Source organism: Cynocephalus volans, chromosome 12 (assembly GCF_027409185.1).
Source record: "Cynocephalus volans isolate mCynVol1 chromosome 12, mCynVol1.pri, whole genome shotgun sequence".
Classification (NCBI taxonomy): Eukaryota; Metazoa; Chordata; class Mammalia; order Dermoptera; family Cynocephalidae; genus Cynocephalus; species Cynocephalus volans.
Window position 1 is genome coordinate 43,628,892 of NC_084471.1, and position 576,716 is coordinate 44,205,607.

Sequence of the window (576,716 nt, forward strand, 5' to 3'; positions counted from 1 at the left end):
ACAGGTCTGCAGTGAAATTCTAATCTTGCTCTGGGAGTCATTCTATTTAAAATGTTTTTGGGTGGTTATGCTTTATGCTGTTTTTTTTTTTTTTTTTTTTTAATCTAGGGAAGATAATCATTTCTTGTCATGCGAAAGGACGATTTAAAGAATGTCCTTTTCTTAATCCAAATGTACGATGAGTAGGTTCTATTAGCTAATTGTTTGTGTCCCCATAAAACTCATATCTTAAAGCCCTAAGCCCCCAATGTGATGGTATTAGATGGGGCCTTTGGTAGGTCCTTAGCACACAGCCCTCATGAATGGGATTGATGCCCTTCAAAGAGAGATCCCAGAGAGCTCCCTCAGTCACGTGAGGATGCAGTGAGAAGACAGCTGTCTACGAGGAGTGGGTCCTCACCAGACACTGCTGCCAGCACCTTGATCTTGGACTTCCCAGCTTCCAGAACCATGAGAAATAAATTTCTATTGTGTATACTAGCCACTTTGTGGTATTTTGTTATAGCAGCCCTAAATGACTAAAATAATAGGAAATTTTTGTCCTAGGATTACAAAGTGAGAAGATATGTGAGTATACATAATTTTGAGCTTTTCTGGAGAAGGGGTAGACAAATTTATTGAGGAGTCCATGCTTTTTCACCCAGTGGTTGAAGTTAAGGAAAAAATGTTAGAAAGGACAGACAAGGGTGATCTTTACCAAAGGTTAAGGATAAAGAAGAGTAAAGAATCACTGAAATAGTTACAGTGAACTATGGTAACCCAGCACTGGTTGTGAAGGGATGACTGGTATGGGTCTCTGAATTAAGTAAGTAGGAATAGTTCTAACTCAAAGTCAAAGCCCCTGGTTGGTGTTTGCAGCTGGGAAGAGCCTCTCCGTGTGATCTGAGAAAGTTGTTTACCAAGTGTGGCTAGAGTTGTGCTGTCCTATTCAGTATCAGCGACTACGAACTTGATAGTTATAGCAATTAAGTAACTCAGCTCTTAGCTTTATTTAGTGGTAATATCTAAAATTTGAATTTAAAACTGATACTCAATTTATTTTGTGTGTATTAAGAACAACTTAGGTATGTCAATTTGTGTTTTCAACTGTAAATTTTTTTGTTCGAAATACAGATCAAGTCATTCTGATGAAAATTTAACGTCCAAATTGAGATATGCTATAAGTGGAAATACATGCTGGATTTCAAAGACAACACAAAAAAAGAAAAAAAAATGCAAAATATGTAAAAGAGCTTATTAAAAATACTTTATCTTGGTTATATGTTGAAATGATAATATTTTTGTATTGGGATAATAAAATACATTATTATCATTTATTTTTTTTTACTTTTATTAATGTGGCTACTGGAAAATTTAAAATTACCTGTGTGGCTCTCATATTCCTACTGAAGGTGATATTCTAAAGTACATAAAGTCTCACAAGTGATCACAGTCCAGGTGAATTCCCTCCCTTGAGAAACCACAGATATTGAAAAAGACTCTCCTCCAGCATCTATGTAGTGGCCAAATAGGAGAATTTATCTCCAACACCTTGAGCCTTCATAGTGCTTGCTTTCAGCCTCAGAAATGCAACCAAAACCAGGCTTCTAGGCAGCAACGATTGGTCCATCACTGTCTGAGTCTCTAGTTCCACCAGTAAGGGGATAAAAAGACCACCCAATCCTATACCCTGCAGTAGTAATACAAAGAAGGGCCAAACGAGGGAACATGAACAACCTACTAGGAAATCATCTGCCTGGGAACTAGGCATCCCGCCTTTAAAGAGTTGCTGATGTTAGGTGAATGACCACTCCACCACACTCAGAGTGTCTGTAGGGAGTTTGGTCAAGTTTCTACACCTTGAACATGACTCTGTAAAACCAGCTTATACTCAGCAACCTTTATGCAGAACCTCAAGTAAGGACCAAACTAAACGGAACACAACTACTGAAGATATTGATAAGTACTCAAGTATTCTTGGATGGGCTATGGTTTGATTTCTAGACTTTCTCCTGCCCCCTGGGAATATCTAATATGTGCACATTATTTGTGTCACAAATGATGTATAAAGCCACTCCAGTTGCATTGGGTGCATTTTATTATTCCTCAGCATCTTAGGGTATAAAATACACAAGAATACAGATGATGATCAGTTGATTCTTCCAGGAGGAATCACAAATAACGATTAAGATACAGATTTTCTGATTCCTAACTTAATTTATTTCCCCCTACATTATTTTCCTTTATAAATGTCACATTAAATGTACATAAACATATGAGGCAAATTGAAGAACAAAAACCAAATGACCTTTAGAGATTGCCACCACGTTCTTCAGGTTCTAGGCTCAAGCTTCTTCACGTGGTTGAGCTCTTTCTTGTGGGGAATCATTCCAGAGCAAAATTCACATCTTCACTTTTTGTTTCTATGCTAAGGATTTCTATTTTGATCTTTGCAGCCACCACCTGTCTTCCACGCTCTAGCATTACATTTCCAACTGCTTGGTGTATTTTCTTTGTTCCCAAAAAACCCCGCACATTTAAATTGCACTATATATAACTAAAGCATCTTAAAGAGACTTGAAAAGCAGAAAGAAAAAGAAAACTTGATAGAAAGTGTGGAGCACATTACATCTAAAAGGGGGAAAATGTCCCAAGCATGAGGCAGGATTTTGTCTTTCCTGGACAACCCAAGTCCTCACGGGTATCTGCTCCTTCTTTTGTCCCTAATCAGCATTTTAATGACTAATTTGGCTTCACCCCTGTAAAAGTTGTTCTTCTCAAATTTAATGCATTTGTTTAACATATACTAAGGTTCAGTTGTTGTCCCCATGTTCAGAAATATTTTTATTCAATACGTATTAATTGAGCATACACTATATTCTAGGCCCTGAAATTGCAACATGATAAGTGGGACATTAAATATACTTGTATAAATGTAGTTCTGCAAAAGCAGATAACACAGTTCCTTGACTTAGTGTGAGCAATCAGAAAGATTTGCCTAAGAAAATGGCATTTGAGAATGTGTAATGGCATTAGGTTAAGAGGAAGCAAATTACTATGAAAGAAATATTGTTCCAAACCTGGGCCAGGATAAAATATTATTGCTTGATGTAATTTGTTTTCTCCTTCTTTGAATAAATTAGAATTTTGATAAAACATTTAGCACTTTTCAATAATTTCTTAATTATTTATGAGATTAATATTTGCCCTGGGGAACCAGTCGCTCACTCATCCATACAACAGTCAAGAGTCTGGGGATCTTTAAATAAGTTTATTTTCTGCTTTGTCTCATCTACATTTTCCATAAATGCCTCTATTAGGAGAGAAACATTTAAATCGGCCTCCTAAAGGTTTTTATCATGCAGCAAGTTTAAAATAAAACTTTGACACCTGCTCATAGCTACATTGTCTGGAAAGTTATTATTTCAACAACTGCTTTTAGGTTCTACAATTAGGCTAATGTCATAGAGAACAGAACCAAAATGGGGCAGTGGACATGGTAAAAAGGAAGCCAAGGGATAAGCAAGATCCAGGTTAAGCAAGGAATTGTAGTCCTTTTGTAATTGGACCTTATTTTTAAAAAACAAAATACAGATCAGGGAGATGATCACATTTGCTTTAGTAAACATCAGTATTTCTATAGCAGCGCTATCCAATAGAAATAGAAATATCAAGTGAGCCACAAATATGAGCAACATATTTAATTTTAAATTTTTTAGTAGCCACACTTAAAAAGTGAAAAGAATCAGGTGAATTAACTTTAATACTATAGTAAATATTATCATTTTAACATGTAATCAATGTAAAAAATTATTTACTCATTTTTTTGTCAACTTCCAACCTGCCATTCCAGAATATTGAAGCCAAGGGTTAAAAAATCCCATAATAATAATAAAAAAAAAGGTTTATTTTTTTTTACCATTTCATGGGGAAAAAAACAACTTGAGAATTTTCATTTTTCTCTAATATTCTAGTCTAGAATGTGCTATCTTTCATTTCCATGAATATGTTTTCTAACTGAGATAATGTATACCTCATGTGGAGAAGAGACCTTCTAATGATTCCTTATCCAAATCATTTTCACTAAATTAAAAAATAATAATGAGTTCAGTGATGCAATATTTTACCTATTAGCTAGTGCCCCCCGCCCCACAAAAAAACAAAGTGAAAACACAATTGGAGCTTCTTTTTAAACATCTTCACTGATCAAAGACATTGAACTAGACACTTTTTTTTAAGGTGGCCTATTTCTTATAAAAATAATGCTATTTTACAAAATGCTTCTGTGGATTGATTGAATTGAGTACCCCAAAGTTCATTTATTGAAAGCTTAATCCCCACTGTAACTGTTGAGGGTGGGAAATACCATTATGGTAATTGAAAGGTGGAGCCTTGAAGAGGTGATTGGATTGTATGACCATGCTGTAGTGAATGAATTAATAATGATGATCAGGGGCATGGTTCTGAAGGCTTTAAAAGGAGAGCACACGGGACTCTCTCTCTGTGCTCTATCATTTTCTGCCATGTGAGATCACTACATTGCTGTAAAGCCACAACCAAGGAAGACCCTCAACAGATGTATTCCCTGAACTTTGGACTTCTTAGCCTCAGAAACTGTAAGCAATAAATTTCATTTTCTTTATAGATCACCCAGTTCCATGTATTTTGTTATAAGCAACAGAAACAGACTAATAAAAGTGTGAAAGTCCGTATTAGTCCGTTTTGTGTTGCTATAATAAAATATCTGAGAATGAGTAACTTATAAAGAACAGAGGTTTATTTGGCTTAAGATTCTGGGATGGCTGCATCTGGCGCAGGCCTCAAGCTGCTTCTAATCATGGTGGAATATGACAGTTAGCAGTGGGTACAAGCAGATCACATGGAAAGAGGAAGCAAGCGGGGGAGGGAGGTGCCAGGGTCTTTTAAACAACCAGCTTTCGTGGGAGCTAATAGAGCGAGATCTCACTCAGGGCCCCAACCCCCAGGGAGAGCATTAATCCATTTATGAGGGATCCGCCCCCATGACTCAAACAGCTCCCAACACTGCCACATTGGGGATCAGATTTCCACATGAGTTTTGGTAGGGATAACACATCCAAACTCTATCATTCCTCCCCTGGTCTCTCAAAACTCATGTCAGTCTCACATCCAAAATACAATCATTCCATCCCCAAAGTCCCAAAAGTCTTAGCTTGTTCCAGTACCAACTTAAAAGTCCAAAGTCTCATCTGACACCAAAGGCCAAGCTCTTTCCAGCTGTGACCATAAAAATCAAAAGCAAATTTATCTGCTTCCAAGATACAATGGTGGAACAGACATTAGGTACACATTCCCACTCCAAAAAGAAGGAATAGACCAGAAGAAAGGAGAAACAGGCCCCGAACAAGTCTGAAACCCAGCAGGGCAGACATTAAGTCTTAAAGCTCCAAAATAATCTTCTTTGACTCCAAGTCCCGCATCCTTGGCACGATGGGGCATCTGGGTCCCCAAAGCCTCAGGCAGCCTCAACTTCCAAAAGCCTGAAATAGGTATTTAAATTTCTCCAAATTCAAACAAAATTCACTGGTATCGGTGATTCTATCAGTGTCTGAGAATATACCCTCTAGCAAGTATCCAGTGGGCTTCTCAGTGTCCGTCCTTATAGCAGAGAACATAGGTATCCATCAAAGTAAGAAATGAAGGGAAAAGAGTTTCAATTTTACCAACAATAAATCATGTGTTTCAGTGCCTCTGATTTCTAAGATGCATGGCACTTATTAGATATATAATAAACTTTTGTTGAGTAATAATAGCTAACACTTAGGTAGCATTTAAGATGTGGTAGAAACTTCGTTCTGAGTGCTTTACTTATTTTAAAATAGTCTTTAAAACAATCTTATGACTAGATAGTATAATAATCACATTTTACAGATGAGTAAACTGAATGAGAGATATACTTTTAATAAAACTCTCATATTGTATTGACTACATTTACAAATTGAATTATGAGAATATTTGTTCCACTACTGAGGAAACTAAGGAATGCAGAGTTTGAGTAAATTGGCTAAGATCACACAGAGAAGAATGACAGGGTTGGGACTCACGTATGCAGCCTAATATATTGCAGTTATTGGAATCATATTTAAGTTTTGGATTAATTTAAAAAAATAAAAAATTAAAAAAATATATAAAAAATAAAGTTTTGGATTAATTCAATGTTTATCTGAATAAGATGCATTGTGGAAATTTCCTGTATCTCCCAAACTGAGTGAAGGAATAGATGCACCTGTTGTAATCCATTATGGATGATGGATTCATTTTAACTAATACCTAATACTTTTTTCTTTTTTTTTTGCTGTATAACTGTTCTAACTCAAAATTTTTCCTTCGTTTAGAATTAAAGCCCTACTTATACCATACAAATTCACATTCTAATTACTGGAGTTAAAGAGATGCCCAAGGTACTTTAAAGGAAATTATAATTTAAAAGAGAGTTTCTTTTTCTTTTCGTAATTTTCTCTATTAAGAAACAAACTACCACCCAAAGAATTGTTTTTCTTTAAAACCATCTTTAGAGCTAAAAGGTCAAAAGATAATTTAATGGAATAAAAACAAAGAAACACTTAATGAGTTAATTTAAATTAGTGAATATCAACATTTCATTTTATATTTATTATTTAGGAAGGCTATTCAGTTTTCTAAAAATATTTGCTGAATAAATAACTTCCATTTTAAAAGATGTATCTATTGCCTTTAGTTTGTTTACTTATTTAAAAAGCTTTGAGTCCCTTTCTATGATGTATATAAAATATACTCATAAGTTCCTAGACATCTCTATCAATGGCAGATTAGTAGTGCAAACAACATTTTAAATCTTGACACTTCTTGGTGCATAATTACTCGTTTTTGCTCCATACATAGACACCACACCTTGTTGTCAATAAATAATTCCACTTTAATGGCAAAGTAATAATTTAGACAGATACAGGGTGCACATTTGCAAAAAAATATATGCAAGCTGGTTTACAAGCTAGAGGAACAATAAACCAATAGAAAATACATCATCCAGTTAAGTCCATTGACACCAAGTACTTATTGTTGGGGCTTTACAAAGACTACAAAACTTTTCAGATGATTTATTTCACTTGTTTCTGCCTATTTACATGATATGTTACATCAAAAATGTACAAAATATAAAATGTATACAGACAAATGTTTCACAAACTAGTTTAAGTTGTAAACTAGGTGGACCTACTGGGATGTATTGCAGGAAATTCTGTTTATGCTCATGTTTGGACTGTGTTTTTCAAAATGGCAGGGAAAGATTAGCAATTTTCTTAAATCACATATTTTACAAGGGCAACTAGTCACTCATCCAGCTACATATATTGATGTTTCACAACAGATTTGATCCATGTTTGAGGCTTCAAAGTCAGGGTGACAATTCTATGTGCATAAATTCAGTTCGGATTTCCCTTAGGGCAATAGCACCGTGTAAGGACCTATACACTTAGTGATGCTCTGAAAACTGCACAGATGTCTTGTGTTGTTGTTGTTGTTATAGCAACTGACCCATGAGTGGTCACAGAGAGTAGCACCAGTAACACTTCCTAATAGTAACACATTTTCACATGCATAGAACAAGTCTACACCATGGCCTAGCCCTTAGGTTTAATAAACTTAAAATCTGTCCTCTGTGTGTGGTGGTAACTTCTCCAATGACTCTGATCAGTTTTCATGCACTCTCTTTAAAGCCTGCCATGACAGATGTACTTTCAGACAGTTTTACTTATCCAAAAATGTATTGGCTTCATGTACAGTTTTGAAGCATGCTCACTCTAGCACTGATAGCTCCTGCATAGTCATAACAACTGTAAATACAGGACAAACACACCAGATAATAACAGCTTTGAGGGTTTGCATTCTGTATTTGTTTGCAATGTACAGGAAATCTCAGCAAGTGAAACACCTCTTAACACCAACAGGATAAAATACTATTTTGTTTGTGTTTTGATTTGTGCAAGTTTTAAAAATTATTATTTACAATACCTACCCAGTAGACTGTGCAAATCTAACCTTCTTTTACAGTATAAACGCTTCCTCTTCCACAGTGACTTTACTGCTTCAGTGTTCATTAATGCTGAATTTCTCATGTACAACAATAGCAATCAAAACAACATGCGTCAAAACTAATTAAAAAAAATAGGGAAGGAAAGCCAAATAATTGTGCTCATGCTGCATCTAGTGCTTCCAGCTCTGCTGGATACGAATTCAAAATCTCCCACCTTCTGAAACTCTTTCACTTAGAACTGGATGGAATTTAGCCACATGTCTCAGATTTGAGGTGACGGTCAAAGAGGGTTTCTGGGTTATTTGAATATTTTGGAGGATAGGCAAAGCAAACTATTCACAAGTTAAAAATACTTATCTTTCTCCTATCCATTTTCTTCAAAATATAAAATAAAATAAAATAAAATAAAATAAAAAAGATATGTAGAGATGAGGCTACTGTGTTAACTGGTGTTGCTTGGTTGTAAATGAAAAGACAGTGGAAATTACCAATGGTTTAGGATTTAAACCAACTGTTAAACTGTTGTAGAAATCTGTTTTAAGGCAGTGAGACAGCACCATAGGAAATGTTCCTTCTTTCACTGAAAAGGCTCAAACAAATAAAGCCCTAAAAAAGCCTTTTGTCAGTGTTGACTAGTAATTGGTATAAAACTCTTGTTAAGGGAGTGGGCAGGTGGTTTAAAAAGACCACTGCGGTAAAAACAACCTTATAAAACCTGTGACTCATACACTAAAAGTTGGAGGAGCACATCATGAAAACATGGCAGTTAGAATTAAATTGGCACTTCTCCAGTTTGCCACAGTAGTGTTTTTCTGGTGGTTGCACAATTCCATTTGTGCTTATGGAGGCCCGGCCTCTTGGATTCGTTTTGGAATGGGGTGAGCGCACAACACAAACACTACTGGAGCCCTGTGACCAGCACCATGTGGCACAAAGGAGGTTGGACGGATCAGAAGAATGGACCCTGCCTGGGGAGAAGAGCCCCTCAGAGGAAACAAAAGGAAGGGACAAAAAAAAGGTCTGCATTGTAAACTTTTAAAGAGGAAAACAATAAAGTCCAGTTTGACTATCCCATGTGCAATCTATTCAGTTGCCCTGTCATTAGGGTCCTTTCCAGTTGTGTAATGGAGCCTTCTATCACTCCATAGATATAAAAATGCCTAGAAATAAAATAAAGTTAAGCTTCCATTTCAATTTAGTATCTTGGCGGTTCAGACTTAGTTCTGCTGCCTCCTTGGAGACCACAACTCTGGGTCAGGGCCCTTGACAGGGTGCTTTCATACTGGCAGTGGTTTAGTGAAAATACCTTTATTTTAAAACATTTTTTAAAAGCATAGTCTTTTCCCCTAACTTTTTTCACCCTCTAGAGGGTAGATTCAAGAGATGAATCCAAAATGTCTTCATGGTGGCTGGTGCTATCGCTGTCGCAGCTTTGTGTGCCGGAGTAATTGGCTGCTTCTTGGAGTTTCATTAGCATATTCATCTGAAGAAAGAAAAAGAAACATCATGCAGGCGATGATGCACGGAGTAAGCCCGCCCCGTACAAAACAAGGCTCTGAGCCACACTGAAGAACCGCCTCAACCCATCCAAGTGAAACAAAAAAACCAATTTTAGATTTTCACTCATTGCCCCTGGCTCGGACACTATTTCTCCTAAACGTGACTACCACACCAAACCATAAGGACAAATAGGGCCTCTAGATGACTCTTTCATTTGGGGTTGTGAATGAAGACTGCTCCAGCAGGGAGACTGGAAAGGAAACTGTATCACAGCTGGACATCTGGGTTGATTTCTGGAACGTATGCCAAACTTCTCAGCTTTTTGGCTGGGAGAAGCAGAAAGCATTGAATGGCAACTGAAAGTCGTGAGTGTTCATACACACACAGGCGTACACACGCAGTCCCTGCAGAGGAGAAGGGGATGGAGTGGAATGAAGCCAGCTGCTGCACAGAGCGCACCCTCTGCTGTTTAGGAGCTGACCTCGAGAGGAGGTGACTGAATGAAGCATTTTACGAAGAGGGATAGGAAAAGAATCACTGTCAAGTTTTTGTTGTTGAATTCCTGGCTAAAATATGATTGATATATCACTGAAAACAAAAACCACCTTCTGGAAAGACAGCGGCTGTCTCAAGTTTCCCAGCCTTATAAGAGAATGGTACTGTTTATTCTAGAGTGACATATGCATGAAAGCACCTGGGGAGAAAGGCAGCTAGCATTTCCGTGTAGTATAAAATAAAAGTCAATCACATTGCTGTATTTTGATAGATCTGCAGCTCTACTGTAAAGACAGAAATTGAAAAAAAAATTGTTTAAAATCAAATTGTGGATAAATGGTTCAACAATTTTAGAAAGCCCAGAAAAATTGGCATGTATCTTCATGAGGGTAGCAAACTTGTTTTCTTATTAATGGTTTCTATAAATTGTAATAACTTCTATATTGCCTATTGCACACAAATTATATTATTTTATAAATTTATCAAAGTTGTTCTTTTTTCCAACTTAGAAAAGAGAAATCTAAAAAAGGATTTCTTGGTTATATGTTAACTTAGTATGGTTGTGTGTTCAGTGTAAAATGTATGTTCAATAAATGCTTGTGAAATAAATGCTAAACTGGTAATCAGCAATTTCAGCAAAAATGCCTTTCTGACAAAGAGGCTACATATAGCATATTTTGAAGTCATGTTAGTAGTCTTCAGGACAATATTTTTCAACCTGATTTTCAGTATAACTCTCTGAATGTATTGAATCAGCTACATAAGGATATGAAGTGAAAGAAGTTGGTGATAACCTCTCAAACTTAATAAGGCAAAAAGCCAAATGTCTCCATCAATGGTCTCTCTCTTTCTCTCTGTCATACACACGCCCACATACACATACCAACCTTCATGCACATTCATCTCCCCTCCTCCCTTCCTTTTGTCAGTCCGTCCCTCATTCGCAGCTGGCTGTATGTTCAAGCCTTTGGGTGAAGCAGATCTGTAAAATGGAACTGTGTTTTGAGCATCCTCCTGATTTACTAAGAGTAGAAATGGTAAATGAGGTTTGTTTAGAGGGATATGGTTGTAACTCAGTCACAAATGTTTGCAATCACTTTAGCGCTGTAATAGTTTTATGGAGTAATAATGGTGTTATTAAAGTCTTAATGTTTGAAAATGGTGCCATATAGCAAATATGTTCCATTAGAATAAGTTCTAAACATCAGATTTGTAATAAATATATACAATGGGATTTACTTTGCCTTCTCGTAGTGTTGCTTTGAAAATTCAAATCGAAGATTACACGTGGGAGGAAAGGTTACGGATGATTCAATCGTTATTGTGATAGATCATAATCCTCTACAAAAGTATTTCTCTCTTCTCTTCTCTCTTGCTTTTCCCCATACCCACAGTGATAAATGTAATGTCTATCATTTCTAACACCCTGGTCAGACCCTTATCATCCCTGGTACTTCCAAATCTGGTAGTCTCTCAGGCTCCAATCTCTTTCCTTCAATCCTTCCTCTACTCTATTACCAAGTAATCTTTAGAAACTGCAAATCTAACTAGATAAGCCCCTGCTCAAAAGCCTTTGGTGGCTCTCCATTGACTGTGTAATCAGTTTAAACAAGACTCAACATGATCTAGCAATTGTATACTTATGAAGCTTTAGTTCCTCCCACTAACTTCTATATAGCTCCCTAAACTCATTGTTTTTATTCTACTGTTCTATAATGTTTCACATGCCATTTTCTTAATTTTGGATGTTCCCCATCCAACCATATGATAAACTCCTGTTCATCCTTCAAGACCCAGCTCAAGCATTTCCTCTGTGAAGCTTTCTTCCAATCACTCCCTCAATGAACTCACCAACTTTACCTAGTATGCACCTCTATCATTATTTTACTGTAGTTTATATAGGTAGATGTTTCTCTCCACTACTGGACTATGAATTTCTTAAGATCAGAAATGATATCTTATTTACCTCCTGATTGCTGGGTCTTAGCACTAACTACATTCTTATTAGTGTTCAGTGTGTAGATGGTAAATACACATTGTATTTTGAAATAATGTGAGATGTAGCAAAAACCTGAATCTTGTTCAAATTCAAAACTAGACTTCTGACAGTGAATAGTGGTTTGTCTTTTTTTTTTCTTTTTCTTTTTTTTTTAAGATTTCTGATTTAGATTGAACTGCAAATATTACTGCTTTATGTCAATAATTATAGAAATATATAGAAATAAAAGCAGATAGAAATATTTATTTCCTTATCAAAATGTACCTGATCCAAAGATTTATTTTTAGATAATGTCTTTTTGGCCATGTAGCATAAGAGATAAGATAACCCCCTGTTTCTTTAGATGTTCAGTACAGCAGTGATTAGGAACTAGGAGTTTTTTCACCCCAGTTCTTACATCAGAATAAAAGACCCTGGATCTCTTTCCTGTACTAGAAGCCAAGAACATTCAGAACCAGGGGATAGAATGCTTAATGGGGTTAGCTAATCTGGAGTGAAGGCATTTCCTAAGATCCCATGTTATACAGACTAACACTGAAAACAAACTTTACAAATACTCCTCCTTATTTGCAACAGACATAGCAGACCAAAACTGCAGAGGTAGGACCTAAATTTATGAAAACTTAAGATTAAATAATACTTATGTGTACTCTAAAGCTTACATTTACTCTATCAAATTTTAACCACTTTATCAGCAATTATTTAGTGTATGCTCACGGTTATGATGAATTCAGACCAATTCCGCCTTCATTGTTGATTTATAACTGTGTATCATCTAAAGGACCAGGTACTGTGTTATAAAAATATAAGTCTGGACCCTTAAGGAATTTATAGCCTAGGTCAGAAATCTGAAACAGGATCCCTGAACTCTAAGTAAGTTGATGCATATATTTCAGTGACTTTATGGAACTCTTGAAATAGTATGCAAAATTTTCTGTGGGTATGCATTTTGCTGGGAAAAGCAATTTGAAAGCTTACCATATTTTCCACATGTAAGTCCCAAAATGTTACGAATGATGAGCTGAGATGATGATATGTATGTGTCTGGGTTGTTGGTGCAAGAGCATTCCATAAAATATCAAGTCATTTTAAGTCCTTGAGTATAGTTATAGGTTATAATTTTTAATCATTCCTTTTTTGTGTTTGTTTTAAGTAACATAGTGGCATTTATTTCAGTACCTTTTCCCGCATTGGTTGTACAAGTCCAATGATCTCTTTTGATACAGAATGGTAGTTTAACAAACACATTACATTTGATACCATTATAAAGAAAGTAATCTTTAAAAATAAAAAAAAATAGATTAAAAAGTAGTCTTTTTCCTAATAACACCATGTATTTAATATCTTCAGAATATTTATATTTTGGAGTTTTATAGACTTTTATTCCAATTATTCTGGCAAGTTTAAAACTAAATAAACTATACACTCTTTGCAAATTGAGCAAAGCGGGGAAAATAACTTGCTTTTGATTTCCAAGTCACTTCATCCTTCTTCTACTGTAGGCAACAGAAGACTAATTTAAATTTGCTCAGGCTAGTTAATATGTGTAAAATATTCTCTAGTTCCCCAAGTGTACATTAGATTATACTCTTCTTGTTTTTCGCATTTAAAAACAAAATTTGGTTTTCTTTTAAATACCTAGTGAATTGAGTCATGATATTTTAAATATTTATTTATTCATTTATACAACTTAATGCATAATAAGAGGAAAATAACAGCCATAGAGTTCAGGCTAGTTCCAGTATTTCTGGATTATTTTTAAGCATATATATTTAGTTTTCATTTAAGAATTTTATCCAGTGAAAGTAGGCCAAAGATAATAGAGTTAAAACTGAGTACTAATATCAGTACCATCTCAAATATGACTTAGGATAATTCATACTTTTGATACAAATGACTAAATACTAATGACCAAACACTGCAGTCAAGATTTCATAGGAAGAATCAAACATCAGCGTCTTACCAGGGGATCCCCTTCCGTCTCAGTTTGTGGAATGTGCTTTGAGGTTGTGGCTTCCTTAGTGGATACGCAGCCCTCGTACCCAACATCTTCCGGTCGCACCTGAAGTAGTGCTGGGCCTTCCTGAGAGAGAGACGCTGAGCTCCAGGGGTATGTGTCAAGCACCCACTTTGAGGGATCTTCCCATGGTGTGCGTTTCCCATACATCTAAAAGTTGATCACATATGGAGCACATATAAGATGCATTTCTATTCAGTAAAAAAAGGTGACTACTCATGGAATGTTTCTTTTGCACATTTAGTTCTTATAGAACTCAAGGGAATTAAACGGCTATATACAATTTTCCAGATTTTAAACAGCTCACTCTAAACTTGAGAGCTGGACAAAATAAAACTGAACATGTTGGATACATGATAAATAAGCATTTGGGGAAGAATATAAAGGAGGTTTATTATTAATAAATGTAGATAACTAACTACACTGATCTTTATTACAGATTCTACAAACCAAGAGAATACTAAAGGTTGAGACATAAAAGCTTCAGGTATGGATGACTGAAAAAAATCTATGCTTGATACTTGATTTTTCTACTAAAAGGTACTTTGGAAAAATGATGAGTAAAAGAAAAGAGACTTCTTTTTCTCTGTCTAATTCACTCTACTCAAGTATTCTTTGAGAGTAAGAATACTTTCTCTGGTAAGCATTTTCCTTCAATTAACTTCCTCTAATTCTCCCATTGCTTCCTGTAAAAACTCTTTTTAGATGTTTACGTATAATGTCATTAGTAAAAGAGGAAAAAAAATAGAAAATTGAAGCATGAACTTTGCAAGAACTCATAGGGGGCAAAGAGCCCCAAAAGAAAGAGATGATACTGCCTAGGCAGAGTACCGGTAGTGGAGTAGAGAGAGAAAATACATCTCAGAGATGCTAAGAGCTTTAAAGCTAGAAACAAAGCTGAAACCAAACTGGAAAAAGCACACTGAGAAGATAGATGTTGATGAGACCTTGTAAAAAAGTAAAAGACCACCAGGAGCACAGAAAGAAAGGTTAAAATTGAGGAGGCTGTACCATGAGCACCCTAGTTCTTTAATGCTGTACTCATCTACCCATGACCTGCTCCACCCTGTACAATCCTGGGTACCTGGTGCATATTTAGTCTCAAATGACATACTGTGGCTTGATGGGAGATGGGTGTTCTGTGTGGCTTGTTTTAGTTCAGTGAGATGAGAGCAAAATATGGATATTGACACCATGAAAAGTTCATGGACTGCCTCGGAGTTGTCTTTAGGGTTTCCTCTGGAGAAGTTACATAAATGTTTTCAGCGTTGCCTAAAAAAAAGAGTCTAGTCCTAATATCTGTGCATTTCCTCAGGAGATGATAGCAAAGGTAGCAATCATTAGATTTTTTTAAATAGTTCTCTTGTTTTGGAGAACTTTTCTCTTATTGAAAAACCTACTTTATAGAGGATGTAACATACAGTCTGCTTTACAACTTAAAGTAATTGAAGAAAAATGTGAATTCTTGGAAAGCATAATTTGTTTTAAAAAAAAGAATTTGAAAGTCTAGAATCAACCTTCAAAGAATATGAAAGTCTAGAATTAACTGATGCCAGCCTTTTAATAAATCTTTCAGGACAGCAAAATTGGAAGTGTCCAAGAAAAAGCTAAATAAGTCCAACTCTGTATTTCAGAGTGAAATAAATATTATAGAAAAAGAATTGAAAGAAGAGAAATCTAAAACATTTAGAATGAGATAAATTGATTGCCGACATTTCAAAAAGGATAGAATCACCAAGAAGAATCAAAATCCACTGCATCACCAGCATCTTTTCCAAATAGAACATCTGGCAGAGAACATTCCCCATATGGTTCCTCACCAAAGCATCAGCCTTCATCTGAAAAGAGATTTATTTATTCCCCTCAACTCAGAGTTTCGTCTTTTCTACCAGGTTTTGTTTCTTAACATCTTCCTCCAATTCAAGGTTCTTGAAGTAGATACAAAGGAATGGTTTGTATGTATATGATTCCTTGGTTTCCTTATCCTCCAGAAAGCATGCATTGAGTACTCCAGAAATACGATTTGCCAATGGACTTCTCTGGCCTAGCATAGCCTTCAATAGCAATGAGAATTGTCTCTACCCACTGCAGAGTGTTATTATTTTGCTCTCCCATATGTTGGATCCTGCTCCCATCCTCCAACCCCTACACCTCATGGTTGACTCAGCTGTCACGCTAGCCTGCTACTAAACATACAAAATCATAGCAAAAAAGTTGGGGCATTTTTATACCTCTTCAAAAGTAATTTTGAAGTATCTCTCAGTTTTAATTTGGGAAACTGTTATTACTTAAGTGTCTATACTTTTGAAATGGAAGCTTTATAGAGTTATAATTTTCAGAATAGTGTTTTATAAAAAATACCAATTTAAATATAAAGAAACAAACCATACATGTTTTAGAAATGAAATCCATGGAAGGTAAGCATTTTTAGCTTGTTTTCTTTGGGCAGCCGAACAGTACAGGGATCTGAACCCTTTTTCTTGGTGTTACAACACTGCATTTTGACCAATTGAGCTAGCTGGCCAGCTGGCATTATTATTATTGTCATTATTTGTCTTTAATTTTTTGTGAGTTTTTAAAAAGCTTGCTGCTTTTTCTGTGTATTAGCAAAAAAAATATAAAACAAGGAGCTTTATATATAAAGACTTGAATGATAGTTTAATACTAAAGCTGTATTTAGAGAATAAATAATTCATTTATTTTATTCTATTCTATTCTATTTACTTATTTATTTATTTTTGGCAGATGGCTGGTATGGGGATCTGAACCCTTGACCTTGGTGTTACAATGCAGCGCTCTAACCAACTGAGTAACCGGGCACCCCCCCAAATAATTCATTTAAATATTAATTTTAAAATTATTATGTCTAGAATATTGCAAATGAATTTTCATAAAATTTTTTTTAATGTATAAATGATTGAAATTGAGAGAACCAACATCTAGGCAACATAATACTTTTAGAAGAACCCTGAAACACAATATGTTATACTTAAAAAATAAAAACCATTGCTCTAATCTTTTATTTTGTTGGAGCCACTTGCTGGGGCTAGATTGGCTCATACCCTTAAAATCATGAAATTGGTTTATCTAAATCTGGAGTAGAACCAATCAACAGCATTCTTTAGGACCTTAACTTTATCTCTGAGGGTTCGGAGCATCCTCATAATATTCACCAGGTTCACCAGGACCGTGATGATAGTTCTAAATACTGCCATGTTATTCTACTAGATAAAGACAGCATAAGAGTAAGAGGCATTTAAGAATGGAAAATAGATGACAAAGTTTTTGGATAGTAAAATAAGACTTACCATAGTATTACAGATGATAGAACATGGAAAACATGAACTATTTCTTAATTCTAGTAGCAGTTGTGAAAACTAGAAAACAAGATGCCTAAGCAAAAACTGCCTAAACCTTGTCTGAGTTATTGAAAAGGAGATTGATATTTCCACAATAAATTGAGTGATTATGTAACATAAATATTAAGGAGTTTTATAATTCTACAATTTCATGAAATTTCAAATCCAATTTAAGAAAATAGCAAGATTGATGGAAAAAGGGATAATAAATGTTGCTAAATGAGGTTTTCTTATTAGTGATATATTTTCACTTTTTAGTTAAGAATAAACAGAAGGGCTGGTTGCTGGGCCTCGTGATGTAAAGTAGATGTGAGGAACAGCAGAGATGCTTAACCAACCTGTCACAGATAAAAAGGCCAACTAACTGATTTAGAATTCAGAGCAGTACTTCAAAAATAGCAAAGGATCTCTCCAGTGATATAAAAGGGCTTCAAACAAGGACGCGTACTAAAAACAGACCCTACAAGCAAAAACTACTTGTAAATTTTGTGATATGAGTGTAAATGGTCAAAACCCATGTAAACATGGCTGTGTCATGAGAGGAAGAACTGTGCAATTAACTGGCTATCTAATAAGAATAGACTGTAAAAACCCATGGCAACAAATTTGGCCTTAGATGTGTAGTTCTTGGGTAACTGTGCTTTCTCTTTCCGTTACATAAATGGGGACTTCAAATAGTTCGTGGAAGGATTTGTATTATCTTTTAACTCAATTTTTCCTTGAACTTTTTGAATTTTTTAAAAAATTTTTGTATTTCTTATCAGAACAGTCAAAAGTATCATATACTAGTTGCTCTTTAAAACTTTACTGCTCTATTTATATAATTCACTCCTTTAGTTTTCTGCATACATTCCCAGAGAAATGAATTTTTTTTTTTTGCTTTTAAAAGAATCATTTTTTTTTCATTTGAAAGAACAAAAATTGAGTATTATACCTGAAGTCCTTCTCTCACTGCCTCTAGAATATAAGGTACCAAAGAATAGTTCCAGAGATCCATGAACCACACTCTAGAACCTTCTACATCCATAGGACAAGGAAGAAAAAGTCGGGGACCTGAGAAGAAACAAATAAAAAAAATTTTTAAGAAGCATTATATTTAACATTCTAAACACATATTTAGACACTATGTTGGGGACTTAATATATATCTTGCATGATTCTTAGAAAATTATAATTTTGGCTAACTGGATAACTTATTATTAAAGTATGTTTACTGAAGACCCAATCTCCTGGCTTCTCTTTTCTTTTAACAATAAAATATTAACCTAAAGCACAATATGTTAGAGTTAGGAGAAATCATAAAGGTTCTAATCCAGTCAACCTGCCCCATTTTAAAAACAACAAAGCTGTGCTGAAAAGAACTGTCAAATGTAAAATATGTCATTATTTGCATTATTGGGACTTGGTATGGCTATTCTGATCCCAATGTGGGAATCGTTTCTCTAATCTACACTGTGTCTGTAGTGAGTATGTTTTTCTGATCCGTAACAATGAGAAAAGGACTTGTGTACATGAAACTTAAAGAGAAATACAAAAAAAAAAAAAAAAAAAATCTTCATGCCTACTAAAGAGAAATAAGTTTTGTCTCCATAAAAAATGTAAAACACCTAAATTATCTCTAAAATCCTCTCACAACTTTATTTGAGATGAGCTATTAGCTAAAATTTGTTTTTAGCATAAAAATACCCTAAACAAATATTATTTATTTCAAATGGTTATCTTACTTTTAAATATTTGTCCATGTTGAACTTATTTGACCCTCGGTGATGTTTTAGTAAACCATAATTGTTTGACAAAATGAATCTAATTGGAGATAGAGCAAACTTTCAGAAGGGAAAAAATGTAAATCTTCGGAAGCATGAAAAACATTGGCTTTGCTTGTTATTTTCTACCATCCAATCTGGCCGTTTTTACCAAGTACTCTTCGTTCCTGGAAAATGGCATATTGTAATTTTGGAACTCACCAATGGTAACATCAGAAGAACTGTGTGTTTCCAAAAAACTGTTGAGATGATGCCACATCTTAGGAATCCAATCTATAATTTTGACTAGGTCATTATTGCGTATATTCCTTTCAATTTCTAGCTCTATCAGTTTCCTTCGAAGGTATCTGCCTAAAAAGCCTCTCACTGGTTCTGTGTGGTTGGCACACAATACCCACCTACAAAAGGAAAAAAAAAAAAATCAGAAATTTTATGTAAATTTAAATTTTAGGTCCACAGTGATTCCCTTTCCAATAGAAAGTAATAATTTCAATTGGTGGCTACATTTTAATGATCAAAGGGGTTAGGAGGTATATTAGCATGAGAGCTGTAATGTAGCTAACTCTACTTTTTGAGCTCAGGAGAAGCTCATGTGCGTCAGGAGTGAGTGGGAGTCTACACGCTGAGCACTCTGCTGTAGGAGAATCACAAATCTTGAAATAGGATCTCTCTTTCACATTCCTCACACTTAGAAGAAAAGTGCTGTGCTTTATCAGGGGACAAGTGAGCAAGAAAAACAGTTCTTTTTCTTTTTTTGAAGAAACACTTCTGATTACAGGTTGAGGACCACAAAATCCTGCTTGAGAAAGAGCATCAGAGGAAGCGAGAATTATTTTCACATCGCAGGTCTCCGAGTGGCAGGATTTGTCACCGTACAAACAGAAAAACAACCACCAACTCAAACAGAAAGAAACAATACAACCCCCACCCCCGCAAAAAAACTTCAATTTATCTTTACCTGAAATTGTGATGCAGCTCTAGATTTGGTGATGAAGAAACTCCCTGATTCATTGTTCCAATAATATATGGACTAGGTAAAAAAATAAAGAAAGAAAGAATAAAAAATTCAGATGTACTGAAAGTAAAAGTGATTAATCCATTAAAATTGTCATAGAAAACCCCATAAATACAGATTTTCTATTTTAACATTAGGCCTTAAAAGGGTAACTTTTAATGTTAGTTTGGAAAATGACAAAAATGATTTTACTGAAAATTAATATTTGGGTTTCCAATTTCAGCTCTGGCATCAAGGCAAAGTGTTCTCGCTCTGAATTGAAGCAAAGAGTTTAGATAGAATAATCACAATTGTCTTTTCTCACTCTACCATCTTATAAGTCTTATGCTTATAATCAAATACATTGATTTTTCCTATTTTAATATTTCATAGTTAAAGTCCTTAATAACATGAGAGGATCTGCATTCTTTCAACCCTTATTTTATGCTGATCTATTTGTAATATTTTTAAAATCTCTTGCAGAGATTAATTAGTTGTGATATTTGGCAGCATTAAAATAATACCATTTATGTTGATAAACATAACATACCCTACTTTGTTCTTTCCTTTCATTGTAAATAGTTAAATATCTGAATTGTTAAATTTATCTGTACAGAAAAGTTGTATTTAAACTTTGATATGGACTGAGAATGAAACCAGAGATCTAAAGTCTTTTTCTGGTTCTTAATTTCCCTGATTCAAACTATTTTATCAATTGACATTGGTCTCCCAGACTTTCAGTATGTCTGTAGAAGCTAACATCAGCAAGAAAGTAATGTTTCCATAAAAGTGCCTGGCACATAGCTGTAAAATAAATAAACAGATATTCTAAGGAATACAAAAGATTCTTCAGAAATATGATATAATATTAATAAGAGTTTTTCACATTAATGGCATCCATTATAGTTCTAAAATGAAAATCATGTGAGGAAATACATATGTTAATTAGCTAGACTTAATCATTCCACAAAGTATACTTCAAAACATCATGTTGTACACAATAAATACATACAATTTATTTAATAAATAATTTATTAAAATATTAAATAATAATAATGTATGATTTTAAAACAAACAAAATGTATGAAGGCAAAAGGAAGAAAATTTGATCAGCATTTTTTCATATTTGATTATTCAAAGTATTTGTTAAGCATACCATTTGTTGTATTTACAATTGAGGAAACCATTGAAGATATCACTCAAAGAGCCCACATGATGAAGATTATCAAGAATTATTACAACTGGGAGCTCTACACCGTTATTATCAGCACTGCACTGTTCAGCCAGGTTAGCTAGATACTGTTGCAATTCCTTTTAAAAAAATAAAGAAAATGAATACATCAATGATAAATTTATACCAATGGCAAGCAATTACTATTTTAGAAAAAGCATGTTTTTCTTCCATCCAGTTTCTTTCACTAAAAGTCATAAAGTGTTCTATGTCATAAAGTCTTATTCTACAAAGCAAAAAACAAAGAATTCTGAAAGGATACATTTTTTAAACAAAAGAGGGAAGAGGGAAATCAAGAAGAGGTGAGCCAGTACCGAACACCTGCAGCAAAAAACCCTGTAAACACAAAGGCATATTTCTCAGTGATTTTCTCCCCAGAAGAAAAGCCAAAACTCGTTCTGGATATGAACTCTTATGATAAACCATAAATATCGAGATTTCATCTTATTTTTGGTATTCCAATAATAAAAGTGGATTTTTAGCAAACTTTATAATTCTAAGTATAAAATTAATCCAAAATGGTACCTTTCAGTCGACACTAATACTTTTTATGTTTTAATTCGAATTCATTTAGATGGGCTTCATCTGAAAGTGCAGTTAATTATTTATTTATTTATAATCTGCATGCAGCTGCTGTGATTTTTAAACAAAGACAAAGTTTGTTTTATTTCACTGGGTCATTTAACATGAGCACTTAGCATTTCTTGAGCTTCTTGGTTCTTTTACAGGTATTATTCCTGTCTAATAGCTTTTAATCTAAATATGATAACCAGTTCGCTGATTGACTGCTCTCACAGATGGGTAGGCCAGGAACATAATTAGGTTTCTTAGAATTATCCTAATCAGTAAGAACATTTCCATAATATTTGCACATTTACAATGACATTTTCAATTTGTAAATCTTGCTCAGGATTAAAAAACAATTCCATGATCCCAATTTCTGGGGGCCAGGTAAAAATGCAAACCACTCACTTAACCTCTCTATGTCTGTAATACCAGTTTTAGAAGTAAAAGTAGAAATAAAAGAAGAAGGTGATAAAACAATAACTAAATGTTTTGAGGCATTTAGGAATATTAATTTAAGTTCAAATATAAAATTTATTAAAGAACTACAAAATTATGTTTTATATTAAGCCAGTCACATAGTACATATGTTACCTAAATCAGAGAATACAGAAAAATATGTTTAAAACTGGTAAATAGTCTGGAAAATTTCATTTCTCTTAAAAGAGAAATGAAATTTCTATCACTAATCTAGTTGTATTGTCATTAATTCACTTATAAAATATTCACTCTCTATTTATTATGTCCATAGTCTTAGACAAAGCCCTGGGGTGTACACAAATAACAAAGCTTTATTCCTGCTATTGTGGAGTTCAAATAAGTTTAACATTTATTGTGAACTGCACCAAGTATTTTTCTGGACATGGGTATCAAAAAGGTAATCAGACTCTCTTCCCCTCTAGGCTCTAATGGAGAGTTGTACCATTAGGGCCTGAAATTTAAACATGATAAATCCTTTCAATAGTATACAATGTTGTAAGTTTATTATGGGCTATGAGAGGTCAAGGGAAGAGATTTCACCTAGGAGGTGGATGTCAAGGACAGTTTTCTAGAGGAGGTAATGCCGAAGCTTGGGGAGGGTGGGAAGCACACACATAAAGAATGAACTTACAAAATGCAGTCTGAAACATTCCATTATAGAGGTTAAAGGAGGGATGTGGCCTATACGAGGGAGAGGGATTAATTCCAACTGTATATCCTAATGGGCTTCAAAGAGAAATAGCATTTGAGATGAATCTTTAACAATGAGTAGAATTCCAATGGAGAAGTATGCCATTATTCATTCTTTCAACATGCCTTTATCAAGCACCTGCTATGTGCCAAGTGCTTTGTCACCAAGGATTCAGAGATAAAACATAATTTCTATATTCTAGGAACTTAGAGTTGATAAGCAGAGAAGGAGGTCAACAAGTGAATCACAGTACAGTGTGGTAAGTGAAATGGACAAAAACCTACACTGAGACTTAAGAGAGGCACCTAACCCAGCCATAAGGTTCAGAGAACAACAGGGTACAGTGGGCGAAAAGGAGGGAATAAAAAGCGAAAGTTGGAAAGTGTGAATATACAATGTGTTTCAGGAAATAATGTGTTCTGTTGTTGTAGGAGAACATGTGCATGGTAGCAGTGGTGGCAATGAAAAAGGAAACAAAAAAGACTTTGAATTCATGCAGAGAAGCTGGGGCTGACTATATACACAATTTACTATATAAACCATCAGTGTTTGTTTGCTTATTTGTTTTCAGGAGGGGAGAGAAATTTATTTATCCAAGGAAACAGAAATGTGAAAGATATAATCATTAATTAGAAATGGAAAAGCATTCAAGAAGCTTATTACCATCTTAGAATAGAAGGTTAGGCATGTACAGATATAACTATAATTCACAATCGAAAATAATACTTTACTTCAAAGAAGTATAGATCAAAGGTTTTGTTTACACCATGTAAGGATAACCTGTAGCTTCTGGTTACAGAATTTCTGGAAAAGATATTCTGGTGGGAGTAGTATTTGGTATTAACTTTTAAGACTCAGTAATTTTTCTTTTTTTTTTTGACCGGTAAGGGGATCGCAACCCTCAGCACGGTGTGGTCCACTCAGCCAGTGATATAGGATCCGAACCTGCGGCCTTGGCGCTACCAGCGTTGCGCTCTCCCGAGTGAGCCACGGGGCCAGCCCTAAGGCTCGGTAATATTTTGATGATTAAAAATAGGAGAATAGCTTTCCAAATAGAGGGAGAATAATAAAGGCAGAAACATGAAAATGTGATATCCATATAGAAAAAAAAAACTATTAGTAAATGTTCTGTGAAAGTAAGTGATGATAGATAAATTAGAAAGAAAAGTTTGCAATCTTAAATGATTGGCAAAATCACTGGACTTTTCCCGTTGGTGATAAAGAAACATGGAATGTTCTAGGGGTCTAAGTAGAATAGAATTGTGATTTAACAGTGTAGTATTGGAAAAGGAAGAAGAGAGACGAGTCAAGAGAACACCAAAATTGTTGAAGCCGAGAGATACTATGGGACCGAACATGGAACAGTGTGATATTTTTGATGCAGTGCAAAAAGCAATGGGAAAACATTGAAAGATTTTAATGTGATCAAAATATAATTATGAAAAGATACTCTATTTTCTATGAGGTTAATGGATAAATCCAGGAAAAGAGAAAAGGAAAATTTAAGGGAGATTGTGAATCAAGTGGTTAGAAAACAATTGTAGAAGTCCAACTGATAGAGGGTGATAATTTGGGCGGGAGGGTAGTTACAGTGGAGATGAATGGAAAAGGTTTGATAGTTGACTTACGATATATTTCTTCAGTGCTGAGATTCTCATTTCTAAACACGTATATTTAGTAGGTGAATAAACACATATTTGTAAGCTAATAGAGAGCTTACATATTTGGGAGAGTGGGCATGGCTAGTAGTGTTCAGGAGTCAGCTGCACAAGTTGAAGCCATAGGAGTCATCCAGAGGGGAACAGAAGTGAGAGAACAGAACATTGGGAAATATTTTTAATTACTGGTAGGTGAAGGAAGAGAAGTCAGTGGAAGAGACTGAGAAGGAACTTACCAAGGGGCAGGAAGGAAACAAGGAGATAATGATAATCATGAAAGTCAGAAGAATTTCAAGAAAGGAGAGATCAACTGTAGCAACACGTCATACAAGAGAGAGAGAGAGAGAGAGAGAGAGAGAGAGCGAGAGCGCAGGCATGCATGTGCTCACAAAGGCATTGAATTTGGTGATTAGGAGGTCATTGGGTGATTTTTGGACAAGCAGGGCCATTAGATTCTAATGTGATTCTCCTTCATTTTGAGATGGTGGTAGATCCCTTGGGAATCTAATAAAAGCTATAGACCAGTGAGATGTAGAAGTAGAAGTAGGCATACACAGAAAAATTTTTCATAGAATCTAGTTTTTTTACAGACCCATTTAGACTCCTTCATGATCCCCACTCTAACTTAATGGAGATAAAGTCCTTAGAATGAGGTATTGATGCATTAGCATTAATGTTTTATGTTCGGATCTAGTCAGGTAGAAGAAAACAGGCATGTATCTACCAGATGGACATTGACAATCAGATGAATCCCATACTTTGAAAACACAGACAGAACACCGCAGTTATATAAAAACTTTAACTTTGATGCCAGACACACTAAAAACAAATCTACCAAGTCCAGTTTTCTGATCTTTTCCCACCTAACATTCTAAGTGGCTTTAGCTAGCCACATATTCTTTACTAAGTCCTTCTTTAGCCTTCTGGGCCCACTATATTGAATGTCACAAAGTGTAATTGTTTATGTGTACTGCTCTCAATCAAAATATTCCAGCTGGCAGCTTGAGGGAGGGCTTGAAGTGTGGGAAGAGGAACAGAATGTAAAATGCAGAGGTACCCAAAACATGCAATGATTTTTTTTTTCATTTGATGGATTATTGTTTGATTTTGTTTTTGGAATCAGTAAGTGCTTTTTGGATTTGCCTTTTCAGCGCTATCTGTGGCATAGCATAAAACATGTCAGCAATTACACAGCTCCATTTCTTCAGGAAAAGGATTTATTATTTCATGCCTCATTGATGTTTTACTTTTGTAAATCTATACTGTTAGTAGCTATCCCTAACACCATTTCAACTTGTCATCCCTCTTCTTTTATATCATCCTCATTCACTTCCACTCTCACCTTCCAAAATCACAGTGGAATTCTCTGTCAATTTGGCAAGAATTGGCCAAATTCTCCAACAATAACTCTGCATCCAGTGTTACTGACAGCTCATTCATATCTTACAACCACAAACAAATAATAAACATTTTTTAGTTGAATTTTGTGCTTTCTTGGTGATGAATGCACATGATTTTTCATGGGTTTTTTCCTATTACTGCTTTCTAGCATCATTAGTTCTGTTCAAACACTCTTGGCAATGCTTTCTTTTCCCATTATTTTGCAGTAACAAAAACTTAACTGACCTAATAGTGCCACAAATCATTTTTTTCTGCAAAAGCAGAAAATAAGAGTGCTGAAAATATCTAACCCCAAAAATTTAAAAAGACATTCACATAACATTATTGATAAAGAACATCTCCAACCTCTAAACCTTCTTTTCCTAAAGTCATACATACATATATGTGTGTATATATATATATATGTTTTAGGGGAGGTATATTTTATAATTAATGGAAATTACCTACTTTATTTTAGTGTGTCAAGTTACATCCTAACAAAGCTCAAAGTCAATCTATTTAATTCAAAACTTGATTTTAGTTGATTCCCAGCTTTATCAAAATGCTTTGTGATCTCCTTTAATAAGTCTATCTTACTCTTATTTTCTAACCACTTTTTTTTTCCCCATGAAAGAGGTAACTTGTGAAGAGTTCTCTCATATAACATTGAGGAAAAAACAAAGAGAAGACTGAGGATGATTGAGAGACCTCAATCTTTTCATCTCTTTTGGCTGAAAAGAAAAAAAAAATGTGTTAAAAGGCTTTCATATAAACATATGAGGAGACAGAATTCACAGGAGGCATTAAACATATATGCTGAAGCAAACAAACAATCGGCTCTCCCTACTTCTGCTTAGAGATCAAGTATTCCACCTCAGGTTCTATGTCTCTCTTTAGTTGAAATGATGATGCATGGTTCAACAATAATTTGAATAGTGCCAAGTTCTCAGAGTTCATGTGTGGAACTTATTTAACTCTTAGAGATCCCATTGTGCTTTATGAGCATCTTTGTTCTCCTTGAAAAACACATTAAGACAATTTTAAACAAAGGTGTATTTGTGTAAGATGGTAGCCAAGGGCTATTATAATTAATCACTACAGGGAACCCTTATATTCTGCTTGTTACTTGTGCTTCTCTCTCTCTCTCTCTCTCTCTCTCTCACACACACACACACACACACACACACACACACACACTCATTTAGTACTTTCTACAACCCTACTATTTTCCCCATTTTACAGATGAGAAAATGAAGGCACAAGAAAATTCAGTAATTAACCCTCAATCCCACAGCTGGTCAGTGTTAAGGACTTAATGAGCTACCCCATTAAAAACTTATGTTCACTAAGTATATGTCTGGTTTATTTCAAGATCCAATGGTTTGGGGTTACTTTGGGTATTCAGGTTTATTTCTGGAATTTGCATATCTGAGGTTTCTGCAAGTCTGGGTCGGTTTAGATCATCTAACCAGGTTATCTTTAAAAAAAATAATATGACCTGACCCAGTATCATTCTCTCAAGGTACTGCTTATAAGGTTTTCCATTTCCCAAAAGAACCTCAGGATGCATTGATTCATACTTTAATAAATAATTACGGGTAAAACTACTTTAGTATGAGGAATATGTTAGCCATCATCTATTTCTTTTTTTTTTAGGATGCTTTATGTTACTCAGAATATATGAAAGAATATATGGCTATGCTTTATAGCCATTCATACCTATTTAATAGCTGAGAGTGTTCAGGCCAATTACTATGGCACATGAGACCTTAGTTGGCAGGGAAGTTGGACATTGTTCAGTTTCCTAAGGTTCCTAAACAGAAATCCTATAGAAATCTGGTGTAAGCAAATTGCTACTCCTAGAATTTCTGCCTGGAACATTCTAATTATCTCTAAATCCCCATTGCTGCAACCCCCCAATGAATTCCTACTTATCTATTAAGATCCAGACCAAGTATTGCCTCTTTATAAAGCTCTGATTCTTCAATGAAGAGTAGTTCTTCCCTCCTGCCTCTGTAGCACTGTGCACAGACCTCTTTCTAGTCTAATACTTCCTAAATAATTGTCTAAGAGAAATCAGACAATAGGGGCTCTGTCATTTCATTTATGCCTTGTGGAGTACCTGATAACTGAATGTTATTGAAAATAGCAGTCTTGTTCAAACTCATGAAACAGAGTTTGGTCATCCATCAGATTATAGTTTCAGTGAAAGAGATGAATATTATTTCTATGTACAATATGCAAGTCTCACACAACCTTCAAGCTTGATTGCTTAAGACATTTATGGATAAATAACAGCTGTTCCCTTAGGATTCTGTGACTTACCTTACTTGACTTGTGGTCCACATTAAAAGTGGCAATTGCGTCCTCTGTTTTTTTCCTCCCAGCTTTGGTTATTACATATTCAGCAAGTTTATTCGCTAAGTAGGTCTTTCCAGTACCACTTGGTCCTGAGAGTATAATTCTGTGATGCTCCATCAACAAGTTAAAGTACCTTTGGGTAATTGGTTTAGGAATCAGTGTATCAAAAACAAAACTGTCCAAACTGTTTTCTTCTACCCCTGAAGGAAGAAACAAAGGGAACAGCATGTCTCATTGTTCTACAAAACTTGAAATTAAAATATGGTATCAACCAACAACAGAGCTTTGTTATTCAGGGGAATACAATCTTTGCAAAATAATTTCCTAGATATTTCTATCCCAGAAGAATGTACTGCCATTTTAAGACAGAAAACATATCAGTAATTAGGCAGTGAATGTCCAAATAAAGGCAATCGGATTCCTTTAGTTCATGCTTCCCTCCACTGTCTTCATGTTTTCCACTTTCGTTTCCAGAGAGAAATGGAAACATTATAAATGCTATCATAAAATCTTTCTTCTTTTTAAAGATGGTTAGGTTTGTTAAGAATAAATATGAAGATTATATATATATGCATATATAAGCATGTGTGTGTTCTTTTTTCTTACTGTTTTCTTCTCTTTAGGCCCCTTCCATCTCTCATTACACATCCCAGCTACACAACCACTTACACTTTTGAAGAATCCAAACTGTGATGTTTGTCAAGGAATTAAGGAGGGGAGCAACAGTATCATCTTTCATTAATTCAATTACCTTAATCATAAAATCAAATATTGACAAATTCCTCTATTAACACACAGCTGACATAGATGGATTCTGATTCTTGAACATACACAAACAAGGATTATGGAGACAAATAATACTTCAGATATTACATTAGCCTATAATCATTCAAAACAAAGAAAATCATTCCTCATCCCTGATTCTTAACTTCCATTCTTTATTCCCAGTGGATTTTTACTGGGCATAAATATTTTAAACTCAAATTTATAGCAATGAATATATTACTTAGGAATATACAACAAATTATTTGAATCCTTTAGTAATGAAAGATGAGAAGGAACATGTAGAAATTTGAAATTTTCTAAATCACATTCCTTTTTATAAGTCTTAGTGAATCTTCAAAATTGTATTTCAAGGGCCGGCCCGTGGCTCACTTGGGAGAGCGTGGAGCTGACAACACTAAGTCGGGGGTTATGATCCCCCTACTGATCTTTTTTTTATTAAAAAAACAAACAAACAAAAAGAATTGTATCTCAAGTTTTACAGCCCAGAACTCAATTAATTTAATTTCCTTGGATTTTAGTGTTTTTAGTAGTATTTTTTAGTGTTTTAAAAATCAACATGGCTCATTTAATACCAAAATTATCAAAGTGGTTCACACAATTTTCCAAAATGAAAATTTGAAAGGAAAATGCAAAAAAAGGGGAGGTGATGTTAGTAAAAAATTACAATTGTGCTTTTCTTTCATTTTTACCTTTCAGGTTCACAGTGATAACGTTATTATCTCCAACAAGGTATCCACAAGGCAGCAGTTCAGGCACTTCTAGGTTATGGGATCTAATTAAGTCTCCTATGCAGTAGCTAGCAATGCAGTCAGAGCTCAGACCAAGGCTAGTAGATGTATCAATTCGGAACACATATTCCTGAAGTGGTACACACAAGAAAGTAAAGTCCAAAGAGAAGTTCAACTCATCTATAACAAACACAAAACTTACGAGGATATAAAGCTAGTTGTCGAGAATTTGAGATGGTATACAAGAACTGTTAATATCAAACAACACAAGAAAAAAAAAAGATTTTCTTTTTTTCTTTGAAATGGAGGAGAGAAAAAGCAGATGTGCCTATGCTATTAAAATTAAGGAAAGCATCTAAAAAGAAACACATTTGAAAATTAATATCAGGATATCTCACACAATTTACCTTAAAGAGACGTCTAATTACACCATCTAAGACATCCCACTTGGTTTTTCCACTAACACCAATAGATCCTATCAAATATGCCTGAGACTTCTGATCCTAAATAAGAACAAAATAAAATAAGATGAAAATTCAACTGTAAATCTTGTTTTATTACTACATTTTCTATTAAAATTTATTAATGAGTTGGTGACTAAAACTAAAGTATTTATTAAGTGTATGTGTTCTACAGTAACAGACACTCATGGTGGGTTATATAAAGTAAAACATATGCCGACAAGCTAACCAACCAACCAAATCATCGAAGTAACACAATAACAACAACAAGAAAGAAAGAGATTAGATGAAGTGGTATGTCATGGAAAACTGACTCATGACCTATTCAGTAGAAGGGAATTGCATTTTAATGGAGTGGACACATTACTGAAGAGGAGCAGCTTAATAGTAAGGGAAATGGTTAGAGAGACTGAAAAGGACTATCATGAATTTTAAAACTTTTTCTTACTATTTTTTGATATTATCTTTGATAAGTCCAAAACTCAGTTTTTTTCATTTATTAATTTTAATCTAAAATCCAATCTAGCTTTAAGAAATAATTTATCCATGGGTAGTATGGCATTTTCATATTCACAAAACAGGTCCCATTTCAAATTTATCTAAAAACTCACTATTTAAAGAACTTGCTAGAGAAACCTGCAGGACTCATTTTATCAAGCAAAGAATTCTTTTATAATATAAGTAATGTTTCCAAATCTATCTTTTCTGTAGGATGAGATTTTGAGGAATTTCCACATGTGTACAAAAAGGTAAGCAATTCAGGATTTGTAGTCTAACTGGAGCCTCTTTTATGATGACTGGAAATGGTCACATGAAATAATGATCATAATACCAGTAGATATAATTAGATAGTCGATATATTACAATACGGTTCTAGTCACCCAAGTGTCTTGCCCTTGAGAGCTGGTTGAATAAACAGCCAAGTGTTAGAGGATGGATTCTACAACACACAACACTTACCACCTAATTAAGAAATGTGACCTTAGGTAAATAACTTAACTGGCTCATAGCTTCAATTGCTTCATCTGTCATATTTAACCTTATAAGAGTAATTGATTATCACCATTATTGAGATATAACCTTCTGAGTTAGAAGCCAATACCCTTTTCAGAAAAAGCTGACAAATTCACAGCTAAATAATTGTGACTTTTTTCTTCACTACTGTTATGGACTGAATGTTTGTGTTCCCCCCCAAATTTCATGTTGAAGCCCTAACCCTTGATGTGATGATATTTGGAGATGGGGCTTTTGCGAGGCAATTAGGGTTAGATTAGATAAGAGAGTTGAAGCTTCATGATGGGATTAGTGGCCTAAGAGCGGCCTCTTTCTCTCTCCCTACACACAGACACTGAGTTAAGGCCCTGTGAGGACAGAGCAAAAAGTCCACCATCAGCTTCCCAAAGGAAGAGCCCTCACTAGTAAACAAATTGGCCAGCACCTTGATCTTGGACTTGCTAGCCTCCAAATTGTGAGAAAACAAATTTCTGTGTTTAAGCCAACTGGTTTATGAATTTTGTTATGGTAGCCCAAGCAGAATTAGACAACTACTTCCTTGGCAGTTCTTTTTAGGAAAAAAACATTCAAAGACATTGTCTTTTAGAATTACTCTAAAAAGAAAAATTTGTTTTCTAGTGGGTTTATAATCCAGACAAAATGGACACTTATACAATGCTTTATAGACAGTTGACTTTAAATTCGAGGTAGTTTAGGTTTCACTGAGAGTATTACAGTCTCTCACATAAGGACCCACTTGGGATAAGTAGGCACAAATCTGCAGCTCAAGCAGAAAGTTTATGGCATTGAAATCCTTGGAACATTTGCTCAATGTAAAAAGTCACAAGTGCTCTCTCACTTTCCAAACTTAAGTACTTCAATTATTTTAAAGTTCTAAAGGATTTTTTTGTTTGGTATTAAAAAATTAGACACTTACACGTATATATTCTTGGCCACTCAGCTAAAAATTCAACTTAAAAATCTTTTTAAAGGAAAAGCTAGAATCAGAATGGCAATATTCTGAATGACAATATTCAGAATGGTAATTTGAAGGCAATATTTGATTCCGAAAAATTGAAATACTTGCCTAATCAGCTAGGACCTTGCTTAAAAATAATACAGACAAGTAGCATCAATGGAATTTGTCATACTGAGTTCAGTAAAATATGCCTTTCCAGTGTCTAGAATATTCATTTAGCTTATAGTCTTCTCTTTGTACAAAGATCATATTTAGCAGCTCTAGTGACATGTTACTACACATTATCAATATTACCTATAACCAACAAGTGACATCAAGAGAATAAGACAAGAAAGACCTTTATGTCAAAGAAAGCAACTATGTTTTTTTTAAGTTTTAGAAATAAGGAGGGCTGATGATCAATAGCGTTTTCAATGAATGAATGTGTGCACAGGTAAGACGTTTCTACCTGTAGGATGATGTCATTTCTTTATGGTCCCCAATTTTCATGCTTGTGTAACATATTAAGCTAATGGCAAGACAAACACCTCTGAAAGGACATTTACCAGAACAAATATTCAAATATAAAATACATTTGACTCATGGGAATTCTTATCCTTTAGTAATAAGAAGCTAAGATTAAAGAAATACCTTTGCTCGACCGTAGCCCTTGCTTATGGAGACTACAATTTTCACGCTGCGGCCATCTTTATGTCCAGTTGCATCACCAGCATCATCAAGCAAAATATCTACCAAATGTTAAAAGAAACACACACAATAGAGTAAGATTAGCTCGGATTTGTTTACTGTCACTGTTTTTCTCTTATAGTTGTATATCTTTCTACAGGATCTGCTTCCTATTCCAGCCAAACAGGTTTGAAAAACCTCAGCTTTCAAGAAGATAAATTGCTGCGGTTGGGCTAAAGTTTCAATCTCAGAATTTATTTCTGCTTCCGAAGATATTCACCCAAGTGTTGGACCACTGCCTTTAGGTGAGGAAATAGGTTTTTTTGTTTTTGTTTTTTTTTTCTATTACATACAGGTCTGAGTCATACCTGAGTAATATTCAGTCACCATTATAACTGTGACAAACTGAAAAGCAATCTGATTTTTCTATCTAACCTAAAATATCCAACTTCAATACCCATGTAATTTATGAATGTAAAGATGCTGAGATTGACTGTCAACTGAAATTATTTTCAAGCATTTGGCACATAGCCAGCTATATTACTGCTTGCCTTCTATCTATAAATATTAGGTACTATTATTGAATTTCAACTATGGAATTACACTTCTCTACTCAAGAATATTAATTATAGCTCTCCTATGCCTTTTGTCCTAATAGTTTCAAAACCAAAATATTATTCCTAGGAGTCAGCAAAGAATTACATAAGTATGATAAAGCTAGCTAATCTTTAAAATACAAAACTTTAAATGTGATTAAATGATTAATTTTCAAAATATATTATATCAGTTTAGTGTCTAATTTGGAGAATTATTAAAGCAAACTATCCCAAATATATGTTTTCCTTCAACGATGATGCTATTATAGAGCCACACTTAATAGGAAGACAGCGTTCACTCATTTATTGGTAAATATTTACAGCACTGTGTCAGGTAAGGGCCACATCATGTGGGGCCTAGTAGTCCATGGCAAGGGGTTGAACCTGATTGATCACCCACATATCTGCTCAAGTTTGTCTTGGAACATGTTATTCATTTTACGTTATACTTCCTCTTAAAGACTATGCTTAAAATATGAAATTTCTCCTGACAGCAGTGCTGTAAATATTTGCCAATAAATGAGTGAATGACTATTCTTGGCTTTTGTATATGTGGCTACTTAAAGCAAAATTAATATAGACGTTAAAAGGCCAGGCTCTGGATTCATCCAAACTGGGTTCAGATATTAATTCCACCAGTTATTAGTTACATGATTTGAACAAATCATTATAGTCTTGGTTTCCTCATCTGTAAAATGGGGATAAAGAGCATTTTGTAGGGATTTTGAGAGCATAAGAGGTAATGCTTTAAAAGCAATTTGTTCTCAGTGTTGAGTAAGTGTTGCTGTTCTAAACACCATTCCTTTTTCTGTGTGTTTATCCTAACTCCTACTGACAGTGGGAGAATCACATGATGACTCATCCGCGTCTGCCCTGTTTGCAGTACTGTAAGGACCCCATGATCATCTGAAGAAACAACTCCAGGGAACAACAGTAAGTTTGAAGTGAAGGTGCTCTGTGGGATTTTTAATGGAAAATAAATTTTGGTCCTCTGTCCAAATTTTGAAGAAAGAAGATCTGCCATTCTGGTTACAATCAAGTGCAATTCTGACAAAAAAATGAAGGTTTCTCAAACTTCTGTCTTTACTGGATACATGGAACATGCACTTAATATTTTAGGAACTGGACATTTGTCAATTACCCTCTGTCCTGCCTACTTCTTTCCTTTTTTAAAAATTAATCATGAACCCTAGAAAGGAAAGTTTTTTCCATTAAAAAGCTCCAGCACAGGCCGAGCCCGTGGCACACACAGGAGAGTGCGGCACTGGGAGCGCAGCGATGCTCTGCCTCAGGTTCGGATCCTACACAGGAATGGCCGGTGGGCTCACTGGCTGAGTGCCGGTCACAAAAAAAAAAAAAAAAAAAAGACAAAAAAAAGCTCCAGCACAAGAAGACAGAATAACCACAAAAATTCCTTGAACTATTTAAGCCAAGTATACAGATACAATGTAGAGGGGGAGGGAAGGGGGTAGGTAAAGGGGCATGAAAGGGAGTTTCAAGATGGCGGCGGCTGCAGCGGCTGGCGCGGAGTAGCTGAGGTGGAAAAGGTGGCCACTGGGCCTCAGGCAGCCGGGAAACTTGTGGACCTTCCTCTGGCCATCTCTTAAGGGAGGACTGCTGCTGCTGGCCGATCGTGGGGGCTCAACGCCACTTTGCCCCCGGCAGGAGAGGCTGCCTCATTTACAGGCAACAGCTTTGAAGTGTGGAGCAGGAAAAGAACTGATTCTTAGCTGCAAAAGCGAGTCTTGAAACAGGGAACACGGCGCCAGGGCTGCTGTGGATGCAGCCAGGATCCCGGAGGCTGGGGCCGCACTGAAGGCGGCCAGCTGCCCTATTCAGGATTCGAGGTTTCAGGCCGGCATTAAAGAAGATTCCTGGGAGCGCCCGAGCGGCGCCACGACTGAACAGCCCGAGGCGGCAGCGCCGAGAACAAGGAAGGCAACAAACCAGAGACAGAGCGAACGCCCGACCTGGCACAGCACTGTGAGTGATCCCTGGCAAAGCTCTGTTCGGGGGGTGGATGCCCACGCGGCTCCCGCCTGCACCACCAGGCCACTCACTGCCCCGGGTGCTGCCTCCATTTTCCCAGGTGCGGGCAGCTCCGCCCTGCTCGGCCATCACTGAGCCCATTTGCTTGGCCTGGCGCGGGGCTTTCCGGACCCTGCGGGCCGGCCTCCTCTCCCACTCCCTCCGCGGTTCTCTGGCGGGGCTGGGGGTGTGAGGCGTCCCGACCAGTGTTGGGAGGGCTAGGAAGTACGGGCGGGCCGACTGTCACTCCACCACACCCTGGACTCCGGTCCCGGTAAACTTCCTGTTACTGGGAGGCAGATACCATCTCTGCGACCACCAGTTTGGAAAAAAGCCTAACGAATTTCTGGTTGGGAATAGTGTGGCAGGAGAGTTCCCAGGTCCGCTTGAACCTGCCGGAGAGCAGGCTGCAGGCGGGCACTAGTCTCGGTTTATACAGGGGGGGATACAAAGGTGAACAAGACCCGAGAAAGATCTACACAGTGCTACAAAGGCACCCAGAGAGACCGGTCGTCTGTGCCTAGCAGAAACCTGGTAGACTTCCTGGGCGAGGCGGTGCCGAGCAGGGTCTTGAAGGCCCAGCTGATAGACGAGGGGTGCAGAAGACATGCCCCAGCCCAGCACAGTGCGCACAGAGTGGGGAGACGTGCGGCCAGGGAGGCGGAGACTCGACAGAAACCACACACCTGGTGGGGTCGCCACTGCACGATCTAACAGCCTGGGCCAGAGCACACGGAACAGGGAGAAGTCCTGTACAGAAAGTGAAAGCTCAACAGAGATCACACACCCTGTGGTACGTGATACACCAGCCCAGCAGAGTACAAGCTGACCAGAAAGGTGGATCCCCGGAGAAGCCCAAGACCCGAGGCAACCACACACACAAGACACTAGAGGCCAACTGAGCAGTCACGGCGGGAGCCATACCAAATTGGCAACCACAGCAACATCCTAGTTAGTCATTAGTCTCAAACCGGTGGACTGTGAAACCCCCTGCCACAATGAATAAACACCAAAAAAGAGACACCAGAAATACAAAAAATCAAGAAAGTACACCACCAAAAGTTAATAAATCTCATACTCTAGATCCTATAGAACAAGAAGCCCTTGAAATAACTGACAAGGAATTTCGAGTGATAATTCTAAGGAAACTGAATGAGATACAAGAAAACTCAGCTAGACATCATGATGAAATGAGGAAAAGTATACAGGATCTGAAAGAGGAAATATACAAGGAAATCAATGTCCTGAAAAAAAATGTAGCAGAACTTGCTGAACTGAAGAAGTTATTCAGCGAAATAAAAAACACAACGGAGAGTTTAACCAGCAGGCTTGTCGAAGTTGAAGAGAGAACCTCTGAACTTGAAGATGGGCTGTTTGAAATAACACAAGCAGGCAAAAAGAAAGAAAAAAGAATCAAGGACATGGAAGAAAATCTGAGAGAGATATCAGACAACCTCAAGCGCTCAAATATCCGAGTCATGGGTATTCCAGAAGGGGAGGAAAATGGAGATTGCATTGAAAACATATTCAACAAAATAGTGGCAGAAAACTTCCCAGGTATAGGAAAAATCACAGATCTTCAGATCCAGGAAGCTCAACGATCTCCAAACGTATTCAACCCAAAAAGGCCTTCTCCAAGACATGTCATAGTCAAATTGGCAAAACTCAGAGACAAAGAGAGAATCTTAAAAGCTGCAAGAGAGAAGCGTCAAATCACCTATAAGGGAGCCCCAATCAGGTTAACATCAGACTTTTCATCACAAAGCTAGAAAGGAATGGGATGATATTTTCAAAATACTAAAAGACAAAGATTGCCAGCCAAGAATACTCTACCCTGCAAGGCTATCCTTCCGAAATGAGGGGCAAATAGTATATTTCTCAGACAAACAAAAACTGCGGGAGTTCACTACCACAAGACCACCCTTACAAGAAATCCTCAAGGGAGTACTGGGTTTGGTTCCTGAAAAATAACTACCACTGCCATAAAAACCCAAGAAAAATCTAAACCCGCTAGTACAATAAAAATGGCATTCATGAAGAGAAAACAAGCTAACAAAAACACTATCTACAACCTAAGGAACCAACAAACAAAGAAACCAAACAGTAAATCAGAAAGCAAGGAACAAAAGACACCTAAGACAACCAAACAACCAATAAAATGCTAGGAATAAATCAACACCTTTCAATAACAACTCTTAATGTTAAAGGCTTAAATTCCCCAATTAAAAGACACAGACTGGCTGACTGGATCAAAAAGCAGGACCCAACTATATGCTGCCTACAAGAGACCCACCTCACCCATAAAGATTCACACAGACTAAGAGTGAAAGGATGGAAAAAGATTTACCATGCAAACAGAAAAGAAAAACGAGCTGGAGTGGCTATTCTTATATCTGACAAAATAGACTTTAAACTAAAAACCATAAAAAGAGACAATGAGGGACACTACTTAATGATAAAAGGACTGATCCATCAAGAAGACATAACAATCATAAATATGTACGCACCCAATGTTGGAGCAGCCAGATTTATAAAACAAACTCTATTAGACCTAAAGAAGGAAATAGACACTAATACCATAATAGCAGGGGACCTGAACACTCCACTGTCAATATTAGACAGATCATCTAGGCAAAGAATCAGTAGAGAAACACAAGATCTAAACAAGACTCTAGACCAATTGGAATTGGCAGATATCTACAGAACATTCCACCCAACAACCTCAGAATATTCATTCTTCTCATCAGCACATGGATCATTCTCCAGGATAGATCACATATTAGGTCACAAATCAAGTCTCAATAAATTCAAAAAAATTGGAATTATCCCATGTATCTTCTCAGACCACAATGGATTAAAACTAGAAATTAATAACAAACAAAACTCTGGAAACTATACAAACACATGGAAATTAAACAGCATTCTACTTAATGACATATGGGTCCAAGAAGAAATTAAGCAGGAAATCAAAAAGTTTATTGAAACTAATGAAAACAATGATACATCATACCAAAACCTGTGGGATACTGCAAAAGCAGTATTGAGGGGAAAATTTATTACATTAAACGCTCACTTCAGAATAATAGAAAGATGGCAAGTGAACAACCTAACACTTCACCTTAAAGAACTAGAAAAACAAGAACAATCCAATCCTAAAGTTAGCAGACGGAAAGAAATCATTAAGATCAGAGCAGAACTGAATGAAATTGAAAACCAAAAAACAATTCAAAAGATCAATGAATCAAAAAGTTGGTTTTTTGAAAAGATAAATAAAATTGACAAACCATTAGCATGGCTAACAAAAAAAAGAAGAGAGAAGACTCAAATAACAAAAATTAGAAATGAAAAAGGCGATATTACAACTGATTCATCTAAAATACAAGGAATCATTCGAGACTACTATAAACAACTATACGCCAACAAATTTGAAAATCTGGAGGAAATGGATAAATTTCTGGACACACACAAGCTCCCAAAACTGAACCGTGAAGACGTAGAAAATTTGAACAGACCAATAACAATAAAGGAGATTGAAGCTGTTATCAGAAGGCTCCCAACAAAGAAAAGCCCAGGACCAGATGGATTCACAGCAGAATTTTACCAAACATTCAAAGAGGAATTGACACCGATTCTTTACAAACTATTCCAAAAGATTGAAACAGACGCAAATCTCCCAAACTCATTCTATGAAGCAAACATCATCCTGATACCAAAACCAGGTAAAGATATAACCAAAAAAGAAAACTACAGGCCGATATCCTTGATGAATATAGATGCAAAAATCCTCACTAAAATACTAGCAAACAGAATACAGCCACACATACGAAAAATTATTCATCACGATCAAGTGGGATTCATCCCAGGGATGCAAGGTTGGTTCAACATACGCAAATCAATAAATGTGATACACCATATTAATAAACTCAAACACAAGGACCATATGATCATCTCTATAGATGCTGAAAAAGCATTTGATAAAGTTCAGCACTCATTCATGACAAAGACCCTCTATAAGTTAGGTATAGAGGGAAAGTATCTCAACATAATTAAAGCCATATATGACAAACCCACTGCCAATATCATCCTGAATGGGGAAAAGCTGAAAGCTTTTCCTTTAAGAACAGGCACTAGACAAGGATGCCCACTCTCACCACTCCTATTCAACATAGTGTTGGAAGTACTAGCCAGAGCAATCAGAGAAGAGAAGGAAATAAAGGGCATCCAGATTGGAAAAGATGAAGTCAAACTGTCCCTGTTTGCAGATGACATGATCCTATATATCGAACAGCCTAAAACCTCTACAAAAAAACTGTTGGAATTGATAAATGATTTCAGCACAGTAGCAGGATACAAAATCAACACACAAAAATCAGTAGCATTTCTTTTCTCCAATAGTGAACATGCAGAAGGAGAAATCAAGAAAGCCTGCCCATTTACAATAGCCACCAAAAAAATAAAATACTTAGGAATTGAGTTAACCAAGGAGGTGAAAAATCTCTATAATGAGAACTACAAACCACTGCTGAGAGAAATTAGAGAGGATACAAGAAGATGGAAAGATATTCCATGCTCTTGGATTGGAAGAATCAACATAGTGAAAATGTCCATACTACCCAAAGTGATATACAAATTCAATGCAATCCCCATCAAAATTCCAAAGACATTTTTCTCAGAAATGGAAAAAACTATTCAGACATTTATATGGAACAATAAAAGACCAAGAATAGCCAAAGCAATGCTCAGCAAAAAAAAATAAAGCTGGAGGCATAACACTACCTGACTTTAAGCTATACTACAAAGCTATAATAACCAAAACAGTATGGTACTGGCATAAAAACAGACACACTGACCAATGGAATAGAATAGGGAATCCAGAAATGAACCCACACACTTACTGCCATCTGATCTTTGACAAAGGCACCAAGCCTATTCACTGGGGAAGGGACTGCCTCTTCAGCAAGTGGTGCTGGGATAACTGGATATCGATATGCAGGAGAATGAAACTAGATCCATACCTCTCACCGTATACTAAAATCAACTCAAAATGGATTAAGGATTTAAATATACACCCTGAGACAATAAAACTTCTTAAAGAAAACATAGGGGAAACACTTCAGGAAATAGGACTGGGCACAGACTTCATGAATACGACCCCAAAAGCACGGGCAACCAAAGGAAAAATAAACAAATGGGATTATATCAAACTAAAAAGCTTCTGCACAGCAAAAGAAACAATTAAAAGAGTTAAAAGACAACCAACAGAGTGGGAGAAAATATTTGCAAAATATACATCTGACAAAGGATTAATATCCAGAATATATAAGGAACTCAAACAACTTTACAAGAAGAAAACAAGCAACCCAATTAAAAAATGGGCAAAAGAGCTAAGTAGGCATTTCTCTAAGGAAGATATCCAAATGGCCAACAGACATATGAAAAAATGCTCAACATCACTCAGCATCCGGGAAATGCAAATCAAAACCACATTGAGATACCACCTAACCCCAGTTAGGATGGCTAAAATCCAAAAGACTATGAACGATAAATGCTGGCGAGGCTGCGGAGAAAAAGGAACTCTCATACATTGTTGGTGGGACTGCAAAATGGTGCAGCCTCTATGGAAAAGGGTATGGAGGTTCCTTAAACAATTGCAAATAGATCTACCATACGACCCAGCCATCCCACTGTTGGGAATATACCCAGAGGAATGGAAATCATCAAGTCGAAGGTATACCTGTTCCCCAATGTTCATCGCAGCACTCTTTACAATAGCCAAGAGTTGGAACCAGCCCAAATGCCCATCATCAGATGAGTGGATACGGAAAATGTGGTACATCTACACAATGGAATACTACTCAGCTATAAAAACGAATGAAATACTGCCATTTGCAACAACATGGATGGACCTTGAGAGAATTATATTAAGTGAAACAAGTCAGGCACAGAAAGAGAAATACCACATGTTCTCACTTATTGGAGGGAGCTAAAAATTAATATATAAATTCACACACACACATACACACACACACACACAAACCGGGGGGGGGGGAAGAAGATATAACAACCACAATTATTTGAAGTTGATACAACAAGCAAACAGAAAGGACATTGTTGGGGGGGAGGGGAGGAGGGAGAAGGGAGGGAGGTTTTGGTGATGGGGAGCAATAATCAGCTACAATGTATATCGACAAAATAAAATTTAAAAAAAAAAAAAAAGGGGCATGAAAATCAAGTACAATGTATTTTGAGAAGTAAAATTAAATTAAATTAAATTTTTAAAAAAGCTCCAGAATAATGGCATTTTTGATTTCCAAGTTTTGAACCCATTAAACAAGAATGAAGGCAATGAAAACAATCATGTGATTTCATTTTTTTGTTAGTTTGTACACAAGTATCACTATTAAAAAATGATTAAGGAAATAAAATAAAGATTAAAAAGAACTGATGCAATGGGTAATTAAAAAGCATATTTTAAAACAAATCTTAAAAACAGCCTCTCCCAAAATAGCCCCAAATTCTCAATCATGGTCATAACTGTGTTAAGTTCAATGAATGCAGAATTATAAATTTGATCTCTTTGATATTATATTTGTCTTTATGAGTTCTAGTCTTTCCTAGACATTAATTTTGGTTTCATTTTTATGTCTATTCTTTCTAAACTACCTTCAGCACTAACCTTGCCTCTTTCAAACCTGACTGTATTTCCATAAAATAAAACAAAGTTATGTGACAGGCAGTGAAATCCTGCCTTTAAGCTGTCCTATAAGATATTTCCCTTGTTTTTCCATAGGAGTCAGGCCTGGGAAGACAGAAATACACTAGGTGCCATTAGGTGTAGATCCTACTCACTTCTCTGTCAGGTTCAACACCAAGCCAACATAAAGGATATTACTAGGACCCTCATATTCTATGCATTTAAATTTGTTGTTCTTTCTTTTTAGAATATTTTGAGGAGTGTGGATAATAACACTTTATGTACAATTTACATATTCAAGTTATTAAAACTTATTCCTGTAATCTTATTTTTCCTAATGTTCTATAAGTTCATTTAATTCTGAGATCTCTGTTTTTTCTTGATTACTCATACCAGTTTAATAGATTCTTATTCTCAGAATTTATTTACTTCCCCTAATCCCCACCAAATATTTATAAATGTTGTTTTCCTGAATTACAGAAAGTTCCCATATGCATTTTAGATGTAAATTGAAGGAAAGTATATATTCAGGCCATTCATTTTGTGTTTTGAAGGGCAGTCATAATAGTGTAATTAAAAAATTCTGGGCCAAGGCCGTGGTGCACTCGGGAGAGTGCGGCGCTGGGAGCACAGCGACGCTCCCGCCGCGGGTTCGGATCCTATATAGGAATGGCCGGTGCGCACACTGGCTGAGTGCCGGTCACGAAAAAGACCAAAAAAAAAAAAAAAAAAAAAAAAAAATTCTGACTTTTTAAAAGAGATTTAATTTATTAGGAATATGATCATTTATTGTAAATGTAATCAATATCAGCATGCTGTGTCATTTTCTTTCTTCTTTTATATTTTAATGTGATTGAAGGCAAGCAGTGGATTGTCTCAGTTTCACAATGAATCTAAAGTTACCCAAGAACATGTATATTATTGGTTTCCAAGCGTCATCTTGTGGCTGTGTTTTGCAATTACCACAGATCCTCATGTAAACATTTCCCAAACTTAATCCTATATCCATAAAATGATTCAATGCCATAAGAGCAGTTATACTTTAAAATCGAATAGCTCATCAGATATTAAGATGACATTACGTCATATGATTCTATTTGCAATGGGATCAAAACTATATCCCTGTTCCATCATTAGTGTTGTTGAATACAATAACAGAATCCAATGTGGTTTTTTTGTTTGCTGGAAATTTAATAAAGCTGCAGACTGGGGGATATAGTAGCATTATGTTCTCTGTAGGCAACATCAGGCAGAATCATTTAGTCAAATTTAGAAATAGGTCCTGATACACTTTGTAAATGGGCTTTGTACACTTAAAACACTATCAAATTGCATGGGGTAATTATTACCATATTCATGAGTACTAATGATCATCACTGAAATATTTATTATTATTCATGATCATGGAGAAAGTACTTCCCAAGCACAAGTGATTTTTTTAAATGATAGGAAAGCCATATCTCTAAGATTCACTCTTTCACAGAAAATCTTTTAAAATTATAACTAAGTAGAACAAGTTTATAAGATAAAAGGATTATTTCTGAGAGTTAGAGCATTAACATTTTAAAAAGGGTGTAAGGCAATGGAATACTACTCAGCTATAAAAACGAATGAAATACTGCCATTTGCAACAACATGGATGGACCTCGAGAGAATTATATTAAGTGAAACAAGTCAGGCACAGAAAGAGAAATACCACATGTTCTCACTTATTGGTGGGAGCTAAAAATTAATATATAAATTCACACACACACACACACACACACACACACACAGACACACACAAAACCGGGGGGGGGGGCGGGGAGAAGATATAACAACCACAATTACTTGAAGTTGATACGACAAGCAAACAGAAAGGACATTGTTGGGGGGGAGGGGGGGAGGGAGGAGGGAGGGAGGTTTTGGTGATGGGGAGCAATAATCAGCCACAATGTATATCGACAAAATAAAATTAAAAAATAAATAAATAAATTAATTAATTAATTTTTTTTTAAAAAAGGGTGTAAGTTTCCCCAAATTGCAGTCTTTCCCCCACTTCTGTTAACTGATAGGCATGATTCAGGCAGGGATGTGCACTAAATCACCTGAGGTAACAGACTCTGTGATGTTCAGATTGTTTAGAGAAAGTCCTAAGGACTGCCGTGAAGACGAAGAGGAGGTGCTGCTTGAGGATTCTGATGGAGGCCGGGCAGGCTTAGCTGTGTTCCCAGTCTCTGCCTTCAACCTGTCATTTTCAGCCTTGAGTATTTCAATCTCATTCTGTTATGAACAAGAAAAACATGAAAAAAAAAATTGAGCTAGTTTGATTGAGAAAATAGCACCAAGTCTTTTATCAGAGTCAATTTGTTAAATAAAGCACATGGTATTATGTTAAACAAACAAATATAAATTACGAAAACAGTATTTCCTTCTGAAGAAAGTTAACCTTTTCTCTGTCTCTCACATATATGTATTCCTGTATTCACATATGTAGACACACTAAGCATTCGACATTTTTAATACTTATTTTTTGAATATATCATATTTTTGAGAAGTTTTTCAAGACTCGGTCTTATTTAAGAACTATATAATTGACTAATTCAGAATATTTCTCTTTTTAAGAGTGATGTTGGAATCCCATAAGCAAATAACACCATTTGTAATACTGTGAATTCACGGAGAGTACAAAAACAGAGCAAAACAAAATAATATAAATAAGGTGATTTAAGATTACTTCAGAATCCAAGCTAACACCTGAAAAAGTTTTTGTTCCTTCAAAATGGGGCACTAAGGTCATAAAAACAATGAAAGCCTTTTGATGAATACATACAGTGGCAGATGAATCTGCTAAGCTACGAGCTTTTCTTATTTCAGTCATCTGTGGTACCAAGTGATTACTGGTTTACAATAATAAAAAGAAAACTTAGTCTGAGCACAGACCGGTTCTGAATTTAGCCTTCAGAAGTTTTCAAAAAATACAAAAGCTTCTCTTTTACAGATGGCATTCTAAATCACTTTTTCTTCCATATTCAGAAGGTTTGTGTTGTATTTCTGTAGTTTCCTCATTACCTTTGTTTTTCAATAGAAAATGGGTGAAGGTATTTGAAAGTCAGATTTCCAAAGAACAGGAAAAAATTCAACATAAAGATAAATCATGGAAAACTGAAGAAGCAAGAATTGTAGTGTTGTGTCTGAAAACTCAGCTCTCAACCTGAATCTAAGCACTACTACAATTATCTTGAATGGTCCTTGAGTATAACCAGCCAGTTTGCACTCCTACCTGAAACCCGGGTTTGACAAAATTATCCATTTGATATGGAAAAATGAGTTGTGGAGATTAAATAAACAAAGTACATGCTCATGGTGAGTTTAAAAGTGGACTTTTTTCCCTCACAATAACCAAGAGAAGAGAACAAGCAGCATTTCTATCTCTCTATTTTGTTCTAGAAGATGCTTCAGCACCAACCTGCATCCGGTTCATGGCTTCCCGGATCTGATCAAGATGATGAGCAGAGCTGAGGGCCTCCAGCCGAATATCCGTTAATTTTAATTCCTTTTCTCTGAGCTCGCTCTTCAGCTGCAGAATTATCTCCGCCTCAGCCTCTGTGCATTCACAGATCCTGAAGAAGGAAACAAACATGAAATCAGTGGTCTGGGGAAGCCAGAGGATTAGGAAAAGCAATGCCTCGTTTGAAGGCTGAACTGCAATATTATCCAGCAGGTACAGAAATTATTTGCTGCTGGCAAAACCTAGAGAAAGAAAAAGTTTTACAAACAGTAATGCATTCACAAATTCAAAACTGAAAATAGCTGTCTTATTCTTTTACTCTTTTATTCCTATTTTCTAAAGTTTAAAAACAATCTTCTATTACTGAATATAAAGTGATCCTCAGAATTCCTTTATGGATGCTAATATTTATACGGCAGAAGAATCATAGTATTACTACATTTTATTGTCATTTTTCAAGAGACAAATCTCCATTTGCAACATGTGAAATATTCCTTCTTAAAGGCAAAGTGATTATGTCCTTAACATATTTTTGTTCTTTAGTAAAACTGTGTAAACAATAACCTTTTCTGCCACCATAGTGTCTTCAAGTTACTGTGAAAATCCAGTATGAATATTGTAGAAAATAAATAAGAGAGATTAGTTTGGGACATTAAAATAATGGATGAGTGTATAAAATCTTCCTGTTAGGCTCAGCTGATTTAGGAGATCACAGCTAATGAAGCTAAATCACAGGTTTCAATCCATACTAGCTGGCTAGCTGGAGGCTGTTTGAAGATCATATACATTTTATCCTTATTACTTTGTTTTATTGTTTTGTGAAAAGCTTTGTAAGAAATCTGTCAAAAATTATTTTATACTAACTAATATCTTTTTTCCATTTAAAATTTGAGGACTAGGTTGCTGATTACAAAATGATAGTGGTATGTTTTTCCTTCCTAAATAGGAGATAAAATTGTGTAGCCAAAGCATAGTGGCCCTGTTCTATATGACATTGCTATGCTAGTCATTGTCATGGACATACAAGGAAACCTGACTTAAATAGCATATAAAACAAAGAGAATCGTCTCATCAGAACATATGTCTACATTCTAAATGTTGTGTTCTTTCTTATACTATCCAAAAGTGAAAATGCTACCTAGAAAATGCTACTACTATAGAAAATGCTACATTAGATTATCTAATAGAATCAAAGAAAAACAGATTGTAGGTTGGTTTTAAAAAACCAAATTTTAGTTGAAAAACAGAAAGAAAGAGGAGGTATTTATTTTTAAATGCATGCAAGTGATTTTAGAAAAAGCAAAAGCGAATGCTGCTTAAGTTAGAACCTGGATCTTTGCAGTTTTCATGCATCACACTCCATTTTACCGGGATCTATGCTTGTAGATCACAAGGCCATTTTGCCGTTTCTTTGGTGGCCAGACAAGGGGTGACCTGCATGTACGCACAGTTAGACAGATACATGGACAAATGCAAGTGAAAAGAAGTGAGAATAATGATTTAGAAAAGTGAAGAATGAGATCAAGAAACACTCGAATTCTAATATATGAAAAATGAAAGTTAAACAAATGCTGTCCACCACTCTCAGAAAGATCTGAAAATGACCATGGTGCTACCATTGGGAAAGTACAACCTAATTACATTTAGAACATACACATGGGCTTGGCCTGAAGTTGTTCTTTAAAACTATTTCAGCATTGTGTAAAGGGAATGACTTACGCTGAGGCAGATTGTGAGGGCTTCATGGATGCTGAGCCACAGTCCCCAGCACTATGGGGCAACTTAGGGGATGCTGGAAGGGATGAATCAGTGAGCTCTTCAATGTCCGAATGTGAGGAAGGAGGCTTGGTGGACTTTTTCTTCCCAAAGGCTTGTTTGAAAGAGCTTCTCAGCTGAAAGAAGGACAGACATTACCCTGCTTGTCTATTTGCACTTGGAGAGGTTTTGCTTTGGGGCGTTAGTTTGCAGGTGCCATCCTAGCCACTGCCTGGGGTCAGTATGTATAAGCAGAGTATTAACAGTTGCAGCACAGTATCCCTAAAACAAAATGATACCGTGTTTTGTGTTTTCATTTTATTCTTGTATTAATCCAGCACAGCACATACGCGGAAGGCTTTTAAATAGTGCAAGGTCAAGGGCACGACTGTCAGAGCACTCATTTAAAACTAAGTACCTTGAAGGGATCTCCATTCCCAATGCTTCTCTCTTCAAGGCAATTTGTTTTAAATAGCCACTTTAGTGCTACAATCAAGTCATGTCCTGCTGACAGTACAAACTTAAAAAGCAAAATGAAATCAAATTCACCTAACACTTGGTTAATTATGATTTTCTATTCAAATTTTCAATTCCCAGACTATTCAAAACCAGAATTGGTATCCCCTACAGCTCTATTCAGAAAGTGGTTATACTTCTCTTTAAAATTTGAGATTAAAATGAAAAGACACAAAGAAAGACATACAAGGTAATCTGTTTTTAAAAGCTGTAAAAGCCTACTGCCAAACTGAATAGCATTCATGCCAAGGTAGGGTTTTTTTCATAGATGCATGCCAATTGTCCATGGTTTATATTCACCTCACTTCCTCTAGAGTTCACCTTGCAGAAACATGAAAGAATGTGGAATTACAAATCAAGGGAATGAAGGCTGATCAGTATTTTAAAATATTACCTGCATAAACATTTTTTTTAAACAAAAAAGATATTTCTCTCATTATTTATAGAAAGTACTCCAGTAAAATCCTCTGATAGTTATGTGTTGGATTTCATTGATTTGTGTTTATTTAAAATTTATCTTTGTTTCATGGTAGTAAAAAAAAAAATCCTTTACTTCATTGTTTTTAAACTTTTGGCAGTGATAGCATCTCTCCCTCAGTTTTTTAACAATTGCTTAATATTATCATAAATTATATCTCTAGCAAACTTAAGGCACAGTTCTGTTAAAGCGCATTTCTATATTTCTACTATGTTCTCTTGGTAAAAAACAAATCAAGCAGGTTTTTATGGGGTGAAATTTTATTCACACTGTAAGCCCTGTTGACTTGGGGTGGGGTGGGGGAGGGGAGCTCTCAATGTCTCTTTTTTCCCTTCATCAACTCCAATCCTCCTTTTCCTCCAGTACCACCACCACTATCATCATCACCATCGTAATCTTTTTCTTCTTCATCACCACCCCCACAATAAGCCCCTGATCTAAGCCATTTGTATACAGATGTTATCTTATTTTTCTTTACTACAACTCTATGAAGTCAGTATTAATTATTCTATTTTTGCAGATGAGAACATTCAGTCCCCACAAAAGATACAGTAGGGATCCAGTGGAGATTCAAACCCAAGGTTAGTCCCAACTCCAAAATGTCTACTCCTCATCACCATGCCAACCTAATCTTGGTAATGAGTACAGCGTTGGAGGCTCCAGTCACTCCAATGAGACTCTTTGCAAATTGCTGCAGATATCTAAAGCCCCAAAGGAAAAAGCCTACCTCACTGTGCAATAAGCAGCTTCAGAATTAGATAAGTGATTACGGCTTACCCAGTTTTTCTTTTTCTTTTTCTTGGAGTCAGCATCATTACCACTGCCAATGCTGGAATGGCTTGTGGCACTGTTGATACTAGAAACACTTTCGGAGGAATGCTGTCTTCTGATGCGGAGATCTAGCAATAGATAGAGAATATCACATTTGCTCATAAAGAGTCTCAACCTGAGTAAGTAAGTCTTTTAGGCTTTCTGAGAGGATGTTTTCTAATAAAGGTCAACAAGGGTTTGTACAGATCATTTCAATGCAGTTTTGGTTTTATAAATTAAAATTCAACTGTATTTTCTTTAATTAACTGACTTATCTAAATTAAGATTCAATGGGAATCTCTTACAAGTCTGTAACATTGATGGTTAAATGAGTTCTGAGTTTTGTCCAAAACTGAAATGCTGTGCTTGTGATTTCTACTGAATACTCAGATCAAACAGCACATCCAAAATGGCTTATTCCAAATGATTAGTTCCATGGAGTGAATGGAAACTCATAATAGGATAAGGATTATTTATGCCTTTTTAATATTTGTGCTTTGAATAAAGTTACTAAAGGCAAATAAATTAACTTCCCATTTCATAGAATCATATCACGTTAGAGCCAAAACAAACCTGGGAAGTTACGTATGCACATCATTTCACAGATGAGGAAATTGGAGCACAAAGAAGTTAAGTAACTAGACCAAGGTCAAAGAGCCAGTGTAGTGAAGATCCTCAAGGGAGAGTCTCAGTAGACTGAGTTTGTAAATTAAACAATCTGAGACAGTGCAAGTCTTCCAACATACCCCTACTCCCTGACCATGACTTAGAATAGTATCAGTAACACTAATAACAAGTAATAAGAAAGCTAGCTTCCACTGCATGCTTAATATGTCCCTGAAGTACTTAATTTTATTCTTAAAGTAAATCACTAAAATGAGTTGAATTACTATATATAATTTGCACATGGTCATACAGCTGAAAAACAGTGAAGCCAGACTCAGACCTAGACTGATCCTAGCATCTATTGTGCTAGTTGCCATGTAAAATGGCCTTGCTATACCTCTAAAATGCATGTGGCGCTTCTCTAGTTACACAAGATATTTTAAAGAGGATGGCAGTTGATATTTAATCAGTTTTTGAAAGTATCCACTTATTCTATACAATTAGCTTATATATGATGTATTAATAGCTTATGTATTGATTAGCTTATACGATGTATTAAAATTGAAATTGAAATTGAAATTTTATCTACTTACAGTGAACTGATATTGTTACTGAGACACTAAGAGAACATACAAGATTATTTTTAAAATCAAATTTGCTTTTAGGCCATTTCTATTAATACATTTAAATTGGCATTAATGCCGATTAGCTAAGCAAAAAATCTCAGTGGAACTTGTAAGATGTCAAAACTTACTATATAGCTTTCAAAAAGTTTCTGTAGAAATAATAGTGTAAAATCAAGCCGTTCCAGTTGACTGATTCTTTGAATAGTAAAAATGACCCATGGCAATAAACTGTACTGGTTACTTTCAAAACATAATCAATGCATACATGTGTTAGAATATAAGATATGTATATACACATACATACATACAAAAATATATCCTATGCTCACGTACATACATATCAATAAGTACCTTCATTTTTCCATTAAGGTTATCATGTTGACAAATTCTATAGGACGAAAAAATAGACCTATTTTTCAGAATCCCCAGTTTGGTCTCTTAAAATTATTTTAAAAAATAATGATGAGAACATTTATGGTTTTTGCATATCAAAAATCAAGTTATTTATGTGTGCCATTTTGATTCAACAATAAAGGAACCTACTATCCCTTAATCAACTAATATGGAAGTTATATGAATAAATAATAGAAGAATATGTGTAGATATTTATTAGTTTTTAAAATTTCTGCTGTGGTTGACTGTGAGCTTTTCTGAATAAGATGTATAATTTACTAGCTTTTTCCTAAAAGTTAACTTTCACAAATAGAGCAGATATACAAAGTGTTAACAGAGATATTTTTAAATTCATTTTTAATTGAAACATAATTGATTACACATATTTATGGGGTACAAAGTTGACTATCAGTATTTGTGTACAATACGTGATGATCAAATCAGTATTATTAGCATGTTCATCATTACAAATTGCAATTATTCTTTGTGTCAAAATTTTTATTATATCCAGAATTAATAAATTGTATTTGACTTTTCTGATTAATCCCTACATTTTTTTACAAAGGTAAATTATTATAATCATAGGTGAAAAGTAGTCACTGGAGGTTTTAGTTACTTTCACCCATGACTGCATTTAAAAAAAAAAAAAAACTTAGCAAAGGCATAATTTCAATATATAGTGGAATGAAGGGAATGCATTTTACTTTTTTTTTCTGATAATTCCTTTCTTGTGCTTATAAGTATTGATTCAGCCCATAGGTTATCATAAAAGTGTGTAAAGAATGGTTAAACAAATGAATGTCAATAATCTGAATGAATGGAGAAGCCTATTTTAAAAGTATAAATTTCAGTTATCTGTTTGGTTACTCATTCACTGTCCCCTTCCCATCCTCTGCACCACCACTGCCCCTGTTCAAGCTACCAACATCACTTATCTGCTTTACAGCAAGAATAGCTATCCAAATTACTCGCCTTCAAACCATTCTACAAACAGTAGCTAGAGAAATCTTTTTAAAAGAAAAACTTTATCACTCCCTAACTTAAAACCTTTCAATAGACTCATTTTAATAAAAATAGAAAAAAATCCCAACTCTTCAATATTGCCTAAACATCCTCAATAACCTTGTCAGTCCTTATCTCTCCAGCCTGTTCTCCTTATTTCACTTTTGCTCATTATCTTTCTCGTATCAGTTCCATAAGGGCACTAATCTCTTTTCTGCCTCAAAGCCCTCCTAAGGATGCTCCTTCCTCAATATTTACACTATGACTTGATAATTATTCTTTGGATCTCCCTTTAAATGTTGTTAACTTGAAAAGGCCTTTGCTTACTACGCAACCTCTAGTGGGTTCCCTGTAAACCTCCTTCTCGATGGGACTTACTCATCTTAGAATTTTTAACTACTTTGGTATGCACACAGCTACACCAGTGACCACAAACAATCATTTCTTTTCCTCTCTCCTGCTAGACTGAAATTCAATGGAGACAAAGATCATGTCTAGTTGTTTGTCAATGTATATCCAGGGCCTTGTACTGAGCATGGCATGTGGTAGGCAATCAATACATAGTTGTTGAATACATTTATTCTAATTATTTATTCAACAGAACTATGTTTGCCTACCATTATCCATAAAAAATATTTACTGTCAACAGCCATTTAATACATGGGTTTTCTCTTTTTCTAACAACACTTGTTATATCTTAAGGCAAAATCATTCCATGTTTACACAAAAGTAGTGACTTAAAAAGAAATAGTATATTTTGAAAAATGAAAGTAAAATTTTCCATTACCTTCAATTTTCAGCCTTAAAAACAATTATGTATGTTATAATATATATGTATATATAAAATTTACCTTTCATTGCAGTGGATTGTGATCCCTGGCATACAGAGGCATTCTCTTTTATCTTTGTATTTCAAGATCTAATAGAGTACCTAGGGCATAGCTGGGGTACTTAAATATTTTTGTAAATTAATAAGTAAATTTATTTTATTATAGGCTTTTTATTTATCAGGCTTCGTTAATAAATGTGATTCATAAATTTAGAGAAAATAGAAAGGTACATCAGTAAATTGGCATGTAATTTTGCCATAGTTTTTACCTGTCTATAAAAGCGTTGCCTCATTCCAAATATACATCTTAAAATCACATGTTAAAAATTTACACAAAATAAATATTTTAAAATCTCAAAAAACGAATGTCAATATGACTTCAGGATACCAATTTATAGTCTGTACAGTTACCTTAATAACCCATGGAAAGATACATAATTAGTCCAACTGACTTTTCTCCATGGAATGTCAACAGTCAATATGACAAGAATCAACTTTATGTTCAGTGATTTAAAATTAAGTTTTAATATTACAGAAATAAAATTTGACCATCTGTATACATTCAATCTTTTATAAATAGTCGTGTTGGTTAGTTTTAAAACATGGAAAATTATTTTTTAATATTTCTTGACCAACTTAGATATTAACTGTTACTATTTTATCCATCTTAGGCACCACTCCTCCCACATTTCTGAGAAAAGGAATTCCTATTTTTCAATTCCAGTAGATATAGTAAGCCACCTGTTGCCTAAGATAAAAGGAATCCTTCCAGAAAGTTTCACTTCAGTGACTTGTGCTATGTTGAAGAAAGGATTAAGCCTTTTTAAATCCCTTCTGGACCTATTTATGTTGTGAAGATTTAGAACATAAGCTGCTTTATTATAGCTCTAAGATAAGCTTTAAATATGCAGTAATTTTCCATGCAGCATATAAATCAACTCACCCACATGGAAAGTTGCTAAACTCTTAACAGAAGTAGCCCCTAGGGAACTAGTTTGTCCTTCAATTTAAATATCTCACTTTATTTACTTGGTTTCCTAAAATTAAAATTCAAATATAATTTAAAATTATATTATTCTTTTTTATATAATTCCAACAAGAACCTCTTATGCGCAAGGCATCATCATAGGCACTAGGTTGAAAAAAACAAACCAAATCCCTCTCCCATAAATCAGGAAAGACAGACCTTAAATGAAGACAACAAAGAATAATGTAAATTTTCATAAGAGAAGTGCAATTGTTTCCAGAAACATATCACAGGGGACCTCATTCAGTTTCGGGGTCAAGGAGGCACATTTAGGCTAACTCCTGCAGTGTCTCTGAAAGATTTTATGCTGAACAAACAGGGTAGAATTTACCAGTGGAATAACTAGAATATATGAAGAAATTATGAAGAATCAAAAGACATTCAGGACAGGTGAAATATAGACAATACAGTGCAACAAAAGAACAAGAGATAAGGTCTAGAACAGCATCTGGCATATAATGATAATCAATAAATATCTGTGGAATGAATGAAGCTGGCCAAGAGAGATTTTGTCATGTTAAGGAGTTTGTATTTCATCCTAAAGGCAATGGGATATCTGTAGATATACGTTTTTAGACAATTGTTCGAACTTCAGTGTGAAGAATGGTGGACAGTAGGTGAAGATTAAGAGTAGGAAGGCTATTTACGAGTTTGTGGTCATAGTTCAGGGGAGAGATGATGGATGGTGATAATTGGACCAGAGAAAAGTGAACAGATCCAAGACATATTTAAGGGTAGAACCAACAGAACTTGGTAATTTACTGAATCAGGAGAGAAGGACTTATGAATAACACGTACATTTCTGATTATATGGAAGGACAGTGGTGCCGTTTACTGAGGCAAATAGCACTAAAGCAGAAGAATGAGGGAAGAAAATAGGTTCACATTTGGAGGTATTGAGTTTAAAGTGCCACATAGACATCCAAAAATACCCACATAAAGTTCTCCCTTAGAAGTTGAATATATAATCTATACCTCAAGAGAGGAGCCTGGCCTGGAGGTACAGATTTGACAGTTACTAGCACATGAAAGATAATTATAGCTGGAATACTAGATGAATTTGTATAGAATTTTAGATAGGATATATAGAATCAGAATGTAGAGAATCACAATAGAAGAGAGCTTAGGATTTCAACAATTAACAATGGGATACAAAAGAGTGAACCTACAAAAGAAACTTAGAAAGATGTTTCAAAGGAGCAGAAGGACAACCAAGAATGTGTGATGTCATGAACATTAGAAAAAATGAATGTTTCAAGTTGCAGGGAAAGGACATCAGTATCAAATGCTGTTTCCATATCTAATACAATTAAGCATTTTAAATGTTTTACTGGATCTAGTGTCATACAAGTCAATATTGATCTTGGAGAGAATAGTTTTGGTGGAGTGCTGGGAAAAGAAACTATACTCCAGTAGGCTGAAGGGTGATTGGTGGCAGAAGACACTGAAAGATTCCATAAATTTTTTCAAAATTTATCTGGAAATAGGAAGAGAAATGATAGGACCTTCAGGACTTAGGAAATGATTTTTCAGCTGAGAGTGAGTTGAGCATATTGAATGTTATTGAAAAGAGTCAGGGCATAAATAAGTACAACCTATGTGAAGAAAAAAATGACATGACATTAATAATGAGCATTTCTTCAGTGGTAAGCCAATGGGGTTGGTGGTAGAGAGGAATATTTTTAATTGTTTAGTATTGCTGAAGCATGGTAATAAAAAGCTGACCAACTTTTCATCCATTTTCTTTTTAAATAAATGATAGAAAATGAACCTTTTTATTGCCCCCACCCAGGAGAAGTTGTTCCCCATGCCCACTACTTGGTATGTCACCATATTGATTAGTTTATTTTTATATTCAGATCTGGGTTTGTTTTGCTTAAAGTCAGATATGTCTGCTTTTTTTTTTTTTTTTTTTGTCCTTTTTGTGACCGGTAAGGGGATCGCAACCCTTGGCTTGGTGTCACCCACACCGCACTCAGCCAGTGAGCGCACCGGCCATCCCTATGTAGGATCCGAACCTGCGCAGTGGGAGTGCCGCTGCGCTCCCAGAGCCGCGCTCTCCCGAGTGCGCCACGCGGTAGGCCCCAAATATGTATGCATTAACCAACCACTCCATCCCCACCTTTACCAAATCAAGTAGAGAGAAATGTGTGTGTGACTATAGATGCAAATCCCTTAAGGTTAATTTAAAAATTATTTGATAATGAAAGCGACTGTTCTCAAATTCTGGGATTCTGACCACATTAATACCAACTTACTATAAAAGGCAGTGCCACTGAGTAAATGCAGCTTTAGTGTAATTAATAAATAAAATAGATGCTTATCATATTGGATGAAATATGGCAATATTTCTAAATATACCTTTGGGAGGGTGGTCTGGACCATTCAGTGCTCCCTGAATGGCTGCCTGAGCAGCAGAGTTCTGGGCCTTCAGCATTTCAATGGTTTCTCTTAGTTCTATTAGTTCAGACTCCTGTGGAATAAACAGAGTTTGGAAGCTTTAATACCTAGAGAGAAAAATAAAATGTCCTTGTTCGTAGTTCATTATCAAATAGGTTCGACTTTTTGTACTGACAACCTCCTGGGAGATTTGGATGCTTGGCTGACACTGTCAACTTGTACCTAACAACTTCTTTCTTAGCTAAAGTAAAGGAGAATTTTTTTTCTTAGTTATTGTCTTATAAAAGTGATCTGAATAGGCTTTATTTGTCTCAAAAGGTGTACTCAGAGCTGACCAATACAAAATGAAGCAAGATATCACATCACTCATTTTAGATACCAAACTTATTATTAATAGCTATGAGTACTTCAGGTATTTTGATATCAGTATTGTACTGTTGCATTGTATTTACTGTTAACTGGAAACCCTGAGTTTTTGTCAAATGAATGATCTTTCATTTTGTCTGGAATATTTTGAACCTGGGTAATTAATTTTTTGTGTCCAGTGTAAAACCTGGAACACATCCCTGACTCAGTCCTTTTTAATATTATCTTATTAAATTCTGCTGGAATATCAAAGTCATCTTAGATTCTGATACTTCTCATCCAATAAAATTCCTATTGAGACCCAGTCTCACCAAGCCAAAGCAACACAGGAACATATCTCTATATATAAAAAAGTGAATAGAAATATATGCAATACACAGTCCTTAAATAATATTTAAATTATCAAAAAAGCAGCTTACAAATAATATTTTTATAAAACATATTTTCTTATTGAATTTAGAGTAATTTTAAGATATATCCCAATAAAAATCATTGTATAAAAATTTGGACTTTCACATTTATTAAGCAAATTATTGGGCCGACCCCGTGGCGCACTCAGGAGAGTGCGGCGCTGGGAGCGCAGCAGTGCTCCCTCTGCGGGTTTGGATCCTATATAAGGATAGCCGGTGTGCTCACTGGCTGAGCGCGGTATGGCCGGTCACAAAAAGACAAAAAAAAAAAAAAAAATGAATTATTTCAATATAAATGACTCTTTATGAGGAAGATAAGATAACCATAAAAAGAATAAAAAGAAAAAGGAACGGAGTGCTGTTTCAGCATAGACAATATTTCCATCATAAGCTCAATGTCAAGAGGTATCCTTCGTGATGTTGACGTCATCCTAAAAATTAGATCCTTGTCAGCCCTTAGAGAGAGAATTCCTTAGTCATGATTTGTCATTCATCATTTTCTCTAGCATATTTGGGAGAAAGCCAAACATTTTATCCTTATTCCCAGAATATATTATAAAAAAGGTAAGGATTACTGACAACTACTTTTTCAGGTAAATGCTTCATACATGCGAATGTCCAGTGACTATTCTAACTTGAGATACTTAAAAAAAAAAATAGACAACACTAATTGAAATGATATCCAAGTTTTGGATAGATATCTGGCATTTCATATCCTATTTTCATTGGATATCTGACATATTCCTGAGAGAAGATAGTTAGATTTAAAAAACAAACAAACCCTCTTACAGATTTTAATGGTTTATTTATCAAAGAATCTCATAATATAAATTAATAGCAACTTCCTAAAAGTATAGATGGGTCTTCAAATACTTGACTGTAGCCATTTGCATTTATTTATCATAAATGAAAAATATCATATTTACAAAAAATTTCCAATGTCAAGACCCAATTTATCATAATTTTTCAGTCTCTCCAACTTCTATATTCTGTCCTTTGCCCAACTAGTAATAGATAAGTTCACCAAAATTCAATATATTTTCCATTAAAAATAAATCCCTCAAGACAAAATATTTCCTGTCAATTCATTCTGCTTTTACCAGAAATTTATTTTAAAAGGATACCTACAGTGCATAATTAATAAATCGCATAACTTAAATATTAATTTTACATCATAAACTCCAGAATATGTATTAAATTTTAATTAAAATCAGATTTTTATCCTTGATTTTAAAATGAGTGATGCATGTATTATGGATTAAAAATCTGTTAAAACAATTAGGTATGACTTTAAAGGAGAAAAATTGCAATGAGAAAATCTCATGAAAATGTCTAAAAATTGAGCTTAATTTTGAGTTAGCTGACATATCTTGTTCAAAACTTTAGTCTTTTCTAGAGAAATCTCTTCTAGAACCATTTTAAAAAGATTAAAAGTGGAATGTTTGGGAAATGTTGCTTTTTCAGAATATTCTCTTTAGTATGATGTAGATAAATTATCACTTTCTAAAATTAAGTAGCTTCTTAAAAACCAGAGATATGGGCAAGTTAGTTGTTAGTCAGTAGGCACAGTAAGCCCAAAGGAAGAATAACTAGGTTAGAAATATATTTACAATATAATTTGGGAAAATCACATCTATGAAAAAATGAGTTCATCCAAATTCTTAGTAGTTCTTTAGGAAAACTTTGTAAGTAAATAACTATAAAATATTTCATAGTCTTTAAGAAATAGCTAATTCTGTATTGACTGACATAATCTATTCAAGCTTGCACTGGTTATCTCTCCATATCTGCAAAAATTCCTTCTTTCCTTCTAATTTCAATTAGTGAGATCTTTTCTCACCCTGTCACTCAAGCTACAACCATCTCTTTTTCTGAGCTTTTTCATATGATTTTTCTTATGATTTTTCTCTTTGCTTTACATATCCTTCCTCACCCTTAAAGACCATGGTGAAATGTCTCCATACTAGTCAAGCCTCTTTTTTCCTGTCAGAAAAAAAAATGTAACATCTCTTCTGTGTGCTTTCAGATTGTTTAATGCATTTGGCTTATTTAGTTGTTGAAGAATAGAACTTTTCACCTGATTTATGATCTCAGTAAATGTTGGGATGGTTTTGTTGAAATATTCTGGTCTATGTTAAACAGATGTTTCTCCTATTCAAAGAATAATATAAAACTTCAACTTTACTCATACATCTTTTTTTTTACAAAAGGGTGTTTGATCACTTAGGGAGTGGGGTGCCATATAAAAATGTCAGCAACTTTATTATTTACTGTAACAGAGAGTCTCAAGGTGGCTAAATTAGTGGAATGATATCCTTTGTATTGCAATGAAATCAGGTTTTCCTTTTTGTTTTCCAGTAGTATTATAGAGATGAACATAAAGCATTTTAAAATAAAAACCTGACTAGGACATAGAAATTGTTTTCAATAGCTTATTTCTAGTATTCAAGTTTTTTCCTTCATAGTTATGGTTAGTTGTTCACATTTGTTTTTTAAGCTATGTTTTTCTAAGGTTTCTATAAAGCATGGAAATTGCAATGTTGCCTCCAGGCACAATTATAAATTTCTTTTTTTGTTTTTCATGGTGGGGAGTTTGGATAAAAAATCTGATTAGAAATAAGTTTCAGAGTTTGCTGACTATACAATCCCTAGATGATCTAAAGTATTTTCATATAGTCTTTTTATTTTGAAGTTGACCAACAGAAGATGCTTAAGTTTTAAGAATCCCTATTATTCCTTCAGCAAAAAACCTAATAAACGCAAATGTCATCAAGACATGGATTTAAAGTCTACTGCTCCAATGCAGTAGTTTCCAGTTTCCTCCTTTCCTCATTAGATACCAAAGAGAAGATTCGGGCTAGGATAACTCTGCAAAGGATATGGGGAATAAGATGATCAGTTCATATTTTGTTGACGTCTGCTCTCTAAAAGTGGCAGGTATTTTAAAACCTGAGAACCAAACTAAAATTTCATTTCGCTTCAATGAACCATCACCTGCTAACCATGTAAGATTCTAGTTTTCTATGAAAGTTTCTTGGTAAAAGAAGTTGGATGAAGTCAATATCTCATCTACCAGTTTTGTACATGTCTCTGAGGCTAACCAAGTTATCAAGGTCAGACCTGAAATGCTTCAAAAATAAAATGTTTAAATATTGTGTTGTAGTACTAGACTTGCCTGGTGTTCTTTCCAACCTAATTTCCTAACTGTATCTGACCTCTTCCCAAATTTCTCACTGATACAGGCCTTGTTGAGAATCCCACAAGCTTGGCAACAAATCTCATAAACTTGACCTTCTAGACAAGGCTCTTCAAGTTTTTCACTAAATCTGTCTTTTGCTTCCTCACATTTACACTCTATTAATCTCACACTACGCAGCTGTAGTTTCCTTGAACTCTCTCACTCCCCTCCCATCCTCCTTTGTGTTTGTCTTGAAGTCTTGCTACTTTTTCAGCCGAAGAATCTGGCCATCCCTAATGCATCTAGGTTCAGATGAATTAGATTTACCAAATCCCAGTCATGTAAATAATTTGAAAATTATGGATTTACATTAGTCCATGCCCTGAAAGATTAATGGATGCATTGTCTGACTGTAGTGATACGTCTTTAAAAACACTTCCAGATGACAAATATCTTAAGGTAAACTGGAAGACATTAATGTAAAGACCCAATTCAACTACATTTTTAGCTTCCACATTATCTATTTTGAAAGATTTGGCTTCATATTTCCCCATTTTCAAGGTTTTGAAATGGTGAAAATTATATATATTTGCCCCACATTCCCTAGTTTTCTTTAGCGTTTCCTGTAATTTTCCTCCTTGCTGCTCATGCTCATGCTGTTCCTTCTTCCATGACATACATTCCTACATTTCTCCTTAATAACCCTCTCCAATCTCCCAATGCCTGAGGAGCACCTCTGTGCCACCTGTACTCTATAACCAGCATGAAGATGCAATGGTTCTCCTGGGAACGCTCATGGCATTGTACTATTATATTTCTAATGGTGCAAAAATTTTCTGCCTTCTGAGTTATTCATACATGTCTTTTCTTCCTTAGCAGGCTGTAAGTGTATAAAAGCAGCATTCTGGCACACAAATTTGGCAAGAGAGTCAGTGTTATTTGGCATCTGGAAACAAGGAAAATTGTTAGGACACTATTCAAGGGAATTATTTCAATCTATAAATGGAACTAAAATTTTTATATAGTTTCAGGCTATTAATGCCATGTGATTGCTGAAGATCACACCCTGAAGCCAGAAGACTGGGATTTGAGTTTTAATTTAGTTATTTATTTCTTAAGTAAGTAATCATGAACATGTAACCATCTTGGCCTTTGTTTTTTCATGTGTTAGCTTCCCACCTCACTTTCCCAATATCCGTATTCTTAGCTTTACTTTTTCCAATGGTGCTTATCGAAATCCTATATGTTTTAAGTATTTTTTTTTATCATCTGTCACCTACTAAAATATAATCCACGAGGAATATATACATATATATGAGGAATATAAACTCCATGATATAATAATAATAATAATAATAATAATAATAATATCCCTCATGGAGTTTATATTCCAGTAGATATCTATATCCGTAGATTAGATAGATTGATCAACCTATACTGTTTTGTTCTTACACAGTAGAAATTAAATATAAATTCGATAAATGAGTAAATGGACAAATAAGCCTTGGAACTCCAGGAAAAGAGTTTAAAAACCTCCTCTATGTATTCCGCAAGCTTTTTCTAGGATTGTTGGATCACCAGAGAGCAATATACCCTTTTATCTCAGCTCCCTGAAGAAATGCCTTTACTGAAATATGATTAAATGTTATGCCCTCAGCTTTTAGAGAAATGTCTATTTGAACAGCGATTTTGTCTTTTGTTATTCCATGACCCCAATTTAAGAACCTTTGCAATAAATTCGTCCTTGAATTCAATGCCAGAAAGTTTGTCTCTTAAATCTAAAACATGTTCTTCTGGTCAGAAAATGAGAATGAAACACACCAGGCAATCTCCCTTTGTGACTTAGTTTCCTTGACATTCAATTCAATTCAGTTCAGTGCTTGTGGTAGTAATTATCTAGGCTCTGGTATTTTGTTATATATGTTCTACTAGTTTTAGATTCTGTCACTGAATTGTGCCATATCATACTGTAATTAATTTTACAGGCTTCTCAAAACAACTTTGGAAATAGGCAAGTTATAATATCAGGTTAATAAACCAGTTTACCAACACTGTTGTGCATGTACAGTTTCCAACTAGAAGAGGAATTATTTTATCTTCAGTTAAAAGAGGTAAGGGCAATTTCAGACGTCATGATATCTTTTGAGAAAATCTTATAATTTTGGCAATGTCATTTTAAGGATAATGCACACACAATTATAAAATTCCTTGTGTTATGGAGATGTATTTTTTAAATATTCAGGCATTATTCATAGGCATTATAAATTAACATACCTGTATATTTTTCTAGCTTCTATGAGAAAATTTACTTACAAATATTATTGTGGGGGGGCAAAAAGTTCTATTAATTTTGATTTCTTAAAGATATTGAGTCTTAAATACTCACCCCATTTCCAGCATATGCCTGGCATATGCCCAGTGTTGAATGTGGTTTATCTTATGTTTTTTAAGGGAAAAAGAGAGAAATGTAAAGGCAGGTAACATTTCTTGATTGCCCACCCCATGTTGATCTCACCCTTCATGATGATCATACAAAGTAGTTATTATCATTCCCACTTTTAAAATGATGGATTTGAGGTTCAGAAAAGTTAAATTTGTTCAAGATTACACAGCTCTCAAGAGACACAGCCTGGATTCACACTCAGGATTACTGGGTTCCGATGCTGATATTCTTTCTCACCCAGCTGCCCTGAAAGGACCATAATTCTACAAGTATTTGCTGGGTTCTTATGTTACATAGTGAAGAGGCAAACTATACCAAAAAAAGATAAAATTTATGAGCTCAAAAGGAATGTATTAGCTGTTTGACAGGAGTAGAAATTATTCTCTTTTGTGGGCAGGGGAAATTTATGAAATAGGAGAATAAATTAGAATACAGTTTGCTAGTTACACCAGGCAATTATAGGAATATTAGCATTTCTCTTTTAATTTAATTGGACTGTTCATTCATTTTTTTTTTAACTTTTGAAACTGACAAAATTTGGAAATACATGCTTATTTTGTAAAGCTAATGATGTACCTTACAGTAGCTAAAGGCAAAATTGAAGCCATCTCTACAGACACAAATAGAAACAGATTCTGAAAATATCTAAAAGTTTTTAGATCATGAATCTCTGAGAATTGGATGAGAACTCTGGACACTTGCCCATATTATGCATATAAGCAGTTTTTACAAAATTTTCCACACAATTTCAGAGGTTTCACCTGTCTCTGACATTCATCCAAAGAGGTTAAGGCTACTGGACTAAGAGCAGAGAATTAACTCAACTGGTCAGCATAGGGAAAGTGATCAGACTTTCTCTAGGCAGCATGAATCTTTGTAATACATCTGCCTTTGTGATCTAAATTGTTTCTTTATTTTTAGTATTCCTTCTTCCACACCATAAAATTCTTCAGGTTCATTTGAAAGCTCTTGATGTAACATAAAGAACTTCAAAGACAGCATCCCCAGATGGCAACTAGTTCTTGTTACTCCAAAATTATACAGGATTGTCTCTTGTCTCATAGACACTGTAACCAGAACCCCCTTACTTTGTAGAGTCCTGACATCTTTTTTAGGCATCCTTCCTGGGTGTCTCAGCCTACAGCCATGGTCTGTAACTGGGACTATGGATCACACATTTGTGAAAATTCTTGTCAGAGTACAATTTTTTCAACTGCATAATGATTTGCTCCTAGAATATTCTAACTCTCTCTTACACAACTGTTTCTCTTTCTTAACATTTGGTATTCTTTTAATAGTCCCAAAAGTAAAGTAAGACAGTCAAAAGTAAAATAATAGACTGCCTAAAAGAACTGTGTGTGTTTGTGCATGTGTGTGTGTTCCAATACGAATTAATCTAATCATAAGTCAAGTTAAAATGCAAAAAAAAAAAGAAAAGGTATTATCTTATTGTTCTCATTTAGTATAGAATGAATGCTCTGTAGTGCTATTTTTAAGGAGCTGCATCTCAGGTATTATTTAAGAATCCTATGCAACTTGCTGTCTTCTTTCAAGCCCCAGTGGCAATTTCTGAACATACCTTTTGTTCCGCTGTCATGGTTAGACTTTGCAATCGGCCAGTCATATTCCCTAAACTCTTTTCAAAAGCAGCTACAAGGTGAGCCTGTGAACAAAATGGAAGAAGCATAGCTTAAATGTCAGAATCCCATGTGGATGACCGAAAACTCTTCATTTAATAAAATGCTTAATTTCAGAAGTTCTAACTTAAAATACTATGACCACCATGGTTAGCTCTCAATGGTGACTCTTCTTAAACACAAATATTCATTTATTATTTCTAAACTTTGGCTTCTTAATATCAATATTCCAGTCTCTTGACATTTAAAAAAGGATGGTATTTTGCAAATAATAACACCTTCTGACTTGTACATCATGGAGAGATTTGACACCCAAAATACTGAATAAGTTTCTGAGCTGCCAAGCTTTTAGATTTAAAGCCCAAAAGGAGGTCACTGAAATAGACAATGGACAAGTGTTCCTCATTTTTATACTTCCATGATGACCTTTGAAGATATTGTTAGCTCTTCTATTGTACTGATACTCTCCTTCAAGTGTCAGACATCGACTGACAGCTATAACATTCTTTCCTCTTTTTCTTCCTTCAAAGAATTCAATCGAAAAGAGTTTTCTTCACTTTCCAAACTCTTTTCAATAAAAGGGCTTTTCTTCCTACTTTATATTCCCTTCAACTAAGGAAGTATAGCTATACCAGCTAGAAATAATATTCAGTCATATTTTATTTAACATAAGCTTTTGTGGCTTTGGGGTTTTAAATTTCGAGAATTATATATTGCAGTACATAACTATAACTCTTATGATTAAGAAGTATTTGACAATCTTATTACAACTCTAAATTAGGCCAGATTCTACTGACTTGCCATTATGCAAGAGCTTGAAACCAGAGTATTAAGTATAAAGAGGTACTTCAATCTCTCATCATAGCTTAGGTAGATACATTATCTCAAGCTGATATAATCATTTTGTGGCCCTAAAAAAAGTAAGGATTGAATATTTTACAATCTAAATCTATAATAAACTATATATGGGGCAGAAGTTGGTAATCCTTGGCAAAAGATTGATTTGTTTGAGGGAAGGGAATGAAAGAACTCAAAATACATCTCCTTCTAGCTGTAGCAGAGCTGAAATGCTGAGACATCTACTATCAAACAGATCACAAGAGTCCTAAGAATTAGGACTTTGCAACTTTATTCCATTATTAGTAACAGCTAGAATGTACAAGTCCCTTCCATTAGCATCATGATACCAAGGTGTCTTTGCTCCTAATTCTGAACTCATCCTGGGCTTCCTTTCTTTACTTGACACTGCAATATGGAGAAAAATAATTTGTAGAGGATACTTCTACCAAACTTAATCTATCAGCACAACTATTTATTCTCTCTCTCACCCCTGTATACTTTCTCTCCCTCCACCCTTTCCCTTTCACACACTCAGATACATCCCCTTGAGAATTATACACCTGCCAAGGTTTTTTTTAGCACATATAATTGGATAAATAACACTGTAAAAAATGGAAGTAATATTTTATAGTTTAAAATATTTTCACTGACAAGGAATGTCATGACATATGACTTAGCACCCTCAGAAATAGTTAAGGCTATGTTCCAATTTCTCTTATACATTAACTTTTTTTTTTTACCTGTGAAAAAAACATACATACATAAAAGATAGAAAAATGAAAAGGTACAGCTCACTGATTTATCACATAGTGAACGTTCATGCTCTCACCAGTCGAGTCAAGAAATAGGACATTTCAAGACCCTAGAAGCCCTCCCTTGATCCTCTTTCATCATTGTTTCCTCTCCCTTACCCACAGATAACCACTGTTGTAACTTCTGCAATTATTTTCCTGCTTTTTAAAATACTTTTTACACCTAAGCCTGCATTCCTAAATTCGTATGTTTTAATTTTGCCTATTTTAAAAACCTTCCAAGTGTAATCACAAGGCATGACTTTTTCGTGACTGTTTTCTTTTGCTTAACATTGTTTTTGAGATTCATCTTTGTGGTATGTAGCAGAAGTTAGTTTTTGCTGTAAAGCATTCCTGTATGTGAATCTATAATATATTGCTCATGATGGTCATTTGGGCTGATTCCAGTTTAGGCTATTAGAAATAATCTCACTCTAACCATAAAATGGATTACTAAAACCTAAAACTAAAATTGCTTGTTTTCTTTTAAAATAAGGAAAATCCTAACAGAAAACCTCTATTAATATTTACTAAATGAAATGTAAGGGTTTACTCAATATTGCAAAATTTTAATTTTCCCAAAGTGGAGAAATGTAAGGTTTAATTATTGGACTGTGAGTCCTTAAATACATAAACTTGGAGGAAATTATTTCACTTTACCCTTTGTGCTTATTTTACCAGCTTAATAGGAATTAAAAATATGGTAGAGAAATCAGGATTGTAAAGAATACACCATATAAACTGTATCGCTTACATTTTATATCTATAATAACTACAATATATTTCCCATTAGAATATCAGTTTCTAATCTCTGTAAAGATGCATTTTATTAAAAGTTTTAACTTGTTACTAAATAACATTTTAATTTGAGGCATGTTCTTTTCAATAAAAAGTATGTTAAAATTATGTTAGCAAAATATTGTTTTTAATTTATGTCACCTTGGCTTAGTTTATCAGATTAACTTTGTTACTTTGGAAGTAATAAAAGTTTAAATTTCTCTCCAAATGGAGTAAATGAAGAAGGAGTAAAAGAGGAAAATAAAGGGAAATTTTTCTACCAATAATAATCTTTATCGCCTTAATGGAGAGAAAATAGAAAGTAAACTGATTGAACTGTAAGACAAAGTATCTTGTCTGAAAAACTATGAGTTTCTAAAAAATTATGGGTTTTCAGGGAGATTGCTATTCACTGTTTACCTCGTTCTGATTTTTCTTTTAGCAGATGCATAATTTTCAAGCTAAAGTAAAACTGAATTAATGTGATGATGAATATTCCCTGACTTGTGTTAGATGAAGTCTGTCAAGGTAATAAAATAGACAAGACTAACTATTAGTTAAGAGGAGATATTTTTAATACATACTGTTTTATTGTGGTGCTAAACAATAAGATGAAATATCATATAAAATGCCCCCCCCAAAAAATTCCTACATTGTATTTATTCCCATAGAATGAGTGACAGTCCATCAAACAAGTAAAAAATATTCTATGCATAGATTTATATATTTATATATCAATATGAGATGTATATCATAAAACTTTACATTTGAAGATTAGTAAATTGAACTAAATGATTCTGAAATACAGGTAAGGAGTCACATTTCTTTCACACTGTATAAAATCGTTCATTTGGTGTTTGTCATTGTTAACATGCGCAAAATAGTTTTTCTTTTAGAGGTGATGGAGAAAAGCAAGAGTTAAGTGTAAACTATACAAAAATATTAAATAGAACTAGAAGTAGGACACAATTTTAAATAAAATAATAACCAGGAGATTTTCAGTAAAAAGACTTAACTGCTGAAAGACAAAAAAGTAAAAATACCTTTTGTTTTGTTACATATTTATTCAGTAATGTCTTTGAAAAATTTTAGTAATGACTAGCCTTAGTGCCTATTTCCAAATTATCTAAGGATTGAGATTTATAAAGAAATTATATTAAAAAGCAAACAAGTGCATCCCACCTGACTTGGCTGCATAAAGTTGTGGGCGAGAGGCCTGAGTGTACCTGGCTTATTGTACGATGTAACCATGAATCTGCAGTTGCCTTTCCTTGTGGGGCTCCTGTTTTCTTGCTGTTTGTTCATGGGGTATTGATTCAGGGAAGACCAGGCAATGGCACTTGCCAATATACCTTCTCTTCTTTCTAAAGACATACTAGTAATATCAGCTTTACAAACAGTTTCTCTGTGGTTTTATACAGCTTTGTTCAGAGCAACTACGTTCAGAGGGAGGGAAGGCTTAATATACATTCTACTGAATGGAGGCTCTACTCTGTCTATCAAATGAAAGGTGAGCTGACCTGACACCTTTCTGACTTACCATTGTCCCTCTTAACAAAGAGGAAAGAAAGCATTTTAGTAGAGAAGCAGATATGTTTCAAATTTTAAAAAAGTAAAACATGGATTACTGTGTGGACTCTATATAAATATATTCATACCAGGTTCAAACATGTTATATATTAATTAACAATACCACAAATTAAGAAAAGTCATTTACGTCCTGATAGATTAATTCATATGATTAGTAAAAATGAATAGCCAGATATTTAAAATGATTACTAAATATTTTTTTAAAAAACAGTTAATGATATTTTTCATAGAACCAAATTTATTGAAATTTGTCCTTATAAATTGTACAGTTATTACATTTCTATACAATAATACTTACTGTGGAGATCACACTCCTATTTAATCAGAAGGTAGAAAGTTTACTTGTAGTCTGAACAAATTAATAAATAAAGGCTTATCACTACTTCCAAATAAGAATTGCATGTCTTAAAAGAAACTTTGACCTTGACTTACATTGAATGAATTATAATTTTATTTAGAAATAATTTTATTCAGTCCCTATAATCAATTTTTATTTAGAAATAATTTTATTCAGTCCCTATGATCAATTTATATGTATAGGTTAAAAATATACATATATATTATATACATCAACAGATATTAACTTAGATGAAATAAAATGAAACAAACTCTGAATGAAATTTAAATACAACATTTCTTAGAACTGAGTAAGAATCAAGTATTCATGAAATCTTTTGATGGCTCATTATGGTCTACAAAATCTAAAGTGACATTATAAACCAAGCACTAAAGAGAATGAATGAGTTCAAGGTGATTTGTAGTTAATAAGTGATTTAGGAGTAATTCAAATTCTTGAATATGTAAAGGAGAGATTATTCCCTTATGGACATAAATATACAAGACTCCATCCCTTGTAGTTATAATGATACTATTAAAAAATGTTTAAAGTAGAAGTGACATTAAATTTGTTTTATGATCATTTATACATGTATCCATTTATATAAATTCTTAGATACTGTAACATTTAGTCTAAAAGTGAATTTTAATAAACTGCATTAGTTAACAAAGTTAACAAGGTAGAAGATAATACATATCTTTATTACCTGAACACATCTTTAACTTTCATCTTTTGACATTTTCAGCGAATAAATTTTTCTAATAGTAAAAAGTTTTAACAATCCATGTCATCACCAAATAAAGGAACAGTAAATAGTGGAATCAGGTTGTAACACTTAGGAAACCAAAAAATAAACATCTTTTCAAAAAATTATGGTAGATCTTTAGTTGTTTTATTTTTTAATGTGAAATAATTATATATTCACAAGAAGTTGCAAAGATAGTACACAGAAGTCCCTTCATCCAGTTTCCCCCAATGATTACATCTTACATCAGTATGTCATAATATCAAAACCAGGAATTCAATACTGGTATACATATATAGATTCACATATGTAGATTCATTTAATGACCACTTCAATGAACATACAAAACTATTCCATCAGCACAAAGATCTCCTTTTTGCTATCCCTTTATAGGCACACTACCCCTCTACACCATCCCTAAGCCCTAGCAATTACTAAATTGTTCTTCATTTCTATAATTTTGACATTTCTGGAATGTTATGGAAATGGCCCTTTTGAAATTGGTCACATTTGATTAATATCCAGAATATACAAGGAACTCAAACAACTTTACAAGAAAAAAACAAGCAACCCAATTAAAAAATGGGCAAAAGAGCTAAGTAGGCATTTCTCTAAGGAAGATATACAAATGACCAACAGACATATGAAAAAATGCTCAACATCACTCAGCATCCGGGAAATACAAATCAAAACCACACTGAGATACCATCTAACCCCAGTTAGGATGGCTAAAATCCAAAAGACTCTGAACGATAAATGCTGGCGAGGTTGCGGAGAAAAAGGAACTCTCATACGTTGTTGGTGGGACTGCAAAATGGTGCAGCCTCTATGGAAAATGGTATGGAGATTCCTCAAACAATTGCAGATAGATCTACCATATGACCCAGCTATTGCACTGCTGGGAATATACCCAGAGGAGTGGAAATCATCAAGTCAAAGGTATACCTGTTCCCCAGTGTTCATCGCAGCACTCTTTACAATAGCCAAGAGTTGTAATGCCGGAAACACACTAGGTTGTGTTTCCGGCATTACATCATCAATGAGTGGATGTAATGTCCCAAATGTCCATCATCGGATGAGTGGATACGGAAAATGTGGTATATCTACACAATGGAATACTACTCTGCTATAAAAAAGAATGAAATACTGCCATTTGCAACAACATGGATGGACCTTAAGAGAATTATATTAAGTGAAACGAGTCAGGCTCAGAAAGAAATATCACATGTTCTCACTTATTGGTGGGAGCTAAAAATAAATAAATAAATTCACACACACACACACACACACACACACACACACACACACACACACACAAAACCAACCAACCAACCAAACAAACAAAAAATGGGGAGAAGAAGACATAACAACTACAGTTCCTTGAAGTTGATACGACAAGCAAACAGAAAGGACAATGTTGGGTGGGAGGGAGGAGAGGAAGGAGGGAGGGAGGTTTCGGTAATGGGCCACAATAATCAACCACATTGTATATCGACAAAATAAAATTAAGGGGAAAAAAAAAAAAGAAAATTTTCACTCAGCATAATGCCCTCAACATCCATCAAGTTATAGAATGTATTAATAGTTCATTTGTTTGTATTGCTGAGTATATTCCATGGTATGGATGTATCAGAGTTTGTTTAGCCATTAACCTATTAAGGGATATTTTGGTGGTTTCCTGGTTTTTTGGCTATTAAAACATTGTACCCACCATGTACAGGTTTTTGTGTGGATCTGAGGTGATTTGACAAGATTTCTAAAGTACGTTACAAAGTTAAAAAAAAAAAAAAGGAGCATGAGAAATAGGATATATACTAGACTCCCATCTGTGAGCAAAAAGTACTACTAATGATAGCTTAGATATAGCTCGCAGGGAGAGGGGTTGCTGGAGAAATTTGGGCATTTTTTCCAAGTCTAACACTTTTTAAACTAACACAAAGACTAGCACAAAATCATGTATTTGGCACTGCTTCCTATAATTCTGTGTTTCTTTTATTTTTTTCATTTTCATCACCCTAGGGAGACATTGCACATTTTTTTTTTCCATTTCCCTTCCATTTCCAAATAATGGCAAAGCTGACCCCCAGTACTGTTCCCCTATGTTAGAATTTGGTTCCTCCTGTGTGTGTATGTGTGTAGTGTATAAGCCTTTGCAAGTGTCTATTGTATATATGTATACATGGGCATATGATAGAAAAATGTTGAAAAGATACACACAAAAAAATAACCATGAGTTGGAATGAGTGTTTCACGGGGAAAAACAAACAAACATTTCTTATTAAACAGTTTTTTAGTTTCGCTTTTTCTTTTTAATACAACAGCACTTATTGCTTTTAAAATGGAAAGTTTTTTTTTTAATTACTGTGTATCAGCCCATATTCCATTATGACTAGCAAACATTTATTATTTCAATATCTGAATTAAATGATGAGGCCAACTAAGAGACATTTACAAAATAAAACAAAGCCTCGAGTAATCATTCAAGACATCTGCAATTATCCTGACAACCTAATGAACAGGATCTGTCATTTAGCCTTCCTTATTACAGATAAACACAACCCAGTGTGTTTCCGGCATTTACACTGTTCTATGTCTGCTGGGTACAAAGCCAGGAACCTAGATAGGCGTGTTTTATACTACTACATGTGTAGCCTATATTATAAGATTTACAGTTGCCTCTGAACTACCTCTTTAAGTTACTCTTAGAAATAAAATTTACGTTAAATACTACTGCTATTTTCCAGTATTGCCTAAACAATTCTCTAAACCCTGCTATTATTTTTAGGAATCCCCTAACAACATCTATAAAAAAATATAATCAATCCAAAATTCGTTTGATTCTCCCAAATTTGAAACCATAAAAATCAATTCAAATACAGTGTTAAAATGAATACATTGTGAGTAAAATGATTTGCATTCTGTGGAATTTATACTACACAAAGATTTTATTCTTAAAATGTCTCTTATTTAAGTCAAACACTGGGGGCCTGTACCTGCACACTCTTGATATGTCAGGCTTTGTCTTGGAAATAGAAAAAGTCAATGGAGGAGCAGAGAGGTGGGGCTGGTGAGGCAGGGAGCAGACTCACAGCTACACAGCAGAACTGAGCACAGGAACAACGGGGAGGGAGGTGGCAGGACATATGGGAAAACAGCAGGCGTTTCCTTACCCCTCACTGTTGCTTCTTACACTATTATTGCTTAGGACTGGGCACAATGCCGCATGCTCTGCATCTACTCTGAGTGCTCCCTGGCACATTGAGCGATATTCAATAAATGTGAATATAATGGATGGTCTTCAGTGTCATCCTTTTTGCCAACCTGGGCTGCTCTGGCAACAGTACAAGTGTATCCTTCTAAACTACTATGAGCAGGCTGCCAAGGTTTTCTGAGAACAATGTCTCATCTGCAGTGTACCTAAGCTATCTATATTTGGGCCTAAGTTTATCTTTTAGAATTAATTGGATGCTTAATTAATTGTTCAACAATGACCTGAAGTAGGCAGGACACATGAGTATTTTCTCTTCCAAAACCACACTCTAACAACACCTACTTTATCGTGACTTGAGAGAGACTTACACGAGGGTGCTTCAAAAAGTCTGTGGAAAAATAGAATTAAAAGATAATACAAATCTTTCCATGAGCTCTTTGAAGTACCTTTGTATATGAAGAGAGATAAAAATAAGAAACGAGAAAAAGAAGCAACCTTTACAGCTAATACTATTTTTTCCACGTTTATGAGAAACTAGAAGCCATTTAACCACACTGTGATTTCACGTCTATTCATGTAGACATTTTATTACTGAGTATGCAGAAAAGTTTAACTTTATATGAATCCCACTATTCAGTGACTTAAGTCTGTGTAATTTTGGACACAAAGTTTGTAAGTGTGTTACTAAAATTATTCCATTTTACTATATAAAAATCTGTTGTAACATTAAAGAAATCAAAAGTGACTTACATTTGCTGAAAGTTGAGAGGTGAGGGTAGCAACTTTTTCCTGTGATGCAACCAGCTCTCTCCGCAGCTTATGGATTTGCTGAATGTGATTTAATAAAAATCAGTTCAATAAGCTAGTAGGATTTTACTTAAAACTAAGAATTCAACCCAAGAAAGTAAAACCTGTATTTAGCTCAGTCTACCTGTCCCCAGTGAATCAGCACCAATTCCTGAAAATAAAGGAGATGTGAACATTGGACACACAGTAACAATCACATGCCAGTCATAAGAAAGGGTCTAACTTCATAGTTGGGACTCAATTCTGCAAATGCAAGGATGGTCTCTGTCCCCTCTGCTGCCCCTGCATGACTCCAATCCCTGATATAAAATGACACACTATTAGAATATAACCTATGCACATCCTCCTGTATACTTTAAATTCTCTCTAGATTACTTATAATACTGAATACAATATAAATGCTATGCAAATAATTGTTATACTGTCTTGTTTGGAGAATGACAAGAAAAAAAAGTCTGTACATATTCAGTACAGGGACAATTTTATTTTATTTTTTCAAATATTTTTGATCCACAGTTGGTTGAATGCACAGATGCAGAACCCATGAGTACAGAGGACTGACAGTACATATTTTTTCTTGGTCATTTTTTTTTTTAGCTAAAAATACTCTGTTATTTTTCTGTAAATCTCAGGGCTATATTTCTTGCATACATTTTAATTTTCTGTAGTTTGGAAACTTTTCAGAAGCTGGAGAATATCCTGTAGTCACTAGAAGTTGCGTTTAATTCAACATTTAATGAGCCCATATTTGAAAATAATTCTACTGACTAGAGTTTTAATGACTAACAGAAGCCTTCTCAAATCTTTATTATAATGCCTTTTATTCAGTGAGTTACTATTATCTCAAAGTAGAAATGCTTTATAGATTATCCATACTTTAAAAATAAGGGAAAATATCAATAACATTATGCAACTAACTAGGTAAACCAACAAAATAAATATTCTAAATTGTCCTCGTTTTTAGTTAACACTTCAGTAAAACTGAAACAGGAAAAGGCAAAAGTATATCATATCGTATTCAAAATTATAATTTATGCACTTTCTATGGTTTAATCTGCCTGTCTTATGTTACCATGAAATGTAAACAGTGATTAATAAGGTAAACATTTATAACTATCTGAGACTAGATTCTACAAGTGTATTTCTGGCCTCCAGAAATGTTAGTTAGATGCCAAACATTCTATTCTGATGCTTCTCGTTTCTTCTCACTTGTTATAGTTGGACTTGTGGAATGCTGTCTCAGTTTGAAAGAGCATTCTTGACACAGTTCATTAAGTGTCCTTTTTTTCCCCCCTGCACATTAGATTTTGTGGAAAAGAAATCGTCCTTACTGAGAGACCCTTAAAAAGAGACAGAACTCTAAGCTGGAACCAAAGATAGATATTTATATAATTTCGCCAAATGTGATTCCATTTCGTACCTGTTTTTAAAAAAGAGATACACTCCAGCCAAAAATATCACTTGAGTTCCATTCATATGATGACCATAAATAGTTCCAGAAAGCAGAGTATCTATTTTATGTTTAAACCAATACAAACTCAAACATCCTTTTGCCAATTAATGGTCTCTATTACATGATTCCAGCTCCTTTAAAATATAATCCAGGTAACCATAAAGTGATTTAAATTTTTTATTTTAAAAACCATGACCCATTACAGGGCATAAATTATAAAAGGAGAGTTGGATAACTACTTATAAGGCAATTAGATGTAGCATTTCTATACCTCAGTATGATCAATGTTAGAAGTTTTGCCATGTTCGTGTGATATAAATAAAAGAGTTCAGGTTTTGAAAACCTATATTCACGCTTTGGTTGAGCAATTGTAAAGATAAATTGGTATAATTAATACTTTTTCGATATTTTAAAACACAGCACAAACTTTACTTTAAAAGGCTAATGATTCCATGCCTCTGGATGGAGAGGGAAAAAAGCTAATGAAACAAGACTTCAAAGTAAAGGAGATCTTCTGCAAAAGCTGTCGCCAAGGCATTTATTTTTTCTGTGATTTGACTGCTTCAGTGTAAACTAATCAAATAGTCATTACCTCACCTTGAATAAAGTCTTAATTAAAGTCCTTCTGCTCTTCTTGGCCAGGACAACTCTTTTACAAAGGGAGAGAAAAAGAATATTCTCTCCAGGTTGCACTTGGATTTGTAAATGATTGCAACAAAGTATGTATTTGTGAAATGTGTGTGATTTGAACAATATACTAAGCTAGACATAAAATAGTGATTTGAGGAGCAAGGTCATGGCACAAAGTAGATGGGTTGGGATGCTGACATCTTGTGTTGTGGAGGTCTCATGCCTAAGATTCACAGTTCCATTAATCTTGCACAGATGGTCTCACAGGTAGTGGGGAAAAGACTATAAGTCCTCAGGTCATTCTATTTTACACATTCATTCATTCATCAATGATTTAACTAGTGCCTATTACTATAGACAACTTATTAGGCGTTCAGCTAAGAGTCCATCGAGAATGTGAGATGTGAGCTTGCTCTAAAAATTCCTTTCATTTTCTTTTAAGAGGCAGTATCTAAGACCATTTATCAACCCTGGCTTACTTCTATCAGCAGTCCTGTAATTATGGTACTGTATCACAGAGCCCTCTAGTGGTAACCACAGTCATTTCATCATAAATGTAAAATAGTTAAATACTAAAATGTTGCAAGATTTTTACCTCTGAATGAGCCTTTTCTTCAGCCTGTAAAAGACAAAAGGAAAAAGAATTTAAACATAAAAACTAATTTTAATTCATTCCATAAGCATAAATGAATAAAAGAATTATAATGTGTATTTAAAATATTTTTATGATCTAACATTAGAGTAAAATACATAAAATTATTCAATTAAAATAGTAAAAACAGGATACTTTAGGATTTAATATGAATACTCCTTTATATATAAATCATAAGGTATTTGCAAAATATAGGTAATTTTATCTATGGATATATAACATGCCTTAAAAGAAAAGGATAGAATTAAAAGACTAAGGATCAGACCATAAACAACCAAAACAAAATAGTCATAAAATTATACTCTAAAAAAGATAAGTGCATAAAAAATTGAAATATTGGAATTTTAAATACATATTGCAGGAAATGGACTCCATGAAATTATAGAGATCTTTAGCCAAGATTTAGGACTTAGAATTTTATTCCATAATTTATGGATCATGCCAGCGAATGCCAAATAAAGCTGGGAGAATATACTGACCTCTTCGGATAACCACAGAAAATCAAGGTCATTAGTTTTTGTTTTCTTGTAATTTCCCTAATCATTAAAAGTTTACAGGGCGGCAAGTCACCAAAACACTAAAATGCCCAATGTTAAGGTGGTGATAAAAGTGGCTACAAACGTGTCTGGCCATGCAACTTATGGAAATGATGACTGCTGTAAGAACTCACAAGGTGTTTTTGAGCTCCGTTGCAGAAAACTCCTAGCTTGGTTTTTCTTTTTCATACTGGGCTACAAAATGCCAGAAAGTGAGTTATGTGCACCATTACATTTGGGAAACTCCCTCATTCTGGAAAAAGCTGAAGAATGCATAATATTGTTGAACAGTACAAGCCTGCTCATTGTTGTAAGCAGATCCAAAGCTGGAAAACAATCTACTATCTCTAATTTTGATATATTTCCTGATTATTTGATACAAAAGTACCTGAACTGCTTTTTATTTCCTTCCCTCAAAATAAAAAAAGGTAACAATTATCAGGATACATTTTATGCACAAGCATCTCTTTTATTTTTGATTTATTTTGTTCAGGTTTATTCAAATGTTTCAATGCCAGATACGAGAAATACACAATTTGTATTCTTTCCCCCACCTACAACCTCTCCCTGACCATCCCCCTACTCCTTACGTCCACCCCTGGCAACCCTGGGTATGTCCTTTCCTGCTGCAAGTCCAATGCACTACTGTGGTCTTTTTTTCTTTCCTTCTTTCTCTCTTAGTTCCCACTTATAAGTGAGAACATCCAGCATTTTTCCCTCTGTCCTGGCTGATTTCACTTAACATAATTTTCTCCAAGCTCATTCATGTTGCTGCAAATGGCAGAATTCCATTCTTTTTTTTATGGTTAAGTAGTATTCCATAGTGTATATATACTACATTTTCCTTATCCAGTCATCTGTAGATGGACATTTAGGTTGGTTCCATACCTTGTTATTGTAAATATAGCTGCATTGAACACGGGAGTGCAGGTATCCCTCCAACATGATGATTTCCATTCCTTTGGGTATATACCCAGGAGTGGGACTGCTGGATCATATGGCAGTTCTATCTGTAGTTATTTGAGAAACCACCATACTGTTTTCCATAGTGGCTGTACTAATTTACAGTCCCACCAACACTGTAGACGAGTTCCCTTTTCTCTGCATCCTTGCCAGCATTTGTTATTCTCAGTCTTCTTGATTACAGCCAAACTAACTGGGGTTAGATAGCATCTCTTGTAACCCGAGGTTTGTCTTTCCTATATTTTTCCTTACCTTTAAAAAATGTAAAGTTAGTAATATAGTGGTTAAATAATGAAGTAGCTAACTGGTAGAATCCTAATGGCCTTTATAAGAAAACTGTTTTTTAAAAAGCAATGTTGACATAAATCTTGAATATTTTATATTTCAATTTTAGCTCATAAAGTGAAGATTTTATTTTTAAAATTCTTATAATTTCAAGGTTTCATATGTAGTTTGGTTGTTGAATCAGAAGTAAACAAGGAATCTTAAGATAAAAAGTTATTGCCTTAAGACATATGGCACAATTAATTATGCCTATTAGTTTTCTCTAGTGCTTTGTGTATTTATTCCCAATTTATTCTGCCCAAATCCTGCTTCAAGACTTATTAGGATTATATAAAAATGGTAAAACCTGAATAAATAATTTGTGTTGAAAAAAAGTGATTTATTCTCTTTTTTAAATCAAGAATCTCACCACATTTTTTCATTAAAATAGCCCTAAGTTACATATACTAATAGTAAGCATAACCATTCCATATTAATTCTATATGTATTGTATAGCATGACTTTTGTCATTGCCGATTTTTCAAAACTATCCTTTTCTTTAATCCTTGCCTTCTTTCATACTCTGTGGTTATTAATACTGGGTAGGTGTTACCATAAAATTGAAGCAATGAGCCATCATATTAATATTAAATTTCTTTAAATTGCTTAAGTATGGGATTAATGATATCATCATGGAATGTGATTACTTGCCATTTTTTAATGATGGTTTTGAAGCTAGCCTGATGTCCTAAAGGACAGTAAACAATATAAAACACCTTGCTTAAATAAAAATATATCAGTTGATTCTTTATTCTGTAAGTCATTAAATGGTCATTCATGTATGTATTCAAACTTATTAATTAAAAAATTATATAGCTCAGTTGGTTATAGCAGAGCCTTGTAACACCAAGATCAAGGATTCGGATCCCTGTATTGGCCAGCCACCAAAAAACGAAAAAAAAAATATTACTTTAGTATTAGCTATGTCTTAGGCAATATGCTAAAGGGATCCACAATGAATAAAATATGGCCCTTGATGTCATGAAACCAGTACAAATTAGAATCCAAATACAGAATGGGCCTAATAAAATTTTTATATATAACCAATCAAAAAACATCAATTGCAAGGGATCAAAATTTTAAATGTCTAATAGGAACAGGCTAATGAAGAATAAAAAGGGCTCTGGGTATTCAAAAAAAAAAATCACACAATCTTTCTAGGCTTCTATTTTCCCACTTTTGACAGAGATATGGATAGTGAGGAATATTTCTTGCCTATGAGAAATGCAACAGCAAAATGATAATTAGCAATGCAAATCTAGCTTCAAGTGTCAGGAAGAAAAGAAGAGGTGGTGGAGGCTGTGGCTTGCCTGAAAGCACATGCCAACACCTACAGAGGCCAATGCCAGGTGATGTAAACCTGGAGGAATTTCATCTCAGTGTTGCTAGATATTCCAATTATTTTTTTTTCTTTTTTCCCTCTTTTTTTTTTTTTTTTGACATTTTCTGGGTTTTTTTTTCTCTTTTTCCAATTATTTTTAAAAAGAATTTTGAAACTTGAATTTTGAGGTAACAACTCCAGATTTCACAGTGTTGACTTGGATTTGAAAATGAACACACAGACTGTAAGTTCTCCAAAGGTAACAATTTGGCAGATCAGATTGGGCCTGTGATTTCCAACCAGTTTGCAACTTTCCTGAATCTTTCCGTTCAGAAATTCTGAAAGGTGATTTACTAAACTGTAAAACAAATTGCTGTTGAAAAATTTACCAAATTGGAATCAGTACAGACTTTAAAAGAGTTATATGTGAAGAAAGAATTCTCGAGATTTATTGGATTGGTGGTTTTACAGGTAAATGTTCTTGGCAACAAGCCATGTTTGTTAGTTCATGTTTTAATATTTTTAAGAAAAATGTATAGTTCTACAGTTTGCATAATACAATAGTGTTAGAATAAATATGGTTTGTACTCAATAAGAGCAATATTTTGCATGATAGTACCTAATATTCTTCCAAAAAATCTTTTTTTTTCTAACACCCAATACCATGTGCAGTTGTGTTAGTTGTGCACTGTATAACTTCAAAAGATGCAATTCACATAGACTATGATATAAGTGGTCTCCTTAGAATCACGTGTAATTTTTTGTAATTTATGTCAGACAGTGTCCCTGGTCTTCTCTAATTATCACAGAAATCCCCTAGTATTCACAGAACAGATCTGGCCAATGTTTTCAAATTTTATTTAATAGGTATGGATTTATATCTGCTGGAGCTGGGATAGACTCTGCTTTCTTGTCTGTGGACAATGGAACTTAAGACTCTTCACATTTTGGGTTCCGGGACTTACACCAACGGTGCTATCGGCTTTCCTGGTTCTGAGGCCTTCAGATTTGGACTGAGTCACGTTATTGGCATCCAGTTTGTGGACAGCCTATCGTGGGACTCCTCTTCACAATCCCGTGAGCTAATTCTCCTAATAAATCCCTCTCATATATTTATATACATATCCTATTGGTTCTGTCTCTCTGGAGAACGCTGCCTAATACAGGTACACTCCAAAGAAATTTAACAATTTGCCTGAGGTCCCACATAATTACTGATGAAACCAGGCAAGAATGTAAATCAACTAAATCTTCACCCAGAGTCCTTAAAAAGGCATGAAAAATAAACTGCTTTTTTACTTCACAGTTTGAACAGCACTTTCACAGATATTTTCTCATTGTCATTGAAATCTCAGTGAAAGATCATGGGGAGTTGGGGACAGAATGATTCCTCATCTTTGTTTTATTGGTTCTCCAAATATGCATTTATTTGTCATTTTACTACAACTTATTTGTCAATTCAAGAATATAATTTCCATCATTTCCAACAAAATTATTATAATTTCCTAGTATTATCACCTTCTCTTGAGGCTTGATCACCTAATCCATTCTCTTCACCTTTAGTACCAGGGCCTATTTCACCTCTAAATGTTGGCCTATAAAATACACACACACACGCACACATTCACTTTATTTTAATCTTTGTTCATTTCATATTGTACTGTTAATACTTCTCATTTATGCTTTCTAATTGCCCTCCTTATTTTGACATTCCACTTCTATCTCTCTACAATTTTTAAATATACACCCTGTGTTCCCTATAAACCTGCACTATCTAATCGAGTAGCCACTAGGCACAACTATCTATTTAAATTTAAATTAATTAAAATACAAAATTCAGGTCTTCTGTTACACCAGATACATTCAGCTACTTAATAACAACATGTGGCTAGTGGTTGCTGAATACAGTGCAGATATAGAAAATTTTTATTATCACAGGAAGGTCTATTGGACACTAGTACAGACTAATTAGTCATCTGTTTTTTTCTCAAACTCATGTTCTTTTTTCTCCTTGAATTTTTCTCAGCCTTCATAAAGGTAGTTTTATGCAAAAATTGTTATTGTATATATTTAAAGTATGATTCTACATTATAATGATGCTGCATCTTTTGATGCTCTATAGTGATTTTAGTTACAATGGTTTAAATCATCTCCCTAACAAGGAACAGTATTAGCCCAATCAAATAAACACTGTCTTAACATATTTTTTATATTTTTTCCCAATCCATTTCACATTCCTCACTTCTTTATCCATTAGCCTAAAAGAGTAGATCTATTTAAACACTAGTAGTGATTTCTTCATTTGTACAACATACTGGCAATTTTAATCATTAAAAGGAGAAATAAAAATACCACCTCTGCAAAAGATGGTCTCATCTTGAGCAACTATTAAAAGCAGTAAATATGCTAGATTAACTTATAAACAGAAGGCTAGAACATTTGAACCTAATGAGAATGAGTGAAAAAATTTGTATTGCCCTTAATTCTTAATTGCTCAGTGACAGCTGAGACTGTGACCTTTTCATGAACTTATCAATACAGGATTGAGGAATATCCATACTACTCAAATCTCATTGAGATTCAGTAAACTGCTTTTAAATATATTTCACTCTTAACCTAGGCATGAAGGAACTCCTTCATAAAACATAATTTACTGTAGACTACACTATCTTTGAAAAATACAAAATTATATGAAGTGGACAGAAAATTCATCTTGGCAAAAAGAAGCTATAATTTCACGCATTAGGAAAAGAAGTTGAAACACTGCTATTCCTCTCTTAAGAAATAAAGCTTTTTAAATCACACTATTTCAAAATATGTATTTTCAAAAATCTCTAGTTTTTTAAGGCCTTTATACTTTGGCACATTCTTCTCAGAAAATAAACTTAAAATATAAAACATACAGTGGAAAAAAATTATAGAATAATTAAGAGCCATGGCTCAGAGAACCAAACAAGAAAAACTAGTCAATATTATGAAATTTTGGTGGAGCATAGTACAAAACCCATTAGGTTTTATGATATTCACTTTTCCAACCACTCACTGATTATAATAGGTGCACAAAAGCCAAGTGAAAGTCCATGTAAGCAGGCCACAGGAGGGCAGGTAAAGTACCTGCCAGCTTATTGGCTATGCAGCAGTTTAGAGTAATGTCCTGATTTTACTGCACAGCTTCTCTGTGGATATTGATCTATTTAATCACCTGTGTGCACAGCAAAGGCAGAAGCTTTTTCTTAACAGCCAATACTTACTGTAGAGTAAAGAGAAGAAGTGCTGGAGACCAGTGACAAGGAAGAGCCGTGAACTGGAGAAAAGAGAAAGGACAATAGAGTTAAAATAATGAAGTTTCCTCATAAACCCCAGGCCTTTACTGCAAACGTAAAAAACAGGTGGCTGGTGAAATGAAATAATAATAGCTCACTAACTACAAGATTATTTTTGTTTGTTTCTTTGATTTTTGTGCAGGCTGGCTGGTTCTTGGTTTTATCATGACCATGCTCTAACCAACAGAGCTAATCGGCCAGCCCAACCACAAGATTCTGAGAACAAGACTGCTATAAATGTTTGGAAATCAAGGTGTTGCAACATGGAAAAGTCCCATACCCATTCATTAAAGCACCTCATTTACCAAGTTATGGACAGAAGTTGAATTACCTATAGCTTTCAATAGTTAAATTCAATAGTTTAACTATAGTTTTTCAACTATAGTTTTTTAAACATGAGCCCTACCAGCATGTTTCACACATATTGAAAGCTATAGTTAATTCCCATATAATAAATAGATAATCATGGAAACCAAATTAAGTTGCCATAAACTTTTAAACTTTAAACAAACTTTATGTATTTTATTTATTTAAGTTCATTTTTATACAACAAAGATTTATTTTCTGAATTTTTCTCCATATACATTCAAGGAAAGAAACATTTTTCCAACTTGCTATTTCAACATTACCTGTGATGAGTTGATAATCCTCTTTTAAATGTAGAATTATTTGTTCTTTAGTAATTCTAGTAATAGAAAACACCCTTAATTTCAAGGCTGGTGTCTTACAAAAATCAAGAATGGAAATTGCATACTGTCTTTTATCTAGGTACAGTATATAAAAATACCATCTAAAACAATTAACAGTCTGTTTTATACTTCTTCACTTCCAATGTATTAAACCCAAAAGGTAGATAAAACTGTGCTTAATTATATTTACAAAAAAGTTACTCCTCTTTTCATTATGGAAAAAACAAGAAGGATCTTCAAAAAGTTCATAGAAAGGTTCATATTATATTTAATTCTATTTTTCCACCAACTTTTTGAAGTACCTTTGTATAGTTACTTCTGCTTTTAGTCCAGTAAATAAACATTAGTTGGGCATAGACAATGTGACTGGTGGATCTTGGAACTAGAAAATAAATAAGACAGAATGCTAGGAGCTCAAACAGAAGTAGAAAAATGTAGTTTTAAAAATAATTACAATAGAGTAATATAAATACTATTGAGATGAATATGTTTGTTACTACAATAGCATATGGGAGGTGCTTCTAACCCAGCCTGGAAAGGGCTGGAGAAGCTGCACTAGGATCCTGGCAAGGCAGATGAAAACCAAGGGATGAATTTGAGAGATGAACCTCTTTAAAACTAATTGAGTACACAGATGAGGGTCAAAAAAAGAATGAAGAACAACCTTCAGATTTCTAACTTGGGCAATTACTACCACTGTATGAGATGTGCAAAATACTAGTCTTTGAGTCAGTTTTTTTTTTTAAGGCAACATTTTTTCAATCTCTAATAACACTTTTATGAACTAAAAGTGTTGGCTTGGTGTACCACAAGGAAGGTGGACAATGAATCAGGCAATTACATTTTCATTCTTTTTCTGATACTTACTATTTATAAGGATATGACCTTATAACATGTGGCTCAGTCTCTTTATCTGTCAGTGTGAGCAATTGGACAGGACATCAATAAAGTCCCTTCAATCTAGTTTAATAATGCCTTGATTCTAGGTCACAATTTAAACAATATAACAGTTCAGAATTCAATTCATGGGCATCAAAAAGCCATCTTGCCCACTCAGCTGGCTTTCAGCAATTCAGATTATTTAATCCTTCTACACAGAAGGCCAGAATTTCCCAGGATATAAACAATTTTCTGTTTGTAAATGAAGCATTCTAGAAAGCCATCTGTATGGCAAATTATTTTTAAAGTATTATAAGAGGTCTGTCATTGAAGAGAGGTGATGGAACCATTTTAGAAAAGCAATGACCTTACATTTCAGATTAGTTTTACTTGGTCTGTCTACACTTAGCAATCAGCAAACTCATTGGGTATAATTCACGATCTGTCACGGTAAACTCAGTGGTTTGGTCAATAACCCAAAAGGTAGTGGCAACTGTGGTCAACTGAGGCAGTGCTAGCATATTAAATGCACAGGGTTGACCTGAAAAACATGAGTCAATTTTCACAGCTGCCTAAACTGTTAGTCAAAAGATACTATAAATAAGACGATAGGAAAGAAAAAGATGAAGGGACAGAATGACTGTATTCTTTCCTCTCATGCCATTCTTGAGACAAAACTATGAAGTTACAGATGCAGAAACCAGGGCTAATAAAGTTAACAAACTTGCCTAAGTTCATACCACAAATAAATGGATGGCTAGAGGCTCTAACCCTAGTATGTTTCAAGGCTTGGAGAACTTTCTTTTATACATAATTATTAGGACTAAAATAGTATGGCTGATTTCATGTTTGATTTTATGTTTAGTTTTATTTTATCCTTAGCTGACATGTTTTATAACATGAGGGCACTTCAAAAAGTTTGTGGAAAAATGGAATTAAACCATAATACAAATCTTTCTGTGAACTTTTTGAAGACCCTTTGCATGTATGTCACAAGTTTTCTTTATGGGTCATTAAAAAAAAATTATTCATCAAATCAAAGAGAAAAGTCTCTCAAATTATTATTAGCAAATTTGACATTTGAGTTTATATAGTTTAGAAAAATATATATATTGGGACATCAATTAACCTTTTCAAATAGATTTATTTAATGCATTCTCATAGAACTGTGCAAATATAAAGACATTTATTAGGTCAGGTGAGAATTTCATTGCCTTTAGATAAAGAAATGTGACTTACAAAGCACAAAGTAGGTACAATATGAATTCTTAAATGATATGATAAAAAGCTAACACCAGAGGGAGTTTGAAAACAAAAGTCAGCAACATGTGAGAGCTTCATAAGACAATTTTTCTGGTTTGTATATCTTTATGGCTCTTTAATTAAGGTGTCAAACAAAACATTTGCTCTGGCATTTGATGCATGTGGGTAATAGTCCTTAAAATTATGTATTTCTGTATGAAAACATTATTCTAAACTGTTCTATACAAAGTATTAATCTAAACAACTTCTGGCATATTTTCAAATGTTATAAAGAAACAGAAGATAATGAAGAATAAAACTTTTCAAACTTCAGGGTTCCCCAAATGAGAATTATACTTCTCATATGTTTTCTCTTTGAGAATCGTAGTGATGTGGGGTGATAGTTTTTCTCAGTTAAATGAGTGACTTCATCTTCATTTCTTCCCTACACTTACCTTCCTCCATGCTGTCTCGGAATGAGCCGGAATGACTGATGGCACGTGGCCTTTCCTCCAGAGAGGTGGCACTCCCACAAAGCTGGGAGTCATCATAGAGATCGAAGGAAGAGTCTTGGGCGGGGATGCTGTTGGAGCGCATCATGCTGGGCCCAGGAAGGTTGAATTGCGACAGATTGGTTGGGCTCACTGAAAAGCAAAGGACATTCAGCTTATTACCCTGGGGCCTGAATGATGAAAATAGTAAGTGGAGAGAAACTGAGAGTGTGATCTCAATTCTTATGGAAACATGAATTTATCACGTGTCTGTATTTAAGGAAGGCCAAGAGTCTGCCTCTGAAATGTTCAGTAACAGTTGCCACGGAGTTCCTCTTTTCCTCCGGCACTTTCATGGCAACCATTATGTCAATTTCTAAAGCAATAGTAAACAAGTCCACCAAGGCACCTCTACTGTTCATGCTGGAAATAATATAACATGGTATTTTCTGCTTCCTGTTACATAGCAAATACTGTCTTTCCAGAGTCTGCAGGTTTCTTTTTATAAAATAATGACAACTTGAATGGGAAAACAAAATCAAAAAGAAAGTAAAATATTAAAAAATCCAAATTTCCCAATAAGACACTTTAGATGCTTCCAGGAAAAGACTTTCAGTTATTTCGAGTTCTGAATTTGTGTTAATCTTGGTTAAAATCACCATTACTATCAGAGTTAGGATATAAAGAGGAAGAGTAAAATGAACTTTTTCTTTAAATGAAATATAATGTAATGTACATAGTATCTGTGGCCTGTCATAAGGTTAATCACATAAAACTACGTTCTCCTATGTCTAAGACAAGATTACCACAGTGAAACTGTCAGAAGTCACAAACTGTTATATTTCTAAAGAAGTACCTTAAGTCTGTAATTTGAAATAAAACTTTATTTGCCTATTGCCAAATAGTTCTAATGGCATTCACCTTTTTAGGCCAACTGATAATCATCATTTCAAAGAAAGATGTTGTTGATTGAAGGTAAAATTGCATTGGAAAGCCATACAGTTTTGAAATTTGGAATAAAAGCAAGTCAGAAGAATGAGAATCATATTTATCATATTTGCTCCTTTAAGAAAAGCAAGTTTGTTCGTGGTATATGAAGAAGTGGGCAGGAACCTCTCAGGATTTGAAGGGAACTACTGAGTACTTTCAAAACCTTGGGGAATGTGTGACATTGGCTTGGAATTGCTCTGATATTATTTCAAAATTTGCTATTTTTTTTTTCTTTAACAGGGGCTCTACGCTTCTTAATACTCATATAAACTCGTATAATTACTGGCTCTAACATAACGTAAAATAGGAAGGGTGTACCCTGAGGTAACAGAAGGGAAATTTATTTTCCAGGCACTGTGCTTGATATTTTGCAGGTACTAACTGTATTAATACATAGAGCAACCCTCTGATGAGCTAGTTATGGATTTGAGTGAAAAGAAACACAGGACTACGAATCACACCTATGTATGCATGTGAGAAATATAATGAAAAAGGAAGACAATATAATTTTACAAAGTGAATAATCTGTTGGAAGGAAAGGGAAAAAAAGGAAAGAAGGGAAAAAAGAGGAAAAGAATAAAGAAAAATAATTTATCTCTTTTTCAGGCATATTGCTTCAGCCAGCAGCAATCATTAGTCTCAGTTTATTCTTTTTTTTTTTTTTTTAAATTTTATTTTGTCGATATACATTGTAGCTGATTATTGCTCCCCATCACCAAAACCTCCCTCCCTTCTCCCTCCCCCCCTCCCCCCCAACAATGTCCTTTCTGTTTGCTTGTTGTATCAACTTCAAATAATTGTGGTTGTTATATCTTCTTCCCCCACCCCCGGTTTGTGTGTGTGTGTGTGTGTGTGTGTGAATTTATATATTAATTTTTAGCTCCCTCCAATAAGTGAGAACATGTGGTATTTCTCTTTCTGTGCCTGACTTGTTTCACTTAATATAATTCTCTCAAGGTCCATCCATGTTGTTGCAAATGGCAGTATTTCATTCGTTTTTATAGCTGAGTAGTATTCCATTGTGTAGATGTACCACATTTTCCGTATCCACTCATCTGATGATGGGCATTTGGGCTGGTTCCAACTCTTGGCTATTATAAAGAGTGCTGCGATGAACATTGGGGAACAGATATACCTTCGACTTGATGATTTCCATTCCTCTGGGTATATTCCCAACAGTGGGATGGCTGGGTCGTATGGTAGATCTATTTGCAATTGTTTAAGGAACCTCCATACCATTTTCCATAGAGGCTGCACCATTTTGCAGTCCCACCAACAATGTATGAGAGTTCCTTTTTCTCCGCAGCCTCGCCAGCATTTATCGTTCATAGTCTTTTGGATTTTAGCCATCCTAACTGGGGTTAGATGGTATCTCAGTGTGGTTTTGATTTGCATTTCCCGGATGCTGAGTGATGTTGAGCATTTTTTCATATGTCTGTTGGCCATTTGTATATCTTCCTTAGAGAAATGCCTACTTAGCTCTTTTGCCCATTTTTTAATTGGGTTGCTTGTTTTCTTCTTGTAAAGTTGTTTGAGTTCCTTATATATTCTGGATATTAATCCTTTGTCAGATGTATATTTTGCAAATATTTTCTCCCACTCTGTTGGTTGTCTTTTAACTCTTTTAATTGTTTCTTTTGCTGTGCAGAAGCTTTTTAGTTTGATATAATCCCATTTGTTTATTTTTCCTTTGGTTGCCCGTGCTTTTGAGGTCGTATTCATGAAGTCTGTGCCCAGTCCTATTTCCTGAAGTGTTTCTCCTATGTTTTCTTTAAGAAGTTTTATTGTCTCAGGGTGTATATTTAAATCCTTAATCCATTTTGAGTTGATTTTAGTATACAGTGAGAGGTATGGATCTAGTTTCATTCTCCTGCATATCGATATCCAGTTATCCCAGCACCACTTGCTGAAGAGGCAGTCCCTTCCCCAGTGAATAGGCTTGGTGCCTTTGTCAAAGATCAGATGGCAGTAAGTGTGTGGGTTGATTTCTGGATTCTCTATTCTATTCCATTGGTCAGTGTGTCTGTTTTTATGCCAGTACCATACTGTTTTGGTTATTATAGCTTTGTAGTATAGCTTAAAGTCAGGTAGTGTTATGCCTCCAGCTTTATTTTTTTTGCTCAGCATTGCTTTGGCTATTCGTGGTCTTTTATTGTTCCATATAAATGTCTGAATAGTTTTTTCCATTTCTGAGAAAAATGTCTTTGGAATTTTGATGGGGATTGCATTGAATTTGTATATCACTTTGGGTAGTATGGACATTTTCACTATGTTGATTCTTCCAATCCAAGAGCATGGAATATCTTTCCATCTTCTTGTATCCTCTCTAATTTCTCTCAGCAGTGGTTTGTAGTTCTCATTATAGAGATTTTTCACATCCTTGGTTAACTCAATTCCTAAGTATTTTATTTTTTTGGTGGCTATTGTAAATGGGCAGGCTTTCTTGATTTCTCCTTCTGCATGTTCACTATTGGAGAAAAGAAATGCTACTGATTTTTGTGTGTTGATTTTGTATCCTGCTACTGTGCTGAAATCATTTATCAATTCCAAGAGTTTTTTTGTAGAGGTTTTAGGCTGTTCGATATACAGGATCATGTCATCTGCAAACAGGGACAGTTTGACTTCATCTTTTCCAATCTGGATGCCCTTTATTTCCTTCTCTTCTCTGATTGCTCTGGCTAGTACTTCCAACACTATGTTGAATAGGAGTGGTGAGAGTGGGCATCCTTGTCTAGTGCCTGTTCTTAAAGGAAAAGCTTTCAGCTTTTCCCCATTCAGGATGATATTGGCTGTGGGTTTGGAACAGACCAATAACAATAAAGGAGATTGAAGCTGTTATCAGAAGGCTCCCAACAAAGAAAAGCCCAGGACCAGATGGATTCACAGCAGAATTTTACCAAACATTCAAAGAGGAATTGACACCGATTCTTTACAAACTATTCCAAAAGATTGAAACGGACGCAAATCTCCCATACTCATTCTATGAAGCAAACATCATCCTGATACCAAAACCAGGTAAAGATATAACCAAAAAAGAAAACTACAGGCTGATATCCTTGATGAATATAGATGCAAAAATCCTCACTAAAATACTAGCAAACAGAATACAGCAACACATACGAAAAATTATTCATCACGATCAAGTGGGATTCATCCCAGGGATGCAAGGTTGGTTCAACATATGCAAATCAATAAATGTGATACACCATATTAATAAACTCAAACACAAGGACCATATGATCATCTCTATAGATGCTGAAAAAGCATTTGATAAAGTTCAGCACTCATTCATGACAAAGACCCTCTATAAGTTAGGTATAGAGGGAAAGTATCTCAACATAATTAAAGCCATATATGCCAAACCCACAGCCAATATCAGTTCATTCTGATCACTGACAACAGCCAGAAGGTAGGGCACTCAAGACTTGAATGTTTAAGGTAACTGGATTGGGGTAAATCACTCTAGATCCACAATACGAGTTGACTCTTGTCTAAAGGAATGAAGTATGTCACACAAGTGCTAATATACGTATCTAGAGGTGAGAAGGATATTTCATTCACTGTTTGGTTTTACACAATTCTTACCAAATGATTGCTGAGATATTCAAGTGAAGTGTCCTCTTATAATTTCAAAACATAACACTTAACTCATTCAAGGTGAAATATTAATAAGAATTAGGATAGCTTTTAAAGGGAATAGTTTGCATTTACAAACACTTTTGAAGGTTTCTGCATTGGAAATACCCCTATACTATTTCAGAATGTTTAATTGTTAGTACCTATGACAGGTCTGCTTTTTGCATATTGCAGTTGAGTAGAAAGATAAACATGATATAGTCCCTGATTTAAAAGTGGCCACTAGAAGAGGTGACTGAAAGATAGAAAAGTTAATATGGAAAATAGACCAAGAAAAGTTTCATTAAAAAAAAGTAACACAAACAGAGTTTCTGTAATTGAACACAAATTGGAAAAGGACTTCTAGTAGTGGTTTTGCTTTCCATTTGCTTCAGGCAAATATCCCAATTTCTACTCTTCAATTTCTTCATGAATTTAAAAAAAAAAAAAAAATTGGCAGAATAAATGCTCTCTAACATCCATTCAAAGCCAGAAGTTACACAAGAATTTCTAAATAGAAGAGAAATAGATGTGGCAATCTATCAGGAAAAAGAGGGCTACTGACCTTTTCTTGCATTTCATTTGCACAGCAAAGCACTGTTTTTATTAATATATTTTTATTTGTGGTGATTTGAGGAGAACAGGAACTGATAGAAATGTGTACTGGGTTTTTAGATATCTCCAGGTACTAAAGGTAGGTACTCCCTACCTTTGCTTCTATAGCTAGCCATTACATAGTGAGATTATGATATAGTTTTAAATATTTACCGAAGGGAGGGTATAGTGGATTGATTATGTCCCTCCCCAAACTCCCTGAAGCCTGAATTGTGTCCCCCAAGTCTTATGTATTAGAAACTTAGCCCCCACTGTGACTGTTAAGAGGATGGGAAATCCTATTATGGAAATTGAAAGGTGGAGCCTTGAAGAGGTGATTGGATTGTAGGATCCTGCATTAGTGAGTGAATTAAAAATGGTGGTCAGGGGTGTGGTTCTGAGGGCTTTAAATGAAGAGGAAAGTCTGCCTTTTGCTCTCTCTGCTCTCTCTGTTTCCACCCTCTTGCAATGTGAGACCTCTGGAGTCACTATCACCACCACCAGATGGACTTTGGAATTCCCAGCCTCAGAAACTGTAAGCAATAAATGTCATTTTTCTTTATAAAATATCCAGTTCCATGTATTTTGTTATAAGCAACATAAACAGACTAATGTAGAGGGGGTGATATAACACTCAACATCTGTGAAAAATAAAAATAGAAAAATAAAAATGAAAAAGATAAGAGTTGTTATATGGAATTTAATTTTAACTAAGTTTGCGGAATCTGGGTATACAACTAGGAACAATAGGTAAAGATTCAGGAAAAGATTATTTGATCTTTTAAAGGAAGAGCTTCAAAAGTGTGTTATTTCTAGATTTAAGTAGTTTCTGTCATTGGGAGGTTTAGAGAAGAAGCTAGAAATGTCATAATAATTTGCATGATAGATGAATGAATGAACCAGATGTGGATCTCTTCCATCTGTGAGATCCTGTGCTTTCGTGGGTACAGAAGAAAGGGGCTCAACAGAAAAAGAAAGGAAAAAAAGGGGGTTCATTCTGAATAGGTTGAAGAGTGAATATAGAGAGGGGAGTAGAAGAGCATTCAAGGTGAAGGGATGCTTGAGAGCAAAAGCATAGGAACTATCCCATGCAAAGGTGTTTAACATTCACTCTGTATGCAGAAGGATCCATATAGAATTGGGAAGTGACAAGTTGGTATTAATGCTTCCAAATAGTAACCCTTGCAGGAAGGTGAAAAATGAATCTGAGCAATTGTTATCACTCATGGGGACACATCAGTCAATGAGTCTCACCAGGTTGTGAAATGCTTCACAAGAGCTATGACCAGTAGTTTCATCCAAAGACTCATTTTGAGTGAGAATGGTTTCTATTATAGCTAGCATGCTGGGAACGATACACAAACCATAGTTTACTTTGGCAGTAGCTCACAGTAGTCTACCAAAAATGACATAATTGTAGTGATCTTAAATTTCTCATGTTTGTTATACGTAAGTTTTTATAGTAATATTTCTAAAACTTTTACATATTAACACCTTTTTAGCACCTTTTTAATAGAAAGAAATGATAGATAAAGAAAACATGGATACTGCAACTCTTGAATGTTAGTAATAATCATGTATATTACTGATCATTCAGAAAAGATAATAATCAAATTGAAAACAGGTGATGTCCAAAGACAAATATAGGACAAAGCAGTCCATATTCAAACTAAGCAGTTACATTTTATATACATAAAAATTAGTAATAAACTAATTTTATGATTGCATTCCAATAGTACCCAATTTCTCGCCCAATAAATATAAGTACAGTTGATCTGGAAATACAATCAAAACTCTTGAAAAATTGTGTTCATATTTGTAAAATTAGTCATTTGTAAAATAACAAAACATAGAGATCTCAGAATATCTGCTTTGAAGACACATATGCTTATAAAATTTGGATAGGCACATGGTAGTGTATTGATATGAATAGGAAGGTCTTTCTCGCTACCTCCTAATGTGTGAAAATGTTGAGAGAGATGGAAGTGGAAGCAGTCAAAATAACTTGAAATCTACTGCAATTGTCTAGAGTTAAAAAACCTTGAGCAAAGACAGTGCCGCTGAAAAAGAGAGAGAAATATTTTGAAGATAAAATCAGTTTTTAGTCTATTGAAAATGTACAGTATGAATGGGTGGATGGTGTAATTTCAAGTAAAACTGTTATATTGAGATTTTTTGCACTGGAGTAGGTGTGAGAAGGGTGATATGTGAAATTATAAGGGAAATAAAAGAAAAGACTAAAGAAAAGACTGGCTTGAGGTGTCTAGGTGGTCTAGCACACTGATGGGGTTTCAGTTTTCAACCTCAAAAATATCTCAGAGAGAAGGAGAAATGTTGATTTGAGAGGTAAGAATTAAAGTTGTGAATGAGAACATAGTAAGTGTGTTTAGGCATGAGAAAAAGTCTAAGAAAAAACTTGGAAAACACATAAATAGGAGGAGGAGATGGAGGATGAATTACATTGACCAGGGTTAATACCTAATGCCTGGAGCAATTATTAATAGAGTCCCCTTCACTCTCAAAAATGACCTTGTTTGTACAATAAATAATATAGCTATGTTAAGATGAGTCATGCTGGAGAAAAAATTATAGTTGGAAAAGTCCGGAGAGAAGCAAGAGGGTTGTATAACTAAAGTTAGGGTCTGAAGTGCTTTGATAGGAACAACTGGCAGTATCGTTTGATGCTGCTGAGAGATCTCTGGTGAAAAGCACAGAGGGCAAAGAGGGAAATTCATGTCCTAGAAAGGTAAACTTGACCTTTCAGATTATTGCTTTCTAGAGCAACTAAATATAAGGGATGTACTTGGTCAGTGGTTTTCAAGTTCAAGTCAACAGAACATTAAAGTTCCACAGAGGTGCTTTGTTATCAGTAAAAGTGTAATTCACATTTCATTTATTAATTGTTTTAACTCTTTGAAAATTATGCGCTAAAATGCATTCTCAAGTGTGTTATATACCAATTTTTTAAAACACATTTGTGGCCATGGACATGTTGGCTTGCACTGCCATGTTGACTTCAATTTATGCAAACCTTGGAATAAACTTACCTCTGTGCAAATAGTTGAAATTTTTGGTAAATGAGTCCTTGATTTGAATGTCATAGTTCTGTACTAGTCTTTCAAAAAATCTAGGCTGTGAATCTCCTTCACATAAAATTGTGTGGTTATGCTTTTGTTAATCACACCCAATGAAATGCAGACAAAGTTCAGGCATATCTGATGAGTGCTTTTCTGATAGTGTAAGACATGTTTTCCAATAAAAATGATTTGGCAGAGTCTATCAAGTCTTATACACTCCTCAGTCTTCATACACATTGCATCAGCCATTCTTCACAATATGACCTAGGCAGTATATATTTATTCAACAGACGAGAAAATTGAAGTTAAATGAATTCACCAAGGTCAGACATAGTAAGTGGTAAGTTCTTTTTTTCTTAAAGAAAAATGGATTTAATCAGAATAATGACAGTGGGAAAAAATAGAATAAGGAGTCAGCTAACAAAATTAATGTTAATTAATGAAAAAATTTACAGGAGACATGAGGTATTTAGAAAACACAGCATTTTAGGTGATTTGGGTCTGTTTCAGATGATTCATAAATTATATTTTGTTTCATATTATTACAACCCTACAAAAACATTTTCAATTCATTTTTTGAAGTTAAAATATTAGGCTTTTGGCTGTGTTTTATTAACTACAAGTCAAAATAAATAAAAGCTATGCATCTTTTGTCATTACGGGGCAAAGGAGTCTCATCACTGTGTAGGTTTAGCAACAAAAACTTGGTGTTTGGTATGAATTTATTAGCTCATCTGGAACCATGACCAAAATAATTGCTTTTAATTGCTAAAAGCTCTACTTAGTATAGTGGGAAGAATTACAGTAGAAAAGAAATAACCTTGAGTCCTGAGCAGGCTGAAAGTTGAAAAGTTCAAATTACTGAGGAATGTGGACTTTCTGTGATACATTATTAAAAAGAATTTTTTTCAAGTGAAAAGAGAAAAAAAAAATGAGACTAATTTTTCTGTGGCTTAATAGAAGAGAATCTATTTTTAAGTCATTGAATCTGGCATGTTTAGACTTCTTTCATTATGCTGTCACTCTTCCTGTGTTTTCTGTGACATTTATGCAAATGATTTTATATTTCATACAAATGATGCTAACCACAAAGTAACGCAACGGCTAATATAGTGACTAATTTATTTTTCATTGTATTTATCTAAAAATATTCATCGAGTATTGTTTTAACAGAAGTTCTTATATTCATTTTTAAGGAAATTTTAACTTTAGCAATGCTGAAAGAAGTTATCTTGGAGTTATGGAATCACATTTTTTTCTTTCTAATTATTCCAATTTTCTATTTTTTGTACAGAAAAATTATTAATTTTGTTATAAGGATGTTTTAACATTTAAAAAAAATAAGCAAATGTTTTCCTGCTTCTTAGCAGATTCTGAGATAGAATGAAAAGGCCCCTGGGCTTGAAATCAGATGCTCTGGGGTTGATTACTACCTCTGCCCCTTAATAATGATGATAATATTTTCAAGTCAAATCACTCTCTGAGCCTCCGGAGCCCAGAATGTAAAATAACAGCAGTACTACCTATGTTAAACATTTGTCGTGAGCAATACATGGCATAATATTTGGAAATTATTCTGTGAACAGTAAAAGGTACTGTTAAGGTGTCTTTATCCCCCCATTAAATTTTTTTTTTTTATGAAGGGATACCAGGGTTCCTGTGAAGGAGGGTGGTGGAAGGAACAAAATGGGATCAATGTTTTAGAATATTTTACCCAAGTTGGAAAAGTGGTATTTTCCTGTTGCAGAAGATGACATTGCAGAAGGGGAGACCAGAGGCGACTGGTTGCCAGTATCCTGCAGCCCTCCAGTAGAATGAGAACGCAACCACTCTTTTCCCTCTTCTTGGTTGGCCTGCCGAGATGATGGGGTGTATCTGCAAAACAGCACAGCTAAGACACTTAAGCATGCCTACAAGGCAAGGCAATACCAGGACAGGAAAACAATTGAGAAGAGCTTACTATTCAGAATGAACAACAATCTCAAACAGACTGAATCTAATTATAATGGCTCGGTTCTTCCAGATGATCTGACACCATCTGTTTGAATCACGCAGGAAAAACAATAAAGGAATTTGAGAAGAAAATTATACTTCTGTGAAATATGAAGTTGAAAATCATAAGCAATGAGCAGACAGCCAAGTTAATTGATAAGGATTCAAAAGCACAGGGCATGGAAGAATTTGAAGAGGGTGAAAACAGATTACAAGTGGTGAACAGCTGTAGGTCAGAAGCCAAGGGAAGTGGCATGACGGTCACACAAAGGCATAGGAAATGTAACACAAATTGACAGCTTTAAAGAAACAAAAAAAAAAAAAAAAAAAAGGAAAAACAGCTCTTTGGTTAAAATGCCATTTGACATCATGTTTGGATTGAAAAAAAAGAGGAATAAATGTGCTCATTTTATTGGAAAGTAAATTTCTGGAACAAAATATTGAAATGGAATAACTTCCAGCTGTTTGCTATTGCTAACAAATTGGAGAGAAAAAGAATAATGGGGAAAGACCTAGCATGGCCACTACTTACTGTTTCACCAGAGTTATGTAAATTCTTAGCATCAAACACCAGCCAACTTATCATGTCCATACAGTGTTACATGGCTATTAGTTCATCATCCTATATCCCCTCCTCAAATAACAGTACACAGTAAAGGATGGCCATGAATTAAATTTTCATTTTATTTTTTATTACGAACTAAATAATCATTTTGAGATTAAATGATACTAGATTAATTCAGATTTAAATTGATCTGATAAATACCAGAACCACTGAAAAATAAAAATTAAAAAACTATTTTGAGTTTTTGTCAAAGGATTCTGTAAAAATCCTACCTTAGCTGCAGTATTTGTCCTGTGATGATGAAAATATGTTTTCTCTGACTCAAATTAGTATCCTTCAACCTTTCGACATTAACTAGTCACATCTGTAGACTATATGGGTTTTGAGGTTTTGCAAGCATATGACTCCAAGGCGCAAAAGTTAGGGAAGTTATTTATTTATTTTTTAATTTGTAGCACTGAGTTTTACATTCTATCAAAAATTACTGCCTTGAAAAAAGCAATGCATGGAACAAGGTCATGAGAAGTCTTATTACTTCAAAATAGTGGTATTATATTGGAATTAATTTGAGTCACAAACTTGACCTCTACTAGTACCTCTACCTGCAGGCTATCTCACCAACTCTTGAGGCCAGGGAAAACATCAAGATTATAAGTGATTTTATCCTCAACTTCAGGTGCTACATTGCAAACAAAGAAAGAAAGTGGAAGAGAGACAGCACACAAAGTTTACATAACAACAAATAAAGGCAGCAGTTGTGCTGAGAGAAATATATACCTTAGTCCCTTTTTGGGCAGTGTATTTCTGTCAAGCTGCATGCTGTTAAAACAAAGAAAACCCCTAAGGACATAATGTAAACAAAATTCCAAATTACACATCCAACAAAAATGGTTCTCTGAACCACACAAAATTTTTTGGTAACACGTATGTAATGCTTAACTCATTACAAAAGGCCAGCTAAGGGTGACAAGATGTTTATTGCTGTAACACATGTTGAGTTCCTTTCTAACCCAGTACCATTTAATGATAATGTAGTGGTAGGATTATTAGAAGTTAGCATAATCCCCTCTATATTCTTTGTGCCTAATGTTACTATAGTTTTCCCTTTCCTGATGCAACTGACTAGACTTTTGATATGATTTCACATGCAAGAGAACCATAGAGAAAATGAGATAGATCTGCTCTGACTAAGCTAAGGTACAAGTTCTGATGGACAGAGATGTAAAATACTGTTTAATACTTATCTTTTGTCTTCAAATTATTTTTCATAAAAATACAGGCAGATTTATTTCCATTTATATATAAGAAGAAAAATAACATATAATGAGTATTTGCTTAAAATTTAATGTTCCTGGTATCGTTTAAATATTTTAATAAAATTAAGCTATACCATCTTTTAGAAATCATAAATCAGGTATTTAAAAGGCTCTACATTTTATCATCTCTATGTTAAAGAATTCTCAGCTGGTCATAGGAAGGGATGAAAAGATGTCTCTAGAGAAAATGAGAAATGGCCTCTCTAAAAATTGAGGAAGAGAGCGTCAACAACTAAGTGGGACAAGTCTAGGGAATTTCGTTATAATCTCTATCATGTGGATAAGCAAAGAGTAAAATTAATTTAAATTTGCAGATTTATAGCTTTCTTCCTTTAGAACCACAAATGATCAAAATTAAATACACAAGATATGCAAAATGGGGATGATATAACATGAATGCAAACACATTGACTAAAACTTTAATCACTCAACTTCAAAGCTAAAATGTTTTCTTCTGTGTGTACTCCGTTATTTAGCACTGCAATAGAAAGCATCCAAAGGCTTTATACAATTTTAACTTTATTTGTTGGGAATGTCCACACAAAATAATTACTATATTATGTAGAGGCCAGTTCCAGCATATATCTTGACCATAGAAGTCTTCTTAGTAGTGTGGATAAACAAACAAACAAAAGGAATCGTAGTGAACAAATATAAGCAAGCTCCAAATATAAGCTACATTGTGCTAAAGCATTTATGTGATCATAAACCATTTTAAAGATTACCTCTTTCATGTGTGAAAATTACAGTTTAATTCTGCAGAGAAAATTAAAAAGAGGCATTCTTTTGCCAGCGTTATACAGTTGTATAAAAAAAATCATGTTTATATGATGTAGAGCAACTTAATGAAAAAATACAATTAAATTTACCAATATAATTTAAAGCCTTAAGTAGAAATATCTATTTGAATCTGGATATTAAAGATTTTTATAAGGTAGACATTTCTGCAAACCCTCAAGGGTTGCAAACTCATATGTCAGCAAGGGCCAGGAAGGTAAAAATGAATGAGGTGGGGAGTTTAGGCAACAGTGTGAAGAGGTTAGCCACTGTGTGCTTAAAGCCAACAGTTGCCCGTCCGAAATGTGAAAGCAGGGTTGCCAGATCTGATGTTAAAAGACAAATCAGAAATTGGCAAAATTGAGTACCACTTTAAACTATTTTAAAAATTTGGTTAGGTCACAACAAAACAAAACAAAGCAAACAAATGTGGACTAGTTAGGGCTGAAGGGTCACTAATGATCTAGAGAAGCTATAGAGGAAAAACTGTTAAAGAACATGTTTTATTGTTTATTTATTATTTTATTCATCTTAATAAAGAAAAAATTAAACAAATATTAAAATCTGTATGAAAAACTGTTGATTTAATAGTACTGGGATATGAATATCAATAAAGTAAGCTAAAATTGTGGATAAATAGGTAAATCATAAACCCACAGACATATCTATTATATCTCTCATTAATTTGCCTTAAATATTTACACTTTAACACACTTTCTCTCAGGTATGGCTCTTTGGTTTCCTTAGCATTCCTAACATTTTGCCGACCAATTAATTATAATTAAGTCAGCATCCCAATTAGATCTAATTTTCTCTTCAATAGATCATAAACTATCTTAAATGTACTTTAAGGGATTAGAGTGAACTGCTATTGCTTTTAGTTCTGTTCCCAAGAAAAATACAACATTTTATATAAAATATAATTTCAATCCAGTAATTTACTGGAAGAACCTAATAAATAGTTATATTATATACTATATCTATGGAGATACTAACATTTGCTTTTCATAGTTTACTATTCATCAAAATATTTTAAGAATCAAAGGTAAAACACATTCATTTATCCAAAATTAGATTAAAGTTTATTTTAGAAAAAGTCCTTATTAGGCTTATTTAATACTAGAACATTGCTGTCTGTAAAGTTGGCTTATTTTAAAGACTGAAAAATAATAAAAATTATCTGCTTAAAAAGAATAAGTAACTGCATATTTGCTAGTGTATTTCTATACCGAAAATTTTTATTGGCATCAAGTAAAATATAGATCAGGTAAAACATTAAAACTACATCTCAAGTTATAGCTACAACACTCATCAATCTTACCCTCTAGGTTACATGGTTACAAATAGCTATTTGACTACATTTCTGAATGTTTAAGTGTCTGCATGCTGAAGACATAGGTTGATGGCTAAATGGTCACCTTGATGCAGTCATCTTTATAATTAAAAAATAATCAGAATTTGGAGGGTGGTTCTGGTTAATAAATTTGCAGCATGCTTGGTTTGATTATTAGCTTGTTATTTGGATTCCTCACATATGAGCACACAGCTAGCTTGCATTCATTAAAACCATAGGTTGTCCATATATTTTCAATATAATTTTATTTACTTGTTAGAAGTTTTATAAATGTCATGTAAGGATGTCCATTGACCTTAAAAGTGCTGAAACTAGAATCTAAGATGCTATAAGAAGCCTGACTACTTACATGGAAAATCAAATACTTACTGGTTTTTATGTATGATCTCTGTAATAGCAAAACCAAAAGAAAATGGATACATTTGAGTTTCTATCACTCAGCTGTTTGTCTTGGACCAGTGTTTTAGTTTGTGAGGAAAAATTTATTTTGTAACTAGAAGCCCACCAAGCAAGTATCAAGCACCAATATTTCAGTTAGTTCTAAAATGCTTTTATCAAGGGAAAGTCCCTTTTGCATGGCTGTCCCTGTCGCATTGTTAGGGGAGTGGGAAATAAAATAGGATAGAAGCACTGTTTTGCTCTGGGTTCTGTACTCTGGGAGTAAGGCTGGAGTCTGGAAAAGAGGAGATGTGTCAGCATCAATATCAGAGTGGAAAACAGTTTAGGGAAAGATAGTAAGCATTTTCAGTGACCAGTAGTGCTTTTCCCAAATAACACAATTAAGACATGTGGCCAAGACCATTTTAAAAGCTTCAAGTGTGAAAGAAACAAATAGCATTAAGTTAATCAGAAAAAGTGGCAGTTTTAACACAATTTTGGGGTGGTAAGAGTCAGTACCAAAATATCTGAGGAAGAATTTTTTGCGGGGAGAGAATCGAGAGCTGGTTTGCACAACAGTGATGCTTTTCAGTAAGTATATTAGGTAAGAAATGCCTTGTTATGATCTCTTCTGTAAGTGTAAAAACATGGGGCTGGCCAGTTAGCTCAGGTTGTTGGAGTGCAGTATTATAACTCCAAGGTCAAGGGTTTGGCCAGCAGCAGGGGAAAAAAAATTATAAAACCAGTGGGAAACACCTTGTAATATGATTAACTTTAAAGGGGCCTATTAAAGTTGTCACTGGTGTTATCATTTTCTCTAAGAATTCATGGCTGACAACTGATATTGTTTCAACAAGTCAACTAAAATTCCCCAGTGATCCATTTGCTAGTTTTTTCATAAAATTACAAATAAAACAAATTTCACATATTGCTCTGAGCATAATTATAGAATGCATTTAAATTTGGTCTTTAAAAATGCTTGAATTATCATAAGGAGCTTGGGTTGTCTTGGAGCTTAAGCCAAATCATTAAAATATCTGGAGAAGACATTATTCAGTATAAAAATACATGCTTTAAATTTTATCGAAATTGCCTACTGGGTATAAATGAATACATTCATATTAAGAAATTTAATTATTCGATCACCCTACCCGTAATGGTTTTATTCCTCTTCAAATTTGGTAATACAAGCAAATAAAAGGCCCGGTCGTATCAATCTTATGTCCTTTCAATCTCATCTCCCTTTGCACAGTGGCACTCACACTGAAATCAAGGGATTTGATGGGGTGGGGGTCAGGCACACTGCAGGGTAGGGGTGGGGATCAAGATTTCATCAGTGTCTCCAGGAAAGCTCACCTTTCTGAGAGAGTAGATCTCACACTACCCGTTCTCATGAGCAGGCTCTGGACCTCGTGAGTGCCTGTGGTCAGTCCAGACAGGGAGCCATGGTGGCTGAGGGGGAGGTCAATGGACTCAGAGCTCGTATGGAGGCTAGTCATGGACTGGTAACTTGGAGTGTCCTTGCTGCCAGCAGAGGAACTGCTCAGATTGGCAGCCCACACGAGACCACCTGATGTGAAAGAGTGAACCGATGCTGGGCTGGAAGCCAACGAGTGACTTAAGCTTATAACATCTGTAGTTAAGTCTGAGGGTTTATTGAAGAGAGGGCTGCTGCTGTCGCTTAGCCCGCCAGCACTGCCCATGCTGCCCGTACCAGACGACGGTGACTCCAGACTGCCTTGCCGCGCTAATGTGGTACTAGGGCTGGGCATTACTGAGGAGGATTTCACACCCTCCGAATTAGGTGCAGAGGCAGATTTGCCACCTGCCTTGGCACCAAACAACCTAAAAGAAAAACAAATAACAACTTCAGTTGTTCCCAGAAACTAACATCCACATTGAATATTTAGGGTTACAGTACACAGAGCCAAGTGTGCTTGGGTGTACTGAGCTACCAAGCACTTCCCGTCTCTATGTTAGTGAATTTGATAAGCTTGGACTTTCTTCAGCAAGTGCTGAAAAGCTCTCATAACACCATAAGGGTAAGTCAGTACTGGGCTGCTACCCAGGGGTGTGGGGTAATGGGCAAAAAAAAAGGCAAACATGAAAATTACTGGCTTTCACAATTTAAATGATCATGAGAATCGTTCACTCAAATTAAATAGTCTGACCATACTTGCTGTTACCTATTTATAGAACCATTATAATGAAACAACTTCTACGCATTCGATAGATAACATTTAAATGAATTTTTCTCTCTCTTTTCTGTTTTCTTTTCTTTTCAGCAATTTATTGAAAATTTAAAAGGAATGCTTAAGGCGAGGTTTAGGAAGTTATGTTGAGTATCTGCTGGCCTGAGTGACTGTCAGGGAATAGTTGGTTGAAAACTAAACTGGACACTGATGGCAACACATCAGTTTGTCTGCATTTTACCTAGAAAGGTCAAAGGGTTTTATATCAGTTGCCAGAGCTATTCAAATACATTATTTATAATACTGATTTGAAACATAGTTCGTACTAAGTTAGTTGTTGGAGTTTAGTTCAGAAAACATTTTAGTTTTGTAAATGAAGCAGATGATATAATCAAATTTATGTAAATATGGAAAAATGTGATATGATGTAATGGAATAATGATTACTAATTAAGTTGCAATGAAATCCATATTTTCTATAGTGAAATAATTTATGACGAATATGAGAAATTGTTTCATAGGTAATGGACCACAGGAGGGCACTATTGGCTTTTACTTAAGCAACAGAAATATTTACTCTCACTACAAGCCATTTATTCTTTCCAATGAGAATTAGCAATTCAAAAACAAGTCCTTCAGGATTAATATTTCTACTGAGAAATGAAACCTAAGTTTTTCAAACAATCATATATCTGCGATTGCTTGAATGTAAAAGTAAATGCTTCAAAAGCCTTTATTTCCAAGATATCAAAGTTCTTGGTTTAGTCAGAATAAAAACAAACATTAAAAATATTTAACATGTCATGAACTATAAATCACACGCTATCATTTTGAAGATAAGAAAACAAATCCAGAAGGTTATATTATTTTTTCCCAAATTATTAACTGTATTTATTTTCCTGACATTATGAATACATTGGTATTTAAAAACAGTGATATCTTAGAGCAGAACTTCACATATTTAATGCCAAAGATAATACCAGTGCAGAAACCAAATCATGCGGCTTACCAGAGTCATGTCAAAGAAAGCTGATGAAGAGTTACAAAGCTTAGCCCCCACTCCAGTGGTTACTCATCATCAAACATCTGAACGTTTTCAAATTCTGCCAACCATATCATATGTTGATTTTCTTTAATATGTCAAGATATGGTACTGTATAAATCTGTCTAATGTAATATGCTACAGATAATACAACTTCATCTACTTTCAGGACCAACTCATTAAGAACCAGCAAGATAACAAACATTGATAGTGAATGCCAATAGTTATAAAGAACTATTTTATTTTGTTTTGTAATTGTGGAAAGGAGGGATGAAAATTTACAGAAATTCTACAAGCTGATACTTCGTTTTTTCATTACCCCTACATATTGTCATCTACTTTTGAGTGTCTCATGTTTGTTCTTTGTGTTGCTAATATTACAATGATAGTGAAATCACAAAGTTTGACCATTTCTCAAAGTTCAGCACCATTTCTCAAAATGCTATTTATATGGTCAGCTGCTCCGAACCCACTATACTTTAAAAGATTCTTTTATATATGTGTATATATGTGTATATATATGTATATATATATATATAGTATACATTTAGGATTTTATATATACAAATACATATGTTTATATATTGTGTGTGTGTGTGTGTGTGTGTGTGTGTATGTGTGTGTGTCCTTTTATATTTTTCCAGCATCACTTTACATATTCTTACCTTCGAAATGTAGGTGAGGCAATATCTGGATACTTGGATCCTGGCTGCCTGAGCCCTTGTGCCCCACAGGCGCTGGCAGAGGTGGGGCTGGATTTGGGGGAACCTGACAAGGAAACACTCTCTGAATCAGAGACTGCTACTTTTTCCTTCTCCTTGTCTGTTTGGTTCACGGTGACAGGACTTGAGCGCCCTGACCCAATCTTGGTTGGCTCTCTCAGTTTTGAGGTGGTGGCACCAGCAGACTTGCTGCTGACGTTGGAATCGATACTGCTGGTACTGGATCTGTGGCCACCTCGGCCAGGAATGCCACTGGTGCTGGATTTGGAAGGGCGGGGCAAGCTGCGGTATTGCAGGGTGGTCTTTGAGCTAACATGCAGCACAACATCATCCTGATTCTGGGAACCGTCCAAACTGGTTTTTCTCCCTGCATTTGACTTTCCCCCAATGGCAGCAGATTTGGGAATTTTACCCAGAGTTGCTGAGCCGCTTGTTACAGTCGCTCCACTGCTAGTGATCATAGTAGATGACCCTACTCCACTTGGTTTCTTAAATCCAAAAGAGCTGGGAGCAGTCGACCTTCCAATGCCCGAGGGGGGCTTTTTCCCCTCATCTCCACTGCTTTTTCCTACATCTGAAGGAGACCTTTGCAGAGATGATCCTTTCAGGGGAGTTTTCCCTTTCTCAGATGCTTTGGCATCATCTGTTTTCCCTAATTAATGAGAAATACAAAAATAAGCGTGTCTGTGCATTTTGATATCACAATAACACTTCTTGAAACAATCTATAAAATATGAATGCATTTTATATTACTTCAGCTCCTAAATGCTTTAGTTTTAGATGTAAATAGGTAAGCACTCTAATGTTTTGAGATGATTCTAGATACAAAAATTTTGCTGTCAGAGGAAATGCAGTAAAAGATTAAGAAGATACAATGAAAATACATATTTTTTGCTATTTAATAATGTCTCATATCTTACAACTCTTTTCCTTTATAAAGATAGCACTTAATCCTATCAAGATAAGTACTAGCAAAAGAATTCATTTAAATGTCTGTGAGATGATTACATTTGGAGTGCCTTGTTATATCAGTACTTCGGGTGGCACTATTTAAAATTAGATACTATTTAAAAAACACCTAAGGGGAGAGACTTCAAAAAAAAAAAAAGGATGGCACAATTTTTTAGAATTCTTTCACTCTCTTCTTTCATAAAGTCTAATTCCCAAACAACGTTTCAAATCTCCAGCATTTTAACCCATTAGATAGATATGCTTGCTGTTGCCCTTCAGAGTTTGTAGTGAAACTCAGTGGCAAATATATTCCAAACATAATTATTTCTAACTTACATAAGAAAGTAAGAACAAGAAAAACTTTGTTTATTTAGCAGACTTATTTTATTTCCACATAACCAAAAATACCTGTGGCCCAATGAGACCCAAATCATGAAAGCACCCTCTAGAGAATGCCTAGATTGTTATATTCACATGTGCTTATATGATAAAATATGTGAAATTTAGACAGAAAACAATATTTAACTTATGGAGAAGAATCCCATATGATCCAACAATCCCACTTCTGGGTATATACCCAGAGGAATGGAAATCATCATGTCGAAGGTATACCTGCACTCCCATGTTCACTGCAGCTCTGTTTACAATAGCCAAGAAATGGAACTAACCTAAATGTCCATTGATGGATGACTAGATAAAGAAAATGTGGTATATATACACAATGCAATGCTATTCAGCCACAAAAAGGATTGAAATTCTGCCATTTGCAGCAATATGGAGGAACTTAGAGAAAATTATGTTGGAGAAAATTATGTTAAGTGAATAACATAGTAAGCCAAGCACAGAAAGAGAAATACCACATGTCCTTACTCATAAGTGGGAGGAAGGGAGGAAGAAAGGAAAGAAAGAAAGATAAGAAAAAGAAAGAAAGAAAAAACAACAAACACAATGTGGTTATTAGAGGGGGAAAGGGGGAAGTGGAGGAGGGTTAGGGAGAAATTGGTTAAAGAACACAGAGAATGAGTACATTTTATAATGATGAATATGCCAGCTATTCTGATTTACTCATCATATATTGTATACAAATACTGATAGTCAACTCTGTACCACACATATGTATAATCCATTGTTTCAATTTAAAAAAAGAAAAAAACAGGAAGCCATTATCAAAAAAAACAAAGGTTGAATGAAAACAATAAATTAAAGCACTTTTGTACAAAAACTGCCAAAGGCCAAGCCTACCAGGGGTTTTGAGTGCACTTGTTCCAGCTTTCTGCCTCGATGGTGCAGCTCCTTGGGCAGACATGCCCCTTCTCCAGGAACCCGTCTGTGAGACGGACAGGGAAGCTTTCTGCCCTGCCTTCTCAGGGTCTTCAGGAAGTCCCGAGGAAACACTCTTCCACTTGCCACCACTGTCCCCGTGGCTGTCAAAGTCCTCTTCTGTTTTCTTCAGCTCCTCAGTGCTATCCCAGGTCTCATCTGTTGTGGAACGTTTCTCTGAATCTGTCTTCAGCTATAAAGAAAAATATTACAGAAAAAAAATTATGCAGAAAAATCTATAAAGGGTGAATTAAGGTGCTAAAATGTACTTTTAGATGACTGGTTAAAAAAAAAAAAAAGAAGCAGCACTGAATTATTTTTCAAAAGAATTCCAAAGACTCTTCTATTTTTATCTAAATCTTCTCTTAAGTTTCATTAATTTAAGCCACATAATTCTCACTTGCACATATTAGAGAATGTCAGAATAGAGATGTGCAGAAAACCCCAATTAAATACCTCAGAAAGGAAGGAATTTTCTATGTCAAATGTAACAGAAAAAAGCATGACAAGATAAAAATTATTTCATGTCCATTCTTGATTTACCATTCACAAGAGATCTAGAAATTTATTTCAAAAATTAATATCAAATTCATTAATAACTTAGACCATTAAAATAATTGTTAGATTTTAAAATAAATATACCAATATTATAAGGAGATATATGGCAACACAGGTCTTTCTGGGTTACATTGTAATCAGTAGAAAAGATATATAAATAAGCTGCTTCGACTATTAGAAATAGGCTGAGGTGCACATTGCTGTACCTCCTGAGGGTTGTAGCTCTAGGAGAGACTAAGATAAAGGCACTTTAGGGTCCAGGGATGGCAAAGTGAGTCCCTGTTAGCTCTGCCTTATCCAGTTTATGTAATTACTTCAGGAGCTATACCTTAATCTAATATAAGGGGCTGTATTATACCTTAATCTAATATAAAATAATTTTGTGGAAGAAACAGGCAGAAGTGCTGGAAAAAAGAAAGGAGGTGATTCTGACCTGAGTGTTCTTCCTGGAAGGGATGGTGATGTTGGAGTAAGAGCTGACTGAGGACGTGGTGTTCAGGTCGTCGGTGCTGATGTTATCGAGGGTGTCACTGAGACCACTGCTCACGGAACTGCTGTCATCCCAGCTAAAGGCAAGACATGCAGCAGCAACGAATCAACACAGGACACACGATACAAGTTGTCCACATTTCCATCCAACACTGATCTTGGGTGAGAAAGACAATCCTTGTTCTTTAATCTTATGGTGAAAAATGATTTACTTTCCATTTTAGGAAGATCATATTTATAAGAATTGAGTGCCTACCTGAGAGTAACCTTATCTGATAGTTGGAAAGAATCAGTGTCTAGAGCAGACCCAGATTCCAGGGGAATGTTTCAGAAATGAATGACAACACTGATACAAACAGTGCATGGTGGCAGGAAAGAATAACATCACAGCAGACTTTTTCTTTTTTTTTTTTTTTGTTCTGTGAAAATACAACCAAGAATCATGAAGCATGTAAGGATCCATCTCTTGGTCCTAAAATCAAAAACCTGTGTTTCAGTAAGCAACCAGAAAGTCACTATTCCTTCTTTCAGCTACCTTACTACTTCTGATCATTCACCAAATCTTAAATATTGACATTCATTCAATCACATCACCCTTCTTTGCCATCCCTCGCAATTCTGGCCTGGACAATATACAACCCTCCAGTCTGGCTTTCCTGCTTTTGATCCTTCCCAATACAACTCCATTCACTAAATCTGGATCAGCGATCAAAAATTCACATCTGGCCATGTCACTACCCTGCTTTATACTCTTCAGAGACTTCTTTCCCCAACAGTAGATTCTAGGCACAAAAGGAAATCCATTTGGGGTATAAAAGAAATATCTAAATTCTGAATATAGCTTTTGTTTTTGATATAAAGAAGATTAAATACAACAGGAAATATTAGTATCCATGTGCAAGCTAACATTGACACCTTCGTTTAGTCAATGTGTCAGATGTTGCAGAAATAACATAAGATAAGCAGGGGAACCTGAAAAAGAATGGAAACTTGACAGTGTGAAAACTCCACATCTACTGGCTGGTTCTCAGTCTACTGTGATGTATTGCTGCTTACCTGTGCTCTATTAAAAGAATCTATCAATACTGGATAGAGATATTCTATATAAACAAAAGCTAAATCTCAAAAAATAGACATGCAGCCTACAAAGCATTCTGCAAATAATCCACACATTGAAGTGAATATTCATAATGAAAGCACAAGCAAACCACAAAGGAATGATGAACGATACTTTTCCTACTCTGGTATATGTAATTTATGAGCAACATCACAAGTTCAAAATAATGGTGATGTATTCAGATCACATATGAAACCAAAAAAAAAAGTAATTACCAAAAAGAAAATTTGAAAATTGAACTTATAGCAATATCATTAATGATGATTCCTCTCTAGGTGTGTATCTTGCTTCAGATTTTAGCTACTGAGAGCATAATGCCTCATGATTACCAAAGACATTTATAAATCAGATTATTTTCAATAACAATTATATTTTTAGTGAGAGCAATATTTTGTACCAGTATAGAAAATATCTGTCATATGTAGCTGCTCAAATCTTTTGAATATCTTCTCTATATCTTATCTGTATGTGTGTGTGTGGCTGGTGGGTATGGGGATCTGAACCCTTGACCTTGGTGTTATCAGTACCAAGTTCTAACCAGCTGAGCTAACTGGCCAGCCCCCTTCCCTACATCTTAATTTGATAAATCTCCACATCATGAGCCATATCATCCCAAAGTAGAATATTAAAAACTCACATTCTCAAACTCCCTTACAGAAAGCTATGGCATGCAAGACAGGGCCAATCATCTACACCCATGGAGTCGTAAGTGAGAAAAGCCATCTTCTGGCAAGCAAGAGATGCCCAACATTGTTTGTCATTAGGAAATCTCAAACTAAAACAATGAGATATACTATGTACCTATTAGAATGGCCAAAATCCAAAACACTAACACCTCCAAATGCTGAAGAGGATATGAACAACTGTAACTCATTCACTGCTGTTGGGAAAACAAAATGGTACAGCCACTTTGGAAGATAGTTTGGAAATTTCTTACAAAACTAAACGTACTCAACATATGATACAGCAATTGGCACTCTTTGGCAATTCAAATAAGTTGAAAACCTATGTCTACACAAAAACCTGCACATGGATGTTTATAGCAGCTTTATTAATATTTGTCAAAAGTTAGAAGCAACTAAGATGTTCTTCAATGTGTGAAAAGAGGCCAGTCTGAAAAGGCTATATACTGTATAGTTCCAACCACATGACATTCTGGAAAAGGCAAAACTATGGAGAAAGTAAAAAATAGATCAGTGGTATCCAGAAGTTAGGAGAGAGAGAGAGATGAATAGGTGGAACACAGAGGATTCTCAGGGCAGCTAAACTATTCCGTATGATACTGTCATGGCAGGTCTATGTAAATATGCATTTGTCCAAACCCACAGAATATACAATAAGAGTGAACACTAATGTAAACTGTGGGCTTTGGATGATGATAGTGTGTCAGTGTCGGTTTATCAGTTGTGACAAATGTACCACTCTGGTGTGGGATTTTGATAGTGAGGGAGACTGTGCATATGTGAGGGCAGGGGGTATATGGGAAATTTCTGTATTTTTCCACTCAATCTTGCTGTGAATCCAAATCTTCTCTAGAAAATAAAGACTATTAAGAAGAAAAAGATAAACAGGGATTTCCATTATGTGGCTCCAGCCTACATTTTCAGCTTAACCTCTACATCCCCCGCATCACATTCTGCACTTCCACTTGAAACTGCATGCTGTTCCCATCACCACCACATTGTTTCCAGCCTCTGTCTTTGATGGAGCTATCGCCTCTGACTATGTAACCAAGCCATACTTAATCTTTGTGATTCATCTTCTAGGATGAATCTTTCACTCTCTGCTCTCAGGAAAAGGTAGGTAGCTCTCCTCTGCACTGCCATAATACCATGTGCATACCTCTAGGGCTGGATTTAGCACATCGTTTTATTAATCTACAAAAATGGGTCTAAGTGGATCATTATTAGCCTGTGAGTTTCCTGAGCACAGAACTATGTTATTTTTCTTTGAATTGTTATTATTTGGGGAAATGCCTAATATTTAAATGTTGAATAAAAGTCTCACATTTTATCAAGAGTAAGAAAAAGGAAATTTCTGTGGTCATCTCTCATACTTGCATGAGGTTTTGAGGAATATCCAGCTTAATATATTCTGTATTCAAAGAGTAAAATTAAACAAAAAGGTAAAATTACTAATGAGCATTTTTAAAGTGACTATTTCTCTGGCAAGTAAGATAATCATCAATATTTCTAATAAAGGCTTTTTACCAGTGCGAATCCTAGCATCAACGAGTATAAAGTTTAATGCAATAACTACTACTGGAATCATAGCAAACAATGTTTTAAAACCATTTGAAGTCTCAAATGAACTCAGTGCCATTGTGGTTAAAATTATACAAATGAAAGATTCCAAAATAAGTCATAAAGTTTCAATCTCTCTATAGAAAAATTAAAATACATTGTCTAACAGATATAGCAGACATGAAAAACAAATTTCAAATTTAGCTTTGTGTAATGGAAAGAACCACAGCGTCATAGGGTTAAGGTCTTGGATTTGACCCTTTTTAGAGGTGCATAGCTAGTATGTATACTTAAATATTCTATTCTTACTTTTCTGTCTCACAGGGTTGTCTGGGAAGCAAATGAATCACTTACATGAACCACTGTATAATACCTTACATTTTGCCATCTCCTCAAACTGCTTTACCTCTAAGATCTCAAACTTAGCTTTTTGGCAATAATCACTTTTTGACGACAATCCTCCACATTTTCAGCACTCTAAATCTACTGATTCCTGTGTTTAATGTTGGATTTTGTATTGACTTCCTATTCTCCATTCTCAGTGGCCCTGTTGTGTCTTTCACAACACTGCCCTTTACCAAATGGTACAGAATCCAAAGATGCCAGAACAAAAGTATAGCTTCTGTGATGGTCTAACCAGTACTTGATTAGAGTTCTTCTTGCATCCTCAATAGTCTTTGAGACCCTATATTAATTAAAATGTATATTTTATTCATATTTTGGAAAAGTATAAGAAAGTCAACTCATTATAATGACTGAATGCTTATATGTTCGAGTTATCTAACCTCAAATGATTCCTCAGGGCTATTCAGAAATTATATTTTATACAAAAGCAATTCTCTTCAAATTCCAAGGGCACAGTGTTTATCTACCTTTTCTTTCTTTGAATTCCCAGGTCTTCCCTCTAACACGATACTAAAATTACTCTCAAAAAGATGAATATCATCTATGAATTAAGTTCTTACTATGTGTTCTACTCTTCTAAGTACTTAATATATATTATCTAATCCTCGAAACAACTCCATTAGACAGGTATTATTATTACCCTTATTTTGCAGCTGAGGGTAAGGAGGTTCAGACAGGTTAAATGATATGTGCATGATCCCATGATGGTAGAGCTGAGATTGGAATCCAGGAATTGTGTCTCCAAAGCTTCCTTAGTGCTATGCTCCCCTTCCTCCCATCTTCTCTGCCCCTCTTTCTTGAAATACGTCAATAATGAGCATTACACGCTCTTTGCCAGCTTTACCTGAGTCCTCAGAGTCCATCACTTCTTCCTTTTCTTTGGGATTTCTTTGAATTCCTCAATATTATGAACTCAATCTTCTTAATTAGCTTTAGACATTCTTCCTTGAAAATTGCCAAGCCTTCCACAACTTCAATCTCACCCCCATGATGATGACACTCAACTTTACTTCTCTAATCTGGACGTCTTTCCTGACTACAAGATTAGTATTTCCTGCCTTCTGCGGACAGTTTTTCACGGACGGCCTGTTGATACTTCAAATTTGTTCTGGCTAGATTACATCATTTCTCTTCAAAAATTCTCCTTCCTTTCAGTTATTGACATGATCTGTCAATCCCTCTGTCTTAAAATATTACTTATTACTTCTCTTCTCTCACTTGACTCCATTTTTAGTTGAGTTGTCTCTAATCCTTCAAAATCCTTCTCAGTTTTAGTAGGTAACATGGCCACCCTTCTATTCTACATCCTCACTGTTCATACTTGACCCTCGTTCCAGAACATGTTTGTGAATATGAACTCTTATTCATTAAGTGATGAATAAACTTTAATTCTGCTCCTTGAAGTACTCAGTGTTTACTGAGGAACATGACAATCTGCACAAATGATTACAATATAAAAGGTAACTGCTGTAATAGAGAGGTGTGTGTAAAATGGAGGCCAGGACAGGACAATCACTTTTTTGAACAGATGAAGAATTTCTTCATGCTAGGGATATTGCAGGAGTGATCAGAAGATAAAGTGCCATGTTAATCACTCTATTATAGCATTTGTCACCTATAATAATCATTCTTTTTGTGTGTGTTTATCTATCTACTTGGTCATAATCTGAATTACTTGAAATAAGAGGCTGTGTTTATTGATCTTTATACCCCTACCATATAACATTGTGTCTATTATTATTGAATAGGTGACTAGGGTATGTTTGTTAAATGAATGAAAGTTTTACTTCTGAAAATAATGTTTCTATCCAGTAATTTTAAATTGGATCGAATCCAATAATAAATGCAGACTTTAATTTAAAAAGCTGTTCAACATATTTATTTGCTAAGCAAACTTGAAGAAACAAATTTTGATGGATGACAGCATTATTTTCCTAATTTTAAAGTTCTGTGACTTTGACTTTCATCTTTGATTTTGTAGATATCAGGATTCTCCCTAACTAGGATGCAATTAATCTTGTTTAGTATGATACATTTAATTAACTTGAAAAACTTCATAGAAAGTTTTTTTTTTTTACTGAAAAAAGATAATTTACTAACCTAATTAGCTCTGAGTAGTAGGTCTCAAATCTCATTAAAATATTTTCTTCATCCCATCATATTTTATTAATATGTGCTAAGAGTTTTTGATCATATTTTTTAAACAGGGCAACTCTTTACATTCTCCGAGTTACAGATCTATCATTCTGCTAAATTTTTCTTCAATAATCTATGACAGCTCCATGAACTATAAATAAGTGTTTCTTATTCACATTTACACACCAGGTTGTTTCCTGTTTGGAATTAAGCTACTAAGAACATTCACAGACCAGTCTTTGCGTTTTCATTTTTCTTGGGTAAATACCTAGGAGTGCAATAGGTGGGTCATATTTTGGGCAAATGAAAGAAGCTTCAAACTCTTTTAAAAAATGTTTACATAATTTTGCATTCTCACCACAATGAATGAAAATTCCAGTTGCCCTACAGTCTTGTTGATACAGTGCTTTGTATTGTCAGACTTTTTAATATTAGCCAATAAAATATTATCTAACCACAATTTTAATTTTCAGTTTCCTTATGACTGATGATGTTGAACACAGTTACATGTGCTTATTAGCAATTTGATTATCTTTTTTACTGACTTATACGTTCAAATCTTTTGACTACATTTTTATTGCGTTATCTTCCTATTGAGTTATAATTTTTTGGCATATTTTGAATACAAGATCTTTTCAGATATATGTATATATTGTAGACATTTTCTCTCAGTCTGGCTGTGGGTTGACTTTTCATTTTCCTAATGTTGTCTTTTAAAGGGCAGAAGTTTGTAATTTTGATAAAGTGAAATAATTAATTTTTAATAGTTCATGTTATTTCTCCTATTAAGAAATCATTGTTTATTCCAAGGCTGAAAGATTTTTCTCCTATGCTTTCTACTAGAATTTTATATTAGTTTTGGCATTTACATTTGGAAAAATAATAAATACATTTCTTATTTAATTGTTGTAGAGAATGTAAGGTGCTGTGTGTGTGTGTGTGTGTGTGTGTGTGTGTGTGTGTGTGTAGATAAATATTTTATCCAATATCTTTTGTTGAAAAGAGTATTCTTTCCTGCATTTAGTTACCTTGGCATTTTTGTCAAAAATTAATAAATTATATACGTATGGTTCTATTTAAAGATTCTCTATTCTGTTCCATTGATCTATATGTGCATTTAAAAAAATTTTTGTCAATATCTTGAGTACTGTATCTATCTTGAGTATTGTAGCTTAACAGCAAATCTTGAAATTGGATAATAAGTCCACCAGATGTATTCTTTTTAGAAATTGCTTTGGCTATTTAAGCCCTTTGCATTTTCATTAAAATTTTAGAATCATCATATCAGCTTCTCCAGAAAACCTGCTGGTGTTTTGATGATTTTATATTGAATCTATAGGTTAATTTGGTAAATATTGATATCTTAGTAACAGTAAGTCTCTCAATCTACAAACAAGAAATGTCTCTCCACATATTTTGGTCTTCCTTAATTCCTTTCAGCAACGATTTATGGTTCGTGTTGTAGAAGACTTTATTTTTTAAAATGCTTAAATATTTCATGGTTTTTGATGCTATTGTAAATGGTATAGTTAAAATTTCATTTTTCAAATTTTTGTGCCAATATATAAGATACAATTGAATTTTGAATCTTGGCTTAGCATGTTATGATCTTGCTGAATTCACTAATTAGTTCTAATTGTTGTTGTTATTGTGTGGATTCTTTTGTCTTTTCTTCATACATGCTCATGTCAACTGTGATAAGGGCAGTTTTACTTTTTCCTTTCTAATTTGTATGTTCATTCCAATGTATTTAAAACATGTTAATGTATCAATGGCATAAAAGCCTTTTACTCATACCTAACAGAAAGACATTTTTTTCCTATGTGATGATAATATCGTCCTAATATTTAAGCCCAGGAGAAATTAAAGAAACAATGAATACTTGATTATAAAGGAAACAGGAGAACCAATGAAAACCTGTAATATATTGTTTATTAAGTATTTTTGAGAAAATGTGTAATATGGAAAATATTAAATTAGGATTTATACCACATTCCAAATAAAATCCCAAATGACTTCAGAAAGAAAAAAAATAAGAAATAGAGCACTATCTCAGAAAATATATATTTCTTTACCCTAGGCAAGGAAAAATTTTCAAATCATAAAACAATGAAGAAGATCGTAAAGAAACCAATGAGTCTAAAAAACATTTTTAAATACATGTTGGAAATATGACCTGAAAATGAAAAGATAAAATGCAGAAGTGGTTTGCTAATATGTGACAGAAAATACTTAAAATTCTTACTGGGTGAAGCTCAAACTAACCAGTAAGAATAATACTAAATGCCCACAGAAAAATGGACAAAGAATCTTAATACGATATACACAAGGAACATTTTCAAATATCCCAAAAGTATATGAGGAAGCTGAGCTTTATTTATTTATTTATTTATTTTTCAGATATAACATATATTTATTTAATGCTCAGCATGATTTCTAAATTTTATTTTATTTTTTTATTGGTTATGAATATTCATGAAATACAAAGCTGATTGTCACCTCTCTTGCCCATGATGTGAGGGCCAGATTCGTACTCGCAACATACCTATTACCACATATTGCATTTGTACCTGTGTCCCCCACCAATTATCCCCAACCTCCCTCTCCCTCCCCCTTTCTCTCCCACTCCACTTTGTAGCCCAAGGAATGTTCTCTCCCTCTGCAGGTCCAACGCACTACCGTGGTCTTTCTTTCCTACCGTCTTTCTCTCTTAGCAGCCACTTATGAGTGAGCACATGTGGTATTTATCCCTCTGTGCTTGCTTATTTCACTCAGCGTAAGTTTCTTCAGGCTCATCCATGTTGTTGCAAATGGGAGTATTTCATTCTTTTTATGGCAGAGTAGTATTCTGTGGTGTATATATACCATAGTTTCCTTATCCATTCATCCATTGATGGACCTTTAGGGTGGTTCCATGTCTTGGCTATTGTAAACAGAGCTGTGATGAACATGAGAGTGCAGGTATCCCTTCGACATGATGATTTCCATTCCTATGGGTATATACTCAGAAGTGGGATTGTATGGAAGATCTATCTGTAGTTGTTTGAGAAACATCCATACTGTTTTCCACAGTGGTTGTACTAATTTACGGTCCCACCAGCATTGTAGGAGTGTTCCCTTCTCCCCACACCCTCACCAGCATTTGTTATTCACCATGTTTTTGATTCTAGCCAGGCTAACTGGGGTGAGGTGGTATCTGAATGTAGTTTTAATTTGCATTTCCCTGATGACTAGTGATGTTGAGCATTTTTTCATGTACCTGTTGGCCATTTGTATGTCTTCCTTTGAAAAATGTCTACTCAGCTCCTTTGCACATTTTTTAATTGGGTTATTTGGTTTTTTACTGTACAATTGCTTGAGTTCCTTATATATTATGGATATTAATCCCTTGTTGTATGCATAGTTAGCAAAAATTTTCTCCCACTCTGTAGATTGTTGTTTCACTCTGTTGATTGTTTCCTTTGCTGTGCAAAAGCTTTTTAGTCTGATATAGTCCCATTTGTTTATATTTTCTTAAGCTGCTTGTGCTTTCAGGCTCATGTTCATAAAGTCTGTGCCCAGACCTAATTGCTGAAGTGTTTCACCTATATTTTCCCTTAGTAATGTTATAGTTTCAGGTCTTATACTTAAGTCTTTAATCCATTTTAGTGTATGGTGAGAGGTGCATACTAGTTTCATTCTTCTGCATATGGATATCCAGTTTTCTCAGCACCAATTGTTGAAGAGGCATTCTTTTCCCCAATGCAGATTTTTGTTGCCTTTGTTTAATATCAGGTGGCCATAAGCCTGAGGGGGTGATTTCTGGGTTCTCAATTCTACTCCACTGGCCTGAATGTCTATTTTAACACCAGTACCAAGCTGTTTTGATTTCAATAGCTTTGTAGTATAATTTAAAGTCAGGTAGTGTTATGTATCTGGCTTTATTTTTTTGGCTCAGGATTGCTTTGGCTATTTAGGATCTTTTGCTGTTTCATATGTAGGGTAAGATTGTTTTATCCATTTCTGTAATCTATGCTATAGGTATTTGATGGGGATTGCACTGAATCTGTAGATCACTTTGAGTAGTACAGACATTTTCACAATGTTAGTTCTTCCAATCCAAGAGAATGGAATATCTTTCCATCTTTTTGTGGATAGTACTGGAGTTACTAGCCAGAATGATCAGGCAAGAGAAAGAAATAAAGGTAATCCAGATTGGAAAAGACGAAGTCAAACTTTCCCTATTTGCAGATGACATGATACTATATGTAGAAAAACCTAAAGACTCTATCAAAAAACTCCTAGAGATGACTAATAACTTCAGTAATATTGCAGGATACAAAATAATGCCCCCAAATCAGTTGCATATATATATTTAAATAATGAACTAACAGAAAGAGAAAGTAAACCACTTACAATTTTCACACAATAAAATAAAATACCTATGGATCAATTTAACCAAGGAGGTGGAAAACCTCTACAATGAGAGCTACAAACCACTTCTGAAGGAAATTAAAGCTGAGCTTTATTTATAATTAAAGGTGTTAACTAATAAACAATTACAATGCACAGAGCCCTTGCGAGTGGCTAGATACTATTCTGGGCATTTTCTATACTAACCTGGTGAATTCTCACACCAACCCAGCAAGATCAGTACTACTATTATCCCCACTTTATAGTTAAGGAGACTTAAGCATTCACAGTTTAAGTAACTCAGCCAAATTCTCATACATACTAAATAGTGGAGCAGAGTTTTGAGCTAATTCTCTGTCTTCAGAGTACAGTAACTTAATCACAATGATAACATGCTAATAATCATATACCATTTTTGTCTCATCAAATTAGCAAAGATTATCTTAAGTATTATTACTGATGTTGCTAAGAATGAGATGAGACAGATACATTTATTCAGTAATGGTGGGAATATACACTGGTATAATATTTTAAGATTATGTAGCAAAAAGTAATAAATGTCTTAAAACTATTTGAATATTTGACCTAGTAACACCATTTCTAGGAACTCATTCTAAATAAATAATCAGAATGGTGGACAAAGATTCATTTACAAAGATGCAGGAAAGGGGAGGGGGAACTAGTGAGAAGTTGGTTAAGGACATAAAACAGCTAGATAGAAGAAATAACTTCTATTGGTGTATATTCGGGCTAGGAATCTATATTTAACAATAATTTACTGCATGTTATCTGTATTAGTCTGTTTTTGTGTTACTGTACAGAATACCTGGAACTGAGTAATTTATAAAGAAAATGAAATTTATTGCTTACAATTTCTGATCCTGGGAAGTCCAAAGTCCATCTGGTGGTGGTGACAGTGACCCAGGGGTCTCACATTGCACGATGGTGGAAGGAGTGAGAGGAGAGAGAGGAAAGACAGGGAGACAGAGGAGAGGGAGGAGAGAGAGGAGAGAGAGAGAAAAGAGAGAGAGAGAAAGAGAGAGAGAGAGACTCTCTTCTTCTTTAAAGCCCTCAGAACCACGCCCCTGACCACCATTTTTAATCCATTCACTACTACACAGTCCTACAATCCAATCACCTCTTCAAGGCTCCACCTTTCAATACCATAATAGGATTTCCCACCTCTTAACAGTCACAGTAGGGGCTAAGTTTCTAATACATAAAACTTGGGGGACCAATTCAAGCTTCAGTGAGTTTTGGGGGACATAATTCAATCCACTACATTATCAAATAGCAAGAATAGAGGAGATCAAATGTCCTCATAACAAAGAAATGATTACATTTTGCAATGATGAATATACTAATTACCCTGATTTGATCACCACACATTATATACATTTATATATATTTATTGAAATATAACTCTGTACCCCACAAATATGTATAATCGATATGTTTCAATAAAAAAGATATTTGTTACAACATTCTTTTTTCTTAGCAATTAAGAGGAATGAAACATTATACATGTGATAACATAGATGAATTTCAAATGCATTATGTTAAGTGAAAGAAGCCAGATTCAAAAGGCTACATATTGTATGATCCCATTTATGTGACATTTTAGAAAAGTTAAAGATATAAAGATGTACAATAGATCGGTGATTGCCAGTGGTTAGGAGTGAGGAAAGATTTGGGGTGGTGGTAACATGGCTTAATGTGTATGTCTAAACTCAGAACTTTATAATAATAAAACACAAATATTATAGGACGTAAAGTAAAAAAAAAATGAACTTGTTAATTTTTTAAGCTAATTAACCTGTTGGCAGATTGCTATTTAGATATACACTAAATTTCTAACTATTCTAAGAAAAAGATGATTGTCTGACATCCTTTTAGGTTTTAGATTTTTAATGCTCAAAAACTCATTGTGGCCAATTTTAGTTATCTTGTAGTATGTTTATAGGTCAAAGCCCAACATCACCTCTGGATTCTCACTTAGATGCAGACAAGCTTGGAAAGAAATGAGTTATAGAGTCAAGGTCTTTTTTTTTTCTTTTTATAATGTGAAATTCTGAAATATCACTAATTATTAAAATAGTAATATAATTATTAAAATAATTTTTCAGATTTAAAATTGATTCCAGAGGAAAATGCTATGTGCAGGTAATTTTTCAGCACACTCCTATTTTTTGGTGGAATAGTACTTCATGTAGCGGATATTCAAATCAGGCTCTTTGATATTTTATATTGTTGGGTTAACTGTCCTGCTTACACAGTTACATGTAAAATGGAAAAATTTTGTCCCACTAATACACTTCAGTCATTCAACTATAACCTCAATCTCAATCTTCCAGCCTATTCAATTTTTCCATTAATGAAATAAAGGAACATGCTTACTACTGATGCCTCTAGATGGACTCTGCTTCAACCCTAATTCAACGACAGTCATGAGAATGCTATCTATCAATGTGATATTATCTCTAACTTCTATAAAAACACCTTTTCAGTCCTAGCTTTTTATAGTATCCTTTTTAAATAAACGTTAAAATAAGAAATAGCCATATAAACAATGTTTCTGTACTTTTTTGAAGGCTTCGATTATATATTGTATGGTTATTTAGAAAATGTAACTATGGATATTATATTTGTCACTATCTGATTGTTCTTAGGTCAGTGCTCTTGGAACACTACGGGACAAGAGCCTGAGGTATGAAATTGTGTTTCAACAGCATAATGTGCTTCTTCTAGGTACCAACATGTCTTGCTTTTCCATTCATTCTGATCCTTGCTGAAATGTCACCTGCTCGGTGAGGTCTTCCTTGGATGCCCTATCCAAAAATTAGGACCTTCTTCTCCACCTACATATTTAACTAATGAATCTTTTTTATTGTTAAAAGCAATATGAAAATTCATGAGAGTTAGAAATCTTTGTATGGTTTGTTCACTGTTGTATTTCCAGCTTCAAGAATTTTTCCTTGCATGGAATAAGCATTCAATCAGCACTAGCTTAATCAATCCATCAGTAATGGTTTCCTGCTCACCCAATTCTTAATACTGACAGGAATCCCCTAGTTGGATTCTATCACCAGATATGATAGGTTATTGTACACTGTATTAGATTCCTGCGTGCCCCTCTCACTTGTGTCTCAATCCTTTACACATCACTTTGATGTATCGGACACATTTTGAACGAGGTCCTGATGCCTTTCCCTCACCCTGCTTCCATTACTAATTCTGAATTATAGTTTATACACACACATCCTTGGTTCCATTTTCTAGCACCTCAAAAAGTTAAAAACACGGGCCGAGCCTGTGGCGCACTCGGTAGAGTGCTGCGCTGGGAGCGCGGCGACGCTCCCGCCGCAGGTTCGGATCCTATATAGGAATGACCGGTGCACTCACTGGCTGAGTGCCGGTCACGAAAAAAAAACCGACAAAAAAAAAAAAAAGTTAAAATCACAAATTCTTGAGTTAAGTGTTCCATTGGTAAATAAGTGAGATAATATTTATTCAGTTAACTTTTGTTTGTTTGTTTCTGGCAGCTGGCCAGTACAGGGATCCAAACCCTCGACCTTGGTGTTACAACACCAGGCTCTAAGCAACTGAGCCAACCAGCCAGCCTAGTGAGTGAGATAATATAATGAAAGTGCCTATTCCTGTGCTTGACCTGTGGATATTCACCAAATATACAGGATGATACACTAGATGCATTTAGTAGACACAGTCAGACACTTAAATAGGAGTAGAGATTTGTATTTATTCCACAAGTGTCTATTATAAAATGGGGATCTTTCAGGTATCAATGACATAGTAGAAGCAGAACAAAATCTAAACAGTAGTAGAAAAGGGGATTCAAACTCCTAAAATTTCATTGGCACAACAAAGGTTCAATGTCAACATTCTCATGAGATGCATATACCAAGAAAAATAATCTGTTCTTTTCCAACCTAAAAGTTGGAAAACAGCATACTATCATGAGGTAAGAGTTCTAAGGGTTTTATTAAATATTTCTTAAGATTAAAAATACTTTATGAAAAGAAAAATGAGATAATTTAGCTGTCCATGAAAGCATTTTGTAAAAACTTCTGCATATGTTTCTTGTTTTCAAGGGAAAAGTAGATAACATTTGTATAACAAAACAAAGGTGCCACTTAAAAAAAATTCTATCACATTCCAAGACAGCTTTTTCTCTCCATTATTTATAGCAATTTAAACAATACTCATAAGAAGATACATATCTCTTAAAAACTATTATTTAGATACAATGCCCTTTGCGATAATAATAAAAAATACTGACTTAACAGTCTAGCCTTTAATCAATGATTTCCTCCTCAACAGTAAATGAGCACAAAACCACTTAGTCCAACACCATATCTTTTTTTATCAGCAAACACAATACGCTACCTGTCAAGTTTGAGCACTGCAACCAATGAAGTGTAAATTCTTTATTACTTCAAGGTCATTGATAGAAAGCAATAAAGTATATACCAAGAAAAATTTATTCAGCATTTTCCTGGAAAAAATATTTCATTACCATGAAGAAAAGAACAAATATTTAAAAGAGATTTTTGAATTAGATAAAAACTAAGTACATATTAACATCAATATATTATAATGATTTGATGCTAAATAAATTCCTTTCGAACTATAAAATGTATATGATTTTTATTGCAGTTAAATAAAGTTCCTTCTACTCTCTAAAGTGTTTCATCGTGCCACTGCTCATTAACTGTGCAGTCTGAGGGAGCTTGAATAACTGGTTTAGAATCCAGTTAAAATGTCATTTCTCTACAAATTCTCCCATGATTTCCAAGGAAACTTTAATTCTTCTATGTCTGTTTACTACCAGTGTGCTTCTATTACACTTTCCTTTATCTGCTTATGAGCTGTTTCAGTCATAGGATTGTGGATAAGGACAGTGGCTTTCTCTCTTATAGTCTCAGTGCCCAGATTGGCTTTCAACCCAATGCAGTACCTTAAATGTTTGTAGAATAAATCAATAAGTGATCTTGTTTTACACAGTCACAAACTACAGCTATTATCTGTGATGCATTCACTTACTCTTACACTTAAATGTACAAATAATTATGGATTGTAGTAAAAAATCAATGGGATGAAGTAAAGAGGAAAACCAAGGAGAGGGACCTGCTAAGTTTAGGTGAATAAAGAACTGCTTCTTGGAATAGGTAACTTTAAATTGGCATTAAGTAGCCAAGTGAAGGGTGAGGAGAAACCATTTGTGGAAAGGGTAGAGGAAATAGCAATAAAAGAAGACAAGACAAAGAGTGTAAAAAACCTGCAAGTAACAAAAATCAAGAGGCTAATGGAGCTAGTCCAGCCTTTCCACTGACAGTAAAGGCATTAAAAGGATTTTTGGAAAAATAAACGAAAGAATCCATCAAAAGGACTCAAAACATAATTTTAATCTTAGGTTCTGTTTGCACTTAGTACCATTATTTTCACATATTAAGGAAAGCCTACGTGAGTTTACTGTATCATAGCTTAAGAATATAACTCTTGATAAAACAGAAATTTATATAAACACAGGGGTAAAGACTTTCCTTTTTAATTATTTTTAGCATGTACATATGCTCTGATTTTACCCATGAAATATTAATAGTGACTAATATAAATACTATGTGGGTTTGAGGTAAGGAGAGCAATCAATAAACTCTATGCTCTGACCTTTCCTTTCCTTTTATTTTCTCTAGGAAACAAATAATGAAGATTTACAATTATTCATTGCAGCATTAGATAGGACTAGGTAAACAAAAAGATGAAAAGCTCTTGTTCTTTATAAAAGAAAGCCCTGGGTAGACTTGGTTAAATGGAATAAATAGTGTTAGTTTAAAATGGATTTATGCAATCAGGCAGATTTTTATTTTTTAATGATACCTGAAGCAAAGAATGAACATCTATTTTTCTTATATGGGCTGAAATCACAAGACAGATAAAATAATCATATTAAAAATGCTTTTGTTTAAACACATTATTGGAACAACGCTCATAATGGTTTTGCCGGTATATTTCAATGCTCATTTTTATGATGCTGTTATGTGGTGGAGATATGTACAAGCTTATTTTAAAATCTTCTATTTGTAATAAGTTGAAAATATAACATATTAGACATATGAAAATTAACTCAAGGATTCATTGAAAATCACCTGCTATCTTTTTATATCTTATATTGATTTAAAAACCAACATATGCTCATTGTTGAAAACTGGGCAACTCAGAAATACATAAAAGAGACAAAGTAAATCATCTGTAATCCCACTCAGAAGTAACCACCATTAACATTTTGGTGATTTCTGTCCAGTCATTTTCTGGATGTATTCCACATATACATGCAAATTTACCAGTTGAGATCTTGCTGATTATATTATCTGTACCTTATTCATTCACTTTATGTTTCATTATCATGATTATGAATGTCTTTAAAATTTTTTCTAAAAAAATTGCTATAATGACTATATAATCACATCATATGGACTATTATATATTTAACCATTCGTATTTTAAGATGCTTAAAATATTTTACAATTTTCTAACTATTGTAAATAATACTGCAGCGAATACCTTTGTATATAAATATTTAGGCTATACTTATGATTATTTTCTTAGGATAAGTTCCTAGAAAGAGAATTACTGATTTACAGGACTTAAACAATTGAACTACTGTAGATGCAGCTTATCAATTGAAGAACACATCATCTTATACTCCTGCCAGCCATATGAGAGTGCCAATCTTACAAAACCCTGGATACTTTGGGGTAATGTAGTTTCTTTTAATCATTCAAAGAAAAAAATTTTTTTGGTGGCTGGCCAGTGTGGGGATCCAAATCCTTGACCTGGGTGTTACAAGTCCGCACCATAACCAAATGAGTTAACCAGCCAGCCTAGTAATTCAAAAATTTTGACATGTGAAAATAGTTGCTAATTATAGTTTTAAGTTACATTTATCAACTTATAAATGAAATTGAGTTTTCTATAGTTTTTATTAGCTACTTTCATTTCCATAAATTTTCTACGTCCTTTGTGTATTTTTGCGATAGTTTAAATAATTCATTTTTCTTATATTTTTATGCATTAAAAAAAGTTTTAAATATTTTTCCAATCTATTTCTTGGTTTTTACTTTTATTAATGATATTTTCATGAATAGAGCTCATAAATGTTTTAGTCAACTCTATCAACCTTTGATATTTTCTCCTATATATCTTTGTTCAGGAAATTTTGCACATATGATTTTTATTCCTACTTTTTTTACATTCCATTTTTACGGTACAGCAAGAAACTTATATATATATAAGTTTCATATATATATATGTATGGCTAGTGAATTTCTTGAAGGATATTTATTAGTAACTATTTTTTTTCTATTTATTATTATGGTTTACTAACCAAGTCTTAATATGTGGCGTATGGGCATTTTTACGTGATTATCAAATGTGTTTCACTAACCTAGTTTATTTTTGCAGTAATACTATGATGTTTAAAATATTATAGTGACGTAGAGAAGTATTAAAAAATATATTTAATAATTCAAACCTTTTGAAAACCTTCTCAAAATTATAAAAATTAGCTATTATTCTAAAAAATGATCACCATGCCTAGTTCTATTCATTTATTAGTACATCAAACATTTATTGAGTGGCAACATTATATGGCATACACCGAGAATATAGAAATCAGTAAGATATTATAGGCATTCAACTATTAGCTTTAATTTAGAAAATGTGTAATTCTCACTTTTGAGAATTCAGGCTATTTTTGAATATCTGATCATTTAGTTATAGGCATTCTACTTAATAAATAGCAATCACAGCTATTAAGCCTCAGCCAAATTGTCTCCTCTCTCAAAAACCTTATTTTCTCACTTGAAATATTTTTGGCATTAGCTATCTCTTTCAGGAGAACAGAAGTACCCAAATTACTATAATTTCAAGGTTGAGTGAAATAGAAATAAAAGAGCTTAGATAAAGCTCAACAACTTAGCTACAGAACTAACTGTGAACAAGGTTGAAAACGAAAATCTGTTGTTTTATCTTGCTTGAAACAGTAGATGTTAAAATAACAGCAATGCAATAAAATGTTTTTATTCTTAAGAGGGAAATATTATTAACAATGAAGAAATATTTTTGTTTTGACATATATAAAGTGTGTTATAATAAAAACATTCCAGAATCTTCCATTTTAAAACATTCAGAACACTGTTTTGGTAAAGAACATTCTTTTAAAAAGCCACTCCAGTGAGTGAATATGTCTAGAAAGGAGTAAAAGATAGTTCAGAATTAGAGAGATATTTGCCAAGAAACTCACGTTCCCACACTGAAGAAAACAGATGGCAGCAGTGACAATGAAAACTTGCAGCCGATCCTGTCTGGCACACTTTCAAAATGGCCATTTATATTTTCTAGCACAAACAGCCAACTGCTGTCCTCCTTATGGTGTATGCATGGATATAGAGGAGAAAAAAAAAATGCAGGATTGCACTTGAATCTTTTTAACAGAGGAAATGCATTAAACCTGAAAAAGGGGTGAGCTGATGGCAGGCCCCTTGCTGGCCAGGAACCTCAGTTTTCTGAGATTTCACAGGGAGTCTCCTCATCACTGAGTCTTTTCCTCACCTCTTTCCAGGTCGAAAACATTGCCAGCTGCTCCCAGACCACTTCCCTCCTCCCCTTCCTCCCTGGTCTCTATGTTTTCTGAACCCTGTTTAGGAACTTCCATTTGATTTCTGCTTCCAGTCAGAAGAGGATTTCAGTCCACAGATGAACACTGCTAACTTGGACCATCTCTCCTTTCATGCAACAGCTAAAGTCAGGGTAGACAGGAGGTGCTCAGTTTCCATGGACTAGGGTTACAGGACACACCTCTGGGTTTCAAGCTGTTCCCCAATGTCTCAGGCCCCTCTGCTAGGCCTTCCCCTAGGGGAGAGTTACTGTTGCTTGTTGGACCTATTTTTGACACCAACATGAGGAAATTGAGACCTCAGGAGGTTGACTGATGCAAATCTAGTGGCTGGGCATGCTCAATAGAGAGAGGTTATATAACCCTAATAGCGAAGCATGTTCAGCAGAGGAGAGTTTATCCTTTCAATGACCTTCCACTAGAGGCACTGGAGAAAACTGAATATTCTAGATGTTTTCCAGCAGGTATGTCAGAATTTGACCAATGAGTAGGCTCCAGAAAGAGACCTAGCAGGCACGTGCAAGACTATGTTACATACCTGGGAACCACCCTTTTAGTTAAATATTCATTACAAAGCATGAATATGTGTTAGATATCAAAACTATAAAAGTTGAATCCTGGTAGAAGGCGGCGCAGCTGCTCACTGTCTCTACAGCCAGCCTGCACTTTGCCTGAGGTATGTATGTATTTCTTTTTGCATCAAACTTGCCTTTAGTAGGCTGCTGTTCACTCCGGGGCCAGCTGCTCTTTGTCTGTAAATGTGTACTTTTCACCTTTGTATTACACTTGCTTGTGTTGGTTGGTTGCTTTCCTGGAGCCCACCCGAACCTCATGGTTCATACTGAAAGTTCATACTTTACTTTTATGTTAAGCTTATTTCTAAGGGGCTTTTGCTAACTCTTTTGAGCCAGCCACACTTTGTACTAAACATTATGTGTGAATTTCTTCCTTTTGTATTAAACTTGGGGCAGACCCTGCGCAGTCTCTGGAGCTAAGCCACAATTTCTCTGTGAAGACTGTACTTCTTAACTGTTTCATTAAACCCGTTTTCACATTGTACTGTGACTCTGTCCTGGAATTCTTTCCTGTGGCGGAGTCAAGAACCTCCTAGAGGATGGGGTAGGTTGAGGGCTACCAGGCTTTCCTCTCCTCTGATATCAAGAGGATACACAGAAATGAAGTGTCACAGCAGAACAGAAGCAAGCAAGAAAGGTCACTGAGTCCTAGCACATTTGGGGTTATGGAATTCACAGGAGCTGAAAAGGCTCAGAACCTGAACAGAAAAAAATATGATAGCCAGTAACACAGACTTTGACAAATTGTGCAGCCCTTCCTCTCAGACAGAGAGCTTTTATATCACTGAACAGAAATCAATTTCCTAGGATTTGGTGCAAGAAAACAGAAGGACCTGCTAGAAAGAGTGATGTGAAGACTTGGAGAAACACAGCTCCTTTTCAGGTAGTTTGTGAAACAAGCCATAATGTTTTCAGTTAGTTTGTGACACAAATATCCTTTCCAGAGAGAAGAGCTAGGTTTTATTCTATAAGCATAGGGGAAGTGAGATAATTGGTTAAAAGATATCCTATGAGGTGCTGATTCATGGAATTGGTCTTAGGGATTTCATCCTTCTCTCCTTACCAAACAGTGAATCTAACACCACCCTGTCTTAGCTTCAAGAATATGAGATATTGAATACTTTTCTCAGGCTGATATAAGACAAAATGTTAAAATCAGAAAATGAATTTTATCAGTAGGGTTTATATTAAACCTATCTCATCTTCTATATCCCACATGCATTATTTTGTAGGTCTGCCACTAACTAGCCTGTGTAGTAAGTGCCTTTGTACAGTTCCATGGAGCATGACACTTTGCAAGCAGAGTGTCATTTGGATTTCAGCTACATAGACACTAGGTTGTGCAAACATAAGTGGTACACAACCTGTACAACCATTCATATCCCTCCTGAGTACTATCATGGAAGCACCCACCCAAAACAAAAACTTAGGTTTCCCCATCATGCATAACATCAACCTGTATCCAGCTGGTCACCAGGCTCCATCCGATCTGTATTCCCTCCATCTGTATGTTTTCATCCCCAATGCCATTTTCTTAGCTAATGATATCTCACCATTCCCCAGTTGATTATTGCTATAATCTAACTGGTATCTCTGCCTCTGTTCTGGGTTTCTAAAGCATCCGTCAAATAGCTAAAATAGGGGCCGATCCCGTGGCACACTCGGGAAAGTGCGGCGCTGGGAGCGCAGCGACGCTCCCGCCGCGGGTTCGGATCCTATATAGGAATGGCCAGTGTGCTCACTGGCTGAGTACTCAGGTCACGAAAAAGACAAACAAAACAAAACAAAACAAAAAAACGAATAGCTAAAATAAATTCTGAAAACCTCAGCATGGTACAAAGACTCTTCAAATTCCTATCTTTGCCTCTGTTTTAGCCTAGTTTCCCACTGCTTGCCTACATATAGTCATGTGTAGCTGCTCTGCACTTCTTCCGGTGTTCTCTCAGTTTCATCAATTCATACATTCTGCACTTCTCTATACATGCATTCTTCCTAGGCTAATTCTCACATGTGCTCAGCTAAATCATCTTCCTGCTCAGAAACTTTCTTCAAACACCGAAGGCTCTTAAATGACCTTCCTCTGTATTCAGTGAGTATCCATTTCAAATATTTACAATCCTAACTGTAGCACTCAAATTTTCTTGTTTTATTTATCTATTTTTCATTAGAATGTGATCTACTTGAAGGTAGTTATGGACAGATTTCTGATTACATGTATAATAAATTTTGTGAACACGTGCAAATATATGTTGAAATTAACAATAGATTTATATGTGTTTGGAGGATTTCATTCTTGGAGAGCTTAAAAAAAATGTACAATCTTAATTGTTCCTTGCCTTTTTCCAAATAGTTGAAAAAAAATTTCAGCGACGTGGTAACTTTTTCCATTTCAAATGTTAACACACAAAAGACTGGTTAGAGTCCAGTGAAAATTTGAATGAGGCAAAATATGCAAATTTTGGCATTCATAAGTCAAAATCTTTCACCGCTCTTCCCTTCTTTATCAATACTTACACCCTAGATGATTTCATTCAGTCTCATTGGAACATATTACATTTTCTCCAGTTTAGCCCTACATGAAACAGTTCACTTATACTGAGAAGCCAAGTTGTATGAAAGAAACATATCTTAAACATTAGAATCATTGCTTATTTCACTCTACAAAAGGCAAGTGAAAACTAAGATTAAGAAAATCACAAACATAATTCTGCCATCTGTACTCACTCTGGGGCAGGAGCTCTTTGAGTAGAATAGTGAACTGAAACACCAGGACCACTTCAATTACATTCATATTCATTTATCTCTTTTTCTCTCTCTTTCTCTCACTCTTTCTTCAAGTTCACTTTGAATTGATGGAGGAAATTTATAGAAGTCACTTCTAGCCATTAGAATATCTTCTTATGGTATCTACACAACTTGCAAGACTTTCTGGTAGTGAGGTCTCATGTACTGTGCTGTGGTAGTGTACTGACAAATTAAATGCATTACATGAAACACATCAATTACGTTATCAAGTCAAGAAATATTTTTTAATATATTTGATGTACAAGGAACTATATTAGATGTTATCTGCTTCAGATTTATAACCTGGCAATTAAAACCATTTTTACATGCTGGCTGGTTAGCTCACTTGGTTTGAACATGGTACTGATAACACCAACAAGGGTTTGGATACCCTAACTGGCCAGCTGCCAAAAAATAAATAAATTTTAATTTTTTTTAATCTTTTTCTTCAATGTTTATCATAGTCCCGAGGTTTTTTTTAAAGAATAACAAAAATAGTCCACATTTATAATTACATATTTACAATGTGTTATAATTATGACATCAAAAGGTTAAATGTTTTAGGATACTCATAATAATATAACAGTATTAATACCCTCAAAGTTTAAATACACAATTTGCAACCCTTTCAGTAACACTTGTGTTTTACAATCTACAATTGTTTATGTTTTTTGGTTTGGGTAATTATTTTCTTCTCATTAAAATGTTATACCATTACATCCACTGAATCATTTCAATTAAAAACAAACAGCCCATTACTTAACATCCTGGACATAATCTTAAACCTCAGGAATTTTAAATAAATATTTTCTAATTGCTTTTAATATAAAGGACAAGGAGGCTTCATAGTTATCTGCTAGATAAAATTCCCAACTGACTCAAAACGGTACAAAGTTTTTTTTCTACAGTGCTTTTAGATAAACTCTTAAACAAAGAGACATATAGCACGAATGTCTAATAGTCAGATTGTATTCAAAATTGGTACTTTAGAAATTCCCCTTAAAAATGAACAAGAAAAAAAATGAATAATTATTTTTAAGTCTGGTGTTTGTAAACAACAGTCCTTTGGAATCAAAATATCTACTAAATGTAAAATTAAAGATGATTTTGGGTAAGAAGTAATGCTTACTAGAAAAGAAGAAGTTTGTAGGGGTATGATTTTCTACTTAATACTCTGGTGTCTTTTTTTTTTTTTTTTTAAATAAGTCCCAAGAGTTTCTCTGTTTTGCCAAACTAAAGCAGAGAGTTTATAGTTTCTAGTCCCTATAGCTTTTCTGCTACTCTGACAAATTGTTATAACACAGTAATAGGTGTTTTATTTCCAGAAGTAATATTTGGATTTGCTGTTTTACTTCCATAACAACTTCATATCCCATGATATTTAAGGGTACTTTGGATTTCCTAAACAAATCTCAAAATATCCCCTCTGTCCTTCTATTCTACAATAGATTTATTCAGCACTTTCTGTATTCCAGGCTCTGTACTAATTGCTGACTATGATAGGGTAAATAAAAATTAGCTTTTGTCCTCAATAAGCATATAGAATGCAGAAAAAGATGAGCAAATATCTGTAACTGAGACCCTGAATTTTAGCCCATTTTAAGTCAAATAACAGAAAAATAAAAATGTATTAGGTAAAACCTTTTCCTGAATTTGCTTGTTCTCACAAAAGGCAGTCACAAATTTAGCCACATAAACGTGAAAATGTTACTCAGTGATTCATATTCATTGTTTCTCATTAAATAATTTTTCTTTCATTTATTTAGTCACACTCCAGGTATTTTCTAGGTATTTTTCCTGGGTCTACGAAGATGAACAGAAGAAAATCTTGCCATCCAGAATCTTCCCAAATAAAAATTGTGGGAAGTAGTCATGGTTTGGCTAGTTTTCTCACGGAATTTAACCAACCAAACAGCTAATACTTACTATACAAAAGCCAAGTACATGCTTTTCTCTGTGGCTTGTAGCAGGGAGAAACAAAAAGTCTATATCCCCTGACTTGAAATAGCCTTAGAATTTGGTATAAAACCCAACTGAATACGGATGAAACAGTTTAGAAAATAATGAGTATTTTCAAAAGCTGAAATGAGGGTCTTTCCAGTGTCAGAAAAATATTACCATACCAAGTAAGAGTGCACATGTTTAAAGATCTATTATTTCATGCAGTGTGACTCTCCCTTGATATAAACCAACTACTTTATGTGGGGCTGACCTCTTCCTGCCCCACCATTCTTTTCCCAATTTGCACAGGTACCTATTTCTAATGTTACTTAAAATAGCCCTTGAGTTAAATGAAAACTTTCCAAAAATACAAGAAATTCTGCAAAAAACTAGGTTCTATGAAATCTGTGTCCTGGATTATATTGTGCACCATTGTATCCCCAGTGCTTTATATAGTAGATGTAGCTATTTGCTAAATGAATAATGAATGAATTCTGTGGGCTAAAAATTATTAGGAAAATTAAATTACCATTTTATTTATTTTCATTACAACAACTGTTAAATTTGGAGTGAATGAGTGCTGTCTTGAGAATGGACTGAGCACGATGGTGATTCTGTATATTCTGTCTTGGCTTAAAAATGAAAATAAGAAAAGGCAGAAAAGAAGAAACCGCTCAAGAAATGTAGGCCATTAACAGATAAATTATACGCTAGATCATGAGATCATGATTAACACATTATTTTAAGTTAACATTTGTTTTGAATAAAGTTTTTTTTATCAATTGAGTGTGCTGAGGATAATGGGGATTTATCACAGAATCAATTTCTGAACTACTAATTGTTTACCATTTAAAATTCTCAACATTTTAGCAAGACAGGGCCAATGATGCCCCTTCAAGGAATCCATCATAATCCTGTTCTAAAGCCAGCTTGAAGTTTACAAAAGTAAGGTTACTACTACTACATTGAATTGGACCTTTCAATCAGTAAAAAACAGTAGATGTTGTCTCTATGATCTTGAACTCTTCAAGCACAAATGTTAAGTAGAGTCTCCATTAATTAGCTATGTTAGCTATCAGTTGTAATTCCAAAAGGCATTTTTAAATGTAAACCACACACTTTTTGATTCTATTATGTCATTTTCTGATATAACAGCTTAGTAAAAAGTTAAAATTTGTATCTGTTTGGACGTATTCACACACATACATGCACACACAGAGCACAGAAATAGTTATGACACTTTGCAAAATACCATTCATCTTACACTTTTATTGTTAGAGAATGAAAGTAAAAGGATAGACACCATGAAAAGACTGTTATGGAATTTTCACATCTTTTTAGCTTTTATCTCTGAAGTCAATGAATTTCAGAAATATGAAAGCAACTATTATAGTAGGGTTTTTTTCCATCACTTTAAAGATAGGTCATAAAGATAGTTTTATGATGTGTCAACCACAGCAGATTTTGTTCTAGGGAAACTTTAAAAGTATATATGGTGGCAATTTTAAGCAGAACCTACAAAAGAAGTGCCCAGGGTTATTCTGTAATAAAGTCCACAATATACTGACAACGAAGCTCTACTTATGTCAATAGTACCATGATCATGGGGAAACTATACCAAAAAGCTCATCAGATATTTTATATTAATCTAAAAATTTGGAATCATTTAAGGCAAAATTCCTGTGGGGAGATCAAACATGCATCTTCAGGCAATGTAGTTAATGTTAGTAACAGAGGCTTTAAATTCAGACATGCTTAAATTAAGAATCTTGGATAAATCTTTTTTAACACTTTGAATTTTCCACTGCTCAGTATTACACTATCCATGTTTATTTGGAGTAGTAGGACCAAAGAAGTACGGTTATAGGAACACTTTCAGTTTAATTCAACCTTCTATATATAGAAAGGGCAAAGGACAGTAGTAATCATTTGATGTAGAGCATAGTGGAGATATACAAGATGGGTAAACCTAGATGATTGTAATTTTGCAAAAAGGTGAAAAGGCGATAGAAGCAAATCAATAAAATAAGCAAACATGGTCATATAAAAGTCATGCAGTCCAGAGTAAAAGAGAAAGAGCCTGACTTTGAGAGATGGGTAATTCTGAACAGATGTAGAAGAGGGATCAAAGGCATAGAGGGACTGAAGGTACCAGCACATTTAAACATTAAGGCCTTCTTGTAGTAATTAAACATTTTTTGTGTTTGTCTAGACTAGCTATTATCAAAAAGACAGAGAGTAAAAAATGCCAGCTGGCAAGGATGTGGAGAAAAAGGAACCCTCCTACACTATTGTTGGGACTGTAAATTAGTGTAGCCATTATGGAAAACAGTAGGGAGGTTCCTCAGACAACTACAGATAGAACTGCCATATGATCCAGCAATTCCTCTTCTGGGTATATACCCAAAGGAATGGAAATCAGCATGTTGAAGGGATACCACCCTCATCCCCATGTTTATTACAGATCTATTTACAAGAGCCAAGAGTTGGAACCCCTAAATGTCCATCATTGTATGACTGGGTAAGGAAAATGTGGTATATATACACAATGGAATACTACTCAGCCATTAAAAAGAATGAAATACTGCCATTGGCAGCAACATAGATGAACTTAGAGAAAAACATGTTAAGTGAAATAAGTCAGGCACAGAAAAAGAAATACTGCATGTCCTCACTCATAAGTGGGAGCTAAAAAACAAACAAATAAATTTTTAAAAAAGAAAGAAAGATACAGCAACAAAAAATTTATTGAAATTTTAAAAGGAGAGAACAGAACTGAGATTACCAGAGTTGGTAAAGGGGGAGGGGAAAAGTGGTAAAGGAGGAATTGATGAAGAGTCATGAAAAACAATTACATTATATAATGTTGAATATACTAATTATTCTGATTTGAGCATCATATATTACACCCAGAAATTGATATTCAACTCTGTTTCCTACAGATATGTAACAATCAACTCTGTTACAATAAATATTTTTTAAATTAGAGAAAAATAAGTAAAAATAAACATCAAGGCCTAAGTTGGAGAAGAATGGAAGGTGAAGTTGGATAGATAGACTGGAACTTTTGGGATATGAAATTATTCTTTCTGAGTTAGTTGTAGTGTCTCAGGTAGCATTGTTGAATAGGATATATGTATACTGGCAATGACAGGTATCAACCTGCACATGGTGAGAAGGGAGAAGGGAACCAACTCCTGACTCCCCATAAAACACCTGGTATCTCATTATAACTCAAGTCCTAATTTCAGCTCTCGATCCTGTAACTAATTGTTGTATTCGAACTGGACCAAAATTTCAAAAATCAATCATAATGGTAAACCTAAAAACAAGCATCCAAGCTAATAAAAATAACTGGAATGATGTTTACTTACTTTTAAATATAAGGAAAGGAAAACTTTTGAAAGCCAAATACACTATATTTTTGATAAAGCTAAGGATTCAGAGGATTTATGGATTACTTTTTGACAAATTAGAAACACCAGTATACCTGTTTAACCAAGGCAAAGTGCTTTGGTTCTTCTAATATGTTAAAACAGTTTTTGTTTTTGTTTTGAAGATGTGAAAAATAGTCACCTGAACACTTTCTTTATAATCATAGCCTTACCATATGGTTTATCATCTATCTGTCCTTTGTTTCACCTGTATTAGCTTAATTTCTCCACTTGAATTAAAACCTCAGAAGAATGAAAACTGAGCTTATTAATGGGTTGAATTCCATACTTTTTTTTTTTTTGGTGGTGGGAAGGATAAGGAGTAGGGGTATGGGGGAAAAATGGTAAGGTGGTTGACTAAATAACAAATATGAATGACCTGAACTGTCACATTTGCAAAGAGAGTGCAATGTACAAACATGCTCGTTTTGCTGATTTCACAAAGTATGGAGAATAGAATACTTGCATCATGCCAAATACTAGGAGGTCAGTGCGCAGCAGCTAACAATGAGCTGCAGCGTTCCTTGTGAAAGGTCAAAAGCTAAAACCACTAATCCAAATGCTGATAAAAGAAGATGTTTGGGGGTGTTAACATGCGCTGATGTTTTCTTGGGTCCTGCTTTTGCTAGTATAACATGTCTTTCTTTTCTGCCTCTATGCAGTGATGTGGGACACACAGCCATTTTTCAGCTCATGCTCTCGGATTCTGGGTGAGCAGCCCAACTACGAATTCTCTGGGGACCCCTGTAAATTACGTAGATACTGCCTAAGAGAAGCAAGACCTAGAAAGTTGCAATGGTCACAAAGTAGTAGCAATTAGAGTTCTGGATTAGAGGTTTGCTTATTTTAGTTGCTTACTGAGCTTCTCTCTTGAGTGGAGAACAGGGAGAGAAGAAAGAAGTGGGATGAAATCTTTTAATTTTTTCTTCTAATGAGGACTTTATTAGCGTCTCCTGTGAATTTATATGACAATGCGTTTCAACAAAGTGCTGAAAGATGAAAGTAAAAGGACAAGTTGCAAAGCTAAGGTGATCATTGGTTCTTCTGTCTTTGTCCACCTAGTTGAGTTTGTAGTGAAACAATCTGTAATAATAGTGTTTTTCTTTGTTGAAAAGGCATTTGGAAAGAAAAGACAATGATTTAATAGATTTTATAACTTAACTTGTTATATTATGTTTATAATATGCTATTTATAGATTTATTTTTCTTTACATGCATTTCAGAACCATCAACTAATTGGTTTTAATGTATTTTATATATTACATGAATTACACAGTTAAAACAATAAAGATTATAGCTAACTATCATCATAAAAAGCCTTATATGTTAAGTGAATAAAAAGTATATAAAATTGAATGAACCTTATGTTATCATATAGGTAAAATAAAATGTACACAAAGAAAGATGAAAAGAAAAGTAAAATGGTAGCATCAATTATGCTTGGTGGGGGGACTTTTTTTATTTAGCAAAAATATTCTGTGATTTCATATTGCTTTTTCAACAAAAATAATAGTTCGTATTAGTCATATTGATCTATAAGTGAATATTCAAATTAAACTGCTCCAATTTGCTGTTATCATAGTTCACTTATGAAACTAGGGTGAATAAATATATTCTTAATTAAATACAAAGTATCCATAAAACCATAAAAATAATTAGCTGGTCATGTTCATTATAAAATATTCATTGCATACGTACAAGAAAAAATTCAAATTCAAAAGAAGACAACTAACTTTAGTACTTACATTTTATCAACTATTATTTCTAGAAAAAGACAAGAAGGTGAGACCTTACACTTTATGATAACAGTCTTCCTGACCATTGCTAGATTACTTTACCACCCACTAACATTGCTATCATAACATTAAAAAAAGAAAAGTTGTACAACATTAAAACTAAGCATTAAATCCGTCCCACCCAGGTTACCACCCCATCTCCTAAACACCCATTTCTTGCTGAGCATTGCAATTTCCAAGGATGCTACTTTAGTAACATAACATCTAGATGCTTCTGGGTTCCTTCTGAATATGTCAGATAGCTTCCAAGCCCCTCTCTGTACAGTACAGAATACACATGTGGATACCAACATAATCTTTAATCCTCCCTAAGGCTGTTGATTTTCAGCTAGAAGTTTGAGTTCTAGAATTAGATCAGACATGTCAAGGTCTGTTACAAAATCAGCTCACATAGAAGACTTATGTGTCCTGGCAGCTTAGCAAAGAAATCCTCTATTTCAGTGAGATCAACAGAGCCGTTTTTAGAAAATCACTGCCAGACCTGAAACTAATTTTCTCTAATTCTATAACATCTGTAAGCCTCATATGGGAGTCTGGGTTTTAATCAGTCCTGCAGCCTAATAAATGGCTGGGGATGCTTAAAGAAAATAAACACCAAAAACCATTTGACAGGAAAACCACAAGATAACATAAAAGAGCAATATGGGCTACAGGCTCTAGAATACATACTGTTTTATTGACAACTTTTTAGTCTTCACAGGCAGTTAATTCAAAAATAAGAAAATGTGTTGGTATCATAAAGGGAATTTTCTCCACTCAAGATTTTTTTTTTTACTAGTGTGAAACATGGTCAGTGAAACTACCAAGATCCCAACACAAAGACGATGACATATGTCAATGAAAAGAAGTGATAATAGAGGAAAGAACAAAATGCAAAGTGAATCTAGGTCACAAGTGGGCTGCAGAAATGCTGGCAGTTGAATAGATATATCTTTCCAAGTTTTTAATTCTAGCCAGCTTTTAAAGTTTGCTGTCATTTATTACTTCAGGCTAAATGGAATGGTCTCTCAACAATAATTAATTCTTTAAAAGAATGTTCATTATCATATGACTTCTCATTAAGCATCACAGTTTAAGAAGGTAAATAATATCAACCTTGTCCAAATAGCCTTTCTTAATCTCACTGTGATAAAAATATTGGTAGCAATAAATATATATGCTACAAAGCCACACTTTTACAAGAAATAAGAACTAAGCATTTGGGTATAGTGAATCTAGAAATAAATATGTTATTACGCAAAGTGCTGCATTACATTATACAACTGAATTTAATCTTATTTGCATTTTTCTTGTAGTTGGCTAATAATACACATCCCAGACATTCTTATTAAGTTGTCAACAGAATTTTTAACACTAGTAAATAAAGAACATATGCTTTGGGAAAAGACTACACTTAAAGCAAAGGTAAACAAAGCCAGAATTAAGATTTCCTTATGTGTCTGTTAGCAATACTACAAATACAAATTCAGTATTTACAACGAACCAGGAACTGTCTGAACATTTTACTGGTATAATTTCATTTAATCCTCACAACAATCCTATAAGGGTCAACACTATTGTTACTATTTTGTAGAGAAGGAAACAGTCTTAGAGAAATGAAGTAACTTGCCCAAATCTTGCCCAAGAGTTACTAAATGGCTGAGCAGGTTAAACCCAGTTCGTGGATTCCTCAGCTTGCACTTTTATTTCTATGTTGTATTGTCTTTTTGATCAATTCTCAGAATCCAGAACCCATTGCTGATGAGTCTGGATGACTCAATAGTAGACCACCAATCTACATTTTTATCAGGATGCATTTTTACTCAACATCTGAGTTTGTGAACTAGCTACTATGTTTCCTGTAGTTGTATTTCTTCATCCTTCTTTGCCAAAATGTAAGTGTTCCCAAATGATCTGTTTGGGGCTGTATTCAAAATCTTTAGCTCTGACCTTTTTACTAAGTGCCAGTTTTCCATTTCAAACTGTCTGCCTGAAATCTTCTCCTTTATGTTCAGCCCACACACAATATGCTTCTTACTAAAGTCATCTTCTTCCTTCCCAAATCCATCCTTTCTACTAGATCTTCTATTTTGGCTCATCATTTTTACAATCCCTTTAGGATAGAAATGAGTGTGCATCACCACTATGATCAATTGTATTATTATTCAAAAATATTCTATCCATCTTCCCTTTTGTGGGTTATAAAAGTGTAAGGGTATCCCATTGGCTTTGACCTTGGCCATGTAATATGCTTTGGACAATGGGATGTGAGCAGATATGACAAGTGCCACATACTTTAAGGGTCAGTTAACATTTCTGCCGGCTCTTTTGCTCTTCCCCTCTGTCTCAAGAAAAGATATCCCAAAGAGAGGCTGCCCCTTCAGTCTGGGTCTAGGAATGAGAAAACAAGTCAAGTCAGGCAACTGAGCAAACTCACAGCTGTGCCATGTATTGTGAAAAAAGGAATAAATGCTTGTTATTGTAAGACTCTGACATTAGAGTTATTTGTTGTTACTGCAAACACTGATATTCCTTTATTCTCATCTTGATATCAAATCAACTACAATTTGCATTAGTTTTACATTTGTATCTTCTATACCTTCCTTTCTTTCTTTTTACAGGACTACTGCCCTAATTATGTTGATTATTACCTATCCCTTTGATGATTGCAATTCCTTATGCATGTCTTTTTTATGTAGCTTCTGGTCTATCAAGATGACTCTTCCTCAAGTGAAATTTGATCATTGAATTCTCCTATTCAAACATCATAAATGAATCTCCAAGGGAGAAAAGGAAAAAGAAAAAGGTTTCGCAAAAGTCTCAGTAATCAATTAAAACAAACAGTGCTGATAGGTCAAGTCAGAAGAAGAAAGAGAATTAACCTTGCATTTAGCAACATCTATTTGACGTCAATGAAAGCCATTGCTAAATTTAACAAGAGCCATTAATGATATTAGTAAGAACAGTTTTGGAAGAGTGATGGGGTAACAGACTGAACAAAATGGATTCAAGAGACAACAGGAAGAAAGGAATTAGTGATAGCAAAAGAATTTTAAAAAATAAAGTTTCAAGGGTTTTAATGTAAAGGAGAGCAGAGTAAGATGGTGGAGGTTCAAGGGCAATGTGGAATTATGGGGACAGGGCTTTTGTTTTGTGTTTTCTTATTTTGTTTATGTTGGTGTGCTTATGGGAATGACCTCCAAGTGGAAACAAAAACAAAACAAAACAAAACAAAAAACAAACAAAAAACCTGATGATGCAGGACAGCCTAGAAATAACTGGAGCTATAAATTTGAGCACAAAGAGGAAATGGTATCCAGTGCCTAACTGGAGTGCTTATTCTTTCACAGTAGCTGAGACAGCTCATACATAGTAAAAGGAGGTAAAGCTGATGTAAGTGCAAACGGTAAGCGGGGAGTGAGCTGGGGTGATGAGACAGATTTGGTTTGCTTCCATTTTCTCAGGGCAATTGTAAGCATGCTAACTGAGAATGGGAAGAAAGGATTCAAAGTTTAAGGAGAAAGAAAAATTGCAAAGTATTTGTTACGAGAATGGAAGAGAGAAAAGACCAGGAAAATGTAGGGTTTCTGTAGACACCTGTAGCTCACTTGAGATTACTAGTCATGAACTTACCATGAAATCAGTCTGCATGATTTTTGAAGTTTTGTCTAGTTACATTCAGCTGGGCAGGAACAGAGTAGATGAAATGCTGGGTTTAATTAACTAAAGTTGAGGTTTTGCTGGTCAACTATGAAAAGGGAGAAAGGGGTAATAGAATACAAAAAATATCCAAGAAAGGATTGTGGTTTTTTGTTTGGTTTTTGTTTTTTATTTTTGTGGATCTTGGAATCTAATTTGCACAAAGAAGAATATGAGGACACAACAAGAGAATGGGATTTTGACAAGTTGTGGCTCAATGAATCAATGGGTACCAGTCGCATTATATTTTTCTTACAGTGGGGATAATAAAGAAAGTGAACTGGAAAAATAGGGCCAGTTGTTAGAGACTAAAAGCAGGATGCTCAAAATTGTTTAAGTGGAGAGGGTGAAGCTTTTATTAACAACAAGTTCTCTATTGTGGCAGTGGGAGTGTGTGGCTAAGGCAGAATGCAGAACAAGATCGCTGGAGGATAAGGTGTCAAAGCCCTGACAAGCTAGGCTATGGGAAGGTGTATGTGGATATTGATATAATGAATTATGACAACAGTAGTGTCAGGGAGTGACAATAAATGAGAGTTAAACTCTGGAATAACCCAGCGAGAGTGACAAGGTTCTTGGAATGACATCAACAAAAAGAGGTAGCAGGTTGTCTAGATTGATCATAGGGGCTTCAACACAGGTTGTGTTTATGGACGAGGGGAGTGAAAGTAAACATTTAACCCACCTCCAGGTCCAGAAATAAAAGGATGTAGGGAAGGACAGCAGGGAAGCAGAGTCCTCAGAGGAGAGGCAGGTTTCAATGAAAAGAAGGTGATAAAGGGCATGTTATAAGAAGACATTACTAATAGAGGTAATGTAGCTGATAGTGGATCTTGAATTCTAAGAAGCATAGTGGAAGGGTTTCAGGTATTGGAAGACATGGAAAATGAAGTTTATAAAAGGAAGATTTACGGAACTATACAGCAGTGTGAGTACGGCTATCGAGGCATAACCTTATATAACCATTTCATATGTACGTCTTATAAGTTTGACATATATCACAATACAGTTTGTCAATCAAATACCTTCCGTTAAAATGCTACCCAGAAGAAAACTGTATCACACACTGCTTTTGTTTAACAATAGATTAACAGAAATCATACATAGCATGCCTAAAACAAATACCCAAATATTCAACATGTAATGTGTTACCCTCAAGTTAAAACTTATCACCAAAAAAGAAAAAAAAAAGTTTAACTGATCTGAAAGAACAAGTTTTTCTGAAAACATGTGCACAGATATCTCCAAAACAGGTCACCCGTTTGTTAAAACAAGTTAAAACAATTCATACGCCCATACATTTATATTTGAAAATGTGTATATTGCCAGGGAATGAGATACATTAAATAGCACCCAGAGAAAAAAATAACTAACAATCTTGTTTTTAGGAAGTTTGGTATTTTATAATGACAGATTATCTTTGTGGTGTGGGCAGAGGCAGAATTACACAGTGTGGGTAACCAAGGGAAAGGGACAGGTGAATGTGGAAGACTCAGCATGGAGGATTCCTGACTCTGGGGGAGGATAACTGGCAGCCCCAGGACCTCCTCTTGGGAAAGGGAGGAACATCATTATTTCCACAGAGAAGGAACAGCACAGCACCTCAGACAATCGCCTCTCTCCCACTTCCAGATCTGCCCCAGTAGATTTCCCCTACTAGACTTGGGTAAATAGGTCTAGGCGGGTTTTAAGAGAGAAAGCTGCAAGAGAGATGATGAGAGCTAATGATGACAGTGTGCAAGATGGGAGAGCTGACCTAAGGTGACAGGAGCATCAGTAGCAGAGAGCACTTCCCCTACTTGTCTCCTGCCACCCGTGTACCATAAAGGGTTGCAATCACCACCTTGGGGCTCTCACGCTGTACTGAGCACCAAGATCTGCATCTTATTAGGCCTACACTGAGCTTTGCAGTTCTGAGTTACCAGCCTCATTGTTTGTATCCATACGTGGAAAATAACACGAGGTATACGAGTGCCTGTTGACTCTGACCAGTAAAGTGTCTATCAAGAAAAGAACATTCCTGTAAATCTTAAAAATCAACCTCATTTTCTCTTATCATATTATAGATCTACAGAGTTTATAAGATATTAGTGAAGTTATAACAATAAATAACTGAATGTTTCACACGCACATTAAACAATGACTCCTATAGCTTGATAGGTTTTTCTCCTAAAAAATAAAATAAAATAAAATTCTGACTTCTTGATTTCATCTTATTGCCTTTCTTCTTTGTACCTGCTAGCTTGTCACGTGGATACAATCTAAAACACACCAGACTCCACTTACGATTACTAATAAATTGCCTGTGGTTAACAGAATTTTGAATTAGCCTATTTGTTATTATCAGATGCATGTGCTCAGCTAAATAAAGTCATAAGACAAACAAGTTTGAGACATTTAAATGGTGCTGATTGTACTTGCAGTATGGACTTGACTTTCATGATTAATTCTGCATTGAAAACTACACATACTATTATGCAAAACAAAGCACCATAGAAGAAGAAAAGGATCCCTTGTAACTCCAGTATTCAATTTGAACACTATTATCTTACCATAATTGGTCCGATAGCTTGGAAAAGCTCCAAAGCAGCAGCCGATCAAGAGTTATGATCTATTTTAGAGAGAAATTAAACTATAATGGGGAAAAGTAGAATCTAAAAGTCATAATCAATACTGACCCTCACTGTGTTAATGAGTTGCTGCCATCACAATAACAATGGAATCAGAATGGTAAGAAAAGTGCCCCTTCAAAGTATGGTGATTATGCCTTCTATCCAAAGAACGTTTATGCAGGTGAAAATTTATTTTAAGAGCATGTTTCAAGATAGGAAGCATTTAAAAGTTAATCTAAGGCTCACTCTGTATATCGCACAGACAACTTAATTTTACAAAAATGTTTCTATTGATTTTCAGAAAATGCAAGAAGGTGCCTATTGTACTGAGGCTCACTTGCTAAGGACGTGATACTCTCATTTCCACTTTCACCTGCCCTCTGTACTTTATATTTTATACCTCATCCCACACGATGTGAGTACCTACTGTGTGAGAGATCCTTTTAAGTTGAAAAAATCATTAACTATACCCTTTCCTCAAACTATTCCAGCCTGAAATGTCAGTTCCAAAATGTCCATATGGATACAATTTGAGATTCTACTGTCAACAGAATCGGGGAGAGGGCAGTTTCATAATGTACTAAAATATAAACAAGACACATTTAATATGGTAAATTTATTAACTCTCCATGCTTCAGTTGCCTCATTTTTCAAAATGCAGACTAATACCTTCAACTATGAACATAAAGCACTTGGCACAGCATCTGTCATATAGGTAAACAAATACATGTCACCTTCCCTTTCTCTCCTGCCCTATGTAGGGAAGAGAGTAGCCATCACCTACTCTACATGGGATTGATGGAAACTTCATCTAGTGGACAGGACTGATCATATCTCCAGTGCTCTGTCTGGCGATGGTTCCATCCCAGATGTAAGATCAGTGTACTGGATATCTAGTCATTCTCTCACTAAAGGAGCCTCATGTTTGTTTCCTTATTTGGAAAGAAGTGAGAGTTTTCAATAATCAATTGATTTCTGACTTCTACTAATACTTTCTTCTGTGAAGAAAAGGGAAAGAAGAATTGTGCCTGGCTCTGTATAGTACACTTTTTGTATGTTATGTATTCTTTATAATAGTCCTACTTAAAGTAGTTTGAGATTGTGAAGCAGATATCGAATACCAAATAGCAAAATATACTGCCTCCTTTTGCTGAAAAAAATGTTATCAGTCATGAAAGAAATGGATGGACCAATGGCAGGCTAATAAAATTTCAGAGATAGGTAATATCATGCTTTGTTTTAAAGCACATTATTTCAAAATTGGTCAAGACAGTTTCAGGTAACTTAGCTATAAATCCAAGTCTTTATATCTAAAAACTTCACACTGTCTTTTCATTTAAAAATAAAAAAGATGTCTTTAGAATTCTTGTGCTAGCCCATCCTTGCACTGGATGTAAGACTCAATGGCACATCAGGTCTGCATGCTGTGACAGTTCTAGCTACAAAAGACATGACACTTTCTAACACAAAGGCATATTCACAGCTGGAGATTTTGAACAATTTTTGAGTCAATTGTGAGTGCTGCTTGGACACAGGAGGGTGTTATTTGTGTATGAGTCTTTTCTTGAGCTATTTGGGGAATCATAGAGTTAAGACTGTTAAAAACAAGACAAGTATTCATTAGAAATATGATCAAAATTAATGTTTTTCCTTATAACTTTATTTTTCTAAATGTTGCTGCCCTGTTACTAAAGTGGTTAAATATTCAGATGATTGACACTTTTGCACATTATCTTCTGGGTGTTTTGTAGGGCAGGGGCAGGGTCATTTTTCCACTGTCTCAGCATATTCTTTTTGTCTATTTTCTTGCTGCAGGGCCATTGAGAGAGAAGCAGTGGCTTTAAATTTAGGACAGAAAGAGTGAGATATAACTCTCATACTTTTTACTTGACCTCATAGATATCAAGTCTGATGTAGTACAAAGAATGAGAATATTATGGGTTGAATTGTGTACCATCCAAAATTCATTGGTTGAAATCCTAACCTCCAGTACCTCAGGATGTGTCCTTATTTACAGCCAGATCTTTACAGAGATAATGAAGTTAAAGTGAGCTCATTAGGGTGGGACCTAATCCAATATGACCGGTGTCCTTACAAAAAGGAAAACTTGGGGCATACATACAAGGGGAAGACAATGTGAATACAAAGAAAGAAGACAGCCATCTACAAGGCCAAGAGAGAGCATCCTTCCCTCATGGTCCTCAGAAGAACCAACCCTACCAACACCTAGATATCTGACTTCTAGCCTCCAGAACTGTGAAACAATACATTTCTGTTGTTTCGGCCACCCAAGGTGTAGCACTTTGTTATAGCAGCCCCAGCACACCAATACAGAGAATAAATGTCAGGTCTAAAAATGGCCTAGAATGGAAGTTGGCAGACTATGGCTATGGACTGAATCCAAATTGTACATCTTGTTAGCTAAGAATACTTCTTACATTTTTAAATAGTTAAAAAAGTTCTTGAAATTTGTTTTCTCTCATTAACTAAATACATACCTGACATCTTGATTTTGGCTCTTGCCTTGCAAAGCCTAAAATATTTATTGTCTGGCTTTTTACAGAAAAAGTTTGCTGACCCCTAGCCTAGATAAGAACCAAGCTGAGTTCAGTTCTGACTTAACAAGGTAGTTATTGAAAGTTAAGTTAAAAAGAAATCCATAGGCAAAAGAATATATATTGAATGAATCCATTCATATAAAACACCCAAAAAAGGCTTTTGATACATTTCCTCCTGTTTTTACTCACATTGATCCTACAATTATCAAGCCTTTTGGGGTTCCTGTGGTAAAAACTGTGTTCCTTCCTGACTTCTCCCACAGTGTCCTCAGTGCTTTTGTGGGCCTGTTAAATCAGTCACCACGCTCCCTCTGCCATGCCACTTTCGTAACTTTCTATTATTTACTTCTGTTTGCTGGCCCTTACGGGTTTCTACATTAAAAAATATATATATTTTTCCCTAATATGTTTGTACAGTTTCAGGAACAATGAAGCTGTATAACTTTTGAGTATTAAAGTAATATCTCTGCTATAATTTCAATAGTGCCAACACATTCTAAAAATTCAGTAGTGAATTGGAATTTGAACAGCAGCATCTCTATTAGTTTTCACTGTGATCAACCTGTTCTATCCACTAGCCCATAAACCCAGCTTTAGATTAAAAGTAAAGCTAGAAACAATTTTGCAATAAACAAAATATTACTGATGTCCTTTTCATCCACTGTTTTATGACTTTACCTGGGTCTAAATCCCAGCTCTGGCATTTACTAATGGTGTGAGCTTGAGAGAGTTATTCAATCTCTTTGTGCCTTGGATGCTTCATTTGAAAAAAGGAGTTATTATAGTACCAAATTCAGAAGACTGTTATGAGTGTTAAATTACAGTCATCCATGGCGTAATGACATTTGGTCAACAACAAACCACGTATACGATGGTGGCCCCATAATACTATAATGGAACTGAAAAATTTCTATAGCTTAGTAATGTCATAGCCATCCTATTGTCATAGTGCAATGCATTATTCATGTGTCTGTGGTGATGCCGGTGTAAACAAATCTATTACAAAATATGTTACAAAGGAGTGCCCAGCTTACCCAGGGAGTGACCCTTCCCAAAGAAGCTCAGACCTTTAAGATAGAAAGCCAAATATCTGGCACATTAGGACTGATCCAGTAAAAGTGGTGTTGTCCATTTTAGAATTCTTGCACTTTTAAATGATTCCCATCCATCCCCTTAGCAAAACAATAGTTATTAATAGTTAATAACAGTTAGTTAACACTCACTGAGTGCTTGCTGAGTGCCAAGCACAATCCCTACTTGTAATTTCATTTTCATAACTTTGTAGGGGTGGTATTATTCTAATCCCCATTTAACAGATTAGAAAAGTGAGGCACAGAGAGACTTAGTAACATAAGTAGAGGGTTCATGCTCACACAACTGGTGGCCAGTGTAGATTACAGAAAAATTCATTGCTGTTCCATTTCATAAGACACTTTCTTACAACAATGAAACCATCTAATGATGCATTTTTCAGAACATATTCTCGCCGTTAAGTGACACATAGCTGTATTCAAATATGTAAAGTACTTAGAATGTGCCTGGCACCAACCAGACATTCAATAAGAAACTATTATATAATTCTTTTTATCTTTACATGGTAAATATTTGAGCTGTCAAGTGGATGTGGCTAGTACAAATTGTCTGGGGTCAGAGTAAAATATACTGTTAGATAAATGAATAATGAGGTTTTGTTCTGTAAGAAATAAGGAACCTCTAGATATTTAATTAAGCTTAAAGAAGCAGCATAGTTTCAGTCAACAGGTTTTACCATCTATCTTGTAAGCAGGAAAAACTGACTGGGAAAATATTTTTAAATCACAACAAACTCACAAATCCTAATTGCTTACAAAACCCTATATACAAACTTGAAGCAAAAATTCTAAAATAAAATGAAATTCTAAAACTTTATCTCACAGAATGAAAATTATATGGAAAAATTAAATTTCAAATGTACATATACTATACATATACACATACAGATATGCACATCCATATATGTGAGGTATCCTCTTCTAGTAAGTTCAAAATTTATCTTTTTTTGAAGAAAAATGCATGGATATAGAGATATAACCAGATCGGGTAAGTTCTGCTAAAGGCTTTGTCAATAAATCCAAAATTTGATGAATGTCTTAAATTTAATGGTTAATTATACTAGTTCCTTAGAAATATAATGTGTTCCATATGATAGATGAGAATGTAATCATTAAAGTCATATCTTGAAATAATATTTAATACTATGTGGTAATGTTCATTATGTAAATAAAGTGAAGAAAGCAGGATAATATACTATGTATGGTATAACCCAACTGTGTAATTAGAGAGGGTGGGCAAGCCTAGGAGGAGATACATTAAAGTAATGTCCTCGTGTTCCCATGGACCCACAGCAACTGAAAAGCAACTGTCTTTGGGATTGGAGGATTATGGATTATTTTTTGATTCTTCTTTACACTTTTGTACTTTATGTGAATTTTTCTCAGTAACCACAGAAAAGTTATATAATATCAAAAAACCATTTAATTCAGAAAATAAGCACCCATTTATAATGAAAATACTTTCATTTAAAACTTATCTGAAAAAAGCATATGGAAGTTCTGTTAACGCTTTAAAAAATCCAGCTTATTGCAAATAAACTATTTCCAACACAAATTAAGCCAAGCAAGAAGAAATATATAAATGGAGCACATATGCCTTCAATAAATAAGTCCGTGCACCCACTCTCTGAAGCTAGAGTGAGAAAGATGCAGAATTTATTAACTGCCAGCCAGAAGCCTTCTATTTAATGATCTTAAGTTGAATGTCTCACTCCATTAGTTAGCCTATTAAAGAAAGAATTCATCCCTAGCTCTCGAAGGGGAAAAAAAAAGTGTTTCATGTATAGATGTAACTTCTTAAATCAAACAATTAAATTAGATAACATAATCTGTCCTGTTTTATTGCTCTTCATGAAAAAAAAAATCATGTGATATAAAAGGCCCAAATTGCTTTTTCCATCATATAAGTACTCTTTTAGTATTTTCTGTATGTAAGCCAAACATATTTCTTCCCTTTTCATTTTTCTGTTATTTCCTTGAGCCTGTTAGAAATAGATATTTCAACAAATATAATATTACAAGATAATGACTGATTTATATATAAAAGAACAAACCATTACTAAATCGCTTTACTGATATTAACAAGCTAGCCAGCCTTTTAGAAGCTCTAACACATGTGAATAGATTTTTCTGTGATTTGTGTTTTTAGCCCTATTGACAATCTACAGTAGAAATAACATATGATTACATACAGAATTAACATATCAACCTTTTTGAAGGTGAATTTTTTTTTAAAGTTCACATTCTATAGATTAGACATGTTTAGACAAAAAGGAAAAAATTACATGATTTACAAAATCAGAAAATGTCATCTAGGCATGATAAAAAAACCTTTATCTAAGTTAATAATTTTGTGAATAATAATAAAAGCCTAGGAACTGAATTCAAATCCTGCCTTTATCATTTATAAACAATTGTCTGTAGTCAAGTTACTTGAACTAAGAACTATTTGCCCCACTTATGGCAGTAATAAAACCCACCCACTTCATAGGGCTGTTGCAAGGAAAAAGTAAAATAAAGCTACACATACTAGGTCCTTAATACTGATGGCTACTATAGTTATTTTTATTATAACAACCTTGACTCTCCTCATCCTACTCCTTTTCCTCCTACTCTTCCTCATCATTATTACATCTTCAGAAGATTCATTATTAAATTATATTGGCACACAGGTATTGATATTCAATTCTGTACCCCACAGATATGTACAATCAACTATGGTCCAATAAAAAATAAATAAATAGGTCTGAGATGTGAGAGCATTCAGAGGCTGTTCTATGGCGTCCATCTGCATTTAAGTGTTAGGAGTTTGAAAGCGGTAGAGTAAAGAAAGCTGAAAAGGGCCAAAAAGAGGCAAAGAAAAGGAAATGAATAGGTCCCTGGATCTTAGAAATGAAAGTCCAATTGAAAGTGCTGCGATTTGAGGGCTTATGCCTAAAGTAGGAACAACATATCTGAAGAGTTATAAATTAAGGGCATAGAGGACTTTCAGCCAAGATGGCAGAATAGATAGTCCCCAGCATTACTCTCTCCCACAAATCAACCAATTTACAACTATAAACAAGGAACGGCAGCCAAGCTGGGGCCACTAGAGTTCAGGGGAAAAGGAGGAGGGACCTATGGAGTGCATAAAGATGGGAGAAGCCATGATGAAAGAAAGAAAAAAACTGCTCTGACTATTTTGAGCCCCAGCTGCATCCAGCCTGGAGCTGCTGAGCACACAGAGCAGGAACCAGCAAAAGCTGCAGCTGTGCCCTCTGGATGAAGTCGCTTGTAGGCGGCAGGGGAGAAAAGGGCCTTGGTGGCCCCAGGCCAGAAAGACCACACTAATAGGGTTCCCAAGGACCCACATAGGAGCAAAGAGCCACAATAACTGAAAAAAAAGAGCCACTCAAAGGTCAGTGAGTCATCGCAAAGGATGGGTGCATAGCCTGTCCCATGGGAAGTGTTTGCAGCATGGGTGGTGGGGGAGACGGGCTCACCGGGAGAACACTGGGGCACAGCAAGGACAGCTGATCTGCACAACAGTCAGTGAAAGACCACTCAGAGGAGACTGCTCAGAAATATAGAATTGCATGGGGTGAAGTCTGATGAAAAGACTCAGGCCCATACCAGAGTTTCTACACAACCCAGGTGAACCGGATCTCGACAACCCAGGTGCACTGGATCTTTCAAGAACCAGAAATACCTATAAAGTCAACCATTAAAACCTGAGCTGCACAAAAAGCTTTCCCTAGGGAATCAGCAGCAAAGCAGCATTTAGCTAAACCACACAGCTCAAGTACTGGTCCCCACAGGAAGTTCTCCCATTTCATAAGCAAGCAAAGAACAACAAATTAGTTCCAGTGCAGAGTTTAAATGGTGGGAGCAGCAAATAATCCAACACAGAACTGAAAGAACAAAGTACCCACAACCAGAGACAAAGTTTTATATGAAGTAGTAAAGGTCCCATTTCACCAAAGAACACCTATAACACCTAGAAGGACCGGAACTCCCCTGGGCTACCAAGCCAGAAAGGGGCAGGGTCAGGGACCTCGGCAATGCCCCCTGACACCCACAACCAATCCCGAGGGTGGGGGACGAGGGCCTTGTCCAGGCCCCCTGGCAACAACTGAGCTGCTGCAGGAAGTGCCCCAGGCCTCCTTAGCCAGGGCAGTGGGAACCTTGGGCCTCGGCCATGCCCCCCTGACACCCACAGCCAGCCCAGCTGTGACCACTGAGCCACCGCAGAAAGCACCCTGGGCTCTCCCGACCCTGGGTGGTGGGGGATGGAGGGACTCAGCCATGCCCCCTCGACATGTGCAACCAGTTCAGTGATGACCACCAAGCTGCAGCAAGAAGGGCCTCGGGTTCCGAGCTGGGATGTGGGGGGGGCAAGGGCTTTTGCCACACACCCCTGACATCTGCACGCAGGCCTGCAATGGCCAAGCCACCACTGGAGGCCTCCCAGTCTCCCCTGTGGGAATGAGGGAGGTGCCACAGGCCTCAATCCTGTGCCTCCTCCTTCCTCCTTCCATCCATTTCCTTCCCTTTCCCTTTCCCCTCTTCCCCTTCCCTCCCAACTGCTCCACAACAACATCCTAGAATGTAAAATATAATATTAATAAAATGACATTTTTTTCAAAAGAAAATAATAAATAAGTAAATAAATAAATAAATAAAAATTAAAAATATTGAGTCTTCTTAGTTAAGAACTAGTATACATCCCACTCTATTTATTTAGGTCTTCTTTCATGTCTTTAAATAAAATTTTATAATTTTCTCCATAAAAACAAACATAAATAAATATATCATATTAGAAGCAGGCAAGGTAAAAATGCTGCATATATAAGAATTCTGGGACTATCTCTTCTTTGGGGGGATTAATTCTAAAATGGTAAAGTTATGTTTTGGTCTGGGTTTAACCTCAAGGCCAGTCTTATAAAGAGATGGTAGCATTTACAGTCACCTGCATGTATGTTTGAAAGATAGTGAAAGGTATCCCAATCAAAAATATCCATAATTGGACTAGTTGCATTGTTAAAGTATTCTTTAAATTTCAATGGCATTTGAGATTTTAACCATCCCCATCCCAATGCACTTCTAACATAAGACTCTTGAGTAAAAGGTCCCCAGGATTGAGCACAGTGCTTGGCAGAAAGGAGGTCCTCAGTAGATGTGAATAAGATGAATTAATTCTATAAGGGTGCTATCTAAAAATATTGGAAGTGTACAAGTTTATTCACAAAAGAGTCAGCTAGTTCTTAGAACTGGAGAAAAGTCCGGTACCAGTTCATAAGCTGCAATAGTGAGCCGAGTAGGAAAGGGAAGTAGAGAAGGCATCAAATAAGTTTCTCTACTTCCCTAATGTTTTGCATCAGTGTCTCTCTACTTAGGGTAAAAAAATGTGGGCATAAAAGGCAGGACATTTGATTATGAAGTGAAGTAATTATATTTACCTTACCTATTTCTATCTCAGCCTAATCTTTTTGTGTTTGCTTTTAATTACTATAGAAAGCCAGTAAGCTAATGAAGGAAATGCTTAAGATATGGGAATGTACTGACTCTGTGATCATGCTAGAACAAATCAACAGAGAATAGACTGAATTATTGGAGTGTATGCAGACTAATGACAAGCATTATGAATCTGACCACTGACATATTCTCTTGGTGGCTTAGGAGAAATCTCTGTTGCCTTCACTCTTCCTGTTTGGAAAAAGGCATGGAAAAAGAAAAGGCCTCCCACCCTTATAAATGATCCCGCACATGACTTTGTGAGAATTTGTCATGATTCCCTTTGTAATGGCAATACTATTTTCTGTACATTACTAACAATTGTAGATTTGGAGATTCAGTGTGACTATATCTTTGGACCTAGGCTTCTCTTAACCCATAGTTACAATGACTAATAACCTAAGTAGTATGTAAAATCATGACAATCCTTAATGCCTTTTGTAAACCCTTTCGTCAACTGTGATGTTAGCAGCTGGATTGTAATTTCACAAACCCAACTAATTTGCCAGGTATTACAATACAAAATTAATAATTTCTATGATGTATTATGCCAGTACATTTTCAAAAAGTCATAATTACACATACAAAAATCAGTAAAGAGGACAAATAGTTATATTAGTTTGTAATTTAAACTAGTAATCACTATATTTAGGTATACAGTTTAGACAACAATGTGATAAACGATTTAAAATGGACCTGGAAAGGGTATCTTTGTTACTACAATCTGTGGAATTTTGTCCATATTCAATAAAAATCTTGATATATGGAGCTTTGTCTTCCTCTCCTCTAAGACTCATTCTGTCATTATATTGACTTAAGGGCCACCTGGAAGAATCATGTCTGTAAACAAACAAATTTTGACTTCTGTGGTCATTCTACTTTAGTAACTCAGGTTATAGGTTACAATTTGCCCAATCACCCAGGAAATCTCTACCTCCCAAATGTTACACTTCATATCATTTTATTTTATTTTTTGGCAAAAATCTACGAGGCGACCTCTTTCATTCTCTTCCTTTTATTAGACATGAACTTCTCCAAATGTTTGCAGAAGTTTTTATCTCATAGCCTAATAGAATCCTCTGCTTCACCACCATCTCAATTCAGCTGAAGTCCAATTGTCAATCACTTAAATTATACTCTAAATAGCATATCCCATTATATTTAACTAGTCAATTCCCAATTATGATCAATCTAATCATCTACTTTTTCTAATCCTACACCCAATCTATTGAGTAAGGCTTTAGAAAGTGCATACTGATTGGATCTGCTGTAAATTTATGGTCTTAAATTTTAACTACATGGTCAGGTTATTTAAAGAATTCTTAGCAGAAAAACTTAATGAATTAGACATAATTAAAATTAAAAATTTTGTGCTTCATAAGATATTAAAAATGTTAAGCTACACCCTGGTATCATGTATCTAATAAAATATTTTTATACAAAATATGTTTTCAGTAAATTTACAATGCAGTAATTAGAAGACAACTTAATTACAACTGCGTGAAACATTTGAATAGACATTTTACCAAAGAGACTATATATATTCAAAAATACTGACGATCACAGGTGTCAGTGAGAACAAGGAGAAACTGGATTCTCAAACATTTTTGGTGGGAATGAGATAGTATAGCAATTTGGAAAACAGACTATTTTATAAAAAGTTAAATACAAATTTATCATAAAACCCCAAAATTCAATTCTTAGGTATTTACTGAGAGACAAAATATATGTTCTTATAAAGATTTATACATGAATGTTTATAGCAGCATTACTCATAATAGCTAAAATAGTGGAAATAATTCTATTGTCCATCAACTGATGAATAAACAAAATGTGGTATACTCAGCAATAAAAATGAACAAACTACTGGGATATATTACAACATTTATGACTCTCAGAAACATTTTGCTAAGTGAAAGAATCCATAGGCAAAAGAATATATACTGAATGAATCCATTCATATAAAATATCCAAAAAAGGCAAATCCATAGAGACAGAAAACTGATTAAGTGGTTGCCTGGGTCTGGTGGATGGAGCAGGGTTGACTGCAAAGGAGCATGAGGATCTTTTGGGGGTGATGGAATATTGTAAAGCTGGATTTGGGAGATAGTTGCACAACTCTGTAAATTTAGTAAACATCATTGAATTGTACACTTAAAACATATAAATTTTTTGTTATGTAAATTACACCTCAATAGTCTTTCAACACCTCTCTGCAAAGCTTCTGTCTTAGACACTTTTGTCAATTTCAGCAGTTATTTTAAATTTTCATAATTTCGTCACTATCCTATTCTGCACATATGTTCCTCACTCTTGTCAACAATTAGCCTCTATTTTAGAGAGACAGTAGAATTTATAAACTCCAGGTATTTTTCTTACACCTCCAAACTAATGTTGATGGCCCCCTTTTCAGTGTCAGAGGAAGAACTATCCTTCCTGTCAGCTAATTTCATTCTGCTTGAGACCTTAGTCCTTGTATTAGCTGGTGTGGGCTGCTATAACAAAATACCATAGACTGGGTGGTTTATAAACAAGAGAAATTTATTTCTCATAATTGGGAAGTCCAAGATCAAGGTGCTGGCAGATTTGGTGTTGGGTGGGGGCCTGCTTCCTTGTTCATAAACAACTGTCTTTTTGCTGTAACCTCACGTGGCAGGAAGGGCTAGAGAGCTCTCTGGGGTCTCTTTTTAAAGGACATTAATCCCATTCATGAGGGTTTTGCTGCTGTGACCTAATCACGTGCCACAGGCTCTACTTTCAAACACCATCACAATGAGGTTAGGTTTCAACATATAAATTTGGGGAGCGAGGAGTGGGGAGCACAAACTTTCAACCTAGAGCAGTTCTATAATCTTTTTCTAGATTCTTCTAATGTTTTACTTAAGACATCATGTATTTTATCTAGGAATTCACTCTTTATTCCAGCTCAAATTCCTCCATCCCCAAGACAAAATGGAGCAAATTAGCAATAATGGAGTCTTGACCCTGTCCCTTGTGTTGACTTTTATCTGACCTCTCTCCTTACCTTTAAAGCAACTTTCCTGAAAGTCACTTCTCCCTTCCTTGTTTCCACCTCCCATTTTCTCCTCACATTTTTAGAACTTGGCATGCTCCTTCACTCTCATTGAAACTAACTTTGATAAGGTCACTAGTAAGAAACTAGTTGCCAAACTTCACTTACACTTTGAATTTGACATTGTTGCCCATTCCCTTTTTCTCTGTTTCAAAAATATCAGTTAACCCTAGTTGTTCCTTGATCTTTGTGTTAGAGCTGATTTCTTTGTCTGTCCAATGGCTGCTCTTCCTTTATTCACTCTTTAAATGTCAAGGGTTCACTCTCAGGGCTTGTTCTCTCACTCTACATCAGAGATACAATTGTATTCTTAGCCTGCACAGGGTTGATTCACACCCAGTACGGCCCACCAGGTCCCTTGTCTCTTGTAATCATTGCCCACACTCCCAGTGCGCTTCAGAATCCCATGATCAATGGCTGCTTACACCAAACCCTTCTATGCCTCTAAGTTCTCATTTCCCAAAGTCCTTCTGATTTCTCCCAGGCGATCTGTCAAAAAGTCTTACAGTTTCTTTAAGGTCCTGTTTAAATCATACAGCTTTTTAAACTAAGGACCGTGCATCCTTATTGTTTTGTTTTATTTTTACGTAATGTGCTGTTATGATGGCAGGCACTTAGGAGGTAATTATATACTTATTAAACAAATATTTGTTAAAGTTAGTATAGAAACCAGTATAAGGACAGTAACAGGAATTAGTAAAGGTCACAACAAACACTTCAGATCCTTCTCAAAAATTTTACATTTTAAATATAGCACAAAACATTTGTATAAGTGTATGTGAATTAGGATCAGCTTTATTATAAGCGCATAAAACCCACATACTTTAACTGTCATTTGTGAATTTATTTCAGAAGTTTCTGGAGAGTCTACAACATGTCTACAAGGATTTTACCTGTTCTGTAATCTTTTCTTAGACATGTTAATAAGGAAATGGGGTTAGTGTCGGACTGATATGGAAAGTAAAAGAACTACAATATTTTTAAGCAATAAAATAGTTAAAATACACTACAAGTGGCTGCTGAAAGCCCTCTTTTTTTCTTTGGGGCAATTTGCAATCTGCTGGTACAAAGAATTTTAGCTGTTCTCTGTTGCCCACCTACATTTTAACCAGAAGTTAACCAAAGGGGAACCTTCAGCCTTCACTAAAACACCACAAACAATTCAAAGGCCTTGCTATTCTAGTTATGTGCCTCTTTGTCATTATGTAAGTGTATTTTCATTTATACAGCCTTTAGAAACAATATATAAGATGTATGAAAAAGTGATAAAAATGGTTGATTTCTTTTTCTTTTTTGCTTTTAAGTCTTCTCATCAGTGAACTATCACAAGCTTTATCATTAACCAATTTGCTAAAACGAATCAATTACTAACACATTTTACATTATTTAAAAGAATTTTGACAAAGATAGTTCACAGACCACAAGGATAGGAGGTTAAAGACCTGAATCCTTGTACCAATAGCTACTTAATCTTGAGTAAATCACTCATATCTCTGAATTTTCATTATTATATCCACTAAATGAGGGCATTAGGGTAAGTTAGCATTTCTTACAGGGATAAGTTAACTATCACTGAAGAGAAAAAAGTGAAGGAATCAATGATGCAAAAAGCTTAAGGAGCACTGAATTAAAGTTAAGCAGGTTTTATTTTGAACTGCAAGACTTCTCAGTATATATGATAAGTGAATGTACAATATGACTCTCCAAGAAGAAATATGATATTCAGTATTTCTCAAATGTATCTAACCTCAGAAAACTGATTTTTAACTTAGAATATCTAATATCTCATGGAGCAAGAAACACTAGAAAAGAAACATCTGTATGAGATTTGAAATGTCTTTAAACAGCATGATAAATTATTTGATGTGTTTGTTTTTTTGAACTAACATGTCTAGATTATATTAGTTGATATGCTTATTTCAGCAATCTACCTGACAGATATTTGTTGAGTTTCTAGTGTGCTAAGCATTGGAGATACCGTATAAGGATGAGTTAGACATTATTCTACATTCAAATGTCTCATAGTCTATGAGTGAAACAGACATGCAAACCTAACTATTGATGTCACTGCATAACAGAAAAATGAATATGTTGCAGAAGCACAAAAAAAGTATTTATTTTTCTAAAAATTTTATTTATTTTTTCTGATTATACATATTTATGGGGTACAGAATTGATATGTGATGTGACTATGTGATGATCAAATCAATATTAGTATGTTCATCACTAAAAATTACAACTAGTTTGTGTCCCTTACCCAATTATTCTCTAATCCTTTCCCCCTTCCCCTTTTCCACCACTAGTAACTATAGGTCTATTCTCTCCATTTCAAAGTTCAACATTTTATTGTGGTCTGTCTTCCTGCCTTCCTTCCTTCCTTCCTTCCTTTCTTTTCTCCCACTTATAAACTGGCACAGCCATTATGGAAAACAGTATGGAGATTTCTCAACTATAGATAGATCTACCATACAGTCCAGCAGTCCCACTTACAGGTCTATGCCCAAAGGAATGGAAACCATCATGTCGAAGGGACACCTGCACTCCCATGTTCATCACAGCTCTATTTACAATAGCTGAGACATGGAACCAACCTAAATGTCCATCAATAGATGACTAGATAAGGAAAATGTGGTATATATACACCATAAAATACTACTCTGCCATAAAAAGAATGAAATTCTGCCATTTGCAGCAACATGGATGAGCTTGGAGAACACTATGTTAAGTGAAATAAGCCAGGCACAGAAAGAAATACTACCTTCCCTGACTCAAAAATGTATGTTTTGAACATGATTAGAAGAGGATGCTATGAAAAATTTTTGATGCTATGAAAAATTTTTTGGCTTTTCAAATGCTATCTGTTTTGTTGTTGATCTGTTTTTTAGTAAAATAAAATTTTCCCAATTAGCATTTTCTGCAGTTGTCTTTTACTATTTCAGGATTAAAAGGTTAAAGCTGTGAAAGTTTTCAAAATCAAAATGGAGTCACTTGGGTTAAAAAACACCCTGACCGATAGAGCCAGGGATGGCCATGAAGTGGGGAGTTCTCATGTATGTAAGCCCAATAGCAAGAACTATCACAAAAGACTGCAAAACCACAACCTTGCACAAAGGCCTTCAAAACCTTACACAAAAAATACTTCGGCAAGGACATCTACCCAGCAACTGCCTGTCCAACATTGTACTGGTGTCATCCTTGTTATTTCTTGATCCTTATAGCTGAGAATAATTATCCCCAAACAATTATGTAATCCTTCATCATTTTCCCTTCAAACCCTTTGTCTTTACCTATCTGAATACACACATAGTTTACTATGGCACACGTATTCCTATTGCAATGCCCTATTCCTGAATACATATCATTTTCTTTTAGAGAATCTCTCTTTGTTCTTTAGGTTGACAAAGCAAATCAGCAGAGAATAAGTTTTTCTACAATCTCAATTACAGTAATTTCCTTTTTCTTGAATAAAATGAACAGAGATATTGTTGCCTTATAGCTGTTCTTGCCCATCCTACTTGGAATGAATATCAGAACTAAGAAAATTTTATAAAACCACGACCTATATAAGGAAGTATTTTAAATTAAAAGAAAGACTTACATAAATACAATATTTAATACCACACATTTTAAAAGATATACATCTTGAGTTACTTCTTAAATGTAAGATTTTAAAAGACCTTCAGTCTTATCTATAATAAAAGAGAAATTCCTTTCTTTGCTAACAGGAACATTTGCACTATGAACTTATTGATGGTTAATTTATATAAGTGACTAAAGTGGCTTTACTGCTCCCTAAATACATAATTATTTCAAAATCTTTTTATGTGATCCTCAAAAGATGAATCTACAAAATTGAGACAATTTATTTCAGGTGCAACAAGTCATTATTTGATCTAATTTAAAGATTAGTGCCATTGGTGTATTTTAACATTTTGGTATTCTCTTTTCCTTGGCAGAAAACAGCTAATAAGATAAATAAGAATTTCAAAATGTCAATTTTTTTATGTTTAAATGTTTATGCTAAGTGTTTATGTTTTCATAGACCTGGCATCTATTTGGTCATTTTAAGATAGTGGCCCTTGAACTTCAACGTACACAAGAATCACTTGGTAGGTTAGCTAAAGCTCAGATTGCTGGGCCCCACCCCAAAGATTCTGATTCAATGTCTTAGACAGAGCTGAGGACACACATTTCTAACAAGTTTCCAAGTGATGCTGATGCTGCTGGTCCGGGTACTGCACTTTAAGAGCTACTGTTTTCACAGGGCCCAATTTATTGGACATATATCTGGGTCTACATACTATTCTGAGGTTCCTCAGCCAAATTCCAATCTGGAGCCTCAAAGGGGGAAGGAGAGATGGTTATCCTAGTTGTCTCTAAACTAAAGTCACCTTTGTTAATTCCAAGGTTCTGCCATCACAACATCATTTTGCAAAGACCAGCAGATTTTGCCTCCTTTAATGTTTTTCACTGTCAGCTAAAAATACACAGGTCATTCGTTTCAAAATGTGGACGATACTTTGGATTTCTTCCCTTCTGATCACTGTCTCCTCTATTTCCACATAAGCCATTCCTTCTTTTCCATAATACAGTATACTTGTAGTACCTTGGCTCTTTCCTGGCCTCACTTGCCTCTCTGCCCGATTAGACCCTATCACTACCCTAGATAAATAAAGAGCCTATCTTTATTCATATGTTCATCCACTCTACAAGCATTCTCAACATGTAAAGAATATGACAAAAATTCTGCACTCATGAGCTAGCATTATAAACATATAAATAAATAAGTACTATATGTTCAGGAAGTGATATGTGAAGTGAAGAAAATAATATAAGGTAATGGGTAAAAAAATAATAATTGGGAAGAAGTATATCCGAGCTACTCAGAAACACTTCTCTGAACAGATGACATTAAGCTGAGACCAAAATGATATGGTGAAGGCAATCACGCAACGAACATAGAACAGGGCATTCAGGCAGAAAAAGCATCAATTAAAACCTCTGAGATGGAAATGAGCTTGGACTGTTCAAAGGTCAGAAAGCAGCCCAGCAGGATTGAAGTTAATGAAGGAGTTGGGGAGAGAAAATGGTTGAAGAGGAGTTCAGATTTTGGAGGAGGAAGAGCAAAATTTATCCTCAGCCACTTGTGCCTACATGCTACACAGACACACGGTACACAAACTAGGAGAGTAGGATACAGACAGGGTCAGAGCTGAGTCTGTTGTAGCCAATGTGAGTTCAGACATCAACAGCATATGAGAGAGGAGAAACTGAAGATTAGTATCAGGATTCACTGATTAGCTTTTGGGATTGGCTGTATAGAAATGCACAATGAATTGTATGCATTCAGAATGTGGATATGTTAAGTCTTAACTTTTTGCCCTCCTCATAAATGCTGAATTAAAACAAAACAAAACAAAACAAAAAAACTACTCTAGGTATGAATAGTTCTGGAAATGGGCAATCCCTTCTACCTCAGTAAAGTCAAAATTTTTAGTTAAGAGGGAGCAAAATCAGGTCAGGAATATACCTTATAACATTATTTTACAAAGGCAATGTTCTCAAACAGTAATGATTCTGATGAGATCAACAGAACAATTTCCAGCAAAACAATAACTAGTATATGAAACACACACACACCTCTTTAAGCAATTTGAAACAATGGAGAAACAGAAATTAGCTTAAGGCAAGAGCAGTTGTATGTTTTTAACAACATTCTCAAGAAAAACATCAAGCTTATTGTACCCGATGATTTGAAATATGTTTTAATCTTTATATCATTAGCCTCCAGGTAAATCTGGATTGAAAATAATTTAATACCCAGGGTTCCTTTCTAATAAGGAAAATAACTCTGTCTATAATTTTGCTTTTACAGCTATTAAAATTTACCACTACATAACTTGAAATTTTGAAAATATTCTCACCAGAAATACAATTTTTCACTAAAATGGTCCTGCAAATGAATCCACATTAGTTTTTAAAATATTTCAAAATAATTATTAACAAGTCCTTCGGTTTATACTGTAAAAGTCTTATGATCTTAGTTTTGAAATTGCTCTGTACACTCCTCACCATCATATATGCTGATGGAATTACCTGTCTGCATCCACTGTCACATCATGAACCCCTCTCTGGATGACATCCCTGGATGTTGCTGTGTCTGGTATTCTGTTCAGACTTCTAGTATACAGGTTGAGTCCTCCATCGGTCATGTACCTGAAAAGAAATATCTGATTAATCAACAGAAAATCAAATAAACTTATCTGTATAATTTAATTTAACAAACTGTTCACAATTTTTAATAATTACTCCACCATACTCTATTATATATATTTTTCTGTATACACATCCTACTTATCAGGAAGAATTAAAATATCTTCTCAAGTTTATTAGGAATTCAATATTTCTTACTGTAGCAAGTAACTAGCTGCTATGGTTTGAGTGTGTCACCCAAAAGTTCATGTGTTGGAACTTAAATTCCTCAATGCAATATGGGGCCTAGTGGGAGGTATTTGAGTCATGGAGCCTTCACCTGCACAAACTGCTTAATGCAGTTTTCCTGGGACTGGATTAGTTTTCTCGGGAATGATTCACTTCACACTAGAACAGGTTGTTATAAAGCAAGGCTGCCTCTTGTGTTCTCTTTTGCCCTCAATTCCCTTTGTGCTTCTCTGCCATGTTATGATGCAGCATGAGGCCCTCACCAGAATCTGAGCACATGTCAGCACCATATTTCTTGGACTTCCCAGACTCTAGAATCATGAGCCAAATAAACCTCATTTCTTTATAAATGACCCAGTCTCAGGTACTTTGTTACAGCAATGCAAAACAGAATAAGACATTAGCCTATTCTAAAATCGATTTTTCTCTTTTATTATCAATATTTTGAACAGCTATTATTATCTATATTTTGTATTATAGATAATACAGCTCTTGGCAAAATAAGCAAAATAATTTCACTTTGTAAATACCATTTTTGGAGAGTTGAAGGTCATAAGATTATGGAATGTTACTAAACTTAATTAATTTATTGATTACTAAACTAGATTAATTTATTTGATAAGTAAAAATTATACCACAATTGGTCACTGTCATAAAATAAATGTTTAATATGTTGCCAGGACCTGTCCTATATAGCTTACATGTAATAACACTGTTACCCTCATTTTAGAAATGAAGAAAGTTAGCCTTAAAATGTTAAGTACTTGTATATGGTCACTTAACCAGCCACAGCAGAGCTGAAAACTAAATCTAGAAAGTTGGCTCTAGAATTTTAAATCTAGAAAGAAACCATAATCTTAACAGCAATGTAATGCTGTCTGAGCTGAAGAGCCACAGATAATGAAAACAGTTGATGATAATGAAAACAGCCACAGTTGATGATAATGAAAACCCAGTAGCTATGGGTATCTATCTTCCACCAGATACAAAGAGCCACAGAGAGAGTTGGTCAACAAAGTAAACAACAGATGCACAAAAAGAAACAGAGGCACGTGGCTATGTGGTTTCAGCTTAACAACATGTCTTTGGGTTTTAGGAGCTATTCCTATTTCTGCCATGTTGTAGGAAGAAAATATCATAGCAGATCTCAGCAAATTTGTCCATAACAGTGATGGATATGAACAAGTGTTAAGATGGAAGATCACTTCTATTAGAAACAAAAAATAATATTTTAATTATGCAATACTTAAGGTTAACTGCTTCAAAAACTAATTTTCAAATGGAAAGAAAACCATATATTTGAAATCTCAATAAACTTTTTTAAAAACTATCTTTTTAGGAAGCATTTAAAGGATATTAATTTTTCACTTTTCTTTGGCTCTTCAATTTAGGTTTACAACAGGTAATAAATAGACCAAAAATATCTTGTGTGTATAATTCTCCGTTTATACACACTTTATTATTTGAATTTTGGTAAGGCACTTGCATAACAGAACCATGAGTACATTATTTGAAAATTATATACAGGCATCATATGAGTAAGACAAATTCCTGATTTAAAATTTTTCTTGGTAATTATTCCTTCTTTTTACTCTTTCTGTAAGACTTAAAAATTTAAAAGAACATGAGCTTCATAATCTCTCTAGAAAAGTTATGCTACAATCTGAGAGCTATAAATGTTAGGGGATCATTTTGAAATAATAATGTAAAAAGTTTTTAAAAATTTCCTAATAATGTTCTAACTAAGCTTCAAAACTATCAGCCAAGATGAGTTTAAGGAGAGGTAATAATCACAGGAGAATTGTTTAAAACAAAAAGTTTTAAAGAAAACTTATAGAAGTTATTGACAAAAAATAAAATCTCTCAAACTATGAGGGTTTCAGGAAAATTTTAGCCATGTTCAAATTCTATAAGCTATAAAATTATTCAAATAAAAGTTCAATAGGAAAAACAAAGCATTCCTAATTCTCTCTTCCACTGCCATCTTTTTTCTTCTTTCAGTGTAGACAAACTTCACATACTTATGGTATGTTTCCTTTAGGTGTCTGCCTTTCAAATTAATATACTCAGGCCATGTCACTCCACCTGCTCTACAATGAGACATTAAACTGCTTTCTATGCATAGATACCTGAATTTCCCATATCCGCCTGGATTTCCCATATCCATCAATGTTGCTGTAAATATAGCATAAAACTGATCATATAATATCTTTGCTACTAATGCTCTTGCTCCTTTTGTATATGCTAATAGTTACATGAAAATACACCATCTATTGAGTCATCAGTGTAGATATGACTCTTCCTTCTCCACTTTCCACCTCCAACTATTTTAAGATGAAATCTGTTTAAGTCTGTGAATCTGCATCACAATGCTCTAATTACTTCTGGAATTCAGTGAAAGAGGGGGAAATAGCAAAAACCTTTTGTTTTTTATATTGTTCAATCCTCTTTTCTCAGTTATCTTAATGATACAGAATTCTATCATCATAGCAACTCCTTGCTTTTAAAAAAAAACTTTAGAGTGAAATATATTAATTCAAAAGCGTGTATAAAGTATAGAAGTACATATTAAACAATAATAAAAAAAATCAACTTTTATGTACCCATTACCTGCCTTCAAAAATAGAACATTTCTAGTGTCCTCAGTGTCCCAATAGACTCCTCCAATCACATCCTTAATACTCCCTTTGGGAAGTGTCCATTGTCCTGCATTTAGTGTTAATCCTACTTTTCCTTTTCTTTATGGTTTTATCACATCGGTATATATCTCTAAAGATATGTTCTTTAGCACTGAATGATTTTAAGCTTTATATAAATTGAATCACAATATATATATTCCTTTCTGACTTTCTTCTTTCACTCAAAATAACATTTTTGCAAATCGCCTTTCTTGTGTATCATTGTTACTCGTTTTACAGCTGTAGAGCTCCCTTTTACAAATGTACTATAGTTTATTAATTCATTTGACTATCATGAGCTGTTTTTGGTGTTTCTGTTGTTACAGACAATTTTGCCATAAACATTTCCTTCTGCTCACAAGATAAGAGTTTATCTAACATCTATATCTGGGTGGGGCATCACTGGGTCATAAGAGATACAAACACATATTCAATTTTATTAGACAATGCCAAAAAGTTTTTAAAATTGTTTCAGAACTTAAACTCCTACATGCCTATGGATGAGAATTCTCATTATTTGAGAACTTTGCCAATATTTGGTATTTTTTATGAACTGATGGATGTAAAATGACACCTGATTTTGGTTCTAGTTTACAAGTTCCTCTTTACCAAGCAGGTTGGTCATATTTTTACTTTGTTATAGGTCACATACATTTTGTCTATGAAAAATCTGTTAATACTTTTTGCTAATTTTCTGTTAGATTCTATGTTTTTTTGTTTGTTCTTTCCTCACTAATAATAATTCTTTATGAATTACATGAACTGCATATATTTGTGGCTTATACAGGGCTTGATACTGTTTTGTTTTGTTTTGTTTTTATGAGATATAATTCTTGTGACTAAAAAGAAGCTCAATTTTAATAGCTTTCTAACTTCACATAGCAACAGCTTGTTATTTTCGTGCAGTTTGAAATATACGGCAGCTTGCTTTTTGAGACCATCCCCTACTTTTATCAACACTTTGTCCACCTTCACCTTTATTGCCACATCCTGTTCAATTTGATTCTACTCCCAGAATTTTTTCCTCTCTGCGGGGCGCTGTCCTGGAAGGAAGCTGTGGCTGGGTAATTGAAAGAGTTCATAGGGCCTAGAATGCTTCATTCCCTTCAGACATGACCATAGGCCCTTATATTCACTAGCAAGTCAAGTGGTCCAAACCACTCCCACCTTCAGCCAATGTGTATCATCAGATTGGCCTTGTGTCTTCTAACCAATATCTGTTGGTTATTTGGGGGTTCTCCTATTCTCAATGTTAACAGATGTCCCATTTCTTCCCTCTACTTCTTCTTATATATAAATGCTGATGTGATGCTGGTCCTTTGGCTCTTGACTGTTTGTTCCCAGTTATTTATATTTGGGATTTGAAACAGTATCTTGTAGTCATTCATCATCCTTTTTGTAAATACTGGTCATATTGTTTAGCTTTGCTATCAATTGCTTTGTCTATTTTACCTGTAGATTTGGGAAGATTCAAAACCTATGCTTCCACCATATCTACCATCTTCCTAGAATTCTATGTTTTTATGTTCAATATCTCATATCAGCTGCTGTATGTCACAATTAGCTAATTTTTAATTACATGCACACACAGGGAATCTAATGTGATCCCTCCCTCCCCAAAGAAACTCCAGTTCAGCATCTTCATTTAGAGGAGCACAGATAACATTAACAAATGCCCCCCCAGATCAAATGTACTAGCTAAGAAAACTATGCTAATAATAATAACTGCTGTGAACCATTTTTATGATTGTTTGAAAGAAAACAAAAACAAAAACAAGATCCTAGGAGAGCTGTACGTGTAGACGTGTACACAATCTCATAGACTCAGTCTGTCATGATGATTAAGAATGCAGACTGGAGCCAGACTGCTCAGGTTCAAGTACAGTGCTGCAAATTGCTAGCTATGTGGGCTCAGGCAAGTCACTTAAACTGTCTATGCCTTAATTGGGGATAATAATGATACGCTTACTTCTTTTTTTTTTTTTTTTGTAATGCAAAATTTATTTAACTCACATCATATTCTCATTTTTTCTTTCTTTTTAAAAATGTATTTATTTTTTTAAATTTTAATTTATCAGTATACAAGGTAGTTGATTTTCATGTCCCTTTACCAATTCCTCCTTTCCTTACTTCTTATGGTTATGGTAGGATATCAATGAGTTAATAGATGTAAATTGCATAAAACATTGTTTAGCACATAGTTAATACTATATAAATGTCATCTAGTATTACCAGGTATTTTTTTCTAGAATCTAGTATCTAGAAATTAGAAAAAGCATTAAGATTGGGAATCTGAAGTTCACAAGGTAGATTCTTTTAACTCAGCTCAGGCAACGCTGATCTTTCCATTGTTATACGTACATCAACCATCATAAAGTTTACTAAAAGAGAATTGAGAGAAGATCAAGACAGAAGCAGGATTAAAGCATATCCCTCTCGTTTTGATTTTAAATGTTATTCTTTAGAATTCTTAGATTATTTTGTGTTTGTGTCATGTAACTTAAAGTGGAATTTTAGGTTTTATATTTTTGACCTAACTATTTATCACTGTGACATCTGAAGACAAGTTTAATTTCCACCCAATTAAAATATGTAACTTTTCTCCCAATTTTCTAGAGTATTCCTTTTTTGCTTCATAAGCAAAGACTTTTTCAAAGAGACTTATCATAAGAGGCCTTTCTCTGACTAATTCCTAATTACTGACAGATTCACATTCCCAAGTGTTTAAAGTAATCTCAAAAAGAGAAGAAAGAGATAAACCTTTGCTTGCTTCAAGAAATTTTGAATTCTCAGAATGCTGATGAAATAATTTTCTTAGTTCTCTCTAGAGTACATCAAAAAAATGAAACTTCATTCCCATTTACATTGACCTCATGACATTCCTTGTGGTTTGTAGAGGATTCATAAAGCAAATGTATTTCACAGAGCCTGGTTTTCCAAAGCCTTGCAGTTTCAAATAGTGATCTTGCAGTGGACAGGAAATTTTCCTCAGGCTATAAAATCTCTGGTGTAAGATAAAGATTGGTGGCACAGCAAGGTTGCTGGCTCGAGGACAGACAAGTTACTGATTGATATTTAAAGATACTGAGAAATTGCCATAAGAAGGAATGTTTGCTAAGATCAAGCTTTTGTTGATAGGCTCACTTAATTGCCTTAATGGAATATCATCTAACTTGTTTCACTGAAAGTTACAAGCCTATATTGTTAAACTATAACCCCACCTACATCTCTTCCTGTAACGTCCTGGTCTGAAGAATAAATTCAGGAAGAGAACCCCAATTCGGGGTTAATTTCCCAAGGAAGGGATGCCTCTAGCTTGAGGGTTCTGAGGAAGCTAACCACTTCAGGGCTTCTCGCTGCTGAGAAGAGATGGGCTTTGAGTAATCCTTTGTGGCTCTGTCACCCAGAGGAAGTGGGATGACAAATCCACGGGGGTCAAAGCAACAGTGGTTACATGAGAAAAAAATCCTAATTAAAATCTTTATTCATGACTAAGTCTATTGAGCCTTTTGTCCCTTTAATCAGTAAGATATACTTTAAAAAACTGTGAAAAGAAAGTTAACTTCATGATTCAATTTTTTCATGAGTCGTAGCACAGACACGTCTAAGCCCTTTTTTCTTACTTAATGAAAACATCATCAAATGAAACTTTTTCTGGAATATCTCCAGCCCTCTCACCTTTACACATTGTAATTCTGTGCTGAGATACTGGGATGTCTCCTACTGATGCCAACAATGGCACACCCCATATACTGATGAGCAATGCACAAGTTCAGCACCTCCTGCATGTCATAATATCCCTCAATCAGTCTCAAACACAGACCAGCTACATCACCTGCTGACCAGGTCTAGTCATCTTCCACACGGGGAAGAGAACTGAGTCAAGCTTTAAATTTCAGTGTCCCGTACTCCACCATGGGAAAGAGAAACTGTATAAGGCCATGCAGGTAAACATCACCAGAGGAAGTTTTCATAGAAGATTTGGGATATTGTTACTTAGTCAACATAAAACATGTAGACCACTAATGCATATTTTAATGGTCTCATTTGTGATACCATCCAAAACTTCCTTTGAAAGACTGATGGAGAACAAAATGGAGGTGACCAGGAGTCTGAATCAGGTTTCAAATGAGCCTTCAAACAAGTAGGAAGGATGAAAGATATTAACAGCATTTTTTTTCTCATTAGTGAATCCAGCAGAGACCAGCTCGCTCTCATCAAACAAATTTCCTTTTCCTCCTGGGCACACCGGTGAACCATAGTTCCTAGGCTCTCTCACAGATAGATGTGGCCATGCAGCTGCTTTGGACAAAGGAATGTGGGTAGAAGTCTTATGCTCAATTCCCAGGCCTGGTGCACACAAAGTATTCTCACACCATGATTATTGCTCTCTTTTGACATTTTCCTGTTGAATGTCAATGCCCAGAGTGACGTTGGAAACCTGGCTGGACCTGGCTGGATAAGTCATCCACCTTGCCCTCTAGATGACTACATGGAGAATATACCCCAACTAAAGATCAGAAATAACGGTGAGGGTTTTGAGATTTTGAGATTTTTCTGCTATAGAAATTAGTGTTAACTAATACAGTTAGTGTTCTGAAAAACACAAAATATTCCAGAGTATACTTATGCCTGAAATTTCCATTAGCATATGCAGAACTCAGTTGTTACAAACATTGCATTTAAACCAACTACTTATCCAAGAATAGTGTATGTGCTAGTGTGTATGCCATTCCCTTCTAGGCTACATTAAATACATACAAAAATGATCCCAATAACTAGTAACTACAAATTCGTATGATTATTAATTATAATACGTTTAATGATGATGACGATAATGATAAATTTATTGAGTACTTATATTGTGCCAACTCTTGTGCTTAGTAAAATTTTGTGGATGATTTCTTTCATTCCTAAATTCATAAAGATGCTGCAGATTTATCATTATTCCAGATGACAAAAAAATTATTGGATAAGTTAAACATCCAAGGAGTCTACAGACTGCAAATGGTACAAAGGGATTTAAATTGGGCACTCAGATTCCTGTGGCAGCTAAACTACAATCTATCCTAATTAATGATCATTTGTCTCCCTAATTTTAAACTGTTAGAAATTCAGGTAGTGTTTATACCAGGAATGGACTGGTGGATATTAGAGCAGACCTATAAATTTGATCAAAAGCTATTTTGTACTTTTTTGGGTCTTGTCACCATTTAAACATAAGCTTTTCATGAATGAAGTCAGGAAAGGTTACTTAAATAGAAGAATGATTTCCTGCTCTGGTCCTCTCGGATGCAAAAGGAAGAAGGGAGTTCAAAACCCAGACTGACAGGAAAATTATAGATCAAATTAATCAGGAAGATTTCCCACACATTACAGAGCCTGGGTTTTGAAGTCAGAAATCTCTGAGTTCTAATGCAAATCTAGCCTGTCTCTAGTGTTTTACAGTTGAGGCCAAAGAGGTTCGGTTTCCTTATCTGTGAAAGGAAACTGTATAAATATACCCATCTCAAAAGAGTTATTGGCGGTGGGAAGGTTAAATGAAAATAATATCTTTAAAGCACTTAACAAGGGTATAGTGTGTAATAGGAGGTGCTCAAAATGACAATCACAATTATTAATAGAAATAGTTTTAATAAAATATGCTATTGCCTCCATTGGGGCTCATCCTAAGATTTAACCAAATATTCCAAATTGCAAAATTACTCCAAGAGTCTTATAATTACAGCATTTTTTGGAATATATTAGGCAACAGAAGAATAACGGGTTAAAAATTTTAAAAACGTGATTCCATCAACAGAGAATAAATAGATTAAAACTTTCAACTCTAAAATGATTTCCCTCTCAAGTTAAATAGGAGGTGCATATTGAAGAATGCTAGAAAATATTTGTTCCTCAAAGCAGTTATGGGCAGCCTCTGACAAGCCAAAAAAGAAAATATCAAGCAGCTCAGCAAAACTCCTCCTGTCTCCTACCCACGTCCTCCACTATAAAATCTGTTACTCCAGAAGCATGTGAAAATAGCTCTGAAAAACACAAGCCACATGTGTTTGTCTAAACTAACAACAGAAAAATATAATGGCCTATAATGAAAAGAATTTATAGAAATCTTAGAAATTTTACTTTCCGTGAATGAGCAGAGGCGAGGCCCTGGGACACTCTGAATAACCTCAGACTTCTCATATTCTAATGGCTTTGTGAGTGAACCTACATACTCTTTTTTACAGCTAATGCATCCTGATAGACCACCTCCCTCTCCACACAATGCTGGTAAAGTCCAGGGCCACTTACCCACTGTTGACATCATCAGTCCTGAGACTCTTCCCAAGGATATCACCATCACTCATATATCCACCAACATCAACTTCAGTAGACATGTCCAGGTCACTGCTGGCTTTCTCACTCATGTCAATTTGTGACATATTTCCCAGCCGAGAGACAGCAGCTCGACGGAGAGGCGTTGTATACATGAACCTCGAGGGGTCTGTGTGGATGAATCGACTGGTACCGCTGCGAGGATAGCCAGCACCCAGGGAGGGAGCATCTCCTGCCTGGAGTCGAGGACACGCCTGGCCCAACCTCCAGGTCATGGGAGTGGGTCGACTTGTCAAGTTGGGTATGGTCCTTCCGTTCACTTCTGTCGTCACAGTGCTATCAAACGTCGTCTCCAGAGTGCTGTCAAATCAAATGGAAAAATAACTATACTCTCGTTCATGGGGGGCTATACACCAAGAATGCCTGAAGACAGAAAAGACTAGAGCTGAGTGTCATTTCTTAAAAGCGTGTCATCTTCATGACAGCCAAATTATGTGCTCATTTTGAGATTCTAATCACCCCTGCAGATGTCAAAATGTGGAGAGGGGCATTCACTTGCCATTGTTTTTTGTTTGTTTTCAAAAGAAAGACCATCATTACATTTGGAATAAAATATGTTTTCACATTCTCAACAGACCTTTACCTTAATCCACTGTCACTTTTCCAAACATTTCTGGAAGTTAACTCTAATTATGTTCAAATGTTTTCCTATCATCCCTCCCCAGATGCATTTCAACTGTAACTTCTGCCACTGTTTTCCAAAGCAGGCTTGAAAATTCACCTAGTACTGACAGTGGTAATTGCAGCAACTAATTCAGTGAGTGGGAAATTATACTGAAGACGAGAAATAGGAGAAAAAAGTCTCTGCGTATGTGCTGAGAATTTCCATTTTAAGGGTAATCACCAATTGATTGTCATATAAAATTTTGGTGAGAAAATAGTTAAGGGATAACTGAAATCACTTCTCTATTAGAATATAAGAAGTTAAGCGCTTGATTGTAATTTTTTTCTTTATTAGCCCAAAGATATGCAGAGCTGAGAAGAACCTGTGGCTTATCTGAGTCCCACGAAGACTGGACATGGTCTCTTCTAAATTCTGCCTCAAATCTGCTATGTTTTTAACTGTTCTCATTCTTCTTGTTTCAGGGTCTTCACCTAAAAAAGTATCATAAAAATAAACCTGTTATTCATGCCATTTACTGTTCTCAGGATAACTGTACACAAGATAAGTAATATAACCTCCTCATCTTGAAAGCAAAAAGATAGGCAATTTCAAATAGCTATTATTATATAAAAATTAAAATTCTCCTTTCTACAAATAAAATGTGAATAAAACCAAATGTAATATCACAAGTAATAATTTTGAATTGGTAAAAACACAATTATACTTGCAAGTCTATGACCTTAATGATTACAAAATTAGAGAGTCACTTGGAAATGTACTATACAGTACTCTATGTTTCTAAGCTTAATTTTAAAATCTAAGATTATCTGGATCCTACTTATTTCCATAATTAACTGTTTCTCAGTGTACTCAGAATAGTTGAGATAAAGTTGCCTCATGCAGCAAGCATACATTGAGATTTTGAGAAATAAGGGAGAGGGCTTTTCTTATACAAGCAATCGCTTTTTAAGTCTTTTATTAGACTCGTAGAACAAGGTTCACAACATTGGATGGTTTTATTGTCAATTACCTCTTCACTATGTACAGGGAACCAAAACATCCATACTGGTGACACTGGAGTTCAAGTAAATTCCTAGGCATGTACAAAACATTTGTGTCTAATGGGCATGAAACAAATAGCTCTGCCAGGGTGACAAACGCTGGCCTTACACAACCACCAACCTATCAAATGGGGATAGAAATGCTATTAAACCATTTTGTTCATGGTCATGCAAAATTTCCCAGGTCAGTGGCCATTTGAAACTGGAGTCTGAATAATAGAAAGAACATGGAAAAAGAGTACAAGAAGCATAGTTTTTATTTAGTTCGATTTGGGCTGAGGAGGATGTGCAGTGATGGGAACTTTTAATAAAGAAAGAAAGAAGAAAGAAAAAAAAAGGAAGATGAGAAGGAAGGAAAATAAAGGAATGAATGAATTGGAATAGATGGATTAAGGGGAGGGAAGGAAAGGAGAGGAGAGAAAGGAATAAAAGCCCAGAAGAGAATGGTTGGAAGGAAATGAAATGCAAAGAGGATGGAAGGAAAAGAAAAAGGGAAGGAAATGAGAAGCAGGAAAATGTCATATATTAAATAACAGAAAGAAAACTGTTACATAGCCAAGTCGAGATGCACGTCTATAATCTGTTTTAAGACTATAGGTAGCTATTCAGCCCGTTAAGTTACTTTCTTAGTATTCAGGCCAGATGTGTGTGTGTGTGTGTGTGTGTGTGTGTGTGTATACACACACACACACACACACACACACACACATATAACATATGTGCACATTTAACACTTATAACCATAGAGTTGGCGGGGTTTTCAGAGATTGTCTCATCTTAACTCTCAGCCATTGAACTCATCTATGTCTCACGTGGGACATGCCATCTGCCTCTGTCTGAACTCTCACCATTGGAAAGGCCTCCACCTCTCCAGCAAGAGATGTCTCCTGCCACTCTAGACAGGTCTAATCGTGAAAACATCTACGGGGAATGAGCAATAATTTGTCTCCCTTTAACTTCCATCCAGTGACCTTCATGGCTCTGAAACCAGCTGAACAAAACTGTCTTTACTATGGCAGCCACTCAGATATTGGAAGACAACTGTTAATTCCTTTATTATCTTTTCCAGCCAAACATTACTACTTTGTTCATTATTCCTCATCTTGGATGGTTGCCAAAACAGCTACCATTCTGTTGCCAGTCTGTAATCTCTTCCCTTCATTTTACTACTTATTTGAACAATTAAAATATGCTTAATACCATTATTCTTTCAAACTTAGAAAGGATTGAAAAACTTGCCTAAAATAAATATATTTTTGAGAAAAAAAGTACATGTTGGGACCTCATGTACATGGCATACAGTTTTCCTACATTAATTCAGGTCATGTGATCTATAATCCTATAGATTAACATTCTTTTAGAACTCAGAATTGTTAATAACCTTTGAGACCCTGACCATATTCTCCCTGGAAATTCTTCTCATGCTTCTCCTCATGAATATAATACAATATATTTGAGAAATGGCTAGAAAGAAGTCTACTCTTCACTTCCAAATAATCTGGTAGCACTTTGAAGAAAAAGGAGGGTTTTAGTAGTGAAAATCTGAAAATCTTAAAGGGTGGGAAAAGAATATCATTCCAGTCAAATGAAAGGCAGAGGCAAAGAAATTTATTCAAACTGGATCAAAAGAAATCATGAAGAAGGGGACAAAATTGGAGAAGCATTAAACCTAAGATTCAGTAAATAAGACTTCATACTGCACAGAAGTCTTACACTCTAGGTGATGGTAAGAGATGAAAAGTCATAAAATGAGAGTGTTGAGATGACTTTTTTTGGAGGAAAGAAGAAGGCAAGTCATTGACTTTATCCAACTTCCTAGAATTCACCATTCCATGTCCCCTATTCCTGTATCCCCATCCCACTGGGAGAACTTTTAAGCTATAATCAAGCTGCATCTCAATCACTTGCCAACTGTCACAATATTAAAATTGATATTTGAATTATTTCAATATCTTTTTTATTGTGTTCTCAGACATTCAGTCTCATTAAATATTTTTTCACATCTATTCCATCTCTTTTTAAGTTATCTTTTTCTAAAACAACAGACAACTTAGATCCTTGGATTCTTCCAATTGAATCCATTGTTTGTTTATATACTTTTCCTTATGTTTCAGGACCATAGTCTCCCTTCCTCCTTTGGTTTTCCCATCATGACATCCACTCATGACACTGCACCACTTATGACAATCAAACAAACAGACCTTTTCCTCCCACCACTTACTGAGCAAAACATAATTGCTGCCTTACTCATGGCGTGAAAGATAATAACCAAAGCAAAATTTATTGCAGTAAATGTTTTCAGTGACCCACGAAAGGCAAGGTACCCCTAAGGATTGATTGCACGGTCTGAAATATCCTGTAAATTTGTATCCAAACAATATCCAGAAGCATTGGGGGAAAAACGCATTTGAAAAGGCCAAATATGAAAGCACAAATAAAATTAAATGTTTAGTAGCAAATAAAAGTAGAAAACACAAGAGATGTTTATTTAATCAGAACATGTTATATTCCCTTCCGCTCACATAATTTCAAGATAGACTATTATTCCTGAAGGAGGCTTCTTATGTGTCAGACACAATGGTAGGGGCTTCCATACATATTCTAGAATGTTATATTCTGAATTCCACTTGAGTTTTTAACCTTGGTGCAAACTGCTTTCTCATTGCTTGTAAGGACTTCTCGATGAGTCAAGCACAGAATAAGAGACTCAGTTTTGGGCTTCTGCATTATCACTTGGTGGCAGACAGACCATTTAATCTGTATATAGTCCTGCTCTTACTTTTTAGGCTTTAATTATACACATTGTCATTAACACTGCCAGCACTGTCAACTTTTAACAGGAAATCAAATTATATACGAATGAACCTGATCCATAGAGAATTATATCCTCTACACTATCAACATCACAAATGCTATTATTTAGAGTACAGTTGCCTGATTTGAGAAATAATCCTATTTTTATGGAAACCCCCAACAGTCATCTGGATGAAAAATTTTAAATTCATCTGGTTAATCCTGACACTTTTGGGAAAAAACAAAAAACCAGTGAAATATCACCAATAGCTTTATGATTTCATTTTAAATAGTTTCCCATATAATTACAGCACAGACTCTAGTCTGTCTGATTTATTAGGATAATCAAGACTAAACTCAAGGAACTCTAAATACTAACTTGGAAGAGGCCATTTTGAGTTATAAGCAGAACCTAGTCAAGCACGTGGCAGAAATTCTGAAATTCCTGAGTGCTGTGGGCATGGATATATTCATGAACTTAATTAACATGCATCATTATTTAGGGAAATGCATTGGAATGCTTTATCATCTGGAGATATGATTATTCATATCAGAGCTATTTAAATAAACTCTTCCCCTTACTTTTTCACCTGCATTTTTAAATACTGGCATAAGTAGAAAAAAGAAAAAAAAATCTTATGGACAACCATCACATAAATACAATGAGCAGATGCTCTATTTAAAAACCATGGCATACAGGCTTCTATTGAGAGGTTAGCCTCTGACAGTAATGCTTCAAGTTATTTATGCACAAAAGGCATGTGTCATATATATACCCACCCACAGCATTCCATAATTGAACAGAGCAACCAACAAATACTGTCAGGGGACTACACTGTGTTCATATCTTTGAATATACTTACATAAGAGGTACTTAGAACAAGATAAATGCTAGCATTTGAAAGGCAAAAGATGAATATTATCTGATTCTACAGTTCCAGAGGATAAAAAAGAAAAATTAAAAAGATTTATAAGGATTAAGGATTCCTCTTGTCTTTGTACTACACACAGCTCTTTTATGAAAAGCAGTTCATCACAGAAATCACACAATGGTTAAGAAGTAAATCTTCAATGTCTGAGAACCAGGTGTATTCAGATTCAGAAATCACTATTCTGACAACTGTGGAAACATAACTCTTTTAAAGCCAAACTGACATGAAAAATTGAGCAATATTTGCCTCTGCTCCCTCTCGAGGCTTCCTTCTTCTAAACCTGGTTCACCAAAACAGTACAGAAAACCTCATAAGACATCATGTAACAGGAGGATCTCCATAAATAATAAAAACAAACCTGTATTTACCATCAATTGCATGAATCAGAAACAAAGAGATCACTGGCCAGGTTTAATTCTTTCAAATTCAAAAAGACCCAAATGAAGTCCTTTGTGGGAATACACATTAACATAAAACATGAGGTGTTCAATGGCTTAATATTTATCGATTTTTGAAGAAGAGTATATATGATATAAATATATTTTAGTAGAGCACTGAATTTAGAAATAACAAATGTGTATACACTTTAGTTGTTTAGGCAGGAGGCAAAGTTGACATTTAAAGTTTAAACATAATACTGAAGAATCACTTGACATCTTCACGTCTAGTTAATTGAAGATTATTTTGTCGGTTGTTATACTAAAACTCATGTCACCAAAATGGCCTAGTGTGTAAAGGATGAAAACAGTTTATAGGCATCTACACAGTAGTTTAAATAGTTATGTTGTACACATGCAAGAGCAGTTTTTCTCAATCAACCCCCGCCCCCATACACACACACAAAAGTAAGTGAAAGACAGCAGAGGCTTCAGAATTTCTGAAATTGTTACTAGAAGTCATATTGCTTGTCACCAAAGTATAAAAAGGGTCATCTATTCGAGTAACACCAAGGCAGCAGAAGAAATTTAACTATACCCAGGAGGCCCTTCATTCTTCATTCCATATCTGTGGTGAGGTCACCTTGAGGGAAGTTGAACAAATAGGCCCCATTAATGACTAAGTAAAAAACAACTTTGGAGTTTTAAAACATTAACACTTACTTATGGATATATAGAATGTACTGGATACCAGGCCAATAATGGCCATGGCAGATGGCTGGTATTTACTTTCTCCAAATAGACTTTACAACTGGTGCTCATAGCTCAGCTTTATAAAGAAAATCATTTCAAGAAACAAGGAATTTAAAACATGTTTGAGTAACTGTACTTTTAAAAACATCAGTCTGAAAAATAGAAGATATTTAGCTAAGGCAAATAATTTCATTAGAAATTAGGAAATTTCTTAATCTCATTCACAGTTTTAGAAGCAAAGTGGACTTACCTAATAAGTCGGTGTAAAGCGCCTGTTCCAAGTCACCCAGCATGGTAAGGATCACATCCTCATCCAGCTGGGCTGTCCCTTCCCGCAGGCAGCTTTCTCCCTCCTCTTCAGCCCAGCTTCTGCTGATGCTTCTTGGCTTGGGGGATCCATTTTCATCTTCAGACCTGCTATCTTCATCACTCTCACCTTCCAAGCCTCTTCTTGCAGACCAGTCCTCTAAGTCCTCGGTGCCTGACTGGCTGCCTCCAGCAGGCAGGAGGTTCCAGGCTCCTGAGCCACTGGCCTGGTACAGGGACTGCACAGACCGTGAGAGAAACCTGGACAGCAAGTGCCTCTCTGCATAGTGGGATTCTCTCTGGCCGGCCTTTGCAGCATTTCCAAACCAGTTGGAAATGCGCACAGTGGGTCTCCTCTCCCCCTCACTGGTGAGGGAAAGATTGGTCAGAGACTTTTGTTTCTGAAGACAAGCTCCTTTTCTCCTTACTTCTTTGCTCTGAAATACAGAGAGTTCAGCAGACCGCTGCATGGTTCTTCTAGTGGCTTCTTCCTTTCAATTGGACTTCATACTGTCTTTTTACATTGTCACTGCTACTGGCCTTTTGGTTTTAATGAACACATGCACTTCAATAAAAACTCAGGCTCAAATATTCACAGATGATTTCGGAGATATGGTACATACTATTATTTGCCCACAATTTATCTTGCCACATCATTTCACTGATCAGCAGTACTTACAAACATTTTGCTCTCACATATTGGAAGCAGAAAAGAGTTCACCAAAGACACTGCTCCAGTGAAAAAGTAGCCCAGGAACCCAACTGCAGTTTCCCGTCTTCATCCAATCGCATGTCTCAGCCGGAGGATGGGTCCACATTTCCCTCTGTTGCTTCTGTATTCCAAAATGCAAGATAGAGAAGCACCAACGATGTCGCTCACTTCTTTTTTTTTTCCTGCTGCTCGACAGTCCTTAACTGATCTGGGTCCGTAACCCCTTACTCTAATGAGCTGACACAGTGCAGCAAGTACAGCCTCTGCATCATAGCCCAGTAAGAGCAGAAACTGAGCACTGAAGCCCAGCCTGCCACAAGCCTCTTGCATTTTAGTATTCCACCTGCATTTTCAGATCTATGGCTCTTCCTTGCTGCTGCAGTGGATGCTGCTGGCTGCCATGGCAGCAAACATCCTGCTAAATTAAAACAGAGGCACAGGAGCGGCTGTCCAGCCTAGAATGCCACAGGTTTCAGAGCCAAGTCAGAACGAGATGTTGTGCTATTAACCCAATGCACATTTAAATGACTCTCAGCCACCCAGCCTTAGACTTGGAAATACACACACTCACTCATGTACACAACACACACTCCCTGATGCCGAGAATGACAGACTAATTCTCTATAGCCGCAGGCAGCCGAAGCAGGCAGATCTGCCTTCTGAATGTTGGGATTTGTGCTGCAAAAGCACAAATCAAATCCAAGAGTGTAAAGGACCTAAAAAATGGAGCATGACACTCTCCACTCCCTGACAGATAATGTTTTAAAGGGAAAGACTTCACCTTATCTTTTAAAGAACAAATTCAAGGGCTTTTTATTCTGAAGCGATTCAGTAAAACCCTAATGTGACAATGAATATGAAGATTTCTTCCAGCCTTCCTGTAGAAAATAGCATTAAAAAAAAACCTCAAAAGGATTTTCCTCCAATATTTCAACTCAAAGCATACAATTGAAAGTTTATGGTCAAGAGTGTAGAACACAATAATGTGACAGAAAACACAAAATCCACATTGTGTGTTTTGATATTGAGAATTTTTTCAAGTCTATCCCAAAAAACTACCACAGCATAATAAAAACTCAATTTTTAATATTTTGATTAAAACAGAAAAGCTAAAAGATAAATTTCTTATACTTATCTTATACAGGTTGTCTACCACCACCACGATATTTTTATTTTAGGAAAACTTTTGAAAACAAATATAAGGTGTAGTAGAGACAATGTTTATTTTTGATAGCTAAGGAGAAGAGTATTAAAGAAAAACTTTTGAAGATTTTCCACTCACAAATATCCCTTATTAAAAGGGGGAAAGTGGAGAAATACACAGAAATATTAAATTGTGTCATGTGAAATTGATACATAAATACTCGTCATTTTCAGAGTTTTAATAGGTAAAGTTAATTTTGATTTTTCCACCTTCTATTTTAGTCTCAATTACAGGAAGTGTCCAATCTCCTAACCATATAAATTAGCATTATAATATGCATTGCCTGTAACTTACAACCTACTTTGTAAAGTTAATTATTCCTTATGCCCCCACAGAAGGTAGATCACATCTAGATCCATTTTACAGATATGTAAAAGGGAATTAGAGGGGAAAAAAGCAATTATTTGTGAAAAAAATTTGCAATAAACAAACTGAAGTTTGAATACTGATTCTCACCTTCACTCTTTAAAAATTAAATTGTGTTTATATAAAATATGCTTAAATAAAATAAGCGCACAAATGTGGAATTGTTGAAACTGATAATCATACTTCTAAAAGCATCATTTTGCCAAGTATTTTTTTTTTTTTTTTTTCTTTTTTTTCTTTTTCGTGACCGGCACTCAGCCAGTGAGTGCACCGGCCATTCCTATATAGGATCCGAACCTGCGGCCGCTGGGAGCGTCGCCGCGCTCCCAGCGCCGCACCCTCCCGAGTGCGCCACAGGCTCGGCCCATGCCAAGTATTTTTAAAAAGACTAAAATGCCACTCCTCTTGAGATTTCTAAATAGAACATTTTTTCCTCTTCATTTTGAGGTACCGTGATCCAGTGAATTTCTAAGTTATGAAGCCACAGTGAAATCTGTGGAAGTTATGAAACTTCAGTTTGTTTGGTATGTATTCGGCATGTGGTTATATAACCCAAAGCCTTACAGATTCACCATTAAAAAAAAAAAAAAGAACCTTAATGCTTTAGATGTCAAAAGAGTTGATCTAATGCATCTATAAATGAAAGCAATAATCATGGCCTTTCTTATACAAGAGGGCTTAGGTACCAATCAGCCTAAACATCCAAGTGGTTCAGAACCACTTGGAGGGTTTATTAATATGCAGCTTGCTGGACCCCAGCCCCACAACTGCTCATTCAGTCGATCTGAGGGGGTCTTGACACTTTGTATTCCTAACATATTCCCAGCTACTGCTGGCTCTGAGACTCCACTTTGAGAATTACTAGGCTGAGATTAAAGGTTTTCAACTGGGCATGTGATTTTTGTTGCTCTCTAAGGGACATCTGTCAATATCTGGAGACAGTTTGGGTTGTCACAACTGGTGCATGTGGTGTGTGTCATCTGAGGAACAGAGGCCAATAGTGCTGCCAAACATCCTACAATGACAGGAAAGCTCCCACACAACAAAGAATGATGCAGTCCTCCTACAACGTCAATAGTGCCAAGGTTGAGAAATCCTGGATAGACTGAATTATGTTGCATTTACATATTACTTGACATTTCTGTGGCTTAAAAATATGAAGATGCACTTCTGCTAACATTAATGTCCACTCTATGCTGGTTGCAGCTCTGGTCTAGGTACCGTTTATTCTAAGATCTATGCTGAAAGAACAGCTTCAGTCTGACACATGTTGACCTCATCACAGAGGGAAAAGAGAGGTCAGACATCCAAGAAATGGCTCTCAAAACTTCTACTCAGGAATGAACCATGTCTTTTCTCCACTCACATTTCATTTGTGAAATCATATCAAACAGTCCTTCCTGATTCAATGGGGCAGGAAATGCAACCCTCCTGCAGGAGCACACCCAAGAAGGGGTGGGATAAGTTCAGTCGAGCCAGTAAGGAGGGGCTTGCAGAGAGGAACTGAAATATTTTGAAGAAATATCCCTAATGAGGAAACCATTAAAAGGGGGTTTTTATGTGTTTCTATTTTAAAGATATTATCAACTTGTAATTACAGTTGTTTTGCCCCCGGAACTACATCAGTCTATAAGATTACATACTGCTTCTCTAGAGACAGCTAACCCCACTTGCATTCATGTATGAGTGTATTTATACTTACATGTATTCACACATATAAATGTATCTTATACAGGATGGATAAGGAAGGCTCAGTGCAAAGGAAAGAAATACACCAAGACAATAGTAAAAATGTGAATCACTTTAACTTTGTCAAAATTTAAAATGAAGTATAGCTACTCTAATGTTCTGGAAAGGAATACCTTTCAGCTGTTTAGTAAACATAATTAGAATGTGGCTATTTAAATAAAAGATCTAAACTGATTTGAATTACTTGATCTTGATCTTCTTGATCTTCATAAACATTCAAGAAAAAGGTAATTGAGTGATCATTTACAAAGGTCTTAAATGCCTGATATTTCCCACTATTCAATATGAAGTCTTGTAAAAAAAAACATGTGTAGCCATTAGTTTATCCTTCCGTTTAAACTAGATTGTTACTTCTAGAATGATTTCCTGAATCCATCCAATTTTTTTTTAATATTACATTTTTACAAATGACATGCCTGCTTTACTGTAATTGAGACTAAAATAGAAGGTGGAAAATCAAAATTAACTTTCCCTATTAAAACTCTGAAAATGACGAGTATTTATGTATCAATTTCACATGACACAATTTAATATTTCTGTGTATTTCTCCATCCTTTTCCCATCTTCTCATAACAGCACGCTGATTTTCTTCGGTGATCATTCTTTGTTCATGTGGTCCAAGTGACCCAAGTAGAGCCAATCAGAACAACCCATTCCTTGACTACAGTGACTGTTTCAGGAATGGACATGTGACCCAATCCAGTTCAATCAGAACAAAAAAGATTTAATCTCAGAACTTTTTAAAAGACTATTATGAAAGAAATGCTCTCTTTTTTTCCCCTAGACCTGAAGCTAATAAAAGAAAGCTTGGCACTGCTGGCAGTTACTTTCACCCACAAATGAAATAAATGTAGAGAAAACAGAACCTAAAGCAGGAGAGAATGAACTCAAGTTCATGGTAGGAAATGTCTGAAGCCCTGAACAATCCATTTCTAAAACTACTCCTCCCCCACTTCCCTGCAATTTTCAGTTATTATGTTATCCAGGAAAAGAAATCCCTTTTTGTACTTAAACAAATGTGAAAAGTATCCCTATTGCTTGACCCACAAGATGTATGATGTAAAGATTTGTGATACTTTTAAGGAGCAAACTTTAATGGTTCATGCTGCAATGCAGATTTGCTAGAGGGATTCACTGAGTTAGTTGGGAAGATTAGCTTTTTAAATTTTCATTGATAACATAACTAACTTGAAGTTATAAAAATGTCATCTTTGTCATTAAATGGTATGAACGTTAAAAATGTAATTAAATTATGGTGTGAAGATAAGCATCAGAAATGAGTGGCACTCAATTTAATGCCATACTGGAGGAAATGCAAGACTTGCTATTTGTAGACTTTTGTTGGTCTTCAATTCTATCTCTACAAAGATTAAGTACATCACTTAAATTTCCCTTTTTTTATGATGTTTTTGGGGAGGAAATCTAGTGATATCTATGGGATCTGATGATGATGATTCCAATAATAATTATAGTCAGGTAAAATGTATTACATAACTCATGACAATGAGTAAGGGAGCATATTGCTTCCAGACTATCCTCTAAGATTCATGTCACAAGCTCAATATTACAAAGCTGACTGAATTGATGGTGCATATTTTACTGCTTTGGCTTGGGTTTTATTCTCACATTCATTGACAAAAAGAATTTGTCCTTAGAGGCCTTCTCTTTCATCAAGTGCCAAGAGATCTTGCCAAATGTAAAGCAAGACTAAATTTTCATTCCACTCATGGTCAAGAAAATTTTAGATCTTTTTTTTACTTAGGTTCACAATTGCCCTTTTTTCTTTTGTATAAGGCTATCTACCAACATGTATAATATTTGTTTAATGCACTTTGAAAATTTTACCAGGAATTTATATTCATGAAACTATTCAAACAGCTAAATAATGGCAATGCAGAGCTCAGAATTCATTTTTTTCCATTCCCTAGAACATTTTTCTTCCCATATCTCATTATCTTTAAAGGAATATTCTGTGGGCCTGTCTAAGCTAGGGGCCTGGCAATAAATTCAAGTGCTAATGTGGTTTGTGGTTTTAATAGCAGCCAGAACGTGGTAAGCACCAAGATAAATCAAAAAGGGAAGGAGATCTGTGGAAGGGATGGGGACTCTGAGAAAGGAAAGACATCATTAATATAGGAAATGTCCAAGAGCTTCAGACTTCTGACAAGTTCATTCTTTTATAGGTTTATTTTATTATTGCATATTTATCCTTATTTTCATTCTTTCTCCCTGCCCCCCGCCCCCCCGACATGTTCTTTTAAAATCCCAGCTCATCAGGGAGTATTTCTGGACTGTTCTATTGTTACTGTTGAATGACTAAACTTTTTTCCTCATATTCATTGGTTATTCAGTGATGACATAATCAAGATTAAATTTTTATGTTCCTTTTATGTGTGTCCCTTTAGTTGAGTGTTATTCACCCTAAGTTCACTGTGATTACTTTCTGAATGCTTTCTAAAACCAAAGCTATCATTCCCACCTTCCCTGTCTATGGTTTCCACCTGAACATCATTAGGTTCTTTCTTCATTCTGGTTCTCCTTTCTACAATATGTTCCTTACATTAACGTCACTTTAAACACATTTACTGAGTGGTAGCTATGTACCAACCATACACTGGGGATATACTAGTTAATAAAACAGACAAAAAAGTACAGAGGAGAAAAGTGGCTGAATTCTGGATATATTTTGGAAATGCAGTTACTCTAGGTTATCTTAGTCTATTTATTACCTTAGTTCTTATAGTGAATTAGATACCATGTCATCTGAATTTATTTAGTTTCTGAGACTCTGAGAGAAAATAGCAAAGAATTCAAACACTCTACTGAGAGATATCTCAACACGTTAATTCATATATACTACTTGTTTCTGAGCTAAGATAGCAAAGAATACCTTTGAAGCCAACAAGATATGCTAATGATTGGGTATGATGTATGAGAGATAAGAAGGAGTCATGAATGAGTCTTCCATTTCAGGCTTGAGCAACTGGAATGATGGAATTACCATTAACCAAGATGGAGAATACAGAAAACTTGTTGAAGAGTTCTTGACGGGCAAAATTTTTTGAAGGTAGTATCAGGGGTTCAGTTTTGAATATAACAGGTTGGAAGCATCTATGAGATATTCTAGTAAAGAGGGTATGTAGGCAGTTGGATATTTAGGTTGGAGTGCAGGAGACACGATTAGAGGGAGACATTTATAAGCCATCAGTATATAATGAAATGTAAGGCCATGAGATGATATTAAATCACCAAGGAAGCATATTATAGGTAAAGTCCAAAAACAGAGGCCTGTCAAGGAGAACAAAGTATAACTTCGAAAGGAGACCAAGAAGGAACAGTGAGGTTTGAGGGAAACCAAGGGAAAGTGGTACCCTGGAAAATGAGAAAGGAACTTTCTCAGCAGAGGACAATGGCTGCTGAGAGGTGAAATAAGATGACGGAGACTTGATTCTTGGATGTGGCTACGTTGACATTAATGGGAACTTCCACAAGAGCAGTTTTGATGGAAAAATGAGGCAACAAGCCTAATTAGAGTAGGTTTAGGAGACAGTGGGAGGACAGGAATTAGAGATGGTGATTGAAGGCTCCTCTTCATTAAAGTGTGCTGTAACTTGGAAGAGATAAATGATAGCAGTACTTGGAGGGACACTGGGGTCAAGGGAAGTTGTTTTACAAAATTTAAGATTGGAGAGATGATAGCATCTCATGGGATAAAGAGAATGATTTGGGAGAGAGGAAGATATTAGAGAGCAGAAGAGAGAGTAATACAAGGAAAAGCAGAGTAAATAGGTTCTAAGTGGGTATAAGTGCTATACTCGGGTAAATGTGGTGGCAGGGGATCATCAACCTCTTTTCTCTGTGCTTTACTTTGTTCAGTGAAGTACACATGAAGGTCATCAGTTAAGAAAAGGGATGGGACAGATGGTATTGCAGGTTTGAGAGGAAAACATTATAAACCTGTAATCTTAGAATTGAAAAGAGTAAACAAGCAAGAGAAATATGGAATGATTGCTGGAAGCATTAACTATTCACTTCAGGTTGGTGGCCATGAATATAAAGTGAGCTGCATCAACATGTGATCTCTTTTTCTCCTGCTTCATTCATTGTTGCTATTGAATAGGTGGAGAGCTGAAAGTATCCAGGTCTGTGATTTCATCAAATGAGTACAATGATGTGAGAGACAGGAAAGGAAGTTAAGGGTATGTACAAGAGTAAATTATATTCAGTTATCATAAGAATTAGCTTATTAAGGAGGAAGAAAGATATGCAGAATTTAGTGAGGGACAGTAAAAAGTGGTGGGATCAATGAACTGGAAATCCTAGAGGAATCACTGGTGGAGTCAGGTAACAAAAGGAAGAGTACTGAAAAGACAGGAGGTTGAACTGAGCAATAGTGGGGTACATGAAAGTGAGATTATAGAGAAGTTGTAATTGATGCCCAGACCTAGGATATGACCTTGAGATTAAATAGCTCAGGAGGCACTGCAAGACAAGATCAGTAAAAGAGAGGCCAGGGTGTTAGAAGAATCATCTTTGTAAATATTAAAATCCAAAAATTGAGGCAGGAATTGTAATGCCCAGAGTGATAGTGATCCAGAAACTAAAATTTAAAAATGATCAGTATATGCAGTCTCATTATGATATGACAGTCACCTTCCCATCACTGGCCTGATATATCCTGATCTAGATTTCTCCAATTACTGTACTCAATTTATAACTTAATAACCACAAATAAATATCATCTTTCTTCCATCAAATCTGAAGTCTTCATCAAGAGACATTTGCACTACCTCACTATAGGCTAATTTTAAACAGATGACAGTAAGAATGACACAATCAGATAAGCCTCATTGCAGCATTTACTTGATTGCTTTATTTTTACTATATTCCTTCCTAAATCATAGACATGATTCTATATAAATAATTCATTACTGCTGCAAAATAATATTATACCTACTAATAAATACACGAAATTATTACATTATATTAAAGTCTAATTTCTATTTCACTTTCAAGTATTCTATTAAAATATCACATTCAATGGAAATATTAACTGGAAATATTTTAAAAATTATCAAATGATAGGTAGAATAAGAAACTGGAGAAAAAAATCAAATATGGATTATTCAGTCAGATATACTAAGAGATATACTAATTTCATAAAACAATTTTCCTTCATAAAATTTACAATTTAAACTCTACTAAATTCAGTTTTTCCTACAGATTTGAACTCTAGTACTTCCCAGGCATATTGAAGACATTCATGTATAAAATATGTGAAGTATATACATCTTCATGCCAGGTTAGGTTCATAAAATATCTGGTCACAATACAGATACACAGCATCATTCTGATCACAGTACTACCTACAGCTAAAGGAAAGCCAATATTTTCCCCAAATATTAAAAAAATGTACAAATACTAACCCCATAGCTATGTCTTGGCATTACCATTTCTACCCTTTCCCTGTACTGTCCTTTTTTTATAATCTTCACATGAAACCTCTGATGCCTGATATCACTGATGTTAATTTTAAAAGGTATCCTTGGAACATTCTGTCATCGTTGTCAATATCCACTGGAGGATGTTGCAGAAATGATGTCTAACGCTTGCCAAAGTGTGTTTCAGGTCTGCCAAAGTGGGCAAAGTTCTTAACCCCAAAATGTGTGATATAATTACTTTCAAAAGCTTCGGAGCAATACTTACATTTTGATTCCCCAAAGTACTACAGATATTTTTTAAATTAAATAGTTCCTTAAGTTTCTTTTTTCTTTGAACTTTTGTGAATACACAAGGGCTGAGCCAGAGATTTATTGGAATAACAGACATACCTCTACTTTCATGCATTCTTATGCTTAGAAACAGATAACAATCTTCTTAAACTCTCCCCTTAGGAGCAGAATATTTTGCTTAGAGATTACTTGGTTCCTCATGATTCTAGATCTATATATAACGAAATTACTCCAAAGGCCTTACATGTTTGCCTAGGATTACCTGGATCCTAGGAAAAACACTGCACTCAAGCTAAAACCTTGCTTTATACACTCAACATTCCGATAAACTGTGGCGTATGTATTTACGTTATCTATATATAATAAAATATTTCCCTAATTAGATTTTTTTTTTTTTTCCCAAAATGCACATTCGGAGCCAGTAGAAGTGTTCTAAATAGCACAGAATTGAAAACAGAGCAAGGTTGGATTAGCCATGGAATATTTATACAACACTTGATTTAATATTTTCAATCTCCAAATATTCCCAAGGGCTGTCTGCCCGATTAGCAATAGAAGATTCTCCAGGTTTTCTCTGATTATATTCAAATTGACTGAGGGCAAAATGACTTACAGTCTCAGCTTCTGAAAGCAATACCATTCTTTACAGAGCAACAAAGAGATCATCCTAAACAAAACAGCTAAATATCTAAGAACTTCTGAAGCATGATATGTACACAGTCCATTTTTACATAAAAAATAGTATAGCACAAATACGATTTAAGAAAAAGACTTACAGAGAGATTACAAAAAGTCCCAGGTCTGACATACCCATTAATCAGTCACTTACCAGATATTTCCTCTAGGCACTGTTTAGCAGTCTTACTATATGATAAATCCATCTTCGTAGGACTGGTACAGGAGTCAGCAGATGGCAAAGAGGTACCTTCATTTTCTGAATGTGCTCTGAAATTAACCAAGAAGACAGAAGCAAACGGCAACTATAGTTACCAGTGACTCATCAAAGTGGAAGTTCTCCAGTACGGGAAGATATCAATTTACTATAAGTTTTCCATCAAGGTAAATGAACATTTCTTTATGATTGAGATGTTCCAGAGCTGTCTCTCTGTAAAAGAATTTCATTACTTTTCACTCACAATCCATGTAGAAATAAGATATTAAATCAGACCTTTTAGACTTTCCTAAATTTGAAAGCTTGTAACTAACAACAATTGATTATATTTTGGGGGGCCAAAGACTTGAAAAGATCCAATTTTCTTTGCTGTTTCAGAGAAAATCTAGCCTAATTATGTTCTTGTGAGAATAACAAAAGCATTGAAACCACGACTAAAATTCTTTATTTTTTCACAAAAATTTTACAACATATATTCTAAATGACAAAGAATGAGTAAAAATAAATAACGAATTTGTTCAGGGCTATAAACATCATTATGATGGCTGAATTACTAAATATTTCAGAAAAAATTAAATCCAATTAGAAATAAATTATCATTCTTACAACTATATTTTATATTATGTGTTTTGTATTTGTGTGTTGTGTCCATGGGTATGTAGTTGTGTGCATGGTTAACATGTAAAGAGTAGGTCTAATCAAATTAAAAGCACTCAGCAGAAGAACTGCATACTTTTGATATCCCAGCTTTACTTCATGCATAATTTCTTCCTTTTATGCACAGGTAAATGTTTTAATTTTTTTTTTTTTTTTTTTTTTTGTCGTTTTTTCATGACCGGCACTCAGCCAGTGAGTGCACCGGTCAGTCCTATATAGGATCCGAACCCGCGGTGGGAGCGTCGCCGCGCTCCCAGCGCAGCACTCTACCAAGTGCGCCACGGGCTCGGCCCAGGTAAATGTTTTAAGATACACTTTCTTTTTTGATTTAGCTTCAAAATCTATATATATTTGATCCAAATCATCACATTTTTAGAAAACTCACAACACGAAATACTAGATACAGAATGGGGCAGACCAATATTACATTGCATGCTGGACTGTGTTTTTTGTAGATATCTCATTTGCCATGATAAGTGATCTCTAAATATTCGTTACTTTAAAAGCATCTATAGAATATATTTATATGCGATAGAAAAATTTAGTATATTTTTGAACCGATTTTTAATTAATGTTTTGATTTTATCCTAAATCCTGGTTTTGAGAAAAAATAATGTGTAATTCATAATATCAGAAATAGTTGATATGTAACTGATAGCTCTAGAAACCCTGAAAAGTTTATTAAGATTTTACGAAATCACGAGAAACTATATGTTGTATGTATGGATGCATGTGTCATGTGTATGAATTTATGTATAAAAGAAAGATACAGCTATGCAAGAATACAAAGCTGTGCCTTGGCCTTTAATAATTTCTGGCAGACTTTTCCTATCTTATTCTCACTTAAAACCAAATACAAGAAGTATAGCAAAATTAAGAAAGAAGATATACTATTTAAGTGACAGGATATACTATTAAGGCCAGCAAGGACTTCAATATCACTAAACTCAACAGACATTTTGAGTCTTCACCTTATTTCATATCATGGCAGCGTTTAGAAAGCAGATCATTCCTCTCTTCATGAAACTCTCCTACCTTGGCTTCTTAGACAGAAATTTGCCATTTTGTTTCTCATACCCTCCAGAGTCTACTTTTTAAAATCTTTTTACTCTTCTGTTTGCCTTTATATAACCATTAAATGTTGTGGTTCTGGGTAGTAAAAAGAAAGGGATACAGAGGACAAAATTGTGGGGGTTCCTCAAACATCCTAAACTTCTTCCAGTTTTCGTTCTATAATCTCTCTAGATGATCTCAATCATACTCATTGTATTCTTACCTAGACACATGTGAATTCCAAAATTCTAACTCTGACCCAGCACTGTCCTCTGAATTCTGATGTGTATAATGACTGTCTAATTAACATTTCTTTTTGGTCGTCACAAAAATACCTCAAACCCACCACATACAGAATTGAACTCACAATCTTTTCTCAACAAAGCCAGTCCTCGTTGATGGAGCCCTTGGGTAAAATCCTTATGGAGCCTATAAGGCTTTGCACAGTCTGACCTCTGCCTGCTCTCCAGCTTCGTCTTGCACAGGTCTCCCCTTAGTCCTGTCCACTGTGGCCTTCTACCCACTTCCCACAGTCCCCCCCGCCTAAACTGAGTCTTCGCACTTGATTACTTTCCTCCCTGCTTTGTCCAATTGAGTTTTTCCCTTCAAGTCTCAGCTGAAATGACTGTTTCTTAAAGAACCCTCTCTAATTTCACTCATCAGGTGAAGTTTCCTGTCTTTCAACATTTCATACTCTTGTAATCTTGTAATATGGAATTAATGTAATTATTTGATTAATGTTTATCTCCCAAACTAGATTCTATTCTCTCTGTTTAAGCTCACCATTGCCCCCCAACGTCTAGCCCCCTGCCTAGCACATAGGTTGCACTCAACAAATACCTGATAAATGGATGAATAAATCATATCAGTAGTGATAGAAAAACAGTATTATTGGTGGATAAAGCATCTGGAAGGGAAAGTGGCATAAGGGTGCATACATTAAGTTTGGGGGTAAAACTTGTCCTTATCACTATATAGTCACTAACTCATGTGGCACTGGTAAGTTATCTAGCCTCTCTGAACTTTGGTTTGTTTATCTGCAAGAAAAACTAAAAACGTGTGCCTTGCAAAATAATTCTGAACTCAGCTTGCTATTACTAAAGGTCTGGAAAGGCATTTTCTTGAGGCATGTGGGATTCTGCTCAGTAAAATGGCAAATGTATCTTGCCCTCTGTGAAGCCTATTTTTTCCCTTCTCTGGCCCCCAGATTCTCTCATATCCACTGTCTACCAATAGCCCTTCCCCATCCATTTCTAAAACCTACTACAGTCTATTCTTCCACTCAGGTTTGTTTCTTGTGGGCCACTGTACCTCCCTGACCTCTTGGTTAGCCTATAGTCTCTGAATGAAGGGGGAAAAAATCCTCTGAAGTTTTCTAAGAATTTTTATTACTTGCTGACAAAATTTAAATGGAGATTATGGAATGAGACTGCGGACCCCAGGGAAAGCTGACTGGCTGCCTGCCAAGAAGGATCACAGAGGCAGGGTGCCTTGGTGAACTGGCCATGAGCCAGGTTTGGCCTATTGTCGTACAGATTCTGTATTCTCCAACTCATCTCTCAGAAGCTGTCACATTTAGTAGTTCACTGAGGAGGCTGTCTAAAGCCCAATGCTAATTGGTTCTTATTAGAACAAGACCAGCATCTGTAATAGGAGCCAGAATGATGGTGGCCATGGTAGTTAATAAAGAGTCTATCTCCCTCTATGAAAATCTGTATGGAGCATAAGAATATTCAGAATGTGTTTTGGGAGTACAGCTTTTGCTTTACTCAAAACACAGACCTTAAAAGCATTCCTTAAGGGCTGATTTGTGGCTATCTTCCTCAATATACGAGACCTAGCATTCGATTACAGTAGCTAAGTCTCCATTCCCCCTGTCTGAGATACTCTTTCATAAAATGTGTTCACACTTCTGACAGCACAGTCTTGCCTCGGAAGCCTTTATTGTGTTTGTTTGTATGTATGTATGTATGTATTTCAATGTGGCAGTGCATATTTCTGACTGAGTCACTCTTTAATGTCTTTTTAGTTTAAATCACAGGAGAAATTTATCTTATTTAGCTTATTTTCAAGTACTTTGGTGTATGCCCCGTGGTATTTCCTATATGAGTTATCTGCATTAGCAATGATATGAAAACAGATTGATCAATGAAAGGAACAAAGAGAAGGTAAACTTCAAATCATTGTAAAAAGGACTTAGAAGTCTCCTTGATTTATAGTCACATGTAAATGGCACCAGATATCTCTACTGTGCATGTGTTACAAGCCATCCATTTCTCCACTATTTCCACCTCATCATTTATTAAAGTAAAATTAGACTTTTAACCCCAGTTATAGAGGGGCAGTCAATGCTGACTGGTACAGATTTAACTCTTACACAAATGATCAAAGAAGATCAGTTAAATCACTGGAGACTCTCAACATGTCCTCTATTTTTATGCATGTTTCATACCAGTAAAACTAAAAGATTTGGGTTGATTCATGAAACAATTTATAAAGACTTCAGAATCGAGAGTGTTCTAGTGAATACTGCAGTGGCGTCATTCACTGTTCCCACATAAACTGACATTGTATTTCCTTCATATTGACTGGAAAAAAATGAGTATATGATGTTCCTTCAAAATATTTAGCAGACATTATCCAGTGCATGTCCTATCTTACTGTGCATTTACAAGACCAACATTTTATAAGTAGCTATTGAAACTATAAGATACAGCATTGCAAAAAGAACGTTTAATTTATTTACAGTTCGAATAAGCCAGGCCCTTCGTGCTAGCGTCTGTTACTGAGAATCGTAGTTGTTAAAAGTTTAGATTTTGCCAGTAATTTGTGTAAAAGCTATTACCCACTTTGTGCACTTACTATGTGCTAAGTATTGTGCCTGATGATTTATCTATGGCATAGCACTCAAACTTTACAACAATCCTCTAATGTAAGGACTGCAGATAAAGAAATTAAGCCTTCTAGAGGCCAAATAATTTGCTCTAGGTAACAATTCAATAGATATTTAACCAGTACTTGAAACTGGCTGCCTGTAAATATTGATCTATTACTTTACAGTTAACTTTATCCAAATGCCGCTTGACACTGGGTATTTTATTTCACTTGCGGTCCCCTCAGCTGACATAGCTCAGTCACTAAGTTAATATGATAGGCAATATTTGAAAATGACAATATCCACAGGTCTACCCTAAATTTTACTCTTAACTCACTGGCCATTTATACTAGATACTATCAAGCTTCAAATTTCCAATTTCATAAATACAGGTGTTTGCATATTAATTTTTGAGAAATATATCCCCCCTGTGGATTCATCTTGATATGGATATAGTCACAAATGTAGGTACAAATAGAACTGATTTGCTTTATAAACCAGACAAAAGGAAAAGAAAGGCACATATCTTTTAAAAGGCAGTAATGTGGTTGATTTCTTCTTTCCTTTGTGCTGGAAAGGCACACAGGTGACAGCCAGAGCCCAGGCCAGGAAGCTGTCAGAGTGAAGAGTAGCCCAATATGGATGGGAGATTTGTTGGATTCGGGAGAGTTGAGCAAATAAGAAAAGATATAGATAGTGAGATTCAGGTTTCTCATAGTTGGCAAAAGAAGGAGCAAGTATGGAAAGATTAAACCCTGTGGTGTTGAGCTGAAATAGGAAGTGTAGGGAATTCATATACATGAGGGTGCTTCAAAAAGTGTGGAAAAATGAAATTAAAAGATAATATGAATCTTCCCATGAATTTTTGAAGACCACTTATGTGTGTATAATATTGAAATAAATAATGATGTAAATGTGTATGTGTATGTCTACCTACATAAATTTCTTAGTTTTGACCACTCAGAAAACAGAGGACCAATGAGATCTTGGTTCCTAAATATACCACAAAAAGAAATTGGGTGTCCTTTAATAAAAGTTAAAGCCAAGTTAGGGAAAGTACAGGATGCACCTAGAACACTTTGAGCCATGAAAAAAGGAATTTCTCAAAGAGTGATGAGGCACATTGAAAGCACACACAAGGTAACTTGAAGGGGCTCCCAGGGGCCAAATCTGGGAAAATTTAATTACCAAAATAAATTGTGATAGTAATGGATTATAATCCATGGAATCTATTAGTTCATACAATTTAAATAGACAGACAGATAATGGATAGAGAGAAGAGAAATCTCTTGCATACTGCAGAAGAATCTCTTGGTAAATGCAGAAGAAATGGTGGAATTTGAAAACCACTTGTTGTCCATCAGAGTAAATTATTAATTCAGGCAAAAAACCTCAATGGATGCTAAAATTTACGGGTAAAAGTAAACCAAGGAATATATTTTTTACACAAAGTCTCAAAATAATCTTCCCATAAAAATACTTATTAAATACATGTGAGGGCAAAGTAATTTTAGAATAGAAAACTGTGTCAGATGTTATCTTAATCAAGCAAATTTAACAACACCAAAATGGGAAATATCAATAACATATCATATGACAACTGATAGGATTTGATAGGAAGAACACAGCATAATTTCTGTGACATTCCAGACAAAAAAAAATATATATGTTTTGTGTGTGAGTGTGTGCATCATGAGGAAATATCAGACAAACCCAAATTAGAAACTTGGTACAAAATGCCTGACCTTCAACATATGGTTGTCATGAAAGTCAAGAGAAGATTAAAGAATTATTCCAGATTGAGGAATATTAGGAAGACATGACACCGGGGTGTAATATTAATCCTGAATTACTAAACATGATATGTTTAGGACAATTGGTGCAACCTGAATAAAGTCTTTGGGTGCTCTGAGTGAAGTATATATGAGAGAGCTGTCTGCACTATTCTTGCAAATTTTCTGTGAGTTTAAAATTCTTTCCAAGAAAAAATAAAATACAAAAAGAAGAAACAATGATGATTTGGGTTAGGCAATCTGGCAGCGGATCTCATAAGCCAAGTACAGAAAAGGTAGTTTATAACCCTCTATGCTGAGAGAATGCCAATTCATAGCAGTATTCTACACAATAGCACCTCTTCTAGCAGTGTCTCCATATTCCATCTTAAAAATATTGCTGTGTGTGAGAGTTTAAATGGCTACCCAATGCACAGATATATATCAAACCTAGCAAAACACAAGCTTGCAAGGCAAGAATTCCAGAGCTTTAGTAGTGCTGATGACCAGTTACGCCCAGTTCACATAAAACCACAATTGCAGTATAATTTGTAACAGTAATCAGCTCTAGGAGGTTTTTTTGGTAATAGTAGCTACAGGGCTTACAAAATCTTTATCTGAATGATGGTTGTACACTTTACATTTCAATCTTTGTAAATTCACAGCTCCTCCTACTCAATCTGCTGGTTCAACAAATAAGACAAATTTTAAACCTTGTGAGCATACATTTTCAAAACTAATGTTTTGCATTCTTTGCCTCTCTGAACATAGCATATTTTAATGTCAATTTCCAATGTCACATCCTAGGCAAATCTGTAATCTCACAGAAACCTGTTACAGCCAAAATCTCTTCTGAGAATCCATGATACTGTTGTAGAAAATGAGCCATATTACATCAAAAGAAAGAAAACCTCCAAATTTAGATTTCTTTGACCTAATTTTAAAAACCAAGTGTGTAAATAGGGTCCCAGCTTATATTTAATTAATATGCTTAAGAAGTATGATGACTTTTCTCTTCAATAGTAGTGAGTTGCCTTATCTAAAGGTTAGATAATTTTCTCTTTTGAGAATTGCTCATACCCTTGATTCTGCTCGCTTTACCTCTAGATATTTGAATTATGTCCAATACATTGTTTTCTTGGCATTTACTACAAATGGTAAGAAAATAAAGAAAAAAATGTATAACTCAAAATAGCAAATTATGAACCTAGTTAAGAGTTATTTAAAAATTTTGTTGAAGGCTGCTAAAAAGACAGGTTTAGGAAAAACATATAGGTCTCTCTTCTCTGCTTAATTAGCCAATTCTTTTATTATTTTATTTAACATATCCTTGCAAGCATGGAGAATATAGCTGTAAAGTAAAGAACGCAAATGCAATGGAAGAAAAATGACACATGCAAAGACAGGAGACATTTCTTTGAAAATCTGAGGGAGTTAAGGTAACCATTTTGAAACCCGGCAAGGAAAACTAGTTTAAAGAATAAAGCATAAAAGGTGGACACCAAGAAAGAAGAGGAACATAAAAAGGAGCCCACAAAGAGAAGGAAGGAAGGAAGGAAGGGAGGGAGGAAAGGAGGGCCTACAGAGGCTAGGCTCTGTCCTAGGCTATTCTGCTGCTAAATAAGAAAGACAAGACTCTCAATCTTAATGAGCTTACATTATAGTGGGAGGTGGCTGAAATCACACTATTTAATAAGTAAACAAGAAGATAGCAATTAGTAATAAACTGCTTGAAGAAAATACAAGAGGATGATGAGATGAGATGTAATTCTGGCAAGAGGTATGGTAGATGATCCTTTGGACTAGATGATTGGAGATGGCTTCTGTGAAGTGATAGCAGATAAGCAGAGATCTAATGACAATACAGGACCTGCAGTGATGTGGAAAGCAGTATTTATAGACAGAGAGAACACATCTATGACAAAGGCCCTAAAGCAGAATGAGTTGGTTTGTTGAGAAACAGAATGAAGGATGGGATAAGTGTACTAGGGGGTAGAGTCACAGGAGCGTGGCCTGAGAAGTAGACAGACGGCTAGATTACATAGGGCTTCATAGAGGTCATGGTCAGATGTTTGAGTTTTATTTTTTAAGTGTAATGAAAATCTAACTAATGGCTTCATAAACTGGAATGACATATATGATTTAAACTTTTAGAAGGTCAGAGTGCCTACTATGCAAAGGATGTTATTGAAAAAGGCCCAGAGTGTAAGGTGGGAGACTCCCTGGAAACTACATGAGAATTGGTGGTGACATAGCTTGGACCAGGAGAAGGGGAGTGGAAATGGAAAGAAAGCCAGACTGAGGGTTTGTTTTGGAAGAAGAGTTAGTTAGCTGAAAATTGGATGTGTAGGGAGAGGGATTGAAAGAGAGGAAAATATGGATACTTTCCAAATTCTCTTTTTTTAGTCTCCCATTCATATAATCATGAATCCTAATTTTAAAAATCAAGTCTGTTAATAGGGTTTGGCTTATATTTAATTAATGGGCTTAAGAAGCATGATAATTTTCTCTAGACTCTATAGCAGTTTCAGTTACTACCATTTGCATAGCTCTTCACAGTTTACCTACTATTTTTTCCATCATGCCTGGATTATAAAACTGTAGACTATCAAATTTGGATGATGACACAACATTCTCCCTTTCACCTGATAAATTCTAAGTAATCCTTTAAGTTTCATCTCACCTGAATTTCTCTGTGATGCATTAATTGACTCTAACCTTATGTAAGACTTTTAACAAATTTCTTCTACATTGCTTCTATATGTTGCATATACAGGTACTTTCATAACAGCAATGGTCTTATATTTTTGAATATATTTTCATCATTATAGCCAATAGACTAAGTTCCCAGAGGACAGAGCTTCATTTTTTTTTTTTTTTTAATCTTTGTATCCCCTGTTACATAGTATTTACAGAATGAGTGGCAGGTATACAAATAAAAAAGTATTTGGTGATTTTCCTTTGCCTAAACTATGGCCACCGGTCATTTTATCACTTCTTAAATACCTCTGGTGATCACCTTAATACTTAAAAAGGCAGGGCCGAGCCCGTGGCGCACTCGGTAGAGTGCTGCGCTGGGAGCGCGGCACCGCTCCCGCCGCGGGTTCGGATCCTATATAGGAATGACCCGTGCACTCACTGGCTGAGTGCCGGTCACGAAAAAACGACAAAAAATAAATAAATAAATAAAAGGAAGATAACCGTTTTTAAAAAAAAAGGCAGCCTATTCTAATTCCAGATAGCTCTAATTATCAGGAACTTCTTACTTGAACTGAAATCCTTTCTTACATTCTCCATCTTTCAGTCTTAGTTATATCTACTCGTTAAATGGATAAAGATAACAACAAATTTCAAAACTACTTTTATCACTTTGTAGGGATAATTAACTTACAAAATATTTATATGGATACCTTGCATTGGATAGGAAATTAGACTAATATGAAAACCATTAACTGCCAGAATTAGGAAACTGAGGTTCATAATAACTCATTGATGGGGCATAACTCATTGATGGTGGTGTTGAGAATCCAACCCAGGTGACATGGCTACGTCACCTCAACCACCTCAGGAAACTGTTTCTGAACAAGAGTGCAGGAAGACAGACTGTACAGCCTGTGAGTCACTGCTCGGCTACATTCCCTCACAGTTATAATATTCATTTTAAAGAGGGCAAACAGAAACTCAAAGGGGACAGCAATCTGGAGCCACACGTTAACTTCTAAACTGTGCTGCTTCCTTTTTTTAATAGTTCAAAGCTACACTTTCAAATGGAAACAACTACATTTGTATCCAAAGGATATTTTATTGCAAACGATAAAAAAAAAAAAAGCCTATTACTACTTACAGAGGGAGGCCAGCTAAATTATCAGATCTATATTTGTACTTTCCTACTAAATTCATTCGTGATTTCTTGAAACAATGTTTTTACAGAATGTATTTGAGATCCACAAGTGTTCTGAGTTTGACATATTTAAAACTTCATGATTTTTTTTCCTATATTTTGAAGAGTGAATTATGATTTTGACATTTTAAATTTTGCTTTGTCAGCTAAGGACCCTGGAGTACAAAGAGCTGAAGACTCGCATCTGATCCAAATAGGAAGGTTTTAAATGAATTATTGCTACTGAAATCAGAATAGCAAGATATCACTGAAGTGGGCCAAGAACTTAAACATAATTATTATAATTTCATTTTACTAAATGTATAAAGCCCCAAGGAAAAAAAAAAAAAAGCACTAGGTTTTTTCATTGGGGAAAAGCAAATTACCATTATTTGCTTTATTTTTTTAAAAATATGCTTAATAAATTCAATAAATTTTCAAACTATATAGTCAGGACTCTTTCTTAATTATAGCAGATCCTACTTCCTACTCATAAAATTTCCTTTCTGTTGTTAAACTGCCAACCTGCCAGAAGGATGGAAAAAGGCAGATGTCATTCCCCGCTACGCCATCTCCTTACTAACCAGGCAGTGAATAAAACTGGAGACACAGCAATGACTGACATATTTCTAATTGGTTAAAACAAATCACAGAACAACAGGCAAAGTGTGCTATTTTTTATAACTGTGTAGTAGGATGCATATTTTTAAATGTAGCATATATTGTGTATTTAAATACATATAAAATAAAATACATAGTAAAATAAATAACAAATAAAATGCAAAACCAAAATACAAAAATACTACTTATACAGGTAATCCTTTTTATCTAGAAACGTATGCCTCTGGGAAATTAATATAAAACTTACATTGGTGAAGTAATGCTTTATAAACATTTATAAAATGCCAGAATATAAACACGTTACATGCATTGTCTCTGTTAATATTCCCAACACTACAAGGTAGACTATTATTCCTATTTGACAGATGAAGAAAATGAGACTAAGAGATGTTAGGTAATTTTTCCAATGTCATATAGCTGGTAAGTGGCAAAGCTGTGGATTAAATACACATCTGTATGATTCCAGAGGCTTTCTTTTTAACTATTATGGTACGCTTTCTCCCAGTGTTGACAACAAAAGTATCTGTAAACTCTATAAAACTTGAGAATAATTTTAAAACACTCCTGCCATTAATAGTAACAGTATAGTAGTTGTAATAACAGCATTATTAAACACAGGAGAGAGTCATGTCATCTGGGTTCTATGTTGTTTTGACTACAAGTAGGTTAATTTTTGAAAGTTGCAATTTCTGAGAGAGAGAGAGAGAAAATAGGACTAGATCATATTGGAGGTTGTTTCCAGACTAAGATTCCATATTAAGTTCTAGGCCTCTATCTTCCAAAATGACTACATAAAGCATCACTCCAGCAACCTTCATTATTACACTCTGAGTACATAGACCTGTAAATATGGATGAATAGAGGCACCTTACCTATATATGAATGGTGCCACGGTGGCAGTATTCGGGTGACTGTGCTGCTGCTGCTGAGGGAGCTGAACAGCACCATTTCCTGTGCTCTGCCCACTGCCTTGTGCCACTGACATGGCACAGGAACCAGAGGGAGAAGCTTGGCCAGCTTCCCTTCCTTCCAAAGGAGCAGGGCAGGTGGATGTGCTTGCTTTCTCAGTGGTTATGGGCTTAGAGAGGGACTGGGAAGGGCTTCCCTTTGTAGTCCTGAATTTTTCAGACTCTTTGCTCACTGTGCTGCCAGGTGAAATAGTTTGCTTTGCTGTTGGCACCTTTGAGCCTGGTTTTGGAATCCCACTGGAAGATGGAATTAAGCTGTCCTTCTTAGCTGCTGTTGTCTTGCTGCCCTTTGGGATCAAGCTTGCAATTTTAGAGGTCTTTTTTAAAGCCGTCTCTGTCACCTGATCCTTCTCTTCCTTGACTGGTTTTTCAGTGCAAACTTTATTTTTGTCCCTGTTCTTGTCCTCTTTTTCCTTTGGCTGTAGCAAAGACTTTTTATTGCTGAGATTTTTGCTTCCAGCTTTTGGAGGGGCCAGTTTAGGTGACACTTTGGGACTGCTATTTGTTGAGCCACCACTATTCAGACCACTGTTAAAACCTTCCATTTCACCAGATTCAGAAAAGGCATCGTCATCCTTCCCACCATCACTGGGTCCTGAACTAGGACACTGCGGGGGGCGTAAAGCAGTCCGGGCATTGACCAGCTTGAATTTTTCAAGCATCGATTTCTGTCCTGAGGGAGCAGTTTTGACCCCTTCTGAAACAGGTGGCTTTAGTCTGTCTGAAGTTGGTGTGGGCGAAGTGGCTGGGCTCGACTTTACAGTCAGCATGGTGGAGGTGGCGCTATGTTTGACATTCATGGACTTGCTGCGCCAGGGCTTGCTGGCACTAGGAGAAGGGATGGCAGAGGCAGGGGGCTGCCCGGCATTGCTGGGAGGCTGTATGTTTCCATTTACACCTGAAGATGGTTGAGGTCCTTTGGAGGAATCTGGACATTGTTAAGAAAAAAACAAATAAATAAACAAGATGATTAGTTTGATCATTTATATTACTCCTTTGGGTACTTCCTAACTATAGACACGTGGAAGTACCTCTCCTTTGAACTGCAAAGAGACAGCTAGGTGGCACCAATCACTTCTGTGATGTGATTTTTTTAATTTTTTAATTTTTATTTTTTACCATATATCAAAAATGCAGAATGTTTGAGATGCACTAATTTCTAATTTTTTTTGGAGGGGGGAAGTGTTTTTTTCTTTTTTTTTTTTCCCCCTTCTGAAATTACTCTTACCAAATGAACTTTGCTAGTTGCAAATATCTAAAGATAAATAAAATACTAGTTCTCCTCTAAGCAATTCTCTGTATTTTTTCCAACTTCCAGTGTAGCTCACAGCGATAAATGAATATTCCACATTGCCTTAGAAAAATATGTCATATAATGAATATTGAGAAATTGCTTTAGCTATTAGAAGCTTAGCTAATTGTTATCTAATTAAATATGCGTATGAATTCTGATTTAGCTTTCTTATTAATTTTATCTATTTATATTTGTATAAAATAACTATTAAAACTGATGCTTCATGGATCAAATAATCTACTAAGCGATCTATTTCTATCTATATTTATCTATCTTTATAACAATCCTACAAGATACATATTAATACGCATTACCATCCCCACTTTACAGATAAGCAACTGAGGCAAGGAGAGACTAACTTACTCAAGGACACACAACCTTACTCAGAGACTGTGCTCTTAACCAGCACACCAGCAACCTCCTGTAGTGATCTGAAAACACTTAAAATTTTAAAAGAAAATCAAGGCATTTTTTGAGAGCTATTTACCTACAGCTTCCTGTAGTCATGAGAACAAACTTTAAATTCTAATAGAAAAGCAAGCAAGCTACTTTTTGAGACCTATAGGAAAATAAATCTTTTTATCATATAAGTACTTCACAATACATTACTATTTGCTTATGTTCCACTCAGAAGTGGAACACAACATTCACATTATGATGTGAATTTTTATATGACTGTTCTAGTATGGATTAATGCCTGATTACAAGTCTTATTTTTAAGAACAAAAAAACTAAATCAAAGAAGGGATTTTATAACATGATATAGAATTAAAAATAACTGAGCATGGAGTTAAAAGAATTCAATTAAAATGTTAACATCTGAGGACTGTATAATTCTGGTTAAGTCATTTAACTTAAGTTTCATCAACCATAAATGTCTCTGTCTTTCATCCTTTGTTTTGGGGGGATGGAGATCATTAAATTAGATATTTAAGTTGGTGCAGTTGACATACCAGATATTGACAAGTAGATGTGAAGTTGTTTTTAATGAAATGATCAATGAAAATATTTTATAAAAAATATCCTTTTCATAATATTCAGGAATTGGAGCTCATTAAATTTCATTAAATATGCATAAATGTAAAACTACAATGTTTTTATTTTTAAATATTTTCTTCAAAGAAGTCAACAAATGACAAGCAATATATAATCAAGCCAACTGGGAAAGAATATTAATCGTTCATTTTTCAGAAGAGGAAATTGACAAAAGAAAATAAAGAAGTTAGGGATAGAAAAAGAAGAAAAATGGTTAATTGAATTTTTGTGAGAATTAGGCAGGTTTTATTTTTTTTAAGTAAGTCTGCCTAAAATAACAGTAATATTTAGAATTTATATGAACAATAACAATAGTGTAGACAAATACATTTTATATTAAATTTTCTTTAAAAAATTGGTATACCAACATTGACTTCTAATTTGTACTGCCTCTCTGTAACCGCTTGTTTCAACTGGCAAAAACTAATACTAAGAGTTGAACAATACAAGACTATACCAATATACTCTAGATTAAAATATAGTTGTTCACTAAAAAGTCAAAATGCTTACATGATATATTTGAATTTTAAAGCATAGGATGATAAATTTATCTTTTTTCATTACTCATGTAAAGTCTGTAATTGTGTCTGTGTTTGGAATATTTGTGGAAATTCATTAGGTTCATAAATACTGAAGTATTCTAAAAAAACAATAGGTATATTGACTGATTCAAGACAAACAAATCCAACAAGCTTCAAAACTTTTAATTACTCTGATCCATTCACTGTCTGTGAATGGATTTCAGTCTTTTGCTTATTATCTGTATTATAAGTACAGGTAATTCCAAGCTTATTTTACTGACAGATCCCTTTCAGAGTCTGATGACCTTTCATTATAATTTAAATGGTTCCTGGTAGCAGATAGAGCATATTCACTACCTGCAGGTAGGAATGCCTGCCAAATATATCTCCAAATTAACTCCTCCTTATTGGTCAGGTTTCAGTTTTGACCTCATTTCCTCTGGAAAAAAAAAAAAAAAAGAAAGAAAGAAAATTATCTCCAACCCTACGTCTGACCACCATAGCATCAAATCTGGATTAGGTGGCTCCTCTACTTTCTTCTATAGCTTACTATTTTCTTTATTTAGGGACATCCAGCACTCTACTGTAATTGCATGTTACTTCCAGTACTCTGTACATTTCATGAAAGCAAAGACCATGTCCGTATTATTCATAATTTTATACTATACACATAGTACCTATTACGTGCCAGGCATTGAGCTAAGTACTTGACATATATTAATTAATCCTACTAACAACAGCATGAAGTTTTCATTATTCCCACCCACCCAACCCCCTCCATTTTCTGCATGAAAAAAAAGGAGGCACAAAGAAGTTAAATAACTTGGCCAAGGTTACACAATTTCTAAGTGACAAAACTGAGAACTGAACTTTACTTGAATTCTAAGTTAAGTTAATCCTATTAACAACCATCTCATACGATGATTTCTCAAATGCAGAATAAGTTTAATGGCTTATCAATATTATCCCTTGAATATAGAAACAAAGAAAATAGTAATTGTCAAAACAATGCCTTTAATAGAATGGTATTAAGTTAACTTTATTTCTCATTTACCCAGATTCGATTAGAAACTACAAATTTTTCCAAACAAAGTGAGGTTTCTAAAGTTTAATGAATTGTATACATGATCATGCATTTCACACAATGACTTCACTATTTTACTGATTTTTGTCCAACATATATGGCTCCATTTTTCTACTTTTTCCAGGAATATTAGTCAATGATATTTCATTCCTATTACGCCTAGGACTCTAATCTAGGCATATCATCTGTCAATATTTACTGAGTGACTACTCTAAGATACATTACAATCTTGTTTGAGGAAAGTAAACAGTCATAAAGGATAAATGCCAATGCATTGTGGCACATAATAAATGTCAAATGAGTGGCATGTGGGAAAGAAAATGGCAAAGAAGATCAGAGTTGCAAGGGATCACAGAGGGCTGTACAAAAGACCAAGACAGATGATGTAAGCAAGATATGTAGGTTTTCAAGGCAGGAGAAACATTTTTAGAATTTTGTTAGGAAACTATATGAAAATGTATTCTAGTTATTTACATTTTTAAAACATATACATACATATGTTGGGACACACGGTTGGAGAGAAACGTGGTCCCCCAAAATCATAGCCTCTTCTGATGGTATCATCAATAGAAACATGATACCATCTTGTTAAATTCATTTTCACTCTCTTACACTGATCTCCAAAGTTATTTGTGATATTTCTTCTTTTATAATGAAAATAATACTAATAATTACTACAATACTAACAGGCATTTTATTGAAGGCTCTTTATCTACATTATCTCACAACAACCCAGTAAGGTGGGAAGGCCTCATATTTCTAATTCACGTTTGTGGAAACTGAAATTTGATGAGTCTAAACAACTCTTTCAGTGGCGCACAGCTGATGAGGAGTTTGTGGAGGAGCTAGGTTTTAATCCCACACTGTGTGACTCTAGAGCCCAGACTCTATAATTGTCTTATAACATCTGACACTCTAAGTGCTTAACACGGTTGTTCTCAAACTTTAATGTGCACACAAGTCATCTGGGGAATCTACACATTGTGACTCAGCAGGTCTGCAGTAATCCCTGAGATTCTGAACTTCTAACAAGCTCCAGCTGATGTCAGTGCTGCTAGTCACAGACCATGTTTTGAGTAGCAAGGATTGAACAAACTCACAGATGATGAAAATCATTGGCATTTTCAGTTTTAAAAGGTTGTTTCTTATGACAATACCCAAATTGGCTAAACTCACCAAACATTTCATAGCTATGCGGTATTAACATTTTTCACTCTGAACTTTCAGAACCTTGGCCAGTTCTGCATTTACGTGGATGTTCATCAGTCTATGGTAAAGTCACTAAAATCAAATAAGCCTGTCAAATTTTCCTAATGTCCTTTTCCTCATCGCTTTAGCCACATACTTAGTGTGTATCTGCTGTGTGTCGGCAACTAGGTTAAGAAGTCAGGGGACTCCTATCCCTGTATGCCTGGAAGCTTTGGTGGAGATGAGAGGAGGGTTTAGAAAAGAACAAGTCAGGATGCTTTCATAGCTGACGAACAAGGAAAGTAGGAGAGGGTGCTCCATCCTTAGAAAGGAGAAAACAAGCTGAGGACATTAGCTAGACAGATTGCTATAGCAGTTCAAGTACAGAAGAGTAATTTTAATATCACTACACCCAAAAATGAGACAAGAGGGACTCCAAATTATGACTTCCACATCCAACCCACAGTAATGGTCATAGCAACAGCTGTAAAGTCATTCTCAGGTGAGTACACACATATAATACACTTCTCTAACTTCAGCTCGAAATCTGTCCCCTGCCTGTCTCTATACAGCAGCAATGAGGTGTTTCAGCTTTCATTAAGAGGGCAAACCATAGGCCATTGTGCATCAGAAAGGCACTGGAATAACTAGAGTCCCTCTGGACTCCTCACAGTAATGCTTGCACAACAACAGCAGCTGAAATGGCAGCATGTGTAGCTTCTACAGGGTGGGTGCAGCCACAGATTCTAGTCTCTGCTTTTAATATGTTTAATAATATCCAAGGACACATTTCTGAATGTTAATAATTCAACTTGGGACTATGCATGAGCCTCAATATGGGGAAAAGAACAGATATCTAATGCACATACTTAAAGACATTCTGAAATGGATTTGATCTTCCATTTCCATGGCCTACCTCTGCTGACAGCCCTGCCTGTGGTCTCTGGTCCCCAAATAGTGATTTTTTTACCACTTCCCCTCTTCTCCTTCCTCCTCTTCCATCTCCACATCCACCATCGCCAACTACACCATAACCAAATATTATTCAGAAACTGCCTACTTTATTCCAAGTACTTTATAATTTTTTATACATGGTATCTTATTTAAACCACATAATAGTATCTTATTTAAGCCACATAATAATCTGCACAACACTTATGATTTCTCTTGTTAGACATGAGAAAACAGAAGCTTAGAAAGAGCAAGTAACACAACTACACATATAGTAAAACTCAGAAAAGAGAAAATCAAAATTGGAACTCAGGTTTACCTAGCTCCAAAATTTGGAGAATTTTTACTCTCTCTCCTTTCCAGTTGTTTGCTGTATACCCAGAAATTCTGCTGGCATGGCTCTCCAGGAAGCCACATGTTTGTCACAACAATGCAGTTAATTGGGTAACTCCATGAAGCATGTTTTCCTTCTTAGTGAGCAGGATATAAATGGGGAGAACATCACACACGACACAGCAAACGACATTTTATCTTCTTTGGCACCTACTTGTACCCATTCCTCTGAGTTGATGTGAGAATAAATATCAATTCAGGCTTGCAAACATCCGAATTCACAGAATTAATGTATACTTATCTCATTTTCCAAATAAAGAATATTGATGACTTGTTAACAATGTCAATCTAGTTCTAAAAATAATACATTGAGGTAAATGTGACAATGGCAACAGCATACAAGAAGTTTAGAAAGGGATTTTCTCTATGGAATTTCAGTTTCCTTTAGAGCTTACCACCATGATGCCAGCAGGGCTATCAGCCTGAGAAAGGACATAGGGAACATCCTCAATCTGTTTATATCTTTCTCCTCACTGAACAGCATATTGCTTAGACGAAAGCAAATTAGATTTCAACTCAGAAGTGACAACACCTATGATGACAATAGTACCTTTCTTTTTAAAGTATTCCTGCATAGCAGGCACTGTGATTAGTTATATAGATGGCCCCTGATTAATATAGGACACTTTAAGCATCACGTATCATTGTGAAAAAAATGAAACAATGAAAACACGTTGCCAAGAGAGTTTGTTTGGTAAATAATTAATTTAGACTCTTATTTCACAATAACATTCAATTCCAAGTATGTCTTGGTACTAAGTGGTTCCTCATTAACCTCACCACACTGTCTTGCATAAATCATAGCTTGTGAAACACCTCAGCCATCAATTTTAAAATGACTCAACAGAAACATGGGTTTTATGGGGTGATAGAGGCACCGGCTTGTATTGTACCATTTGAAATGTTAGAGTGCCACTTTGTGGAGTGCTGGGAAATTTAGGGAAGCTTCTGTTCACCAGCCAGAAAGCATGTCATTTGTATAGAGGCTTGCATAAAACGTAGACAGCTCAAGACGTGTGCATGTATGCAAAAACAAACAACATATATAGCCAAGTCTGCATAGTCATATCACCTAGTATTGGTATCTCATGTTAACTCATGAAAATCTCTAAGATTCCTGAAATTGTGATACTGACACTGTATTTTAGGCTTACATAAGTATTAAGTAATTAAGTAAAGCCACAGTAAAACATATAATTAAACCAACAGTATAGTACTATAATAATTAAAACACATTTGCATTGAAAAGAAAAGAAAACAGTTCAGAGTTCTTTGACTTTGTAGTAATTTCAGAGTAATTAAAAAATAAAACACAGAAAGTGTATAAGAGCTAGATATCTGTTTTAGCTGACAGTGAGCAGCTAGAATTCCATGATTAATGCAAAATTTGTTAACTCTGACAGTTTTATAACATTGAATTAAAATGTTGCTAAATCCTTGGCATCAATTCTACTAATTCTGTGTTGACCATTTATGAAAGTAAAAGCTTCCACTCCAGAAGATACTTGATTAGAATTGAGGAAAATAAAAAGGAACCCTCCTTGTCAGTAAGTGTACAGGTACAACGTAAGAATCACATGGGAGAAAGAGTAGAAAGATGGTAGCATTCTCTCTGGGGCTGTGGCATATTTCTTAGCAACACGGAAACACCTGTCTACTATGGAACACTGTCAAATAATATATGTTTACAGATCATAATTCAGAAACTGGGTTCCAAATAAAGCCAGAATATTTAAATTCCTAATAATATTAAGCCATTTAGCATTTTTCAGATTTATTACACAGATTTTGTAAAACAAGAATGATTTCTTAAGATAATTTGCTTCAAGCATGCAAAGTATAAGTCCCAGTGAACACTGGCATGGTTTCCACAAGGTCTGATCTCCAGTGAACAAGTATTTGGCTTTTTTTAGAGCATGTATCTGTCTCAAGTACTCTCATAGGGCACATGGAAAAAATTCATAAATGCTGGTGTCAGAATGTATTATTCATAGTCACTTTCTGAATGGCAGGTCATTAAGAGAAGAAACTGAAGGACTCTCAAAAGAAATGCTTTACAAACAATGCTATCTTCATTTCACCATTTGTTCTGAGAAATTTGTTCTCACATTCCACTTCAACCAAATGGTGAGATAGCATTGCATTCTATTGTAACATTTCTATTTCAGCCTTCTCTGCAAGTGATTGTCTATGACAATGTGCACTGATATTTTAATTAATTTGTTGAAATGGTGAAATGGGCATGCTATTTTTCAAATTGCATTATTATTAAAATGATATTGAATGTATCTTTTGAAGAGAAGTTTGTTATTCTCTACTGATTTCCTAAGATTTCACATCATTTGCAAATAAGCTTTTTTTTGTTTGTTTTTCTTACAAATCATACATATGAAAAGCTACTACGCTTCCAAAGTTTTGTTTTTCTTAAACAGTGAAGTGAAATTGTTTTAATTGTAAATAAACCTTTATTATTCATTACAAATTTCAGAAATTCCTGAATTGATCCATATAACACATCACCTAAGACTTGCTAAAGAAACTAAAAAGTATACTTCCACTTAGAAGCATTCAAGGAGCTCATTAATAATTTGTTTAATCCTTCAAATAAAATATCTTAATTTATTAAATTTAAATTATAACTAATAATAACTAAGGAGGAATAACAATTAGAATTAAAACACTCAAGTTAGTAGTTTCTGAATTCTGTCATTATAATGCCATAACATTAGAAAATTCTTATTTAATTTTGACCTTGCTTGGTCATACCGATATATATATGAAAACTAGTTTGTGACAGAGATTAGCTTGTCAGCAGATAGAATCTTATATTTTTATATATTATGCTATAACTACAAATCTTCATGTCAAAAAGGTTAAGTCAGAGGCCTGAGAGCCTCCAGGCGCACATGCTCCAAGTCAGCCATGCCAGAACAGGCAGGCGCAGTGGTATCCCCAGCCCAGGACAGTCTCCACCACTGAGAGAAACCTGAGAGCCACCGGGCCCACATGCTCCATGAGAGCCATGACCGAACAGGCAGGCACAGTGGGATCCCCAGCCCAGGCCAGTCCCCACCGCCCAGAGAAACCTGAGAGCCACTGGGCCCACACACCCCAAAACAGCTGTGCCAGAACAGGCAGGCGCTGCACACCATGGGACCCTCAGCCCAGGCCAGTCCCTACCTCCCAGAAAGGCCTGAGAGCCACTGGGCCTACATGCCCCAAGCCAGCCATGCTGGATCAGGCCAGTGCCACAGGACCCCCAGCCCAGGACAGACCCCGCTGCCCAGAATTGGCAGTATTTTTGGGAGTCAAACCAGACATCAGGGTAGAATGAGTGGACCGTGATACCTGCTGACACAATGACTAAATACCAAAGGAAAGATACCAGATATATGAAAAATCAAGAAAGTATGTCACCACCAAAGGAAAATAATAACTCTTAAGCTCTAGATTCTATAGAACAGGAAGTCCTTGAAATGACTGACAAGGAATTTAGAGCAACAATTCTAAGGAAACTAAATGAGATACAAGAAAACTCAGTTAGACAACACAATGAAATGTACAAAGAAATAATGCCCTGAAAAAGAATGTAGCAGAGCTTGTGGACCTGAAGAATACATTCAATGAAATAAAAAAACACAACAGAAAATCTAACCAGCAATCTGGAACAAGAAGAAAGTATTTCTGACCTGGAAGATGGGCTGTTTGAATTAACACAGGTGGACAAAAAAAGAAAAAAGAATTTTAAAAATTGAAGAAAATCTAAGAGAGATAACAGACAACTTTAAGTGCTCAAATATCTGAATCATGGGTGTTCCAGAAGGGGAGGAAATGGCATTGAAAATATATTCAACAAAATAATAGCAGAAAACTTCCCATGTATAGGAAAAGTAACAGATCTTCAGATTCATGAGGCCCAAAGATCCCAAATGTATTCAGCCCAAAAAGGTCCTCTCCAAGACATTTTATAATCAAACTGGCAAAACTCACAGACAGAAAAATCTTGAAAGCTACAAGAAAGAAGTGTCAAGTCACCTATAATGGAGCCCCAATCAGACTAACATCAGACTTTTCATCAGAAACCCTAAAAGCCAGAAAAGAATGGGATGATATATTTAAAATGATAAAGGACAAAAATTCCCAGCCAAGAATACTTTACCCAGCAAGGCTATCCTTCTAAAATGAAAGACAAATAGTATATTTCTCAGACAAACAAAAACTGTGGGAGTTCACTACCACACAACCAGCCTTACAAAAAATTCTCAAGGAAGTACTGGGTTCGGTACCCGAAAAACAACCATCACTGCCATGAATACTCAAGAAAGAACAAAACCCACCAGTAAAACAAAAATGCTAATAATAAAGAGAAAGAACAGTTCATCTACCACCCCAAGAAATCAACAAATACAGAAGACAAACAGAAAATCAGGGAAGAACAAAAGATACTTAAGACATCTAAATGAAAATCAATAAAGTGCTAGGAGTAAATCAACACCTTTCAATAATAACTGTAAATGTAAAAGTATTAAATTTCCCACTCAAAAATCACAGACTGACAGACTGGATTAAAAAGATGGACCCAGCAATATCCTGCCTTCAAGAGACTCACCTCACCTGTAAAGACATACATAGACAAAGAGTGAAAGGATAGAAAAGGATATACCACGCAAATAGAAATTAAAAATGAGAGCTGGAGTAGCTATTCTTATATCAGATAAAATAGACTTTAAACCAAAAACCATAAAAAGAGATAAGGAAGGCCACTACATAATGATAAAATGATCTATCCATTACGAAGACATAACAATCATAAATATATATGCACTCAACATCAGAGCAGCCAGATTTATGAAGCAAACACTATTAAACCTAAAGAATTAAATAGACACTAATACATAATAGCAGGGGACTTGAATACCCCACTCTCAACATTGGACAGATCATCTAGGCAAAAATTCAATAGAGAAATGCAAGATCTAAACAATACCTTAGACGAATTGGACTTGGCAGATATCTACAAAAATTCCATCCAACAACCTCAGAAAATTCATTATTCTCATCAGCACATGGAACATTCTCCAGGACAGACCACATATCAGGTCACAAAGCAAGTCTCAACAAATTCAAAAAAACTGCAATTACTCCATGTATTTTTTCAGATCACAATGGATTAAAATTAGAAATCAACAAGAAAATGAAACTGGAAACTATACAAACACATGAAAATTAAACAACATTCTACTTAGTGACATATGAGTCCAAGAAGAATTAAACAGGAAATCAAAACATTTCTTGAAACTAATGAAAATAATGATACATCATACTAAAACCTGTGGGATACTTCAAAAGCAGTACTAATGGGGAAATTTATTGCATTAAATGCTTACTTCAGGAGAATGGAATGATGGCAAGTAAACAACCTACCACTTCACCTTAAAGAACTAGAAAAACAAGAATAATCCATACCCAAAGTTAGTAGATGGAAAGAAATAATTAAGATCAAAGCAGAATTAAATGAAATAGAAACCCAGAAAATGACACAAAAGATCAATGAAACAAAAAGTTGGTTTTTTGAAAAGATAAATAAAATTGACAAACCTTTAGCAAGGTTAAACAAGAAAAGAAGAGAGAAGACCCAAATAACAAAAATTAGAAATGAAAAAGGTAATATTAACAACTGATACCTCAGAAATACAAGGAATCATTAGAGACTACTATAAACAACTATATGCCAACAAATCTGAAAATCTTAAGGAAATAGATAAATTTATGGTCACATTCAAACTACCAAAACTGAACCAAGAAGATATAGAAAATCTGAACAGACCAATAATAATAAAAGAGATTGAAGCTATTATCAGAAGGCTCACAACAAAGAATAGCCCAGGAATGGATGGTTTCATTGCAGAATTCTACAAAACCTTCAAAGAGGAATTGATACAAATTCTCTACAAACTATTCCAAAAGGTTGAAACAGAGGCCATTCTCCCAAACTCATTCTGTGAGGCAAACATCACCCTGATACCAACACCAGACAAAGATACAACAAAAAAAGAAAACTACAGGCCAATATCCTTGATGACTATAGACGCAAAAAATCCTCAGTGAAATACTAGCTAACAGAATACAGCAACACATATGCAAAATTATATGCCATGATCAAGTGCAATTCATCCCAGCTATGCAAGGTTGGTTCAACATATGAAAATTAATAAATGTGATATACCACATCAATAAAATCAAAGACAAAAACCATATGATCATCTCTATACATGCTGAAAAAGCATTTGACAAAATTCAACATTCGTTCATGATAAAGACTCTCTACAATTTAGGTATAGATGGAAAGTATCCCAACATAATTAAACCCATATATGATAAGCCGACTGCCAATATCATCCTTAAGATCAGGAACTAGACAAGGATACCCACTCTCACCACTCCTATTCAACATAGTTTTGGAAGTATTAGCCAGAGCAATTAAAGAAGAGAAGGAAATAAAGGGCATCCAGACTGGAAAAGAGGAAGTCAAGTTGTCCCTATCTACAGATGATATGATCCTATATATTGAACAGCCTAAAGCTTCTACAAGAAATCTCTTAGAGTTGATAAATGATTTCAGCAAAGTTGCAGGATACAAAATTAACATGCAACAATCAGGAGCATTTCTATACTCCACCAGGGAACATGCAGAAAAAGAAATCAAGAAAGCTAGCCCATTTACAATAGCCACCAAAAAAATAAAATATTTAGGAATAAAGTTAATCAAGGATGTGAAAAATCTCTATGATGAGAAATACAAACCATTGTTGAGAGAAATTAAAGAGGATGCAAGAAGATGGAAAGATACCCCATATTCTTAGATTGGAAGAATTAACATTGTGATAATGTCCATACTACCCGAAGTGATCTATAGATTCAGTGCAATCCTCATCAAAATTCCAATGACATTTTTCTCAGAAATGGAAAAACCTATCCAGATATTAATATGGAATAGCAAAAGACCATGAATAGCAAAAGCAATCATAAGCAAATAAATAAATAAATAAATAAAGCTGGAGGCATAACACTGCCTGACTTTAAATTATACTGCAAAGTTATAATAACTAAACAGCATGGTACTGGCATTAAAACAGACACACATCAATGTAATAGAATAGAAAACCCAGAAATCAACCCATACACCTACAGCCCTCTGATCTTTGACAAAGGAGCCAAGTCTACACACTGGGGAAGAGACTGCCTCTTCAGCAAGAGACTTTTCCCAGTACTGGGAAAACTGGAAACTGGATATTCATATCCAGGAGAATGAAATTAGACCCACACCTCTCACCATATACCAAAATCAACTCAAAATGGATTAAAGAATTAAATATACATCCCAAAACAATAAAACTCCTTAAAGAAAACATTGGGGAAACAATCTAGGAAGTAGGAGTGGATATAGACTTCATGAATATAACCCCATAAGCACAGAAAACCAAAGGAAAAGTAAACAAATGGGACTATATCAAAATAAAAAGCTTCTGCACAGCGAAAGAAGCAATTAACAGAGTTAAAAGACAACTAACAGAGTAGGAGAAAATATTTGCAAAATATACATCTGACAATGGATTAATATCCAGAATATACAAGGAACTCAAACTACTTTACAGCAAAGAAAAAAACAAATAACCCAACTAAAAAATGGCAAAGGAGCTGAGTAGGCATTTCTCAAAGGAAGATATACTAATCAGCAACAGACACTTGAAAAAAAGCTCAATATCACTCAGCATTCAGGAAATGCAAATCAAAACCACTTTGAGATACCATCTCACTCCAGTTAGGAAGGCTAATGTCCAAAAAACTGAGAATGATAAATGCTAGTGAGGTTGCAGAGGAAAAGGAATACTCATACACTGTTGGTGGGACTTCAAAATGGTGCAGCCTTTATGGAAAATGTTATGGGGGTTCCTCAAACAACTACAGATAGATCTATCATATGACCCAGCTATTCCACTGCTGGGAATATACCCAGAGGAATGGAAATCATCATGTTGAAGGGATACCTGCACCCCAGTGTTTACTGCAGCACTATTTACAATGGCCAAGAGTTGGAACCAGCCTAAATGTCCATCATCAGATGACTGGATAAGGAAACTGTGGTATATCTACACAATGGAATACTACTCTGCTTAAAAAAAGAAGGAAATGCTACCATTCGCAACAACATGGATGGACTTGGAGAAAATTATATCAAGTGAAACATGTTAGGCACAGATAGAGAAATGCCACATGTTCTTACTTATTTGTGAGAGCTAAAAAATAAATAAATATACAAACAAGTAAATGGTGGGGTGGGTGAGAAGACACAACAATTACAATTTCTTGAACTTGTTAAAACAATTGAGCAGATATGATGTAGTTGGGTGTGGGAGGGGAAAGGGGGGGTGGAAAGAGGAATGGGTAAGGGGACACAAAAATCAACTACAATGTATATTGCGAAGTTAAAATAAATAAGTAAATAAATAAATAAATAATTTTTTTAAAAGGTTAAATTAAACATCTTTATCAAATGGGTATATGATTTGGGTACAGAACAAATTATAAATTGTTTTATATGTAATATTTTTGTTTTGACTACTTTTATAATTTAAGATAATATTTTGGAAATATAAAATGGCATTACACGATAATTAATTTAGAAACATTGATATTGGATGTATTGACATTAAGTTGTAATTCTATATTTAATAGCAAATGCCATATTGCAGGTAAAACAAATTCCGGATTACTGTATTATATCATATGATGCAATTTAAGCTTTAGCTATTGCTGGCAGTTCATAGACATTTAATTCCTACATCTAATGTATTATAAATATTTGTGAATGTGAGGTCACACACTTTAAATGTTTTAGAATTTTTTAGTTGGAATTAAAAGTAATGGTTAATATGTCATGAAAGCTCTTGTCTTTTGCTGTATATATGTACCTAAGAAAATCGACTTACCACCATTTGCAACAACATGGATGGACTTAGAGAAAATTGTATTAAGTGAAACAAGTCAGGCACAGAAAGAGAATTACCACATGTTTTCACTTATTTGTGGGAGCTAAAAATAAATAAATAAATAAACACACAAACAAATCAAGGTGGGGGGGAAGAAGACAGAATAACCTCAAAAATTCCTTGAACTATTTAAGTCAAGTGAACAGATATAATGTGGAGGTGGGGAGGGAAGGGGGTAGAGAGGAACGGGTAAAGGGGCATAAAAATCAACTGCAATGTATATTGAGAAGTAAAATTAAAAAATAAATAATTTTTTTTAAAAAGAAATTTACTTTATATGAGCAAAGACTATACATTATATGACATCTGTCTCCACCTTGTGGTTATTGTAAATATTGCTACTTTCTAATTTTGCAATAGCTTCTAAATATAGGTACATAAGAGAGGTTGAGTGGCCATGGAAAAATATGAATTTTTGTCTATCTTTAGATTTTTCTTCTAGACACCAGAAACAAAGTTAAAGAAAAGATTTTCACATTACAGAAAAATTCAGGTGCATTTTGATATCAAAGTGTTAGTTTATCTAAAGTATTTCTTTCTGCCAAATTAGTAATATCTTGCTAAAAATATCATACAACTGTGGTATCATGTAGCTTAACTGGACACTTTGACAGTCTACTCAAAACATCTCTATTCTTAGCTTGTTAGCTTCCCCTAGAAACTTCATAGTATATACAGGAAGTATTAGCTTGAACCTGTACAGCACTCTAGGAGAATCACAAAACAAGGGAAAATGTTTTTCCGATGAGGAACTGTTATCTCCCTAATTCCCAGAAAAGGAAGAAGTCTTCAGTAATATTTCTTAGGATCTTAAATCAAAGATTTTATTCTTTATTTTAAAGACAAACTCCTAACTTCCAAATACACACTTCTTTTCTTTTCTTTTCTTTTCTTTTTTTTCTTTTTCATTGAACTGAAGAGCTGGGGATCTTTCAGGGATCAAGACACACTGCTCTGTTCACAGGGGTTTACAGTCTGTCAAACTTCGCTTTGGGTGCAGGGGAAGACTTTCAAAAAAACTGTCTAATTTATGGCACACATCAGTCAATTCATGCCCAACTTATCATTCACCTATCAGAAACAATTTGCAATGTTATCTACTCTGATCAAAACAAAGTTTCTACTTGGTTGAATGACTCCAACCAAATTTGCTAAGCATTCTACTAACCATAAATATATGTCACTTTTTAATTTCATGTTTTGTTTTATATAAAGTTCAATACTATAAAGAGAAGTTTAAAATTCTATTGAAGTGAAAAAAACTTACTCAAAATCTAGCAGAACGCTCCAGTGCCTCACACAGTCACACCGCTTACAGCAGTACAACTTTTTGAATTTCTCATGGTTCAGGTGTAAACTGCACATCCTCTACCCTGTCACTCCGGCTCCACAGTGACAGGCATCAAGCCAGCAGCCCTTGAAATGCACATTTTGCACATCACAGAGAACTGTGTAGCACACAGTTCATTTATAACCTACCTTTAACACAGACTTCCACTAATTGTCCTTTCTTCCTAATGATTTTGTGACTTGATACATATGTTATGCACTATTTCAGGAAAACAAACATAAATAATTTGTCTTTTAGGGAAAACTAAGGTCATAATGTTTCTGTGCCTGGCTGCTGTCAAAGATAAATAGCTATCATAATGATGCCTCAACTTTCGATGCTCCAAACTTAACTGCCCAAAATATTTATGGCACTTATATTAACTGAAGCTAAGGATTTGAGTAAATTCAATATAGCTATATGATTTCAGGATAAATTTTCATAAAAGATGAAAAGGCATAAGAAAATGCTATTTATATTCATCTGGGAGGAATTGTTTCTGAGAAAGAGATTTTATACTTGGGTATATAATTAACCACTTTAATATAAATGAGTTTATTTCTTTAAAATGGTCTTCAGATAAGAAAAGCTAAGAAAGCCAGAAATCAGAAGGGGGCAGTCAGGAAACAGAAGGTAACTCCACTGGTAACATTTCCATCCCCAAAGCGGTCATACTGCTCAAATATTAGATATAGCATGTTCTTCACGAGACTTATGTTACGCTTGTGCCATAATGATGTAACATGGGGACACTTACCTTTTTCATTTCCATTTGCATAATTTGGAGGCTTGTTTTTGTCAATGCTGTTAAAGCTCTGACTTCTCCTGTTTAAATTAGAGGCTCCCTGGACCTTGCTGCTGCTGCTTGCAGCTGGCACCCTAGAGGGCCCTGGAAGCCTGAAATAGAATGAGAAAAATTACATCATTATTGTACATTATGAAAGATAGGAGCAGGGGGTTCTGAGTAGGGAAAAGTTCATGGGAAAATCACAATATATGATGTTCTAAAATCTATTTAGCAGGAAATGGTGGTTTAACTGACAAATAAATCGCTAAACATAAGGTTAGAGTTCAGAAAAATGTTGTTTTGCTTTTCAATAAACATAACCCCCAAAGAACAGTAATAATATAGATAAATTAAAATAAAATAACCTTTAACTAAAAATGTCATACTTACCCCACCCCTGATAAACAAAACTTTGCCTTAAAAATACTGTAACAATCACATGAAAAATGAGGGAAATCATAACATTTAGCTTTATTATGTTCTTAACGTATAAATCAGCTACCTGCTGTTGTAGTTAAATTGTTCTTTTTAGTGTATGGGGCATTTGTTTTTATCTTAGATAGCTATACCATAAGTCAGCTTGTATATTAATAACAACAAAAATAAAGCTACTGAACAAATTGCAAACAGCAAATGCTTATTGAATATCTAAACTAGTTAGCTACTCTAATTAATGCATGGTGCTGGGACCCAGTCACGAGTTATATTACATTTGACTGGTCTGCCTTACAAAAATACTCTTTCATGCTCTTGCCAAAAATAAGCACCTAGACTAGCTGGTTATCTCACAAGTGTGGCCAACTGATCACAGAGGCGATGTGACAAGAAGGGATGCAGGTCTCAGAAGAAGAAAATTGCCATTAGCAGAATGACAGTTTAAAATATATCTACAGTGACAGTAGCTTCAGCTACTTTTGTGTATGAACAAGACATGAGGAGATATATACAGACTATTCTGCACTAGAGGCAGTTTTACAGGAGGTCATGACCTACTGTTACTTTATTTGGACTATAATTAAATATCAGTTTGAGTCATGTATTTTACTGTTTAAGCAGTTTCCACATTAAATCTCAATTACCAATTATTTTATTAACTGTGCCTAAAATATGTAATTACTAGATTTTGATTTTATGCTACTAATATACAATGAATATGTATAATAAACTGAAACCACATAAATTAAAAACTAGAAATTAAGAACTAATATTGACATTCTAAAATCTATTTAGAAAACATGATATTGAAGGTTGCCAACATCTTTGCTAGTATTTGCTGCCACCATGTGAATATCACTGTGTACTACTATGAAAATTTCTATTTGAAAAAAAAAAAAAAATCCAGAACCTATGAATACAGCACTGAATTTTATTAGTTTTCTTTTATGAAATTTTTAAGTAAAAGATTGTTTATATCTGTTATATTGGTTCCCAATATATCCAAATTTCATATCCAGTTATTACAATATTCAAATTTTAACTAACCTTTATAATACTACTTTACTATATCATTTTCATAGTTTATTAAGAAATCAAACCCTTAGAAAATATAAATTCTTGTATAATAGTAACAAGTATTACAAAATGGAGTGAACATCAGGAAAACACAAATACTAGCTTAAAAACAAAAGTGTTGATTTCTTGGAACAGTTAATAATTTCAAAATGTCAACTGTTTTTTAGAGTTTAGATACATATGGCTAATAAATAGTCCCTTCAGCTATTTTGCTATATAGAGGTTGTGTCGTACATAAGATTAGAATCTTTTCCAAATGATTCCAGCATTTAAGTTTGCTCAAATGGATCTACTAGGGTTTGTAAGCATAGCACAATAACCACAGATACTAGGAATTTACAGTACCAGTGATTGCACTCTGCAGAAAGAACTCAACTAATTAATTTGGACAAATGTCCCTATCAGAATAAATCTGAGAACCATTCCTGTAGACATAGCCATAGACATAGAAAGTTTATTCCTAACTCACATGTATAAACAAATTTTGTCACAAAACTTGCCCTGCTTCAATAAAACTTGACCCATTTCTAGAAAGCACTTAAAATGCATTTTAATCTTTACTGTGACCCATGAAGCCAAGTGATCTTCAGTACTCAGAAGAACAAATTAAAGCAAATTAAAAAATACATTTGCTCTTCTCATTACTCTAATTTGACAGGCAGCCAGAGCCTCCAGATCATTCCTCAAAGTAATAAAAAGGGAAATGAGATGAAAAGAAAAAAAAAAGAGAGAGAGAGAGAGCGAGAAAGAGATGTTCTATTAAAACAAAATACTTAAAATATATTTTACATATCCAAGTCTTAGGAGGATTAATAAAAAAAATGCACATTGTACTTGGAAGGTCACTGTTCCTTACATATCCTAATCTATATAATTAATTCTATTTTTTAATTAAATACCTTTTAAAATTTGTCTTTCCAGAATTGTTTTAAATACTATGGAAATGAACATAACTTAGAAAACCAAAGCAAGGGGAAAGGCACCAAAGCATTGGAAGTAGTCCTTGCGGCCAGGCATTGCTTAATATGATTCATTAATGGAGCAATGACTAATAAACCACCACTGGATATTTCTCCAGTGAGTGAGATGGCACACAGAATCACAGAATAATCAGAGGGGAAAAGTACTTTTGCTCTGGCTTTTCTCATTTGTTCCATGCTACCATCACACCTTCAGCATCTTAACATTTTTTAAAAAATCAAACTCTTTCAACACATATTTATATGATATCATTGTTTTCTAAACTGTACATAATACATTGTCATTTATTTATAACAGATTGTCTTTAAAATACATGTCATAAAGAAGCAAAAATTTAAACTATTACAGATGGAAGAACAATCCAGACTGACCTGGTGCTAACTTCTCTACCAAAATCTGCCAATATTTCTCAATTATGCTCTAGAATGTGCAATAATTAGTGAATAACCATCTCAAAAAGCATTATAATCTTGTTGTATAACTTGTAGGCTCTGTGACCTGGAAAGAAGGTACATTTTTTTTTTACTTGTTCTAAGCCTAGAACCTAGACTTCAGCCCAGTATAGCACTGTGTATAATTAAACTAAGACAGAAGAAACCAAAACTCATTTAATTGTCTAACACCAACATGCTCATCCCTGAGACTGCATATGGAAATCCGCTTGGAAGAATTCAGTGCTTTAAGGTTTTCATCCAGAAATGTGTCATTTTAAAAAATATTTAGAGTGATAGGACAAAATATCACTGGGCATTTACTTGAATATCACTAACAAGCAATAAATTAGAGATATTAACTGACCTAGTAGGCTTTTTTTGACTGGTTGCAATTCCACTGTGATTAGACTGAGTTGCATATCTGGCTGCCAGACTGTATGAGGAGAAACAGAGAAATTGAATTAAAGAGATTCTTTGAACATAGAAAGAAAGCACAAACTTACAAGAAAACTATGAGTCAATGAAATGCAATTGAAACATGTATAAACATGTATAAAGAATAAATTAAGTAGAAAATTATGGTAATGCAACATATAAACCATGACCTTTGACTATGAATGCACTATGAAATAACACAGCACACCCCTTTTAATAAAATGTGCCATCATTTACTTTTAAATTATGGCTGCATGATATGATTAATATTTCTCAATAGCATTATTTTATCTTATAAAAAAATTCAACCTTTGTAAATGACTGTGAAAACTTCAGGGATCTCTTTATTTAAAAGGTTAAAGTGAAAAGGAGATTATGAGATGAGAGCCATTAGTTTCTTTAGTGAACTCTTCTAATTTGCTTTCTGATCTAAATATTTTGAAAGCCAAGTGATTAAAAAATCTGGTTTCTGTCTAATAAATTATTATTTGTCTCTAGTACTTGATAAAATTTTCTTAAGGAAATGAACAATAAAAAATGTCTTGTCCTGAGCAAACAATAATAATGCTGGAGGCATAACACTACTTGACTTCAAATTATATTACAAAGCTATTGTAGCCAAAACAGCATGGTACTGGCATAAAAACAGACACACAGATAAATGGAACACTATAGAAGACCTGGGAATCAGCCCACATACGTACAGCCAACTGATCTTTGACAAAAGCAACAAGAACATACATTGGGGGAAAGACTGCCTCTTAAATAAATGGTGCTGGGAAACTGGACATCTATATGCAGAAGAATGAAACCAGACTTGCACCTTCACCATATACCAAAATCAACTCAAAATGGATATAAAACTTAAATATAGGACCCTAAACTATAAAATTATCAAAGGAAAACAAAGGGGAAACACTCCAGGTAACAGAGGACTGGGTAAAGACTTTATGAATAAGACCCCCAAAGCACAAGCAACAAAAGAAAAAAATGAACAAATGTGATTATATCAAACAAAAAAGCTTCTACATAGCAGAGGAAACAATCAACAGGGCAGAAAAACAACCTAAGGAATGGGAGAAAATACCTGCAAACTATACATCCAACAGGGATTAATATCCAGAATATACAAAGAACTCAAAGAACTTAACAGTAAAGAAACCAAGTAATCTGATTAAAAAATGGGCAAAGGAGATGAATAGACATTTTTCAAAGGTAAAAATACAAATGGCCAACAGGTACATGAAAAAACGCTCAGTATCACTAGTCATCAGAGAAGTACAAGTCAAAACCACATTGAGATACCATCTCACCTGTTATACTGGCCATTAAAAAGACTGAAAATAACAAATGCAGGTGAGGATGCAAGGAAAGGGGGACCTTCCTACACTGTTGGTGGGACTGTAAATTAGTGCAGCTATTATAGAAAACAGTATGGAGGTTCCTCAAGCAACTACAGATAAAACTACTGTATGATAGAGCAAAACTACTGTATGATCGAGCAATCCCTCTTCTGGGTATATATCCAAAAGAATGAAAATCGTCATGTCAGAGGGGTACCTGCACTCCCATGTTCATTGCAGCCCTGTTTACAATAGCCAAGACATGGAACCAACCTAAATGTCCATCGACGGACAACTGGATAAGGAAAATGTGGCATATATACACAATGGAGTACTACTCAGGCATAAAAAAGAATGAAATTCTGCCATTTGCAGCAACATGGATGAGTCTGGAGAAAATTCAGTGAAATAAGCCAGACAAGGAAAGAGAAATACTGCATGTCCTCAATCATAACTGGGAGGGAGGGAGAGAGAAAGAAAGGAAAGAAGGAAGGAAGGAAAAGACCACAACAATATGTTGAACTTTCAGAAGAAGAGAAGAAACCTGAGGATACTAGATATGGGAGGCGGGAGGGAGGGGGTTTGGGGGAGTGACAGGTCAGGTAAAGGGCATACAAAAATCATGATTTGTAATAATGAATAGGCTAATATAAAAAATAAAAATTAAAAAAAGTTTTGTCTGAAGAAAAATCTATATAAAAATTAAAATTAAAGTTAAGTTCTTCAAAACCAAATTTAATAAATATTAATAACAAATTCTGGGCATTCTGGAATTACATTTCTTAATGATTTTTAAGTCATAAATCTTTGTTCAAAGACACACAAGAAAGAATTAATTAAGCCAACTTTCAAAGAGCAATACTTTATAAACAAAATGTAAATTTGTGTATTAAGTTAAACTGACTTCTGAGTTACCTAAGGCTTTTGGAGTTAGAGTTCCAAAGGATTTAGTGAGGCCCAATACACCCAAGGCATGTTTCCACACCTTTTGATAGTCATGGGTTGATGCCTGAGTGGAGAATCACTTCTCAGGCGAATTGTGATGACTTTGCATGAACCCAGTTCCTGTACGTGCGCAGTTCCAGGGTCTCCAAAGAAACAGGAACAACATGGGGGAGTTGGGATCAGGGTGGGAAGGGTCACTTGGAGCCTTGCTGCAATTGATACAGTTGCTTTGCTGCCAAGCAGAAGGTATTTAATCAAGAGAAGGATTTCTTAGGATAATAATGTGTTTTTGAAATTAATTCTTACTCCGCTAAGTTAGTCTGTGGTGGGAGCATGCCGGTTCTTAAAATGCCTAGCTCAAGAGGAACACCTCCTCACGTGGAGGGTCATAGAGCACTTATTTTTCACACTTGGCATGCTCTGTAGTATTACATAACTATAACACATTCTGTATTCTAACCAAATTGGGCACTGAGACAACTGGCCACAACTGGCCAAATTACCTCAGTAACAGTATCAGAGAATAATTTTAAAATAATAATAAAAAAAAAACTATCTCAATGCAATGAGATATTAATTTAAAAATTAAACTTAAAAAATGAGAGCTCTCAAAGTGAAAAAAATCTTTGGTGAACTTCTTAGTCAACTTGTCTTCCTAAGAGTAAAAGAACCATCTAAAGGTTAACCACTGTATCTTATCTTATACTCTCCAACTTGAACATAAACACTGGCAAGAGAGATGGCAATGAAACCATGTGCTTTTTTTCAGGGAATGGAAGCTATCTTATGGATTTTTCCTCCATGAATTTAAAGAAAAACAGTAAGGTCCAGAGGGGTTACATAATTTAGCCAAAATCAATCTGTTTTTGTGGCCCATGTGTGTTTTCTGATTTATTAAGAATACTGAACTTGCTGTCTATACTTTTGTACCAACCTTTCTCACTCTAATCTCTTGAAATTTAGCTTCTTCCCTACTTCTCTTGCATTTGTGAAGCTGTTATCTTGAAGAACACCAGAGATTTGTTCAGTTCTCACTGTGTTCTTACATCTTTGTACTTGACCATGTTGGTCCCTCCACCTTTTTGAATCTCTCTTATTCATAGCCTGTCATACCAATAAGCTCATCTGATTCGTCTACCACTGTTTTTGTTCATTTTCTCTTTCCTTCATCGGGACTTCGTCCTTTCCTCGCCTCTTAAGGGCATGCTTCCCCCCACTCTGCCGCCAAGGGCACGTCCTCTTTCCTCAAACACTTTCATGCACTCTTTCACTTAGTAATTTATTTCCTACCAAGATTCCAACTAAAATTCTACCCTCTCGAATTAACCTCTGCTTCAGACTTCCCAGCTATCAATATCAACTGAACAAAAGACTTGTCCATTTACATGATTTTCAAACTCACCACATCAAACACCATTTTTCTTCTATCCCCCAAGTCCTAACCAGTTCCTTTCTTTCATTTATTTATTTCTATTCACAGAACCACAATTTTCTTCATTCATGTGGGCTTGAAACCTCAATAGCTGATTTTTCCCTGCTCTCTTTCACTTACTGCACATGAGCAGCCAACCTAGTCATGCTGACTCAACCTCTACAAATCCATCTGCATCTGTGTTCTCCTTCAATTTCCACGTCTATCACACTAACTAAAGCCTTCAGCTCTTCCCACAACACTACTGGCTTACAGGAATTGAGATGTTGTATTGCTTATGAACCAAAAGAGACCTCAAAATGTATCTAGGCTTGTCTTCTGATATGATAGGTGAAGGAAGAAAAGCCCAAATTGATGCAATAAATTTCTTAAAACATCCAGCTCGTTAGTGACACATTTAAAGTAAATTTTTAATTCAAGGACCTAAGTAGTATGTTCTCATGTTTCCACCCTTACATTTTACTGTCTTAGTCACCTAGTGACTTTTTTAGCCAAGAGAAGTTTTTACCATTACCCAAACATCACTTGGACTTCTCTACTTTTTTGTGTCAGTACTGCTGCTGTAATTCCTATGACAGTACTTCCTACCTGTGTCTATCACACCAAGGTGTATTTAAATGATCCCAAATCCATGGAATATTTCATCAACTCCTGGACCCATATTAAATCTCCAAGCTTCCGTAACTATGCTTTTATGTGTGTACCCTTTCATATAATGAAAAAAATTAATTTAACCTTAGTTATTTAAATTTGTCAACATAGCAAGATTTCTCCAAGGTAATCTCTTCAATGAAATTATTAGAGGGTATAGAAGAATTTATCAGAAACTTTCCTAATAGTATATTCTATTGGTAAAGAGCCATAAAAAATGATTAAATCGTGTACTGTTGAATATACTAATTATCCTGATTTGAGCATCACATATTACACACAGGTGGTGTTATTCAATGGGGTACCCCACAGATATATACAATGAATTATGTTTCCATATAAAACTTTTAAAAATTAAAAAAAATTAAAGTACATTTGAAATGTTGTGTTCAGTTTGACAAAATAAAAAGAGATTGTGAATGATTTGTGATCTTCTTTAGATAAATAAAATTACTGATATTTCATTGATTCAATAAAATGTACCAGGACTATCATAGATATTGGGAGTTTGCCTACTTCCTCCTATTAGAGAAAACTAATACACTTTAAATCATAATATGTCATATATCCCTAAATCAATAGCATAAGTGTAGTAATAGGGAGTGTATTATTACCATAATTATTGATAAAACAATAGAAATGTTTTTTTAAAGACCTGTATTCCAGGAAAACAATAATAAAACACAGACTGTGGAGCGCTTAACAGGACAAATGACCGAATTTTCTCAACAAATGAATTGCCAGAAAAAATTGTGGAGAGAAAACCTATAGAGTCTTTTAAAACCTTAAAAGCAATTGTGATGTATAGAACCTTATTTGGATCCTGACTCAAACAACTGTATGAAATTTATGAGAAAATTGAGGAAACTTTAGCATCTGCATAGTAAATGAAACTAAGAAATTAATAATTTATAAAATGTGATAAGTATTTTGAATTGTGAATGTTGAAAAGAAACTATTTTTTAGAGATATATCTTTGAATGTTTTTATAAAGTAATGTTGATTCAAAATAATCAATAGTGGGATTAGGAACGCAGTTCATCACAGCTCTGTTTACAATAGTCAAGACATGGAACCAACCTAAATGTCCATCAATGGATGAATGGATAAGGAAACTGTGGTATATATACACCATGGAATACTACTCTGCTATAAGAAAGAATGAAATTCTCCCATTGGCAACAACATGGATGAGTCTGGAGAAACTTATGTTGAGTAAAATAAGCAAAGCACAGAGGGATAAATACCACATGTGCTCACTCATAAGTGGGAGCTAAGAGAGAAAGAGGAAGGAAAGTAAGACCACCGTGGTGTGTTGGACTTGCAGAGGGAGAGAACATTACTTGGGATACAGCGTGGAGTGCGGGGAAAGGGAGAGGGAGGTTGGGGATAATTGGGTGGGGAACATGGGGTACAAATGCAATTTGTGGTAATGGGTATGCTGCCAGTATGAATCGGGCCTTCACATCTTGGGCACGAAGGGTGATAATCAGCTTTGTATCTCATGAATATTCATAACCAATAAAAAAAATAGTGGGATTAGGGGCGTGGAATGGTATAAATCAAACAAGGTAGTTTGTAAGTTGATAATGGTTCAGTCTGCCTGACGGATCTACAAGGAAACTGAACAGAATTTAGTATATTAAGAAATAAAAGGTAGGATAAGAACTATTCTAATCTATTCTTCCTATTATTCTCTAGAAAGTAATTACTCTCCCAAGTATAACTGCCACAGCTTAGCATATTCAAAAGAAATAATATTTCTTACAGTAGGTTTATTGATATGGCAACATCACCATTCCTTAAGAGTCTATTTTCCAATACAGAAAGTAAATATTGTTTTACTAATGAACCTACTGGTCTTACTAATTCGATGATTTTTCCTTTTATTTTTCATGATCCCTGCTACTAACACACCATATTGTATCAATTTGCCTTTCTAACAGCTGCCTAGTCAACAATGACTGGCCTGTTACCACATAATTCTCTACCACTCCCAGATGTTTATAGATCAAGAAGCACAGTGTCCTTGGAAGAACAATTTCTTTATTTTGGGGCTGGTTTCCATCAGGAGCCCAATGGGTAAAGTATGAGGCTGGCATAATGCCTAATATTTCTATAATATTGTATAATGTTCAAGGCACTGTGTGTAGGTATATGTATGTTTGTGTGCATGTGTGTACATGTGTAATTTAATTTGAAACTTGTTAATTGCTGGTTCTAATTATAGTTTTGCTGCCAGTTTGCTTTGATGGCCTTGGTAATAACACTTAAATGTCTGTAACCTCTCCCTATTTCTCTTTACTCATCTGAAAAGAAGACAGGAAGACAGTAGGCGAAGCTTAGTTGAACATTTGTAATCAGTTATGTAAAAATTGAGTTATTATTTCAGCCTTAAAATCACTGGTAATCTAAGGTAGACAGAACTATCAAATCCTCAGTCTCAATATTCCTTTTCCTTTTTCTCAATTTTTCTTTTTCAAACTCTTACATGGTCAGTCTTTTCCCATCTCTCTCATAACTCTTCTATTCTGACTCAAAATCTTTCTTTCTCAATAGCTTCCTTTATTTTTCTTAACATTTTTCTTTGTCTCTATCACCCTAGGCAGCAGAAAAGCATTTTTCCCCACAGTTCTCATAACACCATTTCCCAAGTTTCAAGTTTATAACAGATCCGTAAAAAACCACGTGAGGAGGCACAGCTAACTTTTAGTTTATTAGGAAAACAGACATGGGGACATGTAGACACAGCTCTGAAAAAAATAGGGGTAAACAGAGTCAGAATATCAGTTAAAAAAGGTGTTCAGACATCACAATTGAAGTCTGCCTATTTTTTTCTGAAATGCTGTCAAATAAGACTCCTTTTCTAGCTAATGGGTAGTCAAAAAAAAATGTCAAAAACAAAATCACAAAAGTAATAAATGTTTTGACACTCACTGTGGGTCCTATGAAGGAAGTACCTGATCATCTGTTTTGATAAAGTAGAATATCAAGGGGGTGCTTTTTATTTTCCTGAACATGGAAGGGAAGAAGAGAAAGCTATATACAATTTATTTTCTTTAATTATGGAGCTCATCTGGTGTTCAAAACACAGCAGGATCCAAACTGCCAGAACTTTCTATTCCAGCTTCAGTGTAAATCCCCATGTGGAACTGCAATATCCATTTATTATAAGGAGAGAAAACTTCTCAAAGTAAACAGGTCCTAATTTGTGGTTATGCATTTTTACTAACCACTACAGTCTCACTACTCAGAAGTGGTCTGTAGACCAACAACTCTAGCATCACAAGGGACTAATTAGAAACAGAATCTCAGGTCTCAACCCAGAGTTACTGAATCAAAATCTGCATTTCAACAGCATCCCCAGATAATTCCTATGTGTAATAAAACTGGAGACCTTGCACTCTACAGAATATGCACAAATGTCCCTTTGGAGGGAGAAAACCTGTGGTTTTCTAAGTCAAATAACATAATCTAAACATCTCAAGGCAGGCCTCTTCTTAGTTATCATTTTCATCACATCTCTACTCTATATATCAACAGCACCCGTCTTCCAAAAATCTTCTCTCTTAGCTTTCCTGACACAAGAGCCACATTTCCAGCTACTACTACTGCTTCCCAAGTACAGGTTCGCTCACTGTCTCCACCCCCAAAATTGTATCCTATGATGATGAATACTTTCAAAATTATAATCCATGACATGGCATCAGCTAATCTACTCCTCCAAACCCTTTATAACAAATCTATAATTTAAACTCCAATCTCAATCCTAAACTTTAGAGCCTCCTTTCTAAATACCTCCTTGATATCTCCTAGGTAGTCTATCCAGATCATATGGTAATTGATCAGGTTAAGTGTCTGTTTCCTTAACAGATTATGTTGTTCTCCAGGGCAAGAATTATGTTATGTTCATTTTTGCACTGTCAGTCTTTATTGTGGAGTTGGTTCAATAACTAAATACTTGTTTAATTGATACTTACTGGGTGGTGTTATCAAATTACAGCATGTTCTATCTTGTTACATGTTATCATGTTATATCGTGAGGTTTTCAAGATCAAATTTTCCCCTGACATAATGTATGTGTGGATTATTAGAAATCACCGAAACATAATACCTGAACCCCACATAATGTATCAACTTTATTTGCTTTAATTCCCTTCTTTCAAAAAATCTCAGCTAAGATGTTTGATATTTGAATTGTCTCAACTTCCATTTAATTATTGTGATCACCTTAATATTTTTTTATTCTTCTCTTATTCACTCATTCTGCAAATATTCTTCTAACACCTACTGTTTGTCCAGGAAAGAACCTAGAAAGCCATACCAACTTGCTAAGGAATTTGGCCTTTATCCTGACTGCATTGGGGAAATACCAAAAGATTTTAATTGTAGAATAAATGACAAATTCTCAGATTACAAAGATCCTTCTCTTAGATATGTAAACAGAGAACTGAGGCAGGAGTGAGGTTGGGAGGTTTAGCAAGACTGGAAACAGGGAGACCAAATAGGAAATCACTGCTATAATTCAGGAAAGATTTGATGAGGGCCGGAGTGAAAGCAGAGGCACAGGAAATAGAAGTAAATGATTGAGATAAGTTAAAATAGTGGATGTAGGAACTGAAAGAAAGGGAAGAATCTAAGACAATTCCCGGGTCTTTGGCTTGAGTTGCACCATACGGTTACATAGGAAATAGTGTAGGAAAATGAGGCTGAACATCCCTGATGAAGTGTATAAAGGGAAAAATATCAAGTCAATTCTAAGTGCTCAACATTTAAAGGGTAGAGGAAGTAATACAAAATACTGGGAGGATGGATATTCAGGAATAAGTAACCTCACTTTCACAGAAGTGATAAAAGAAAGATCATTTTATGATCTTATTCTAATGGCTCTCTTATAAGTGCATAAATATTTTCACTTTTTAAAAAATTTTAACTTCTCAATATACATTGTAGTTGATTTTTGTGACCCTTTACCCATTCCTCTTTCCCCGCTCCCTCTCTCCCCTCCCCTCCACATCATATCTGTTCACTTGTCTTAACAAGTTCAAGGAACTGTTATTGTTGTGTCTTCTTCCCCCCCCTTTATTTGTCTGTGTGTTTATTTATTTTTAGCTCTCACAAATAAGTGAGAACATGTGGTATTTCTCCTTCTGTGCCTAACTTGTTTCACTTAATATCATTTGCACTTAGTCCATCCATGTTGTTGCGAATGGCAGTATTTCATTCTTTTCTATAGCAGAGTAGATTCCATCATGTAGATAAACCACAGTTTCCTTATCCACTCATCAGATGATGGACATTTGGGCTGGTTCCAACTCTTGGCTATTGCAAATAGTGCTGCAATAAACATTGGGGTGCAGGTATCCCTTTGACATGATGATTTCCATTGCTCTGGGTATATTCCCTGCAGTGGAATGCCTGGGTCATATGGTAGATCTATCTGTAATTGTTTGAGGAACCTCCATACCGTTTTCCATAGAGGCTGCACCATTTTGCAGTCCCACCAACAGTGTATGAGAGTTCCTTTTTCTCCACAACCTCACCAGCATTTATCATTCACAGTCTTTTGGACATTAGCCATCCTAACTGGAGTGAGGTGGTATCTCAGTGTGGTTTTGATTTGCATTTCCCGAATGCTGAGTGATGTTGAACATTTTTTCATGTGTCTGTTGGCCATCTTCCTTTGAGAAATGCCTATTCAACTCCTTTGCCCATTTTTTAGTTGAGTTATTTGGTTTTTTGCTGTAAAGTTGTTTGAGTTCCTTGTAATTCTGGATATTAATCTTTTGTCAGATGTATATTTTGCAAATATTTTCTCCCATTCTGCTGGGTATCTTTTCACTCTGTTGAATATTTTCATATGCTGAATTAGTGAATACCTAAGAAAGCAACTCACACTCCTATGGTTTTTAAAGTAGCAAATAGATATAGATATTGAGAAGTTTAACTTGGTTCAGTATTCCCCTTATTCTAACAAGCATATATTCATTTATGCAATCAACCAGTTAATGAATCATTAAAAAGACTTACTATCTACCATGTATTGGCAATGTGCAAGAAATTTTAATTTGGAAAAATTATGTTTAAGTATGCAAAGATTACAATTTCACTCTGAGAAGTATGAATATAACCCTAAAACCATGTATACTAATTCAAATATTCTTAGTAAAAAGTATAATTTAGTATTTAATGGAAACTGAATTCACTTCAAGTGTGGAAGGAAAAATACAAAAATATTAGGTAGGTGTTCAAAAGCAATACATTAAATACTTATTTACTCTAAGATGATAAATTGAAATGCCAGTAGTAAAGATCTAGTACACTGGTTAACAGCACAGAATCAAGAACCAGACTGCCTTATCTGAACCCCAACTCAGTTGCTCTCTGTACCTATTTCCTCATTTGTTAACTGAGTATGCTAACTTTATCTTCCTCAAGGTTTTTATGAGGATTCAACTGTAAATTATTTAGAAGAACGTCTGGTACAAATAAGTGCTATAACAGTTAAAAAAGAAGATGCAGTGGAATTCAGATGCACATTTGAGAAGCCCTGGAAGCACCATTAAATGTTCCGTGAATCCTGCACAGCATAACACCCTCTATGTCTCAGTCCCTATAATTACCCTGCCCATCGGGCTTGGTAGTCTTCCCAACATCACATCCCTTGCTTCTCACCTATCACTTTTGATGTTACTATATTCTTACTCAGTAGCCCACAAGGATGGCCCTGTCAATACAGTGGCTTAGCTTTCAACTATGGCTCTTGGTCTCCAAGTTTAAAATTATTTTAGGACTGTGATTTCTTGAAAGTAAATACAATTAAGTCTTATTCTTTCTCAGATTTGTATGGATACTATTCACTCTTCTTGCTTCTGAAGTCAACAATACATATCCCTATAGGACCTAACCCTACAAAGAATCATCAGAAACTCTCCCAATATGACATTCAAGAACCACTCTTCCCCAAAACAACACACAGAGTGGTCTTTCCAGAACCTCTAACTCACAGCACTGTACATAACCCAAAGAGTGTCTTAAATTCAGGATTTAATAAATGTTTTGTTTTTGTAATACAGTGATTAGATGACAAAATAGATCAATATCGTATATTCATTTTAATATTTTAACCAGAGGTGGGGTTTTTTGGTTATGAATATTCATGAGATACATAGCTGATCATCATGCCCATGATATGAGGGCCAGATTCATGCTGGCAGCATACCCATTACCACACATTGCATTTGTATCCCGTGTCCCCCACCCAATTATCCCCAACCTCCCACTCCCTCCCTCATCCCCCCGCCAAGTCCACTTTATAGCCCAAGGAATGTTCTCTCCCTCTGCAAGTCCAACGCACTACTGTGGTCTTTCCTTCCTTCTTTCTCTCTTAGCTCCCACATATGAGTGAGTACATGCAGTATTTATCCCTCTGTGCTTTGCTTATTTCACTCAACATAAGTTTCTCCAGACTCATCCGTGTTGCTGTAAATGGTAGAATTTCCTTCTTTTTTATGGCAGAGTAGTATTCCATGGTGTATATATACCACATTTTCCTTATCCAATCATCCATCGATGGACATTCCATGTCTTGGCTATTGTAAACAGAGCTGCGATGAACATGGGAGTGCAGGTACCCTTCGACGTGATGATTTCCATTCCTCTGGGTATATACCCAGAGTTCTGCATTAAATTTGTATTCTAGACTTCACAAATCATTTGAAAGACAAGCATAGAATGTCTCAGAAAATGAGGCATTACTCAATAGAAAAGTAATCTGCCCTTAGAAGTTAGCAAAAAAGCTACCATAACTCTGAATACATTGCAAAACAAACAAAAAGAACATCCTCTTTGTTCACTTCACCCATAAATGTTTGTGATCCCCAGGGTTTTGTGCTAAGCTCTCCTTTTCCCCCTAGCTTTATCCTCCTTTCCTGAGCAATCTCTTCCATTTCTGTCATTACAAGCCATAAAACACTCTCAGCTAATGGTCCCAGGTCTATATTTCTGGACCTGGTCCCTCCCCTAGGCTCCAGAACCAAACACTAGACACCATCATCTAGAAGGCCCATTAAAATCTCAACCCTGGGAAGGCCAAAGCTCAACTTTTTTCTTTTCACCTCCTTTCTCTCATCTGTTTTCACTATTGCATTATTTTTTTTCTTATTGAAATGTATCACCATCTAATCAGTCAACAAAAATATAAACACGATGATTTTCATTCACCCTTACCTCCAATTGGTGACAAAACCCATTGTTCTACATAGACTCTCTTGTCAACTAACATTAAACTGTTCACTCTCTTGCCACTTCGGCTGCAGTGTACCTCTCTATTCATCCTCCAAAGTAAGACTTTTCTCTACCCTGTTACCAGGACAGTCTTTCTAGATTATAAGTTGTCTAATTTTTCCCCTGTTTAACAATCTCCAAAGCAATTTTCCTTTTGATACAGGAAATAAGTCCCAGCTCCTAGGCATAGAATTCACAGCCTCCATAAGTTGATCTCTGCCTAGTTCTCTATTATTATCTCTCTCTTTATATCCTGTGACAGTATCAACACAGAGCTATAATAAATTCTTTGATACTCCTTCCATTGAGAGGTGATATCTTTGTTCTATTCACACCCTCTTTGAATCTGGGTGGGTTTGTGACTGCTTCCACTAATAGAGTCACCATGTAAGAAGTATGATATTCCTGAGACCACCATGCTTGAGTGGCCATGTGCAACCTCTATTCCAGTTAAGCTGCCAGAAGTGTGAGTGAAGAAGTCATCTTGGAAGTGAATTCTCCAACTAGAGATGCTCTGCTTCCCAGAAGTTTGTGACACCCCAGTCATTCCAGTTTTCCCCAGTAGATGCCTCAGACACAGTGGAGCATCTCTGTGCTCTGCCTGATTTCTTTTAGCATACAAACTCCATGAGCATAATAACATGATTACTGTTTGTGTCAATAGACTGTGGGGTGTTTTCTTTTAAAACAGCAATAGATGTCCAGAATGCACTTCTACCTAAACTTCCTCTGCCAAATAGTTACTGTTTCCTGAATGTGAAATGGCATTTCTTTTGTAAGTGACTTCATACTGCTCTTTCCTCTCACTCTTATGACTGAGTAACTTGTACTTTGTTAGATTAGTTAACTCATTTTTTTGAAATTTCTGCTTAAATATCTAGGTCCTCTATAAGATTGTGGGCAACTTGAAAGGTAAAAACATCACACCATCTGAACTGCACATCTAGCATAACTCTTGGCACATAGTAGGGACCAAATTTATTGGTTGAAAGACTACATTTGACCTTTCAAATCACCAATAAAAAAGAACACTAGGCTCTAACGTAATATATAAAAGGATCACTAGCAACAATATTGTCTTTCATTAAGCCACATGCTATGCATTGACTCTTCTCAACTAGATAGATGGTGATCAGTTCATCAAAACATAAAAATCAGGCACAAAACAGCAATTTTTAAAATGTACTTAATACAAAAGTCGTTGAAAAAAACCATGCTTGTCAGATCAAAGTAGAAAGTAAAGGCAATCTTTCATATTATGCAGGTCTTTAATATTCTTCATCTTTATATTCATCTTTATTAAGAGATTTTATAGAAAATTTATTTACTAGTAAAAAATTGTGTCTTGGAGAGTCTCATGAACATATACAAGTGGAAATTCCTATACAAAATCCCTGTACAGTCAGACATGTAGTTCTCTTGATTAAGAAAGGAAGAGAAAAGCATGCTTAATCATCACATCATATTTGTTCATTTAACAGCACTATTCACAAGGATACAATGAAACAAACCTCAGAATATGAAGTAAGAAATTCCTTGGGTTTGGGTCTTAGTGAGCAATTTTTACCTCCCAATTTTATTCTCTTTCATAAAATGTTTATTGTGTTTAAAAGGCAAGGATTATTTCCTTTCAAATTCACTGAAAATGGCTTGAAAAAAATTTAGAATAAGTTACCCAAGATATAGTATACTGACATATATTTCTACAAGTCTTATGCTAAGGATTTTTAGACAAAAGAACAAACATTGAAAACAGAAAAGCCCATTCAGTAAAGATTTTTAATACTGAGATAAACTGAAATATACAAGTATCTTCTTATATATTCTATGACTGTTCAGGGTAGAAATGAAAAGATGTATTCAGAATTAAGATTTAAAGATTTTCTTAAACTAAATTCTTCCTTTAGGATAAAGATTTTCCCTTTTGCAGGATCCTTGTGAACTGCTATAAAATACCAACTGACAAGTTAATAGCTCAAAGAAAGAGTGTTTAGCCACTTCAGCAAATACATATTTTATACCTCAAAATGTGTTCCTTCAAAAATATTTAAGACACTTTGCAACAACTGTACTTGCTTCATAGTATGTGCTAAAATACTTTGTCTCTATACTTAAATTTTGCTCAGAGTTCGGTGAAAACAGTTATTGCCTAATCCATAAGTGAGTCAGAAACTTAGCTTTCATCCACATGTGTTTCTTTTTAGTATCTGGGTGGCTGAAATATTATCCTGTTGCATTTGAGACAGGTTACTGTGATAACTTATCCCATTAGTAAAATATGGTATGAAAATATATTATAGCCTCTGTCTTATCTTAAATTTCTACAGACAGTTAATAAGGCCACCTGCATGGTCTGCTTTTGAGAGATCTCAAAACAGTAACTAAAGAGGGAGATGCCTGTATAAGATATTACAGCATCAAAGTCTTTTGCTCTTTTAGGAATGTCAAACTTCAAGATAAAGGAGAGCTCAGGAAACCAGTCTCATATTTCTCTCACAGTGTTACCATAAATTAGATTTTCCACAATGCTTTTACTTACACATAGCTCAAAACGCTATGTTGTTCCATGGATCTTTTTCCATCTACAATTTTTAGTATGGAGTAAAATTACATCTCAACACATTCAAATATCCATTGCAAAAGTTCATCTTAATTTAACCACCTTAAAAATTTAATCCCTGAATACTGGTAGACAAAGCTATTTTGTTAAACTAAACTAAACTAAAAATTTCAACTAACTTTGGCAAAGACAATCCTGATTAGTGAAAAGTTGGATTATTTAATACCTCTAAAGACTTACAAACCATTGTAGCTGGCACAAAATATGTTAACAAGCTATTTCTTACTATATATGTTCATGAAAATGACCTCACATTATCACATTTATAAAATAATTAAATAAATGCACGTCTATAAAGTATGTAAAGACTCATGTGAAAGTCTATTTTATGGAGTCCTTACAATTGGGATATTCCCAATTTACTGCAAAGCAAATATAATCAATTCAATCAGCTTTATATTATTAAGCGGTGCCTGAGGTCTCAAAACACCTCTGATAGGGAGCTTGGTTACAGAGTCTGCCTCACATCCTGGCAGGGAGAGAAGACTGAATTTTCTTATAAGTCTTATGACACTGAGAGGTCAATCAGAAATGGGGAGGCACTGAGGGATGGCCAGAAGTGGGAGCACAGAGAACATGAGGCAAATGTTGAAAGTGTGCTTTATAAAAGATGGACCCTTGAGCATCTCATGGGCAAGACTATTTCAGCTGCTGAAATGCGTAAGTCCCCTATGTCCAATTCCATGCACACCCAGTCACCCCCTGATTATAATTTCCTTTTCCATGTACATCCGATTACAGAAAAATAATTCAATGGTCATACTGACATGATTTCTTGTAGTCTTTCAGACAGTTGCATTTTTCCATCATAAGTCAACGAGTAGAAAATTTGAGGTACAGTCTAGCAGAGAACAGATTAGTATATAATAATTTTATATGGTGTAAAATTGCAAGTAAATAATCAGGTCTATATTATCTGTGCTCTATTTGAGACAAGAGTGCCTCATAATACTAAAAATCAGCTACCTGTAGTTTGTACCAAATTTCTAGTGCTTGGGAAAAATAATGTTCATAAAATTTACAAACAGGACATCAAAATGTTCAGTGGTAAAATTTTAAATAAATCAACCATAAATTAGTTATCCTGAATCCAAACTCTATGCTGATACACATTTCACGAGAAAAAGACAGACTACATTAGAAAACACTGGTTCACCATTATTTTTATCTATACATTTATGTCAAAAAGCATGTCTTGTATTATCTAAATTAAGAGTCAGTGTAATACTTTAAAATGTGCTTATAGTCTCAAAATTCCTCTGGAAAGATAGAGTATAACTATAATATTATTATTTTATGTATAGAAAATTAAGCACAGTTCATTAATTTGATTGTATTAAGGAACCAAAAAAAGTTATTAGAACCGAGAATGATTCTTTCTGTTCATGCCTTCTGAGACTCAAACTCATGTATTATTCTCTTATCCCCAATGTGATGCCACTAACATGTTGATAATAATAAAGATTTAAGTTCATAACATGAAGGAGAACAAGATAGAGGACAGGGATCATCAATGGACAAGAGATTTCCACATATTTTGAAAAATCGAAAATAAATTTAGGAAGTGAATGGAAAGTAAGGGAAGCCTAGCCCTGGTGTGTACATGGGGAGTAGAACAAGGAGAAAAACTGGACGAAGAAATCACAGATGAGGTGAAAGAGCTACAAAAAGAGAAAGACAAAAGAAATGACTACTCCACAGTCAGACATTGTTGTAGTCAAAAGTGAGCAAGAAAGCAAAACAAAACAAAACCTAACTAAACATCCAAACAAACAAGAAGCATTTTAAACTATAATAACTTAATATTTCCCAGAAAAAAAAAAGATTCTGGCATACAGAAATCCCTTGGTTTACTTAGACTGATCTCTCCAAAGCATCATAAAGAGAACTCTGGCCTATATTCAAAGTTATCTACCATTTTGCTTAAATGCAAAAAAAAAAAAAAAAAATAGCTTTCACTAGACTTTCAGTAAGGTCTTTAATAGTTAAGAATTAGAGTATACATCTTGATTCTGCAGAACATAGTTCTAATAGATGTTATATAAATATTCCATTGGTTTTCAACTTTTGGAATCAAATTATACTAGGAACCTGGAAGAATCATGTATGTGTACAAAATAGAATGTAAATCTTATGAACATTGATAACAAAAAATAAAAGTGAAGATGACAGAGGTTGGAAATTATTACTAGATGGGGGGAACTGAACAGAAGTGTTAATATCTGTGTTTTACAAAATACAATGCCAAAAGATACTCCACAGTTGATTAAAAAAATATATTATTTTGTTATATAAAGCTACAAAGTTAAGCAATAAAAGAACTAAGGGAGAAGAGAATATAACTATGTTAGAAGCACTTCTAGAAAGACCTGTCCATATTTACAATCTTTTTTTAATTGACAAATAAAAATTGTGTATACTATCCCCAATTCCTCCCTCCCATTCTCCATTAGACAGATTCCAATCATGTCAGCACAGCAACTACTCCACTGAAACACTGAAATAGCTCTCATCAAAGCCTCCGGTGCAAAATCTGTGGCTCAGTTCTCAGGACTCATCTGCTTATCTGTAATATTCAATGCATTGAGAGCCTGTAGATAACGATCAGAAACACAAACTCTGTAGCCAGATTGCCTGGATTCAATTTACAGATTATTTCCATAAAACTTGGTGCAACTTAACTGGCCCTCCCATTTTCAGTTTTCTTACCTAAAAAGGAGGATTAAGAATAGTACCTGTGTCATAGGGTTGCAGTGAGGATTAAAAGAGTGAACACACGTATAACCTATTTAGAATGGTGACTGGAACACAGTAGGAGCTACTTATGAATGGTTACCATTGTTCTCTCTCTCATCCTTGGAATACCACTTCATTTGCTTTCCGTTACTCCAGGTTTTCCTGGTTTTCTTCCTACTCTACAGGCTGACTCTTTCTGGTCTCCTCAACCAGGTCTTGCTATCTCCTTGATTGCTAAGCATCGGTGGGCTATTCATCCAAGGCCTCAGTTCTTTTATCTTCTCCATCTATGCACAGATTTTTGTGTCTTTATTGTGTCTAGTCTCATATGATAGTTTCTACATGCATACGCCTCCAGAATTTCTTATCTATAAACTATACCTGTCCCTTAAATTCCAGTCTTGTAATTTCAATGGCCTCCTTAATAATTACTCTTAGATATGTCTCTCGGATATTTCAAAATTGACGTGTTGATTGATAAGTGACCTTCTCCCTACCAAACTTGCTCCTCCCACATTCTTTCAATTTCTGTAAATGGAACACCATTTTTCTAACAGCTAATATTAACAACGTTAGAGTCTCCTTTCTGATTACCAATTCCATTGCAAATCTGTCAGCTTATTCCACTGACACCACCTTCAAAATACATTTGGCATTTAACTTCCCCTCTCCACTTTCACCATGGTAGTCCAAGCTTTTCTCCATGACTCCTTTCTATCACCTTTCCCCAATTACACTCTATTCTCAACACAGCAGCTGAAGAGACAGCCTTCATTATATGCCTGTCTGTGTGTCTCCTCAGGGCATGTAGTAGTTTTCCATCTCTTCAGGATTAAAAGCCAAAGTACTTACAGTGGCTGCAGGGCCATACTAATGTCTTCTATGTCTTTCTCTGAATTATATCCTATTTTTCTTCTGCCTCTTTTCCTCTGATTCGGCCCAACTGGGAAATTTTGCCTCCTTGAAATGAACCAGACAGGCTCCTAACTCAAGGTCTGAGCATTTATTCTTCTGTCAGTCTGAAACACTCTACCCTAAGATAACTCACAGCAAGTTCTCCCACTTTCAACACTCAGTGTCACCACCTGAGGGAGGACTTTCCTCAGTATCCTATTTAAGTTTGCAAACATATGACTCCAATACACCCGATTTTCCCTTTTCTGATTTTTCTCTGTCATATTACTGGTATATGTTTTAAATTTTTAGTGTTTATCTCCCATCACTAGAATGGAAGCTTCAAGAGAGCAGTGTTTGTTTTTAATCTATTTCTTCCTTTGCTATATCTCCAGTACCTAGAAGATCATCTGAAACATACTAACTATTTGTTGAATAAATTAATGGGGTGGAGATGGGGAAGTATGAATCAAAATATAGTTATCAAATAGATGAATAAAATCTAATGGTAGAAGTATTTTATTTAGCTATGTAGGAATAACTATTAAAGGAGATATCTAAAATAATTAAAGGGATTACCTCTGTGAAGTTACACTGGGCATTGGAAGGGCTGAGCCTTATTAGGTTGTTAATTTTAATCATGGGTATAGTATTACTTTGAATTATCTTTATACATTTAACATAATTTAGAAGTGAAATGAAGAGACATGATTAGAGAATGTGAAAAAAAAATGTTTTTTTCCCTTTTTTAAGTCAGTGATGAGGCTGACTTAAGGTTTCTAGTGTGGGTCAAAACATTTTATTATACATGTAATATGATCTTAAGTGGGAGAGAAGAAGATGAAGATAGCTGGTTTGAGTGTCTATTATGTTAAGGGTGTGCTAAGTAGGCATTTTATGCATAAATTATTTCATGTGGTCTTCCTCAACACCCTTATGAGGAAGTTATCACCTTTCCAATATCAGAGGTAAGAACACTGGTATTTGAGCAAGTTAAAATCATTTGTCCAATGCCACCCCTCTGAGAAATGGCAGGAAGGATTCAAACCCATGTTTGCCTGACTCTAAAATCACGAAAACTACATAGATGCATTTTCATCTATAACAACAGAAGCACCAGTGGTTGTCAAACTTTTTAGTAGTGGAATGAAAGCACAAAACATAACCACACATACACACATGCACATACATGCTTTCTCTATAATATTATACACTCTTGGTTTCCAAATTCAGTCAATTAAATAATAATGTTTTTCTCTTCCATTACTTCTCTCAAGGAATGGAAACAAATCCTGTTTTTTAATTTTTTTTAGATTCATAAATGTCTCTCCTATTTTTGTTTTGCTTTGTTTTGTTTTGCTTATAGTTTAAGTGATTCACTGACTTTTTAAAAGAACACACTATATGCCACAGCACAGAACTGAATTAAGCAACTAATTGAAGCCAGGTTCATGAGGGCTTAAATTACCAGAGGCTTCCTGTCATCTTAAATTAAACTTACTTATATACTTTTCAAGATTTATAACCCTAGGCCAAAAAGCTGTAAACTGTCCCAGTTTCAGAGTGAATCTCCCAGAAGGAAATGATGTTTCCTGGAAAAGAAACCCCGGAAGGCAAATGTCCTCAATGAGAAGAGGGTTCCAATAGCAATGTGTGTGGTAGGGGTCACGGGAACCTTGGAAAGGGGCTGTAAAGGGAATAGTCACTCAGAGAACATGTCCCTGGGATTTTGCAATCCAACTCGTGAGTCCTGTAGGAGCAAGTTCATCTTAACTGAAAGTGAACACATTGTTGATTTGCTCCCACAAAATGAAAAGCAAAAGGACAAATGATCATTTTCGAAGATCTTAATCTCCCAAATTTCCCAAATAACTTTTTTTAATTCAGAAAGATTTATCATCATCACTGCCTTTGCCACTTCTATTTATCTATGCAATTTCTTGATCCACTTTCACATTCAATTTTTTTCTTTTTACATGTTTTCATTCTATAACACATAAATCTAAACTATTTATTCATAATAATCACTATTTGTAAATTGGTAAAATTCTCCAACTATTTAATAACAGGATAAAAAAGTGATCTAATAATATGGACAAAAATTAAGCTAAAAAGCCGCATTTTAAGAAAAAATCACCTCGTTTTTGCTAGCAAATAAAAAACATCATCTTTTTCATATACTATCATCCTAACACCTCATGTATAACCAGATCTGTACATAAGAAAAATATATTTTCATTTTATAATTTTTTTCACTATAATACTTTACCAGATATTCTTAGGAATATCATGCATTTATTTACTGGACATTGTTTTCTGGTTCCTTGTTCCAGGTACTATACACGGTTTTAGTGACATTAACTTTTATCTTTATCATCAACTAGAACTCTAATTGTCAAAATACAACATATGAACAAGTATGACTAAAAGAAATATCCTAAATGCCTAAGACATGCTTACTGATGGAAAGAAATTTTCTGAATTTGAAAATTTTAGGATTCATCTTCACCTTCTCTCTTTTACAATAAGAAATAGGATTTCCTCCATCTCCCATTTAATATTATAGAAAATAACTATGATTCCAACTCTTACACAGATTTTTATCACTTTATATTAAAATATTTCTAATATTTCCCCACTTGATTAAAGAGAGGGCATTTAATTGCCCTTTGAAAAATAAGAAGAAAAGCCAAAAATATGGAAGAAACTAGTTTTATTTTTTGTATTAGACAAATGCAAATAGGGTGCTTAACACTTTATAAGTTATAAAAATGTTTAATTTCTACCCACGTAAAAGCAATCCAAAGATTGCTGACATACATAAAATCTGATTTATAAATAAAGTATATTAAATATTTGGGAATTAATGACTTGATTAACGAAGTCTTATCACTCCAAATATAACCAAATATTTGTGAAGGATTTAAGAAATTTAGAATCTGAGTCCCAGCTTTCTTTTAATACTGATACTGTATTAAAGTGGATACTTTACTACAAGTGAACAATTCAAGTCAAATGATAAAGCTGAGCAGTGATCAAAATACAAGATTTCCCTAGTGTCATTAATTAAAACCACATAAAAAAGGCCATTTTGGTATTAATTCAGAATCATTTGGCTTTATATAGTTTTTCCCCCTTATAACATTAAATTATGTTGACAATATGGGGACAATTTTTTACATTAATAATATTTATTAACGAAATTAATTAGTAATCTGAACATCTTAAAGACAATACTTCTGTGTCAGATTAGTTATGGCACCAATATTTTTACCACTTTGTAATTAAAACTGAAAAAAAGGTCAGAGTATGGTCCATTTAACTACAAATTAGATGCCTCATTTCTAAATACTAGATAAGTTATCTTATTTGGCTCATCTAAGGAAAACTATTACGGAGAAGTAAGGAGTTACAAACATAAATGGATTTAGGCTGTAAGTGACATTAATAGCCCAAGCAATTCATTCACGTCACCTGTTTATTTTTTATCATATCCAAAATGCTAACAGTCTTGGAATCTGCATTTTTATCCCATGGTACTAGGAAAGGAGCTGTGGGGCATACTCACAGAGGCAGCCACATTGGCAGTAGTAATTACCAGGAATGACAACTGAACGAAAGAGAACCTAATATCTATAATAAATAGATAAAAGATCTAAGAAGAATGTGATATGGGTCAAAGATTAGAATAGGGGCAAAGATTGCCATGTATCTGAGTAATCTGATTCCACTATAAACCATATTGAAACTAATTGTAGTTTAATATCGTGACCAACCCCAAATCAAGAACATATCTTCAGTTATCTTTATTACACTGATTTTATAAATATATACAATTTTAATTTTAAATGACATACTTTTAATTGTAGATCTAAGGTGTTCCTGCTTAAAATTAGAAGCAGCTATAATACAGGTTCATTAATTTTTATAGTAATTCATTTCAAAAATAATTATTGAGGAACTACTCTGCATAAGGCTCTGTGCTAATTTCCTGAAGTACAGCATTAACCAAAATAGAAAAATATTGCTGTCCTCACAATGCTTACACTCTAGAGTGGGGGAAGTGGAGATGATGAACAATGAATGTAATAAATAAGTAAACTATAAATTAGAGGGTGATTAGAGCTACAGAAATAAAGAAAAAGCACAGCAAAGCACAATGGGGAGTGCAGATGAGCAGACTGTAGTATTAAAAGTCTGGTGGTCGAAGTTAAGTATCATTGAGAAGCCAACATTTGAGCAGTTGACTTGAAGGAGGTGAAAGATTTAGCCAAGTGGCTAGCAGGGGAAGAGCATTCCAGGCAGAGGAATTGGCTTGAGCACATTCCTAAGGTGAGAGCACACCTGCACTATTCCAGACCATTTGCAGGGTTCTCAGCAGGAGAGTGACATTGCCAAGTATGCTCGAAGTGTTTTGTATGTTCTGACCCACTGAGTCCCACAAACAACCTCCTAAGAATAGTGCGATTTTTTTTTCCCTTTTAACAACTGGGAAGCACAGGGAAGTTAGGTAAACTGCCCCAAATCACACAAGTAGGAAGTGGTGGAATTGGGATCCAAGTTCCAGATGTGAACTCTTAATAATTAGACCTCTAGGTGCTACTTGAACAAGACATACATATATGCACATTTGCACACACACCCACACATGCATGTTTGAACCCACACGTGCATTCATGCTTGCAGGTATGCACACACACCTACATACTCATAAACACAAACACACGAGGGTGGAAAGGGAGTCAAGAGACCAGAAAGGAGAGTTTGTTACCCACATTCTGTTCCTCTTGGTCCATGTTTTATTTTCTCTCTTGTATATTTTAATTGTTAACCTTTAGATTAAAATTTGTTTAAATGAAAGATGTTTAAATTGATTGAAAACATCTGGAGTTATTTTCAAAATAGCAAAACCAAATTAAAAATTCTTAATGTATAAAATAAATATTGTGGAAATACATACAATTATGCCAATTTATTTTAAACAAAGAAAACAAAACAAAAACACTCTCACTGAACTGAAACAATGTGCCCTAAAATTTTTTTATTAGCCTACTGAAAAATATATAAGAACGTTCTCTGGTTAAATGTCTAGAAAAATACTGAGGCTGTCATTTAAACTATTTACTTGGAAAGACTTTGAAATCAATAGAAAGGCATCATAAACCATGATTTATGATTCATACCTCCAGCAAATGAAGATAAATGTGTCACTAGATATTTTTTGCTACATTAATTATCTTGTTTCTGACACATAGAAACTGTATTAGTTACCAATGTATATTATTGCTACGGACTTTTGAAAATGCTTAAAAAATATTGATTGTCACAGGTGAGTCCACATAAATTCTATTTCATAGACTAATTCAATATACCAAATCTATATGAATGAAAATAAGAATTGATCTCTGAAATATAATATAATATTCTTCAAAACATATAACAAATTTTAGAAAATCAGAGACTTTGAACTTCGGTATATCAGGGTTGTAAGTATTGCATGTAGTAAAACGAGTATTCTACAGACATTTATTAAATTAAATATTGATTCAAAAAGTAATTAAATCCAATTTATCAGGAGAAAAATTATCTGTCTACCTCAGTCTTAAAAGACACTGGTGAGAGAATACTTTTCATAACATTTAATGACAAAAATAAGACAGCCATCCCCAAAATGGTGTAAAAATCATGGCTATTATTTATGGCTTTATAGTTTTAAATACCCTACAGTTTTATAACAGCCATATAATCCAACAAGAAAAATAGAAAAATAAACATTTCCCCAAATGGGTCATAACTATCAAAAACTTCTGGGCAAGAAATTTTACATAGCAGATATGGAAAGAGTAAGTTAAAGCAACACAAATGATATATTCCATATCACTTCCAGAGTCAACATACTTTATACAAAATCATTTTACTTCCACTCTTTCTTCAGCCTTTATTCTTGCTTTTTGCCCATTCAAATTGCTTGAACCAAACTCTAGGAAATATTTCTGGCACTTTTCAAAATGGAGGTCTCTTTATACTCACCATATACACACACACAAATAATAAATAAAAAACATTGTTTCCTATTTTCTCCTTCTCTATTCTGAAGGAAATCCAAAGATTTTATGCTACAGAGAATTTTTTTCATTTTGACTCCTGGACAATTTCACTTGACATCACCAAAAACCAAGACAAGCTTAAAGAACAGCAACAAAAAAAAAACTGCATTATTGAATAATAAAAAATATCCCCCATCACTCCATGAACTTTATGCTCTGTTTTTTGTTAAAATTATAATTTTCCTTGATTTAAAAATTCACTGTTGAGTAAAAATCTGCCAAAGGAAAAGGAATTCACATGGTTATATAGAGAAAGAAATATTGCCTCATATAAAATGAGAAACAAGTTTTACATGAGGGTTTGTGGGCCATTGAAAAAGAGGACGATTTCTAAACATTTGAACAATTGACAGTAAGTGGGAGGTGATTCCTGAATGTATTTGGGAATTTTATTTTAATTTTTTTGGAGTCAGCACTAATAGCCAAAAATAAACTCAAGGTAAACTGAGTATTATTATGTTTCAAGAGTGGATAGAGCAGATTCTAACATGGAAAAAGTTAAATATTTACATTTGTTTATATATATATATTTTAAGATGATGAGTATCTTCACATTCTCTCTCCTTAAGAAAAACAATCATAGCTATTTATGCAACAGAGCTCACTAACTGATACCTCTGTCATTGTTTAGCCACAAATGCAGCAGTTTGTGTGAAATTTGTCAAATTAAGTTTCATTCTATGACCATTTTTTGATATGTCAACTAGGCTAGATTACAGTCCCAGTTATTTAATCAAACACTAATCTGGGTGTTGCTGTGAAGATATTTTGGGGATGTGATTCAAGTCCATAATCATTTGACTACACATAAAGAAAGTGATCCTAGAGAATCTGGGAGAGCTTGATTTAACCAGTTGAATGGTTTTAAAAGCAGAACTGATGCTTCCTTGAGACAAGAAATTCTCCCTGTGCATAGCAATTTCAGATTGTGACAAGAAAGTTTTAGCTTGCCATTCCTGATGGACTGCCCTTCGGATCTCATACTTGCCTATCTGGTCCCTAAATCATATAAGCCAATTCTTCACATTAAATCTCTTACTATATATCTCTTATTGATTCTGTTTCTCTGGTTGAACATTGACTGATAAAATTCCAAATTGGAAAAAAGCAGTAATTGAAGAGGGAAGGAAGCTGCTATGATTTGGGAGCACCCTACCCCAGGCTGTGTCTACAGGTGCCTATAGACTCAAGCTAGACAAACACATACACGCATTTGCATATAAACATACACACATACACAATCTCATATCAGAAACAATATGTTTCCAAACACTCAAACTCCTGTGTTTAACATACCTGAAATTTTTGACAGATTTAATCAATCAAAAACATTGATGAAAGATAACTAACTACACAACGGGAGACTAGAACTCAAGAGCACATTCTAAGTACTAAAGCAATCCGTAGAAGGAAGTAGCCATATCACATTACTTCCACCAAAGACATTTCACACACTTTGATACAGAACAACAATCGTCATTAGAAAACAAACAAAAATATTTACCTAAAAGATGACAGATGTTGCTTGTCCAAGCAAAAGAAAAGTGGCTTTATCTTCTATGACACTAGTCAAATAATCCCAACACACTCGTACAACTACATAAGTACTTTTTCAAACTCATAAACAGTAAGTTATTAAAAACAAGTTGTACACAGACAAACTAATTTTAAACGCGTTCCCTGCTTCCTTTCCTTACCTGGACTGCATATCTTGCTGAGTTTTGGCCTGACTGGCTTCCAACTGGGGGGAAGCGTGAGTGACTCGCTGCTGAAGTTCTACCAAGGACTGGTAGTACTGCTGTTGATGGTGTTGTTGCTGCTTGTAGCGAGACAAACTGAAAAACAGCCCTAGAATGGCTTTTAAGTTTCCATTTCTTATTTCTGTATCAAATGGAAAATATAAAAACAGTATTATATAAATTGAATGTTTTTTTTTAAAACAAATGAAATTCTCAGTGCAATCCTCTTAAAATAAATTTAATTAAAAAAAAATACAACTTGATTCCATAACAGATTTAAACAAATCTGAATTTCTAAAATGTGCTAACATTTTCAAATAGCTTAGAATTTCAGGGAGAAACTTAAGGGAAGGAGGGAAGAGAGAACAAAGCTTACTCAAAAGAAATGTACTTTGCTGCCCCTGAACTACAGTTTCTCTAGAGTTAGCTTCTTCTTGGAAAAGGATGAGCTTTCTCTCTTTTGCTAATCATATGATTTCACACTCCTCTGCCCTCACAAATATACACGGTGGCTATGAACTGGAGAAAGCAAGCCACTTAAATGTTTGTTGTTCTGCATTTATAAATACTGAGTATGTGGGTGCGTGTCATAATACCAATTGCATTTATAGCAGTCCTTCTAAACCACCCACTAACCAATTTATTTATATATATTATATATATACACACTTACATGCACATATGTATCTTCCAAATATATATTTATATCCAAAGATACATATATTTTCCAAAAGGAAGACTATAGTATATTAATTTTTAATGTTATAATTATTTTAATGCATGTGATATATTAATAAATAATAAGGATCAGCTTACATGACATTAGAAAACATAGAATAAATATAAGTGGAAATCCTAGTTCTAATAGATGGGGCTCCTTTATACGTTTTTCTAATGTTAAATAAAAAAATTAAATTCACAACATCAGCTACAACATGAGTCTAGCTTTTTCTCCTGTACTTATAACTTAAAAATTAGGAAAAGAGAAGGAGGCAAATTTTAAAATAAAACTAGACAACGTATAATCATATTTTAAATAAAAACTTGCTGTGGGCAATAAAATACCTCCTTCTCTGTGGTCAAGGTTTTAAGTCCCCTTTTGGAGTTTAGGAACATTAACAAACGATTAGGATTTCTTGCTCTCTCGAGATTTATATGGTGTCACCCAAACTACAGTGAAACTATTCACATAAAATTAACCTCTGGGTTGTTCTTTTTTACCTCCAGACCTTCCTTACACTTTCTGTAATATAGAAGAGTTGGCTTGATCAATCTGAGACAACCAGGACAAAGTATTAATTTTCTCCTGTAAACATGAATGATCTTGTTTAAATAGTTTTCAAATTTTTCTTGTTTTTATGATCACGTTTAATTAATTTATCACTTTTGAACATTTGTATATTTTTAAAAGATGAATGAAAATCAGCAAGCTTATATTAATATTGTCATGTGAGAAGGAAGAGACATAAAGTGAACAAATGGTAGCATTTCCAGCCTGCCTTTGTCCACTTACAAAGCAAACTATTATCCTGGGGCATTTTATTCACATTTCAATTGAAGTAACAGAACCACCAGTTAGGTTTGAACCTAAGCTTTTAAGACATTAAACGTGTAATTTAATTACACATCATAGCATAGAAATATAAAACAAACTGAAACATTATTTACTTTAGCATGACAAAATATGTGTTACATATGGCAAGTTTTTGCAAACTTTTGCCACCTTTTTATATGTGGAAGGAAAAGAGGCTCAGACCAAAAAAATGACAAAACTAGTTCAATCTTTTCCCACTTTGCTATATTTCAATTTTAGTGATGATCTTTCAAACTATTGAGGATTTAAAACCTTTACATATAACAGTTATTAATACCATTAGTGCTAATTATCTAAGAACTCATAGTGACATTTAAACCCACTAAAAATTTTGAGTATCACCATCAACTTGATTATATTATAGAAATGTTATTGATAAAATAATATTTGAGCATTAATTATACTATCTTACCTGTATTTATGTTCATCTATTATCCAGCATTTGTCTAATCACCCATACATCTACTTAAGAACCTAAAAATACCATACACTAGTCATAACATCAAGAAGCTTCATTCACTCACTCTCCTCCCATATACTCGGTCATGAAAAGAAGAGTTCTGGCAACGTATGGAAAATATTTAAATAAGGCATACATTAATCACAATTATGTTTATGTTTCCATGATTTTGGAACCTTTGCCAATTTCCTTTAATGTATTAAGGAGCCATCTACTCCAACATTACATTTTTTTACATTACAAAAAATATTTTAAAAAACATCGATGACATTTCTGACGATCGCGCTTTTTCTTACCTTCAGCAGATAGACCTTGAACATTTACTCCTCTGGCTGCTAGAAAACTAAGGCAGACATCAACATTTTCAATCTGCAACATGAAAAGCAGTGAAAAAGCAACTTAGAGCATTATTTTTAAATAAATACATGAGCTGAGCTAGAATGAAACCAGAAAGAAAGATAAAGAATGAATACTTTACATTCATTTCATAGTAGAGATCTTTGCCAGAGTTTAACAAGAATTATTTTGGCTAATTGCACAATGAGTATAAAGCTTTCATTGTCCAATTTGGTACTCACAAACAATTCATAAAGGCTTGAACAAGAATGACATTCTTGAAGATTAGCAACCCACCTACTTAACATAAAAACGGATTTTATGCTTTTCAAATAAGTCTCAATAAAAGCACCCATAGAGGATGAGACTGTTGCATGTGTGAGTCTTAGAATGCTAGAATGTGGGTAACTGATTTCAACCAGTAATATATGTTAACTATAGCAAAAGATAAGACAGAGAAAGGATTAGTACAATATGAAAGAAATGAAGCATGTTTTCATCCTAAACCATAGCAAATCTTTATTTTAAAAATTTTATTTCTACAGTTGAGTAATCCTCTGATTAAATTTAGTTACTGCCTTTGCAATTTAAAAAAGTGATGCCCAGCTTGTAACCATTTAGAGTGAGAAGAAAAAAAAAAAAAAAAAGTAAATGACTGCTTTATGTTAGTTAAAAGGTTGGTCTCGATATTGGCCATAACTTTATACAGCAGTTGTAGAGCTAAGACTTTTGTATGAGTGTGGAAAGCTAGAAAGTTACAATTCTTTGTGAGTCAGTCCCTGGGTTTTCTGGTATTCTTTAAATCTTGATATTCTAAAGTAAACAAGAGATTTAAAGTTAATAATTTGGCAAGGTATTATTTTCTGTCTTCTTAAATTCTCATCAAAATGATGTATGAGGACACACAAGGTTCTGCCAATGTCCTCTCTAGCTTAGATTCGTACTAAGTTCGAAATGTCTCTTAAAGAAAATAAAAAGAAAAAATCAATTCGAGAATCTGCCCTTAAAAAATGGACACACTATTTACATTCCTTTTTAAATGTAATCTTGTGCAAAAATTAAATTTAAGTAATAATATCCAATGAGATATTCTTTGCTTAAAAATAACTACAGACAGCCAAGATATACACATTTGCTTTGAGAAAAAATGATTTTTATATCTACCTACTGCAAAGTAAGTGTTACTGAATTTATTCTACTGAAAAAAGAATAGAGCTGAACATGCTAATGAATCTTGTTCTGCTCATCAGCATCTGAATATCCAATGAGGCTATGGTGCTGAAATGCACATCAAATTCTTTCCTTTCTTTACATTTCACTTTGCTACTAGAAAATAAGATTATATAAGGAAGGACAGAAAGAGGAAAGAAAAAAAGAAATGAGGCAAATTGGGTGTTCTACTGTATCCAGCCAAAGCGTTCTTATAAATTAATGTTTTTCAGGTCCATTAAAAATGAAGAAAAACAAAATGCCAAATAATTACTGAAATAATTAGTATTAAGAAAGGGGATTGGATATTTTTATATTGAAGTATATGTAGTAGCAGTCCTGATGTTATTAATTCCATAGCAATTATATGTTTTTTATAGAAAGTAAGATCTGTGACCCATGCACGTGTAACATACTGCAAAATGTTAACAGGACAGTATTCCCTAATTTTAGTTATTTGTATTATAACTGAACAGGCTAGTTCACTGGAATATCCAGAAAAGGTTATAGGAAGTAGTCTGTAATTAATTTTTAAGATAGCTTTTTTGGTCTATCATTTAACCACCATATAAAATAAACTGCAGCACAATTAAAAAAGAAAAAATTAAAAGGGCCCTAATAGAAGAAAAAATATTAAAAATACACTCTTTATTCTTTTTGAATCTATTTATCAGGAGTATTCAACCTTTTGTAATATTCTCTTACAATCATTCATTCTGGGCACCAACAATTTAAGACAGTTAACTCAGTTACCCATTATTACTACAGTAGCTAAGCAGTAGCAACAGAGTAAGTACTTTAATATAGAGTTTCCGATATGATTATTAAAGGCTAATTTATTAAAATTCATTTATTTAACAATATTTGTTTATTGGTCAAACTTAATTTTCCAGTAATGCAGCAGCATAGTAAACGTAAGAAAATATATCATTTTCCTACTGAGTTCCAGGCCTTCTATAAATTCAATCATGTTAGTACATACTATGCTACACTTTTACACGGGAAAAAAAAAAAACTCAGTAAAAATAAATGGCTTTGAAAAATCTTGTTAAATGACATTTATATGATCAGTTTCCTCGCCAGAGGCATACTTTAAAATGAGTGGGTTTTTTAACTATATAATAATATACTTTGGTTAATTATTATTTTTATTTCAATAAAATCTAGAGATTATTTTCCCTTCATCCCTGTTTTTATTTCAAATAGATCACCCTTCCACATTCCCCAGTTAAATATATCTACTATAAACACTGTTTTAATTATTTTTTTCCCATATTAAATCACAATTGTTCTTTAGACCAAACCTCTAAAATTTTGGTAACCTGCTAACAGATGAAAGTGATTTTGCTATCAAATTGATTGAAGCAATTGAAATCAGTTCTATTTTTCCTCAATATTATTTGAATCATATATCAAACTATCAAAATTCAAATCATAATTTAATACCTAATAATTCGGGTCAAATTTTAATTAAAATAACTATGTACCTTAATAAAGTATTTTCTAAAATTTTGGCTAGGACTCTTAGCAAGAAATACATTAAATAGCACAACCCAATATACATACATATACATAAATATAATGGAAACAAATGCTTAATGGAACAATAATTACCCTTACTAAATTCAGGTCACTGTGATGCTTTTTACTACATTGTATTGTCTTCTGTTTAATCTACTTAAATGTTGGTTAAAACCTATTAGATGGATTGCAGATTCCATTAACGGATGGTAATCCACAATTTGAAAAAACATTGCCCCAAAGAAGAGCAGAGCATTGCCATGTCTACATTGCCTTTTTGGCAGGTGACTATATTAAATGGCTAATAAAAAAGTGGAAAATTGTCCTCAGAAGCAAGGTCTCAGCAAGATTTTCACAAAATAAGTTGACTGACACAGAAAACTATGTTCAAAATACTGATTATGTAATCACAGCTAATTCTTAGGATGCCCTTAAAAAAATATGTGTCCCTGTGTCTAATATCTGAAAAAAAAAATTTACAGCTTTTCAGTCCCCTTTAATTTGTCTAGACATACAAATTAGTAAAGAGAAGAAACCAAGTTGAAATTTGACATATGATAAGAAACCAGTTATTTGACCAAATTTTAACTACTATTTCAAAATTACTAGGTTATTGGACCAAGTCAATCTTTTCTTAATCTGTCTTTCTTCATTCCCCCTATTTGGTTTGTGGACATGTAGAAATTTTTTGATGAGTTTTCATAGGTGTGTTTATTTATTCAGCTATATTTTTACTCTTATGAAGATGTGGGTTTGTTGAGATTTTAAGCCTCTGAGAGATAAGAACTGTGTTTTGCCGACTTGCATAGTTTCAGCAGTATAGCATGGTATTTGGTATTTGATGCATACTCAGTGCATAGTTGAGGGAAAGTGGAGAAAAGAAAGCAAGATGGTGAATCAGTCCTTGCACTTATGGAAGAAATGAGGGAACAACAGCAACAACAGCAAACTAGAGATCATTGATTCCAGAGGCTACGTGTTAGATTCTCATTGGCATTTTTTTAAAAACATACTAATTCCCTGTGTCCAACCCCAGAACACACAGATCAGAAATTCTGTGGGTTGTGGCTGGACATCAGTTTGTTTTTAAATTTCAGTTCCCAATCTTGACCAAAACTCCTCTTTACAGATTAATCAACTGACTGCCAGAGAAGGTCTCATAAAGATGAGTGAAATAAGTTAGACAAAAAAGTACATGCTACATGATGCCCGATTTATATGAAATGCAAGATCAGCAAAACTAGACAATGAAAACAGAAATTATAATGGTAGTGAACTTTGGAGATGTATAACTCAGAAAGAGAACAGGGGAAACCGGTGAGCTGGAAATGTCCTCTGTTTTGATCTCAGTGGTGACTACATAGGTGTATACACAGACATATGCATATAAAATATCAATCAGTTACGTACTTAAGATTAAGGTATTTTATGCACTTTCTACGTATGCGTTATCTCAATTTCTATTAGAGTATTTTATATACTCTTCTATGTATATTTTACTTCTGTTTGAAAATAAGAATAAATTGTTGGTCTCTTGTTTTGTTGAAAATAGACTCTAGGCACACAAGGATAGAAGTACGGAACCTGTTAGGGGGCTATTGCAAGTAATTAAAATGAAAAGAGATGATATTCCAGATAAGGGTGGTAGCAGTGAAGGTTATGCAAAGTGGTTACATTCTGTGTATATTTTGCAGGAATCTCATGGGAAGATATGGCATTTGAGAGAAAGAAAAGAGTCAAGGATGAGTCCAAGGTTTTTGACCGCAGTCACAAGGATGAAGTCTCTATGCACTAAGACGGAAGAGACCATGGATTGATACAAGGAATTTATTTGTGTGCATATTGGCTAGTCCACTGGACATTCAAATGGAGATTTTGAATAGGCAGTTGGACAAGAATCTGGAGTTTGATTGAGAGGTTTGGGGTGGACATCTAAATCTGTGTGCCATCCCTCAACCGGATGGTATTTAAAGCCCTGAGGCTGGAGTAAATCACCAAGGGTGTGCAGATATAAATGAGAAAGGTAACAAACATTGAGCCACAGGAGATCATTGGAAAGATAAGGAGGAACCGACAGAGGAGACTGAACAAAAGCCACCAGTGAAGTAGGAGGAAAATGAGGAGAACACGGGGTAAAGAAACCACTTGAAATAAGTAGGCCCAGGGAGAGATGAGCTCTATCCAAAGTTTCTGACAAGTCGAGTAAGAGGAGAACTAAGAGGTAACTAGTAGATTTAGAATTAAATAAATTAATTCATTAAGGGTACTCATAATAATATGCCACATAGTAAATGCTCAAATACACACACACACACACACACACACGCACACACGTATATATTTCTATGACCAGCTAGGATGTAAATTCCATGGGGATTCTTTTCTATTTTATTCACTGCTCTCTCTCCAGTCTAGTAGAGTACCTGAAGGAATACAAACAGTTTCTGAGAGAAAAAATAAACTAAGGCAAGGATAAAAAACGTTCATGCTTGAACCATTCAAAAAAAAAAAAGAGAGAGAGAAATAATCAAACCATAATTGAAAATACTATTAGAAATCACTTTCAGTGTATCTACTGACTATTGACCCTGCCAAGCTGACTTCAATGGTGTCCTAAGCTGTTGCTCTCTAACACCCACCATTCTCAACACTACTGATGAGCACAGGCATCTTTCTTCTCAATTTTCTCCTATCCCCAGTACCACATACCATCCTGGGCACAAAAATGCTTACTACATGTTTGTTGAATAACTGTATGAATTAATACAATAACTCATGGCATCCGGTATAAGCTCTAGCAGAATTTGGCCTGCTGTATATTCCTTAACTCAGTTTCTCATCTTTTGCTTTAAAAAGGTCAGGGAAGAAAATATTTTTATTCTGGAGTAGAAAAAAATGGTGATGACAGCAGAAAATCAAAACCTGCTGATAGTAGGCAAACTGATGAGAAATAGAAATGTCAAAGGATTAGTCATGGTTTGGGTTGCCAAGAAAACATGTAGAAATATTAATATTCCATAATATTGAAATTATGTGTGGAGGGAACTTTGTGACCATTATAATTGGGATTAATAGAAATAAATAATTTCAAAGAATCCCCATGATTCTGGGGCCTATAGAGATGATCTTATCAGATACTTTCAATTTAAAAAATGAGATGAGAAGCAGATAATATATGTCATTTTAGAAGATTCAGTGAAATTTTGCACGTAAAGCACATAGCACAATGCACTGCACATAGTAAGAACTCAACAACTCAAGAAACAAAAAATAGCTATGATTATTATGGCACTCCTTAATATTAATAGATGGTGACAAGGTATAAAACAACATCATAGCCTCTTTTTGCTTTTGGAATTATACCAACTTTCCTGGAAATTATCCACATTACATTAAACCTGCTTCCCAAACTTTTAATAGAGTTGTTTCTCAACTTTGCTGCATGTAAGAACCGAGAAGCTTTCAAAACCATAGATGCCCAATTTATACCCCCATCAGTTAAATCAGAATGTCAGTGGACAGGACACAGTTATCAGGACCTTTTACAAATCCACAGGTGATTCCAATTTGCAGCAATGCTAGGAAACCACAGCTTCAATCTATGTTATTCAAAGAAAGTAATTGAATATAATTTCAGTTTACCTTCATGTGGATGCAAAAATTTCACTGTTTGCTTATTGGGACCATGATACTATATAATTTATGCATTTTACATTTTACTTCTGTCATATTAAAATATATATATATATATATCTCCCTTTAAAGCAGCACTACAAAGAAATTCACCCTGAGTTCTGTGGGTATCATATTTTTCATTTGTATTCACATCTGTAGTTTAAAGACTGCACTCCCAGGACTTTTACCTCCCTATTATTATGTCAGGCACAATTTCTTGTTTTATCTTCCATTTGTGGCTTACCTTTTATTGGCATGGAATACCTAATATCTCTCTTTTTCATGTTAAATTTAAAAATGGCTGGATATCTATAAGAATATTGACTGAATAATAAAAATAAAACAAAAAGTTTCTAAGTTCTAGGTCTAGTCAATATTTTTGAAAGTATCAAAACACATGTGTACACTTTTGAATTCTTATCAAAATACTTAACATTATCACAATGCCCTAAATATAAACACAGTTTTTTAGAATAATTCTGAAAACAAACTGCTGTGTATATTTTCTTTATTGAAGAAATGACAAATTCAATAAAAGTTGGTTCGTATTTTTAGAACTGAATTTTTTTCTATTTGTATAATTAATATTAGCATCTTGGAGCACTATCACTTAATTTTATGCTCTATTAAATCAAACCGCTAATTTATTCATTCATCAAACATTTACTGAACTTCCTTTATGCTTGTATATGTGCTCAGTGTTGCAGATACATTTCAAGACAAAGCCACTATCCTCGTATATCCTACAGCATTAACTTATTTCTAGTATTTTCAACCAGTCCCATGAAATTTCTCCGATTGTCTCATTTCATAGTTGCGCATTTATCTTGATTCTTATTGATCAATTTCTCTGATTGTTCTAATTTCATACTTATACATTTATCTTGATCCTTATAAACTTGCTAATTATTAATATGTCTAATTGCTGAATCAAAAATTGGGTTTCAGATGAGGAAAAATAGCTTACACATCTTCACTTAGGAAAACTCAAGATAGTCATCAGTATTTTTGCATCTTCAAATTTTTTTAAACCTGAGGGTTAGCATGTGTTCTTGGTATATCGAACACAGTATGTGTACTGGAAATGCTTGTATTCATTTCTTTCAGTGATGACTAAACTGTTCCAAAAGAAATGTACTATTTTTAATTAGTACAGGTCTGAATTAAACTCATTTAAGTTACATGTTTTATGACAGCCAGCCTTTTAGCATTTTTTACTACAAAACTGGTTTAATCTGTTTTAGAAAATGTAACTGGAGGCATCTTTCACAATATTAGCAAATTATACCTTGACTATTCACAGGTTCCTTTCACATTTACTTATGGATATTTAATGAAAATTACATTTAGATACTAAATATCTGGACATGATTAAGATCAACCTTATATTACATGATTACATCTAAACCACAGCACAATTTAACACTGAGTGATTAATTCATTCAGTAACTATTGACTGTTTATTATGAGCAACGACCTGCTGGGTGGCGAAGGCATGTGAAGATGAATTATAAGGTCTTTGCTTTTGTGAGCTTGGAACATAGCTGAGGAGACAGTAAAAATTTATAAATCACAATAACACAAATATAATATGATAAATTCCAAAAGAGAATTATAAACAACACTGTAAGGAACCAAAAAGAATGGAGATATCAATTTTCACTACCGACCTGAGCAAAGCTTTACAGACATGTGATTTAAACTTGAAAGCTGAGTTGGATTGCAATAAAGCTAGGCAAACTTCAGAGAGAGGAGCAGGGCTTGCCAACCAGAGCAACTACAAGGAAGACTGTTCACAAGGATGCTTGAGAATATGTCATGCCAGTCCTTACTTTCTGCCATTATGCTTATAGAGCAGACTTTAACTTGGGATTTAAAAGGCTGTATTGTCCCTTGGACTCAAAAACTACTACAATATAAAAAGATAATTACAAGGTAATAGTAAAGCAGGCAGCAGGTATAATACCTCAAAGACTGATTTCTCCTTACAGAAGAAATGCATCCTGGTTAGGAAATCTCTGAAGTACTAGCTACTGCTCTTGTGAATCATACATAGAAAATGTTAGAAGAACACAACCAATCTCAACTTTGGCTGTCTCTGAAAGGTGGATTCTTTTGTGACTTTTGCTATTTTTGATTAACTATATGCCTCCTATTTTTCATGTTAAATTTGTAATATCAGTGTCATTATATAAAATAATTAAATAAATAATATGATTTCAACCAAAAAAAAAAAAAAAAGATAAGATGGCTCAGTTTGAGTAAACTCCCATCCTAATCATATAGGATTTTATCCAATGATTTTAACCAGACATAAATTCATCTGGAGAATTAAAGTAAAATGCAGCACTATTTTTTCTTTGATTAAAATCCATAGAATATTTGTGTTTATTCACTCATTTAACAATCATTTGTTCACTGAGACACGTCCACGCCCTTAAATAATATATAATTTTATAGGCAAGGGAGATAATTTCAACTTAATGCAACGTCCATTGTAATCAGAGAAACACAGGCTCCTAGGGAAGAATGCAAAGGATCTAGATGAAGAAGAAAGGAGAAAGTTATGAGTAACTAAAACTTACGTAATATGGTTACAAAGCTATTTTCTTTTGAAGTTGCCATTACCATACCAATTTACAATGTTAAAAGTGTTGATCAGAAAACTGAATTAACATGCTCAAGATCACACAGAGCCCATGTTCTTAACCCCCACATTTTGCTGCTTAAAGGGAAGCCTGAGATAGTCCCTGAAAGGTTAGGAAGGGTTAAACCAATGAGGGGATGTGGAATAAGGTGAACCCAAGAAAGGAGCTATATGTGAACTGGTCATGGATGAGAAACATCACAGATTGAGGGACCTGCAAGGAATTCAGAATAGCCAGGAATATTGAAAGTTGAGCCTCACTTAAATCTTTCTCTACAATTTCCAATTGTTTACCAATGTGTAAATACTCTGAAGGTTAAAATCAGAGAGAACCTTCAAATCAGTTTGAGAACCTGTGCAGAAGGAGAGATCAGGCCGAAGTGGCTCTAGGAGAGAGAATCTTGAAATCTGGAAAAAGGGTGTGACAGAGACATAGGCATAGAGATAAGTGGGGCTTTAATGAGAACCTCCTCCATAGCCATACCCAAGGTCTGGGCTTGATCTTAAAGCTCAGAGATTGAATGGTGTGTTTTACTCAAAAGAAAGAAATGATCATTGTTGCATGAAGACAACCTTTTATATGATCACAAAGTATGTACGTAGATTTATTGACAGACAGCAATAAATGTTTCACAAATTAATTTTTACCCATACATTCTGAATTGCCTCGCAATGTAATGATTTTTTAAAGTTCTTTCAGTGTATTTCATTTAAAAGGTCAGTTGTAATACTCTAGCCTGATAACAACAACATGAATAAGCTGTAGTTTGAAAAACCCTATACATGTGAAGAATGAAAGCAGGGAAAGTGGATTGGACGCTACTTCTCAATTTTCTCCTCTATGACTCAGAACCTAGCACAGAAAGGGAGTTTATATAGAGTTTTAAGCAAGTATGCTACTTACTCTAAATGCAAAACCCTTTCCATTTTCACCAAAAACTCTCGTAAAGTTGGTATCATTTTTTCCCGTTCACTGGAGGGTTAGAGAGATAGCATAGTTTTTATAAGTTTACACAATTTATAATAGTAAAGCCAGAATTCAAACTTAAACCTGTCAATCTGCAATAAACGTGTTCTTTCTCCCGCACTATGCTTCCTACCACTGTCATTTAGAAGCACATAAGCCATTTCCAGCTTCTGACTCAAGCTCTCTTCATGATTGGCAGGTGGATACTACACAGTGTCAGGAACTAAATAGCTGCTCAATAAATATTTGGTTGACTATTAGGATGAAACTGTGTACTGTGAAGGTAAAGTCAGAAATGGTATGCGAAATCCACTTGTTCCACACATTTCTAAGTTCACAAGGTTTAAATGCTGTCAAATTATTTCTCAAATATCAAATCATTTTGATATGCTGTTAGTTAACTTATAGAATGATTGATGCAGCCACAAGCCAAGGAATCCTGGGAGCCACCAGGAACCGGAAAAGGCAAGGAATGGATTTCTCCTGTAGCCTCTGGAGGGAGCACAGCACTACTGACACCTTGTGATACTCATTTCAGACTTCTGGCCTCTGGAGCTGTGAGAGTTTAAATTTTCATTGTCTCAAGCCATAAGATTGGTGGTAATTGGTTACAGCAGCCACAGAGAACTAATGCAATTATCTACTCAGTAAAGCAGTACATATCAAAACTTTAGCAAGCTGCAGGTGAGCTGGGATTCTTGTGCATATGCAGAGCTCCAGGCTTTGTCTTCTGAGATTGCAATTTAAGTCTTAGGTGCAGTTTAATTAGGTGTCCTACATCACTGCAAGATGAAGCTTTCCTTTCCCATCTCAAATTTGTTTGTGTTTTGGGATAGGTTGGGTATAGTAATTTTGTCTTATTCTTGGGTTTTTTTGTTTGTTTGTTTAGTTGGTCTGTGGTTAGCCACAAGGAGTAAGTTTACTAGTTAGTGCACTTTCTGAGGCCACTAAGTAAAGGTATTTTTAAAGTATTTTAAAACTTTTAATAGTATTTAAAAGTTTTGCAGTCAAATAAATCTGGGTTTGCATCCTGGTATTTCAATCTACACATTGTAAGGAACTGAGAAGTTTTTATTCTCCTGAAGCCTCAGCTTCCTTATCTGTGAAATGGGAATGAAAATAGTTCCAGTTCCGACATCAATATATTATGTAGGGATTAAAGAAGTTTATAAAGGTCTCAGCTCCATATGTGTGTATGTGTGATATTTCCATGCTAGAAATGAAGAAGGATCTGTGAGGGTACTTCAAAAATTCACGGAAAAATAGAACTAAAAGATAACACAAATTTTTCCATGAACTTTTTGAAGAACCCTTGTACATGCTATAACAGAATCATGAATGTGTGTGTTAATAGATAGATTATATATAAGCATAGAAATGAAAAGTTCATGAAGATTTTGTCAGATAAAATTGTTTTTTGTTCAAAATTCTACTATTTACTTTGACTTACTAGGTAATTGGAGAATAATAAACATTATTTAATATTTATTGTCAATTATAGGTGATACTAACTCTTCATTATAAGCTATAACTGGCAATACAAACTGTTACGAATATAAAATTATAAAAAATTGCATCAGTACTCATTGACCAGAGGATATAGTCTGTGGGTTTTTAATAAATTTTTACTTTTCAGTTTGTCCCAGGAAACAGAATAAAACAAGGGAATTTACTGTTTTATTATAAAATTATAGAACTGTTCAATGCTTAATTGATTTTTTTTATTTTTAAAAAATATGCACATTTATTTGTTCAAATAATAAATACATAAACTGAATAACAGATGATTAGCAAAATACTCTGCAGAAAGTAAGGCTTTAAATTTTCATGAAAACTTGAGATGTAGAACTTATTAATATTTACACATTTCATTTTATAATCTCTACAATTATTTGAAATAGCTCTCTAAAATTAAATCTTCCAAAAGCTTGCAAATATCAAATTAATTTCAAGAGAGGAAGGTGAATAAACTTCTCAAAAGCAAATTAATTTCTAAGCAAATCAAGAAGTCCACTTAATAAAAAGAAATCAAGAACAAATTAAATATCTAAGTTTAGCAACATAAATTACATTAAAAAAATCAATAAAACAGAATATAAGCACAAGGGTACTTCAGAAAGTTCATGGAAAGACAGAATTGAAAGATAATGGAAATCTTTCCATTGTTTCATTGTTTGTTTACATTTTTCTTTTCTTTTTTTTTTTTTTTTTAGAAAGACTAAGATCCTAGAAAATATGTTTTCTGACCACAGTAACTGAAGGAAATTTAGGAAACTCACATATGTGTGGAAATTAAACAACACTGTCCTAAATAAACAATGTGTAAAAAGAAAAATCACAAAGAAATTGAAGAGTACTTTAAGATAAAGATCAAAGTGCAACATATCAAAATTTATAGGATGTGGGGCTCATGCTGTGCTTAGAAGAAAAATTTATACTTGTAAACACTTACATGAAAAATAAGAAAAATCCAAATTGGTAATGTAAACTTATGTCTTAAGAAAATAGGAAAAGTAGAGCAAACTAAGCAAAAGCAAATATAATTAGAAAATAACAAAGATTACAACAGAAATATATGAAATAGGGAATTAAAAAATAATATCTCTATTCTCAAAATCAACAAAACCAAAAGTTGATTCTTTAAAAAGATCTACAAAATTTGCAAACCTTTATCTAATCTGACCAAGTAAAAAGACAGAAGACTGAAATTACTAAAATCAGAAATAAGTAGGGGCATTATTACATTGTCACTATGGCTTTTTGCAGTGGTAAGATTTAGCTTCTCTTTCTTGTCTGCATTTTTGTTCTACCAGTGGATTTTGTTCTTTCTTATGTATTTGTGGTAGTGATTATCAGTTTTTGGATTCCTGATGCAGGACTTCCTTGAGAATTTCTTCTAGGGCTGGTCATGTGGTGGTGAACTCCTGCAAATTTTGTTTTAAATATTTAAATAAATTAAATAATATTTATTTATATATAAGGAGTTTTTGAAAAGTTCACAGAAAGACTCATGTTATCTTTGAATTCCATTTTTCCATGAACTTTTTAAAGCACTCTCATTTAGAGCTACATTTGCAATATAACAATGTGTTATTTACTAATGATTTCACCATAAAATCTATGTCATTATTTCTCACACATGACTATCTCCTCTTCCAGCCTCATCAGAATTTATATTCCTCCCACAGATGGAAGAAACAGGTGCAGCATTAAAAAATAATGCTTATTTATATTTCAAGTTTGATGATAGGAAACAGAGAAGGAGAGGGCTCAAAATATTTTTTTTAAAAAAGCAATTCCAATCAAAATCCCAGCAATTCATTTTGTGGGTATCAACAAATTGATTTTATATGGAGAGTCAAAAGATACAGAATTGCCTACAGGATATCGAACAATTACAAAATTGGAGGACTGAGACTACCCAACTTCATGACTTACTATGACTTACTATGAAGCTACAGTAATCAAGACAGCATGGTATTGGTGAAAGAACAGACAAATGGATTAATAGAACAGAATAGAGAGCTGATGAATAGACCCATATATACATATATACACACACACACACACACACACACACACACACACACACAACTGTTACAAGACAAAAAAGCAAAGGCAATACAATGGAGCAAAGATAGCTTTTTAAATAAATAGTGCTGAAACAACTGGACATCCACATACAAAAAAATAAAAATAAATAAATCTAGACACAGACCATATTCCCTTCCCCCAAAAAATTAACTTAAAATGGATCACAGGTCTAAGTGTAAAATGCAAAACTACAAAACTCCTGGAAGATAACATAGGAGAAAATCTAGCCGACCTTGGTTATAACAATGACTTTTTAGATACAAATTCAAAGGCACGATCCATGAAAAAAACATTGAAAAGCTAGACTTCATTAAAATTAAAAACTTCAGCTCTGTCAAAGACAGTGTGAAGAGAATGAAAACACATGCCACAGACTTGGAAAAAATATTTGCAAAAGACACATTTGTTATCGAAAATATATAAGAAAACAAACTATCCTATATTTAAAATGTGGCCAAGGATCTTAACATACACCTCACCGAAAAAGATATACTGATGGCAAATAAGCATATAAAATATGCCCCAGAAATTTAAATTAAAACCATAATAAGATACTACTGCACACCTATTAGATTGGTCAAGATACAGAACACTGACAACACCGAATGCTAGTAAGGATGTGGAGCAAGAAGAACTCTCATTCATTGCTGGTAAAAATGCAAAATGGTATAGACACTTTTAAAGATAGTTTGGTGGGGTTTTTAGAAAACTAAACAAACACCATTTGATCCAGCAATCATAGCCCTTGCTATTTACCCAAAGGAGTTAAAAACTTATGGCCACACGAGTGGAGTTTATAGCAGCTTTACTCATATCGTCAAAACTTGGAAGCAACTCAGATGTCCTTTAGTAAGTGAATGGATAGATAAACTGTGATAGATCCAAACAACGGAATATTATTCAGCACTAAAAATAAATGAACTATCAAGCCATGGAAAGAGGTGGAGGAAACTTAAACCCATTTTAATAAGTGAAAGAAGCCAATTTGAAAAGGCTACATACTGTATAAGTCCAACTACATGAAAAGGCAAAACTATGAAGACAGTGAAAAGATCAGTAGTTTTCAGGAGTTGGGGGAAGACATGAATAGGTAGAGCACAGAGAATTGTTAGGGAGATGAAACTACTATGTATGATACTATAATGGTGGGTACATGTCATTACACATTTGTCTAAACCCAAGAATGTATAACACCCAGAATAAACTAATGTGAACTATGTACCCTGGGTGATAATGATGTGTCAATGTAAGTTCACCAACTGTAACAAATGTACCACTCTGTTGGGAGATGTTGATATCAGGGGAGGCTATGCACATGTGGACTTGGGGGCTATATGGGAAATCTTTTTACTTTTCAACTTTGCTGTGAATCTAAACCTGCTCTAAAAAAAACTAAAGTCATTAAATAAGGATGAGGAGGAGCAGGAAGAACCAGAACTGAAATCAAAAGACCTGAATTCCAGGACTTATTTTGTTAAACTTATTTGTTAATAAGTCTAAAAGAAATCTGGCCTAGATTCAAATAGATATGAGTCTAAACAGTAATTTTCCTACTTACTAAATAGAAGAAACAGGTAGCCTCAAAGAGAGAGGCACAGTTCCCTCGAAGGTTTGCTGTGATGACTAAAGGAAAAGTGCAGGCTCAGCATCTAGCACAGCACCATATATATATATGTGTGTGTGTGTGTATACACACACACACACACACACACACACACACACACACACAGAGATTTCACTTACTAAGCGTATGATAAATATATATACAAATATATACCAAATGACTTACATATATATATATACTAAATGACTTTCTTATAAACTTATATATATGGTTATCATACACTCAAGTGAAATCATGATGCCTGTAATTTACCTTAAAATACTTTGGGGTAAAAAATGGTGAAACAAATAAAGCAAAATTTTAACAATTTAAAAAAAAAAAAGAAATCAGTAAGTGATGATGATGACATTGGTGAGCTCTCAGGTCCATTTCTAAAACTCTATGTTTATACATAATGGTCTCTCAGTATTTCTGGTTACATTTGAAACATGGCTAATACAGATCAGGTGTGCAATGATTTTTTATTGCATAACATGGCATGTCATAATATTTTGTCTGTGTCTATCTATACAAGTCAACTTAACTGAATTCTATTAAAATCATTTAAGCATAATTTCATGAAGTGACTTGCTCGAGCACATCTACTAAATTTCAAATAATTGATCTGATGAGAGATAAACTTTTCAAATGATTTTACTGAGGTTAAGTGAACAAGATTTCCCCTATTTTCATTTCCTTTTTCTCTTCTTATAGGATTTATTTTTAAAATATTACTATTTAGCCGTCACAGTTTTTTTAAGCTAAGAGTATAACAATTCATTTTGAAAATGGCCTCATGTTAATATATTGTTTTCCACACTAAGATGTTCTACTGTTCTACTGTTATATATTTTACCACTAATTACTCGTGACAATTTTCTATTAAATTTTTTGGGAGGATGCAATTGAAGAATACCAAATTATTGAAGATAAAAAAAAAAGGTAAAAGGATTGTTACAAAAATTTGACTTCTAAAACTAGCTATGATTGCACTTTATGTTTACTGGGATACTGGCCTATCAGCAGAAAACAATTTATAGCATTTAAAGTTAAAAAAAAAAATCAGTATAAAGAACATGCTAACTGTTTAAGAAAGTGGTCAATATTCAAATATCTGGTAGAAATATTAACTACATTTTGCAACAATTATATATACATATATAAAGCACATTAATTTCCCTCAAAAAAAAGAGAAAAACTTTATATCTTCTCTCCAAAAAAAGAAAGAAAAAAATCTGGAATTCAAACCAAAATAAGTTACTTTATACCAATTTATTTTATTTATTTATTTTATTTATTTATTACAAATATTCATGAGATACAAAGCTGATTTTCCCCCTCCTGCCCCTGATGTGAGCGCCAGATTCATACTGGGGCATACCCATTACCAGAAATTACTTGTGTATGTCCCCACCCAATTATCCCCCAACCCTCCTCCCTCTTCCCCTCTCCCTTCCACTCCAATTGTTCAAACCAAAATAAGCTACTTTATTCCACTTTCTACTTATCATATTAATTACACAAATCAATCTAAATATAATAATAAGAACACTTAACCTATTTATTTTATAAAATAAAGTCAATGAAACAAGACATTCTTATATTTTCAACTTTTATTTAATTTCTAAATAGCAGACCAAATAATTCACACCCAAAAAATAATTTCCATGTTGCTATTCGTTTTTTAAAAAAATTAAACAACATATTTTAGGAAATAGCTTCCTCAGCTCTCTACGAAAGCAGCTTTATAAACCTATAAAGACTGAAAACCTAAATATATTCCAAGATAAAATACTAATGAGAAATCATAGCCTTTAGTGTTTTTTTTAAAAAAAAACCAAAGTAGTAAATCAAAGTTCCAATGGACTTCAGTTTCATCAGTCCAATTTCCTCACTAAAGAAATGAGCAGAGGCCCTCAGCATTTACTGAATACTTTGTCCTGGGTCACATAGTCAGAATAAAAATTCCAGTGGCCATTGTCCTGGTAACATGACACGCTGCCTCTCAATGCCTCCATGTTATTTCAATTATTTAATTTGAACTTTACTTGTATACAGAACAACTTCTAGAGACAAACTCAGTTTTAAAAATCATCAGAGTGATATTCTAACAAGTTAAATATAAATTCCCTAATGCTAGTAGTTTGTTTAATTCTTCCAAAGTTTGAGCCTATATAAAAATAATGAAATCATTAAGAAAACTACAAAACAATGATTTTCACTTAGTATTTCTTTAGAGATCAGAGCTATATTTGTAGAAAGCATTTGTCTTCATTAAGCTATCTTTTCCCAGCCATTCCAAAAGAGTTTCAAAAATGTCAGGGGATCATGTGAAGGACTAACTTAGCAATATTACACTCCTCTGAGTCATAGTGCTAGAATCCTGCAGAGTACCATTTATAAAATTTTATTAAACCCTAAACAGCATTCCAATATTTTATCTCTTCCCTATTTGGTTAGAAACTTAATTTTATCTTACTTAAAAAGATCCTTTAAAAGAGCAGCAATTACAAGCAGTGGGTGAAAGAATTAAAACATTAAAGGACAGAAATACTGGTAAAAACAGGAACGCTTTTACTATCAAGAATAATTTACTTTCCAGATAATAGTAAACTATTGAAATAGGATAAAGATGCCTGTGAAATCCATACCAGGAATTGTTCTGGAAGCCATAACTCTGTGGTACATGGAAACATACAGGCAGGGAAGACAGAAAGCTAATTTTCCATCTTCTAGAAATAAAAAAGTAAGAGGAACAAGCATTCCCCAAATCCTGATATCAGCAAAATTTAAACAACAACATACTTGGCATAATGGAAAATAAGGTTGAAGTCTGTGGCTGAAAAGCAATTGAGCTAATAGAGTGAGGTAGAGGAAGGAGCCAGGAAACACATAGGCCAAGCTGGGAACCCCATTTGTCAGATCCTTAGCCGTGCCAAACAATCTGATTATCGGTTTGTGACTGTTTCACATAATCAATTTTCCTCATTCCTTTGTGCATTTCTGAATATTCTTAAATATAATGGTCTATTTTAAAAGAAAGGAAAATTTGTTTTCAAAACAACTCTTGCTCTACATGTCTAACATTTTTGTCTAAGAACCTTGCACTTGTGCCTCTTCATTTCAAATAAATGTTGGGCATTTTTCCTGCTATTTTTAATCTACTGGGCATTCTGGGAATTCCTGGTATTTATAGTTTACTAATTTATTTCCTTGTGTAAGGTCACCAAAGTTGTGGCATGCAGCATATATTTTGAATCCTGATACCACCCACCTAGAAATTACTCAACAGGTGCTATTTGTGTTAGTAACTTCATCTTCAGATGAGGTTAAATATAGTGTTGAATAAGCTCCTATAAACTAAGATCTGTTTTTCAGGACAAGTTCAGTCTCAAGCTTATTAAAGAAACATATCCATGACTTTGAAATTTAGAGTAAATATGAACCACGGTGTCTTACTAATTACACTAAACTATTGCTGAAAGGACAAGTTCATACTTTTTTTAAAAAATATGTGTTCTTTGGACCATGTTCTTTGAAAGAATTATTCTTGGGCTATATATATACTTATAAAAGCATTTGAATTTTTTTTTTCTATTATGAGTTACCACAAGCAGTACGGTATTCAACATATGTTGAATTTTTCTTTTGTTAAAAGGGAACCATTGGAAAATCACATGAAAAAGAGAACAATAATATGATCTAAAATTCTGAAGTTATTATATTGATTTGAATTCTTCCAATTTCTATTTAATCCACTTTTGAATACCCACATCTTCACCAAATCATATCCCCTTCTGATATGGCACAAAGGCAAATGTATCTCCATCCTTTTCAAATATTACACCTTCCACAGACTTCAAAATTTTCCTCCTCTGCAACTTTCTTTAGGACTTGACACTGTCATTTATCTCTCCGTTCCTCTGGATCCTCTTCTCTCCCTCCACTCTTTCCTTCTCTTTTCACTTCCCCACATGAAAAATTGCGCCCAATCCCACCTTCTTCTCAAGCTATTTTTTTTTTTTTTTGCTTCAACAGGACACTCCTAGAAAGATTATTCATGACTGAATATATAGTTGCATTTCTCGATGACTCCCTAACACACTATCACTCTATAGAGATGTTCACATACAGCTTGTGAATGCCTGTCTAATTATCAGAACTTCCTCATTCCAGTACTCCAACTAGCTGGCAGTGCAGCTTTTGACAGCATCTGCCACATTCTGCTCACTTCAGTTTGCCCTAATTTTCTGCATTAGTGCAAATAGCACAGCTCCAACAGCTATATCGACCCTAAGGATTAACGATCCACATCTGTGATCCACTTTCTCCACGATGGTCTCACTCTCTTACAAGTCTTCCCTTTTTCTGACTCCCACACCTCTGCCTATCACATAAATACAGATATTCCCCAATATGAGACCCTCAGCTTTCTCCTCCTCTGACTTTACACAAACCCTGTAATACTTCATCCTTGTCCACGGCTTCAACTATGTCAAAATATGAGTTCATCATCTTCTCCCCTCCACATTTTTGACATGTTTTTCTTCTATCTAATAATCATCTTGTTTAATGGTAACCACTCATTCATTCAAGCCAAAAAATCGAGTACCATTTTAAGTTTGTATGCTCTTCATCTCCCTCATCAAATTGGAGATGAACGCTTACTTACTCTGTCATCCCCATAAAGCATCTAAGGTGATCTTTTTTAATATCTACATCAGATCATGCCACAGCTTTAAAAGCCTCCTAAAGGCTCCTTGACTGGTTCAGAATATTATACAAACTCATTACTTTGGCCCTACATTATCAAGTTTCGGTCTTCCCCTCAAAACACCTCTCCTGTTCAAACTATGGTGGTCTTCTACCTGTTTCTGGAACACACCAAGCTCAGTCCCTTCTCAGTTTTTTGGGCTTGCCTATGCAACTGCATTGCTATTATTTGTTTAAATACTTGCTCCTCTGATTCTCTGTAGTTAATTCAAGTGCCCCTATACCTGGTACCTTAGGTGTTCAGTAAATATTGGTTAAAGTGAATTACCTGACTACTTATGGGAATTCATCAATATACTGTAGATTCATCACAAAAGAACTTCTTTTTCTTTTTTTAATCTGTAAGGGGATCGCAACCCTTGGCACGGTGTGGTCTGCACCAAGCTCAGCCAGTGAGCGTGCTGGCCATCCCTATATAGGATCAGAACCCGTGGCCTCGGCGCTACCAGCGCCGCACTCTCCCGAGTGAGCCATGGGGCCAGCCCAAGAACCTCTATTTTTAAAAGCTTAAAATGATTCAATAAAGGTTATCAAGTTTCAAATTTAAGTAATACAATGTGTAACTAGAAATAGTAGCAGACCTAGTTATACCTACTTTTTGTTATTACACACAAACAGTAACCAAAGGCCACAAAAAGATAAGATATGCAAAAAGAATTCTATGAACAACTATAGCACTCACTGTTACTAATGCAGCACCTCCTGGTGTTATGCAATAAAGAAACAGGCAACATCCTGTTTGGAGTAGATATATGAAACTCATAAGCCTAGTTATGCTATCATAATTCTCTTTCTTCTACTTTCTTGTCTCAGTTAAAGTTTGAAATTTGTATTCATGAATAATATAATGCCTATGCCAATTCTTAAGAGCAGAAGCAAAAATAATTCAGCCAAAAACCTTACATTTATCTCATATGTATTCTTCTGAATCAACATATTGAGGGCATGCCAATTTCCAATTCAAAATTCAACCACATCAGAAAAAATAAGGATTCAAGTCATTCTTACTCAAAATTCAATATGATTCCAACTAATACTTTCTGACTGGAAAAACTACTTTTTTCATAGCATTTGCATTTCTTTGGTCTTTCTATTTTTTTTTTTTTTTAATCAGAAGCAGAAATATCAACATAACATGCATACTTGCTGTAACGTGATACTTTGGGTCTAACGGGAATAAGAAGTAACAGAAAATTAACAGTCTGACACACCTGAGAATATCATCATACATGTGTAGATCTCTAGGTACAGATATTTCAGATAAATATAGAAAGACAGCATCTCTATCCACTGTTACGAGCTTTGGAGATTTTGTGTGTGTGCTGTTTTTTGTTTTTTGTTTTTTTTCTGTCATTGAGTATAAGCTTATCTGTTTATTAAATTCTCTGTAACCAGAATCAAAGTGGGATGATAGCAGAGTAGGTGAGAGTTTCTAGACTTAGAATGTTTTATAGTATCCAACACCTCCTTATGGTCAAAATAATGAAAGCAAAACCAACAGTATTGGGTTTAAGAAACATAATATACAGTTTTCAGGGACTATGGTACTTTTTAAATATAAAGCCCTAAAAATCATTGAGTGGGTGTTAATCTATGCATGCACTCTTTATAAAATATGCAGCAATACCATTCTGCATTTCCTTATCAGTTTAGTTAATTAAGAATTTTCACATATATATCTCATTATCATATTCTAATTAGGGTTCATTTTACAGATGAGAAAACTGAGGCTCAGAGAAGTTACATGTTTTTCCCAATGTCACACAGCTATTACTGTAGCAGTGTCAGAACATATTTTAATTCAGCTTGCTCTCAGTAAAACTTCAGAAAACAACTGTATTTAATTTCCGCAAAGTCATGTTTGTGCTCAGAGTAATTACATCAGGAAGTTTCCTTAAAACTGAAACTGAAGTATTTTATAAAGAACCTCTTATTTACAGTGATTTTTTTCATAATGGCTACACAGAGTTCATGACATTATAATAGGTCCTGAGAGTGCTTATTTAAAAAGAAAAAGAAAACAAACAACAAAAAAAACCCCAGACATGCTAGTTAATCACTCTTTAAAAATAAATTCCTTTTATTATTTTGGATTTCAATTTTCTGACATTAAAAAGCAGATCAGCAGGTTAAAAAAAGTCATAGGTTTTTTTCATTCTTCCACATTATCCAACAACTAAGAACTCACTAAGTTCATTTAAAATGCCTGTTCTGTGCTAAAAAGAGCTTTGGGGGATCCCTCATCTTGTGTATTTTGGCTATCATTCCTGAATATGTCTGCCTGATGTAATAACTTTAGTTAAGGCATTCTGTATCACAGGTTGTCCCATAAAATTAAGTCGTGGCTTTCTAATTAAGAAAACAGTTTTCACTCAGCAGTTTATCAATCTATGATTTTATTATAACACATCAAGCTTTACTAGTTGGTGAAGATAAGAGATGGCTGGGGGAGAGACAGACCTCCAGATCGAGGGCTTTCTGGAAGAAGCTATGAATCATATCTCAGAATCAGTCACTGCTCAGCAAACTTACAGCAGCATGAATTTAAAACTACTTCCAAAAGTGTTTACATTGGACTTTGTTATGAAGAAAGAAAATAAATACTATTTATATATTTTCAAAATGCACATGGCAAGTTCTTTTCTTCAAACCAGTTGTTTGTATAAAAAGGTTCCATTTAAAATTGGAAATGGGATTTATTGCCATCCAGACCAGTGTTAAATTAAACTAACCAGAATATCAGAACAAAAAAAAGTCAAAGATCTAGTAAAATACCTGTAAATATGTTATATAGGAGTCATACTTATTCAGCCCTACTGATGCTATTACATGCACAAATTGCACCCACAGAAATACATATGATAGAATGTAGTCAAATGGTTTCTTAAAAGAGTAGGAAGACAAGCAGAAAAAATTTCTAATCCACTTACATATGCAGTTAATTCTGGAAGTGAAGATGAATATAGTATATTCAGAATAAATATGATTCTTACCATCTGAGACTGACTTCTAGGACATCCATTGATATCTTCAACTTTTTCATTTGCTAAAGCCAAGAAATAAAGCAAAATTGAGAAAAAAAGAATGACATGCTTAAGCAATGAAGTGAAACACACAAAAAGGAGGCTTTTAAAAAAAACACCACCAAACAAAAATGCTGCTGTTACATTTACTCGGTCTCCCAAGCTGCGTACAAGAGGACATACTTGTTAGCAGCCGCCAATTCCATATGCACAAATCAGGAGAAAAAAAAAAAAAAAAGTAAAAAAGTGACTGAGAAGGAAGTTGCTGCTAATTCTTTAGCCTGTGCCAAATGACTGCTGACATGAAACCTTTCACAATTGTCCCCGCTGGATCAGGATACAGTTTCAAGGAATCTATGAGTGTATGAGTTATTCCAACTAACAAAATGCACACATGGGAGACATATGGTTTAATGAAGCATTCATTTCTGACAATTCAGTGTATGTAAGGATACAGTTTTAGCTATTTAAAAGTATGGCCAAACTGCCTCTTTCAAACTTCCTCACATAAACATTTTTTAATTAAATCAGAGGAAAGCTACATTAATCCTCAACATACAAGAACCAGTTCAGTATGCATCCAACTTAAATTGTATTTTACCAAAAGGGTGGGAGCAGAGACTCTCATGCTTTCTTTCAGAGGGCAGATCTTACCAATGATCTGGATGATTTCTGCTAGCAGTACTCCATCTGCAATGTCTTGTTGCAAATCCTTGATCAGCCGCTTGTGGCCCGATTTTGCTAGGTAGTGGTTGGCCCAGTCAGTGTAAATCTGTTGAACAGAGGGAGGGAAAAAGTGAGATGGGGTGAGGGAAAAGCGAGACAATAAAAATGCTTAAGACAAATGTTGGATTCAAAGGGAAGCTATTCTGGATCACATTCCAGTTTAGGAAGTCATAGCTCAAAAGGAAATAGTTGTAAAATAATTTTTAAACAGCTCTTTGCCTTACTTATCTCTCTTTCAAAGGAGGGATGATGATTCACTCTTTCACAATCAAGGACTAGTCACTTGTGACAAAGCAAAATTCCCTACCAAGATGACTCCTGAAGAAACTCCTGTTGCAAATCGGTTTGGGTTGTCTGTGTCTTTCCCCTGTGTCTATCATTTTGAAACGAATCCTACCTGTCCATGTAAAAGGAAGCCACCTGGACTGATTAATGCAGAAACTTTACTATAAAAATTTGTGTTTCTCTGAGATTTTATTGAATTTGTCATATGAGATACTGTATGTGACAATATTTTGGCATCATTTTGTGAAATAATTGCAAATGCCTTCATGTCTAAGAGATTTTATTTGGGCTGTCATCTCCCATTTAAGCCTCTTGAAATGTGTTTATATGAGAGAACAGAGGCAGCAAATGGAGTTATTACATAGAAATTATAATATAGAATTGAGAAGTGGATTGTTGGCCACAGTTGGCAATTTGACATAGAGATGACTCTTCAGCAGCAAATCATGATACAAAGAAAAGCTGTAACTGTTCAAAAATTTCTCAAAAATAAAATGCTAGTAATTTTTCCAATATTATAGGGCACCTCTTAATGTAAACTAATGTAGTATAATATAATTATAAAGGAAAGAAATGTGTGAAGACTTTTTAATTTCATGGGTGGTTCATATGGATATATTAGTGTATTTATTACAAAGCACACTATGATGTGATGTAACAGAAAAATAAAAAATACGGAATGAGAATAGATGAGAAGAAATGAATAAAAAATATACACATAAAAATGTTATTAGAAGCACTGCAATTAGAACTGAGAACATAATGGAACCTGACCATGAGAAGTAAAGGGGAGGGTCTCCCCTACACAGGGAACAAAATACAGAAAGGCAGAGAGGCAAAGAAATGGGACACAATTGTGAAATCTGTACTTGAGATGGGATGACTAAAATTAGGACAAAATAGGCTGGAAAAGTAAGCTGCATCTCATAGTCATGAGCAGCAAATGCCAAACAAATTGCAAACAAAAAAATTATTTTTTATTTCTAAAAAATAAATACACATTTTTTTAAATAAATAAATCAGAAGTGTAGAAACTAAAAAGTGAAACTCTCACCATCATTTGCAACCCTCTTCCACTTTTGAATAATTTGGTTTGATGAGTTCTAGAACTGATATATCTACACGACGCTTCACCATACTACACCCGTTCACACATATGTTATGTGGGCACAGTAGAAATATTAACCAAATCTGGCTCAAATTTTAAATATAATTCGAGAGTTCAACTTTGTAGGTAAAAGTACTTTAACAACACTTCTAAAAGCCATATTATATATATTTGTCTCATTAGGTTTGATATTACATTGTACATATCAACCCCCCTTTTGAAGGATATTTAACTTGTTTAAATAGATTTCTATTGCATCTAAAGTTGTAAGACATCCTTATATATGTATCTTTGCACACTCATTTGAGTGCAAAAAAAAACCTGCTAAGTTTTTTTAATGGATCATAGGTATAAGCATTTCAAAATCACAACATAGAAGAAAAAAAGAATGCTTCCTTCTTTTAGAAAATATGAAGTGGCATCTAATGCACATCTAGTGGTGATTAAGTTTCCGGAAAGGCAAAAATAATTGGAGGCATCCATTTGCATAAACTGCATAAGAAAACTATATATGACAGCAAAATAGCACCTTTTAAAAATATATCCATGATCTCTAAGTTGAAGGTACTAACGTGTAAAAAAAACTTCTTACATAACTGTCTCCCGAATTAGAACACAAAAACATGATTTCTAGATAGACACTCTTATTTGGTGATCATTTTCCTCGATTAAGATTTTATTATATTGGTATGATAGTCAAATTTTCTTTTTGTATGAATTTACACTGTCTAAGATTTAAAACACTGAGCACAGTCTCCTTATCTACACATCATTCAGACGATGGAATTAAGTGTTTGGCCTTGTAGTAGAAACTTCAGTTAAGTCAGACTTGAATTGTGCCAGATATTTGCATGGTCAGGGAGCCTCAGGGCCATGGGTTGACATTAAAGGATCCACAAAGATAAAGAGAATGAGTTCTGGAGTAAGACAGATTGGGCTTCCAGTTCCAGCAAACCATTTATTACCAGTGATCCCTTGAGCAAATTACCTAACATTTCTAAATCTCAGATTCCTCATCTGTAAAGTAGGGTTAACAATAATACTTACATTATAGGAATGTGTCTGGACTAAATAAGATACAACTTGTATAGTGTCTGTTACAGAGTTAGTACTGAAAAGAAACATCTGCTGTTACTATCATCATTACAACATCTAGGTATATTTTGCTATGATAGCTGTATTGCAAATACTTGCTAAAGTTATTGTTCCACAGAGGTTAAAAAATATTGAGAGGACTGGTAGGTGAAGACAGAAGAAATTGTACTACTTGCTCTCACACTGACTCATATCTCTGATTCCTCCTGCCTTCGAATTCACAAGAGTCACAGAACTTCGCCAATCTGAACTCAGGGGACTCTGTGTAAGATTAAAGCTGCCATGTTTACATTCAGACTGTAATACCTCTATTGTGATACCACCTCCGTAAAACTCAATGTTGCATGGATTTTGTTTTATGAAGTTATTAAATTATGTGAAAATACTTACGCAAATAACAAACAAAATGAAATGTATTAAAAATGAAAACGAGGATAACTTCATTGTCCAAATGCATGTCAACAGTGCCTTAGCCTTTATCCAAATCCCTTCCAGGACAAACTTAGGTGAGAAAATAGATGAGAAACCAGATAATTGGCTTCAAGACCTTGTTGGAAAAGCTTCTAATTTAGCTCATAGACCATTATTTACTTGGTCCAAAATTTCTTCCAGAGGAATCCCAAGTTTAAGGGCTCTGACTTGTCCAGCATCTCTAATAGTTAAAACTTTGCACCGGTCTACGGCCATACCACCCTGAATGCACCCAATCTGGTCTAAAACTTTGCACAGACCATAGCTTTAACTTTAGTTGCAATCAACAAAATCAGTGACTATGTAAATGAATTTAAAGCAAATTTCCACTTAAAAAATAAGGTCTATACACTTTTTAAAATGTATACTTTTAATAAATATGGGCATCTCCTGTAAGTAAAAGATATTTGACATACTTCAGGAAAATCACAAGGGGAAGCTAGTGTCTTCCAAAAAGATGTTATAATCTAGACTGTGAAATATAAAACAATTACAAAGCAATATATAAACATATCTTTAAAATATTATATATATATAAGCATATTTCTGTCTTTTAAATTTTTACATGTGTAAGCTAAAGAAACAGTGGGAAAATGAGGTGTGTATTTAATGAGACAGTCTTCAAGCAAAAGACACGTGATATAAATTTATTTAAAATTATTCATAAACTTAGTACAATGTTCTAATGAGAAAAATACAAACAACCTTTTCAACCATCATTACAATATGTTGCTCAAATAAATACAACAGAATGGTGAATTCAGGTACTGATTTTGGATTTGAACTCCAAAGTTGCCCTTGGTTCATAGTGTGAATTGATTGAATTGTGTCCCCTGAAGTCCTTATAGTAGAAGCTTAATTCCCATTGTAACTATGTAAGCAATAAATTTGGTTTTCTTACAAAGTACCCAGTTCCAAGTTTTCATGTTATAAGCAACAAGAACAGACTATTACAGAAAATTGGTACCAGAGGAGTGGGATGTTGCCTATAAAAATTCTTGAAAATGTGGGAGCAGTTTTGGAACTGGGTGCTGAAGAGAGGCTGGAAGAATTTGGAGGTAAGGACAGGAAAAGCCTAGATGCTGGTAAGGAAAGTTTGGAACTTCTTAGAAACTGGTTAAGTGGTGGTAACCAGAATGCTGTGTAGCCTTCACTTCAGAGCAATGCCGACCTGAAATGTGGGGTCAGAGTTGGAGCAGAGAAACCGCATCAGCACAATGCCAAGTGGAGCCATGAGAGTGGAGATCCCAGAATCATGGAGCTTCTAGTGTGTGACACCAGTCTGTGAGAGCTACAGCATGGTCGCAGACCAGTAAAGCCATAGGAGTGGAGCTACCCGAGGACTTGGGGACCCAACCCCCGCATGAGCGTGCAGAGGTTGTTGACCTGGAGTCAAGATACATGATCTTCCAGCTTTGAGATGTGATGCCTGCCCTGCTGGGTTTCAGACTTGCTTAGGACCTGTTACCACCTTCTTTTCGTCTATTTCTACCTTCTTGAATGGGAATATGTACCCTATGTTTGTCCCACAATTGTATCCTGGAAGTAGATAACTTGTTTTAATTTCACAGATGGGACTTTGGACTTTGGACTTTGGATTTTTTGAGTTGAAACAGGTTGATTGGGGATGGAATGAATGTACTTACCCGCAAGGACATGAATTTTGGGGGTCAAGGTGGAATGGTGTGGATTGATTGAATCGTGTCCCCAAAAGTCCATACATTAGAACCTTAATTCACACTGTAACTGTTGAGGGTGGGAAATCCTATTGTGGTAGTTGAAAGGTGGGGTCATGAACAGGTGATTAAGTTGATGGTTTAATGATGGTCATGGGTGTGGTTCTGAGGGCTTTAAAAGGAGAGCACAGGAAGAGCTATCTCTCTCTCTGCTCTGCCATTTTCTGCCATGTGAGACCCTCGCATTGCTGTAAAGCCACCACCAAAGAAGACCCCCACCAGATGTGTTCCCTGGACTTTGGACTTCCAAAACGGTAAACAATATTTTTTTTCTTATAAATTACCCAGTTCTAAGAATTTATGTTATAAACAACAGAAATGAACTAGTACAGTTCATTACCAGAAAAAAATAATCATACATTTAACCGCTTAACTTTAGTTGAATGTGTCACACAATGTGTGATAATGTATTTTGTAGCATTATGTTATGAACTAATTATAGTTAATTTTTTTTAGTAAAAATATTGGTATAAAAAATATTGGAAACAGTATCAAATTAATCATAATTCAATGTTTGGTAATTTTAGGAAGAAGGTCATTAAGAACTTTAATCATCAAGGTCCTGGCCAAAGCTTCAAGTATGATTTACCTCTAAATATCTGTTTTGATTAACTGCAATATTATGGACATAAATGTCATTCCATGTAATAATTATATTTCAAGAAATTCGGAAGAATTAAAGTATCAAAGGGCTACCAAGAAATACTAGTATAATTATATGGATAATAATTCATTTACAGTACTTAAAAATGATAAAAATCAAAGGTACCATGGCATATGTTATGTTTCATGTTTATCAGTACGAATTTTAGGGCATATTATGCAATAACATGCATTCTTTGAGAAAAATTCTATATCACTGGAATTTCTGCTCTGCCACTTAATAGCTGTGTGGACATTGATTGAACAATTATTTCCTCTTACTGCCAGAATTCAGAATTTTCTCATCTGTAAAACGACAATAATATTATTATCTATGAATGGGATTATTATGAGGATTGAATAAATTCATACTTTGGAACATGGCCTTTCACTTGATATATATTTGTAAATGTTAAATATTATTATTACTAGCTTACTGTTTTAATACAAAATATACTTACATTAATTACAATGAAAACTTTATTAATATTGCTGTAGATTAAATATGCACCAACTCCATTGTAGCTTATATCCCCACGGTAACTGTTGAGGGTGGAAATCAAGTGGGTCTTTGAAGAGGTGATAAGACTGTAGGACCATGCCATAGTGAATGGAATAATAATGGTCGTCAGTGGCATGGTTGTGAGGGCTTTAAAACAGAGTGCATGAGGAATTCTCTCTCTCTCTCTCTGCTCTGCCATTTTCTGCCATGTGAGACCCCTGCGTTGCTGTAAAGCCACCATCAAAGAAGAGATTAGCATGAGAGCCTGAGTGGACTGAGTGAGAAAGATTCACCCTCGATATGGGTGGGAACTATCTAATCTGCTGGGGACTCAGAGAGAATAGAAAACTAAGAAAAAAGGTGAATCACTGTCTTTATCTCCTGGAGCTTGGATAACTCTATTCTCCTGTCTGTGGATAACAGAGCTCTAGACTCTTCAGCTTTTGGGTTCCAGGACTTACGCCAAGAATACCATCAGTTTCCTCGGTTTTGAGGCTCCAGACTTGGACTGAGCCATGCTACTGTCATCCAGTGTGCAACATCCTATCATGGGACTTCTCACAATTGTGTGAGCTAATTCCCCTAATAAATCCCCTCTCATATCATTATAACATATCCTATTGATTCTGTTTATCTGGAGAACCCTGACTAATACACTGACTAAAGATAAATAGGCCAAATGTTTTAGCCAAAAACAGTGTCCAGGTTTCACAGTGAAGGCCTATTCAATAGTTGCTATTACTTTCTTGTTTTCCTTTGAATAATCTCCCAGGATTATCAGTTTCAAAGGAAATAAGAGCACTGTACAGCTCTGAGGTACTTTTTTTGTTAAGAGTATTATTTCAAAGTGGAAGTTTTCACCTAGTAATTTCATAATTTTTATAAGAACAAGAAACTATGTCAATAGAAACAAGAAAGTTGGTACCACAGAAGAGGGGTGTTGCTTATAACAGACACTTGAAAATGTGGAAGTGGCTTTGGAACTTGGTAATGGACAAACACTGGAAGAATTTGAAGGAGTAGGCTAAAGAAAGCCTAGCTGCTGGTGGGAGTTCAGAAAACAAGAACTAGGGAAAGTTCTGGTTAAGTGGTGGCGACCAGAATGCTGATAGAAATATGGATGGTAAAGGCCATACTGAGGGGATCTCAGATGTAAATGAGAAGGGATTTATTGGAAACTGGGGCAAAGATCACTCTTGCTAGAAACTGGCAAGTAATTTGGCTGCATTCTCTTCATGCCGCAAAGTATTATGGAATTGTGAAATTTAAAGATACAGACCCAGGTTATTTGGTGGAAGAAACTCCTAAGCAGCAAAACATTCAGAAAACTTCAAGATTACTCATAACAGCCTATGTTGAATTATGACAGAAAAGGCTTACATAAAGCCAGAATGTATAATTAAAAGGGCAGCAAAGCATAAAGATTTGGAAAATTCGCATCCTGGCCGTGTGGTAGAGAAGCAGAGAGCATTTTCAGAAAAAAAAAAATGCAATGGTTATATGAATATTAAAAAATATTAAATGAATATGAATATTAAATGAATATTAATATGAATATTAAAAAAAGGGATTATCAAGAGAAGGGGAAAAGGCCCTGAAGGCATTACAGAAGCCTCTAGGACCAACCCTTCCAATACAGTCACAGAGGTCTAGGGGGACAGAATGGTCTCAGGAACAGGCCCTAAGAGGGTTCACATCGGGAAGCTGCTTCCTACACCAACACACACCTGCTCTGGCTGCTCCAGCTACAGCTAAATTGGCCCCAGGTGTAGCTGAACCTGCAACTTTAGAAGTTACAAACTGGAAGCCTCGGCAGTGTCCATGTGATGTTAAGTCTGTAGGCTCGCAGAACACCAGAGCTATGGAGGCTTGGGAGACGCCACCCTGATTTTAATGATTTTAATGGGTGTATGGAAAAGCCTGGGGGCCCAGGAAGAGATCGGTTGCAGGGGCAGAGTGACTGCGGACAATTGTCACTAGAGCAATTTGAGCAGAAATATGGGGTCAGAGTTGCAGCAGAAAACTCCCATCAGCATCATGTATAGTGGAGCTGTGAGAGTGGGACCACCATGGTGACCCCAGGCCTGTGGAACTACCAGGATGGAACAGCAGCCTAGGAGAGCTCAAGTGTGGCCTGAGATCAGGCAAGCCATAGGAATGGAACTGCCCAAGGGCTGACCAGAACAGCCTGCAGAAGATGTCAAACACGGAGTAAAGATACATGATTTGACAGCTTTGAAATTTAATGCCTTCCATGCTGGGTTTCAGACTTGCTTAGAAGCTTAGAACCTGTTACCCCCTTCTTCTGGCCTATTTCTCCCTTTTGAATAGGAATACGTACCCTGTGTCCTACCATTGAATCTTGGAAGTAGATAACTTGTTTTGATTTCATAGATGTGACTTTGATCTTTGAATTTTTGAGTTAAAACAAGTTGAGACTTTGGGGACGAAATGAATGTATTTGTTTGTGAAAAGGACAAGAGTTTGGGGGGGGCCAGGGGCAGAATGTAGTGGACTGCATGCCCCCCACCCCCAACCTCATTGAGGCTTAAATCCTCACTGTAACTGTTGAAGGTGGAAAATCCTATTGTGGTAATTTAAAAGTGGGGCCTTGAAAAGATTATTAGATTGTAGCATCATGTCATAGTGAATGGATTAATAATGGTGGTCAGTGGCATGGTTCTGAAGGCTTTAAAAGGAGAGTGCATGAGGAACTCTCTCTCTCTGCTCTGACATTTTCTGCCACGTGAGATCCCTGGGTCACTGTTGCCACCACCAAGACCCTCACAAGATGTGTTCCCTGGACTTTGGACTTCTCAGCCTCTGTAACTGTAAGCAATAAATTTCATTTTCTTTAAAAATCATCCAATTACAGGTATTTTGTTATAAGCAACAGGAACAGGCTAATACAAATATAATGAACCATTATCACTGACAAATTAAGTCTTAGCTATCTGTTCAAATGTAGTTAATCTAACCAATTAAGGAAAACTGCTGCAAGTCATAATGAGCTGTTAGCTTAGTCATTTGCCCTTACGATATAACTTTTACAGTGCTCATTTTTCATTATAAAATAAGAGGGTGAAATAGAAGGCAATATACACAACACCATGATGTTTTTATGCAGTGAGACTGTCATAGTAAAACTTTATGAGAAGTTTTACTTCATCAGAAGAAGATCTATTCTGGTTCTCTGCAGTCAATCTTTTGTTTACTACATGAGGTACACATGTTAAAAAAGAATATGATAACTTATTTTCCATGAGTCCTAAATAATCAAAGAAATGGACAGAAGTAATAGGGGAAAGACGATCTCTTTATTCAAGATAAGAATCTATTTGAATAGAAAGACATTATTTGGTAGCCTGATTAAAAATATTATAAATGTAATCATATAATTTTTAAATATCAGTTAATCTTGCTTTAACACTGCACTTATTTAAAACATTACTGTTTTCCTCAACATACAAGCAGTAGCATTATATTCCTATAAGCACTGCTCCTGGTATATTCAAATTATTGGCACTGCAAAATCAAATAGGCTGCTTTAAACCATAGCAGATAAAAGTTGTGTTAAAAAGCAAGGATCTCAATGGCAATAACTAGGCTTCTACATCTTAAAAAGCAGCAAAAAACTAACCACACAAAGTTAAACTATAAATGGTATATTAGAAGAGTGACAAATGATGTAAGTATTTTTCACACCAAGAGGAAAACTACTACTAAGAGAATTGGAAGGAAGGGAAGGTCCTGAGAACAGACTTAAGGGACCACCTTTTGGGGATGAGTTTCATAGTAGCTTTAAACCTAAGCAGGGAATCACAAAGCACAACCTCTACCACAACAGTATAGGAAAGCAGCAATTTTGTTTCTAATCCCCTGAGAGCTGTATAGAATTGTCTGATAGAAAGCAGTGATCCAAGAAAGCATTTGAAGTCAGGACAGGAAGCATGGACAGATCTGATACAGGAAAGCACAAAGGGCACAGAAGATGTGAGGATAGGTTAACTGAAGTCTGTCAGCCATCATGAACTTCATCACTCACCAGACAGCAGTCTTGGTGGATACTAATGACAATGAACACTCCTGCAGCTGTGACAATAAGTAACCATGCTTGCTACCACTCCCCAACCTATCACCTCAAGGAAAAAGGTGCACAAGAAAAGGGGAAGAATCTGGAACTGAGTAAGTATTTTTCAGGAGTTAAACAAGAAGTGGCTGAGTTACTTTGAATTAGGAGGAAAAAAAATTATCCTACCGTACAGAAACAGAGGCTTGAAAGGTGACTTACACATTTTTTTTTAAGTTGTGATTTTATACATCTCAGTTTTATGACTTAAAAATTCCAGAATGGTTGGTAATGTTGGACAAAGAAGCCTGGAAAATTATGATGTGGGATTAAGACATAATACATGCAAGTTTTAGTTGGTCTGAAAAGTTGATCATAGACTAGATCTTCAGTTGCTATTATAGAACTGATATGACTAAGAGATCTGTGGAGTCCAATCTTGTAATGCTTGAAGAACTTCCAGAATTTCCAATAGTGAGTGTCACATGGTACTATTATGAACCAAATCTACTAAAACCTTTTGATAACATCAAATCATAATCCATGTGATAAATTGTTTATGAAGTTTTTCAAAAATTTCAAATTTGAAGGTTGATTTAAGAGTGAATATTAGTAAGTCAAAAACCCCAGAAAATCAGTGGATGGCCTATAAAGGAAGGTAAACTGTAAAGTAAACATCCCATGTTCATGGTCTAGAAGAATTAATATTGTCAAAATGACCATACTACCCAAAGCAATCTACAGATTCAATACAATGCCTAGCAAAATGCTAGTGACATTCTTCACAGAAATAGAAAAAACAATCCTAAAATTCATATGGAACTACAAAAGGCCTAAAATAGACAAAGCAACCCTTAGCCAATAGAACAAAGGTGGGGGCATCACACTACCTGACTTCAAAGTATACTATAAAGCTATAGTAGTCAAAATAGCATGGCACTGGCATAAAAAAATAACACATGGACCAATGGAACAGAATAGAGAGTCAAGAAATAAATCCACATATATATAGCCAACTGATTTTCAACAAAGGCACCAAGACCATACACTGGGCAAAGGATAGCCTCTTTAATAATGGTGTTGGGAAAACTAGTTATCCATGTGCAGGAGAATGAAACTAGACCCCTATCTCTCACCACATAAAAAAATCAACTCAAAATGAATTAAAGACTTGAAACTACAAAACTACTAGAAGAAATCATTGGGGAAACACTCCAAGACATTGGTCTAGGCAAAAATTTTATGGAGAAGAATTCTAAAGCACAGGCAACAAAAGCAATAATAGACAAATGAGACTACACTGAACTAAAAAGCTTCCATGCAGCAAAGGAAACAATCAACAGAGTGAAGAGGAAACCTTAAGAATGGGAGAGAATTAAATAGACTTATAAAAAAAAAAAAAAAAAAGAATGGGAGAGAATATTTGCAAACTATTCATCTGACAAAGGATTAACTTCTATAAAATACCTGAAAAAATCAAATAACTAGATAGCATAAAAATAAATAACACAATTAAAAAATGGATAAATGACCTGAGTAGACATTTCTCAAAAGGAGACATACAATGGCCAACAGGTATATGAAAAAATGCTCAACATCACTAATCATCACATGAATGCAAATCAAAACCATAATGAGATATCATATCACTGCAGTTAGACTGGCTATTATGAAAAAAACAAAATAACAAATGCTGGCAAGGATGTGAAGGAAGGGGAACTCCTACACAGTTTTGGTGGGAATGTAAATTAATACAACTATTATGGAAAACAGTCTCAAGGTTCCTCAAAAAACTATGAATAGAACTACCATATGATCCAGCAATCCCAGAGCCAGGTATATATCCAAAGGAAAAAAAATCAGTATATCAAACTCCCATGTTTACTGCAGCACTATTCACAAGAGCCGAGATAATAATCAACCTAAGTGTGCGTCAACAAATGAATGGATTTTTTAAAAATGTGGTATATATACACAATGGAATATTTATTCAGCCAAAAAAGAAAAAAAAGAAAAAAGGAATGAAATGCTCTCATTCATGGCAACATGGATGAGTTTGGAGGACATTATGTTAAGTAAATCAGGAACAGAAAGAGAAACATGTTCTCACTCATACTTGGAAGCTAAGAAAGTTGATCCTACAGAAATAGAGAGTAGAAAGGCAGTTACCTGAGGCTGGAAATGGAAGAGAGGAAGGGAGATCGGGAAAGGTTGGTTAACGGATACAGAATTACAACTAGATAGGAAGAATAAGTTCTAGTATTCAACAGTAACGCTAGGTATTTATAAATAACAATAATTTATTATATTTTTAAATGGCAAGAAGAGAGGATTTCAAATGTTCTCATCAAATGATAAATGTCTGTGGTGTTGGGTATGCTAATTAGTCTGATTTGATCATCACACAGTGTATGCATGTATCAAAATATTATGCTCTATCCCATAAATATGTATGTACAATTATGTGCCAATTAAATATATATGGTAAAACAAAAAAATGAAAGTCTACTAATAAAATGAAGTCTACTAATTTTCTTTTACTTTTTCCTTTATTTCTCATGTCCAGTCTCTGACCCAGTTCTGTTAATTCTATCTCTTGAATACCTCTTGACCCTTCTGCTCCATAACTGCCTTGGTTCAACTTCTCATCTCTTACCCAATTTTCTGTAATAGTCCTAGAAACAGTCTCTGAGTGCAGGCAGGCCGAACATTAAACTATTCTATACATTACAGCTAGTGATTTCTTTAAAATGCAAATCTGATCAAGTAATTTACCTTCCTACTGAAAATCACACAATAGCTTTCACCTAACTTCAGAAAAAATGTTTCCAATGAAGCCAATTTATTCCATGTTTAAAAGAGAATTGATTTGGTTCAAAGAAAAATGGCAAAGAAAAAAGGAAAATAAAAAATACAACTATGAGGGTTACAGAAGAATGACTGAAGATTGAGCAATACCACACGAAAGGATGAGCTTTGATAAGCAGAAAGGAGAAAGCCTATTCCACGCAGAATATACAGGGATAGTGAACTCTGCAAAGAAGTGGAGGTATAAAATAGCATGGTGAATTAAGAGAATCATGAATATTTCTATTTCTCCATAGGATACATGGGAATACTAGAAAGAAGAGGATCAGAAGGGCCAGCAAAGAAGAATCACAGGTAAAGTTAAGAAGGTTATATTAAGATTTTTAGGTGAAAATTTATTTATTATTCTTTAGGGTACGTAAAGATATCAGCCATGCTTGTGCTTCTATACTCACCTGAGTGCAGATAAGAAGAACAGTTTAAAGCAAAGACTGAATAAAGGGAGATTACTTAAGAGGCTTACATGATCTAGATGGTGAAAATAATACTTTTCTGCCCTGTATCTTCTACAGAATTGCCCTCATGCCACAAGAACAAAAAAAAACAAAACTCAAATTTTATCTTTCATGATCACAATATATGAATATGAAAAGCCGATGAAAGAATGATACACAATTTAGTAAGAAGAAGTAAATAAAGATACGACCCACAGGAGCCTGCAGAAGGCAATATTAGAGCAATGTAAACAGATTTTCCCACAGAACCCCAGAACAGCTCAGGAAGCATAAGCATCAGATCAAGTGGAAGGTGGGATGAACCAGATCCAAGACATAAGTGATGACCTGCCTCCCCCTCATTCCATCAAGAGCAAGGAAATAGAGCCTCTAGGGAAAATCCAAATTTAGGGTTACCAGACAGGAAGGTGAAGTCATGCAAATGAAAACAGAAGGATTAAATAAAATTATGCATACTGAAGTTGAGACTCCAGCAACTGACGCAAGTTTGGAACTGAATTTATACTGATATTTTAATTTACAACTGCATTTCTCTATTTAAATTTGTAGCCACAATTCATCAGTGTGGAATCCAGTGACACCTCTCTATTTTCATACTGGAAACAGGGAATTTTTAGATGACCAGAAATAGACATAAATGTAAGCTGATACAAAAAGAAGGGTAGGGTTTACTGTGTTAACTACAGTATGTTCTGATCTTTCTCACATACAGTTCTTTATAGAGGAAAGAACTGAGGCCATAATACAACTGTAATCCGTTATCAAATCAAACCAACCAACATTTATTGAGCAGGACTATGCTTGGCACTCACCATGAGCAACACTGAAAAAGATAAGACACGTAGTTTGTCCTTGAGGAGAGAGGGAGGAAACGGGTAGGGAACAATTTAGCCAATTTTTATAACATACCAGGTTGTAAAGGTCATCATCTGCAATGATGACTGCCTAGTCTTTTCCCCATTTTGCATAACTTGTGCCATGCTAGCTACCAAATTCTTCGTCTGAATCATCATTCTCCACGCTCTTGTGAAGACTCCTCAGTGTTCATTTGAAGCCATATATGCATTTTTCTCCAATCCTTCTTGCCATTCCAAATGTGCTAAATACCTTGGCACCTGAGTCAGCATTTTTCTCCTCTAACCCTAAGTAATACAATCATCCTGGGCAATTTCACGGTCAGTGTGGACAATAGATCAAACACTCTGGCAGCAATCAAATACATAATAAAGAACCATCTACTCTGTCTGAAATGCATGAGGCCTGATTAGTGATCTTTTCTCTTACAGAGAATATGACATTATGTAAATTTTTGAAAAAAGAGTTGGATAGTATAATTATATAGCACAATTCTGGTAGTAATTTAAATTTTATTTCATTTAACTTCAATTGCATTTCCACTGCTACCCGCAGCATGACAAGAAAGGGCAACATAACATTCTTTCTGCAAGATGTAGTCTCTACTGATAATAGTATTGAGAGTAAGGAACTATTGTAAACACTTTAAGTGTTTTAACTCATTCAGCCCTCAAAGCTCCCTAAGAGGAAGGTATCACTATTCCATTTTAAATATGAAGATCCTGAAACAGAGAGGTGAAGTATTTTCCCAAAGTTGCAGCAGTGAGTGCTGCAAAGATCCCAGACTTTCTGGCTCAAAATTTGCTAAAGGAAATATTTCATTTATTCATTTAATATTTCATTTATAAATATTTCGTTTATAAGCTTCCTACAATTATTTGCTCTAGCCTCCCACAATTATTCCCACTGCATCTGATGTCCATCTCAAAATATAGGGAAAAAGCTCCTTTATTCGGCTGCTACAGCATCTGACACTTACAGTAAGTAAGCTTTTGGGGAATTGATCCGAAGAGCCTGCAAAAGCTTAATAAAGCAGGTGACAATGTGAGTTAAGATCTGCATATTCAACTGTACCATAGAGTATTAAAAAAAAAAAAGTAAGAAAATTTTCAGTTCCCAACCTTTTCTAGGAAAAAAAAGTGAGAATACTTGACATTCTTTTACCTTCTCTTTGTCTTAGTCTGATAAATTGATGGAAACAGTGCAAATAAATTCAAGGAAAAATTAGTAACTATCCTCCAGAGACCAAATGGCATGCCAGAAAATATGTATAATGATGTGTAATGAAAATATGTGTAATGAAAAAAAAGTTAAAAAGGAATAAACTTGTATAAATCTTAGCAGTTCAGAGTTTCTAGGCTTCTGACCTAGGTATTTCCACTCACATTCCAACAATTAACAGTGAAGAACTGACTGATATTAACATTTAGTGTAGTCAGCGGTTCTCAAAGTGTGGTCTCTGGATCAACACCACCAGAGTCACGTAAGAACTTGTAAATACGCATGATCAGGCCCACCCCAGATGACAGTAAGCTGAGTTTTAACAAGGCCTCCAGGTGATTCTGATGTGTGCTAATGTTTGAGAACAACTGGCATAGATGAATGCTGTTCACAAATTTTGAAAGATTTAATGCTACCACTTTAAACTGTCTTTCAATGTAAAGGGTATCGTATTTCAATGTTAGTGAAAGTAATGAAAGATTCATGGTTTATACAAGTATAGTATTTTATCTCCTAAGTGAGGAGGAAAATAATGAACTAATTTAGAGTACAAAACTATGCTATCTACCCTAAGTGAATCATTATGCAGTATATGTATGCACTGAAACAACACACTATACCCCACATATGTGTACAAATAAGTGGTAAATACACACGCGCGCACACAAGCCTACAGCAGTGCTCTTTGCAAACCACTCATTCCTGTTTTACATCCTTTAAATTGTGAGTGATAAAGGCAGGTATCTATTTCAAAGTTGTTTCAAAGTAAAAAACTATTTATTTATTGAGAGAGAGGTGGCCAAGCTGGTTTCCATTCACTTAGGCTAAAAACGCAGAGCTTGGAAGCTGAGAGAACACATTACCTGCTGTGCTAAAAAGCCACAGTGAAAAGAAATGGAAATAGAAATGCAGCACCCAGAGGTACTACTTCATTGATCAGTTGTTGATGGGCAGCAGTAGCGAAATTTCCAGGAGAAAACAAAAGGACTTTTAAAATATTTGTTTTCTTGCCATCTTTCTTTTTTTCTTGTTACACGAACTCTAAGCAAATGCCAGACTATTTGAAGATTTTGTCGATCCCCAATAGAGGATATCTTATTTTCATAATTTTAAAACTATAATAAATTATAAGAAAACATATATATGACATATGGTGAGATATGTCATTTAGTTTGCTATTTGCTAAGGACTCCTTGATGGATCCAGTGTTTATTCCAATCATACACAATTACATATCGGCTTCCTGTGGGTGGTTTCTCTCCAGTGACATGCTATATCTCCAAATCACCACAGGTAGGGGCTAGATCCACATAACTGCGAGACTATCAGCCAACAGTGGCTGCTACTGAGCGGCTTTATCACACTGCAAAGCAAAATTGGTCAAATAATGAGACAACCACATGACCACAAAGAGAGCATAAAGACTTCAGAAGTCATCACATTAACAGCCACCTTAAACATCTCTGAATTTCAACCTGAAGTCTTTTCATTTGAAATGTATCACAATTGCTCAATAGCTAAGCATTCCACTTAAATTCCTTACAAATTATTAAACTAAATTAATTAAGATGGAAAATAAAAATTGAAAAAACAAAAATACAGACTGCTCATTATATGATTTCATACGATGTTTATATTCAAATACAAGGTAATAAATAAAAATCAAAGATTCTAAATCAGCCATATTTCAACTGTAAGCCTCCAAACAAAATTTTAGTCTGTTTCCATATAAAGCTATTCCTGTGATCAAGGTTGTTCCTCAAGAGATATGTGAAAAGTGCTCTAAAATATTTATTCAGCATGGAAGACAGGAGAAGTAAAAATTCTCATTAGGCAAGGAAGCTTATCTAAGTTGATGTCTCCCCAACCCTCCACCCTTCCCGCTCCTCTACCCACTACATAAATAGAGTTAAATGATTGACGAGTTTCAGAAGTGAGAAGCGTGGAGCCTGGAATCAGAAATGCTGGGCTCCTTTCCCAGTCCCACCACTTACTGCTAGATCTTGAGTTTCTTCCTCTTTAATGTGGGGCTCATATCTTTATCTACCCTGCCTATCTCACAGGATTATTGTGAGGATTAACTGTAACAGAAAACATTTGCAAAAGCAAAATGTGTTCTATAAGGCATCATTATTATAATAAATGGAACAAGCTACCCATGAATTATATTTAAAAACATATTTCCCCAAAGCAAACATACAGTAATGTCAAATAACTGTTACACATATCAGTACTGAGATCAACTATTTTCTGTTTTTAATTACATGAATGAGACACAAAAACTAATTTATTTCCATAGAATAGCCTTTTCTTGAATTTCTTCTCTATGCATATCTGATTTATTACCTAATCTATTCCAGGGAACATTATTCTTGAGCTATGTATTTTGAAAATGGATGGTTGCACAACAACTCCTTACTTTTTATGAAAAGTTGAACAAACCAGGGATGTACTTTCAGCTTCCTCATGACTGGAAGTGCCCCTATTCCCACCCCCTCCCAGAGAGCCTTTTAGCAGCTATTCACCAAAATTTGCACTCTACCTTCCATAGCATAGAATATCCTCTAGCAAGCATCTTCTAACACAGGGACTTCATTTCCATCTTGCCTCTCCTTGAATTTAGGTGGAGAAATGTGGACTAGTTTTCACTAGTGGAATATGAGCTAAGGAATATACACCTCTTCCAAGCCTAGCCCCTAAAAATATACCATATCCTATTCTCCATCCTTTTTGCTCACAGGCCAGCTGGAAGCACATATCTAGGTGGAACAAGAAAACCACATAATGAAAACTAGTGCTTTCTTCAGTCTGAATTGTTGAGCAACTGTACAAAACAAAGCATCCCAACCCCATCCAACGACCAGGAATCATCTCAGACTGTGTGAGTGAGAGATAAACATCTACTGTGTAGAGCCAATGAAATCTGGTAGTTTGTGTAGCAGTTGGTGTAGAGTTAAATCACAGAGACATTCTCCCTGCACCCAAAAACCCTTCACGGAACAACTCCCCTATGTGTGAGAATTAAATTATGACTCTCATAGAGGAATAAAGTCCATTCCCAGTGTTCCTATTTCCCTTGCAGAGACCATTGCCCTATGCCCACGATATTTGCTGAGGACCTTCTCTCCATTCCTGGTTATCTTTTCATTAATTCACTTAATAGCATTGTTTGAGTACTTATTATGGGCTCTTCGTGACTAGAAATTTCTCTCTCTTCCTTTTGAAGCTCTGAGCTTGGATCCCCAATAGTTCCATTCGATTTGTTACTACTGGTCCTGCAGTGGGGGTGTGGGCATAAGTCGGTCAAATTTTCACTGCTGGGATTCGTAGAACTTGATATGTCCTTTCATATACATACATATATGTAAACAATGATGAAAATAGGACTAAGTTCTAAATATATCTAACATCCTAATTTTGCTTTACAATTTACAAATGGGTCATCTCATTTGTTCCTCACGATATTCATTTGGGGTGAATGCAAAAGATTCTATCATCATAGTGTTACTTTATAGAAGAGGTAGTACGGAGTAAGTGGGCTTTTCAGGAAAATTAAACATCACTTATGACATTATTTCTGTGACAGTGGTGGTTCCGAATTTCATTTGTGAGTGTGTATACATGTGTGCATGAGAAATTAAATTCAATGGTTTATAACGTATGTAAAAAACATAAGCAATAGTTTTTAAAAGTCAGAATTCTTCACTATCATAATCTAGTTGGTAGAATTCTGGAATGTAGAAAATGTATTTTTTATTTCTTAAATTGGCTTTAGGCTTCCCATACACCCCTTTGACATTCCTTTATTCTCTTTTTTATGTGCATTTATGTCCTAAACAATATAATTTATATTAATTATAGTATTTAAAAATTAGAACTAAAATAAATACCCAGTGATAGGGAAATTATTATCATCAAATTCTGGTTTATTCATGCTGTGAAATATTAAATAGCCATGAAAAATTTTAAAATATTATACTTGTATAGTAAAATGAAAATGTATGATACAAAAAAATGTAGAATATAAAACAATGTTGTGGTGTACATATAAAAAATACTAGAGTCAAATGCGTGGCATAATAATATTTATAATGAGGGTGATTAGATTATAGATATTTTTCTGTAATATTAAAAACATTCTGTAATGTAATACTTCTTATGTAATTAAAATTGATTTAAAAGTACTACCTCACTAGTATTCTGAGAAAATTAGTGAGAACAGTTAGAGCATTTTTTGGTCTTCTAGGGAAAAAAAAAAAAAGTTGTATTGAGACTTTGTATTCAAATAAGTAATATCAACACTCATTATTATTTATTATTCCCATTGGGAGAACCACAGATAACAAGAGGGGTTTTTGGTTAAGGGACAGAGGCCAAGGGAACAAGAATAAATTCAATGCTGGACAAAGGTAGGGCCAGAACTTGCAGAGTAGTCAGAAAGAGCAAGACACTTGGGAGTGGCCCACTCAGGTCCAGACAGTCAGAGCAACACCTTTGTAGGATAACAGCAGAGTGTGAGCACAGGAGCTGCAAAAGTGTGAGTAACCTCTGATGAGGCATCTTCCCAGAAGGAGAGGAGGGGAGGTGAATAACTAAAAGATCAGGGCATCAGACAAAAACCAGGAAGTTCACAGAAATCCGAGTGACCACAAAAGCGATTAGGAGATTGAAGGGAATTGCTGGCATCCAAAAGGGCAGAAATCTTTTTCTAAACAAACTCTCTGGTTCACAGCTCAAAGATTTTTTTTTTTTTTTAATTTTATCAATATGCAATGTAGTTGATTTTCGTGTCCCTTTACTGATTTTAACACACAGATGCAGGGAACAGTACCAGGGTTATTCTGGCATCTTCCAGGAGAACAGGTAATTGGAACTGATTGCTGAATTAAGGGCTGACAGAGGTAGTATCTTCCCTTTAGCAAATGACCAGAAGCTCTGGCACTTCAAGTTCACTGACATAAAGATTCGGAAATAGAGTTTTGATCTACTTGCCGCTGTTCTACTAAGTCATGAAGGGCCCCCCTTCCCAGGACAGCATTCACTCCCCCATGGGATAGCACCTTACAGATATTATTTCACCTCTCCACTGGACACTATGAGATGGGCACTGCTATCTTCTTTCCACACATGAAACAACTGAGGATCAGAGAGTTTACTGCCTTGCCCAAAGTCACTAAGTAGCGAGCCACAGAGGGAGGTTTGAAACTGCTTCTCTCTCTCTCAATACATTTTCAAGGGCACCATACTATCTTCTCTGTTTGTATAAACAATAAAAAGGGTAACACTAAAATTTTTCAAGTTCTTTGGCCTTGTACTGACTTGTATGCCCAAACTGCTTTTTTAAAGAAGATGTAACTTTAACCCTATGTTTTCCAGTAAACTTTTCACCTTTTCACATTAGAAGGCTCATGTTAACTCCAAGGACAAGAAATTTAGATATGAGGAAAACCTGTCATAAGACAATATTTCCAAGCCAGTTCCAAGCTGCAGCATTGTTTAACAATGCTAACAACAGAATTGTTTTCTGGCTCTAATACATTTAGTTTAATACTAGTCACTATCTGTTGGTTATTCCAGTCTGCCAGTGTCTATGACTGGGTAAGTATAGCTAATTCTGGGTTTCAGGATTATTAAGTGCATTGTTGCTACATGGCTAATCCACATTCTTCCACAGTTCTATCAATAATAAAAATGAAATTTTTATCTTCATCTCTATGACTTCAATAACTATTTTTCAGTTGGTATTGCCTTAGCTGAAGAAGATTTATTAGTCTCTATAATTCCAGATTAAAATTTGAATAAATATTAACATTTATAGAATTCCATATCTTAAATGTACGTTCTCAGTCATTAGATTTATGATGACAGAAAAAAATGTTTTCCATCTTTTCTCAAAATAGCCTAAACTTAAACTTTTTTAAAAGTCTGTTGAATATTTCACATACCTCTAGACTTACATTTTAGCTTCTCCAAAGGCAGATGAGACTTGGGAATGGATGTCCTTTCCACATTCTTGTGATGAGATAGTTAGAAACTCAGTTCTCCAAACACAGACCCAAGTCATTCTATTCTCTTTTGTGACAAGGATATGGACAGATAACTCATATGTATCTGAATGGTGACCTTTAAAGGTCTACTACTATCCACATTTACATGACAAAACAGTCATCAATGTGACCTTATTTTATGAAGATCTTCAATTTTCTCTTTCCCAAGATTAGAGGCATCTCAAGTGTAATTTTTTTTTTTATTGATAACTTTCTTTTTGTGACAAACACTGCTGGTTTACATTTGGACTTACACTTATAAACCAGGTAGAAAGAGATGGCAAATATTTGGCTACATGAGGCAGAAGATGTTTGAGAATTAGTTCAGATGTTTGTACCTGTTTTGAAAACTCTAATTACCACAATATATATTTTCCTAACAATTTATTTTAATTTTCTACAATAGCAAATTGTTTCCAGAAAATTTCTATGAAGCATTCTTTATTCATTAAAATTTATAAGTAACAAGATTATCTAGGACTTACTTCATTTTACAGTCTTTGGGCTTTTGGGCTTTTATTGTTTGTTTTTAAATCTATCTTTTTCATTTTCTCTATGTCTAATAGACCATTGGTAAAACAAAATCCTATTTTTTCAAACATAAAAAAAACTGCTTGATTTGAATAAAGTAAGAAAATTAGTATAAGGCATGATATTCTTCATTCAAATATTAATTATGGGTTTTAGAGTGCTAATTATATATACTCAAGTAACAGTAATAATACACTGAAATATATCAAGCTCTTGCCATGTGCTAGGCACTGTGCTGCATTCTACACAGTTGTAACTAATGCAATTCTCAAAACAATGTGTTAAAGTATTAATATTATTATTATTATTATTATTATTATTATTATTATTATTATTATGTTACAGATGAGGATATTAAGGTTTGGAGATAATAAGCAATTTGCCAAAGATCACACAGTTAGTAAGTGGCTGAGCCTGGACTATTAACTGAGCCTACACTCTGTAGCTCTTAACACTATGCTACATTTTAAATGCATTGGATAAATACTGCTTAAAATGGCTGTAAGTTCTAAACCTACCACATTTACAGTGTCATTTCCAAAAACGAAATATAAAATGATTATTCAGTCCTTCCTTTGTAGAAATCATGGGTTATTCACTTCAAATTCCAATCACCTATCCCCCACAGTGACAAAAAGCCACCAAACAACCAAAGCTCAATTAGGTGTTCGATAAAGTTGAACAAACAGTAGCCCTTTGAGAACCGGAATCCTGTTGATCTAATCAAATACAAAGCAAAGGGAGTATAATTGCCACTGTGAACAGTGTACACACAGATTTTGTCAATGAAAACATTCCTATTCTCATTAAAAAACAGATGTGTGCTAAATTAATATGATTTATTTTGCCTTGAAAGATATAAAGATGTCTTTCAGTGGTTGCTAGGTAACATATTTAAGTTTAAGAAATAAGCTATATTACTGACTTTGCAGTATTATTCTTACATACTTTGGTAAAACAGGATTAAAAAGTAGGGAAATATATAAGACAATGGCTTAGGCTTAATCTGACATAATATCTTGCTTCCTAGTCCCATGTCCAACAATGCAGAGTTGCAATGTGTATGAGCATTTTCAGAAGTTAAACTCAGTACTCAACTCTTACACTCCAATAGCTGAAATCTAATTTGATAACACACATATGGACCCTCTGACAAGGAAGATGTAAATATACCAACTCACATATGTTTGACAAATGTTTGGTGTGACAAATGTTTAAATTCACATGGACACCTGGTCAAGATCTAGCACAGCCAAGAAATCCTTGACCTCACATTGATCCTCACTTTATACTGATCCATGATTAAAAGCCTGCTCTCCATACATCCATTTCTTTTTGTCCAAAGACATCAAATGTTTGTTCTGTTTGTTCCCTTTCTGTGATAGTCATACTCATTCCAAACCCAAGGTAAGGTTTCCAATTCCTCTTTTATCTTGTTGTCTTCAGAAATATTCTTTATTCTATGGTCCCTTTCAACCAGATCCCTGACTCATTCCTTCTCCTTGCCTGAATAAAATATTTGGCCAGTTATAAATATTTTCTGTGATAGATTGCAGTAATGCTCACGATATCTACTCTTCCCATAAATATATAGAGTCTACTTCTCCAACTTTGAAGTGGGCTTGGCCATTTGACTGGTTTTTCCCAATGTTACCTTACCAAACATGATACAAGCACACCCTGGAAATGCACTTGTACAATTGGTTTTGCCTGCTTGCTGCTCCTGGAACCTGAGCTTTCATGTGAACAAACCTGGCCTAACTTGCTGGATGATGAAGGACCTTGTAGAGAGAAGCTCCAGTCATCCCCACTGTATCAGATGACACTATCATAAATCAGCTTTCCCAGAGCCACATAAGTCCCAGGTACAGTCACCTAGCTGATCGGTAGCTTGACCACAAACATACGTGAGCCCATGGAGAAAGGATGAACTTCCCTGATGGGCCCAGCCCAAATGGTCAACCCACAAATTTGTGAACCAGATAAATGGTTGTTGTCTTAAAACACGGAGTTTGGGGTTGGTTTTTTAGAAAAAGCTACCTGATACATTTTCCAATAACTCAAATAAGTGTGGATGTGCTAATAAAATCAGAAGCTGACAGCTCAGGACTGACTGGTTGGCATAAAAGGTCCTTATAACACTGGCTGTAATGATACTCAGCCAAATGATTTTTCTTTATGGATCTAATAGAATGTAGATGTAATATTCAAGCTAATACAGTTTCTAAAAGAAAACAGCCCTGACCAAGGAAACTTGTCCAAAGGAAAGGTCACAAAGTGATGTTTAACATATTTCATTCAGGAAGATCTCTAACAGAGCCAACAGAATCTCTAGAGTCTATAGGGAAGACAGTAATACCACAATTAACTATTCCGTATGGAAGGACAGATGCAAGAATATTGTTCCTTATGTGTAAACGCAAGTTTTAATGCTTGATTTTGATGAATTTAATCTGGACTTTATATAGTTTGTTTACCCTACTGCTGAACAACAATGCTCCTGACTGCAGGTGAAGTAAAGTTTTTCTAAACAGCATTCCATTCTTCCACCTTTAAAAATAGAAACTATCAATTATAAGAATCCACTTGGTCACTGCATTGGGATGCAAAAATGTCATTGTATTAGTCATGGTCCAGTTAGGAAAACAGAAACTCCTCTAGGTATTTTGAATAAAAGAGATTTAATTTGGGGCTATTGACTGAAATGATGGAACAGCCATGAAGACAAACAGAGAATGTTTAAAAAGCTCAATTTTAGCAAGAACAGGAAGCCACTATCATTTCTACAGCAAGAGAAGAAAGGGGTATGACACTGCCCAATCCTGGAAACTAGGTTTATATGATGGGAGGATATGAGACCACAGAGGAGGAGACACATTCACTGCATAAAAATGCCAACCCACCCCAAAATGCAGAGAGAGAGAGAGAAAGAGAAAGAAAGAGGAGGATCAATAAACAATCTGCTTCCTGCCCTTCACTCTCCCATCAGTGCTTTGCACAACTGCAGAGGTTGACAAGCAAGTTAAAATATAGCTTTCAGGAGAAGGGTGGGAATGGATAGGAGGGCAAACAGGCAATACCCAGGCACAAGTAAGTCAATAGAATAGAGCTTTTAAAACATGCAAGGTATTAGTTACATTGAAATATATAATCCCAAGGAGGCAAATAACTCTCATTAATATATTTAAATAATTGAACAAAATTGATGATATAAAAGATGCATGTTTCATCCTTTTCTTGCTCTTTCAATTTTTTTAATATCATGGTAAAAGTTACCAGTAGTATTTTAAATTTAACGTTAATATTGAATATAATGAGAAAGAGCATGAGCTCTGGAGACAGCTTACTTAGGCTGCAATTCCTGTTCTGGCAGTTAATAACTTTATAATCTTGGGCAAATTAGTTAATTAAGTCACAGTTTTCTCATATGTAAAAACAGGTCATAATAGTCTGTGTCATTTATTTATAATGAGGGTTAAAGTGGTAACGTGGGCAAACCTCTTCCCACAGCTTCTGGCATGGAATAGACCAGCAATAGCTATTAGTTAAATTATTAGTCATTATGTATTGGAATGCAAATTATATGAACCATGTAATCTGTCCAACTTTTAAACTATCAGTTTTTTCATTATGAATTTCATGTAATAATTGGTACTATGTTTATAAGACTATTAAGACTTAATAGTAAATTAATAGTAAGTTTCTTCTTGACTTGTGATATTGCCAGAGAAGAGACTGAATTCTGTTTTCTTTGTTTTCTGCTATGGGGGTTCTATCATCTATGTCTTTGGATTTTTTTTAAATATTATGCATTAAAAACTATTATTCACCACTCTGGGGAGATTATATTTTCTAACACTCATTGTAATAACAAAACAATGGTCTTCTTGGCATTGAGAAGGGACGAACATTTATGTCAGTGATTTCCAGTAACTTCTCTCTGATCATAATGAAAATCAGCATCTATTGTGATCCAACTCAAAAATCTGATGAAGGTCTGGCCAATTGACTCAGCTGGTTAGAATGTGGTGCTGATAACACCAAGGTCAATGGTTTGGATAACCTTATCAGCCAGCTGCCCAAAACAAAACAAAATACAACAAAAATCTGAGGGAAAGATGTGCAATTAAACAAATGTATCTTTGCAAATACCTTGTCTTTGGAAATTGTAGTCATTCATAGATTAAATACCTTTTCATACAACAGAAAAAGATATTAGATAGAGTTTGAACATTAGAGCTTTGTTGAATGTGTACACTAAAATCTATGGAAAACCTGCCCCCCCCATTTTAACTAATGCCTAATACCCTTTACCCTGTTTCTAGTACAATCTCTACACCACCTGTTCCTCTCTCAGTAGGATTAATCATTTCTTCCTCTTTGCTTCTGTATCTTCCAGTTGAAGGAGCTGAACTATACAAGGTACAAGCAGAAAGTTGTATCTTGTCTTTCCCTTCCAAACAATCTCTGGGTTTGTTCTTTTCCCTTCCCTGAATGAAATACTGGACTAGTTGCACATATTTTTAAATGTCTTTTAAATAATAAACAGCCTCTTTTGTTTTGGTATCAAAGAAATCTGGTGCAATCTAAATCTCATGTAACTCTAGTTCTGCTTCAGGACTTTGCATTCTCTGTTCCCTTTGCTCATAATGCTTTTCTAATAATATCCAAGTAGCCTACTCATTTCATACATGTTTCTGCTCAAATATCACTATCACAGGTCAGTCTTCCTTAAATTTCTAGATAAAATAGTTTCTCTCCACTGCAATTCCATCATTGTCTAAATCCATACATTTCTTTATTTTCTTCAAGTGCTTATTGTCACCTGATACTCTATAGTTTTGTCTCCCAATTACCTTCACCCCCTTCATTAGAATGTAAGCTTTATGTCATTCAACACTGTTTTGTTCACTGCTATATCTCCTGTGGCTTGGACAGGGTTTAGCTCATAGGAAGTGCTCAATAAATATTGAGGGGATGAAAATGAATGAATAGGAAATGCATGTGGCCAGAGGGAACATAGCAAAGATCTTACCAATTTTACAACTTCCTGGTCTTTACAGTTCTGCTAGAGAAGATAATAATGCAGCAAATTTAATCATTTCTAAGAGAGATAAAGTGACTATCTTCAAGAATCATAGAAAATGTACCCTCCCCATCCCAACAAAATTTTGCAGGTATAAAATGGCAAAATGACGTAAAAAGATGCAAAGAATACATTATCTAAATGAATCACTTCATTCTGGATGGAAGATTTTTTTCTTTCTTTTAACATGAAGAGACCCAGTGGGAGATCCCTGGCATGCATGTCTGTTTTTGTCAAACATTGAACGGTAACTGATAATCTCTACATCTGTTATTTATTTGACAGATCTCCAGAGGGCCCTACAAGTGGAAATTTCAGAGAAGCCCTAAACAAACTACATAGCTGTATGCAATGCCAAGAGGAATTTTTAACCATTATATAAACGTTAATTTAATCATTCACACAATGGCTACTGATGCATTCTTCTGCAAAAGCATGTAATGTGAAATTTGTTATTTGTCCACTCTTGTATTTAAAAATAAAAATTAATTGCACACTGAAATTAGGCCACTTGACTCTGCAAGAAGGCAAAAGCCAAAGAAAATTTGCAGCTGGTCAGGAAGTAAATCCAGGGTGGAGAAATGTTTGTAGAGAAGGAAGAGAGGAGGATTATAAGGCATGAAGGAAAACATTTAGGTTTTGTTAGGGTGTTTTTGAAGATCTGACAACTGGAATCCAAAAGATGCAACATATCTCTTAAACACGTATTATATAACTAAACAAAATGATCTTTAGAAATTAATGGAGCTGTACTTGGCTTGGATTTTTAAAAGCCATTTAAATTATTTATTTTGTAAATAATACACATGCTGAAACACAGATATTAGGCATAAAAACGAAAACATCAGATCATTAAAATAAGGACAAGGCACCTATGCATTTCTTCACCTGGTAATAAAAGGTTTTAGTTTATTGTTTTGAGTTTAAAGTGGTTTCCAAATGACAACAGCTATCTGAAAATTGCTTTTTACAAGCTATTCAATATTAACTTTACAACAGATTGTCAGCCCTTTGTTCATGAAATGAAAAAAAGATAGTACAGTTTATTCCACACAGTACTACCTAACCCTTTAAAGGAATTTAATCCATGTCTGTGGCCACAATTTATTTTAATAGAATCCCCCAAACAAGAAGGTGCCCTTCAAATGTAATTTTTAGGTAAAAGCAAAATCATTTATTTTGCAATTTTATGACATGGAAACATCTGTAGCAAAACACTAGAGAGCACCCCTCACTAAAATTTCAAAGTAACTGCTAAACTCAGAGGCCATATGAAGTACAAGCAATATAAATCATGTGTGCCTCCAAAAACATCTCACACATTTTCAAAAGATTGACTTATTGACTGCTTGTTGAGTGAATGAATGAAGGTCCTGATCAAAACATAATGTCTTTACATGCCTATACGACCAATATTATTAATCTACAGAAGAGATTGTTAGATGATTCTCTCTTAAAGGAGTTTGCAAAGTTGGCACAGATACAAAATGTAAAAATTATGGGAAGCATTAACCAGCTAAACATCTGCTGAAGTTTTCATTCAATTAAAAGCAGAGCATCTCATTAAACCTCAACTTGGCTTCCTTAAAATGTTATGGCTCAGAGGTGGAAGGGGACTTCTCTGGATGTGATTAAGACCATAAAGAATAAAGAAAAAAAGAAAGTCGACATTCGTTGAATCTATATTATACACTAGGCACAGTGCTTAAAAAAAAAAAACCCAAACAACAACAACAACAAAAAAAAAAACCATGAGAAATCCAAGATCCAGATCAGACTGAAAAAGGATATCTATGCTATCAAACAGATAGAAAGAAGGAAGAGCACATAGCTCAGAAAAGATACTTTTTAAATCCTCTATTAAAAGGTCTGAAGCCCTGCACAAGCTAACAATTGTATAAACATTTTAATTAGTTACATTGTGAAGATAGAACTTAAGATAAGTAAAAAAGAGTAAAAACACTCAACTCCTATCTTGCTTCTAACCTGTCAACCAAGGATAGTGTAGTACCTTTAGTATCTCACACATACTCCTTCAATTCAGGGCCTAATCTTCCAATAAACTATAACCTCTCTAAGTCAAATCCTAGTAACTAAAAAAATCAAACTATGTGAATACAGTACATAAAACTCTTAGAATAATGCCTACTACAAATTTAAATATTAGATATGATTTATCATCACAATCTTCATTCTTCTTAAAATATATTAAACTTATAATGGTTTATTGAAATGAATAAATGTTGCAGGAACTGTGTAGAATTTTCTACTCAGACTGCAATCACCACTAATGACTTAACTACTATTAGACATGTGGACTTTCCTTTTGCTCCTTTCAGTCTAGAGTAAGTGGCTCTCCTCTGAGCATAAAAGAATTGCTGTGTACATAAGATATGAAGCAAAAGTATATACGTGCATTATAACACAAAACCATGTTGTAGGGCCAATTACGCTACTTTAAGGATTTTTTTTCACTATGCATATTTTTTCATATCAAAAATGGACTTTAGAAGTTCATTCAACAAAACCGTGACTTAAACATACCTGGTAACTTGAAAATGGAAAACATTAAGGGTCACTGAAATAACTAAAGATAAAAGGAATAAAAAATTATCAAGACACTTTAAATGTACTAAAATCTTCAAGAGCACCTTACTTATTTCCCAAAGTTCTTTAAAATGCATGTTTTTAAAACTACAGAGATAATAATATGAATAATAGCATGCTTTTAAGAAGTAGAAATTGATTTGATTTTCAAAATTGGGGAAAATGTGTATTTGCATATCAATAGCTTGACCTTGATTCATGGAAAAATTCTAGAGTGAATTACTGAACAGTTGATTTGTGAGCATTTATAAGTGAAAAGATGTTTTTAGCGATCAGACCTTGTTCACTGGGAATAAGTCAATTCAAATTAACACCATATTTTGTAATAGGGTTATTAGGGTTTTCTTGGCTTATAAACACATCACTCTATTCTCTGCCTCTGTAGTTACGTGGCATTTTACTTACATGTCTGTATCTAAATTTCTATCTTTTCATAATGACACCAGTCTCCAATATGATACAATTTTTACTTAATTACATCTACAAAAACCCCATTTCCAAATAAGGTCACATTCATAAGTATCAGAGGTTAGGACTTCACCATATCTTTTTGTGGGCAACACTCAACCCCCAACAGTACTACATTCTAGGCAATTTTCATTACACTGACTCTATTAATGTTTGTCATAAATTCAGTAGAGTAGGTAACTGGTAAAAAAAAAACAAGGCTTTGTAAGTTTAAGCTACTTTTTCAGGATGACACAGAAAGAAGCAAAGTCTTGATTTAAACATCAAATTGTTTGATTACAAAGACTTTGTTTCCAAAACTGGGGTATGAAAATCCTAGAGTTACAAAATGTATGATCACTGGTATAAGAATCTTTCTGATTAAAATTGCCGAACTTTTAAAGTCAAATGGTTTAAACATTAATTTTATATTAAAATAAACACATCTGGTAGTGCAATGTAAAATTCACATAGGAAATTGTAAAAAATTGAAGCTTCAGATACAGTTCTCATGTCTGGACGAATGATTTTTAGTAAATTCTTATGAGTAATTTTTTACTCCATCAGTCTGTTGACATTTTTGAGCAAAAAAATAACTAGGAAGCATTGTCAAAATGGTAGGTGTTCAGTATATAGAATGAATGATCATATGCCAAAATGTGAAAAAGTCCAGCATAGGCTACAATTCTATGAGTCTAAATTGATGATAAGCCAAAATATTCTATAATCTGCCATTATTACTTGATCTTTTAACAGAAACACAAACACAAGATTTATATTAAAAATCTTGAATGATTCTGCCATGATGGTTCCACTGTCTTGTAAGATTTTTAGATGGCAAAGTTTTATGCTCTTCCTGGTCAACAGAGTAGAATAATTGTATGATAATACCATTACCTCAAGGGAACTCTGGAGCTTCCAAAGAGGAGGACAGATCACCTATTTCTGACCTCCTTTTACCAAGAAGTCCTAAGGCATTTGATGACTTTTCACATCAAAATGGCTCTTTGCTGCTTACACTTTGCTGCTTGTTATTCTGGAGCCAATGTTTGGTTGAAATTACACAGTAAGGCCGTCAGGTAGTCATCATTCTTTCATTCATACAGAATCTCTCTGCTGTGTGCACACTGCTTGCTGGGTACTGCACTCTACACACTGGTGGAAGTATAAAAAGATGATTATTCACTTCTCTCTTAAATACAAAAATTTGGGGTATTTTCCCTCTGCTCTTCTGTTGCCTTTCTCTACAGATTAGCCTCTAATTTGGTATCTAGCCCTTTCTTCATGTTTTACTTTGTTGTTTTCCATCTTTCCTTTCACACCTCAGCTTTGCATTGAAATGACTTTGTAAGCACACCACAAGCCTGTTGGGGTGCATGTTATTTCTCTGAGCTCTAGCGGAACCTCCCAAACACAGAACATAGGATGCAGTCTGTGTACTTTCAGCCCTATTCTCCCACAGAGGTCACTTGTTTGAGGGCCCAGGGGCTTTTTATGTCACCAATCTCAGGTGCAGAGTGAGTTGTTGGAACTGCATTTTATGAGATGAGGCATGCTTCTGTGGCCAGGCACTAGCCAGTTGCTAAAGTTCAGATCAAACATAAACTTACACAAAGGCAAGGGATAGTTTTTAGATAGTGATACCTTTCTAGCAGTCTATTAAACATAAGAATACTCCAGTTTTCTCTCTAATTGAACTCCCTATGGGACATAGTTTAAGAATGCTTTGATAGTAAAGTAGTGCTATTCTGATAAGAACCTTAACATAAAAATCGTAGGAACATTGTAAAGATGTCTCAAGAATGACAGCATGCAGACATTTAAATGATTCTTTAAACATGATGAGATATCTCAATTCTCTGAAGGTAACTATCTCACCAGGGGAAGTATATTTAAACCTGTTTTTAGACATTCATTTGTGTGTGTCTAAAGTAAATTGTGATACATTTAAAAATTTGTGTTCTAACTATAGATTCTGATGCTAGTCCAGTTCAATTTCAATAGAATCTTTCATAGTCATAAAGATTGAAGGGATTATTCCACAATATATAAAGCATTTGTGAAAAATTATTCATATAAGAAAACCATAAAATAGACACTTCATTTCCATTAGCTCATAGCAGACAGTGGGCAATCCATTCACAAGGTGCCTGAACTCTATGTCCGTAGCTGCTTTTGAAAGGAAAAAGTACATTGCACATGCTAACGTTTCAATAAGGAATTAGTTCTACTTAAAAGAGAAATAACAAGCAGGTCTGCCTTTCTTCCATAACTACAAGCACCATCATGTAGTGCCACGATTTTCTAATAACATATATTTTTGTGTTGTTTTGTTTTGTTTGTTTTTGTTTTTTTGCAGATTTTGAGTTGGTATCTCTTGTGCCCTTTCCTCCTGTCTATCAGTATTCCCTGTGAACAACCTTGACCAGAGAGGAACAAAGTCATCATATGGATGGAAATAGCCCTCCTTAAATTGAACTGATGTTTTAGTAAGATTGGGAAAGAATAATGACCCTGAAAAATTCTCAACTACATATGTTCAGGGTATTTCAAAAAATTTGTGGAAAAATAGAATTAAAAGATAACATGAATCTTTCCATGAACTTTTTGAAGAATACCCATTCAGTACTTTTATTTCTTGTTTTAAAAAATTATGTTATATTTAATTATCGAATTGTCACAAAATCCTATACCCACAAATGTAAATTTAATAATAACAGTGGCCACATTTTGAGCACTTGCTACATCTAGGAACTCTATTAGGGGCTTTATACCTGGTATCTAATTTAATGCTCCCAGAAAACTATAAGGCAGATATTATTGTCTCCATTTTACAGACAATGAAACTGAGGTTCAGAGAAATTAAGCAGCTTAAGCAGGGTCGAATGACAAATGGAAGACTCATGATTTGGATCCAGTCTGCCTATTTATATGTCTATGTTCTTTTACTGAACTATGGAATTTATGGTTTATTTTTAACTTTTTGAATTCTTTAAATATGAACTATTCAGTCTGTTTTCATAAGAAAAGATAAAGTGCTGTTATTCTACAGAAAGAGCAGTCTTATCTACAAATTATATACAGGAGAAAAATTGCATAGGAGGGTATGTTGAATGTTTTTCTGAAATATTGTGAATAGATAAACAGTAGAAAAGTTCATCCATTAATCAGGGTAGTTTAACTATATCTAAGCCATTTATCACCGAAAGCATGTACTTTTACGATGAATAGTATTTTCAGAAAAAAATAGTGAAAAACTCAAACATTACTATAAAATGAAATTAATACAATTACCAAAAACTGTTTAGACACCAGAAGCTAAAGAGTAACAAGAATTTTTTTAAAATTAATTTTCTCCCCTTAAAAATATTTGTATCATTTTTCTTTTCTCTTCTAACACACACATTTATGTGCCTTTTGGTAAGTGATGCCCATTTGGAAACCATTAGATATTTCTTAAATAAATACAAGACTTCCAAGCTTTGCAGTGAAGCACAATATATTTAGCCCCTAAGAAGTTTTAAACCATATGTCAGTTCCAATACTTTCTTGAGGCATATGTTGCTGGCTTTATGTTATGTTTACAGTACAGTGATTTTAATATTTATGTTTATTTTCTAATATGTAATTAGAAACAAGCAATTTGAATGTAAGTTGTTTTGGAATATCATGCTGACAAATAAACATATAATTTTTGATTGCTACTTATATGCAACAGTTTATTATATTTTAAAATAATAAAATATAAGAAAACATTCTAAAAACCACTGTCAACCACAACCCTATAGTTTCTACAGGGAGTGGTTTATTTTTGGCTTTTCAGAATATTATGAAAAAAATTATGTGGCGATCACTTTGTGTTTTAATACACAGGCCACCAATTATATTCAGCCATTCACACTGAGAAAGTTCATAAACATTCACATCTACTTACAAGTATGTGACACACATGTAATGTAGTACAGACAAAAAATAGAGCAGTTAACATTATTGAGCCTGTTCATGTGTTCAGTGTCATGCATGTTTCTAATATACTGACTGATAGGTTAGCTGTGGCTCAAGTGTTAACAGTATTAGGAGATGGTGCCGAGCCTTAGCTTTCTTAACCAAATAATAATACCTACTACTCTATAGGGTTGTTGTAAGGACTCCTAACTATAAAAGAGATAAATAAAAATAATGGAATACCATACAAAAGCATACGATTCTAGTTATCACAAGGGAAGAACCAGGAAGTCTAAGTGGGTGAGTTTCATAGAAGAGATGGAATTGGGTTCATTCTAGAGAGATGAGAGGGCTACAACTCTCGCCTGGTGGCTAACGAAAACTACTCCAACCAAAGCTCAGCATATACGAAGACAAAGAGGAAGGACTTCCCACATAGATGAATAAAATCTGCAAAGACACAGACGTGGGAACAAGTACATTTTCCCTGAATGAACTATTTTCTCTGCTGATGCCAGGCCTTTGCCCATGCTATTCCTTCTGACTCGAATGCCCTTTTCATTTTGTTCAGCTGACAAGTTTCAATTCATTAGTTAAGTCAAATGCTCTCAGGGAAGGCTTTTGCGATGATTGAGCCTACTTTTCCCACCACCCCTCCCAAATTAGGCATTCTATTTCTATGATCTCTTAGTAGCTTATCTAAGCACCTGCCAATAAATTGCAGTGTTCAGGTTTTCTCCACACTCTGGAACTCCATGGAATACTTTACCTTTGTTTACTGACTAGCTAGCACAAGCCTGTCAAAAAGGAAACTCAGCACACGTTTATTGAAATCACAAATGGAAGACATGTGCCTAGGACAGGAAGGAGAACGGCTTGAAGGGGACAGAGAAGAGGGTGACTGGAAACCAGATTGCAAAAGATACAAAAGGCAGTACGGAGAACTTCAGATACGAATTCAGATTTTAGATTTTTTTGGTGGATGAGTGACAATCAAGATAATTTCTTAGAGTAGAGATAATGAGTTTGGGAAGCCTGCTTGAAGGTAGCTGAAGCCATACAGATAGACAAGGATGGCGATAAGCACAGAATAATTCAACTAATAGAAGTTGGCAAGTAAATGGGCAAGCATTTCTCCCGGGTGAGATATCTATTCTCTTTGAAGTTATATAGGGTTAGCCATTATACTCTTGTAAATTAAAATGGTAGTAGTTCAATAGCTAACACTTGCATAGATTTACTGTGTGCCAGACATTCATACGAACCCTTAGGTGAGCTAAGTCATTAAGTCCTCACAACAAATCTGTGAGATAGGTACTATTATAATCTCTATTTTATTGAGGAAGAGAAGTCAAGAAACTTGTCCCAAATCACACAACTACTGTGTGGTGGAGCTGGGATTTGAAGTCAGGCTATTGGGCTCAGAGTCAAAGTTTTAACAATCTGCTATATTGCCTTGGAGGTGATTATTTTCTAATTCCTGAAACTTAGTGCATTCCCATCAGTAGTTTTTCCTTCCCTGGAAGTATTAGTAATTGTCTCAATGTGTCATTCATGTATAAAAAGAATTTTTTTTTAATGTCAATTGCAATAAACAAACTCATGCAAAGAGGATTTAGCTGAAAAGGAGAGTTTCTTATGAAGATTCAGAGGTTTTTCTGTACTAAGAGCAGTCTTGGCTCTGGAAAAACTACAAGGAGGTAATTTGAAGTTAATTGGAAAGCCTTGGGAACAAAAGCTTGCTTCCTCTCCTCTCTCTCTCTCTCTCTCTCTCTCTCTCTCTCTCTCTCTCTCTCTCTCTGTTAGTCTGTCTGTATTTGTCTCTACTGTCTTTCATGCCTCTTTTCTCTGCTTCATTCTTCTCTCTTTGTGGGTGAACTAGCTTTCTCTGCTCTGCAGGTCCATGGCAAAGCCAAGTCTGATATTTCTGAATTAATTAATCCGGTACCTGTAGTTTTCTACCTTACACTTATGATTTACAATTTTTAGGGAAAAGGGATATATTTGGTATAGCTTGGATCAGAAGTTCATTCTTCATCTAGTCAGAAGTGACCAGAGGGGGCAAGGTCCCATGTCATGCTAACTGCTCAGTACATTGTGGGAACAATACTCAAAGAAGTGAAGTCCATGTCATGTCTATTCCAGGAGTGAACAGCAATCTAAATGTTCTAATTAGCTCAAAAAGTTTCCGTTGTGATCAACACAAGAAAGTAAATTACTGTAGCAATTTTTGTGCTAAATTTTTATGGCTCTGGTTAGCCATAGTTAATGTATCTTCTATTAAACAATAACATAAATACTATTATAAAAGCTAAGCATATTATTTCTAGATTCTGAGTTGCATTATGGTTAATTCCAAAAACTTCCAAGAAAGAAATGCTGGTACTCAAAAAGTACCAGGTCCCTGAAGACATATATAACATTTTGTTATACCAAAAGATGAGTTTTTAATGAAATAATTTGGGATGTATTCAAAGGCATTTGGAGACCACGGGTAGAGTATACTGACTTTGCTATAACTGAGCAGTATGAGAATAACTTTTCATTCCTTGATTTGTGCATTGAATACATACTCATTTCAGATCTCCTCCTTAGTATTTTTTTTTTTAAAGGTACTTGAATAAATTAAAGCAACCATGTGGCATGATCAGCACTGCAGAAAACAAACACTAACTCTTTTGCAGATAAAGTGTAGAAGGAAAATTAGAATAGATATAAGTGTAAAGAAACAGTCACGAGAACAACTTTTGGGCCTAAGCCCAAAATAAGTTAGGATAGAATTAAAGAGAATCTGGAAGTAGTTTTAAAGTAAATTTAATAAGTACTGTTGTGCTTTTCTATTCCCAGTTGCATTGGTTCTCATGACCACTTACCTTCTGGGATAGTCTTTTTTTTTTCTTTTGGTGGCTAGCTGACATGGAGATCTGAACCCTTGACCTTGGGATTATAACACTTGTGCTCTAACCAACTGAGCTAACCGGCCAGCCCCCTTCTGAGATAGTCTTTACTGCACTTTTCATAGGCTCAGTTTCAATATCAGAGTCTGTCTACACAACATTAAAAACAACAAAATATTTCATTCAATCAAATGGCTGGTCAGCCAGTCAAACCCCTTGTATGATGGAACTGACCAATTCATAAGTATAAGAACAATCGGTCTAGAAACCAATTCCAGGTACAGCAGCATCCTAATTAGAGTTGATTAAGAGAGATAAATTAAGAGAAGTCCTGCTACCAAGAAAATATCTAGTCAACTAGTGTTTTATGAAATAATTTTTAGAAACAATGTGTAACAACTTACATAAATAAGAATAAAAATTAAAACTATAAATCACTTGTTTCAGAGACAGAGATAAAGGTAAAAACATTTATGATAAAATCACTTATTACATTCCCATCTCATCTTCCCCAAGTACCTTATTACATACATATCGTAGACAACTATGGCTAAATCCAAAGAGCACCTCTTATGTGCCACATAGAAAGATATTACTGGGGAATCTCAGAGCTGCATATTCAAAAAAATTTAGGGACTCTAAACGTAAACTAAAGGAGAGAGGGCTCCTCTTTAAGAGACCAAAGTAGCTTAGCTGAAACTGGTGTAAAAGGGCGGCCACAGCTCAGTCTGAATTTGAGATGGAAGAGAAGAATACAGCTTTTAAAAGTCTATCACTGATTTAGAGAACCAGAGAAAGAAGGACCTATGGCAAGGATAGTCCAGGTCTGGGGAGTTATCACTCTGTATAAGCTTCATTTTCCACATTAAACTTAAGTGAACTTTATAACTGCTGAAGTTACTTGACTTAAATTTTCTTCAGGCCCAGAATTTGTGTCTTTTCTTGCCCTCAAGATGACTATGAGTACAGAGTTAAGGCTGACATACTGAGAAACATCAAATGAAGCAAGTCATAAAAGTGTCTAACTCTCCTTCCATAAAGAAAGCAAAGAGGCAGACATCAGGCCCAACCTACACAGAAGCTTTAATGGGATTCCAATTTACAAAAAGTTGGATGAGAACAAAAAATTCTCTTCTCCTGAGAAGTCTATTTATCAGGTTCAGAGGTGAAAAGAGCAAAAAGATGGTCAAGATTTCAAAAGCGCAGCCAACAAAAAGAAGGGCAATTAGTATGCATAAGAGGAAACATTAGAACAAACAGAAGAAAAAGAAATACTAGGAATAGAAATTAAGTTGATTAAATGATGGATCTCTGGTAGCTAGTAAATGAACAGTCTATTTTGAGAAAGGCATATAAACTTTTAAATTCCAAACACATAAAATATACCTCATTTTATGATTCAGATATTAAAATTTTAGACATTGCTCCCTTCCCTGCTCCAAAATTCACATTATACCTTCAGGAATAATCAGTTCATATCAGTCTCCTCAAGAAGTCATGGACAAGTCATACTGCATCCCCCAGAATCTAATCCTCATAAAACTCCATCCAGAGCATTTTCTGACCCTATCTTTCATTCTTCCCCGTACATTGCCTTTGTGAAGGTTAATAATGACTTCCAAGTCTTAAATCCATTGGCCAATTTTTAGTTCTCATCCATCTGATTTAGCAGCATTTGATGTAGTCGATCACTCTCCTCTTTGAATCACTTCACTTCTTCACTTGTCTTCCAGGGTACCACATTTTCTTGTTTCTTCTCTGGCTTCCCTGGCTGCTCCCTCACAGTCTCCACTGCTGTTTTTTCCTTATCTCCCTGGCCTCTAAACATTGATGTTCCTTCAGGATCAGTAGTTAAGCCTCTTCTCTTTTCAACTTGAAACTTATACTCTTGAACTTCTCTTGCCCTCACGATGACTACGGAGATTTCATCAAATTTCATGGCTTTATATACTCGTACATTATTGACTACAAAATTATTAAGTATAATTATCTCTCCCAACATTCAAGATCCAACTGCTAACCCATTATCCCTACTTGGATATCCAAAAAGCATCTCAAACTCTACATTTCCAAAATTGAGCTGCTGATATTTACCCCATCCAAACTGGCTCCTCTATTCTTCCCCATCTCATTTCATGCCAATGCTATCCTTCCAAATCAGTCAGGTTAAAACTTGGGTCATCCTTGACTTCCCTATCTTCTTTACATCCTACATATGATTAGTCAGCAAATTCTGATAACTTTATGCTTTAACTTACATTTATCTTATGTTTTTAACAGGCTCACTTTGGCTGTGGTGTTGAGAATAGACTGAAGGGAACAAGAGCAGAAGCAAGGACATTGGAAGCTGTCAATATAATCCAAGGGAGAGACAATGGTGGCTTAGATGCAGATGGTAGCAGTGGAAATGGTGACAAGTAGCTGGATTTTAGATGTATTTTGAAACTAGAGTCAACAGAATGAATATTTTATTGGCCATAATAAGCTCAGTTATGTTGTCCAAGCTTTAAGCAATGATAATAATTTTTCTTGTAGAAAGGATAACATTTTGACAGGAAATTAAATTGATTATCTTTGTCTGTCTTCCTGAGAGTACATCATAAGCCCCATGATGTCAGGGTTCAAGCCTGCTATCCTTTACTGTGCACACCCTGGGCCTAAGACAGTGTGACCAGTACTGAAGAAATACAATACATAGTTGAATGAATAAGCACACTATTTTATCCTTAAAATTATTTACTTAAATTTTAGTGACCTATGTGTTCAACAAGCTTATCTAGTTTTTCTGAAATATCTTGTAGTCCTTACTTCACTTTCTGTACATTTATATATTTTTTCACCGGAATTTGTTCATTTTCTTCTATTATAAATATAGTAAGATCAAGAAATACATGTCACATTTTTGCCAACTTGAAATCTATTTTTTAGATGTGCTTAAGCCTGTGATAAAAAGTTATTCCATTTGACCAGTTGGTGACAGTTGAAATGAAATGCAAGTGTATTACAAGAGGCTTTCTCATACCTGCGAGAGAAATTATGACATAGCATATCAAAGGCCAGAAATCCAGTGTTTGTTCAACTGTGTACAGTATTAGTCTAGTTAGCCAATTTCTATAACCATATTCTCTTCTATAAAATGGGAATTCAAATACCTAATTTGTAATGGTTGTCATAAGAAACAAATGAAATACAAATTTCAGAAGCAACCAATTGTTAAATAAACACAGGTACATATAATAAAGTGAGTGGTGACCTAAAGCCATCTGGAATGAGGTCAGCTGAGAAGTGGACCACCTGGAGGAAGAGCTATGAAGAAACAAGGAACTTGTAATCAGAAGTTGAGTTCAACAAAAGTAGAATCCATAGTAAATACACAGATATCCTCTCTTGAGAACTCATTAGAATTGTAGCAATTCTCACAATACTTTGAATCGCAAGTATACCAATGAATACAGACACATTATACATACATACCCCCCCACACCTGCCAACAAACCCCACCCCCTCCCCCCACACAGAGCCTGCCAATAAAAAAGAAAAAAAGGAAAAAAATAGGAGCCCATAATTAGCTGATGAAGAATATAGGTACAACACATGGACAAAATGGCAGAAGAAAGGACCACAGCACTGAGATGAGTACCAAGCCTGAGACAGCCTACAGGCATGCAATTCAAATTGCTGTGACTTATCACTGAAGTGACTTGAAAATGAAGCCAACAGAAGTATATCCAAGTCCTTGCTAGAAGACCCCTTTGTTCATGGGTGTAGGAAATCTGAGAGAGTAGAGATGAGGTGAAAGTGTAATAAAGAATGGGGTCAGAGCTCCAGGATTATATGGAGAATGCCAGTAAATACTCAAACCTCGTATCAAATTGAAGGAGTCATGTGAGGTGACAGCATGCACCAGTCATTTACTGCAAAGCCCAGTAGTGGGTACTGAAGATTCACTTCCCCGAGTGAAGATTAGCTGTTCTCTAGGAAAGACCATGTGTCCATGACATAGTCAACAGTGGGCATGGGAAAGCACAAGAAGAACAAAAAAGGGAGGGACGAAAATTCAAAGTCATGGTCTTTAGAAGAAAATTAATTTGTTTGCTTGCCAAATACGGTATGAGACTACAAATCATCTGTGGACTTGTTGAAATGCAGATCATATTTCAGTAGGTCTGGGGAAAGGCCTGAGATTCTGTATTCTTAACAAGCTCTCAGGGGATGCGCATGCCACTGGTCCACAGACCACGCTTTGATCCGCGAGGTACTGACGCATGAGCCATTTGAGAGCCTGATGTGGATCTTCTGTGGCTGTTCGTGGCCTTTCTGCAGGCCATGACCTACAGCTTTGCTCTATTGGACCCTGACAGTTTAGAGCCTACATTTAAAAAGGAGTTTCATATCAAGATTGGGTTTCCTGGTTCTCTTAAAATACTTCGGACAGCTGGCTGCAAGGGGCCTAAAGTTTTACATGGTAGCCGTCAACTGAAGCTGAGTGAAAGTTGCCCCTTTCGAATAGGCATGTTCCCTCCAATCCCACATGGCCTCCTTCACTACCAAGTACATCCCTGACAGAAGCAGAGATAATCTGCTATGCATCATGCAATTTTTATGTTAATTTTGTTTCCTAGAAAGATGTTTTTCCATACCCATGTCTCTGTCAAAATTAAGAAAACAAACTTAGACCAAGTTGTACCATGTTTTATACTTTTTCCACATCAATCATTTATATTACCTGCTAATCTTTACATTTTAGACTTTGTAACGTTCATCTCTCCATTTCCAGTACCTAAGACAGAGCCCAGAATACAGTACCATGAATTGAATTTCTAATGAAAAACACATTTAAGGAAAACAGAGACTCAGAATTAAGAACCTTCATTTGGGATTTTTTAGCGGTACTCCTATTTGTTATATTATGATTTCCACTATGAAACTGGTTTTACTGTGTAGCCAGACCCATGAGCTACATTTATATCTATCTACAGTGAAACTGTAAGTTCAGTTAATCTTTTACATTAATTTTGTGACCTGACAAGTAAACTAGAGGATGGGGTTGTAGTGATCTGCTTCTTGAAAAAGATCTTGGTTAGTGGTATTAAAAATGATGATAGAATTAAAATTAAAAGTACAACCTCACTATATTTCTTAATTTGTTAATTTTCTAACATTCACATTTTTGTAAAAATTTCCACTGTCCTAAAAATAGCATAAAAGAGTTTTTCTTTTTTACTGGAAATTGAGATCAAAGGCAAACTAAATGGCCACAAAGGTCAGAATATCATTAAATCTCACTTTTAGTGGTTATAAATCATAATATATACTTTTATATGAGTTCTTTGCAAAGGAGTGGGAAATATGACTACTTTTATCAGATCTGTGTATTTTGTTTAAAAAGGAACATTTGGATAAATGTTTCCAGACAGGATTAAAAAAAAAAAAAAGAGAGAGAGGGTGCATATATGTGGTAGAGAGGGTGGACTGGCATGGAAGGAAAGTGATTCGAGACAGAATCATAAAGACTACTTAAAGCAGACACTTTAAATATTTAAGAAAAGGTAAGACTTAATATGTTAGCAAGGTTTCACTGAGGACTGCTGAGAACATTAAAAACATATCAAAGCCAAAATAATAGAAAGGCAAGCTTTAATAAAATACTTATCCTGTATTTGGAGAGTAGATTCTAAGTATATATTGCTGCACACCCCAAACTCAAAAAATGTTCCCTTTCTTGTTTACCATAAAATGGTTGATCAGCAAGTTTTGAAAATTGTATCATCCATAATCTACTATTTCCCATCTTTCTCCTTACCAGAAAATACATGCACACACACACACACACCACCATTCCCTTTCTAAACCTACTTTAAAATCAAGGTGGCCTCAGACAAACCGGCAAGTCTCTGTTGATTTTTCATCTTCCTTTGTTCCTATTGTCTGTTTCTATTTGCTATCCCTACTCCTGTCACTCAAGTCTTAGGCATGCAAGGCCGACATTGGATCAATGCGTGAACATATGCCTTTTTCAAGAAACTTTCCGGTCCTTTCCCTATTCCTCTTTCTTCTATCAGGACTCATCATCACACATCTCTTCCAAATGTGTTTTAAGTTACTAAAACTTTTTAATGAGTTCCTCCAACAGGTGGGGCATTTGGCATCAAGAAAATAAGAATATGGGGAAATAGCTGCTAAAGCAGGAGTAGTAAAGTGGAACAAGCTCTCCAAAGACACTTTGTTTGGCAAGCAAAGTGTTTTTAAAAGATTTTTAGTAAGTTTTCAAAACTCAATATATTTCACATAAAATTCAAGATTTCTGTTTTGTTTTTTTTTGTTTTTTTTTTTTGAGAAATGGGAAGATCTGGCTCTACTAGGCCCCCATTCTTGCCTGTCAGCAGTGAGCTGGAGCTCTTCCTTAATATGGAGTCAACACTCTTCAGTTAACCAGCTCTCTTCACCACACCCTGTTGCTTCTTATACTTAGCACTTTTTTACACATTTACTCTTCTTAAAGACAGGAATCTTGTCTGATCTGGGTAGACATTTGTCTACCACCTCCTGTGGTAGATATTGGCTAGTTCTTTCTAATTTTGCTGGCTGTAACTAATAAGGTTGGTTAAAATAATAAAATCCCAAGGATTTGGTTCTTTCTAATAATCAAGTCTTGTCATGTATTTACTATGAATAGATTATTGTTTTCCAAACCCCAATTACCAAAGTTTCTATGTTAACATGAAGTATCACTTAGAGCAAGATTTAAAGGAATATAACAGATGTGCATTTTCTCTAACATTTATCTTGATTTATAAACTTTATTTTGAATCTTGTTTCAGGGACAAAAACCTTTCTAGCCTATGTGTGTAATTGTCATGCTGAGAGCGGGGTGACAACACCATCTTGTTAGTCAATTGGCAAAAGATCTGGGAGAGTGCTGGGCAAAGTTCCACTGTCAATAAACCAAAGTCTGTAGTTTCTGGAAGTCAGGAGGTAAGAAAGAAACTGAAGTTATGGGATCCAGTAGATCAAATCACACATTTGAAAGGGTAACTAGCCAAGAGTCAAGGAGTAAATTAGAGGAAGGTAGCAACACTGATGAGCAAAAATAACTTATGCCTTCCATGATATTTTCTGCTGCAAATGGATAGCTCTTGGTCTATAGTTTTCTTGGAGTCCATTAATATAACTAAATAGAGGAGAGCAATATTATGAGTACAGTTGTAGTTTTCATTTTAAGATCAATAATTAAAAAGAAGTTTTTGGAGCACCTTGAAGATGTTTCTCCAACTCTGACAACCTCACTTTGCTTTAAACACCACTGGAAAAATTCTGAATGAAAGTTGCTATAGTCACTATTCCAGAGCCTTATTTGAGCAAGTTATCATTCTTGACAATTTACTCTACTTATGACCCTGGAACCTGAGCAAAGTTTTGCCTTTGAGAAAAATTTATCCTTTGAAAGTCAGATTAAGCTTGCCTACAATTTCAATATCCATCCCCTGCCTTTTTTTTTTAGATTGGTTATCTGATTTTATACAAAAATCAATAAACTTAACTTTGTCATTAATTCACTGTTAAAAAGATGTTGTCTATTAACACATGCATATGACAATGTCAATATAAGCACTCTATGCAGCTCATATTGAGCAGCAGATATTCTGACTTAACAGTAAACTCCTAAGAAAATACTTAAGTTGATAGAACTGTAATCTATAAACTTTGATATTAGAAGATTTACATCATAATGTAAGCTGTAGTTGGTTATTTAGCTCATACCTGAGGTTCAGAAAGATTTCTTTTCTTGGTCACTTTATGTTCCTTTATATCCTATTTTATATTTACAAAAATTCTTTCACACCATGCAAGGAAAAAATCCTATAATATAGAGGAAGTTCTTATAACAATATTTTCAAACTGTTCTTCAGAAAACTAACATCCAGTGAGATATTAATAGGTGTCACTCGATGGTAATGAATGACTATCATGAAACTCATCACTTACATTCACTGCTTCTTTACTCACTTAACTAATATCAAAGTTAGTTACCTACCTCATAATCATTACCCCTCTCTTCTTTTCCCTTTTAATTGCTATCATGTGTTTATTGCTTTTTACCAGGTACTGGACTAAACACTTCATACATATTTTATCATCATTATCTCCATTTAGGGATGAAGAAAATAAGGCTTAATAGGTTTAAATAATTTTCTCAAAATCTACAGCTAGTAAGTGTTAGTGCTAAAATAAAATCCAGACAGTCTGATTTTATAGATTGCCTTCTCCATAAACTTAAGGAAAACTTTGGTGACCACCCAATACACAGATAATTTTCCATCAGCAAGAAGATCAGGCAACATTTGCTAATTCACCTTTGTGTTAAATGTTTCTACAATATGCAGGCTACACATGGGCCCTGTCTTATAAGGTCAACATCTTTATTGTATATTAAACATAAGTCAAGTTTTGGTCATTTATTTTAGCAATTAGTTAATTTATGAGACCATTTTGCCTTTATTTTAAAGTTAGTTTGAATTATTTCTCCCAATTACGTTTGGGTATGTTGTCAATAAGGTAATCAGACAAAAATTAAAATTATAAAAGTGTTCCATGGTCAAATAAGTTTGAGAAACCTCCATGTAGGTCAATTCCTCTACACTGAAACTGACAAAGAGTAGAGGGATGACTTGCCCTCCCAGAGGCTTCTGCTGGACTAGTGGATAAGGTTCAACACAGACAAGGCTTTTAGTCACAGAGCAAGAGGGGGGGAGATAATGAAGGGCTCAATGACACCTTCAATAGAGAGAAAGATAAACAGACAAGGGAGCAGCAGCACTTAAGATGCATAGTTCTTCTCTGAAAGACAGCAGAATGTAACAGAAGTGCATTAGACCAGAAAGCAGGACTTTAATGCCATCTCTATAGCTTTTGGCTTTGGGGATCATGCATAGGTCTTTAAATCTCTAGCTTTCAGTTTCATTGAACAAGTGTTTATTAAATCATTAGTTCTGTTTGTGCATTATATTAAGTCACTTTAACTTAGGTTGTTGATGTTTCAAAACAGTGTTACAAGCCACAAATAATAGGACTGGAAATTTGTTAGAGTCTTTAAAAAAAATGTAGATAGCAGAATAAGAGAAAGCAAGACGGCCACCAGCTCAAATAGTCTACATATATTAATCTCCCAAGTACATAAAGAAAGAGATGTAAGACAACACACTTTATGGAATATATTTTAGTTCAGTATAATATGAAAACAGTGCTCATCACAGAAACATTTACTGAGTTAGTATCAAAATAATCTTCGATACTAAATTCATAGGGGATCACAGCACAGATACAGAAGACCATATCTAAATCACTGGGAAAAAATATTTGATTTAAGTTATTTTGTTATTTCAGTTTGTTTCACTCACCATATATAAGGCAGCAATTCAAGAAAATGTTCTAATATTTCATCACGAATACTAAATTAGCAGGGACTCCTTATGAAATGGGATAATCTTGCTCAAGAGAAGAAAGGACAGAAAATATTTGGCTAACCACAGGCTGCTTTGGAGAAGTATTTTGTGTCTAAATTATTAAATCATTTATCATATTGGAATATTGGGCACGATTCTTTCCTTTTGAACTTGTGTGTGAAACATTACAGGCATTTCAAATGTTGATGTGACTTGAAGCTATTTTCAGAACTGGTGCACCTACTGAGTTTACAGATAGTTCTGTGAGACACTTTTTAATGAATTCAATGAACACTTATTAATAAGGGCCTACTTTGTGCAAGAAGCCATCTATATACTTTAAATTTAACCTTATGGTTGTTATATTAAGATTTAGAGATATTTTTCGGAGTGAAAATAGGGCAGGTCATTTACCCTTTGAGGTGTAAAAACATCAAAGCAAAACAGATGTTCTCACCAAATTAAAAAGAAAAGGTAAGAAATAGACGTGCTTTTCTAATTCTAACTATGGATAACCAGATATGAGGTAGATATAAGATAGTACATTAAAATTGTATTTATGATATTTCTTTATTTCCTAAGTTCTTTTTAATTAAAGAAATTGCAATAGGCTGCAAATAGCAAAGTTCTCAGGTGGTTCATTCATGAAAAAGTTTATCTGAGAACTAAGATTTGATTGAATTTGAATTATATCTTGTTTAGAACAAGAATTTATGAAACAATTTATGAATCTATGAGATAAGATATAATTTAAGGATTCAATTCTGATTCTTAGTTGTTTTTTTTTTTTTTTTTTTTTCCTTATTTTCTCCACCTACTGGGTTTGGCTTCAGTTTTAGTACCTACCCAAGCTGGATTTCAGACACTATAGGATAAGAATAATAACTCTTGCACATATTTATATAGTTCAAATTTATAATATCTGTTTTCTCTCTATATATATATGTGCTGTTTGACTAAGAGATGGGTAATGTATATTCAATATAAATATTAAGTTTAAGTTAAAGATACATAAATTGTGGTGATAGCGGGGGAAAGTAGGGGAGTTCAAAGGAGCTGGTGAGAAAGAATTTAACCACTAAACAGCAAGTTGTATGAAGAGCCACCATTCTGTGTTACCAGAGCAGAGAAATGAGGCTATCAATGAATGCAGGGACCAGATCAGGGCATTTTCATATGTCATGCTCTGCAGATGGAACCTCACCCTGTGGCAATAGGGCCTATTTACATGGATGTAGTATGGTCTGATTTACATTTCTCAGGCAGCAATTGAAAGGTTGGAGAGGCCATAAGACTAGATTGGGACTATCAACTATCAACGAAGTACCTTTAGAGAGTACAGATGAGAGAAAATAATGATTGAAGCTAGGGCAGTGGTAATGGAGATAGATGGGGGAGGGTAATTGAAAAAATATTTAAGACAGAAAATAAGCAGAACTTGGTGACATTTGATGTCAGGAATGAAAAATAGATATTTACCTTAGATAAACAGATAAATTATGTTGCTTTTAATGGGGATAAGAAATTGCCAAAAATAATTATTTTTTTAAATAAAACCATTCTTTAATGGAAAGATGAGTTGCTCCCATTATCGAGAAAGGTGAGAGGGATAACAGAACTAAAGCTATGTTTCACTTTGGATTAAAACTAGTCTTAAGCAACAGGACAGTCAGGGAAGACTCGAATTGCAAATGGGTTATTTTGCTTTAGCAATGTTCTTTTAAGAATGTGGCCACTCCAATGTATTTAAGTGCAAGTTAATAGGTCATTAACTACTCAACAGAGAAACTAAGTGAAGGAAATGGGCATAGGTAGAGAATATTAGAAGTGACTTCTAATTTAAGATCAGAGTATTTGCTTAAAAATTTTGATCTACAAAAATACTCTGCTGGGGCAAATACAACCTATAAGCAGAAATCTCCAATATGACAAACACAAATTTTATTTTTATGTAGGTGTTTATTGTACAACAAACCAGCATGCATTTATTGAGTACTTATTCTGTGCAAGGCACCGTTGTGAACTGCTATCATTTTCTTTTCTGAAAATAAGAGACATATATAATATACAAACCTTTGGCAAACTAGTTTCCTTAAACTTTAGATCGATCATTTGCATACTTAGATGACTGAATTTTAAGGGTCTTTCCCACTCTGCTACTCTGTAACATAAATGACAGCATCCAACACACTTCAGTATAATAAAACAATAATTAATTCCTGGAAAGCTTAATATTTTGTATATTTTCCTAGCTTATATAGGGATAACCTCATTTTCAGCAACAATAATGAGATAATTAAATGGTTAGACTCCTTTACCTTAAAGCAAATAGCACAAAGTTTGATAACATTATATACTAAGCCTCATACATATTGTTTTCCATCAATATAAACTTTTCTTTCAATAAAGATGAGATTTCAGAAATGTTCCGTCTATCATCAGCAACATCTTTACCACCATACTTATTCTAAGACATACTTTTTTGTAACTTAACATTTCTGAAAATGAGAGGAATGTCATAATAATTTGGAATTGTCAAAATTTCTTTTTCTTCCTCTTATAGTGTTATTAAATTAATGGTGAACCTGAGAATTGCCTAAATAAATAAATAATCAGAACTACCTGTGATGATTAATCTTGGGTGTCAACTAGACTGGATTAAGGGATAAGCAGACTGCTGATAAAGTATTATTTCTGGATGTGTCTGTGAGGGTGATTCCAAAAGAGACTCACATTTGAATCAGTAGACTAAGTAAAGGAGATCCACACTCAACGTGGGCAGGCACCATGCAACTGTCTGAGGGACAGAGCAAAAAGACAAAAGAAAGGTGGTTTTCTCTCTCTCTCCTAGAGTTAGAACTTTCTTCTTCTCCTGCCCTTGGACATCTGAACTCTAGGCTCACTGGCCTTTGGACACAGGACTTGCAGCAATGGTCCCCCAGCTTCCCAGGCCTTTGGCCTCCGACTGAGAGTTACATTATCAGCTTCCCTGGTTCTGAGGCTGTTGGACTTGGACTGAGTCATGATACCAGCATCCCTGGGTCTCCCGCTTACAGATGGCCTGTCATGGGACTTCTCAGCCTCCACAATCCTGTGAACTAATTTCCCTCTTATCTATCTATCATCTATCTACCTACCTACCTATCTTTCACCTATCTATTCTATTGGTTCTGTCTCTTTGGAGAACGCTGACTAACACACTAACATTTATCAAGAAATGACACTGCTTCGAGGCACAGTGTTAAAGATCACACAGTTATTAAATGAACCAACTGGCCGTAGAAGCCAGATCTGCTTCCCTTACTTGAATGGGCTATAACCAAGTATCAAAGCTATAGCTGGGTGTTGTGCCTCCCAGAAAGGTTACTGTTGGCTTTATTTTAAATTATTGAAGATTACATGTACATATATTTCAGGCGGCCAAATGTAATTTGTTTTGTTCCTCTTTTATAAAATAATGGAAGGGATTTATAATCACTGTTTTCTGGGAAAGATTTCTATCTAGATGTGTGATTTCTGATTGCCCTGTGGTAAACTGAAAGTTAAAAGAGAAACAGAAAAATCAAGAATAACTACAGGTCATAGCAAAAAACCAATGCAATAGAGAGAAAAAAGAACTCTATTGTGAAATAAACTAGTCACTGCACATGTTTCCTGTCATAGTCTCTCTCTCTCTCTCTCTATTAGTAGACATGTTAGAAGATAATAGCTTTTTAGCCAAGTATAATTTCAAATGATTTTGCTAACCAGTGTGAAAGCTCTATGATTGACTATCATTTTCTATGAATGCTGATAGATGATTAAATCTGATCCTGATACACACTTCAGGGAAGAGTCCAGCTGAGTGACTAACCATTTGAAAACACAGTAGTGACTTGAGATTTCACCTCCAAATACAGTAAAGTTAAGTGCTGGAGTGGGGTAGGGAGAGAGACCAACCTTAAAACCAGCTCCTAAGATCAAAATCAATACAATAAAAATTTCTTCAAAAATGTATACCTATAATAAACTCTTACATTTATGCACACCCAAGTTTGAGATCCACTAAGTTAGCCTAAAGGAAAGATGAAAGTGCAGATATCTGGACATTCTACCTTAAAGATAAAATCTCTGGTCATTAATAGGTAGATGGAGACAGCGTCAGTGTATCATACAACTCCAGAGGGCGCCATTCACATTTCAGTATCTACTTGAAGTGGTCCAGTTATTAGTCTGAGCAAGTCTACACAGGCGCTGGATGGAGAAGTTTAAAGGATTTCTTTTTGTCTGCAGGGTTTATCACCCTTCTACTTAATATGGAGCCTGTATAAAGTAATCCCTGAAAATTCACATTTTACATGATGCAATTCCACTACAAGACATAAGATATTTGCAAACAAAGGGTTTTTTTCCCTCAGGCTTCTGCTGGTGCACTCTCAGAATGAGAAAGACAATAAGAGGAACAGAATTGTGCCACTCATTACCTTTTTATTACTTGTAAATGGAAGTCCAGATATATTTTTATGATGTGCCACAGAGAAGTGGGAAAGCTTGGGACTGCTATTCACTCTCACCTATTGCTGAATCATAAAAGGTAAGCTCATATTAATAATAACACCCCATTTATTAAACATTTAAGCCAGGCACATTTTTACCAATATGATCACATTTACAACATCCCTTTAAGGCAGGGGTTGTCACCAATATGTATCAAAGAGTAAAATGAGAGTAGAGAATTTAAGTCATTTATCCAAGTTCCTGGCTAGTAAGTAGAAGGGCCAGCAGTTGAACCCATATCTTTATTATCATCTACTTTGTACTACAAAATTATAGAAAAGATGACTTTGGTTTAACAGGAGAAAGCACTTTTTCAGAAGTTATAGCTGACCAACAGTGAAACAGACTGGCTTTTGAGGCAGTGAACTCTAAATACTACAAATAATAATTATGTACATTCAAATGCCAGTCATTTTAGAGCCATAAAATAATTTTCACATATATAATCTCATTCAGCCTATATAACCATGTGGATCAAATACTCTTTTAATTCCATTTAATATGAATTTGAACACAAATCTTGTACTATGTAGAGAGTTTATTTAGATATCTATGAAAACAACTTGTCACTCTAAAATCCTGTGGGTCCCTGGAGATGTGGAGGAGAGGTTTTTGAGCCTGGGAACTTGCCAGGTTACTTGCTTAATCCAGACTATGTAACAACTCTTCCTTACTAATTCATAAATAATTCTTCCAGCATCAGCTGTATTTGCTGGCGTAAAGCCACCAACCTCAAAGCATTGTTATATTCCTTATATTTAGAACTGCTTCCTTCCTTCTGCAAGAGTTGGTAAAAATAAAGAATGTCTGCCTCAGACAAAGTGTGTGTAGGCAGCAGACACAAATATTCTCAACTGGGAACTGAAAATCTACAAATCCAGTTCTCCCTCCTATTAACATCTTACTGGACTGTATAAGGTTGGTATAAAGTTAATTTTTTTAGCCACTCTCATAAAACAATTCAGGTCAGAATTTGATGGCCAAAGGCTGTTTCTAGAGCAAAGAGTAAATAAAATGGGAAGTCTAAAAACCATCACAGCATTAAAACAAAGCAAATGTAATCAACATGTCTAAGCTCACCTGCCACTAGAGACCTTCGATGACTTCAACTTTTTTAAAAAGTAAAGTTCATTTTCTTAGAGCAGTTTTGGATACAGGAAATTGAGAAGATAGTACAGAGTTCCCACATACTCAGCACCCAGTTTTCTCTGTTATTAATATATCCACTAGTACAGTATATCTGTTACAATTAATGAACCAATGATGATACATTATGATTGACTAAATTCCATATTTCATTCAGATTTCCTTAGTTTTTAACAAACATACTTTTTCTGTTCCAGGTTTTTATTCAGAATACCACATTACATTTAGTTGGTATGTCTCCTTAGTCTCCTGTTAGCTCCTTGTTTTTGATGACCTTGACAGTTTTAAGGAGCATTGGCCAGGTATTTTGTAGGCGCTCATTTACTGAAATTTGTCTTATGTTTTTTGCATGATTGTACTGAGGTTATGAGCTTTTGGGAGGAAGACTACCGAGATAAAGTGTCATGTGGCTCACATCATGTCAAAAGTAAATACTATCAAGTGATTTATCACTGATGATGTTGGCCTTGGGCACTTGGTTGAAGTAGCATTTTTCAGGTTTCTCCATTGTAAAGTTATTCTTCACCCCACCCCACCACTGCACTATACTCTTTGGAAGGTAGTCATTATGTGTAGCCCACACTTAAGGAGTGGGGAGTTATGCTCCCCTTTGTTAGGTGGAGTATCTACATCATGTATTTGAAATTATTATGCATAAGTGATTTGTCTGTTACACCTACTTAATTATTTATTCAATTATTTATTCATATCAGTAAAGACTCATGGATATTTGTTTTATAATTTGAGCTATAATCCAATACTACAATCAACCCTCTGTATCCATGGGTTCTGCATTGGCAGAATCAATCAACTGCAGGTTGAAAATATTAAGTAAAAAACTAACAGACAAAAATAATAATATAACAATAAAAAATAATACAAATTTTAAAATACAGTATAACAACTATTTACATTGCATTTACATTGTATTAACTATTATAAGTAATTTGTAGATGATTTAAAGTTTATGGGAGGATGTGCATAGGTTATTTGCAGATACTATGCCATTTTATATCAGGGACTTGAGTGGACATCAGTGGATTTTATTATCCACAGGGATTCCTGGAACCAATCCCTCAAGGATTTGGTGGGGCAACTTTATTTTCTTTTCTTACTCAAATTGTTCCAGCTTTGGCTATTGGGAGCTCTTTTGGCTGACTTCTGTATGTTGCTTTGACATATTCCCATCAATGAGTTTTGTTTCCGTTTTTTGAGAACTTCCTTATTTTATGGTACTACAATATGCTCTAGGATCATCTTGTACATTTCTCATTCTGGAATCAGCCAGTTCTCCAAGTTTCTAGAGCCCTAGTTTCTTTGATAGGAGAATGCTATTAGAAACCAAAATGTGGATGGTAGGTGTACTCCTTGCTACTGGGTTGTCCTTGTTTTTAGCCTCTCTCAGCTAACAGAGCAAGGAGATATATATGTGTGCACACTACCTCATGTACCTACATGTACCTATAAATATTTCCATATTTAACCATCTGTATTTATATTAAGCTAAACATGAGTTCATACTGATGTCTCCATCTAGTCCATCACCACGTGGATCATTCTAGCCTCTTTCCCTTGCTTATCTCTAAATTTCTACTCCTATAAGATCACATTAACTCTTAATTCTCAAATTTTTGTGGCCTAACCTGCTCATGACCCCTTTGAAAGTATATTCGAGTTAATTCTGGGAGTCCCAAAGACTGCCTACAAATGTGTGTCAGGTACAGCCACAATGTAAATGGAATCTACTCTGTTATTTCTTTTCTCTCCCAGGTTCCATTTGCCAATAGGGTACTTCCATAGCTGGGAAAACCATTCCCTTGCTATGTTAGAAGTCTCATAGCAGACAAGTTTTAGCAAGTTATTTAGTCTAGCTTACAGGACTTGGGGTCATAACAAGAGTGTCAGTTGTCACAGAAAAGCTTCCAGTACCTATTTTTAATGAGTGGATTATTAGATGGACCTCATTTATATTCTGTGGACAGCCACAGCACCTGTGGAAGTATCAGAAGGGGATTTATTTAAAGTAGCAGAAGCAATGACAACAATGGGACATACCTTGGGCTTATAAAATGTGCTAAGGAAAACTCCACATGGTTTTGTGGGAATACCTCTAATATTACCCCAACGAAAATAAAATATTAAACATACTACATGAAAACAATGAAAAGAAACATCACGGATCCCTAAAATATCTTAAACACTTTTGGAGAGAAAATGTGGATTATTTAAATAGAAGCAAGAAACTGGTTAGTATCAAGTTTCTTATCAGCAAATTGGATATAAGACAATCAAGCAATGTTAACAAAACTCTGAGAAAAATATCTATAAACCTACACTTTTATATTCAGCCAAGCTATTAGTTACATACAAGTATAAAGGCAATATAAAATTTATTGCAGACATGCAAGATCTCAAAATATACTGCCACAAAACCATATTACAAGTAATGAGCAGAGAATTTATTCTCAGACTTTAAAATGGAATCTATTAAAATAGTTAAAAGAAACACTGGTAAACAAAAACCACTGAAATTATTAGTTTAAATTTTTGATTATTTTAAAATAATTAATAGCTACTGGAATTAAACTCCCAAATGATGACAACATAGAGATGGAATCAACAGGGGGCGGAAAAAATAAAAATGTTCTCATTTTCCTTTTCTTATGTATTTCTTGAACTTTTACACCTTAATGTATTCTGACATTTCTTGTGCAAGTTAAAATATACCAAATCAAGATTTTTAGAATAAGTGACTTTAAAACAGCACTTAAAAATTCTTAGTGAATTTCTTGCATACCTTTGAGGATGGGATCTAGATGTTTATGAAGCATACTAAATGTTTCATGATATGTTTCCTACATTTAAAATGAACATGGTTCTTAAAGTACTGTCATTAAGAACACAAAAATGTCCATTTGCATATTTCATATGTGTGCTGAGAATTCATGCTTATTTTGATACAGTGAGGGGGAAAAAATAACATTCCAACAGAAACATATAAAGCGGAAAAAAATTTAAAGAGGCAGTCAAATTACAGTGTTCTAAAAGCCCTGACAAACTAGCAAGATTAACTTCCATAGTAAACTGAGAGTCAAACAAGGGTTTTTGAGTCATCAATATTTGTCACACTTTATCATGGAAGATACAACAGAAACATATTTTTTTAAACTATAGGATTATGATTTTTCATGATGTCTTTATAGTTTCTTTTAATTGAAAAAACACCTGCCTCTTAATGTTTAAATGAAGTTACAAATACAGTTCATATTTAGTGACAAAGATCTGTCAACTAAATAAAATGCACATGTGTATGCAATATTGACTACCATGAGAGACTCTCTATTTTAAGTCAGTTTAAGAAACACTGACAAAAATAAAGAACTCATTCATGAACCCTGCTCACTTCATCTCTTTCATGAACAATCTCAAATTACTATCATGGTTCCTGCCACTTCCCCATATTCCTGCTCCAAGTGCCTTGTGTGCTTTGAGCTCTCTTGCAAGTTAAAGCTATAGATTATTTTTTTCACATTAACTTTCTTTCATGTCTCAGTGGTGAAGAAGTGGAAAAGCAATGACCAGTTCATGTAATCATAAAATATGATAAGAATGTTCACTTCAACTCTCGTGATTTTGTATAAATTTTATGTCCAAAACAATGGTCTGTGAAATCATTCATGATATGATATGATATAATATACAAAACGATGGCTATAAAATAACTGATAGAAACATAAATCAATTACATTTCCAAATTTATTTTCATATCTGCATTATTTCTTTTAGTATTTTGATGGAAATAAGGACAGTGACCATCACAGTGCCATTCTCACCCTAATTTGTGCCTTGGAAGAGGACTGAGAAACTGAAATACTAAGTTGCTTCCCTAATATGCTATATATTTTCAAAAGGCTATAAGGGCAAGGAGGAAATTATTATGGATCTCTATAAGTATTGCCTACTGAAAGATGAACAAATGAATGGAGACATACAAAGTACATTAAAGACTACTCATGAATAATGTACATGGACAAGAACATGCATGGAGACATAAAAGCATATTGTAGACTATTTATTAATATTGTATTTAAAAATGTATCACCTAGCATTCTATTGACGTATAGACTAAATACTTACAGCCAATAAAATATATAACTCATATGAGCAGAAATATATAATCAAAATACTGTCAATTTAGATAAATCACAATTGTTTTCCTCAATTTATTTATTCATTCATAAACTGATTTAATAAATATTTATTGTGCATGTCATATGCCAGGCAGTATTTTAGGAACTGAGAGCACAGCAGTGAATGAAACAAAATCCTTGTTCTCAGAGAGCTAACAGTCTAATTGGAAAACTAATTGATAATTATAATGCATTTATAAGAAAAATTGTTCATCTATGAAGAACAGTAAAGCAAGATAATGAACTAAGGAGTAGTTGGGTGTTCTTTTGAGAAGTGTGATCAAAGAAGATCTTTTTAAAGAGGTCCCATTTGAGCAGAAAGCTATATAAAATACAGAGATGGTACTTGTAAACAGCGAGGGATAAGGCATTTTAGGTAGAGAAAGAGTAAGTACAAAGGTCCTGAGGCAATCGTGTATGGAGTGTTGAAGAATAGCAATTTAAATGTTCATAGCCTGTTGGAAGTTTAAAGGTAAAAGAACATTCTCAAAAATATTTTTTGAAGAAAAAGTATTTTTAAAATGTTTTCCTCTGTATAAAAACAAACAAATGTCCCAGGAGACTCCCCTTTGACCTCTACAGATGGGTGGCAGCTAAAGTCCTGCACATAAAACTTTACTCCAGCTGATTGTCTTGTATTTACAAGTCAAAATAAATGCATTTTTCCTATAATGAAATATAGATTGATTGTTCCATTTCAGTTAATTTCTTCTAATGTATATTTCTGTACATTTTTCATGGAACCTGTTAACTTCGAGCAGAGAAACAAAATCTATAAAGAGTAAGGAGAAGGAAACAATAATTACTCATTATAATAACAGTAAGGTAAGGTATTATTAGCCCCATTTTAAAGATAATAATCTAAAGCTTTGCAGGCTTATGCAACCCACTTCAGAAGAGCTCCCCAGTGGTAATTATACTATATAAATCCACTCTGGGAGATTTCAAACCTTATACCTTACAGAAATTCACTATTAAGTAAAGCAATACAAAGTATTTAGATTTTTACAATCCACAAGAAATGCTTCATTAGTAATAAAACAACGTAAGTGAAGTGTATAAAATCTATACAACCCATATGCAAAGATTAAAAAAAGAATACTAATACCCAGTGCTGGCTAGGAGATGGATGGAGAAACGAACTCTCTTCAAAATTGTTGTTGAAGGACAAAGTGATACAATATATCTAGAAATTTCACATAATGCAATATGACATAACATGCTATAATATATATCTAAAACTGTTAACATTGTTTGCTCTTCCAGATATTTACCCTAAAGAAAACAAACAGATGGTTCTTTGCTAAGACGTAATTATTGCTTTCTCTTGCTTAATTGCTCTGGCTAGAACTTCCAGTACTATGTTCAATAAGAGTAGTGAGAGTGGGCATCCTTGTCTTATTCCTATTCTTAGAGGAAAATCTTTCAACTCTTCCCTGTTCAGTATGATGTTAGCTGTGGGTTTGTCATAGGTGGCCTCTATTCTGTTAAGATACTATCCTTCTACACCTAATTTGTTGAGTTTTTGTTTTCTTTAAACATGGAGTATTGAATTTTATCAAGTGCTTTTCCTGCATCTATTGAAATGATTATATGGTTTTGTCATTTATTTTGTTGATGTGGTAGATCGCATTTATTGATATGCAGAGGTTGAACCATCTTTGCATCCCTGGTTAAATCATGACATATTGTATACACGTACTGAAACGTAACTCTGTACCCTATAATAAGTACAATCAATATGTGTTAGTTAAAAAATAAATTCCTTTAAAATAAAAAAAATGTTAAATGCTAAGGATATACTGAAATAAATTTTGTTAGATGTATGGGAGGAATACTTTCAATAATCAAAAATCAAGTTTATCAAAATATGAATGATATAGAGAAATATTTAAGAAATATTCAGCTATGAAGAATAAGAAATTGTTTATATTCATATATATATTACAAATACAAGTACATAGACTAATATACTAAAAAGAGTAATATCTGAGAAATGAAGTTAAAGGTTTTTTAAAACTTCCTTCTATATTTTCCAAATTATTTGAAATGTCATATGTCACATTTATTCAGCACAACAGAAAAGGAAAATGACATAAAAAGTAAGTCTACATTGGTTGAAACCAGAGCTATAATCACATATTCAGACAAATCCAAATTTTAAAATTCTACAAAGGAGGGACATTAATATCTTGGCAAACATGATTTAAGTACAGTGATGCAGTGGCCAAGGCATTATCTGGAAGCAACTGAAAAGTTTTAATCCATTTTTCCTGAGTATTGTACCTTATTAGACATTTTCTTGGTTCCTCAGTACTGTCATGATCTAGTAATGCTGTCCTGGTACTAGGCCTTGGATCCTAGACTTTCCAACCAGAGCTTCCCCGAGCCTGAGGTCTCTTACCCAACGCCAAGGTCTTTCCCAAAACACCAATACCTTCTTCAGGTGTAACTTTTGCATTTCCACAGCTGCTACCTCCATTGGTCCCTCCTTTCTCTGAATGCTTTCATTTTTTCAAAAGTTTAGCACTTAAAGTGGAGTTGCGATAAAAGGGTACTTCAAAAAGTTTGTGAAAAAGCAGAATTAAAAAATAACACTAATCTTTCCATGAACTTTTTGAAGGCCCTTCCTATATACAAACAACAGAAATTCCACTCTATTTAGGTAGCAGCCTGTATAGCATTTATTTTTTTCCATATTAGCTGGTCTCAAACACAGGCCTATTTTATTTCATTTCAGTTAAGGAAATGGCAATCTGTTCCCAGGCTAGAGAAAAAACTTGTCCAGTAGATTGCAAGCTAATAAAATACACAAAAATATCATATGTACTATCCTTCAATTTAAGAAAATTTCAAATGCTACAAAACTGTTATCTTCTACTTACATGCTTATTTATAAATTGTTTCTCACATAAAATTCTATCCATTGAGATCTGTATTGAAAGGTATTTCATGTATATTTTACTTCCTTAAATTGACTATAAGCTACTAAGGTGTAAAGTTGGGCATATATGAGTACTTATTTTAATACCCGTGTAAATGCTCAGATTCAACAGCTGAAATAAACGGACCTCCTATCATGACTACTTTCATGTGCTAGATTATTTCAGCCTTCCCATATCTGTGTGTGTGCACGCCTGTGCATGTACACATGCATTTTTATCTCTTTTTCTCCCTGTTGTCTCCAGTAAACCCTAAGGATAGAACAGAATCCTTGGTGGTAAACTGAAGCAATATTTTTACCCAGGCTTCCACTTTGCTTCTAAGTTACAGATGATAAATATCCTTGAATTTCACAAAAAATGACCTGTGCATCCTCATGCATTAACTTCCTCTTGCCAGGTCTCCCACTGTCTTTCTTCCTCTTCCCATTCTCCTTGAACATGTCTCCCTTTTCCCACTCTGCTCATTTCCTTTCCTTTCCCCAGTGTGTGGTTGATCCCTGTCCACACATTCTCCAGCATCTGTAGCAGAAGCACCATGACTGACTGACTTGATGGATGGTCAAATCTCATTTTCAGCCCCAATATTTCTTCCTGATTCTGATTCCTAAATGTCTCACTAATAAAAAGCAAAGTGTTCCAATTTTCTAGGCTTTATTCCAGCTAATTCAATCTCCTAAAATATATCAACCTGATTCCTATATATTTGTGCTTGAAATTATAGAGGTGTGACAATCATTAGCAGTTTTATACAACCATTACTATAATTTTTTATATTGCAGTAACATTTAGATATTTTCTTAATAAATTTGTGTAGGCATAAAACTTGAGTTGGTTAATAACCAAAGAGTATGTATATGTTTTTGTATCTCCTATCCAGATACAAAAATGATAGTTAAAACAGAATGGAACCCATACATCATACATCAATCTATTTATTCATCACATAGTTAATGCATGTCTACTATGTGTTAAAGACTAGAAATATATTGGTGGGCAAAAATTCACAAGTTTTCTCCCCGAAAAGCCTATGGCCTAGTGGTAAAGATATCTAACAATTTTAATAATAAATATAGCATTAAAAATTGAAATGTCTCTGAATGAGAAGAACATGATATTACAAAAGAACATAAAGCAAAGAAAACTAAACTAGACCTGGGATGTATAGGCAGGTGGTCATAGAAGTTGTCTCTGAGGAAGCAAAGTTTCAACTTAGATCTGAAAATGAGTTATCACATAACGCAATGTAATACAACATGCTATAATATATACCTTTTAAATTGTTAATATCATTGTTTAATTGAATCCTCACAACAGATGGAAAACCAAGGCTTAAGAGAGGTTAGGCAATTTTTCCAAGGCCTCAGGGCTGATAAGAGGAGAAACTGAATCAGCCCTGTCCACAGCCCAGTTTCTTTCAATTGGATTTAATTTCCCCCTATATTAACTAGGACTCACATTCACAGATAGTAGAGCAGAGGGTTCTCACTTCCTCTTCTGAAATGGTCATTTTTAATGGCTTGTACTTAATCTGCAAAGGTAGTTTTCACATGGTGATCTTTAAGGCAATGCATACATACAGTTTCTTAAATTAAGCAAGTTTCATGTGAGTTGAGATGTTACTTAAGGAGGCCTATTTTTCATCCACAGGAACATATCTCCTGCTTGTTTCTCTCCACACTAATCCAGTGATCCCAGCATGCTGTTGCTGTATTCTCAAGTCTTTCCTAATTTTAATAGCTCTCTGAGTTAGAGCCATCTGTTTGAAGACTGGATGAAAATGACTCAATCTTGGCTAAGTTCACTTCTGTCTTGGTTTATAATAGAATCAGCAAATCCACAATGTAGAGCATATGCCTGAGATGAAGGACGGTATCTGGTGTGAGTCTACTTCACTTTCTAGTCCTCCCTAGTGACTTACCTCAACTCATCCATACCTGAGTGGCCGAGGCAACCAGCAATCTGCTAGGTCAGTGCAGTCCAGCACTGCATGTTGCCTACATTTTACACTGAGGGGTGGGGTCACATTATCCCTCTATGGTCTATTCTATTACCATGAGAGGAGTTTTTTTGCTATACTGCATTTACTCAAACTAATCACCTTAATGTTTTAGTTTTTATTATGCCATAGTTACTACTAAAGTGTTTAGTGTCACAGCTCTAGCAATGGCATGCCTATCCTGTGTGGAGGCTTTCACATTTTATTCTAATACTCTAGAATTTTCTAGGTGTCTGATCCTGTTTAAAAGCAAATCATCTGTTACACCCCTTTCTTCACATCCATATATTTATGACATTTTATGTCCATTCAGCACTAAACTCCCTGTGACCACCTGGCCACATCTATCATTTCTAAATTCTGGATACCTTTTAAGCTGCTACATTTATTGCTTGTTTTGACTATCATGTTATTAAGCTTAATCCTCACGAAGTTATTTGCATTTTCTCAAGAACAACTCTTTTTCCATATTTTATTTGGTTACATTAAACAGGGAAGTAAATATAGGTGAGAGCTTTTAAAAAATTTATCTTCATTGGAGATATATGTTTCATGTTATTGATGGAAGAATTTGACTGCTTTGACGGGATAGGAGGATTTCTCTCCATTTAATACTATTAAATGAGTTATTCAAGTTATTCACTGAGTTATTCAAGAAGGATATAGAGCTTGATATACCTTCCATGTCTGAAACAGATGAGATTTAAAATGCTAATCAAAAGGCACACTTCTTGTAACTAACCAATAGAGTAAATTTGTCATGTGTCATTTCTTGAAATTCTTATGTGAATGTAATTAAACTGTAAAATCTTAGTTATTGGTCTTGATATGAGATAGAAGAAAATATTTGGTTCAGGATGCTGTGGTTGCTGGTTTATCTGACTTTCCTGATTCAACTCAAAGCTCTCTTTGTCTACTGCATAGAGCAGGAGGCTTGTGGAGTTTGCCTGACTCAGTGGCCAAAGCTAACTCATTCATGCTATAGCAAGTTCTTTTTAAAAACTGCTTTCTTGTATTCAGTATCATTGAATGAACCTTCAAAATCATTCTAATTAAACTTTAAGCCTCATGTATTCAATCAATTCTCCATTAGAATGTAGAAAAATATATAACACCCACATAATTCTTCCATCATTATTCATATTTTATCTATATTGACCAATACTTTAACATTAACATAACTTTTCAAGAATTATTTTTCTCTTTTGAATGCTTACTTTTCCTTTTCATAAAGTATTTTTGGTTTTCAAACTATATGCTTTGATTTTTTATTAATTACTCCTCACAAAATATATTTGGTAAACAAATATTGGAACAATTTATCACATATTGCTTCAATGGCAAGCTGACAAAATCCCACAATGTGAAGTCAATGGGCAACATTCCTAGGAGCAGAAGGCTGTCTTTTCACACATTTTCTTTTTTTAAAGTATGTTGATTACCCACTGTGTACAAACTAAGGAATCAATTGCAAAACTTAGGAAAAGGTAGAAATGGCAAAGTTTTTCTCAGATTAGTGACTAAGCAAACAGATTATAATGACCAAATATATATAAATACTCATATATCGATGAAGAGAAGCAACCTTAGGGATATAAATATCCCTAAATATTACTCTTAGTATTATTGCTTTAAATTATAATAAGAATCTCAGATTCTTACCTGGAAAATATATTGGTAATAATAGATGATTGGAGAACAAAAGCAAGTTCCATTATGTTCACTGCAAAGGGCTTGAAATACCTGGTAGACTAATAGATATTGTGAGGGTAAAGGGAAGTATCTATTTTTCTTTCTTGTTCAATAGAAATGTTTCATATATCAGCTTTTCCTCTCACTTCAAAGTAAAATAAAATAACATAAAAATAGAATAATAACATGTAGACTTATCTACATGAACTACAAAATAATTGACTGTAGAGAGAATAAATTTTAGTTCAATCATATATTTTTACAGACAAAGCTAATGTTAATAAATATACCTTAGATTCCCTCACCCACTATTTACATCTCATCTAAATTCACTCATTCATTTATTGGCATTACAAATACTTTTCTCACAAACCTCATAATGTTGCTTTTAATGTGCAAAAAGAATTGGAAGAAATCCTAAAACGTGCCTGATGCCAGGAGGCTAATTCTGGATAAGAGTAAATGCTCTGAACCTTTGTGGTGTTACTCCTGGGTCAGCTCATTCATGTACTCTTTCATTCATTCTTTGGATAGATATTTATTGAAAACCAACTTTATGGAAGACTCTACTCCAGACAAACAGGGGTCAAGGGCAAAAAAATCAAGGCAAGTGAGGCCTCTTCCCTCATCGAGCATACATTCTAAAAAAGAAAAAAATGAAACAAATGAGTAAGAAAGTTCCAGATTGATGTACATACTATGAAGAAAATAAAAATGGGTATTATGCATAGTGGATGAGCAGAGGGGACTTTATGTAAGAAAGGAGTTGTTGAGGAGATGAGCAAGTCTAATTTCATTCAGATTAGCCTCAAGAATTTACATAATCTTTGTTTTCTTGATCATCACAGAAACTATGTCTCACTGTATCAGAGCTCTATAAATGCATACTATGTAGAGTGGCATTTGTATGGAATCGCCCTATATCCCTTCCTCCAGGGAAATTCTCGCAATAGACATATGAGGACACTTCAAAAAGTTTATGGAAAAAATAGAATTGAAGGAAAATATGAATTTTTCTATGAACTTTTTTGAAGCACACTTGTATGCTAGTGTATATGTGATATTTCTAAAGGAGGGTAAAATAAGAATTATTTTGATATGAGAGAACTCAACACTGTATCATAACAAGGTATGTTTTAACCAATTGCACTATCACAGTTAGATGCATTTGTAAACCATTGAGTCCAACTGCTGAGAAGATAAGGGACTGATGAGATTAGGGGAAGTATAACTTGGCAGAACCCAGTAAAGGACTAAAAACAGAGAGAAAAAGAAGATGTAAATAAGGGGTGCATGAAGAAGCTATATCATGATAATAATGCAAACCAAATGAGATGGGCCCTAATTACAGAATTTAAATGAGTCTTCATGTTTAGGTGTTTTCTAAGATATTCCAAAGATGTGCATCAGTCCTGCCCCATTTATGTTATAATCTCTGCCATAAGGGGCATATTTTTACAGTTACAGTTGAATTAAAATACATATGTTTAAGAATCTGAATATCTCTCAATATTAACTTGATTGCCCTACACATGTACCATAAATGGTTTTTGTTTCTGGTTTTAGTCTTCTGCATTGATAACTCTATTATATAAACAAACAAAACTGAATTGTGAGTAAACTGTCTTTAGGTAACTCTTTGAGTCTTGACTCTAAATTTCACAACTTTCAAAGGTTTGTCATATCCTCAGCGTAGCCTTAAAATATGACTTTTTGTGGTTATAGAAATTTATTTTTACCCAATGTAGGGAATTCAAACTTTCTCACCCAAAAAGATACTTTAAAGAACTACAGAAATATTGCTAATTGGATGAATCCAACACATTTATGTCAATGAATTCAAGGAATCATAATAAAAAGAAAATTGAAGGGTTAGACATGCCAAGACCCAAGCCAATAGATTTTTAAAGTATTTTATAAAAATGTCCAGTGGAATGACTTAGGCTCTTGTTAATTTTAGGAAAATATAGTTGAAATAATTATGAAGACTTCAAAAAGTTGTCCATCAGATAATGACTATAAAGAAGAAAATACTGAGTGGTCAAAAATACAAAAGTTCAACTAATATAGTCAGCCCTCTGTATCTATGAGTTCAATCAAAAGCACTTCAAAAGTCCCTTAAAAAATAAAATAAAAAATAACAATACAACAATAAAAATAATACAAATTAAAAAACAATACAGTATAACAACTATTTACATAGCATTTAAATTGTACTGGGTATTATAAGTAATCTAGAGATGATTTATACACACAATAGAATATTACTCTGCCATGAAATTCTGTTATTCTCAGCAACATGGATGATTTTAGAGAAAATTACGTTAAGTGAAATAAGCAGGCACAGAAAGACAAAACTGCATTACTTCACTCAAAAGTGGGAGTTAAAAAAATAAACAAATAAATAAAAAATAAAAATACAACAATCACAATAACATATTGAACTTTCAAAAGGAGAGAACAGAACTGAGGCCAACAGAGATGGGAAAGGGGGAGGGGAGTTAGTGAGAAATTGGTAAAGTGACACAAAAAATGATTACATTGTGTGTAATGTTGAATATAATAATTTATCCTGATTTGAGCATCATGTAATGCACACGGGTGTCAATATTTAATTATGTACCCCACAAATATTTATAATCAATAGTGTTTCAAAAAAAAAAAGCCAGACAGAAAGAGAAATACTGCATAAATACTGCATGTACTCCCTCATAAATGGGAACTAAAAAGAAAGAAACAAACAAACAACAATATGTTGAACTTTCAGAATGAGAGAAAAGAACCGTGGTGACTAGAGATGGGCAAGGGAGAGGAGAACGGGGGTTAAGGAGAAATTGGTTAAATGGACACAAGGAATGATTACGTTTTGTAATGATGAGCGTGCTAATTATACTGATTTTATCATCACACATTTCACACAAGTAAAGATATTCAACTCTGTGCCCCACAAGTATGTGTAATCAATTATGTTTCAATAAAAATAAATAAAAAATATATACAGGAGGATGTGCATAGGTTATATGCAAGTACTACACCACTTTATATAAGGGACTCGAGCATCCTCAGATTTTGATATCTGTGGAATCCTGGAACCAATTTTCTGTGGATACCAAGGGAGGGCTGTAGCCAAAGTTTTCAAGTACCTCCTGAAATCTGCTGAAGTTAATTGAGCTTCTACAACTTTAAATGTAAATGATTCATTTTAACAATACTTAAATAAGTCAAAATAAGTTAAAAATTAACTTTGTCATATGAATATGTACTCTGATCTGCATATCCTTATCAGAATTTTTGTTTACCCTTTGCATTTCCTTTCTCTAGTTGGCATCCTCACCTATTCCATTTTAAATATAAACCTGTTGGATTTCATGTGAGCAGCTGCAAATAACTTAACAAAGATTTTCAAGACATCAATTCCTTAAGTATATCCATACAGTTCATAAAGTTATGGACAAGAAGTTTCATTAACCAAGAAGAAGTGGAATTCAGAATGGTAACACGCAGTGTTTTAATATCACAGAAATAAAGAAATGGAATGCTTAATTCCTGTTTGTTTATGATGAGAGAAAAAGGAAGGTGAAGCTTTCATGACCTTCTAAAATTGAGTGTGCAAGTATCTTCCTTATCCTGTCCCCACTCAAGTCCTAAAATAAATAATTGCTTCATCCAAGAAACTTCTGCCTGATTAATATGGAAACATTAGATAAGCTATTGTTTAATCAAAATAATGTTTTTAAAAAAAGGTCACAGATCACAACCAATGAAATGATACTTTCTCTTGGGGCTTTTATTTATTGATGAATTTAAACAGAAAGAGAATAATGATGCTGCCTTTTAATGTTTTTTGTTATCATGTGCTTGGCCTACTCATTGGACATTGCTAGGAAGGATTACAGAAAGGATTAACTTAATAAATGTTTTCTCCTTTCATTCCATCTCAGAACAAAATAACAAGCCAAAGTAAACACTTAAATTATTCAACAGACTCTACTGGCTGGCCACAGTGGATGTAGCATCAGTTATAGATCATCCTCCAACATTTTCTTCACTTCCTCCCAAACTCCTCTGGCTTTACAAAACTCAAAACAAATTAATCTTGTTGACAAGCAGAACTGATTCAAGGAAGGCAAGTTACCTCATTAACTTTGTCATTAAACTTTAGATAATTAAAATGTCACACCAAATCTTCCTTTGTACAAAAGGCTCTTCAGAGGCAACTGATGGACTGCTCTTTTCTATACAGTTAACTTAAAAGCATTTAAAAACCATTATTTTAATAAGGAAAAAAGAAAACTAGAAGATTACATTATTCGGTACTCTTCCAAAGACCCATGACCACAGACACATTTCATTTTAATGTGTGTCCCACATCTGTGGAAATTTCAGAAGAGCTGCACTTGCCTGTTATTCAAAATCACTATCACAGTACTATCTATTGGAAAAATCAGAAAACATGTCAGAAAAGAGACAGAAGAAAACTGTCTTTTGTGTGTGTTGAATTCTTTCTTGATATTTGATGGTATTTACTTTAAAGGTAATTTAGACAAACACAATTTGTATCAATTGACAAAAAGATTAACATCCTACCTAATGTTTATTCACATTGATTTTAGCTTTGGGGAGAGGGATCCACTTTTGTAATGGCTCAAAAGAATGAACTTAATGTTACCGTCATGGAATCTAAACATTGTATACAGTAGAATATAGAACAGTAAACAACTTCAAGAAAATTACTTAAGAAGGAAGTTTCTTTACAGCCTCCTCTGAGATTTATGTTTTTTTCCATAATCTAACTTTCCCCAAATCCAACAACTTAAAACTCAATTGGCTTCCATGAATATCAGGACAGAAGGTAACAGCAACTCTAAGTTATGCATTCTATTGCTTATGTGGCAGGTTGTAAACGTCCAGGACATTCAGCGGGTCATAAGTTATTTGTTATTTAACTGTCTCTGCTTCATTTTTCGCAGTACAACATGAAATTCTACTTGCAATATTAAAGCATTTCTTAAATAATATGCTCTTAAGAAAGACACACAAGCTGGTTTTATTAATTCGCCATGCCAAATTTCCTAGTACGTGACCAGAATGTAAATTGCATTAATATAACTCATTAAATATTGTCCTTTCTAATTATAACAGATGTCATATGATAATAGAAATTCCAGACAAAAGTCACAAAGCTTCTGGTCAGGTCTAGTTAAGAAAGAGAGTTTTATGTAGACATATCACCTGTATAAATGGAAGGAAAAAAAGAAGAAAGATGTACAGTTCTTTTTAAGCTGTGAAAGATTTTAACCAACTATGTTCCCATAAATACCACAGGGCTATATGATTTTGCAATCACTCGCTAATTTTATCTTTCTACATGGGAAACAACCATGGTTATAGCTTCAAGCTGAACTCTCGGCTGAAGCACAGGAATGTTCAGGACAAATGTCTCCACAATAAAGAAGGGAATTAATTAATGGGATTTGCCAATTCTATGCTTTTAAATGACTCCTCTGCATTTCTTCACAGACAAACATATATCAAATGAATATTGTTGAATATAGCCAGATAATTCAGACTAAATGATCAAGTTTACCCAGTCTATGAAGGATAGTTTTGATCCTCAAGTCCTTTATTTCCCTTTAACAGGCCAATTAAAACAGCTTGACTAAGAATTACTCAAATGTTAAGTTCATTGCCATTGAAAATCGAATGAAACACTGCCAGCAACCCTCCCCATTTGGTTTGAAACCACATGGAGCTGTATTTAAAATTTTAAACCTGACTTTAGGCATTCACATCTGCATCTAATATTTTGACAATAAAAACTAATTTTATTCTATTTGAATGTCAAATGCAGACTTGGGAGCATTGTATTTTATTCAAATAAAATAATGCCAATTTATTCTTGCCCAAAAGTAATAATGCTTTATGAATAGTAGCAATTTGCGCTCTATACCCAGAAAACATTTAAATGAAAAGAAATATTGTGTAGAGACTAGAAAAACAGATGTAAACATTTTTCGGTTTATACATTCATGATTGTCTCCTCTGGTGTAGCACTATTTTGGTAACAGTTATTTCTAAGTCAAGTATGAAGAGGATGAAACAGTTGTTATTTATACCTCAGCAACATTTTAATAGAGATTATTCAACTTTTAAATAATGTACATGATTAAATGTTTAAACAATATGAAGTATATATATATGTGTATTGTGTGTATATGTATATATGTGTATGATTATATGTATATTTCACTTTTATATATATAATGCATATATGTCTATATTTATATACAAATTCTCTATATAATATAAAATTTATATATAGGAGAATATTTTGAAAGTTCATGGAAAAATAGAATTAAAAGATAATAGAAATCTTCCTGTGAACTTTTTAAAGATACTTGTATGCTTATATACATAAAAAATTATATTTTATATACATAAAACTAAAGTAAGCCCACCTCTACTCTTGATTTCTAAGTTTCTCAGTTTTCCTTTCTTCCCTGGATGCAATCATTGTTATCATTTTCTTATGTATCCTTACAGAGATGGTTTATGCATAAATAAGTACAAATGTACACATACATATTTTGTTTGATTACAAAAATGGAAACATATTACCCACAGTGTTCTGCACTTTGCTTTTCCACTTATACAACTTAAGCCTAATTCATTTTCAGTATATGTACATCTACCACATTATTTTTAACATACAGGAAAATATTTTAAATCTGGTTTACTTATTAGCAGAAGTTGATTCAACTTATGATGAAACAGAATTAAGTACAAAAGAATAATGAAAATGGTGACAGTGTGAGCAAGACAAGGAAAAAGGAAATATAAGAATTATGAGGCATGCGAGGGTTCAAATTTAGGGCAAAGGTAGCATTTAAAATATTTTCTTGAAAAGCAGGAAGATATATCAAGAAGGTTATCAATTTAGTCTCTGTATCACCCAAAAAACTGTTTTTCCAAGAGAACCACCTCTGATTTTCCTTAAGCCTGAAAAATAACTCAATCTGTCATAAAATCTGTGCCCTGGGGGCAAAAGTCCTATCTCAAAGGACTATATATTTCTCTTAGACAAAACTGAATAATTTTAAGATAGGGGTTATATGTTAAATTCTTTCTGAGATATATTTGTAATAATAGTTTTCAGGGCAACTTGGAAGTATAACTGAATCTCAAGAAAAGTTTATGAGTATGATAAAATATGCTAAGAGTTTCATGAATTAAAGAAAATCACAGCTGAACTGAAATTTTATTCTCCCCTCTCTAAAAGATAAAAGAGAGATATCAATTAGTTGTGAAACTGACTTTTACTTCTCATTCTATTGTGACGTGACAACATATTTTATTGTGAATGATACATTCTTATTCACTTAATAGAATAAGGTTGTGATTTATATATACATTCTTATCAACAGCACATGGGACATTCTCCAGGAAAGACCACGTGGTAGGTCACAAATCAAGCCTGAACAAATTTTTAAAAATTGAAATTATTACAGGTATCTTTTCAGACCACAATGGATTAAAAAATAGAAATTAATAACAAGTGAAACTCTGGAAACAATACAAACACATGGAAATTAAACAACATGCTCCTGAACAACATATGAATCCCAGAAGAAATTAAACAGGAAATCAAAAAAATTTCTTGCAGTTAATGAAAATAAACATCATACCAAAACCTGTGGAATACTACAAAAGCAATACTAAAAGGGAAGTTTATCACAATAAATGCTAACATCAAAAGAAAGGAAAGATTTCAAATAAACAACCTAATGCTACACCTGAAAGAACTAGAAAAACAAAAACAATGCAATCCCCAAATTAGCAGATGGAAAGAAATAATCAAGATCAGAGCAAAACAAAATGGAATAGAAACCCAAAGAACAATACAAAATATCAATGAAACAAATGGTTTTTTGAGAAGATAAACAGAACCATTAACTAGGCAAACTAAAACAAGAAGAAAGAAGACTCAAATAACCAAACTTAGAAATGAAAAAGGAGACATTACAATTGATACCACAGAAATACAAAGAATTATTACAGACTACTATAAATAACTATATGCCAAATAAACTTGAAAACCTGGAATGGATATATTTCTGGACACATACAAACTACCAAGACTAAACCAGAAGATGTAGAGAACTTGAACAGACCAATAACAAGAAAAGAGATTGGAGCAATAATCCACAGTCTTCCAACAAAAAAAGCCCAAGAATGGAAGGCTTTACTGCAGAATTCTATCAAATTTTTAAAGAGAAATTAATATCAATTATATTCAAATTATTCCAAAAAACTGAAACAGAGGCCATTCTCCCAAATTCATTCTATGAGGGCAGCATCACCTTAATACCAAAATCAGACAAAGATACAATAAAAAAAAGAAAATTCTAGACCAATATCTTTGATGAACATGGATACAAAAATCCTCAATAAAATATAAGCAAATAGAATACAGAACCCTATCAAAAAAATTATACACGACAATGATCACCACAGTGGGATTCATCCCAGGGATGCAAGGATGGTTCAAGATATGCAAGTGGATAAATGTGATACTCCACATCAACAAAATCGAGGACAAAATCCATATGACTTCTCAATAGATGCAAAAAAACCATTTGACAAAATTCAACATCCCTTCATGATGAAGACTCTTCACAAATTAGGGATAGAAAGAAAGTGTCTCAACACAATAAAAGCTATTTACTACAGATCCACTGGCAATATCATCCTGAATGGGGAAAAGTCAAAAGCTTTTTCCTTAAGAACAGGAACAAGACAAGGATGCCCCCTCTCACTACTTCTATTTTGTGTAGTATTGCCAGTACTAGCCAGAGCAATCAAGCAAGAGAAAGAAATAAAAGACATCAAGATTGGAAAAGATGACGTCAAACCATCCCTGTTTGCAGATGACATGATCCCATATATAGAAAAGCCTAAAAACTCTACAAAAAAACTCATAGAGTTGATAAATGATTTTAGCCAAGTTGCAGGATACAAAACCAACATGCAAAAATCAGTAGCATTTCTATACTCCAACAAAGAACTAGCAGAAAAAGAAATCAAGAAAGCTAGCCCACTTACAATAGTCACCAAAAAAATAAAATACCTAGGAATAAAGTTAACCAACAGTAAAAAAAATTTCTATGAAAAGAATTACAAACCACTGTTGAGAGAAATTAAAAAGGACACAAGAACATGGAAAGATATCCCATGCTCTTGGAATGCAAGAATCAACATTGTGAAAATGTCCATACTAACCAAAGTGATCTATAGATTCAACACAATCCCCATCAAAATTCCAATGACATTTTTTCTCAGAAACGAAAAAAACAATTCTAACATTCATATGGAATAACAAAAGACCACTAATAGCCAAAGCAATACTGAGCAAAAACTATAAATCTAGAGGCATAGTACTACCTGACTTTAAAATATACTACAAAGCTATAGTAACCCAAACAGCATGGTACTGGCATAAAAATAGATACACAGACCAATAGAACAGAATAGAGAACCCAGAAATCAAACCATACACCCACAGTCAAACTGAACTTTGACAAAGGTACCAAGACTACACACTGGGGAAAAGACTGCCTCTTCAGTAAATGGTGCTGGGAAAATTGGACATTTTATATGTTGAAGAATGAAACTATACCCATACCTCTAACAGTATATCAAAATCAACTCAAAATGGATTAAATAATTAAATATAGTACTGAAACTATAAAATTCCTACAAGAAAAGATAGGGGAAACATTTCAGGAAGTAGGATTGGGCATAGACTTTATGAATGACCCCCAAATCACAGGCAATAAAAGGAAAAATAAACAAATGGGATTATATCATACTAAAAAATTTCTGTACAGCAAAAGAAACAATTAACAGAGCAAAAAGACAATCAACAGAGTGGGAGAAAATATTTGCAAAATATGTATTTGGCAAAGGATTAATATCCAGAATATACAAGGAATTCAAACAACTTTACAGCAAAAAAAAAAGTAACCCAATTAAAAAATGGGGAAAGGAGCTGAACAGGCATTTCTCAAAGGAAGATATACAAATGTCCAACAGACACATGAAGAAATGCTTAACATCACTCAGGATTCATGAAGTGCAAATCAAAGAAAAAAACAATCTTAACACTCATATGGAACAAAAGACCGTGAATAGCCAAAGCAATCCTGAACAAAAAATAAAGCTGGAGACATAAGACTTCTTGACTTCAAATTATGCTACAAAGCTATAGTAACCAAAACAGCATGTTACTGACATAAAAACAGACACACAGACCAATGGAACAGAATAGATAACCCAAATATCAACGCACAAACTTACAGTCAATTTACCTTTGACAAAGACATTAAGAATATACGTTGTAGAAGAGACTGCCTCTTTAATACATGGTGCTGGAGAAACTGGACATCCATGAGTAGAAGAATAAAACTAGACCTGTATCTCTTGCCATTTACCAAAATCAATTCAAAATGGATTAAAGACTTAAGTATATGTCCCGAAACTATAAAACTCCTAAAAGAAAACACAGGGGAAACACTTCAAGAAGTAGGACTTGGCAAAGCCTTTATGAATGCGATGACCCCAAAAGCACAGGCAACAAAAGAAAAAAATAAATAAATTGAATTATATCAAACTAAAAAGCTTCTGCACAAGCAAAAGAAACAATTAACAGAGTAAAAAGACAACCTACAGAGTGGGAGAAAATATTTCCAAACTATACATCTGACAAAGGCTTAATATCCAGAATATACAAGAAACTCAAACAACTTAACAGCAAAAAAACAAATAACCCAATTAAAAAATGGGCAAAGGAGTTAAACAGGCATTTCTCAAAGGAAGATATATAAATTGCTAACAGACATGTGAAAAAATGCTCAACATCACTCAACATCAGGGAAATGCAAATCAAAACCACACTGAGATATTATCTCACCCCATTTAGACTGGCTATTATCAAAAAAATAGAGGATAAAAAATGCTAGCAAAGATGCATAGAAGGGGGAACCATCCTACACTGCTGGTGGGACTGTAAATTAGTGTAGCCATTATGAAAAACAGTATGGAGAATCCCCAAACAACTATAGATAGAACTGCCGTATGATTCACCACTCTCACTGCTGGATATACACCCAAAGGAATGGAAATCATCATGTTTACAGGATACCTGCACTTCCATGTTTACTATAGCTCTATTCACAATAGCCAAGAGTTGGAACCAACCTAAGTGTCCATCATTAGATGATTGGATAAGGAAAATGTGGTATATATTCTTAATGGAATACTACTCTGCCATAAAGAAGAGTGAAATACTTCCATTCACAGCAACATGGATGAAGTTAGAGAAAATTATGTTACATGAAATAAGCCAGGCAAAGAAAGGGAAATACCTCATGTCCTCATTTATAAGTGGGAGCTAAAAATAAACAAAGAAAGAGAGAGAGAGAGAAAGAGAGAGAGAGAAACAACAATTACAATAATACATTGAACTTTCAATAGAAGAGAACAGAACTTAGGTTACCAGAGGCGTGAACAGGGAGTGGAGGGGGAGGAGGAGTAAGGGAGGAATTGGTAGGGTCATGAAAATCGATTACATTTTATAACATTGAATATACTAATTATACTGATTTGAACATCACATATTGCACACAGGTACTGATATTCAATGCTGTACCCCACAGATATGTACAATCAACTATGTCCCCCCCCCCAAAAAAAAAAGAGTAAGGATCTATACTTTCAGTAACTGTAGAGAAAATAAATAAAGAGAAGAAATACCTGCCAACTTGTAATGCTAATCAATCAACACAAAAAGTTTATGAGCTTAGTTTCAGGTTGGGGTAAAGAACATTTTAACTCCCTCAGTAGGAAACCATAGTAGAAGTATCCAGGGCAACTTCTCTGTTAAGCACTGTAGATCCAGTTTTATACTTAATGAGATTTTGTTAGATTATATTTGGATTAGGCTTTTGGTAGAACAGCTATTGTTACATGGATAAACATGCTTATGTAGCAATATTTTCTTCTTAAATCTTTTCCTGGGGTTTTACATGAGCAAACTTATGATTTGTGAGCCTTTGCTTTCCCTGAAGAAAAGTGGTCAGGCTAAAGTGAAAGTGGAGAGGCTCCCCCAGTTCTGGAAGTCGAATTCCCACAGTGTGAAAAACCACAATGAGATAGTGTCATAAAATATGGCTGTGAGTTCCCAATCTGTCTTCAACAAAGCTGCTTTCTCACCAATTCTTCTGGTAAATCTCTATTAAAATTTAGTGTGTAAACAGCTGGAATCTAAGACACTAATTTTAATATGGTGGCTGTCTGCATTATACTTCCTGAAAACCTGAGGTATGTTTGAACCTTTGGATCTTAATTAACAACACAGTCCTCACCAAACATCTTCTGGAACATATGCATTTTGAGTTAAATTCTTCATCTGCATGGAACCCAATCCCCCGTAAACCCCTTGTCTCCCATTTTCATTTTCTTTTCATGTTTTTCACCTCCCATGAATAGCGAATTTTTCAAGCCATACACCAGAGCTTAAAATACTGCAATGTACTTTACAGTGTGGATGATGGATAACTTTTTGAAATATTATAAGTGACTGTGTTTTATTTCAGAAGCCACTGCCAAAAGTAAATATCACAGGCCAGATTCCTAACTCCCTTGGAATTCTCCTACAGTAGTGACCCCTTGAAATTCTTAAGCCCATGAAATAAATATGGATTGCATTTTGTCTCAAATGAAAAAAGTATTTTTATTCTTGGCAAATTGCATGGGTAGCATTAGGTACGTAAAGTGAATTTCCCTTTTTACTCATGTAATTCTCTGCCCTTTCAAGCATACTAATAACGAATAAACAAAACAAAAACAACACAACTCATCAACTTTGTGTCATACAAACACAAATGACTACATAGCATTGTAAATCTAAGAATGTGCGACGAGAGTTATTTTTCATCCATGTATTTCATCTACATAACACAGTTTTCAGACAATTTTATATCTGAATAATTGAATTTTTTGCCAAAACATCAAAATAGATTAATTCCTTTGAGAAAAAGATTACCCAAGGCAGACTTTCTAAAATCTTGTTTTTTGTTGTTCATGAAAGAATTCAAGAAATGCCATAAATAACTAAAGATAATAATTTAAAATTCAGACAAATGAAACTATTAGAAACCAAAATTATATTTTAATATGTGTTATTACAAGTATTACTGAATACTTGAAAGAAATAGAATTGATTACATTTTTATTTTAGTTGCTGAATTAATGGGACTTTTAATAATTAAAAGGTTTCAACCATTTTATTCCATGAAACATCACCACTAAAAATAAGACCAAAAAACAAAACAAACAAACGAAAATACACAAAAACCTGTAATTATCGCATGATTTCAAGGAAAATTAGAACCAAAATCCTGGGGCATATGATAAAAGTTATCATTTATTAAAGGCCCATGTTATTACAAGCATTGAAAAAACATGTCTAACTCTTCTTTAAATTCTATGAAGGGCATATTATAATCTTCATTTTAGAGATAAAGAACCTGGATGGAGCTCAGAAAAGCTAAGTAACATACTGAGCTCCTCACTGAATGGCAATTATCTGTAAAACAGTCTGATTCCTATTTTTTTGCTTGATTTCCTCTCCAAAATTATCAGAAATATGGAGGTTTGAATTTCCCTTGACTGGCATCTGGTTTTTCAGATTATCCAAATGAACGTATTTGATGTAAAAAGTTAAAGATTTATTCAATGTAAAGCCAAAAAAATAGTTTAAAATATTTGATACTGCTAAATGAAGTCTAAACAGTTAGTGATTAATCATTCTTATACTTGTATTGTCCAAAGTGAGTGTAAAAATTTAGAACCACTCAAGATCTGTAAAATTATTTTTAGAAAATACAACTGCTCATTTTCAATTAAAATTATTCAAATTTTAAAGTGTATAATTCCACAATGTCTGGGGAAAGATTTTTTAAAGCCATTCCATGATATTCAAATATTGTTTAGAAGAGAGATATGGATAATTAACTGTATTTCTTCTCCTTTCAATTTAACACTTTAATGTTATGTATTCACAACCATTGTTAATAGTAAGGATATTATTTTTATTATTTACTTTTTGTTACATCAGTTCAAAACTCTGTAGCATTCTTCTCACTAGAAAATATTCCAAAAGATAATATTTTTCAATTATTTTTGGAATTAAATTTTTAACTTTAAGATTGAATTGAGCCAAATATAGTCTTAATCCAAATAAATAGATATTTCCAATGTATATTTTTACACAATAGAACAGAGGCAACAAATCTCAGGTGTATTTTCTATGTGAGAAAAGAGCCCTAAGGGCTCAATAGCTGGCGGGCGGAATTCGCAAGCAATTTATAAGTATTTCCTCCTAATTTTCACTCTGTCATTATTATTCATAAATGATATTTTTCTCAGACTTAAACAACTACATGTTGTATGGACAAATAATAAGAATAGTCTAATACATAGATGGCCAAGACCACAAGCCCTACTTTTCCTGAAAAAGATCAAACATCACGGACTTTAAAGTTTTTAGTATATATCCATAGGTAAAAATAATTATATAGTGCTCCTTTTCACTCCATAACATATATACAAGGATAAAATTGATTTATGAAAGATTTATTGAAGTGAAGACAATAATATTCCAAAACTTATAGAAAAAGTAAATTTTAATAATAACACCTGGAAATAAAATTTATAGCATTTATTACGAAAATGCAGTGCATATCTACATCAGTTAGCTCTTGCTAAATAATATAACACTAAAAATTTAGTGAATTAAAACAACAATCACTTTTTAGCTCACTATACAGTAGGTTGACGATTTGGGCTAAGGTCAACTGAGACGTCCTTTTGCTGACTTTGGTTGGGCTCACTCGTATATCTGCAATATGCTGGCAGTCAACAACTCACTCATAGGTCTGGCATTACCTAGCTGTTGGTTTGGGCCCTGGATCATGTGCCGTTCATTATTCAGTGGGCTAGCCCATGGTTACCATGTAGGGTTCCCAATAGCAGCAAGTAGGAAAGATAAGGGCCTCTCGAGCCTAAGCTCAGAATTCTCACACTGTCTCTTCAACTGCATTCTATTGCTCAAAGTAAATTCCAAGTGCAGCCCTTATTCAAGATGAGAGTAGATAGATTCCTATATCCCAACGGGAGAAACTGCAAAAGTATTGCAGAATTTTTATAATATATCACAGTGTCATTGAACAGAGACCTTATGACAAATTAGAAAAATAATTTAATGCCCTTTAGGAATATAACAGATCCACTAAGAGTAGATTTTATCAAACTAACCTTCTTTCATTTCATAACATTGTTACTAAGTTGGTAGCCAAGTGAACAGAATTCAGGACATAGAATTTTGATTTTAGCAGATTTTTTGGTGATGATTCTACTAATTTTTTTTGTAAAAAATCTGCTAAAATTCTGGGTTACAATAAAACAGTCAAATAACTTTACAAATATTTAGGCAATTACAATTAAGGAATGTTGATTAACAGGTTATTTAACTAAATATTTTTAGAAGATATTCGATAGGATATACAAGGTGGCTTTCTAAATAATAGATGCTCAAACTTGAAATACTGAGGTGGCACCCCATCTAATCAAAACAATTACAGAAGATAATAGGAATAGACGGCATTATTAATAAGAAAACAAATTTGAAACTAGCATAGTTAGATTTTAAATTATATGTTTTATCATCCAGAATAAATGGTATGAATATTTTGGTGTATTTACTTCTAATTATTTCAGTGCATACACACACACACACACACACACAACACACACACAACACATACACACACGATTGGGTTATAGTGATCATATAGCTTTATATCCTGCCTTTTTCATTTACCTTTATATCAAAAACATAGTCCTATAACATAAAATGTTCTTGGAAAACAAGGTGTCTAATGACAGTAATTTTTCTGTATTCAAAAGTTAACTGAAAAAGTTGGAGGACACTTGGCTTGACAATAACTATAAGATCTAGGGGATTTACTCAGATTTATTCAGATTCAAGTTTATTATGTCAAAATGGTATGAGGCACTGCCAAAAATACAATAAAGCTGCTTTAGGTTGAATCAACAGAAACCGGCTGCCTTCCAATTGTAGGAACTGATGAAACCATGGTCATTTTGCTGGTAAAACATCATGTGGACTATTGCTTTCTAATTTTTAATTTTAATTTTAAAAAGTCAGAAACTAATTAGGCTAGAGTCCATACTATGTGTGGAACAGTTGAAAGCCTCAACACAGAGAAGCAGACAATAAAGTGAGGCATTTTCATTTCCTACCACCTTGCGTGACTATGAGCTCTAACAAAATCACACCCTTGAACACGCCTGCTTCCCAGAGTCAGCTCTGAGCTCCTTAAGACTTTTACTCATCTTTGTTCCCCTGGAACCTATGCAAGTCTAGATAGGAATAATATAAATCTGCTGAACAAATAAGTTAGTGAAAGACTACATTAGTGAACTAGAAAGAATAAATTGAAGTTACAGAGGAAATTTTTACCTCAGTTAACCTTGAAAGACACTAATATCTGGTCATTAGAAGGTTTCTATGAAACTAACTATAGAAGGGATACATACATTAAAGTGAGAAGTTTTACTGGATTACTTTGTGAATTCAGAAATCACCTAACAGAAAATAAAATTTGACATTAATTTTTAAAAACATAGATACCATTATCTTTATACAATGACCAATTCTGTATTTTATAGTATGTATATTAAAAAGCAGCTATCAAATGTATTATACACTTTCAATTTTATGTCATAAATGGTGTTTTTTTACATAGAATAGTTTTGTGACTTTTGAACAGAAAAGTTTCTTTAAAAAGACAAAAAATTTATACATTGGACTGCATAAAAATTAATAACTTATGTTTCTCAAAAGACACCATTAAGAGAGTAAAAAGGCAATCTATAGATTGGGAGAAGATATTCAAAAAGCATGTATCCAACAAAAATCTCATATCCAGAAAATATGAAGAATTCCTATAAACCATTAAGGAAAGAGACTTACTACTCACTAGAAAAGTGGGCAAGAAACCTGAATAAAAGCTTCACAAAAGAAGATATGCAAAGGGCCAATTACATATATGAAAAGATGACAAATTCCATTAGTCATCAGATAATTGCAGAACAAAACTACAAGGAAATTCCACTACACAGAAAATATTGAGAACCTGTGGCCTCATAGCAATAGGCATAATTAGGGGCCAACATATGGAACAACCAGAGATATATTCAAGGTGGTAGGAAAGTAATTTGATGTAAGCACTTTGGAAAACCAGGGCAGTATCCACCGCAGCCGAGTGTACGCCTTTCCTATGATATAGCAATTTCACTCCTAGGTATCTACCCAACAGACATTGTTTCTTATGTTCACAAAAAAACACATTCAAGAATGTTCACAGCAGCATTATTCTTAAATCCCCAAATTGTAAACTATCCAAATGCCCACATTAACAGTAGAATGGAAAATAAATTGTGGGAAAGTTCATACAGTAGAATAAAGTATATATATGTGAGAACAATCTAAATTGTAATTGTAAATGTCCATTTCCTATTCTGTACTAGTTGCACAGTGTGTTCCTTTTCTGAAAGTTCATGAATTATAAATTTATAATATGTGTACCTTTTTGGAATGTGTGTATCATACATCAATACAAATTTAAAAATAAGTTTAAAAAATGTTTTCTAGAAGCTAAATATTTTACTAAGCACTTTTCACATAGTAAATAAAATGGCTTATTTTGCTTTGTGAATATAATAGAAATTTTTAGAATTTAAGCTGCTATTCTGAAAATCAGTTATTCCAGTGTCACACATGAACTTTGTGATAAGCAGGCCACATCTATTCATACTTTCAAAGACTGCTTTGTATTTCCTAGGGTCATCATTTGTTTTATCTTCTTGTTCTGATTTCCTAAATGAAGGTCTTACACAATTCCTGCTATTACAGGAACAGTTTGTATTCCTCCAAACTGAATTCATGGGAATTCTATAATAGTAGTAGCTAAGCCCATCTTAGCTCCTTCATGCCTTAGTTTCCTTAATAGTGTCTGGCAAGTACTGCTTAACAAATGACAGCCATTATTGTTAGCGGTCTTTTATGAGGTTGCAGTAATGATAGACATTGAAGCCAGTATTAGAAAACGCTGAAAACACTCTAGGAAAAAAATACAATTAGTTGTGAATTTCACCATATCTTGATGTAAATATTATTATATTTATGTAAGAGGAATAATATTTTTAGATAGTAAAACAGCATTCATTTTGTTCCTCTTTACCTCTGCTTTTTAGTTGAGGTATAGTTCCTCTATCCATTAAGACAATGACATTTATTATTTCAAGAAGACAGAATTTAGCCTACAGCAAAGAACCCATTGCTCAACTTTGTTTAAAATATTTTTTAAGTCTATTGTGAAAAAATAGTTTTAAATGTCAGCATTCATTGAGGGAGAAAGTGTTTTCTAAATCCAAAAACTTCCTTTTACCTAGCAAATGCAAAATCTTGGAGATCAGAGCAGAGTGATACTATAAAACAATGCAGAGGGCACAGGATATATTTTCAGAGAAGCAAACTATGACAGTGAGGATAAATAAAAGTTCAAACAGCAGGAAGGAAACAAAAAGATTCAGAAGGAGTATGTATAGAGACAAGACACCAATAGAACCCTTGGGAAAGAATCTGGTGCCTTCATACCCCTGTAATGTGGCTGAGAATTAACTGTTGGATAATAAAAGTTCCAAGACAGGTTAAGAGCAGGGTGAGATCTGTGGGAACTTGTACCTCACTTCCCATTTGGTAGCTGGGAGGACCACATGCAGGGTGCCCCTTGCCAATGTGAAATAGCCACATAGAGAGAAAACGGCAACAAGATACAGTCAGGCTGACAGAGCTTGAGGCAGCATTTCTGGTATGTGTGAATCCAGAAGTTCCTATGTGTCCTAGTGGAGGTATGCAGAAAAGCTGAGAGGTGTAGTCTACCCAGAGAGCTGGAATTAGGACAAGTCAGATGCAGATTATGGGCAATGGCTACCCTCAGTGTGTGTCTACACAGTTCCCGAAGCCCAGTCTCAGCACAGAGTAGCACAGCATACCCAACGAGCAGGCTGGATGGAGCCAAACCAGCAGAGACCAGCAAGCATCCGGATGGTAGCAAGCAAACCAGAGAATCTCCCACCATTCCCCATTACTCTGAGGACACAAAACCTCTCCTAAACACCCTGCCTACATCCTTCCAAAGATGTCATTTTATTAATGACAAAGGAAGAGAGAAACATCGTGGAAAAAATAAAAATATCACTGACAAGAAGTCTGACCTTCAAATTTACTAAATGTTTATTCTGTGAGGCTTTCTCAAACTGAAAGAAAAGGGTCTAATTTATGTTTCTCTGATCTTCACCAACCTCCTTTCCTACCACCATCAGCGAGAATGGAGATTATAAAGCAAGAAGTGACATGTTACAGAAGAATACTGAGTTACATTTTCTTGTATATCTGAGAAGTAGTGTGTCTTAAATCCCTTTAAATAAAGCATATACATTACAAGTCACTTGGCTGGATACACTACACTACAACCAATTTATGATCACTTAGAGGAAGATCCAGATCATACATCACCTTAGACAGGAGAACTCTATTAACATCCATAAAGCTACCCTAGCAACAAAGCATAGGCATTGTTCCTGAAGAGAGTGATCTCACCAGTTATGTTCTATCTGACAAGGAAATCAAATAATGTCAGGACACTTTTAGGTGCTGGAGCATGATTCAAAAGTGTTCCATCTCCTTACTGATTCTCTGGCACAATGCTATGGCTGGGTTTCTGTAAGATTATGAGTCTCGAATTTTATTTTAAAGTCATATGCATTTTGATAAGTAGGCTTGTTAGAGTCACCTAAGTAATAGTTATCAACAAATGGGACACTTGGAACATAGGCATAAAATTTTATATCCACTTTCAAAAATGGCATGGCTTTGAGAGACTTCATTTCAATTTTCTGAGTCTTAATTTTATCCATGTACAAAAAGAAGATACTTGCATAAGAAGATCTTCCAATATCCTTTCCACTTTTAATACTCTGTATTTGATGAGACAGGTTTGGAGACAAATGAGAACACTACTGGACAGGGGTAGCTTTGCTGAAGACGGACTTGGTATACTGTATTAAGACCAAAATTATAAAGTTTTGGTCCTCGGATTACTGATATACAAAAACAGTACAACTGATACTTATATCCAAGAAATAATGAACAGGATCTAGTCTAGCTCTTTTTGAAACACAGACATGAAGCAAATCATGACCCAATGAGATAAAATTATACAAATCATTCATTTTTTTATTCTGCAAATATGTTTAAATCCCTACTACATGCAAGACATTGTGTTAGGCAATCTTAAAAGGTATAAACATGAATCTAATTGGATTCTTACTCACATTAAAGTAAAAGTTCAAAGGAGAAATTTCATTTTGGCCTGATAAGGGGAATCTTGAACAATTGCTAAGATTATGTCTGTGCTCAGCAAGATTAATTTGTCAACAATGTCTAAGAAGGACTATCACCAAACTCAAAGAAAACATTACTATTATACAATTATCCCTCAAAGACTCAAAATCTATGATCTACAAACCTCGACTAACTGGCACAAACTCTCTTTTTGAGTATATATATCAAATTGAATGAAATCACATTGAGAAGACAGATTTTTGGGGGGACCTTTGTTAAGAATATTTCTCTCCTTTTACCTGGGTTCTGCCCTCTAAAATGGAGAGCAACAATGGAATTTAAATCATCTAATATTCTAGAACATATGGCAAATGTAGCATTCATTTTGCTCGATATATAATAAGGTAGACACCTTTTTATCCTTTATGCCACTGCCAGGATAAACTATTTCAAATGTTTAGTAAATGATGTGCTGTATTTAAAATGGTATGAGCTCATTATTCAATATTTGTAGTGGAGGACAAAGTTCCTGTGTGTCTCCAACTTGACTATATCCAGCAGAGAAAAGCTTTTGATTTATTTGGGCTAAAGTACTTGGAATACAATAGAAGGAGGGTAAGAATTTCCCACTGATTTTTCCCATTAAGCATTTTTGGGCAAACCTGAGAGGTTACTCTGCAGGATAGATCTCATATTCATTCAATGGCATGGCTTTGCTGCTAGTAGCAAAACTCATCGCCTTAACTCAGAGCAGTCTTGTTATTTTAACATGGCTGTTTCTATTTATAAAGTTACACAATCCAGTTGGTTCCTTCTTCCTCTGTCTGAGACACAGTTTACAAAAAGAAACCACAGTCATTACGTAAATGCATTGCCAGGAAATCCAAGTGTTGTTTTCTGGTGAAAACTAAAAGACCCACACCTTAACTTATGTCTTACTCATCCTAAATCACATTTGCTCTTTCCAGCACTTTCTCCTGGCTAAAAAAAATGTGCTCTGAAGTCTTACTATGTTCATTAGAAGGCTAGTTTTGCTATTCTGACTATTCATGTTGTGGTTTTACAGATGTCCTGTAAACAAAATCCTGCTGCACAACAGGAAGCACCTACTGCCAAATCCTTTGGAGAGTAGCAACACATCCACAAGAGGATCCAGGTGGCAAGGCATTTAAACAAAGGGTTTACACAACAGCACTTAAAAGGAAGAAAGCAAAAGACAAGACAGACATTGCAACTCACTCTAACTCTCCTTTCATTTTTTAAAATTTTTTATTAGCATATTCTTTGTTACAAATCACACTTATTCCTTATGCCCCTTATTCAATCTCTGTCTTTCCCCCTCCTCCTCCCCTTCCCTCCTCTAATAACCATAGATTTGTTTTCTCCATCTGATAGATTAACTGTTCTTCTGTTGGTTTGTTGCCTAGATGATCTGTCCAGTACTGAGACAGGTGTGATCAAGTTCTCCCCTATTATCATAAATCAGATGCTTCTATCTCTCTGGAGTGTGCTTTGTGGAGAGAGAGGACCTCTTCTTTCTTAGTTTTTTTTTTTTTTTTGGTATCTGCTGGTGCCTCTTCTTGTCTCAATAAGACTATATTTTCAGGGATCATTTGTAATATTTACTAGAGAAGTGTTTCTGAATGCGTAGGGTACAGGAAACCGCAATGATGAGCTACAGTGTTCCCTCCTGAGCATGAGGTTGAATTGTGGTGTTCTTTGGTAACTCTCTTTTCAACTTAATGGCAGCTGCACCAACTGGATGTGTTCATACAAGTCAACGTCAGAGATTTTCTTGCAACTCTTTAGGATATTAAATTTAATCAAAATTTATTTAATAGTTGATCAAGGCTATAGAAGAGAAAGGGAATATCACTGCTTATGATGTACTCTGTCTGCCATCTTTTCTCATGCAGAACAAATCGTAAAATATCATGCAGAATGAATAATAAAGTCAGAAACTTGGCTACTACTTTATTCTTCATAGAAGGACTCCTTCCCTGTTGAATCCTTGCAGCATTACATTTCAGGTGGATTTTATCTTTCCACTCTTTTAATTCTTCTCGGCTTAATTCACATAGACCGTACATAAGGGTTAAAGAAAATGTGTTTAGTGCCTGAGGGAATTTATTTTCTGATTGGGATAACTAGAAAAAATGTGATGTAATTCTTCCCCTGAATATAAAATCCTTTGTTATTTTGAAGGCAATTTTCCTCATCCAATAAAAACAGAAAAGGAAAATGGATGACCTTACAATGCATATTTCTGAAAATCTAAGATTCTCTCACACACAGAAATGACTGATAATTTTGGGTGTAGACAAATGCTCTCTTCCTCTTTGTACTCCCCAAACATTCTGTCAATGGCCTATTGTTGACATATGGACTTTCTCCCAGACCACATCCTGTCTGTCTTATGGAGTAGAAAAACGCTGTTAAAGTGAAATGAAAGTCCTGGTTTGTGTATAGTCTCTGAAGGTGCAGAAAAAACAAACTCAATGCAGCATCTCAAAATATCATTATATTCAACTCAGGGCTCATAAGACTTATGTTGGAAATTGCCTGATGAACTCGGGGAACTGAGTTTTTTTTTAATTGAAATGTATTGGCCATACATATTTACAGGGTACAGAGTTATATTTCAATACATGCATACAATGTGTAGTAATCAAATCAGGGTAGTTAGCAAATTCATCATTGCAAAAATTTATCTTATCTTTGTAATGAGAACATTTAAGTTCCTTTCTTCTAGCCATTTGAGAACATACAATAAATTATTGTTAATTATAGATGCCTAGCACTACTGTACACCCCTGGAACTTATTTTTCTATCTAGCTATAATTTTGTACCTATTAACCTACCTCTCACCATCTCCCTCTCCCCACTTCCAGTCTCTAGAAACCACATTCTACTCTCTATTTCTAAAAGTTCAACTTTTATTTTCTTTTCTTAGCTCTGACATGAATGAAAATCTTCAGTATTTATCTTTCTATGCCTGCCTTATTTCACTTGATGTAATGTTTTCCAGGCTTATCCATGTTGCAACAAAAATGGAAAGACAGTCTATGTTCATGGACTGGAAGAAGTAACATTGTTAAAATGACCATACTACCCAAAACAATCTATAGATTCAATGCAATCCCTAGCAAAATACCAATAACATTACCCACAGAAATAGAAAAAAAAAATCTTAAAATTCATATAAAACCACAAAATACTCCCAATAGCCAAAGCAATCCTAGCAAAAAGAATAAAGCTAGAGGCATCATACCACCTGACTTCAAAATATGCTATAAAGTAACCAAAACAGCATGGAACTGACATAAAAACAGACACCTGGACCAATGAAACAATAGAGAACCCAGAAATGCATCCATATTATTTACAGCCAACTGATATTTGACAAAGGCACAGAGAACATATATCAGGGAAAGAACAACCACTTGAATAAATGATACTGGAAAAACAAGAAATCCATATGCAGGAGAATGAGACTAGCCCCCTATCTCTCACCATGTGCCCAAATCAACTCAAAATCGATTAGATACTTAATTGTAAGATTTGAAAGTATAAAACTACTAGAAGAAAACATAGGAAAACCACTCAGGAAATTGGTCTGTACAAAAATTTTATGGAGACTTCTAAAGGACAAAAGTAACAATATTAACAAAAGTAGTAATAGACAAATATGCTTACATTAAACAAAAAAAGCTTCTGCACAGCAAAAGAAACAATCAACAGAGTAAGGAAGCAACCAAAAAAATGGGAGAAAATATTTGCAAACTATTCATCCAACAAGGGATTAACATTCAGAATATACAAGAAACAAACAACTCAACAGCAGAAAATAAATCGTCACCATCATCATCATCATCATCATCATCATCATCATCATCATCATCATCATCATCAAATAATCCCCGGAATAGGCAAATGACCTGAATAGACATTTCTCAAAAGAAGACATACAAATGGCCAACAAGTATATGAAAAATGCTCAACATCACTAAACATCAGGGAAATGCATATCAAAAGCACAATGCGATCCCATCTCAGTTAGAATGGCTACTATGGAAAGGACAAAAAGTGACAAATGCTGGCAAGGATGCAGAGAAAGGGGAACTCTTATACAATGTTGGTGGGAACATAAATCAGTACAACCATTATGGAAAACAGTAAGGAGGTTCCTCAAAAAACTACAAATACAACTACCATATGACCCAGCGATCCTACTGCCGGGTATTCATTCAAAGGAAGGCAAATCAGCATACCAAAGAGATATCTGCACTCCTATGTTTATTGCAGCTCTATTCATAATAGCCAAGATATGGAATCAACCTAGGTGTCTATGGACAGATGAATGGATAAAGAATGTGGTATTCATACATAATGAATACTACTCGGCCATGAAAAAGAATGAAATCCTGTCATTTACAGCAAGGTATGTTTGTTTTCCAGACAATGCTAAGCCTTTTTCACAAAAGGAAAGAGCAGTACATTCACCACCAACATTATTTATAATGGTATGGGTAAGGAATGAGGAGCAGATGTTATATTTGAACCTCATTACAAAAACTCATTCTTTGAATAACTAAAACCTCCATAGAAGCTATTTCTAATTAGGATAATTGCTGTTAAAGGACATGTCCTGGTAAATCTGAAATTGAACATTGACATCATCTGACAATGAATCTTTAATTTAAAAAGTCAACAATATATTTTAAAATTGATAAATAAAAAACAATTCCAACTAGCATAAAATTAGAATTAACAATTAGACTATTAGAGAAAAAACAATAAAATCAAAGAGAAAAATTTTTTTTAAATGATTTATAATTACAGTACCAAACTGCCTCAGTTTCAGTGCTAAACTCAGGACAGTTCCAGGAAAACCAGTACGGTTGGTCATCGTATGTGATAATTCATTTATTAATCCAACATTTTCTTATTTATTCCTCAAAGAATTTTTTTTCTATCAGAATTACCTTTCATTATATAACATCCTCACTAATTCTAAATCTCAGGTTAATTCATTATGTGAAAACAAAGTGGATAAATTTTTAAGGAATATGTTTCTTGATAATGGAATATCAGAGTTCACAAAAAAGCAGTAAACACAAAATCTTAATTTTCACGAAAAGGTTTTATTGGAGGATCTGACATTACAGAAACTCTATTCCACTTTATATTAGATATATTTGGGGTGCTTTTTACCACTTAAATAAGTCTATGTTCTCAGCTACATAAACCTAACACTCCCTTTCCTACCTAGTGCTCATTCAACCAGAATTGGGGACCTGGCTCAAAGGTCAGTAACATTTAATGTGCTTTTTGGAGTGCACTGGGTTTTTTCAAAGTAGCATTTTGGTATACTTAATAGTTTAAAAAATTAGCCTAGTCAAAATTGAAAATAGCAAAATGAAAAATAGTAAACCATTTTAAAGGATAGAAACTAATATCCAAAATGTCAGTGGATAAGAAAAGTTTCTGTCTATTGCATATTCTTTTTTTAAAATCTACTTGAATATAGGATAGAAAATTATTCAACGGTGGTGAGGTAAAACATGGTGATTTTTGGATATGCTCTGTTCCACAGTACACCTTTCCAGCAATAAAATATATAATGAAAGTACGTAGGTCCTTTTAAGTGCTATAGCAAAATATGAAATAAAATCACTCAAGATTAGGATAATACAGGTTGTTAGTCAAAATTCAAGAGCACACGGTCTTCTCTTACACGGACTGTCTCTGGCTACACTGGGCCCCAATCTTAGCACAGGAAAATTTGTCCTCCATCCCATAAACTGCTGCTGAGATTGCTTACATTCAAAACAACGTTCTCTATATTTAGGACTTATATTTGTATTTCATAAGATCCACTGTTCATTTCATTAAAGTAGACATAGCCAGGAATTTTTTGAAAAACATATGTATTAACATGTTTATATAAAGCAGTATTTAAATTTCTCCTTAGATCTATAATCATTAATATCTGAAAAACAGAATAGCCTTGTGCTAAAAATTATCTGTTTACGTCTATAGTGTCACACCTACTTCCAAAAAAAGATAGGTAGTGGCTTGACATTGTTATGACATTATATTACTTTGAATAATATTTTATAGAGAGAGCATTTTATTTTATTTTACCTTATTTTTTGTAAATCTTATTTTATCGATATACAATGTGGTTGATTATTGTGGCCCATTACCAAAACCTCCCTCTCTCCTCCTTCTCCCCCCTCCCACCCAACAATGTCCTTTCTGTATGCTTGTCGTGTCAACTTCAAGGAACTGTAATTGTTATGTCTTCTCCCCCCCACCCCCCGGTTTTGTGTGTGTGTGTGTGTGAATTTATTTATTTATTTTTAGCTCCCACCAATAAGTGAGAACATGTGGTATTTCTCTTTCTGTGCCATTTATCTTTCTGTGCCTGACTTGTTTCACTTAATATAATTCTCTCTAGGTCCATCCACGTCATTGCAAATGGCAGTATTTCATTCTTTTTTATAGCTGAGTAGTATTCCATTTTGTAAATATACCACATTTTCTGTATCTACTCATCCGATGATGGACATTTGGGCTGGTTCAAACTCTTGGCTATTGTAAAGAGTGCTGCGATGAACATTGGGGAACGAGTATACTCTCGACTTGATGATTTCCATTCCTCTGGGTATATTCCCAGCAGTGAGATAGCTGGGTCATATGGTAGATCTACCTGCAATTGTTTGAGGAACCTCCATACCACTTTCCATAGAGGCTGCACCATTTTGCAGTCCCACCAACAATGTATGAGACTTCCTTTTTCTCCACAACCCCACCAGGATTTATTGTTCAGAGTCTTTGGGATTTTAGCCATCCTAACTGGGGTTAGATGGCATCTCAGTGTGGTTTTGATTTGCATTTCCCGAATGCTGAGTGATGTTGAGCATTTTTTCATGTGTCTTTTGGCCATCCCTATATCTTCCTTTGAGAAATAGCTATTTAGCTCTTTTGCAAATTTTTTAATTGGATTGCTTGTTTTTTTCTTGTAAAGTTGAGTTCCTTGTATATTCTGGATATTAATCCTTTGTCAGATGTATATTTTGCAAATATTTTCTCCCACTCTGTTGGTTGCCTTTTAACTCTGTTAACTGTTTCTTTGGCTGTGCAGAAGCTCTTTAGTTTGATATAATCCCATTCGTTTATTTTTCCTTTGGTTGCCCATGCTTTTGGGGTCATATTCATGAAGTCTGTGTCCAGTCCTATTTCCTGAAGTGTTTCTCCTATGTTTTCTTTAAGAAGTTTTATTGTTTCAGTGTGTATATTTAATTCTTTAATCCATTTTGAGTTGACTTTAGTGTATGGTGAAAGGTATGGGTCTAGTTTCATTCTCCTGCATATTGATATCCAGTTATCCCAGCACCATTTGCTGAAGAGGCAGTCTCTTCCCCAGTGTATAGGCTTGGTGCCTTTGTCAAAGATCAGATGGCTGTAGGTTTGTGGGTTGATTTCTGGATTCTCTATTCTGTTCCATTGATCAGTGTGTCTGTTTTTATGCCAGTACCATACTGTTTTGGTTATTATAGCTTTGTAGTATGGTTTAAAGTCAGATAGTGTTATGCCTCCGGCTTTACTTTTTTTTGCTCAGTGTTGCTTTGGCTATGCATGGTCTTTTGTTATTCCATATAAATGTCTGGATAGTTCTTTCCATTTCTGAGAAAAATGTCATTGGAATTTTGATGGGGATTGCATGAATTTGTATATCACTTTGGGTAGTATGGACATTTTCACAATGTTGATTCTTCCAATCCAAGAGCATGGGATATCTTTCCATCTTCTTGTATCCTCTCTAATTGCTCTCAGCAGTGGTTTGTAGTTCTCCTTATAGAGATTTTTCACCTCCTTGGTTAACTCAATTCCTAAGTATTTTATTTTTTTGGTGGCTATTGTAAATGGGCAGGCTTTCTTGATTTCTCGTTCTGCATGTTCACTATTGGAGAAAAGAAATGCTACTGATTTTTGTGTGTTGATTTTGTATCCTGCTACAGTGCTGAAATCATGTATCAATTCCAGCAGTTTTTTTGTAGATGTTTTAGGCTGTTCGATATATAGGATCATGTCATCTGCAAACAGGGACAGTTTGACTTCATCTTTTCCAATCTGGATGCCCTTTATTTCCTTCTCTTCTCTGATTACTCTGGCTAGTACTTCCAACACTATGTTGAATAGGAGTGGTGAGAGTGGGCATCCTTGTCTAGTTCCTGTTCTTAAAGGAAAAGCTTTCTGCTTTTCCCCATTCAGGATGATATTGGCAGTGGGTTTATTATATATGGCTTTAATTATGTTGAGATACTTTCCATCTATACCTAACTTATAGAGGGTCTTTGTCATGAATGAATGTTGAATTTTATCAAATGCTTTTTCAGCATCTATAGAGATGATCATATGGTCCTTGTGTTTGATTTTATTAATATGGTATATCACATTTATTGATTTGCGTATGTTGAAGAGACACCATGATTTTAATTCTGGCTTCAATTAGCTAAGGTTGATGTTCTTGTCCTCACCTTAAAATTGAGAAAATTTAGTAAAAACATGCAGGATCACACAGGTGGAGTGCTAAAGAGCCAGGACTACAATTCAAGCTTTCTGAGTCCAACTGTGGTGATCTCCCTTTATACTACTGCTGCCCTAATGCTGTACACTAAATACAGTCTACATATTTAGATGACAGGATGATTCAAAATGAGCATTTATCATATATATGCATATGTATATTAAAATATTCATTCTCCCTAATGAATAAATACTCAGTAGAACCATTAAAGTTAAAATTTTAATTAAGTCCACATAGAATGGAGGAAAAAGGGAAGAAAACAATAACTAAAATCTAGGATAAAAGTGTTACTTAGAAAATTCCTGTTTATTTTTTTTTATTATTTTTATTTTTATTTTTTTTTAGAAAATTCCTGTTTAAGTTACATAGTATTATCTCTATAAATGCACCTAGGACAGATTTATTGCACACCAAAAAACACAAGATAATGTGAATCTCCTGAGCAGATATTAATTCATACTTTGGTCACTGGTATGGTGTGAATGTGTCCCCCCAAAATTCATATGTTGAAACTTAATCACCAGTATGATAGTATTAAGAAGTGGGACCCTTAGAAGATGATTAAGTCACAAGGGTGGTACCCTCCTGGATGGTATTAGGGACCTTATAAAAGGTTTGAGAGAATAAGCTTGCTTTCTTCTCCCCTTCTGCCATGTAAGGACATAGAATAACTTCCCTTCAGAGGATGCACCAACAAGGAACCATCTTAGAAGCAGAGACATGGCCTTCACCAAACACCAAACCTGTTGGTGTCTTAAATCTTGAACATCCCAGTCTCCAGAACTGTGACCAATAAATTCCTGTTCTTTATAAATTACCCAGTTTGTGGTATTTTGTTATAGCAGCACAAAAGGACTAAGATAGAAATTGATACCAAGAAGTGGAGGGTTTTTGCTATAACAAATACCTCAAAATGTAAAAGCAATTTTGGAACTGGGTAATGAGTAGAGGCTGAAACAGTTTTAAGTGAATGTTAGAAAGAGCTTATATTGCCAGAAATTGAGCATTAAGTGTGATTCTGGTGAGGGTTCATAAGACAGAAGCTATAAGGAAAACCTTATTCTTCTTAGAGATTACTTAAATGGTCATTAACAGAATGGTGGTAGAAATATGGACAGTGACATCTAGTCTGATGAGGTCTCAGACGGAAATGAAGAACAAGGTATCAGAAACTGGAGGGAAGGTCATCCTTGTTATAAAGTGACAAAGAATTTGGCTGAATATGTGTCCATATCCTAGGACTTTGTGGAAGGCAGAACTTAAGAGCAATGAACAATTCGGCTGAAGAAATCTCTAAGTAGCAGTGTTCAGGATGCTGCATGGCTTTTCTTTATGCTTATAGTAAAATGTGAGAAGAGAGGATCAATTTAGAGACAAGAATTTATAATTAAAAGGGAAGCAGAACTTAAAATTTTGGAAAATTTTCAGCCTGGCCAGGTAGTAAAGAAAGGAAAAGCATGGTTGCATGTAGCCAAGCTAATGTTTGATAAGATTAGTGTAGGGTAGAGGGAAGCAACATGTTATTCATCAAAACAATGGGAGAATTACTCTAAAGGCATTTTGATGATCTTTAAGGTTGCCCAGAATTCCACTGACTTGAGGGCAGAACAGTTTCAAGGGAGAGACCCTGGGTACCTGTAGGAATTTGGGGCTCTCTTCCCAAGGCTATCTCAAGTTAATGCTCCCCGCATTTCAGTTCCATGAACACCCCAGGTGTGGCTCAAATGGGCCCAGGTTTAGCTTGAGCTGCCAATCCATAAGGTAAATTCTGTTAGCCTTTGTGGTGTCCACATGGTGCTAATTTTTCAAGTGTGCAGAGCACAGGAGCTGTGGAGGCATACCTCCACCTAGATTTCAGGGGATGCCAAAGAGAATCTCAGGATTCAGGCAGAGAACTGCCACCGGGCAGGGACTCTACAGAGAATCCTCACTAGGGCAATGCCCAGTGGAGCTGTGGGATCAGGGCCACCAAAGAGAGCCCATATCCCTATATGCCCAATGCCTAGTGCAGTCATAAGACTGGGGCCACTGCAGTGTACCCTAAAGGGAAATTCCTAGTGGAGCTGAGGGGCAGGACCATTCCCAAGACCCCAGATGAGTAGAACCACCAGTGTGCAGCACCAGCCTGAGACAGCCACAGACATGAGATTCCAACCATGAGAACTGCTGTGTGGACTTCAGGTGGGGTCCCTGCCCTAGTGTGTCCAGAAGGCAGACACAGAGTCAAAGAAGAATATTCTCGAGTCTAAAGATTTAATGTTGTTTGCCTTGTTGAGTTTGGATTACTTGGGACCAATAACCTTTTTCTTCTTTTTTCTTGCTCCCTTTTGGAATGGGAATGTCCATTCTATTCCTGCTCCACCCAAGTATTTTGGAAGCACATAACTTGTTTGATTTCACAGGCTCACAGATGGAGAAAATTTGCCTCAGGATGAATCATACTTAGAGTCTCACCCATATGTGATCTAGATGAGACTCTAGACTTTAGACTTTTGAGTTGGTGCTAAAACAAGTTACAAGAGAGCTTTTGGGATGGAATGAATGTATTTTGCATGTGAGAACATGAATTTTGGAAGCCTGGAGCAAAATGCTATGGTCTGAATATGTCCCTCCAAATTCATATGTTGAAACTTAATCATAAATATAATAGTATTAAGAGGTGGGGCCTTTAAGTGGTGATTAATTCATGAGGGTAGAGCCCTCATGGAATGGATTAGGGCCCTTAAAGAGAAGCTTGAGAGAGTGAGTTTGCTCTCTTTTGCCCTTCTCCCATGTGAGGACACAGTGTTCCTCCCGTCTGAAGGATGCCTACAAAGTGCCATCTTGGAAGCAGAGAGCAGCCCTCAGCAGACACCAAAGCTGTTGATGCCTTGATCTTGGACATCCAGCCTCCAGAACTGTGACAAATACATCCCTTTTCTTTATAAATTATCCAATTTGTTACATTTTGTTATCGCATCACAAATAGACTAAGACAGGCACTGATTAAAGCAACATCACTCACTTAATCTTCATGTATCAGCAGCTTGAAAACTCAGATCCAAAAAGTGTTGTTGACTTCTAGCAACTGTACAGAATTTCACATAACAAATTTTATATACCAGGCTTTCCTCTAGCCTTGTCTTTTCTACTGTTCTTTTATTTTTATAATCCCATTTTATCTGTGTATGTTTGGAAATCTTGTATGTTGTATATGTTTTGCTTTTTTTAAAATTATACTGAATCTTTTTTTCAAATGAGACAGTGACTAACTGGAGGCAATTCTACACACACAAACACACAAACACACATCCATGGGACATTTGGCATTGTCTGGAGATATTTTTCATTGTCACAAATGGAGAGGGAAAACCTGTGCTAAATAAAACAAACATTCTCCAAACCTATAATAAATGTTATGATTGTTGAAAGACTGAATTATAATCATTTCTGATATGTCTAGGTAATATTAAATAGGAATTTAAGTTGCAAAAAAAAATAGATAGATAGATAGATAGATAGATAGATAGATAGATAGATAGATAGATAGATAGATAGATAGATAGATAGATAGATAGATTGCTGAAAAGAGCCCCAGTTGCTGCAAGGGTGATATTTTCCATAATGCCTATAATGTTAAGACAAGCTATTTAATATATATGTTTTTCACACACACACACACACACACACAGCCTTGTACTTGGTAAGTATGCAATAAATACTTGATGATGGACTAACTGACTGAATAAATGATTAAGAAAGACAAGAAAAGTCATCTAGGATCCATGACGTAGACCTAGAAGTGGTAACTGGAAGGATTTACATTTACTGAAATAGCAGCCTTTTTAAAAACATATAATATGTCTGGCTGGAATCAGAGGAAAATAGCTGAGAGAACATATTGTTGGAGATAATGAGAAACCTTGTGTTCAATGGAAAAAGGCAACTCACAAGTATGGATATCAAAAATCCAGCCAAAGGAAGGAAAAAAGTACTATAGAAAGCAGGTGGTTTGGAGAGAAAAGAAATGTGAAACAGAATCGAAAAAATTCAATAAATTGTCCCAAAAGGCACAGCAAGATTATATTAAAAATGTAAGCCTTCAGGACAATAAAGAGAAATACATAATCTGTATTTTTAGAGTCTAAAAAGTGAGCAATTTAATTTGATCCATGCTAAACCTAAACAGTAAACACTGTCAAGGAAAAATAGGTACCTGGATAGAGATAGCATCATATGCACAACTAAGTCTAAAGGCAATTAAGTCATTTAGAAATTCACATTGTTTTGAAAAAAGGTTGTTGTGTGTACTGTTCTTTATATATACGTACAATGGACTGAAAGGATTGTAATATGAGTTGATCTTTTCAATACAGGTGGTAGGTTTTTCAATGACACACTCACTCATTCCCACTCAGTCCCCCTTGGAACCAATTTGCAGTGCGCTGACAGAAATCAACTGGTGTCTCCAGGTCAAGAGGGTGAACACTCCCCTTACACAATTATGCATTTACCCATTTGGCAACATCTAGAAGCTAGCAAATACCTTCTTTCCAATAGAACATCTGACTCCACCCTAATTCATTAAAATTCACTTCTAGAATTTACATCTTCCACTGCTTTGGCCTTTCTGGTTCCCAGCTCTGATTGAGAGTTTTCAGGTCCAGCAAGTAGAAGCAAGACCTGAAACGAGTAGAAGCGAGGGTGTAGGACCAAGAGAAAGAGTTGCTTTCAGGATGTGAGTTTGTATCAGCAGTTTGGAACAGGATTAATTGAAAGCAGTTAGCAAAATCGTAAGACGGGAAACTATCAGAGGAGTCACAAGACCATAGTGAGCTTTTCATATGATACTTTTGAGTAATCCACACAATGTACCATATGAAAATCTCACTGTGTATGTAACGTATCATATGAAAAGCTCATATCATCTATACAATGTACCATATGAAAAGCTCACTATGGTCTCGTGACTACTCTTTTTACTTTTCAAAAGCTGGGTTAACTGAAAGATTTTTTATTTCTGTATACTTGGCAACCTGAGTTTACTTATGTTCATCCTCTTATTCAATGTTTTGTTTTTAAAGATACATCCCTATAATTCAGGATGATTTATTGACAATCTGGAATATACCTCTGAGCACCTCAGAATATTTTTAATATAGCAAACTTTTGCCTAATCTTGAACATCTGACTAATTAGCCAGTCACCATTTCCCCAAATTTCTGGGCACACAGCTAGTCTATATTTTCTAGTCTCTCTTGCAATTAGGTATTGCCACAGGATTGAGTTTGGAGCAGTGGAATTGAGTGGAAGTGATATGTGGAACTGCCAAACTTTTTGGGCAATTGTCCATTTCCTCTCCCACTAATGGATGGCTAAAGATGGGATGATGAAAACTGAAAGCTGAAAGGAATCTGGTTTCATGGGCTGCCTTATGCATGTTCAACAAACGTTTTCTGTAAAGGGCCAAATAGTATAAATTTTAGTCTTTACATGCCATACAGTCTCTATTGTGACTATTCACCTCTGCCATTATAACTTAAAAGCCACCATAAACAACAAGTAAACCAACATTATGGCTGTGTTCCAATAAAACCTTACTTTATAAATCTGGTTGCCAGGCTAGATTTGTCTCATAGGACACAGTTTTTCAACTCCCCCCTTGTCTATGTTGGCCCATTAAAGGAATGGATAAATTCCCACCATGTTAAACCACTGAGACCTAGGGCTTACCTGTTATGTAAGTTAGGATTACCTTAACTAGTACATTGTCATTTTGGTTGTATATAAAATTTGCTCTAACACATTTTATTATGAAAAATTGTGAACATGCTCCCCCAGGTTTCCAGAGTTTTATAAAAGAGTCCTTGACAAAATCAAAATATGGCAAAAAGAAGAGATGTCCCATTGTTTTAATTTGTTTTGTTTGTTTTTGTTTTATGGAGACTATATCATGTTTTTCTTTTACATCACTTCTCATCTGGTGACTTTTTCCAGGCAGAATTGCAACACTTTTTAACAAACCATTCCATGATTTGCAGTGGGGAGGTCCTGCCATGTCACCAATTAATGAACTCTCCCACAGATATTGAATTTATCTTTTGGTCCCAGTGACTAGTAATCCAAAGAAAAATACTTTTTTAAGCAAAAATGGAGCTACAATGGGAGTAGGGGAGGAAGAATATCAAAGTAAGATGTGTCAGATTAATTCAGCACTCCTGGAAAGAATCCATGATTTTCTTTGATTTTTTTTTCCATGATTACTTAACTCAGTGTTAACAAAAAGAATAAAGAATAACATTGATTTTGACTATTGTTTATACATTGCTGTGAGGTAAAGACAGGTAGGGAGATCTAGTAAGGACACAGAAGTCATCTAGACCTAGGCTGGAATTGCACTTCAACCCAGCATCTCCCAGAGCTTAGTTTCTACATTTGTTTAATCGAATAATAATAAATTCGGTATAGCATCCAGCATGTGGTAGGTACTCAAAAAGTGTTAGTAATCATCATTAGTTTTAACTGCAACTTGCTGCTGAGTTCACAAATTATCATTTCCAACTAAACTGCACCTTTTCGTGTGAAGAAAATGTATTTATCTTTCAAGACAGAATTTTAAGCAATGTTGATCATTAATAAATTAATTTAAACATCTATGTTTATTAATGATAAAATCTATTAATGATCAACAATTCATAAAATTCTGTAAACATCTAGAGCTTCTTTAACTAGATTCTTTCTTCTTGTTTTGCTCTTGAGGTTGGGACTTTAGTCAAAATTTTGCTCCCAAACGCTCTTTTTCTCCTTTGTATTTTCAAACTTTTCCCTGTTTATGGGATTTTCCATATTTTATTTCATTGTCATCTTGCTAAAATATAGACTTAATCATGTCACTTTGATAATTCAGCAGCCTTCTCCAGTCCTGTACAGAATAAGTCTAAACTCCTCCCTGTGGCATTTAATACCCATCTTCCCACTGCCTTAAATCAACCTCATCCCTCTTGCTTGCATCCTACATCCTAGGGTTGGTAAGTAATCCATAGTTTTATAACACAGCACAGAATTTCATACCTTGGTAGATGCTATTCTATCTAAAACATTCTTTTTTTCCATATTTACTTGACTAAATCAAATTTATATTTTAAGACATGGTTGAAATGTTACTTTTTCCATATATGTAGAATTAATCACTGCCTCCTCTGCTCTATAAGCAATCCTTAATATTATTAATTTTTATTAAACTATTAGATACTTTTATAATATTATAGTACTAATATGTAATAAATGTTAGTAATAAACCATTAACTATGTTCTAGGTACTCTGTAGACATAGAGTTTGTATGTAATATCTCATTTAATCTTCACAAGCATATAAGCTACTTTATATTATTGTCCTTATTTTACAGATGAAGAAACTGAGACTTAAGCATTAATTGACTTGCCAAGGTCACTTTGTTAGTAAATAATGAAGCATCCCAAATAAAACATTGTGGTCAGCAGATGTCAGATGCTACAAACAGGATGAAGAGAAGAGATAAAGTATTAACCAAGGAGAGATGTCTTTTCAGAAACCATCAGTAACCTCTAGCAAAACAGAATAGAAGTCAGAAATCAAGAACAGTAAAACAAATGCAAATCTTGGCATAGTGGCAAAAAATCATAAACTACTCTTTCAAAAAACATGTCTGCAAAGTAGGAAATATGGAGCGATTGCCTGAAGTATTATTATTACTACTATTTAAATAATTAAATAGTATTAAATATTATTACTACTATTTAATAATATTATTATTATTACTATTATTTAAGACAGTAGAGACCTAAGCATTATTGGAAGCCTCTTCTAAAGCAGCATTTCTCAGCTGGATTTGATTTTGCCTTCCTCTCAGATATATTTCAAATATCTGAAGTCATTTTTGCTTGTCACAACTGAAGGATTCCACTGGTATGTAGTGAATAGAGGCAAGGATATTCTAAATATTATACAATGCTCAAAACAGCCCCACCCCTACCTCCTACCCCTGCATTTAGAATTATCAGGTCTAAATGTCACTGTGCCAAGGCGGAAGAATTCTGGTTCAAAGGATCCACTGGAGAGGAAGACATTGAAAATAAGAGAAATCAGTTCAGCTCGTGGGTCAAAATCAGGAACAAGGAGAAAGGGAGTAGATAATAAAAATGTTACTCTTAGAAAAGTTTTATCAGGAACTATTTTCCTCATTTTATTTAATGTTTTACATATACAGAAATTAAAGTTCAGAAAGCTTAAATGATTTATCCTTTTAGGATCTAACAGAAGTTTATTTCAAATCTTTCAGTTCCTAGTATGATGTTCTTTTAATTATGTCACCCAGTACTTCAAAATTGGTTATGGGTAATTGTTGGTAATGTGATAGCATAAATACCAACCATATCACAACTATTTTGCTTAAAAATTAATGACATACCTATCAATTTTATGTTCTCAAGTGCCCTTTTTTTATTTAAGGAAAGAAATATAGCTATAATACTGTAAAGAAAGAAACTAAGAAAAATGTGTTCTGCAAAATGGCATCAAATAAGAGTATGCATACAATATGGACACTTACAAAGAACAATAATCTCAAAAAATTGTTTGAGATTTTCAATAACATTTAATAACATGTAATAGACATCAAAATTTCCAATAACTCTGTAGTTTAAAGCATGAGATATAAATCTTTAAACACTTTATAACACACAAACTTATACACAGTATCAGTATCAGATTGCATCATTTATAACAGTTGTTACTGAAGGGCAATAAATGTATGATAATAAAAAGCTGAGCCTCTTCCAGTAGAGAAAATGTTAAAATTCAAGCATCGTTACAATATTTACATTCCACAAAGGCAAAATCAATTAAAATGACCATAACAGTTTAATTGTGAAACCTACAGAAAGAATTATAGCTAGAAAAAGAAATAGTCATGTTTCTTTAAATACAAATAACTAAATGTGCAAGCAGCGCAGAAACAGGCAAGGAAAGCAGAATCATCTAGGGACCTGAGAGCTGACCTATGCATCTGTAGGCTTGGCCGGTTCTGGAAATGCTACCATGTGAACAAGTCAACAGGAGCATTGACAGTCCTCAGCAATCAGGCAACTTCTCCAGGAAGGAAACAGCTGGAGCACAGAGCCAGCAATCTACTCTACTAGCGTCTGCTGCTATATTTCTATCACAGGGTTCCTTTTATTTATTTCTGTTGTTCAAACAATTCTGTAGCGACCAAGTGTCAATGTAATTGTCTTCTCCTGGTAATTCTCAGCACTTGGCCACAACCAGTGATTCATTTACAATTCACTAGCAATGCTAATTTAATATTTAAAACAAACTCTACTATTCTATACAGAATTCAAGTCTATCAATAGCCCTCCTTCCCCGACCCCACCTCAGCAGAAGTCTTTATTGTTCACAGTTTAGTTTATTTGTTAAGAGTAATGTCTTCTGTAACCACACAGCCTTAGTTTGAATCCCTATTCTACCACACTCTAGCATTGATATGTTGGCTAGTAATTTAACCTCTCTAAGACTGTTTCTTCAGCTGTAAAATGGGGATGATAATAATGTCTGTATCATAAGGCTGTTGTGAGGGCTGAATAGGATACTCCATTAGGTGCTTGGCACAATATCTGGCATATAGCACGCCTCTACACACATTAGTTAATATTAGACGCTTTCTGCAATGATTTATCCTTAGTATCACTGCTATTATAATTGCATCTCATTCTTACATGAGAACCTCCCCCACTGTCTACCTAATGAAGTCTGTGTCCATCGATAATCTGATCCAAACCTGTTGCTTTCCATAAATAGTCTGCACCAGTTATAATGGTTTACTCCCTGGGCCTGCTATGCAACCCTTTCCTCAATAGAATGCTTGCTCTCTAAAATCTGACTCCTATCTACCCGTTAAATTCCAACTCATAAGTATTTTCAGAATGCTCCATCCAAATATGATTTCTCTCAAATTCTATAAAAGAATTGCCATTACTAGTAATATGATTCATTCAATATATTTGCTGTATTGCTGTTTATGTTTATTTTTTAAAGTCAATTTAATTAATGCTATCTTCTGTTTTCTAAGCATTACTGCTGGCCCTAGGTGAACACAATTGTAAGAAATAATCCCTCCCCTGACTGCCCTAACAACTAGTAAAGTGAGTAGGAAAATTAAACGAGCATCCATACTACCCATGGCCACAAGTGTCACTACTATTTGGAGAAATTTCTTTAGATCTCCCCAACTGGATATAAATTCTTCCTTGCTTAACCTCCACAGAAACTTGTTTATACTTCTCTTTGGCTTTTGAAATGAGTCTTAAACTCATTTCAAAAGGAGTAATTTCTTTGACTTTTGAAGTGAGTTCCAAAGAGTGGGTGAGATTTGGAGGATGGGATAAACCTAGAAAAATTACTGCAGTTATATAACGATGAGAGAATATAAAGTTATATGGAGAAAAATAAAAGGATTTATAAGGACAAATCTGGATTTAAATTCCAGATTTTGGTACCAGTTAACTGTCTGATCTTGTCTGATCTTATGTCTGATCTCTCTAAGCCTCAGTTTATTTCTCTGTAAATGTGGATAATAATACCTTCTTTGAAATGTTATAAGAATAAAATGAGAAATTTCCTATAAAGTACAGGGTAGGTACTAAAAAAAAAAATGATTGCTTTTTATAATAATGTAAAAAAATAATCTTGAGTTTGCACAAAATCCGCGAGGGAAGGGATGTAGATCCAAGACCAGAAACAAGTTGGAAATGAGAGTGGACATAAAAGAGAGGTGGCAGACCAAGGTGGCTGGGGATTGATAAGAAAAGCCAAGGAGGAATTCTCAGTGGTGGATTTTTATGAACAGAGATGTCTAATGCATAAATGTATGTTGCTTGCTGAGATGTGACAACAGAACTCTCCTTAACCTTAACCTCCAGAATCTTAAGTACAGGTTCCAAGGCTAAGTGACTCTTTCTCATTTGGGTGAATGCCCAGAAAGAATGGAAAAACAAATACCTATGAGGAGAGAGATTAGAAAGTTCAAGGTAAGTAAGACATGAGAACAAGATATGACTAAGGAAAATATAAGCCCTTGAAATACTATGGTAGATTTTCCAACTGTATGTCATGTGGAGTCTAGAACTAGTATTACTTATTTGTTAAAGGACTGTGGGAATAAGCAGGCTGAAGAATTTGGGACACTCAGGATGAAGGTATCTGGGATACAATAGCCAGATATAGCTAGGATAGAAGAGGGGGTGACAAAAATTGGGAGACTGAATGAAGAAATTATAAGACACAAAAAGTAACTAAGCAGAGTGGCGAATGTGTTGTATGGATGATGATGGAGAGACACAGGAGAGAATACCAATTTGGAACTACTGAAATAATTAACAGAAAGCTTAATGAGGGCCAATGGGTGGCGGGTGGGGAGGGTTGGTGTGCAGAAGGAGGCAAACCCATGCTATAATACAGAAAACTCCAATTTCTGGCAAGTAATGGAATGTGAGATGGCAATGTATATCACTGGAATGATGGCATTTCACTAATCAGAAATGAGAACAGAACAAGAGAGTGCTGGATGGAAGACACTTTCCTGACATTGTCATATGTAGGTTTGTTCTCTCAAACAAGACTATAAGACTGTTTGGTGCAAGGACTAGAGGACTACTACACTTAAATGTTTGTTAATGACAGTCATCTATTATGGGTACTTTCCATGTTCTCTTTCTCCTTAGAAATAGAACCCATAATTTTTACTGGGCATGTGGCTGCTTAGCATAAACACTACATTTTCCAGTCTCCACTGCAGCTAGGTAAAGCCTTGGAACTATAAATAAGCCAATGAAATGTAGAAGAACCCTTAATGAAACAGGGTGCATCTTTTCAATTGAGTGGAGCTCAGTCATCCACTTTGGACTGTGAGGTGGGAGACACAAATGGATCGTGGTGGGTGAAACAGAGACAGCCTAGTTCCCTGACAACTTCATGAAGTCACCCTATCAGCCATGGACTGCTTACCTCCAGAATTCCTTTACATGAAACAGAAGTAAACTCCTATCTCCTTTTTGCTAGTGTTATTTTGAGATTTCTACTATCAGCAGCCAAGTCTAATTCTCTCTAATAATAGAGATCATTTTTGCTATTTTCTTCAGTTCTTTATTCAAAAGTTGGAAATAAATCTCTAAATGTACTTCTTTTTAACATTTAGAAATATTCTCAAATGCTGACCAGGCATTCTTTACATTTATTTGAAAAAGTTTTTAATCTGATAAGTGGCATGGTAAAAACACTCCTATAAATACAACGTTGCTTGCCACAGAGTCTTAGTGGAATATCAGATGTTTGATTAATATGTTTGCTAACCAAAGAGATCAACCACAATTCTATTGAAAACAGTCCTTACGGTGGTCAAGTAAGTTTTTGGCCAAGGCCATTTAGCAAAGTGGAAGTTTGACTAAACCTGCACAGACAATAGCCACGGTCAGCAGTGAAAATGGGTCTATCTGTTCTTTCCATTGAATCCAGACAAGTCATTGTGGGCACGCAGAATATCAGAACAGAATTGTATGACACTTTTTTTTAATTATTTTCAGAAAATTAAATATTTTAAGTCCTATGCTGATAATTTACACTTCCCTACTTTTATTCTGAATTGCTCACACTATAAACCTAGAGAGAACTATAAACCTATAAACCTAGAGAACTATAAACCTAGAGTAAAATATTTTCTTTTAACTGATTTTTCTCATTTAGACAATGCTTTGTTAGGCATAGAACTTTAAAAATTATCCATTTCAAGCCTTTTGTTTTGTAGATGAAATGATCCAAAGAGATTAACAAAATTAATGTTTTTGTTTATTCATTCAATTACTATTTAATTCTTATTATGCATAAAGCATTGGGGAGAATGACTGGAGTGTAGACTAAACTATAGGCCCTGCCTCCTATGTATTTTCAATTTAGTGATAAAAAGAATTTATCCTTACAATTAAAATATGCAATAATACATAAAGGTGCTATAAGTATTTCTACAGACAAAGAATCACAACAGAGTAAAGGAGGGAAAGGGGTAGCTAGCAAATATTATATGAAGAAAGCATGTGGTCTGAAGCATAAAGAATCTGAACAGGTGAAGATAACGGAATGGGCATGTCAGAGAAAAGGCGTGGCTATCTTTCTCACATGTAGAGTTGGTTTATATATGAAGTTTGTTCTTCTTAAATTATTTTTAATTTACATTTGGGTAGAAAGGTAAAATGAAACATTTCCTAAGAAACCAGAGGTGAGAAAGGAGACTTTGGAAAGCTTGACATGACAGTTAATGCTGCATTAATATGTAATGCTTAGCAAGGTACAAATGAATACCCATGAAGTCTACCAGCTGCAGGATCATGGTAGCGCCCTGCATCTAGAGAAAACAATTGCAGTATGCCTTAGAAACCAAGAGCTATGAGCTACTACTCACAAAAAACCCATAAATTAAATGACTGAAAAAGATGTCAGTAATAAGTAAAACAGTAGGGTTTCAATTTACAAGTGAAAATCCAGACAGATGTGCAATATCAAGGAAAACAATATTTCATTTTCCTCCACATTGCAATGAATTAAGCAGTCTAAGATACAAATATTCTGACAGAAATTGTGTCAGAATTGTGCAAGTGACATTTAGAGAAAAGTGATGGTGTCTATAGGGATTATCACAAATAAATCTCCTTTCCTTTACATTGTAAGATATATAAAAATAGGTCCTCTTTCTCACATTAGTGATTGGTTATGGTTATCATTGACAGAGGGATATCTAGGACTAACTAGGCACCTCCTCAACAAGTAGTACCAAGTGATTATAATATATGCATATTCAGAGAATTTTGTTTATTACCTTTACAGCTATAAACTAAAAACACTGATTTTACATAAGCTAGATATTCAGCTTTTCAGCTATTCCAACTCTTACTTTCTTACACTGGTATTCCTCTAGAGTTCCCATTTCACAACATGCTTTATAGTACACTGAAAAGGAAATTTGCATTTTAGCTATATAAGTCTTCAGGTCACCTTCAGCCACTAACCTTGGTGTCTTCTTTCTCCTTGGCTTTTCCTTGGAGGGGTTTCTTCTCTCCAAATTCACAAGTTGATTTTAATGTGAGCTGACAAGAAAGCATTGAGTTCTCTGTTTCAGCAAGTTCCAAAAGTCTTGAAGAATAGTGCTGTGACCCAGTAGTGCCAAGATTTGGTATCGGAAGAGCAGTATGAACAGGCTTTGACCCAACAGCTGGCTGCCTCCGTTTTGAGGCAACCCCAAGTACAGGCATGGCTTCTATAACAGTATCTCCTTGCTGCCAAAGAAAATGCTTCTAACCTCAGTCTGGTAGACTCCAACTTTAGTTTTTCCAGAACAAATACTTTAAACAAAACTAGCAGTCATCCTGATTTTTTTTCCTTTTTTTTTTTTTTTTTTTTTTTTAACTAATAACATAAGTTTCAGGAAGAGGCAAAGCTCCCCTTCATCTTTAGTTAAGTAATCTCTTTCTTGCTGGCTGGGATTCTCATATTCTCACTCTCTCTCTCCACCCCCCCCCAACCCCCTTTCTCTTTCTGTTCAGTGAGTCAGTGTTTAGGTAATACTAAATACTCCTTTGGGGAGTAAACTCTTCATGAAGGTAACTGCTGCAAAGCTCCTTTTCTAGGATCTAAGAGCTAGGTTTGCTTTTTCTTCTCACGACAGCAGTCAGAGTCTGAGCTTTGAGAGTGAAAAAGAGGAGGAAAACAAACGGAAAAGCCCTTCAGTCCAACTGTCAAAGCAGCCAAGAGACTACAATAGTGGAAAGACAGGAGTTCCTGACTTCAGAACTAACCAGCTGCATTCGCTTTTTAAAGAAAATTGTGTTTCCCCCAGCTCAAAAAAAAAAAAAAAAAAAGAATGTGTTAATCGCCAAAACAAACAGCTGTTGGAAGAACTTTTAGCCCGGAAATAATCTCAGCAATAAAGCTGTTTGTCTGATTTCCAGCTATTTTTCACTACTGACAGCCATGAGCCACGGTGTTCATTCTGTTTCATCCACTGAAATCAGTTAAATTCATGCAATTGTGTGACTAGCGAAAGTGGCTAAATCATTCAGCATCCCATGACTGCCTAGGTTATGACAGTACACACAGGGAGAAGGGCACTGAGTATTTAGTAATCGCTGTTTGTAAACTTAAATGATGATGATGATGATAATGAAAGTATTCAGTTAATACTTATGTGGAATATACCACAAAGCAGTTACTGGACTAACCACTTTATTCATTCTCACATTTGATCACTGGAACGACTCAAAGTATAGGAACATTTTTTCCCCTCCTGATTACAGAAAGGATAACAATGACTTTCATAAATTGAATAATTCGGCCAAAATCATCAAGCTAGAAAGTGGAGGAGACTGTACTATGTTAACTTTAGAAACTATCTTTAAAAATAATTTAAAATAATATTGTCATTTAAGCTTAAGTTCAACTTAAAATTCTAAGCCTCTAAAAAGTGTCCAAACATTGTCATGAGTAATGATAATGAACAATGCTGCTTCTATTTATAAAATTATTTTATTATATCATGTTCCATTTCTGACAAAAGCACGTCAGGAACTACAACAAAAGCAAGGAATAAATTTTTAACAAAACGTCTAACGTACTATGCATTATTGTTCTAAAATTAATTGCACTGAGATACTGGGTATGGAGAGAAATTTACTCATCTTTTATTAAAAATCATTTATGTCACAGTGGTGAGATAAGTAGAAATTTCCTATCTAATAACAGGCATATGATTTAATCTGTCACGTTTCTGTTGAAGAATTTTGTAAGACAGACTTACTACCATTTTTCCCTTTATTTTAAAAACCTGTGTTATATTCACCAAATATTCTAAGAATCAGTAATAATGCAAGAAAAGTTCCTAGAAAAATGAGTGGACACTTAGTATACACTCAATAAATGCTGGCAATTATCAGAATTACAACCATTATTATAGAAAACGTCACTCTATGTTGAAGAAATGTACTTTTAGGTAAGATGGAGTAATTTATAGATGAAAGAGCCAATAAGTAAAGTAAAATGTACATGTTTTTGCTGATGCAGCATAGAATAAAGTGAAATGCAAGTTAGAAATCTGGCAGATTTTTTAAAAAGTAACCCAAGTGGGATTTATACAAATGGATAATAAGAAACAAACACAACACTAGTGTTGTTAAAGAAATAAAATGATCTGTCTGAGGAAGTAAGTGACTATGTAATTTACAAACCATTCAAAACACTATAACTTCCAGAGAGTATAAGATATTGCAGAGCTGGAGATGTTCATGTTCCTAAACTGAGGTCTAAGTTATGACAAGATATATGTACCCTGTAATCCTCACACTGCAAACAAAATGGCAGCTAAAACAATAGGACTTGTGGGAGAAAGAAATTCTCAGACAAACATTCAAAACATATGCAACTTTGGGAGTAAATCGCTAGCAAAAATAATATTGGTACCTCGGAAGATTAATTTGGACCACCCAAGGAAGCAGCTATCCTAGAATTTAAAAAATAATAATAATAATTGAGTAGAAATGCTGGCAACACTTTAGTTGGAATTAGTGGAAAAAATCCAGTTGAAAGGCAAATTCTGAGCCAATGGGCTTGCCATTGAAATGGGCATCGGGTCAGTGCAACCTGCAAGTATTTAAGAGCTTCTCAAGGCCAGGAGTGTGCCCCTTTGTTGAGGGAGCCCCCAGATACAGGCACTTATTTACTTACTTGTTTTTAATTTTCTTAAAACTGAGCCCAAAGGGCTCCTTTTGACTATATAGAAGGGTTCTTTACACACCCAAGGTTATAGGTCTGTTCTGACTATTCTGCCTCCCTTTGCCTAGAATAAATCATCACTTATAAAGCTATACAGTTTTTACATTATACCAATCTAATTGTCCTATTTACCAATTGCAAATTAGCTAATTGGTATTTTAGAAGTGTATGCTGAAGCAGAAAACAGTGTAATTCCTGGAATAATCAAATTTTTTAGAAAAGTGTTTATATTTAGTAAGATGTGTTTCACTTTGAAATGCCTTTTGCCTATTAGACAATATCATTTCACTATAACTGAAATGTATGGTTGATAATAGTAGCCACTGTATGCCAATTCTAGGCAATAACATCCACCACCAAGAACAACAAAAACAAATGAACTCATTATAGAAGATTTACTACAGAAGATTTATTCCTGTGCCAGGAGCTGTTCTCTTATTTCATCCTAAAAGAACATCACCATTTTGAGGACTAGGACTTAAAGACACTGAGAATTAACTAACTTAAGGTCACAGTTATTGTATAATATACTGTGAAGTTCAAAAAGGGTTTTCCCAAACTGAGTTCAACAAACCACCACCTCGAATGCTTGATAAAAATATAGATTATTGGATTCATCCCAAACCCACTGAGTAAGAATCATGAGGGAGAGAGAGAGAGGTCTGGGAATCATATTTAAATAAATTCTCCTACATCCTAGAATTCAAGATCTATAATTTACAGGATTTGCAGTTTGATAGTTCAGGGAATGGGCTCTAAAATTGATCTGTCTGTAATCTATTTCCTGCTTCCTTACTTATTAGCAGTATGAATTTGGAAGTCGCTGTGCCTCAGTTTTATCATCTACAAAATGCGAAAAAATAATTGTACTTCCTTCACAGGAGTGCTGTGAGAATTAAAAGAAATAAATGTACAAAGTTGTTAAAGCAGTCTGCCACATAGTAAATGCTTAATAAATGTGAGCTATTAAAGTCACAGGAAATATTAGAGTCTTGAGAATTAGAGAGGTAAGTCAAGGGTCATAATATGACCAGGATCATAAGGGTTAACAGGACCTAACTCAAGGAAAAAATTCTGAAAATTAAAATGAGATAAATTACTTGTCATTTTTTCTCATCAAATCTAACAGGAAAAGTGGCAGTGATTCCCGAAATATCTTCTAAAGCCTAGTTAGAGTTTTAGGCAATGAGAGATTTCCAAACTGGCTAAATTTTAATATCAGTGATTTTTAAGATAAATAATATAATTTCATAAAATGACAATTTGCTAACCAGTATTTATTCATAAGGAAGAGAATGAGAGTGAAAAAGTAACCAACTGTCAAACAGCGTAAAATCATGCTTGCTAAAAGACAAAATAAGACTGGTTAGTGAACTCAGGTGTTTGCTAAAATTAAGATCAGAGATTCACATTCCTATTTATAATAGGTTGATTAAAATAAAATTTACACATAATAAAATTCAACAATTCTAAGGAAATCATTCATGGGACCAGCACCATTATCAAGATGTAGAAAATGTCCATCATCTTAAAAAGTCCTGTCATATCCCAGGGCAGTTAATGTGCACTCCCAACACAGGCAATGACTAAAGTGCTTTCTTGACACTAGTTTTGACTTTTCTATAAATTGATATAACTGAAATTACACAGTACTTTTATATCTATCTTTTTTCATTTAGCTTATTGCTTTTGAGATTTATCCATGTTTATGTGTATCAGTAGTTCTTTCTTTTGTATGGCTTAAATACATTCCATTGTATGGATAAGGTACAATTTGTTTATACATTCATCACGTGAAGGACCCTTGGTTTGTTTTCAGTTTTGGAATATTAGGAATAAAGCTCTATAAATATTTGCTTGTATTGATATTTATTTTCTTTTCTTATTAATAAACAACTAAAAGGGGGTTTCTGGGTCATTTGATAACTACATATTTATTTGTATAAAAAACTGCCAAACTGTTTACCAAAACATAATTTTGAACTCCTACTAATCAATGTATGAGAGTTCCAATTGCTCCACATACTCATCAATACTTCATTTTGTCAGTCTTTAATTTTAGCCATTCTAGCGAAGTGTAGTGTATCACTGCAGTTTTAATTTGAATTTTTCTAATAACTTATTAATGTTAACTGTCTTTTCATGTGTTTACTTGCTATCCACATATCATCTTGGTGAAATATTTGTTCAAAACTTTTGACTATTTTGTTTGTCTTATTATTTTTAACAGTTCTGTATATATTTTGGATATAGGCCTTATTTTCAATATACGTTTTGAAAATATTTTCTACTACTATGCAGCTTGCCTTTTGTTAGGAAACAATTTTCCACATATCTCTCACATTTTGCAGTCTTCTGAGCACAGCCACAAATGTCCCTTTATGCTAAACTACCGTCTCAATGATTTTGAGTAGCAAATAGCCTTGGAAGATAGAGATGGTGTTTCCTGCTGGAGCAAAGGGTAGATTTACGTATTGTCCGTTATAATAAACGTAATGTCTACCCTCCAGGAAAAAATGGTGAGGTAAGTTTGCTTGCAACAAATTATAAAAGATTTCTTTTCCCTAAGCTCAAAGTTCCTTTACTGCAACTCAGCTCACTGCATGTACAGGCATCACCTGGTCCTTGTCACATTGTCTTGTACAAATTGGGGCTTGGGGAACCAGCACAAGAAAACGATGATATACTAGCTACTGTTATTCTTGTGAATAATATGCCATCATTGGGATCTAAATAGAGGAATATAATGTCCTCTGTCAACATCCATGAGTATGTGCCAAGTTAACTTGTTCACTTACAAGGAGGGTAGAGTCTCAGACTCCTCAATTCTTGGCACCATTCTGTTGTCTTAACATTGTCTTTTAACAATATTATCAGTTTTGCTTTGTGTATTTTAAAGCTTTATCATTGGTGTCATACACATTTACTATTACTATTGAAGGATTACTATTCCCTGAATGAATTGATTCCTTTAACATAGATAATAAAAAGTCCTTTATTATACTTATTAATATTCCTTATTTGAAAGTCTACTTTGTGTAATATTTTGATATTTCTTTTGATCATCACTTGGTATTATTTTTCCATCTTTATACTTTTATCTGTATCTTTATAAAGTAGATTTCCTGTCGGTGACACATATTTTATCTTGTTTTGTTTTTGCTCTAGAGATTGATATATAAACCATTAGCTTATTATAGTATACCTTCAAATCGTGTTACACCACATTACATATAATGTAAAATATTATAATATTTATTTTCATGTTCCTATTCACATGCTTGTACTATTGTTGTCATACATTTTCTTCTACATATATTAAAGTGGCACATTATTATTATTTTGTTCTACTGTCAATTATCCCTTAAAAAGAAATAAAAATGAACTCTATATGTATCCATGTAATGTCCATATCAGCTCCTCTTCATTCCTTTGTGTAGATGCAGATTTCTCTATTTGGTATCATTTTTCCTCTCCCTAAACAACTTCCTACATCATTTCTTTTAATGCAGATTTTCTGGAGATTAAATGGCTCAGCTTTTATTTGGCTTAAAAAGACTTCGTTTTGCCTCTACTTTTGAAAGGAATTTTTTCTGGGTTTAGAATTCTAAGGAGACATAGTTGTGGTTAAGAAGGTTAAAAAGAAAAGAAATACTTTTATGCATAAAAGCATCTTGTGTACTGAATTTTTGTCCTAGAGCAAAATGACTGGTTCTTTAAGAAAGAGGAAGTATAGGACAAAATAAAAATATCTAAAACATGTCATCAAATGTCTGAGTACGTCAAAATAATGTTATGTGAAAAGTAAACTTATGGGAGAATTTCGTGTGTGATTAAGTTCGCTGTAATTTAAAGGGAATTAGTTAAGTCTTTCTAAAGATTGAACTTTGAGATTAAAAAGACACTGATACAGAACTGAATTTCCCCCATGTTAGAAGAAGGTTTTCTTAAAGTATAAATCAGATTCTTAATAAAATTGCAAAAGTTTTGATATTTCTCTAAAGGCATCTGCAATCAGATTCATGGAAAAGACTCTAACAAGTACTCTTAAACAGAAGTTTCAAATAACTTTAAGATCAATGGACAGAATAAAAGTTTTTCAAAACTCTAAAAAAAAAAAAAATTCTAAGGTAACGATTTCCCTTCTTCAGTAAAGACGCTGCTCCACATTTTTTCTCTCACATAGTTTCTAAGGAGAAATCTGTTGTACATCTGATCTTTGTTCCTCTTTATACATCCAGCCTATTTTATGCAGCTTCTGTTAAGATTTTCTCTGTATCACTCATTTTCATTCAACTTTTGGTTTATTTTTTTGTTTTGTTCTGTGTTCACTGGTCTTCTTTATAGTTTTTATCAAATTTGGAAAATTTTTGACAGTTATTTCTAAGATTATTTTCTGCCTCCACCTTTCCTTCTAGGGTTCCAATTACACATGTGTTGGACCACTTACATTTGTATCACAGGTTATTAATGCTCTTAATTTTTAAAGTATTTTTTACTCTCTGTGCTTTATTTTGCATTCAATTACCTTCTGCTGCTCTATTTTTAAGTTCACTAATCTTTACTTCTATACTATTTAATCTGTTATAATTCTACCTACTGTATTTGTTAAATTTCAGATATTGTATTTTTTCATCTTGAGAAATTCCATTGGGTATTTTTTATGCCCACCATTTCTCTCCTCACCATATTCATGCTTTCTTCTACCTTCTTGAACATACAATGCACATCTATAATAGCTGTTTTTATATCCTTGTCTGCTAATTTCATCATCTCTGTCATTTTTAAATATGTTTTGATTAATGAATCTTTTTTCCCTCTGTATATAAGTCATGTTATACTGCTTTTTTAATATGTCTGGTATTTTTTTTTATGGGTGGTGACATTTTGAATTATACATTGTTGTATATTAGATTTTAAATAGTGTTTCACTTTAAAATGACACACATTTGAGTTGCTGTTGAGACTTTCTTATAAGCTATGTTATAAAAGGTATAGACTAGCTTTATGTCTAGGGCTAATTTAGCACCACTTGTAACACCAATACACTTTTGTGGACTCTCGTAAATGCCTCAAGTATGAGCGGTCTCTTTACTCTAGCTGGAGGAATACCAACTATTCCCAACCTAGTGTGAGATCTAGGAATTATTTATTATTTATCATACTCCTTTCTGGTGGTTCTTTTCTTGGTCTTTGCTTATTTCCTCTCATACATGTACAGATGAGACATCTGCCAAAGGATGGAAGGAGCACCTCTGCAAGTCTCCAGTGTTCCTTCTCATTCTCTCTATCTCTCTGTATCTCTCTCATTGTCTGTTTCTCTATCTCTGCCTCTATCTCATTTTCTCCCTCTCTCTGGGTTCCTTTCTTTCTGGAACTTTCTCTCAAAAATTTTAGCTCTCTAGTTTTTCCAAACTTTGATCTCTATTTCTAAAACTCAGCACAACTTCTAGACTCTATTTGGGTTCTCGCTTTCTACGCTGTGGTCTGGATACTGCCTCTAGGAAGTAAACAGGCATAATGATAAGGGTCCCCTTTGATTATCCTTCTTTCAGGGACACAGGCATGTGCTATCTATTGTCTAATGGCTTAATAATGTTATTTTATATACTTTTGTCCATTTTCAGGTTGTTTAAGGTAGGAGAGAAGTTAAATATGATCCCTGTTAGCCTATAATAGTTAGAAACATAAGTAAAGAGTCAGATACTTAATTCTGTTTTTCTTTAATACATTCTGAAAATGTATTGGATATTGCTAGTTTCACATTAGATCCCAAGAAATTTCATTTCTTTATTATCCTTTATCTAGCTAAGAACTTCCCTTAAATCTTGTGTAATAAATAATTTATACTGACAGGCTGCAAAATATTGTGTTGGGTTAAATTGTCTTCAGATCTAATGAGAAAATTTAAATAATAAAAAATAATATAAGATAGAGTGAGCATGGAGTCAAAACAATTCTCCAGACCTGGCTTCAAATACTTAAAACACTATAGTCTGTATTAAAATGTTTCTTGCCAGAATCCCCACAGGCATCTTTTTTCTCAGATATCTGGAAAAATATGATGCATAGAGAAGTATTCAACATACAGTTTGTGTGAGGAGGCAATAAGCCAAGATGCGCCTTTATTGTGGTATAGAAGCAGAGGAAAGGAAGGCAAATCAGCTAGCTAACACATAAAGTCAGGTGATGAGTACAAAGGACACAATAATAAAGCAGTTAATGAATTTCTGGAAATACACACAACATCCACTAAAAGAAGGAACATCTCAAGAGACGTGGAAACTGTTAATATAAGCTCTATGGCATACATTTACCATCTTACAGGCTACCTTACAATATGCTACTGATATAGTTAATTGAGCAAATAAAATTCATAAGATTCGGAAGGCCTTTAACCATAAAGTCTAATAAAAAGCAAATGTAGTAAGCTTTGGAATGGCATTGCATGCTTATACTCTCCTTTTTAGGATATCAGTATCCAGAGTCAAAAATATATGCATCTGGAGAAATGGCAGCTATTTTATTAAAATAAAATCACTTGGATAATCTTGCAGATAAATTTCAATGCTTCAGTAAGAAAGTAAACCTTACAAATCTAAATGAACACTCAGAAAGGACATTTCCAACCTTAAAAATAGATATACTTGAAAGAACGATTTATGTTGGCATACATGCACATAAGTACACTGTCTTATAAAGGTAAAGAAAGGTACCTTAAGCCAAATTATGACAATTTGATCCTGGGAAATTCAGCCAAATAGTTTTAGAGGTAACAATATATAATAACACTATTTTAAAAAGGTATCTTTTTTTAACCACTGCTCCCTTGCCAATTTTATTATTTCATCTATTTTTTAACATTACATACAAATAAAAATTGGCTAAAATAAAAATGGTTGACACACCAAAGCATGACCATTTAAAAGGTATGAGTAAAAATGTCATTTGCAAAGTTTATGACTCGTAGTTGTAAAAGGTTTACAGGACCATCACTTGGCATATTACATATTTTCACATCCCAAGCATAGAACCTGACATATAACCATTGTTCTTACCCTATCAGAAGCTAAACGTTAACTATCTCTTGCTTTATTTTAGATATCTTGAGGATGTATTAGGTTTCTTTCAAGAATTGAGAAAAAACCTTTTCTAAAGTTCATTTTTTTAATTTAGTTTAATGTTTTAGCACAGGATAACAATATAATCAACCTATGATTTAAACCTAAAAAGTGAGTTAAATTAATTGCTGTCTGTGATCAGGAGACATTTTCCTTAGTTCCAGCAAAAGTTCTAAATTTCAAATATAACTAACATTCAGATTCATTCTAGTTGACCATCGAGAAAAGCTACCCAAATCAATAGCTTCAAAAGCTCATCTTTATCAGATCATGTGACATTTTACTAAGAAATCTGGGGATATTTCAAAACAGCTATGTATGTGCTTGCATGAGAGAGAAAAAGAGACAGAGTGACAAAGAGTCAGACGATAATAAAGAGAAAAAAGAACATTGAGAAGCTCAGCAAGATTGCCTAGTATTCAACCTACCTGAAGATATGAATGTAAGAATGGGGAAGTAGGAAGTGAGAGAATAAAAACATGGGGTCTGATGATTGTTCTCCTACAATTCTGAGTAATTTATTCAGTATTTGGTCTATATTTATTAAGTATAAATAAAATATAATTTGAGTATTTTAAGGAAATATTATGTCAGCATTGAAATAGGAAGCAACACAAAATTACATTCACATTATGAGCATCTATTAATTCCACTGACCAAAAGTAGTGGTTTGGGGCTAACGCCTGCAGTTGTAGTGCCTTTCACATCTGCAAAGGTGTACTGCACAATCGTCCCAGCCGTATGCAAAGGCCCTGTTCTCAATAGCCCCAAAATAAAATGAGAACAATGCTTGGAAAGCCATGTTTCCTTATCAGACATCACTATGGTTTGAATGTTTTTGTCCCCTCCAAATTTCATGTTAAAACTTAACTCTCAATGCAACAGTGTTGGGAGGGGTGGCCTTTGGGGGATGAGCCAGAGCCCTCATGAGTGAAATTAGGTGCCCTTATGAAAGGGCTTTGTGGTGGAAGTTCACCCTTCCTTTTCCTTCCACCTTCTAACACGTGAGAACACAATAAGAAGGCCCACACCAGATGCTGGTGCCTTGATCTTAGACTTTACAGCCTCCAGAACTGTGAGAAATAAATGTCTCTTCTTATAAATTACCTAGTCTATGGTATTCTGTTATAGCAGCACAAATGAACTAAGATAAACATCTAATTCATTAGATTCAGAAACATATAGAAAACCTACCATAAAAAGATACAGCTTTAGATACACCTTAAAAAGTCTGAGTGAACACTTCAAAGTTTTCCTTTTCCTTTTTAACTTTCTCACCAGAATAGTACATATATATTTATATGTATTAATATATATTTATTTATATAATATACATGTTTAAATATATTTATAATTTAAATAGATATTTTATAAATATATAAATATGTATTTACAAATTTTTTAATGTTTTTTATTTATAAATATATATATTTATAAATACATATATATATATATATATATATATATATTACTGACATTTTATTTCTCTACTGACCTCATCATCCATTTTATTTGACCGGTCAGTTTTCTTACAAAACTGTTGATTTCCATATATACATTCTTTTTACTTCCATATTATCTGAGTCTCAAGGATTTCTGTTCTTGAAATTTCACCATGGAAGGATAATTTCTGACAACAGAAATTGTTGCCTAACTCTTTTCTACATACTCAGGTACTTTCAAAAGTTCATGGGAAGGTTAATATTATCGTTTAATTCCACTTTTTCATGCATTTTTTGGAAGTATTCCTTGCTTATTATTTTTATGAACAACACAAATGCCACCCTAAAATGTCTTCCTCTCCTGTTTTAAATGCTTGTGTCATGAGAACTGTTGAATAAAAAAAAAACATAATGCAAAAGCACAATAGATTTCTGTGAGTACAACTTTTTACTCAGGAAATTTTTTTATCATCAATGTAAGATATACAAGGGTACTTCAAAAAGTTCATGGAAAAATGGAATTAAAAGATAATTCGAATCCTTCCTTGAACTTTTTGCAGACCCCTCATATATTAGAAACTTTAAATTTTTAACAAAGTTAAAAACTTAGACTGAGGCTAAGTTTAACTTTATTTTTTTCCTTGTACCTATATTTCTTGTTAAATATTTTTACAAAACATTCTGTTTACTATCCCCTGATAATGCTTCCACAAAATATTTATAAATTTAGAGGGCGGGCCAAGGATGAGAGTAGAAAAAAAATGGATAACTAAGTTTGGCATCTAAAACTTCACTCTATTTTTCTTCATTCACTATCTATATTTTTAATAAATTGTTGAGATTCCGCACACTTAAAAGAAACAAGAATGAAGAAAAATTTGCTGGTAACCTCCTAGTAAGTACCTGGTGACAAACTAGATTTTCAACTAAAAAAGAGGAAGTTTGACCCTGGTGGATAGCAGCTTAAAATCTTTATTATCAGCCAACTATTTTACTTTCAGGATGAATAGCAAGCATATTTATATCATAGTTATGTGAATATTCAGTTCACACATAAAGAAAAAAGGGGATGAGTGAGGGGCAAATACCAAAAATTGTATAATGTTCCCACTGGTCTCATAAAAAGTTCCCAGATATATGTACTGCAGCCACAAGTCCTCTCTTTGCCAATTTCTACGACAGCAACAAGAAGCTTTAAAATCAATCAATTCCACTCTCACTAAAAGGCTTTTTCCTTAGTCACTGGAAATGCCTGTAACGGAATTCAAGAATATGGAGAAAATTTGCACAGCGAACATAAAATGAAATAAAGTACATTAGATTTGCTGAAAATAGGACGGGCTAAAATCTATCAACAACCAGTATAATGTATATCACATGTGATCCTGTAACATATCACTTGTGAATACAGAATAAGGGAAATGAGCTATTTGCTAACTTTCCTAATAAGCTGATTTTTTCATTAATTAAAGTTGGCTTACTAGTAAACACATTTCTTTTCATATTCTTTATCGTAAGTAAAATAAAATCGCCCACATGTGTTTCTGGAATTGACAGAACGAAAGTTTCTTCCCTCAATTGCAGACACGATGAAAGATGAGATGTTGAAGATGAAAGGTAATGTGTTACTTGTCTCTTCCTCTCTGAAGACTTTCTGGTGGACACCATCAAACACTAACCTGGATTCTTGTAAATGCATTGATGTACTCCAGATTTTCCTACCAGAAGTGCTAACTTCTACATGAGGTCACTGAAAACAAAGGATGTTAGCAATCACACACTCGTAGGCCCTTCTCAGAAGACACTGCCAACTTTCCACACTTTCTGACAAAAAACAGGCAAACAAAACAACACAAAACACTTTGAACAAACATAAATGGAAAGTTTCGTAATTCTAATGGATGGGATGGATTTTTCTCCCACAAAGCCAATATCCCTGCTTCCTATTAAACATTAAAATTGCTCATTAGAGACTATATCATTTGCATCGGATGATTTTTAAAACCATGTCTGAAAGCATGTACATTCTAGAAGTTTTATTTCTGTAATTCTGTCTGTAATAATGGTATATTTTCATTTTCTAATGTGCATACTCCAGATTCTCGTGAAACAGATATTTGGGATTCCTCTGAGAATACCATTAGGGAAAATAATGTTGTATAGCTTACTAATAGCTATTTAAATAATCAAACTTCAATTTCCCTTAAATTGTTTTTGTTTATATTCATCACAAAGAAATCCTTACCTTCCTCCCTTCTCCCTATACCCTCCATGCACCCCCACCAAAAAGTCTAGTTTCTATATATATTTATTTATATATAAATATATAACACCTCAGATTCTAATTCACTGGTTTGTTTTATCTTATCTCAAAAATACTATCATAATAGCCCAAAGCTACTAGTGTTAAGATCATGTTCTAAAGATATAGGCCTCTTCCTTCATGCTATTGGAGGAATGATATAAAAATATTTCCTGACAGCTCAAAGATGCTTAGGAACACTTTTATCCAGCTCAATTACCTCTGAGGGTTAAAATGAGACAAATGGGAGATCAGTAGTGATTTTTTTCCCACCAGCTCGCATCTATCAGCTGGGTTTTAAGAGCTATCTTAAATAACAAGCATATGGTGACCATAACTGCTACAGTGTACACAAACAAGGAAAATAATCAAAATAACATGCCACAAAAACTATAATAAGGTGAAGTGACCATTTAATTGCACATCTGGAAATGCTAAGAGCTTTTGAAAAGGAGAAAATACTTTGCTAGAGAAACCTCAGGTGAGGTTAACATTTGCCTCTGCAATAAAAAAAGTATAGTGAGATCTTGACAGAATCACTACAGCTTTGCAGAGCATTTTAATCAACAAACAATGCTGTCAAGGAAACTTTAAACAAAAAAAAAGAAAGAAATTTTTTATATTAAGTAAACTCAGCAGCTTTTCCCCTTGGGTTTTTCTCCAGAGGATTTAATTTAAACAAAGCATCTCTGGCAAAGAACAGGGCTTATTATTCCTTCACAGAATATTCAATAAAAGTGTAAAATTACCAGTGAATCTTAAAGAGTACACAGCAATTCCAGGCAAAGTTAAAATAATCTGCTCCATTTAGATAAGCTTTAAAGCTTGCTTGCTCTCATTCATTCTCTTTCACCTGTTTACATTTTCTTCAGCATCTGAATCCCTACAAGGATCCTTCCATAAATTGCTCGCCAAAATATTTGTAGTAAATGAGGATTAAGGGTCAATAAATATCCACCCATAAGATAAAAAAAGAGTATAACAGATTGCAAAAAAAGAAGGAAAAACATTAAACTGAAAAGGAACAACCACAGTTTGATAGCAGGTAAAATAGTAGCTGTGCAGGCACACCTTTGCCCAATTGAGTTGTCAATAAGCAAGAATTCTTAGAGGTAACATATGAGTATACATGCACTTTACTACTCTCTCTGAACTGTTAGCTTTAAATGTTCCCTGGAAAACTTCTCTCTCCATCGTTTAGGTATCATACAAAATGGTTAGAATTGAACTAAAACATTATGTCCCTAACCCACATTATTTATTTCAAGTAAATTTTCACGTTTGTCTATCAATATAAAATTTATTTTTTCCCATTCTGGCTTAGGGAAGAGTGAGGTAGAGGGGTGGCAGATAAAAAAAGTAGTAAAAATGGAATTAAATAAAACAGGTATTATAACGGGTGGCTCTGTGGCTTAGTTGGCTAAAGCGCCTGTCTCGTAAAACAGGTATTATATACAGCAGTGATGTTCAAAGCCTACTAGGTGCAGTGGGGAGGAGGGAGGAGATAGCTGAGCACGCATGTGAAGCCCACAACTAGGCACCATGCAAGAGCAGTGCAGACAGTGCTTATCAGAAGCTACCTTCCATTTGTCTAGTGATGTGTGCTTGCATTAGATGAAGAACTTCTGGCTAGTCCTGAATAATTCACTCAAAGGAAAGAGAGTGAAATGCCATCACCTCAGAGACCAGCTAAGATTACTACAATATTAATTGTGTCCAAAAAGTGAGTGATTTCCCATTGAATCCACGTTGCAGGAGGCTGTCAAGTCCTTCTCTCTAAATATGCATCCTCTTCTCTTTCTGAGCTGAAATGCTCATTTACATATTGATCATACATACAGGGTGACTCAGAAGTCTGAAAATATAGATGAATACATAAGGTGGTGTGTTGATAGTACAGTACAATACATCATAAAATTATCGTCCATGTTTCCAGACATTCTGCTTCTAGTATTTTTGTCTTCATTCTTAACCACTTCCAGTGAATACCAAGTTAATGTCCCCCTTAGCATGCCTTGCAATTATCCACAAATTTCTACCAATTCATTCTTCATTATTCTCCTGCCTTTGAAACTCTATCTTATATCTCCCAATACTCCTACTGTTAACTCTCTGTCCTCTAAAATCATTTGATACATGAGACCAGCTTTACACATAACACAATTGCATTTAAATATCTCAATTACCCCTGGTGCATACTCATATGTGGTTCCAAAATACCATAAAATATTAATAGAAAATTATCCAGTTTTCTTAAGACATTAGATTATAATTATATTGGTATATCTGAAAGTTACTAAGTACCACACCCAAGTTCTCATTTTGACAGATCATATTACTTGGCTATCAGAAAATTACAGTGTACAGTTCGGAAAGGATGGGAGAGAAGATGTAGGGGAAAAGAAATTTGATGAATTATGACATACTAAGCAATGACCACACTTTATGTTAGAACTAAGATATTACAAAGTGATAATTATATGAGACTATGATGGAATTTTTAAGCTGCAACTTATTGGAGATGATATATATGATAATCTGGAAAGACATTCATCAGGAGCTACATCAGGATTTTTAAGGTATTATATTTACTACATTTAATCATAGTAGAGAACCTTAGTCTACCCAAATATTTTTTTTTTAAAGGTCAGTTTTTACTATATGCTCCTGCTAATGTCTAGTAATGAGAAAATAGTAGCATAACAAGATATTCAAGTTTCACCACTTGGATTTTTAACGTAATTGCATTACTGCCTACTCTAGGATCCTGATCAAGGCAGACCCTTATTTGCTTCAATAAAAAACAAGATAAATAACTGTACTCCCAGGATTAAAAAGACCCTACTAAGCTAAATAGTTATAGCTAAAATTACTATCTGCAAATTATTTGCTTTTTTTGCATTATTTATTTATTCAGCCTAAAAAATTTACTTAGAAATAATGGAGAATGTCTGACTGGTAGTGGATAGAGCTAGAACTAAAATTCAAGGGACCTGTAACCCTGACACTATCAGGGCTCACCTTGTCTATTTCATGGCTACATTTTAACACACAAGCTCCCCTGACAGCTTTCAAGCACCTCTTCATTAACACTGCCAGTTTAAGTCAAGCAAAGTCAGCATATCTTGCTACATACATCTTAACGCCTGGGTGGAAAAATTTCTCTTCCTCTTCTGAAATTGGGGATTCACATTGAAGAAGACCTTTCAGTTCCCAACCTCACTGATTAGCAGCAGCAGCATTTTAATCGACCATTTAAAACTATGAACAAGGCGAAAAGCTTAGATACGGTCTTAACTTGTTTTAAAATTTGCACATCCAGTATTTTACTTTTTGGCTGTGGGTGACTTTTAATCACAGTTGAGTCCAACTAATGGGCAATTTTGGTCTAATTAAGGAGGAAAGTAAACCTGTGCTATTGAGAACTCACTTTCTCAGTTTACAAACTGCTTCTCCACAGCCCTTTCCAAGGGAAATGTTTTTATTTTTTTTTTATTTTTATTTTTTCCCTTCCTTCTCTGCCTCTGCTTACCACATATCAGTTGTTTTTACTGGCTGTAATCCAGTCATTCCCTTTGAATTCAACCCCTTCTTCTTCTTCTTGTTTTCTTGGTATAACATTTCAAATAAAGATTTCCATTGCTTTGGTATTGTTTTATTTATTTCTTTTTTAATTTGCATGGTGTAGAGTTTGGTGGAAGTAGAGTTCAATGTCAGAATCTGGCAGAGAAAGCAGACTTTCTGACTTAGAGGCCATGTCTTCCTAAAGGATTCTAAGAAATTTGTCATAAGGCAGGAAGTGTTAGGAGATATTGGGATGTGCTTCCAGCATTGGAGTTTCCCATCAACACGTGAAGGGCCATGAGTCTTCTTGGGCATTGACATATAACCTCCTCTCAGAGATTAGAATTGCAAATTTCTGACAACCTCTGGCGGGATATTAGATCAGTGGTTCGATAATTTTAGTATACCTCAGAATTACCTGGAGGGCTTGCCAAAACACAGATAGCTAGGCCTTATCCCCAGAGTCTCTGAAATAGTAGGGTGGGTCCTTAGGATGTGCTTTTCTAACAAGTTTCTAAATGCTCCTGACTCTGATCTGTGAATCCTACTCTGTGTATCACTGTTTTGTAATGTGCTAGAAGAGAAAGAAAAAGGATTTACTTTTGAGAATCATTTAGATGTACTTACATTACATGCAAGAAAATAATTACTGAAATAAATGAAGGCATTGATGTTATAGAGTTTACCACTCTTCAATGAAGATTTTAAGTTAATGACAGACTCTAATCTTTTGAGTGTTTGCTTTTAGTCATATGAATCAATACTGGCTGTGCAGTTGATGACCAGTCCTATCCTTCATGTTTTCTTATGAACCTTCTTTTAGATATACATTTATTCTGTTTTGCCTAAGCCTTTATACTTTGATGAGTTCTTCTTTCTAACTAGCTATTTTCAGTAAGATAGCTTTAGGATTTTGAATAACCCCTCCAAACATAAATATAACCATCAGAAGGAGGATGCAGAGTTGAACACAGAACTACAGGAAAAACTACATCAATAATGTCTGATGAGCTGAGTGGCAGAAACTAATGAGAAATTTCTTCAGCACCTTCCAAGATCAATTCTGGATTTGTGTGTTGCTCTGCTCAAGAATCAGATTCCTGGAAAGCAATTTGATTCACAGAACTTGGTTCACATGCCTACCCATCAGCCAGTAAAGGTAGAGTACCTTGATACATAGGCCCACCTTGACTGCATCCAATTTCAGAATGGCTGGTTCCTTAAAGTACAATAAGTGTGCTATAGCAAGAGTTCAAGGGATCAATGTTGGGCAGGTGAAGATAAATGCGGCCCACTGCACCCAGGTTCCTTGTTTGTATGTAAACTGTGCCCAGTCAGCGATGGGCAGAGAGTAATCCCATTACCTATAAGAGTTTGATGACTTCTTATTTACAAAGAATATCCCTGTAAATCCCTGAGCTTTGCTCAATGATTAAATGCGATTTTTAACACATTCAAAATAAAATTTTTCAATCCTTCATTGTGACTAAGTCTTTGAACTCTGAAATGATCACCAAAGTTGGGGAGGAAGGAAATGAAAGTCACTTAATAAACAGTATTTCATTTTTTAAGTTATTTATCCATCAGAATAGTATTTCTAGATATTTGCACTCTAAGGAGGGTATGAGGTAAGTTGAAGAAATAGAACTTGAAGTTAAAGTTCATTCCAATTAAAAAATTTGAATGGCATGGAGTTTAGCAACCAGATATGGGGCTTTTGTTTCAGAGTAGAGGCAGTAAAAGAACACAATGGAAAATAGAGAACATCTTGGGCCGAGCCCGTGGCGCACTTGGTAGAGTGCTGCGCTGGGAGCGCGGCGACGCTCCCGCCGCGGGTTCGGATCCCATATAGGAATGGCCAGTGCGCTCACTGGCTGAGTGCTGGTCACGAAAAAGACAAAAAAAAAAAAAAAAAAAAAAAAAGAAAATAGAGAACATCTCACTAAATGGAGAAATCCAAAGAGAATGGAATAAAATTTTCTATGCTTATGTTTACCAATTTGCTGAATGAAAAAAATCACAAGTTGAAAGTAAACAAAAATATGGTGATGATGGAGTCAGCTAGCAATGGAATTAATTAGCATCTCCAAAGTCAAGAATCACCTTAATAGGAGATTAACCTGGCATATTAAGAAGATAAAAAAATTGTAAGGGCTAATTCCAAAGTAAGAAGTGAACTTCGATTTCAAACTCATATACAGTAGAAAATAATTATAATCGGATATGTTTGTGAACAAAAGAATCATACTTGAAAATAAGTTTTCCATTAATGCAAATATTTAACAAACTGAACACAGATTTAATATTCACAAAATGATCTCTTTCTATGTTATCAAATAAATACTAGACCATAATTTTCTATGAAATTATAATGTAATATGAATACAATCCAGCAATTCTATTCCTAAACAAATACCCAAAACCGAAAACAGTACTCACATACGTGTACATGCATGTTCACAGAAGCACTCTCATAATAGCCATAAGGTAGAAACAGTCAAAGATCCATCAATAGATAAATGGATAAGCAAATCGTGGTATAAAATGAGATATCCTGCCATAAAAAGGAATAAAGTACTGTTACATGCTGCAATGTGTATAAACTTTGTGACCATTATGCTAACTAAGTGAAAGAAGCCAGATACAAATGTAACATATGTTATGATTCCAATCTGTATGAAATATCCAGAATGATAAACCTATAGAGACATAATGCAGACTGGTGGTTGCCAGCAGCATGGAAGAGGGGAGAAAATGTGGAGCAACTGCTTAAGGGGTACTGGATTTCATTTTGATGAAAATGTTTGGGAAATAGATAGAGTTGGGATTGCAAAATACTGTGAATGTACTAAATGCTACTGATAGGTTAACATTAAAATGATTAATTTTATGTTGTGCTATCGAATTTTATACTACTTCCAAACAGTGAAGGCCTCTTTTCTTTCTTTCCACCTATACATGATCTTCCCTTTGTCTAAGTCAATTCAAATGCCATTCACTTAAGACTTTACTTGACAATTCTAACCCAAACTTAACTTCCACTTCTCAGAAATGAATCAGGAGACATTACAACTGATACCACAGAGATACAAAGAATCATTACAGACCATTATAAACAAATATATGTGAACAAATTTGAAAACCTGGAGGAAAGCAATAAAGTTCTAGACACATAAAAATGACCAAAACTAAACCAAGAAGGCACAGAAAACCTGAACAGACCAAGAACAAGCAAAAATATTGAAGCCGTAATCAGCAGTCTCCCAAAAAAGAGAAGCCCAGGATTGGATGGCTTTACTGCTGAATTCTACCAAAACTTTAAAGAGGAGTTAATACCAATTCTCTTCAAACTATTCAAAATTTGAAACAAAGGCCACTCTCCTAAACTCATCTTATGAGGCCAGCATCACCCTGACACCAAAACCAGACAAAGATACAACAAAAAAAGAAAATTATAGGTCAATATCTTTGATGAACACAGATGCAAAACTCCTCAACAAAATATTAACAAATAGAATATAGCAACATATTAAAAAAATTATACACCAGGACAAGTGGGATTCATCCCAGGGATGCAAGGATGGTTCAACATACAAAGTCAATAAATGTGATATACCATATTAACAAAATCGAGAATAAAACCATATGATTATCTCAATATACACAGAAAAAGCATTTTATAAAATTCAACATTCCTTCCTCATAAAGACTCCCAGCAAATTAGGTATAGAAGGAAAGTTATCTTAACACAATAAAAGCCATATATGACTGTGGAGAGTCCTAATATTAATAAAAACAAATGTATTTCACAGGACCTAACTTTTTAAAATTACACATAGAAATGTTAAGCTTTCAAAAGACAGGAAACTTTCCCCAGGCTAAAGTCTCTGTTGTAGATAAAGAATTGTAATACAGCAAAATTGCTGGCTCAAAGGGCAGATGTCCTTGGTATAGCTTAACTTACTGATATGTTGAGAAAGTTGCTTGATTTTTGTGTAAATATACTGAGGAAATTGTTGTAGGAAAAGAACGTGTTTGCTAAGAACCAGCTTTTGTTGGTGGATCGATTTAACCTTTTACAAACTGAATTATGGAATGTCACTTTATTTCACCGATGTTACTAGTTTACATTGTTAAAACTATACTTAACAATAACTCTGCCCATGTCCTTGTGTTCTTTGTAATGATTAAATCAACTGAATTTTCTTGTGAAATTTTCTTGTCTTTACAATAAAAGGGAGAAGCTAACTTTGAATCAGGGCTGTCACATTCAGCTTTCTCCTCCTAATGGGGAAATTACTGAAGTGCAGTCATTCTGGGCTTCTCAATGCATTCATAGTGCTTTTAGTAATCAAGTAACTCTTTTTTACATCTCTGTTACACAGGGAGAAATGTAACATATGACAAAGCCATCTCCAATATTGTCCTGAATGGGGAAAAGCTTTCAGCTTAAGAATGAGAACAAGACAAGAATGCCAACTCTACCATTCCTATTTAACATAGTATTAGAAGTACTAGCCAGAACAATCAGGCAAGAGAAAGAAATAAAGGGCATCCAGATTGGAAAAGATGAAGTCAAACTGCCTCTGTTTGCAGATGACAAGATCCTGTATATAGAAAAATCTAAAGACTCTACCAAAAGCCTGCTTGCTGATCAATGATTTCAGTAAAGTTGCAGGATACAAAATAAACATGCAAAAGTCAGTAGCATTTTTATACTCCAACAATGAACTGGCAGAAAAAAAAAATAGAAATCATTAAAACAAGCCCATTTACAGCAGCCAATAGTTAAAAAAAAAAAAATAACTAGGAATAAATTTAACCAAAGAGGTGAAAGATCTCTACAAGAACTATAAATCACTGCTGAAAGAAATTAAAGATTGAGGACACAAAAAGATGGAAACGTATTCCATGCTCCTGAATTATGAAAATGTCCATACTACCTAAAGCAATCTGCAGATTCAATGGAGCTTCCATCAAAATACCAAAAACATTCTTCACAGAAATAGAAAAAGCAATCCTAATATTCATATGGAACAACAAAAGACCTTGAACAGCCAAAGCAATCCTGATCAAAAATAAAATAAAATAAAATAAAGCTGGAGGCATAACACTTCTTGATGTCAAATTATATTACCAAACTATAGTAACCAAAACAGCATGGTACTGGCATAAAAATAGACACTCAAAACAATGGAACAGAATAGAGAACCCAGAAATAAAGCCACATACTTACAGCCAACTGATCTTTGACAAAGGCACCAAGAACATACATTGGGGAAAAGACTGCCTTTTCAATAAATTGTGCTGGGAAAACTGGACATCCATAGAAGAATGAAACTAGATCCATACCTCTCTCCATATACCAAAATCAACTCAAAATGGATTAAAGACTTAAATATAAGACCTGAAACTATAAAACATTAAAAAGAAAAAATAGGAAAACACTTCAGGAAGGAGGACTGGGCAAAGATTTTATGAATAAAACCCTGAAAGCTCAGGCAACAAAAGAAAAAATAATGAAATGGGATTATAATAAACTAAAAAGCTTTTGCACAGTAAAATAACAGTTAACAGAGCAAAAAGACAACCTGCAGACTGGGAGAAAACATTTGCAAACTATGCATCTGACAAGAGATTAATATCCAGGATATACAAGGTACTCAAACAACTTAATAGTAAAAAAACAAGTAACCTGATTAAAAAATGGGCAAAGGAGCTAAATAGGCATTTCTCAAGGCAAGATATAGAAATGGCCAACAGACACATGAAAAAACAGCTCAACATCACTAAGCATCAGAGAAATGCAAATTAACACCACACTGAGATATTATCTCACCCCAGTTAGACTGGCTATTATCAAAAAGACAGAGAATAACAAATGCTGGTGGGTATGCAGAAAAAGGTGAACTCTCCTACACTGTTTGTGGGACTGTAAATTGGTGCAGCCAGTATGGGAAACAGTATGGAGGTTCCTTAAACAACTGCAGATAGAGCCACCAAATGATCCAGCAATCTCACAGCTGTGTATACACCCAGAGGAATTGAAATCATCATGTTAAAGGGATACCTTAATTCCCATGTTTATTGCAGCTCTATTTATAATAGCCAATAGTTGGAACCAATCTAAATGCCCATCGTTGGACAACTGGATAAGGAAAATTGGTATATTTACTCAATTAAATACCACTGAGCCATAAAAAATAATAAAATTCTGCCATTCACAGCAACACTGATGAGCTTACAGAAAATTACGTTGAGTGAAATAAGCCAGGCACAGAAAGGGAAATACGGCATGTCCTCCCTCATAAGTGGGAGCTAAAAAAAAAAATCCCAAATAAATTTTAAAAAAAGAAAAAAAGAAAGAAAGATACAACAACCACAATAATACGTTGAACTTTCACAAGGAGAGAATAGAACTAAGGTTACCACAGATGGTAATGGGTAGGGGAGAGGGAGTTAGTGAGAAATCGGTAAATGGCGATGAAAATCATTAAACTGTATAATATTGAATATACTAATTATCCTAATTTGAGCATCACACACACACACACAGGTATTGATATTCAACACAGCTCCCCACAGATCTGTACAATCAATTATGTTTCAATAGAAAAAGAATAAGTAAATAAATAAATAATTTGACTGAGACTTGCAGATGATGGTGGTGAGAAAAGGTTTCCCTTAATACATGTTTTATCATATACTCTCTTAATTACTAAGGCCTATTGTTAGTTTTTTCAATTAGATTATAAGGTCCTGGAGGGCACCTGTTTCCCTGTTTATATGCAGGAAAACATGGCCAGATCTATACAAAGGATCATGCTCTTAAGTAATACTGGACGAATGGAAGAACAGAGGAATGTTGAGTAGATATTCGTGGACAACAGGAACAGATGGTGAAGATTTGAATGCAAAGAATCTGACACTGGTACCTAATACCTATAATACCAATGGACACTTTAATACTTAAAGTTTTAAAAATCATCTTTTATGCATATTTATGTCATTTTTTAGAGAAACATTTTTAATTTAAAAGGCTAAATTTTTCCATTTCAGAAATCTAAATGCCTTATATATATTTCCTATTAGTAGTCACATCAAGAAAATCTGATTATAAAGCTATTTGTTTTATTTTTACCACTTCTTTCATGTTTTGAAATAAGCTAGTAATTTTTAATTAAAATTAAACAACAATAATACTGATTTGACAAAAAGAAAACTTTTAAGTGGTAATTAAAAAAATAACTACATTTGTATGTTTGCCTACTTTTGTTTACAAGTGACTAGGTAGAAATATTTATTAAAGAGTGAAAAAAAAAGACATTCTTGACTGAAGAGGCTTAACAGGGAACATATTTACTCTCATTTTAATTAAAATTTCTTAGTTCTATTTTAATTAGCACTTCCAATAATTATTTAATCCTGGAAAGAAGTATCTGTTCAATCATTGTTGGTCTGTTAACTATTAAAATATTTTCTGATTCTAAAACAGTTATCAGTCTATAAATGGAATCATGCAATATCAGTTTAAGCCAACCAATTATTCACTAAGTAATAAAAGATCTGATTATTGGTATAAAAATATACGATGGGTCTTACACAAAAATGTGTAAAAAAGACTAAGAAATTCAGAAAATTGGCCAACAGAATTTGAAATTAAACTGAAAAAGAAGGCAAAACCTAGATCAATTCTGAGCAAAACTGTTGGAATAGTCAGATATTTGAGAATCTGGTTTTAATAGATCCTTGACTTAGTATTTTTAAAATAGCAAAGGTAACAAGCCAATAAAAATATTTCACAACTCAATTTTTGCTGCAGTGGGGCAACCAGGAACCCAATCAAAGGCTGATCTGATAAATCGACCAAGCACATAATCTGCCAAATACTAAAGCCAAACTGATTTGTAATTCACCATGGAAAAAGCCACACAACAGTGGTTTTGGAATAAAATATAAATGAGCAACTCAACCCAATTGAAAGGACAGAGTACAAATATAAAGAACGAACACATGATAACGAAGTATTTTTTATTCTGAATTTTTTTCAGAATTATAAATACAAGAATGTTGGTAACTCACTCCTCAGGTTCATTGACTAAAAATGTAAAAAGTACAGCAAAAAGGAAAGCTAAATAATATGATGCTTGTTATTGAAATATCATTGAATACAGGATGTCATATAACAATGTTCCTTTTTAAATAATCTTAAGGAGTTTTCACAGTACTAGGTGTACAAGAAGAGTGTTATTTTTAAACTTGTTTTTGGCTTCATTCATGTAGTTTACTTGAAACACATTTACATTACCCTAGATTTCATTTTCTAGAAAATAATTACGGAATTACTAGTTCTGTTTTCTTTTCAATTATGTAGAAGTAACAGCAAACATATTTCTCCATTGCCTATCTTTCCTTCCTAAATATCACGGATAACATTGACTGAGCTATAAATGTAAACCATACAATTAATCTAATATTAAATTCATGATACATCTAATTTCTCAAATCCCTTTATACTTGGCTTCCCTAGATTCAATTATAGTGGGAATATCAATTGTATTTTCTATAGAAAGTTACTAATGTCTTGTTTGCTGAGTCCTGTTCAGTAAACCTTGAATACTGAGGCTAAGTTGTGAAAGGTTGAGGACGGCAGAAAAAGGTGCTAAAGACAGCATCAAAGTATATACCAAGCACTTTGGGTTAGAATCATTTTTTGTATTCTTATGTTTATGAAAACACTCTAAGGCCAAAGGTTCCTTTTAAGAGATGGCTTTTTTTCAACAGTGGTTTAACCCACTTTTGTATCTATAGTATAATTCAAGAATGTTCAAAATGGGGCTCCTAAGAGACTACATGATCATTCATTCATTGATTCATTCATTCACTCACCTATCAAATATTTACTCAGAAGTAACTATAAGCAAACGTGCTATAAAGAGAAGAGAGATGTAGGACCTGGTATCTCTCACTCAACAGCTTATTAACTAAACAGGAAGCTAAGAGAAGAGTCATTTTGTTTAGAAATCATTAAAGAATAAAGATGAATGTCTCTGATGTGCTCAGGAAGTTACAGGTAAAGGGTTGGGGGACGAGGTATCCAGGACATCAAGGGCAGATCTTAGTTTTTCCAAGCAATAAATAGAAGGATTGGGGGGTGGAGTCACAGCAAGAATTCCAGGTTGATACATTAGTAAGAACAACAACCCCTTCCCCCCAAGATTCAAGTTCTATATACTAAGTTTTCCAATTTGGATGGAGCATGCTATATTTTTAGGGATTTAGTGTAATAAAAATATCCCAAGTTCTATATTTATTCACCAAAGAATGAAAAATGACATATTATTGCTTTGTACATCTCTAAAAATCAGTACTGTAAGTACACACTGCCAAAATAAAAATTTCCAGAAATTCTGAAATCAGGAAAAACAAACACCTCCCTCCCCCTCTGGATGTTGGTGTGTGTCAGAAAGTTGCAAATAAATGGTGAGAAGGTCTACAAAAAAACTGTTGGAATTGATAAATGATTTCAGCACAGTAGCAGGATACAAAATCAACACACAAAAATCAGTAGCATTTCTTTTCTCCAATAGTGAACATGCAGAACGAGAAATCAAGAAAGCCTGCCCATTTACAATAGCCACCAAAAAAAGAAAATACTTAGGAATTGAGTTAACCAAGGAGGTGAAAAATCTCTATAATGAGAACTACAAACCACTGCTGAGAGAAATTAGAGAGGATACAAGAAGATGGAAAGATATCCCATGCTCTTGGATTGGAAGAATCAACATAGTGAAAATGTCCATACTACCCAAAGTGATCTACAAATTCAATGCAATCCCCATCAAAATTCCAAAGACATTTTTCTCAGAAATGGCAAAAACTATTCAGACATTTATATGGAACAATAAAAGACCACGCATAGCCAAAGCAATGCTGAGCAAAAAAAATAAAGCTGGACGCATAACACTACCTGACTTTAAGCTATACTACAAAGCTATAATAACCAAAACAGTATGGTACTGGCATAAAAACAGACACACTGACCAATGGAATAGAATAGAGAATCCAGAAATCAACCCACACACTTACTGTCACCTGATCTTTGACAAAGGCACCAAGCCTATTCACTGGGGAAGGGACTGCCTCTTCAGCAAATGGTGCTGGGATAACTGGATATCCATATGCAGGAGAATGAAACTAGATCCATACCTCTCACCGTATACTAAAATCAACTCAAAATGGATTAAGGATTTAAATATGCATCCTGAAACAATAAAACTTCTTAAAGAAAACATAGGAGAAACACTTCAGGAAATAGGACTGGGCACAGACTTCATGAATACGACCCCAAAAGCATGGGCAACCAAAGGAAAAATAAACAAATGGGATTATATCAAACTACAAAGCTTCTGCACAGCAAAAGAAACAATTAACAGAGTTAAAAGACAACCAACAGAATGGGAGAAAATATTTGCAAAATATATATCTGACAAAGGATTAATATCCCGAATATATAAGGAATTGAAACAACTGTACAAGAAGAAAAGAAGCAACCCAATTAAAAAATGGGCAAAAGAGCTAAATAGGCATTTCTCTAAGGAAAATATCCAAATGGCTAACAGACATATGAAAAAATGCTCAACATCACTCTGCATCCGGGAAATGCAAATCAAAACCACACTGAGATACCATCTAACTCCAGTTAGGATGGCTAAAATCCAAAAGACTGTGACCGATAAATGCTGGCGAGGCTGCGGAGAAAAAGGAACTCTCATACATTGTTGGTGGGACTGCAAAATGGTGCAGCCTCTATGGAAAATGGTATGGAGGTTCCTCAAACAATTGCAGATAGATTTACCATATGACCCAGCTATCCCACTGTTGGGAATATACCCAGAGGAATGGAAATCATCAAGTCGAAGGTATACCTGTTTCCCAATGTTTATCGCAGCACTCTTTACAATAGCCAAGAGTTGGAACCAGCCCAAATGCCCATCATCAGATGAGTGGATACGGAAAATGTGGTACATCTACACAATGGAATACTACTCAGCTATAAAAACGAATGAAATACTGCCATTTGCAACAACATGGATGGACCTTGAGAGAATTATATTAAGTGAAACAAGTCAGGCACAGAAAGAGAAATACCACATGTTCTCACTTATTGGTGGGAGCTAAAAATTAATATATAAATTCACACACACACACACACACAAACCGGGGGGGGGAAGAAGATATAACAACCACAATTATTTGAAGTTGATACACAAGCAAACAGAAAGGACATTGTTGGGGGGAGGGGGGGAGGGAGAAGGGAGGGAGGTTTTGGTGATGGGGAGCAATAATCAGCCACAATGTATATCAACAAAATAAAATTTAAAAAAAATAATAAAAATAAATAAAGAAATAAAAAATAAATGGTGAGAACGTGAATTTTAAAAATAGGAGAGGAAATCAAAATCCATGTAATAGCTATTTCTTAAAGCCCATTACATATCTAAAACTACTTTCTGTTAAGGTTCGGTTTTGCTGAAAAATACAGTACATTTAACACATGCTATAGAATAATATAAATGGGGAAAAAACACATGGAGAAAATTCTGTGTGACACCTGCTCTGCCACGTTGTGATCGCATGCTTAGCTCATTGAATACTTACCCCCACTCTCTGAGATAGGTTATCATTATCAAAAGAGGGTTTTTTTGTGTGAATTAAGACTGTGAGATCAAGTGCCCAAGGTCAGTATGGTTTAGAATCTGGGTTAGAAAATAATTTGGGAGGGACTCTAATGATCAGGTAGGCAATACAAAGAAACAGATATTGGATCTAGTGAGAAAAGACAGTTGTCACATTTTTCTCTAACTGCCTCTTCAATAAAATCATAGAATCCTCTCTGAATAGTGGTAATGTTCTAAAAAGTTATGGGGAGCATCCTAGATGCACAAAATGACTTAGTAAAGAAAAACCTATTAAATGCTAGCTAGCATCTACCCTCATAAAGAGCACAGAAAGAAATGAAGAACTTTCTATTTAAGTGTTTTATCTCACAAATACGTATCCACTAAAAAGACCTTAAAAATATTCCCCCAACTAACACTTCACAACTCATTGTGGTATAAGCTCAAATATAATGGGCTAATTCTACAGATGCCAAACTGCATTGTAAAGATATAGCTAAATAATCATTTCTAAGTAAAACAATAAATTGTTTGTAGACCATAGTAGCTCCTATTATACTTAAAAACCACAACAACAATGTTTTCCTTTCTTTTATTTTTTAGTACATATTAGAAAACTAAGGCTAAAATCAAGCCAATAACTTTTGAGGCAAATGCCTTAGTTATTTTATAAATATTTAGTAACCATCAAAACTTCAATTCCCTAAGAAGAATATGAGCCCAAGAACATTGGACCATTGGACCACCACAAGGATCCATTTACTTTACTCTATAGCAGAAAACATTTTCCTATAACAACAGCCAAACTGAAGTTTGATGTGATTTGTAGATTTAAATGTCTCAGATTATTAGCTTTGGGGGTTGAGTTCCATGTTCCACTTCTACATTAGGAACAGTTTCATTTCTAAAGCCCATCCATAAATACACAGTCCCTTCCTGCTCTACCCTTATCCCTTTTGGCCTTTATTTATGCTTAGCAAGCCAAATTGAAACTTCACAGTGGCTGCCAACTTCAAGGCTTTAAGAGCCATTTCATGACACCACCATGGATATACCACAAGAGTACAAGTTTATTATTATTAAACAACTACTCACCCGTAGTTTGACATGTTTTAAATAAGTAATACCTCTATGAAAGTAAGTAGATGTGATGGTGAAAATAATGTCTTTTAGGACATTCACCTAATTGAGCCAGTAATTTTTTGTGACATTGACTCTTGGTATAAACTAAGATTACTGTTGACATTCTGAGAGAACCAAAAAATCACAATAGCATTATAACTAAAAAGTTAGATAATAGAAAAGATTATAATTACATATATTCATTTAACATTTAAGGTATATAATGTATGAAAAACACTATACATGCACATATACACACATAACATTTGTGATACTATACAGTACAGTGGACAAAAGTATGTGTTCTGGCATCAGACCAACAATGTCGTCTATCACCTCTACCACTTGCTAGTATATGACATGGAGGAAGTTCATTAGCCTCTTAGTACCTCACTTTCCTGTTTGATTACAAAAAAAAAAGAGTATAGTGGGAATAAAATAAGTAAGATAGTATATAAAGAACTTAGCACAGTTTGTGACACACATTAAGGGCTCATTTAACGTAAGGCATAGTCACTGTCATCAGTACCATTATCACCAGGGAGAAAAAACTTTCTTAGTATTTATCACCAGCCATAGCTACTAAAGTCTGGCTCAGTCACATTCTGATACAAAAGTTCAAATAAGACATTAATTCTAAGTAATGGATCATGTTGATTAATTTTTTTTAAATCAGGTTCAACAGTATGCCCATTTTCCTCCATGAGCATGAAAATTAATCAAAGCATTTCCTGTAAATTAAAAATCCAATAAAGCAAAGGAGGCTTGAAAATTATATTTGCAGTAGATTGTTACAATTAAGAACCCCATTCTCCCGTTATCTACACCTGTATGTTGTCTGCTCTCACACTGACCCCTCCCATACTTGCCTTGGCCAAAGGAAAACTAGTAAACACTACAAACCAGTGCCTTCACTGCACTTGAACATTGGGGTGTGCTCTTTCTTTTACTGCTCAGGATCAAGCTCAGCTGCTGTAGACATGTGGCCCAATTGAGAGCCAGTACCAACTGCCAGACATGTGAATGAGGTCATCAGGCACCACCAGGTGGCTGACTTCAAATGCATGTATACTGCCAAAACGCACAGAGCAGAGGAAAGCCACCGCACCTGAACCATAGCACAACTTGCTCATAAATGGTGGTTTGGAGTATTTTGTTATACAGCAAAAGCTAACTAACACAGTGTTTCTCCTCCAAAGAAGTAATTTCTAAACTATTCATTGAGATGAAAGCATATTTCCATTTAAATTCATTCATCGATACATATTTATGGCACATCAACACTGGTAATAAATTCAGTGTAAGAAACAAAGCCTAATCCTATATAAATGTTGCTTTCAAGAACCTCCTCATAAGCCTGTAGATTAAGAGACACAACACATTTGTTTAAATATTTAAATGAGCTAGACCAAACTGTAGTATGTAGGAATGCACACTTGGGTGATAAAACAATATGTAAACTCAAGGACATGATTACCATAAAAATTGGGACAGTAGTTCCTTGTGGGAGTAGGAAGTAGCTATGGTTAGGGTGAGACACCTGGAAGGGTCGTTGAGGGGGAGTGACAAAGTTCCGTTTACTGGTCTGGGTAGTTTCCCTGCCTTACAATGATTCATTATGCTATGCATTGAATTTGTGAGGTTTGCTGTAACCCTGTTTCATTTTACAGTTTCATTTTAAAGATTTTTTTAAATACAAAAAAAAAAAAAAAAAAAACCTTCCTCATAGTAACCTGAGGTCACAGGAAAGGAAGCTCCCTCCAATCACACTTGTAACAATTATTTTAAGTATTATTAATGATTTTAAAAAACACTAATATTTACATATTCAGGTATGATGCATTATCTCATTTAATTCTCACAACAGCCTGTAAAATAGGTTTTATTTTTGTTCTCATTCCTCAGATGAGGAAAGTGAGGCCCAAGAGGTTAAATAACTTGTCTAACTTACATACCTATTAAATGGAATATTTTCCATAATTTTTACAGTTCTACAACTATGTATTTATATACAGTTAGGCATTCCACTATGTTTATAACTTTTTAAACCATATTAGGTTATACTTAATACTAAATTTATTTATATATCACAATTCCAATGAGTTTCAAAAGGGGAAAACAATCAATGGAAATGCTTAATTTCAACTTGCCTTCGATAAGTAAATTTAGTTAAATATCCAGTTCGTGTCAACGACTCTGAACCTAGCTTCTTCTTTCCTCACAAAAGAAAGGTATTTGAATAAATTATCTTTACACTATTTTTTACTTCTTAAAAATTCTGTTTGATCCTTTGTTACAGAAAAGAAAATCAATAAACTAATGTGTGTATAGATTTACTTACCTAAAATATGTAATGAGATATATATTTTTAATTTTTAATATGTTTTCATGTATATTTTGAGAACCCACAATGGGTTATTTTTTTTATAGAAGACCACATGTAGAAAATAAGTCATTAAAAAAAAAATAGAGCCTGAGAACTTGATGAATATTATTAGCTCTGCTACTTGCTAGCTAGGCAAGCTGAGCTCCCTGTGCTTCGGTTTTCTAATTTGTAAACTGGGGACAATAACACCTATTCCATGAAGATTTTGTAAAGAGTAAATGAAACAATAAAAAACAATGAAACTGTTTAGCAGCTAGTTCATTTTTGCTAAGCACTGTACTTCATTCTCATGGACAGCATAAAAAGGGGCTATTGTTTTCATTTTGTAGCAAAAAGAAGTTGAAACTTTTTATCGAAGTCAGTCACACATCTTAAATGAAAGCAAGCCATTACTGAAATCCAGATATCTCTGACTTTACTGCACTGTGCTCTGAAAAATATAAAGACTGATGATAAAATAACATGGTTTTAGATAAATAGCTGGCTAGATCAGTCTTCTAGATCAATAGCCAGATGGTAGATGGATCTTGACTTGGGGACTGTTAAGTTGAAGGGACCTTGAAAACCACCTAGTTTAAATGCCATAAGGAAATGCAGACACTAAAAAGTTTAGTTATTTGCCCAAGATTTTACTAATAGCTACAAAAGAACACTTGGCTACGAACAGATTCCTGACTTCAGATTCTATGCTTTTCTTTCCTAAGAAGCTGGAAACTACAACTTAAGCATACCTTAAACAAAAGATATTAAAAAAGAATTATTACTTTTATTTATTTATTTATTTATTTATTTATTTATTTTTTAATTTTATTTTGTCGATATACATTGTGGCTGATTATTGCTCCCCATCACCAAAACCTCCCTCCCTTCTCCCTCCCCCCCTCAATCCCAACAATGTCCTTTCTGTTTGCTTTTCATATCAACTTCAAATAATTGTGGTTTTTATATCTTCTCCCCCCCCCAGTTTTTTTTTTTTTTGTGTGTGTGTGTGTGTGTGTGTATTTATATATTAATTTTTATCTCCCACCAATAAGTGGGAACATGTGGTATTTCTCTTTCTGTGCCTGACTCGTTTCACATAATATAATTCTCTCAAGGTCCATCCATGTTGTTGCAAATGGCAGTATTTCATTCGTTTTTATAGCTGAGTAGTATTCCATTGTGTAGATGTACCACATTTTCCGTATCCACTCATCTGATGATGGGCATTTGGGCTGGTTCCAACTCTTGGCTATTGTAAAGAGTGCTGCGATGAACATTGGGGAACAGGTATACCTTCGACTTGATGATTTCCATTCCTCTGGGTATATTCCCAGCAGTGGGATAGCTGGGTCGTATGGTAGATCTATCTGCAATTGTTTGAGGAACCTCCATACCATTTTCCATAGAGGCTGCACCATTTTGCAGTCCCACCAACAATGTATGAGAGTTCCTTTTTCTCCGCAGCCTCGCCAGCATTTATCGTTCACAGTCTTTTGGATTTTAGCCATCCTAACTGGAGTTAGATGGTATCTCAATGTGGTTTTGATTTGCATTTCCCGGATGCTGAGTGATGTTGAGCATTTTTTCATGTCTGTTGGCCATTTGGATATCTTCCTTAGAGAAATGCCTATTTAGCTCTTTTGCCCATTTTTTAATTGGGTTGCTTGTTTTCTTCTTGTACAGTTGTTTGAGTTCCTTATATATTCTGGATATTAATCCTTTGTCAGATGTATATTTTGCAAATATTTTCTCCCACTCTGTTGGTTGTCTTTTAACTCTTTTAATTGTTTCTTTTGCTGTGCAGAAGCTTTGTAGTTTGATATAATCCCATTTGTTTATTTTTCCTTTGGTTGCCCGTGCTTTTGGGGTCGTATTCATGAAGTCTGTGCCCAGTCCTATTTCCTGAAGTGTTTCTCCTACATTTTCTTTAAGAAGTTTTATTGTTTCAGCATGTATATTTAAATCCTTAATCCATTTTGAGTTGATTTTAGTATACGGCGAGAGGTATGGATCTAGTTTCATTCTCCTGCATATGGATATCCAGTTATCCCAGCACCATTTGCTGAATAGGCAGTCCCTTCGCCAGTGAATAGGCTTGGTGCCTTTGTCAAAGATCAGCTGACAGTAAGTGTGTGGGTTGATTTCTGGATTCTCTATTCTATTCCATTGGTCAGTGTGTCTGTTTTTATGCCAGTACCATACTGTTTTGGTTATTATAGCTTTGTAGTATAGCTTAAAGTCAGGTAGTGTTATGCGTCCAGCTTTATTTTTTTTGCTCAGCATTGCTTTGGCTATGCGTGGTCTTTTATTGTTCCATATAAATGTCTGGATAGTTTTTTCCATTTCTGAGAAAAATGTCTTTGGAATTTTGATGGGGATTGCATTGAATTTGTAGATCACTTTGGGTAGTATGGACATTTTCACTATGTTGATTCTTCCAATCCAAGAGCATGGGATATCTTTCATCTTCTTGTATCCTCTCTAATTTCTCTCAGCAGTGGTTTGTAGTTCTCATTATAGAGATTTTTCACCTCCTTGGTTAACTCAATTCCTAAGTATTTTCTTTTTTTGGTGGCTATTGTAAATGGGCAGGCTTTCTTGATTTCTCGTTCTGCATGTTCACTATTGGAGAAAAGAAATGCTACTGATTTTTGTGTGTTGATTTTGTATCCTGCTACTGTGCTGAAATCATTTATCAATTCCAACAGTTTTTTTGTAGAGGTTTTAGGCTGTTCGATATATAGGATCATGTCATCTGCAAACAGGGACAGTTTGACTTCATCTTTTCCAATCTGGATGCCCTTTATTTCCTTCTCTTCTCTGATTGCTCTGGCTAGTACTTCCAACACTATGTTGAATAGGAGTGGTGAGAGTGGGCATCCTTGTCTAGTTCCTGTTCTTAAAGGAAAAGCTTTCAGCTTTTCCCCATTCAGGAAGATATTGGCTGTGGGTTTGGCATATATGGCCATAAAATAACTACTACTTTTTTTAATCTTAAGCAAATACCACTTTGTCAATGAAATCTTCCCAATCTCAGTGTAACATTACCCAATTCTTTTTATCATACTTTTGTTTTTCTCTTCTAAGATAGATTGGCTAACTGTAATATTTTACTTATTTACTCATTCATCCATTCATTCATTCATGTCATTGTTGTCTGTCTTTTCCCACTAGAGGATAAGCTCAGTGAGAGCATCTTCATTTGGTATGTGAGTGGGGGTAGTTTGATATTAGCAATGCCTAAGAAAGTTTTTATTTGTCTAGTGTAACTAGGCACAGAGGACCACAGGAAGCCTCTCAGAAGATTCCTGCGCTGAAATCATGGGATGAACCAGCCAAGACCTAGCAGACTTTAAGGGCCATGGTACCAAATCCACTGAGAGACAAGCCTCTCAGTATTAATGGTGTGGAGAGATGACTAGCTGACCAAATCCCTCATGTATTAGCATGGGTTCTCTTAGAAACAGACACCATGACAGGATTAAATGTGCAAAGGTTTTAAAGGAAACACCTATGAGAAAAAAATAGGGACGGAGCCTTAAATGGCTGCAATTGCCTTTGGATTGTAATACAAGTCTGAACTCAAATGTAGGCAAGGGGGAAGGAAGGCTGGGAGTGGAAATGTCTCAGGCTGCTGTATAATCTAAGAAGGCTTCAGCAAAGTTGTCCATCAAAGGAATTTCATGTCTTTCAGGAACAGGCTTGCCTTACTATCCCTGCCTCACATAATAACTGTCTGGCAGCAGCCCCTGGAAAGCTCGTGCAAATGTGGCAATAGACTTTAGAGCACAGTAGCAGGGTTCTTGGGTGATGCTCCCTGTAGCCTCTGGTTTGAGAGGTGCATTCTCGGTTTGAGAGGTGCATTCTCGGTGGTGTGCATGGCCACCACCACCCACATTCAATGCCTTAAACCTACATGATATTTGGGTACCATGGTAGGTAGGTGTAGAAGGAAGCCTTAAAAAAAAGCTTAAGATTACTTTTCTGCCAGTCTGACAGAATGTAGGTTAAAATAGAAATTAAATTGAGTTATGAGACAAAGATCATTTTATTTCTTGCCTACCTGAGTTTTTGAACTGAGCTTTATACTTGCTGCCTGTAGGAGGATAAAGCATTCCAAACAGAGTGAAAAGCAGATGGTCTAGAGATTAAAAAAAAAAAAAAAGAAAAGAAAAGAAAAAGTAAGAAAAAAAGACAATTTGGAGAAATTGGAAGAAAATCAGTCTGGCTACAGCATACAGAGTGAAGGTAAGAATAACAATAGATGATGTCAATGAACAAATATAAGACACCTTGTATTTAGGAGGTTTTCAGAGTAGTACATACAGATGTTAGGAGTGTTAGGCTCTGCCAGGTGCCTGAAGTGAACCATGGCCTACCTTTTATGAGCCTCAGTTCCTCTTCTGTAAAACAGGAATAATGATATCACCTATGCCATAGGGAAGTTATGAGAATTAAATGAGACAATATGTTTAGACCACCCATAGTAAGTTTCTAAGAGCTAGGCCTATTGGATCTTATCATACAGCCTGTTCCATAATGCAAGGAATATACCTTATTCTCTATCATTAGGGCCTATCTTAATGAGTCAAAAAGAGAGTACGAGTCAAGAAAGAAGAAATGAAAAAATAAAAGGAAAATCCTTCTTATTGTCCTAGAGGAACAAAGAAAGCACCAAGTTGAGATTAAACTTCTTGCCTTTTTCGTCTCCTTCCTTCTCTTCCTTTGATGGAAGACACTAAAAGAGTTTATATGGGAGGTGGGGAGTAGAGAGGAATGCCTTTTAAAACATAAGATAAGTGGAGGAAAAGGTAAAGTGGACCTCAGTCAGCATAGGTTGCTTAGTGCAGTGGTCAGGTGGAGAGAGGCTCTAGTTTGCACTCTTGAATGTTCTTACATTGCTCAGACACTGAGGTGAGAGTCACTGGGCCAGCTGAAGGGTTTCCTTGGTGGTGAATCCCATAGGCTGCAGTAAATGTTCAGGCTCACAGCCAGACAGAAGATGTTACAAAGCCTCAAAGGTTAACACACCTCTAAAATAAGCAAGGGCTAAGAGATGGCCTATTTAGCCAGGGTACAAGGGTGGGCCCCGACCAAACCATGAAGCCAGATTGCAAATTTCATTCATAGTTAACTAGTAGTTGCTGCAGAGATCAGCAACCAGGTGGACGAGAATCATAATCCCAGGGATCAGAGGAAGCGGGTGCTTCTGCACCCAAAAACCCTAAGTTCCTTATCCATGAGATTTTGAAAATCACTCATCCCTCAACACTTTATGCCCAGACCAATCTAGGAAAGAAGCCTCAAATGGGGGCAGATGACCAAGCAATCAGACATCAAATGTTTTCTGCTGGAGATGCTGAGTATGACCTGAAGTGCCAGTTTAGGACATCTACTTTTTTCTGGTGAGTCAGAAGATGTGGGTTTTGTGAAGATGAGCTCAGTTTTAGATAGCATGTGTATACTGTGCATCTGCATGGTAATGTGGCTAGATTTACTATCTTTCTGTATGGTTATATATATTATAAATGATAGTAGGGTCACCAAAGAGAGGCTCATTACTGGTCGGGTAAGCTGCTGTGGTGAGAAGAGAAGTTTCACAGGAGTAGAATCTGCTTAACAGAGATTTGCTAAGTCTTGAAAGGTTAGTGGGCACTCAGCTGGCAGACACAGGGCAGATGAAAAAAAGTTATTCTAGAGAGTGTAAACAGAAGCAAATTCTAGGCAACAAGTACCAGCAAAGAGTACTGGGGAAAAGATAGCAGTTCATATCGCCGGAGGGTAGCAGGTCAGGGGAGGGAGGGGCTGATGACTAAGCCAAGTGATGGAGGCAGGAGGCAGTCAATGAAGAGTTGGTAAGAAAATGGTCATAAGAATCACACACACACTCCAGGAAGTCCCATTCTGGCAGACAAGTGGAGAATTTATTGGAGGGCTTTGAGATCTGAATAAAGGAAACAGGTTAGTTGGAATAATCTAAACAAACAATGATTAGAACCTGAACTAAAAGGAAAGAATGAACTTTTAGATATGTTAAGTAGAACAGTCTTTGTTAAATAAGTAGAATGACTGTGTTACTGAATTACTGTAGACAGGGTCGGAGATAAAAGGGACAGTCCTATGAGGGCTTCCAGAACTCTGGCTGGGGGAGAAGGGGCAGAAACAGGTACCATTCATGAGCTTAGGGAGAGCAGGAGAGGGAATGGGTTTGGGGAGCTAGGGAGTGGAGAAGATAATAAGTTCAATGAGGAAGGAAGATTAAGATTTTGCTTCTTGCTTTTATTTTGTTTTGTTTTAAACTACTAGAAGAATGTAATCTCTTGGAATCTCAATTACTGTGTCTTAGAAATGGGAACCCTATTATTTATTCAATCTGAAAGCAGTACTTATGCCTGGAATCTCTACAAACTCTATATAATAGAAGGAAGAAGAAGGAAAAGGGGGGTGGGAAGTAGAAGAAGGAAACACCTGAAAAAGTCTTTGTTAAAAAAAAAAAGGTATTAAGAGTATTCCATGTGCAAAACTCATTAAGTCAAAGCATATTGACAGATTCATAGACTCCTAGATCTGAAAGACACCTTAGAGATCATGTAATCCAAGTTAGCATTTTTATAGATGAGGCAACAGGGACATATAGGGGTTAACAACTAGGTCAAGGTCACACAAGGGGAGCCCATCACAGGGTTGTTGTCCCAGTGTGCTATACACTGCTGCACCTACTGACCTCACGCAGGACCGATTTAAGGCAAAAACTGCCACAGATGGAGAATTGAATGCAGCGCAGTATTACCTGTTGCATTGCCTTCAGGATTTCTAATTTTACCATAAACAGCTCAACATCATTTGGAATAACTTCTCATAATGAAAAGAAAAATTCATATATTCATGTCATATACTTCCATTAAATCCACAGTGATGACATTATTTGGGTCTATCGATACTCACTACAATCCCATGAGGACTTTCCATATTTTATAGATGAGGACACTGAGGCATAGAGATGTTAAATGTCTTACTCATGGTCACAGAGCTAATAACTTGTAGAGTCAAGACTTGAACACTGGTAATCCAGTTTTAGAGTCTATATTCTTGACCGCTATAATACACTGTCTCAATCACTTTTTTGTGTCTCCAAATAACAGAGCTAATAAAACATAATAATATTGAATGTATTTTCAAACATGTTTAAATATAGACCTAAGCGTCATCAGGATAATTCTATGAATAATTCTGAAATGTATATATTTACAGAATTATCAAACTGTACCCTCCATATTAACTTTTTGATGATCTGCAAAGCAAGCTAAGTAAGTCACATTTCCATAAAATAGTTTCCTTAAAAAAACTGCTAAATAGAAATGAAGATTGCTCTTAAAGCCTACTTAACTTAGCTCAAGGAATTGCTACTAGGTTGAAGCTTATGAATTCAGATCCATTCGAAGATGAATACATCACAAAGTAAGTAATGCTGGTAAAATATGCTGGTCATATTAGTGCCTAAATTACCCTCTGGACATTTAAGCAAGAGACGTTGGTCTTAAAGGACAGGTGGGACAGGTGAGCCACATAAGTGGGCAAATAGGAACTTCTCTGTTTCTCTCTGGTTGTCACTGGCATTCATCAGCTCTTCAACCTCAGAATGTCATTGTTCAAGCAAACAGGGGGTTAAAGGGAGCACTTTTCTATCAACTTAAAGTAACAAGTAGTTCTTGAATGACAAGGTCCTTCTTGGATACTGTTAAGTAATGGAGAACAATGGGTGGAATTTGAGGAAAGGACTGGCTTTACAGAACTGGGGATAATGTGTGCTGAGAGACTGATGGCCAAGACATCCTTTAGAAGAACAAAGTGATGCTCCAGGGTCTTAACTCCTTATAGTGGTAGGATTGGCAGGAAGAAACCTTGAGCCATCAGAAGTGATAAAAGCTGGTGACTAACTGGATGTAGACCAGAAAAGGGAAAAGTTAAAGATCTAGAGATTTCTTCCATATAATCCTTCCATCTGTCACCCCAGCTCTCGATGTCAGCTTTAACGGTAGCTTTTTCAAGGGTCTACCTCGTACGCTGCCTCCATCTGAACTGCTTCAAAATATAAAAAGAAATTGTGCTTATTGCTTGAGCTACATGGCTGTTGACACGCTGCCCAAATGAACAAAAATATTTTATTTGGCTTACTTTACCATGAAAGAGAATAATGTTTCAAAAACATTCCCTTCAAATTAGCCTAGTGTTACAAAGACAAAAAAGTCACTTCAGTTTTAACATATGAACAACATTAAAATGACATATGAAGTATATTAAAATACATGTATGACAGTCACCATTTGGAAATGATAGCAGGCAAAAGGGTGTATGATGAATAATCCGAAAACATAAAGCTTTAACTCGGAGAAAAACAACCCAAATACAATAATATCAGAGTTCTCTTATTTCACTATAATCAGAATTATCTTTTATTCTCTACCATACTTAAGAAAAAAAAAAATAGTACCACAGAGCAGTAAGGAGCATAACAGAATAGACATTTTCAATTATTTCTGGTAAATAACTTAGAGATATTTTTAAGGCACTATTTGGCAAAAATCTTAACTGCAATGATTTTTGCTGGAAAGACTTCATGGGCTCCCACAGCTTAGGTGAGAGAATTTGATCCCAAACTCCAAGCCAAACTTCTTCTAAATTTACACACTAAATAAGATCACTCAGCTCCTGCTAAGCATTAACTTGTTTAAGGTTTAATATGACAGACATCTTCTCATCTCAGTATGCATAGGCTCTGTTACTAAAAGACTTCTACCAGAAGTAAAATAAAAGGAGAGATGACCTTAGGTTTCTGGGGTTTCCAAAGTATGTTCTTTGCAAATTGTTTCTCCTAAAAGGCATCTTGAAGTTAGCAGCCCACCATTATTTCTTTCATGAGAAAAGCCATGAAGCAAACAACCCACAACCACCCAGCTTAAAAACAAGGTAGGAATTGTCACGAGACTTCACTTCCATGCATACTCCTCCTGATATCTGGAATGTTCTCTTGCTTCTCTCTTGACCCTCAAGAATCAGCTCAGTTTCTACCTTCTCCTTGAGCCAATCCCCAGGACAGCTATTTATTATCAGTAGGATTTATGTCCCAGAGGCTTACCTTCTTTCTTTTTCCCTATACCTCCTTTTGTTCCCTCTTTCCTCCCCCTACTTCTTCACCTTAGTGCTTCCTAGGAAGACATCTGCCTAACATCCAAACCCTTTTCCAATTAGTATTCCATTCTCTGTTTAGGAGACCTCCCTGCCTTGGGCATTGTCTTGGGAAATAGTGACCACTGCTGACAAAGAAAGCCAAAAGGATAATATCTTCATTACCCTGTTCAGGAAAGGCAGAGGCCAAACATGGGAGTTCAATCTGAGGCTCTCTGAGGTTTTTAATTGTTAAGCAAGTGATACCATGATTAATATATGGGACGGTCAGAATGGAGGCATGAAGACCACATTACCTTCACTGTGGCTGCTGCTGATCGCCCTCTGGTGTGCCTGTGGTTTCTGTTTTCTAGATCTGAGCCTCCAACTTTCCCACTGATTCTCTGAACTGGCATTATCCTAATTCCCATTTTGCTTCTATGAGTCAGCTTTGTGACTTGATGCTAAGATTCCTGATATATCCCACAATGTCAACTGCACCCAAATTGATCCTTCCAATTTATTGTTCCTCTAGCCATATGTGAACCACAGGAAACATAAGATGCTAATTCAAGGAACTGCTTCAGTGATGAAACTGACTGAATTGTGGCATAGACCGAGTTCTACTGCTAACTCTTACCTATATCTTTAATCTTGACATGCCCTTTCTGCTTTGAATGATAGGATGTTAGTTATATTGCTCTTCCTTTGGATGTATGGTCCTGGTTTTTTGTTACCTGAATGGCCCAACTTCTGATAGCTGTATCTGCCCAGCCATCTATACTCTCAGACTCTGACTTTTAATTTGGAGATAGTCTGATCCTCCATTATAGTAATCTTCAGTTCCTGCTGTTATTCATGATGGCAATCATAGATTAATAGAAGAGATAAAGGACCCTCATTCTCCACTGTCCAGACCAGTGAAGTGTCATAACAGATTCCTCCCTGACCAACCCAGAGCTACAGACTTCTAAAAAATCTCTCTCAGCTTTGCCACTTCAGTGAGTTTACGCTAGGCTCAATTCCATAGGCTTTCCATCTCTTTTAGCTTCCCTTTTGCTTCTTGTTGCCTTCTTTCTAGATTCTGTCTCTTCATTGATAATTCTGTTGCTCATTCTATATAACTTTGATGTGACTTTCTCCCCACGAGATCACTGAAGCACCTGCTCAGCCCAGTGTCCTAATCCATCTGGCAATAAGGTAGGTCCGGCAGGGTCAGTTTCTACTTACCTAGGAGAGTGGAGATGTTACATCTGCAACTGAAGAGTGTAGTTGTGTTGAGGTTAGTGGCATTGCTGTCCTTCTCTTTAGCATGATCACAGCTACTGATCACTGAGTGTTGCAACTGAGTGGCAGGTACTAGCCTAAGCCTTTCAGGTACATAATATTATTTGATCTTCAGAATGTCCCTACTAAATTGGCATTATTGCTTCTCATTTATTGATGGAAAAACTGAAAGTCACAGGCATTATATATTCACACAAGTTCACATCGCTGGGGAAGTGGGGGAGGCAGACAGAGCCAGGATGGAAACCCATTACTTTGATCCCAAAGTCTGTGCTTTTACCCACTGCTATGGGTCAAATATGCCCCCCAGAAGTTCATGTGTTAGAAACTTGATCCCCACTATTAACAGTGTTAAGTGGGTGGGGAATCTGATTATGATATTTGAAAGGTGGGGCCTTTGAGAGGTGTTTGGATCATGAGGACTATGCCCTCATGAATGGATTAATCCATTCATGGAGTAATGAGTTATTATGAGTGTGGACTGATGGCTTTATAAGGAGCATATAATACAGCTCTTGTGATTCTCATGCCATGTGGTACCCTGCATCCCCACAGGACTCTGTAGAGAGTTCCCATCCAGAAGAAGGCCCTCACCAGATGTGTTCCCTGGATCCTGGACTTCCCAGCTACCAACCTGTAAGAAATAAATTTTGTTTCTTTATAAATTACCCAGTGTCAGGTATTCTGTTATAAGTAACAGAAATGGACCAATAAACATGCTATAACTTCACCACACCCCCCTACACACACACTCATGAAAACGTCACCAACTCTCATCCTGGTAGTTGAGCCCTTTATGATTTGCCTCGATCTGCCTTTCTAGAGTCATCTCTCCCTTTGTCCCTACCCTCTCACCACATAGAATACAAACTAGCGGAAAATTAAATTATATGTATCTACAAAGAAGTATACTTAGACAGCCATTCTTTCATTAATGCAGTTTCTTCTAAGTAAAATATCTTCACCCTTATAAACTCCATTTTCAGTCCTATTCGTTCCATGTGATTCAGATCAAATGTTCCTTCTCCATGAAGCCACTTCATTTCCCTAATTGTAAGTAACTGGCCCTTTACTTTAATTCCCATATCACTTTATTCACTCTTTACATGACACACATCCCTCCCACCCCAATTGGACGTTGAGTGCCTTGGAGGCTCACGTTGTGTTCTTCTCTTCTCCATATGTCCTCTGTGCGCTGCACACTTCCATGGCAGATTCGACTGTTGGGTTCACTTAAGTGTACTTCTGCCTGGTCATAATCCCAGCTCATCCTGTGGGAGGGAATGTGGCTGCCAGACACTGGCAATCAGAGGCCACCAAATCTGCACTTGCTCCTTATTCCTTCACAGTTGCAGACTCCACATACTCCATCTGGGGAGGTTCTCCCACCAGGCCTGGAAGGTCATATGTTTACACTTTGAAAGTACAAAGGAGAGGATTGGCTCCAATAGTTCTAATAAGTAAAATATTAAGCAGCAACTGGAGTCTATATCCCAAACTGGTGTTAATACAGCATCTTTTAAAGTGGCATCCTTAATATTATAAGTTGAAAAACAAATAAATACTCATATGTAGAGTCACTGGTAAAATGAACATAAACAATATGTTCCAAGGATGACGTGTGATGCCTAACGACATAATGAGAAAAACAATTGCTAAGGAACTGTCTCTTCTCTTGCTCCCTGACACCTCCTCCTCACCTCCAGAGAGCCTGTAAACACAACCTGTGACGCCTCAGCAGCATATGTTCCATTTTTCACACTAAGAGGATGGGAAAGATAACTTTGCAAATAAAAGGAGGAAAAAATTAAAGTGCCCTTTCAAATGTGGAAAGCTCAAACAAGTAATAAATATTTCAGAATGATAGCAATGTGTTAGTTGGTCCCTTCTCATCTGGATACCACTTTAAGCTGCACTAGGATTTTCTTAGACGTTCCCATTCCAAGGGAGATGATTCCTTTGAAGAAGGTACAGCTGTAAAGACTCAAAGATATGCAGGGGATAAAAAGTGTGTTGAAAAGTTTGAATTGTCATCTATATGCCTCTGTGCAAAGTAAGCTACCAGCTTACAGGCTGCTTGCTCAAGACAGGGAATCTTTACCTTTTCTCCAGGCCAAGTCACATCATGACTGGTCAAATTTTCAAGGTAAAGTTTTCATTCATGAAGCAAGTTTTAATTTTAAATTTTATTGGAATCATAGGATTTTCTAGCTAATGTGATTACAATTATTATCTGGTCTAGTGCAGTTTTTTTTTAAATGAAATGGAAGGGCTTCATCAAAAGAAAGAAAGAGAGAATAAAAGAGAGAGAAGGAAGGAAAGAGAGAAAGAAAGAGAAAAAGAAGGAAGGAGAGAGAGAAAAAGAAAGGGAGGGAGGAAGGAAGGACAGAGAAGGAGAGAGATGGAGGGAGGGAGAAAAAAAGAGAAAGGAAGATAGGAAGGAGAAAATAAAAGAAGGCCAAACGAATTTCATAAGGAATATCAGCATGCTGCTTAGGTTGAAGTAGGAATAGGGACCCAGAGCTCTATGACATGAGGACACCAACCTCAATCACCAAGTGCTCCAGAAGTGACTCTTGTCAGGGGACTCCTAGGGAGCTAAGGAAATTATTATTAATGAAATTGCTTTAATTTTGCAAATGAAGGATTAATTTTGCAAATGATAGATTCTTAGGGTGCCCTCACATGACGTCCTCCTCCTGGTGTTCACACCTTTATGTAAATGCCTCTCCTTGAGTGTGCACAAGACATGTGACTTGCTTCTAAGCAATAGGGTATAACAAAAGTAATGGGACGTCACTACCATGATTATATTATGTTATATAACACTTCTCATTGCTAGCTGACTTGCCCTAGTATCTCTCGTCCCCTTTCCTCTTTGAAGAAGCAGGATGCCATGAATCCACCAGATATTTCCAAGAACCATGCAAGCAGATATGCAGATTGTTCCCTACTTGAGCTTCTAGATGAAAAACCCATCCAGGTCAACACCTTGATTGCAGCCTTGTGAGATCCTTAGCAGACTTCTGACTCACAGAAACCATGACATAAATAAACGTGTACTGTTTTAAGCCACTAAGTGTATGATCATTGTTATGCAGCATAGAAAACGAACACAAGGGAAACAGCACCCAAGAAGTAACCTAAGCAGGAGCCAAGGATGAAACCCACTTCTCACGGTTACAATTCTCTACTCTTGTGCTGCCTTCCAGGAAAATGAATGTAAACAAGATGCCCTTAAGGGTTCCTTCAGCTTCGCTAAACTTTAGACAGGTTTCTTCATGAATATAGGGCTCTTATCTGCCTTTTCTTAGAGAATTTACTTATGAAAATTTGCCCCTTTGAGATATAAATCTTCTTCGACACTTCTGCCATTTTACAACCCATTTTAATGTCTTTCTCAAGTACCCCCCAACACTTAAAAACTCTCCTGCCTTTGTTTCAGTGGAATTGAAAAAATCTCTCTTCCCTATTGTATAATCTTCACCCTTATGGCAATCAGTCTTAACCCTTATTGCAACAATTTTGAAAAAACTCTTTCTTGCTTATTTAACATTTTGACAAATGAAATGGTCAAATTAATGAGAGGTTGATTTATAAGAAGATTTGAACATATAGAGGTACTTAGAAGGGTTCATTGAACTGAAAAGTGATGGTTCTCTCCAAACCTGTCAGGGCTCTGTATAAAAGAGGTTCTCCCTGTCCTTAGGAAACTAGCTTTGATTAAGGCTAGAAAGAATACCATAAGAAAACCATGATGCATGGCCTAATGTGTTTCCTCAATTCTAGGAGGTACCATTCATACTTCATTCATATTGAATTTCACAAATTCATGAAATTCAATTCAACATGGTGGTCAAGCTGTACATATTAGTCCTTACCAATGAGCAAGCAGTTTAGAATAGTTGAAAGTTTTTTTCTTCAGCTGTCCTGGATGATCTGAATATATACAAGCTATATGGAACTCAGTTGTGGAGCATGTCTATTTTACTGGAATGGTTGGTTTTATGCCCCTTGAGATGTTATTTTAGTGTTGGTTTTACCCAACTCATGAGTAGAAGCCAAAGATTTAATTCATACCCTCTGGGTGAGATTTTCTGGTGTCGTGACAAAATTTCAACCCCAAACCACAAATCTCACTGGTTTCATGACATCTGTCCCAAACCAATACTTGTAGCGGAAACAAGAAATGTGACCAATTGACACAAAAGTGCTATTACAAAACAAAACTTAAGCATGGATGCCAATAGTTTATTCTCACATTTACAGACTGGCACAAGGCTTGTATCTAAAAGAATTTTTAGAAAATACACATTTTCAAAGCCTATTAATAAAATGTGTTTTTGCTAATAATTTGAGACATTAAATTTCAATAATCACTAAATAAACTGATTCAGTTTCTCTTTGTCCCAAAGAGAATACTTAATGTTATATAATTACATGAACATTTATAAGTTAGTATTGAGAACTCTTTGCTTAAAGACATTTTTCCATTTAACTAATATACACAATTTCCCTTCTCCAGCAAACTGCTTTCTATATTTTTAGAATAAAGTGTTTTTCCCACTGTTAATATAAAGTTTACATGTTCATTATGCCAACCTACAAAATAAAACAGTGTAACAAAAAGGAGAGAGAGAAAGAAAATAAGTGTATTAGTCCGTTTCTATTGCTTATAACAAAATACAAGGAACTGGGTAATTTATAAGGCAAACAACATTTATTGCTTACAGTGTCTGAGGCTGGGAAGTCCAAAGTCCATCTGGTGGTGGCAACAGTGACCCAAGGGTCTTACATTGCAAGATGGTGGAAGAAGAGAGAGCAAGAGAGAGAGAAAGACAGACTTTCTTCTTTTAAAGCCCTCAGAACCACGCCCCTGACCAACATTTTTAATTCATTCACTATGGCGTGGTCATACAATCTAATCACTTCTTCAAGGCCCAACCTTTCAATTACTATAATAGGATTTCCCACCCTCTTAACAGTCACAGTGGGGACTGAGTTTCTAATACATAAAACTTGGGAGACACAATTCATTCTTCAGTGAGTTCTGGGGGGGATATAATCGAATCTACTACAATAAGCTAAAATTTTATCAAGAAAATCACCTAATATTTTTGATGTAGTGCCTTCTAGTTTTTTTTTTTTTTTCCCTATGTGTAGTATTTTTTTTTTAAGTTGCGATCATAGTGATAGAATTCTTTTGTAGTCTGCTTTATTATCTCAACAATATAATGAAGCAAACTCTCTGGAGTTTGTCACCTAAAATCTGGTATCTCGCAGAAACTTTAATTAAAAAATTGTATGCTTATGCCTTTGTGTGCTTTCCTTTTTTTTTTAATTTTAATTTTTATTGAATCAAAATTGATTATACATATTTTGGGGTTTCAACATTGAGATATGCTGATCAAATCAATATTACTAGCATATATATTGTTACAAATTATAATTATTCTTTATGCCCCTTGTCCAATCTCTCCTCATCCCCCTTTCTCTCCCCCCTCCCCCCCTCTAATCACCCTAGATTTCTTCTCTCCTTTTGAAAGAATAATGGTTACTCTGTTGATTTGCTGCCCAAATGATCTGTCCAATGCCGAGAGGCATGATCAGGTCGCCCAATACTATCATAGAGCAGATGTCTCTTCCTTCACTATGAAATGGGCTCTGTAGAAACAGACATCCTCCTCCTTTCTTCTCCTTGTGTCAACTCACTCCAGTGGCTGGCGGACCATCTGCTTGGTGGTTGTGGCATTTAGCTGCCTTCGCGGCAGGCATGGTTATTGTGGTAGCTATGGTGGGCCACCCACATGGAGGAGATGTTTTTGGCCTGCTCTGTGGTGCTGGCAGTGTGCCTGGTTGTGGAGAGTGTCTGATCCCCAGTTCTATGCCCTGGGTCGCCGAGTGGGTCCCAAGGCACTGGCACGGTGTGCCTGGTTGTGGGAGGGGTGTCCAGGCCCCTTCTCCATGCCTCACATCCCCGAGTGGGCCCTGAGTTGCTGGCATGGGGTGCCTGGTTGTGGGAGGGGAGCTCCGGTCCCAAGCTCCATACCCCGAGTCCCTGGGCTGGCCCCAAGGTGCTGCCATCGGGTGCCTGGTTGTGGGAGGTGGGTCCAGTCCCCTTCTCCATGCCCCAGGTACCAGCGCAGGCCCCAAGGTGCTAACCTGGCATGCCTGGTTGTGGGAGAGTGGGTCTTGTCCCAGCTCCTTACCCCGTGTCCCCAGGCAGGCTCCAAGGTGCTGATATGGTGAGCCTGGTTGTGGGAGGGGGGTCCTGTCCCCTTCTCCATACCCCAGGTCCCCTGACAGGCCCTAAAGTGCTGGTGTGGTGAGCCTGGTTGTGGAAGGTGGGCCCCGTCCCCTTCTCCATGCCCCTAGTCCCTGGGCGGGCCCTGAGGTGCTGGCATGGTGTCCCCAAGGCACTGGTGCTATGTGCCTGGTTGTGGGAGGGGCATCCGGTCCCCTTCTCTATGACTTGGGTCTTCGGGCAGACCCTGAGGTGCTGGTGTGGTGTGCTTGGTTGTGGGAGGGAGGTCCGGTCCCCTTCTCCATGCCTTGGGCCCCCAGGTGGGGCTCTGAGGCACTGTCACAGCATGCCTGGTTGTGGGAAGTTGGTTCGGTCCCTGGCTGCTAGCCCTAGGTCCGCAGGCAGGCCCCTAGGCATTGGTGATATGCCTGTATGTGGGAGTAGGGTCTGGTCCTTGTCTCCAATCCTCAGGTTCCCAGATGGGGGCCCGAGGTGCTGGAGGTATGAGTGGTTGTGGGCAGAGGTCCTGCCCCTGGCTCCAAGCCTCATGTCCCCTGGTGGGCCCCAAGGTATTCATGGTGTACGTGGGCCGGAACTAAGTTTTTGTCCTTTACTTCTAAAATGGGGGAACTTCCTGTGGGAAGTAGTACTTGAGCTGTGTGGTTGAGCTAAATTGCTGCTTTGCTGCTGTTTCCCTAGGGAAGACTTTTTGTGCAGCTCAGAGTTTAATGGTTGACCTTATAGGTACTTCCAGCTCTCCAGAGACTTCCGTGCACCTGGGTTGTATAGGAACTCTTATCTGGGCCTGAATCTTTTCATCAAACTGCACCCCATGCAATTCTGCATTCCCAACCAGTCTCCTCTGAGCGGTCCTGTGCTGATTGGGGGGCAGATGTGCTGTCCTTGCTGTGTCCCCATGCTCTCCTCGTGGGCCTGTCTCCCCCACTGCCCATACTCCAAACACTTCCCATGGGACAGGCCTTGCACCGGTCCCCTGTGATGACTCACCGGCCTCTGAGTGGCTCCCCTTTTTCAGCTGTTCTGGCTCCTCGCTCCTGCATGTTTCCACGGGAACACTGTTAGTGGCCTTGCTGTCCTGGGGGCCACCAAAGTCCTCTTCTCACCTGCCGCCTCCAAGTAACTCCATCTAAAGGGCACAGCTGCGGCTTCTGCCAGCTCCTGCTCCACGTGCTCCAGTGTTAAAGCAGCCACAGCCTGAAACGCCAAGCAGTTTTTTTTCTTTCTTTCTTCATGGTTTGTCCCGCCTTCATGAGTTCCATAGGTCTCTCCTCCTCTTCACCTGAACTCCAGTAGCCCCAGCTTGGCTGATGTTACATTTTTATAGTTGTAAATTCGTAGATTTGTGGGAAAGAGTGATGCTGGGGACCGTCTATTCCACCATCTTGACCAGAAGTCCTCCTTTATGTGCTTTCCTATAGAGGAACTATAGTTTTCATCAGATTCTCAGGAGGTCTGTGACCTACCAAGAAGTATTTAGCTATTAAAAGAAGAGTTCAAAAAAAAAAAAAAAAAAAAAGGGCCGACCCTGTGGCTCACTCAGGAGAGTGCGGCTCTGGGAGCACAGCAGCGCTTCCGCCGCGGGTTCGGATCCTATATAGGGATGGCCGGTTCGCTCACTGGCTGAGCGCGGTCACAAAAAAGGACAAAAAAAAAAAAAAAAAAAAAGAAGAGTTTAACATATATCAAAAAAATTAATTTTTTACTTAAGACAGATTCATCCTATTTAGTTTTCTCTTCTTTTCTGTGAGATTACAGATGCTTAATTTTGTTTACATGTTTATAGAAAGTTACCAACCTAGAACTTATCCCATCAACTCTCAATCTTGTTTTCCTTAGTCAGACACATGTGGCTTCTGTGAATGGTCCAGCAGGTTGTGATTTCCCTGTTACTCAATAACTCCTAGCCTGAGGGAGATGGGGCTACAATCTCTGCCATGCTCTAAGGACAAAGGCATGAGTCCTGACCTTGGCTGTATCCTTGGGGAGGACAGATGGTCTTTTCTTAGTTCACGCAAAAGTACTATACGGGCTAGTGGCAGTAATGCATAAACACAAAGGATAAACTTCTGTTTATATGCTACTCCCAGCATTAGATGTAAATCCATCTCTTTTATTGCATTCAATAAAGTGAACAATGGTTTTATTTAAGATCTCTTTATAAAACAATGTATTTATACTCAATTTATGTAAAAATGCAAACACTTTGCTATTTTATTTAATTACATGTGTAACAAAAAGATTGGCATTTGAGATCTACCTCATAATACACTAATGTGCCACCCCACTGTGAGAAGAAAATTTTTGACCACTACAGATTTTGGTAATTATTTATCCATTTATTTTTAATCTCACCTGCTCCCAAAAGCTCTAAAGCTATCTACATTCTTACATACAATAAAATAAGATAAAATAACAAGTTAACAAACAATTTTAAACAAACAGATGAGCAAATGGATCAAAGGGAAAATGTAAATAAAAAAGATAAGATACAGTCAGGAATGAAGTTGAAGACAAAATATTATAAGATGAGGTCCATTGGCTAGAACTTGGTTATGAATTTAGATTAAGTTTTCAAGACACAATTCAAAGGAACATAGCAACATGCTTTGAAGTAGAGTGTCCATATCCAAAGCCATCAGCTCCTGGTATAGAATGGTAGCTTCCAAACCTACTTACTTTATCCCTAAGATAAAGTTGGCCATTTGTTCTGTGGAAGTACAACTAATCCTGGTACTAAGACAAGACAGAAATTTCTCCCAGGAGTCCTCATAGTAGGACACTGTGATATATTAATATACTAAATAGAACCATGTGCTTCATATAATCTTTATCTTTTAACTTCCTCAGTAGAGACTGTTGGATTCATAATATATGACAATTCAAAAATTTATATTTTAAGAGAGATTAGAACAATGTGGTTTGGGTATATAATCTTTTGCCAGCCCATCTTAATCACAGAAAGATTATAGTGTATATAAATGCAGGGTTGCAAAGTGTTTTGTAGAGCTACGTAATGACTGTTCCATAGACAGGCTTTTGCTCTCCAGCATTAAAAAGGTCACATAGCTGTTTTCATTCAATTTTGTACTTTTTTGGCCTCTCTAGTTCTTTGAGTTTGTAATCCCCATACTAGAGGGGTAGATGACCTGCATCTCCTTCAAGGAGTCCTCCACAAGTACTTTTTCTCTCATCTGTTCATAGACACTTTGGAGCAGTGACTTCAAAATAATGTTTTCTGAGAAGTGCCTTGAATGCAGCTATTATATGTTGCTGATTGAGTAGTGATTATATAGAAAAATAGGCAGGGATACAATCAGCATCAATTTGTGAGGGCTAATAAATTCCACCCTACTACTTCGTGGAAGTGGAAGTCAAAGAAAGGCAATGATTGGACAGAAGAAGACACTCCGACTAGGCCTTTCCTAATTTGTGAGAGCATAAACCATCTGAATACCTGAGTAGACAACGACATGTTCATTTTTTCTCCTCTCTGTAGCTGGGCAACCACACATGCTGGTCACCTGACGATGAAGATCACAATTAAGAACTGCTATTTTATCCTCAAGAAAACTATTTCATTCACAATGATTCAGTAACATCAGTAATAGTAATGTAAAACTGTTGTGTGTACTCAAGAATTTTTAGTTCATGTCCAATTTCTGATCAGGAGTTCAACAGGCAAGGTAAATGCAAAAAAAATTAATGGAATTTTCTGGCAACATAATAAAAAGCATAATAGTGATCAACAGTGGAATAACCATATCTTATGCCTACCATCTCCTGATATAGAAGAGTAGCTTTTGAATCTACCAAGTCCTAATGCTTTTTTAAATTAATTAACATGACCACAGGGGTTAGGTGACACACATGAAAAAGTAGGATGTAGTGTAATTACATAATTAAGTGGATAAATATATCAAAGCTATATATTATGCACACTGGGAAAAACTGCATATAAATTTGTTAAAATACAGACTTAGAGATTAATCTATGAGAAGTATCTTATTAAAATTGCAACCCCCATACCCCTCAATAGCATTTGCTTTTTGCCTTTTCTGCTTCGTCTTTCTCCATAGCTCTTATCACTATCTAACACATTACGTATTTTACTTATTTATCTTGTTTTTTTAATCTGAGTCCTCCACTACATTTTAAACTCCATTAGGACAAGAAATATTTTCCACTTCATTAAGCCAGAGATTGTTTATTTCCAGTATGCATAAATGTTCCTAGCACTTAGTAAGTACTTAATAAATATCTGTGAATGAATAAACAGAAAGATTTGCAGTCAATTTTCCTTAAAATGTATAAAAGACCTTACAAAAACCAAAGTCAAATAGTAGAGACATTAAATAGAGTTTTTCCAATACAAGTCATTATTGTCTCTATCGCTTTTCTTTTGGGATCTTGGTAGTAACAATCATAGCCTTTTTCCTTTTGTCTATAATAATTTCAATACATTTTTATCTCTAAAAAGAATCGCTAGACAAAACACCAAAAAAATTGATGTTTGGCAAAAGAGAGTCCTGATAAGATGATTTAGTAATGATCAACACTTTGGGGAAATAAAGTAATCTCTGATTGTTTATTACTGAAGGGCCAACCAGATAAATATTATATAACGATATCATGTCTATGTCACTGGATGTCTTTGTAGTCAATGGGAGAACCCATCTGTTTCTGCCATTTAGGATAATTAAAAAATCAGGATGATAGAGTCTCAGAAATTTTAACCTTTTTTTTTTCACTATGATAATTTCTTCATATAATGTATACACTATTGAAATGTCCAGATGTATCCGTTGTTCATGAAAAGTTATAATGCAAACAGCAAAAAGGGACAGAAACAGCTGGTAGGAAAAAGCAATCTGTTTCATGCGTTAAATCAGGTCTGGGTGCTATCATGTAACATGTGTGTCCCAAAAGCACATTTTGGCCATCTACAGTCATCCTAAACCTAAAAATTCAGCACAGATTCCAACCGCTTGAACCATCAAGGACTTTCCTTTTAAAACATCTTCACATGTGACTGAGTTTACTCGTTGAAATAAAATCTCTCAAACCAAGAAGAATTAAAATTTACGATAAAAGGCAACCCCTCAAAAAACTCAGTTTAGTTTTCAAATACAATAAAATGAAAATCTTTACCTGCTAGCATCTCCTTACTAATTTTGCTCAATGAAGTCAGTGTCAGTATTAACATATCATTAGCCTTAGCAAAAATTTGGTTCTGAGGTTTTCTTACAGAAAGACATATATTTCTAAATGGAGTTACTATAGAGTTGAAGTCAAAAGTTTATGAATAAAAATATTTCCTTGGATAACAAGTCATTGCTTTTTCCTAACTAAAAGATTAACTAAAATTAAAGTAATTCTCCTTTATTTTTCTTTTGAAACTATCTTTATGTTTTATCATCTGTTGCTCAGAGCATGCAAATCATACAAAGTTCCTGATATGCTTTGACAGAATCAGTGTAACTTAGAGATCAGACAGGCCTGTATTTAAATACTGGCTTTGCCCCTCATTAGCAAGTTACACAATCTCTCTGAGCCCCAGTATACTCACCCATAAATGGAGCCAATGGTGTCATCAAATTCAGCGTTGTTGTAAGATCTAAATGAGATTACAGTATAAAGTCCTTTGCAGAGTGTCTGGTACATCACACAAAGATGAGAAATATTGGCTAGTAGTAGATATCAATGTTGAATATATCTTCAACATTTTTCCATACTTGGTCATATTCTGGGCTAACTTAAATCTGAATGGTGAAATCTAAGACTTTATATAAAAGCAGGGAATAGCTGGGCAGGCTCCAGAAGCTGTGGTATAGGTATGCGAGTGCTAATCCATCATTAACTACTCAGATATGAAGCTCTTGGCAACTACTGGGGCATGCTGCTTCTAAGGCAAATTCAGCTTTCTGGGTCTATTTCTCTGGAGCTCTAAAGCAGTTCAGGCAAAAGTTCCTACTAAGTTACACTCTTCCAAGTATTTGAAATGCCAGCTTTTTGATTGGCCTGGTTCCATGACATGCTCAATGCCAGTGACATTCATCTCCAAGACTACTTCAGCAGAAAACCTCTGGGAGGTGTCTAACTCTGACTTCTCTTCATTTAGAAGTGCTTCACCTCTGAGACTGCAAACTCACAAGCTACTCTCCCCTGACAGGCACCTTATTGTCCCCATTTCTAATTTCTTCATCCATATGAATATTTTCCTCAGTGCTTCTCATTTCTTCTCATAGAGAACCACCACTCCCTAGGGTTTTAATATACCCAATGCCAAAAAGTAATAAGAAAAATAATAACCTAGATCTCTAGCCCCAACCACTCTCTCGAGCTCTAATCTTAGGTTTTCATATACCTACTGGCATCTCAAGTACAACATATCCAAATTCAAAGCCATTGCGTTCTCCAAAAATTCCTCCTTCCTATTTATTTCTTCAACTCTTTAAATTGTCTGACCCATAAACTTAATATTCCTTTCATGTATCTGGAAAAAAATACCCTAAATAACCTAGTTACTTGGTCAAATGTTCATTTCACTAGCATATTTACTGGTAATAAGTAACTATCTTATAATAAATAATATTCACCTCGCAGTTAACTGCAAAAAATCAGTACAAGGTATGCTCAATTAATGTCTGATAACAATGATAGTAACTTTACTTTCTTGTTGAGAAATCTGACTTTCTAAATGGCAGTATATTTCAAACACTGGCATCAAAGATTAATTCAATTACAAAAGTAAACCACTTTATTTCAGATTATTACTATATTATTTTAATGATTCAAGTTTTACTTTACTAATTTCTAAGAATGTGATAACCTCTGCTTCTAACTCTTGTTCAGAATAACCTCTTCAAACATTTCTGTGACTTTTCTTTGATGAATTTACTATTTACTCTTCCAGGACAAGGAAACGTACAGAGAAAACTTCAGATGTCAAAGTATTTATCAGGCCAACTGTATAAAACAGATCAACATTCCTCTTTTCAAATACAATAATTACTATGCTTTCAGAAACTGTTTCTGGCAGATTGTGTGAACACTCTGGGACCTGTACTCTTTTTTTAGTTATTACTGACAAACTAGGTATTTTACATACGCATATATCTAAAGTTATACTAGAAATTATATTTGAAAGCTTGGAAGTCATATATAGCTGGGCTCTGTATCAAATGTAATTTATATCAAACAGATTTGACAAAGAATTGTTTCATAAATATGCAGCAACTATAATATAGTAGTTAAAAGCACAGGCCCCAGAACTGACCTATCCAGACTTAAATTTGGGCTCAGCTATTTACTATACAAGTCACCTTGAGCAAATTACTAAACCTCCTTATGCTTCAGTTTCCCCAACTATAAAAAGGTAATGAACGTAACACCTAATTCATAGGGTTTTTATGAGAATTAAATATATCCATATACAGAATTTAATGCCTGGAACGTAGTAAAGGGACATTAAATGTTTGCTGTTTCTTTTGAGAAATGGCAATATTAATGAGCAAATTTAATTTAAGTAAGAAGAGAATCATAAATAGTCACTAGTGCCCATCTTGTGCCAATTTGTACTGGCCATTTTATACAGATCATCTCACATGTTTTTCACAATAGTCCTGTAGGAAATCATAAATCTACCCATTCTGGAGAGGTCAAAATTGAGACTTAGTGAGTTCAAGTAACTCAGGTAAAGATACAAAACAACCATTTGAGAAATCAAGATTGGGACCTACTCCTCTGATTCCCTGACTTTGCACCACACATTCTAATTGTCATTTTTCCCCTTTTTAATAAAATTCTTAATTGCCTTATTTTAGAATCCTAGAAGTTTTAAGTTGGAACACACTTTAGATATAATCTAGCCAAAATCATCATTTTTAAAAATAGGAGGAAACTGAAACTCAGAGTTTAAGCAACTTGTCTGAGGTCTGTAACTATCCTCTTTTTTCTCTTTGGCTATCAATACCTTTTAATGCTAAAATCATCCTCCTTGAATGTTAAAAACATTCTCTTGGCCATTAGCTGCTTTAGACAGCAATTTGACGAACCTGTATTTATGCCAGGCCCACTGGGGAATGAAATGCGCCAGCCTCTTGGGAAAGCATGAGCCGGGTTCTAAGACTGAGATAAAAAGAATAGCTTTGCTGGTAAATTACAGTTTTTGCCAAAGGCGGAGTTAAGTTTCACTTGGAGAGGAAATAAAGACAGAGAAAAAGGTGGTGTTGATGTGTGAAAGGAACTGACGGATTTTCCACACCTTCTTTTAAAGAAACTTTAATCTCTTCTATTTCCTGTATCTTCACCATCTTTTTTTCCCTCTAGCTCCTTCTTTTCCCTCATGCAATAAATGTGATCTAAGTCTTTCTACCTGGGAGGGGGAAAAAATAGCCTTCCTGGATATGTCTTCAGTTGCTACTTCCTTTCTCTCTTTTGTTCTTTAAGAAATGTGACCACTCAGTATCTCCTCTTTCTCTTTCTCATATCCTTTAAATTGCTCAACTGACAGTAATTTCTCCACCCCCACCCCACCCCCATCAGCTGAAACAAATCTTGCTCTGAAAGTCAACAATCATTTCACTTTTTTCATTTGGCTTCACATCCCTCCTAGGAATTTCACCATTGACTCCTTCCTTTCTACTACATTGTTTTCCTTCCTGTTTCTGTGTTTTAACCTTCCCCTGGGTCTCCCTCCTTTCTCCTTCTTTGATCTCAGTATCCTTTTCCTATCTAGTCAGTTTCCTCAAGGTTTCTTTGGCTGCCTTCTACTCTCTGTCTGCATGCCTCACTTCAGTGATCTTTCATTCCCTTTTCCCCAACTGAATCTTCTCTTCCTTTCCTGCCTCAGTTCTTACCAAGCCCCATGTGAACTCTTGGATCCAGCCATACTGGTCCTCCATTACCCCATGTTCTCCCAGAACTGCATGTCTTCATTCATGCTATTCCTTTCATTTGGATGGCCGTTTTCTTCATTGGCTTCCTGGTAACTTAGCTTAAAACTCTTCTTAACTGAATGCCTGAAACACAGTCACCTGCTGCTGCTTTTGTGCCCTCACATTCTTTTATGTACCTATTAGACTCTCTTGTAATTGGACTTCTCCTCTAGTAGAATGCACTCTTCAAAGGCACCTCCTTCAAATAGATCACTCATCTTCACAGCCTATGTAACCGGCATGGTACCTAGAACTCAGCAGATCCTTCCACAATTAGTGTTTGATCAGTGAAAAAATTTGGAGTCATGGGGAAAGCAGCCAACACTGGTATTTGGAGGGGCAATACAGCTTAGACCTGAGGCTGAAATGGCTGGAAAACGGATTTGTCATGGAGGGTCTCAAAGAGAATCTTGGGCATGAGGAGTTCAGGTCTGGCAGCAAAACTCTATTCAGAAGTCAGGGTATGAAAACACTGTGCTCTTCCAACAAGATTTTAATAGAGATGGAAGTTGAAAAGATTCGGATTTCTGGGGACTTCCACGTTACAAATGCCACTTTAAAAATTAATGGCCTTCATAATGTTTTATGTTCATGAAACCTTTTAAGCAGGTTTCTTAACATAACTGATAACACACTATTAAGGGATTTTACAAGAGAGCTTCCTTGATACATACCCAGATACTTCCAGGATGGGATATATGTTACACAAACTGGGACAGTTGTCAAAGCAATGACTCAGACCTACTGGCACAAATGTCATCTATACACTGACATGAATATACAGAAATTTATGTAATTGGGCACTCCATTTATAAATGAGGGATCTTTTAGTTAATTCAGGGGCATAGACCTCCTTGCAAGAGAATAAAATAGTGAAAGAAGAATAAAATACAATAATGCTAAAAATAATGAAACAGTGTTTGGGGTTTTAAAACACTGTAAAACCAATTTGGCAAATAAGTCTCTCTTTTTAAAAGTCCTTTGAAATAATAAAAAATTAATTTCAAGGTCAAATCAATAAAATATCAACATACAGGAGATTGAATTCTATTTTAGAAGCTGATTAAAGTGATCTTGAAATGTTTTAAAATTAAATTTGTCTTTAAACCTCTAAATAAAAATTGTTCAAAAACCTAGTTTATTTTTATCTTCCCTTCAAAATCCCAGTGACTGGTACCAATTACAAATGGCCAGGGTCCTAAGCATGGCCCTTAAAACAGACACCAAAATGACTACGATTGCCTATGTGGTAACATTTGCATTTGACAAGTGAAAAGTGGGGTGATTTTATTGATTTTGAACAGATTCTATTACTCAGTATATAAATGCCAAACAAACACATAAACAATGCAGATGATACAACGTACAACATAATTAGAAAAGACACTGCATTGGGCCGAGCCCGTGGCGCACTTGGTAGAGTGCTGCGCTGGCAGCGCGGCAACGCTCCCGCCGCGGGTTCGGATCCTATATAGGACTGACCGGCGCACTCCGGTCACCGAAAAACGACAAAAAAAAAAAAAAAAAAAAAAAAAAGAAAAGACACTGCATGCACACAGATGGTCACACACATAAAAGAACGGCATTTCAAATGTTACACTTCAGAAAGCATTCATCCACTTGTGAGAATAGTCAAAGAAATTTAGGATAAGATTAGTAAGGAAAAGACAACCTAGGGCAGAGATGAAAACTGTTTTCACATAATTGAACATCTGTCATGGGCTGTGCTCCCTGTATAGCTAGGCAAGTGAGGCCACTGTCCTGGACCCCAGGCCTCAGGGCATCCCATGCTTGGAGTGCCTTCCTTGAAATATTTAACATTCCTCTCTGGTGCCTGAAGCTGCCAGGATCTGCAGTGCTATCTCAGTGGGGTGCCCCAAACCCAGACCAGAATAGTGTGGGACCCACTCTGGGGCCCACTCCAGTGCTTTATCCCAAGAATGGGGTCAAACAGATGCTCCAAGGAGCCTCATGATTCATATCCATCTTGGGACCTGGTGATCTTGCCCTAGTTCCAGGAGAGCATGCTGTCTAATGATCCCTCTCCCTGGTCAGTGCAATATTTCTTTCAGTGGATTGCATAGGATTAGGATGCAAAAATGGGTCTTCCATAACTGGATTTTGACTGATGTTCATTCAGGCTGAATAGAGGGTTAATTCTGCTAAACCAGTGGTCCGCCACTACGGTTTGAGCCTCATGGGCCCCTGCACCACCTCTTGCCTGCCCATTTTCCAGCCATAGTAGTGCTGCTGTTCTACACCACTAGAAGGGAGCAGGGGTGGTGGTGGGTATTCTTTATCATGTGGGTCCTTGCCCACAGAAACCAGGGCTGCCACCCTTCCCCCTTTACAGCATCCATGCTAACAGTGAGAGAGTTCTCTGGTGGTGGACATGTCTGTCTCTTCCTTGGAGGCCTTTCAAGTCCATTTTCTCAAATGCTAATAGGCTGTTCTGATCAATGTCCTTTCTTGCCTCCTGGTGACATGATGGTGACATACTTCCCCAGACTGGTCCTAAGTGGTATGGCCAAGGGACAAATAATTCCTTGCACAAATAGAACTCTTCTCTCTCTACCCATATATGGTTGGAATATGTGTCATTCTATATTCATATTCTAAAATTCTGAATCGGAAATTTAACATGACTAGAAAACAAATTATGGTCCATATTTCCCTCCACACTCTGAATAAGATGTCCATTTGTGGTTATAATTGTGCACAGGAACAACATATCAGAAAGCCACCAGAAGTCAGAATTTATGGGAGGCACCATGCAGGGTCATGAATATTTAATCCAGGATTAAATAAATGGCATTAGAAAACTGCAGAAAAAAGGTCTATAGAGTTTCAATATAAACAGGTCCTGAAGAGTTACAACATTGAGAGAAATAATAGCATTAGTACCTTTTTCTCATAGTGGTAAACAATTAGCCAGAAATTACATATTTAAAAATAAAGAACATGAAGAGATGGATGGAATTTTTAAAAGGAAGAGTTAACTTGGCTAAAAAGAAGGTTGTAACAATTATCACTGATCTTAAGTGGAACAGCCATCTTTTTGAACATTTTCCATGATAAGAGACCTCAAGCGATGCTGATAATGTCAAGAATGTTGGGAGATGACAGTTGCACCATTCAGCAGATTGAAACAGATGATCTTCATGTTGATGCTGAACAGTTTTAGATCTCACCTCCTTTGGTGAGAGACAGTGGCCTTCCCAAAGTGGTTTCCAGCGAGTTTTCTATGTAACTCCAGGTTGCTATAAGGCATCACTTAGGGTTTCTCAAAATGAAAGTATGAAGCTGATAGATATTTATGAATTTATAACGTTAATAGCAGCTGGTGATTTGGGGGAAAAAAAATCTCCTGGACACAGAATTTTTAAAATCATGTAGGACCATTGTTCTTCCATTATTCTGTTATGCTAAGCCACATGGCTTTGTGCAGCGACTGTGAGTGCTCCTACTGTAGTAACGTGGAAAACTGTGCAGTGCCGTTTCTAAAATCCTTGGTTCATTCTGTTTCTTTCACTTTCCTCTCCTTTGAACCATTCATTCCCACCACCACCTTTATGTAATTCTACCACTTCACAGGCAAAAGTATAAATATGCTGGACAAAACAAATAATAATAAAATAAGCCTATAATATTCTCAAATACTTTAATTTTTCTTCTTTTGAAAAATTACGTTTGATTTCTAAGTGAATTTGAATTCAAATGCAATTAATAAAGTTGCCACTATATAATGTTTTCTTAACATGCAACAACCTAGCAGAGATCAGTACAGTAAAAGAGGGGAAGGTTGAAAGAGTGAACGTGGCAGGCATTATACTAATATACTCTCTGATCAGCTTTTTTTTTTTAAGTGGTAAATGACTTTTTGTCTTCACATTGTCTTTAGGAGCTACTTCAGGGGATGATCCATAGATATGCCCACTGTTTCCCTACTGAGTCTAGAATAGAGCCAATGTACCCATTATGTCAATAGCAACCAATCCCAGTAGGGTTCACTATTACCTCTGACTTGTAGGTTCTGTGCCCGGGTCAATCCTGACTCAGATCATCAGCACCTAATTAGTACTCTCCTACATCCCACGGTCCACTTCCAGAATATGGTGCTCCTTATATCAGATGGGGTCCAGAATGGTCCATTATTTTCTTCTACCACCTCATGTCAGTGCATTGAGAGATATTCTTCCTGGCCTTCCCTACTGTATTCTGTGTACAGAACTGGACTACTGTCTCATTTCTTCTCACGCTCCCCTAATTCATTAGCATGCCTAAGATTTTGGAAACTTCTGGGACCTACACTAAACTGTACTCAGTGGTGGAACTCAGTAACCTTCCTACTTTATGTGAAGTGTTCTCTGTGGAGTAGCACTTAGCTTTTCATATGCTCCCCATCTTCACCCTACACTGGCAAATACCTTCCCCCTATGGGATACACATACTCCATAATGTGCTAGATAGGAAAAAAAGGACCTCTTGCAGAGATCTGACTAGCTATTTTATCTTTCTGGGGAAGCCCACAGCTTCAGTGGGGAGGATGCTGCCTCTTCTTGGCTTTACATTTCTAGTTTCTTCCATCTCCGCCTATGCCAAGAAGACTGTCCTGAAGCCTGGGGTTAATGTAAAACCTCAGTTGGAGAAACAGCAGTAGTAGAGTGGGTTTTCTTTTGCTTTAGAAATGGTCACAGCTTAACATTACATAACTTTATTTCCTAAAAATTCAGTTCTCTAGGCAAAACCCTATCACTAAAAATTACCTGTGATCCTGTCTCCTAGTATTCATAATTGCCTGAATCACATAAACTTGGTAAAAGTTTTGGCATCTTAGTGACCCAGAGCTATGATCTTCTATCTTCCTCCCCCAGTTTATACGTTCTGTGTTGTCCCAAACACATGGAAGCCTATCCTATAATTCAACATTGAAAAAAGTCACATAATAAACCTTATATGACTCACAATGTTTTTTCATTTTATACCGAGAATTTCATCTAAAATAGAGTTCATTTTCAATGCAACTTCTTTATAATGATGGATCTGAAGTTCTACTTACTGCCAGCTAGAGTAATATTAAAAACAAGTCTACAGATGCCTTTTCAAACTTTTCAACTGCTGCTACTACAAGTGACACTAAACAATAGCCAAAATCAACAGTGAAGGCTTAGAGATGCTAATGCAGGTTAACATTTTACTTTGAAATTCACATGTATGGCAAGAAACCCTGTCTCCAAAGCAAATATGCATGCTGTGCTGTTGTTCTCTAGAACTCGGTCTACTCGGTCTTCCCTTCCTATTCCATTTAGGACAGTGGTACCAAGGCCAAGATATTTCCTCAGCATAAAAATGATCTCCATTTGAATGTGTAACTAAAATCCTGACAAAAGGAAAATTATTTGGGAGTAAGATTCAAAAGTTTTTTACATGGTTACTCAGTGACTTAAAAGACGTTGCCTTACTTTACACAGGGTTATTTCCTGCCATATCTGTACTTAATATTGGTTTGAAATGAGATTTAATATATTAAACATATTCTAAACCAGAGACGTTCTCATGTTCACAATGTTCAAAAGTCTAAGATATTCAAATCACATTAAAAAGGTTCCAGCTCCCTTGGATTTAAAACTGATCCTAGGAAGAAAGCACATGTACATTAAAATATACAAACAAAGAAGACACTTTCAAATCACTCTTTCAGTACCTGCTGCAGGCAGAAACTCACTGCATACTGAGTCATAACTTCAACGAGAAGTTATGTGACAGATATTCAAAATCCAGAAAATAGCAGTAAGGGCAGACCAATGACTTTACTAGGAAACATTCATTAATTCCTCTGAAATAAAACTGGAGTGTAACCCAGAAATGTTTTAAAATATCAGACTCTCTTCATCAATAAGCAACTTTATTTTAACTTTAGCACATTAATTAATAGAATGCTGAATACGCACAACATGATAATCAACATTTGTTCATTGGAATATACACAGCAGATAACAAACATAATGAAACTTAATCCATTCACAGCACATTTCTCAGGCTAATTTCAGCAACACTGGGCAATGGGAGGGGTTTTATTTAACAAGTTATCTAAGAATCAGAGGACCATATTTAGTGACTCACAATGACTTCAACTAACATAGTCTCATTATCTACCAGATAAAGTTTAATTACAGTTTCCTGGAATCTCAGGCCCACTGGCACTACACATATTCCTAAATCAGTCAAAAAGTAAGAAAGAGGTGAAATTAAATCCCACCTCCACCATTTTAAGCCATATAAATTAAGGCTAATTTTGCAATTGTTTTGGGTCCCTTTCTCCTCTTAATACCTTTTTGTATTCTTAGAAGCTAAATAAAATCGGTAAAGCAATTACTATAATCCTAGCATACAGGTGGCTCTCAACAAACATTAATTACGATAAACATTCCCACTAATAAAAATGCAAATTAAAATGATAAAACACTGTTTTTGCATATTAAACTTGAAAAGATAACAAGATAGCAATGGAGTAAAGGTGTCATGAGAAAGCATACTCTTATATTGACATGGCAGGTCAAATGGGAAGTGTCCTATCCAGTAGGCAAGTATTAGCCACAAGTGGCAGCTGATCACTTGGAATGCGGCTGGTCCAAAATGAGATTTCAAAGAATCACTATGAAAAAATGTTAACAATCTCATTAGCAATTTTTATATCAAGGACATGTTGAAATCATACTTTCGATTAAATGAAAAATCTGAACCTCTTAAATAAAAAACCTTAGATTCTTAAACTTTTCAAATATTGTGAAATTATTTAACTTCCTTACTATTGAATTCATTGCTCTGAGTTCAAAGTACTGTTTGATTTTTTTTTTCTTATTTATTTCCAAAGAAAGAAGTAATTTTACCCGTCCTTAGTCCATCTGCCTAAGTATAGCTTACATTTCAAATAAACCAATTTTTGCCTGTAAGAAAGAACATATAAAAGAATTTCTTTTAAAATTTATCATAATCATGTATATTTTACAGCTCTTTGTATTGTCAGCAATTTCTAGGTATTTAGACTGCATACAACTGGTCAGTGATTTAGGAGATAAATGTAGACTTTCAATAATTATGTATTAAGCAACTTTTCTATGACAGGTTTTGTGTATACAGTGACAAACAAAAGATATGGGGCCCTTGTCTTGTTTTCTATGATCAATCACATTATTTCCTTGAGTAACAGATTATTTCATTTATTTAGTCATTATTTATTAAGCACCTACTATGGCGCAGGTACCATAGTAGCTGCTAGAATATATAGTGAATAAAACAGAGTTTAAATTCTACAGGGAGAACAAATCATAAACCAGTAAACAAATATATGTGAGGTGATAAGAAATCAAAATAGAAAAAATATGGCAAGATAAGAGGATAGAGAGTGATGGAATGGTTAATATCTTAGGGTGATTATAAGCCTCTCTGATAAGATGACATTTAAGCAGAATAAAATAATGCAAGCCTCATAGATAGTCAAAGAAAGAACATTCTAGTGGGAACAGAAGTGGCAAAGGCACTAAGCCTGGAGTGTGCTTTGTGTGTTTGGGCTTTGTGTGTTTGGGATTATCAAGAAGCCCAAAGCAGGTGGAGCAAAATAAGTAAGGGAGAGAGCCATGGAGCCAGATTATTCTGGAGTTTGAGGATACCAAAAGGACCTCAGTTTTCAGTCTGAGTGCAATGAAAAGTCTTGGACGGTTCTGATGGAAGTGAGACAAGATATGTCTAATATGAGGATTTATAACACATCAAGCATTGTACCAGATGATTCACATATTTTATGCAATTTAATCCCAGAGGTTCTAATATCTCAACTTTACCATTGAGAAAACTAAAAATCAAAGAGAATAGATAACTTGACCAAGATCATAAAGTTAATAAATCAGAGGTAGAATTCTAATCCTCTCTCTCTTAAAAAATCCAAGTCATATGAAATTTGGCATCATAAATGGTGAGTGATGAGCAAGTTTCAAGGAAATCATTATGAAGATTATGTCAATAGATTTTTCTTTCAGTTTATGATCCTTGCTATTAAAGTTTGTACAATTACTAATTATGGAGCACTTAGATGCTAAATATATGTTTAAGGAATGAATAATGATATTATAGAAAGAAAGACACATTTTAATTTGTAAAGACAGCAAAATGATGGTAGTGTGGTAGACTACAGTTTTGTCTAAACATTTTACTGACGCCCCACCCATCAAGCCCATTGCTGCAGGAGGATTATATTTTCCCATCACATTTTCTTCAGGCTTGACCACGTGACTTACTTTGGCTAATGAAATATGAGTAGAAGAGACATAAGACATGTGATTCCTCTGAGCAGAAGCTTTAAGAACCAACATAGTCTCACCGCTTCTCTCTTTCCATCTGCCATGATTTTGGTATGCCCCGGGAAAGGGTTTTCCTCATCTTGAGTCTCAGGATGAAGCGGACATTAAGGGAATCCTCAAACAAAATTTAATATGAGCAAGAAATAAAGCTTTGACTTGATGGAGTTGTTTGTTACTGCAGTATAACCTAACAAAAACCACCTAATAGAGATAAAAGTTGAATTAGTTGAAAACTAGAAAGTTTTCATCTTATGGAAGTAGTAACTAAAATCTAATGCTAAGGGTAGAATTAGGAGTTTCTAGCAAGCTGAATGACTAAAAAGAATCCTTTCAGGGATGAGATAAGTCTACTATATATAATTTTTTTAAATGGCAGGGAACAGTTAAATAGCCCAGCTACAATGTACCAACTAAATATAGATGGTAAGCATCTGTGGATATGGTATTTCTCAAAGACTTCCAAAGTACATCTATACTTTAGTTTTTGTATTTCTCAAAGACTTCCAAAATACATCTATATTTTAGTTATTAGAAACTCTTGACTTTCAAAGCAGAAAGTAAGAATAATTCAGAACATCATTTTGAAACCATTTCTGAAATACTCAATCTCAAAAGAAAGCCAACCAAAAATCTTTATATAACCTTTAGCCATGAAATATAGTTATGGATATTTCTTTTTTTATGTGACATTCCAGACTCATAAACTACACAGCTCCCAAAGGAGCTTGTCTTACTGACATCACTGAATTCAACAAGAGCATGTCCAAGATAATCTAGACATTTCCAAGAACTCCTTGATTTCCATGTTCAGAATAATGTGTAGAGCAACATACTAGGTGGAAAAATAAAAGTACAAGCTCTCTGAAGATACAAGAAGGAATTGAAATTTTAAAAATAAATTTGACAGTTAAATCAGCATGATATGCATAAACTGCAAAAGATATATGGGCCAACATTCTAAAAGTTTACTCATTTCTATAATTTTCACCTTTTTATAACTCTATTTTATTTCCATAAGCTCTTTTTTCTACTGGCATTAATAATGATACTAAAACGCACAGTGCATTAAGAACCTATTTGGTGGCAGTCTTTGTGCCTGTTATTTCACACAGTCCTCACTCATCTCTGGGAGGATGTTACTTTTGTTACCTTCATTTTTTTAGAGAGAACAAACTGAGAGTGCAAAAAGGTAAGTGTAATTTGTGCCTGTTAAGTAACAGTGTGAGGATTCAAAGTTGATATTTCTATTCCAAAGACCATGCTACATTAGTGTTTTAGAGTTTTTCCTCTGCTTTATTTCATACTAAGATCTTTAAATACTTCTTAAAATGATTTCAAACTTAACATTATTTTTTTGTTTGTTTGTTTGTTTTGTTTCTCTGACCGGTAAGGGGATCGCAACCCTTGGCACAGTGTGGTCTGCACCACGCTCAGCCAGTGAGCGCACCAGCCATTCCTATATAGGATCCGAACCCACGGCCGCACTCTCCCAAGTGAGCCACAGGGCCGGCCCTGAAGTTAACATTATTTTCACTACTGCTACTATTTTGTCTAACAGTTTCTCAAAAAGGAGACTAATCCTCCCAACCTCCCCCATTGTAAGCAGAGGGCTCTTGTCCCTGGCATCCCCTGAACAGAGCTGGTGCAAAGTAGGTATGAATGAGCAAAGAGGTCAAATTATCTGTCGCCTCTTTTAAAGTCATGTATTTCATTTATATCTTAGAAGAAACTTATTAGAAAAATACAAACTGGAAATTATTAGCTGTGATATAACAGATATGCATCAATTTCAGAAACAGTCTATTAGGGAAAAAAAGACTGTGAGTATAATAGGTTTCAAGAACAAAGGAAGAGACTTGAAATACTAAGATGGTGAGATTCATATGTGTATGAAAAAGCTCACCTGTAAGCTTAGCTTCATAGTTAACTGAGAAAGGAGGAAAAATTAAATTATTAGTTTGTTTTTTTTAATTCAGGGAAAGAAATTTCCCTGATATTGATAAAAGTATTCATAATATCATATTTAACTCTTTTGATAAGTGATTCTCTATTCACGTCAGCAATTATAAGTTTATCTTCTGTCATCAATCACTACCTGACTACGTCTTTGATTTTAGTACAAAACCAGGAGCAAAATAATAGTATTAGAAGGCACAGGACTCAGGTAGCCTTTCTGTCCCAAGATAGAGGGAAACAAAACCTCATAAAATCAGTGGTCTCATAAGAAATTTAGACAAAGTTTTACATATCAGCTAAGCCATTGAAAGCACAGCCAAAAGGAACATTAACATTTTCCTGAGATTTTGACAAAGTCTCACTAATACTACCCAATGAGGCTGCCATCCTGCCTGTTTTAGTAGCAGCAGGAAACATAATATTGTGATTAAGAAACTTGCTTTCTGTATCTGTCCAAGTTCTAGTGGGTAAAAATGAGATATTCAATTAAAATCAATGTCTGGGCTATACAAAATAAAAACTACAATTCTACACTATGAATTTAGAATACGGAAGAGAAACACTATATAAAATAGTCCTTTAGGAGCAATGAAAGTCAGCATAATAAGCCAATGTGGGGAAATGGTAATAGTCATAGCTTGTATTGGATTATAGCTTTAAAAGAACTTTTACATATGTCATTATCCCTTTCCCATGTGAGCTATATGGGGGATTAAGCCAATGGATAATTTAATTAATCTCTTTGACACTGGTTCCATGTGGCTTGAGCACTAGTATTCCTAGTCTTATGTCAATATCAGCTAGACGAGAGGGGAGGACTTGAGAGTAAATGGCCAGTCTGAGATCTAAATGGATGAAGATGGAAAAAAGGTATAGTGACATGAAATGTTCAGATAGCTATATATCCTTTGGAGAAGCTCATTCTTAAATATTTATAAAATAATTTCAGTGATAAACCTAATTAATAATCAAAAGTTGTTTGTGAAACAAACTCAAGTGGACCTAGCCTACTTTTTTCCCCATATGTCAAGACTCAAAATAAAAATGGCAGGCTAACTAATGTGAAGAAATTTAAATCTTTGTTAGTGAACCAGGAATGGAATCACAAAACATCTTTTATTCAAATCTTCTTTGAATATAATTCAGTGCGTGAGTTCCTCAATAAGCACTAATTAGCTTCATCTATAAAATAATTTCACATTAGACAAGTGCTGAACCTCTACCTCTTCTCCCTACCTTTTCTGCTAAACTGAGGCAAAGGATAAAAGAGAATACAAACTTTATTTTTAATGTGATCATCATTCTCAATATGACTTAACTTGTAAAAACCAAAAAAATCAGCAATGGATCCAGACTTAGGGATTGTCTTTAAAAAGGGAGAGAGAGAAGAAACACGCATGTGCTGCATCCAAGAAGCTGTCATGAGACTTAGGGATGAAGTTTGCTTTTGGCTACTACTAAGTTCAGCAATTGCTACTGCTCTACTTCTGACTGGTTGTCTACTTTTGAAAGAAATGATTTAGAAAATATTTTAATAAAAGGAACGTTTACTGTTAAAATCTTTGTAATAAATTTTAATTGAAAACATGTTTTATTAGGTGCCTACAATGTGCAAGGCTGGTTGCTCATGAGAATGATAAGTGGTTTTCTCCACTGCCTAGGTTCTAGACACATAATAAATACGAATAAATGGATTGGTTTGACAAGTAAAGTTTGGTAGGAATTCCTTTTTACTTTCTCTGTGTTTTCAATTTCTAGCTTCACATAGCCCTTACAGAAGATAGTTGGAAATATTTCCAATATATGGATAAACTGTGCTCACAAAAGTTAAATTATTTATAAAATATGATTAAAGGTTCACATCTTAGAGGTATATTAGCACTGTCAAGTCACAGGACTTCCATTCAGTTTGCTATCTGTAAAGTATAAGACTATATCATTGGCTTAGTGAGTTAGAGCACTGTGACAATGAACCCAGAATGCTCAAAGCCAACTCTACCAAAGACCAACAGTCTCAACAAAGAGGAATGTAACATGTGCATTAAATTTGACAGATAATGATGAAGAGGAGGAAGAGGAGGAGGATACCCTGTGTCAGTCACTGTACTAAGTCACTTACCTTATTTAATCCTTACAAGTGCTCTATTAGGTAGAGATTTCTAATTATCTTATTTTACAGTTGAGAAAACGAACACTCATTGAGGCTAAATAACTTGCCTAGGCGGGTCAGCAGTAGAGCCAGCATTCAAATTCAGTTGCTCCAGATCTAAATCCTAGACACTGCAGAGTCAGCCTGCAGGACTGCATGAGGGAAAAGCCATTGGGCTTGAGGCTACTGTCTGTCCTGGATTGCTCTGCATTCCATCCAACTGAGACATTTTGATGTGTCTTTATCTGCTTTTACCTATAAACTAAGAAAAATAAACATCTGGCTATATCCTTTTTTTAGAATAGCTGTGCCAACCCTGAATTTGTGGGTACTGGCACATTCAGGTAATAGTTCTGTCCTTATAAAAGCAACACAAACATCCTGTCTATATATTCCTATAGAAAATGTCAAGCAAATAGTTTCCGCCCAGCTCCCATGTCAAAATGGAGTATGTTTCGTGTTTTACACCAAAGACAGGATCTGTGCCAAGTTTAAATTAAGAACAAAAGTCGAAGTAATGGTGCATCAGTTGTGGGTTTGGCAGCGGCAAGAAAAGAGAGCCTCAAAGAAAACTCATACCTTTTATGGAAACCAAATATTGACCACAGTTGGCACTCAGAAAACTGCATGGACAAACAAAACTGCTGGATAAACAAATCAAAATTACATAGGAAGCTGACACCCATTCTTTACAGTGGAAAACCAAAGATAAAAATGAGTCACAAATTTTATATTCTTGGAAAAGAGAAATGTTCACCCATCTGGTAATATATTTTAAAAAATTCTTCCCTGAAGATGTCTAATATTTCCAATATCTTCTTAAAAAACAAAGAATAACTTCAATGTGTTAATGTCACAGAACAACTCGCTATAAATTCAGTTGTGAAAGAAAAAAGAAACTTCAATTAAACAAGGTGTGTTTTGTATTGTGTAACTTAGGAATATGAAATGTAGTCTCACATTCATATAATATTTCTAGATAATAAACGAACAGCACATATACGTGTGTGTGTGTGTGTGTGTGTGTGTGTGTGTGTGTTGTGTGTGTGTGTGTGTGTGTGTGTGTCTCGGCAGGGGTGGATATTGGATCTGAGGAGAAAAAGGGTCCTTTCAAAGAGAGTACTATGCAAGATGTATTTTTGAAGTAGAAATACTCCTAAGAGTGTAATCCATAGTCATTGTTTTTGTCCCTTCTGTTATTCAGTGCCTTGAGCTTACCTTGCCCTGACCAACACCAAACTAAACTTTCATATGCTTAGCAGATTCTAAAGAAATAATAGGATCGATCTGTTCAAACTAAGGTCTACTATATCTTTGTGAAACTACACGTAACAGAACCCATTAGCCCATCTCCCCTAAAATAAAAGGAAAAGAGAAAAAGAAAATTCTCACCATTATTGTGAGACTGCAAGAATCCTTAGCAAATAAGAAGAGCACCCTCGTTTTCAATTCTAAATGAACTCTAGTTAAAAAACTGTAATCCTGTTAGTTCCGGAAAACTTTTTGAATGAACTATCACTTGTTATGAATGCTGTTTTCTGCTTCTTTTTTTTTTCTGCTTGATTTGAAAATCGATGTGAAACTATTTCTGACTTTACCTTTTTAATGCTAACAGTATGTCTGTGACATGCTATTATATCATGTGCCACTGTATATCACCATTATTTAAGTCCACTTTAGTCTTTAAATGGAGGCCTGAGCTCCATGCAACATGCTTTGCAAGACCCAGAATGCCAATCAACAATGAGCACACCAGTCACATCTCATCTCAGTACCTACCCAGGCTTATCTTTCTTTATGCCTTCTCATAATTTCCACTTACATTAAAACAATTGTGGAACTTTTTACATAAAAGGAAAAGAGAAGTTATTCCATTTAATCTTTACCAAACTGTAGAATCCCCTTTACTATCTCTCTCTGGCAGCAGCTGCCCATGCTTCCAGGAGAACCACATCTGCTCCTTGAAGCTTTTACTTGAAAGAATTCTAGCATCTGTTCTGTTGACAATTCAAATATTTGAAGAAAACTCATCAGCCTCTTTTGGACCTACTCTGATATATCAAGCACTCTTAAAACATGGCCCATAGACGGCAGTACAACCCTCTGAATGTACCCTAAACATTACAGAGTGCAATGTACCCATGAGTTCTTTGCATCTTTATTACATTTCTTTTGGGCTACATTCATATTCTACCTATAAGATTTTTATTTTTATTTTTAGCAGCCACTTTCACTACTTGCTCATATTAAACTTATAGTCATATAAAAAGTTTCAGCCCAACCTTTTTAAAAAATATCATTTGCTATTCTGCTGTGTCTCCGTGATCTTAAAATCATCCAAATTGATTTATAATAATTATTATTTATAATATTTAGATTTAAATTTAATCTCATCATTGAATGTAATCCATCAGCTCAGCCTGTTAACTTTGTGCACTGATTCTCCCACTCATTATACTAATATTCATTATACTAATATTCCTTCCCATATTTTATCATCTGCGATATATCTTTTATGACTTCATCTAGGTTTTAATATTTTTAAATTTTTCTAAACATTTATCCCAGTCACAGGCCTGAGCCTTTCTGGGTCTGATCCTCAAATGCCTCGCGACATCACAGAAATGACAGAAATTGGGCACTGCCCTTCTATTTACATGACATTCCCTTCTTTGTTTATCTGCTCTCTTCTCTCTTTAGAAATGTAGTTTATGTAAAGTTCTTCTTCATCATACCTGCCATTGTTAAAGAATAACACTTCTTCCAAGTAGTTCTGGGTAAAACTGAGGAAGGAAATCTTTCCAACTATAGTTGGTGGCATGTAGAGTTTCTTTTAAACAACGTGGAAAGTTTCAAACATAGGTTTGCACATCACATTTATCTTTCTGTCCCCAGCTTCACTGAGGTATAATTGACAAAAAAAAAATGTATACAGTTAGGGTATACAACGTGATTATATAATATGCATATATAGTGAAGTGATTGCCATAATCAAATTAGCTAAGACATTATCACCTCACACAGTTGCCATTTTTGTTGTTTTTGTTTTGTGGTAAGAACATTTAAGGTCTACTCTCTTAGCAAATTTCAACTATTCAATACAGTACTGTTAACTACATTCACCATGCTATAATTAGATCACCAGAACTTATCCATCTTATAACTAAAAGTATGTACTCTTTGACCAACATCTCCTTATTTCCTCTATCTCCTAGGCCCTAGCAACCACTATTCTGCTCTCTGTTTCTATGAGGTTGACTCTTAAGTTTTTTGTTTGTTTTGTTTTGTTTTTATTAATTTTAACATTTAGCTGTACATATTTTGGGGGTACAGTGTGTTGTTTCAACACATGCATACATTGCACAAGATTCACTTGTGTTAGATAGCATACTGATGATGCCAAGTAGTGTTTTAAAAATACACTTCTTAAAAAATGGGCAAAAGAGCTAAGTAGGCATTTCTCTAAGGAAGATATACAAATGGCCAACAGACATATGAAAAAATGCTCAACATCACTCAGCATCCGGGAAATGCAAATCAAAATCACACTGAGATACCATCTAACCCCAGTTAGGATGGCTAAAATCCAAAAGACTCTGAACGATAAATGCTCGCGAGGTTGTAGAGAAAAAGGAACTCTCATACATTGTTGGTGGGACTGCAAAATGGTGCAGCCTCTATGGAAAATGGTATGGAGGTTCCTCAAACAATTGCAGATAGATCTACCATATGACCCAGCTATCCCACTGCTGGGAATATACCCAGAGGAATGGAAATCATCAAGTCGAAGGTATACCTGTTCCCCAATGTTCATCGCAGCACTCTTTACAATAGCCAAGAGTTGGAACCAGCCCAAATGTCCATCATCAGATGAGTGGATATGGAAAATGTGGTATATCTACACAATGGAATACTACTCAGCTATAAAAACGAATGAAATACTGCCATTTGCAACAACATGGATGGACCTTGAGAGAATTATATTAAGTGAAACAAGTCAGGCACAGAAAGAGAAATACCACATATTCTCACTTATTGGTGGGAGCTAAAAATTAATATATAATTCACACACACACACACACACACACACACACACAAAAACGGGGGGGGAGAAGATATAACAACCACAATTACTTGAAGTTGGCACGACAAGCAAACAGAAAGGACATTGTTGGTGGGAGGGGGAGGGAGGAGGGACGGAGGTTTTGGTGATGGGACAACAATAATCAGCCACAATGTATATCGACATAATAAAATTTTTAAAAAAAAATAAAATAAAATAAAATATCGAATCACAAAAAAAAAAAAAATACACTTCTAGTTTCCACAGTAAATGATCTACAAAGATAGGGTCATTATTTTAATGCTCAGTGTGATGTTCCTTTTCCTGTGTCCTGTAACTATTATTGTACTACAGGTTTATTTTTATTTTATTTAGAAGATTTGAAAGCTTATTAATATGCTTTCATATAAGGGAAATAATAAAGTATGTACTCTCTTGTGTTTGGTTTTATTTAATTCAGCATAATATTTCCCAGACCCATCTATGTTGTGTGTATTTGAAGTTTGTTCCTTTTTATTGCCAAGTAGTATTCATTTTATAGATATCACTTTTTTTTTTTTATCCATTCACTTTTTGATACATATTTATACAGTTTTCAGTTTCTGGGAATTCTGAATAAAGTATCTCTGAATATTTAAGCACGAGTTTTTGTGTGGATATATGTTTTTATTTCTCTTTGGGTAAATACCTAGGAGTGAATTGTTGTGTCATGTGGGAGGTATGTATTTAATTTTATAAAGATGTATCATTTTTCATTACCACTAGTAAAAGCAATATGCTGACATAAATTAGTTCAATGAGGAAGGGCAATGAGCAAACTAAAGCTGTACCAATTTAATACAGAGTACAGCTGACATAAAGATCAAACATGAAAAACTCTCCCAAAGTTGAGAGAAAAAGAGCTAAAAAGTATGACAGAAGACGATTTGTACAGAGGGTGAAGAATGGATCACTGATCAAAGACTTTTTAGGTGTACTGCATGAAAAAAACCATAAAAATAAGAAGTATGATTCTCAATATTGGCTGAAGAATGAACAGCAATCGTGAAAGAAAACTATGTGAAGCTCTCTATAAAGGTCAAAAGAGGTCACTGTGTTCTTAACAAAGGAATACAAATTAATTAAGATCCTACAGCCAGACACATCTTAGATTTTCTTTTGTACAGTGATCAATTAATGTCAAAAAGCAAGAAGGCAGAAAAAAGTCAGTTATCAATGAAAAGAGAGAGACTAATTTGTCATCACACTCATCTACAAAACTAAATTCCTGAAAAAATATTGAGTCGTGTCTACAATTTTAAGGGGAAAATAATTAACCAACCAATAATTTTATATTTAGCCACATTTTTAAACATATGTAAAGGTAAGAGAAAACATCTTAAATAATGAAAACCATCCATTTATTAAGCAAACTATTTGGACATGCACTTAAGTGATTGGGTAATGAATCAAAATTAAAAGATTTTGAATAAGGAAGCGGTGGCATAGAATACCAGCAGTAAAAACAAAAACCAGTTAAACCTGTCTAGTTGTTATAAATAAGGTAAAAAACAAAAACATAAAAAACATTGAAAGCAACATGAAAAACTGAAAGTACATATGTACAGAACGTATAAACACAGGAGCTATAGGAGCCATAATTCATCTGCCAGCATTATCCACCCATTTGTTCTACTTCTGCCTTCTTGTTGCCTATCAACAAGCTTGCTCTTTTCCAGGATGATCACAGAAGTTTATACACTTTGAAAACAATTAAAGGCTTTTATTCTCCCATTTCTTCTCTTAGAAAATATCCTCAAGAAAACGGCTCCGTATCCCAGATATGGTCTTAATCAGAGAATGGGATTTATCTGTACAGTACCGTGGATGAAATAATTTCTTTAACTGGAAATATATCTCTATTAATGTATGGTAAGTTCTAATGCCATTGTTATTCTTTGTTGTTGTTGTTGTTGCAAACTGTACTATCTAACATATTGTTTCAAAATTAATATGTATTGGAATAGCTCCCCCCCAACACCATATAGATTTTCCTATGAATTGCTTTTTTTTTTTTCAAAATTAGTTTTCCTCTCACTAACAATGTATGTTTTTAACTTCTAGAATTGCCCTTACCTCTGTCACATATCATCTTATCACTTTCTAGATGGCTTTTTTCACAGTTTTTAAAGCATTCTGATACTCTGCACCAGTTTTCCACATATTAGAAATGCCACATTAAATAGGAAAATGTCCACATATTCAATAAAGCATATGTAAGATTTAAATGGAGTGCTGTACTGTTAATTTTCTCATTTCTACATTACGCTAATAATTACATTGCAAAAACTTTAATAGGAGAATACATGTAAAATTCTACCAATTATAGGAACTGAAAAATAGCTGGTATGCAATAGATGAAAATTCTCACTTCTCAATCCCAGAAGTGGGAGTAAAATTTGTTGTTGTTTCCTTTATTGTGTAACTGAAAGAACAGACAAAATTGTTAATTGATATTATCATTAGAATTAACTTAATGAAAAAAAAAAATCAAAACTGGTAAGTTTTCCTTTAAGGCATTGATGACATTCTTCTAATTCATTTAAATGATTGTTAAATCAGATTTTAAACTTTGTATTAAAATTTTGTTTAAACAATTTAAGTTTAGAATGAAAAAAGTTACTCCATGAATCACTGTAAAACACTAGGGCATTTGTCTTTTAGATTTAAAAGTTTAAAGCTCCAGAGCCATAGCCACTCTCTACTTATGAGACAATTATCCATGCGGATCTGAATTTTCCATCATCTGACATTATTCCAATTTATTATTACTGTAATTTTCTGGGATCTGAAAAGTTGAGTAGAATAGTTGAGGTTAAAGTAAAATCTGTTTACTTCTCACAAAAAATTAAAAATTTGCTGTTAAAGGAATAGTTATTCTTTGGATGGATTAGGTTTAAATTGTTAAGATAAAATTTTCACTGCTAGTCAGGAATACCAATTTAATCAGTTTTTCCAATTAAAAAGTGTCTTTTTGTGATATGGTATGATCTTAATGTCCCGTCAGTCAATGAATGTTAATTTTGCTTTTATTAAATGTAGCATTAGATTAAATATTAGAGATATACAGAAGTAACAAAAAGGCGTAAGTCTTATTTTCTTCATGAAGAAACACATTACCTAAGTAAAGATATGAGATAAACATAGAAAAGGATACATTTCCTGGAAATATATATGCCCTTAGGAAAATATACACTTTCTATTTTAAAGCAATGATACATTTGTCAAACTAATGTTGCAGTTTATCAGGAGACATAACAATAAAACAATAGCTAACGTTTATATGCTATTTAAGATGTGCCAGGCAGTATTTTAAATTACATCCTTTAATCCTCACAATAACCTGAGGTACTTTTACACAGATTTAACAAATGTGGAAACTGAGATACAGAAGGCTAATTACTGGCTTCAAAACACACAGCAAGTTAGTGCTAGAGCCTGGATTTGAACCTAAATCCAGTTGCAGAACACACAATCTTTGCCAATCTGCTATTCTCCTTCTAATTACTTTTTTCTCCAAAGTAATTTATTAAAGTACGATTTATATCTAGAAAATGTATAAATCTGAAGCGAACAGCTTGATAGATTTTAGCAAATGTACATGCCTGTGTAACCACCACTCAGATCAAGATGTGTGTGTGTGTAAGCATGTGTGTTGCGTGTGTGCTTGTGCACTTTTTTGTCTACAGTCTGTCAATTATACTTTGGCTGATTTATTTAGAAAAGCTAATTAAACTTTAGAAAATAGAAAGGTATCATTTGGAAGTAATGATAATAATACCTACTGAGCACTTACTAAGTGACCACTACTTTTCTACGCACTTTACATCTAGTGTCTCAAGTAACCCATGAGGAAGATGCTGCAATTGTCTCCCTTCTACAGATGAAAAACTGAAGGACAGAGAGGTTAAAGAGGAAACAAGAAAACTTGGTATTTTTACTCTATTAAGTGATCAATTAAATTTGTGAGATAAAAAGAGATGATGAGATGGATGGATATTAGGAGAGATTTTAAAAGCCCAAGAAAGAATTTCATAATTACCAGTTTAAATTTGATTTGCCATCCAGAATCCAATTAGACCTGAACTGGATGCCTGTGGTGAGGGCTTCACTACTAAACAAACAGAAAGAAGCTAAAGTAAAACAGACATCTAGAACCTTGAGAAAGAATACGAGTTGAAGACAGGAAATATTCTTGAAGGATGCCCAAATTAAGTAGAATGTGGTTGATGTCAAGGGAGGAAACAAGGGGAGAGCTAGCAAAGGAAAAAGTTAAGAACTGAAGAGAGGTGGCAAAATGGTCACCAAAAAGAGAACTAGATAAACACAGGAAAGCATGTTTGAACATTTCCAGACTACAGTCTGATTCAGTTACCAGATCAATGTGAAATACTAGAAACACTTATATCTCTAGGAAAAACAGTGGCCGTTCGATTCTTTTATGGTGGAGGGTATCTATCTCAGCTGTTGAAGAGCCCAATAAATGGCTGAGTCCTTTCCAGAAATTACATATATATAGTTTGTCCTTTAATTTGTGACAGTCAGTATTTTTTTAATAGTTATAGCTGCCATCTGTAGACCACATCATAACATTTGGCCTTGATCCTTTGGCTTTTGTTTCTGTGGATGAAATGTCCACCCTTCTTCCATTCTCACTTCCCTTTAGTGATTCTTAATTTTGAGTATACATCAGAATCTCCTGGGGAGATTTTAAAAGAGTATCAATGCCCACATACCCTGGGAGAAGGAAGCATACTTAAGAAGCACCTGGGAGCTTTCTTGAAGTATCCCTGCCTCCTTCCTCACCCTTGCAATGTTGGGAGGCAGGGCAGAGTATTAGAAGATAGCATTTGCAATTCACCCTAGTGGACCCTGATACACCTCCCTTCACTTTCTAAAGAAATACTGTTCTATGAATTTCTTGGGTGAGCGCACTCTCCCCAAAGGCCTCAAACACTAATGACCCCTCAGTCTTCATCTACATCCTAGACCTCTCTTTCTTACTCCAAACCCATATAACCATCTAACTGATACATAGCTCTACTTGTACACTCAAAGAAATATCAACCTCAATAGATCCCTTTGAAAAAAATAATAATAATCTTCACCTCCCTCATCTGAGTTAATGGTGTTACAACCCACAGAATCATGCTAAATTTGTCTTTTTCCTCATATCTTTATTTCTTCACCCTTTTCCAGAGTTAGAAGGAGGCCAAAAGTAATTTGGGGGAAGAGGGAGAGAAGTAGCCTAAATTTACGCTCAAATAATTTCCCATCTCAACTACTACACTAATCTGAATCAGCCTCATTGACTCCAGTCTTGTTCTCCTGAAATCAATCCTCCACAGTATTTCCTAAGAGGCATATTTCACTCACATATCTAGATCCATGCAATGGGTCCATCTACTCTCTTGGGCAAAAACCAAGACATACAATGCTCCCTAAGAGCAGTGAGAATATATGTTGTATCTTAAGTGTATCTTAAAGAATTTAGTTTCTTTAGAACAGTATGACATTGGTGTCCCCAAGTGAACCACAACTTCCAGTATTCATGCCCTTGTGTAGTTCTCTCCCCATGAATCTGTGTTTCTCTTTGACCATAACCAGTTCAAAGCCTAAGTAAGCCTTTGCACTCTTGAGCACCCTGAACTGACATGTTAGAATTATATCTATTCCCCTCTCGAGGGACCACATGGAAAGAAGAGGTCTTGAGATTAGGCAAAAGGAGAGAGAAAAGTCATGCTGTCTCAGGGGCTCAGCTGACCCAGTTCCTAGTCAATCTGTCAACTGGATACAACCTCGTAAGTTAAAACCAGCAAATAAGCAGAACAACTCAGCTGAGCTCAGCCAAATTTGCAGATTAAGAGCAAACAAAATGATTGTTTTTGAAGATACTGTTTTGGTGTATTTACTATGAAGCAATAGAAAACTGAAACAATTTCCTTCTGGCTCCAGGAAAAGTTTTTGTATCTATCCCACATATAAGCGAGTATATATATTGACCTTCATTAGGATAACATTGGTTTAATAGAACTTCATTGAGTATTTGATAAGACAAGAAATAAGGTGATTTTTTTTTTGTTTGATTTTTTTGTTTGTTTTTTAAGAAATAGCTTTTAATCTGTATGACCTGAAATGTTTAGCTGGATATATCTCACAAAGAGTGTAACAGCCGTCTTTACAAAATATAGTGAACATATACTGCAAGATGATATAAATTGGCTGAATTGTTAGCAAGTTTGGTTAAGTGCACTTTAGAAATGCTTTTTCGGCACAGATGGGAGTGCAGACATCGGAAGGATGTGGGCATACTAATTGAACCTATGAATGGTGGTGTTAAAAATGTTCTATTGTAATTTTGGTAACTCTTTGAAGATTTTGTTTTATTTTTAAATTCCTTGAGCTCATATGCATTCATATACTGCATATGACACTTCATTCACTTTATGAAAAAGAGTGTTTGGAGTTATAACAGCAGATTCAAGAGATGGGTATTTTCATACTACATGAAAAATCAAATTTTAAAGTAAAATCCCACATAAGGTAGTGAATTTTTATAATCTGTCTCCCCAGGATCAAAGAACTTTTTTCTAATTTTAATGATACAGTAATATCTAATAATGCAGAAAAATAAAGGAATATTGAAAATTTTAAAGGAAAACATCACCCAAAAATCTAAGGTCTTTTAATCAAGCTAAGAAAAAGAATGGATTCTTAATAGGGGGGCATCTTTTGTTTACAGAAGGGTTCAACACGTTTTTCTTCTTATTTTTATATTTTTTCAAATTCAGCTAACCATTGTTGAGCCCCTACAGTGAGCAGTGACCTACACTCCTCTTTATGTTAACTCAATTATTAATGATATTCTTTACACACACTCACCTGCATTGTAATTAAAATCCTAATTAAGAATAATTAAACCAAGTGTTTATACTCAGAGGTAAATATCATTTTCTAGTACTCATTACTAAAATAATATTATAAACAAATAACCAGTGCACTGTTTTCCAATATGTATAAGACTTTAAAGACCCTGTCAAATTTTGCATGATTTACCCATTTTTTCTTTAGAATATCTTCTTCATTCTGCTGTGTCTAATATTTGCAATTATATAAGTAATGTCATTTTTTTATATCTGTGCAGAGAAAGGCTTATAAAACTATTCAGGTGCACATAAACAATATATTCACTGACTTTATATATCAGTTTGTGTATTATTAGCTTATTCACAGAGAAAATTGATTCAACTTCATTTTGTCCTCGGTAAAATGAATTATATCTGACTCTTCTTGTAAAATATTAAGGCTCTGAGGGAAAAAAACAAACAGATTTTCAAAAGCAAATGAAGGAAATAACCTTGCTACTTCCCTTCACTAGTAATGCTGTTGATTTTGCTTTCTAATGTTTCCTTTTATTTAAAAGGCTGTGGTCAAGGTTGACACATAAGGCTGTTCTGCTTAGCAGAAAATAGTTGTAATAGTAATTTGCTGGAGGAATGGCTTTGGGTTGTACAGTGTCCCTGGAACTGGCAGTTTAAAATCCCAGATAGGCTGACTCATCCCTTCCACATTTGGAGGTTTAAGATAAATAAATAAATAAATAAAGAACATCTTGCAATTTACTGCATGCAGATCTTTGAGGCCAGGTTGTAGATCATCTGCTCAAGCTGTAAAATTATATCCAAATACGCAAATCTAAAACCTCAAACTCAGCTGTTGGGACTGTCTGACTTCTATAAGAGTCATCAGCCAATGCTTCAAAACTCAGTTTCATTCTAGACTAGGCATTAATCATGTATAGGTTGAGCTATCAGCCAAATTTCCATAAATATCATCACACGGCTAATACACACACATTCTTCTGGGAATAAATAGACCAATAGGCACGGCCTGTGATGTCAAGTTCAGAGTCATCATGAAGGCAAAAAAAAGCATGCCAATGAAAAAGACCAAGAATTCAGAGAAAGAAGAAGAAACTGGTTCATAGGAGACAGGATGTAACAAAAGTAGTGTCCAGGAAGGTGACATATTGCTAGATTGTCTGCACCAAGCTCTACTTTCATCCTTACAGCATTAATGGACAAAGTCAAATGGCCTAGTCTGTCTTCTGGATGCTACTTTCTTCCACTGAAATGTTCCTCCATTATTCCTTTTTTCTTCAGGGTCTTCTCCTCTCATCTCTTTATTCTGATTCTTTCTAAGGCTCTCCCATCTTTAAAAACAAAGCAAAACAAGCCTCCTTACCTATCTTTCCTGGCTTTGTCTCCCAGCTTTTGAAAGGTCTATTCTGCACAAATTGGATTTACTCCCTCACTTCTCATTTATTTATAAACTGAAAACAAGCTCTTTTTAAAAATCTAATCTAAACCAAGTCAACAATGGCTTGCTAATTGCCAGAGAGTTTAGTGGCCTATTAGTGAAATTTAATCACTCTCTCCTTGAAACTACTCACAGTACCCTTGGCTTTCATAAAGCCATTCTTTGCTGGTTTCCCTCAGAGCTCTGGCAACTCTTCAAGCTCCTCTGTGGTCTTTGTTTCTAGCCACCATTTAAATGTAACTTTTTCCCCAAAAATTATAACCACATTCCTCTTAATCATTTAGCTTACATTTGTCAAGTGATCACAGATGATGTTCTGGAACTTTGTTGTATCTCCCTGAGATGGCTGCAACCATGTCCAATTTAAACAAATGATTCATCCAGGTAAAACCCGGATTGATATATGCAGTTCACACATTCTCTCTTGCTCTCTCTCTCTCTCTCTCTGACTTTAAACTAACTACCCCCTGCACATTTCCATCTAGAACAGTGTAGAAGTTCCCCAGATCACACAAACTCAATATATCTCAAACTGAACTCATATTATCCTCACCTCCCAAATGTTCTTCTTCTTGGTTTTCTCATATTGGTGAATGGTGTTTCATCTATCTATATTCTTCCAGTCTTTCACTAAATATGATTAAATGTACTTCTTTAATGCCTGTCATATTTGTCCCCTCCTCTCTGTGACTACTGACACTTTTTGCCTCAATTAATATCTGTCTCATAAGTGTTCTCATTGCTACATCCCGTCCTCTCACATTTCCAATTAATCTTCTATAATATTACCAGAGGCCCTTTCTGAAACAAATCCAATCACATTGTTTTTCCCCTTAAAACCCTTTAATGGTTCCTTCTAGCCATCAAGCTAAAGCTCAGAGGTCTTCAACACGACAAGGCTCTTCATGAAGCAGCTTCTCTTATGTCACTATATTCTTCCTGCACCAATTCCCCATACGCACTTTTTGTATGTGTATCACACATCTTATGCTCCAATTCTAATTACTTGCAATCCCCCACATACACTCTGCTCTTTCAACCTTGGTGCTCTGAGTATTTGCTATGCCTCCGTCTACAATGTGGTTACAGCAGATATAGGATAATGACTGATCACACAGGCTCAGGAGTAGGCTACTCAGAGTCAAATACCAGCTCCTGTGCTCACTAGCTTCATGACTTTGGCCAACTAAACTCTGTATGCGATTGCTTTGGCTCCTACTTCTAATACTGTGTTGAATAGGAGTGGTGAGAGGACGCATCCTTGCCTTCTTCCTGTTCTCACAGGAAAAGCTTTCAGTTTTTGCCTATTCAGGATGATGTTGGTGGTGGGTTTGTCATAAATAGCTTTTATTGTGTTGAGATACTTTCCTTCTATACCTAACTTGTTGAAACTCTTTATCACGAAGAGATGTTGAATTTGGTCAAACACTTTTTCTGTGTTTATTGAGATACTCATATGGTTTTTGTCCTTGATTTTGTTGATGTGATGTATCACATTTACTGATTTGCATATGTTGAACTATTCTTGCATCCCCGGGATAAATGCCACTTGATTATGGAATGTAATCTTTTTGATGTTCTGTTGTATTGTTTGATAACATTTTGTTGAGGATTTTTGGATCTCTGTTCATCGAAGATACTGACCTGTAATTTTCTTTCTTTGTTGTATCTGTGTCTGGTTTTGGTATCAGGGTGATGCTGGCCTCATAGAATGAGTTTAGGAGAATGGCATCTGTTTCAATTTTTTGGAATAGTTTGAAAAGGACTGGTATCAATTCTTCTTTAAATGTTTAGTAGAATTCAGCTGTGAAGCTATCTAGTCCTGGGCTTTTCTTTTTGGGGAGACCGCTGATTACAGCTTCAGTCTTGTTGCTCATTATTGGTCTGTTCAGGTTTTCTCTTTTTTTTTTTTTTTTTTTGGTTCAGTCTTGGCAATTTGTATGTGTCCAGAAATTTATCAGTTTCCTCCTGATAGTCTAATTTGTTGGTGTATAGTTGTTCATAATAGTCTCTAATGATTCTTTTTATTTCTATGGTATCGATTGTAATGTCTCTGTTTTTATTCTTATTTTTGTTATTTGAGTCTTCTCTCTTCTTTTTTTAGTTAGTCTGGCAAAAGGACTATCTATTCTGTTTATCTTCTCAAAAAAAAAAAAAAAACCCGAAAAAACAAAAACAACTTTACTTTGTTTTTGTGGTTTAGAACTCTAGTTCTTTGAAGTGTAACATTAGGTTGTTTGTTTGAAATCTTTCTGTTATTTTGATGTAAGCATTTATTGTAATAAATTTCCCTCTTAGTATTGCTTTGGCAGTATCCCATAGGTTTTGGTAAGTTGTGCTTTTATATTCATTTGTTTCAAGGAACAGGCAAGCTATGGAATCAACCTAAATATCCATTGATGGATGACTAGATAAGGAAAATGTGGCATGTATACACAATGGAATACTACTGACCTATAAAAAAGGATGAAATTCTGCCATTCATGACAGCATGGTTGAGCTCGGAAAAAATTACTGAGTGAAACAAGCCAGGCTCAGAAATAAAGAAAGAAAACACAATAATACATTGAGCTTTCAAAAGGAGAGAACAAAACCGTGGTTACTAGAGGTGGAGGTGGGGGCGGGGGATAGGAAGGGAGATTGTGAGAAATTGATTAATGGGCACGAGGAATGATTAAGTTTTGTAATGATAAACATGCTACCTATCTTGATTTGATCACACATTGCACACAGGTATTGATATTCAACTCTGTACCCCACAAATATGTATAACGAATTGTTTCAATAATGATAATGAAAAACTCTACATGCCTCATTTTCTCATTTATAAAATGGGAATGAAAGTATTTTTTACCTCATAGGGTAGTGGTGAGACTTAGATGAGACAATCTATATGAAGCAATTAAATTAGGGCAAATAATACCTTGGTAGTAAATGTTAGCAATTATCACCAAACCTATATATAATAAATGTCTATAGGAAGTATCTAATTCTATCTAGTTTGGGAATTGTTTCACAAAAATAATCAAGCAGCTTACATGCAATGTTGAGGTCCTCTAGCTTGGTACCACTTACTCATGGAGGTACCTTCCGAAGAAGCTAGAAGAGCTTGTCTTCAAACCTCCCTCTGTATAGGAATGTTTTCTCTGAGTCAAACTCATCTCAAGTTCAGTTGATGTCCCTCCTTTCTTAAATTCCTCCTTATCTGTTCTTCATTCTATTTCAGCAACTCAACTGCATAGAATTTCTAAGACCTTTCTCTGGAAATGCTCACCAACTGATACCACCCAATTTCATCCCTCCTGTACATGGTTGCAGAGTAGGCTACTGAATTTGGGGAAGAAAAGACACTAGGAATCCTTGATGAAGAGGATTAGAATAAATTAGCAATGGCTGCAATTAGCATAAATTAATTAGCATAAATTAGCAGTGACTCCAGTATTTTTTCAGTGATTCCAACCCATACTTTACAATTTGGGGAATTTAATTTCTTTTTCTGCCTTGTTTTTAAACTCTTTCTCTCTACTGATTCATTCTCTATAGCCCACAAATCAGTTCAAACCTCTCCCACATAAAAACTGTCCTTCACCTCAATGCTAAAAATGATAGTTCCTCACCTCTCTTTCAACTGCCCAGAAAGCTTAATTCTTGCTGCAATTGTGCAATATTTGCAGTCTCTACTTCCACAGCATCTATTCACTAATTTTTAATTAAAATATAATGTTTTTATTAAAAAGATTCAATGTAAACATTTTTAAAGTTAAACAATACTGGGAAGATTTTAATACGAAAAGGATTCCTCTGTCTCACCATAAAGTTCAATTCCTGAAAGGCAACGATTTCAACTCTGCAGTGGATTGAATGTGCCCCAAAACTTAATCCCCACTGTGACAGTATAAAAAGGAAATACTATTACGGTAATTGAAAGTTAAGACCTCGAAGTGGTGGTTAGATTGTGAGGACCATGCCGAAGTAAATGACTAAATCCACTGATGTTTTAATGGTATCATGGGTATGATTCTGAAGGCTTTAAAAGGAGAAAGAGTGAGCAGTTAGCTCTCTCTCTGCTCTGCCACATTCACCATGTGATATTCCAAGTTGCTGTGAGAGTCACTACTCACAAGGCCCTCACCAGATATTTTCCCTGTACTTTGGACTTTCCAGCTTCTGAAACAGTAAGTATTAAATATTGTTTCTTTACCAATAACCCAGTGTCAGGTATTTCTGCCATGAGCAACAGAAACGAATTAATACAAACTCTTTTAGCTTTTTTTTTCTAGAATTTTTCCCAAATGGACAAATGATATCCATGCTATTTCCTATTATTTCAAAGTTCAACAGTCCCTTGAATTCCTACATGAAAGATGAGGTTTCTTCTCTCTCCTAGTCTTAATTTTATTCCCTAACAAGATTTCTCTAATCACAATTTGAATAGAAATTAGTATTCAGTGTTTACAATATAGTAACTAAGTAAATTTGTTTACTGCTAGGTCATGTATTGCATCATCATTTTTTTGTCAATAATGTAATATCCTTTATGAATATAGATGCAAAATTCAGCAAACTGAGTCCAGCAACATAGAAAGATTTATACAATGACTAAATGGAGTTTACGCCAAGAACGCAAGGTTGGTTCAACATACAAAAGTCGATGAATGTAATAATATACCATATTGATAATGGTGAATACCTGACATTATGTATTTGGCAAAACCCACAAAATCCTACAATACAAAGAGGGAACCCTAATGTGAAATTAATAATAATATATCAATCTTGATTCATAATTGTAACGAATGTACCACACTAATGTAACATGTGAATAACAGGAGAAATTGTACATGTGGGTGGGGGAGGGCATGGGATCTATCTGTACTTTCTGCTCAATTTCTCTGTAAAACTAAAACTCCTATTAAAAAAAAATAAAGAATTAGTTAATTTAAAAAAACAACCTTAGGCATTTTGTAGTTCACATGACCAAACTGCTGAAAAGCCAGGCTTGCCATCAAAGAACTGAAGTGCGTCTGGGACTTGAACACCATCAGGAGGCTCACTGGACCTCTTCTTTGCTTCTCTTGGTGTATTCAGGTTATGAGCTCACACTGTCTATGCCCACAAGGCTGAAATTATAGCCATTTACAGTCTGGAGTACACATTTCACCAGCTTTACTACCTGAAGAGCAAAGACTTTCATTCCTTTATTTCCAATTGTATAAAATCCTAAAGAAATATACTGATGAGGCCAGCTTGGGTTCTTTGCCCACTCCTATAGCCAGCGAGGATTGAGAAGACAGACAGACCTAATTAGAATAAAGAAGACAGCAGTTACTCTGAAAAGAGAGAGTAATTAGAAGGTGCTTGGCAATAGCAGTTGTCCACTATATACCACAGACTCCCTGGACTTAAATTCCAGTTCAACTCCCTACATGGGTAACTGGGACAAGTTACTTATTTTCTCAGTGCCTTAGTTTTCTCAGATATAAAATGAGGGTAATGACAATAATTACCTCATAGACCTGTTGATTCAATAAGTAAAATTTTTAGAACAGTGCCAGCTCCATAGAAAGTGCTAAATAAATTAGTCATTTTAAGTATTAAGCCCCTGCTTAATACTTCAGCATTATTTCTTATACCACTTCTCATATCTGCACTTCAGACTATGCTGAACAATGTACATCTCCATGCGTCTTTGCTCTGCCTATGCTGTTCTCTCTCCCTGGAGTGCTCTTTCCTAATTTTGTCTGCCTACTTGTCGTTTAAGCTTCATTTCAATATTAAAATATGTATACCCTCAACTTGGTAATGTTACTTCTAAATGATGCAAAAAATAATTAAAGAGCTAAGCAAAACAACCAATTGTAATTGTTTCTTTTAAGAGCTGAAACCCTTTTCTTCCCTCTCCTTTCTTCACTCTCATGCCTACCATTGCTTTCTATAAAGGCTCCCACAGATATAGCTCCAGCCCAGACCAAACTCTCAGACCTTGAATATACTATTATACCACCCACTTGAATCTCTGTTATTTATGACTCAAAGATCTCTCCAAAATATATCCAAAGCTAAACTCGATCTTCCTACTACAATAGTGCTTTCCATATCTCTACTAGTCTTAGTAAATGGAATCATGGAATCATCAACCTTCCAGAGGCTGCTGCCTCCTCACGATCTGCTCCCCCAACAAATCCGTGGACATTTCTTAGCATAGTCCCACCTCCCCACCTTCACTTCTGCTCCCTTCATTCATGATTAGTGCTGTAACTAGCGGTACCTTGCTGAATACAACCTTATTGTAGTTCCCTTTGATTAAAATTTCTTGACAGCCTTCCTTTATCTTTAACATGAAGCCCAATACTCTCACCTTGGCATACGAAGTCTTGCATGATCTGGCCTCTGACCACCTTTCCATCGTCATCTTAAGCCATTCTTCTCCTCACCGAATACCTGCCAGTTTGACTGCGGATTCCTCCAATGTGCCAAGCAGCTCCCTGACTTGTGGACTTTACCTTAAAGCTCTTCTTTTTGCCTCAAACACTCCTTCCCTACCTCCTAAACTGGATAAATGTACACGTCCTCCAGTCCCAGCTTAAATGTCATTTTGTCAGAGAAACGATGCCTGACTTCCCATACTAGAAGTGTTCTTTCAATTTTTATGGCACTCTATTCTTCATTTTCATGCCCAAGTCAGAATTTTAATTATATCATTGTGTAGTTAATTCCTTCCTTTCCTTTCTCCTCCATATTCCCATAAGTTTGGCAAAGGCAGAGCCTTTGTCTTACATATGACTAAAGCCCTATTTCTTTGCAGAGTATCTGTCACACAGTAAACATTTTTGAACAAATGAAATAGCCAACACTAGGTGAGTGGGTAAGTAAACTATGATAAATTCTTTCAATGTAATAGTCTATGGCTATTACAAAGATATTCATTAAATAGCATTGACATGAGAAAATGCAAACCATAACTGTAAGTGAAAAATGTTAAATACATATTATATATGTAGTATTTGAACTCTGTAAAAATGCACAGATGACAGACATGGTAATCAGAAAAATAATCCTGTCCCCAAAAAAGTCAAGAGTCTAATCCCTGGAAGGTGTGACTACGCTGTATCAGATAGAAAGAGAGAATTAAGGTTGCTAATCATTTGACCTCATAGTAAGGAGATTATCCTGAATTATCTGGTTGGGTCCAAGAAATTAAAAGTATTCTTTAAATGTGGGAGATATAGCAGAAGAGTCAGAGTGATGCAACACAAGAAAGACTCAAATCAGCCATGGCTGGCTATAAAGATCGAAGATCGAAGGGAATCACGAGCCAGGGAATGTGGGCAGCCTCTCAGGCTAGAAAAGGCAAGGAGCTAAACTCTCCTCCAGAGCCTCCAGAAAGCACCATCCCTGCCAACAAGTTAACTTGATACCACTGAGACCTATTTTGGACTTCTGACCTCCAGAATGGTAAAATAAATATTTTTGTTGTTTTAATTTTAAGCTATCAAGTTTGTGGTAATTTGTTACAGAAACAATAGCAACTAATATAAATGGACATATGAATATAGGAGAGTTTCTTTTTTTCTTTTCAAATTTGGTAAGGTTTTGCAGCCAATCTCTTTGCAACTACCATTTTCTCTGCTTTCCACCCTGTTTTACCAGTATAGTTTGCAGCATTGTGCTTAATACTGCCATATTTCTACTGAGCACATTAAATTAAAAAAAAAAAAAAATCTGGAGAAACTACCTGACTCAGAAAGACACATTAAATGAAAACATAGGTAGCAAATGTCCAGAAAAATATGCAGAAATTTCATATTTTGTCTGATAAAATGATGAATGAATGTATTTTCATCAATTACATTAATATTACAAATGAACTTTAGAAGATTTCTGTCTAGCTTGATGACTTTTAGCACTGAAAGACAGAATGGTTCCCAGGATAATATTATTATCCTTTTACTATTTTATCCTCTTCTTACCCTTTTATAGCAGTAATAAAAATAAGCACTGGATTTTGGAATCTGGGAAGCAGGTTGTAGTTCCTAAATGGCAAAGAAAAGGGAAATCCTCAATGGAAAAAATTTAAAAGCCAGCATCACCTAGATCCTTAAACTGTCTTGAAATAAACTATCTGAATAAAATACACATGGACACTTGATAATATTTTGAAAGCTGAAGGACAGCAAACTCTTTAAGATTAGTGAATTTACGTAGAAGATTAAAAAATGTACTCACTCTAGAATTATACATTCATCAATATCATTCTCAGTTCTACCAAATTTTGAAGGGAGTCCAAATTCACTTTTGAAATATTTAGCATTGAAATTAGCATGGAACTTAAGTTTTCTTTATAAGATTGACTTGAGGAATTTTAAAGCATAAAATATATATCTTCAATTACATGAATATTATGTTATCAAGTATTTCATACAATTTTATTTCTAACGCCTTTTCCATTTATTTCCTGGTGAATAAATTGATTTAAAATCTGCTTTTGTTTTTGCCCCTGGTCAAATCCCTGAAACTTTATAGGTATGATATTCAAACCATATGAGAATATATCACTGAGTGGAGGAAATTATCTAGAGAGAGGAAGCCATCAAAAACAAATGGAAAAAAAACTAGAGCAAAGCATTCATATAAACTGGTTTTCTTTCCCTCTAGCACTGTCTGGTGGCAAACACAGTGTATTGCTGAATTGTACAGCACTGACAGAAGAATTTACTGCAAACATCATTTAGCACCTGAGATATTATTTAAGGTCTTTATTCATCCCAAAGCAGCCTAACTACATTTTTAAATTTTGCTATTTCTCAAACTATATATTCATAACATGAGCATATCAGACAAGATAATTTGTAAGTTTCTTTCCAGAATTGAACATCTTTGGTTAGTTTATTTGTAAGCACTGAAAATTTTTTCAATCTCTGTGCTCCCCGCCACCAAAAAAAAAAGAAAAGGTATGATCTACTGATAGGATTGTAGACAAACACACAAGTACCTACATATGTGATCTCAGCCCGGATTTTATATAACAGAAATAATTTTAAGAGAAATATGAAATACTTTTCCTTATTAGATTAAGAATATGGTATTATTTAGTATCAGTAATAACTAACATTTCTGGAGACTTTACATGCATACCCAGAATGTTTTTTTTCCATTTTAACTGTAATTTTGTAATTTTGTACCTGTCTACCAAAACCTCACTCCCCACCCCCTTTCCCTGCCTCTGGTAATCACTATTCTACTCTTTCTCTTTTTATTTTTCTTAAATGACCTATGATAATTATACATATTTATGGAGTACCTATGATAATTGGTTACATTCATCCTGTGTGCAATGATCATATCAGAGTGCTTAGTATATCCATCGCCTCCAGTATGTCACTTCGTGTTAGTAGCATTCAACATCATCTTGACTAACTATTCAAAGATACACAGTACTCTGTCATTAACTGTAGTCTCCCTGTATTTCTATAGAACCCTAGGTCCCATTCTTCCTATCTCTCTGCTATTTTATATTCACTGACCACCGTCTCCCCATCCCTCCATTTCCCTCACCAGTCTCTAGTAACCACTATTCTACTTTCTACTTTTATGAGATCGACTTTTTAGCTTCCACATATGAGTGAGAACATTTGGTATTTCTCTGTCTGTGTCTGGCTTATTTCACTTAATTTTCTCCAAGCTTGTCCTTGTTGTTGCAAATGGAAGAATTTCATTCATTTTTATTCCATTGTGTGTGTGTATATATGTATATACCAACCACATTTTCTTTATCCAATCATCCATAGAAGGACATTTAGGTTGGTTCCACCTCTTAGCTATTGTGAATAGAGCCATGGTAAACATGGCAGTGCAGGTATCCCCTTGACTGGTTGACTTCCATTCCTTTGGATATATACCCAGTAGTGGGATTGCTGGATTGAATGGTAGTTCTATCTGTAGTTGTTTGAGAAATCTCCATATAGTTTTCCACAGTGGCTCCACTTATTTACATTCCCATCAACAATGTATGAGTTCTCCTTTCTCCACATCCATGCCAGCACTTGTTATTTTTTGTCTTTTTAATAATTGGGTGAGATGATATCTCACTGTGGTTTTGATTTGCCTTTCTCTGATGATTAGCAGTGTTCAGCATTTTTTCATATGCCTATTGACCGTTTGTCTGTCTTCTTTCAAAAAATGGCTCTTCAGTTCCTTTGCCCAATTTTTAATTGGATTATTTGTTTTTTTTACTATTGAGTTGAGTACCTTGTATATTCTAGATATTAATCCCTTCTTGGAGGCATAATTTACAAATATTTTCTCCCATTCTGCATGTTATCTTTTCTCTCTGTTGATTGTTTCCTTTGCTGTGCAGAAGCTCTTTAGTTTGATATAAACCCATTTGTCAATTTTTGCTTTTGTTCTCTGTGTTTCTGAAGTATTATTCATAAAGTTTTTGCCCAGACCTATGTCCTGAAGTGTTTCCCCTATATTTTCCCATTTTCTTCTAAAAGTTTCATAGTTTAGGGTCTTACATTTAAGTCTTTAATCCATTTTGAGTTGATTTTGGTATATATGGTGAGAGACAGGGGTCTATTTTTATTCTTCTGTCCTAAGCAGTCCTGCCTAGCAGCCCTGCCTACTGTCCAGAAGCAGCTGGACAGGCCACTTCACTGCAGGCTTGCCTAGCAGCCCCACCCACCACCCAGAAGCAGCTGGATGGGTCACTTTTATTTCAGGCCTGTCAAGTGGCTCCACCCAGCATCCAAGAAGCAACTGATGGGCTCCCTCACTACAGACTTGCTTTGTGGCCTCTCCCACTTATTGAGAAGCAGATCAGCAGCTATGCCCTTGGTAGTCCAGCTCCTGAACCATAGAGGGAAGCACAACCTCACATCGGACCCCAATAAATGGCACAACAGAAGGCTACCAGCAGACCCACATTCAGCTAACCAAGCCAACGTGCATCCATGCCCTTAGCTCACAGGAACAGCTCAACTGTCACACCCCTGTCTTCGGGCTACCAAGTCTTTGAGCCATCACATGCAAACACACCCAAGCGAGAAACAGCCTGGCTGACATGCCTGTGGCAAGCCTACCCCTGTTAAGAGAAGTAGAATCATGACCCTGCCACTAGCAAGCCAGTCTTGGAGACCCTGACACGTCATACATCCAAGCCCTCAACCTGAGGATCAATCCAGCAACTGCATTCCCACTAAGCCAGCTCCTGAGATGACTGACCCACAAGGTGCATGTATTCACCCCTGTGAACTAACCCATTTACACCTGCCCTACCAAAGCTGTTCCACTGCCACCTCATACTCCAATGCACAGGTTGCTGAGTCACTCACAGACATAGTGAAAGTGAATTACAGCTGAAGAAACTACACAGAATCTACACTACTGCATCCATCTGGAACAAAGCCATTCCACTCTACCCAACCAACACCTAAGGATGGATTTGCAGTTAAAACTCTTTCCCCATTCAAGCCACTCTACAAAACTCAAAAGGTGACTGTTCCACCAAATGCACAGATATCAACACATTATACAAGAATACATCATACAAGAGGTAAACAAGAAACATGAAAAAACAAGGTAACATGATACCACCAAAAAACCTAAAATAATTCTCCAGTAACTGATTCTAAAGAATTGGAAATTGCCAACTTGCCAGAAAAGGAATGTAAATCAATGATATTAAGGAAACTCACTGAGATACAAGAGAATATAAACAGTTCAACTAAATAAAAAATTCATGATCTGAATGTGAAATTCAACAAAGAGAAAGATATAATTAAAAAATCAAGCAGAAATCTTGGAATTGAAGAATGTATTGAATGAAATAAAAAATACATTTGAGTCTCAACAACAGGCCAGATCAAGCAGAAGAAAGAATTTCTGTTCTTGAAGATAGCAGTTTTGAAATAACACAGGAAAATTTTTTTAAAAAAGAGAGAGAGAATAACAATAAAAAGAGAATGAACAAAGCTAACAAGATCCATGAGATACTATTAAGCAAACAAATATTTGAATTATGGGCATTCCAGAAGGAGAAGACAAAAAAAAGATGTTGAACACCTATTTAAAGAAATAATACCTGAAAAACTCCCTAGTATTGGGAAAGATGCAAATATCCAAATCCAGGATGTTCCACGGTTCCCAAATAGATTCAACCCAAATAGACCATCTTCAAAACACACTGTAGTCAAACTATCCAAAGTTTACGACAAAGAGGGAATTCTAAAATCAGCAAGATGAAAACATCAAGTCCCTTATAAGGAAATCCCCATTTGGTTAACAACAGACTTCTCAGCAGAAATCCTAAAGGTCAGGAGAGAATGGGGTAATATATTCAAAGTACTGAAAGAAAAAAAATAACTGCCAAGAATATTATACCCAGCAAAGCTATCTTTCAGAAATGAAGGAGAAATAAAGTATTTCTCAGAAGAGCACAAACTAAGGGTATTCATCACCACCAGACCAGCCTTACAAGAAATGCTTAGGGGAATCCTACATTTAGAAGAGAAAGAACAATCACAACCATCATGAAAAAACCTGAAAGTATAAAACTTACTCGTAGATACACAAATTAGAAAAAGAAAGGAATCAAACTAGGGCAATGCAGTGTGTGTTTTCTAGGGCACTCCCCACACTTGGCTCTGTGCTTATCCTGCCAAAGGATCCGATGGCCTCTGTGGTGAGGATGGGATTCAGTGTGGGTCTTCTGCCTATCTTTTTGCCACAGGGGAAAATTCTTCCTGTGCCACCCCAGTGTTGGAGACATGGCAGCTGAGGTCATATGACTCTCTCCTCTGTATGCCACCATCCTGGGCTTTTGTGCTCTACAGGGATCCTGCTGTGCTCCTACAGTCTTCCACCAATGCTCTTATTAATACCTAGCTGTCTGTTCGTTGTCCTGGTCCTTTTCTGTGGGAGGAACATGCACTGGATACCTCTAGTACATCATCTTGTGCAGCCTCTCTTGGAATAACATTAAAATATATACATTATCTCACTTGATTACACAATAAGCTAATGAAATATGTGTTATTATCCCTATTTAATGGATATAAAAAAATCAATTATTTCTCATATCTTAAAATAATGAACAGAAAAGCTTAAGAGACAAAGACCCCAATATACTTTCATATTCAAAGATTAAGTGAATGATTGTGTGTATTCATCCCTTTAAATCACATATATATCAAGGATCAAACATTGGGAATTCAACATGCAAAAGGCTTTTCACTATTTTGAAGGCACTTATTGTATAAGTTGCAGAAGGTAGAAATAAATCAGAAAATCATGGGAACTGTTATAATAGAGATATATGTACAAAATGTCAGGATTGCCAAGAAGAAATACCCCTTAAACTGTATGGAGACTCAGAAGGCATCAGCTGACTATTGATCAGGATATTTCAATTAATCCTTCTTTTTAAGCAACCTAGGAATTATAATTTGGCTTTGCATCTGGATTTCCTGCAAGGAGAAGATGTGTGAGCCAGAAGATTCACACCCTTCACAGAATCTGTCATAATTTGACATTTATTTGGATAAGCAGATAGAGATCATATCTATTTTGTTTATCATTGACTTCTTAATAAGCAGCAGAGTGCTGGGCAATTAGTGTGACCTGCTAAATATCTCTTCAGTGATTCCACATGGCCTAAGCAGCCTACCAGCCTCTTAAAGGAACATCTCATCATAATCCCTCTATAAGTCAAAACTTTTTTTTTTCAGTGTTCAAGAGCATTTAGTGTCACAATTAACTAGTATCATTCTGCACATCTGAAAGTTTAAGACATACAGTGATCTACTGCTCAGTCTACTTTATTGATAATAACTTCAATAAGAGGCAAGGCTAGATAAAGGAAAGGGGACTGAGAGGAGGAGATATTTGATACATCACACAATCTCCCAGGAAGGCACAGAATGTGCCATTGCCACTTCTTCATCCTACTCTGTGCTTGGCACACAGTAGGCAGACAATCAGATATTTGCAGAAGAATAGGGAGCACTCTTGTACTCTCTCTCTCCCAATAGAAAAAAACTATGACGATATTTTACAGAGAGTTAATCACAAAGTAGAAAAATATTTAGTAATAATCTGAACAGCAAAAAAACTATTTAAAGTCACTATAGTGATCGCACAAAAGCTACAACCATGCCCCTATATACAGATATGCTCAGAAAGACACGCCATACACATTCTCCTGGACCCAACCTTTTTAAAGCTTATGCCCCGTGTGCATGGCATAGAAGGAGAAAGAGGGCAATCGCTTCTAAATTTGAAGGGCTAGACTTCATGATTAAGATATTGGCTAAAAAATTGCTATCCCCATAAACATTGCATGATTCCAAAGAACAAGACAAAATTCTACCAATAATGCCATCAGATAAATATTTGGCTTACTTCAAAAATAGTTCAGATCATTCCTGCATTTAAACCATTTCCCTATATAAACAAAGCATGGAAACAGCCTGGATACTCTTCAAAAGACTCTAAAGAACTCAACGACCCATATAATAACATTATTTAACAAATTTCTCCCAGACTATAGCAGAATACTTTTCATTTTTTCCATTACTTCAATTTATGTGTAATCTGAATACTGCCCATTTAGGAAGGTCTCATATCCCTATAATAATCAAAAGTTATTGCTAATCAGTAGTACCAGCCTAATGCTTTGCAAAAGCAAAGGTTTAAATATCAAAAAGCTGAAATTTATCACTTATGAATACATAGTATGTGCTTTTCTTGAAAGAGAACGTTAATTACAGAAAGTCTTAAATCCCATTTTTCCTGAAACAAGGGTGTCTATAATTCCTAATGAATGAAGTATGTTAGTCACAGCCCAGTACACAGTGTCAAAAAATACTATCAAACATGACTGAACTCATTTTCATATCTTTCCTTGTCTATAGAAATCCCACTCTTACAGTCAAACAAGAGGATAAACAAAAAATGTGCATCACATTCAAAGTGCTGTTTGTGGGCTTTGTCACTGCTTTTTTCAGTGAAAAAAGGAGCAGAAAATTTGTCCAGTAGAAAATTGACTTGGAGTTTTCAGCTCTATTTAAACACATGAACACAAGGTTTATGGCAATTGTTGGCTCAATGTCAAATCACGATTATCCCAGATGTGCTATTCTTGAATTTCCTGCCAACAGAAAACCTGAGCAATACAGTGGATTCCAGGCCTGGTTAAGGTTGGCTCTCCTGATTCAGAAAAGCCTGTAAAGAGACTTTTCCTTCAATTGACAGACTTTGGGATTTAAATAAAAAAGCAAATGTATTTTACCTCCCACAAAACAGATTACAGTCATGAACTGCTCTGAATCCATCGGGGAAAATACACTCTATAAATTGTTTCATTACTACAGAGCACTTTCGAAAAATGGCTGTTCAGGAGCTGGATATGACTTTCAGTATTTCAGATGTTGAATTAATGTCTTAATTACTTCAATGTAAAAGATAAATAATAAGAATTACTGGTTTATAAAAGATGAACAAATAACTAAAAGCTACTCTTTTTTTGATAATGTAGTTCATGTTTTTACACGCATATTCCTAAATTACATCTAGCACTAATATAAGTGTAAAATATCTACCTAAGTAATTGAATTTTAGGATTTTAGCATATCTGGAAGGGATATGGACATATTCACATCTATAAGGAAATTAAACTAAATATAAAGAGAAGATACAACAAAAGTTTAATTATCTAGAATTTGCAGTGGATTCTAATTTCTGTGCTATTCTTATTATGCTTAGGAAAAAGTAGCAATAGTGAAAATTAGCCACTTGTATTAAATAGATTGGACAAAACAATATCCACATCTTCAGGATATATCCTGTAGCCTTTCACACAATAAGTAACATTGGTTTAATGTTTTACAGCCTTACAATGCACTTACAAAGTTCCAATAAACATTTGACCATTATCCATATATTACAAATGAAGGAAAAATATAAGACTTGAAACTATCAAACCTCTAGAAAAAAAAATAAATGTGAAAAGCATTATAACATTGGTTTTGGTAGTGATTTCCCTGATATAGCACCAAAAGCACAGGCTACAAAAGCAAAAATAAACAATTATGAGTACATCAAATTAAAAAGTTTCTGCATAGCAAAAACAATATTCAACAGAGTTAAAAGGCAAACTATGAATGGAGAAAATATTTGCAAACTATGTATCTGATAAGGAGTTAGTATCTAAAATATATAACGAACTTCTACAAATCTGATTTTTAAAATGGCCAATGACATATGAAAAGGTGTTCAACATCATTAATCATAGGGGAAATGCAAATCAAACACAATGAGATATCACCTGACACCTGTTAGGATGGCTATTATCAAAAAGTCGAAAGATCACAATCATTAGCAAGGATATAAAGAAATTGGGATACTTGTGCACTATTGGTAGGAATATGAAATGGTGCCGCTGCTATGGAAAACAGTATGGAAGTTCCTCATAAAATTAAAAATCGAACTACCATGTAATCCAGCAATCCCACTTCTGGGTGTTTACCAAAAGAACTAAAAACAGAATCTTGAAGAGATAATATGCACTTCCATGTTCACTGCAGCATTATTCATAATAGCAAAGATATAGAAGCAACTTAAATGCCCATCGATGGATGAATGGATATAGAAAAATGTAGCATACATATATGCAAAATATCGATAAAACTTGAGGGTATTATGCTAAGTGAAGTAATAGAGTCACTAAAGGACAAATACTACATGATTCCACTTATATGAGGTATCTAAAATAGTGAAACTCATAGAAGCAGAAAGTAGAATGGTGGTTTCCAGGGGTTGAGGGAGGGGGAAATAGGAAGTTTTGCTCAATGGATGTAGAGTTTCAGCCATGCAAGATGAAAAAGTTCTAGAGATGTGCAGTACAATAAGATGCATATAGTTAATAATACTGTATTGTACATTTGATATTTTAAAAGCATAAATTTTGTGTTATGTGTTTTTACCACAATAAAGAAAGAGAAACATAAAGAGTCAGAGATGATCAATAATTCCCTACACACATCCTCACACATATGCACACACCCACGCACAGACATATGCTTAATTTTCAGGAAGATGCAAAGCACAGTTACTTTATTTTCTTCACCATGGTGCTGTCCTACTACAAACATAATAGGTAGTTTCCTAAGAGCCTCGTCCTATAAGGATTTCTGGTGTCAACCCCACGTGTCTAATTTGCTTCCGAAATGGAGTTTGCTTCATGCATATCTTGTTTAATATTCATGACAACCAGGTATGATGGGAATTGAATCCTCCTTTTTATAGGTAATAAAATTGAGGCATAGAAATGTCAAGAGAGAATAAGTGGCATAGCTTAGATTGAAAATAGGTATGTCAGACTCTAAAAGCTAAGATTCTATCCCATATTTTAACCCAAGAGAAGAAATAGAAATTTAGATTACTGATAATCTGAGTTATTACTATGATACCCCAGGCAAGAAAATAACTTCATTTTTACTTCTATATTTCCAGTTTATAAAATGTTAGTAATATATAAGTTAAAGAGTTATATGAGGATAAGATTAAAAGGAAATAAAATATTTTTATTAAAACCAATTTATCCTTTAGAAAAATTATAGAAACACAGGAATCAGTGATTATTATTTTTCACAATACACTCTGCACAATTCTATACCACTTAGATCACTTATTATTAATAATTTCTCTCTCAGTACATGTCTTTGTCTGTTTTATGCAGCTGTAACAGAATATCTGAGACTTGGTAATTTTAAAAGAATAGAGATTTATTTCTTATAGTTCTGGAGGCTGGGCAGTCCAAGATAGAGAGGCCACCACCTGGAGAGGGCCTTCTTGCTGCATCATGGTATAGCAGAAGGCATCATACGGTAAGAAAGAGAGAGAGGGGATGGGGACCAAGCTCATCCTTTTATCAGCAACCCACTTCTGAGATAACTAACCCACACCCAAGATAATGGCATTGATCTAATGAAGACAGAGCCCTTACAACCTAATCACCTTTTAAAGGTCTTACCTCTCAACATCATTGCATTGGGGATTAAGTTTCCAACATATAAACTTTGGCGGACACATTCAAACCATAACACTACACCATGAGTTTCTTGAGAACAAAGAACATTCCTTACCCATTCTGTTTATCTCTAGCACAAGGACGGTGTTACAAATAATTTTGTCTTGATATATTTTTGAATATTTTATACAGTTTATACATTTCTACAAAGTACATTGTATTGACTAAAATAAAATGTCCTTGCTATTTGATAAACCAAAACATGTATTATTTTCCCAATGAAACCCAGTATATATGAATCTCTCATTCTTTGTCCCTGGTAACTGATATATAGAAGTGATTTCAGTTCATTATATAAGATGCTTATGAATTTCTGTCTCATAACTGAAAAACATGTAGGTAAGCTAAAGTTTATGTTAATTTCCGCTATTCCTCTTAAACAATGGGTGCATTCTAGATTGGACAAATGCAGTTGCCCAAAACTGTAAAGGAAAGAAAATCTCACTATTCCTTTTCTGGAAATGCAATTAATCTTGAAGTCCAAAACATATAAAAATAAACACTTAGCTATTAAGACATTTAAACTCTTACATAGAAAAAATATTTATGACCTCAAGACATGCATAGTTGGGAAAGAAACTTTAAAAATGAGACTGAATTTCACCTTAAGAGTTTGACAAATTATAAGATGTTCAAAATTACAGTTATAGGTTTTGAACATTGTAAATATAACTCAGATATATGGTACAAGTGAAGTACAATAATTTTCCTTTTGCCCTTAAATCTTGATAATGGCCTCAGCTCTACATTGCTCTGACAATTTGACTGTAGGTATGAAGCAGTACCCATAATGTACCTAAGGTATAATTTTACAAAGACCACATGCTTTCACAATACAAACAAATGGCATTCTGCAACAATGATTGAAGGTTGCCATAACTTTTCCTTCACTCTAGCAAAATGGCACACCATGCAGAAAAAATACACAACATGAAGTAAAAAATGGCTGAGTCAGCAAAGCTGAATATTATGGGCCAATTATATAAAATTATATGTATGCATTTATATATGGGCCTATTCAATAATGAGACACCTGAGGTACAGTAACAAAAGACATTGGAAAAAGAACTTTTCTTCAAAAATCATAAATAGTTTATTTTAATATGCCTAAAAAATAGTGTCCTCAGTAATAATAGATTTCATTTAACTAATAACATCTACATTTAGTAATTTAATAACCCTATTTATTGTTGGTAAAAATTATATTTTATCAACTATAAATTTTGAAAATTATATTTTAATAATTTATTATGTACATGTAAATGTGTAAATAAACATTTGTTGTTTTAAACATGTTTTAAAATATTGGACATCAATATTCAAAAAGCAATTGGATGAAGATATAATACAAAATAGACATAGAAAACAAAGTTTTAAAGTTAATTTTAATATTGAAAATGCGTACATTTTTATTTAAGACTTGATTCTACTGTATGCCAACTATATATTAACTGACTGATGACAACATCATTTTCAATGTTATGATAAAGATAGGGTACATTTTGTTCATATTTTATTGTCAAATTATACTTCCTATTAAATGCTATTTTTTGCCCCATAGATTTTACATCACAGTTTCTGAATTATCAAGACAAATATATTGACAAATAGGATTATAACTAATGGGTTTTTTTATAGTTCTTGCTTTTACAACTTCAGCAGGAGAGCCAAATCAATGTCAAGTATGATCTGCCATTTATCTACACTTACATGACACCTAATACCCTAGCATTAATCTAAACTAAATACTTGTGGGTTAAACAAATCATGAAATAAATATCATAATTTTAAGTAAAGATACCTTGTGAATCTGAAACATATGTTATATATAAGAATATATGCTTAACTCTTTATGCCAAATGAAACTTTAAATAACATTTATATAAACTTTTTTCCTGCAATTTAAAATGGCAGATTCCCAAATAGTTAGAGATGCTTTATAAAAGGAATGATTAAATGTCATTGCAAATTTCTTGCCAGATAGCACCTCATAAGATTTGAAAGCAAAATTTTTTTATCCCAAAATTAAAAATTAAATTCATAGACATTTATTATAAGCAAAATTGCAGATAAATTATAAATGGAGTCTAATATATTTTAACTATTTTTCAATATCTAATGGGCAGATACCTTTTACTAGGTTCAATTACAGAAGTCCCTAAGGAAACTAATGTTCTCATTAGTGGCTGTCAACCTTTTCCAAAACTGTACTGGAGGAGTAACATAAGAATGGAACCTAACCCTTGGGTGGGGCTGTACCTTCAATATTAAAAAGATGTGATAGGCTGCAGGACACAAAGTTGGATAAATTCAAACAGCTCAGGAACTAGATTTATCAATATGTGCTTCTACACAAGGCTCAGCAGCACAGTCAGCATGTAGCTAGTAAGCTAACAATGATGATGACAACAATAATTACAACACCACAAAAAATTACAACAGAATAGCCTAAACTTGTGAATTTCCTAGGGTAAATTTGAGTAAACACTAGAGGTGCACTGGGCCCTCTTCCCTACGCATTCGTACAGTATTATTTCGGATATTTCTTCATTGCTTCATTTCTCAAATTTCTAAGTTATAGAAACTTTCACATCTCTAGGCCTTATAACCCCAACCACTGAGCAAGATTTTGAGAAGCAGAGTCTGTAACATCTATTTCTTTTGAATTCTCCAAAATGACAGTCACAAGCCAGGCACTATACATATAATAAATTATATTCCCAGAAGAAACTGAGAGATCCATGTTTGTCCCCAGAAAATAGTATGATGTTTTCTGCCATGCAGAAAAAAAGTATCCTCAATGTAATAATGTTATATTATTAAAAAACAATGATGATAATAATATTAGCAACTAATCCTTATTGGGCACTTAATTTTGCTAGGAAATACCCTTCCATTTTAGAAATGATTTAAATGTATCTAAATGATTAATTACCTAGCCCACAATAACCAATGAACTGGTAAGTGTTAGAGCCAGGATTTAGATCCAAAGTGTCTGACTATAAAGCCCATACTCTTAGCCACCACAACATAATATTCTGCATAAATTTGTTTTATTTTCATTTCTGGCTTGCACATTTTTATAACTAATCTCAGACTGGGGAGAGATAAAAAGCATTGGTGCAATACAGGAAATAAAGACATCAAAAGGTCATAAAAAATAAGGAAGATTACAAAAGAAAACATTAAAATATGATAAAGGGTAAACAGAATAGGAAGGAGTGAGCTTCACTAAATACTGTTCCTGCTTCTAGATTCATCCACTTTCATTTAAACATATAATTAAGAACATACACATTATCAAAATCAAGTTTAGGTATGTATTTCACGATGGGAAAAATATTCATCATCTAAGCAAACAGTATATAAAACTGAATACACGTGATAAAACCAAGTTTTATAATTCTATCAATAAAGTAACAGATAGGTACAGATATACAGCATAGTTGGGTAATTTCTGCACACGCTGTATTTTTGTCAGTAAAGATGTATTATTTTATAAATGGAGAGAAAAATAAATACTTAAAAAATCATGGGCCGATCCCGTGGTGCACTCGGTAGAGTGCTGCGCTGGCAGCGCGGCGACGCTCCCGCCGCGGGTTCGGATCCTATATGGGAATGACCGGTGCACTCAATGGCTGAGTGCCGGTCACGAAAAAAAAAAAAAACGACAAAAAAAAAAAAAAAAAAATCAGAAACCAGTGCACACATAACACATCAGCCTTTCTCTTCAACAAGGATCAATTTTTGTTGATTTTTAAATACCAAAATGAATGTGCAAACACATGGAGCAGACATGCATAGCTGTACCTCTTAAGTCAAGAATAACCAACTGAAAAGCCTTTTACTGGTCCTGACACTGTCTCAGTTGGATGAAACTCAGCTGTGTTCGCTGCAGAGGACTGTGCCTGAGCTAGCTTCCGTGGTGACCCTGGTATGAGAGGGGGTCAACATTTGAAGGCAGTGGAGGCTGTGGCACAGTGGCTGTGAGTGTTGCCACCATCACAGACACTTACAAAGGACTGAGTCACTTGCTCACCTTGTTGAGAAAACGAGCTATTAGCTTTAGAGTGTGATTTGTGAAATTTAACCATACATAATTTTAACTGATTTCCATCTACTTGCTGACCTATTTATCAACATGATTAATTTGCACATATGAATTTGTTTTGTTTTTAAGCAAACTCCAGTTTGCAGAATGCTGAAGCAATGGTTGCTGTCTTGGAGACATGGGAATGTGTTTAAAATTAGCCCCATTTGAAACAAAATATCAAAAGTTGGGGACTTATTGGGGACTGCCAGTTAATACAATCCAATAGGAAAAATAAAGTTGGGCACTATAAACATGTTCTGGCTAGGAAATCAGGTTAATATTTAGTCTCAACTCTGATGAGAAGTGGCCTTTCATTGAGAAAATTAACTTTTTGGGCCCCAAAATATGTTGGTCCCTAACTCATTTAAAACTGGCTTGTTCCTGTTTCACAAGCTTTGATTTAAGCATAAAGTTTTCAATTATTTTACTGTGGAAAGAGCCTGTGTGTATTAAAGTGGTGCTTTCTGGAAACAGTACTCGAACAAGGAGAACAAATTTATGAAGGAAAAAAGAATGATATCCTCCCTCTACATAAACTGCAACATCTTTCACTGATCTAGTGATTTTTTTCTCTCCCTCTTTTAGCTTTCCCTTAGTTTCTGCTGTTCATATTAACCAAACATATATATCTTTTCCTTTGAAAAGGAGATTTGTGATGTAAGTAGTGGACCAAAGTGAGATACGATGAAATGCAATAATGGAAAGTAATCCAGGACAGCTAAAACCAGAGTTTGCTTTTAACATGCTCAAGTTACAGGTGGTTTAAATGACCTGAGGGTTGAAGGATAGATGCAGACAGACAATTCAAGAAAACTAAAAGCTTTTCAATGGAGTTGTGGGTTTGGGGGGAAAAAAAGAGAGAGAGAAGGCAGAATGAGTTCATTGGAAGTAGAAGGCTACAGAAAGTAAGCCCACCAGAGAAATGACAAAACCAAGTACAGGATGCAATGAATAGGAAACGGGAAGATCAAGCAAAAGAGGAAAGAACTTCAACTCTACGGGTTGCCATAGAGTCTGGGTAGCAGAAGACAAGTCAGAAAATTTCCTAAAAGCGGACTTTGTGGCTGCTTCGTGGCTAGTACGATAGCAGCTTTTATCTCAAGCTAGAACGGTATGATATGTAAGAACTCTCTTTTCCCAACACCTACAGCTGGAAGAGACCTTAGTCTAGGACCAGTACTGGAAAAGGGGGAAGAGCAGTGCTCAAGAATGAGAACCTAGAACTGATAAAAAGGGGTGACAGCAGCAACCCTGAATAGATTGCAAAACATTCCATGCTTGCACCTAATTAAATACTAGCAAGCAACTGTATACGATTTATTACAAGCAAATACAGCTTTCACCCTGAAATTTTCTCCCTCTGTGAGGACAGTGATCGAGGTACTTACAGGCTGGCATCAGACCCCTGGGAGGAAAAGAGAAAGAGAAGCAATAGAGAGGCAGCAAGAGAAGAACAGTCACCCTCTTTTGGCTCCCAGGTGATGGTGATAAACAAATATCAGTAGATTTCCAGCAATGAGGAATCTAGCCCAAAGCTTCCAGTCTGTGGATGCCCGCCTCTTTCAGAGATCCCCTGCTCCACTAACATCCTGGCTTACCTCCTGCAGGCAGCAAAGAAAAGACTGACAGGCCATCAGGAGTGCCTGAACTTCAGCTGCCTTTGACACCACAGCCAGAAAAGGATCAGATCCTATTTGTAAATTTCCTCCAGTTTTTAAGTGATAATTTCAAGATCAGTTCAAAGTTCATGCACTTACTCCCAGATTTCAAAAGTAGAGACGACAAAAGAAAATCAGCACAACAGTCTTCTAGCTTTGACCAATTCCCCTAAAGTCAGGGAAAGAAAATCCTAACAGGAATATCGAAGAGTGGGAATTTCCCATGGGACTAGTGATGCAGACAGCAAACGGCAGAGGCCATAAGCAGAAAAACTTCCACTTTAATCTAGAAGCCCAGGGTTAGGACACACTAACAAGAGTGAAGACCACATGGGTCTCTGAGGCTCACACTGGTGATTTTAATACAAAGTAATAAAAGGACTACAGATCACTGGGAGATTCTAAGTGGGTATGATTATTTTACAAAATGCAAAACACTCAAATGATTTTGTTGTATACTGAGACAATTCAATCAGTGACCATTTTCAGTAACTTAATTTCTTGGAGAAGTACAAAGTGACATAGTATTTAAAGTGTTTTAAATCAGTTTGTTTTATAAGGTCATTGGTTTGGCATGGAATCAAAAAATATCGGTACAAAAGTGAGACCAACAAAAATTAAATAATTTAAAAATTCTTAGAAACATTTTTTATAAACTATGTTTTAAAGGCAGCTGCTAAAAAAAAAACTCAAAGAAATTTTTCCAAAACAGATTAGTTCATTTGATGTGCTGCAAAGACCTAGAACAAGAGAAAAAAAAAAAAAAACTCAAATTGTTCTAGAAATACAAGTAATGTGAGGTGCTATATTTCTAATATGTAAGAATTTTATAAAAATTCCAAAAGGCAGACACAAAGAACTCAAGACCTTGTTGGTGTGCATGTCTGAGATAATCCTCCAGGACTTTGTTCTCTAAAAGTTATGTAATAACATTTGTATTAATTTGCGCATTAAATAACAATTGTGCAATATTTTATATTTCTGAGCACATTTAAGTAATTTCTACTGGCATCTATGGGGGGAAAAGGGACATAAATCACATTAGCATCCATTTTCCAGAAGAAGAAATTGGTAATAAAGAAGACAAGTGAGTTTCAACATCACACAGAACATTGGCAGATTCAAATTTGAACTCGGTTTTCTATTTCTGCTTTTAATCCATTGAGTCAGTAAGTTGCAGTACATCCAAAATGTTAATTATTTGACAAGAGCTCCAAACAGGTAACAGTTGCCCAGAATCAAGTCCAGAAAAACTCGACAGTTTTAGATTCACAAGCTAAGTCTATGTTCAGATTTGTAATTTTGCTTCATAGTTGAGAGTACATGCAAAAAGCATTTTGTCTCTGAAATGATTTTAAATGTTCTGAAGAGAGCTGAATCTCTCAATGATTTGAAGTATGTTACATTTGGAATACATTAGAATATTTAAAAGAAAAAAATTCATACCCTAATAAGAATAATCATTGGCTGTTTTTTTTTTTATTGTTGTTGTTGTTGTTGTTGTTAGGATCTATTAAATAACTACTGTCTTTCAAAATTCAGCTTTTGAAGACATAGACTACCATAACTTTAAAAAGTAATGCAAGCTTGCATTTGTCTCTGCTGATGCTCATATTAGGTCCATACTAGAAGAGTTTATGATTCCATATAGTTGATCTGACTTCATGTTGTATAACAAGATCTATAAGGTTTGGCTCAGTTTTCAATTTTGCCAAACTGAACAGAGATAGCTTAAGAGATAGCTTGAAAATATATATGACAGAAAAAATAAGCCTTTTAAACAAGTATTGGTTGAGTGTTTATACCATGCGAGGCACAATGTTAATTGCTGGAAATACAAAATCAGTACTGAGAAGGTTGCTACTTAGTAAGGGTTGGACAAATGCAGTAGACAGAGTGCTTGTATTCAAAAGCCCTTTGCCAGATTATGATGATGGGCATGTTATCTAATTTCTCAATACCTCAGTTTTAAATTGTCAAATGGGGTTATAACTAACTCACTCACCATTTTTTTTAAGTAAGCAGAGATTTTACATGTAAAAGACTTTTTATTTTAAAACACTATGTTTGATATGATCCCTTACTGTATATCTAACAAATATCTTTAAAGTACCAAAAATACTTTATTGAATTTATGTAATACTGTTCCCTTTCTACTCTATTACATGTCTCTTAACAGCATGGGATTTTTATAAACTCAATGCCCTGCAGAGCAAGCATGTAGTAGGCACCAATCACTGTTTAATGAAAATTCTTTGAAACCTAAAAGAAAATTAAAATTACTTGGTAGTAAAATAAAAAAGGTACTAATTCAGGCTGGGCTCTGAAGAGAGAGTAGGAATTTACTAGACAGGCAACAGAAAGGAGGCACCCAAAGCAGGGGAAATATACATGGACCTGCTTAATATCAGCATGCAAAAAGAACACACCTTTTTTTCCCAGATATTTTAACTCTGGGTCTGTTTTATCTTTTGATTTCCAGTGTGGGACGATTGATCAGGACCAGTCAAGATAATCATGACAATTTATCACTTGGCAGGTATTAAAGTAAGCACATGAAAGTAAAGTTTCAAAGTAGGTCTCAATAATGGATTGAAGGTATAGATCAACATATTGAGTTGGCCCCTAATTTAAAGAAAGTCTTCTTAGGTGGGACAGAGAAAACTAACTCATAGTCTTTGAATAACTATTGGGAAGTACAGTATACACTCCTAGAAGTTTAATATGCTCATTAAAGTTATATTATTATTTTTCAGCATTCATAATAGAGATCTATTAATGTTAATTTGGCTCCCCAAAATGATTAACTAGGCTCTCTGGAGTAGTTTGCACAGTGATAAGTCTACCTGAAATTTCATTAACTTTTTATTAATTCATATCTCTTAGCTACCCAACAGGGTAATCTTCTTTGATTTGAAGTATGAATCATAAAAGCTAGAGGTTGTTTAATAATAGCATTCCTCTCTTTATAAAAAAAGAATTGAATTTCCTCAATTATAGACATCATGTAATATAAGATCACCATCTGTTACAATAGTCTTGGAAGGAAAAACAACTACAATGGATAAACACATCAAAGATTCATTCCAATTTAATAAAGAAATACATGTGAAAAATATACAGTTTACAATCAGAAATAATACAGTTATTGTAAAATATCTGAAACCTCATAAGAAAAAAAAAACAAGTATAAACCCAGATATAAGAAATTTTTGTTAATAATATCAAAGAATTCTAAATCTTCAATCTTTGGCTAGGACATAAACTTCGAATGTCTGTTCTCAGCACTTAGAATAGTACGTGTGATTTCAGAGGGGCTGAATCCATCCCCTGGCCCCAAGGGTGGCAAATGGTTCAGGTGAAACCAACTAAAGTGCCCCGTTTGGCTGCAAGTACTGAAGATGTGTCTTGTTCTTTTCCCTGCAGTGTGCCTGATGGCCCCACACAGAGAAAAGCAATGCCAAGAAATGGAAAGAAAATATCCTAATAGTATAATTTGGGGGACTAGGTCTAAAGCATTTCATAATTTTAAATTTCCTAGTTTTGTTCTCCAAAAAAATTCTTTTTAATTTCAAGCTAGTTTGAGCTAGTTTCTTTCATTTCCCTCACTACCAAGAAAGAATGAGTTCTGATTAACACAAAGGTACATCAAAAAGTTCATGGAATAATTGGTATAAATTTTTAATTCTATTTTTCCACAAACTTTTTTAAGTACGCCTCTACAATACAAAAATGTGACAAAGACACGTTCACCTTTAGGCTCACCTAGAAATAGGGTTAGTATATTCTCAGGGCAACAATGAGATTCCTCCACTATGCTTCTCACTGTCTCTTGCATCTTAAAAAATGACTTACTGTTTCCCACGAAGTTTCTAAAATAGTGTCATAAAACCTTTTATTGCACAAATATAAACTAAATTTGAAATTCAAATATCCTAGGGAAAAGTTTTGCTATTTTAGAAGCTCACGTTGAAGTGGAAAATTACCAGATATTCTACGAGCCTTTATCTGATAGGCCAGTACACAGAGAACAGATAGATGAACAAATCTTCAAATTGTGGGTGGTAAAAAAATTTCTTATACATCTTCTTTAGTTCATTTAAATTTTTTTTTATAATACACCTTTTAACCAGTCTAATTTACTAATGTCTACCTTTATGCAGTGGAGTCCAATTCTCTTCACTTTAGCAACTACTGAGGATTGGTTTCGTCCATTATTATTTCCCTTAACAATTAATGACTATGAAAAATCTGAAGATTCTTTAACAGGAACATTTTTACCAGAAAAAAAAAAAAAGATTATATGTTTTGCTTTATATGAGATAATTTTTATGCAATGGCATAAAATTGTTAAAGGGCTTAAGTGTAACAATGGCTGGATTATCATGGAATTTTCAGAGCATGTGTACACAGTACTATTCAGGAAATCAAGCAAATAGGAATCAGGGCTTTGACTCAATAGCATTTGTGATGTGGCAGCTTTCATTTGTGCATCAAAATGTAAGCTCTGTTAATAATATCTTACAAACTCCAAATTGGTGCTATTGCTACTAATCCAATCTATGTGAATCACTCTCCTATTATTTTTAAGTACTACATACACACACAAACATATTTGTAACTGTAAAGCTTTTTAATAGCTTTAAATACTATTAACATCAACAGAGAAGAAAGTTCTTTAACCAATTTAAAAATGGCAATGAACAAGAGGCATGAAAATAGAAAAGACTGTCAGCTGCTCAACCTTCTAAGTGCACTCATTCAATATATGCTTAATTAATCTTCTATGACCCAAATTAAACATATAAGCTCATGGTGGCAGTGACCTCATCAAGGTCATCCATTCTATTGCCCTAGAATTATGAATGAGAGAAGTGTTGCACAGAGAAGTCAAATGTGGTATGCAAGCTCATGACATGATTACTGGCAGGTCCAGGTGTGGTATGAAAATCATGTCTAGTGGGCCAACAGTCTTTCCACTTCTGCAGTATTTTAAGTAATTTACATTGCCTATCACTGTTTTCATCTGCTCAGTCACTCCTCTATTGACAGGGTCTTATTTTCACTTGGAAAATTACTGCCTTCTCATTGAATTGAACTTTGTCAAAAATGAATTTTACTCTCTCTTGACTAAGGTGTGCACATATGGCCAGAACCAAGCAAATTAGATTTGTTTTCTCAAGAACATGAAACCACATATTTTGCTTGTGGATATAAAAAATATTACTGATATTTTGTAAAATCGTGTCAGTTTCTTATAAAGTTAAATATATCTTATAATATTACCCAATAAGCTCACTCTTAGACATTTACCGTAATAAATGTAAACATGTCTACAAAACAATCTTTATGCAGATGCTCATAGCAGCTTTATTCAAATAACCAAAAACCAGAAACAACTCAAATGCCCCACAACTGATGAATGGATAAATGAACTACTCAACAATAAAATAAACTGTCTTTATTTACAAATCATGCAATTGTGTTGAAAATCTTAAGATACACATACACAAATTTAGAACTAATTTTAATTTATTTTGTCCTTATGAAATTGCTGATCTGTCTTTCTCAACTGCCCACAAACTCTCATGCTCCCATTTCGATGTAGCATTAACATTCCCAGTTTTGTTAATATGGCTCATGATGCCTGACCCCCTCCAACTCTAGGATTAAATTTTTATATGCTACTCCCACACCACCTGGAGGTCATACTTTGCCCCCTCTTACCCTTTCTTCAAAGTTTACTAAAAGTGTTAATCAACCATTTCAATAAAAAATTAGCAATACCACAGGAGTTAAGGTCTTGATTTCATTAGGTTTATATGTAAGCACAGAAATCAAGCCCCAGAATTTAAGAAGGAAAAGAACAAGGTATCCAACTGATGTGGCAATTTATATCCCCAAATTGGACTGTAGGCATGTTCCAAAGCAGAACTAGCCAGGTCGTGTCTTTATGAGTCCTCATACCATCTGTGGCAATTTTAAAACATGGCTGTAAATTCTTTGACCTTTGTTCTATCTGCAAGTGTGTTCTATATCTCTTCCCTCTGAATTCGGGCAGATTCCTTCACCCAGCGGAATATTGCAGAAGTGACACTCTGTGATTTCATTCAGAGGCTTGCTCATAAAAGGCCATGCAGCCTTTTTCACTGGGACACTAACTCTTGGTACCTTGAGCCACCACGTTCAAAAGTCCAACTACCTTGAGGCCACTCAGCTGTGATGAAGTCCAAGTTATAAGTAGAAGACACACGTGGATGGTCACATTGAGTCACCAATCAGATTTAAATTTAAAGTCACCACAAACAAGTGCCATACATAGAAAAAAAAAAAATTCCAGATGACTCCAGCCCCCGGCCATTCAACTAAACCCCGTGTTTTGAGTCTTCTCAGCATAGGGCCACACATTGTGTAGGCAAGATGTCCCTGTTGTGCTCTGTCCAAATTCCTGATCACAGAATCCAAGAACATGATAAAATGACTGTTTACTCTGTTACATTTTGTGTTGTTAGGCAGCAATTGATATCAGAACACGGGATTTCATTGTTATATCATATTAAAAGACCACAGTATCCACAGGCAGTTATGAGAACCAGGGCATTGAGAATAGGGTATAAACAACATCTGCCCCTCATTCAGGCAAAAAGACCCAGGATAGAATATGGGTTAAAGGCCACAAAACCCTGTCAGTCATCTCTCTTGACAACCAATAAACCTCCCATTGTTTCATGTGCTGCAAGATTCCTATGCTGAAAATAAATAATTCTCTTTGTGTTCCAAGCCAGTTGAGGCTATCAAATAAAAGTGGATAAAAAACTAAATAAAATATATAACCTCTATGAACTAACAAGGCATTATGTATTTAGAGCGTAACCTCTAAGGATTAAGAGGGCATTACACATGATAGTTAGGTTTATAATTTAAGTTAGAATAGGTTCTCCGCATAGAGATGAAACATTCTGAAACCAAGCACTTAGAAGAAATTGTGTAGAACCATGCAAGGACAAACAGTAGAAAATAAGAAACCAAAACCCTGCCATTCCAGCCTTGTTATACAGAGCTTACAGATAGGTGAATCATCTTATAATTATTTTTCTAACATATATAATTCCAGTCATTAGGACTTAAGCATCAAGTCATGCCATTCAGGTAGTTTTCCACCAGCCTACAGGATGATACCTCAATTGTATTCTCACCCACTAAATACTGATGATCCTGAGTGTTCTGTCTTTAATCCTTCTATGGTCTCACCCCCTATACATTCTGGGTGACCACACCTATTCTCACAGCTTCATCTAATAACATTTCCACTTTGAATCTACAAATCTATAGCTTCATCTCAGGCATTTCCCATGAACCCTTGGCTTTTATCTCCAACTGCTTAATTGACACATTCAGTTACATATCTAATGGACTCCTGTCCCCAAATTCAACATAATCAAATCTTATTCTCTATCTACACCTCTCTTCAGCCCTTACTCTGTTCCATCTGTATGCTTTATTTTCATTGATGGTATCGCTCATTCTTCTTACAACAATACATAATATAATTAGAAGAATAGTTGGATCCAAGACAAATGAATGAAGAGATGACTTGCAGGCAAGTAACTGAAAGAAAGATATAGACAACCTGGCCCTCCAAAGTCAAAAGAGTTACCCAAGCTATTAAGACTGTGGTGCCTCCTGTAGGAGAAGAATGGAATGGGCTTAGAGGACTAAGATGTAGCTGACAGGAAAGTCAATCGAGAGACCAGCTGCCGGGTGTTCAAGCTAGAGACCATAATCATCCTCTATTCCTCTACCACTTGCAGTCACCACGTCCTGGATCATTCCCAGTTTGATGCCATTTTATGTAGTTAGTGTTACCTCCACCCTCTCTCTGCATAAAAACATTCCCTTAGCAATTCTTATTCTGTCATTCTAATAACTTGTCATGTTCTTGCATATTGCTGTGTATTTTACCAATTCCGTTTTTTCTATCGTCTCCACTGTTTTTTAACTTGTAAATTCCTCTTTATCTTTCATGTTCTAATTCAATTGTTACTGCTTTTGGGAAGCCCCAAATTCCTAGCTTATTATTCTCACCTCTTACTTCTCAGAGTTTGGCACATATTTTATTTCTCAAATTAAGGCACTGTTTATAATTTTATTCCTTCCATTTTAGGCTGTAAGCACTTTGAGGGCAGGAATAACATCCCATTGATCTGTTTATCCGTGATGTCTTTTACAGGATCTGCCATATGTAGACACTTGTGAAATTTTATTTAACGCATGAATGATCAAGAGAATGAGTCAGCATGACATTCAGAGCCATGAGTCTACACACAATCCTGAAATAGCTAAAATGTGAAATGAAAGGAATATTTCTGCCAGTTTAATGTGAGAAATGGGGACTATGGCAAAAAAAAAAAACCTACAAAAATAAGGCATTATTATATTCATTTCACAGATGGAAAAAATGAGAGAGAGAGAGATTAAGCAACTTGCCACAACAATAACTCATAAGGAATCGGGGTTTATATCTAGGACTATCTGATTCCGATATCCCCCACTCCACTTAGTCAGTTAGTTGAAGCCAGATTGACCTGCCCATCACGGTTAGCAAGTGCCTCAAGACAAGCCTGAGGACAGTTGTAGGGAGAAGAGGGGGCAGACAATGACACACTGATAGCACATCTAGAGGCACTGGGAGGGCTCGGACAGCAATGGGCTCAAGGAAGGCTGAAGAGAGAGGTGACTGGAAGGCAGCAGGGCTGAGCGAGTTAATTAGACATCCCAGGCTCCTCCAGGCTGGGAGAGTTACATAAGATAACAAGACGTGCTGACTCCTCTGGGAAGCAAACGGGGCCAGAAGCAGAAATACACAACTCTGTAATAAGGTGAAGAGCCCAGCTGCCAGAGGGAGGATACCGGCAAGAGAAGATTTTCAACTATATTAACAAAGATGAAGCTAATGAGCTAAATATATGCTGCTATGTAGGCTTAAGATTTTGAACTGGCTGCGGATGGAAATAATTAGGGAATGTACGTAAGCCAAAATCTATAACCCAGCAGGAGTTAGTGATGAAGCACAATCACTTCTAGTATGTTTGTATTCAAGCAGCTTTAGATTATTAACAGGTGAACTGATGAGTGCAGTAAGGTCTTGCATCTATCACCCCACGTCATTATTTACTCAGTCAGCAAATACATTTGCACCTATCATGTAGTACACACAAGGAGAGTCATCAGAAAGAATGGGAAGAAAAGCCTGGCTCTTCAGGGAGCTCGGATTCTTGCAACATGTCAGAAAGGAGAACACTTAAGAGCATCATGTCTTGTGCATCCTGGAGAACCAGAAGAGTCTTACTCAGCAACAACAGAGAAAATCTGCTTAGGAACTGAAAAGAGAATATTCACAACAAGGGCTGCGACTTGCCAGGGCTGGGTTCTCATCCTACTTAGGATGGAACCAGTGCCTCCTGTTGGGAACAAAGAAAATTTCCCAAATCAGGAGGCAACTAGCTAAGGGGCTTTTCATATCAGCCACAGTTTCTGAGGAAAACTCAGACAGTATGGATGCCTTTAAAGCCCTCATTTACTACATTAGATATTGGGCTCTTTGATAAAAGATGTCCTGTCTCATGTCCATTAGTAGATATATAATCACAGAGAAATTCTCTTACGTGTTCTCATTCTGTGAGAGGAACAACAGCTATAAAGTGCTAGAGAACTACCTACTCTCTACTATATACCTATAGTTCTAAACCCAGGGCATGGCTATGAGAAACTGCCTAGAATGGAATTCACCCCAGAAATGCAGAGGCTGTCCTAGTGTGTGTTGCTAAGAGTACAACAGCCATGGAGGATGGGTAGTAAACCTGCTATGTGGAACAGTGTCTCAGGCAGAGGCAGTACACAGGGAAGATGTGATAGAGCACATTAGTACTGACAACTTTGTTCTACTTATTCAACCTTCCAATTTTCCCAAGGGCTAGTCTGGTATATTAGTCATGTGTTGTTGCTTACAAATTACTATAAGCTTAAAATAACACGTTTATTATCTCACAATTCCTGTGGGGCAGGAGACCCAGCACAATTAGACTAAGTTATATGCTTCAGGGTCTCTTACAAGGCTGCCATAAAGGTGCTGGCCAGGGCTGGGTTCTCATCTGAAGGCTCAAGTGGGGAGAAATCTGCTTCCAAACTCACATAGTTGTTGACGAAATCCCATTCCTTGCAGGGTGTTAGACTGAGGGTCGTGTTCTTGTGGACTATTAGCCAGAGTCCTCTCTCCCTTAGTTCCTTTCCAAATGAGTTTCTTTAACATAGCAGCTTGTTTTACCAAAGCCAGCAAGGGAGAGGCTCTGCTAGCAAGACGGAAGTCACAACCTTAAGTACCCTAATCATAGAAGTGGCATCCTGTTACCTTTGCAATATTCTATTGGTTAGAAGTGAGTCCTTGTGCCAGCCCACAATCCAGGAGAGAAGATCATACAAGGACATGGGTAACAAGAAGCAAAAATATTAGGACCATCTTAGAGACTGGCGAAAGCAGTTTGATGTATCTCAGTCTATTAGAACTAGGTAAAATTAAGAAGTGGTCTTTCTACTCTCCGTTTACATGGATTGAGTGTTATCCCTACCTCCAAAGGTAAAGATGGATGTAAAGAAATTTGTCTATAACCTAAAGTCAAGGAAATGGCAAATAATAACTTCAAAGTGAGCAGGGGCCCCTTTCATAATCTTCTCTGGGGTAGAGAATATGGGCTATGATGACATCTGATCACAAAATTCTGACCCTTCCTCATTTGAGGCACTGAGGGGCAGGTTTTTTAAAATTATCTTTTTTAGTATATTAAAAGCAAATACATGTATAATTTCTGATCAGAGAGAAAGAGAAAAGTCCCATAAAAATTTTAGAGTTTTACACTTCCTTTCTACATCTTGCAATGTGTGTGTGTGTGTGTGTGTGTGTGTGTGTGTGTGTGTGTGTGTGTGTGTGTGTGTGTATGTGTTGTGTGTTATGTGTTGTGTGTTGAAGGGGGGAGGGAAGGGAAAGGAGGAGGCACATTTGAGCCTTGGGTATGATACTTTAGGAACAAATGTTAATCACATTTTGTTCCATGCAGGAGAACAAAGAATAGACATTGGCCAAATTTTTAATAGGCCTTACCCTATAAAAAGGATTTTTTAAGAATGCTGTAGAATGGTTCCTAAAGTCCCCAGGACAGTTTCTGGTACTTATTAAGTACTCAGTAAATGTCAACTATTGTTATCAGTCAGTATAAATATTATCTGCTACCCAATGGGATGACACAACTCCAGTGGCATTTTGCTGTGTCCCTTAGTTCCTATACCTTGGTTTCTCTCCATGTGCAGGCTGTTATTTCACAGCTCAATACTCAACATCTCTCCAAAATGTCTTGACATCATATGGATGAGACCAATAAAGGTAGATGCTTGTCTTCCATCCATTTAGAACTATTCTTTCTGGTTCCATTTTCAAGTCTTAGAGACACTTACATTCCTGGTAACAACACCTTGAAGAACTTCTGCCTTCAGGTGAGACCAGCATGCCTGACACATAGAATTGACTTTACCCTTGAAGCCCATTAGCATCATATTATATTAAATCAGAGCAATATCAGTTATAGGGATATGTGAACAAATGATGCCTAATAAGACTACAGGTCCAGATTATCTGGAGTGGTAGCAGATCTTTTCAGAAAATAGAGATCATAATTTTTTTTTCCTTTTAATGTCTATATTGATGAAATGCGAGTTTATGAGTTGTATAGTCATTCATTTAACAAATATTTATTGTATTAAGTGTACTGTTTTAAGTTCAAGAAATACAGTAGCATCAGAGGAAACCCTGAATTTAAAGTGCTTATATACAAGTAGGGAGAGAGCGTCTATGATGATTTGGAGGTTTTGATAAAAGGCTGTATTTATTGTATGTTTGCTGTGTGCTAGTCAATGGGCAAAGTGGTTTTCATGAGTTCATCTTTAAATAACTCTTCTACTGAATACATTATATAATTTAATACACTTGTATATTACATAATATTTTATATCCAGTTTATAGTCACTTGTCCATGGTGGCATAATAAATGGTGGGTATGTGTTTTTAACCATGGTCTTTCTGACTCCAAAATCTATAACTATAACAACACACCATAGTTAGTTCAGAGAGCCATAAGTTTAGGAAAGACAGGAGGAATAGGAATAGGAAAAATTTCAAAGTACTAGACACTGGCAAAGACTCTTTCTTTTATCAAACTTTAGACAGGCTCCTCTAAGCTCTGTTTTCAACTAGATCTCATCCTTGAGTCCTGTCTTTCACCTGCCTAGTCTAGTCATAGCGAGAATCCTGCTAAGTCAGTTTAGCAAGAATCCCCTCACCCTTGATTATCCTGGCCTACCCCCAGCAAGAATCCTATTAAATTGATTAAGCAATAATCCCCCTACCCATGATGTCTCCTATTAGTCATTTTCTATCCACCAGTTGTCATACCCTGTTCCTTGGCTAGAAATTTCCACTTGTCCTTGCTATGTTCAGAGTTGAGCCCGATCTCTTTCTCCTATTGAGATAGTCTTGACGCCTCTCACAACAGTCCTTAATAAAGCCTTCTTTACCATGTTAACAATTGTCAGAATAATTTTTTCTTTGACAACACTGAGTATCTAGAAAGGCAAACTGGAAGTAGCTCAAAGAGATACCAGTTAAGAAGCCTGGTAATGGGCGTTCATCTGTCAGCACGTGGTCTGGACACTGAAATTGGTTGTGAAGATTTGCGTGCATGACATGTTATAGCTTCAATGGAAGAAGTGACCCCTTTTTATAACCATTCCTGGGATAGAAAACATTGGCCATGATGACATCCAATCACAAAATTCTGTTGTAGATTCTAAAGTTATAGAAGAGAAAACGGGGATATATAGGAACAGAGATCATAGATACTATAAAGCTTAATATTAAGGATAGAGTGGGGGATTGAATTACTGCAGCAAAACACCAGAAAACTGCAAGGCACCCCAGTTATTGTGCTGATAAGGGACATAAAATGCAAAGTATTTCTCATATATTCTATTAGAGCGTTGTGTATGACACACAGAAAAAGAAAATGAATGACTTTTGTGGTCCAGAAAGTCATTGGAAATGATGACTTCTTGGGAGAAGAGTGAAAGTCAAGAGCAGAATATGTGGATCATTTATGTGAACATAACTACTAGGACAAGGAGGCTGTAAACTTGATGCCTCCAAGTTCAATCAGGTGTGGCAAATGGTAACAGGTATTGCATCATGTCAGAAGAATTGGTGGAAGAATTTGTTCAGACCCCAAGTTACATCAAGACAATATATCTAAGTGTAATGGGAACTCCCAGAGTCCCTAGCAAGTGACTAGAAACCAAAATGAATAACATGTTGCCAATAAAGAAACTCTCATCTAAGAGCGATTTCACAGTTGGCATGAATGACAGCTTCACAAAGTAGTCATTCAACTGATACTAGATAATAATGTTGGTGCAAATGACTACTAGATTACAGACAAAATTAAAAAGCACTGAGGCTTATAGATACAAAGTACTGCAAAGTTTTATCATAGCTTGGTGTTTGGGCTACTGAGTTAAGACATTGGTGTGGTGGTACTTGCTCAAAGCTCAAGGTTCTGCATGGACTGAGCTCTGGCTACCTCTCCTCTCCTTCCTTCTGTGTGCTCTGGACACTTTGGCTTTCCTTCTGTTGAAGGCCTTGGTACATGTTGCACCTCTAACTAGAACGTCCACATCTTCCTCCACCATCTTCCCTTGGTTAACTCCTATTCATTAGATTTTAACTCAGACATAAATTGCTTAGGGAAGCTTCATCAACCTTCAAGATTTGGTTAGGTCTCCCTGTTGTCATTTTCCTAAAATTGCACGATTGCATACTTCTCCTTCACAGCCTTGTTACAGTTATAATGTCTATGATTCTTTGATTAATATCTTTCTCTTCCAATGGACTATTAAGCTTTATATGGGCAGAAACATATTTGTATATTTTTAAAATATGATGTATTTTGCACACTATTATTTCTCTTGTAAAATAGCACTCAATAATGACAAAAAACTAATGGCTGAATGAACTAAGGAAACATAATGAGTATACTTTTATATAAATAGCTAAATATGCTTCTTTGTTCTAAGCATTGGTGGTAGATCAGAATCATCACCAAATTATTGGTGCTGGATGGTGAAAGGAAGGAGCTTTTAGACCTATCATGAGCAGTACACAGTGCCAAATTAAGTGTATAGTACACAATGCTCAATAAAGTGCTTTGACAAATTCATTTGATCATTACCACAATCCTGTAAGGACTGGTAATATCATTTTCATATTACAGAATGACACACTGAGGGTTGAAAGGGAATGATTTACTTAATGCTGTGAAACTATTAAATGGTAGAGCAGTGCCTTTGACACAAGTTATTTGAGTCACGGTCTATTTCCCCTTCAAAACAGTAATATTTATAAAATCAATCCTTATATAGTACAACTATAAATATTAAATATTTCATTATTAATTTTTCATGTAACATTAAAATATAATCACTGTATCTCTATATAAAATTTGTTCACTGTATAAACAGATGTATTTCATGCTTAGTACTCTAAGTATTTCTAATTTTTGTCTCTTATTTAAGTATTCCAATGTTTATTGTGATACGATCTTAAGCATAGTAATTTCCCAGCTTGGTGTGCACTAGACTCATTGGAGGGAGCTTTACACATGGCTATCATTCGGCAGCCATGGATGAGCATTTGGCATCATTGCTAACAGTGATTCCATGGTGTAAAAAATATGGTACAGTCTACCTTTAAATAAGCTTTGAGTGTGACAAGAAAGAATATGTATACATTCCTTATTTGACATAGGTAAGTGATGTGGGCAAGAGCCTAGGTGCTTTGATTTCTGATTTTTTAGTTTCTCCATTTACTAGCTGTGTGACATTGGGCAAGTAACTTTCTAAGTCTCAATGTATAAATAACATATCATATATGAAGATGATATAAAAATACCATCCTCATAGCATATCTGATATAAAGCAATCACTCAAAAATGAAAAGAATAATAGTAAGATATACCTTAGTAAAGTTACAACATTATATGAAAATTCAAAGAAGGGAAATTTACATTTATCATAAAGGGTCATTGTTATTCATGTCTGGTCACTGATATCAAGTTGTATTATTCAAATCTGACTATACTATGAGGTTCACTTCAATCTTTAACTATGAAGAGAAAGACTGAATAACTAATAAGGATTACTTAGAAGCATCTTTAATGAAAGAGAAGTTAGGCCAGAAAACAGACAACACTGAACAAATAATGATTTATAGTTAAAGAAATAAAATTCTTGTTTGAACAGTAAAAAAAAAAAAAAAAAACAAAGATAAGGATCCATCCAGAAGTTTTTGGCCAAACTTCTCTTTCATTAAAGATGACTTCTTTATCACTATATCTCTATCTATCTTCCTTTACTGTCACAACTTTTCTAGATCAGTACTGTGATAAGAATTTGGCAAAGAAAAATTCCAGAACTATATGTAAAAACAAATTTAAACAAGCAAAACACAGACATCACAAGATTTTTAATTAAAAATGTGAGATAGAATTATCTTTTTTTTCTTTTTGGAAGAATCACATTCAGTTTCACAATAGTGTCCTAAATACTCCATCTTATAATTTCTGTAGGTATCTGCTCTTGGGAAATAGCAATATTCAACCTTGTATACAAGTGATGCCAGATCTCGCAATCAAAATTGCCATTGTGACACCTAAATTATTAGAGATTCAGTTTCAGAAAAACCAAGCAGAAATAAAGGATGCCATTTAAAAGAAAATGTCATATACTAATTGAATTCTAAAGCCATGATTCAAGACAATAATTAAGTTGTTAAGGGCTCTAAAAGAACTTGTTCTAAAATGGTTAAATCCCTTCTGACCAGCTTTGCCACCTGCTGCACTACCTTATGATTTCTAATTACTTGGTTTCCTCTGCTACTGTTTTATTTATTTTTCCTTCTGAACTGTAATTCTGCTTTGTGTTACTTTAAATGTTCTTAAATCTAAAAAAAAGGAAAGATGCTTTCTTATATAATCATTATCAGGATAATAGTACTGCCTTCACTTGAGTACATTCAGTGGCCAACGTTCCACTTTATTAAATTGAGGCTTCCATTTAATCTAAGTCTTCATTTACCAAGGCTTGATCAAGTATTACTCCCATCATGTAGCAAGCAATGTTGCAGGTGGTAAGAAAACCGAATAATAGACTGATCCTATTTCCTGAGATTGTTAGTTTTTTGTCTGTTGTTAAGAGAATTATAATTCAGTAATGTTTTTCTAATATTATTTTACCCAGAATATTTATTTTAATAATTTCATTATCAGTATAAAGAAAATGTTAATTAGTTTGACTTGGAACTGCAAAATTAATGTAAGGAAAACACATAATAGCAAAAATATATGGAAGAAAACAAACTTAGAACACAATTTATTGCTAATCTTGAGGTGTGGCTTAAGACCTCAGTTTTAATTTTAGCAATCTGTACTACTGAAGCATAAACTCAAAAATAACACAGTAAGTACTCCTCTTCATATGAAGAAAGAGGAAAAAGGAAATTTTTGAGTGAATATTACTCTGGACAGCACACATATATTTTATTACAACCGTCCACGGCTGTAGTTAGGATAACCTTCACTTTCACAAAGAAGAATACTGAGGCTCTAGAAAGTGATGTTAATTGCCTATTATCCTATTATTTGACAGAGTTAAGACTGGAACATGCAGATGTTATGACTGCAAAACCTAAGTTTTTCCATTCCACCATATTGCCACATTTATATAGCAGAGATGAGATATGAATATGAATGCCTTTGACAGTAGAAATAAAAATGTAAGCTTTAGGAATTTAAAACATTTACATTAGAATGATGTTCACTAAGAGCAAAACATTTTAAATTATATTGCATTTTAATTATTTTGTTAGTGAAGACAGCTAAACTTTATCTTTTCTAAACCATAAATTTTCTAGAAAATTTGAGTAGTCTTTTTATGTTCCAAGCTCACACAATCAACACTAAATTTTTCTGCCTCCTTCGAAGTCTCTCATTTGTCAAAGTGACCCAAGACTTCCCTGGGGCATCAAGCTAAGACAGTTTGTTTCTCAACTGGTACCTAGGAACCATCTGCTTCAGAGTAAGTTGTGAAACTGTGAAGTATTCTGCTTTATTGGATCAGGTTGTTTGAAAAAAGGACCTGAAAACCTGCATTTTATCAAGTACCATAAATTATTCTGATACAAATGGTCATTTGAAGAACCTGGTAAAGCTGAATGTTATTAAACACTCAAGTATGAGAACCACTTACCTATGAGAGAGAAAAAATATCACAGTGTTGGTGATTATTCAATCCATTTCAGAAGGACAAATGGAAAAACTACTTGTGATCATATTTATTTCTGACATGATCCTCACTCTTGGAGATGGGGGCTGCCACTAATATTCAACACTTCAAGATATAATTGCTGACTTTGTGATAATTAGTCCTAGTGTGATTTCAGGTAATATTAAAATATTCAATTTTGTAAAATTCTAGAAGTACAAAACATATGCATCACTTAAAATGTTGACTTCCCATTTTAAATTATTGCCTTAAATAAAAATATCTGAAAATGAAACTCCACTTTTGTAATGGTCTTTCAGTGATGTCACCTTTATGATAAACCCTTCTCTCAATTTAGGTTCCTTTTCATTTTTTCTTTTTACTATATCAGAACACCAAGATAGTGTTTGAACAATCAGCTCTCAAAGAAAAACATCTAAGTATAGTGCACTGCTACAGTTGCTAAGGTAACCACCATCTGCTACCCCATTAAAAGTTTTGAGTTCACAAACATCTTAACATACCTTCCCTGAAACATCCAACATAAAAGCCACTGCCGGGAGAAATTCGGGCTCTCTTGTATTGGCTTTATCTCAGACTGGATAGTGCATGGTATCAAAAGAAGCTGATAATTTTAGTTTACAATTTTCATTGCACTTCAGCCATTGGTGTAAGACTAGATATGTTCTAAAATGGAAACTTGGATGAGCTCCTCTTGATTCATTCAGTGATTTTCATACCACTTTGACTTGAACACTGATATATAATGTTGAGCTTGCTGAGAAATTTTTTCCCCTAGCAGCAGATGTTCAAGACATGAGAATAACATATTTTGCTTTGGAAAAGAAGCAGCAGTTTCAGCAGGAAACGCTATCTTTTTTAGACTTGTTAATGCTTGGAAATATCTGCTGAGTGTGTCGAGTTCTTCTAAATTCAGTCCTATTGATAAGGTCTTCAATAATTCCCTCAACACATTTACCTCGTTAACCCTTCTGCTAGTCCAGTCCTAAATCTTAGATTGCTCCCATTATCTACTTTCTATTATACTGATTGCAGTTGAGCTGTCTCAGAGAAAGTAATGGAACTATGTAAATGTGGACCCCTGTTAATTCAGGTTTTTCAGTTTCAGTGGCTACTTATCACTTCTTGGCAATTCTTTCATTTACCTCTTCTTGAACCTGCAGCACACTGTTCAGAGCAGTTAGCCACAGCCTCCCTTCCCCCTACACCTGTACATCCCTAATCCATTGAATTTCTCCTTTCTTTTACTACCTTTCCTTCTCCACTACCCATTGGTATCTATTATACTCTGTAATCTAACTTATATTAACTCCATTCCACTGAAACTTTATTCTACATAGTCACAAATGCTATGCACATCACCAAATGCAATTGCAATGTTATTTCTTGTAATAAATGTGCTTTATTTGACTACTGGTTTTGTAATAAATGTGCTTTGTTTGACTACTGGTTTTTGTACTACATCACTCTCTTAGTCATATTTCTGTGAGCTCTTACTTTGTCTCCTTCACTTACTAATTCTTCAATCAAAATCAACTGAGCAAATATTCATTGTGCATCTTCTCTTATCCTGTCCCTAGATTAGTCCTTGGAGATGAAACAGTGAACAGGATAACAAGGTTCTTATCCTTATGGTGCCTACAGCCCAGTGAAAGGAGCAGACAATAAAAAAGTAATATTAAGAGAAAATTAGCACAGGATACAATGAGTGCATATAGTACGCAGGTCTAACCTAATCTAGGGGGTTAGGGGTGGTCTTCGTGAAGTGTCTGTGTCCTCCTATCAAACACTATCTGAGCCATCTCTTCACCTTATTTAAGAGATAAGTTTCAAATCAATTTTTAGCAATGGTAAAAATTTTAAATACATTTACATAATTTTTAAGCTTTTGTGTACTGATATAGGGCAAGTGAACTGAAAAAAAAAAAAAGTTCCAAAAGGATACAGAACAATTTAAAATTGCTGTTGGTTGAAATCAAGTTATCTGTTGAAATTGAGCATGTACATATATTATTTAAAACGATGTCTGTGAGTTTCAATTAGCTATCATATTTATATTCCATTGGATACAATTACAATTGAAAATGTGATATCACAGGTTTATGTAAAATTAATGCTCCAGGATATGATGAAAAATTAAGAAATGGGTTAGAGGACTGTTTATAAAAATATTTTGAGGGGCAACTTCATCAAAAATGCTGAAAACCTTACTTGATATATTCGTTTATTTAAAAATTGTTATTAAGCAGTAAAATGGTGGGTAAGACTCTGTCCTGATCCTTAAGTAATTTACAATCAAGAAAGGCATTACCATTTCTTTGTTGGAGAGAGTACATTAGACCTAAGTTCATATTACCATTCACCAGTGGATCCTAATAATCCAGTTTTTCTCGTGATTCTTTCTTTTTACTATTCTAGAATGCTACCATATCCATATGCTGGTTATTTCCTTCTTTGTTTTTTGTTTGGTTGGTTGGTTGGGTTTTTGTTTGTTTTGGTTTGGTTTTTTTTTATTTTTTGCTCAAATTTGGTCTGTTATTGAGCAACTAAGTAGTCCATTTAAAACTCTGGCAGATATAAGCTTGATTAATTAGGTCTCTTTCATCATCTCCATGCATTTCCTGGGTCCATTTCCAAACTCTGGATTGTCCACCAATTCAGGCATTTAAGGTTCCTTTAAATCTCAGATTCTCAGAAATGAGTTTGGGATGTATCCAAAGTTAGAAGGATAAAATGTACATTTAAAGACTAACTCATGAATATCAGCATCAACACAACTTTCTTTAATATGTTCACACACACACACACACACACACACAGTCACCCATGAACACATAGTGTGTCCAAATAATGGAAGAACATCCCTAATAAAAATCAAGTATCAGACCTAAGACAGTAAAATGTGCCAGGCTACACTGTTCTGTTTTGTAATTGATTATCTGTTGTACAAAAAGAGAGAACACTATGCATCAGCTTCTCATGTTCCTACAGCCTAGAAGTATGGAAGAAGCAGAAAACCGGATTGACCAGAGAAAATACATTAAATGTTAGGAAAATCAAATTTTGTAATCAGAGGGCCGGCCTGTGGCTCACTCGGTAGAGTGCGGTGCTGATAACACCAAGGCCACGGGTTCGGATCCTATATAGGGATGGCCGGTTTGCTCACTGGCTGAGCGTGGTGCTGACAAATTTTGTAATCAGGCTGAAATGTGCATATGCTTATACTTGCAGGAAATTACAGAGTTAGTTAATATAAGAGGCACAGAGGCTAATGGAATAGTAAAGACGTAGAGATTGTTATGAAGAAAAGACCCCACCGAGAGGCAGCATTGAGTCATGGACATGCACTCACATGCTTAATTTTGTTGTTTGTTTTTTTAATTCCCCCACAACTCTACATTTGCATTTAACAACATAAGTCTTAATCAGAAAAGAAGAACTATGATTTGAAAACTTCAGAGTTTATATTTGGAAAGCTGTTTTAAGAGAGTAAATGTCAAATAGAGAAACAGGCAGTAGTGCATATCGGGAGCTTGTACTATGAAGCTAGACAGACCTGGGTAAAATCTTGTCTATGCCCCCCACGTACTTGTGATTTGGATAAGTTACTTCAGCCATCTAAACTTAGTGCCTTCATCTATAAATGGTGATAACAATAAAATGAAATAGTATGTGCAAAGTACTCAGCACTTACAGATGCTGTGTGTCATGGATGTGTGATTTATTTTGAGGATTAAAATACTCTTACAAATCAATGTCTGATAGTTCAAACATTACATAGACAGAAAAGGTAGAAAGGAAATTTGTTAAAAAAAAGAGTAAAACTACAAAACCAATTTTAGAACAAAGTCTCTGATTTTAATGCAAAAAATATCTCTTTATAATTACTATAGCTAGGCTCTGGATATTCTTATAACAGGACTGTTAAAATCAGGCATGACTGAGGAAGAAGAATTCCACATCCATTTGGCTAAATCAATCACTCTCCAATTAACATTAACTTTCAAAAACTAGACACTTTTGTTTAGTTGGTAATGCTAAAAAGACACTACTATTTGGGCTAGGAATAGCTCTGCGTCTGCAGTAAACATTTTCAAAGTTTTCTCAAGGTTCTTAAGCACTCTAAATGGCAAGAGTATAGGGAGGCAAAATTAGTCGATGTGTTTAAATTCTTCTATTTATAAATTATTATGTATAAAAACAACTTTGAAAGTTGTTAATGGACCTCATTAGGCTTGGAGACTACATAGAGTGGTTTAATAAACACTGAAACTAATTATCTTTAATGAGGTTTGAAACGGATTGGCAATGACCTGACAAAAAGCCATTCTTACAGTTCTCTGAGGCTTACTGAGTGGAGATATGAATCTTCAGGGCCATTCATTCCAAAAGACTCTAGTGGAGGAAAAAATGGTAAACTTAGTAATTGGGTATGAAGGATAAAAGTGGATAGGAAGCAAAGATATAAATGAGATACAGAAACAATGGCGTGTGTGTGTGTGTGTGTGTGTGTGTGTGTGTGTGTGTGTGTGTGTGTGTGTGTGTGTGTGTGTGTGTGTGTGTGTGTGTGTGTGTGTGTGTGTGTGTGTGTTAGGAGTATCTGAAAGATTGGGCTGCAGAATCTGTCATTAAAGACACTGACTGACCAAAGAGAGGAAAGGAAATGAAGACCTCTCTATCATGGTTTACTACCTTGGAAATGTCTATCAGCAGGTAGTGCACATGTCAGGAAACCTGCACAAAAGAATTGTTCCAAAACACTTTACAAATTTCATGCATGTCACACACTGCTTATAGGAAGCACTGTTAAAAGATTATGTGTATTTACATGTGATTTCTTCAATAACCCATTCATAAAATAGTCATTTTTCAGTGACAGCATAGGAAGAATAGTAGGTTCTACATAAGTACAAATTAATTCATTAAAATTCTAGCTTCAGAATCTTGAAAAGGAAGAAATTAAAGGATTAACATTACCTTACTTTAAGACTTACTATAAAGCTAAAGTCATCAGTGTGACAGTGTGGTTTTGGCATAAGTACAGACAAATACGTTGATGGAACAGAGTAGAGAGTCCATGAATGGTGATCCATGAATGATCCAAATGATTCTTGACAAAGGTATCAAAAATGGGAAATTCAATGGGGAAAGAAAAGTCTTTTCAACATTTTGCTGGATTAAATGTATATCTGTATGAAAAAAAAAACTGAACCTTGATTCACACCTCAGGCCATATGCAAAAATTAATTTAGGGTGGATTACAGACCGAAATATAAAAGCCAAACTAAAAGCTCACCGAAGAAAACAGAGGAAAATATCTTCCCAGTGAGTTATGAAAAGGTTTCTAAGAACAGAAAAAGGAATAACCACAAAAATTATAATAAATCTAACTTATTCAAATTTAAAACTTCTGCTCATCAAAAGACACCATTAAGAAAATAAAAAGCCATATCACAAAATGAGAAAATATTTGTAATACATAAATAATACCTACAAACAAATGCTACTACTACTACTACTACTACTACTACTACTACTACTACTACTACTACTACTACTACTAATAATAATAATAATAATAATAACAAGCCAGTTAAACATGGGCAAGAGAATTGGACAGACACTTCAGAAAAGAGTATATGTAAATGGCAATAAACACATGAAAATATGGTCAACACAGTCAAACCAGGAAAACGCAAATTAAAAAGACGAGAAAATACCACTTCACACTCATTAGGATGGCTAAAATTTAAAAGAGTAATAACACCTAATATAGGACAGAATGTAAATCAACGGGATCACTCAGATATTGCTGGTGGAAATGTAAACTCGCTCAACATCTGCAGAAAATCATTAGACAGTTTTGTTTTGCTTTGTTTTAATCATACCTACCTTTTGATCCAGCAATTCTACTCCTATGTATTTATCGCAAAGAAATACAAAAACATATGTTTCCCGAAATGTTATACACAAACGTACATAGTAACCTTATTCATAGTAATCAAACTGGAAGCAACCAGAAGACCACCAGCAGAAGGAATATAAAACTGTAATATATTCATACAATGGAACACTTCTCAAGCAATAAAAAGGAACAAATTTCTGATGCAAAGTAAATGGATGAATCTCAAAAACATTATGCTTAGCAGAAGACAGACATAAAAGCATACCTACTGTATAATCCATTATTGCAATATTTAAAAACCAAACAATAAAATAATAAAATAATGAAACAAAAAATAAAATGATGCTGTTAAAATGTCCATACTACCCAAAGGGATCTGCAGATTCAGTACAATCCCTACCAAAATTCCAAAGATATTTTTCACAGAAATCATAAAAACAATTCCAAAATTTGTATGAAACCATAAAAGACTCCGAATAGCCAATGCAATCTTAAACAGAAAGAACAAAGCCAGAAGCATCATATTACCTGATTTCAAAATCTACGACAAAGCTATAATAAGCAAAACACCACAGAACTACTGGTTGTTTCTCAGGGTCCCATACTACACACCTTTGCTGAGTAGTCTTTGTCACCACCCTGGAGTGAACTATCACTTAAAAATTAAATTTTTAACTGTCCTCTGGGCCTCTGTCCTGAGATCCAGACTCGTGTACTTCCCTCCTGCAAGGGAAGCAAAGTCAACATGACTAGAAGGGAACTCATCTTCCCTTTCGCCACTTTCCATGTGTTCTGTCTTAGTGAATGGCATCAAACTCTACCCATTCCTTTGTAAGTTCTCCTGAGGATTCCACCTCTCATCCACCTTATCACATCCAGTCAACATCAAGTCCTGTCAAACTTCCTCCTAATATTCTGTCCATCATGTAATTCCCCTCTAGCACTCTTCGGGTGCCCTAGTAGAGGTCTACATCATCTCTAACTTAGACTATTATGATACTCAAATGTATCACCTCAGTAATATTGCAATTTAATGGAACTAAATATAAAGTCCTGAACTGGGGTTAAAAACAAAGAAAATGATCCAGAGCTAGTGAAATGCAAATTCAAAATGAGTTAATATTGAATAGTAACTGCTGACAAGTTTAACATATATTTAGTATGCTTTTGTTCACAAGTAAAAGAACACAAATTCAAACATATTTTTCCAAACTTTTGGAATTACTTAAAAGATAATTATATACTTAAAGAATCTCAAAGACTCCAGAAACAGAGGCCAGAAAGCCTTCAGGAATCTGGGCACACTCCCTTCATCTCTTCTCTCCTCTCTGTCCTTCTGTTTCCTTCTGATCTCTCTAGTACTAGAATTCTCTACTTCTTAGGGCGCATATGGTATAAGATGGCTGAGGCGCCACTCCTGGGTTTTTACAGATCTCTTAATTCTAACCACATAAAGAGACTGACAAGAATCAAACACAGTATATAAAAATTTTTGACAAAGGGGTAAGCAGCAGAAACAGACCCACCTACAAATGAAGGGGTCATTCGAAAACTAAGATTGTGCCAACAAATCAGACAAATAAGCACCGGGTAGCATTCTGCAGAGATTTGGAGAAATTCCTTTAAAAGAATTAGGGTATACCTATGCCCTTAGAAGTCCCCAGAGAGAAAACACTATAAAGATGTGATATTCATAGTGATGACCTTAAGTCATCAATGAAAGCTTGTTTATTCTATTTTCTGAATCAGATGCCTGCAATACTTAAGATTTCCATGGAAACAATAATTTCCATGAAAATATGTTTAAGTCAACATTATGAGTTTAAATGCTTAAGCTCTAGTTATAAGAAAAGTTCATTTATTCATTCCCTTGGTGATGCTGAATGGCTGAGGTATTCTGCCTCTAATCCTTTCTCAAATAAGGTTGGTTATATATTTTTTAAATATAGCACTACTGTGTTATCTCTGTGGCTTCCTCTTAATCTACTACTCCCATTTATCCACCAGCTCCATTCTGTTTTATGTACTGGCATTTGTGTGTGCTTAAATTATCAATCTATAAATCTTTATAAATTTATAAATCTTCTTAGACTAGAAGCTAAGTTGTCAGACTCCTAACAGCAAGCCAATGCTACTGAGGCAAAACATAAGAGCCTGCTACCTCTCCTTTAAAAAATCATGCTATTTACCAGTCTTAGAGTTGAAAGAAAAAAAAATTTTTGAATTTAAATTTGTCTATTTACTGTAAGTAAACTGACTAGTGACTAGTAAAATAAAGAGACTGCTGGTCTTAACGCAATACCTCAGAATTTTTAAAATGACTTTATATAGTTTTTATTTTAGAACAGTGAAACTTATTTCCTACTTTAGTAGATTGTTCAGACCTAAAAAATAGTTTGTCTCCAAAATGCATTCATTTATGTAGTAGTAACAGCAGTAGCAGCTGCTAACGTTTACTGCAGGCTTGCTAATTGCTAAGCAATGCACTAATTATTCACACATCTCATTTTATCTTCCTAGTAATCGTGTATAAATACTGGTTTAGGTAAATCCCCATTTTACAGATAATAGTACAAGACTGAGAGTAGATAACCTGCCTAAGAGCTGGTAGGTGAAGCCCGGATTCGAAGGCAAATCCCTCTGCTCACGACCAGCTACATAATTTGCTGAGCTCAGCACAAAACGAAAACGTGGGGGCTCTTGTTCAAAAATTAAGTATTTTAAGATGACAACTACAGAGCATTAAACCAAGTGTGAGTCTCTCTAAGCACTTCCATGGAGCGGGACCTGTCTCTGCTCCAACATGTCACAAAATGTGTGAAATTTTTTCATCTCACTAAATTACATTCTTCAAAGATAAGTCTTCGTAATGGCTAATTAACCAATTCTAAACCGACATTCAGATTTCATATTACAGGCTGTGTCTAGATACTCTCAATAAATATTTGTTCAATAAATGAACTTACTTCTTGACCTCAAACTGAACCCCTCTTTTCAATAATTCATGCTGAAGATGCTGCTGGTTAAATGTGGGGATGGGCAAAGAAAAGATAGATGGATCACCAGCAATCTATCCACACCACTGGTAGAAGCGCTTCATGTTCCTTTTGTGCAGGTTTAGGAGTTTTTATGGCTGTGAGAACCCATTTTAAAATCTAATTATCATTTCTGTCTAGAGTTGACATTTAAATTCTGGGGCTTTCAGCAAAGTTTGAAGAAAACACTCCTCATGGCCCCTCCCCACTCACACACCGACTCACACACCATCCCTAAATCCTTAACTTTCCTTTATAAACAATTTCCCAGCACAAGAGGGAAAAAAAAGTCTTTTCTCCTTAATCCATGCCTTGTAAAGGACAACAGGATTGATATTTAAATTGGGTCTTTTAAAAGATATTATAGGGGTAAACTTGCAGGCCACACAGGAAGAGTTCTCAAAAAGAAAAGAAAGCCCACTTCTTTTAATTCTGGGGATGTGGGGAGGAAAAACAAAAATAAAAACCACCTAGGACATGTTCATAGGCTATGCTGGGGACAGCATATGCGGAGGACAGCACATCATCTGCCTGGAAGAGGCCATGGGAGGATGCCATCTTGCAAGCTACCCTGTCAAGTAGGAGCACAGCAATAACAAGTGACGCCACCCTGACAGGAAGAGGGTAGCCTTAAAGTCAGCATTCTGATGCTGCTTCTCACATGGAGGTGATGACACCTTCAGAGCCAGTGGGTTTACCATCAAGCCCCCCTGTGGAAAGTCCCAGGCAGAGGTCCAGAGGTCTCCATTGTTGACCACTGCGGGGAGACTGGAAGCATTGGCCAGACCAAGGGACAAGACAGAAGGACATGCATCTACCAGGTAGATCAAGGACAGGAACTCAGAGGCCACAAACAACAGCTAGTGTACACACAACGACTAGCACGGAAGGGAGCCTGACACTCTCCTGTGACTCCAGATCTCGTAAGCCTCAACCTTCCCAGAACACTCATCCTGACACCTGGACACTATCATTGAGAAGGAAGTAGGTTGAGTGGGAGGTTGTCCGAGGAACACATTTTTATCTAAATGAGAGGCCGATGTTTACTTTAAAGGAATGTTTAAATGTTCAAACTGGACAACTTTAAATTTTGCTGTTGTGACCGTTTTACGTGTTCACTGTCTAGGCAATAGTCCCCAGTTATTCAATCAAATGCTAATCTACGTATTGCTATGAAGGTATTTTATGGATACAATTTAAATCCATTATCACTAGACTTTAAGTAAGGGCGATTATCCCAAATAGTCAGGTGCAAGGTCTTAAAAGAAGAGCTGAGGGAAATTCTGCCTTTGGACAACAGTTTTAGCTTTTGCCCAAGAGTTCTAGCCGATCTTTCCTGAAGGCTTACCCTGTGGATTGTTGGCTCGCCTAGCCAGTCTCTGCAATTCTGTAAGCTAATTCCTTGCAATAAATCTCTCAAATATGTTGCTTACTAGTACTAGTTCTTTTTCTCTGGCTGAAACCTGACTGATACAATCGAATATTCACGAAGACTGAATTAATGATGAATGATGTAAACTATTACATTTTTCTTCACATCTGGTTGGTAGCATGAGTTATTTAGTACATGTAAATAAGCCCTGTGTACCTCAAGGACTTCATGCAAGCTCCCTCTGTTTGCCTAAAATTCACTATCCTTCCAGACTCAACCTAAAGATATACTTCCTCAGGAATGCTTTCGTTGACCACCAAGCCATCAATTCAGATCCTGTTAGATATGATCGTTACACTTGTTTTTCTCTTGTAGCACTTGATACAATTGAAATGAATATTGAATTATTTGGTACTCATCTGTTTTCCCCTGTAGAGTTTAAGCTGTATGAAGACAGAGGCTGGGTCTGACTTGGTCACAAATGTAGCCTCACTATCAAGCATACTGCCTAGGACATAGAGTGGGTAATCGATAAATATTAATTGAATGAATGCCTGGATCTAGATGGATGTAAAATTTAACAAAAAAGACCCTGGGTTAAAAATTTGAGTATAACTTGAAAATATTTGTATTTAGTAGTTGTTCCTTAACTATCTTCCAGAGAACACTTGGGTAGGATTCAGAATGTGGAATTTAGGTGTAAAAAATACAGGTGTCATTTAGCTTTGTCTGTGAAGGCAGCCCACTGAGTACCATGAACTCCTTTTAGTTAATATGACCCAAATTCCAAGGAGGGCTCAAATCCAGTATGATGCATGATAAAAACCTAATAAAGCTGTTTGTAATTTTACATTTATGCAGAAACATAGATTTTCTGGCTCTCTGAGACAGTTATATGGCACACATTTTATGATATTCTTAATAGTATTTTAAGAACTCTGGAAATAATGATTCATCTCATGACTTGGGATATTAATTTGGAAGTTAAAATTTGGTAATGAGAATATAGGGAGTTGCAAATATTTTTTAAAAAAACATATATTAAGACACTGAAGGTTAACCAAATTCTTGTTCTTTTGGTAAAATAAAGTTGGTAAAATCAGTTACTACCTTAAAAAGAACAATTACATGGTGCATTGACCATATATATTAAAAGAAAAATAGATATGCAATAGAAACTGCTTATAAGTCTTATAAGTATCTCACAGTTTAAGAGCGAAGGAGAGAAGGATATTTATTCAACTACTTACTTTTTTTGAATGCATTAATCTTAGGAAAGATTAAAATCAAACACATCCTATAAAAAATCAGGAATATTTACTTTCATATAAATTTGATGCCATTTGTGCATCAGACTAGTTGGATAAGCGATCCACAAATTATTCTATCTTTCCTATTTAACAAGAAAAATACTTTCATTGGCTCAAGAAAGATTTCATGCTTAAAAGTACCCTTAGAAACTTAAAAATGTATGTTATACATTGGTTAGGTTTAGGGTTAGTGTTATTTTAAAAAAAAAAAAACTTTGTAACAGTTATCACTAGTGTTTCAGATGCTTCCTGTTTCAATGGACCACAAGAAATTACCATTATGGCTATTAAGCTCTATTGAATTATTCACACACTGAGTACGAGTCTCTTGCAATGCAATCTGATCCTAAGAGTATATTTTAAGTTTAACACACACACACACACACACACACACACACACACACACACACACACACACACACAACAGTGAAACCAAATTCATTGTCGATGGAATTTTGTGAGAAATGTCATTCAACAAAAAAGAGAAAAAAGTTCACATTCTCATAAGTTTATATTCCTAGTTTAATAATTAGGCGTAAATTTTTTTAAAAAAATAGAACCTATATAGCAAAATATACTTGATTGTTTATCAATAAGAGCAAACACAAGTAATAGTTACTAATTTCTATAAAACTAAGAGCCATGAATGTACAAATACATATCAAGGGAAAAAAGTGGGGAAAAATAACAGGAAGGAGAAAAAGCAAGCATATTTTATTTGGAAACCCTTAGTTGTTTTCTTTCTTTCTTTTTTTTTTTTTTTTTTTTTTTGTTCTTATTTCTGTCATTACTTTTCAAAGTAGTCATAAAATTTTTAACTCCATTTTCACACTGACTAAAACTAGTAGCTGTTTTCCCACAAAATTCCTTGCATTCCCACTTCACATTCTTTACAATTAGAAATGTATTTTTAGGATTTGGACATGAGACTGATAAATCTTAAAACGAATAAAACCCTCCTTGCATTCTGAACATTAAAGTTTTAAGCTATTATTTCCAAGGAACTCAGTACTCAATACACACAAATCCCATTTTGGTGTTTACAATTTGTGTTAAATTTTTCATTTATAGAATATCCTTATTTTAAGGTGATCATTAAATTATGGGGCTTTTCTATGAAATTAAATAACACCCAGAAGACAAATCTACTTCCAAATGAAACCCAATGTTACCCAACATGATAAGCAGCACATAAAATGTTCAATAGAAGTATGACAAATCAAATCCACTTTATGAGAATTTCTTTCAAATTCTATCTTCCTATCTGATGTGAATATCAAAGCAAAATTCTAAATCAAATAAAAACACTTAATCTAGCTAGAATAAACCTCAAGAAGCATAATACATCCTGTTAAATAAGAGGATTTGATTCATAATTCAATTTAATACCTATGGCAGAATATTTAGACTGACTTAGCACAAGGCAATTGCTTCACAATCTTTGAATTCATTCTCAGAATTCATTAAGTTGAAACTGTCATTTTCTTGTGGAGTATTATTTTTTCCTAATAGATTGTATTTGTGACATTTGGTTGCTTCTTTGACAGACATCAGATTACATAGTGTTCTCTCACATAATTTACGTAAACTGACTTTTTTGTAGTCTAGCTATTATAAATTCATTCATTCTACAAGTACAAGTGTATTTTAGAAAGTTCATGGGAAGGTTCATATTATAGTTTGATGCTATTTTCTACAAGCTTTTTGAAGTATCTTTCTATTGGTTGCTTATCTGCTATGTACAAGGTATTTGGTTTAAAAATAAGAAGTTACTGAAATATGCATTATTAAACCAAGGACTAAATTGTTTTGCCAATAATTAGAAAATAAATTTTCAATGGATGATTTGGAAGACTCAGTAGAAAAATAATAGAAAAATCTCTGTCTAGATAAACTGCAAACATGCAATTATTAGAATCATCTAGGGTTGGATGTGTCTACATGAATATACCTGAAAGAGTCTAAGAAGGAACTTTGTAAAAATAAAGATCGTTAGAAAAATAATTGTACATGTAATTTATAATTAATAGACAAACTATTTAAAATCATAATTACCAGCTTCCACATTTTTGATATCTGTCTAATAAGGATAAAAGAGTTAATCCTCAGCACTGAACAGTATTTATTGAATAAATGAATAAAAATGAAAGGTGCAAAGATCTGAGATGACACATAATATGTATTTATTTTCTAATTTGAAAAAATATCAAAATAATTTTTTTTTTATGATTCCAGGCAAACAATTTAGTTTGAAGTATAATGATTACAATAAGAAGCTGTAAATTCAGACAGAGTGGCAGGGATCCCAGTCCACTCTTTTTGAGTAACTGAGTAATTACTGATTGAGTCTCAGTTACTCCAACTGTAAAGTAGGAATAATCGTGTAGGCTTCCAGGGTTTTTATGAGGATGAATGAAATGATGTTGATAATGTGTCAAGTATAAGCCTGGCATACAGCGGTGTTTAATAGTTAATGTTTATTCTATAGCTCAAAGTCAATATGCATACATGTCAATTAAAAAAAAGTTAGGATACCAAAGATTTACAAAATATCGTGAGATATATATACTGCTTTTTATCTTCCCAAAATATTGGAATATTTTACCAGTAAGGGAGATTTCCTCACAACTTCCTGACAAAAAAAGATAAGGAATACATGATTCTAAGAAATTACTCGTTTTTTCCAGCTTAATACATGTCTTTTAAAAAAATTTTAATCCCCATGGAAAAATTAACATGAAATAAGACCACAAGAACCATAATGATTTAGTCCATAGTACTGAACATGTGAAACAGAAAGGCAATAAGATTTCTGCGACACTAAATATAAAATATTGTGTATTATTGATAATCTTCTCTGGTTTATATGGAAATATTATTGTTGGGTTTCTTAAAGAAGTAAGAATTATACTGCAGAGTATGTCCTTTTTCTTTTTTTTTTTTTTTTTTGTGACTGCGCTCAGCCAGTGAGCGAACCCGCCATCCCTATATAGGATCCGAACCCGTGGCGGGAGCGCTGCTGCACTCCCAGCACCGCACTCTCCCGAGTGAGCCACGGGGTCGGCCCTGCAGAGTATGTCCTTAATTGAGCTTGGCAGATCCAGTGTTCCAGTTAAACTGGAAACACAATTTTATTTACATATGTGCCTGCTTTTCTTCAGAGGAAAGCATCTGGGGTTTTCATAGATTCCCAAAAGGGTCTGTAAAGCACATAAGGTCAAGTACCCACACACCAGAAGTGAGGATGTAAATTACAACTCTTTAATATATAACATAAAGCAGTACAAATTTGTTTACAGACGGTCACTCTATTTTTACTGTACAAAGATAATATGTTGTCAGCAAAGAAGATACACAGATTAACAAGATTTTAGGGTGTCTTTTGGGTTTTTTAAAAGTCTAAACAAACACAAATAAACAGAAGGGCAGTTGAGATATCGTATCTTAATGATGAAGATAGACCAAAGATTCATAGATTAAGACAGCACTTCACTATTGAAGTTCAACAAAATTTATGACTTAGGAGTTATAATAGTATGATAAATGAGAACATTATCATCTATGACTGTAGCAGAGGACAATTAAAATAATATATTTTCACTATACCATATTTATCATCATTAATGATACTGTCAAATTATCTATTACTTCAATATAATTACAGATGCACATTAAAAGTGTCACAAAGAAAAAGTGTTTAAATATCCTCAAGCACTGTGAGGAAGCACTAGATTCCGATCTATTGAACATTTAGCCACCTCTTCCAGAAAATAAAACTATGTTAAATAGAACTTCATTCTTCATTGAATAGCACAATTATTTGCTACATGACAAGCAAATTGTTGTCAAATATGTTAAGGAGAATGATTTTCATATCTAAAGAAATTTTCAGTTCTTATATTGCTAAAATAATTTGGATTCAGATATCTCCATTAAATATAAAAAATATTATTAGCTATTTCATGCATATATTTCATCATTGACACATGCCAAAACCTAGATAATTTCATAGTTTTTCATTTGGGTTAATTTTATGTTTACCATCATGTTTGTCTTCATCAAACTCTGTACCATGCTAAAGAGTTAATACTGAGAATGGTTTATGAGGGATCTTCAAAAAGTTCATAGAAAGATTTGTATTATCTTTCAATTCTATTTTTCTACAAACTTTTTGAAGTAACCTTCATACAAGTCATCAGCTCTGAGAAATATTACACCAGGGATTTTCAACAAGATTTAATAATAATTGCTAAATACATTGATGTTTATTATATACCAGGCACTCTTATTCGAAACAACATACAATAGACAGTCCCTGACTTATGATGGTTCGATTTAGGATTTTTCAACTTCACAATGATGTGAAACCATCACAATTTCGGTGTAATATATATTAAATAAATTACATGAGACATTCAATACTTTTATTATAATATAGGCTTTGTGTTAGATGATTTTGCCCAACTGTAGGTTAAGTGTTCTGAGCACATTTAAGGTAAGCTAGGCTCAGCTATCATGTTTGGTAGGTTAGGGATATTAACTGAATATTTAACCTAAAATATTTTCAATTTACAATGATTTTATTAAGACATAATTACCTCATAAGTTGAGAAGTGTCTGTATGTCCATATATATCTACATACACATATATACATAAATAAACAGACTCATGTTGGCTCACCCCACCATATTTACATGTAGTATAATCCTCATTGATAGTCAAAAAAGTTAGTTTTGTATGTTGCATCTTTATGTTTGTCTTTTTTTTTTTTCCCCCTTTTCTTTTTTGTGACCGGTAAGGGGGTCACAACCCTTGGCTTGGTGTCGTCCGCACCGCACTCAGCCAGTGAGCGCACCAGCCATCCCTATATAGGATCCGAACCCGCAGCCTTGGCGCTCCCAGCGCCGCACTCTCCCGAGTGAGCCACAGGACAGGCCCTGTATGTTTGTTTTGTAGAATACTTTTTTGCTCGTCTCCTTAATTTCAAAACTGATACACGCAATTTCAGAACTGACAAATTAAAAACTCCATAAACCTGTCTTTGGCTTAAAAAGTGAAGTGTGTTTTTTTTTTTTTGTCGTTTCTTCGTGACCGGCACTCAGCCAGTGAGTGCACCGGTCAGTCCTATATAGGATCCGAACCCGTGGCGGGAGCGTCGCCGCGCTGCCAGCGCAGCACTCTACCAAGTGCGCCACGGGCTCGGCCCGTGAAGTGTGTTTTAACACATCTCACAAAGTAATCAGAATATGGTGTATGTTTACCTTACACCAGTTAATACTGTGGGGAACACAGGTGTTTGTGTTTTATGTAGTTAAAAGTATTTATTCAAAAATAATTTAAGAATAAAGATCTTCCTAGTAAAGTGGGAGATATCAAAAATGACTCAGATTGTTGGTTTAAACAAAAACTTAAGTAGTAAAAAAGATTCATACTAGTCTATTCTTAAAGAATGACATTTACATTTAAGTGAAAATTAAATAGATGCATTGCTGCTGTAAATTGCAAATTATGCAATAAACATGATAAGGCATAAGCATTTTTCTTTAATGAAATCAAAGCCTAACAGTAAAGAATGCATCCTTGATGCATTTAGTATTGATCACATATTCACTTAAAATATTCATGTTTGTGGGAAAAAAAGAAAAGGGTAAATTTTATCACCAAAATGCTCTTGGGGAAAATAAATCTATTTTATTGCTAATTTATTTTTCCACATTGTCTATATAGCATAGGAATGGAGTTTAAAGTATGAAACTCAGGGAATATAAATATATAACCATCAAACTTATTTGTAAGGTCTCATTCTTATAAAGTTAAAATATCTATTAATTATAGTTAGGAAAAACATAATACTTTGGAGAAATATATACAAAAACTCATTCTGTCATCCAACAATTATTAAACATCCACTATGTACTAGGCACAGGTATCTGCTCCCCAGTAGCCAGTTTGTTTTTGAGAGATATTCAGGGTGAAATATTTTTTTTAAAGTTCTAAGGGTTCTATAAAATACTAGAAGTAATAAATAACTAATAGTAAGGTTACAAGATACAAGATCAATATAAAAAATCGATTGTATTTGTTTATACTATGAACAACCTGAAAATAAAATTACCATACAATAGCATAAAAAGAATAAAATAGAAATAAATTCAACCCAAGCATAAGACCTGTAAACTGAAAGTTATAGAACCCTGCTGAAAGAAATTAAATATATCTAACATATTTATATGTAAATATAAATATATGTGTATATTTATATGTAAAAATAAATATATGTGTATATTTATATATGTAAAATATATGCAAATGTAATAGAGAGAGAGATCTCAATGGAAGACAATAGAGTCCAGAAACATACCCTCCTATTGTATCAACTGATTTTTGATAAAGGTACCAAAGCAACTCAATGGTAAAAATAATGTCTTTTCAGTAAATGGTGTTGAGATGATTGAATATTTATACATAAAAAAATGAAATTAGAATGTAGCTTCACACTGTATACAAAAACTCAAAATGAATTATAAATCTGAATGTACAAGCTAAGACTATGAAAAATCTAGAAGAAATGGGAGAAAATCTTTGTGGCCTGGAGTTAAGCAAATATTTCTTACATATTATACGAAAGGCATGATCCATCAAAGAAACAAATTGTTAAATTGAACTCCAGCAAAATTAAAACCCTTTGTCTTCAAAAAACACCATTAAGAAAGTGTAAAGACAAGCCACAGAGTGAGAAAAAAATATCTGCAACTCATATATCTGATAAAGGTCTTCTCTCTACAACATACAAATAACTCTTTCAACTCAAATGCTACAAAGTATCTGAATAGACATTTCACCAAAGACAATACATAAATGCTACTACATAAAAGTATTTTCAACATTATTAGTTTTTATGAAATGCAAATTAAAGCACAAAGAGATACCACTATACACATTTGAGTGTCGAAAATAAAATAGACTAACAAACCTAAGTTTGTCAAGGTTTTGCAAAATTAGAACTCTTATGCATTGCTTGCAGGAATGTAAAATGGTGTGTCCACTTTGTAAAACTGTTTGCCAATTGTTTAAGGAATAAACAATGCTTAGGATACTACTCAACTATTTCTCTCCAAGACCAATCAAAACATACATTCAAAGACTTAAATGTGAATATTTCGAGTAGCATTATTCTGGGCTCAAAGCTAGAAACATTTCAAATGACTATGAACTGGTGAACGGATAGACAAAATGTGAATATCTGGACAATGGACTACTACATGGAAATGAAACAAATTAACTAATGGTTCAAGCAACAACATGGATCAACCTTTATAACATTATGCTGAGTGTAAAGAAGTCATCCCAAAGACTGTATATCGCGTGATTTCATTTTATGAAATTTCTAGAAAGGCAAAACTATATATACACATATACATACAGATATATATACATATATACACACACATATACAGTGCATATATACTGTCATTTGTCCCTTAATGACGAAGATACATTCCGAGAAATGTGTTAGAGGATTTTGTTGTTGTGTGAACATGACAATGTGTACTTACTAAACCTAAGTAGTATAGCCTACTACACACCTAGGCTATATGGTATAGCCTATTGTTCCTAAGTGAGTAATGTGACACTACAGTGTTATAAGGCCTGCTATGTCACCAGGCAATAGGAATTTTTCAGTTCCATTATAATATTATGGGATCACTGTTGACCAAAATATCTTATGCAGTACATGACAGTATACACACACACACACACACACACACACACACACACACACACACACACGCACGCACACACAAGGGTACTTCAACAAGTGCGTGGAAAAATTCGTATTATTTTTCCATTCTATTTTTCCATGCACTTTTTGAAGTACTGTACATACACATGCTCTTACATAATGGTATATACAAGTATATATATTTCCTCAAACATATCAAACTGTAAACTTATAATGGTGAGTTTTATGGTATGTTAATTACACTTTAATAAAACTGTTAAAAATAAAAAAGAATACCTCTAGAAAATCCATGTAACATTTGTAGTACAAAAATGAGAAACTATGTCTAATCTATTTGAAGACAGAGAATTGGTTCGCAGACACAAATCTTTTTTATTGTTTTTCCAAATCCCAGCTCCAATAATTTAGTTTTGTGACACTACAATATCTGACATATTCTGAGATAAAACAAATTCCATTCAAAATGAAAAAAATGGGAATAAGATCTGCTTGGTAAAATTTTTCTTTTCTGTCTAATAAACCACATCTTTAAACTGATGGTGGTAGTTGAATTAAAGAACTTCAGTTAGACTTTGCTCCACCCAGTGTGATTTCTGATACATTAATTTTACATATGTCATTACCATAAAGTAAGATGGCTATCTCGTATTCATTACTTCAGGGGATATCTGTATGCTTTTTCTTAGTTTAGAAAACCAGATTTTTTTTCTAATACTCCTCCCACATATATACATATATGTGTTTCCAAACATAAAAATAAAAATGTGTGTGTGTATATATATGTGTATATATATATATATGTATAGAGCTATAATGCATTTATGTATGTGTGTGTGCAGATACATTCATATATAAATATAGAAATATAACTATATTTGTATTCACACAAAAGTCCTAGCTTTGGCAGTAGCCCTAAGGCTTCTCCCAGCAATATTCCATTTCAAAAAAGAAACTCAAGAAAAATGATGCTATACTTATGTTGTGCACGTATCAATAGAGTTAGGCGGCTATAAAAATATATTCCTTAAAATATTTCCAACACATGATAACATCAAGAAATTCATTAATTTTCAGTTAATTTAAATTTAATTATCAAATCCAATTAGAAAATAGGGATTTCTCTTTCTCAAAAAGAATAAAGAACAGGAGTAATTTTAAGTCAGTTTGAGTCAGCCTCCTCTTTTCAAATACATTTGGTCATATCATCAAGATATTAGTCTATAATTTCTTTCTGGGATTCTATTCAATATTTAATTGTTTATTTATATGGTGATCAAATACTCAATAAGCACCTGTCTATATCAGGCAGCCTGCTAGGTACTAGTAATAGAAAGGGGATTAGAGACAGCTTCTGTCCTCAAGCAGCTAAGAGTCCAAAGGATCCACTTTCATTAGTCTACCTACACATTTTGCAAATTTGAAGTACAAGATCCTGAAGACTCATGGTAGGGTAACTTTTTGATATGCCACATTCTATAACCTTTCTTGAAAATTAGTAATATTAAAGGCTCTGAGCAGTTCTGTAGTAAAGAAACCTGTCTCACCTTTTATATTCCAGAGTTTCTTAAATTTATTTGACAATGTAATTTTTTGAACCATGTAACCCTACTAACGTCCATTGAACACAATTTAAAAAATAGTAAATACTTTTAAAATTCCTTTTATAAGATCTATAACTCTTCTATAGAAGAAAAACAAACATACCCAGCATTGCTTTCACTTCTCAGGCTCCTGCTGATTACAGTATTTGTGGATTGACAAAAACTGATTGCTTGATAATGGGCTCTACTATTTTGCCAGCTAGTATGAAAGTATTGAAGTTACACTGAACGAACTATAATTTCAAAAATCATTCTTCTGGGCCGAGCCCGTGGCACACTAGGGAGAGTGCCACGCCACTCCCGCCGCGGGTTCGGATCCTATATAGGAATGGCCGGTGCACTCACTGGCTGAGTACCGGTCACGTAAAAGACAAAAAAAAAAAAAAAAAAAAATCATTCTTCTATCAAAGATGGACGTAACATTTACTTTTTACTAGCCCTTAAGTACGTTCCTTATCCTGTCCCAGAATCAAAGATTATATTTTTGTCTCAAATATTTGGATAAGTCTTCTATCACAATGCATCAGGACTTAAGGATTTGGGTGTATCAAAATACACCTTATTTTGATAGGTGTATTGTTTTCTCTTGGTATTCCAGACATACATCTTTTAGGTGTTCTAGTTTGGCTTTTGACTGTTCCTGTCAAATGTTCACATTTTTATTGCTTCTAAAAAGAGAGAAGGGAAAAAAAAGTGCTTTGGGATTTGTGGGCCTGAAGACATTCATGCATTTGACACATATATTGAGTACCCTCATAAAGTTGTAAACAAATCAGGTAAATAAATTTCTCCTCACCGAGTGTACAGGTTTGGTCCAATCACCTACAGACTATACATAGGAAATATAAAAACTAATGCATTAAATGCCCCTATCTGTAAAGGGAGGTAATTTGAATATGTACCTCAAGCGTTGCTGGATGCAATGAGAATATTGTCTGGAACTTTCAAAGCATATACAAAAAAAATACCACTTCATTTTAGGTGCTTCCATCCTGTCACTTTACATTGGTTATATACTGCTTTCAGACTGATGTATTTTTAAAATTATTTATATTGCTCTTATTAGTGTGGGAAAAGGACCCTTGTATTCTCCTGCTGTCCAAGATTCAGTAAAGTTTGGTTAGAGGAACAAGCCTCTAGAATCAGACAGATTTGAGTTCAAAGCTCAACTCTTGCCGTTACTTGATCTATGGACTTGGCTATGCTATTTCACCTCTCTGAGCTATATTCTCACCCCATGTAAAATGAGGATTATACTGATGCCCTCAAAGAGAGACTATAAAAATTAAATCAAGTAACATAAATGATTTAGGAAAAATGTTAAGATTTGAGACTGTAAGGAGAAAAAGAGTAGAATTCACACTTTTTTATTAAAATGACAGCTGTTAGGTACTGGGAAGGTAGAAGTATTATGATAAAGAGAAAGTCAAACTTGAGTGAGTAGACTCTATGAACTTTGAAGCCATGTGGCATAGTGTTGAAGAGTGAACACTCTATAATGAGATGGTTTGAATGCAAGTTCAGCCAATCCCTGTCCATGTGACCTTAGGCAGGTTATATAAATCTCTTGGAACCACAATTTCTTATCTGTAAAATGGAGATAGTAATAACACTGAGTATTATTTGTGAAATACTCTTCTAAGTCCTTCCTGTTTCACTTTTAGCAATTCATTAAATAGGTAATAATTTTATTCCCATTTTATAGACAAGGACACTAGAGAGATGTTAAATCTCAGAAAGCAGAGTATGAAGCTACTGTTTTTGCCTTACCTGCATCATTCTACTTTCTTCTGGGCATCACATCTCCACTACTGCTTTGCAAGCTGCTTCTTTCCCAGTAGTACCCTGCCTTTCCATAGCCACAGTTGGAGAGCTGACCAAACACGAGATGACCAGATTCTCCCTGAAATTAGATTCCCCAGCCCAGGACAGTAGTTACTGCTACACACAGCCCTGCACCTCTGTCCCTTTCTCTTTCAAAGCCTGGATCTTCAGCTTTTATTCTACTATATGATTTGCCAAAAATCCTTTTAGTATATTTACTTTTAGTAATTATTATAGTATAATAATTACTTTAGTATATTAACTTTTGTATAAATTGCCACATTTTACTCTGTTGCATGCAACTGAAGTAGCCTAAAAAATAAATATCAGCTCAGCTAAAATTCTAATTCTAGTCTATGGAGCCTCAAAATATAGAAGGATCACTGGCCATCTGATGAGGTGGTAACCTAGCTAATCTCTCTGCATATGAACACGGGTTCAGGAATTAAGGGCAGGGGCAAGGGCTGTACCAATAATGTATAAGGTTTAATGTTTTGTTTTGTATTAAGGTATTTCAAAATTCCTGTCGCTGTTAATCTACTTCGATCATCATTCAAATAAGCAGCCAAAACTACTGAAGAAAAGAAAAGGTGTTGGAAAATATTTGGAGAGTAACAAACTAAATTACAAAGTGTAGAAAACACAAGAATGGATCAGCCAGCGTAAGTCTGAAAGGATTAAAGGATCACAGAGAAAAAGCAGTTGAAATCTACTTCATTATTTTTTAAAGTCAGTATAAATATGATGTAAAATTCCCTTGGGTTTTAATGATCAAAATGTTCTAAGGAATTGATAAAGTTATGTTTGCGAAATGGGAAAATATGCAAGCAGCTGGGCTAAAAATAAAACGTTTTACAATTAATTTGACTCAATGGGATTGCGTAGTCTCAAACATTCTTCATAAAAATGTATCTGCACTGTGCAATATATTTGTACTTTGGCAAGTCTAAAATGCTGACTAGTCAGTTTTAATAATCATCTAAATCATTATTTGAATGAATTTACCTAGATTTAAAATAGTTGCTAAAAATTTATGAGAAATGGGATTGTCAATCTTCAGGGCTCAATCGGATCTAATCACTTGAAAACAAATGAAGATCTTTGAAACCATTTGTATCACTATCAGTATCTTTATTTTGATTCTTAATCCCATCACTGACTTAATAATAGATATTAATAAGATCATATCTATAATCTTCATTAGTTTGTTATTAAACAATATCACAAACGGGAAATTTAAGTCATTAACCCTACCGATAATTGATATTAGGCTCTAAGAACATTTTCAAGTTTATAATTTCCATGAAACAAGAATCTTTTTACAAAAGTGAATTACAATACATACATGTAATTTTTAAATTGAAGTAATAATCTACACTAAACTCAATTTAAGGACATATCAAAATATTGTGGCTCATAATACATGATAAAATGTTCTTTCCTCCATCAGACTTTGGCACTTAAATTTTTTCTCTTCAAATCATGTATTAGGTTAATTAAAGATATCTAATATCAAGGCTTCCAGCTGTACCTCCTTGAAACTCAATCAGATGAAACTACTTCCTGACAGCAGAGAAGTGGCGACTAGAGATTCTTTTTGTCAGGTTGTTTGTTGGTCTCTTCAACTGCAAGCACTCAAGGTCCAGCTTAAATGCTGATCTTCAGGGAAGACTTTGGTGATCCATCTTCTCCTCCACAGCACAGAGTAAGTTAGGTTCCCCTATTACACTTCTCAAAACACCTCCTATTTCTCCTTTAAAGATATTAAACCAAGAAATGAAATTACTGTGTGAGATGATTTGTTTCTATTGTAAGATCCATGTGGGATCTGCTGACTGCTTCATTGCTGGAACTCTAGAAGCCAGCACAAAGCCAGGCATTTTAGGAAATATCTAAAAAGATAGGGAGAGACAGAAGGTGTGATGTGGGCCAAAGCTATAGGAGACAAGCTTAGAAGACAAAGAGAAGGCAGGGTAAAGGAACACCAGGCCACACCACTGAGATGAAACCACATTACTCATTATATATCTGAACAAAAGATCTTTGTTTCAGCATATTCTGGCTCAATGATTCATGAAGGAGCCCAAACTGAAATGAAATAGTAACTCAAGGTCATCTTGGTAAGGAAAATAAAACTATTGGAAAGGGGAAACAAAAATGGAGACTATCATTTTTAAAAGAAAGAGCTATTACATCATTCATTTTCAAAGGCATATGTCAAATATTTGGTCATACAAATGCGAGGAAGTGATATAGGCAAAATAATCTTGTATTTGTTGCAGTACAGAAGACTACTCATATTTAGTCTATTATAACAAAATCATTTTTAAATGAGATTAGAATATAAAGATCACAATAATACATAGTTACAGTAGACACATTTCAGTCATTTTAAAATTCAAATTAAAAGTCATTTTTCTATTTTTGACTTACTCTTCCTGCTAGTACGCTGAATTGTACTTCATGAATCAAAGATAATCCAAGAATTCAGCTGTATAATTAGATGCCAACAACGTGATGTGGTAATTTATGCCTTTTAGTTAAAGAAGATAAATTAAAACTTGAAATAAGTACCAATGGAACAAAAAATAATATAGTTTATGGTGTATTACAATGCAGGGGCTACATTTAACCAATTATCTCTATCTCTTATTACTAATACTTGATGTAGAAATAGAAATACACAAATACCATCAGACTGTGAACAGCCTAAAGTCAGTGACAACCTATGTTTTATTCACTAAATTATCCTCAATGCCTAGTAGAATTCCTACTATGTAGTAGGTGCTCAATAAATATTTGTTGATTGAATGAATAAATGAATATTTCATTTCCAATCTGGGTCTATCCAGGAGCAGTGATCTGTTGGATTAAACAAGGTCTAATCCAAACTATATTCTGAAGTTTATTCAGAAAACTGAAGACGGAACAGCATTGGAGAAGCCCAGATACTGGGGATAATCCATGATCACAGCAGATCATCTGAGCCTGATACTACCTGGACCACCTCCCTAGTTCTTTTCTAGTTCTTAATGGCTCATTCTATGACTCACTGGAAGAATGAATGATGTCAAAAACAATATATGGTACAGAGGATTTCTAATCAACTCCAAAAGAAAAAAAAAAACATATTTCTTCAGTAGACACCCTAACCAATGAAATCTGCTAGCAAAAGGAGAAAATTTAGGATGCTGGGATCATAGAAATTATAGTTGAAACTTTAAAAGACCTCATCAGGTCTACTACTCTTCCCTCATAAGAACAAATGAAATAGTTATTGAAAGCAAATAAAATAAATTGCCACCAAAATTTTTACAATGGCAGAAATTAGGAACCCCACAGGTTACAGTTTTATTAACCGTTTCTGCATAACTGGATGAACAATAGCAAGCTGAGCATATCTCTTCCACTGAGTGTTGAGCTCATGAGCAGGAAGCAGAGATACCTGAATAATCACTTTGGTCCTGGTTCAACTATTACCATTTAATAACCAGTCAGTAATATATTCTTAGACTGTGATTTGTAAGATATAAATACTGTGATTAAACTACTTGTCTGCAATGTTCACCACCTTTGATGTTTTTTGACTTAAAACACCATAGAAGACTTAAAGTCTCCAACCAAGAGCCCAATTAAATAAACAAAATTAGGGGTGTCTGTGTGTGTGCATGTGTGTGTGTTTCTGAAAAGACAGTAAAGATCAGATTTCTAATTACAACTGAATTATAGCATAATTCAGGATCATACTCTGTTTGATAATGAATTCCAGAAGCTTCTTGGCTTTCATACACCCCCGAAGAAATTCCTTTGAAACCAGGCCTTTACTTTTACTGGACAAAGCTAAAATATTCGATTTTATCTTGTATGCCTTTCCAAATAGGCATGATTTATCAAATAGACCAAACTTTCTCTTTGGCCACTGATAGAGAGTCCAACATGAGGGAAAAATCAGGATTTGTTTTCTTCTCTTGGTTATGTCATTATTTTTAAACTGTTGCCAGGTTTTTCCTTGGTCTTGAGGGCCCAAAAATGTAGTACTATTGCATTTCGCCATATGTTTTAGGAGAAGTTGATATGTACACTGTAAATTAAGGTACAAAATCACATATTTTTCTGTTACATGTTATAGGAATGGTAGAGCTGCACTTTTAAATCAAGCAATTTCCTGAGTGGCAGGCTTTAGTTTTCTGAAGTAGTAAAACACAAGACAGTAGGACTATCAGTAGGAAGAGTGGTACATCTACATTACAATGTCTATACCTTAGAGAGAGCTGGCACAGTATAACAATAGTACTAAACAGCACTCGATTCTGATCATGTGCCTTTTCAAGTGTTTCTAGAAGGATATAGGAAGGTAACATGGACATAATATCTCAAGTCCTAAACTTTCTCAAATTTCAGAGATTAAAAAAAATGCCTATCCAGTTTCAGCAAATAAAAACATGCTAAAAGTCTACAGCTGGTTGTACCACAGAGCTGTTTCAGAAGATGAATGACTTTAGGTTATTGTGATTTTAGCTGATGCAGAAACAGAATAAAACATAATTAGGTGTCCCAGCTAAGCAGCAAAGGTGGTTAAAGCCTTTCTACTGCATGTGGTGCTGTTCTCCCTTTACCAAGAAATAACCCCCTATTTGTTCCTAACTATAAAGAAGATAAATGTTTAGCTTTTTAACTCTTTTCATTGTGTGAATACGCCATAACATTTATCCATTCTCATCTACATGGCATTTAGGTTATTCCCAATGTTTTGCTACTACAATCATATTTCCTGCACACAAGGACAAGTGTCTCTAAGGTAGATGTGTGTGTACACGAGTGTGTGTGTATATATGTGTGTGTGTATGCATATATATATAGATATATATAAAATCGTATGAAACTAACATTTTTGTAGGTCGAAAACAGCAAAGTATCAGCAATTTCAGATGGTTCAACCTAATACGTAGAAATGAGATTGTCAGGTTACTTCAAATTAATCTCCAAAACGGTTTTGCCATATATATTTTTTAACTTATCTTTATTGTATATAAGGTATACATGATATTGAGACATATATATACATAGCGAAATGATTATTATAGTCAAATTAACATAGCCATCACCTTCCATAGTTACCTTTTCTGTGCATGGTAAAATTGACTTTCTTAGAAAATTTCAGTACACAATACAATATTATTAACTACAGTCTTGATGTTGTAGTTTAGATCTCTAGATTTATTCCTTCTAAGTACCACTTGTGACAACTTGGATAAAACTGGCTGATATTATGCTAAGTGAAATGAGCCACACACAGAGAGAAAAATATTATATAATCTCACTTATATGCAGAAACTAAACAAGCAAAAACAGTTAAATAAATAGAAACAGAGTAGAATGGTGGTTACTAGGGGCAGGGAGGAGGTGGAATGGAGAGAAATAGGTGAAAGGGTATAAATTTATATTCTCTTTATCAAGAGAATTTTTAAGAAAGCTTTACTTTATTCCAGTGTTCTCTACAAAATGATTACTCATCCTTTCACCCAGGAATTGCTCTTTCCAGGGTCACTCTCTCTCTCTCTCTCTCTCTCTCTCTGTGTGTGTGTATGTGATTAGCTTTGTAAATTCATAATTTCCTTTGCACAGTACACTTCACAATTACAATCTTCTGCTTTTTGGAAATAGTTTAATACCACAATTTAAAGAGAACAAACAAAAGTATATCTGTACCATGAGGAAGGTGGCTGATATAAGAATGATCAGGGATCCTTAACCTCTAAGTCTGGATCTAAGAATTCCGGTGATGGTTGGTAAGATTACAGACAGGTACCTTTGCCTGAGGCCATTCCTTCAGCCATGGAGGTTATTCTCACCACTTCTCCTCAACCAGTGTACCCCTTCTGAAAGCTCAGGTTAAATGTTTCTCCTTGTCAAGGTCTTTTTTAGGCCTCCAGCCAGAGGTGAATATTTGCTACCTCTGTGTCCTCTGGGCAACTGTGCAAGTGATACATTTCTGTGTGTGCAACTGTGTCTGTGTGTGGTGTGTGCAGGTGAGGAAGTGGTTAACACTGAGATCCCAGAGTCTTGGCTTTTAAGGCCGACAATTGCTTTGGGCAGCAAGACATCATTTCCTTTTGGAAGCTGTTGTTCATCTCTGAAGTGCGAGCTTGATTACTCTTTGTGCTTCTCCAGGCACCTGATGTCTGTCTGTGCCATTGCATGTTCATCCGTCAGGTTCCCTCCTCCCTGTGGTTCCTATTCATCTTTCTATAGCTAGCCCTGAGCACTCTCATACTTAATAGACAAATAAGAAATGTGTGTGCCTTAATTATTCTCCTTCAATCTCAACTTCACACCATGAGCCAACCACTGTCCCCATACTGGAGTTTCAGCAATGAACAAAGTAGACAATTCTCTGTTCTCTTGCAATTTATATTCTGGTTGGAGGAGACAGCCAGCAAACAAATAAATCAGTAAATATATAATGTTTCAGATCAAAATGAATGCTATAGAAAAAAATAAAGCAGGTTGAATAAATTAATGATGTTTCTGCTTCAGTGTCCCTCTATAGATTATAAATTATGTAAGAGCAGAGAGTGGGTCTCTCTTTTTCACTTCTGAATCAGTTATACCTAGGCAAGTGCCTGATACCTGACTAAATTGTTGACTGACTAAATTAATTTATGAAGGACTCTCACAGTTCTCTATGCACATAAGATGAGGGCAAACAAAAACTTGTTTGTAGATCCTAGATCTGTTGGAAATCCAAAATCAAATGCAGATAGTCCAGCAACCACAAACTTTTATCTCAAGCATTTTGCCTACATCTAACCCAATGGTTCCAAATTATTGTGTTCTGTGCCCATTATTTATGATTTTCCAATGTGTAAAATATTTTGCCTGAATATACATACCATTACCCTATGTCCTTTAACTAGAAACTAGAGCATGCTATGTGAAATAGAGTCAAAGTAAAAAACAGCATGGTTGCAAATAAATATTGCATTCTTCCTAGAGCATGTACAAATCAGAAAGCAGGTTCAAGGTAATAAAGAGTGCTACTTAAATAGTGATACAATGTAAAGAATAACCAAATTCATATGATATCTGTAGCCTGGTGATTGCAGATACTGCTATATAACTATGATAATGACACTACAAATATTTTTGATTTTATTTTTGTTTGAAGAGTTTTAACCTATTCAGTCAAGTGTGATTGCAAAACAATTAGTATATAAAAATGTTACAAATCCAAAAAATACTATAAGACTCCTCTTAAGTAGTTCCATTCTTCTATCAATATTTTCAGAAAATTGGGAAAGTGCTTTGTAAATGAGAGAATTGCACCTCATGCAGTACAGTCTCTAGGTTCCTTTGAAAGACTGTGTATGCTCATTACATGCATGAGACCATGACTTCTCATAGAAAGTGGATGGCCACACTAGGTGAGGCAGCAAAGGAGAGAAAATAAGAAGAATAGAAGTGGTATGAGGCAGTGGTAAGATGACAACAAACACACCACATGGGATTTCTGGTCTTTAAAGAGAATAATGACACAGTAGAGCAAAAACCTATCCTTTCTTGAGGCTGGTTAGATCCATGAAGGTAAATTCCAAGATTTTGTTCTTTGTCTTCAAATAAAGCAGGGGAACAATTTCCCATTTATTCCTGGAATGAGACTGCATTATGAAGTGAAATTCTTCAATTCATAAAAATCATTCAAAGATTCTATTTTTTTAATTAATGCATTTAATTGGGATAAGACATTAATTTCTCTCATAAGATTTAGATACACTGTTTTTCAATTAATGATCAATTGCTGACAAAATCCCTATAGACAAGAAACATTATGTTCTATGCTCTAGTGCACAAATAAGAGGACAAGTGGCATCAAAAGAATACCACAAAGGTTGCTTTATGATGCATCAAACAGTGTCTGTTGAGCACCTTTGACTGTTTAATTAAAACGTCAATTAATTCAGAAATTTTCTATGACACTAGTCAAATAAGGAAATACTATTTGAAAGCATGATTGCCATATCACAGCACAATTAAAAAATAATTATCTTCTTTGGAATTATGGCTAGCATATATCAGTTTCTTAATAGAACTCAGAACATTGTGAAATATATGCTATACATTTAGAATAAGAACATTGAACTATTAAATTATGTATTTGGAAGATAAATGTGAAAGGCATCACTTAGAATAGACTCTGGAACTAGGCTAGATTTCAATCCAACAGCTGTACTTATTAGCTATGTAAATATGAGCAAGTTTGAATGTCTCATTTCCTCTTCTGTAAAATGGGGATGATAAAAACACCGAACTCATGGGGCGAATATGAGGATTAAAGTAGTTAATATTTATAAAGGGCTTAAGATGGTCCCTTGCACATTGTATCTGCTATATATCTGCATGATAAAAATAACTTTAAAACATATAAATCTTTGAAAAAAATTATATTTTTCATCAATTTGAAAATTACTTTTAGTCTAGTCTTGAATATTAAAAACTACAAAAATTGTACAATTTTCTTGCTTGTGGGGATTTTTTTCTCCTGATACTCTGATGAATAACTTAATCTTTTACAATTGGAAGTAAAATTTTATATATAATTTTTACATCTCAGTGACACTGCAAATTCTGTGGTCAGCTTTTTGTTGCAAGCATTAGTAATTTCCCAAAGTCAAACATTTATGGAGTTGATTTATTTTACATATTAAAGCCATTAAGTTGTCCTGTATGCTTATACACTAGTTGAATATTTTTAAAGAAAAAATAATTATGCCATTATTTCTGTTGTAATAAAGTAGTAATATATAGAGAATAAGAAGCTGACTTTGGAATTCAACTAAGATGCAAGTATTGTACCAGCCTTACATTAATTCTGTAACTTTCGGAAGTTTATTTAACCTCTCAGATATATAAAACTTCCTCATCTTCACAGTAGGAATAATAGTTGTTCCTACATCACAGTGTTTATGTTGAGAAAATTAAATGAGATAATTCAAGGACAATGTTTATTTCAGAGTCTGGACCATAGTGCTCAGTAAATGTTAGCTATTATTATTAGTTTTTAAAGTAAAATGCTCAATTTTAATCAGTTTTTAGGATGCCTCTTCAGCAAGCCAGAGAAATTAATCAGTCCCAACGTATCAGGAGGTTCCAAGTAAAGTCACTGTTATGAAGACTCATCACATATAAAAACATTCTCCATATTTTATATTTTAATCAACTATTACTACTGACATAAAACATAGGATATACCTTTAAAAACTGACATATAAGCACTTCAAGAGAAAATTTTATCTACCTATATTTTCCCAACTTAAATAGCATTTCTCATCTTACATAACCATTTCCCTCATTTAGAAGGCAAAATTGTCCTTAAAATAATATTTGCTAGGGTTATAATATAATCATAATTTATAAATTTTTAGATATGAAGGATTTATTTTCTCATTGTTTTTCTTTTAGATTTTTATTGTCAGTAAATGCAGTCATATAAATACCGCATTTTTTAACATTACGGCTAAAAATAATTTTAAAAAATAAAATAACCACTAAAATCGTAGAAAACATAAGGACAGAACATAGAATCATTAATATACACAGAGAATAGTTTTAAGGAAATTCCAAAATGGAAGAAAGGGTGACTCCTACTCCAAAATTTCACACCATGAGTTTCATGTTCTACATGTTAAAACATACATATTTTTGTGCTTGAAGATGCAAAATCTCTCATCCATTAAAGGTGAAGATAATGCAAGGAAAAGAGTATCTCTTTCTTAACATTTTTCATCACCATCTTGCTTACACTATTTGTGGTTTCAAATTAAGATTAACTTACAGTTGGTCCGTTCTGGTACTATTTATGATATGACAGCATTTAGAACAAAGAAATTATTGCACAGGCTGTTTCACAAAATTACCAAAAACATCTTCTATGTAAAAACAACTAGCATATAATTGCAGATGCTCAATAAATGCTATTTAAAATTAAGGTGAATTAATCAAATCAAAGTAGCAAAGCATGCAATTAACGTGGACAGGATGTTCCATAGAAAAGGACCATGCAGTCTGAAAGTGGGATCTCAAGTTATGAGAAGAACCACTAAGGACTTGCTCTGTGCCAGGCACCAGGTAAGCTCTTTTTCAGCAAACCTCATCTTAATCTTCTCAAAACCCCAAGTGAGTCTTGGAAAATAACCTGAATTAATAAGAGATTTGCCACGGTGGTTGGAAACAAGATTAAAATGCACAAAAAAATTGAGAAATGAAAACTGAAACAGTCTATTTACATCAGCAATAAGTCTATTAAATACCTAGAAATAAATTTAACAAGACTAGAATTATATATAATATATATATTTCTGAAGAATATAAAATAAGATTTGAACAATTAGGAACTCATTTTATATTCTGGGATGTGAAAGCTTAACGTCATGAAAATGGTACATCTTCTAAAATAAATACATAAATTTCATGCAATTTCAATTAGCATTCCAATAACACTTTTTTCAAATAGAATAAGATGAGTATAGTTAAACATACTTATCTAAAAGAAGTAAAGTTACAGTGGTAAAGGAAAGCAACAAAATAGTGGTGTACAATTGAAATATGTCTTGATTTTGAATTTCAGATGTACAAGAACTATCCAGCACTTTAAAAACAACTGTTCACAGCTAACAATTACTTATTATTACCAACTTTGATACTAACATAAAAGATTACTTTTGGATTTAAATTGGTTTCATTTTTCCTTTAAATTTTTAAGTAAATTATTTAATATTTGGAAAATGCAATGAAATCTTTGAGATTTTAGTTCTGGCATACATATCGAAAACAATACTGGGCTACTTCAAAAAGTTCATGGAAGAATGGAATTAAAAGGTAATACAAATCTTTCCATGAACTTTTTAAAGACCCCTCATATAGTCTAGTTTTCTTTGATAAATATCTTTATGAATCTTATCAGAATCCTTATTTTTAAGGGAAAAATACCTATTTTAACTATCACTTTAATTTATTCATCTAGAACAACACTTGATATGCAACAGTTGTAGATTAGCTTCAGAAAAAGAATTTATTTTATATTAGGTATACATTTTAACAATGGCACAACACTAAACATTAGTAGATTTTAAATTATGAGATATGTGTATTTCCTGAGATACATTAAATATATAATTATCCAAAACCATCGATATATGCTTTATTAAAAAATCAATACATACAGTATATAGCTTTAGAGAATAGGGAAGAAAAACCCAAAACTTGACGTATTGCTTTTAAAATGCTCTTCATTACTGGTAGTATAAGGAATAGACTCTGGATTTTTTTTAGTATAGACTATTATTAATTTTTCACAAAGAACATCAGAAGCATGCTTCATTTCTTCTAACCCCTTGGTAAAAACAAACAAGCATCACAGTTCTTATTGTAGCTAGATAAGAAGAGGAATAGTATGATTAAGCTCTCAAGTTGTAGCTCTGTAAATGGAATGAGTAGGATATAAAGCAATTTTCTTAATTTCCTACATCATCTCCATCCTTCCACAAAGCTCTGGATCAAGAAGGCAAGACCAGGCTGACTGCCCATAACTCTACCTCTCTCTACATTCCACCCATCACCCAGTAGATGACTGGAAATGGAAAGGGCACAAAATCATTTCTAGGTGCCAGCAACATGCTAGGCTATACTGATTATGTAGCCAAACAGAACATCTTGGTGGTTTAAGAGAATGAAATGGGCCCTTTTATACCACTGACTTGTCATGTGACATTAGACACCTTACTTGACCTCTTATGCTTCTGTGTCTCTCTCCCATCTATGAAGCTGAAGTATATGAAACTATTATTGTTTTAAGGTCAAAAAATGGTTGAATGCCATTAATTTAATAAGGCTCCACTAAATAAAAGAGGGAAACTAATCTAGCTTAATTCATATATTTGTTGTGTCTCTTATATAATTCACGTAAAGGAGTGGCATACTGTAAGAATTCACTCAATATCAATATTAACAACCCCACAATGAGGGAAACTGGTGTTTCCAGTCTCAGCCTGAGCATATGGTGGATTCAGAATTCAAACTTAGATCCCTGACTCCAAAGTCATTGCTGTCTCCTCTGTAGCATGCTGTCAGCCACAATTTCTGAGACTCTGTTAATTTTATCTAAGCTATTCTTCTTCGGAAAAATTAACATAATGCCAACCCTGCTTTCCAAAAACATTTAAAAATTAAAGCAACACTGATGTAACTGCTATAAAATGGCCTTCATTTCTTTTTTTTTTTTTTTCCCCTCCCATGATGGATTTGTTCTCTGGAGTAGTTACTTGCCAAATGGTACCCTGGTGTCCTGAAAGAGTTAAGGCAGCTTGTACATTTGCATAATTTACAACCAGGGAGTAGCTGCAGGACTGGGAGAATCTGGTTCAGTAGGCCATTTGGAAATTAATTAAAACGTATTCATTTCTTATGCTTTTCCTAGTTATGTCCAGAAACTGAAAGCATCAAATATGTGTTTCCAAAAGTAAGGTAGAAAATAAGGGAAAACAGACATGCTTACATCTGCAACTGTAAACTCTTAAATTACCCCATTGTTTGGGGACTTTTTCTTTAAACACAGAAACTTATTCATATATTCACATTAGGCAGTTAATTGAACAGAATAGAAGTTGCTATGGAAACAGTGTGGTATGCCCTGGTACTTAGTGAGGAAATGAACACTACTAATTACCACTAAATGTATGATATTTCTGCTCTTATACTCTATAGTTTTAATGTACAATCTGTTTAATGAGCAGCAAGTTGTTCCCCAGTGTAGAAGGTGAAAGAGATCTAAAAATAGATGACTAAATCCTCAGGTGTGAATCCACAAATTTTATTGAAATAAAGCTACAAAAGACCTGTATTTCTTTCTCTATCTCAGCAAGGATGGGATGCTTATTGGAGCCTAAAACATTAAATGTAAGCACTTAAGACAATAGGAAAATGCTGCCCAGAAAAAAAAAAAAAAATCCTGTTATTCCCTCACTTCTTCAAAATCTTTCACACAGTCAATTAAACTCAAAAGGCATGAGTGAAATGCTTACTGTGGGCCAGGTACTTGAAAGGAAGGGAGGACTTGTCTGAAGGTACACAATATACTCTGTTATAAAGCCTACTCTATTAGGTTCCATAAAAGGGTTACCAAAAAACATGCTATTAAGTGCACAAAAGATAAGCAGACTAAAACTAGCCCAGGAAACTGAAGAAAACTGTTTTCAGCTGATATTCTCAAAGGACGGTGTAACTCCTGGTTGACTGAGGCACTCACAGCTACCAGTAGTAGTAATTTGCTAATCTGTAGGCATAGTCTGGCCCTGAACTCAACCAGCACAATGGTACAGACACTGAATTCGGAGCTCTCTCACCATGAGTAAGAGAACTCTACAGATGTGTGGCCTGCTGTATACACTCCTACTCCCTAGAATTTCTGAAAGAGAATCTGGCTGCAGCTTCTCTAATTTTTATCCTGCTTGGTTGAGTCCTAGACTCCATTGACTAGTTCTTGATTGTTGTTTTTCTTTCACCTTGCTTCCATAACCTTTTGTGCTAATTCTATGGGACTTCCTTCCTTCAAAAACTCCTTCTACAACCATCGTTGCCATGAGTTGGCCCCAGCAAAGACTCCCTTTAAAAAAAAAAAAAAGAAAAACTATAATAGAAATTGAGGTGACTGGTCTTGGTAGTAGCATTATTTGCAACACCACGTCAAGGACTCATCCTGTCTTCTCCCAAGCTTGCTTTGTTCCTATTTCAGCCTGCTAGGCATTGTCAGCAATCCAAATGGCAGAAGTAACAAACAAAATGTCACTTTAAACAAAGGGAAGAGGATTTAACGTACAAAAGTCAATATGGCATATATTTAAGAATTATAATACATCACGACAGTAATCTAGGGTATAACTACACAAAACATTACTCTTGGAAAGGTAGGTTGGTACCACATTGCAGAAAACATTTTATATTTTAGACTTCATTTTAGGGAAAAATTAGAGTTAAAAAGGTATTTCAATAGTCTAGGTAAAACAAGAAATAATCATAACCAAAAGAGAGAAGAACCAAGCTACCCATAACTTCACAAGAGAAATTTCCCAGCTCTAATCACAATGCGAATTAAGTAGTGGGCACTGGATAAACACTGGTGGACGATCTGACGTTGCCAGGTCAGCTTCCAAACGTCAAACAAAAGGCCACTTATCACAACTAGACTTAGATACATTTAGATTTTGGATTTCTGAAAAGCAATTTGCAAAACAAACAAAAAACAGCAACTGGGTAACATAATAATTTAATGATAAAAATAAGAATTGAAAAAATTCTTTTACTAATAATTGTGTTTCTTCTTGGGTTGAAAGTCCAAAACACGTTGTTAGGCAAGAATAATGTAATATTTTAACTTTTCCTCATTAATCTTATATATAGGTCATTTTCTATTATTCATTTTGGCTTGTTCAGTTTATGGATTATTCAAGCCTCTACCTTCTGCAACTGCCCCCCCCCCTTTTTTAATTCCAATCACTACTTATCTTTTCTTATTAGCAATGGTATTAATAGACAGTAAAAATTGTTACTACTTATTAAGAACTTACAATGTACCAAACATTGCTCAGGGCAGGGCATTTCATATGTAGTCAGCCATTAAATCCTTACAACGATCTTCCAATGTAGGCAATATTATTATTTCTAATTTACAGATGAGGAAAAAGAGGGTAACTAACTTTCTTAAAATTACAGAGCTCATTAGTGGTGATGACAGTATTTAAACCCAGGTAGTCTGCTTCCAGAATTCACAGGTTCTTACACTCACCATTATTTATATTTCATTCCTCCACAAAGTATTTTTTATATTCATTTTTAAACCTCATCATATGTGTTGACTACTTTACCATGAAACTATGAAAGACAAAGTCAAAGGATAGGAAAATCTACAATTTAGATTAAGCCACCGAAATACACTGCCTGGAATTATATTGCAATACTTGGCAGGGCTTGAAGAGGTTAGATAATGTCAATTTTAATTTTGGGATAAAATGTTACTTTCTCAAATAAACATCCCATAAACTGATGATAATTCATAAACCCTGGAGTCATCCTTGACTCTTTCTCTCCCAGTCTACATTCCATCCGTCAGCATATCCTATAAACTCTACCTTCAACAGCCACGACGCACCTTCTAATTTCCACTGCTTGGTGGAAGTCCAACTCCATCATTCATAAACTTTGGTACTAACCTCCCTGTTTTCACTCTTGCCAGACCAGGACCACAGGCTTTTCTACATGGAGTACAGAGAGTTCCTCTTGAAACATTTGTCAGATTGTATCTTTTTTATTCTAAGGATCTTGCAGTAGCTTCTGAGGTGACTCCTCCAGTAAAAGCTGTTCTAAAGGCTATCACAGAATTCCCACATTTGGAACTCGGGCTACTCCAACTTTATTTCTTGCAACTTTCCCTTTTTCTCTGGTCTCCTACTGTTCCTCACATGAACAATTATGCTTAGAGCTTTTCAACTTGCTGATTGCTCTGTTAAATTGCTTTTCCCCAGATATTCACAGGCTTGAGTCTGCCCTTTATATAGTTTCTACTCAAAATGCCACCTCCTCAGACGGTCCTTTCTTGGCCAGCCCTTCTAAAATAACACTCCCTGTCATTTTCTACCCATTCACCTTGCTTTTCTAGTGCTTACCACACTACCTTACATTATATATTTTCTGTTCTTCCTATTATTATGTAAGTTCTCTTAGAACATCATTGTATTCTTGATTCCTAGGGCAGTGCCTGACACACAATGGATGCTCTAAAAAATATTTGTTGAAAGAATGGATCAATCTCAGTACAGAATTTCTTCCTAGGAACATTTCACTACTGTAGTAGAAAATGAATCAAGTTCCTTGTAATATCTTCTTTAAGGAGATTGATTCTTAAAATAATGCCCTCAGTTTTTTATAGATACTTTCATCCATAATTCTCTCTTGGGAAATACTGTCAATAATTTAAAGGTTGAAATGTTTGTCTTCATGTTACTGATAAGAATTATCTTCCTCATACTTTCTCAACAGAAAACTCAAGGAAAATCCTGGCATTTGAGTATTTCTTGAGAAGACACCTCTCTCCCAGAGAATGTGCTAGACCTTAATAATGGTGAGCAGGAGTAAAGCAGAGTTTCCTGAAGTTTCTTATCCCCAATTATGCTGTCTCTTAGATAATGCTCCTTCAAATTCCCAGTGATTATGTTACACCATTTGCACAAGGGCTGTGGTGGCACTTGGAATGGGAAATTCTCTGTTGTGCAGATCTCATACTGCTGGATATTTCATTTTCCTGACTCCCACCGATTCCACACCAGAGGCATCCCCTAGGCATTGTAAAAACTAAATATGTCCAAACATTTGCACACTCCCAGTTAAGAACCTGTGATAGACTATAAGCCCTTGAGGCTCGCTTTTGTTTTTCTATAATATTCTCCTCCCAGTCTGACTTAATTCTCTTTCTTTCTAATCCACCAAATATATTCTTGTCAGATTAACCTCCCTGAAGCATATCTCTAATCTACATGCTCACTTGGCTCTCTGGTGCCTAAGAGACACTGAGTAAAACAGGCTTTTCTTATTTTTTAATTTATTTTTATTATTTTGGTTTTGGTCTTATAGAATTTTAATATAAGAATAAATCTAATTCCAGTTACAGAAAACCTATTTTAATTTGAAAAGAACATACTATTTATGGTCATACAAGTGTGTTCTAGCCCCAAAGCCCATCCTGCACCAAGACATCCAAAGCTGAGACTGATGAATCATTCCTCTCCCTGTCCTGATGTTTGCCAAGTCACACTTCTGTCAACATGGTTTGTTACCCATCAATTTCTAATATGAGACTGTCTAACATCAAATTGTATTACAAATATTACTGACCGAAAAATCACTGTGTCTACAACATCCTCTGGGCACGTACAAATATGCACTTTAGGTACCTACCTAGATGACAAAAGAATTGCTACCTCTGCTTCTAATCTCAGTGTTGTTGTAGACACCAGATAATTGGTGAAAGATAAATATTTCAAACTGTATAAATTATATACTCATACTATGTCTATGTGTGTGTATATACATATATAACATATTTCATCCAAACCTATTTCATAAATTCTCCACACACTAAAAATTAATTAGTAAATGGAATGAAATTAATGTGCAACATGCCCAAGCCAGGAATCAAAATAAAAGGACTTTATTGCTTCTCTAAATATTTTGGAACAAGTACAACTGGCTTACACATTATGTTTTCTTAGTGCTTGCATAATAATTTCTATAATTTCCAATGAAAAATTCATATGGATGAACACCACGCAAAGCACAATGGACCTTGGTCAATGTGGTGTGGTGGAAAAACATTGAAGTATGGGAATCAGATACTGGGGGTCTCCTGCTTCCTCTACTCACTTCTCGCATCTGTGTAATAAAATAATGATGATGACTGGAGTACAGTGCTAGAAAGATAAGAGAGCCAGAACATTCTTGCTAGAAAAGCATGAACCTTAATTTTGAATGTGTCTACCATCCACCCATCCCTACCACAGATACCTGTATACTATATTCACCCAAATCTTATTATTCCTCCAGTTCTAAGATTTAATATGATAAAATGTTGTATAGTAAAATACGAATTATTGATTGTTATGGAGGGGGTGGTCATCCTCCTTTGCTGGGACTTGAGATCAAAAAGAGTACCCAATAAATCTTTGTGGTTTAGAGCTAGTGTTGACTGAATATTGTGTTAGCTTCTGGCCACTTCTTCAGGATTTAAACCAACTGAGTTTCAGATTTTACCCAAAGGCTACAGTGGTTCATTTCTCAGATCTGGTGGGTTGTGGGGTGTTTTGTTGGATGGAGGGCATTGCTTATATATGTGTTAGTGTCTGTAACCAGAGCAACAAAATAGTGCCCAGCAGCAGTAGGAGGGCTTTGAATACTAACCATCCCCTAGTATTTCAGTTATTGATATGGAAAATATAAGGGAAATGATTATAAATTTTATGATTCTGTAAATGATAGACACAGTTGTTTGGTTATCATTTCTAATACATATCATAGAAAGACTGAGTTTCAGAATGAACTCAAACACACCACAAACCCTACCCTTCTTCAAGAATAGCTTATCTAATGCATTAAAAATGTGAGCCACTTGTCTCAACCTTCCTCAGTTTTTCCAACTTCTCTACAACTCATGATGCCACATCCACTCCCATTTGAAACTTTTACCATGATATCACCAGTTCTCAACTCTTTTAATCTTAATTTGCTAGATTTTTGACTTTTCATTCAATTATTTCATATGAATGCCAAAATATTTTTTGTACTCTTTCAGCAGCCAGGTGTCTTGATCCCTTTTTCTTAATAGCACAGAAATGGGTGTTCTTAGATAAAATAGAATTTAAACTAAAAACTATAAAAAAGAGACAAAGGCCACTATATAATGATAGAAGGATCTACCCAGCAAGAAGACATATTAATCATAAATATATATGTACCCAAAACTGGAGCACCCAGATATACAAAGCAAACAGTATTAGACCTAAAGGGATAGATCCCAGTATGATAATAGTGGGGGAACTGAACACCCCTCTCTCAGCCCTGGACAGATCTTCCAGGCAACAAATCAACAGAGAAACACATGATTTAAACTACACTTGAGACCAATTGGACTTGGAAGATATCTACAGAACATTTCATCCAACAACTACAGAATAGATATTCTTCTCAACAGCACATGAAATATTCTCCAGGATGGACCACATGTTAGGTCACAGATCAAACCTCAACAAAGATTAAAAAAAACAAAATCATCCCAAGCAAAAATAAAGCTGGAGGCATAACACTACATGACTCCAAATTATGCTACAAAGCTATAGTAACTAAGACAGCAGAGTTCTGGCATAAAAATAGACACCTGGACCAATGGAACAGAATAGAGAACTCAGAGATCAACCCACATACTTACAGCCAACTGATCTTTGAGAAGGGCAACAAGAACATACATTGGAAAAAAGGTTCTCTCTTCAATAAATGGTACTGGGAAAACTGGACATCCATAGGCAGAAGAAAGAAACTAGGCCCTCACCTCTCACCATTTACCAAAATAAACTCAAAATGTATCAATGACTTACATATGAGCCCTGAAACTATAAAACTACTAAAGGAAAACATAAGGGAAACACTGCAGGAAGTAGGACTGGGCAAAGACTTTTAGCTAAGACTCAAAAAGCACAAGCAATGAAAGAAAAAATAAACAAGTGGGATCATACCAAACTAAAAAGTTTCTGCACAGCAAAGGAAGCAATCACCATAACGAAAAAACAACCTACAGAATGGGAGAAAATATTTGAAAACTATACATCTGACAAGAGATTAATATCCAGAATATATAAAGAAATCAAACAGCTAAACAGCAAAAAAATGGGCAAAGAACATTTTTTAATGTTGATGAACAGACATTTTTTGAAGGCAGGCATACAAATGGCCAACAGGCACTTTAAAAAATGTTCAACATCACTAATCAGCAGGGAAATGAGAATCAAAACCACACTTAGATATCATTTCACCCCAGTTAGACAGGTTATAATAAAAAAGACTGAGAATAACAAATGCTGGTGAGGATGTTGAGAGAAGGGGACTCTTCTACACTGTTGGTGGGGCAGTAAATTAGTACAACCACTATGGAAAGCAGTATGGAGGTTTCTCAAACAACTACAGATAGAACTGCCATATGATCCAGCGATCCCACTTCTGGGTATATACCCAGAGGAATGTAAATCACCATTTCGAAGGGATACCTGCACTCTCTTGTTCACTGCAGCTCGATTTACAATAGTCAAGATATGTAACCAACCTAAATGTTCATCAACTGATGACTGGAAAATGAAATTGTGGTATACATACACAAAGGAATACTACTCAACCATAAAAAAGAATGAAATTTTGCCATTTGCAGCAAGATGGATAAGCTTGGGAAAAATCATGTCAAGTAATTTCCCTGCCACTGAGGGAAAAATGCTGCATGTCCTCACTCATAAGTGGGAGCTAAGCGAGAAAGAAAGAAGGAAAGGCCACAGTGGTGTGTTGAACTTGCAGAGGGAGAGAACAGACCTAGGGTTGCTGGGGCAGGAGGAGAGGGGCATCAGGGAAAGGTTGGGTGGGAGACATGGGGAATAACTGCAATTTGAAGTGGTGGGCATGCTGACAGCCTTGATTTGCTCCTCACATCTTGGGCACAGGTGCTGATGATCAGGTCTTGCTCCATGAATATGTATAATCAATAAAATATTGAAATTTTTAAAAAGAAAATTTGTTTGCAATTTTGGCAATAGAAGTAAATTCAGAATTCTCTACTCTCACATGTTTTAATAGACACTTTGTCCAAATAGGGTGTTTAAAACATGTAAAAACTTCTGAACCAGGTGTGGGTGGTGTGTGGGTGTGGGGGTGTGTGGGTGTGGGTGTGTGTGTGTGTGTGAGAGAGAGAGAGAGACATGAAGAAAACTGGTGATTTAAAGAAAGTAATTCTAATTCACACCATGACAATTCTACTTATTCATTTTTCTTTCTTATGTGTCCCTTGTGATAGCAAAGGGATTTATTCCTTCAATAGTCCAAAAACAATTAATGCCGTGCATCATGTGTGGATCTGACTGACAGGACACACCATCTGCAGGAACTGTGGCATGCCTGCTTAGCAGGCCAAGCACACCTACAATCAACGCTCAGAGTACAAGGCAGTATGCTAAGATTCACAGCTAGATTTTTAATAGATACATTTTATTTACTTTACCAATAGACAGAATTGTCCGAGTAAAAGAAATAATGAAATGCAATTGTTCTGGTCAGAACAGAGGACCAGTAGAAAAGACTTAGAGAGTCTGATTTCTGGATTTGTCTGATGTAGTTTATGGCCTTAATCAACAGAAGCTTACAGAATATAAAAAATATTATAGATGGATATAAATTATTTTTAAATATTTCACGAAGCTTTGTGGAATATTTCCAAAGAAGCATGAAGAGTCATGTTTGGCAGTCATCATATGTTATGTCAATGTAAGAAACCACTTCTTCAAAATATGGCAAAGTATAATAAAATGCTTATATGAAGGAAGAACATTATGCTAAGTGTTCAATATATCAATATACTTCTAACCTGGTTAATAAAAATTATTCTTTTCAATGATTATGATGAGATTCTGATTTTGTGAGCCAATCTCCTGAAGTAACCCTTACGTGCCTTAGATTTTGGTTGCATAATGCAAAACTTATCCTGACAGTGAAACAAAAAGAAACAAACTCCTGATATTAAAAGCATCTTCAAATAGGCTACTGACGATCAGTTTATTTAGATTTTGTGTGCTTTCAATTCTTGATTTGTAGATGGGGGCTAATAATATTTTCTGCCTTATCTTCCTTCCTTCTTCTTCCTTCTGTCTCCATTTCACTGAGGCATTACAAAAATCAATGCTTACATTTTATAAAATACTGATATTAAAGTAATATCCAAGGAGCTCTACCATTTTTTATTGAGGTAGAATCTCTTCAAGCTGTTTTGTTCATACTATGAGAAATTATATATATATACATACAAATATGTTAAAAACCCATTTCTAAAATGTTACAATGTGTTTAATTCAAGTCTATAATTAACACTTTGATTTTATAAATGTTTTCCATATATCTCATTTATTTTAAACTTAAAATACTAACAATAACATCAATTGTTGCTCATAAATTATTGCTGAATGGTAATGCTGAGCATAAATGAACAAAAGATGTATCCCATTTTGAATAAACAAAATGATATGCAGAGCATTTAATATTTCATTTACATTTTAGTACTGCTTGACTATCAAGAAGTTTAAAATCATTCCAAAGGAAAACTGTATTAGTCAAATTTTGCTCAGGATAACAAATTATTCCAAAACTTAGTGATTTAAAACAATAACCATTTCTTATTTTGTAGTTTCTTTGGGTCACAAATTCAGTAGCAGCTTAGCATCTGATATGGACAAAATTGTGTCCACCAAGTCTTATGTATTAGAAGCTTGATCCCCACTGTAACTGTTGAGGGTGGGAAATCCTATTATGATCATTGAAAGGTGGGACCTTGAAGAGGTGATTAAATTCTGAGGACCATGCCCTAATAAATGGATTAATACTGGTGGTCATGGGCATGGTTCTGAGGGCTTTAAAAGGAGAGCACGTAAGAGTCTCTCTCTCTCTCTCTCCCCTCCACCGTTCTGCCAGGTGAGACCCCTGCATTACTACAAAGGAAAACCCTCACCAGATGGGTTCCCTGGACTTGGACTTCCTAGTTCCTACTTCCTGAAACAGTACGTAAAAATTTTCATTTTCTTACAAATCACTCAGTTCCACGTATTTTGTTATAAGCAACAGAAACAGACTGATATGGCATCTCTCATAAGGCTGCAATTAAGATGACCACTGTGGCTACAGTCATCTGAAGGCTTGACTGTGGCTGGAGGATCCACTTCCTTGACTGATCACTCATGTTGTCTAGACAGGAGGTCTCAGTTCCTTACCACATGGATCTCTCCATAGACCTGCTTTGGTATGCTCATAAGATGGCAGCTGGCATCCCTCAGAACAAGCGATCCAAAGGGGTAAGACAGAAGCCTCAATGAGCTTTATGACCTAGCCCTGAAGTCACACTCCATCTTTCTGTCAACATCCTGTTGTTTACACAAGTCAGCCCTGTTGCATGTGGAAGGGCATGCCCGAAAGCATAAATACCAAGGGATGGGGGTCACTTGGGAACATCTGGGTACAGGATACTACAATCACCAAAGTTTTTAAATTGTCAAAATTCAAGAATTGTCTAATCTACCTTAACAATCAGTATCCAGTTATTCAAAGAGTTTCCAATAGGTATGGAGCTCAATAAGAGAAACTATAAAATGTGACAAAGATAAAATCATAGAAGATGTCCTCAGGAAGTTCACAAGAATTGACAAGATAAATATTTAGTACCATGTAGATGATATAATGAATTCTACTATGTTCTTCATGAACAATTAAATTACAAAACTAGTGACAAGTTAAAATAATCAGTAGTACATCTATCAGCAATATCTTAAGATTATAAAATGTAAAAGAAAAGCAAAAGAAATGTCGAGCTTTACCACAGAATAGCATTCCACCTACACAGCTAACAAGAGGTCTTTGAAAAGGAGGTCTGACTGCATGGAGATATTTTAATATGTAATTGTGTATATAGTACAAATAGCAGGCTTTGGAGTCAGAAAGATTTCCTCACCTGTAAACTTGTCCTACCTACCCATATTCTGTGGGTCACAGAAGCCTACATCTATGTTGGTGACAGCACCATGTCATATGTATGTTAGAAAGAGGTGAGGTTTGCTTTCGAACACTGCATTTGAAATCACTAGGGCAGCTGAGCATTCATCAGGACCTACCCAAGATTGACTAGATCTCTATTCTCATATAAATAGTTAACATGGAAATAAAAGACAGATAAGCCTCCATTAGATAAAATTTGTGCTTTAACATTATTTGTAGAGAGGAAAAGGGAAGTGGGAAATAACCAGCCTTTCCTAGGTCCACCAGAAGGAATGTGAAAATTAGATGACTCATGTAGTTCTCAAGGAAAAACAAAAGGTTCATTTAATACTTCATTATAATGAAGTATTAATTCTTTATATCATTAAAATGATATCATTAGAATGATATAAAGAGCTCTTAATGAAATTTTTCTCATAGCAAAATTAACTTTTATAAATTATGAATAATTGTGGCCTGAGAAATATAGGTTGAAGGAAATTGATTGCATTTTTAAGTATTTCAAGGAAATAAATACTATTTGTTTCCATACCTCAAATTATACATGCAAAAAAAGGTAATCCTTGCATGGAAATGCCCTTCTTCCACTTCTTTGCCTGGCTACCTTTTGGCTGACCTAGTCCTCCAGGGCTCAGCTTAGGGCTCATTTTTTCCAGAAAGCCTCCAGATGTTGTTACTATCTCTCTACTCAGGAACAGTTGCTGCTCTCCAGAGCAAGCACATCCCTGATGATAATGTTGCTAAAAAAGATAATGATGACATCTACTACAACTAATATTCTTTAAGTTCTTTCTATGCACCATGTACTGTGTTAAGTACTTTATGACTACAATGTCATTTGATCCTAAAAAGTGTGTGAAAGCAGGTGGTATTGTAACATTATTTTATTATATATGATGAAACCAAGGTACTCGTGGTGGAAGATCACACAGCCAGAAATGCCAGAATCAGTCTGAACTCAAGAAGTCTGACTCTACAACTCATGTTCTTAACTGCTAAGTGAATACTGTACTCACTGCATAGGACAGTTCCTGATCAACATAAGAGCTCAATTCCATTTTTCTAAGAATAAATGACAAATGATTTAAAATATATTACATAATAGTGATAAATATTTAAAACACTGATAAAAAGTTTGCTCTCACTAGCATAATAAGACTGAGGACTACAGGGTCCTAGAAGATGCAGGGCTCCTAATAACCACATTGAAAGGATGACACTTGCATTATGAAAGACCGTATGTTTAAGAGATATTGATTCCCAGTCTAACTTTTCCTATAAACAAGTGATTCTCACCAAGGTTGATTTTGCCCACCAGACGACATTTGGCAATGGCTGGGGACATTTTTCGTTGTCACCATTAGGAGGTGGTGCTCCTGACATCTAGTCATAGTGGCCATGATACATAGAACAGCTGTCTACAATGAAGAATTGCCCAGCCTAAAGATGTCAGTAGTGCTATAGACCAAGCTAGTCTTGAAAATTTATTTCCTCTTGAACTTTAACATACTTATTAATATTTAGGGAATCTCCACTAACCCCCAAATTTCATATCTTATAGCCTAACTAGCAGTAAAAAGAACAGTTTCAAAATGCAAGACAGCGATGCCAAAGTTTTGGAAAATGATGCCTTTTGGCAGGATTAACCCTGACCTCAGAGAACACTAGAAACATCCTGTGATGTCCCATGCAAGAAGAAACCAAGTCTTAGAAAAGCAAAGTGCCTTCCCTGGAATCACAGGTTCAGTAGCAGGGTCCACACCCTTAGGTGTCCAAAGCCTACACTCCCTTTACATGATCACACTTAAAGCCCAGTAGGAGGAAGAGAAAACCAGGCTCACGGGTTCATCTTGACAGGTATCAAATCGACAAACAACTGCCAGGTTAACTCATGTGTAGTTAAATAAATTGTTTCTTTGGAGAAAAACCTAGAATTTCCTAAAGGCAAAAAGACAACCTCATAGAGAAGTAATTAAACTACAGTAAATTGCCATAAAAAACACAAAAACGAATGACAGTGTATGTGGGCTTATACTATGAAAAGTGTATTTATTCTCCTCATACTACTCTTCCAGCCTCATCCACAAACCCCGAGAACAATACTCTTTCCTAACTCACAGGCACACATGCTAGAAAAACACTCGCTGCCTCAAATACCAAGGATTTCCCTCTGCTATGTTCTATAAAGCAAACATCAAATAATGGCAAGAGAGAATAATAGGAAATGAGAAGGCATACTTCAAGGACAGGACACTCTGAGCCTTTCAAAGATGATTTTCATGTGAAAATGCTGTTTATCCCTCTCTGACTCTAAACTCTGCTAACTCTTCATTTCCCAGACCTTCCCCTTTACTACCATGTGCCCAGTGCTCCCCAACTATGCACCAACATGATATACTTGCTTAGACACCAGAAATACTGGTCAAGACAAATGAAAGTTGTTGGGTTCTTTTTTAAACAAACAAGAAATTAAAACAGTAAAGGAATCATATATGCATAACATCACTCACTGCACTGCTTAGAATTCTATTCTGAGCAAATATGCAAACAACGGGTCAATAAACAAATAAAATCCAGTTTATTCTGCTTCCGTGGCAAAATGAGTCTTCAGATCAATGAAATATTGACGAATGTTGCTAAGGGAAACTCCTTTCAAACTGGATTTTAAAAATGAGAAGAAAGAACAGGTTATCAAAATATTTCTGGAAAACTATAATTCCATAAAATAAAAAAGCAACATTAGAGAAAAATATGTCCTGGCTGTAAAATCTGTTGGAGTGCCTTATGAATCTACAAGGAGAAGTGATAAGTTTATTTAAATGTGTACCCTCATTAAGCCAAATTATACAGGGAAAGCAGCACTGATACCACCAAAGGGACACCCGGTCTCTCCTGTTGCCTCCCACCTCCAGCGTAGGTAAGCAAACACTAATTTTGAGGATAAGAGACTGCAAAGAGCAAGGGCAAGTTGACAAGCCCTCTACCTGTGAGAACACACAAGTTGCCTTCACATAACCACTTCTGCCAGGAAGAAAGGTATAATTACAGAAACTACAGATTTATACAACAGTAGATCACATATTTATGCATTACTCCATAAAAACTCAAAATTGCATATTTTCTACAAGTGCAGATCATGATTGAAGGTATCTATGAGGAATGATTCTTTCATAACCAGGATCAAATAACTGCAGTATTTCCATTCATGTCACATAATATAGTATATTTAAAATAATATTGTAATAGAAAATAATTTCTCCAGAAATCATGCTATACTTCAAAAAGTCTACCCACACTTTCTACGCCAAGATTATCATCTCATAAGGCCTAATTTTTTTTGAAAAATAATCTAAAAATAATTTTTCTCATAGTTCATTAAGCAGCAAAACTAGACATGTACAACAAAATCATATCAATAAATACCTTCCAAAATGTCTGGCACGATACTTCCAGGATCATTATCTCCTTAGCTCATTAACATTTACCAAAAAAAAGAAGAAAGAAATGAGAGATAGCAAACATCTTTGAGTAAATAAATACCAGCTTCTTGATTCAACATATCAAAACATGAAGAGAAGGTTAATCCCTTTTCTCTCAATGGGTAGAATACTGTTCATTTGTTGGAGGTATACTTATGAGCTGAATTATTGACCAATACTCAATTATTCATTTCTTCTCTGTTTTTTCTCATTACTTTAAAATACACACTTTCAAAATATTTCAGAAAAAAGTCAAGGCTATGTATAATATGTAGAGCATGATTCAATTTCTGATATATAAATATATAGTGTAATTATATTATTGTTATTTTTTTATAAAATATACATATACTTATGTGTATATTTAAATAAGTATATTAATAATTATTTTATTTATAAAATAAACATATCCTATGTACATATAAAAATTGAAAGGATACACAAACACCTGTTAACAATGATTGCCTCTAGGGAGTAGAACTGGTGATGGAGAGGGGATTTCTGTAAGACTTTAAATTTTATACTTTTTTTGCATTTGAATTTTCTATTCTGTGTACATACTTCCTTTAAAATAAAAATTAGCTTACATTTTTTAGAGTAAGAATATAATAGTTCATAGGAGAAAACATAAATAGTATTTAAATTTAGCATTTCATTATTTTGCCCGTTCTCACCAAACTGTTGGAATTATGATTCTTTTTTTTCAGAAAATAAAAGCATAAAACTCTAGGCCTCATAACTAATTTTCTCCAACTCAAGGAAAAAGCTTTTTGACAGGAGGAAAAGATAAACAAAATGGACCATTAACATAAATGCAAAACTAGAAAACAAAGTTGCCTGTCAGGACCGAGATTTTTCTGGGAAGCATTTATTTGCCTTGCAGGGTTCCCTAGTTAACATATTTTTATTGTCACTCTCTGATGTGGGTTATTAAGTACAAGACTAAATTCTTCTCTTTTCACATTGGCATTTAAAATTTTTAAAAATATTATTCAACACAAAATTAGGAAACATGAATATTACTATTAAGAACAGCTAGAGAGCTTTTTAAAAAATAGGGGCTTTAAATATTATCTGAAGATTGGATAATCTTGCACTCTCAAAGGTTTAGTTTTTACTTCTCTCTTACTCTATTTTCTTATCTATTTTATTCCTAGGATATACACATCTTGGTAAAATATACATAGACTTTATAGATCACACACATCTTGGTCAAATATACAGACTTAAAATATCCCACATTCCAAATAAAAAGGCAAAAAAGAGGTGCTTTGCTTTCTGAGTACATGGAGACCAGGTTCACATTCTAAGGTCTTTCAGCAGAACTTGCCTCTTTTAGTGCTGAACAGAAGCAGGAAGCCCTGTATTTCAACACATATGAGATGTCCTTTGAAATTCTTTTCTGAGTCTCAATAAATGGAGTCCAACTGATTCCAGAGAGTTCTAGGATGAGATCTCGACCATGGGGTTACAGCTCTGTTCCCAGTACCATCTGTGGCCAGCACAACTCTTTTATCATAACTGGTTTCAGTCTATTTATCTATAAATGTGTAATGAATAGATTCCATAAATTGACAGATCTCTTTCAACATTAAAATTCTGGTTCTGAGTACTTCTTTGTCCATCAGCAAACACATTGAAAAAATGTCATGCAACACCAGAGTCACTTACCTACACTGATATCTAACAAGGAGTACTTGGAGATTTAATTAAATGTGTACTTTGAAAAAACGTGTGTGTGTGTGTGTGTGTGTGTGTGTGTGTGTGTGTGTGTGTGTGTGTGTGTGTGTGTGTGTGTGTGCGCGCGCGCGCGCGCGCGCGCAGTATCTGTATGATGGTTAACATGTTGCCAGGTGAAGAAGGTAGGAAAGTGGTATTCAGGACAAGGGACTAGCATAAACCAGTGGTTCCCAAATTGTGGTCCCCAAATCAGAAGCATCAGCATCGTCTGGAAAGTGGTTAGAAATGCAAAATTTCAGGCCCCACCCCTAACTTACTGAATCAGCAAGTCAGGGGTTGAGTTCTACAATCTAAATTTTAATAATCTTTCCAGGTGATTGTGAGGTGGACTAACATCGGAGAATCAGTCATAAATAAAGGCATAAATAATTGCAATGTTCTTAAAACATTTAACAGTGGATCATCTGCATCAGAATCACTACAAAAAACAAAAAAAAAGCCTTTTAGTTCCACATTGAAGTTTCTCACTCTAGAGAGAAAATTCCCCAGGTAATATTACTATGTAGCCAGGTTTGGGAACTACTGGTATAATGGGAGCTTAACTGGGAACTTAACTTTAGGTCAAGTCGTTAAGAGGCCTTAATGCAAGTTTGATGAGTCAGACATGAGGGGGAGATCACAGAAAGTATTTAATAAGTGTCTTTATTTTTATTTGTGTTTTTTTTTAATGCAGTTTTTTTGGGAGGGCGGGGTGGCAGCTGGCCAGTACCAGGAATCCATATGGTTGACCTTGGTTTTATAAGGCTGTGCTCTAACCAACTGACCAGTACTGTTTTTCCTTTTTATTGAAATATAACATCCATGTATAGAAATATGCACAAGTCATATGTGTAAAGCTCAATGAATTATCACAAAATGAATAATATTGCAGGTTTTATGAACAAATAAAGCAATGCTTTGGAAAGATTTCTATGCCAGTGGTCAGCAGTCCTGTCTTAGGAGACAGAAATTCAGATGGAGGCACCACAAAACAGGTTATTACTAACTTCAAGATTGATATATCAAAAGGACAGGTACAATGTTTTCAGGGGAATCACAGAATTTGTTTTGGCAGGAACTTAAAGGTAGGGAAACAGGCCAAGAGATGTTAGGTGCCTTAACTGAGGTCATAAAAATGACTGGATAAAGAGTCAAACTGATGCCAGACTTTGTGACTCCCAGTCCAGAGATATTTCTTCTATATCACACTGCAGGCCAGAAAAAGATATAGCCAAGATTTCAAAGGGAGGATCAAGTCAATCAGACTTGACAAATAATTAGATGGAGAGAAAGAAACAGATAATTCCCAGTTTACTCTGGAATCCTCGGGTCTATGTGACTGGGGAAATGCTGCTACCAGCCTGGAAAAATCAGAGCATAGACCTTGCAAATATGTTTACTACACAGAAGAGGGTGTGACCTCATCTGCTTAGCACTTTCAAACTCCGCAAGGTCAAATGATCCTCTCTCTTATTAGCATCTTGTTATGGCTCAACTCCATATCTCAAATAAAGCAAATATTTTACCTATAGGATATGACTGTCTGCTTAAATTACACAGAAAGGATAATACTGTCTCAAATGACACTTGTGATTAATTCTAATAAGGACTTGCTTTAGAAGGCTTTTGGCAGAACAATATAAGCTGACAGTTCACAAAAGACAAGGATTTGTTGTTTACAACAACAAATATGGGAACAATAATATCACACCATCTTTCCTCATTTCCTGGATCTCTTTAAGAAGAAGACTATTTGAATAACATTACAGTATGTCCATATCTTGGATTTCATTTTATGGATTTTATGGAAGTAATATAAATGCAGTGACACGCCCATAAAGTGTCTTCCTTTATTATCTATTTGTTTGAAAGTCATTAGAAACCTGCCATCAGAAAAGCAATTTCAAATGGTTCCATTCCCTTTGAAAGTCTTACCACAGTTTCCTTTTTTATTAAACCTTTTTCTTTTTATGTCAATATTTAAGTTTTAATATGAGTTTCTCAGGAAAAAAAAAAAAGAAGTGTTAAGCAAACACTTTCACATCATTGTAGTCTAACTACCTTTGCCCAAATCACTGTAAAATAGATCATTTGATCCAATTTCCACAAAAATTTATTCAACAGCAATTATCTACTGGGCCACTCTGTGAAATGCTGGGGTCAATTCCAGAGAAGCATAAGACAAAGTTCTTGTTCTCAAAATGTTTTCGTTGTGTAGAGGAAGATAGGACATGCAAATGAAAGCAGTTAAAAGATATCACAAGGCAGTATGGGATGAAAAGGAAAATGGATCAGACCACTGGGTTTATATAGGGTTGAGACAGAAGAAAATGGGACTGCCATGGAGGTGAATGCTTGAAAATCACACACTGTACAAGAAGATGACTCAATTTTTACACACAATCACCATCACCCCCACCATAATGGTTTTGGCTACTCAGCTATAATCCTCCCTTCTAGGCACTTTAAGAGTCATCTCCTTTCAGACTGTAAACACACGAACAAAATCAAGTTTTTAAGAAGTGAAAAATACCAGGGATAGCTCTAGGCAAAAATTGTGAATCTGCACATTTTGGTTCCCTTCATTTTCCATTTTTCATGTTTGCTTTCCCTTATCCAGTTATCCAGTCATCTTCCCATTATCAGAAGAAAATGCATCACTTGTTGAAGACTAAAATTCCTCATTGATTTAAGGGATAGCCTGATGGGGGCTGGAAGTGGTAGAACATTCTTCCTAAATTGCTGCATGAAGGTAATTGCCCAATATAACTTTCACTAAGGTAAGTCTAGGGCTTTAGCTAATTGTGTGCAGCCAGAATTATTACTGACAGATTAAATATGCTTATGTTAACCTGTGGATGAAACTATTTTTTGACTGTTAAAGGGCAATATATTTCAGATGTCTTTAAAAAAAACTTTGAAAACTGTAGTTTAATTTCCATACATTTTATTAAAATGCACTAAAGACTAGAATTCCAGTCATTAAATGCAGTGAAAATTTTTTTACTCATTCCTTGCATTCATCTGTATTTCTGAATCCAGTCAGTTTTCAGGGGTAGAACACATAACCCTGGCAAAGCCAATTAGCACATTCTATGCTTGACCACAGGTATTGGTTCAAGGATGGCTTGTGACCTCAAAGAGTCTAACTAGAGTGAGTTTCAGAACTGTCCCCAGTAGTATGGGAAATAGACCATTTTGCTTGTCCTAACTATGTGAGGGCACATGTTGCAGACATTTTGCTCCCTTAGAAGAAACCAGCACAAGGGTGAAGTTTTGACTTAAGATGTAAAAAGCTAAATGAACTGCAGAGAGATATGGTGGGAGTTTTGATCAAATTGAGCCGAAATTATTGAGTCAAATCCTTTATTGTTCCAGAGATTTTTTTTTTTTGCAAGGGGTTTTCCTTTTCCTTCAACTTACATACAAATATACATATAACTCATGAATTCAACAAATATTTATTGAGCACATACTATGTGACAGGTTCTAGGACTGCAACAAGAATGAAAAAATTTCTGCTTCTGAAGTTACTCAAAATCTAGCAGAAAAATAAAACAATTAAACAAACTAAACCAATATAGTGTGATATGAACAAATTGGTAAACAGAGGATAATGGAAGATTACAAAAGAGGACACCCAACCCAGCACTAGTACAATAAAAAATAGTTTAAAAACATTAAAAAATTAGGTTAACCCACATCATTATTTTATGTTTAACGATTCACATGTTAACAGCATGGCTAGTTCCTTTGCATTCAGTGTGAAATGCCTGTGACCTAAATGCCAAATATTAGTATTCTCAACATCTTTGGGCCCCTTGAAATCACCAACTCATTCCTGAAACCAATTGTCATTTATTGTGGGTCATGATAAAGACATTCCAATAGACAAAAACGAAGTATTAACCCTTAAGCCACACCAAGTAACTCGTTTTACCTGTGGGGTTTTTCACAGGGAATCTCTGGGGACCTGAAACTCAACAAATTCACTGAAGCAAAAATAAACTTTCTTTTAAAAAGCTAAGGAAGTAAAACAGCAATTGGATGTCAAGATATTTTCCTGTATGAGCGAAATGTTCCCTGTAGAATAACATGCAATAAAGAATATGAAGGCAAGTCAAAGATTATAAAGAACTCAAGACAAATGCCAGTTATTACCATTCTTCTAGAATGTACTTTTACTATAATGAGAGATGCAGGAAGTACGATTATTCATGCACTCACCTCTAGAAGAAGATTATGTCTTTAATCTTAGAGAACAAAATGAACAAGTTAAAGAATTCCCAACACAAATTATCTTTAATCTTAGCAGACAAAATGAAAAGGTTAAATAAATCCCAATACAAATTAATGTGCTGAAATAAAGAACTATTTTTCTACTCCACTTACTTAGATTCATACAAATACAAGCAAGTGTTTTGGAACTTTGTTCCCTAGCATTTAGTCCTTGAAAAGAGAATACAGGTCTTGGGTTTGGATCCCCATGTTGACCAGCCGCCAAAAGAAAAACAGAAAAGGAATAATGATAATTAATTGAATCTTCTAGTGTAAAGGGGGACGGGGAAAGAAAAGGAATATAATGATAATTAATTGAATCTTCTAGTGTAAAAGGAATCTTCTAGTGTGAAGAGAAATATTTTAGGTAGTTAAAGGTAATTACCATACAGCAAGTGCTATTGATTTTATTCTTATAACTTTCTTGATGGGATGATTATTCCCATTTTACAGATAAGGACACAGAGTACGGAAGCTTTCATGACATGACTGAATAAATGATTGCATCGTAGTTTGCCTTATATGGTTTTTATTTATCGCATAATCATATTATTTAAATTTGCTGTAGCTAAGGTAGATTTCTACAGCATAGAATATTGAACTTCGTCCGAAAAGATTCATCATTAGTCAAGATACACCCCATTTCTCCTGTCCCCTTGGTATTGACCCCTCGGTCCATCCCTCGTAATTTAAGTTTGATTTAAATACTAGGCTCTCAGTAAGTGTTGAACGAACAACGGCAATATGAGGTCAACTCCTAAAGCAAACAACCATTTCACAGTATTCCCTTTGTTTTTAAATGCATCACCTGAAATACTGTTTAAAAAGCCTTTATTTAAGTTTAGAGCTCAAGGAACAAAGTTTATTTCTGCCAACGGTGCACTGTTAATATAAGAGTACAGTTCTGTGGCAGACAGTGAATAAATATTCTTGATATGCTGCCTAAACATCCCCAAGCTAGTTGGAATTTTACCAACAAGCACTGTTTATATACAAAGTTTAAACCTGGCTATCTAAATAAGGGTGCAAGAAACAGAAATGAACTGAGACTATATCAGCACAAGCTAAGCAGCCTTGTAGCTACTCAAAGGGAGGAATGTCAAAGAAAAAACAACATACAACCCAATGACCAATTTTAATCACAACTGCATTCTAGAGAGCTGTTTTTCCTAAAATGCACCTTCCCCCCCCAGAAAACAAACAAAACCTACATAAGAATAAATTTATAGTTCCTAGAGGGAACAAAGAGCCAAATACTTAAAGAATATTTATCTGTGGCTACTCTGTGCCAGGCACTCTTCTAGGTTCTATATCAGCACCTCTGTTCATAGTTTTATTATAGTATCTGTAGGTATAATTTCAAGTGTTCTCCATCTTTCTGAGAATGCTAATACCTCTTTTTCTCTTCTACATTTTCATTCTACACTGCACTTCCTTTCCTAGCCAGTCTGGAGTTTCTGATCAATTCTTCAGCATTCTTGATTTACTTTCTCATCCTTCTGCTACATCCACTGACTCCTTTGCCCTGGAGAAGGAAGTATCCTGTCTGTCCTGAATGCTTGTAATTGAAAATGTTGTTGAAAAAAATTGTCTATGCAAACTGGTTGTACAACTGGTGGTTTCTGACTCCATCTGGGCCTGGACACTTCTCTGTCCAATACAGACTCTTACACCCTACGGACTCTTTCAGAAGAAGTTCCTCCACACATTAAATATCTGCCTCCTGTGCTTTAAGCAACTCTCATTATATTGGCTTCTTCTCAGCCTATAAATACTTTTAAACCTCCCACGTGGAAGAAATGAAAGGAGGGAGGAAGGGAAGGAAGAAGGAGAAAGGGAGGAAAAAATACGATTCATTACAGATCTGTCTCTCTTTCCCTTCCTCATGACCATCCATCCAACTTCTCACCATCAAAGTCTCTGGAAGCCGAGTCTACATTTCTGTCTTCACTTGTTCAATTTTCATTAATTCACATATCAATGTGCATTACTCCACAAGTTATGATCCCCTGGCTTCTACTTGCCAGTGTATGCTCAGCCCTCCATAGCAACCACCAAACAGTTCATTAATTTCTTACCCCATGCCCTTTCAGTTCTCACCTTCCTTGACCTCTCTTCAGCACATGCTATTTCTCAACACTCACTCCTTCTTAGTTTCCACATAGTGATGAGCATGAATTGTTGTGCATACAGGTGAACCAAAGGACAAGCACCTTTGAGTCAATTCTACAGTCAACCATCCTGGAAAACCAACACGTACAGCATCAGAAGTCCAGAATGAATACCCTCAGTATTGTTTCTACCATTTTCTTAATAATAACAAATAAAAGGAAGCATAACAGAAGGTAGTATCAAGGTAACATGAGTACACTCTTCACCAGTGTTGACTCTGGAGAGGCTACATGGTGAAATATTGCAAGAAATTGATGGAGAGTGCATCATTTAATTCTCTGAATTGAGGACAAAGAACTTCAAAATTTCTTGGATTTTCCCTACTGCATTGGTCTTTGCTTCCTGTGAATAGAGCAAGCAGCAGATCAAGGCCATGTTTAAAGGCTACTGTGACTAGACCTTCGGGAAATTTAGAAGCTATTTTCTGATAGGCAGAAGGCTGCAGAATGGATTCACTTTTATGGACATGATAATCTATGCAATGAAGGTGCAGACTGCTGTTATATGAACAGTGAAATGGGGCCCACAACTTAGAAGGAGAATCCTAACATTTATTCTTCCCTATTTCTCCGCTCATCTCCCCCTCTACTCTCTTTTCAACATCTCTGACTGGTTTCTGCTCCTATCTCCTATCTACTCCTCCCAATGATTTTTTTAGATTCTGCTTTCAGTCTTCAGTCTTCACTGTTATGTTCTCCTCAGTTCATTTGACAAGTCTGCAAATTGCTGATGGCTGTCAAATCTGTCATGACAAAATCCTTATACCTATTGGACATAGCCATCAAATGGTCTTCGAGACACTAAAACTTAATATATGCAAAATGGAATCCATTATATTTCACTGCCTCCCTGAGTCTGTTCTACCTCCTCCATCTCACATCTCTACGAGTGTGGTCAGACAGTTGGTAGCTGAACTGCTACCTCAACACTCATTCTCCCTCTCTTCCTTTACTAATTGAATCTGCCACTTTCAGGTGGGTACGTGGCCACCCAGAATAGAAACTACACTTCCCAGACTTCCTTACTAAGCTGTGGCCAATAGAATGTGAGCAGACTACCTGATCATGTTTCTTCTCGCTTCTGCCCCTTCCTAATTGATTTACTGTGGAGCTGACAATCTTGGTGATGAGACCTCTTGAACCAGATGGATCAGGGTCTCACCCTAAGGGAAAGGAGGGCAACACAAAAAAATATTTTTGTATCTGCAACACTGCAAAACCCCAGACTATCCCCAGATTGTTATACCTAGAGTGTTTGGCTGAAAGAGAAACAAACTTCTGCCTTGTTTGAATGAACAATTTAAACTGGATCTTTGGTACAGCAGGTAAACCACTATCCTAAATAATACACATCTCACAGACTAGAAACTTCAAATGCACTGCTCTTCACTATATCTCACCCCCTACCTTTAATCATTTAGCAAATCTTGTCCATTCTACCCAAGGAAAATCTATCAAATTCAATTCCTCTTCAACAGTTGCATGGATGCTGCTTGAGTTCTAGCTGCCAAAACCTCTGACTTGGAATTTTCTCAGTTTCATAACTGATGCCCCTCACACTGCAATTCATTCTCAATAGTCTACAGTATAACCTTCCTATCAAACACATCTTTTGACTCTTTTGCACCAAAACTTCTGAAGTTTCCCACTATAAGCCAAATATTACCCAAACCCCTTAGCTCAACATAGACAGATCTTTGAAGTCCTTCTTGTTTACCACTCCTCACTATGCACCACATACTCATGACACACAGAAGCCCCATTATTTCTAAAATAACCTCAGCTTTTTTATGATACTATGCCTTTGCTTATGAGGTCTCTTCAGTTGAAATGCCCTTTTCCCTTTTGGTCAGGAAAATATCTACTTAACCCTTAAGTCCCAGTATAAATGTCATATTCCCAGTGAAGTCTCTTAGAAATCTCCCAGTAGAGATTATTGCTCTGTTATCTGTGCTCAATGATGTGAGGTTGCTCATACTTTTGTAACAGCAGTAATAAATCATATTTTAATTTACCTGTTTGCATGCCTGACTCTCTAAATTTCTGAAGGATAGAAACAATTTCTTCTTCTCCTTTGTATCTCTATCGCCCTGGCAGGTATTAGAAAATAGTAAATATTTGTTGAATGACTGAATGAAACTTTCAAAAGTTGGAACAGGCCTACAAAGTTTGCTTTAATAAATGTAAGGAAGCATTCTGCCAGTTGAGAATATAAAATGATCATAAGATTCCCTGATACTCAACCTGGAATTCCCCCATCATAATTCCTATTTTTTGTTATAAAAGAGAAAATCATTAGTTGACACAGAAGCCTATCAGTCATGAGGTACATGAGCTTTGATGCCACAATGCCTGGTTTCAAATCTTAACTCTGCCATTCATCAGCTATGTGACCTTGGGCTCTGTGTTACCTCATCTGTAATGTGATAATAATTATTCCTACATTATAGGGTATTCGTGAGAATAAAATGAGTTAACACATGTAAAGCACTTAAAACAGGCACTGCCTCTCTAAACACTAAAATAAGGGCTAGCTGTTGTTATAATTTCAAAAAGAAAGCAGTACAAAGAAGGCTAAGAAGGGTCCAGGGAGATCGGAGTGAACAGCAGAGATGGCGAATTATCATTTCTTATCATTATCTGGTAGTGATACGTTTCTAAACCGGCTAATTATTACATAGATTATCTATCGAGTTCTAACGGTTATAGAATGCCTAGCAGAAGCCTACCACTTTAAGGCCCAAAACACATAAAAAATACCTGTAAATATACCGGAAGTCAGAGCCCTACGTCTTCTGTATTGGTATTAAACCAGACCTTCACCCCTTTCTATAGGTCATTCATCACTTATCCTAGGATAGACCTAGCTTCCCTCTAACCATGTTTCTGTACATTTCTCTCTAGCTCTGCCATCCAAAATGAATGCTTTTCCTATAGATCCCAATGCACATAGTCCTTCCCTTTTTTATAATGTGTTTTCCCCCTTCCACAATCATGCACTGGCTGATTGTGTTTCTGCTAAGTTCTTTTGTCTCCTGGTCTGATCTCAAGACCACAATCACATTGTGGCTTTTCCCCATGGTTAGAACAGCCCATATCCCATTGTCCTACACAATTCTTGCATCTGAGGTTGGATATAAAGCTTGGGGAAGACTTAAAGGTGGCAGTGATGGGTTGGAGAGAAGAGACAATCAAGGAAAGCAGAAAAACCTGGGTTGGAAACTTCACTAAAAGAGAGAGTCGAGGTGTCGGTACATGGTTGGTTAGTGTGGTTAGTACTAGACAACAGGCCTAGGCCTAGTACATCAGTAGTAGTGCCACATAAAAAGAAGATGAGAACACCAAAGACATGCTTTACCAATTCTGCCTAGAGCTGGCCCAGGTACTAAATATTTAAGCACAAACATCAAAACTCTAGTTTTGCATTCCCTGAGGTAAACTTACATTTATGCTGCATTACTTTGACCACATGTATTACACATTTGCTTAAGCATCAATGTTTCTAAATATATTCTGACAGCAAACACAGCTACAAAGGAGAAGAAAATCTGTGATGTTGTGTAGTTTTTCAAAGATCTGACAAGCTTCTTTAATAATTAAAAAGCTGTTCTACTGGCCTAATGGAGAAATATTTCTGCAAATTGACTTTCTATTCACAGTGTGAGAGGATTGGACTAAAAATGGGATAATCATTAATGTGCCTTCCTGCTCTATATTTCTTTGGTTTTGTTTGTGTTTGACTTACTATAAACTGGAAACTAAGCCAGAGTAAAAATATATAATCTCTCAAATGTAACCAACAACATCTTATTAGAGAAGAAAACCTGATTTTGAGTCTTCTTTTAATAATAGTAAAATGTTTAAAGAAAATATTGGAATTTTGTAAATTACACTTGCTGAGAGGACTATAACTGATGATAAAAACAATTGTTTGAAAATACTTGAACATGAGCATGCACACACACACACACAACCACAACCCCAAATTTAAATATACTAAATATCCTATCTTGGAATAGTTTTCAGCCTACAGAATTTTCTTTTATCTTTGACTAGTGAGAAATTCATGGTACACAAATTAAATTTCAATAAAAGGAATCAGCATTACTCTTATAAGTCACTCTACTGGTAAGTACACCAGATAAAGGTGAACTTTTATTACCTTGACTGTGGTGATGGTTTCATGGGTGCATGCATATGTCCAAATTTATCAAATTGTACACATTAAATACGTGCAAATTTTTGTATATAAATAAATAAAGGCATGCTTAAAATTGTTACAAGATTTCTGAAAGATAATTAGGCTGTTTACAAAAAGCTTCACATATATGCATGCACGTCATCTAACAATTCCACTTTTTCATATTTATCCTAAAAATGAAGGATATGTTGAAAGATTTAGCAAATGTTTAGTTATTAAAAATAACAATGTTCTGAGGCATAATTGTAATGAAAAAAATGTAATTCCCAGCCCTAAAGAAATGGTTAATAGTTTGGATACATCTATACAAATAAGACTATTCAGCCATTTAAAATGATGTTATAGACCAACATTTATACAAAGGGTCTTCAAAAAGTTCGTGGAAAGATTCCTATTATCTTTTAATTTTATTTTTCTGTGATCTTTCTGATATATATTCTTTCTCTCGTATATTTTTTAAATGAATATTTTATCATGAAATGAGAATTTCCAGTGACAAAATAGGTAAAATATGATTACAAATTAGCTGAAAAAGGTACATAGAAATATATTTAAAAATAACATTCTGGAAAGAATGGTGTTTCTACAATAAATATATATGGCTATATAATTGTTTAATTTTAAGCTATTTATAGAAAGGTGACAAATTTTTACTTATTTAATTTTTGACAACTGGACCGTATAGATATTGAAATCTGGACCTGATGTTATTAGCACCATGCTCTAACCAACTGGGCTAACCAACTCGGCTAACCGACGAGCACCTCACATGAATTGTTATACAATTGAAATACAGTGGTTACCAGGCATGGTCAGAGCCTTTCTCACAAATATGTTCCATCTGTGCCAGGACAAATTTTACCTCCTCTATCAAAGCTTTCTGATTATCTCAAGTTGACTTGGGTTCTGCTTTAATTTATTGCACTTTGTACATCCATCTGTTTACTTACTGTATTTCAACAGTTTGCATATATCAGAGTGCAGAAACTGGAAGCTCTTTAAGACCAGAAAGCATGTATTTTCACGTTTGTATCCTCAGCACCTAGGGCGGTACCCAACATCCAATTATTTGCTCAATGAATTTTGAATAAAAGTCTATTAAAATTCCTCCTTGAAAACACAATTGAATACCTTAAGCTCCTCTAAAGTTTAATCACGTACATATTCACTGTGCTAGCCAAATCTTATTCAATTGATAAAAGGGTGATATTTTTCTTAATGTCACTGAAAATTACGAAGCCTAGGAGATAAAGAGCTTGAATATTCATTGAGTAACTGCTCTGTGCACTGGGGATATCAATGCTCCATGGCTTGGTGGAGGAGATAGGAATAGAAACAAGTCATTTGATATCACACGAATAGTTATGAATGGAATGGCCTCCATTCCACCTAAGTGCAAAGTGACATGGGAATAAAAAGAAGTGACCAACAACATACCTTCTTGGTGGTGGCAAACTTGCCCCATCAAAAAGAAAACAAGCTCAAGAAGGGAATTGTTACTTTAGGCCCTACCTTTTCATTCTTCCTAATTGTCACCTTGAAAGAGCTCTTCAGGGTTTCCACACTGCATGTTAGATAGACATCACCATATACCTTGAGCACAGCAAATACTCACCAATGTTAGAATAATAATGGAAATGGATTTCATGGGCCTATTTTTCTTTGAGTTAAAGTGTTCATAGTTCCATTCTCTGGCATTGGCAGAGAATGGAATTAATAGATGCACAGAGAAGTACTCAAATGTTGACTATGTGACCTTTCATGATCTCACTTTTACCAACAATGTTCTTTTACCTCCTTCCATCCCACTTACCAACTTTACTTTCTGGCAAAGCCAAACTGCATATGGATGCCCAAACACAACAATCTAGTTCAGGTCTTGGTAACTTCAAGCACAACCATGACTTTGTTTCCCACAAAAAGCCACCCAAGGCCACTCATTCAATAGTCATTACATCCTCTTTGTTACCTCTGTACTTTATACAAGCTTCTCCGGTTACATCAATTACTCTGTTAACTATTAAAATGTTCTTCTGTCTTAGTCTCTGAGTGCCTTGAAAGCTGAGAAAGTGTCATTTACATTCTCTATTCTTAGCACCTACTACAGCACTGGGGAAGTAACTGATTGCTTCATGAATAGATTGTTTAGCTAATGTTCAAGTTGAAAATACAAAGATGTGCTAAAATATTCTGATTTATCCTGTATAATCCGTGAAACTGGTTTAACATGTGATTATCTGAAGTAAATCTAAGAATAAAATTTTATGCAATTTTACTTGATATCTAAGAAATCTAAACTGTGAATTATATAACCTGAGAGCATCACATTTACATTTTTGTTTTACTGTTAAAGAGCAAAATTTTATGTTTCAATATACTGACCAATATATATTAAGATGGATTTGTAAAAAGCTAAACTTTGATCAAATCAGTGTCTGTACAAAAATAAAACCAGTAAATTTCATATGCTTAAATAATCAAGAACCACCATTTTTTGGGTTCTTACAATGTATCATGCACTTGCTTAAGGTTTTGTAATACATTGCCTTGTTTATCTTCCCAGAAACTGTCCCGTGAATACTATTGTTATCTTCACTGAGTACAAGAGATTGAGAGATCAAGCCTCTTGCGTACGGTCAAACAGTGAGAAAAGTGAGGGAGCTGGGATTTGGACACAGATTTGCCTGATCCCAGAGCCCAACCACTTGGTCACTACTAGTTATCTGACTGAAATGACATGTTCCTCACAGATTGCCAGAATGGAGCAGACTACTGAGTAAAAACTATAAGTCCAGTGAATCTCCAGTGTCTTTAAGGTAAGTCTCCTCCTACTTAAGACATACGAGGAGTCTTCAAAAAGTTCATGGAAAAATTTCTACTACCTTTTAGTTCAATTTTTCCATAAACTTTTTGAAGTACCCTCATACAATTGAAAAATTCCACTTTCTTATTTATCTGTTGAGACAAATGTATCTGTCATAGATAATTAGTACTATGTAAATATAACAAATATTCAAGTTAAACATATAAATATCAAAGCAAATACACTTGATTTGTATATGGTTTATTTCTTCCATAAACTTTTGTTTGGCACAATTAATGATGTGGCAAAAATAAGTATAAATAATAAACGTAGTCACTTAATGACTACTATATGTAAGTAACTGGGCTAGAAAATAAAAATTGGTAGGATATATCCTTCTTAATAAAAATTGTATATATTTAGGGTGTACATTATGTGTGTGTGTGTGTGTGTGTGTGTGTGTGTGTGAGGGTACGTCAGACAGTTCATGAAAAAACAGAATTAAAGGATAATACAAATGAATTAAAGGATAATACAAATCCTTCCATGAACTGTTTGACATACCCTCACGTATAGTAAAATGATTACTATAAAGCTAATTGATATATGCATCTCCTCATATAGTTATTTGTGCATGTGTGTGCTGAGAACACCTAAAATCTACTCTCTCAGCAAATTTTCAATATAAAATACTGAATTAACCATAATCATCATGCTTACATTAGATCTCTAGATTTATTCAGCACAGATAAACAAAACTTTATATCCTTTGATCGATTCCCCATTTCCCCCAATTCCCTGTCCCTGGTAACCAACCTTTCTACGCTCTGCCTCTTTCAGACTTTTTAAAATTTCACATATAAGTGAGATTATGCAGTATTTGTCTTTCTGTGTCTGGCTTATTTCACTTAGCATAATGTCCTCTAGTTTCATCCATGTTGTCATAAATGGCAAGATCTCCTTTTTTAAGGCTAAATAATATTCCATAATACATATTATGTATATACACACATACCCATGCACAATGTCTTTCTTTATTCATTCATCCATTGATGGACACTTATGTTCTATCAGGAATAATGCTGCAATAAACATGAGAGTGCAGATATCTCTTTGAGGTACTAATTTTATTTCCTTTGGGTATATACCCAGAAGAGAAATTGCTGGATCATATGGTATTTCTATTTTCAATTTTCTGAGAAACCCCCATACTTTTTTACATAGTAGCTGCACCAATTTACATTCCCACCAAGTATAAGAGCTCCCTTTTCTCCACACCATTGCCAACACTTGTTATCTTTCGTATTTTCATAGTAGCCATATTAAGAAGTGTAATGTGATAACTCATTGTGGTTTTGGCCTGCATTTCTCCAATGATTAGTTAATGATGAGCACCTTTTTTTATGTATCTGTGAGCCATTTATATGTGCTCTTTGGAAAACTGTCTATTCAGGTCCTTCGCCATTTCTTAATCAGGATATTTGGTTGATTTTGTCATTGTTATTTGCTATTGAGTCATGTAAGTTCCTTATATATTTTGGAAATTATCTCTTATCAGATGTATGATTTGCAAATATTTTCTCCCAATCTATAGGTTGCCTTTTCATTTTGTTGATTATTTCCACTGCTGTGCAGAAGCTTTTTAGTGATGGGATATATCCTTACCACAAGGCAATCTCAGTCTATTGGGAAGTCCATCTTTGTAGGTATGATGAATTAACTGTTGCAATTTTAGGAATACAAATAAGGAGATCATGCCAATACATCTTACCACTCGTGCTTAGTACAATTGACCATTTCCTTGGAAAACTTCTTGGTTAATGTCCCACAAAAAAATATACGATACCACAAGATTTTTAAAATTAAATAAACAAAAATATTCACAGCAACATTTTATGATCCTAGGCACAATCTGTAACTTACAGTTCACTTAGAGAAATCAACTGGGGTGAAAGAAAACACACTGTAAACTTTTCATTGTTGTTAAAATCACATTTATGAAAAAACAAACCAGCCAACATACTGATATACATGCCAGACACGTTAGACAAAAGCAAGCCAAATGACAGTGTTTAACATAATCAGTACTGCATTCCAATTGGTACAATCTTGTATCATAGAAGCACTTTGCAAGTATTTTATTTTCGTAATAAATTCTTTTCTTCTCATAATGGGGTTTTCACTTACTGCTATTAAAGTAAAACTGCATTTAAGAAAAAGAATAGCTAATTGCAAATCATATGAAGTAAATCGATTATTCTACTGTACTATTGTCTGGTTTCCATTTTGAACTCCAGTAAGGAGATTCTGGAAAAAATGGTCACTAACCTTCAGTCCATGTGTGAAAAGTGTCTCATCTCTTCTTATTTTCTTTATTGACTCACTTGCCTGTTGTCACCTATGTGCTTTATGCCCAGAGCACCCTGATCTGGTGCTTCAGTGCCCTAAAATCCAATAGTGAACTTATTCCGGTTGGGGAACACTGCTTCTAAGTAAACATGCAGACTCTTCTGCCAGGTGTTCAGCTAACAAAATCAATTACTGTACATTGTTTTTGTCCAGTCTTGCTGCCAGCAGACCATTATTATACACAAGGATTTTAGACAAGTCAGTGGGAAAAACTGGTTAAAGTAATTGGGCACATTTATTTATACACTGGAGGGAGGGCTAAGCTATATTTTTTGTTTTCTTAGCACAGATAGGTGATTATAAAATTTTGAGTGGATTTTCTTTTCTCTGTGACAATATTTTTAATATAGCAGACCAGATACCGCCTCTCCACCTCCACTTCCCCCATGTGCAATAGCAATAATTAAAGTGCCTACAGTCATAAATGTGTGAATAACATTCATAATTTCTCTGCTAAAAGATGTAAAGTTTTTAGTGCCTTTTATTGTTGTTGTTCCAACAAGCATGGGGACAGGGTAAGATTTTCTTTTTATGATTTTCTTTAGCCACTGGCATTAAGTCAACTTGCTGAAACTGAGAGCAAATATGAATTATGTAAAATTTGTTCAAAAAAAGATACTAACTAGACCCCATGTGACAGAAGCTGGACCAGTATATATAAGAGTCTCATATGCTCAGGATTGTGAAGATAGAGGATCACGCGATATTAGAGAGGAGATGAAAAATTGAGAAAAGAGAATTAAAAGATTGGGCAAATTATCAAGAGCTAAACAACTCATTTATCTTCCTTCCACCTCAAATAAATCCTCCTCTTCAAAAAAAATCACAAAGAAAATCAACACTTTGGCTGTTTGGGGGAGAGGGAGAGAGAGAGAGAGAGAACAGGTAAATGTATTACAATAAGCTTTATATTGTTCAAATACTAAGGGATAAAAATACACACACACACACACACACACACAATTAATGTGTTAATAGCCTTGGTGTAACAGTAGCATTCCTTTTCAACAGATCCATTATTTTTTAAACTACGATCATTTCTAGATACCCAAGGGTGATTTGGAATTCTCTTTTCTCTGAGAGGCCCAGTCTTCTCTGAAAACTGGCTTCCATCCTTGCTGCAGGCTGGAAAAAAGCAGGGCTGTTTGCATGGCACGGCACAGAGCCTTTAACTCTGAGACTCATGCCATTTAGAAGCTCAGATTTTACCACCTCCATCTGCTGCCCAAGAAAAATTAGATCCCAATTGTCTAGGCCACTGAGAAAGGATATTTGTAGAATTCCTCCGGCATTTCCTAAGGCCTCTGGGCTTTCCTTTCAAATGTCAGCATTTTCTTTTCATTCAATAGGTTTTGCTAAACAAAAATATGACACTGTATGAAATGGTTTAATAAAAGTAGGACAAATTCAGTATACCCAGTATACAGACAACCTGGGTAATCAACTGCCAGAAAAAATTATTCAACCAAAACATTTAGAGGAATTTAGAAGAGTTTAGCAATTGAGCTTATGTGAACAAGCACAACATATGTAGGAACACCAACCACAATTTCGCTCCAAATGACTAGTAACAACTGTTAGGCTACAGGGCTTTAGATGATTATCTCCATTAGGGGAGGTTAAAAAATAAATTACCCCTGGAGTCCTTACTATATTATAAAAAGAATTGGGTGAGCACGATTGGATCTCTGTAGGAAAAAATAAAAGGCAGGGAGCTACTCTGATTCAAGTTTCTGAGTGACACAAGTCCCTTAATTCAGCCATCACAAGGCTTAAGTGAAACCAAAGAATAGTCACTCCCATACTCTGACCTTTGTTCAAAAAGTCCCCAGATATGACATACATCAAAAATTCCATAACATTCTGAAACTGATATATTTCTTCTCTGGGCCTGCTTTAGAGCAGGAATATCACAGGCCAAGTCCTAAGCAGCACTAGCAATGCCCTCTCTAGGTGACACGTTAGCCAGAATGTGGACAGTGCCCCAGCGGCCCCCAGCCATCTTCCAGCCCCATGTTGACTTTCACTAAGCTCCCTAATGACAGGCAGCAGCTGGCCTTCAATTTTCTAATCAGGAAAGCTGGGAGGGAAGCCGAATGAGCCAGGCAGGATCCAACGCAGGTTTCGGAGCCAAATACTGTGCAAAGTGCCCACAGTGCCTGCCCATCGTGTGGCCCAGAATTTCTAGTTTCTTACAACAATGAAGCAACCTACCATTGAATTCCATTTCAGATGGCTTGCTTCTACAGAATGAAAAATATATTTTACAATTTACAAATCACCTCAGAAATTCATAACTTTCAATTTTATCAAAAATCAGATAGATTTTCTAATTAATCAGTAATAAAATAAATATGACATATGTACTTTTACATATATGTATATATTTGGATATATATACACATGTATAGAAACACATATACATAAATTGAAGATTAGATAAATATATATGTACATATACCTTTATATTTATATAGGATTGCCTCATGGGTGTACTTATTTTTAGATATACAAATCTAGAATAATTTACTATATGTTTAAATGGTTTTGAAACCAACTGACATGCTTGAATATGGCTGAACAAATTGTTATGTATACAGTTTCCTGATCACTCAATTTATCTATATTACTTGGTTATACAGACTCAAGAAATAAGTCTCCAACCACCAGACTGTTCTACTTGTATGGAGTTAATACTATTGACTGTATGTTTTATACACTTTCCAGAAATATCTTCAACTTCAGAATCTGTACAAAATAATTAAATAAGGAACATAACAGGTATTTCCCATACTGTAAAGTTTCCTAGAAAGGAAATCTGGCTGATAAGATTCATCCTATCATTTGTAAGAGTAAATAAAATAGACAAATATATCAATGTACAAGTGTTCTTTAAAAAGTTCACAGAAATATTTGTATTATCTTTTAATTCTATTTTTCCACAAACTTTCTTAAGTATCCTCATACTTGAGATGGAAATAACAGATTTTTTAATAAATCACTATTTTCCTTTTAAGAAAGAATGTTACAAATTGAAAATATTCCTTAAGGAATTTTATGAAGACAGAAATTTTAATGAGCAGCAAACTTAAGTAAAATAACTATACATGAAGAGAATAATATTTATCTCATAGATTTTCTGCTTTCTCCCAATATTTTTCAGTTGAATGAGTATTAGCAGCATTCAGGGAGTACAGCCTGGTGAGAAGGCAAGACAGGCTGCCTGTCTAATAACAGTGTTTCCTCCTCCATTTCTTCATCCATTCTTACATAGTAGGTACTATACTCGTACAATAATATGTACACAACTTATCACCTTTGTATCACAGCCACCTAATGAGGCAGGTATCACCATTATCCTAATCCTCTACATGACTAAACTGAAGCTAAAAAGGATAGGACCACATGGAAAAGAAAAAGTAATCATGGCACTCGCACCCAGATTTGTAGGACTCTGCAAGCTCCTCTCTTAATCGCTATAAAATCCTATGTCTATGTACAAATCCCATCTAAACTTCTATGTATAAGCTCTTAATTATAAGTCTCTATGAATGAGCACATTTATGTGAATAATAGAAACCACAAGTGTGGGGTCTTAACTTCATTTCTTCTGCTGGAGAATCTGTTGTTGAGTCTTTTCATCTTAATCAGGCTTTTTCCCAAGCAAAAGGCAGATTAGGAGTTTAGCTCATCATTCTTGAGTCATCTGCAACTCTGTCCTCCAACTGTTCAAGTTCTGCCATCGTCCTGATCTAAAGTTCCAAATGCAAATTTGGGTGCACAACCTCTACTGAGAATCCTTTGTTAATTACAGGGTAGAATGATGACTCAACTCCATACACAGACAACTTTTTTTCTCTTTAGAGCTTTAAAGCTATGTTTTAGTCTTGTATCACACAGAAATTATAGTAGCCAATAAATCTACTACTTACTAGAAGCTTACTCTATTCCAAGCTTACAGAAGTTATCTCCCTTGATGTTCTCAACAACCCCATAGGAAAAGACTGTTATTGTCCGTATTTTACAGATGCAGAAACTGAAGCACACAGAGATTAAATTCATCAAGGTGATACAGCTAGAAAAGAGCAGAAACGGTGTTCAAACCCAGGCTAACTCCTGAGCCCATGCTCATACCTCCAGTCTCTGTAAAATATACTTGGTGGACAATTAAATTCAAAGTCAATTTAACATGTTCCATATAGTCATTCTTCATATTGTTTCTATATAAAAATTAAATTGTTTTAAACTACTGTTTTGTAGGAATTAAAAATAAAATGTCATTTTTTTAAATAAAAAGATGGAGGTGCTCTGCTGGTCTCAAATTACCAAGAAGTCTCCAAAAAATTTTTCTGCAGGATGACCGTATAGAATATTGCTTATGACATAAGCACTTTCTACACTATGTTACACAAATTTAATTTAATTAAAAAAAGATTTTAGCAAGGATCTTAAGTTGGATGGTAATGGAGTTTGGATGTGTTGTCCCCTCCAAAACTCATGTGGAATTTTGATCCCCAGTGTGGCAGTGTTGGAAACTGATTGAGTCATGGGGGTGGATCCCTCATGAATGGATTAATGCTCTCCCTGGGGGAGGGGGGATTAATGAGGGAGTTCTCACTCTATTAGTTCCCGCG

At 34.9% G+C, this 576,716-nt stretch overlaps 1 protein-coding gene and 1 pseudogene across 2 annotated transcripts; one reads left to right on the forward strand and one right to left on the reverse strand.

The window, feature by feature from the left end:
• Positions 1-9,392: 9,392 nt before the first annotated feature.
• On the reverse strand, positions 9,393-380,922 carry NAV3 (neuron navigator 3). 2 transcript variants are annotated; one of them, XM_063074983.1, is made up of 40 exons: positions 380,680-380,922; positions 274,575-274,692; positions 273,891-273,943; positions 250,869-250,941; positions 248,477-248,660; positions 221,695-221,763; positions 218,374-218,513; positions 200,675-201,698; positions 188,882-188,997; positions 172,450-172,558; positions 171,380-171,763; positions 162,066-162,185; positions 107,894-108,026; positions 106,825-107,095; positions 104,575-105,283; positions 102,033-102,521; positions 97,629-97,670; positions 96,009-96,169; positions 85,983-86,171; positions 82,646-82,698; positions 76,194-76,217; positions 73,459-73,536; positions 64,360-64,443; positions 56,345-56,456; positions 49,468-49,589; positions 48,513-48,533; positions 47,661-47,833; positions 47,310-47,375; positions 45,900-46,053; positions 44,539-44,713; positions 33,098-33,195; positions 30,442-30,537; positions 29,996-30,164; positions 28,485-28,720; positions 21,312-21,466; positions 20,120-20,191; positions 19,363-19,559; positions 18,334-18,452; positions 13,987-14,190; positions 9,393-9,512 (listed from the first exon to the last, which is right to left on the reverse strand). In XM_063074983.1, exons 1-40 carry the CDS (start codon positions 380,920-380,922, stop codon positions 9,393-9,395), a joined length of 7,155 nt encoding a protein of 2,384 aa, XP_062931053.1. The 2 variants fall into 2 exon arrangements, with proteins under 2 accessions (XP_062931053.1, XP_062931054.1); XM_063074984.1 differs by lacking the exon at positions 47,310-47,375.
• On the forward strand, positions 359,603-359,780 carry LOC134361445 (small nucleolar RNA U3; annotated as a pseudogene).
• Positions 380,923-576,716: the final 195,794 nt, after the last annotated feature.

What these genes read in the sequence shown, in the direction of transcription:
- NAV3 (XM_063074983.1), bottom strand. Translation starts at nt 380,922, where the DNA reads ATGCCTGTACTTGGGGTTGCCTCAAAACGGAGGCAGCCAGCTGTTGGG. An exon ending in CCTCTCAACTTTCAGCAAAT is followed by an intron (nt 64,444 to 73,458) that starts GTAAGTCACTTT and finishes TTTTGTTCACAG; the next exon opens with GCTCACCTTGTAGCTGCTTT. An exon ending in CAGTGAGAGAAGGACTTCAG is followed by an intron (nt 14,191 to 18,333) that starts GTATAATACTCA and finishes ATCAACTTTTAG; the next exon opens with ATGTATGGGAAACGCACACC.